Source organism: Scyliorhinus canicula, chromosome 18 (genome assembly GCF_902713615.1).
Source record: "Scyliorhinus canicula chromosome 18, sScyCan1.1, whole genome shotgun sequence".
Classification (NCBI taxonomy): domain Eukaryota; kingdom Metazoa; phylum Chordata; class Chondrichthyes; order Carcharhiniformes; family Scyliorhinidae; genus Scyliorhinus; species Scyliorhinus canicula.
The window spans coordinates 117,137,034-117,644,533 of NC_052163.1; the positions used below are offsets into that span (position 1 = coordinate 117,137,034).

The 507,500-nt window shown below is 49.5% G+C and overlaps 5 protein-coding genes across 12 annotated transcripts in view; 3 read left to right on the forward strand and 2 right to left on the reverse strand.

Moving 5' to 3' along the window:
- The first annotated feature begins 10,138 nt into the window (after nucleotides 1–10,138).
- LOC119952948 (beta-1,4-galactosyltransferase 2-like) lies at nucleotides 10,139–42,979 on the forward strand. The gene is made up of 8 exons (XM_038776586.1): nucleotides 10,139–10,205; nucleotides 11,697–11,849; nucleotides 13,272–13,361; nucleotides 22,334–22,569; nucleotides 28,367–28,554; nucleotides 30,041–30,163; nucleotides 38,347–38,451; nucleotides 39,733–42,979. The coding sequence occupies exons 1-8, from the start codon at nucleotides 10,139–10,141 to the stop codon at nucleotides 39,866–39,868; spliced, it is 1,098 nt and encodes a 365-aa protein (XP_038632514.1). The 3' UTR covers nucleotides 39,869–42,979.
- A 10,924-nt stretch (nucleotides 42,980–53,903) lies between these two features.
- On the forward strand, nucleotides 53,904–68,714 carry pex11g (peroxisomal biogenesis factor 11 gamma). Of its 2 annotated transcripts, XM_038777225.1 has the most exons (4): nucleotides 53,910–54,260; nucleotides 60,434–60,612; nucleotides 62,606–62,677; nucleotides 67,165–68,714. In XM_038777225.1, the coding sequence occupies exons 1-4, from the start codon at nucleotides 54,021–54,023 to the stop codon at nucleotides 67,391–67,393; spliced, it is 720 nt and encodes a 239-aa protein (XP_038633153.1). In that variant the 5' UTR covers nucleotides 53,910–54,020; the 3' UTR covers nucleotides 67,394–68,714. The 2 variants fall into 2 exon arrangements, with proteins under 2 accessions (XP_038633154.1, XP_038633153.1); XM_038777226.1 differs by lacking the exon at nucleotides 62,606–62,677 and having other exon boundaries at nucleotides 53,904–54,260.
- Nucleotides 68,715–97,725: 29,011 nt separating this feature from the next.
- On the forward strand, nucleotides 97,726–118,885 carry enc3 (ectodermal-neural cortex 3). The gene is made up of 3 exons (XM_038777258.1): nucleotides 97,726–98,127; nucleotides 107,802–109,609; nucleotides 115,060–118,885. Exon 2 carries the CDS (start codon nucleotides 107,815–107,817, stop codon nucleotides 109,582–109,584), a length of 1,770 nt encoding a protein of 589 aa, XP_038633186.1. The 5' UTR covers nucleotides 97,726–98,127; nucleotides 107,802–107,814; the 3' UTR covers nucleotides 109,585–109,609; nucleotides 115,060–118,885.
- Nucleotides 118,886–185,861: 66,976 nt separating this feature from the next.
- Nucleotides 185,862–443,557, reverse strand: LOC119953186 (rho guanine nucleotide exchange factor 18-like). Of its 6 annotated transcripts, none has more exons than XM_038777166.1 (32): nucleotides 443,378–443,557; nucleotides 341,331–341,464; nucleotides 336,849–337,303; nucleotides 321,923–322,130; nucleotides 313,422–313,536; nucleotides 305,801–305,858; nucleotides 300,560–300,601; nucleotides 297,895–297,918; nucleotides 295,834–295,914; nucleotides 293,933–294,035; nucleotides 292,239–292,389; nucleotides 235,412–235,479; nucleotides 229,240–229,294; nucleotides 223,531–223,675; nucleotides 222,843–222,958; nucleotides 222,125–222,265; nucleotides 219,320–219,561; nucleotides 216,445–216,570; nucleotides 216,210–216,327; nucleotides 213,496–213,750; nucleotides 211,576–211,652; nucleotides 211,077–211,255; nucleotides 209,753–209,832; nucleotides 207,295–207,471; nucleotides 205,866–206,006; nucleotides 205,625–205,758; nucleotides 204,186–204,242; nucleotides 203,293–203,340; nucleotides 201,131–201,601; nucleotides 192,718–193,120; nucleotides 190,298–190,423; nucleotides 185,862–186,298 (listed from the first exon to the last, which is right to left on the reverse strand). In XM_038777166.1, exons 2-32 carry the CDS (start codon nucleotides 341,358–341,360, stop codon nucleotides 186,135–186,137), a joined length of 4,590 nt encoding a protein of 1,529 aa, XP_038633094.1. In that variant the 5' UTR covers nucleotides 341,361–341,464; nucleotides 443,378–443,557; the 3' UTR covers nucleotides 185,862–186,134. The 6 variants fall into 6 exon arrangements, with proteins under 6 accessions (XP_038633094.1, XP_038633096.1, XP_038633095.1 ...); XM_038777168.1 differs by having other exon boundaries at nucleotides 443,382–443,405; XM_038777167.1 differs by lacking the exon at nucleotides 443,378–443,557 and adding an exon at nucleotides 440,415–440,553.
- Nucleotides 443,558–503,944: 60,387 nt separating this feature from the next.
- Nucleotides 503,945–507,500, reverse strand: part of LOC119953562 (insulin receptor-like) — a 258,898-nt gene continuing 255,342 nt past the window's right edge. For both annotated transcript variants that reach the window (XM_038777953.1, XM_038777954.1), the window contains 3 exons: nucleotides 507,185–507,314; nucleotides 505,860–505,994; nucleotides 503,945–504,433 (listed from right to left, as the gene is read on the reverse strand). In XM_038777953.1, the coding sequence (XP_038633881.1) occupies nucleotides 504,073–504,433; nucleotides 505,860–505,994; nucleotides 507,185–507,314 (626 nt within the window). In that variant the 3' untranslated portion in view covers nucleotides 503,945–504,072. The remainder of the gene's footprint in view (nucleotides 504,434–505,859; nucleotides 505,995–507,184; nucleotides 507,315–507,500) is intronic.

Sequence of the window (507,500 nt, forward strand, 5' to 3'; positions counted from 1 at the left end):
AATGCTGTTTAACCCTGATAAGTGCAAGATGGTGCTCTTTGGAAGGAGAAACAGGACAAGGGAGTGTGGAATGAATGGCAGGACATGAGAGAGCTCAGTGGAACAGATGAATCTTGGGTACTTGTTCACAGATCGCTGAAGGTGGCAGAGCAGGTGAATAGGGTGGTTAAGACGACATATGGGTCACTTACCTTTTTCAGTCATGGCATACAATATAAGAGCAATGAGGTGATGTTGGAGCTGTACAGAACATTGGTTAGGCCACAACTGGAGTACAGTGTGCAGTTCTGGTCACCTCACTATAGGAAGGAGGTGACTGCACTGGAAGGGGGTAGAGAGGAGATTGACCAGGATGTTGCCTGGGGATGGAGCATCTGAGCTATAAGGAGAATAAGGTTATGAGGGGTTTGGACAGGGTAAATAGGAAGCAGCTGTTCCCTTTGGTTGAGGGGTCAATCACAAGGGGGTGTAGTTTTAGGGCGAGGGGCAGGAAATTCCGAATGGATTTGAGAAAAACAATTTTTACTCAAGAGGGTGGTAAGAATCTGGACTGCACCGTCTGGGAAGGTACTGGAGGCTGGAGACCCCACAACCTTTAAAAAGCATTTAGATGAGCATTTGAAACATCATCACATTCAAGGGTATGGAACAAGTGCTGGGAAGTGGAATTGGTGTGAGATTAAGGGTAGTTATCATAGAATCTTAGAATTCCAGTGCAGAAGGAGGCCATTTGGCCTATCGAGTCTGCACCGGCCCTTACAAAGAGCACTTACAAGAAGCCCACGTATCTACTCTATTCCCGGAACCCAGTAACCCCCCACTTAACATTTGTTGGACACTTAAGGGCAATTTATCATGGTCAATCCACCTAACCTGCACACCATTGGACTGTGGGAGGAAACCGGAGCACCCGGAGGAAACCCACGCAGACACGGGGAGAACGTGCAGACTCCGCACAGACAGTGACCCAAGCCGAGAATCGAACCTGGGAGCCTGGAGCTGTGAAGCAACTGTGCTAACCACTGTGCCACCGTTGCTTGTTGGTGCAGATTCATTGGGCGGAAGGGCCTTTTCTGCGCTGGATGACTCGATGACTCTGCACAGTTGCAATAGCACTTCCCTACTTTTATACTCCATTCCATTAGCAATGAATGCCAAAACTCCATTTGCCTTCCTTATTACCTGTGCAACTGCAACTAACTTTCTGCAATTCATGCATTATTTAACAGTTATATAATCAAACTGACTACCTAATACCCGTTACCCAACTCCTCCTCCCCCCCCCCCCCCCTTCCATCTCGCAAACTCTATAATATATATAGAATACGTGCACACACACACAACATAGAGGGGAAAAGTGGTGAAGAGGGAAGAAGATAAAGTAAGAAGGATAAAAGATTTCCAATGTACTATGATGGTTTACAGTTAAAGTCTTTCAGAGGTTCAAGCTTTCGCTTGAATGCATCTTCCTTCTATGTTGGGAGAGTTTTCTCTGGCAAGTCTACTTTCTTTGTGGATTCAAGATCATTTCAACTATAAGAGTAAAGATGTGCCAGGTGCTCACTGGTTTTAGAACAATAAAGCAGGCCTTTACTTCAGAGAGAGAGAGTTCCTTCTTCATTCAAGTCTAATCACTTCTGCCCAGCTCTAATCGAAGCATCATGCAGGAGCCAATCAGCGTCTGTCATCAGGCAGAACTCTGTCCGTGGCCAAACCACAGGGTCCCTGTCGCTGTGAGGCAACAGTGATAACCACTGTGCCGCACGATGCCGCTCTTGTAACGTCCGCCCTTGCAGTACACCTTGCTCAGTGAAACTGCTGTATATTACCTCTTTCCAAGCCACAGTGTGATCAATTATATTATTGCAATCTGATTGACCTAAATAAGGAAAGGCTATTTCCTAATTGGCTTAGCGGGTATGTGACCGATCTGTGATTGGTCTAGGTGGTCGATGATCAGTTACTGATTGGTTTCTTGGGGGGGGGGGGGGGGGGGGGGGTGATGGTCATCTATTGATGTCAGTTTCCATTGTCCCCTTACTGACCCTCTGACCGGGACCTTGGACAGTGCCAGCCTGGCACTCTGGCAGGGCACCCTAATCGGTCAAGCTGCCTGGGGCACTGCCAGGTTACCCGTGCCAGGGATCAGGCATGGGGGTGCCTGCCCATAAGTGGTGGGGTTCGGGGGGGTGGGGGTGGGGAGCCAGGGGGCATGCCAGGACCCCCGAATACGTAAGTTGGAGCGTTACGGGTGGGTTCTGGAAGCCACGGTGGGGAGTCCGAGAGGTGGGGGGGGGTGGTGGTCAAGCGATCAGGGCGGCATATAAAAATGGCGCCCTTGCAGGAAGCGAGTTACATGTGTCAGCCTTTGTTTAATTGGTATTAAATCAGACCCTTATCAGTGACTCCCCGTTTTATGCAGGTCATTTGAATGTTGATGTGATTTTGTTCTGTGGCAACTTGGAACCTGACTTTTAAAACAAATGACAGAGTGCTCAAATTCCTTATAACCTTAAAACTAATGAAGTAGATTACAAAGTAGGTTTTATCGAATATAAAGTAGGAAGGACTTTGATGACTGCTTTTGTTAGCGATATGACAGCCTGCGGTATGTAGGAACGTGGATTCACCGGTGCGGATGTCAAATTTATATGTAGGCATCAGTATGCCCCAAAAAATGTCATTCAAACAAACATTTATCAATGTGTTTTTGTTGAAAGGTGTGCTATGGTATGTCTTTCTTGTATCAGTCAGTGCTTGATAAGTCAATTAAAAGTGCTAAATATCTTGACAAGACTTGCAAAGTTACAGAAATTACACAAAGTCGATAAAAAATACATTTAAAATCAATGCTTGAAAATGATTGGTCTGCTAAATATATCACAACATATTCAACTAATAGATATTAAAATTTAAAAGAACTATAGAGTTACAAAAGCTAATTAACTAACTTAATTTTAAACTTGAAAACCAAAGACTTACTGCGAAAGAAAAGGACTCCACAGTTTCGGCCTATACCCTCTAGCGTTTAGAAGAATGAGAGGAGATCTAATTGAGGTATACAAGATGATGAACAGTAGGGATTAAGTTGATGTGGAGCGGATGCTTCCTCTTGTAGGGCTTTCTAGAACAAGAGGTCTTAGGGGAAGAGGTAGCAAATTTAAAATTGAATTGAGAAACTGCTTCTCCCAAAGGGTTGTGAATCTGTGGAATTCGCTACCCCCAGAGTGCGCTGGTTGCTGGGACAGTGGGTAAATTTAAGGAGGAGTTAGACAGATCTTTAATTGGTAATGGGTTGAAGGGTTATGGAGAACATAAGAACTAGGAGCTGGAGTAGACCATCTGGCCCCTCAAGCCTGCTCCGCCATTCAATTAGATCATGGCTGATCTTTTGTGGACTCAGCTCCACTTTCCGGCCCGAACACCATAACCCTTTATCCCTTTATTCTTCAAAAAACTATCTATCTTTATCTTAAAAACATGTAATGAAGGAGCCTCAACTGCTTCATTGGGCAAGGAATTCCATAGATTCACAACCCTTTGGGTGAAGAAGTTCCTCCTAAACTCAGTCCTAAATCTACTTCTCCTCATTTTGAAGCTATGCCCCCTAGTTCTACTTTCACCCACCAGTGGAAACAACCTGCCCGCATCTATCCTATCTATTCCCTTCATAATTTTAAATGTTTCGATAAGATCCCCCCTCATCCTTCTAAATTCCAATGAGTACAGTCCCAGTCTACTCAACCTCTCCTCGTAATCCAACCCCTTCAGCTCTGGGATTAACCTCGTGAATCTCCTCTGCACACCCTCCAGCGCCAGTACGTCCTTTCTCAGGTAAGGAGACCAAAACTGAACACAATACTCCAGGTGTGGCCTCACTAACACCGTATACAATTGCAGCATAACCTCCCTAGTCTTAAACTCCATCCCTCTAGCAATGAAGGACAAAATTCCATTTGCCGCCTTAATCACCTGTTGCACCTGTAAACCAACTTTCTGCGACTCATGCACGAGCACACCCAGGTCTCTCTGCACAGCAGCATGCTTTAATATTTTATCATTTAAATAATAATCCCATTTGCTTTTCTTCCTACCAGAATGGATAACCTCACTGATTATGCAGTTCTTCACAAAGAGCTGGCAGGACGATGGAGTTAAGGTCAGGGTGAGATCAGCCATGTTCGAATGGCGGAGCAAGACTCGATAGGCCAAATGACCAAATTATGCTCCTATCTTATAAAAGTTAAATGGCACAAATTTAATGGAGATGGCTAAATGTTTTAACATTTGTTTTTCCTTGCACAATAACTCTTTTGAGTTTAGAGAATGCAGCTGATGATTTGAATTGCTAGGAACATGGATGGTTCCACACCAGTGACTGTTTAACCGAGCCGTCGTGCATCACTGGCTCAAGAGCCATATGTTCTTTTTCCTCTCGTGTGAAGCTTGAATGTGATGCTAAGACCAAGTCCTGTGATGATCTAGTGTCCTAAAATACAGCATGAAACTATATTGGGTTGGCACTCTTCGTTAATTAATGCCATAACTAAGCTGCAAACTAATTGTAAATAATTATCTGAATTAAACTCTCCCTCTGCTTAAGCAACTGGGCAACGCACAAACAACATAATGCTTGTGTAACAGCTCATTCAAAGAGACTTGAGTTGCCGTGACAACGTGGAACTTTTTATATGTATTATGCAGCCCGAAGCGATGATGGAAAATGATGCTCGAGGCTCCAACATTCTCCCCACCACACGGCTGGCCAGCAATCCTACCGCCTGCCACTGCTGTGTATTGGAAGAATTTGCGGGTTTGATAATCAACCTGTTGGGCCATGTTAGGAACCCATCTTCCTTGGCCATCCAGTTCTGGAATGAGACATGAACCAAGAGCCTCTAGCAGGGAGGCAGAGACACACGGCGGTCTTTGTCTCCCATAAACAATGTAAAAATTACCCAATATTTCCATTAATTTTATTGCAAGGGGATTTGAGTACAAGTATAAGAAAGTCTTGCTGCCGTTGCACATTGACTTGGTGAGACCACACCTGGAGCATTGCGTACAGTTTTGGTCGTCTTAATCTAAGTGAGGATAATAGAGGGCGAGCAACAAAGACTAATCCTGGGGACGCACTCTCAGAATAGAGGTAGACCATTTCAGACCGAGCTGAGGAAATTTTATAGTCAATGGGTGGTGAATCTTTGGAATTCTCCACCCCAGAGAAGGCTGTTGAGTATCGATCTTTGAGCATGTTCAAAGCAGAGGTCGATAGATTTGTGGATACCAATGACATCAAGGTTTAGTTCGGGAAGATAGCATTGAGGTCGAAGATTAGCCTTGACCTAGTTAAATGGTGGAGTAGGCCCAATGGCCGACTCCTACTCCAATGTTCCTACCCCACACCTCTAACCATCTAGTGATTGATGAAGGTACTTGTGGCGGAGGCAAATTCAATTTTAGCTTTCAGAAACAAATTGGGTAATTATCTTGAGGGGAACGATTTGCATGGCTGCAGGAAAATGACGCGTGTTGCTCCAGAAGAGAGCCGGCAATGACACAACCGACCGAATGGCCGCCTCCTGGGCTGTGACCACGCTATACCTAACGCGGAATATATTTCAGCAGCAAGTGAGCCATTTATGTATTTCTGTGGGACAATTCAAAGTTGTTGACGGTCGTATGATTTCCCACTCTCTCTTCCAGCTCCTCGTATTTAGTGCTTTTGTTTCTCTCTGGGAATGAATGTTGTGGTTTATTCATTTAATCCGGTCAGCAAGTACTCCACGAAGCTGTTGTTATTGTATTCCAGCGAACACTGTTTCTCACATGATGAATAATTATTGTGAGTAGATGGTGCTGGAAATTCAAATGAGGCATTGCTGTCAGTGTTGTGTCGCTCTCTCGTCGTTTGATGTGGGTCAGAATCCCAGCCAAGGCCTTGCTCGTAGGAATGATCGGGAATGTTGCCATTTTGAGTACCAGTAGTGAGGTCTTGTTTCAATTGTATAAAAGCTTGGTTAGACCCCGTGGTAGTATAACTAGGGGTATTACGGTACCTGGGAGTGTGAGCTGCCATTAGTGCAGAGGGCTCGCTGCCCATTTGCCCAAGTATCGTGTCCCCTGTATTCTCATTGGTCGAGAGGAAGGTAGCCCCGCCTACAAGGCGAGGTATAAGAACCCGTGTTCCCCAACAGCCAGGTCATTTCTGTACTCCTGCTGCTGGGCACACTTCTTGCTGATTAAAGCCTTCGCTTCGGACTGCTCCTTCGTTTCCGTGTCCATTGATTGTGCATCAGACCGCACCTGGAGCATTGTGTGCAGTTTTTGACCCCTTACCTCAGAAAGGATATTATTGCCGTAGAGGGAGTGCAACGAAGGTTCACCAGACTTGATCCGGGGATGGTGGGACTGTCTTATGAAGTGAGATTGGGCAAACTGAGCCTGTCTTCTCTATAGAGTTTCGAAGAATGAGAGGTGATTTCATTGATGCTTCAAGGAATACACAGGGTGGGTGCGGGTAAGGTGTTTCCAATGGTTGGGTAGTCTGGAACCAGGGGTCACAAGTTCAAAATAAGGGTGATGCCACTTAGGAACAAGATGAGGAGAAATTCCAGGGCAGCACGGTGGCTCAGTGGTTAGCCTTGCAGTCTCACCGCGCCGAGGTCCCAGGTTCGATCCCGGCTCTGGGTCACTGTCCGTGTGGAGTTTGCACATTCTCCCAGTGTTTACATGGGTTTCGCCCCCACAACACAAAGATGTGCAAGGTAGGTGGATTGAACACGCTAAATTGCTCCTTTAATTGGAAAAAAATGAATTGGGCACTCTAAATTTAAAAAAAAAAAAGAGGAGAAATTTATTTACACAGAGAGTTGTGAATTTTTGTAATTCTCTACCCCAGAGGAGTATGTTTGAAGCAGAGATTGATAGATTTCCGATTAACAGTAACATAAAGACTTTAGGGATAGTGGGTGTTCCACTCAGCCACGATCGCATTAAATGGCGGAGCAAGTTCAAGGGACTCGATGGCCAATCCTGTCCCTGTGCTCCTGTTAGGAACAGGAGGAGGTCACTCGGGTCCTCAAACCCTCTCTGCCCAAACAATTCAGTCATGACTGATCTCCACCTTAACTCTGTTCACCCTCCATTGCTCCATATCCCTCGAGATCCTTATCCAAGCTACATCTCAGTCTTAAAATTTCAATTGGTCTCTCTGCGTATTCACAGTCTTTTGGGGAGGCAGGGTGGGCTGCGAGTGCATCAAAGGGGAGCGGGGACAGTCAGGGAAGGTGGGGGGGGGGTGCAGCTTGGGGATGTGGGGAGGAGGGGGCATCTTTTGTGTATGATGTAAAAAGTGCTTCCTCGTTTGGTTCCCGAGCAGCCTAGATCTAACTCAAGGTTCCAATACTAGGGAAACTAGGGTGGATGCAAAGAAACTATTGAATCCCCCTGACCAGTTTAACAATGATAAACGAAGGAAGGATAGATTGCGAGGACTCCTGCCGTGAGGGAGAGGAGTGGAACTGGATTCAAAAAAACTGGCACAAGAATGGTGTGTTGTAAGATCTTCTCTGTATGGCAATAGCTCACAAAGTGACACCTTTATGCCCACAGGGCGGTAGATGCAATTGATAATTAATCATTGCTGCTATTCCTAACTTGGGAATGGGATTCAGGAGATGGCTCTGTAGTGAATTCTGATGTTTGTTGAGCCACAGACTCCAGTCATTAAATTCTGCTGCCTGGGGTCCAGTGTAAAATAGATTCTTTCATCCCAGGATTTAAAGTCCCTAATAACATATTGCACGTGGAAAACGTTACCCATTCGGGGCAGCACAGTGGTTAGCACTGTTGCTTCCCAGCGCCGGGGACGCGGGCTCGATTCCCGGCTTGGATCACTCTGTGTGGAGTCTGCACGTTCTCCCCGTGTTTCCGTGGGTTTCCTCCGGGTGCTCCGGTTTCCTCCCACAGTCCAAAGACGTGCGGGTTAAAATTGCCCCTTGGTGTCCAAACGTCAGGTGGGGTTGCTGGGTTACGGGGATAGAGTGGAGGTGTGGGTTTAGGTGGGGTGCTCTTTCAGGGGCCGGTGGAGACTCGATGGGCCGAATTACCACCACCTGCGCTGTAAATATTTTTTAAAATCATTTGGAATCCTCCTTAGTGATTCAGTCACTTACATAAGAACAAGAGGAGGCTTGTTCTCCCAATCATAACAATTCTGCACCCTAACTGCGTTAAGCCTAATATCCACTAATTCTTGTGATGAACGAAAATCTATTAATTCCCGATTTACAGCTAGGAATTATCTTTGACGTAATCTTTCATGGGATGTGGGTGTCGCATTTGTTGCCCATCCCTAATTGTCCTTGAACTGACTGATTTGCTCGGCCATTTCAGAGGGGCATTTAAGAGCCAGCCACATTGCTGTTGGTCTGGAGTCACATGTAGGCCAGACCGGGTAAGGACGGCAGATTTCCTTCCCCAAAGGACATTGGTGAACCAGATGGGTTTTACAACAATTGATGGTAGTTCACCGTTGCTGAGGTTCACTTTATATTCCAGATTTTATTAATTGATTTTAAATTCCACCAGTTGCCGTTGTAGTATTTAAACAAACACTTCTGTCAACCTTTGCATGAAGAAATATTTCACAATTCTCTGCTGAAGGTTGTGGCTTCAGCTTTTAGGTTCCAATTCTCTTGGATCCCCATGAGTGTAAATATTTTCTCTCTACCCAATCTATCAACTCCGTTTAAAATTCAAAAGAACTTCCGCCCAGTTACCGTTGACTAGGTGCTCTCAACACCGCTCAAAGGAAGGAATAGTTTTCTGATACTTTACATTTTACTATAAGTTTATATTTCTCAATCTCACAGCATCCCAGAGTGCTTTTCAGTCAAAGAAGTAGTTTTGGGGGCAGCACGGTGGCACAGTGGGTCGCACGGCAGCCTCATGGCGCCGAGGTCCCAGGTTCGATCCCGGCTCTGGGTCACTGTCCGTGTGGAGTTTGCACATTCTCCCCGTGTCTGCGTGGGTTTCACCCCCACAACCCAAAGATGTGCAGGGTAGGTGGATTGGCCATGCTAAATTGCCCCTTAATTGGAAAAAATGAATTGGGTACTCTAAATTTAAAAAAATAAGTAGTTTTGAATTGTAGTCACAGTTGACAGCCATGTAGGAAACACAGGAAGCTCCCACAAACAGCAAGGTGATCATTTGTTTGGGTGATGATTGGCTGAGGAAATAAATACTAGCCCAGAACACCCGTGGCAACCGCCCTGCTTGTCTTCAGGTAGTGTCGTGGGATCTGTCATATTATTCTACTGCTATAATGGTTGAACTTATTTATTCCAGAAGACACGAGGCACTCATAAATAACATGTAGTGAGTTCATTGATTAAGACTAGGCACATGGGAACAGTTATACATAGGTAAAAAGCTTGAAGACATCAGAGTTGTGTGTGTGTCTCTCTTCTCTGCTCAAAACAAAAAGTGATACCAAGGGAGGAACTTTTCACCCAGCCGTAGAATGCAGGGAGCCATTGGCTTGGTGGGACTGGAACATATTCCCCTTGTAATGATGTCAGGCTCATTTTTCCACAAGATCTATTGCATTCACCTGATAGGACTGGTGAGACCTTGGCTTGATGTTTAATTAAAATGACGACACCTCCAATGATGCAGCGCTTCCTCAGCAGTGCCCTGAACTGTCGGTACAGGCTATCTGTCAAGTCTCTGGAAGGGTTTTGAGTCACACAACCTCTGACTGTGAGTGCCATGGCCATGGACTCCGAAACAGAAAATGCTGGGCATTCCCGGCAGGTCAGCGGAGAGAGGGAAGGGAGATAACTTTTCCGAGTCTGGATGAAGGGGTGTTAACTTGTTATTGTTCCTGGTAAAGGAGTGAATCAAACAGTTAGCCGTGATGGCAAGTACACGGCCATGGATATTGGCAGAGGACAGGTTTGGGCTGTGGTTACCCTCTCCAGCACTCAGTCCCAGCATCAAATAGCTCACTGGGCCTCATGTGTGGAGTCTTTGCCGGAGCCTGCGCCACCGGAGCCTGTGCCACCGAAGCCTGTGCCATCACAGGAACACCGAAGAAATTGGCAGAAGCAACATTCTTGTGAGCAACCAAATGGACAATGAGCATATCGACGAAAAGCAAAACTGGGCCTTTTCTATTCGATATGCTGCGCGAGAAAGTACGACATCAGCTCACAGACTGGAATGTTTAATTCAACAGCCCGTTGGATGTGCAGCAGGTGTATTTATTAAAGATTGTATAACTCTTTAAACATTTGACAATCCATGAAAGGATTGCTGTTTAATGATATGGCATACTGTCAATGGGAATCCGAGACTGTGGGTGGAATTCTCCGCCTACTGCCTTGCCCGATTTTCCTGCGTATCTTTAAACACTTTGGGGGCAAGGAAATGGTCCGGCCCTGCTCCGCCAGCAACTTGGGTTTTAAAAGACGCCCCGATTTGTTTAAAAATGGGAATAAAGACACGGATCACCCCCCACCCCCTTGGCACTGCTCCCTGGTGGTTTCTGTCGTATCCTCATTCACACCGACGTGAATGGACAGTCCGACGTGGGGGCCAATCTTGCATAATTTGGGTTTTCCTTTACATGACTGGCGGGGGTTCAGGAATTATCGACCCCCTGCCAACTTTGAAGCCGTTTTGGGTCGCCCGTTCAATTCTCTTCACCCCCGCCCCCCCCCCCCCCCCGCCCTCTCCTCCACCATTCCTGCTCCCCGGAAATGGGGCAGGAAATCCCCCACCATGTGTACGCAGGCTGCCTCCCCCCCCCAGCATTGCCTTTTGAGCCTGTGTTCAAATGAAGAAGGAGGAAAAAAGAAAGGTTTGCATTTATAAATCGCCTTTCACAACTCCAGGAGTCCCAAAGTGCTGTACAGCTCATGGTGCACTGGCACTGTTGTAACATGAGAAAATTGGCAGCCAATTCGCACACAGCAAACTCCCACAAACAGCAATATTAATGACCGGATAATGGGCTGGTTCCCCCCAGCCCCGTGTTTCTCGCCGGCGCTCCGTTCACTGACGGTGGGATTCTGTCTTTCTGCCGCTTGTCAATGGGTTTCCCATTGAAGCCGCCTGTCGGAAGGGGATGAACGGCCAACGGAAAAAGTGAACCGCAACAAGGGGAGAATTCCTGCCAATGTTTTTGTGATGTTGGTTAACCTTTGTCCATGACCCGGGGAGATCTCCTCTGCTCTTCTTCAAATTAGTGGCCACCGGATCTTTGACGTCTGCCCTCTGGAGTCTCGGATTAATGCAACACTGCCTCAGTACTTCACTGGAGCGTCTGTCTGTCTTCTGTCGTGGGACTTAAACCCATCTGACCCGGGCCCATGACCTTCTGACTCGGGCAAGAACTCTCCCCGCTGAGCCACGTCTGGTGCTTCAGGCGAGCACGCAGCTTGTGACAAAGCCTTCTGGGAAATGAGAATGGAAAAGGTGCTTAACAGCCACACACAGCTTCTGTGAAGCTGTGCAGTGCTTGTATCATCCCCTCCCCCACAACCCAAGCTCAAAGAGGTTTTGAAGCCAGATTGATCAGCCGCCTTGCTGCTGTCACACAACGAGGCACTAAATCGTTATCAGAACCTAGATCGTCCTGTCTGCGTGTCAATGTTATTTAAGGTCACATTCTTCTGGAGGATAAGGAAATGGCACTATAATCCTCGCAGTTAATACCCTGGCACATTGTGCAACGGTACGGAGTTGTCTTGTGATTCAAATAGAATGTGTTGTCAGCCAGGCAGCTTGTCAGTCATCCGCTGTTGCATCTCCCTGCCTTCGCTGTGACTGGAGGAAAGGTGAAACTCCAAAACAGCAATTCGCAGCAGGCTGTCAGTACCTTGTGTACAAAGTGTGTTTGTGTGCGTGTGTGTGTGTGTGTGTATACTGCAACGGCCCGAATCCGCCTTTGTTGCTGTGCTTCGTTCTCAGGATGTGGGATTTGCTGCGATGCTGTTAAGAAATTGAACCGCAGCCAGCACAGGAATAGGCCGATGTGAACCCAGCTGGTGTGCACTGGAATTTACAGTCCGCTTGAGCCTCCTCCAACCATATTTGGGGCATTTTGCAGCTACAACCTCATTTTATAATCTGAATTGCTTGTCCACCCCCACATCACCCAACTTTTGACTACCCAAGGGCACACAGCACGCATGGGTAAATACTCCCCGACAATGAACCCGCTTTAGAAAGCAGCTAAAAGTTTACTGGAGTCACATCTCCAGAAGACTGAGCAGAAACCTGATGGTGGGTTTTAAGATTATGTATGGGTTCAATAGAGTGGACGTAGAGATGATGTTTCTAATCATAGGGTAAGAACTGTAGGCCATAAATATAAGACAAGTCACGAGGAAACCTAATCAAGAATTCAGGATAGACTACTGTACCCAGAGAGTAGTGAGGATAGAGAACTGGCTCCCACAGGGAACAGTTGAAGCAAATTGTATAGAGGCATTTAAGGGGAAGCTGGGGAAATGAAGAGAGAAGGAAATGAAGAGAGAAGGAAATGCAATGGAGAAAGGTTAGCTTCTGTGGAATGTGGCTCCAGGCCATAATCACTTTCAGAAGGGGCGGCATGGTAGCCCAGTGGTTAGTACTTGTGCTTCACAGCGCCAGGGACCCGGGTTCGATTCCCGGCTCGGGTCACTGCCTGTACGGAGTCTGCATCTTTTCCCCTTACCTGCGTGGGTTTCCTCCGGGTGATCCAGTTTCCTCCCACAAGCCCCGAAAGACATGCTGTTAGGTGAATTGGACATTCTGAATTCTCCCTCTGTGTACCCGAACAGGCGCCGGAATGTGGCCACGAGGGGCTTTTCACAGTAACTCCATTGAAGCCTACTCGTGACAATAAGCGATTTTCATTTCATTTTTTCATAATAAGAAAATGATTAGTATAAAAATTATGTCACCATTGAGACAAGCCTCACGCTCACTGGATTAATAGTTTTACATAATTAGTATGTTATGATGTATGTAAAGGCCTCATTCATTCACCTACTGTCAAGGCCGAAAGCTTCTAACCTTGCATTGCAACATTCACCTTACTTGAATAGTGATAGACCATCGCCCCAGCGCTCGTTGGCCCACAGTGGCTCCCAGTATGCTCAGTTCTCATGCTTATTTTCAGGCTTTGGCATTTGCAATTCCAGTCGTCGTAGTCCTCGCGCAACTTTGTGCACCTTGGACATTTTCAAATTCTTTCTCATTCTCCTTTATCACAGATGCCCCAACCCCAAGCAATGGGACAGCAGTGACCAAACCTTCTGAAGCTACCCATTTGGAGAAATGCCCCAATGATCCACCAGAGCTTGGTAAGTGACGGAGGAAATCAACATGAACATAAGAACTAGGAGCAGGAGTAGGCCATCTGGCCCCTCGAGCCTGCTCCGCCATTCAATTAGATCATGGCTGATCTTTTGTGGACTCAGCTCCACTTTCCGGCCCGAACACCATAACCCTTAATCCCTTTATTCTTCAAAAAACTATCTATCTTTACCTTAAAAACATGTAATGAAGGAGCCTCAACTGCTTCACTGGGGCAAGGAATTCCATAGATTCACAACCCTTTGGGTGAAGAAGTTCCTCCTAAACTCAGTCCTAATCTACTTCCCCTTATTTTGAGGCTATGTCCCCTAGTTCTGCTGTCACACCCGCCAGTGGAAACAACCTGCCCGCATCTATCCTATCTATTCCCTTCATAATTTAAATGTTTCTATAAGATCCCCCCTCATCCTTCTAAATTCCAACGAGTACAGTCCCAGTCTACTCAACCTCTCCTCATAATCCAACCCCTTCAGCTCTGGGATTAACCTAGTGAATCTCCTCTGCACACCCTCCAGTGCCAGTACGTCCTTTCTCAAGTAAGGAGACCAAAACTGAACACAATACTCCAGGTGTGGCCTCACTAACACCTTATACAATTGCAGCATAACCTCCCTCGTCTTAAACTCCATCCCTCTAGCAATGAAGGACACAATTCCATTTGCCTTCTTAATCACCTGTTGCACTTGTAAACCAACCTTCTGTGACTCATGCACTAGCACACCCAAGTCTCTCTGAACAGCGGCATGAAGCAAACCTAGTTATTAGTGATCAGAGAGTTGGTTGTCATCGCAACTTGAAAACCTCTCCAGTTCACTACTGGGAAGGCTGAAGCTATTTATCCTCAGTGTCTGTCACAAACTCTGTCTCTCTCTCTCTCTCTCTCTCCCTCTCTCTCTCTTCTCCCCCCCCCCCCCCCCTCCCCCAGCCCCAGCCATCCAACTCCATCTCTCCAGAAACTGCCTGAGGCTTAACCTCATCGATCTCAACCTCCGTGTCACATTGGAGGTCAAGAGGAGCTGTCAGCTCCTCTTCAGCTACCTGCTCCATTTTTTTTTGTAAATAATTTTTATTGAAAAATTTTGAATTTACACAACAATAACGCACCATAGTAAAATACCAAAAATAACAATAATATTAACAATCATAAACATTCGCCCCACCCCATGCACAACACAGCATTTTAACAACAACGCAAATTAACACAATATAAAGTTACAGAATAGAAACTACAATAAGGAACACCCCCCCCCCCCCCCCCCCCCCCCCCCCCCGGGTTGCTGCTGCTATTGACCAAGATACCTATCTTTGCGCCAGGAAGTCCAGAAAAGGCTGCCATCGTTTATAGAACCCTTGTATCGATCCTCTCAGGGCAAATTTCACCCGTTCCTATTTTATAAATCCCACTGATCCAGATCTCCACGCTTGGGGGCCTTGCATCCTTCCACTGTAGCAGAATCCTTCGACGGGCTACTAGGGACGCAAAGCCCAGGACACCGGCCTCTTTTGCCTCCTGCACTCCCGGCTCTACCGCAACTCCAAAAATCGCGAGTCCCCACCCTGGTTTGACCCTGGATCCGACCACCCTCGACACCATCCCCGCCACCCCCTTCCAGAATTCTTCCAGTGCTGGGCATGCCCAGAACATATGGGCGTGGTTCGCTGGACTCCCCGAACATCTGGTGCACCTGTCCTCACACCCAAAGAACCTACTCATCCTAGTCCCGGACATGTGGGCCTGGTGCAGCACCTTAAATTGGATGAGGCTAAGCCTCGCACATGAGGAGGAAGAGTTGACTCTGTCCAAGGCATCCGCCCAAGTCCCGTCCTCTATCTGCTCCCCGAGTTCCTCCTCCCATTTAGCCTTCAGCTCCTCCACTGACGACTCCTCCACCTCCTGCATTACCTTATAGATGTCAGACACCTTCCCCTCTCCGACCCACACCCCCGAAAGCACTCTGTCCATCGTCCCCTGCGAGGGCGGCAAAGGGAATCCCTCTACCTGTCGCCTAGCAAACGCCTTTACCTGCAAGTGTCTGAACATGTTCCCTTGGGGAAGGCCAAATTTATCTTCCAGTTCCCCCAGGCCCGCAAACCTCCCGCCAATAAACAGGTCCCTCAATTTGCTGATGCCTGCCCTTTGCCACCCCCTAAATCCCCCATCCTTGTTCCCCGGGATGAACCGATGGTTGCCACCCAGTGGAGACTCCATCGAGCCCCCTGTTTCCCCCCGATGCCGTCTCCACTGTCCCCAGATTCTTAGGGTCGCCGCCACCACCGGGCTCGTGGTAAACCTCTTAGGGGAGAGCGGCAACGGCGCCGTTACCATGGCACCCAGGCTCGTACCTCTACATGACGCCATCTCCATTCTTTTCCACGCCGCCCCTCCCCCCTCCATCACTCATTTACGCACCATTGACACATTGGGCGCCCAATAGTACCCCAGAAGGTTGGGCAGCGCCAGCCCGCCTCTATCCCTCCCTCACTCCAGGAACACCCTCCTCACTCTCGGAGTCCCATGCGCCCACACAAAGCTCAGAATACTGCTAGTCACTCTCCTAAAGAAGGCCCTGGGGATAAAGATGGGCAGGCACTGAAAGAGGAACAAGAACCTCGGAAGCACCGTCATTTTGACGGACTGTACCCTTCCCGCCAACGATAATGGCAGCATGTCCCACCTCTTGAACTCCTCCTCCATCTGATCTACAAGTCTGGTGAAATTATGCTTGTGAAGAGTCCCCCAGTCCCTGGTCACCTGCACCCCCAGGTACCTAAAGCTCTCCCCTGCCCGCCTAAGCGGGAGCCTACCAATTCCTTCCTCCTGGTCTCCAGGGTGCACCACAAACACCTCACTCATTTAATTTATAACCTGAAAAGGTCCCAAACTCAGCTAGCAACTTCATCACCCCCGGCATCCCTCCCACCGGGTCCGCCACATACAGTAACAGGTCGTCGGCATACAACGACACCCTATGTTCCTCCCCACCTCGCACCAAACCTCTCCACCTCTCTGAATCCCTCAACGCCATCGCCAGCGGCTCGATTGCCAGTGCAAACAACAAGGGGGACAGGGGGCAACCCTGACTGGTCCCTCGGTAAAGCCGGAAGTACTCCGACCTCCTCCTATTCGTGGCCACGCACGCCATCGGGGCCTCATATAGCAGCCTTACCCATCTAATGAACCCTTCACCAAATCCAAACCTCCCCAACACCTCCCATACGTACCCCCACTCCACTCTATCGAAGGCCTTCTCCGCATCCAGCGCCACCACTATCTCTGCCTCCCTCTCAATCTCCGGCATCATGATGCCATTCAACAATCTCCGCACATTCGTGTTCACCTGCCTTCCCTTCACAAAACCTGTCTGGTCCTCGTGCACAACCCCTGGCACACAGTCCTCTATCCTGGTGGCCAGGAATTTTGCCAGCACCTTAGCATCCACGTTGAGGAGAGATATGGGCCTGTATGAACCACACTGCTGGGGGTCCTTGTCCCTCTTTAAAATTAACGAGATCAGCGCCCGCGACATCGTCGGGGGCAAAGTCCCCCCTTCCCACGCTTCGTTGAGTGTCCGCACCAGCAAGGGGCCCACTAGGTCCACAAACTTTTTATAAAATTCCACCGGGAACCCATCCGGCCCCGGTGCCTTCCCTGACTGCATCTGCCCGATCCCCTTAACTAGCTCCTCCAGCTCAATCGGCGCACCCAACCCCTCCACCTTCTCCTCCTGCACCTTCGGGAAAGAAAGCCCGTCAAGGAACCTCTCCAATCCCCTCCTCTCCCCCATTGGCTCCGACCGGTACAGTTCCCCGTAAAAGTCCTTGAAGACCTCATTCACCTCTACCCCCTTCCGCACCACATTCCCACTCTTGTCTCTCACTCCAGCAATTTCCTTAGCCGCATCCCGCTTGCGGAGCTGATGAGCCAGCATCCTACTCGCCTTTTCACCATGTTCGTACACTGCCCCTTGTGCCTTCCTCCACTGTGCCTCCGCCTTTCTAGTGGTCAGCAAATCAAATTTAGCCTGCAGGCTGCGCCTCTCCCCCAACAGCCCCTCCTCCGGTGCCTCTGCATACCTCCTGTCCACCTCCAGCATCTTTCCCACCAGTCTATCCCTCTCACTCCTCTCGCTCCTCTCCCTGTGTGCCCGGATGGATATCAGCTCCCCACGAATCACTGCCTTCAGGGCTTCCCAGACCATCCCCACCTGAACCTCCCCCGTATCATTCACCTCGAGGTACCCCTCAATACTTGCCCAGACCCTCCTACACACCTCCTCCTCCGCCAACAACCCCACATCCAACCGCCACAACGGGCGCTGGTCCCGCACCTCCCCCATCTCCAACTCTATCCAATGCGGAGCGTGGTCGGAGATTGCAATGGCCGAATACTCGGCCTCCTCCACTCTCGGAATCAGTCCCCTACTCACCACGAAGAAATCTATCCGAGAGTAGACCCTATGTACGTGGGAGAAGAGTACTCGCGTGTCCTCGGCCTCACAAACCTCCATGGATCCACCCCACCCATCTGATCCATAAACCCTCTCAGTACCTTGGCCGCCGCCGGCCTCCTACCCGTCCTTGAGCTGGACCGATCCAGTGAAGGATCCAACACCGTATTGAAGTCCCCCCCCCATGATCAGACCTCCCGCCTCCAGATCCGGGACCCGTCCCAACATACGCCTCATAAAGCCCGCATCGTCCCAATTTGGGGCATACACACTAGCCAGTACTGCCTTCTCTCCTTGTAGCCTGCCCCTAACCATCACATACCTTCCCCCCTTATCCGCCACCACCTCCGATGCCTCAAACAACACATTTTTCCCCACCAGAATCACCACTCCCCGGTTCTTCACATCCAACCCAGAGTGGAAAACCTGCCCCACCCATCCCTTCCTCAGGCGGACCTGGTCCGCCACCTTCAGGTGGGTCTCCTGAAGCATTGCCACATCTGCCTTTAGCCCCTTCAGATGAGCCAGTACCCTCGACCGCTTCACTGGCCCATTCAACCCTCTCGCATTCCAGGTGACCAACCGGATCAGAGGGCGTCCCGCCCCCCTCCCATGTCAACTAGCCATAGCCCGTCGACTGCCCGCCCCAGGCCAGCACCCCCTGTCCGACCCAGTTCCCACGGCGACAACACCTCACCTCTGTCCCCCCCAGCCCCCACCAGCTCCTTCCTGACCCTACCAGCAGCAACCCGGTATTCCCCTTTCCCCCCCTCCCTTCCCCCCCAGGCTAGGAACCCTCCTAGCCATGAACCGTCCTCCATTATACTTCCATGGGTCAGCTAACTTCTGCTGACCCCGGAAACTCTCGCCAATAACCCGACCCCTCCCAAAGTGGGATCATCCCCCAATCTATCCCTCCTCCAGGCACCGCTCCAGCCCGGGGAAGAACCAGTTAAGGCCCCGCCTCCCCCGTCACCGTCTCCACCCCCCAGCCCCGCAGCGCGGGAAACCAGAGGAAAGCCCGCGCTTTCGCACTGCCCCACCGCACCCTTCTGACGCAGCTCCCAAATACCAGCCCCACTCCACACCCCCAACCCGACATAGAATACAACAAACCCCCCCCAACCCTCCCCGCAAGATACAAAACTCAAACAATGTCCCACAGCAGAAAAAAACATAGCAGAACAACCCCCCCGTAAATAACCATATCAAAATTGTAAAAGTACAAAAAATAAAGAGAACACAGCAACAGCAGAATCCAGCACTAAAATATTACAACCGACCCTACAACCCCCAAACCCTAGTTCAAGTCCAGTTTCTCCGTCCGCACGAAGGCCCACGCCTCCTCCGGGGAATCAAAATAATAGTGCCGGTCCGAATAAGTTACCCACAGGCGCGCGGGCTGCAACATTCCGAACTTTATCTTTTGCCTGTAAAACACCTCCTTCGTCCGATTAAATCCGGACCACCGCTTAGCCACCTCCGCACTCCAATCCTGGTAGATCCGTACTACCCCATTCTCCCAATTGCTGCTCTTCACCTTCTTGGCCCAGCGCAGCACACACTCCCGATCACTAAACCGGTGGAACCTCACCAGCACCGCACGCGGGGGTTCATCTTCCTTGGGCCTCCTGGCCAGTACTCTGTGTGCTCCCTCCAGCTCCAAGGGCAGATGGAAAGACCCGGCCTCCACTAGCGAGTTCAGCATTACAGCCACGTAGTTTGTTAGGTCCGACCCCGCCAGCCCCTCCGCAAGGCCCAAGATCCGCAGGTTTTTCCGCCTCATGCGGTGATCCAGCTCCTCGAAGCGTTCCTGCCACTTCTTGTGGAGTGCCTCGTGCCCCTCCACCTTACTCACGAGGACCACGGCCTCCTCCTCTCGTTCAGTGGCCTGTGTCTGCAACTCCTTGATGGCAACACCCTGGGTGGTCTGAATCTCTAACAGCCTTCTGTTTGTTTCCTGCAGAGAGCTCAGCACCTCAGCTTTGAAGTCTGTGAAGCAGCGCATGAGAGCTGTTAGTTGCTCCTGGGCCCACTGTTTAAATTCCTGTGGAGCTCTGTCAGTGGCCATCTTAGATCCCTTCCCCCGTTTTTTCTGGGGAGCTGCTGCTGCTTTTTCCCCCTTTCCACTCCGAGTTCGAGTCATGAACTGCGGGGAAAGTTGTTCAGCACACCTTCCCCCACCGGGAGACGTCGAAAAATTTCCGTTTTGGGCTCTAAAAAGAGCCTAAAAGTCCGTTTAAACTGGGAGCTCCCAAATGTGTGGCTTCCTACGCCATCACAGCCACCGGAAGTCCCTACCTGCTCCATTTGACACGGCCCAATCCCTCCAATTGACTCCAGACCTGCCTCAGCTCATCGCTCACCTTTCCTGAAACCCTCGCTCACCTTTCCTGAAACCCTCGCTCACCTTTCCTGAAACCCTCGCTCACCTTTCCTGAAACCCTCGCTCACCTTTCCTGAAACCCTCGCTCACCTTTCCTGAAACCCTCGCTCACCTTTCACTTTTAACCTTTGGTCTTGGAACATTCCGACACTCCCACCTTTCCCCCTTCCCAATAAGCTCTCTGTCTCCTAACTCGCGCGCGGTCGTGTTCAGCATCGCCCCTGCGCCCGTTGACCCACGGTGGCTCTCAGTGTGCTCAGTTCTCATGCTTATTTTCAAATCCCTCCATGAACCCGACACTCTCTATCGCTGTAAATCTCCTCAAGTCCTACAACCATCTGAAGTGACTTGAGCTTCACCAATTTGGGCCTCTTCAGCTCCGTGCCGCCTGCTCAGGAATTCCCTCCCTAAACTTCTCTGCGACACTCTCCTTTTGAGGCACACCTTTGAAACATATTTGACCAATATCTCCCCGACTTGACATTGTAATTTGGTTTGAAATTTTATTCCATGATACAGCCATGAATCGCCTTGGGAGTATTTGCTCTGTTTAAGGTGCTGTATAAATGCAAGTTGTTTTTGATTAACAGTCTGACGGGCTGAACGGTTCTTCCTGTGGTCATAACCATCATTATATCAGCCCATAGTGGCCCAGCTCCTTAACAGTAGGGGGACTACAAAGAGCTGGAGGCACCCAGTGTAAGTCTCCTGCTGGAGGTTGTCCTGGAATTCCAAGTCATAGAATCAGAGAATCCCTAGAGTGCAGAAGGAGGCCATTTGGCCCATCGAGTCTGCACCAGCCCTTGGTAAGAGCACCCTACTTAAGCTCGCGCCTCCACCGTAACCCAGTCACCCCATCTAAACTTTTAGACACTAAGGGAAATTTAGCACGGCCAATCCACCTAACCTGCACATCTTTGGACTGTGGGAGGAAACCGGAGCACCCGGAGGAAACCCACGCAGACACCAAGAGAACGTGCAAACTCCACACAGTCACCTGAGGCTGGAATTGAACCAGGGACCCTGGAGCCGTGAGGCAGCAGTGCTAACCACTGTGAGGGAATGCTGTCCCATTGGACAAAATGTAAACAATCCCGCCCCTGTCTGCCCTCTCCTGTGGATGTAAGAGATCCTGTGGCGTTATTCTAAGAGTCCTCACCATATTCCTGGTCTGGTGTTCGTCACTAAACCCAACGTCACTAAAAGTAGATTATGTGGGGGTTTGCCGAGTGTGAATAGGCAGTCTCACTTCCTTCATTCCAAAAGTGGCCGCACCTCAGAAATGCTCACAACCTCTCGGACAAGGCCGGGCCATTTATTTAGTTGCTGTTTGTGGGAGCCTGCTGTGCACAGGTTTGTTGTTGCGTTTCCCTACATTATAACACTTCCAAAGTACTTCATTGGTTGTGAAGGGGTTTGGAATATCCTGAAGTTGTGTACGGCGCCATCTAAATGCACGTTTTAGCCTTATTTAAAGGCTTGTGACTTTAATGTCCATCCTCCCCCATTGCTCCTGAGAAAGTTGTGAGCCGCACTCTTGACAATTGCATGACTTTGTTAAGCCATTGCACAAGGCAGCTAAAACCCAACTAAATTGCTGTGAGCTTAAGATTTCCTTTCATGAACCAGGTGACAATCGGGTAGGAAGTAGCATTTTATTCTGGATTCTGGTTAATTAATTGAATTTAAATTCCCCAGCCGCCTTGGCAGGATTTGAACTCGCGTCTTTGGATCTTTAGTCCGGCAATGTGGTTTACTCGCCTCTCAACGTAACCCCTGGTGGGGTCGTGGTAATGTCACTGGACTAGTAATCCAGAGGTCCTGGCGAACACTGGGGAACTCCGCTTCGAATCCTCGGCAGCTGGTGGAATTTAAATTCAATCAGTTAATCTGGGTTTAGTCTCATAACGGTGACCATGACAACTGGTTGGGCCTACATGCGACTCCAGACCCTCAGCAATGTGGTTGGTTCCAAAATGGCCGAGCAAGCCATGCAATTCAAAGTCAATAAACGCTGGCCGTGTAAGCGATGCCCACATCCCGTGAGAGAATAACAAAACCTAGGTGACGCCGTGACGCTCGAGTTGATTGAATTAACAAAGCTCTCTGGTTTTTCGGTTAACAGCTGGGCCCCTGAGGATCGTTTTCGACCAGGAGCAGTCGCTGGAAGAGCTAGCTACGTTAAATCCCTACGTGGAGTTTGGAGGTCACTACAAGCCTCCGAACTGCGTCCCCCTGCAACGCATTGCCATCATTATCCCGTTCCGAAATCGGGATCACCACCTGAGGCACTGGCTCTACTACCTTCACCCTATCCTGCGCCGGCAGCAGGGTGATTATGGCATTTACGTGATTGAACAGGTAAGAGTGACTTGTGATAGAACGGGTATTACGAGGAACTACATGGAGAGTCTGGAGTTGGTCTCCTTAGATTAAGGGGAAATTTGGGATGGGGTGTTCAAAATCATGAACGGCTTTCGATGAAACAAACGAGGAGATGCTGCTTTCAGCGGCCCAGTGTCCAGACAACACGTAGATTTAAAGTGATTGGCTACAGAACCAAAGGCGACATGAAAAACATTATTGTAAACAGCAAGATGTTAGGATCTGGAATGTGTTCATAGAATTTACAGTGCAGAAGGAGGCCATTCGGCCCATCGAGTCTGCACTGGCTCTTTGAAAGAGCCATAAAGGACAGTGGAATCTAAAGAGAATTGGAGAAACACTTGAGGGAAACAATTTAAGGTCTTTGGGAAAACAGCAGGGCAGTGGGATTAGTTGGGGAGCTCTGCAGAAGAGCTAAAACAGACGCACCGGTCCAAATGGCCTCCTTCATTACCATATCATTGCCATGGTTCTATAAAGGTTAACTATAACCATTGACCTAACCAGCCACATTTATCCAAGGACATGCTTCCGAAAGAGGAACTATTTTTCATGGAATCTCCAACGCCGTGTTAGCCAAAACTACTCCAGTCCCAACATTTTAGAGCGTTTGAAATGACTTTTTTCTCTACCGAACCATGAAGGAAAATATTGAAACTCAATAAAACAGATCAACAAATTTAAGGGGAAGTTAGATGAACACATGAGTGAGGAATGAAGAGATAGATATGTTGCTCAATGTTAGATCATGAAAGATGGGTGGTAGAAACACCAGCATGGAGCAGTTGGGCTGAATGGCCTGTTTCTCTACTGAACACTGGATGGATGGCATTTAATGCAGGCAAAGGGGATCTTGGCCACTGACTTGAGAGCTGACGAGAGCCTCGTACTCCCTCATCGAGTGCCCGTGACTAGCTGCGAGCCTTCCCTGGGATCAATGGCCCGGAGCTAAAATTCTCATTGGCCGCAGGGCATGACGTCTGATCACGAGACCGTCCACCCCAGGCGTAAAGACAGAGGTAGGAAGATGGCGGGGTTCTCGCCTTGCACCCTCTAACCCAAGTAAATGTACCCCCTCCCCAAACCCCACCATGGGGGAAGGAGTTAAACTCCTCCCAAGAGTGAAATTTAACACCATTAGAAAGTGAGTAATGTTAAGCTCTGATGGCAACTCTAGAACTAAGAAGCAAGTCTTGACTCCAGGTTACAAGCGTTCAGTAATCACTTCTCCAACAACAAAACAGTGCCACCTGTATCCCCTTTATATACTGGTGCCGTCTATTAAACAATAAGTGCAATCAATTAAACCCCAATTCAAACTTAAGTACTTGGGAAATTAACATTAAACAATTTTTTTTTAAACTCTTCCCGAACAAGTAAATTGATTTAGTCCCTGGCTGAAGCATTGTGATTCAGTCAGAGAGCATTGCTGAGCCAGGATCAGCTTCATTGCCGACTTTAATCAGCATCCAATGATACACGGTCATATTTTCCGACAGATTGCAAGCTGTGGGACCCAGTCAATAGATTGAGCAGAAAGCCAGAACATTGACTTCCCATCTGTTCCCCTTCACCGGTTCCCAGTGGTATTTTTGAGAGATGGATATTTTGCAAACAAAGTGAAGATTATGTTGTTTCCTCTGTCTCCCGCATTAAAACAATATTCTCAGTCACTCGCCTCCCTTCCCCCATTCTGCAGAAAGGAGAAGAGAACTTTGTGTCCACGTCGATACTGTAGGTGTAAGTTGGAATCTTAGTTCCGCTTTTCCATTGCGTATTCCCCTTTGTACTATTTACCTGCTCTATCAGGAGAGGTGTTTTTTTCACTTGTTTACGACATGTGAGCACCGATGGCTGGGCCAGCGTTTGTTGTTCATCCCTAGTTGTCCCTGAGAAGGTGGTGGTGAGCTGCCTCCTGGAACCACTGCAGTGTAGGTACACCCACAGTGCTGTTAGAGAGGGAGCTGTAGAATTTTGACCCAGTGACAGTGAAGGAACGCCGATACATTTCCAAGTCAGGAAGGTGAGTCACTTGGAGGGGAACCTCCAGGTGACTGTACTCCCATGTGTCTCCTGCCCTTGTCTTTCTGGATGGTAGCAGATGTGTTTTGGGGGGGGGCGCTGCCTGCGGAGTCATGGTGAGATGTTTCGTCAGTGGTAGAGAGAGTTGATGTTTGTGGAAGGGATGCCAATCAAATGGGCCACTTTGCCCTGGATGGTGTTGAACCTCTTTGAGTGTTGTTGGAGCTGCACTCATCCAGGCAAATTACTTGCCCCTTGGAGATGATGGACAAGTTTTGGGGGGGTCAGGAGGTGAGTTACTCGCCGCAGGATTCCCAGCCTCTGACCTGCTCTTGTAGCCACAGTATTTATATGGCTGGTCCAGTTCGGTCAGTGGTAGCCCCCAGCGAGGGAGGGTTGAATGATTGTAATGCCATTGAATATAAAGAGGTAATGGTTACTTGTGACTGTAAGACATTGCCTTAGCAAAACCCTGCCAAAACCCTTTAAACTTTGGGCATGCCCAAAATATGTGGACATGATTTGCTGGGCTTCCCGCGGACCTCGCATACCTATCCTCTACCCCGAAAAACCTGCTCATCCTAGCCACTGTCATGTGTGCCCGGTGAACTACCTTAAATTGTATTAGGCTAAGCCTGGCACATGATGAGGAGGTATTAACCCGTGCTTAGCGCATCTGCCCATAGCCCCGCCTCTATCTCTCCTCCTAGCTCGTCCTCCCACTTGCCCTTAAGCTCCTCCACTGGAGTTTCCTCCGCCTCCGAAAGCTCCTGGTAAATATCCGAAACCTTCCCCTCTCCCACCCAGGTACTGGAAACTATCCTGTATCCCCCGTGGCGGCAGCAGCGGAAAGGCCGGCACCTGTTTTCTCAGGAAGTCTCGCACCTGCAAATACCTAAACCCGTTCCCTGCTGGCAATTTAAATTTATCCTCCAAAGCTTTCAAGCTGGGAAAGCTCCCGTCTATAAATAGATCCCCCATGCTTCTAATTCCTGCCCTTTGCCAACTCCGGAACCCGCCATCTCGCCTACCCGGTACAAACCTGTGGTTGTTATAAATTGGGATCCAAATTGATGCTCCCTCACTCTCTTATATCTCCTCCACTGCCCCCAGATCCTCAGAGCCACCACTACCACCGGACGTGTGGAGTATCGGGCCAGCGAGAATGGCAGAGGTGCTGTTATCAGTGCTCCCAAACTGGTGTCTTTGCATGACGCTGCCTCCATCTGCTTCCATGCCAACCCCTCCCCCACTACCCACTTCCTAATCATGGCTATATTAGCCGCCCAGTAGTAATTGCAGAGGTTCAGCAGCGCCAGCCCACCCTCCCCCCGACTGCGCTCCAGCAACACTTTCTTCACTCGCGGGGTTTTACCCGCCCGCACAAAGCCCAAAATAATCTTATTCACCCGCTTGAAAAAGGCCTCGAGGATGAAGATCGGGAGGCACTGAAAGAGAAACAGAAATCTGGGGAGGACCGTCATTTTCACAGTCTGTACCCTCCCTGCCAGTGATAGCAGGAGCATGTCCCATCTCTTAAAGTCCCCTTTCATTTGTTCTACCAACCGGGATAGGTTTAACTTGTGCAGTGCCTCCCATTCCCGGGCCACCTGGATTCCCAGATATCGAAAGCTCTTCCTTACCAATCTAAACGGCAGCTCTCCCAGTCTTTTCGCCTGCCCTCTTGCCTGGATTGCAAACATCTCACTTTTCCCCATGTTCAATTTATACCCCGAAAAATTGCCAAATTTCTCCAAGATTTGCATTACTTCCCCCATCCCCTCCAACGGGTCTGAAATATACGGGAGCAAGTCATCTGCATAGAGTGAGACCCGGTGCTCCACCCCCCTGAACCAGCCCTTTCCAGTTCCTAGAGGCTCTTAACGCCATAGCCAATGGCTCTATGGCCAGAGCAAACAGTAACGGGGAGAGGGGGCACCCTTGCCTCGTCCCTCGGTGTAGTTCAAAATACCCCGACCTCGGCCGGTTCGTACGCACACTCGCTACTGGTGCCTGATAGAGCAACCACACCCAGTCAATAAAGCCCTCACCAAACCCAAATCTTCCCAGCGCCTCCCACAGGTCCGATCAAAAGCCTTCTCCGCATCCATCGCTACCACCACCTCCGCCTCCTCTCCTTCTGAGGGCATCATAATAACATTTAGAAGCCTTCGAACATTGGCCTTGAGTTGCCTGCCCTGAACAAATCCCGTCAGGTCTTCCCCTCTCACCCCCGGGACACAGTCCTCTATCCTTGTGGCCAGTATCTTAGCCAGCAGTTTGGCGTCCACATTCAGTAGAAGAAATCGGCCTGTATGACCCGCGTTGCTCCGGATCCTTCTCCCGTTTCAAGATCAATGAAATCGCGGCCTGCGACATTGTTGGGGGGAGGACTCCCTCCTCTCTTGCTTGGCTTGCAGGAGATATTAAACAAAAAATGGTTTCCTGGTACAGACCAAAACCAGCTGAGTATTTCTGTTGCTATTATTGGGTTCGTCGTGAGTGTATGTTGCAGTCTTCTTTTCTATTGGACTCCTGATTTGTAACAGGCTTTGGGGAGTCAGGAGGCGAGTTACTTATTGCTTCAGAATTCTCAGCCTCTGACCAGCTGTTGTAGCCACAGTATTTATATAGCTGGTCCAATCAGTAGTAACTCCCAGAATGTTGATAGTGAGGCATTCAGCGATGGCAATGCCATTGAATGTCAAGAGGTGCTGGTTCGATTCTCCCATGTTGGCGATGGCCATGGCCTGCCGCAAAATGTTAATGCCACCGACCAACCCAAGCTGAATGTTATCCGGGTCTTGTTGCCAAGGGGTGACTTCAGTGTCTAAGGAGTGGCGAATGGTTCTGAACACTGTGCAATCATCATCAAACATCGCCACTGTCAACCCGAGAGAGAGAAAGGGGTCATTGATGAAGAGGCAGAAGATGCTTGGGTCCAGAACACCACCTGAACTCCTGCAGCCATGTCCTGGGACTGAGATAATTGACTTCCAAGGCCATAACCATCTTCCTTTGATCAGGATACTGCATCTGCCCTATCTTGCTTTTATTTAAACATCTTCCTTAGTGTTGGGTATGACTCCAACTGAATGGAGAATTTCTCCCTAATGTTTTTGAGGATTGGTCACTATTGTGTCAAAAAATGTAGCTGATGTTTTGTGCAGCTGGCTCTCACAAACAACGATGTGTTAACGATCAGATAATCTATTTTAGTGATTGTTGGTCAAGGGATTGATTAGCCAGGTTAGCACAGTGGTCAACACTGCTGCCTCACAGCTGCAGGGACCTGGGTTGATCTCAGGTCACTGTGTGGAGTTTGCACTTTCTCCCCGAGTCTCTGTGGGTTTCCTCCGGGTGCTCCGGTTTCCGGCCCAAAGATTGTGCAGGATAGGTGGATTGGCCATGATAAATTGCCCCTTAAGTGTCCAAAAGGATAGGTGGGGTTACGGGGATGGGGGGATGCTCCTTCGGAGGGTCGGTGCAGACTCGATGAGCTGATTGGACTCCTTCACTGGAGGGATTCTATGGATTCTAGGACATTGCAGAGAGCCTTTCCCTGCTGTGCTTCAAAATGGTGCCACGGGATCCTTTATGTTGGCTGAGAGGTCAGACAGAGACTCAACTCAATATCTCGTGTGCCTGAGTGTTTCTAATTTCAGAGCTAGAAGCTGAGGCTGGAGGTTAGGCTGAAGGGTGCTTGGGATGTTGCTGCTGCCGTTTTTAATCTATTTGTAACTTTAACTAGGCCGGGGAAGGCACCTTCAACCGAGCAAAGCTCCTCAATGTCGGATTCGTGGAAGCATCAAAAGAGAAGGATTACGATTGTTTCATATTCAGCGATGTTGATATCATACCCGAGAACGACAGAAATCTCTATCGCTGTTCTCAGAATCCACGACACCTGGCGTGTGCCATGGACAAATTTGGATACAAGTAAGTACCTGAGCTGTGGCCGGTCAACCGGAATCTTGGCCTCTTCAGTTCCCCTCTTTCTCTTCTCCTTCCTCCTCTTCTTGATTTTGCTTTGCCTTATCTCCGTTGACTCTCTCACCTGCCCCACCACTCCCTCCCTGCTTGCATCCCTCCCTCTATCCCTGTCCCCTCCGGCCTTCCTCCGGCCCACGTCTCCCCTCGCTCCTTCGCCCTCTCGCTCCCTCGCCTTGTCTACACTTTTCTCTCCTCATTGTCCCTCCCTTTTCTTTTCCTTGGCAATATTTTTCACTTTAATCACCCATGGGAACAACAGCGAGCTTTAAATCTTCCAGGCCCCACATTTCTCCGGTTTTATACATTGTGGTCTCCCCTAACAATTGTATAACTGGAGCGTCTTCGACCCCCTTGGGTCAAAGCGGGGGCTCGCTGAGTCATACCAACCAACTCTCTACTTTGATGCCCAGTGTGTGTACTGTTTGTTGTTGGAATTGAGTTCTGTGCTTTGGGTAGTGGTGGAAACTCACTGCAGTTCCTGTTGCCCTGACACAGGCTGGTTCTGTGCGTGTGTGTGAATTTTTGCACAGGGACTGATTCAGCAGTGTAGCCTCTTGTGGCTGAATAGTCTGCCCACTTTCATGGCTACTCATTCAAGCTAGTTGTCCCGATGAAGCATTAGTCAATTCAGGGGAAATGGGAAGAAAATGGATAGAACAGTGGTGTCTTTTTTAAACCTGCTGATCTAACGTTGCTCCAATCTTCAAATTGATTGTGAGCTTTTGTGTGTGGGGACCGGATCAGTTGTCACTGCGGTGCAATGAGTGGTTTCATGTGTTGAGTGAGTCTCATGTTTCTGGTGTGTTATCAAAGGATCTGTAATTGGAGTAATGAGAGAGTTGGTTTCTACACAATTGAACTAGACAAGGTGAAGCATTTTTAGGTAGGGGCAGAATTACAGCAATGGGAGAAACCAGGTGTTAAAGAGATCCAGCACTGGGTTGAGCACCTCACTGTTGCAGCTGGCCGCTTCTTCCGATAAGACATTGTTGGCCTCACAGGTGAGCCTCAGAGCACCAGCTGAAGAGATCTCCAGCATAGATGCCTCGCCCAACATTTACCTCATTGTTGTTCGTGGGATCGTGCTGTGTCCAGTTTAGGCTCTGCATTTCCTGACCCCAAACAGCGACGGCACTTCAGAATTTGAGACAGAATATAAATGAGCATCATTTCCTTCTTTCTCACTGCGACCCTGGTGCCAGCCCTCTTGTCGCTGCCCTTGTGCCGTGGCACGAATCAGTGCAATTGACCCATCTCCCTGACAGGAATCCCTGTTGCTACCACTCTCCAGACCATCACAACCCTGGCTGCTGTCTCCAGCCAGAGAGACTCGCACAAGCTGTCACTGGATTGAGCCTTGTTTCCATGGAGCACAAATTTACTGCCTAAGAGATGTGTTGCCCGATTTACTTTGTGTCTCTTTTTAATCCAGGTTGCCGTACACTGGGTATTTTGGAGGAGTTGTGGCGTTTACGAAAGAGCAGTACTTGAAAATAAATGGTTTCTCCAACAATTACTGGGGCTGGGGGACTGAAGACGACGACACGTACCAGAGGTAAAATGAAACGGATGGGTTTTTTTCCCCCCACTCGGGCATCATCCGGAATGAGGAGTCTTGTGACACAGTGGGTGCTGGCCCTAATCCCGAGCCGGAAGTTCCCGGTACGAGTCCCACTTCAGGACTTGATGGCCATGGAACTGCGTTAATAATGTGGCCAAACCAGTGGATTATCTGCCCGTGAATCCTTCCATTCCAGCTGGTAACAGTGGGCGGGATTCCTGCTCAGCCAAACCGCAGATGTCAGCGGCAAACGCCTACAATAATTATGGACCAATCCACTGGAAGTACATGGTTGCCAATGCCCTGTCGGGGGCACAGTACCGGCAGGAGGAGGAATCAGGAGTATGCATGTTTGCTGATACTCCCAAGTTGTTCCTTAATGGGCAGCAGGGTAGCAATGGGCAGCAGGGTAGCATGGTGGTTAGCATAAATGCTTCACAGCTCCAGGGTCCCAGGTTCGGTTCCCGGCTGGGTCACTGTCTGTGTGGAGTCTGCACGTCCTCCCCCTGTGTGCGTGGGTTTCCTCCGGGTGCTCCGGTTTCCTCCCACAGTCCAAAGATGTGCGGGTTAGGTGTATTGGCCATGCTAAATTGCCCATAGTGTCCTAATAAAAGTAAGGTTAAGAGGGGTTGGGTTACGGGTATAGGGTGGATACGTGGGTTTGAGTAGGGTGATCATGGCTCGGCACAACATTGAGGGCCGAAGGGCCTGTTCTGTGCTGTACTGTTCTATGTTCTATGTCATCTCGTATCTGCCTATTTTTATATTTTAGACTTTGGACAGATTTTTGCAACGTTTTTAACATTGGAAAATGGATTTGCTGCTCCTGTGGAGTTTAGGGAGCTGTCATTAACCCTACACAATGGTCCGGTTGGCAGCGCACTCTCACTTCTTCTGAGTCCGAAAGTCTTAGGGTCAAACCCCACTCCAGGAAACTGAGGGCCTGACTGCCAGTCGAGTGGCCCGAAAAGATCCCCCGGCATTATTCCGAAAAGAGTAGGGGCTCTCAGGGCAGCACGGTGGCCTAGTGGTTAGCACAACCGCCTCACGGCGCTGAGGTCCCAGGTTCGATCCCGGCTCTGGGTCACTGTCCGTGTGGAGTTTGCACATTCTCCCTGTGTCTGCGTGGGTTTCGCCCCCACAACCCAAAAAAAAATGTGCAGAGTAGGTGGATTGGCCACATTAAATTGCCCCTTAATTGGAAAAATAATTGGGTAATCTAAATTAAAAAAAAAAAGAGTAGGGGCTCTCTCCCCAGTATCCTGGCCAACGCTTAGCCCTCAACTGACGTCATCAGCAAAACCCAGTTAGCTGGCCTTATCTCAGCGTTGTTTGCGGGAGCTTTCTGTGCGTAAATTGGCTGCACGCTTCCTGCATCACAACGGTGACTGCACCTCAAAAGGTACTTGATTGGTTGTGAAGCGCTTTGGGACATTCCGAGGCCATGAACGGTGCTGTGTAGACGGAAGTCTGCCCCCAGGTTAAATCTCAATTCTCATTAATCATGCCATGCTGGTCTAACACATCTGAGAGTTTGAGTCTCCTAAAAGTTTGTCCACCCATTAGTTGGCATGTGCATGATGGGCTGAATGGCCTCCTTCTCCTGTAGAATTCATACGAACATAGGACTCAGGAGTAGGCCATTCAGCCCTTCGGGCCTGTTCTGTCATTCAATAAGATCACAGCTCATCCAGTTGTGCCTCAATTCCATTTTGCTGCCTGCGCCTCAGAACCCTTGATTCCCTTATCAATGGAAAATCCACCTAATTCTTGGCTGGATTCAGTGACCCTGCCTCCACTGCTCTCTGAGGAAGACAATTCAACAGATTGATGACTCTTTGAAAGAAACAAATTCTCCTCATTTCCATCTTAAACGGCAGACCTCTTGCACTTAATCTGTGTCTCCTGGTTCTAGTCTCTCCCACAGTGCAAACCTCCTCCTGGTATCCACCCTATCTCAACCCTCTCAGGATCCTGCAGGTTTGAATAAGATCACCTCTCATTCTTCTAACTTCCAATGGGTGTAGGCCCAACTTTTCTTCACAAGATGAGCCCTTCATTCCAGCAATCAGTCCAGTGAACTGTTCTGATGTGTTGGATCTTGCGTAAGAAACTGGAGCAAGAGCGGACTTTGTGGCCCCTCACGCCTTCTCCACCATTCAACGTAAATAAGATTCAACAGGATCGTGCTAAACTCCACATTCCCGCATTATCTCCAGGTTCCTCATTTCCCTTGGTGCACAAAAATCTATCGATCTCAGCCTTGACTGACACGGTGGCACAGTGGTTAGCACAGTTGCTTCACAGCTCCAGGGTCCCAGGTTCGATTACCGGCTTGGGTCACTGTCTGTGCGGAGTCTGCACGTTCTCCCCATGTGTGCATGGGTTTCCTCCGGGTGCTCCGCTTTCCTCCCACAGTCCAAAGATGTGCAGGTTAGGTGGCTTGGCCATGCTAAAGTGTCCTTGGTGTCCAAAAAGGTTCGGTGGGATTACTGGATTACGGGGATATGGTGGAGGTGTGTGCTTGGGTAGGGTGCTCTTTCCAAGGGCCGGTGCAGAACCGATGGGCTGAATGACCTGCTTCTGCACTGTAAATTCTATGATTCATGGAATCCCTAGAGTGCAGAAGGAGCCATTCAGCCCATTCAGTCTGCACCAACTCTCCCGAAGAGCATCCTATCTAGGCCCACTCCCCCACCCTAAGTCTGTAACCCCCACCTAACCTGCACATCCTTTGGACATCAAGGGACAATTTAGCCAATCTAGCTAACCTGCACATCTTTGGACTGCGGGAGGAAACCGGAGCAACCGGAGGAAACCCACGCAGACACTCATTAACTAAACTCCCCCCCCCCCCCCCCCCCCCCCAAGCCCAGGAGAACAGATATCCCTAAGCCTCTCAACCTTCCGAGCGAATAATTTCTCCTAAATCAGTCCTAAATGGCAGACTCCTTATCCCATGACTCCTCCGCTCCCCCAACCTCCTCCACCCCACCGCCTCCCTTTGCTTAACTCGAGACTGTTCAGCCAGGGTAAACGGCAGGTTTGGAGGTTTACATGGCTTCCTGGGTAACAGTTATCCTTCAGCCAATATCGTGAGTTCAGCAGTACGATCGCATCCCAGTTACCCAGGAGAAATAACTCCTCAGAATTAGCGTTAATTTAACAATGTCATTCCGAGGTCATGAGTGCGTTAAATGGGCGGTCACACTGATTCACACTGAGGCTAAACCCGGAGTATGTTATTTGGACAGGGCGAACCAAGCTTCTCTGTAAATCTGACTCCCTCACTGGACCTCCCAAGGCGTCCATGGGGAAGTGGGTTGCACCTGGGAACAAATTGACAAAGAAAATTACATTTGGAATCTGAGTCCTTGACGTTTGAACTTTTGCTCAAACACCGTGTTCTACACTTTGACCTTTTGAGAGCCGGTTCCCTTGATGTTATCGCTGTGATGTTTTTCAGCTATTTATAACACATCGTTCTATGTTTGGTACATCTAAACGTTGTCGCTGGGACAGCACGGTAGCATTGTGGATAGCACAATTGCTTCACAGCTCCAGGGTCCCAGGTTCGATTCCAGCTTGGGTCACTGTCTGTGCGGAGTCTCTACATCCTCCCTGTGTGTGCGTGGGTTTCCTCCGGGTGCTCCGGTTTCCTCCCACAGTCCAAAGATGTGCAGGTTAGGTGGATTGGCCATGATAAATTGCCCTTAGTGTCCAAAATTGCCCTTAGTGTTGGGTGGGGTTACTGGGTTATGGGGATAGGGTGGAGGTGTTAACCTTGGGTAGGGTGCACTTTCCAAGAGCCGGTGCATACTCGATGGGCCGAATGGCCTCCTTCTGCACTGTAAATTCTATGATAATCATACTATGATAAGCTGTGTACTTTTATAAGCTGCAGACGCCCACTGAAACCAATGACATGAATTACCAGACGCATTCGGTTTTACGTGGTGTTGGCAGGGTCTGGGAAAGGTTAACATTCTGAATGATTTAAAGACTATTTTTTTAATCTCACGATTAATCTTTTTTAAAATGTTTTCAAGGGTAGGGTAAAAAATGTGCCAACAATTGGGTTCATTCCTCCTTTGAAGGCCCAAGCAGACCTGTCGCCACCCTGAAACCTTCAAATACTGTCAGCCCCACGACTTCAGAGAGGGGATTGGTCCGTCCGCCAATCCCTCGGCCCTCCACCCCCTCTGCCCTTCTTCTTCTCACTGCCTGGACTCCCTCCACCCTCTCTTCCCCTCTTCCCCAGTTTGTGAAAGAAAGCCAGTGGTGCTGGGGACATTTTTCTATCTCTGCTGGATGTACCCTTTGTTCATCGGCGGTGTCAGTGCGCGAGTATCGCCATCATGCCTCGCACATTTCACCCTGTTCACATTCTGCGGATTAACCCGCTCCTGTGGGGGAGGGAGGACTGCAAAGCCATTGTTTCTTCCGATAGTTGAGGCAGGGGAGTCTCTGGGTTAGTCCATTCACTCTGAAGAAATTCTATCTTGGGGTTTGAAAGACTTTTCCTGCCGTTTGCACCATCAGGTCACAGGCCACCGGATGTGGGTGTCTAGTTGTCACAGGGATTTTTATTATTTTTCCCATAAGACAGATGAGCAGAATTAGGCCATTCAGCCCATCGAGTCTGCTCCGCTATTCAATCATGGCTAAAATGCTTCTCATCCCCATTCTCCTGCCTTCTCCCCATAACCCCTGGCCCCCTTATTAACCAAGAACCTATCTATCTCTAGAAAGGCTAGAAGGCGGAACCAGGAGAAAAGTCTGAAATATTAGCGTTGGGTCAGTAGGCTAACATCTTCCCGCCTCCTGCAGATCCTGATGAGTTGGGAGGGACCTTTAAATTGTAGGAGAAAGGGGACAATTGGAGTCCAACAGCTCTGTCTGCCTGGGTAAAATGAGTTGGGAGAAGGAGGTTTTGAGAACTTCTGCCTTGTTTTTTAAAATTCTTTCAAGGGATGTGGGTGTTGCTGATTAGGCAAACATTTGTTACCCATCCCTAATTGCTCTTGAATTGCGTGCCGTGCTAGGCCAAATCAATTAAAAGTCAGCTACATCACTGTGGGTCAGGAATCACATGCAGGCCAGACCAAGTGAGGATGGCCGATTTCATGGAATCATAGAATTTACAGTAAAGAAGGAGGCCATTCGGCCCATCAAATCTGCACCGGCCCTTCGAAAGAGCACCCTACCTAAGCCCACACCTCCACCCTATCCCCATAACCCAGTAACCCCACCCAATCTTTTTGGACACTAAGGGGCAATTTAGTACGGCCAATCCACCTAACCCGCCCATCTTTGGACTGTGGGAGGAAACCGGAGCACCCGGAGGAAACCCACGCACACACCGGAGGGGAAAGTGCAAACTCCACACAGACAGTGACCCAAGCCGGGAATCCGAACCTGGGATTCTGGAGCTGTGAAGCAACTGTGCTAACCACTGTGCTACTGTGACCCTGCTACTGTGCACCCCCACTTTGTTCCCTAAAGGACATTAGTGAACCAGATGTCTTTTTAAAATAAATTTAGAGTACCCAATTCATTTTAATCCAATTAAGGGGCAATTTAGCGTGGCCAATCCACCTACCCTGCACATCTTTGGGTTGTGGGGGCGAAACACACGCGAACACGGGCGGAATGTGCAAACTCCCCACGGACAGTGACCCAGAGCCAGGATCGAACCTGGGACCTGGGCGCTGCGAGGCAGCAGGGCTAACCCACTGCGCCACATTGCTCCAGATGGGTTTTTATGACAATCTGATGGTCACCATTGCTGAGACTAGCTTTGTATTCCAGATTTTGTAATTGAATTTTAATTCCACCATCTACTATCGTTACAGAGAAAGCTTTGCTAAAATGAAAATGCTTAGTCATAAAGCGACATAAACCAGAACTGGGGTTGAGAGATGTTGCAATTGAAGAAAGTTGTATGACGTTTTAAACCAACAGTCTCAGAATCATGGGACGATCCTTTAAAGCGGAGATAAGGAGGGATTTCTTCAGCCAGAGGGTGGTGAATCTGTGAACTATTTGCCGCAGAAGGCTGTGGAGGCCAAATCACTGAGTGTCTTTAAGACAGAGATAGATAGGTTCTTGATTAATAAGGGGATCATGGGTTATGGGGTGAAGGCAGGAGAATGGGGATGAGAAGCATATTAGCCATGATTGAATAGCGGAGCAGACTCGATGGGCTGAATGGCCTAATTCTGCTCCTCTGCCTTATGGGAAAAATAATAAAAATCCCTGTGACAAATAGACACCCACACCCGGTGGCCTGTGACCTGATGGTGCAAACGGCAGGAAAAGTCTTTCAAACCCCAAGACAGAATTTCTTCAGAGCGAATGGACTAACCCAGAGCCTCCCCTGCCTCAACTATCGGAAGAAACAATGGCTTTGCAATCTTTGTCTCTTTTCCAAACTTTGGGGAAAATGACAGTCCAAACATAGCAGAAACTGAATAGCAACAGACATAACAGGAAGCCTGTCTGGGTGTACCTAACTGCCTGGTCAATGATGAATCATCTCAATGGTTACTGCTGACCTTCGAGTTCCTTTCATGTTCAATGAAACAAATTCATTTTCGATGAGAATCATGATAACCTCGGGAGTGGTTAATAGTCGGAATCATTCCTAGTCTGACTTTGAACAATCAGCCTTTTACCCTTCGCTCTCCGTCTCCCATAATTTTGTTTCTCCCTCTTTTGTCTTTCACTCAGTTTCCTCCCCCTTTGTTCTCTCTTTCTCTTTCACCCTCTTTCGCTCTCGCTGTCTCTTTCTCTCTCGTTCTCTCTCGCTCTCTCTTTCTCTCTCGCTCTCTCTCTCGTTCTTTCTTTCTCTCTCATTCTCTTTCTCTCGTTCTCTTTCTCTCTCGCTCTCTCTATCTCTCGTTCTCTCTATCTCCCGCTCTCTTTCTCTCTCCCGCTCTCTTTCTCTCTCCCGCTCTCTTTCTCTCTCCCGCTTTCTCTCTCGTGCTCTCTTTCTCTCACGCTCTCGCTCTCGCTCTCTGTCTCTTGCTCTCTCTCTCTTAGCACAGTGGGCTAAATAGCTGGCTTGTAAAGCAGACCAAGGCAGACCAGCAGCGTAGTACAATTCCCATACCAGCCTCCCCGAACAGGCGCCGGAATCTGGTGACTAGGGGCTTTTCACAGTAACTTCATTTGAAGCTTACTTGTGACGATAAGCGATTTTCATTTTCTTTCTCTCTTTCTCGCTCTCTCTCTCTTTCTCTCGCTCTCTTTCTCTCGCTCAGCCATTCGTCACGATCATGGCTGATCGTCCAACTCAACTACTCCTCATAACCCTTGACCCCATTCGCCTCAAGTGCCACATCTAGCCACCTCTTGAATGTATTCAATGTCTTAGCCTCAACTACTTCCTGTGGTAATGAATTCCACAGGCTCACCACTGTTTGTGTGAAGAAATGTCTCCTTATCTCTGTCCGAAATGGTTTACCCTGAATCCTCAAGACTGTGAGCCCTGGTTATAGACACACCCACCATCGGGAACATCCTCCCTGCACCTACCCTGTCTAGTCCTGTTAGAATTTTATACGTCTTCGTGAGATCCCCCTCATTCGTCTGAACTCCAGCGAAAACAATCCTAACTTAGTCAATCTCTCCTCCTATGTCAGTCCCGCCATCCCCGGAATCAACCTGGTAAACCTTGGCTGTTAGCTGTCACAGCCTAACCCCTATTAGGCATGGAACATTTTAGCATGAAGTCTTATTAAATCAATCCCTTTATCCTCTTCCTTCCCTATCTCTCTAACCTCCTCCAGACCCCGCAACCCGCTAGGTGCTGTGCGTTCCTGAAATTCCGGCTTTATTCACACCTTCAGGTTTAATGGGTCCATCATTGGCGGCCATGCCTTCAGCAGACTGCTTCTTAAGCTCTGCAATTCCGCCCCTAAACACTCTACCCCTCTCTGCCCCTGTAAGGCTCAAATTAAAATCTACTTCTTACACCAGGCGTTAGGTCAGAACATTCCCTTGTGTGACTCGGTGTCAAATTCTGTGTAAAGTTGTGAAGCACGGAGGGATTTTTTTGCTCGTTAATGTTGTTGTAGATACGCCGCTCTTTGTTGGTGATATTAAAATGAGGTGTTATTTCAGACTCTCCAGATCCTTGTATTGAGCAAGTGCTTTGTTCCACTATCCTGTAGGGTGACTATGAGTGGGATGTCTGTTGATCGACCTGACCGCAATATTGGAAGAACCAAAATGATACGGCACCAAAGAGACAAAGGAAATGAGGTCAACGAGAAAAAGTGAGTCACAAATTGTCCCTTTTGTACACCCAAGGCCAAAGGGAAGCAATTTTAGATGTCAAAAAATTACTTTGCATCACCTATAGAGAGCAGAATGGAGTCATTCATGATTATCGTGGAATTTCAGAGGGGCTGATATTACAAGGGTACAAATATATTTGATGTTTGCATAGAATATACAAGACCATCTATTATCATCTCCGCAACCTCTTGTGTTTTGCCCCCGCCTCACCAGATCTTCTGCTGAATTCATCATCCATGCTTTTGTCATCTTCGAACTCAACTCTTCCAATATTCTCCTCGGTTGACTCTTCTCAATCCCTCTTGTCTCCTTCGATTTCAAATCACCCATAGCTCTACGGCCCATCTCCTATCCCCCCATCAATTTCTGATTCATCCCGCTGGCCTTTACTGGCTAGTCATCCAGTGCCTCAACTTTAAAATTCTCATTTTTTTGCATTTATGTTCCATCAGCGTCTTATCCATCCCTACCTCCTGTGCAGTTTAGGGAGGTTGCAATCTCTCATCTCTCACACACGTACTTTGGCAGCCACACCTTCAATTGGCGATGTCTCACATTCTGGAATTCCCTCTCTAAACCTCTTCAGCTACTTTTCCCCTTTGTTAGGCCATCCTTCAAATCCTTAGCATTTGGTCACCTCTCCCAAGTATCTCTTCCTTTTGGCTTGCTTTCCAGTTTGGGCTGAATATTTTACATAAAGTGCCTTTGGGCATTCGTCTACATGGATGCAAATTATTGTTTTAATCATCGTTTTAGAGATTGCCCTGACGGCGTAGGATTCCCCAGATGTACAGTTGTTGAAGAAAACTCTCCACCCTGTGCCCTGGCGTGGAGGGGGGGGAGCTGTAATTCTTGACGCTTGCAAAGGTCAAATTTGAACTGAGGGGAAGGATGGAGGGGTTCTACAATTCATGGACGTTATTCATTTTCGAGAATTGGATCACGTCAAACATTAGGGAAGGAGGACTGTATGTGCTAATGGGTGATTCCTTTTTGTCATTTGTTTATGTTAACATGCAGGCCAATGTCTGGGGTTTGATGGGAAGATGTGATCGTTGTTATTGATATGGGGATTGACATTACATTCGTTACTGATTATTGTTTATTGTTGGGTGCAAATTTGGGAGAAAATGTGAAAAAGGAGAATAAGAATATATATTTTTTTAAATTCACTTTATCCATAGTCAATGAGTGAAACAGTCTAAAAATGAGTAACTTTCATATCAGCGTCTTCAATCCAGTCTTTTTCATCTTTCCAGTTATGCTGTTTATAATCGGATGAAGTTCACACGGAAGCAGGATGGGTATATATCTCTGAAATATTCACTCATCAAGATAGAAAAAAGTCAACTTTTCACAAAAATAACGGTCGATATCGGAAAGCCTCCATCGTAAAAGAATTGGAAATGTGCCTTTTCTACCTCCGACTGGAGTGGAATTAACCAAAGATGTGTGTGTTGCTGCTTAGGACCACCGCTCGCACATTTAAACGAGAAACAAAGTCATGGGGTTCCACGGCTGAAGTCTCCTCTCCTCGAAGGGAACAGTCTCTCTATTTTGCCTCTTCTGTAGATCTGAGGGAAGATGGGGTATGCTGCTGGTTGCTTTTCTCTGGTAATGAGAAGGCTTGTGGGAGTTTGAATATGTGTGAGCACAAAGTAATGAAGTCTCACACACGCAGACCACCTCTCCGAATCGGAACAATCTCTTACATTGATTTGCCCACCTTCTCTTTCGCATTTTTCTCTTTTGTGGGGGGGCCTGAAGGGGGTAATGAACCATTTGGCCGATTACATATTGTTGAGCAGATTTCTCATTGAAGCAAGGTCTCCTGTGTTTGCAGTTTACAACTCCATTCTATATCAGGGGTTAACACCAACTTGAGTCGACCAGGTAAGGAAGGGAATTCCTTGTCCCTTCAGAGTCCATATAAACTCTCAGGTATGTTTTTTTTAAACCAATGTTTTTTTTTTTCCCCCTCCTTGGGCTCATTGTTGGGCTTCCAAGCCAATGGATACCTTAGATAGCAAGGGAGCTAGTGTTGTCCCCTGCAGTTTGGACAGTTTCTTCACTTCTGAAGACGCGGCCCCATCAAGATTGTCCAACGTGGGGTTTGGCTGTGGCAACCAGCACACTGGCATTCCTGCCTCTGTTGCTCTGGAGGAGCTCGGTCTCTAAGGAGGTGCTGACTCCCACGGAGAGTTCAGTTCCACAAGACGCCTGGTAGCCTTCAGTACTTTCACCCAAGTGCCCATATGCGATGTGTGCGACACCAACCAAGCACTAGTTTAATTCTGGCGCGTTACGGTTGACTCTGATCTGGTCCTCATCCATCCACTCAAGTAGCAGACACACGGGATGTCCAATCCGAAATCGCTGGTCAGGAATCGGGAGTGGAAAACCCCCGGTTGGATTTTCCTCGATTTGTAGGAACACTTATGTAACACTTCTGGCTGAGTGGAATCTACTCGACGCTGATTCTGGCTTCAGTCTCGCACTGGGCAGTGCTGTTCCCAACTGAACCCATCGGTTGAGCACCTTTTAAACTGAGCACTGTTTTATAAAATGTGTTGCCTGATTTTTTTTTCATTCCATTTGTTTACAACACATTCTGTAAATGGCATCATGTGTACAATCATGTGACTACTGACTCTTGAAGCAGCCTTAGTTTTGGCCCTCCACTCGTCCCACCGCCAACGGTTGCCATGACAGCGGCAGATAGGGTGGGGCAATTAAAATATTTTTAATCTTTCAACTAAATTCGCCACCAATCAATTTAGAGCAATACTGTACCTCTGATTGCATCTATGTTATCAACAGGGATTTCTTCTCTGTTGCCTCTTGTTCATTTTGAATTGTAAAGCTCCATTTGGAACCTATTTTTTTTCTAAAATAATAATTGTAAATGAACCAAAGACCTTTGCAAAAATGTTTAAATTAAAATTACTTGTAAAAATCGAATATTAGTTCAATTGTACAACGCACAGTAATGGAGCTAAAACTGTGGGTTTTATAGTGTTTACATAATGAATGATCTGGGATTGTGATCTTTTTTTAATGGACTTTTTGGTATAGGAATTTATTCTGTTATTATTATTGGAAATCAGCCTCCCAGGACAGGACAACTTTGTTGCTGCCCCGACAGACTCACTTGTTGCCCTTACTGGAGTAATCAGTCATCCACTTCTGAAACGACATCCAATTGTCCCTTTTCTCTCTCTGCTCTGGTCATGCACGGTCTCAGCTGGTTAAAGGTGTGAGTGGCCGAATCCACGGAGCTGAAAGGTCCCAGGTCTGACCCTCGCCATCCCCCACTCGGTCCGCGCTGAGGTAGCTTGATTCCAGCCAGGGTGGCAGCAGAAGGTGCACTGTAAGCTCCTGATTATAGATCACTAGCCAGCCAACATTGTGTGGAGGTGTGTGTATGTGCGTGTGGATATTTGACTGAGAGCAGGATCTGGTCCATCGTTACGTGAAGATAGGTAACTTTTTAATCACCAACTAAAGAGTACCCATGGATGACTACGCCAGCAAGAATCTACGCCCTCAGCAAGGGAGAATTAATTGAGCACACTTCCCTTTTATGCAAATCTTGTACTGCTGGAGATAAGGGATGCCAGAGCTAAGATGGGCAGCACGGCAGCTCAGTGGTGAGCACTGTTGCTTCACAGAGCCAGGATCCCAGGTTCGATTCCCGGCTTGGGTCACTATCTGCGGAATCTACACGTCCTCCCCGTGGCTGCGTGGGTGTCCTCTGGGTGCTCCGGTTTCCTCCCACAAGTCCCGAAAGACGTGCTGTTAGGTGAATTGGACATTCTGAATTCTTCCTCCATGTTCCCGAACAGGCATCGGAGTGTGGCAATGAGGGGCTTTTCACAGAAACTTCATTGCTGTATTAATGTAAGCCCACTTGTGACAATAAAGGTTATTATTAAAGGTGTGGAACTTGACCCATTTCAACCTTCCAGCATCAAATAATCAGCTTCAAGAGTAAGACGCAGGGTAAACCTTCCATTAACCTGCTCTCTCCAACATCTGTAGAGTGCCCCTTACTGCAACAGTACAATTACCACCATATCCTGTGCCCAACCCGATAACTGAAGATCAAATTAGAAGCACTTGGAAGTGGGATTGTTTGTAAATTTAACATGGGGGCCTGTGAACAGGTTCATGTGTTCCACATATCTTCAGTCTGCACTGCATCTGGAGTGCTGCAGCCAACTTTCACTAAACTCCACCCAAAAGAGATAAAGTTGCAAATGTTTTGTCACCCCCATGGTCTGCATCGCCACAGCTACATGGTTCGGAGTGATGTCCGGATCCCAGGGGTTAATCCTCCATTTTGACGTTATCAATGTTATCCTTCTCGAGAAGGCACTGCATGTGGGCGAGGTGATGGGCAGGCCGGTTGGCGGAGCAGGGAGGAAGGTGGTGATGCTAAAGCAGAATATTCTTCAAACACCTATGACTGTATCCTTTTTGGAATAAAACTTGAAATGTGTAACTTTCGTGTAGAGTCCCACTTTTAATTGTTGGCTGGCAAACATTCTGCAGACTCGTCGATAATTTATGGCCGGGGAGGGGGGGGGGTCACACTCCAGTGGGTGTGAGTCATGTGTTTTGAGACACAATGGAAATATTATTTATTTTTGCTTATGAGAGAAAAGTTATTGTTTATTGAGGAAACATTTGCAAAGTGAATTTAATTAAAATTTGTTGAGTGTTGTCGTTCCTGTTTGAAACCACAAACAAGTAGGCCTGGGACTGGAAGGGAGGATTGTATTGAATGCCTACACTCAGCAGACCTCTGTATGAGAGAGGGCATTTATGGCCGGGGGGAGGTGGGGGTGTTAGTTGATTTTTGCAGCTGGTTCCAACTCATTTAAAACTAAAGACTTTGCCTCCTAATATACAGCTTTGCCAGCGTAGATCAGTCAGTAGAGCATCAGACGTTTAATCAGAGGTTCCAGGGCTCCTTATTAACAACAGAGTGGCGCCGCAGAAGTATGCTCGGCCTATAACCCAGAGAACAATGGATCGAAAGCATTCTCTGCTATTCATCAACAGGTCCAGGCAGCGGGCGATCGAGGGAGGATCATTGCACCCGACTGCCCCTCTTCCGTGGCTACATTCGCGACCGGGCGTCCCTGGAGAGGGGGCATGCGGTGTACACTGGCATGCTCGAGATCTTCCGTGGCCACTGGGCTCCGCAGGGGCTGGGGTGCTTTACTGACCCCTTTAATCAAATTTTGGTTTGATGTTTTGAAGCTTGACTTGGGAGTCCTAGTTCAAGATTCTCTGACGGTTAACATGCAGTCTCAGTCGGCAGTTAGGAAGGCAAACGCAATGTTAGCGTTCAGGTCGAGAGGACTCGAATAGAAGAGCAGGGATGTACTTCTGAGGCTGTATAAGCCTCTGGTCAGACCCCATTTGGAGTATTGTGAGCAGTTTTGGGCCCCATATCTAAGCCAGAGGAGGTTCACAAGAATGATCCCCGGGATGAAGAGCTTGTCGTATGAGGAACGGTTGAGGACTCTGGGTCTGGACTTGGAGTTTGGAAGGATGAGGGGGGATCTTATTGAAACCTGCAGGATACTGAGAGGCTTGGATAGAGTGGACCTGCAGAGGATGTTTCCACTCGTAGGAAATACTAGAACCCAAGGGCACAGCCTCGGACTGAAGGGACGATGGTTTAAAACGGAGATGAGGAGGAATTTCTTCAGCCAGAGGGTGGCGAATCTGTGTAACTCTTTGCCGCAGAAGGCTGTGGAGACCAAGTCACTGAATGTCTTTAAGACAGAGATAGATAGGTTCTTGATTAATAAGAGGATCGTGTTACTGGAAAAATGCAGGAGAATAGGGATGAAGAACACATCAGCCATGATTGAATGGCGGAGCAGACTTGATGGGCCAAATAACCTAAATCCTGCTCCTATGTCTTATGGTCTTATTTGTGATCCACTCTTTCAGGCAATTTCCATTTAAGGGGCTGTCCCTTTAATTTGTCCCTCAGTTTAATAATAATCTTTATTAGTGTCACAAGTAGGCTTACATTAACACTGCAATGAAGTTACTGTGAAAATCCCCTAGTCTCCACACTCAGACGCCTGTTCAGGTACATGGGGGAGAATTCAGAATGTCTTTCGGGACTTGTAAGAGGAAACCGGAGCACCCGGTGGAAACCCACGCAGACACGGGGAGACAGTGACCTACGCCAGGAAACGATCTAGAGTCCAAACCGCTGTGCTACCGTGCCCCCCCCCCCCTTACGTATTTAGTTGGTCATTTGTGTTCATCAAAATAGTTGGCCGCAGGGGAGGATGTATCAGGAAATCACAGCCACAGCCCATGTTGAAAAAAATGTACCAAGACATTTATGTTGAGGCATCCAGTTTTCCTGTCACACAAAAATGAAGACATGCAAATACACATGAGAAAATGTACTGATATTTATCAGGAAATCTCAAAACTTCCCAAGCAAGGTTTGAAGAGCTATGGTTCATACAAATATAAATTGTTTCTGGTGTTTTTTTTGAGGGATAAATTTTAGCGAGTCCAGCAAGGAATTTCTCCAAGTAGTCATGTGGTACTTTTGATGTTCGCCTGAATCGGCAGATAGGGCCTCAGTTTAATGTCTCACCCAAAAGGCAGCACATCTGACAGTACAGCACTCCCTCAGTACTGCCCTGCCCGTGATGGCTAGATTTTCATGCTTTTTTAAATTCATTTATGAAATGCGGGTTTTGCTGGTTAGGCCAGAATTTATTGTCTATCCCGAGTTGCCCTTCAGAAGATAGTTGCCTTCTTGAACCACTAAAGTCCTTGTGGTGTATGTACACCCACTGTGCTGTTAGGGATGGAGTTCCGGGATGTTGGCCCAGCGACAGTGGAGGAGTGGCGATATATTTCCAAGTCAGGGTGATGAGACTTGGACAGGGACCTCCAGGTGATGTGGTTCCCAGGTATCTGCCATTGTCCTTCGATATGGTAGAGGTCATGGGTTTGGAAGGAGGTGTCTAAGGAACCTTGGCGAGTTACTGCAGTGCATCTTGTAGATGGTAGACACGACTGCCATTGTTTGTCGGTGGTTGTAGGGTTTGAATGTTTGTGGAAGGGGAAGCAATCAAGTGGGCTGCTTTGTCCTGGATGGTGTCGAGCTTCTCGAGTGTTGGTGGAGTCATCCAGGCAAGTAGAGTATTGCATTACATCATGACTTGTGCCTTGAATCTCAGGGGTTTGGAACTGAAACCCACAACCTTCTGACTCATGGGAAAGGATGACCAACTGAGCATCAGCTGAGCAGAAGGTTTTAACCACAGCTAATGTACTGTTGTGTATAGTTCTGTTCAGCGGGTTGCAGGATGTGATCTCACTAGAGAGGGTACAGACAACATTGTATGAAGGTGGGGCCGAGCATAGATGATGTTAGCTTTGAGGAAAGATTGGATAGGCTGTGGAACACAGGAGGCTGAGGCGTATAAAATTATGAAGGGCCTAGAAAGAGTGGACAGGAAGCATCTATTTGCAGAGATATCAACAATCAGGAGGGCATAGATTTAAACAGAGAAACTAGGAGCCGGAGGAGGCGATCCTGCCCTTCGAGCCAGCTCCACCGTTGAATATGCTTTATCAATGTCATATTCCCACTACCCCTTGATGCCATTAAAATCTAAAACATTATGAGCTGCATTCTCTGCCGGTGAATCTGCCGCTTTGACAGCAGCGCACTTACTCCGCTTTGACAGCAGCGCACTCACTCCGCTTTGACAGCAGCGCACTCACTCCGCTTTGACAGCAGCGCACTCACTCCGCTTTGACAGCAGCGCACTCACTCCGCTTTGACAGCAGTGCACTCACTCCGCTTTGACAGCAGCGCACTCACTCCGCTTTGACAGCAGCGCACTCACTCCGCTTTGACAGCAGCGCACTCACTCCGCTTTGACAGCAGCGCACTCACTCCGCTTTGACAGCAGCGCACTCACTCCGCTTTGACAGCAGCGCACTCACTCCGCTTTGACAGCAGCGCACTCATTCCGCTTTGACAGCAGCGCACTCACTCCGCTTTGACAGCAGCGCACTCACTCCGCTTTGACAGCAGCGCACTCACTCCGCTTTGACAGCAGTGCACTCACTCCGCTTTGACAGCAGCGCACTCACTCCGCTTTGACAGCAGCGCACTCACTCCGCTTTGACAGCAGCGCACTCACTCCGCTTTGACAGCAGTGCACTCACTCCGCTTTGAGAGCAGCGCACTCACTCCGCTTTGACAGCAGCGCACTCACTCCGCTTTGACAGCAGCGCACTCACTTCCGCTTTGACAGCAGCGCACTCACTCCGCTTTGACAGCAGCGCACTCACTCCGCTTTGACAGCAGCGCACTCACTCCGCTTTGACAGCAGCGCACTCACTCCGCTTTGACAGCAGCGCACTCACTCCGCTTTGACAGCAGCGCACTCACTCCGCTTTGACAGCAGCGCACTCACTCCGCTTTGACAGCAGCGCACTCACTCCGCTTTGACAGCAGCGCACTCACTCCGCTTTGACAGCAGCGCACTCACTCCGCTTTGACAGCAGCGCACTCACTCCGCTTTGACAGCAGCGCACTCACTCCGCTTTGACAGCAGCGCACTCACTCCGCTTTGACAGCAGCGCACTCACTCCGCTTTGACAGCAGCGCACTCACTCCGCTTTGACAGCAAGCGCACTCACTCCGCTTTGACAGCAGCGCACTCACTCCGCTTTGACAGCAGCGCACTCACTCCGCTTTGACAGCAGTGCACTCACTCCGCTTTGACAGCAGCGCACTCACTCCGCTTTGACAGCAGCGCACTCACTCCGCTTTGACAGCAGCGCACTCACTCCGCTTTGAGAGCAGCGCACTCACTCCGCTTTGACAGCAGCGCACTCACTCCGCTTTGACAGCAGCGCACTCACTCCGCTTGACAGCAGCGCACTCACTCCGCTTTGACAGCAGTGCACTCACTCCGCTTTGACAGCAGCGCACTCACTCCGCTTTGACAGCAGCGCACTCACTCCGCTTTGACAGCAGCGCACTCACTCCGCTTTGACAGCAGCGCACTCACTCCGCTTTGAGAGCAGCGCACTCACTCCGCTTTGACAGCAGCGCACTCACTCCGCTTTGACAGCAGCGCACTCACTCCGCTTTGACAGCAGTGCACTCACTCCGCTTTGACAGCAGCGCACTCACTCCGCTTTGACAGCAGCGCACTCACTCCGCTTTGACAGCAGTGCACTCACTCCGCTTTGACAGCAGCGCACTCACTCCGCTTTGACAGCAGCGCACTCACTCCGCTTTGACAGCAGCGCACTCACTCCGCTTTGACAGCAGCGCACTCACTCCGCTTTGACAGCAGCGCACTCACTCCGCTTTGACAGCAGCGCACTCACTCCGCTTTGACAGCAGCGCACTCACTCCGCTTTGACAGCAGCGCACTCACTCCGCTTTGACAGCAGCGCACTCACTCCGCTTTGACAGCAGCGCACTCACTCCGCTTTGACAGCAGCGCACTCACTCCGCTTTGACAGCAGCGCACTCACTCCGCTTTGACAGCAGCGCACTCACTCCGCTTTGACAGCAGCGCACTCACTCCGCTTTGACAGCAGTGCACTCACTCCGCTTTGACAGCAGCGCACTCACTCCGCTTTGACAGCAGCGCACTCACTCCGCTTTGACAGCAGCGCACTCACTCCGCTTTGACAGCAGCGCACTCACTCGCTTTGACAGCAGCGCACTCACTCCGCTTTGACAGCAGCGCACTCACTCCGCTTTGACAGCAGGCACTCACTCCGCTTTGACAGCAGCGCACTCACTCCGCTTTGACAGCAGCGCACTCACTCCGCTTTGACAGCAGCGCACTCACTCCGCTTTGACAGCAGCGCACTCACTCCGCTTTGACAGCAGCGCACTCACTCCGCTTTGACAGCAGCGCACTCACTCCGCTTTGACAGCAGCGCACTCACTCCGCTTTGACAGCAGCGCACTCACTCCGCTTTGACAGCAGCGCACTCACTCCGCTTTGACAGCAGCGCACTCACTCCGCTTTGACAGCAGCGCACTCACTCCGCTTGACAGCAGCGCACTCACTCCGCTTTGACAGCAGCGCACTCACTCCGCTTTGACAGCAGCGCACTCACTCCGCTTTGACAGCAGCGCACTCACTCCGCTTTGACAGCAGCGCACTCACTCCGCTTTGACAGCAGCGCACTCACTCCGCTTTGACAGCAGCGCACTCACCTCCGCTTTGACAGCAGCGCACTCACTCCGCTTTGACAGCAGCGCACTCACTCCGCTTTGACAGCAGCGCACTCACTCCGCTTTGACAGCAGCGCACTCACTCCGCTTTGACAGCAGCGCACTCACTCCGCTTTGACAGCAGCGCACTCACTCCGCTTTGACAGCAGCGCACTCACTCCGCTTTGACAGCAGCGCACTCACTCCGCTTTGACAGCAGCGCACTCACTCCGCTTTGACAGCAGCGCACTCACTCCGCTTTGACAGCAGCGCACTCACTCCGCTTTGACAGCAGCGCACTCACTCCGCTTTGACAGCAGCGCACTCACTCCGCTTTGACAGCAGCGCACTCACTCCGCTTTGACAGCAGCGCACTCACTCCGCTTTGACAGCAGCGCACTCACTCCGCTTTGACAGCAGCGCACTCACTCCGCTTTGACAGCAGCGCACTCACCTGCAGCCCTTCCTCGCTTGACAGCAGCGCACTCACTCCGCTTTGACAGCAGCGCACTCACTCCGCTTTGACAGCAGCGCACTCACTCCGCTTTGACAGCAGCGCACTCACTCCGCTTTGAAGCAGCGCACTCACTTCCGCTTTGACAGCAGCGCACTCACTCCGCTTTGACAGCAGCGCACTCACTCCGCTTTGACAGCAGCGCACTCACTCCGCTTTGACAGCAGCGCACTCACTCCGCTTGGACAGCAGCGCACTCACTCCGCTTTGACAGCAGCGCACTCACTCCGCTTTGACAGCAGCGCACTCACTCCGCTTTGACAGCAGTGCACTCACTCCGCTTTGACAGCAGCGCACTCACTCGCTTTGACAGCAGCGCACTCACTCCGCTTTGACAGCAGCGCACTCACTCCGCTTTGACAGCAGCGCACTCACTCCGCTTTGACAGCAGCTGCACTCACTCCGCTTTGACAGCAGCGCACTCACTCCGCTTTGACAGCAGCGCACTCACTCCGCTTTGACAGCAGCGCACTCACTCCGCTTTGACAGCAGCGCACTCACTCCGCTTTGACAGCAGCGCACTCACTCCGCTTTGACAGGCAGCGCACTCACTCCGCTTTGACAGCAGGCACTCACTCCGCTTTGACAGCAGCGCACTCACTCCGCTTGACAGCAGCGCACTCACTCCGCTTTGACAGCAGCGCACTCACTCCGCTTTGACAGCAGCGCACTCACTCCGCTTTGACAGCAGCGCACTCACTCCGCTTTGACAGCAGTGCACTCACTCCGCTTTGACAGCAGCGCACTCACTCCGCTTTGACAGCAGCGCACTCACTCCGCTTTGACAGCAGCGCACTCACTTCCGCTTTGACAGCAGCGCACTCACTCCGCTTTGACAGCATCGCACTCACTCCGCTTTGACAGCAGCGCACTCACTCCGCTTTGACAGCAGCGCACTCATTCCGCTTTGACAGCAGCGCACTCACTCCGCTTTGACAGCAGTGCACTCACTCCGCTTTGACAGCAGCGCACTCACTCCGCTTTGACAGCAGTGCACTCACTCCGCTTTGACAGCAGCGCACTCACTCCGCTTTGACAGCAGCGCACTCACTCCGCTTTGACAGCAGCGCACTCACTCCGCTTTGACAGCAGTGCACTCACTCCGCTTTGAGAGCAGCGCACTCACTCCGCTTTGACAGCAGCGCACTCACTCCGCTTTGACAGCAGCGCACTCACTCCGCTTTGACAGCAGCGCACTCACTCCGCTATGACAGCAGCGCACTCACTCCGCTTTGACAGCAGCGCACTCACTCCGCTTTGACAGCAGCGCACTCACTCCGCTTTGACAGCAGCGCACTCACTCCGCTTTGACAGCAGCGCACTCACTCCGCTTTGACAGCAGCGCACTCACTCCGCTTTGACAGCAGCGCACTCACTCCGCTTTGACAGCAGCGCACTCACTCCGCTTTGACAGCAGCGCACTCACTCCGCTTTGACAGCAGCGCACTCACTCCGCTTTGACAGCAGCGCACTCACTCCGCTTTGACAGCAGCGTACTCACTCCGCTTTGACAGCAGCGCACTCACTCCGCTTTGACAGCAGCGCACTCACTCCGCTTTGACAGCAGTGCACTCACTCCGCTTTGACAGCAGCGCACTCACTCCGCTTTGACAGCAGCGCACTCACTCCGCTTTGACAGCAGCGCACTCACTCCGCTTTGAGAGCAGCGCACTCACTCCGCTTTGACAGCAGCGCACTCACTCCGCTTTGAGAGCAGCGCACTCACTCCGCTTTGACAGCAGCGCACTCACTCCGCTTTGACAGCAGCGCACTCACTCCGCTTTGAGAGCAGCGCACTCACTCCGCTTTGACAGCAGCGCACTCACTCCGCTTTGACAGCAGCGCACTCACTCCGCTTTGACAGCAGCGCACTCACTCCGCTTTGACAGCAGCGCACTCACTCCGCTTTGACAGCAGCGCACTCACTCCGCTTTGACAGCAGCGCACTCACTCCGCTTTGACAGCAGCGCACTCACTCCGCTTTGAGAGCAGCGCACTCACTCCGCTTTGACAGCAGCGCACTCACTCCGCTTTGACAGCAGCGCACTCACTCCGCTTTGACAGCAGTGCACTCACTCCGCTTTGACAGCAGCGCACTCACTCCGCTTTGACAGCAGCGCACTCACTCCGCTTTGACAGCAGTGCACTCACTCCGCTTTGACAGCAGCGCACTCACTCCGCTTTGACAGCAGCGCACTCACTCCGCTTTGACAGCAGTGCACTCACTCCGCTTTGACAGCAGCGCACTCACTCCGCTTTGACAGCAGTGCACTCACTCCGCTTTGACAGCAGCGCACTCACTCCGCTTTGACAGCAGCGCACTCACTCCGCTTTGACAGCAGCGCACTCACTCCGCTTTGACAGCAGTGCACTCACTCCGCTTGACAGCAGCGCACTCACTCCGCTTTGACAGCAGCGCACTCACTCCGCTTTGACAGCAGCGCACTCACTCCGCTTTGACAGCAGCGCACTCACTCCGCTTTGACAGCAGCGCACTCACTCCGCTTTGAGAGCAGCGCACTCACTCCGCTTTGACAGCAGCGCACTCACTCCGCTTTGAGAGCAGCGCACTCACTCCGCTTTGACAGCAGTGCACTCACTCCGCTTTGACAGCAGCGCACTCACTCCGCTTTGACAGCAGCGCACTCACTCCGCTTTGACAGCAGTGCACTCACTCCGCTTTGACAGCAGTGCACTCACTCCGCTTTGACAGCAGCGCACTCACTCCGCTTTGACAGCAGCGCACTTACTCCGCTTTGACAGCAGTGCACTCACTCCGCTTTGACAGCAGCGCACTCACTCCGCTTTGACAGCAGCGCACTCACTCCGCTTTGACAGCAGCGCACTCACTCCGCTTTGACAGCAGCGCACTCACTCCGCTTTGACAGCAGCGCACTCACTCCGCTTTGAGAGCAGCGCACTCACTCCGCTTTGACAGCAGCGCACTCACTCCGCTTTGACAGCAGCGCACTCACTCCGCTTTGACAGCAGCGTACTCACTCCGCTTTGACAGCAGCGCACTCACTCCGCTTTGACAGCAGCGCACTCACTCCGCTTTGACAGCAGCGCACTCACTCCGCTTTGAGAGCAGCGCACTCACTCCGCTTTGACAGCAGCGCACTCACTCCGCTTTGACAGCAGCGCACTCACTCCGCTTTGACAGCAGCGTACTCACTCCGCTTTGACAGCAGCGCACTCACTCCGCTTTGACAGCAGCGCACTCACGTCTGCGGATTTCCCGACGGCGGGCGGAAGTGCCGACAATGGGAAACCCCATTGGCCGGCTGGCGGGATGTAGGATCACACTGCCGGCGGGGGTGGGCCACACTCAAAACGGGTGATGGGGGGACGGAGAATCCTGCCCAATCTCTCTCCCTTGAATACATTCAGTGACTAGTCCTCCACAACCTTCTGTGCTGGAGAATTCCACAGATTCACTACCCTTTGGGTGAAGAAATTTTTCCTCATCTCAGTTCTAAATGGTCCTAAATAGTCTACCCCAAATCCAGAGACCGTGTCGCTTGGTTATAGCTTCCCCAACCAGGGAAACATCCTCCCTGTATCCAGTCTGTTCAGCCCTGTTAGAATTTTCTACGTTTCAATCAGTTGATCTCATCTTTCTCAACTCCAGTGAACCAATCTCCTCATAGGACAGTGCCTCCAATCCCTGTATCAGCCTGGTGAACCTCCGCTGCACTCCCTCTCTTGGAAGCAGATCCTTTCTTAGGTAGGGTGACCAAAGCTGCATGCCATACTCCAGGCGTGGTCTCACCAATGCCCTGTATAACTGCAGTATCACATCCCTCCTTCTGAACTCAAATGCTCTTGCAATGAAAAGCCAACATACCGTTTAACTGCCTAATTGCTTGCTGCACCTGCCTCTCCACTTTTATTGACTGGTGTACCAGGATACACAGATCCCTTTGTACATCCACACTTCCCAATATATCACTATTTCACACCAAAGTGTATAACTTCACATTTAGTCGCATTGTACTGCATCTGCCATGTGTTTGCCCACTCACTCAATTTGTCTATAAATCACCTTGAAGCCTCCTTGGATCCTCTTCAGAATTGCACCCCACTTTTGTAAAGTAATTGGCATCAGTTAAGGGGGGAGAATGTTTTAACCCAGACAGTGATGGGGGGGGGATGAAACTCATTGCCTGAAAGCAGAAACCCTCATCTCTCTGAAAATAAACAGTTGGGTGTGCGCTTGAAGCGTGTGTACAACAGGCCTCCGGCCCAAGAGCTGGAAAGTGGGGTTAGGCTGGATAGCTGCTCCTGTGGGCAGTACCGAGCTGATGGGCCCAATGGCCTCCTGTGCAGTTAATGTTCTAGTTTCCAGATGCGGCAAAGCACTGTAAATATCTGGTGGTACAGATAGGGCTGATCTCAGACATGAGCCCATGAACAGGAATGTTTTACTAAAAGAGGAGTTCTTTCTGTAGGATGATTTTGATTTATTAATATTGAGTCCCCTGGACATCCCCTTTAAGAGTGTTTTGGTCGCCAGAGTCCCTTTAATGAAGCCCCACCTTTCTGCTGCTAAGCAACGAGGAAATCAGGTGGCGCAAGCGCACACCGGACGCAGCCGTTGTTGGAAGCCCGCCTCCTGCAGGGTGACTGACAGCTCTGCCACGAGGCTGATTGGTTTAACGCACCGGAACTGCATCGACGTAGGAGCAATGTCTCTTTGGATTGGCTGCCATAGCTGTCAATCAGAAACCGTTTCCGGCGTTATCAGGGCGAGGGGGATTAAAGTCCTTTCCATGTGAGGCATGGAGTCGGTGGCGAACGTGCTGGAGTCTTACCGCGGCCGCGACCGGCTGGTGCGGACCGTGGGCTACAGCTCGCGGCTGCTGGGCGGCCTCCTCACGGCGCCGGGGGGAGGCCACCCCGAGCTGGGCCGCCGGCTGCTGCTTGTGGCCCAGGAGCTCAGTAACTGCAGGGCGGTGCTGCGGCTCTTCGATGATTTGTCCATGTACCTGTACTCGCGGGGGTACGGGCTGGGCGGCACGGTGAGGCCAGTGGAGGGGAGAGGCGGGGACTAGGGGGAGGGGAGAGGCGGGGAATAGGGGGAGGGGAGAGGCGGGGACGAGGGGGAGGGGAGAGGCGGGGACGAGGGGGAGGGGAGAGGCGGGGACGAGGGGGAGGGGAGAGGCGGGGACGAGGGGGAGGGGAGAGGCGGGGACGAGGGGGAGGGGTGGGGACTAGGGGAGGGGTCTGGGGGAAGGGGTGGGGTCTGGGGGATGGGGTGGGGACTTGGAGAAGAGGCGGGGACTTGTGGAAGGGGTCTTGGGGATGGGGTGGGGTATTGTGGAAGGGGCACGGTGTGAGGGGGCAGACGAGAGGGTGGAATAAGACCATAAGACATTGGAGCAGAATTAGGCCACTCGGCCCATCGAGTCTACTCCGCCATTCAATCATGGCTGATATTTTCTCATCCCCATTCTACTGCCTTCTCCCCACAACCCCTAATCCCTTATTAATCAAGAACCTATCTATCTCTGTCTTAAATGCACTCAGTGAATTGGCCTCCACAGCTTTCTGCGGCGAAGAGTTCACCACCCTCTAGCAGCTGAAGAAATTCCTCCTCATCTCTGTTTTAAAGGATCATCCCTTCAGTCTGTCCCCTTGGGCTCAAGTCTCTCCTATTGGAAACATCCTCTCCACGTCCACTCTATCGGCCTCTTGGTATCCCGTAAGTTGCAATGAGATTCCCCCTCATCCTTCAAATCTCCATCGAGTACAAACCCTGAACCAGGACTCTTGAGTCCCTTTGTGCTGATTTCCAAAGCCTCGTCCCATTAAGAAAATAGTCTGCCTCTATTCTTTCTTAGAAAGTGCATAATCTCAAACCTTTCCACTTTGCATTCCGTCTGCCACTTCTTTGCCCATACCCCTATTCCTCCCTGCCTCCTCAACAGTACCTATTCCTCTATACCTGTATATCATCTGCAAGCTTAGCAACAACACCCTCTTCCAGATTGTTAGTGTATATCGTGAATAGTTGTGGTCCTGCGAAACACCACTAGTCACTGGTCGCCATCCTGAAAAAGGCCCTGTAATCCACACTTTCTGCCAGTCAGACAATCCTCTGTCCATGCCAGTCCCTTGCCGCTAACACCATGGGCTCTTATTTAATAGCCTCCTGTACAGAACCTTGTCAAAGGCCTTCTGGAAATCCAAATAGATCAAGTCCATTAGTTCGCCTTTAACATCCTCATTGCCTCTTCAAAGAATTCTAACAGATTCATCAGGCATGAGCTCCCCTTAATTAAGCCGTGCTGCCTCAGTCCTATTTTACCATGCACTTCCAAGTACTCTGCAATCTCATCCTTAATAATAGACTCATGAAATCTTACCAACAATCAAAGTCGGGCTGACCAACCTAGAAATTCCAATCTTCTGCCTCCCTCCCTTCTGAAACGGGGATGTTACATTAACCATTTTCCAGTCCTCTGAGACCCACCCTGCCCCGAGTGGTACCTGCCAAGATCACAGGCTCTGCCCCAAATTCCAGCCCAATCTCCTTCAAATCCATCCGGTAGTCCATCCGGTCTGGGTGATTTATCCACCTGCCGACCTTTCAGTTTCGCCAGCACCTTCCCCTCAGTGATGGCCACTACACTCACCTCTGCCCCGACTCTTTTTGAAGTTCCAGTTCGGCACTGGTGTCTTCCACCGTGAAGACTGATGCAAAGCACCTATTCAGTTCCTCTGCCATTTCTTTGTTCCTTATTACCGCTTCTTCAACCTCAGAGTACAGGGGAGATGGTGGGGTTAGAGGCAAAAGGAGGGGCCTGAGGAGAGAGGTGGGGCCAGTGGAAAGGGATGGGGCTTGGGGAGATGTGGCAGGGGCATGGGTGGGGGGGGGGGGGGGAGTGGTGTTGAACCAGGCTCTGAGGGGAGGGGGCGCCTGACACTTGGGAAAGGGCAGGGCCTGGGATTTTGGAGAAGAGCTGAGGATTTGGGAGCGGGGCAGGGCTGGAATTTGGGAACAGGGCTATGATTTGATGGGAGCAGCCTGAGATTTGGGATGGGGCTGGGATTTGGGACAGAGTCTGGGATTTGGGGTGGGGCTGGGATTTGGGACAGAGTCTGGGATTTGGGGTGGGGCTGGGATTTGGGACAGAGTCTGGGATTTGGGACAGAATCTGTGAGTACTGGTGAATTCCATGCAGAGCTGGAGGGAAGTGATGAGGTGTACAATACACAGCCTAAGATTTTATGATGAGGGCTGAAGCGGTGAAGAACAACATGATGTCCTCGGGTAGTTGGGAAACCCACATCAGAATCTGGAACTGAGGCATATCACAGACTTGAGCTTCGGTTTCCCCCAATCCAAAACTCTGACTGTGTCTTTCTGCTCCTGCACTTATCCAGCTTCTCCTTCAATATTTGAGATATTGGGCGCGATTTAACGGAAATGAAACCGTGTCCGGTGTTGAGCAGGTTTAGCCGGGTGTTTCCCGACACTTGCAGCGTCGAGAAGGACCCTGCTATTAAACGGGACTCTGCTTCATTTCTGAGCCATGATGAGGAATGCCCCGCCCAAGACACACTCAATCCCATTTTAAAATGGCGCCCCGATCTCTCGGCCCCTGATTCGGACCCCCCCCCCCCCACAAATACTGTAAGGGGGTCATCGAGGGGAGGACACTCCTGGGCCTGAACCTGGTGTGGGCAAAATGCCACCTGGGCACCTTAGCACTGCCAGCCTGCTCCCTGTGCACCCTGGCAATGCCAGGGTGGTACCCAGGCTGGTAGTACCAGCGTGGCCAGGTAGCATCAGCAGTGCCAGGGCACCACCCTGCCTTGAGACTGACCACCTGAGGGCCTCTGACCACCTGGCAGACACCCCCCTTCCTCCCAAGTGCTGTTCCGCTTGGTCCATATTAGGAACCTCTTGTGAGATTCAAGAGCCGCACCGCGTCCCTACTCGGGCAGAGCCGTCAGATCAGGTCCATTGCCTTGGTGAAGATGCTTGAAATTAGTTATAATTCCAAATCAGATTGAGTATCCTGGCTACCCTGGCAGCTGGGTGTAAAAGATCCCATGACATTAATTTGAAGAAGGTTATGGGGATTTTCCCTGCTGCCCTGGACAATATTCTTTGGCCAACATCATTAAAAACAAACTCTATTCTCATTATCTCATTGCTGCTCTTGGCCTGGGCAAACTGGCTGCTACGCTTCCTGCACTACAGCAGGGACTAAATTTCAAAAACACTTCATTGGTCCACCAGGAGCATTCTGGAAATGCTTATCTGTATGATTGGAGTTTAAAGCCTTTTACCAACTGCTCTTAAAGCCACTATCTGATCATTGACCAATATTCTGACCATGAATGTACAAAATGGAGAACTTTCCAGAGTTGACGCTGGTTTTTTTTTTCCCCCTCTCATTCCCCTCGGTTTATTCTGTTTGGTGTTACTTTCAGCTTCAGGCTGTGCAGCACAGCGTTGTTTTTCAACTAATCCACACGATGGCAAACACAGTGTCACCATATCAGCTGGGTTCAGTTGGTAACTGTCTCCGTTCTTGGCACATCTGCAGCCACAGGTAATTCTAGGCTGACACACCATTGCAAGCGCTGAGGGAATGTGAGCTGCCAGCGGTGTCGGCTTCTGGATTCATCTGGTCACCTTTTGTCTCTGTGGGATCTTGCTGTGTGCAAATTGTTTTCATTTCAAATTTTAAGACCCCTTGTTTTCATACACAGAAAGAAAGACGTGCGTTTATTGTAACGCTTTGTAAACCCGCTCCGAGAAACTCAATGACATAGAACATACAGTGCAGAAGGAGGCCATTCGGCCCATCGAGTCTGCACCGACCCACCCAAGCCCCCACTTCCACCCTATCCCCATAACCCAATAACTCCTCCTAACCGTTTTTTGGTCACAAGGGCAATTTATCATGGCCAATCCACCTAACCTGCACGTCTTTGTACTGTGGGAGGAAACTGGAGTACCTGGAGGAAACCCATGCAGACACTGGAGAATGTGCACACTCCACACAGACAGTGACCCAGCAGGGAATCAAACCTGGTGATGTGAAGCCACAGTGCTAATCACTTGTGCTACCGTGCTGCAGCCAGTGTCGGACATTTACAATGCCAACGGTGTTGTGGGAAATGCAGCAGCCACTTTGCGCTTAGCAAGCTACCACAGCATGAGGGGACCAGTGGTGGTGGTTGAGATTAATATTGTCCAGGACAATGGGGAGAACTCCGCTGCTCTTCGAAATAGTGGCCATGGGATGATTTGTGTCCACTGAAAGGACAAACGAGGCCTGACAGCGCATCACTCCCTCCCCTCAGTACGGTGTTGGGGATTTTGGTGATCTGGGCCCTGGAACAGGATTCAAACCCACATTCCCCTGACTCGGCTGAGAGCGACGGCTGACTCATCATCTCGTCCAAACAACAGTACCCCCAACGGTGCAGCAACAGTGAATCCACTTCCAAATTCATCAATCAGCTGTGAATTGGGATGGTGTGTCATACATTGTGCAACTATTAAAAGTCTAAAATTCCCCCAGCTGGAGTGCCTGAGGGTTCTGTTCTTCCTTGAGCAGAGGCTTGAACAATTCCTGTCCACCACCACTCCCTTACGGCAAATAATTTCTCACTTAATTTGTTTGGCTTATAAATAAAGGCCGTGGCTATGGACGCCCAGATGTGCCTGTCTTTTTGTGGTTTACATGGAACGCTCCTTGTTCCAGGCCCGCTGCCACGATTCTTTTGCCATCAATCAATAATTGTACCAGGGCCGCTTCATGCTCTCGTCTGGACCTGGAAATATTTGTTCGTTTTGTTTCCTATTTCCACCCCTCACCTCCACATGGTCCATCTCCAACACTCCCTTTCCTTGACCTCTCTGTCTCTGTTTCCAATGATAGACTGACCACCAATATTCATTACAAACCCACCAATTCCCACAGCTACCTCGACTACAACTCCTCACACCCCACATCCTGTAAAGAATCCATCCCATTTTCCCAGTCTCTCTGCCTCCATCAGTGCCGTCACACCGGTTCCGATGATACCACATTCTAAACGTACGCATCTGACATGTCTGCCTTCTTCCTGAACAGAGATTTTTCCCCACCACCTGTGACCCAACCAGGTTCAACCCATTTCCCACAGCTCTGCCCTCATCCCTTCACCCCACTTGTCTTCACTTTCCACCCCACCAGCCTCTGCATTCAAAAGATCGTCCTTCGCCATTCCTGCCAACTGTAGCACAATGCCCACCTCGAAGCTCACATTCTCTTCCCCCCCCCCCCCCCCCCCCCCTCCTCCTTAACACCCAGATCCATTCCTCCATCACCCTCAGCTCTCCATCTCCTCCCCACGGAAGATTCCCTTGCAACCGCAGAAGGTGGCCCATTACCTCCAACCCCCTCACCAAAGGATCCAAACTTTCAGGTGAAGCATGCACCTCCTTCAACTCAGTAGACTGTATTCGCTGCTCCCATTGCGGACTCCTCTACGTTGGGGAGACTAAACACAGACTGGGTGACACCTTCGCTCAGTCTGCAAGCATGATCCCAACCTTCCTGTTGCTCGTCAACTCAGCATCCTGCTCTCATTCCTACATGTCTATCCTTGGCCTGCTGCAATGTTCTGGTGAAGTCGAACATAAACTGGAGGAGCAGCATCTTGTTTTCCAATTAGGCACATTACAGCCCACTGGACTTAACACTTGAGTTCAACAACTTTGGACTGTCGCCTTTCTCCTGCACCTTGACCTCTTTTTAAAATTCAAAACTATTTTTGGCCCAATGCAAACCTCCCTTTCCCATCTCCCCACTGGTTCATCAAGCACTGAACATTGTTCTCCTGTTAACACATTCTGATATCTTAATGCCACTACTAGTATCTTCTATGGTCCTTCTTAACTGCCATGAACGCTTCCTCTGCCTTGTGCCCCACACATCTTTGTTGCAACCTCTCCTAGCAGTCACTGACCTTGTCCTCTGCTCCAGCTGTGACACCCCCTCTTGTACAATATTTCCTCCATCACGTTTCTCCCTCTCTTTACTTGTGAAGAATCATACAGACTCAAAGCGTTAACTCTGTTTCTCTCTCCACAGATGCTGCCAGGCCTGCTGAGTTTTCCCAGCTTTTGCTGTTTTTAGATTAATACTGCAGTGTTGATTTTGGGTTTTCTGATTTTCCTCTAAAGGAGGAAGATGCTATTGTGCGGTTGCTCTCTATAACTGGGAACGTGGCAGATCAGCTCTATTATCCCTGTGAACACCTGGCCTGGGCTGCTGACTACAGAATCCTCAACATCAAATCGGACAAGTGGTGGACGCTAAGCAATTCACTGTGGAGTCTGTCACTGGCCCTGGGAGCTCTGCGGTGAGTGGCACTCAGTTAACATGGTCTTTTTCCTTATTTCTGTTCCCTTTAGAGAAAACAGCTCCATTCTGACACAGGTTAAACCCCAACTCAGCAAGCCCCTGCAAACAGCAACGTGATAATGACCGGATAATCTCTTGTTGGGTGAGGGTGAGCGATTCCTTCTCTCAGAGGGTCACTCATCTCTGAAATCTACTTCTCCAGAGAGCAGAGGAGGCTGGGTCATTGCATATATTCAAGGCTGAGGTTGACAGGTTTTCCATTGACAAAGGAGTTGAGGGTATGGGAACAAGCAGAATTAAGGTCACAATCAGATCACCGATGATCCTATTGAATAGTGGAGCAGGGCTGAGGGACCACATGGCCTATTTCTGCTCCCATTTTTTATGATCCTACATGGAAATCTCCACTGCATTTTTTTGTGCCATTTTCCACCCACTTTAGAGTGCAGACAGAGCCTCGGTTTAAGAGCTTGTTCAAAAGGACGCACCTCTGACAAAGCAGCACTCGGTCAGCATAGATTTTGCATCTCGAGTGGGACTTGAATCCGCAACCTGTTGACTCAAGATGCTATGCACTAAACCACAGCTGACAACATTGAGATCTGTGGGTGTAAGTGGCTTGGGTTGCCGGCGGATTATCGGGGGGAGTAAACTTAATTTGGGGTTTGGCACGCCCGTCACACAACCCCACCCGAGACTCCATGACATTTGCACCCTAAGATTAAATGTTTGGGGTGCTCCAGGTCGAGTGAAGTGATGCGCTGAGCCATTTAGTCCAGGTCTGGTTCACCCAGAACTGCTGAGGTAACTGATCTTGGCCAAATGGCAGTGTCTTTGCGCTGTACGCAGGGATGGTAGCACAGTGGTTAGCACAGTTGATTCACAGCACCAAGGTCCCAGGTTCGATTCCTGGCGCGGGTCACTGTCTGTGCGGAGTCTGCACGTTCTCCCCGTGTCTGCGTTGATTTCCTCCGGGTGCTCCGGTTTCCTGCCACAAGTCCCGAAAGACGTGCCGTTAGGTAATTTGGACATTCTGAATTCTCCCTCTGTGTACCCAAACAGGCGCCGGAATGTGGCGACTAGCAGAGTTCCACAGTAACTTTATTGCAGTGTTAATGTAAGCTTACTTGTGTCAATAAAGATGATAATATTATTAAATATGTTCACAGTTCTAGTTCCTGACTGTTGCACAGTGCTCAAACCCTGCTGGATTGGGTCAGACTAGGTTGTGATGTTATTCATGGTCAGATGGCCAGTCATCACATACGATTGGGAACGTTATCATCTGTTACTGGAGCAGATGCCTGAATTAGTGATCCAGAGACACCGGTTCAAACTCCACCGCGGAGGAGCTGAAGTTCATTAATATTTGTGAAATAAATCTGGAATAGATAGGTGCCTCAAAAACTGCCAGATTATCATTTAATAAACAATCTGGTTCACTCCTGACCTTTAGAGAAGGAAACCTACAGGGCAGCATGGTGTCCGAGTGGTTAACACTGCTGCCTCATGGCGCCGAGGTCCCAGGTTCGATCCCGGTGGTGGGTCAATGTGGAGTTTGCACATTCTCCCCGTATTTGCGTGGGTCTCATTCCTACAACCCTAAGCTGTGCAGGGTAGGTGGATTGGCCAAGCTAAATTGCCCCTTGGAAAAAATGAATTGGGCACTCTAAATTTAACAAACAGAAGGAAACCCACCACCCTTAGACAGTCTTGTCCACATGTAACTCTAGACTACAGCAATGTGGTGATCTTTCTACCCTCTGACATGGCCCAGCCAGCCCCTCGAAGGCAATTAGGGGCGAGCAATAAAAGTACACTTTGCCAGTGTCGATCACAGACTGTGAATGAATTTTTAAAATATATTGTTCAGTGATGGAACCGAAGAAACAGGGAAAATGTAGTGGGGGTGGAGGGAAATAGATCTATTTTTTAAATCTAGTCAGTTAACACAAGCTGAAATATTTTTTCCCACTTCTTAACGCTAACAGATCCTTCAGAGTTGTGCAGCTGCTGAAGAAGGAACTGAAGGGAAGCCAGAATAAAGCTTACCTCAAAACTGAGTACGGTGAAAAACATGGTTATTTATACTGCATGTTGCAACTCATTGCAGCTCTAACAGGGAGATGTATCTGAGTTGAAATTCTGCAATTTATAAGATTGTTTTGTTCTGGGACGGCCTTTTAAATTAAGGTAGAATGAAGGGGTAATGTGACCTGTTCTGAATCAGCTTGACAGCAAGCCTGGGTGGTGTGATTGGTCAAGATTTTTAAAGGTCCAGATGGTAGTACTAGGAATACGGTGCAAGCTGTTTGGTCTGGGAGACAATGGCAGAGGCCTGTGTGCTAACAGTACATAACTGTGAATCTCCAAAATCCTAGAAGGATTATAAACAATCGTGCTTTAAACCAGTGTTTTTCAAACGTTTTTCCCGGGATCCACTTTTACCAACTACCTGACCTTGGAGGCCCACGCCGGCCGACCTTCGCAACACCCCATTATTGCTTACCTTTAAAGTGGCAGGTGAGCCTGCTTGGTCCTCATGATCCCACTTGCTTTGTCATTCATTGTTACATTTTTGCTCAGGACTTCAGCTGATGATTTAAGTTCTCGCTGCATCCTTTGAAAAAATTCAAGAGGTTCGTCCTCGAACTCGCCCTGCTTAGTCTTCAAATGCCTTTGAAGATTTGAGGGTTTTAAACTTTAATTTGCCTGTTCTTTCCTGCATATAACACACATGGGCTTTGAATCCTGATTTGCATTGGCACAATTAAAGCCATACCTCAAGAAAACATCTCTATACTGCTTTGTTCCAGATTTCAATTTCTCAATGGGTTGTTTACCAGAGGCTCTGGATACAGTCCACACCAGCATTGCTTTGTCCTGCCGTGGATTCTCCTGAGAAGCTCTCCAGCAGATTCAGTTGTGAGATTCTGGCCTACTTGTGTCTCTGGCCCTCTCTTCCTTATTACAAAATAATCCGTCATGAGTTCTTCTCACAGCCCTGTTGCTTACTTGCTGGCAACTCAAAACGTAGGAATCTCTCCTCCATGATTTTGCACCCAAAGCATGGACATGTGACATCAGTATATGTGCGGGGCGAGTGACCTTCTCATTGCCGCTGCCTCTGACTTTTTACGACTGAAAATTAAACAATTTCAGTTGTACATGCGTATACTTACATTTAACACACAAACTTTGTTTTAAATATATACCCATTTCTTTAGAAATTTAAACAAGTATAGAAAAAAGTACAATCTGGTTTTTACTTTACAAACTATGACTTTAGAGGAGAGGAGGTAACTTGTCAAACACAAGTTATTTCTTATTGGTTCCAAGGAGGCACGGGAGCACAGTGGTTAGCACCGTTGCTTCACAGCTCTAGGGTCCCAGGTTCGATTCCCGGCTTGGGTCACTGTCTGTGCGGAGTCTGCACGATCTCCCCGTGTCTGCGTGGGTTTCCTCCGGGTGCCGGATCCGGTTTCCTCTCACAGTCCAAAGATGTGCAGGTGGATTGACTATGATCAATTGCCCTTAGGTTAGGTGGGGTTCCTGATCTATTGGTGGAGGTGAGGGCTTAAGTGGGGTGCTCTTTCCAAGAGCCGGTGCAGATGCGTTGGGCCGAATGGCCTCCTCTACTGTAAATTCTATGATTGTTGCATTATCCAAACATCGAAGTAATTTCCTTCTCCAGTCTCAGCAAAAGCACTTACTTCCTGGTTTCCAGTGTGGCGACACAAAGTGATGACTGTGTAGGCTTCTTCCAGTGGTGACATGTGTCAACCCTATTGACTGACCTCGTTTTATCAGTATTCCTGGCTGACAAAGCTGGCGTGGCTTCCCTCTCACTGTCCAATGGTTGCATCCACACTAGTCACAGACCACTTCCCGACCAGTACTTCACATCTTGGGAGTGCATGCAGACATTGTGCCGGCCATTGTACAGTTTGACCACGGAGCCCCAGTTGCATACTGCAGATTAGTGGTGGAGTACGATGCAAGCAACGCGCAGAGGACGAGCACCAGAGCAGAGCTCCAAGCTGGGGCCACACCGTTGGCATTGTGCACCCAGGTGAATGCCCGTCAAACCCTGTCCCCACGTGTGCACAGCCCTGCACCCTCAAACACCACAATCAATCGGGGACTGCCCACTGACGGCATTCTTAAAAGCCCATCACGGCCATTGGGAACTTCTTCCAGCAATTGGGAATGCCACACCCGATTACTCCGTGACCCTTCCAACACCTGTCTGCGACCCACCCACGGGTTGCGACCCTGAGTTTGAAAAACCTTGCTTTAAACAGTCCATTTAGTTCAAAGATGAAAGAGAGTTGGAGATTCAAGGGTAGCTAATCGTCTTAAATACTGTGCCCATGCAATTCACATTGCCATGGAGTTAAGCTTTGAGAGGGGATATCTCTGAAACGCACAGATAAGTTAGTCTTCCAGTATACAAGTAAGGGAGAGTAGCTGTATGTAGCAAACAGTGTGGTTAACCATAGAGGAATGCAGGTGGGAGTTTGCACTCGGATTGAATTGAATAAATTCATGAGGAGTTAAAATGAGACTGGAAGATTTGCCTAGATTATTCTTGAGGAAGAATCTGTGGGGAGAAATTCCTATCTGTGAAAGAAAGTTCTGAGATTAAAAGTTCCCATGCCCCCGAGAAAGCTAAGAATCACCTTGGAATGGTTCCAGCAGAGTTGAATGTCTACTGAAGGAAAGTGTGAATATCTGTCAAATACCTGTGAAGTGTAATTTTGTTTGTGCTGAAAGGAAAAGTAAATTTTCTGTTTTGTGGTTTAAAGTATAAGTTACCGACAAAAATGATGTTTAGTCAATTCTTTTGTTACAGTGAAAACGTGCAATCTTGTCATCCTTTCAGCTAAAGGAGATTGTAACAGCTAAATTAGGGAACCTTTGCAGAGTCAACTTGACCACCTGAATCTGGTGATCTGTAGGACAGGTTAGTCGGGCAGGAGTGTTTAGCTGTGGTCCAGTATTTGTTGAGAGAGCCTGTGGACAATTGGAAAAAGATTTGAAGGAAATGGGGTGTTTCTAAGTCCTGGCCTAGAGTAGGACAGGGTGCGATATTCCCTTTCAAGACAGTGATGATAATGGGGAAGAAGAGGGCAGGATGGTGGAGTGCAGGGGGGTGGGAAACCAATGTCCAGAGCAATCTCCGTAATATTGGAAAATACAAAAAAGGGGGAGAGAGAGGTTAGAGAAGGAAGAAGAGTCACCTGACACCGGGTTTTTCTTGTAACCTGTCCAGGCATATATGAAAGGAGAAAGCAAATCATTTATACTTCATTCAGGGAAGAGAGAAATGCAAAAGGGTAGTTTAGTGATCAGAAGAGATTTTTAGGATTGTCATTCTCTTCTGAGGAATGCACACAGAATTATCTTTGTCCTCTCCTCGTTGCAAGAAAGTGCCTGATGCCAGTTTGGTAATTTGGGAGCGTTGATGCTGCATTCCGTGGCGCGCTGCCAAAATGCTGCACAAACAGCTCGATGAATACTAACCTGCCTGTGTGTTTGCGGCCAATTTCAGTACATTCCAGCCAATTACTGAGACCCGTAGGCACTGTAAATCAGACAGTGTAAAAACATACTGGGTTGTGTTGAGGCAAAGCTGTTTTGGCAGGTGCTGTTACAAATTGCATCAGAATTCTTGTGATTCGGCACCAAGTGAGAAGTCGGGTATCTCACTCGCTGGGGAGGTGTACACAGTCCGTGGCTTTTACATCTTGGCACCGTTTCACACAAAGGGTGGGTAAACGCCTGGGACACTTCGTCCCCATCCCCGCAAACCGATCCCTGCATCAGGCTATGGATGCTGGGGAACAATTGGGCTTTTCAGGACTGAGATTGATAAATATAAAGAACCTGAGAAATAGGCGTTGGCCATTTGGTGCTGCTCCAACATTCAAGAAGATCATGGCTGATCTTCTAACTCAACGCCACCTTCCTGCGCTAACCCCTTATGCCTCAAACCTCAGTATCCAACAATCCTTCAACCTGTACCTTGGATATACTCAACAACTGGGAGTCCAGCTCTCCAGGGCAGAGAATTCCAAAGGTTCACAACCCATTTGGTGGCAGAAATTCTACCTCATCTCAGTCCTAAATGGCTGACCACCTATTCTCGTGACGTGCAGCAAGGAGCGGGTATGTGGAGTTAAGATACAGATCAGCCTTGATCCAAATCTAATGCATCCAGTGAAGAATTGAGGAGAGCGGTGGAGAATTAGGTAAACAAATGAGGGAGAAAGGAATAGAAGTATACACTGGTGGGGTTAGATGAAGAGTAGGGTGAAAGGTGATCCCTCTGGGGCAGAAGCATCAGCAGGGAGCAGTTGGTCCGAATGGCCTGTTTCTGTGCTGTAAGTTCCATATGTTTGCATATATCAGGTGGGCCCAATATTCCCTGGACGAGACACTAGAACAATTATTCATGGACCCATTCTAGGCCAGCGCGCCTGATGGAAATGTGTACGTTTGCGTATGTTTGTGTTAATAATGTTTTTTTTTAAATATCACCCCCTAGAGAATCGAATAATATGAGCAGGCGGACATACCAAATTCGGATGCGAGTGGAAACTCTCAACATCATCAGCTGCCTGGCGGACCTGGCAAATGCCGTCCATTGGATGCCACCAGGCGTCCTGTGGGCAGGGAGGTTTCCCGAGTGGCTGGTGGGACTAATGGGGACAGTCTCCTCGGTGATCGGTCTCTACCAAATGGCCTGCGGAAGCTGTGGCACCAAGGACCCGTGATTTGGGTTAATCTGGCACCGTGCGGTGATTTCACACAATGCCTGATCCATTTTATCGATGTGTTCGAGAGGCCGCTGATTGTTGTCTTTCAGAGAGATAGGTGTCTCAGCGTCATCGGATGAGGCCACAGAGCTTTGTCACCTCCTCCCCACCACTGGACCTTGACAGCCACGGTGAGAAGCAAGAGCAGGAAGATTTTATTCCAGTGAAACCATGGCTCTGCTCCCATGATTGTCGTCAACCGGCTTATCCAGTCTGACACTAATAAAGCACGGTGTTGCTTCCTTTCTGACAAGCTCAAATTCATATCCATTTTGGGTGCTGCTTAGCACATTCTGCCCCCACTGCTCCAACCTTCTTTGGAATTCTCCAGAGCTCTACCATAGAATCTTATAGCTTAAAAGCAGGCCATTCGGTCCATCGTGCTGAAGCTGGTTCTCTAAAAGAATAATCTGCTGCCACTGCCCGTTATGCTTTTGCTCAGAGCCAGGTTGAGGGAGTTTCCTTGGCATCAATTACCTGCTTTTGGGAATAAAATGTGGGTTTTAAACTTCCCTCGTGACCCTCAGTGGTTAAGACTTTGTAGCAGTACAGGGCCGGAGGGGGAGGTTCTAGAATTTGAGCTCGGCTCTGTGCCTGACCTCATCCCCTAGGATGGAGGCTCTGCACGTGGGCCCAATGCTCCATGGGCAAGGGACCAGAACATTCATTCAGGGACGCACTCTAGGCCAGCACGCCTGAAGGGAATATGCTTGTTTACGCACTTTGGGCGAGGCAGAGATGGGGCTCAGCTGTGATATCTCCTGTTTCAACATTCCAAATCTCAGGAGATTTACGGAGCATCAGAACTGGATGCACTCCTAACAAGATTCACTCCTTTCGGAAGAAGAGCGGGGAGGTAATTGGATAAAATTTAAAAACTGGAGAATTTGCAGGTGCAAAGTGTTTTACTTAATTAAAACACAAAAAATGAAAAATAACATCTAAAACTGGGAATAGCGGGTTAACTTAAAGCACAGCATTTATTTCTGGGAATATATATATTAATTAATCCAGCAGAGCCCTATTTGTTTTATCACTCATTTTTGTTCCTGCATAAGGGGACAGTCTCCCAGGGACCTTCACTCCCATCAATTGCACTTAGACAAACCCCATCCCCATGCAGTAAATGTTATTGGAACACAGCAACAAGACGAACATTAATTGTACCACAGATGTGGAAAATGATGACTATTGTCCGAAATATAACCTACAGCGTTAAAACGTTTCAGAATATTTAAAAGACTGTATACAATTCCTTCAATAAAAAAACTTTATTCAAGCCTTGCTTTTCCCCTCTTGTTCGTGATTTTCTGATGCTAATTATAAAGATTTGTGTCCTCAATTTTCATTGAATTATTACCACACAGTACATCCCAACATTGCTGAATTTGTGCTGAGGAAATTTGATGGTCCAATCAGCTGAATTTTAGCAAAGTGAGATTTCTTTTTTTTTCCCCCCCCCCAATTAAGGGGCAGTTTAGTGTGGCCAATCCACCTACCCTGCACTTCTTTGGGTTGTGGGGGTGAGACCCACGCAGACACAGGGAAAGTGTGCAAACACCACACAGACAGTGACCCGGGGCTGGGATCGAACCTTGGACCTCGGCGCCGTGAGGCAGCAGTGCTAACCACTGCACCACCATGGCATCCGCAAAGTGAGATTTCGTAAATATGGACCATCAGTTAGTTTAAATTGACTTAACCTATGGAGGGAGAGGATGGGAAACAAACTTGTTATTAGCCGTTTTTATGTTGCGCAATGTTGTTGGCTGATGGCGTTGAGATCCTGGGCAGCAGACAGCAAGTACACTACCCCGGGAGGCCTGAATTTTATTTGGAGCTGCACCTTGCCAACAACTGGGCTTTGACAGCTGTAACTCTCAAACCAGTACTAAGGGACTAACGCACTGTCAGTGGTGCCATATTTCGGATGCCCCATCTGCTATCTCGGATGGAAGGAAAACGTCAGATGCCACTGTTTCATAGAAAAGCAGGGTGAAAGGTGATCCCTCTGGGGCAGAAGCACCAGCAGGGAGCAGATGGGCTGAATGGCCTGTTTCTATGCTGTAAGTTCCATACGTTTGCGTATATCAGGTGGGCCCAATATTCCCTGGACGAGACACCCGAACAATTATTCAAGGACCCATTCTAGGCCAGTGCGCTTGATGGAAATGTGTACGTTGGCGTATGTTTGTGTTCATAATATTTGTTTTTAGAATCTCACCCCCTCGAGAATCGAATAATATGAGCAGGCGGGCATAACAAATTTGGATGCGAGTAGAAACTCTCAACATCATCAGCTGCCTGGCGGACCTGGCAAATGCCGTCCATTGGATGCCACCAGGCGTCCTGTGGGCAGGGAGGTTTCCCGAGTGGCTGGTGGGACTAATGGGGACAGTCTCCTCGGCGATCGGTCTCTACCAAATGGCCTGCGGAAGGACCCATGATTTGGGTTAATCTGGCACCGTGCGGTGATTTCACACAATGCCTGATCCATTTTATCGACGTGTTCGGGAGGCCGCTGATTGTTGTCTTTCGGAGGGATAGGTGTCTCAGCGTCATCGGATGAGGCCACAGAGAGCTTCGTTAATTTGCTAGATGTGGGAAATTACTATTGGTATTTCTGCGGGTGACTCCAGAGGTTTGAGAAGTGGCCACAGAATATGAAAGCACACTGACTTATGGAGCATCACATCCAAACACAAACTGTGAATGCTGTGACGCTGCGGAAACAAAAAGCAGAAAACACTGGGCATAGGCAGCACCTGAAAGGAGAAAAGGCCACTTCTTTTGTTGCTGCTACACCGAGAGGCCCCGGCAATCTGTTGTGCAGGGTTTAGAGAGGCACCTTCTTCAGAGAACTTTCATTTTGTGGTGGCTTTGGCTACAAACATAGTGAAATTGTGCTAACGCGTTGCCGGGGCAATGTATATCCTGTCTGAAGGAAAGCCTTGTTCATCCTTGAACAAAAAGGCTTGACAAAGAAATGTCAAGGGAGCCCTTATTGAGATTCTACAGGCATAGATAAACAAATACATGGTCACAGTTGTTTCGTGGTTATATTCCTGGGCAGAAGCGTGCAAGTTCAAATCCCACCAAAAACACACTGTAAAATTAACCATCATACCGTCAGATTATCATTAAAAACCTAACTATTTAACTTTCGGGGCCGGTGTCAGCATCCTTACTGAGTCTGGTGAGACTTCAACCACAACCAATGTTGGTCTGACCTTTAGCTGACCCCCTGGAGTGAAATAGTAAGCCACTTTGTAGTGTCAAACACTGAACGTTGACAAACGAAAGCCAACCTGGGCAGCGATTTCCCACATCCCAAGAATTAGCTTAGAAAAATAGTGTACTTAAGCCACCATGTCTGTAACCAGGGGGGACATGACCTGGAGCTCAAAGCTGGAGAGGTGAAGAGGAATAATTGACCAGTTTGGATACATAAACCGAGCATGTCAGCCAAGCAGGACAGTAAATAGTGTTGACACATTCTGGAGGGACCCTAATTGATCAGAGAAGGCTATGAAAAAAAGAGCAGCATTTTATATATTCCCAATTTTGAGACTGACTGTTTAATCCAGCAACAGCTTCTCTGGTGCTTTTAACGTGGTTAAAATGTCCTTTAGGGGCATTCCTGTGTGTTTCACAGGAACATAGATCAGGAAAAGTAAGAGATATTGGGACGGGGGAACAAAAAGATGCAAAGGAGTACTGGGATGAATTTGAAATACCAGCCAGATTAATTATTTTAAAAACTCAATTATCTAGTTATTGTAAGCGAGGTCCTTAAAACGGATATTTTTTTAAAATCCAGGATGATATTCTGTTTGATGATGCACAGCACATGAACCATGATAAAATCAACAGACACATGGGACTCATTATAAAGGTGTAATCATAGCTCCAAGTAACTCGGGCGGCACGGTAGCACAGTGGTTAGCACAGCTCCTGGGTCCCAGGTTCGACTCCCGGCTTGGGTCACTGTGTGTGCGGAGTCTGCACGTCCTCCCCGTGTCTGCGTGGGTTTCCTCCGGGTGCTCCGGTTTCCTCCCACAGTCCAAAGATGTGCAGGTTAGGCGGATTGACCATGCTAAATTGCCCTTAGTGTCCAAAAAAGGTTAGATGGGGTTACTGGGTTGCGGGGATAGTGTGGAGGTGTGGGCTTAGGTAGGGTGTTCTTTCCAAGGGCCTGTGCAGACTCGATGGGCCGAATGGCCTTCTGCACTGTCAATTCTATGATTCTACAAAGGCGGTTTACAAAGCATCTTGAGCTTTCAAATTGTTGTTTATTAATGTCAAAAAACCTCCGACCGATGCGATTGCTGCCTTGTAAACACAACCAGGTATTCACACAAACCTAGATTTTCCAAAACAGACCAGCAGCGAGGTAATGGCGTGTCAGGAATTCTTACAGGCAGCCCACCAGAAATGTACTCCCCAACTTACTCCAATGTTTCACATGAAGGAAGAATGGCCGAGACTCTGGGGAAAGAGCAGGGACAGTGGGACTCCACCAAAGAACGAGCACTGACATGATGGGCTGAATGGCCTTCTTCAGTGCATTGTAATTCTATCATTGGGCTCTTTGGAACGTAACCTGAACTTTTTTTATCATACCCCGCTGTGTGTTCCATCATAATGAAGCTCAACTCCAACAACCAGCACAATAGCATTGTGGATAGCACAATTGCTGCACAGCTCCAGGGTCCCAGGTTCGATTCCGGCTTGGGTCACTGTCTGTGCGGAGTCTGCACATACTCCCCATGTGTGCGTGGGTTTCCTCCGGGTGCTCCGGTTTCCTACCACAGTCCAAAGATGTGCAGGTTAGTTGGATTGGCCATGATAAATTGCCCTTAGTGTCCAAAATTGCTCTTAGTGTTGGGTGGGGTTACTGGGTTATGGGGATAGGGTGGAGGTGTGGGCTTGGGTAGGGTGCTCTTTCCAAGAGCCGGTGCAGACTCGATGGGCCGAATGGCCTCCTTCTGCACTGTAAATTCTATGATAATCTATGAAAACCAGCTTGAAGGGTACCCAAGAGACGGGGAAAGTCTGACATTCGATCTCGCTTCTGCACTGAGGCAGGGTTGAGGACGCTGTCAATTTGTCATAGGGCACGGATGGAGGCCATCACGTCCATGCCGGCTCTTTGAAGGAACGATCCTATTGGTCCCACTCCCATCCCACCCTCCCCCAGTGCCGCCTTTCCAATTGCCCAACAATTATTGTTATTTCAAACATTTATATATTTAGCCAATTCCTTTTTGCAAAGTATGATTGAGCCTGTCTCCACCACCCTTTCAGCCAGCACAGTCCAGACCGCCACAACTTAGCCTGGGACCTGGAGAAGAAATATTCCTCTGATTTTTACTCCCAACAGCAGCAACATGGGCGGACATGGACCGGGAACAGGATTCAATTTCCTCTTGCCGCCCTCCCTGATTGATGAACTTGCTGACACCCCTTGACGACACCAAGGTGCCTTTGTGAGCAGCTTTGGCTTTGCACGGGCAGCACGGTGGCACAGTGGTTAGCATTGCTGCCTCAGCGCTGAGGACCTGGGTTCGAATCCCGGCCCGGGGTCACTGTCTGTGAGGAGTTTGCACATTCTCCCCGTGTCTGCGTGGGTTTCGCCCCCACAACCCAAAGATGTGCAGAGTAGGTGGATTGGCCACGCTAAATTGCCCCTTAATTGGAAAAAATAATTGGGTAATCTAAATTTATAACAAAAAAAAGCTTTGGCTTTGCACCATGGGGTCTCAGGAGCCGTCAATAAAGATTGTCTAAATGTTCCCATCAGCACGCAGGTGCCTCGGGTAACACAGTGGCACAGTGGCTAGCACTGCTGCCTCACGGCGCCGAGGTCCCAGGTTCGAACTCGGCTCTGGGTCACTGTCCGTGTGGAGTTTCCACATCCTCCCCGTGTTTGCGTGGGTTTCGCCCCCACAAATATGTTCAGGGTAGGTGGGCTGGTCACGCTAAATTGCCCCTTAATTGGAAAAAAATGAATTGGGTATTCTAAATTTATTTTTTTTAAACTTTGTAAGATCTGAATTTATCTAACAACGAGGAAAAAAACATGAAGATTCCTTTCAAAAACAGATAAACCAGCCAATAAGAAATAGAAACACCAATAGATCTGAGTCACCTGGCCTTAAGGACCATGTCGTGAAGATTTGTCCATGTGGATAAGGTCCACAATAACCATGTTCCACCAAGGACACCTTCAGGAGAAAGGATGAGATCAGCCATGATCTTATTGAATGGGCCAGCAGGTTTGAGGGGCTGAATTGCCTACCCCGGCTCCTAGTTCTTATGTTCTTATGAAGGGCATTTAATTGAAGAACTGCAATTGTTTATTCAATATCTTCATCATGCACTCAAACATTACTTTTTGGCCTAAAGCCAAAGTACATTGCATCCCCGAAGTAACAGATGTGGCTCAGTGATTATCCCTCTTATTGCTGAATCAGAACGTTGTTGGTTCAAGTACCACGAACATCTATGCAGCCATTCCAGCACAGTATCAGATGGGTCGTCTTTCAGATGAGGTGTTTACACCCAGGATCTGTCTACCCTCTCGGGTGGACGCGAGAGATCCAATGGCACTGTCTCAAAAACAAGAGAGCGGGGGAGTTCTTCCCAGTGGTTATTTATCGCTCAATTGATATCACAAAACATCACAGGCGGGATTCTCCGTTCCTGAGACTAAGTGTTGACGCCGATGCAGAATTCGTGGGTTTCCACAACAGCAAAACTGGTGCCGAACCTGGATCGATTCAGAGACTGTGGGGGGGATAGCACCAGAGCCACGTGGAACACACTCGAATCCAATGGAAAACAGTGCGGGATTCGCCGGGTCCGTGATGAACACTCGAGAGGCTGACAAGCTGCAGCTGCACATACACATTACACTCCCCACACACACTCATCCCAGCCAACAAGAAGACACTGGTTGTGCTGGAGCGCGCCCACACAGCTGATGGATCGGCTGGGGCCAGAGGGCACCCAGGCGGGGGGTGCCCTGGGGGACACACCCATACAACCCGGCCCTAAGTTCACAGTGGGCTGTCAGCGGCGTGCACAGCTGTATGGCTGCCTCTATGGCTGCGGCAATGACGTTCCGTGTCAGGGCAGCACGGTAGCGCAGTGGTTAGCACTGCTGCCTCGCGGCGTCGAGGTCCCGGTTTCGATCCCGGCTCTGGGTCACTGTCCGTGTGGAGTTTGCACATTCTCCCCGTGTCTGCGCGGGTCTCACCCCCACAACCCAAAGATGTGCAGGGTAGGTGGATTGGCCACGCTAAATTGCCCCTTGATTGGAAAAAATGAATTGGGTACTCTAAATTGATTTTTTTTAAATGGTGTTCTGTGTCCGTCCACCCCAACCCCACAGTCCACCTCCTGGTCAACCCCCCCCCCCCAGCCCCTGCTACTCCCGCCGGCCCTGGTAGAAGCCCCCTGGCCAGTGGCACAACTGTCAGCAAACGATGGCGATGTTGGACACTTTCCGTAACCCCCCTCTCTCTCCCTCAGCAGCCACGTTGCCAGTTTCACGATATTTAAAAGCTCAAGTGAACCGCGCAGTCGGGGGCTCAGCCCATCGGAGATGGAGCATCGCGGAGGCCCTGGAGAATACCGGGTCAGGCCCGCTAATGATATGCAAGCGATGTTTACTGTACGTGCGTTCCGGACCCCGTTGACGCTGCTGTCGAGGTGACGGAGAACACGATCTGCCGTCAAATCGGCTTCCGCCGCGATTTTGGCGTTGGAGCTTATTCTCCGCGCAATCGCGTTTTGCGGTTTCTCCGCCACCCATCAGAGACGCCCTAGGACATCGCTGTTTGTGAGATGGAAATCGACGTCTGTGTTTCCGACAGAGTGACCACACTTCAGCATTTTTTAAAAACCGAAAGGTGCTTTGGGATGTCCAGTAGTCATGAAGTTGCAAGTCTTTTTTTAACAGCATCTCCTCCCACTTAAAAGTTTCCTTGAAGAGGTGAAGTTGCAGTTTCTGAAAGTGGTCACTAAGTGGCACCATAGTCAATGATCTGACGCAGTTGACGAAATTCCTGTGAGCAGCAGGGGGAAGGAGAGCCAGTCCTGCTGAGAAACCACTTTTAAAAAACCATTTGGAAAGTTTTGACAGCGAAAAGGCAGCAGTAGTTATTTTTTTTTCGATGGTGCGGTGTCTTTGTGTTGTGATTGGGGTACCCATTTTATTTCCCTCACCTTCTCAAGTCAATCAACTGGCAAGATTTAACACTTGAGCATTATCCATCGAGGGACCACAGCCTCAGAAAGACCGTCGAATCCGAACTGCTGGGATTGTGCATTGGACGCGTTTTCAAGGAGGGAATTTAACAGCCTGTGTCTGAAATAGGCCCCACTGAAGCATGTAGCCACTCCAAACAGAAACAGGCAACTCGCATCAACACACAGCCCAACCAGAAAGAGGTCAGATTCCCATACACCAACTGGACATTCTGATAATACACAACAGAATCCCTACAGTGCAGAAGGAGGCCATTCGGCCCATGGGGTCTGCGTGCCCCTCGGAAAGACACCCAATCTAGGCTCACGCCTATCCCCGTAACCCCGCCTAATCTTTGGACATTAAGGGGCAACTTATCATGGCCAATCCACCTAACCTGCACATCGTTGGACTGGGAGGAAACCAGAGCGCCCAGCGGAAACCCATGCCGGCATGGGGAGAACATGCAAACTCCACGCAGGCAGTTACCCGAGGTAGGAATCCAACCCGGGCTCCTGGCGCCGTGAGGCAGCAGCGATAACCACTGTGTCACCCAATAGGTTAGGCAATGGTGAAATCGTCCAGAGTGCCCCCCCCCCCTCCTGATTGTTATCCCGTGACCCCACCTAAGGGGGTGGCACTACTGAGTTCAGCTGCGATGCCGCCTACACAGTCAAATAGCTGCTCGATAACTCTCCGTCGAGGCTTATTCATCTACCGTGGCTGCCCTCGAGTGAAGTACCAGGCCAATTCTCCAGCTCGGATCAACACCTTCCACAGAAAGGAAACTGCAAAGCATAAAGCAGCTGCTTAAAGGATAAATAATGAAATAATGGGCATTTAAATATATTCAAAGGCAGTCCCATCCCCTGCGAAATATAGGAAGGAGTGTTCCTTCATTCTTGAACTGAACAAAGTGCATTTGTCTTACAGTGGCGCCTCCTTTATCTCAAAATGAATGAGAGATTGTTGGAGCTTAAATGACAATAAATGTATCCAGTCAATCTGCAGTGACAGATAACTATGCAAGTACAGGACCCTCATTAAAACGCAGCAACATTAGCAGATTGCAAATCAAACAACAATCACTTGGATTAGTAACCTCATTAAGACTCTCATCTGACAGTCCTCGCTACCTCAGTGTAACGACGTGGGCATGGAGGATCACCACCACCAGCCTGAGAGTAAACTCAGATGTGTCGCCCATTGAAAGGGCCATTCGGCCCTTCCTGTAGCACCATTCAGTATGATCATGGCTGATCAGCCAACTCAGCAACCTGTTCCCGCTTTTCACCCTCAAATCCTTTGATCCTTCTCGCCCCAAGAGCTTTATCTAACTCCTTCTTGTAAACATACAGGGCGGGATTATCCCCCCCCCCCCCAACCACCCCCCCCTATCGGGAATATCCTTCCCGCATCCACCCTGTCTAGTCCTGTTAGAATTTGTCAGAATCTGTGGGATTTCCCCCCCCCCCCCCCTCATTCTTCTAAACTCCAACGAATATAATCCTAACTGACTCAATCTCTCCTTACAGCTCAATCCCGCCATCCCAGGAATCAGTCTGGTAAACCTTCGCTGCACTCCCTCCAGAGCAAGAACATCCTTCCTCAGAGAAGGAGCCCAAAACTACACATAATGGGCGGGATTCTCCGACCCCACGCAGGGTCGGAGAATTGGCGGGAAGCGGCGTGATTTCCGCTCCCGCAGGTCTCCTAATTCTCCCGCCGGTAAAAAAACCGGCGTTGTGCAAATCCCGCCGGCAGCCTGTGAAAACAGCTGGCGCCGGCGGGATTTCATTTTTTTTAAACTCACCTTTAAATCTCCGGCCCGGATGGGCCGAAGTCCCGCCGCTGGGAGGCCTTCTCCCGCCGCCGAGGTGTACACCACCTCAGAAACGGCGGACTCAGCGGCGCGAGCGGGCCCCCGGGGTCCTGGGGGGGGCGGGGGGCGATCGGACCCAGGGGGGTGCCCCCACGGAAGCCTGGCCCGCGATCAGGGCCCCCCGCTCACTCCGCGGGGCAGTGCCGTGGGGGCACTCTTTCTCCTTCCGCGCCGCCACGGCCTCCGCCATGGCGGACGCGGAGGAGAACCCCGCATCGCGCATGCGCCGGCAGTGAGGTCAGCGGCCAGCTGCCGCTGACGTCACTGCCGGCGCATGCGCCGACCGCCGAAAGCCTTTCGGCCAGCCCCGCTACCGACTGCGCCGGGTGTTTGCGCCAGTCTACCGGTGCAAACTGCTCCGGCGCGGGGCTGGCCCCCAAAGGTGGGGAGAATTCCCCACCTTTGGAGGAGGCGCGACCCCTGAGTGGTTGGCGCCACTCCCCTACGCCGGCACCCTCCGTCACGCCGGGTAGGGGAGAATCCCGCCCAATATTCCAGAGGTGGTCTCACCAATGTCCACTATAACTGGAGCATCGTCAATGAATGGGGAGGATTTCTTTAAGGGTAAAATAAAGTTGCCATAGTCGCAGATGACCACAGGCTGCTTTCTCCTCTGAGGGGGGAGAGCTGACAGATGGTGATTGTTTTTTTTTCCCTTTCCAATTAAGGGGCAATCCATCCACGCTGCACATCTTTGGGTTGTGGGGTGAGATCCACGCAGACACGGGGAGCGTGTGCAAACTCCACGCGGACAGTGACCTGGGGCCGGGTTCGAACTCGGGTCCTCGGCGCTGCGAGGCAGCAGTGCTAATCACGGTGCTACCGTGCCGCCCTTACTGATGGTGATTTAACCTGAGGATCACCACACCTCAAGCGAAGGCAAGGTTGAGAATGTGGGGCCTTCATGACTAACCTCGGCTGCTGAGGGTTACAATTCTTTTAAACATGGGATGCAGACAGAAATGCCTGACAACAACACCACCACCCCAGACAGAGAAACACAGATAGAAAATAGAAGCAGGAAGAGGCCATTCGGCCCTTCGAACCTGCTCCGCCATTCATCATGATCACGGCTGATCACCAAGTTCAACACCTTGGGCAGCAGGGTGGTGCAGTGGGTTAGCCCTGTTGCCTCACGGCGCCGAGGTCCCAGGTTTGAATCCCGGCCCTGGGTCACTGTCCGTGTGGAGTTTGCACATTCTCCCTGTGTTTGCGTGGGTCTCACCCCCACGACCCAAAGATGTGCAGGGTAGGTGGATTGGTCACATTAAATTGCCCCTTAATTGGAAAAAGTGAATTGGGTACTCTAAAAAAAAATTTTAAGTTCAATACCTTGACCCCGCCTTCCCCCATATTCCTTGATCCCTTTAGCCCTAAGAGCTATATCGAATTCGTCCTTGAAATTACACAACATTTTGGCCTCAACTACTATCTGTGGTAGTGAATTCCACAGATTCACCATTCTCTGGGTGAAGGAATTTCTCCTTACCTCAGTCCTAAAAGTTACCCTTTATTCTCAAACCAGGGCCTCGAGTTCTGGACTCCACCACCATCGGGAACATTCTTTCTGAATCTACCTTGTCTAATCCTGTTGGAATTTTATAAGTTTCTATGAGATCCCCCTCACTCTTAAAAACTCCAATGAATATAATCCTAACCGACTTAGTTTCTCCTCATATGACTGTCCCGCCATCCCAGGAATCAGCCTGGTAAACCTTCGCTGCAACTCCCTCCGTAGCAAGAACATCCTTCGTCAGATATGGACACCAAAACCGCACACAATGCCCTATACAATTGCAGTAAAACATTTCTATTCCTTTACTCAAACTTCTCGCTATGAAGGCCAACATACCATTTGCCTTCTTTACTGCCTGCTGTACCTGCGTGCTTACGTTCAGCGACTGATGCACAAGGACACCAAGGTCTCGCTGAGTATCAATTTACACCCATTCGAATAATAATCTGCCTTCCTATTTTTGCTACTGAAGTGGATAACCTCACATTTATCCACTTTATTCTGCATCTGCCATGCATATACCCACTCGCTCAGCCTGTCCGAATCCTACTGAAGCATCTCTGCATCCTCCTCACAGCTCACCCTCCCACTCAACTTTGTATCATCTGTAAATCTGGGGCTAATGGGCAGGATTCGCCGTTCCTGAGATTCAGTGTTGATGCCAGGCCAGGATTCGTAGACTTCCATGACAGATAAACTGGCACCATGTGAAACAGATTTGATTCCAATGAAAAGCAGTGCGGGATTCGCCAGGTCCGTTATTGACACTCAGGAGGCTGACAAGCTGCAGCTGCACATATACATTACACTCCCCACACACACTCATCCCAGCCAACAAAATGGCGCTGGTTGTGGTAGAGTGTGCCCATACAGCTGATAGGTCAGCTGGGGCCAGAGGGCACCTAGGGGGGGTGCCCTAGGCGGACACCCATACAACCTGTGACCCTAAGTTCATAGTGGGCTGTTAGCGGTGTGTGTGCAGCGGCATGGCTGCCATGCCGGCTGCAGCAATGGTGTTCCGTGCCCATCCACCCTGACCCCACAGCCCACCTCCTCGTCACCCCCCACTACTCCTCCGGCCCTGGTAGAAGACCCCCCCAGCCAGCAGCATAACTGTCAGCAAAATATGCCGATGTTAGACACTTTCCATACCCCCCTCTCTCCCTCATCAGCCAGTTTCACGATTGAACCGCGCTGTCAGGACCTCAGCCCATCAGAGGCGGAGAATCGTGGAGGCCCCAGAAAATACTGGCCCTATAATGATATGAAAACGGTGTTTACTGTATGTGCGCTTTGGAACGCATTGTCGTCTCTGTTGAAGCGACGGATAATTGCGATTTGGCGTGAAATCGCCGCGATTTCAGCATCGGAACAAATTCTCCACCCGATCCCGTTTTGCGATTCCCGCGTCGGCCAACAGAGAATCCCGCCCAATACATTTAGTTCTCTCATCCAAATCATTAATATATAATGTGAACAGCCGGGGTCCTAGCACAGATCCCTGCGGTACCCCACCCATCACTGCCTGCAAATCGGAAAAAAGTCCCATTTATTCCAACTTTTCTGCTTCCTGTCTGCTAACCAGCCTTCTATCCATTCCAGACACTATCTGCAATCCCGTGTACTTTAACTTTATATAATAATCTGCCATGTGGGACTTTGTCAAAACCTTCTGAAAGTCTAAATAAACCACATCCACCGGTTCTCCCTGGTCAACTCTACGAGTTACATCTTCAAAGAATTCTAGTAGATTTGTCACACATGTTTTCCCTTTCCCAGACCCATGATGACTTTGTCTGATTACACTACTGCTTTCCAAATGCTGTGCTATGAAACCCTTGATAATGTACTCTAGCAACTTCCCTACTACCGATGTTCGGCTCACTGGTCTGTACATAGAACATAGAACATAGAACAGTACAGCACAGAACAGGCCCTTCAGCCCTCGATGTTGTGCCGATCACCCTACTCAAATCCACGTATCCACCCTATACCCGTAACCCAACAACTCTCCCCCTTAACCTTACTACTAGGACACTACGGGCAATTTAGCATGGCCAATCCACCTAACCCGCACATCTTTGGACTGTGGGAGGAAACCGGAGCACCCGGAGGAAACCCACGCACACACGGGGAGGACGTGCAGACTCCACACAGACAGTGACCCAGCCGGGAATCGAACCTGGGACCCTGGAGCTGTAGTTCCCTGTTTGCTCTCTACCCCCAATTACATTAGCTACCCTCCGATATGTAGGAACCATTCCAGAGTCCAAAGAATTTTGGAAAATAACCACCAATGGATCTACTATTTCTAAGGCCACTTCCTTAAGTCCTCTGGGATGAAGATTATCAGGCCCAGGTGATTTATCCACCTTGAATCCCACTAATGTCCCCCAAACCATTTCTTTATTAATAATAATTTCCTTCAGCTCTTCATTGAAACTTGTGTTACTCAGAATGTCTCAGTACATTATTCATGTCTTCCTCTGTGAAGACAGAAGCAAAGTACAAATTTAGTTCTTCAGCCATTTCTTTGTTCCCCGTTATGAATTCCTCTGTTTCTGACAGTAAGGGCCTACATTTGTTTTTATCAATTTTTTTTCTCTTTACATACCCATAGAATATTTTACAGTCAGTTTTTATGTTCCCCACTCGCTTAGTTTCATGTTGTATTTTCCCCTTCTTAATCATTCCCTTGGTCCGCCTTTGCTGAATTTTAACCTTTCCTCAATCCTCAGGTCTATTGCTTTTTCTAGCTAATTTGTATGCCTCTTCTTTGAATCTAATATTTTCTCTTATTTCCATCGTAAGCCGTGCTTTGGCCACAGTTCCCTTTGTACTCTCGCGCTAAATAGTAGTAAACAACTTTTGGAGTTCACCTAGTGATTCCTTGAATGCCCGCCATTGCCTGTCCACTTTACTTCCTTTCAGTAATGTTTCCCAGTCCATCATAACCAACTCATGCCTCATGCCATCATAGTTACCTTTACTGAGGGTCAGGACCCTGGTCTCAGAATCAACTACCGCACTATCCACCTTGATAAAGAATTCTAGCATATTATGGTCACTCTTCCCCAAAGGTTCTCTCACAACTAGATTGCCACTTAATCCTTGCTCATTGCACAACACCCAGTCCAGGATGGTCTGTTCCCTTGTTGGTTCCTCAACGTATTGGCCCAGAAAACCATCCCGTATACACTCCAGAAATTCCTCCTCTATTGTACTGTGACTAATTTGACTCGCCCAATCTATATACAGACTAAAGTCATCCATAATCACAGATGTTCCTTTATCACATGCATCTCGGATTTCCTGTCTAATGCTATTCCCAATGTACTACTGCAGTTTGGTGGTCTGTATACCACCCCTAGGAATGTTTTTTGCCCCTTGGTATTTCTTAACTCGGCCCATACAGATTCCACATTGTCTGTGTTAATATCTTTCTTCAATATTGTATCAATATCTTCTTTACTCAACAATGCAACTCCACCACCTTTTCCTTTCTGTCTGTCCTTCCTAAAAACTGAACAGCCCTCAATATTTATTTCCCATCCTTGGTCTCCTTGGAGCCATGTCTCCGTAATCCCAACTATATCATATCCCTTTACATCTCTCTGCACAACTAATTCAGCCAGTTTATTTTGAATGCTCCGCATGTTCAGGTACAAAACCTTAAGGATAGTCCTTTAAATGTTCATTGTCCCGTCCGTACTATTTTTTACAGTGTCACTATCTGATACAGGCCTTTGATTTCTCTGCCTATCAATTTTCTTATTATCCTCGCTGTCTTTTTCTCCTGCTCTTGACTCGCCTTGGTCTCAATCCTTCCATAGATCCCACCCCCGTGCCATATTAATTTAATCCCTTCCCAACTGGTCGTGCAAGTATCCCCCTTCACCCCCCCCCCCCCCCCCCCCAACCACCACCACACCTCCCCACCGCCCCACCACCACCACCGCCTCTACGGATGTCAGTCCCAGTCCAGCCTAGACAGCCTAGATGAGACCTGTCCAGTTTGTACAGGTCCCACCTCCTCCAGACCTGTCCCAATGCATGAGGAAGCTGGAACCCTCCCCTCTCACCGTCTCTTCAGCCGTGCACTCATCCGATATATCCTACTAGTTCCACTCTGACTAGCATGTGGCACTGGTAGTAATCCTGAGGTCAATACCTTGATGTCCGACTTCTCAACTTTCTTCCTAACTCTCTATATTTTAGGACCTCATCTCTTTTTTACCAATATCATTAATACCGATGTGTACCAAGACCCCCCCCCCCCCCCCCCCCCCCCCCCGCCCTCCAAAATGTCCTGTAACCCCACCGAAACATCCTTGACCCTAGCACCAGGGAGGCAACATACCATCCTGGAGTCTCATTTGCAGCCAGAGAAATGCTTATCTATTCCCCTTACAAGGGCGGCACGGTGGCTCAGTGGTTAGCACTGCTGCCTACGGCGTTGAGAACCCAGGTTCGATCACAGCCCTGGGTTATTGTCTGTATCAGGTTTGCACATTCTCCCTGTGTCTGCTTGGGTTTCACCCCCACAACCCAAAGATGTGCAGGGTAGGTGGATTGGCCAGACTAAATTACCCCTTAATTGGAAAAAGAAATAATTGGGTACTCGAAATTCATATTTAAAATAATCTATTCCCCTTACAATCGCCTCGTCGATGCTCCACAGTGTTGCCAGCTATCACTCTAGGTCCGAAACCCATGCTTCCAGGAGCTGTAGCTGGAGACACGTCTTGTACACATGCTGGTCCCAGGCACTGGAAATGTTCCCGGCTTCCCACATGGAGCAAGAGGAGCAAACCAATGCTTTTCGCTCTCCTGCCATGACTTACCCATTTAAATTAAAGCTTTGGAAGATGCTTGATGTTAGATTATATCTAATTCTCTATGGCGCTCTTCCCTTGTCCTCGTTACCACCCATTATAACCCTCACACAGTATGAACCACAAAACGTATTTTCAAACTACAAGTGATAAAGCTTGTGAAAACCTACCCACTTTACCCACTGCTTACCAATCAGCTCTCTCTCCCCAGTAGCCTCAGCTGCAGCAGGGCAAGACCCCTCTCTGAAGATTTAAAAGTTACAAAGCAAGGCGAAAAAGCACATCTCCTCATTCTGCACCAAATTGCCGCTCTGGCTGTGTCTCACTCCGGATGTGGGGGGCGATTCTCCGATATGGAGCCCAAGTGCTTGCGCCGTCGTGAACGCTGCCATGTTTCACAATGGCGCAAACCGGGCCCTGGTTCGACTGATTCTGCCCCCCCCCCCCCCCCACAGGGGGCCAGCACGGCGCTGGAGCGGTTCACGGCGCTCGAGCTTCCTTTTGCGCACCACGCCAACCCGCACATTCGCAGTTGGGCCGCACCAACCTACGCATGCGCGGGGGACTTCTTTAGCGCGCCGGCCCCGACTCAACATGGAGTCGGTGTTCAGGGGCCGGTATGCCAGAAAGTAGGCCCAGGGGGGGGGGGAGAGGCCGGCCCGCCGATCGGTGGGCCCCAATTGCGGGCCAGACCCCATCGGAGGAGAAGTCCCCCCCCCCCCCCCCCCCCCCCGCCACAGACTGCCCCCCGACCGTTCCCGCAGAGTTCCAGCCGGCAGCGACCAGGGGTGAACGGCGCCGGCGGGACTCTGTCGTAGCGGCGCGGCCGCTCGGCCCATCTGGGCCGGAGAATCGACAGCCCCGCCGATTCCAGTGGCCTGCACCGCGCCAAACGCGCCGGTGCAAATGACGCCGATTCTCCTCACCTCGGAGAATCGCGCGTTGGCGTCGGGGCGTTGTGGCGCGGTTGCGCCGATTCTCCGGCCCGGCGCGGGGCTCGGAGAATCGCCCCCGTGGTCTCTCCCGCTCCTCGTGTACAAATCTCGAGGTTGCACCACCCCTGCTGAGGTGATGCTACCATTCGTCATGCATCTCTGAACTAGCAGAGGGGGAAATCAGTCAGGGTCTCAGTCCCCAACATGCCCGACAACCCAACTCTGCGTGGATAATCCAGAAAAAGACTTGCACTTATGTAATACCTTTCAAAAAAACACCAGGCATCCAAAAGGGCTTTTCAGTCAAAGAAATATTTCAGGAGTGTCGTTCCTCTTGTAATTTGAGGAAAATAGCAGACAATTTGCACACAGCAAGCTCCCACAAGCAGCAATTTGATAATGACCCAGATAATGTGCGTTTTCTCGGTGATTTTTATCAAAGGATAGATATTGGCCTGGACACCGAGGTGTGTAATGTTCGTTGTTTGTTTAAATTAATATTATTAAGGTTGTAGTGTTGCTACAAAGAAGGTGCAGACTTTGTACTAAATGAAAGTGAATTTATTTGCACTATGCTATAAATTGTGAATTCCTAAGTATTCCACAAAAGCTAAGTATTAGATCAAACAACAATACACAGAACTACTGAAAAACACGACTGTCTCAACCCTTTCTACTAACTCACTCCAATAGCATGTGGACCACCATGTGGGTTGTGAGATGTGCCTTTAGTCCATCCAGTGGCTGGATGCTGTAATTACAGACTATTCTACACAATTCTTCATATCACAAAAATGATATACTATATACACAAAAATGATATACGAGATATAATTACAAGGAGAACTTCCCTACACGTCTTTAAAATTGTCCCGTGGGATCTTTAACGTGCACCCGAGGGGACAGGCAGGGTATCGCATTCAAAAGACTGCACCCCCCCCCACCCCACACACACCCACACCCCTACCCACAGTGCCGTACTGGAATGTCAGCCTTGACTTTGCGCTCAAGTCCTGGACTTGAGAACGACAACCTTCTGATACAGAGGTACAAGAATGGTACCAATGGAGTCACATTAAGACCATGACGGCTGTGTCAACACCAGCACAATTCTCTTCCCAAGCTCAGCAATGTCAGGGTCCAGCTGTAACAGGTGGGTGAGGAGACGCACTTTCCCAGGCCACATAACTAGAGGGGGGGGAGGCAATGCTGAAGGAGCAGCTGCCGGCCGCCTATTTTCTGCTCTCCATAAACTTCAGCTCATCCAAAATTCTGCTGATCGGTTCCTAACTCGCACTGAGTTCCATTCGCCAGTCTCCCGCGTGCTGCCCCATGTTGGCCCTTCATGCGGCAAAAGCTTAACTTCACAGTTCTCGTTCCCCTGTTCAAATCCTCCCATGGCCGCCCCACCTCTGTCGCCTTCGCCAGACCCCATGACCCACTGAGAAATCTGCACTCCTCCAACTTTGGCCTTTTGCGCATCTCAAATTGCAACCGTTCCATATTGGCAGCCGTGGCTTCAGCTAAAATCTGTAATTCCCCCCCTTAATCATCCCAACTCTGTATCTCAGGTTCGATTCCCGGCTTGGGTGACCGTCCGTGCGGAGTCTGCACGTTCTCCCCGTGTCTGCGTGGGTTTCCTCCGGGTCCCACAAGACCCGAAAGACGTCAGTTAGGTAAATTGGGCATTCCAAATTCTCCCCAGTGTACCGAACAGGCGCCGGAATGTGGCAACTAGGGGATTTTCACAACAACTCCATTGCAGTTTTAATGTAAGCCTACTTGTGACACTAATGAAGATTATTATTATTAATTCTTCCCTCTTTTAATATCTATTTAATACTTTCCTGTTAGACCGACCATTTGGTCAGCTGTCACCTCCTTGTGTGCTGAATGTTAACTATAGTGTGCTGAAGGTGCTATATAAATACACGTTGTTTCTGTAGAGGTCTAAGGAGCAGAATGGACAAGTGCTGTAAGGTGAGCACCATGTGAGTTGCATCCTGATGTTTTTCCAGCATTTTAATTTCACTGACTATTCACCCAACTATTTTTGTAAGTGTAAATGACATTTTAAAAATCTGCTATTTTGGAAATATGATAAAAACATTTTGTGAGTCGATGAGGAAATGGCCAGATTTCTCCGGCCGTTCTCTGGCGGTGGGATACTCTGGTCCCGCGGGTTTCCCGGGAGACATCAATGGGAAATCCCATTGGCAGCGGCAGGAGCAGAGAATCCCACTGCCGGCGAGCAGCGCGCCACCTCCCGTTCACCGAGAACCACGCGGCTGGGAGGCCGGAGAATCCCGCTGCCGGCGAGCAGCGCGCCGCCTCCCGTTCACCGGGAACCATGCAGCTCTCAGGCCGGAGACTCCCGCTGCCGGCGAGCAGCGCACCGCCTCCCGTTCACCGGGAACCACGCAGCTGGGAGGCCAGAGACTCCCGCTGCCGGCGAGCAGCGCACCGCCCCTCCCGTTCACCGGGAACCACGCGGCTGGGAGGCCGGACACTCCCGCTGCCGGCGAGCAGCGCACCGCCTCCCGTTCACCGGGAACCACGCGGCAGGAGCAGAGAATCCCGCTGCCGGCGAGCAGCGCACCGCCTCCCGTTCACCGGGAACCACGCGGCTGGGAGGCCGGAAACTCCCGCTGCCGGCGAGCAGCGCACCGCCTCCCGTTCACCGGGAACCACGCGGCTGGGAAGCCGGAGACTCCCGCTGCCGGCGAGCAGCGCACCGCCACTCCCGTTCACCGGGAACCACGCGGCTGGGAGGCCGGAGACTCCCGCTGCCGGCGAGCAGCGCACCGCCTCCCGTTCACCGGGAACCACGCGGCTGGGAGGCCCGGAGACTCCCGCTGCCGGCGAGCAGCACGCCGCCTCCCGTTCACCGGGAACCACGCGGCTGGGAGGCCGGACACTCCCGCTGCCGGCGAGCAGCGCACCGCCTCCCGTTCACCGGGAACCACGCGGCTGGGAGGCCGGAGACTCCCGCTGCCGGCGAGCAGCGCGCCACCTCCCGTTCACCGGGAACCACGCGGCAGGAGCAGAGACTCCCGCTGCCGGCGAGCAGCGCACCGCCCCTCCCGTTCACCGGGAACCACGCGGCTGGGAGACCGGAGACTCCCGCTGCCGGCGAGCAGCGCACCGCCTCCCGTTCACCGGGAACCACGCGGCTGGGTGGCCGGAGACTCCCGCTGCCGGCGAGCAGCGCACCGCCACTCCCGTTCACCGGGAACCACGCGGCTGGGAGGCCGGAGACTCCCGCTGCCGACGAGCAGCGCGCCGCCTCCCGTTCACCGGGAACCACGCGGCTTGGAGGCCGGAGAACCCCGCTGCCGGCGAGCAGCGCACCGCCTCCCGTTCACCGGGAACCAGGCGGCTGGGAAGCCGGAGACTCCCGCTGCCGGCGAGCAGCGCACCGCCTCCCGTTCACCGGGAACCACGCGGCTGGGAGGCAGAGGAATCCCGCTGCCGGCGAGCAGCGCGCCGCCTCTCGTTCACGGGAACCACGCGGCTGGGAGGCCGGAGACTCCCGCTGCCGGCGAGCAGCGCGCCGCCTCCCGTTCACCGGGAAACACGCGGCTGGGAGGCAGAGGAATCCCGCTGCCGGCGAGCAGCGCACCGCCTCCCGTTCACCGGGAACCAGACGGCTGAGAGGCCGGAACCTCCCGCTGCCGGCGAGCAGCACACCGCCTCCCGTTCACCGGGAACCACACGGCTGGGAGGCCAGAGACTCCCGCTGCCGGCGAGCAGCGCACCGCCTCCCGTTCACCGGGAACCACACGGCTGGGAAGCCGGAGACTCCCGCTGCCGGCGAGCAGCGCACCGCCCCTCCCGTCCACCGGGAACCACGCGGCTGGGAGGCCGGAGACTCCCGCTGCCGGCGAGCAGCGCACCGCCTCCCATTCACCGGGAACCACGCGGCTGGGAGGCCGGAGACTCCCGCTGCCGGCGAGCAGCGCACCGCCTCCCGTTCACCGGGAACCACGCGGCTGGGAGGCCGGAGACTCCCGCTGCCGGCGAGCAGCGCACCGCCTCCCGTTCACCGGGAACCACGCGGCTGGGAAGCCGGAGACTCCCGCTGCCGGCGAGCAGCGCACCGCCACCCGTTCACCGGGAACCACGCGGCTGGGAGGCCGGAGACTCCCGCTGCCGGCGAGCAGCACGCCGCCTCCCGTTCACCGGGAACCACGCGGCAGGAGCAGAGACTCCCGCTGCCGGCGAGCAGCGCACCGCCTCCCGTTCACCGGGAACCACGCGGCTGGGAAGCCGGACACTCCCGCTGCCGGCGAGCAGCGCGCCGCCTCCCGTTCACCGGGAACCACGCGGCTGGGAGGCCGGAGAATCCCGCTGCCGGCGAGCAGCACGCCGCCTCCCGTTCACCGGGAACCAGACGGCTGAGAGGCCAGAACCTCCCGCTGCCGGCGAGCAGCACACCGCCTCCCGTTCACCGGGAACCACGCGGCTGGGAGGCCAGAGACTCCCGCTGCCGGCGAGCAGCGCACCGCCTCCCGTTCACCGGGAACCACACGGCTGGGAAGCCGGAGACTCCCGCTGCCGGCGAGCAGCGCACCGCCCCTCCCGTCCACCGGGAACCACGCGGCTGGGAGGCCGGAGACTCCCGCTGCCGGCGAGCAGCGCACCGCCTCCCATTCACCAGGAACCACGCGGCTGGGAGGCCGGAGACTCCCGCTGCCGGCGAGCAGCGCACCGCCTCCCGTTCACCGGGAACCACGCGGCTGGGAGGCCGGAGACTCCCGCTGCCGGCGAGCAGCGCGCCGCCTCCCGTTCACCGGGAACCACGCGGCTGGGAGGCCGGAGACTCCCGTTGCCGGCGAGCAGCGCACCGCCTCCCGTTCACCTGGAACCACGCGGCTGGGAGGCCGGAGACTCCCGATGCCGGCGAGCAGCACGCCGCCTCCCGTTCACCGGGAACCACGCGGCAGGAGCAGAGACTCCCGCTGCCGGCGAGCAGCGCGCCGCCTCCCGTTCACCGGGAACCACACGGCTGGGAGGCCGGAGACTCCCGCTGCCGGCGAGCAGCGCACCGCCTCCCGTTCACCTGGAACCACGCGGCTGGGAGGCCGGAGACTCCCGCTGCCGGCGAGCAGCGCACAGCCTCCCGTTCACCGGGAACCAGGCGGCTGGGAAGCCGGAGACTCCCGCTGCCGGCGAGCAGCGCACCGCCTCCCGTTCACCGGGAACCACGCGGCTGGGAGGCAGAGGAATCCCGCTGCCGGCGAGCAGCGCGCCGCCTCTCGTTCACGGGAACCACGCGGCTGGGAGGCCGGAGACTCCCGCTGCCGGCGAGCAGCGCGCCGCCTCCCGTTCACCGGGAAACACGCGGCTGGGAGGCAGAGGAATCCCGCTGCCGGCGAGCAGCGCACCGCCTCCCGTTCACCGGGAACCAGACGGCTGAGAGGCCAGAACCTCCCGCTGCCGGCGAGCAGCACACCGCCTCCCGTTCACCGGGAACCACGCGGCTGGGAGGCCAGAGACTCCCGCTGCCGGCGAGCAGCGCACCGCCTCCCGTTCACCTGGAACCACACGGCTGGGAAGCCGGAGACTCCCGCTGCCGGCGAGCAGCGCACCGCCCCTCCCGTCCACCGGGAACCACGCGGCTGGGAGGCCGGAGACTCCCGCTGCCGGCGAGCAGCGCACCGCCTCCCATTCACCGGGAACCACGCGGCTGGGAGGCCGGAGACTCCCGCTGCCGGCGAGCAGCGCACCGCCTCCCGTTCACCGGGAACCACGCGGCTGGGAGGCCGGAGACTCCCGCTGCCGGCGAGCAGCGCACCGCCTCCCGTTCACCGGGAACCACACGGCTGGGAAGCCGGAGACTCCCGCTGCCGGCGAGCAGCGCGCCGCCTCCCGTTCACCGGGAACCACGCGGCTGGGAGGCCGGAGACTCCCGCTGCCGGCGAGCAGCACGCCGCCTCCCGTTCACCGGGAACCACGCGGCAGGAGCAGAGACTCCCGCTTCCGGCGAGCAGCGCACCGCCTCCCGTTCACCGGGAACCACGCGGCTGGGAAGCCGGACACTCCCGCTGCCGGCGAGCAGCGCGCCGCCTCCCGTTCACCGGGAAACACGCGTCTGGGAGGCCGGAGAATCCCGCTGCCGGCGAGCAGCACGCCGCCTCCCGTTCACCGGGAACCAGACGGCTGAGAGGCCGGAACCTCCCGCTGCCGGCGAGCAGCACACCGCCTCCCGTTCACCGGGAACCACGCGGCTGGGAGGCCAGAGACTCCCGCTGCCGGCGAGCAGCGCACCGCCTCCCGTTCACCGGGAACCACACGGCTGGGAAGCCGGAGACTCCCGCTGCCGGCGAGCAGCGCACCGCCCCTCCCGTCCACCGGGAACCACGCGGCTGGGAGGCCGGAGACTCCCGCTGCCGGCGAGCAGCGCACCGCCTCCCATTCACCGGGAACCACGCGGCTGGGAGGCCGGAGACTCCCGCTGCCGGCGAGCAGCGCACCGCCTCCCGTTCACCGGGAACCACGCGGCTGGGAGGCCGGAGACTCCCGCTGCCGGCGAGCAGCGCGCCGCCTCCCGTTCACCGGGAACCACGCGGCTGGGAGGCCGGAGACTCCCGTTGCCGGCGAGCAGCGCACCGCCTCCCGTTCACCTGGAACCACGCGGCTGGGAGGCCGGAGACTCCCGCTGCCGGCGAGCAGCACGCCGCCTCCCGTTCACCGGGAACCACGCGGCAGGAGCAGAGACTCCCGCTGCCGGCGAGCAGCGCGCCGCCTCCCGTTCACCGGGAACCACACGGCTGGGAGGCCGGAGACTCCCGCTGCCGGCGAGCAGCGCACCGCCTCCCGTTCACCTGGAACCACGCGGCTGGGAGGCCGGAGACTCCCGCTGCCGGCGAGCAGCACGCCGCCTCCCGTTCACCGGGAACCACGCGGCAGGAGCAGAGACTCCCGCTGCCGGCGAGCAGCACGCCGCCTCCCGTTCACCGGGAACCACGCGGCAGGAGCAGAGACTCCCGCTGCCGGCGAGCAGCGCACCGCCTCCCGTTCACCGGGAACCACGCGGCTGGGAAGCCGGACACTCCCGCTGCCGGCGAGCAGCGCGCCGCCTCCCGTTCACCGGGAACCACGCGGCTGGGAGGGCGGAGAATCCGCCAAAACAATTTCAACTTGCATGTTGCACAATAATGTAGTTAAGAGGTTATGCAGCTGCCCTTTCTTCCATTTACTGGACTAACCTCCTAATGTATGTTTACATTGAATACATAGCTAGGGAAAAGACCATTCGGCCCAACCACTCCATGCCAGTCTTTAAGGTCCACTCGAGCCTCCTCCCATTTTTCTAAATCTGTCATGGTAACCCTCGGTCTAGTTTCCTTTCATGTATCCCTACTATTCAATTCAACCACTCCCATGTGGGAGCGAGTTCCACACTCTCTGGGCAAAGATGTTTCTTCTGAATTCCCCATTAGATTCCTTGGTGATTATCTTATATTCTCTCCGTATCCACTCCATCAAATCATTTCAGAATTTTAAAGACAGCCATATGTCACTCCCAAGCCTTTCTTTTCCAAGAATATAACCATAGAATAGCTACAGTGGGGCAGCACGGTGGCCTAGTGGTTAGCACAACTGCCTCACGGCGCTGAGGTCCCAGGTTCGATCCCGGCTCTGGGTCACTGTCCGTGTGGAGTTTGCACATTCTCCCCGTGTCTGCGTGGGTTTCGCCCCCACAACCCAAAAATGTGCAGAGTAGGTGGATTGGCCACACTAAATTGCCCCTTAATAGAAAAAATTATTGGGTAATCTAAATTTTAAAAAAAGAATAGCTACAGTGTAGAAGGAGGCCATTCTGCCCATCGAGTCTGCACCATCCCTCTGAAAGAGCACTCTACCTAGGTCCACTCCCCCACCCTATCCCTGTAACCTCATCTAACCTGCACATCCTTGGACACCAAGGGGCAATTTATCATGGCCAAACCACCTAACCTGCACACCTTTGGTCAGTGGGTGGAAACCGGAGCACCCGGAGGAAACCCACGCAGGCATGGGGAGAAGGTGCAGACTCCGCACAGGCAGTGACCCAAGACCGGAATTGAACCCGTGACTCTGGAGCTGTCAGGCAGCAGTGCTAACCACTGTGCCACCGTGCCGCCCTTGAGCACAAAGAGAGAAGGGAGCCAGCCTCTCACTCCTTTCCTCATATGTAAGCCCACAAATTCCTAGGTTCGTCCTGGCAAATCTTCTCTGCACCCTCTCCAGTGCCTCGATATCCTTTTTCGGATATGGCGACCAGAACCAGGCTCTGTAAACTTAATGCAGCCCAACCAAAACCTGATTCCTTTTCCTGATAAACAGTGTTCCTCGCACTCACCTGGAACTCTCGGTTGAACCAGTGCCAGGGCCAATCCAAAGAGCTCAGTGAATCAGCCACAACGGAAATTCAGATTAGACTTTCTATTTGCATTGCAGACTGGTCTTTTATTCAAAGATTAATAATGTTTGTATCTGAGTCAGCTGGGAGAGATTCATTGCAAGGGGGAGTTTCATGAATGAGTTGCACTCGCCCTCTTCAAACCTTTCACAGGCCGTTGAGACGGCAGGAAAGAAAGGTTGTACTTTCAATAGAACCCTAAGGACATCCTGAGGACATTACAAGGCTCTTCATGAAATCAGTTTGACTTGTAGTCATCCTTCCATTTGCAAACTTTGAGGGACTTTGAGGTCCCAGTCTCGGATCAGACCACATCCAGAGTAACTGAGTTCAGTTTTGGGAAGAGTATATCAGCTCTTGAAGCTGGGGCTGGATTCTCCGACCCCCCCCCCCCCCCGGGTCGGAGAATCACTGGGGGATGGCACGAATCCCGCCCCCGCCGTCTCCCAAAGTCTCCGGCACCAGAGATTCGGCGGGGGCGGGAATCGCGCCACACCTGTCAGCGCCCCCCCCCCCCCCCCCCCCCCGGGGGCCCCCGCCGATTCTCCAGCCCATGATGGGCTGAAGTCCCGTGCAAACTCCTCACAAACAGTCGCCTGAGGCCGGAATCGAACCTGGGATCCTGGCGTTGTGAGGCAGCAGTGCGAACCACTGTGCTACTGCGCCGCCCAAAAGATTTGATGGAGAGGATACAATCAATCTGTTTCATCCGGCTGGGAGAATGCAGGACTAGAGGACACAATCTTCAAATAAAACTAGGCTGTCCAGGGGTGAAATCGGGAAGCACTTTGTCACACATAGGATTCTGGTAATCTGGAACTCTCTCCGCATTAAGGCTGTGGATCAGTTGAAATGACAGGAATCGGATTGATAGATTTGTGTTGTGCATCGAGGGATACGGAACAGAGACAGGTAAAAGAAGCTGAGAAGTGGATCAGTTATGATCTAATTGAATGGCAGAGAGCAGGCTCCAGGGACTGAATGCGCCTCCTCGTGTTCCAATATCCTCCTTGTGTAGGAAATGGGGACTGTGAGTGTAGGGGTAAACACAAAGAGTGACTTGTGCTGAAACTATCAGCAGTCCTTTGGTGTCGGGTAGAAACATTTGTTCCATTCATTTCCAAAACACTCAGCTCTTCTTAATCTGGGTATTGTGGAAAAAGGTCAGAATGTTCCATCCAATCCCCAGTTATTATGCGTTTTTACTGCTGCCTCTTCATTGCAAAATTCCAGCTCCTAATTATTACACTGGTCAATTCAGCAGAGAATCATAGATCCAGTTTTTCAATGGGTTTTCCATTTAGCCAATAACTTAAATCGTTCTTTTTTTTAACAGAAAATTAAATAGAATTTATAGCACAGAATCAGGTGATTCAGTCAACTGGTTGGTGCTGATTCTTTTTGCTTCCCATCAAGCAAGCAGAGCCCGGATTTAAGGTACCTGGCAAAACGACGAGGGGAGGAAATGTAGAATTTTTTTTTTAAAACGCAATGAGATTTTGTGATCTGGAATGTGTTGCCCGAAAAAGGTGTTTGAAACAATAGGAGCCAGTGGCTGAGTGGGAGTGACGCTAGACTGGTAATCCAAATAACCCACCTTGACCCTTTGTTTTATATGGAAACATTTTTTTTGTCCCAATCCAAACACCCACCCCCACCCCTCCCCCATTGGGCCATCTGTCACTTTATTCAGTATTGTTTTCACTGAGTGCTGACCTTCAGTTTCCCATTAGCACATTTTGATATTCTGGGCTGTTTGGGCAGCACGGTAGCACAAGTGGCTAGCACTGTGGCTTCACAGCGCCTGGGTCCCAAGGTCGATTCCCCGCTCGGTCGCAGTCTGTGCGGAGTCTGCACGTTCTCCCCGTGTCTGCGTGGGTTTCCTCCGGGTGCTCCGGTTTCCTCCCTGTGGTGATCCACCACTGTGTAATTGTGTGTGTGCCTGTATTAGGGGATGTACAGCAGTACCTGTATTACAGGTTCGTCGGTAGCCCCTGCCGGCTAGCTCCGCCCACAGGGAGCCGTATAAATATGTATGAGTTCTCCTGAGCTGCCATTCTACCAGCTGCAGTCGGAGGTTAAACATCTCACTGTAATAAAGCCTCTCTTGTACCGATTTGAGTCTTTAAGTGCAATTGATAACTCCCACAGTCCAAAGACGTGCAGGTTAGGTGGATTGGCCATGATAAATTGCCCTTAGCGTCTGAAAAGTTAGCAGGGGTTATTGGGTTACGGGGATAGGGTGGAAGTGAGGGCTTAAGTGGGTCGGTGCAGACTCGATGACTCAAATGGCCTCCTTCTGCACTGTATGTTCTGTGTTCAATGGGCTTGATTCTCCGTTTTGCCGGCGCCCGGGGGTTTCCCGATGGTGAGGGGCTGCCCCACAATGGGAAACCCCATTGACCGGCCGGCGGAACAGAGAATCCCGCCAGTGGGTTGGGGCAGTAAAGTGGCGTGGCGGGGTGGAGAATCCTGCCCCGTATCTTTATCCAACGACTAGCACCTTCTCCTACCATTAACGTTCCTTTGTCTCGTAACCTGCAACCTCTCCCAGCTCCCACCAATCACTGAACTTCTACTCTGCTCCAACCACTGGGGGTGGCACAGTGGTTAGTACTTCTGCCTCACAGCTCCAGGATCCCATGTTCAATTCCGGCCTCAGGTGAATGTGCGGAGTCTGCACATTCCCCCCCCCCCCCCCCCCCGTGTCTGCGTGGGTTTCCTCCGGGTGCTCCGGTTTCCTCCCACAATCCAAAGATGTGCAGGTTAGGTGGATTGGCCATGATAAATTGCTCCTTAGTGTCCAAAAAAGGATAGGTGGGTGTTACAGGGTTGCGAGGGAGTGAGCCTAGGTAGGGTGTGTGCAAGAGTCAGTGCAAACTTGATGGGCCACATAAGAACTAGGAGCAGGAGTAGGCCATTTGGCCCTTTGAGCCTGCTCCACCATTCAATGAGATCATGGCTGACCTTTTGTGGACTCAGCTCCACTTTCCCGCCCGAACACCATAACCCTTAATCCCTTTATTCTTCAAGAAGCTATCTATCTTTATCTTGAAAACGTTTAATGAAGGAGCCTCAACTTCTTCACTGGGCAAGGAATTCCATAGATTCACAACCCTTTGGGTGAAGAAGTTCCTCCTAAACTCAGTCCTAAATCTACTTTCCCTTATTTTGAGACTATGCCTCCTAGTTTTGCTTTCACCCGCCAATGGAAACAATCTCCCCTATGTATTCCCTTCATAATTTTATATGTTTCTATAAGATGCCCCCCCATCCTTCTAAATTCCAGCGAAATGGTCTCCTCCTGCACTGTAAGGATTCGATGATTCTACTCACCCTGTGTATACTCTACCATATTCCTTCCTCTCTTTAGCTCTGAGTCATACAGATTCAAACATTAACTCTATTTTCTCTCTTCACAGATGCTGCCAGATCTGCTGCGTTTTCCCAGCATTTTCTGTTACTATTTAATACTCTGGGGATGTGGGTTCAATTCCCACCATGGCAGTGAATAAAATTTAAGGAATTAACAATTCTGGAATTGAAAAACCAGTCTCAGGCATGAAACTACCATTGCTTGTTGCAAAAAACACTTTTGGGGAAATCTGCCATTCTTACCTGGTCTGGCCTACATGTGACTCCAGACCCACAGCAATGTGGTTGACTCTTAACAGCCCCTCTGAAATGGCGTAGAAAATCACTAGCTTGAGGGGAAATTAGGGGTGGGCAGGAAATTCTGGCTTTCCCAGCAATGGCAAGGTGTGCAGTTTGGGTGGGTTAACCATGATCAATGCACGGGGTTAGGTCAGGGGGCTGGGCCTAGCTGGGGTGCTCTTTCGGAGGGTCGGTGAAGACCCGATGGGCTGAATGGCCTCTTTCTGCACTGCAGGAATTCTCATGATCTCATGAAAATCATTAACAAAGAACAGATTCAACTTTCGGAAGAGAATTAGAGCACACGGGGGGGGGGTGGGGGCGACTTAGGTCGGTAGCTCCTTCAGAGAACTGATGGGCTGAATGGCCGCCTTGCAGGCTGCGAGGTTCCGTCATCGGCCAATTTTGCCAAATAAAAGTGAAAAAAAAAAGCAATTCCCTTTTCAGAGCAAAAACGCACACACAAAAGCTTTGCACTAGAATAATGAGGAATCCTAATACAAACCTTCTGTTCAGCTGAATGAACAGCCAGTGAATCAAGAGCTCCTGCCAGCCTGGGACAGATCAACTTACAAGCCATTCCCCCCAAAGCCCTCCCTCTCTGAAACCTGATTTGAAGAGAACTCGTAATTAATTCAGGGTTTTGTTTGTGTGAGAGAGAGAGAGAGAGAGAGAGAGCTCCTGCTTCCTAATTTGCTGGGAGTGGTGTCACTCAAACGTCAGGCTTGGCGTTTCACACACCAATAAAATTGTGTATCTTATAAAGTTTAACAAGGGGAGATGAGAGTTGTTGTGAAGATGATTGTGTGGGGGGTGAGTGGGTGAAAGGGAGGGTGTTGCGGGTGAGTTAGCTCCTGTACATTTCAGCCGTGTGAAATTGATCAGCTCTGTTTGGCGATGAGGTGGGTTTCCTCTGGGACTGAGAGCGAGTCTGGGTGCCTCCCAGTGGGTGGGGAATCAAGCTGAATACATTTGCCTTAGTGTTCTCACACTGGGACAAGTGCTGGCTTGCAAAGAAGGGATTGGGAGAGAGAGAGAGAGGGAGAGGGAGAGCGCCTGATCAAAAGTTTGCAGGAAAGTTCCTAAAGTTTGGCTGTAGCTCTCCTCTAGCCACTGCTCAAAGAAAAATACCTTCTTCCCATCGTCTCCGAGCTCTTTTTAAGAAAAAGCGAAAGAGGTTCAACGCTTTGTTTCTCCAGGGCCTGAATGGTAAGTACCAACAAGCGCCGAGGATCCAACTTGGAAAGTTACATTTAGACACAGGGCAGCAAGTCTGAGAGAATGAGCTGCAGTATTTAATGTGCGCTGTGTGTCTGTCTCTGAAGGGATTGTTTTTCTTTTTTGCTTGATTTGAGTTATAGAGGGGGATAAGTCGGTTTGAAATCCAAGTGGAGTCTTCAAACAAAACCCTAAACTTTGGGCTATGTTTTTAAACAAAACCGTTCACACAGGTTGTTGCAAAGTGTGTGCAACGTTTAAACCTCTGAAACTGTAACTCCCCCCCCCCCCCCCCCCCATTTGAGCCATCAACTTTATGTTCCATGCCTCCCTGTTACTTTTAAAGGGAATGAAAGCATCCAATTAGGAGGAATCCCAGGATATTTAGCTTTGAACTGGCGCTTTAGCGATTGTGTTCCCTAATGATCCTTCTGCTCCTATCTTCTATGTATCTATGACCCATGAAAATACTGGAAGATTCGATGAGTAATGAATGGCCTTTTCTCTCTCTGCCTCTGCATTAACGGTCGGGTTTATAAGCTGAACTTGCGTTTTCCTTTGTGTCTGCGAGGTTGAGAGATAATTGAGGTGTTTTTTTTTTGTTAAATGACACAAGGGATTTGATGGAGTCCATTCTGAGGAGCTGACTTACATCTGCCTGGTGGATGGGAATGGAGAACAAAGGTGGCCTAATGTTAAATTTAACAAGAGCCAGGTCATTCAGGGGTTAAAACTGGAAGCGATTCTTCACACAAAGGGATGGGGGACAGTTAAAGGGGGTCAGATATTTCTCCACCCCATCAAAGGGCTGTCCATGCATCATTCATTGAGAATGTTCCCATCTGAGCAAGTGGGTGAATGTGACAGGACGGTGGCTGAAGTGCCCTTTTTCTGGAAGTGCCCTTTTTCTGGAAGTGCCCTTTTTCTGGAAGTGCCCTTTTTCTGGAAGTGCCCTTTTTCTGGAAGTGCCCTTTTTCTGGAAGTGCCCTTTTTCTGGAAGTGCCCTTGTGGGCAGCCAGTTTGTGCACAGCAAGCTCCCACAAACTTCAAAGTGATAACTACCAGATAATCTGTTTCTAATGTTGCTGAGCTGTTGATCGGGACACCAGGGGAGAATTCCGCTACTCCCCTTCAAAACCGGTGACAGGTGATGTGTTACATTCACCCTGGAGGGCAGCTGAGGCCTCTGTATAACATCATCTAAAAGGCGGTACCTCAGCACTGCATACACACAGCACTATGTGTTTGGGAATGGGAGCTGGACCCCACAGACTGAGTGAATCTTGCTCGCTGAGCCAAAGCTCCAAAAAGAAATGTGACACAAAAATCAGACACAATTAAATGAATTGGGGGGGGGGGGGGGGGGGGGTGGAAGAGACAGCCGCCTCCTGTTTCTGTCACTTTTTTCTTTTTCCCAATTGCTTCACTCTGTTCGTTGCCCTCTGCCTGTTTTTACATGTGGGCCGGGACCACTCTGGGATCTGCTGGCAATGTTAAGATGTGGTTGCTGCGTATGTGGGGAACACATGTCTTGCATCTACTGCACTAAATGTGGCTGCTTAACTTTGTCATGTAGGTAGGCTTGTGCGGTCATTGGTGTACACAGCCCAAGTGTGCAGGGTGTTTGTTCCATGGAGCCTCCTGAAGAGGGAGTTGTGTGTTCCCCATCACTGCGGTGCCTGTAATATCAAAGCACACTAGGATGGGTTGGGTGGCATGGTAGAGTCATTATTGTGTGCCCCTATTGTCCTCGCACCTCCTAAAGTGCAGCAATATCAATCAACAGGGAGACTTCCACATTACCAGCAGAGAGACACTAACATGAAATTGAAGATGGGCACTCTCCTGGGACTCCATTCACGCTTAAATTAATGACCAGGAATTATTTGCATTTATAAAGTGCTGTTGCAACCAACAATGACCATCTTTCAAAAAGTAAGTAGGAACCTGTTTGTGCTCAGCAATTCCGGCCAAATGATCTGTTCTGAAGGATTGGTTGAGGAATAGGACGATGGGGTTCAACTGGACTTTATTTGCTTTCTTCTTCAAGGAATTAAAATTCGGGGGAGATGAGCAGCAGGCAACTGAATCGCGACCTTCGGTTTTATCACCCAGTCAAAAATTAATTCCGGGTAGAACTACGGGCGGCACAATATTAAGCACTGTTGCTTCACAACGCGAGGGACCAGGGTTGAATTCCCGGTTTGGGTCACTGTCTGTGTGGAGTCTGCACGTTCTCCCCTGTGTGTGCGTGGGTTTCCTCCGGGTGCTCCGGTTTCCTCCCACAAGTCCAGAAAGACGTGCTGTTGGATGAATTGGGCATTTGGAATTCTTCCTCCGTGTACCCGAACAGGCGCCGGAGTGTGGCGATGAGGGGATTTTCTCAGTAACCTCATTGCAGTGTTAATGTAAGCCTACTTGTGACACTAATAAAGATTATTATTAAACTCCCCTCAAATATCTTGCTGAGAATTCCTCTTTATTTTTCTAATTTTCTAATCATATAATAGTTGTATATGGAGACTATTTAGCCGATTGAAAATGAAATGAAAATCGCTTATTGTCGCGAGTAGGCTTCAATGAAGTTACTGTGAAAAGCCCCTAGTCGCCACATTCCCGGCGCCTGTCCGGGGAGGCTGGTACGGGAATCGAACCGTGCTGCTGGTCTGCTTGGTCTGCTTTAAAAGCCAGCGATTTAGCTCCAGCTCCTGTGCCCATATCCGCTTCTTCAAAAGCAATTCACTTTTGCTCCTGACCATGCAGATTTTTAAAAATCTGCAGATAATTGTCAAATTCTCTTTTGAAAGTCAAGATTGAATCTGCCTCCCACACTCGCTGTGTTTTATATTTAAGAAAAACTTTTCCTCGCATCACCTCTGCTCGTTTTGCCATTCACCTTAAGGTGATGTCCTCTAGTTCTTGATCTTTCCCCAAGTGGGAGCAATTTTGATGTTGTCGAATGTTGTATAGTTTTTGCTGGTTTGAGATCAGCTGTTTTCAGGTCAATATTTGCTTTTTCTTTCTTCTGAAGCCGATGACTCATTTTCCTCCAAGTCTCCGCGGTTTGGCCATCCTGCACGTGAGACCGGGCATTGTCACCACGACTGCTCAGGAAATTGAGCCAGTGGGAAAAGAATTTACTGAAACTTTCTTGTTGCTTTGAGACAGTGATGTAAGGGCTGTAATTGTACATCAGCTCTAGTGTGTCACACTCGGGCACAAACCAGACTCTGTCAACTCTGCACGTCCACAGGTCAGGGGCTATTGCCTTGCATGGAGAGGGGGGGGGGGGGGGGTGCAGTAGAGAGGGGAGTCGGGAGGTTTCTGGTCGCATTGGTGTTCTGTCGAAGAGAGATGGCACTTCCTGACTTGGAATCAAATATGTTGCATCCCTTTCTAAACGTTTGTTTTAAGAACCTCCTTGGGACCTACGGCCTTGACTTAAGCATTTTGGTTGCATCCTCCTATCTCCTCGTGTTGACCTGGTATTGATTTTTATTTTAATTGCATTAAAATAGTGGCAATTTTACTGGACTGGTACCCCGGAAGCTGGAATTAATGATCTAGAGACACTAGTTAAAATCCACCGCAGAGCTGAACAAATTTAAATTCAATTGGAATAATCTGAAATTAATAAAAGCTCCCCTCATTCATGGTGACCATGAAACTGCTGGATTTTCTGGTTCACCAATGTCCTTTTTATTTAGGGAAGGAAGTCTGCCAACCTTGCCTGGTCTGGCCTACATGTGACTCCGGGCCCACAGCAAAATTCAATTAACTCTTGACCTCTGAACCGGCTCAGCCACACAGTCAGTTGTTTTAAAGGGGCAGCACGGTTGCACAGCGGTTAGCACTGTTGCTTCACAGCACCAGGGACCTGGGTTCGATTCCCGGCTGGGTCACTGTCTGCGCCGAGTCTGCATGTTCTCCCCGTGGCTGTGTCAATTTCCTCCGGGTGCTCCGGTTTCCTCCCACAGTCCAATGATGTGCGGGTTAGGTGGATTGGCCACGATAAATTACTCCATATTGTCCAACAGTTAGGTGGGGTTACTGGGTTATGGGGATGGGGTGAAGGTGTGGGCATAAGTAGGGTGCTCTTTCAAGGACCGGTGAAGACCCGATGGGCCGAATGGCCTCCTGCACTGTAAATTCTATGAAGGCAGCTCGCTAGTGCATTTACAGACAGGCAGCAGGTGTCATGTCGGCCTTGGTAGTGATGCCTACATCTGCAAATCAACACAGAGAATGGAAGCGGCTTTGGGCATTTTTACTGTGAAGGTGCGATACGAATGCATGTTATTGATGGTGATCTTGTCACCTTCCTGGTCTGTACAGCTCAGTGTCTAGTTAAGATGCAAGTTAACCAAATGAGCTATTTCCAGTAAACCAAAGGAGCCATTTCCAGTAACGTGTATGAATTCTACAGCTGAGCGCTGTAAGGAAATTCTTCCCCTGTGTTTGATTCATTGCCCCAGGAGCCCTCTGAATCCCCTTGTCCGTCTGTCTGATGAGCATCTCTCTCCAATGTGCAATTATCTATAATTTCAGTAGAATGCAGGAAATGAGTCTGAACCACCACTCACTGTTTCTCATTTCCATCGACTTCAATCCTACGCACATGAAAAGGCATCTTTTAAATCTTCAAAAGGATTATTACTTCCCCGCAAGGCCCTGGATAAAGGGATTCAACCACTTTGAAGACACACATTCCTTGCATGTTTCTTTCTCGAACAGTCTTCTCCTTGTTCCCATCCCCCCCACCCCACCCACCCAGCAAGCATCTTTCTGCTTGCCTTGTGCATTGTGGACTGGTTCAGTCTCTTGCTGCTGCCTTGGGTTATTTTGCTTTAATACGGTCAGCTCAGTGGGTAGCTCCCTTGTCACCTCGCTCCTGGAGACTCGAGCCCATAGTGTGGGCTGACGGTACAGCACAGCCCTGAAGATGCACAGCCATAACTACTTGCACTTTGCAATATAGTCTTTTTAAAGTAATAAAACATCCCCAAGTGCTTTCGGGCAACGTTTTGCACTGGCCCACATCAGGTGGTATTAGGAAAAGAGACTGAAAGCTTGGTCGGAGGTAGGGTTTCAAGGAGTGTCTTAGTGGAGAGGTTCAGGAAGAAACGGCTGGGCTCGGCTAAGGGAAGGCACAGCCGCCAATGGTGGACCAAATTAGGGGGGGTGTGCAAAGGGCCAAAATTAGAGGAGCGCAGAGACCTGGGAAAGTTGTAGAGCAGTTGGGAAGGAGGGTACAGGGGCCCGACGGTGTTGTGATCAGAATGTGACATTGAACCAAGGAGGCCTTGAGGGTCCATTTAGGTGAACATTAAAAAGGGGCCTCTTGTACTAATACCATGGGATGGTTTGCTATTTTAACGGGTTTATTTGGAATCACTAATTTTAGGAGCGCAGCTCCTTCTTCATCAGGTTTGCTATTTTAACGGGTTTATTTGGAATCACTAATTTTAGGAGCGCAGCTCCTTCTTCATCAGGTGACTGAAGAGGTAGCCTACCTCTTGAATCACCTGATGAAGGAGCTGTGCTCTGAAAGCTAGTGATTCAAAACAACCCTGTTAGACTGTAACCTGGTGTTATAAGACTTCTTACTGTGCTCACCCCAGTCCAACGCCGGCATCTCCACATCATTGCTATTTTAAAAGAGCAATATAAAAGCAAGCTGTTTGTTTGAGGAGCAGGGGTATCCTTCAGCGGACAGTGACCAGCATTCCCTCAAAATGGCGGCAACAAAAATGGATTGACTAGCCATTAACATGGGATCTTACAGCGTGCCAATTCTCTGGCACGTCGGCTGATGTGACAAAAGGGACTGTCTGGAGAAGTGCTTTGAGATGATACTCCTTCAGGATGTGAGTTGTTCCAACTCCCAGTGCGGATGCTAGATATGCCTGAGCAATCTATGCACTGTGAGCAAGGTGGTGAAAAGGAATTTGTGTCCTAATTTGTGGTCCAGCAAACTCCTGTTGGGACTGCAGATCTCTGGATAGATCCGGTTGATTTGGGTCTGCCCTGCGACCCCTTCCCCGGATAGGAGAAAAGATTCTAAAATTGACAGGAGCTGCACGTGCGGAATTCAGCGGCTTTCAGTAGAGGGCAAGGCACAAAATCCAGTTTGTCTGGATGTGGTTTGTCGTGGCCCATTACTGCTTGGCTGGAATGAACTCTGGTGACGAAGAGGAGAAAATCTATTCCTTCCTCTTGAATTAGCTCTGAGCGGCTAGAAATTTAATTCCATGTTCTCCCCTGTTGACTGGGTGCAAGCTGTGATTACAGGGCTTTGTTGAAATGAGCACTGTCTTGCTTCACAGTGCTGCTCAACTGCACAGCGAATTTTGCCTGGAATGTTGTTAAGTGTACGGTTTTGTGAGCCGTACCCACACCATCAGCAATGTAACCTTTAATCTACTAGTTTGTTCTATCTGCTCTGTAGTCTAGTGTGTGTACAGCAGATACCATTCTCCAGCTCCTTCCCACACCCTGATTCATGACCTTTTCTCTTACGACCAACGTAGGTTTGTCTTCAGCTGCACTGTCCGTCCAGTAACCCTGCAATTTTCAAATTCTTGCCCCTCCCTATATAACTCCTGACAAGAATTTGGCGCTTCCCCTAATTCTAACCTCTTGTGAATTCCCTTTTCTGGGGGGCACAGCTTAGGGGTCAGGACTATTTTTTTTTTTCCCCCTGGAGGATCGAGAGTCTTTGGAATTCTTTCCCCGGGTCACTGAATATTTTCAAGGTGACTCCCTCGAGAATCTAAGGGATGAAGGAAGGTGGAGGCCACAATCGAGACCAGCCATGATCTTATTGACTGATGGCGCAGGTCCGAGGGGCCGATTAGCCTACTCCTGATTCATATGTTCATTCACCTCACTATTGGTGGCTGTGCTTTCAATATCCGCAGCTTTAAAATCTCGCCTCCGTGACAGTATTTGTATAGTTTGTGCTGGGAAATGGACATTTTTGCTACCTTTGTTTTCTTTAACATATATTAATGCAGTTGCGATTCCAAATTCCCCATTTTCCCCATCCTCGCTCTGTTGAAACCAATATATCACAAACATCTGGTCTAAATTCTTTATCGGGATTTTATGGGACTCCTCGTTTGATACAAAGGTGTATTATTAACTCGCTGCCACTTTGCTTTCTCTGTGATCATAAGCACCCTTGGTTGCTTATTTTTTTTCTACTTTTTTTTAAAAAACTGGTAATCTGTTGGACATGATGGATAATTATCCAAATTCGCTTTTTTTTTGAAAGCCACGATTGAATGTACCTCCCAACACGCTCTCAGAAGGTGCACTCCAGGTTCTGGTCACTCGCTGTGTTTTTAAATGAGGCATTTCCCTCCTGTTGATTCTTTGCTGTTTACCTTCAATCTGGGTCTTCAGCCTCTTGATGGGAAAACAGCCCCAGCTTTGTCAACCCATTCATGTAGCTGAATTTTCTAAAACCTGTAACCATCTCTGTGCTCCCTGTCAGGCCTTCACATCCTTCTACAGTGCACATGCTCCCGTTGAGGACAAACCAGTGTTTCATAAAGTTGCTTCTTTGTTTCTTTGATTTTTGTACTCGCCCCTGTTTAAAAGCCAGGAACACTTTATTTTTTCACCAATCTGTGCGCTGTGCTCCTGGACCCACTTTGGAACTGTAGCTTTTTGTCTCTCTTCATTTTCCCTACCAAGTGAATCACTTGTAATCACCTCTCCGTTAAATCTCCATCTGCTAAGGTCACACTGTCCGTGTGGAGTTTGCACGTTCTCCCCGTGTCTGCGTGGGTCTCACCCCCCACAACCCAAAGATGTGCAGGTTAGGTGGATTGGCTGCGCTAAATTGCCCCTTAATTGGTAAAACAAATAGTTGGGTACTCTAAATTTATAGGAAAAAAAGCACCTCCATCTGCTACATGTCCATATGAATGCAATTCTGTGGTGTGGCCATTGAGGACCCTGTGGAAACATAGAAATTTACAACACAGTAGGAGACCATCCGACCCATCCTCCTGCTAGCAGGATGTCCAACGTAATCCCACTTTCCAGCACTACGTTCTGACCCTTCCCAAGTTCCCATCCAAGTAAATTGACCTCCACAAGAGTGTAGCTCAAATGCACTTGTGTCAAATTGATGTATACTTCCACTATCCAACCAATAACCCCAGTCCTGTTGCTCTTGCTATCTGTGCCTATGTGCGATGAGGACCCACACCGCAACTTTTTACTCTTGAAGCAACCAAGTCGCTCAGTATCAGATCTCCACGTTCGTTGCTCAAGACGAGGTGTATCGGCACCACCTTGGGCAACTAAGGATGGGCAATCAATGGCAAACCCTAAGAGTGAATATCAATGTATTTGCATGCCAGGGGCACTTAAATCTGACCCCCAAACCCTAGAGAAAATAAACCATTAATAACTGAAATGTAGATCTCGCCCTGAACCGAATAAAATATTCATGCGTGACTATCGTGCCCCTCTCTCAGTTGCCTAGTTTCAAGACTGGAACAAGCCAACACGCTCGTAAATAATGATCAGGATGTTACAAGCTTATGAATTGGGTCCTCTGTAATCCGTGCTTATGTTGCACGAGACCTCGCAGCGTGAAATTCACTTACTGAAAATTTGGTCTGTTACAGTCCCTGAACTTCTCTTATTTCCCCAGGCAGTGTGCCTTTTTAAAGCTAATTACTTATCCCCTCTAATTTTTAATGGGGTGTTCTAAATAGGACATGAGCTATAATTGCCAATTGCTCTTGAGAAGACAATGGTGAGCTGCTGCCTTGAACCGCTGCAGTCCATGTGGTGTAGGTGCACCCACCGTGCTGTTAGGATGGGGGTTCCAGGATTTTGAACCAGAGACGGTGAAGGGATGGGGTTATAGTTCTAAATCGGGGAGGGGAGTGGCTTGGAGGGGAACTTGCAGGTGGTGGTGTCCCCATGTGTCTGCTGCTCGATGGTAGTAGTTGCTGGTTTGGAAGGTGCTATCAATGGAGCCTCAGTAGGTTCCTGCAGTGCCTCTTGTAGATGGTACACGCTGTGCATCGGTGGTGAAGAGATTAAGGTAGTGGACGGGCTGCCAATCTAGTGTCCAGCTTCTTGAGTGTTGTTGGGAGTTGAACTCATCCAGGCAAATGGAGAGTGTTCCATTACACTCCTGTCTTGTGCCTTGCAGGTGGGCAGTCGGGAGGTGAGTTACTCACCGCAGGATTCCTAGCCTTTCACCTACTCTGGTTATCACAGGTATTTGTTTCCCCAATTAAGGGGCAATTTAACGTGGCCAATCCACCTACCCTGCACATCTTTGGGTTGTGGGGGTGAGACCCACGTAGACACGGGGAGAACGTGCAAACTCCACACTGAGAGTGACCCAGGGCTGGGATCTAACTTGGGTCCTCAGCACTGTGGATAGCCACAGTATTTATATGGCGACTCGTGCCTTGTAGATGGGGAGTCGGGAGGTGAGTTACTCACCGCAGGATTCCTAGCCTTTGACCTGCTCTGGTAGCCGCAGTATTTATATGACGAGTTCAGTTCAGTTTATGGTCAATGATAACCCCCAGGGTGTTAATGGTGGGAGATTGTGAAGACAATATTGTTGAATGTTAATTGTTCTCCATTGTACATATTGGTCAATGTCCATAATTGTGTTTCAACAGCTCTTTACCCAAGATGTCTGTTACCGTTCATGAAAATCGGAAATCTCGCTCCAGCTCTGGATCAATGAATATCCAGTTGTTCCACAAGCCGTCGCATGCTGACAGCCTGCTGACCCACCTTAATCTCCTCCGCAAACGGCATCTCTTCACGGATGTGACCCTCCACGCGGGGAACCGATCTTTCCCCTGCCATCGCGCTGTGTTGGCCTCCTGCAGCCGTTACTTCGAGGCCATGTTTGGTGGCGGGATGAAGGAGAGCCGGGACAGTGAAGTGAACTTCCACAACTCTCTGCACCCTGAGGTCCTGGAGCTGCTCCTTGACTATGCATACTCCTCCCGTGTACTCATCAATGAGGAAAACGCGGAGTCTCTCTTGGAGGCCAGCGACATGCTGCAGTTCCACGATATCCGAGATGCATCTGCAGAGTTCCTGGAGAAAAATCTGCATCCCCTGAACTGCCTTGGGATGATGCTCCTCTCTGATGCCCACCAGTGCGAACAGCTCTATGAGCTCTCTTGGCAGACCTGCCTGGCCTACTTTGCGGTGCTGTACAGGACCGAGGACTTCTTGAACCTGCCAAAAGACAAGCTGGTCGAACTGACCTTGAGTGAAGAGCTGGAGGTCGAGGATGAGAGTCTAGTCTACGAGGCCGTCATGGGCTGGGTGAAGCACGACCTGCAGAGGCGGCGTGATGACCTGCCCGACTTGCTGCGGTGCGTGCGGTTAGCGTTGTTGCCGGAGTCGTACTTGTACAAAAGTGTGCTGGGGGAGGAGCTGGTGGCCAACCACAAGATGGGGAAAGGAGTGGTCGAAGAAGCCATTTGCTGCAAAATGAGGATCCTGCAGAATGACGGTGTGGTGACGCTCCTGTGTGCCCGGCCTCGCAAGGTCAACCATGACGTCCTGCTGCTGGGCGGCCAGACTTTCATGTGCGATAAGGTCTACGCGATCGACCAGAAGACCAAGACCGTGATTCCCAAGACTGACATCCCTAGCCCGCGTAAGGAATGCAGCGCTTGTGCCATTGGGTGCAAGGTGTATGTTACTGGTGGCAGAGGGTCAGAAAATGGAGTCTCCAAAGATGTCTGGGTGTATGACACTCTCCATGACGAGTGGACGAAGGCTGCCCCAATGTTGCTGGCACGATACGGGCACGGATCAGCAGAGCTTGACCAGTGCTTGTACGCCATTGGCGGGCACACGGCCGTGAGCGTCTCCTTCCCAGCATCTCCCTCTGTGTCGCTGAAGCAAGTCGAACACTATGACCCCCAGTTGAACAAATGGACCCTTGTCGCCCCGCTCCGTGAAGGGGTCAGCAATGCCGCGGTGGTTGGAGCCAAACTGAAGCTCTTCGTCTTTGGGGGCACCAGCGTCAATCGGGAGAAGCTGCCCAAAGTCCAGTGCTTTGACCCCGGGGAGAATCGGTGGACGGTCCCTGCAAACTGCCCACAACCATGGCGATACACCTCCGCGTCGGTAGTCGGTGACCACATCATTGTCATTGGAGGGGATACAGAATTTTCGGCCAGCTCTGCTTACCGCTTCAACAGTGAGACATACCAGTGGTCAAAGTTTGGCGACATGACAGCAAGAAGGGTCAGCTGCCATTCAGTGGCATCCGGTAACAGGCTCTATGTGGTTGGAGGATACTTTGGTGCCCAACGGTGTAAGACTCTGGACTGTTACGATTCATCGACGGGCACGTGGAGTAACATCACCACAGTCCCCTACTCACTCATCCCAACTGCCTTTGTCAGTACGTGGAAGTACCTCTCTGTCTAGATGCTCAGAAGCCTTGAAATCTGAGGTAAACATTTGTTTTTGTTTTTTTAAAGTCTTGCTTTTTGTGTTTATGTGATTGAGAAATAACTTTCCTCTGTTGCAAAGTGTTGACACAATTCTTGCCTTTCAGAATCTTGTGTGTGTGTCTCTCTCTCTCTCTCTCTCTCTTCCCACCCCCCCCCCCCCCCCCCCCCCCCAAAGATCTTATGGAGCCAGTTAGACGATGGAAATGGCCCAAGTTCTTCCTAATGGATGACCTTCTCGACCTGTACTTGACTCCTAGCCCTCCTGAAATGCTGCCGGTGCCACATGTGTTAACTACCCACGGGACCTCCCTTGTAACAGTCGCTTCTGTGTGGGCTAGACCACTCTATTACAGAAAGAATGATGGCCTCTGCTGAGATCAGTCCTGACTCATTGTTAAATGGCAAAAACCCCTTCGAGCTGCAGTCGCTGGATAATAACTAGCGGGAGCTGCTGATTTTTGATGTTTGAATTTTCTCTTTGGAACACTTCTGGGTGAGGTTGTAGCAGAGGTTACATGTGGACACTTACTAATCCCTAATGTGACTGCAAAGTGGTCTGATAGTGTGCATCATCGAATCATTATTCCCAGACAAATGAGCAACATTAGGTGGACGTTCCCTAACTCCTGGTTCTGTCTCTGCTGTGGGTGGGCCCTGCAATCCCAGGTTCAGTGAGGGTTTGTTGTCCCGTGATATCACTCTCGCTGTGACTTTGCCTTTTCTCCTCCTGGATAAGAGAGAGACTGGGAGGGTCAGGTCTCTGATAGGAGCTGATAAATCGCCACCACAGAGACACTGGAACTGATAACTGTCTCTACCACTGTACCTTGAAAGCTGCTCAGACGGCTGGGGTTTGAGCAGATTGTGTAACCGTTCATTCTCTGCGGCTCTGGGTGGGTCTGAATTCAACAGCGATTTTTTTTTTTTTTTTTTTTTTTTTTTTTTTTTTTTTTTTTTTTGTTTGTTTCTAATCCATTCCTCCTCGAGTCACTTTTGTCTGAAGCTGGCGTTGCTGTTTGTCTGGATACTACATTACGGAAGTCTGATTTGATCCTGTCCATGTCCACATCCTCTTGTTCCCTAGAGTAAGAGTCAAATTTCCGTTTTGGGGTTGCTACAGACACTAGAGACTGATTGTAACATTCCGTGCTCCCATCTGACATCTAGATTCAGGCAGAGTTGGGGTGTATCACTTGTGTATAAACTGTCCTGCGTGAGGCAAGAATGTAAATTAGTCACTTTAACTTTGGTCAAAATAATAATAAGAATCTTTTATTGTCACAAGTATGAAGTTACTGTGAAAGGTGAAAAGCCCCTAGTCGCCACATTCTGGTGCCTGTTCGGGGAGGCTGATACGGGAATTGAACCCGCACTGCCGGCCTTGTTCTGCATCACTGTCTAGCCCACTGAGCTAAACCATATAAGGATTGAAATAGATTTTATTGTGGGGGTTGTGTGGAGCCCACACCGAACTGCCTCGCCTCCCCCTCCCAGAATGGGTTGAGGCCGGGGGGGGGGTCTTGTTTTTTGGGATGGCCCTTGGACAATCTGATGGAGCGAATGGCCACCACCTTCTCTGCTGTAATGACTTGACTCCAGCCTGGTGCATTGCAAGGGGTCCCATCTGAAAGGAGGTATGGTCTTGGAGGGGAGCCCCCATCCCTACAGGAGCCTAGGCTGGCTTTGCAAAGCCTAGAGGAACAATCCTCCTGCTCCCAGGCCCACTCACTGGGGCAAAGTGGTTCTCGGCCTTTTGGGCCTCCGACTGGAATTGATCATCGACTCTGTCCCGGGGCATCCATTGGTATTTTAAATGCCCCCCCCCCCCCACACATAGCCACTGTTTAGTGAGGTAAACAAATGATTTAAGCTGGGTTGTGCCCCGCCTTTGTACACTCTTTCGTGGTACACGACCACCTCTTTGTGTCCGGGGTGAGTGTGTGAAATTTCAACCCCACACATTTGGATGCTTTGACTTAAACCCCCTTTTTGGCGGGAGCTTTGCAGTGAGACCAGGCCCATGAGGCAGATCACTCGCAGTGGGCGGTTCAGAGCTGGATTCAAACACACTGGTGATCCGATTGCAAACCTCGTCGAGCCACCTGCCGGCTGCTCTCCAGCTTTATCAGCTCAACCCTGTCGATTTTTAAAAATGAGGAGTATTATTCTGGTCAGCGATGTGGAAACCAGAAGCCCTCTGGCCTAGTTACCGCATTTAGGCAGGGCCCGGGAGAGTGACGAGGAAGACTCTGGGAAAACGCACTTCAACTGAATGCGGGGAAAGGCAGAAGCTGCAGAATTCTACTGTCAGCACATCGTTAGGGGTCAAAGATCAGAGGAGCGGTGTCCGATTACAAGCATAAACAGCTGTTAATAGCATCGACAGCGAGGTCCCGGAAGCAATTGAGCAGGCACAGGGCAGGGAATGAAAACATGAAAATGCTTGAAATATACTTGCCAGGGTGTGTATATAGAGAGACTGAATTAATCCTTCAGGTCGATGTCCTAACTAGTTTTACAGGAGCTTTTTGGTGGGGGGGGGGGGTGAAGAAAGAATAAAAGGGAAGTTCTGTGTGGGGGTGAAAGGTGAAGTGGACAAATAAAGGGTTGGGAGGGAGGGAAAACTGGGTTAGAGAGTCACAGTCGATTAGCAGAATCTGCTGTCGGCAGGTACGGTGATCAGAGGAGGTTATAATCTGAAATTTGAGTTTTTTTTAATGTTCAGTCTGGAAGTGTGGAGTTGAAACTTGAGTAGTGTCCTTCAACTTTCTAATTCCCACATCTGCTACCGTTTGGAAATCCGCCTGCCCTTCCACTGTCTTCTCCAGTGCCTGGACCTTCTTATCCTGAGCGTCCAGCCTCTGGTCCAGATGCTCCACCGCTTTCTGGAGCGGTTCCAAATTATCCCGCTTCAGTGCTGCAAAGCTCTCTTTCATGGCCTGCAGCATATTGTCCAGCGCTGCCTGGACCGTCCGTTCCGTGGTCCGTTCGTCGGCCATCTTTCCTCCCACTTCAGCTTCCACACCACCTTTGTTCAGCCCCTTCTTCACCTGTTTTCGCTCCCTTCTGCTCCTTAAATCCATACAACTCTGTATGGATTCAGATCTAGAGTGCTATTGTTTTTCATTCCAGCGCTCAAAAGGTCAAAAAAGTCAGGGGAAAAGGTCTAAAAGTCTGACCGGAGGAAGAGCCACCAAATGTGCGACTTACTCCCTCATAGCCGCCACCGGAAGTCAAAACTTGAGTAGTGTCAAATGAGGTGGCCGTGAAGTGCTTCGCTAAGTGCTACAAAATGCACTTTGTAGTTGCAGGCGTGACGCATTTATTGACGGTTGGTGACCACTCAAACCAATGAGGCACACACTGAGTGAAGCCAGCGTGTAGCCATGACGATGGGCTCTTCACAACAGCTATATCTCGGGCTGCAGTCCAGGGCACCAGCTGATTTAATCTGCCTGTTGTTTTCGCCCAAAGAGAGGGGGGGGGGTGGGGAGGGCGAAACAGCTGGACTGAAGTTGCTGGAAAAAAAATCCCAGCTGCTTCACTCATGTCCTTTTCTTGTTAGATGGGAAAACCTGTCAGGACCTCCTGTGAATCCAGTTTGACGCCCGGCATGGATGACCATTTAAACTGCCCTGTTTGAAGTGATTGTTGTACCTAAATCAGAACCCACCCTTCCCCCAAACACTCTTCATACACCCAAAATCAAATGATCCAATGATTTGACTGCTCACTCTTCCCATTTTGCTGTGTCAATTGGGGTTGCTTAGTTTAATTATTCTCCAATGCAGTATTGAGGGCGTGCTGCACTTTTGGAGGTGCTATGTTTCAGATGAGACATTAAACAAACCTGCTGCCTAGGGTAGGTGTGTGTGTGTGTGTGTGTGTGTGTGTGTGTGTTTGGAAGGTCCCATGTGGCACTATTTTGAAATGGAGCAGGGAAGTTCTCCCCCAGTATCCTGGTCAATATTATGGAATGGAAGTTACTGTGAAAAGCCCCTAGTCGCCACATTCCGGCACCTGTTCGGGGAGGCTGTTGCCCTCAATCCATATCACCAAGCAAAATAAAATCTCTGCATTATCGCATTTCTTTACCTGTAAACTCTTTTTGAGATGTCTAATGGTTGTGGAAGGTGCTACATAAATGCAAATGATTTTATTGGATAATTCCGACTACTTTGTATTGACAGTAGTAAAAATGCATTTGAAACTACAGTCCTTTACTATCTCCCTCCCAAAGATTCTAATGACCCAATCAGAAATCCAAGGGCAAGGTTTCGGCTATATTTTCTTTCTGGAGATCTTTTCCGCAATGTTTCCGGGCTCTTGTGTCCTTTTGGATAACTGGAGAGGGCTTCTCCTTTGGAGCGCCTATCCCACAGGGATGTAAACACCAACGCAAACTAATCTATCCTCTAATTTTCTGTTTAGCCCCAGACATACGCTGTGCCATTAAATAATGCCGCTGTATGGGGTCCAAGGACGTACGAGTGATGATTGGACAAATCAATCATCTTTCTTAGTATTTGAATTATTTCATGGTATATGGGCACCACTGACCAGGCCAGCCCATCCCTAATATCCCTCCATCTGAGTGGCTGGTTTGGATATTTCGGAGGCCAGTAGACTCAACCACGTTGCCCAGTAGATGAGGACAGCTGATTGCCTTCCCTAAAGGACATTATTGAACCATAAGGGGTTTCACAGCACCATTACAGATGCCAGATTAAGATGATGCAATATTCAATAAAGGAAAAATGTTCAAAGGGTGTAAGCGAAGTGCAGGATAATGAGGTGTGAATGGGTAGCTCTTCTATAACTTTCCTGCTGTCACAATTCCTATCTGAGTCGAGGGTGGTAGGATCCAGGGTCAAGCCAGGCTGGGGACTCGCAATTTTTGGTGTTGCGGTGGAGCCGGGAGTGCAGGAGGCGAGAGAGGCCGGTGTTTTGACCTTTGCGTCCCTAGTAGCCCGGCGGAGGATCTTGCTACAGTGGAAGGATGCGAGACCCCTAAGCGTGGAGACCTGGATCAATGACATGGCGGGTATTATTAAGCTGGGGAAGGTCAATTTCGCCCTGAGGGGATCGGTACAAGGGTTCTTTAGGCGGTGGGAGCCTTTCCTCGACTTTCTGGCTCAACGCTAGGGAACTAGGTCAGCAGCAGCAGCAACCCGGGGGGGGGGGGGGGGGGGGGGGGTGTTGACTATGTTTATTTAATGTAATTTATTTTCAAATTCTCTTGTTGTTTACCGGGTTTGGGGGGTGGGGGGGCTCGATATATGCGTTGCTACAGTCTTGGGGGTGTTATGCTTATTATGTTGTTTTATTACTGTTTGTTGCTGTTTGTTATATATTTTGTAAACATTTTTCAATAAAAATTATTTCAAAAAAAAAATTCCTATCTGATAAATATTAATGACCATTTATATATATTTTTTTAAACCTACAGGCGAAGGATTGCTTGCCAAGGTTGAACGATGGAGAACATTGTGAAGAGCTTTAGGTGGCACTGCCATGTTCACCACTCTATGTGTCCTGACACTGGAAGCTATTGTGCTAGAGAGGTTTGGGCAAGGCACTCCAGATGAGGATTGGCACACAAGGCCAGTGCTATTGCCGACTTTCCATTGAAGCACAACATATTTTTTTTTTGGTAGTGCCGCTGTTGATAACAAACCAAGCCCTCGAGGGGTTTTAGACTTTTACCTCCGTTTCCTCATTTTGCCTATTCCAAAAAGACCGTTGTTTTTGTAACTGGTTGAGGAATTTGAGTTTCAGCGGCTGATAATGTGTTCAATGTACCAGTGTTGGATTCACTGCAGAATCTCCCAGACCCGTGACCACCAGGAAGAACAAGGGCAGCAGATTGTAGGAGGTGTCATCAACTCCCAAGTCACACACCCCTCCCATCCTGACTCGGGGAATATATCGGTCATCACTTCATGGTGGCTGGATCACAATTCTGGAGCGTTCTCCCAGACTGCTTTGAGAGCCCATTACTGTGTCAATTCAAGGTGGGGGTGCACCACACTCCTCACTGAAAATGGATAATAAATGTTAGCCAGCGATGCCCACATCCCAAGAATTTCTGTTTTTGAAAACTGTTACTAACTCTGGGTTATTCAGTTGAACATTAACTCTTGCCTCAATCCTACAGATGTTATCCTACAGATGTTATCCTACAGATGTTATCCTACAGATGTTATCCTACAGATGTTATCCTACAGATGTTATCCTATGCTTGCGCGCTTTGATCCAGCCACCATTCTCCAGATTGAGAAGTGCCGGTAAAGGCAGAGCTGGCTGGATTCCGTATTGTTCATTGTGATTCTGTTGACCCAGATTGGGGAAATTAAACCCCGCCCCATCTCTCCGCAAACCATGTAAATTTGCAACATGTTATTGTATCGTTGCTTCATGATTTTGCAGTTGGGTGGTATGTTATTTTTTTTGTACTTTATTTTTATGCTAGGTCAAGTCTTCTAAAGGGAATTGAATTATCCAGTGGAACACCCAGTTTCTTTCTTTCTTGGCATTAATGTGCCTGTCGTCTAGTTTGTGTTCTGGGATAAGCAAAGTGGCTTCTCTCTTGTCACCAAATTGGGTTGTTAAAAAGAAAAGACCTCCCGGTTTTGATTGAGAGTTAACCAATTTATGGAAAAGCGCCCTGGCCTGCTCTGACGGAGAAAGCGCTAGTGGGGGGAATTTTCTCATCGGACCTCTCCCGCTCCCCCTCTGGGGTAATCTGTGTTTTCCAGCGAAGTTGCACAGAACACCCCCACCCAGGAAATTTGCCCTGTAATTTTTGTTTTAACAATGGCTCATGGGTAAGTGTGGCACATTCCTGGGCTGGTCTCACTGACCTTTTGGGATGCCAGAATTCCTGTTTTTTTTAAAACTGGGACGTGCATGGGTGTCACGAAAGGACAAGGTCCAGTTTGGTTGGGTGTAACTAAAGCTGCAGTGGGCCAATTGGTTATTTACACTCCAGCTGTGCAAAACTTTCTTGAACTGACTTCCCCAGTGAACTGTCCCAAAAGCAGAGAGCAAAATTCGATGGAGGGTATACTTAAAAGATGATGGAGTGCACTGACTCAGCAAGGATGGCAGTGCGTCCCGTAGGGATTGGGATCAGATCCTCTTGTTGACGTTCCTAAGCATTCCCTGCATACACTGACCATTTGCTATTAGTGAAAGAGATTACGCTTCTGACAAACTGCAATGTTCACACGTCTCTCTCTCTCTCTCTACAGTCAGTCTTTCTGGTGTTTTATGTTCTCTTCATTCCGGCCTTTTACCCGTCCCTGATTTCCGTTGCTCACTCTTGATGGCTGTGCCTTTGGCTGCCACAGCTCTTAAGTTCTGGAATTGTCAGCACTCACTCTCTCGCACTCTCTCTCTCTCTCTATCTCTCGCGTGCGCGCACTCTTCCTAAGACATGCTCTTTTTAACACCGACCTCTCCCTAATTGACCTTGAGAAGGGTATATCCCCAAGTATGGCTCATGGAGCACTTTGGGACATGTTACCACATCAAAAGGTGCCACATTAATGCGAGTTGCTATTACTTCCCATTGGAAGATATTTTTGTCATAGTCTTTATACCTGTGTTCCTCCCTGGCTCCACCCATCCCCATGCTGAGTAACGGCCCCCATGTTGTCCACTCTCTTTGGCCCTCCGCATGTCCCGCAATAAAATAGATTTGGGTGGTAAGCGCTGACAGAAGTGTGTTTGCTCATTTTACCATTCTGCCCCCAAACAAATAAAATGGCAGAATGTTTTTATTTATTCATCAGATGTGCGTGTTGCCAATCCCTAATTGCCCTCCAAGTGGCTTAAGAGTCTACACATTGCTGTGGATCTGGAGTTGCACATAGACCAGACCAGGTCAGGACAGAAGATTTCCTTCCCAAAGCGCATTGGGAAACCAGACGGGTTTTTACAGTCATCATTACATTTTTAATTCCAGGTCCCCAGACCGTTGCCCCAGTCTCTGGATTACTATTGCAGTATATCATTGTCTCCTCGGGGAGACTTCTTATCACATTCTGCCATGTCTTACTGGTTAGGGTGTGAGAAGGTCTGTGGTTAAAACCCCGTGCCTTTTTAAATTTGGTGTTTCCTGTTGCCGCAGTATGGCCAGTCTGCGATTGCGTTCTGTCTGCGCAAATGTCACTCTGCTGGCCCCCAAAACATGGGTTTTGTCATCGGGGAATGTATGCCGGTCTTAACGTCTTGTATTCTAATATCTTAATAACTACAAATGGATGGCACAATGGGTGACAAATAATAGCTAACCATTCCCTCCCCCACCCCATGTTTTAATTACACTGAGTAATTGTCAAAAAGCCATCATTAACCATTCACATGGAGGCAAGAAACATATTGCTGATGTTACAACTTTGGAGGTGTTCAGCTGCCTGAGTGCCTCCCAAGACTTTCTGTTTAGTTTGCTGCTTTAAATGATCAACTTCTACATTTAAGTAAATCCAACAATATCAGGCCTATGAAATCCTGTGCTGCTGCCAGTCTGATGGCGCTTTGTGTGTGGAAACAGCAGCAAGCCCGGCCTTCCGCGTTACCCGCTTATGGGTATTGTGGGCACCAAGCGCCGGCCCACAATGCTAATGGCCAACCCCTGCCCAACCCATTGTTGCAAACACCTGCCGATGGACAAGAGTATATCAATGAAGAAGGTGGATGGGCACAATGAGGAAAATTAACTTGCAGGGCTCCGGGGATAGAGCAGAGGGGTGGGGTAGGATGGGGGGGGGGAGTGAGACTGACTGGATTGCTGCACAGGGAGCCAGCATAGCCTCTGGATTGAACAGCCTCCCAAATCATTAGGCCTTGGAGCCCCTGCAGCCATTGCAACCAGTGCCAGAATGTTTGAACTCGTGATGCAGGAGGAGGATTTATTGGGTTTTGTTTGGTTGTAATCAAAGACTATCCGTGCCTCTTGTTAGAATATTTTCGACCTATTAAGTGAAGGAAGCAATGAGATGTCTTTACTGTAAATTATATTGCGACTTGACTCTGGGTAGGTTTTTTTGTATCACAATGATAGGAAGTCAAGTATTTTCTGCTCTCTCCTCCCCCCGTTTGATCTGCACAGTTGAAAGTCTATCTTGTTTTTCTAACTATATTTCTATGCCCTGTAACTTGTGAATGTTTTTTGATTTTAATTTATAGTGTCCTGTCACTTTAATTATCTTGATTTGTTTGCTCAGCCTGGTGCTGTGTTGAAGATTTCAATAAATAGTCACTAAAATAAAAGTCCTGGTTCCTCATTTGATCTTTTGCCAACGTCCTCTCTGTGAAGCTTCACGAAGGAATAGTATTCAATTTAGATTAGCTTGCTGAACACCACCGGCAGCTCCCACGACAGAATCTATCCCCATTAGGACGAGTGACTTGGGCACATTTTCACACTCTGGAAATCTAGGTGGCATGGCAGCACAGTGGTTAGCACTGGTGCTTCACATCTCCAGGGTCGCAGGTTCGATTCCCGGCTTGGGTCACTGTCTGTGCGGAGTCTGCACGTCCGCGTGTCAGCGTGGGTTTCCTCCCAGACGTCCCGAAAGGTGTGCTTGTTAGGTGAATTGGACATTCTGAATTGTCCCTCGGTGTACCTGAACAGGTGCCCGAGTGTGGCGACTAGGGGATTTTCACAGTAACTTCATTGCAGTGTTAATGTAAGCCTACTTGTGACACTAATAAAGATTATTATAATGAACCGGATTTGGCTGTTGTGAACAAAAGTCTCTTGCCCTGCCTATCCAGGACTCTTACCCGACAACAAAGTCCTTAAGTGAGTATCCTATTTACTCCTAAATTGAGAGGTTATACCAATCACAAGCTGGGCCTCATTTCTCTTGAAAAGAAAAGGAGTGACCTGCACAAGGCCTTGTTTAGGACAGGGTTTGATGGGCTAGATGTAGAGAAGATCTTTCTACTTGCAGGCCAAGACCAGATGATGGTCTGCAAATATAGTCACTAATCCAATAGGGAATTCAGGAAAAATATCTTTACCCAGCGAACTCCCTATCCTATCACTGGAGTAGCTAAGGTGAAATAGATGTGTCTAAGGGGAAGTTAGATAAGCACCTCAAACTATGGGAAAGGTGGTGGCCTAGTGATAGTCATTGAACTAGTAATCCAGAGGCTAACGCTCTGGAGCAATGAGTTCAAATCCTATCATAGCAGCTGGTGACATTAAGTTCAGTTAAAATCTGGCATTATAAAGCAAGTCTTGGTAACGGTGACCATCATTGATTATTGTAAAAATACCCAATCTGGTTCACTCCTGTCCTTCAGGGAAGGGAATCTGCTGGTCTAAACTGATCTGGCTTGCATGTGACTCCAGATTCCACATCTACAGCAATGTGGTTGACTAAATGCCCTCTGAAATGGCCCAGCAAGCCACTCTGTTCAAGGGCAACTGTGGACGGGTAACAAATGCTAGCCCAGCCAGCGACACCCACATCCTGGGAAGGAATAAACAAAAATTGATGTGGTGGAAGCCTGACGTGGAGCATCTAGCTGACTTGAAGATATTTCTTTGGAACAGTCCAAACATTCTCTTTGAAATAGGCCATTCAAGCTCTGCCATTCAATACGATTCTGTGCATCACCCCAGTTCAACCCTCCCACGCTATCCCCAACACCTTTCATAGAACATAGAACAGTACAGCACAGAACAGGCCCTTCGACCCTCGATGTTGTGCCGAGCCATGATCACCCTACTCAAACCCATGTATCCACCCTATACTGTAACCCAGCAACCACCCCCTTAACCTTACTTTTTAGGACACTACGGGCAATTTAGCATGGCCAATCCACCTAAACCGCACATCTTTGGACTGTGGGAGGAAACCGGAGCACCCGGAGGAAACCCACGCACACACGGGGAGGATGTGCAGACTCCACACAGACAGTGACCCAGCCGGGAATCAAACCTGGAGCTGTGAAGCATTTATGCTAACCACCATGCTACAGTGCATTCCCTTAGTATCCAAAACGATTGTACACGGTTATTTTCTGTATTTCCCCTTTCTTTTATTTTGCCATTTTTGATCCATGGATGATTCATGGACGGGTATATTTAAGTCAAACAGCAGCACGGTGGTGCAGTGGTTAGCACTGCTGCCTCACGACGCAGAGGTCCCAGGTTCGATCCCGGCTCTGGGTCACTGTCCGTATGGAGTTTGCACATTCCCCCTATGTTTGCGTGGGTTTCGCCTCCACAACCCAAAGATATGCAGGCTAGGTGGATTGGCCACGCTAAGTTGCCCCTTAATTGGGAAAAAATTAATTGGGTACTCTAAATTCAAGTCAAATACAGAGGAGTGAGGAATTGAAAATGAAAAATGAAATGAAAATCGCTTATTGTCACAAGTAGGCTTCAAATGAAGTTACTGTGAAAAGCCCCTAGTCGCCACATTCTGGCGCCTGTTCGGGGAGGCTGGTACGGAAATTGAACCGTGCTGCTGGCCTGCCTTGGCCTGCTTTAAAAGCCATCTCTTTATCCCTGTGCTGGAAGGTACAGGAGAAAGCACTTTGCTGGTTTGAACAGGAGACCTCAAGACTTTTCAGTACCAGAGAGAAGGGGTGGGATATGGTTTGAGTGATCGACTGGCCAATGAATTGACCAAAAGGCCGGTAACGGGTGGTCATTGGGATGATTCGCAGAGACCTCGGGGAGCTCAGCTGAGACCTAGACACAGACGATGGTCTGCTCACTCGGTGTTTTCTCCAGGAAAGCTGTATTTCTGAAGCTGCAGAGAAACTGGATGAATGAATCTACAGAGAAGATCATTACAGGCTGCAAAACCTGCAAGCTTGCTGTGTCCTAAAAACCATCATCTGAAACATGGTCTCTTTTTACTCATTTGTACCCCTTTTCCCCACTTGTCTGTTTGTTGTGTGTATAGAGGGTAGGGGGAAAGTTAAAGTCAGGGGTATTAGGAATTGGATCATAGTTAACCGTATTTGCTAATATTATTGTTATTAATAAAAACTAATTGTGTTCACATTTGCAAACCCGGTGACTAATTATTGGACATCTCAGGGCCAAAGACTTTGTGTATTTTTCTAAGAATTATTGGCTAATTCACATGTGTTGCAACTCCAGGACAAGTGGGGCTGGAATTGACCGTGCACTAGCCCAGGTTGTCGTAACATTATTTGAGGGCTTGGGTCCCGGGCTCTTTGGAATGGTAGACGGCGATGTTTGGGTTACAGTATAAATTCAAAAGAGACGCCAGGTTTATAGTAATATAACAAGGTGGCTCTGGAAGCTGCTAAGAGTTTTCATCAGCTGGGCGACTTGTCTCTGGTCTGTTTAAAAGAGTTTCGAAAAGACAAACTAGCCGAATTGACAGGTGAATTAAAAATCGAGATGCCAGCTGGAGCTCGGAAGGTGGAGATAACTGAAGTTGTCGCTCAACGTTTAAGTTTGAAAAAGACACTAGGAAGACAGGGGAGCCCATAAAGCAGTGCAGCATCAAGATGGGGAAATTGCGCTGGAGAGAATTCGATTGCATGTTTGAGCGTGAGAGGGAGTAATAAAGAATAGAAAAAGAAATGGAGATTGAAATGAGGAGGTTGGAATTAGAGAGAGGAAAAGAGAGAGTTCCAGCTCAAGGCACTGGATATTAGACGGGAGCTTCCAGGAATTAGGGGGAGCTCAATCTTAGAATGGAACCCAGTGGCAATATGTTTAAATTTATACAGTCCCTCCCAAAATCAAAGGGAAGGAGGTAGAAACTTTAGGGCATTTGAGAAAATAGTAACCCAAATGGAGTGGCCAAAAGAAATGTGGACATTACCCAGGCAAAGTAAATTGACGGGACGGACACAGGAAGTTTATACTTCCTGGTCGGAGCGGGTGTCTAAAAGTTAGGACAAGGTAAGAAAGGCTATTCTGGGGTCTTATGAATTGGTTCCTGAAACATATTGGCAAAAGTTTTGGAATTCAAAGAGACAGCCAGGACAGACATATACCCAATTCAAAAGGGTTAATTAGAACAATTTTGATAGATTGGTACGAGCATTGGGAGTTGCAATTACCTATGAGGCTCTTCGAGGAAATAAGAATTCCCTACCTTCTATAAGAAGAACCCATGTTGAAGACCAGAGGGTAAAGACTGCTAGATGGGCAGTAATTATGGCTGATGATTATGAGCTAATCCATAAATGTAAACTTTGTTCCATCACCCCCATAATTTTGATAAGGATAGGAATTGGGAGAGCAGAAGGAAGGCAGGTAGCCAAGGTAAAGAATGGATACTGGGAGTGCCTCAAGATCTCCTCCACAGACCAGGAAGGTACTGAGGGAGAAGTTGAGATTGAAAACCTTGGTGTTACCATTGTAATAAAGTGGGACACGCTCGTTCAACATGTTGGAAGTTTCAAGGAAAACCTATGGGACTTGTGGGGATTCTGAAAAGGGAAAACAGTGGAGAATACTGCAGGGCGAACTGTAGCTTTAACTGGACTTAGGAGACCTGAGATAAACACTGCTATGGGGGCAGGTGTGAGGAATGAGGTACATGAGAGATATGCAGGGTTTTTTGGCTAAGGAGAAGATCACCACATATTCATCAGCTTTTTGTAGCCAGGTGTTAAGGGACACAGGTGTATTCAAACTTTCTTACTGGAGAAGGGTTTGGTTTTCTATCCAGTGAGCTCAATGAAAGATAAAGTATTAGTGAATGGGATGAGTGAAGATTATATCCTTGTTCCATTGTATAAAGTCAGATTAGAGTGTAATTTAGTGTCAGGTCCAGTAGTTGCTGGAGTGATTAAGGAGTTATGAGTGGACGAGTAGACTTCATTTTTGGGGAATGGATTGGCAGGAGTGAAGGTTGTAGCTTCATCCATGATTACAGAGAGTCCAAGGGAAGTAGTACAGATAACACATGAGATACCAACGGTAGGGCATGTGAGAATTAGGAAAACTTATTGGGCATTAAATGATTCAAAGAAAGAAATATTGAAAGACATTAATCGCGCAGCAAATTACAATGATAATGAATTTGATACAGATGAAATAATCTCCAGGAGAATGTTTCTTCAGAGGACCTGATGACTGTAATTTTTGGGTAGCCAAGCGCCAATAATTTTGGGTATTTTCGAAGAATTATTGGTTAGTTCACTTACACACTCGCCCAGGTTATCCTAACACTATCACTCAAACTCAAATATTTTCAAGAAGTTCTTTCTGCCCCGAAATTTAAAGTGAGAGTTATTTTGTTAATGTTGATGCAAAGTTTATATATATTTTTCACTGATTTTCCTTTCCAATTAAGGGGCAATTTAGTGTGGCCAATCCACCTACCCTGCACATCTTTGGGGTGTGGGGTTGAGACCCACTCAGACACGGAGCGAATGTGCAAACGCCACACTAATATTGACCCAGGGCTGGAATCGACCCTGGGTCCTCGGCAGCGTGAGACAGCAGAGCTAACCACTGCGGCACCGTACCGCCTATATTTTCCACTGATGATGGTGTTATAGGGAATAACATACTTGCCCCTTTTTCCCAGCAAGGCTATAGGCCCATTTTGCCCCTGAGGCTAGTACATGTTAAACGATGATGGTTGGGTTGTTGAAGAACTCATCCAATGTGCTTCCTTCTTGCTGAAACCGAGACAGTGAACATGGGTTGGTTTATTTAGTCTCCAGACTGTCGAGCAATCCGACACTCACCCTGTGTCCACACATTGCAATCCAGTGACCCCACTGAACAATTAGCACCAGTGCCACTTGCTAACCTAATAATAATAATCTTTATTATTGGCACAAGTGGGCTTACGTTCTTTGTTTCTTTGTGTTCATTGGCCAGCATTTATTGCCCATCCCCAATGACCCCCGGAGAAACTGATGGCGAAACATCTTCTTCAATGTAACTGGGTACCTTGCTAAGCCATGTCGGGGGGCGGTTAAGAGTCGGCCACATTGCTAGAGCCACATATAGGCCAGACCAGGTAAGGACGGCAGATTTCCTTCCCCAAAGGACATAATGAACTAGGTGGATTTTTAGAACAATTCCGTGGTTTCATGGTCCCCGTTGCCAAATTTTCTTTCATATTTATTTAATTAGCTGAGCACCTCTTCCAACCTTATGTTCTAAAGCGCGTTACAACCAATGCAGTACTCTTTGAAGAGTGGGAATGAGTATGTGCAAAGCAAGATTCCACAAACAGCAAAGTGATAATGACCATATCGTCTGCTTCCAATGTCGTTTGAGGCTGACATGCCGACCTGGACAACTCCCCCGCTCTCTTTTTAAATAATCATGTTGTTGTGGCTTTCAAATAATAACGTTGTTGTTAGTGGGACCTGTTGTGTAATGCTTCTTCATGTAGCATAAGCTGCTTCCTTGATGTATAATCTGACAAAGGAAGCTCCCGACTGGGAGATAGGTTTAACACATTTAGTGAACAGTTAACAATTCTCCCACTTGAGTTCGGCTCTCCTGCTAATCTAACTGTAGTAACTCAATCTAACTAACCAGTCTGCTCTAAGCCACGTGCTGGGTGTGATGCTGCTGATCAACCCCGATGTACTCTCTAGTTGTGGGTCTGTGGAAAGAGACAGAGCATGTGTGCCCTGTCCTTTTATATGTGTTGTGTAATGCCCCCTTGTGGTAATGCCACCTCTGGGTATCTTGACTGCTCATTGGTTGTGTCCTATTCTAAGTGTTCATTAGCTACATGTTTGTAGATCATGACATCTCCGGTGCTCCCTCTAGTGTTTACTTAGTTGTACTGTATTTACATTAACCCCTTGTGTATATACGGTGATGCATATCACGACAGGACCTTGCTGTTTTTACCAATGGGTTGCCACGTTCCCTAAGTTTCAAATGTAATTAATTCGCTGCAAAGTATTTTGGGATGTCCTGAGGTGATGAAAGATGCTACATAAATAAATGCTCCTTATTGTATAGGACGCAGGATATGATATCAGGCTGAGCAGGCTCGAGGGGCTGAATGGCCAACTCCTGCCCCTATTTCATATGCTCATATGTACATCTGTACGTGTTTAAAAACTAAACTCTAACCCTGTGATGAGATAGGAGGAGGCCATTCAGCCACTCAATCCTGTTCCACCATTCAACAAGATCATGGCTGACCCATGACCTTCCTCCAGCCCTTTAATGCAATTGGTTAACAAAAATCAGATTTAAGATTACAGTTGAACTAGCATCAATTGCCATTTGCGGAAGAACTTGAAAACTTCTGCCACCCTTTATTTCGCTAATATTTTGTCTGTTCCTCCTGTTCCGAGACTCCCCAATCCAATGGACATTTACCGCATCCGTTTCTGTCACCATCTTGTAAACTTTGATCAAATCACTCTTTATCTTCAAAATTCCTGATATTTAAGAGGGATCTCGGTGTCCATGTACATAGATCCCTGAAAGTTGCCACCCAGGTTGATAGGGTTGTGAAGAAGGCCTATGGTGTGTTGGCCTTTATTGGTAGAGGGATTGAGTTCCAGAGCCATGAGGTCATGTTGCAGTTGTACAAAACTCTAGTACGGCCGCATTTGGAGTATTGCGTACAGTTCTGGCCGCCTCATTATAGGAAGGACGTGGAAGCTTTGGAACGGGTGCAGAGGAGATTTACCAGGATGTTGCCTGGTATGGAGGGAAAATCTTATGAGGAAAGGCTGATGGACTTGAGGTTGTTTTCGTTAGAGAGAAGAAGGTTAAGAGGTGACTTAATAGAGGCATACAAAATGATCAGAGGGTTAGATAGGGTGGACAGCGAGAGCCTCCTCCCGCGGATGGGGGTGGCTAGCACGAGGGGACATAGCCTTAAATTGAGGGGTAATAGATATAGGACAGAGGTCAGAGGTGGGTTTTTTACGCAAAGAGTGGTGAGGCCGTGGAATGCCCTACCTGCAACAGTAGTGAACTCGCCAACATTGAGGGCATTTAAAAGTTTATTGGATAAGCATATGGATGATAAGGGCATAGTGTAGGTTAGATGGCCTTTAGTTTTTTTTTCTATGTCGGTGCAACATCGAGGGCCGAAGGGTCTGTACTGCGCTGTATCGTTCTATGTTCTATGTTAACCTGTATTGAAAGAGTTTCTCGTGGAACTGTGGATCAGATCTGGTCAGTGGCTGCCTGATTTATTCTAGGTCTCAGTGTTGTACAGAAACTCTCCGACGCAATGACTCATTCGTTGCTCAGGATTTCAACATTCCGGCAGGTTCCGAAGAAAATCTGCCCGTCTCTTGTTGGCTACTTGCAATTAGCACCTGTGTGTCAGGAAGTTTCAGGCCAATCCCCTCTGCAAAGACGCTAACTCTTCATCAGAAAGGAATGCATTCACACCAAAGCAGTTCATGACATAGCCAGTATCAGCTGGCAGGCTCAGACACCTCCTTGAAGGCTGAGGAGTCGAGGGAGTGAGTCATTCAGGAAACATTTCTCCCCAGACCTGACCCATCACCTGGGAGCCTCTGTGCGAGACAGAACTCCTTTTCAACAACTGTCAGATGTACCTTTGGTAACCAGACTGCACTTTTTGGATTGAGGGCCTGGGCAGCGACAATGACAGGCAATCTCGACAAATCAAGAGCGGGGGGGCAAGATGAGCTCAGTTTCTAAATGTCTGGCACGTCCGAGGGAGGAGCAAAAGCGAAGGATGTGAGGTGTTTCACAGCTATGAGATCATGGGAAAGAATGGCTTGGAGCACTGTGTGAGGATTTTTGGCAGAATTCAGAGGCTGAACCTCAGCTGTTTGTTTAAAATGTTCCTCCAGCATCGTGGCCCATTCCTGGAGCATCCTGAGAAACGTTCCGTTCCTTTCTAATGAAGCTGAGGTGCACCCTCGCACAGAGACATGCACACAGCCATTCACATTTTAAAGATACAATCATAGAATGGTTCCAGCACAGAAGGAGGCCATTTGGCCCACTATGTCTGTGCTGGTCCTCTGCAAGACTAGTCCAATTAGGCCCTGATGCACCATCAATTGGACACGAGACGAAGATGAGATCCAAACGATAGGCTTTAATGCACAAGATTTGTGCCCGGCAACAGACGTACAGAAGAATGGCCGACTACCGGGAAGCACGGGTTCTTATATCCCGCCCTGTAGGCGGAGCTACCTACCTCTCAGCCAATCGGCTGAGAGGCACATGACTTACCCGGGCCAATGGGCAGCGAGTCCTCTGCACGAATAGCAGCTCACTTCTAAGGTACCATAATATCCCAAGTCATACTACCACAGGGCCATTCCTCCACACTTTCTGTGTAGCCCCACAAATCATTTTTTTTGGTGTTTTTTTTAATTTAGAGGGCCCAATTTTTTCCCCCAATAATAAAGGGGTAATTTAGGGTGGCCAATCCACCTAGCCTGCACATCTTTGGGTTGTGGGGGTGAAACCCACGCAAACATGGGGATATTGGTCGTTCTGGGTGAGTGTGCTTAACACTCAATTTGGCTCTGTTTCTTTACTTAGTTCTGGAGTCGCCAGGTATCGTTAAGACACCGCCACAAGTTCAAGGTGAAGTTCAAAGCAATAAAACCATACCCCAATTAGTAAGTTCAAACAACTGAGTTTATTATAATACAATTATAATAACTACCCATGCACACGCTAAAAGGATTAAACTTATTCCTACCGCTAAATAAACTAATACTTATCTCGAAGGAACTGCTGGGTCAGGGAACAAGGCCTCTTGCTCTGCTCTGGTCTGCAGACTTCAGGTTGGTATAAGTAAAAGGGGTCAGGAGTGTCTATCTCTGGTAGCGATCATTGTGAGACACTTACTTGCCGGCGGCTGCTGTCCGAACCCTCTCCTCTCTCTCGTTCAGGGTCTTCTTGGCAAAAGCTGGTTAGGTGCTGGTCCACGGAGGAGTGCTGGTCAAAGAGAGAGGAGGGCTGGACAAGAAGACTGAACCATGTGTGGGACCTGTCTTTTATAGGTCCCAGGGATCCGCGCCCCTTTGGGCGCGGACTCCCTTACCTGCTTGGAATCGATTGGGTCTCTTCCCAATCGATATGTTTGAATCCCCCCCAATACTGAGGCTGTTCCTTAGCTACTGGGCGGGCTCTCAGGCTCTTTGTTTTCGAACCCTGCTGGTGCCTGAGTGTCTGGTATCCTTTACAATGTTGCAGTTGCTTCCCCAATTGTGTCCATTGTCTCTGGAATCGTTCCATTAACATGCTAATTATCCCGGTGATTGCCTCATTAGTATGCGGAATGTTCGTTTCGGTGCTGTCTGCTTTCTTAGCAGACAGAATCCACACCTGCTAGGTGCAGCCTGCTGGCGCTGCAAACATTGTTCATTTTACCCTATATGCTTTGCGTTCCTCCATTTTGTATTCAGGGAATGGCCAACTTCGGTGGCTACAGGGAGAATGTGCAAACTCCACACGGACAATGACCCAGGGCCGGATTCGAACCCAGGTCCTCAGGGCCGTGAGGCAGCAGGGCTAACCATGCCTCACCGTGCCACCCTTGTCGGCTTATTGTGATGTTGATTGAAGGATGAACACTTGCCCGGACGTTCTGGAGAACTCCTCTGTTCTTCCAAATAGAGCCCACTAATGTTTTACAGCCAGCTGAGAGGGCGGACTGATTGAACAAAACCTCCAGCAATACAGCACTGCCTCGGTTCAGCGGAGCCCTGCCATGTTCAACTTCCTCTTTCATAAATTTGCTTATCCACACAAGGGTCTTTGTATCGTCTATCATGGGCCCAAATATGTGGGGAGGTGGTGGCATTATGATATTGTCACTGGACTAGTAATCCAGAGACCCAGCGTAATGTTCTGGGGACCCCAGTTCGAAACCCACCAGGGCAGATGGTGAGATTTGAACTGAATAAAAAAACTGGAATTAAAAAATAAGTTTAATGATGACCTAAAAACTCATCTGGTTCACTAATGTCCTTCAAAGAAGGAAATCTGCCGCCTTTACCTGGTCTGGCCTACATGTGACTCCAGATCTGTGGTCAAGATTTTCCAATCCAAGCAGGCCAGCAGCGCGGGTTCAATTCCCGTTCCAGCCTCCCCGGACAGGCGCCGGAATGTGGCGACTAGGGGCTTTTCACAGTAACTTCATTGAAGCCTACTCGTGACAATAAGCGATTTTCATTCATTCATTCATGTTCTATGACCCTCCGACGAGCTGTCTCGCTTTAATCTGCAGATTTGCTAAAAAGTGATGTAAAAAGGGGGCGGGGTTTGCATCGCAACGTCTCTGCGAGATCGCGTTAGATCTCATGAGGCGTTGCGAGCCGGGTCGATCACGGGAGCGGGGCCTCCTGGCTTCTATCGGCCACGCTGCGCCGCGGCGGGCTGCTTTTCGGTCCCAGCTCGTCCATTGAATTGTGGCCGTTGCATTGAAGGCTGGCAGTAACCTTTCTAACTGACTCCCTTTGCTACGATCGTGGTTCGCGTTTTCACCATTCGTGCAGTTTCGCAGTAAATGTAACCCTCGTGAATAGCGAAACTTTACTGCACTGGGAGTGTCGGCCTAGAGTTTGACGCTGACGTCCTGGAGGGGAGTTTGAAGCGGAACCCACCGCCTTCTAACTCAGGAGAAGGAATGCCACACACACCTTTGAAGTTACAGAATTCAGAATTATTTTCCGATAAAATCCGGGACTGCACGAAGAACGGAGGCAGGAACTGACTTTGAGGTGCCTAGCATTCAGTGTGGTTCTGATGCCAACGCACCTCCAAATTTATATCAACCCCTCCAAAAATCTTTTCATTTGTTTTACCGTTTGCAACCCCATCCCTCTCCGATTGACAAAGAAAAAAATCTGAGATGCTATTACTGTTTGACTGAATGGGTCCAAGAAATGTCAAGGGACTGGCAGCACTCTGGGTAGCCTGAGTGGCAGCTGATTAGGAGGCTGCCATCCTTCACACAAACACAGCTCCCCCTGGCAAGGACATGGGCTCCACTTTCTTGTTGAAACTAAAACACAATCCATAGCTGTTTCCTACATATATTCCATAATGCCCCCGAGAGTTTAGTTGCTATAAATAGCTGATGTAAGACTGAGTCACACACCGATATGGTGACAGAGCTGGAGTGTGCTACCTTGCACCAGTTTCCCCTGCCTAGTCTAATGGCTACAGCTGAGCTCGGCACTATTGGATGAGAAACGGGACGATAATAATAATCTTTATTGTCACAAGAAGGCTCACATTAACACTACAATGAAGTTACTGTGAAAAGCCCCTGGTCGCCACATTCCGGCTTGGGCTGGTGCCCCGATGATTAAGCAGTGTTGGGGAGTGCATGAAATGAAAAAAATGAGACGAAAATCGCTTACTGTCACCAGTAGGTTTCAAACGAAGTTACTGTGAAAAGCCCCTAGTCGCCACATTCCGGCGCCTGTTCGGGGAGGCTGGTACGGGAATTGAACCGTGCTGCTGGCCTGCCTTGGTCTGCTTTCAAAGCCAGCGATTTAGCCCTGTGCTAAACCAGCCCCTGCTTGCACAGGGATGTCTGATGTGTACAGGATCAGGTTGTACTGGGAGTCCTTCAAGATGATTGTCAAAATCTTTGAGGCTCACGCATGCAGCCTGGCCAAAACTACCAGAGGATTGTCTGAGACTGAAGACCCAGCAGAGGACAAGGAGGGGAATTAATCTTGTGTGTACATAGATGAAGCTGAATGCAAAGTATGGCAATGGAATTCCACAGCATATCTGGCAGTGGTCTGTTAATGAAATGAAATGAAAATCGCTTATTGTCACAAGTAGCCTTCAAATGAAGTTACTGTGAAATGCCCCTAGTCGCCACATTCTGGTGCCTGTTTGGGGAGGCTGGTACGGGAATTGAACCTGCGCTGCTGGCCTTGTTCTGCTTTAGAAGCCAGCTGTTTAGCTCATGATGCTAAACCAGTTCATTCAGGGAGTCTGAGTTATTGTGGCAGCATGTACCTTTCCATGTGACTATGCCATGAGGCTGCCTCTGGAGGCAGTCATCTTAAGGCAGTTCAATAAAGGCTCTCACTGAAAGCGCACAGTTGCAGACTGTTGTCCTTATACGTGAAACATGGTGTGCAGAACTGGAGATAAAATATATTTTTGAACCCTGGAAAAGGTGTGGAGAAGAGACTGAGAGCCCAGGATCACAAGAAAGTTCAAATCTGCAACAAAGACGGGGCTGAAAAAAGCAGATTAAGGCTGCAAGACAGAGCTCACAAAGGCACACAGAAAAGTACAGATCTGCAAAAAAGCTGCTGAGAAAAGGACAAAAGAAATTACTGGCTGTAGATAAAAGGACAAAGGAAAAGTAGACAGGAAAGAACAAAAGGACATCAAACAAAGGCTGCAATAAATTACTTAGTGAATAAAAATGAGAATTACTGAGTGAGTAAAAATGGCTACAGTAGATTTTCCAATACCATCTCCAGTAACATTGGATGGCAATTTTTCCACTTACAGTGACAAAACTATGAGGTTGCAACAGACTTAATGAATAAGCCGGAAATGATAAGAGTAGCCACACAAGGGAGGGATTGCTGCAAACTGTATACCATTCTAAATCTAATAGACAAGCAAAGAAAAAAAGACGACACAGGTTTTGAAAGCATTGAACACACATTGCAAACCCCAAGCAAATTGTACATATAAACAATATGTATTCAACACTAGAGTTCAGGGGGAGTAACAAAACCCATGAACAGTGTGTCACAGCAGTAATGCAGTGGGCAGAATCACGTGAATTCAGACAGCTAAAAAAAAATGACCTGATTAAAGATAGCATAGTCTTAGACTAAAGAAAGCGACAGATATGTGATGAAACGCAGAAGTGTGAAAGGTTAACTAGGGCATATGCATGGCAGAGTGGACCAGGCGATGCATTACCCTGAGAAACAGTCCATGCCAAAAGAGCGATGCAATTACAGGCAAAGGACAGGATGAATATACTGCGGAGGATAGCAGCACAGGGAAAGAAGATTGTCCTGCATGGGGAAAGCCAGGAGGCAGAATTATTTGACACACAAGTGTTTGGCCTGAGAGAAGTAAAACAGATGGCAAATGGAGAGATATCAGCAAATCTGATGAAAAACTATCTACCATACAACAGAGTAGTTCAGTCAAGTCTGTAGGTGACAAACGACCTGTCACTGGTACCATGGTGACCACAGTGGGAGAGTATCAGGCAAAACAAGAAATGCCAAACAGGCATCGGTGCATCATGAACAAATGAAACAGCAAGTCAACAGTACAGAAAATCGAGGCGCTTCACCCCAGTCCCCCTTTGCCTATCCCTAAGGTCTATGGGCCCCAGTTTGAAAAAAGTTAGTATTTCTCTGTTCCTGCACCTACCATAGCGACTCTATAGGGTGAATCGATTCGCAGTGAAGTAGAAAGCAGGTTTGGCAGCATCATTAGCTCCATTGTTAGTACACGGTAGCAGAGTTGCTTAATCAGAGACTCTGTTTCATTATGTCTGGGGCCCTGAATGGTAATCAGGGAGTGTTTGTTTCAGTTACTGTGGACCTCTAACCTCAGATACACACACAGCATGTGTTTGAGGTTCAGCATTAAACAGCTGCTCCTTTCTATGAACCAAACCAGAAGTAACTTGATCAGGTTTAAACAAGAGGCTCCTCTGTGCTGTCTGCAAGAACCCTCTGAACTCTTCTGTTTATACGCCTATTATTATCCACGGCTTTCTCTCCAATTCTGCCTTCTCAGTTTTATCACTTAAAACATTGAATGTCCCTTCCCCGGCGTCTATTCAGCTTTTCTCTGTGTCCCTCCAACCTTCTCTTGATCATCGGCTAACATAGACCAGTTGGATGGCTTTTTAGAACTGACTCATGGGATCTGGGCTTCGCTACCTGGGCCAGAATTTATTGCCCAACTCGAACTGTCCTCGAGAAGGCGGTAGTGACCTGCCTCATCGAACCTCTGCAGTCCATGTGGTGTAAGTACATCCACAGTGCTGTTAGGGAGGGGATTCCATGATTTTGACTCCCTGCCAGTGAAGGAACGGCAATACAATTCCCAGTCAGGATGGAGACTGAGAGGAGAATTAGCAGCTCACGGTAGTTCCATTCGCCTGCCACCCTTAATCATTCTTCCAGGTGGTTGAGGTTATGGGTTTGGGAGGTGCTGTCAAAGGAAGCTTGCTGCAGAATATCTTGTCGACGGTACACACGGCTGCCCACTGTTGGTGGTGGAGGGAGTGGATGTTGAAGGCGGTGGATGGCAGGTCTGCTTTGTCCTGGAGGGTGCCGAGCTTCTGGAGTGTTTTTGGAGCTGCATCCATCCGGGCAAGTGGAGGATATTCCATCATACTCCTGACCTGCGACTTGTAGATGGTGGACAGGCTTTGGGAAGTCAGGAGGTGAGTTACTTACTCGCTGCAGCCTTTGACCTGCTCCCTTTATAGAAACAGTATTTATACAGCTGGTCTGGTTTAGTTTCTGGGTTTATTTCCTGTGTTGTAGAGAGTATACAATTCTATTTAATGCATAAAGGCCTGATTCTACACTGCAGATAAATTACTGATGTCACCATCTCTCTAAATCTCTAAAACCCTGCAATGTCGCAGGTTTTAGCCTTGGCCAAGTGGGTAACATTCTTACCACTGAGTCAGAGGTTGTGGGTTCAAGACCCACTGTATAGACTGGAATGCGAAGTCTAGGCTGACTTGTCCCCGCAATATTGAAAGAGTTCTGCACTTCTGGACGTGCTGTTTGTCAGGTGAGATGTTAAACTGTGGACCTCTCAGGTGGATGGTGTAATGATTTGTGGAATATCATTTGTGTATGATTTAATAACTGAATTGTAAGTTAGGATAGGTGCTGTATGCATAGACTGAGATTCTAGCATCCGACCACAGGTGGCGTAGTGGCAGGAGTAGGTCACTGGTAGACAGGCCTCATGGAGATACAACATAATCTCCTGGACAGCACAGAGACAAAGGGCGCGATTCTCCGCAACGGCCGACCCCGGAGTGTTTCACTCCGGCATCGGAGGCTGCTCCTCGCCCCCTATTCTCTTCTCCGCCCCCCCCCCCCCCCCCCCCCCCCCCCCCCCCGGGGGGCTAGGAGCGCATTGCGCGAATCTCGGGCGGCGGGCCTTGACGCTTGCGTCAAAGCGGCGCGCCGAGAATGACGCGGCCGGCGGTGCCTAAGTGGTCTCAGCCGCGCATGCGCAGGCTGGCCGGCTCCAACCCGCACATGCGCGGTTTCCCGTCTTCCCCTCCGTTGCCCCGCAAGACATGGCAGCTTGATCTTGCGGGGCGGCGGAGGGGAAAGAGTGCGTCTCTTAGAAACGCTGGCCCGACGATCGGTGGGCACCGATCACGGGCCAGTCACCTCACGAGCACGCCCGTGATGCTCGATCCTCTCTCCGCCCCCCACAGGCCCCACACTTACCTGTCGCGCGATGTTGACGCCAACAGCGACCAGGTATGGTTGCCGCCGGCGTGAACCAGTCGGGGTCGTCAGGCCGCTCGGGCCATCCGGTCCGGTGATTCGCCCGGCCCTCCCGCGATTCTCCCACCCGGCGTGGGGAGCGGAGAATCGCGCCCAAAGAATCTGGACATCAAGCACAGCGCACAGTCGCATATCGAAAAGCTCCTGAGTCAATAGTTATTAATAAGAGTTAACCATAGATATTTGTATTAAGCCGTAATACCAACTGCAATCTTTTATGGGCAGCACGGTAGCATTGTGGATAGCACAATCGCTTCACAGCTCCAGGGTCCCAGGTTCGATTCCCGGCTGGGTCACTGTCTGTGCGGAGTCTGCACATCCTCCCCCTGTGTGCGTGGGTTTCCTCCGGGTGCTCCGGTTTCCTCCCACAGTCCAAAGATGTGCGGGTTAGGTGGATTGGCCATGCTAAATTGCCCGTAGTGTAAGGTTAATGGGGGGATTGTTGGGATACGGGTTACGTGGGTTTAAATAGGGTGATCATTGTTCGGCACAACATCAAGGGCCGAAGGGCCTGTTCTGTGCTGTACTGTTCTAATGTATTCTAACATAGAACATAGAACAGTACAGCACAGAACAGGCTCTTCGGCCCTCGATGTTGTGCCGAGCAATGATAACCCTACTCAAACCCACGTATCCACCCTATACCCGTAACCCAACAACCCCTTACTCTCCAAAGACAGCCCGAAGTGACACCTTGCAAAGAGGTACTCCCGCATCAGGCCTGATCAACTGAAGGGCAGACGGTCAATATCACATACACACACGAGAATAGTTTTAGTTTATGCGATTCTAATCATAATAATCTTTATTAGTGCCACAAGTAGACATGGGAGAACATGCAGACTCCGCACAGACAGTGAACCAAGCTGGGACTCCAACCTGGGTCCCTCTGCGGTGTGAAGCAACAGTGCTAACCGCTGTGCTACTGTGCCGCCGCGGTATTGCATTAGTAAGTTGCTTTTAGGACGGCACAGTGGTGCAGTGGTTAGCACTGTTGCTTCACGGCACCAAGGTCCCGGGTTCTATCCAGCCCTGGGTCACTGTCCGTGTGGAGTTTGCACGTTCTCCCTGTGTTTGCGTGGGTTTCGCCCCCGCAACCGAAAGATGTGCAGGATACATAGAACATACAGTGCAGAAGGAGGCCATTCGGCCCATCGAATCTGCACCAACTCACTGTTGTTTTTTAAATTTGGGGTACCCAATTCATTTTTTCCAATTAAGAGGTAATTTAGCGTGGCCAATCCACCTCGCTTGCACATTTTTGAGTTGTGGGGGCGAAACCCACACAAACACGGGGGGAATGTGCAAACTCCACACGGACAGTGACCCAGAGCCGGGATCAAACCTGGGACCTCGGCGCCGTGAGGCCGCAATGCTAACCCACTGCTAACCCATGCACCAACCCACTTAAGCCCTCACTTCCACCCTATCCCCGTAGCCCAATAGCCCCTCCTAACCTTTTTAGGACTCAATCCGACAGAGAATTGGGTGATTTATAAATTCTCCTGGCCCCGCAATTGATAGAAGTTCTCTTTCCTAACTAATTGTGAAATGATTCTATAGTCTCCATTTAGTTGCTAATGACCAGTTATGAGTCAATGTTCGGCGGCACGGTGGCGCAGTGGTTAGCACTGCTGCCTCACAGCACCGAGGACCCGGGTCCGATCCCGGCTCTGGGCCACTGTCCATGTAGAGTTTGTACATTCTCCCCGTGTCTGCGTGGGTCTCACCCCACAACCCAAAGATGTATAGGTTAGGTGGATTGGCCACGCTAAATTGCCTCCTAATTCGAAAAAAAAGAATTAGGTACTCTAAAAATTTTTTTTTAATGAGTCACTGTTAACCCACCAATATAACGTTACCGTGAAGTAATATCTGAATGAAGCAATGCTACCCTAATGAATAAATGCTATTCTTCATAAACTAAGATTATCCTAATGAGGGAACCGGCTCTGGGTCACTGTCCGTGTGGAGTTTGCACATTCTCCCCGTGTCTGCGTGGGTTTCGCCCCCACAACCCAAAAATGTGCAGAGTAGGTGGATTGGCCACGGTAAACTGCCCCTTAATTGGAAAAAATAATTGGGTAATCTAAATTTATATTAAAAACATTTTTTAAATCCTAATGAGGGAATATGACCTCAACAGGTCCTCTTCCTGTGCTCTAAACTAGGTAATGAGATAATGTTATTGTGAGTCTGTGTCATTGTTGCTTATTTGCCTCCAATACTTCTGATAAACAATTTCTGAGGAGACGTGTTTACAATTTCAATATATTTGTTGACTCATGGAACTCAGCCATGCTGATCTGGTTCGATCCAGGTGTGTACTGAGTTCACTTACATTACCTTCAAATCTGGACCCGTTTCACCCAGTTTCCATCTCTTGGAAGTCTGATGGGTGAACAGGGTAAATGTATTATCCTTGGGATAACTGGTGAAACAGAGACACCAACTTGTCAGCAGGTGAGAGGAGAGAGGCGAGGAGAAAATTCACTACTTGGAGAATTGTTTGGAATTGTTTGGAAGGAGTGGTTAAACGGAGACCGGCATGGAAACGTTGGATAAATATTTGAAGCGGCAGAATTAGGCCATTTGGCCCATCGAGTCTGCTCTGCCATTCAATCATGGCTGATCTTATCCTGGCCTGATCTCCACCGCCCTGCCCATTCTCCATAACCCTTCAACCTATTACCAATCAATAAATTAAACTGTTGCAATATGCCTTCAAGGAGTAACAGCATAGAACTAGAAGGGAAGTGTGTCATTTGATCCAGTCCCAGTTTCACTTTGTCCTGTGAGCAGAACACAGCACACACTGCTCAGCTGCTGATATCTTCAAGCTTTCTAGCCATGTGTTCTCATGGTACTTTGTTTAAATAAATAAACCCACAACGTTCATTTAGGAGTGAATGGTACATTTCTATCATTACAAAAACACAACAACAATTTGTACTTGTATAGCACCTTCCACATAGTAAAACACTTTGGAGGAGCATTTTGGTCTCTTTATTTAAGAAAGGATTAAATGCGTTAGAAGTGGTTCAGGGAAGATTCACTCAACTGATACGTGGGGTGGGGATGTTCTGAGGAATGGTTGGACCGATTGGGCCGATGTATCCATTGCAGTTTAGAAGAATGAAAGGTGATCTTATTGAAACATAAAAGATCCTGAGGGAACTTGACAGGGTGGTTGCCAAGAGGATGTTTCCCCTTGTGGGAGAGACCAGAACGAGGGGAGACCGTTCAAAAATAAAGGGCATCCTATTGAAGGCAGAGATGATGAGAAATGTCTTCTCTCAGCAGGTCGTGTGTCTTAGGAATTCTTTACCCCAGAGAGTGGTGGAAGCAGGGTGCACATATTGTCATATTATCTGTAAATAGCTATGACCTAATGTTTAATATGTAAGTGATCCACGGGGGTCACATATCATAGCTGCACTAGAAATTCAAGTGAATCATAGAATCGTAGATATGTACATAACCAGTTCAATCTGGCAAAAGTTAACATAACGAGTTTCTGACCTTTACAAGCATAGGGGCTGCACGCAAAGAGGGGGGGGGAACGTTTTTGCCCAGGACCTATTTTTCCCAACTGGCCATCCTTCGGGACCCATGCCGGCCGACCTCCACGACCCACCATTTTCGTTTCCCTTCAATGTCACAGATGAGCCTGCTTGGTCCTCACCATTTCACGTGCTTTGTTATTCGATGTTACATTCCCGATAATGACTTCAGCTGATATTTTAAGTTATCGCTGCATCCGTTGAAAAAAAATAAAGAGGTTTGTCCTCGAACTCGCCCTGCTTAGTCTTCAAATGTCTTTGAAGTTTTGACGGTTTTAAACTTTCATTTCCCTGTGCTTCCCTGAGTATATCACACATACACCTTGATTTGCAGGGGCACACTTCATAACCCACACCTCAAGTAATCATCTTTGTTCTTTGCTTTCAGCTTCTTCTTCATGGGTTCTTCACCAGAGGCCCCCGGAGTCCACACCAGCACTGCTGGCAGATGCAAAATGGAGGAATCTCTCTAGTGCCCAGAACACGTGACGTCAGCGTACGGGTCACGTGACCTGCTCTCTGCCGCCGCTTCCGGCTTGATGAAAAAAAAAACTGGACAGCGTGCTGACGTCAGGAGGAGGCGGGCCCCCTGCTGGGCTCCGGGCCTGTGCATTGCTTGATCCGGCACGCATGCGCGGGATGGCCCGCAATCCCAAAGGTCTGTCGCGGCCGGCATTTTTTAAAGCTGCTCGTGGCCGTTGGTCGTTCTTCCTGCGATCAGGAACGCCAAGACCGAGCATGGCGACCCTCCAGAAATCTGCCCATGACCCAGCCGCAGGTCGCGACCCTGAGCTTGAAAACCCCTGCTTTAGAGTGAGTTCGAGGCTGCGATCTCTCCCCGCACGGGGGAGTTTCGGCGAGTGGGGCTCCTCTGTGCAGGAAATGGGACTAAGCGGAGCCTTGGCTGCCGGTGCCCTGTTGAGGCCCCGTATCTAACCGGAGTCAGGTTAGATACCGTTCTGCTTCTCGGCATTGCGAGTGCCGGGAAACACGTGGCTAAACGTGCTCACTATGGGGCATCGTTCCCATTCGGTTAAACCACGCCACTATAATGTGATAACTAACAACGTCTGGGACCCAAAAGACAGCAAGAACATATGGAACAGAGGCGGTGAATATTTTTAAAGCCGAGATTGATAGATTCTTGACTAACAGAGGAGTGAAAGGTTATCCCGGGGGGCGGGGGTTAAACGGGAATGTGGAGCTGAAGTTACAGTCAGATCAGCCCAGACCTTATTGAATAGCGGAGCAGGCTCGAGGGGCCGAGTGGCCGACTGATTCTTATGTTGGAAAACAAAACAACAAGCAAATAAGGTGATATTCAGCTTGAGTTCTTGGCCCAAAAGCATGTCTGACCCCCAGTGCCACAAGGGGGCAGTTCTCAAATCCACTCCAGCCAGATTAGGGATTGAACACCTGACAATTATAGAATTTACAGTGCAGAAGGAGGCCATTCGGCCCATCGAGTCTGCACCGGCTCTTGGAAAGAGCACCCTACCCAAGGTCAACACCTCCACCCTATCCCCATAACCCAGTAACCCCACCCAACACTAAGGGCAATTTTGGACACTAAGGGCAATTTATCATGGCCAATCCACCTAACCTGCACATTTTTGGACTGTGGGAGGAAACCGGAGCACCCGTAGGAAACCCACGTACACACGGGGAGGATGTGCAGATTCCGCACAGACAGTGACTCAAGCTGGAATCGAACCTGGGACCCTGGAGCTGTGAAGCAATTGTGCTAACCACTGTGCTACCGTGCTGCCACAATGTGCTGTTGACACCAACCTGATACACACCAGCCGTCCAGCCGAACCCCCCCCCCCCCCCCCCCCCCCCCCCCAAGGAGCCTGAAGAGTCTGACTCAGAGGTAGGGGTACCATCCACTTTGCCACAAGAGGCTATTAGGGCAGAATGTCATTATGATGCTTCCTGGATCTATGTTGTTGGAGGGCAGGGGCTGGGCACTGGGACTCAGTGACGAACTGCCGCAGGTTGTCCTCACTGGAAAATTGTACCATTGTTAAAAAAAACATGTTCACCCGATTTAAATACATTTCAATACATTTTAAATACATTTAAATGCAATTTACATTTCTCCTAGCACCCGAATTCCAGATGTGAGGAATTTGCATTGAAGTACAACTCAGGCAAGGGATTCTGGTTCTCAACAGAATGACAGGGGATATGGCTGGGGAAGGGGACGGATGAAGCGATTTGCGGTTTGGCAAAGCTCCCACAACCCTCTGACGAGCCCTACATCTAATTACAGTGCGGAGTCTTTTCAAGGGACGTGCCAATCCTTCAAGTATCAAGTTACTGCCCTCCGAACCTTTCAGCTGTTTTTGCAACATCGCCGGCTTCAACCACTACACCTGTAAGAACAAATATTGCTGTTCTCAGTCTCCTTTGTTAACAGTTCTCAGCGGGACCTTTGACATTCGGTTTCTAATTCCTGTGTTAATATTTGGATGTGAACTGGGTGCAAACATCCCAGGTTCACAGACGATGGTCCCAGTGCAAAAGTTATGGGACCATTTTTTTCAGCCATTCCTGAAGGACGTCGGTAAAAGCAACTTTAAAAACATTTTTTTTCTTGAGGATTATATCCTTGGGGCATCAGCTGCCCCCTCACCCCCCTGAGTCCAGATAGAAGTCTCCATCTGCCCTCTCCTGTGGATCACTCATCGGAGAAGTCCACCGTCATAGAGTCATAGAATTTACAGTGCAGAAGGAGGCCATTCGGCCCATACAGACTGCACTGGCCCTTGGAAAGAGTACCCTACCTGAGCCCACACCTCCGCCCTATCCCCGTAACCCCCACCCAACCTTTTTTTTTGGATGCTAAGGACAATTTAGCTTTTTTTTAAAATTTAGAGTACCCAATTCATTTTTTCCAATTAAGGGGCAATTTAGCGTGGTCAATCCACCTAGCCTGCACATCTTTGGGTTGTGGGGGCGAAACCCACGCAAACACAGGGAGAATGTGCAAATTGCACACGGACAGTGACCCAGAGGCGGGATCGAACCTGGGACTTGGCGCCGTAAGGCTGCAGGGCTAACCCACTGTGCCACCGTGCTGCCAGGGCAATTTATCGTGGCCAATCCACCTAACCTGCACATCTTTGGACTGTGGGAGGAAACCGGAGCACCCGGAGGAAACCCACGCAGACGTGGGGAGAACATGCAGACTCTGCACACAGTCACCTGAGGTCGGAATTGAACCCGAGACCCTGGAGTTGTGAGGCAGTAGTGCTAACCAGTGTGCCCCCAGGGAGACAGGGGGTTCACCATTGATCTCTGTGTTTAGCCAAGCTGCCTCTGGAGGCAAATCAAGTGCAGGGAATTCGCACCAAATATGCTGATGAGGCACTCGGGTAGATTTCCACACCGATGGATTCAGCTAAGGTTGCCAGTTTGGAGCCAATCACCAGGTAGTATTTCAGTCTGAGCTCTTGCTCGCTCAGGGCTGGATTGAGGCAAAATAATCATTCCACATGCAACTGCTTCCTAAAATCTGGACTTGATTATTTACCCACCTTGAGAGGGCCCTTTGCACCAGCCAGGATTTTGCACCTCCTCCCGCCCAACGGGATATTATTTCCTGGCAAAGTAAACGGAAGTTTAGATGGCAGGATGCACTCCGTGGCAGGACGGTAAAATCCTGGCCCCCACCTCCATCTGAATTTGCTGCGGAGCCATTTTGGGGTCCACGAAGAGAAAGATAAAATGAATCTCAAACGGTACAGAGAAAGAATGAAAGAACTTGCATTTATATATCACCTTTCACAACCTTAACAACTAAAATCTTTTCTCTGAAATGTAGTCACTTATAATGTAGGAAACTTGGCAACCAATTTGTGCAGAGCAAGATTCCCCAGACAGTAGTCAGATAAAATGGCAAGACAATTTGGTTTTGGGATGTTAAACAAGTGGTAAATGTTGTCCAGGGCATTTGAGAGAACACCCCTGTCCTCTGAAATAGTGCCATTTAATCGTTACTCAGACCAGACGGGGGCCCAGCTCATCCAAAAGATGGCACCTCGGACAGTGCAGCATTCCCTTAAAACTGCACTGAAGCGTTGGCTTAGATCCCAAGCATAAGATTGAAATTCTTGGGTAATGGAGGGGGAGGGGGCAGCATGGAAACAGATGGAGAGGGCGTCCTGTGGGGATACAAGCCTGGGGGCCCTGGTAACGGCGCCGTGGCCGCTCCATCCTACGAGGTATACCACGAGTCCGGTGGTGGCGGCTACCCTCAAGATTTGGGGGCAGTGGAGGCGACATAGGGGAGAAGTGGGGGGCTCGATGGAGGCTCCGTTAAGGGGGAATCATAGGTTCGTCCCGGGGAACATTGATGGGGGATTTCAGGGTTGGCACAGAGCGGGCATCAGACAGCTGAGGGACCTGTTTATTGATGGGAGGTTTGCGAGCCTGGGGGAGTTGGAGGAGAAATTTGGGCTCCTCCCGGGAAACATGTTCAGGTATCTGCAGGTAAAGGCATTTGCTAGATGGCAGGTGGAGGGATTCCCTTTGCTTCCCGCGAGGGGGGTGAGTGACAGGGTGCTTTCGGGGGTCTGGGTCGGAGAGGGGAAGATATCTGATATCTACAAGCTTATGCAGGAGGCGGAGGAGGCGTCAGTAGAGGAGCTGAAAGCTAAGTGGGAGGGGGAACTGGGGGAACAGATCGAAGACGGGACATGGGCTGATGCCCTGGAGAGGGTTAATTCTTCCTCCTCGTGTGCGCGGCTTAGCCTCATCCAATTCAAGTGCTGCACCGGGCCCACATGACTGGGACGAGGATGAGTAGGTTCTTTGGGGGTGAAGACAGGTGTGTCAGGTGTTCGGGAGTCCAGCGAATCATGCCCATATGTTCTGGGCATGCCCGGCACTGGAGGAGTTCTGGAAGGGGGTGGCGAGGACGGTGTCGAGGGTGGTGGGATCCAGGGTCAAGCCAGGATGGGGACTCGCAATTTTTGGGGTTGCAGTGGAGGCGGGAGTGCAGGAGGCGAGAGAGGCCGGTGTGCTGGCCTTTGCGTCCCTAGTAGCCCGGCGAAGGATTTTGCTACAATGGAAGGATGCGAGGCCCCCAAGCGTGGAGACCTGGATCAATGACATGGCGGGTTTCATTAAGCTCGAGAAGGTCAAATTCGCCCGAGAGGGTCGGTACAAGGGTTCTTTAGGCGGTGGCAACCTTTCCTCGACTTTCTGGCTCAACGATAGGGTACGGGGACAGTAGCAGCAGCAACCCGGGAGGGAGGGGGGGGGAGGGGGAGGGAAAGGGGCGGGGGGGGGGGGGGGGGGGGACGATGACTATGTTTGTTTATTTAATTTAAATTTATTTTTAAGTTCTTTTGTTGGCCTTAGGGTTGGCCTTGGGGTTGGGGGGGGTGGGGGGGATGTGATACATGCGTCGATACGGTCTGGGGGGTGTCACAGTTATTATGGGTTATTTTGTTGCATTTCATTGTTTGTCGTTATGTTTTATATTTTCTGTAAAAAATTCCAATAAAAATTATTTTTTAAAAAAAGATTGAAATTCTTTCCTGAGAAGGTAATGTCACTCCTCAAGTCCTCTCCAATTTAGCATCCAATTGGTAAAGATGGCAACGTTTGTTTTCCTGATATTTTAAGTTGTGAAACTCAATTGAAGCATTTTGGTGCCTGGTGTTTAGGGAGAGTGGCGATTTGGCCAACTCCTGCCATCCATCCAGAGGAACCCAATGAGCCAAAGCAGGGTAATGAGCGGAGGAGAGTTCTGATCACAGTAGGTGTTAGTCAGACGGAGAGACAAGTCAGGTACGATCTGATGGACGTGTCGACAGTACGGTAAATGTGAAACATTACTTCACACTAGACCGCAACAGCAAACCAACAGGACAAAGATTCAAAGACCGGTTTTGGATTGTACAAGGAATTCTCCACACGCTGAGGGAGAAATATAAGGGCAACACAGAGATTGATGTTCAGGGTTAATTGTGTCAGAGAGTCATTCTCACTAACGGTGAAATTGATTGCAGCCTCCCAAGGTTCTAATTAAATCGAAGTTGTTGTTGCATCAACGAGAGATTTGCGAGGATATAAATGCAATTGTTTTCATTATAAGAAAAACATAGGTTTGATATTCCAATGAACCCAGGCACACCCACCGTTGAAATGGAATAAAGCCTTTGAAATATGGAATGGGTCATTTGTGAGGCTGATGACAATGCTATTTTCTTTACGTCAGGCCAGTACAATTCTCAGAACTTGCATCATGCAGTAAAAGTGGTTTGCCAGGTTGTAGTGTCTGATCGAAACCCCCTTTTCTCTCCTGAACTGAAGTGAGTCAAATCCAAGTCCAATTCAAACAGTACGTCAAACCTGGGACGGACCTCTTTACACGGTCTCTTGCTGTGTAGAGAAGGCACTCTGCTGAGTGGCTGAGGGGCACATATGACCTCGTGCGCAGCCACCGTATTGATGCCATCCCTATGGCTATGGTTCTGCCAAGTGATTTGACCTCAGAGACTTGGCATCCTGGCAAAGTCTCACTGTGGCCATTAGTGGAGCTTGCCGAGATGTCCCCCTCCTCCTCTCACATTACAGCCAATTTGGAGTTTGCCAATTCCACGAGAATGAAACTCAAATCATTTTCTTCCCGGAAACTCAAATCTGTTATCTCTTCAATCTGAGTCTCCTCTTCCTCCAATAAGCTCCTTGGTGTTATCGTCATGATTCTACATATCTTCTCTGATAGTCATCTTGTCCCTTGATGGTAGCACTGTGCCCGTAGCAACCTTGAAGGAAATAAAGGTGCACGTTGACATAGCACCTTCCAGAAGGTCAGGACCTTCTCGAAGGGGAACTCCTGTTTTAATGCAGGCAGCATGGCAGCTGATTGGTGCACAGCAAGCTCCCACAGACAGCAATCTGATAATGACCAGATAATCTGCTTTAGTAAAATGAATCCAAAATACTGCGGATGCTAGAAATCTGAAGTAAACATCTGGTGCAGGAATCTCTGTCAGCCGACGCCGAAATTGGGATGTGTGATGCCAAAATCGCAGCAGGCGCAATTTGACGCCAAATCGCGATTCTCCGTCACTTTGAAAACGGCATCAATGCGTTTCACTCCGCACGGACAGTGGGCATCATTTACATATCATTAGTGTGCCCGACCCGGTACTCGCCAGATCCTCCGCGATTCTCTTCCTCCAAATGGCTGAGTTCCTGACGGCTCCCCCCTGACTGTGGCGGCGATGGACACAGTCCGCAGCCGGCGCGCAAGGTTGATGAAAACTCAGACCACAAGTAATCCACGCCGTCGGCAAGCTGGACCATCGGGGGCGGAACACTGGGTGAGGGCCATCAGGTGACGTCCTGAGGCCGACCAACGACATGCGGCGTACTCACTGATGACGCTGTTTTGGAGGGGGCGGAGCATCCGAAAACAGGCACGCCCCCAATTTCGGCGTCAAAAGGGATTCGCCGAATTCGATTTCGCCGTCGGCAATCAGAGAATCCCGCCCATTATCTTTATTAGTGGCGCAAGTAGGCTTACATTAACACGGCAATGAAGTTACTGTGAAAATCCCCTAGTGACCACATTCCGGCGCCTGTTCGGGTACAGGGAGGGAAAATTCAGAATATCCAATTCGCCCAAAAGCGTGTCTTTTGGGACTTGTGGGAGGAAACCGGAGCACCCGGAGGAAACCCACGCAGACACGGGGAGAACGTGCAGACTCCGCACAGACAGTGACCCAATCTGGGAATCGAACCTGGGGACCCTGGCTCTGTGAAGCAACAGTGCTAACCACTGTGCTACCCTGCAGCATAACCTCTTTGGTTTGGTTCATCATGGATGAAGCCCAGGACTCTAGCAGGATGTTTAGCTGCCTTCTCGCCTTGCCCTGCCACCTGTAACAATTTGACAGCGGCGAAAACTAGGCCCGCTCTCCTGCTCCCGGCTACTAGTGGTCTACACGAGTGGATCTCTCGTGAGGACGGGATTGTACGTCAGCTGCCGGCACTTTCTGTGTGGACTCACACTTTAGAAGCAGCCCGTTAGTTGAGGTAATGGAAAACAGGCAGTGCCCAGGGAACTGCAGCCCAGAAAGGAACTATGTCCTTTTGAAGATGGGGACAGGCTGTGAGAGAGAGGGATCGAGGAAAGAATGTACAAAGTTACATCACATGATTATTGGGAAACAGTGGATTCAAACCTCGAATAATTCATGTTGTATAGGATTTCACACAGTCTCCGCAGAAGAGAATGGGTTAAATCCATATATTTAAAGGTTCAATATTGGGTCAGTGTCCGCAGACACCAGAATTACTGGGGCTGTCTGAAGAGAGAAGGTCATTAATTCGCCAATTAGTCCAGCAGCAATTTACCAGCTGCTAAACACTGGCAACTTGCCAATCCACTCTCCGAATATCTACATAACAGCAGCAGAAGGAATAGATCCCCAAGACAAACGGGGCTTTTTACTGGAAGTTGCGCAGCAATCGGAGGCTCGGCCTTTCTATATGTCCACAGGAACCAAACATAACGGCATTGTTAATTCCCTCTTCAACCACCTCCAGCCGCCCCCCCCCCCCCCCCCCCCCCCACACACACACACACACTCCGCCAGCCCACTCTGGCCACACACTTTAGTAGGCCTCAACTTCAGCCTCTGCTGTGGTGGGACTCACTCTGACTGCCGCTGTGGCAAAAGCTGAGAACGATCCTGGGGTTTGAGTTCAGTTAATGTTGTTACTTTTCTCCCTCTCTGCAAGGGGGCGCCCTCGCTGAAGGGAGTTTGGCTCCTTGTCCACATAGATTCTTGTAGGCCCAATTCGAAGAGGACAACCAGGGCATCACGCCCCGTGGCCCAGGAAGAACGCAGCACAGATTCACCAGGATGTCATCAAGAGTAAGACGAGAGGAAGGGTTTGTATGAACCAGGATTGCATTCTCTGGGATGAACAGGCGAAGGACGATTTGGTTGAGTTCTTTTCAGGAATTGATAGGGTAGAAAGAGAGAATTTCCCCCGGTCACCAGAACCTTCAGAGCAGAGCCAGACCATTCAGGAGAGAAGTTTGGTTAGCACTGTTGCTTCACAGCTCCAGGGTCCCAGGTTCGATTCCCAGCTTGGGGTCACTGTCTGTGCGGAGTTTGCACGTTCTCCCCGTGTCTGTGTGGGTTTTCTCCGGATGCTCCGGTTTCATCCCACAGTCCAAAGAAGTGCATTAGGTGGATTGGCCATGCTAAATTGCCCCTTAAGTGTCCTAAAGGTGAGGTGGGGTTACAGGGATAGGGTGAAGGTGTGGGCTTAAGTAGGGTGCTCTTGGGCAGCACGGTGGCGCAGTGGGTTAGCCCTGCTGCCTCACGGCGCTGAGGTCCCAGGTTCGATCCCGGCTCTGGGTCACTGTCCGTGTGGAGTTTGCACATTCTCCCCGTGTCTGCGTGGGTTTTGCTCCCAGAACCCAAAGATGTGCAAGATAGGTGGATTGGACACACTAAATTGCCCCTTAATTGGAAAAAAATTAATTGGGTTCTCTAAATGTATTTTTTAAAAAGTAGGGTGAACTTTCCAAGGGCTGGTGCAGACTTGATGGGCTGAATGGCCTCCTTCTGCCCTGTAAATTCTATGATTCTGCGACATCAGACAAAGGGGGTGGGAGTGTAGAATCTTCCCACAGAAAGCAGTAGATGTTAGGTTAATAAATAACTTCAAACAAGAGCTATACTTATTTTATTAGATAAGGTTATTAAAAAATATGGCAGGTGAATGAAATCATACAGATCAGCCATAATCTTATTGAATGGCGGAATAGACTCAAGGGGCCGAATGGCTTCCTGCTCCTATTTCTTATGTTCTTCCGAAATCTGTTTTGCGTTGGAATTACTATGATGCAGTGACGACGCTGTTCTCAGCCTGAGGGAGTTTCATTGTCTACCTCAGACTGGCCCATCTGCCCTCTCATAGAACAGAACAGGCCCTTCGGCCCTCGATGTGCCGAGCATTGTCCGAAACCAAGATCAAGCTATCCCACTCCCTGTCATTCTGGTGTGCTCCATGTGCCTATCCAATAACCGCTTGAAAGTTCCTAAAGTGTCCGACTCCACTATCACAGCAGGCAGTCCATTCCACACCCTAACCACTCTCTGAGTAAAGAACCTACCTCGGACATCCCTCCTATCTCTCCCACCCTGAATCTTATAGATATGCCCCCTTGTAACAGCTGCATTCCACCCGAGGAAATAGTCTCTGAACGTCCACTCTATCTATCCCCCTCATCATCTTATAAACCTTTATTTTTTATTTTTTATTTTTTTAAATTTAGATTACCCAATTATTTTTTCCAATTAAGGGGCAATTTAGCGTGGCCAATCCACCTACTCTGCACATTTTTGGGTTGTGGGGGCGAAACCCACGCAGACACGGGGAGAATGTGTAAACTCCACACGGACAGTGACCCAGAGCCGGGATCGAACCTGGGACCTCAGCGCCGTGAGGCGGTTGTGCTAACCACTAGGCCACCGTGCTGCCCTTTATAAACCTTTATTAAGTCGCCTCTCATCCTCCTCCGCTCCAAAGAGAAAAGCCCTAGCTCCCTCTCAGTAAATGATCTCACACATGGCTTCAATTCGAAGAATAGTGGCTGATTTCTCCCCGCGGCTCCTGCTCAATATTCATCCCTCAAACGACATCGGCAAAACCGTTTATCTGCTCGGCCGTGATCACGTTGCTGTTTGTGTGACCTTGCCGTGTGCAAGAATTCCTACGGCCGTATTCACAAAGAAGGCTGTAGGGTGCTATGGACGGGCCCTGGCATCAGGAAAGGGGCAGAGAATACCGTCCTCTCTTTCACACGCTCTAGAAAGTGGAAAGTGAAGCTTCGAATGGGCTAAATGTCTCTCTACCCGCAGAGAGTTACCACACTCATTCTCTGGAAATGTCTTGTGTTTACGCCTCCAGATAAATGTGGTTCTTTGCGATACGCCCAGGAATGCAGGAGGAATGTACAGGGGAAGAGAAAAATGAATCACTCGGCCGGGTTTGATCAGAAGGAACACCGAGTTAATCTTATCTGATCCTGCTCTGTACAATATTTACACAACACAGAAATTGGACAAACATTTCCTTGAAGCAGAAACATTTACATTTATCAAAGGATGTTTGTGTTGGGTAAGCTTTACGCAAAAACTGGCAAGCGATGGGAAAGTTACAGAAACAATGCTGCCCTCAAACTGAAATTACTGTCCTGACGTCCGCGAGGTCATAAATCTTAAACCCCCAAATTTCCTCACCTTTGGAGAATCCAAGCTTTTTGTGGAGCTTGGGTTAGATGTAAAAATTAAATCAAAGTTCCCATTAATCTTCATATTTTTCTTTTGAAAAATTGCATAGTGAGGAGAGTAGGATTAGAGGCGGGGGGGGGGGGGGGGGGGGGGGGGGGGGGATATTTTTCAAAATAAATTTAAAGTGTCCAATTCTTTTTTTTCCAATTAAGGGACAATTTAGCGTGGCCTAACATGCACATTTTTGGGTTGTGGGGGTGAGACCCACGCAGACACGGGGAGAATGTGCAAACTCCACACGGACAATGAGCTGGGGCTGGGATCGAACCCGGGTCCTTGGCGCCGTGAGGCAGCAGTGCTAACCACTGCCCCACCGTGCCTCCCTGGAGAGGGGGAAATATGAATGGGTGAGGGGAGTGAGGAGAGTGGGATTATCATAGAATTTACAGTGCAGAAGGAGGCCATTCGGCCCATCGAGTCTGCACCAGCTCTTGGAAAGAGCACCCTACCCAAGGTCCACACCTCCACCCTATCCCCATAGCCCAGTAACCCCACCCAACACTAAGGGCAATTTTGGACACTAAAGGCAATTTATCATGGCCAATCCACCTAACCTGCACATCTTTGGACTGTGGGAGGAAACCGGATCACCCGAAGGAAACCCACGCACACACGGGGAGGATGTGCAGACTCCGCACAGACAGTGACCCAAGACGGGAATCGAACTTGGGACCCTGGAGCTGTGAAGCAATTGTGCTATCCACAATGCTATTGTGCTGCCCCTTTAGGCTGGATGGGATATTAAAGGGTGCAGGAGAGGGGGAAGTGAGTTTAGACTGGTTGGGATATTAAAGGATGCGGGAGTGGGATTAGATTGGTTGGGCTATTAAAGGGTGCGGGGGGGCAGTGGGATTAGACTGGTTGGGATATTAAAGGATGCGGGAGAGGGGGGAGTGGGATTAGATTGGGTGGGATATTAAAGGGTGCGGGGGGGGGGCAGTGGGATTAGACTGGTTGGGATATTAAAGGATGTGGGGCATCGGGAGTGGGATTAGACTGGTTGGGATATTAAAGGATGCGGGAGAGGGGGGAGTGGGATTAGATTGGTTGGGATATTAAAGGGTGCGGGGGGGCAGTGGGATTAGACTGGTTGGGATATTAAAGGATGTGGGACATTGGGAGTGGGATTAGACTGGTTGGGATATTAAAGGATGTGGGGCATCGGGAGTGGGATTAGACTGGTTGGGATATTAAAGGATGCGGGAGAGGGGAGAGTGGGATTAGATTGGTTGGAATATTAAAGGGTGCGGGGGGGGGCAGTGGGATTAGACTGGTTGGGATATTAAAGGATGTGGGACATTGGGAGTGGGATTAGACTGGTTGGGATATTAAAGGATGTGGGGCATCGGGAGTGGGATTGGACTGGTTGGGATATTAAAGGATGTGGGGCATCGGGAGTGGGATTGGACTGGTTGGGATATTAAAGGATCTGGGGAGAGACCAAGAACCAGACTCTTGCTTATCCATAATTGTGGCTTACTCACCAGCACTCTCTACTTGTACATGATGCACACAGAGATATGGATACACCATTGGACTCTGAGTTGTTAATGAAGCTTCAAAATGTATAAATAAGAAGAAGCAGAAGTGATGTGAAAGATTTGCAGGCCTTCGGAAGAAGTGAAAAAGGAGACGAAGAGTGAGTACTGGGTGTGAGAGGGAGCATTGTTGCTGAGGGTGAAGACACAAGCAGAGCTGGCTGGGGCATGTCTCCAACATAGCTGGAGATTAACTACAAAACCAAACCCTGCACTGAGGACCAGTCAGAACAGAATCAAGCAACCGGGAGAGGAATGGGGGTGGGAAGGTTTATCCAATAGGCTGGAGAAGATTAGCTTGGGTTGGCAAAAGGTTGGAGCCCACTTCTTAGCTCACAATTTAAGAAAGTAAGCCAGCTCCGAATGTCAAGACGATGTAAATAATTCACACAGACAAAGGAACAGGATGGTAAAGGCATCGGGGAAGTCAACATTTAGAGACAAATTGCCGTAGATTCACAGAAGGAAGGAAATAATTTAGATTTCAGGTCTGATTGACAGGTTAGCAGAGGCATAATCCCTGAAATTTAAACGGAAAATGCTGGGTGACGCAGATCAGTTTTGACAGTATCTGCAGCGAGCGAGTGAGAGAAACAGAGCTACGATATCAGGTTGATGACCTGTCATCGGGATCTGAGTTCGAAAGCTGTGTTTTCACATGTCTGGATGTTCCCTGGGCCCGGGCAGCCTATACTTCCCTGTCTGTTGCTTTCCCCATGGTAACACCTCAGCCAATCAGAGTCAACTTGCCAACCAATCAGCACCCTCTTCTCCTGTGGAGTCAATTGTTAAGAGTGTTTGAAATTTGGCATTTTTGCATTTGCCCTGATGAGTGGAAAATGAAAAACTTTGACGACGAGTCTCCCTTTGCAGCAATGATCAAGCCCTGTACTACCAAGCAATTGTATGTTTGATTAAGGTTCATGGGCGCGATCTATCGGCCTCGCTGCGCCCGACTTGGGACGCGACCCACTCGCGAGATTTACCGGTCTCATCAAGCCTCACGAGATCTAATGAGATCTCGCAGGGCGTCACAATCTGGATTCCGCCCATTGAGGTCAGACCCAGATTGGCATATTCAAGTGAGTAGTTAGTCTCACTTGAATATGTCTACGCCGGTTCTATCCAGCCCAGGATCGAATGGCCTCGCCTTGGAGGCCCTGAGTGGGCGCCGTTTAGCACGGGTTTCCAGAAATGGGGACCAGATGTACCAAAACTTGGGGGATCTCCGAGGCGATCGGGGACCCCTGGGTAGTTGGGCTCTGGGCAGGGTGGTACCTTGGCAGCCCCGATGCCATCTGGGCACCTTGGAATTGGCAGGCAGACAGAGGCACTGCCAAAGTGCCCAGACGCAACATGCCCATTTCGGGGGGGGCTCAGCGACCCCCTTATTGGGGTGTTGGTGGCTGGGGTGGGGGCCTAGAAATTTGGCCACCATTTTAAATTGGCACCCTGATCCCTTCCTGCACTGGCGCCCGGAAATGGGTCAAAGTGCGAACTCGGCCGGACGTTCCTCGCCAAGTCCCAGGAATGAAGCAGAGTTCCGCTTAGTAGCGGGTTCGTTCTTGGCGCTGCCAACACTGGGAAACATCAGGCTAAACGCACCCGACACGGGATTCTGTTTTATTTGCGTTAAATCGTGCCCAAGTTGAGCGGCTTAGCACTGCTGCCCCACGGCGCTGAGGACCCGGGTTCGAATCCCGGCCCCGGGTCACTGTCCATGTGGAGTTTGCACATTCGATTGGATTGGATTGGATTGGATTTGTTTATTGTCACGTGTACCAAGGTACAGTGAAAAGTATTTTTCTGCGAGCAGCTCAACAGATCATTAAGTACATGGGAAGAAAAGGGAATAAAAGAAAATACATAATAGGGCAACACAAGATATACAATGTAACTACATAAGCACCAGCATCGGGTGAAGCATACAGGGGTGTTGTAGTGTTAATGAGGTCAGTCCGTAAGAGGGTCGCTTCAGAGTTTGGTAACAGCGGGGAAGAAGCTGTTTTTGAGTCTTTTCTCAGACTTCTGTATCTCCTGCCCGATGGAAGAAGTTGGAAGAGTGAGTAAGCCGGTTGGGAGGGGTCTACGTTTATGCTGCCCGCTTTCCCCAGGCAGCGGGAGGTGTAGATGGAGTCAATGGATGGGAGGCAGGTTTGTGTGATGGACTGGGCTGTGTTCACGACTCTCTGAAGTTTCTTGCGGTCCTGAGCCAAGCAGTTGCCATACCAGGCTGTGATGCAGCCCGATAGGATGCTTTCTATGGTGCATCTGTAAAAGTTTGTAAGAGTCAATGTGGAATGCTGAATTTCTTTAGTTTCCTGAGGAAGTGTAGGCACTGTTGTCCTTTCTTGGTGGTAGCATCGACGTGGGTGGACCAGGACAGAGCTTTGGAGATGTGCACCCCTAGGAATTTGAAACTGCTAACCATCTCCACCTCGGCCCTGTTGATGCTGACAGGGGTGTGTACAGTACTTTGTTTCCTGAAGTCAATGACCAGCTCTTTAGTTTTGCTGGCATTGAGGGAGAAATTGTTGTCGCTGCACCACTCGACTAGGTTCTCTATCTCCCTCCTGTATTCTGATTTGTCATTATTCGAGATCCAGCCCACTATGGTCGTATCGCCAGCAAACTTGTAGATGGAGTTGGAACCAAATTTTGCCACACAGTCGTGTGTGTATAGGGAGTGGAGTAGGGGGCATTCTCCACGTGTCTGCAAGGGTCTCACCCCCACAACTATTCTGAAAAGCAACCCTTCACAACTACTTCCTGTATCATTCTGCTGCTGTCCCATTATTCCAGGGGCACTTAACTTTGCGATAAAGGTGAAGTGGTGAATAAACTTGGAAATGCCCAGCTGCTTTCCCAAGACATGGAAAGGCTTTATATAGTGCACTCCCTGAATTCAGGACATCCCAAAGTGCTTTACAACCAACTACAGATTTTGAAGCATCGTAAGAAACGTGACAGCCAATTTGCGCACAGCAAACTCCCACAAACAGCAAAGTGATAGTGACCAGATATCAGTGATGTCGATTGACGGATAATTAGTGACCATGGCTGTCTTGTTATGCTCTAAGTGTGGCATAAGCAGCTTCCTTGTGGTGCACTTGACAAAGGAAGGTTCAGACGTGGAGATAACTTCAACACGTTTATTAAACAATATACACTTCAATTACTCGGGTTCAACACTCCTGTTAATCCTACTATAGCTACCCAGACTAACTAACCAGTCTGCTACAATCCACGTGGTAGGCGTGATATTGAATCAACCCTGTGTCTGTACTCACTGACTGTCTCCACTGGAAAGAGGAAGATCATGTGTATGGTGTCCTTTATATATGGGTTGGTGTAATGCCCTCCTGTGGTCGTGTCACCTCTGTGTGTATCGTGAATGCCCATTGGTCGTGTCCTATCTAACTGTTCTATTGGTTGAGTGTCTGTGTGTCATGTCTCTGGTGCTCCCTCTAGTGTCTAGCTAGTCTACATGTATTTATATTAACCCCTTGTGCATTTACAGTGATGCATATCACCACAATGGCCACTGGGGAGAACTCCCTTGTTCCCCTTTGAATGGGGCCTTGTTTTTTTTTACACCCACTTAATGGAGCTGACAGGGTCTCAGCTTAACATGTTATTTGAGAAGAAGAACCTCAGGCAATACAACATTCCTTTCTTTAATTCACTTTTACAGGATGTGGCTAGGCCAGCATTTGTTGCCCATCCCTGATTGACCTTGAGAAGGTGGTGTTGAGCTGCCTTCTGACCCCCACAGTCCATGTGGTGTAGGTACACCCACAGTGCTATTAGGGAGGGATTTTGTCCCATCGATAGTGAAGGAGCGGCCGATATATTTCCGAGTCAGGATGGTGAGTGACTTGGATGGGGATCCTCCAGGTGTTGGGGTTCCCATGTGTCTGCTGTCCCTGTCCTTCTACACGGTAGTGGCCATGGGTTTGGGAGGTGCTGCCGAAGGAGCTTCAGTGAGTTGCTGCAGTGCATCTTGTAGGCGGTACGCAAGGCTGCCACTGTGTGTCGGTGGTGATGGGAGTGAATGTTTGTGGAAGGGGTGCCAATCAAGCAGGGCTGTTTTGTCCTCGATGATGACGTGCTTCTTGAGTGTTGTTGGAGCTGCATGATGCGTTATGTACTCTGGGATAACACAGGCTGCAACTGGATGCAGCTTTAACTAAAAGATACTCCAGACCTTGAAGTTAGTTCAATCTGATTTATTGAACCAGTAGCACAGTTAGCACAGTTCTCTATGAGATCAACTCTCTGCTAACCTGAGTGTGGTTACTCTGTCTGACTGAACCAGACTAGCTCTTAGCCGCGTGCTGGAGGTGTTATACTGTACATACACCCTGACTCACTCTGTAGATGTTCATCAGTGGAAAGAGGCGGAGTGTGAGTGCCTCGTGCCTTTCATAGTGAGATACCACCCCTGAGTGTCCTGCCTGCTCATTGGTCATGTCCTGTTCGCTGTGTTCATTAGCTGCCTGTCTGTACATCATTATCTGCATGTCTGCATATCAAGACACTGCACTCATCCAGGCAAGTGGAGAGTATTCCATCACACCTCTAACTTGTGCCTTGTAGATGGTGGACAGGCTTTGGGGAGTCAGGTGGGTTACACACCGCAGGATTCCTAGCCTCTGATCTGCTCTTGTAGCCACACGTATTTATATGGCTAGTCCAGTCGAATTTCTGGTCAGTAGTCATCCGAGATTTGAGTTAATGTCTCCGGTGTGGGGCTTGAACATACAGCATGCTGACTCAGCATTGAGAGCTCTGAAAATCTGACAATATGGAGAGTTAATCATTTTGGCAACCATTTGACTTCAATCAAAACATTAATCCACGTATGTCAGAATATCAGAAAGTGCAGGCAATTATCTTTTTCTCAGCTGCTATCCTGTAGCATGCCCAGCCCAGTGATAAACTATTCCCTTGTCTGCATGTCAAGTCAGACAACTTCTTTGTGTTTATAAATAGATGCACAGGGAACTGTATAAAAGCCAGGAAGTTATGGTAAACCTTAAATCACTGGTTGGGCCTCAGCTGCACTATTCTGTCCAACTGGACTCCACATTCTAGGGGGAGGTAGAGAAGAGACTTACTGGAATGGTGCCAGAGATGGAGGACATCAATTCATGTGGAGAGATGGGGAAAGCTGGGATTGTTCCCCTGAGAGCAGAGAAGATCATACAATAGATCGTAGAATTTATAGTGCAGAAGGAGGCCATTCAGCCCATTGAGTCCGCACCGGCCCTTGGAAAGAGCACCCTACTTAAGCCCCCACCTCCACCCCATCTCCATAACCCAGTAACCCCATCCACCCTTTTTGGACACTAAGGGGCAATTTATCATGGCCAATCCACCTAACCTGTACATCTTTGGACTGCAGGAGGAAACCGGAGCACCCAGAGGAAACCCAGGGGGTGCTACGCAGACTCCGCACAGACAGTGGCCCAAGCCGGGAATCTAACCAGGGACCCTGGAGCTGTGAAGAAACAGTACTAACCACTGTGCTACCGTGTCGGCCATTCAGAGGTGTGGGGCGGCACGGTGGCGCAGTGGTGAGCGCTGCTGCCTCACGGCGCCGAGGTCCCGGGCTCACTCCCAGCCCCGGATCACTGTCCGTGTGGAGTTTGCACATTCAGGGTTTTGAGAAAGGGTCACCTGGACTAGAAAGGTTAGCTCTCTTCTCTCCCTATAAATGCTGCCAGACCTGCTGAGATTTTCCAGCATTTTCTCTTTGCTTGCACATTCTTCCCATGTCTGGGTGGGTTTCACCCCCACAACCCGAAGATGTGCAGGGTAGGTAGATTGGCCGCGCTAAATTGCCCCTTAATTGGAAAAAGAATAATTGGGCACTTTTAAAAAAAAGATTCAGAGGTGACTAAATGAACTCATTCAAAATGAGGCATTTTTTCCAAAGATTAAAGAAGGAGAGAGTATTCCCATCGGCAGGAGGGTTGGTGACCAGAGGACATGGATCTAAGATCATTGGTGAAAGGATGAAGGGGAGATGAGAATATATTTATTTTGAGAGCTGATGCGGTCTGGAAAGCATTGCCTGAAATGGGGGTGGAACCAGATTCAATACTAACTACCAAATCCAACATATTTACTTGAACAGGTAAAAATGACAGGAGCTATGGGGAAAGAGCAGGAGTGATTGGAACTAATTGGACAGCTCTTTCAAAGAGCCAGAACAGGCACGGATGGGCCAAATGGCCTCCTTCTGTGTTATATAATTCTTTTTTTTTAATAAACAATTTTATTGAGGTAGGTTTTGGCTTTATAAACAGTTACAGACATCATCAGAAAGAAAGCAAAAAAGGCAAAAGTGTGCAAACATCCACGTACTTTCAATACTTCCATCGTAACATATTGCACAAGCCCGCTTCCCTCCCACCGGTACTACCCGCCATATTTTCCCTCCTACTCTACTCTACCCCCCCCCCCCACCCCCCTGCTGACGCTCACTCTCCCGCAAAGAAGTCAATAAATGGTTGCCCCCTGTACAGATGAACCCCTGTACAGATCCCCTCAAGGCGAACTTAATTTTTTCCATCCCCAGGAAACTCGACATGTCCGCAAGCCACCACTCAGTCTTTGGGGGCTTTGAGTCCCTCCATGCCAATAGTATTCGTCGCCGGGCTATCAGGGAAGCAAAGGCCAACACATCGGCCTCTTTCTCCCCCTGGACGCCCGGGTCTTCCGAAACCCCAAAAATTGCCACCCCTGGACTCATCACCACCCTTGTTTTTAGCACCTGGGACATGACCCCCGCAAATCCCTCCCAGTACCCCCTCAGCTTAGGGCATGCCCAAAACATGTGAACATGGTTCGCTGGTCCTCCCGCGCACCTAGCGCATTTGTCCTCTATCCCGAAAAATTTGCTCATCCGAGCCACCGTCATATGGGCCCGGTGAACGACCTTAAATCGGATCAGCCCGAGCCTAGCACATGTCACGGTCGAATTTACCCTACTCAGGGCCTCTGCCCACAGCCCATTCTCCATTTCCCCGCCTAGCTCCTCCTCCCATTTAAGTTTCAGTTCCTCTGTCTGGGACCCTTCCTCCCTTATGAGCACCTTATAAATACCCGAGACTCTACCCTCTCCTTCGTCCCTCCCAGAGACTATTCTGTCGAGGATCCCCATTGGCGGGAGGCGCGGGAAAGATGGGACCTGTCTACGAACAAAGTCCCGCAACTGTAGGTATCTAAAATCATTTCCCCTTACCAACCCAAATTTCTCCTCCAAGCTCCTCAAACTCGCGAAGCTCCCTTCCAGGAACATATCACCCACCCTTCCCGCCCCTGCTCACCGCCATACTCGGAACCCCCCATCCATGCTGCCGGGGGCAAACCGATGGTTGCCCAGACAGACGCCCCCATCTCCCCCGCAGGGTCGCTACCACTACCGGGCTGGTGGTGTACTTGGCCGGTGGCAGCGGTAGAGGAGCCGTGACCAGGGCTGCCAAGCTGGAGCCCCTGCACGAAGCCGCCTACACCCGTGTGTTATATAATTCTAATGATTGATGATTTATGCCAGGGCATCCAAACAATTGAAGTTAAGTTGTAGGAGAAAAATATACAATAAGGCTTATTGCCTCACATAAGTGCAGCATTGATTTGAAATACTTCACATCTGTCCAACCTGTTTAGAATCTATTACAGTCCTGCTGACAGGAAAGAACATTGGAGTTAATTATACCTTTATAATGACTTTGATTAAAACTAGTTATAAACCTGGCCTAGTCAGCAACCGAGGAGTGGCTGCCAATTAACCACTTCACCGCTGCAATGAAGATAGGCTGGGAACAGCAACTTGTCATCTTGTCCACATTGCAGGGATGTGCGAACTAACTAAGCAGACCATTGACACCATGCAGGGAAATCACACAGTGAACCTGGCTGAGCGTCTGGGACATAGGACGCCTTGGAACCTCAGAACCAGCCTGTTCCTGTCCTCCACCCCAGGGGGTGGGTGTGGGGGGGGGGGGGGGGGGGGGGGGGGGTGTGGGGGGGGGGGGGGTGTGGGGGGGGGTGGGGGGGGGGGGGGGGGGGGGTGGGGGGTGGGTGGGGGGTGGGGGGGGGGGGGGGGGGGGGTGGGGGGGGTGGCGGTGGGGGGTGGGTGGGAGGGTGGGGGGGGGGGTGGGGGGGGGGGGGCAGTACCGCCCGCGTATTGTCGACTGATGTTGAGCTTCATACTGAGAGAGAGTACACTGTTTTTAGAAAGAAATAACATCACAGCAAGTTGGAGGTAGAAGATTCTACAATAGCATGTGACGAAATAGGTGACGGCATCCTTCTCAATATCTATTTTGCAAGCAACAACAAAAACAGATTAAGTTGGCCATCCCATTAACTGGCTGCCTGTGGAATCTTACTGTGCGCGAGTTGCTTGTCACTTTCACCTACACAACAACAGTGACTATGCAGTTATTTAGTAGGCTGTGAAGATGTGCAACATGCTATGTAAATACAAGCTCATCTTCCTCGGTTGGGGTTGCACATACGAGTCGTCCCCAAAACACAACCCTCGATATCCCACGCTCTTGGTCGAAAATGCAACTTAGTCAGTTACCAGAAACCAGTCGGGGTTTGAATATGAACCAGCCTCCCGTACCAACCTCCCCGGACAGGCGCCGGAATGTGGCGACTAGGGGCTTTTCACAGTAACTTCATTGAAGCCTACTCGTGACAATAAGCGATTTTCATTCATTCATTTTCATGAAGACGGACTGTTTGAAATTAGTCAAATTATTTTGTTTTAACCGAGAACAAGCACAAACCATTGCTCATGGGAATAAACGCTGCGCAAGACCCGTTGGTACGCTTTATAACTGAGCTCGTCCTGCCCACAGCGACACAGGTTTACATCCTCACTTATTCCAACATCTGGCCTGAAAATGTCCAAGCTTTGACAAAGAGTCATCCAGACTCGAAACGTCAGCTCCCTTCTCTCTCCACAGATACCGTCAGATCGGCTGAGATTGTCCAGCATTTTCTGTTTTTGTCTGTTCATGTCTGATTGGCTTGTTTCAGGTCCCTACTTTATTTCTGATTGGTTAAAGTACCTTGGCAATGCAGCTGTTTTAGTGAACATCTTCCTATCCAGTTACTGGATTACTTGGTGACTGGCCGGCCCACTGTTGTTTCCCAGTCCCTTATAGAAACCGGGCACAATATGTAACTGGACTCAATGTAATAATAATAATCGCGTATTGTCACGAGGAGGCTTCAATGAAGCTACTGTGAGAAGCCCCTAGTCGCCGCATTCCGGCGCCTGTTTGGGGAGGCCGGTACGGGAATTGAACCCCCGCTACTGGCCTTGTTCTGCATTACAAGCCCACTGTGTGAAACCAGCCCTTAATGTTGGTCTTTGTGAGCCGTGTGTGAGCCACAGTTTCGTGTTAGATAACAATGCATGGCAGTTTTGAGGTTAAACTACACTCAGTCCCTGTGCCTGTAGTTTGGGGGGAGGGCTTAAAAATAGACAAATGGCAACTTTAACTTTCCAGTTTTAACAGAGGCACCTTTGGGTTTCTGCCCTTAGTGGCCGCTCCATCCTTGAAATATTTTGTTCAGGCTGCTGACCAGAGTCCTCTGGTGTAGAAAATTCCAATGTTTCGCCACCTTCAGAGTGAAGAAATTCCTCCTCATCTCAGTCCTAAATGGCCCCTTATTCTGAGATGATCTCTCCTGGTTTAAGACACACCAGCCAGGGGGAAACCCTACATCAACCTGTCACACCCTGTAAGGGCTTTGTAGGTTTCAATAAAGTAGCCCCTCATTCTTTGAACCTCAAGGGGATACAGACCCCGTTTCCTCAATCTCTCCTCAGAAGACAAACCCGCCATCCCCAGGAATTCATCTGGTGAACCTCAGTTGCACCCCTTCTTTGGCAAGTATATCTTCCTGGATTAAGGGGACAGAAACTGTGCACAATACTCCAGGTGATGGTCTCATCGAGGTTCTATAAACTGCAGCAAGACATTCTACTCCTGTACTCAACCGTCCTCGCGATGGAGACCAACATGCCATTTTTGCCTTCCTAATTGCTACTGCACGCTAGCTTTGCTTCCCTGGTCTTCTGGAAATAGTGCCCCGGATACTTTGTACACCCACCCTGAGAGGGCAGGCATCTCACCCCAAAGACAGTAGCTTTGACAGTGCAGCCTCCTTCAGTATTGTGTCAGCTTAGAGTTTTCTGCTCGTGTCTCCAGAGTGGGACTAGTCTAAACCCACAACCTCCTGGCTTCTTAGGCAATGGAGAGCGAAGCCACAGAGCTACAGCGTCACTCCTCAGATCCATGAATTATTGGAACTGGCATTTCCCTGTAAATCATGTAGCTGTCAAACAGTTGTCAACTAAGATTTGGCGTGGTCTTCTGGACTGATTCTGTTCCACCCGAGGGGGTCAGGGTGGAATTTTCCAGAGCTCCCCCCCCCCCCCCCCCCCCCCCCCCCCTCCCCACCACCTACAATTATTGGCCTGAATTTTGTTCTGGCTTATTTGCTCTTCCCAGGATAATATCCAATTGGGATGGGGGACAGATGGGTGGATGGCTGGAGATTAGGAAATGTTCAGGCATGGTGTTCGAACCATTCTGATTGGGTTGGACAGATTCCACAGACCAGCTGATCATTTCCTGCCCGTCATCTTCACCTGCTTCCATTAGAAATATGGTGGGGTTTTACTCTGAAGGATGTGAGATAGTGAAAACCCCTTCGCTTCGTGAGGGGAGGGGGAAGACACGGGAGAAGCGCGGGCAGCCTATGGACTGAAACCAATGTCCTTGGTTCAATCTCCTCTTAAGCAGTTCCTCGGGATTGAGGATACTAGCTCCCACTCGGTTTGATGGGTTCCGAATTGAATTATGAATATCCGGCACGTGGTCTGCGGACTCTGCCACACGCAGAGCAGGTGGTGCTCGAAGCGGTGGGTATGTGGGCTGTTGGAGGTTCGTGCGGCCGCTCCGACGTCCTTGTTCGGCAGCCATGATGCGGAGAGGCCAGCGTGGACTGGGGTGGGCACCGTAAGAAGACTTACAACACAAGGTTACAGTCCAACGGGTTTGTTTGGAATCACTAGCTTCGGGGCACTGCTCCTCTCCTCAGGTGAGTGATGTTGGAGCTGCGCTCCGAAAGCTAGTGATTCCAAATAAAACTGTTGGACTTAACCTAGTGTTGCAAGGTTCTTCACTTCTTCAACAGGTAACAGGGGCGGCATGGTTGCATAGTGGTTAGCACTGCTGCCTCACAGCTCCAGGGACGCTGGGACCAATTCCGACCTCGGGGGACTGTGTGGGTTTTGCACTTTCTCCCCGTGCCTGTGTGGGTTTCCTCCGGGTGCTCCGGTTTCATCCCCCAATCAAAAGATATGCAGGTTAGTTGGATTGGCCATGCTAAATTGCCCCTTAGTGTCCAAAAAGGTTAGGTCGGGTTACTGGGTTACGGGGGATACAGTGGAGGTGTGGGCTTAAGTCGGGTGCTCTTTCCAAGGGCCAGTACAGGCTCGATGGGCCAAATGGCCTCCTTCTGCATTTTAAATTCTATGATTCTATAACTGTGCCCTGGTAACTTCGCCCCAGTCAGAGCGTTTGGCACTGGACAACAGATCAATGTTTGGAGACCTGAAGCTGGTACATGTATTTCCACTTTCCCAAACTGATTTGAACCCATTTCTGGGTATGGTTCCAGGTTTCATGTGTGTGATTACTGTGATACCCAAAAAGCATGCCGCTCGATGCAACAGATACAAAGAATAGCTAGCCCTCCCTGGGTTCTTAGAAACAATCAACCGGGGGGGGGGTTGCTGGAGATCTTTGACTGGAATTGGCCCAGTATTTCAGGAAATGGCCAGGCTATAGAATAGGCCTGTGCTTGTTTGCGCCGCATGTAGTTCGGACCAGGCCTCAGCCCCACCTCAAGAACAGAAAGATGCAAAGATGTTTGTGCCAGGAATCCCTCCCACAAAGGCTGACCTCTTTATTGTTCAGTATCAGCAAGGACACAGCAATCTCAATGAGAAAGCTAGGAGCCGTTTGTAGCTACACTTTCCTGACCTTTGTTCGTCTGTTTATTGATTGTAAATTGCTAAGTTTCAATGAGTCATAGCCAGGTGATTAATGTTTCCTGTGGGTTGACTCCCATATCCTTTTTCTTGACCCAGTGGATTTGATCATCATCAAATACACCATTACCAACACTGATGAATGAGGCACTGATTGTTGACGCCAGTTGGTCGCGTAACTGTCTTGTTGTTATGGAGCCCTTGTGTCTAATTAAAGTAAATGTCCCGATAATATTGTCATTTGATCTCAATCATGAAACCTGGGAAAACTTTTTTTGATAAGCTACATGTACTTTATCCCCAATTAAGACAAACAATAACAGTTCCCTCACAAAGTAATCCAATGTACCATCAATTCTTTTAATTAATTTATTAAACCCTTCCGGGATGTCTTTGAAAAATATTGGGCGCGATTTAACAGGACAGAAACAGAGTCCCGTTCTGGGCACAATTAGTGGGGTGTTTCTCGGTGCCCGCAGCACCGAGAACGACACCTATTTAATGCCACTTTACCGGTTTCCTTTGGCCTCGGTGAGGACTGTCTCGCCAAGGCAACACTTACATCATTTCATACACTAACAAACTCAGCTCGCCAGTGCTGGAAGAGTATTTGTGGATCGGGGCGCCATTTGTGGATCTTTCAAACCCCCCCCCCCCCCCCCCCCCCCCCCCCCTCAGCATCCCCACTGTGGCCTCCAGCCCCACACCCCACTGCACCCAACCTACCTTTACAGGGTCCTAAAGCCCGCCTCCCCTCACCCTACCCTTAAGGGCAAGGCACCCCTGGGCCTGATCCCTGGCATGGGCAGCCTGGCACCCTAGCATTGCCCATGCAATCCAGGGCGGCAGTGCAAGGGTGGCAGTGCCAGGATGCTCAGATGGCAGTGCCAAGGTGTCAGCGGGAGTGCAAGGGTACCATCCTGCCCAGAGCCTGACCGCCCCGGGGTCTCTGATGACCTGGGAGCCCCCCCACCCCCTACCCCAGGTGCCCTTACGTTTGTGGGAATCCATTGCTAAACGGCGCCATGATCATGTCTCCTAGGTGAGGCCGTTAGTTCCCGGGCCTCTGGAGAATCCGACATAGACATATTTACCTGAGCCTAATAGCTCACTTAAAATATCAAACTGAAACTCGGCCAGCGAGGGCGACGTCGCGTAAGATTTTGTTAAACCACGTGAGGCATTTCGGGCTCGGTGAATCTTGCGAGAAGCCTCTCGTGAGATTCTGCGGCCGCGTCACCAAGTCGGGCGTGATGAGGCCGGCTAATCGCGCCCATTGTGTTTTCAGCATTTCATTTTATTTTCAACAAACAAGTCACCCGTGTTTGTCCGGGTCAGATTGATAATTCCGCCAGATTGTTGTATTTGTGCAGTTCCTGCACATCCTTGTCTGATGAAGAGGGAAAGGATTTATACCACATCTTTCACAGCCTTCGGGCTTCTCAAAGCCCTTTATGGCCAAATGAAGTCTTTTAATGCAGTGGAGTCACTGTTGTGATGTAGGAAGAGCAGCAGTCGCCGAGGTCTCAGGTTCGACCCCGGCTCTGGGTCACTGTCCGTGTGGAGTTTGCACATTCTCCCCGTGTTTGCGCGGGTTTCACCCCCACAACCCAAAGATGTGCAGGGTAGGTGGATTGGCCACGCTAAATTGCCCCTTAATTGGAAAGAATTAATTGGGTACACTAAATTTATAAAAAAAATAAAAATAATGTTCAGCATTGCATGTGTCTCTCCACAAGTGTATAAGTGGTTTGTACGAAGGCCCCAGTGGTGGAGATCGGCTTCACAGTGGCCCTGACTTCGCCTGAACCTGTTCACCAAGGACCACGCTCACCCTGGCAGTTCAAAGCCTGTCGCTCGACAGGCTGGGTTTGTCACGGGGAACTTGTCGCTCGACAGGCTGGGTTTGTCACGGGGAACTTGTCGCTCGACAGGCTGGGTTTGTCACGGGGAACTTGCTTGTCTCTTCCTGTGTTTCCCATTCTTTGATTCAAAGGATCTTTGCTATGATTTAGGATTCAGGCGTATTGATTAGTGGTTAAAATAAAAGGGATCCAAATCTATTTTTAAATAAGAATACATATATAAAGGTAGTCAAAGGAAAGGTGTGGCCAACTATGGACCAGAAAGGAGATTTCCCTGCAGACAGAGACATGGCTGAGACACTGAGATATTGCAGAGGATTTAAATAAATAAAGAGGAAACACCTACAAGGATGGCAGCAAGTCCAGATACAATGAGATGTGCTGGGATACGATGGGATGTGATGGGATGGGATGCGATGTAATGGGATATGATGGGATGGGATGTGATGGGATGTGAAGGAATACAATGGGATGTGATGGGATGTGTTGGGATACAATGGGATGTGATGGGATGCAATGGGATGTGTTGGTATACAATGGGATGTGATGGGATGTAATGTGATGGGATGAGATAGGATGCAATGTGATGTGATGGGATGGGATGTGATGGGATGCAATGGGATGTGATGGGATGTGATGGGGTGGGATACAATGGGATGTGAAGGGATGCAATGGGATGTGATGTGTGCGATACAATGGGATGTGACGGGATGGGATGCAATGGGATGTGATGTGCGGGATGCGATGGGATGTGAAGGGATGCAATGGGATGTGATAGGGTGGGATGCAATGGGATGTGAAGGGATGCAATGGGATGTGATCGGATGGGACGCAATGGGATTTGATGGGATGTGATGCAATGGGATGGGATGTGCTGGGGTACAATGAAATGTGATGGGGTGCAATGGGATGCGATGTGATGGGATGCAATGGGATGTGATGGAATGTGATGGGACGTGATGGGATGGGATGTGATAGGACGTGATGGGATGGGATGTGATGGGATGCAATGGGATGTGATGGGATGGGATGCAATGGGATGTGATGGAATGTGATGGGACGTGATGGGATGGGATGTGATGGGATGCAATGGGATGTGATGGGATGGGATGCAATGGGATGTGATGGAATGTGATGGGACGTGATGGGATACGATGGAATGTGATGGGACGTGATGGGATGGGATGTGATGGGATGCAATGGGATGTGATGGGATGGGATGCAATGGGATGTGATGGAATGTGATGGGACGTGATGGGATGCAATGGGATGTGATGTGATGGGATGTGATGGAATGTGATGGGACGTGATGGGATGCAATGGGATGTGATGTGATGGGATGGGATGTGATGGGATGCAATGGGATGTGATGTGATGGGATGGGATGCGATGGGATGCAATGGGATGTGATGTGATGGGATGGGATGCGATGGGATGCAATGGGATGTGATGGGATGTGATGGGACGTGATGGGATGCGATGGGATGCGATGTGATGGGATGCGATGTGATGGGATGCGATGCGATGGAATGTGATGGGACGTGATGGGATGGTATGCGATGGGATGCGATGTGATGGGATGCGATGGGATGCGATGTGATGGAACGTGATGGGACGTGATGGGACGCGATGGGATGCGATGGGATGGGATGTGGTGTGATGGGATGCAATGGGATGTGATGCAATGGGATGTGATGGGATGTGTTGGGATGGAATGTGATGGAACGTGATGGGATGCGATGTGATGGAATGTGATGGGACGTGATGGGATGCGATGGGATGTGATGTGATGGGATGGGATGTGATGGGATGCGATGTGATGGGATGCGATGTGATGGGATGCGATGCGATGGAATGTGATGGGACGTGATGGGATGGGATGGTATGCGATGGGATGCGATGTGATGGGATGCGATGGGATGCGATGTGATGGAACGTGATGGGACGTGATGGGACGCGATGGGATGCGATGGGATGGGATGTGGTGTGATGGGATGCAATGGGATGTGATGCAATGGGATGTGATGGGATGTGTTGGGATGGAATGTGATGGAACGTGATGGGATGCGATGTGATGGAATGTGATGGGACGTGATGGGATGCGATAGGATGTGATGTGATGGGATGGGATGTGATGGGATGCGATGTGATGGGATGCAATGGGATGTGATGTGATGGGATGGAATGTGATGGGACGTGATGGGATGCGATGGGATGCGATGTGATGGAACGTGATGGGATGCGATGGGATGCGATGGGATGCGATGTGATGGAACGTGATGGGACGTGATGGGACGTGATGGGACATGATGGGATGCGATGGGACGTGATGGGATGCGATGTGATGGAACGTGATGGGATGCGATGTGATGGAATGTGATGGGACGTGATGGGACATGATGGGATGCGATGTGATGGAATGTGATGGGATGCGATGGGATGCGATGTGATGGAATGTGATGGGACATGATGGGACGTGATGGGATGCGATGGAATGTGATGGAACGTGATGGGATGCGATGGGACATGATGGGATGCGATGTGATGGAATGTGATGGGAATGCGATGGGATGCGATGTGATGGAATGTGATGGGACATGATGGGACGTGATGGGATGCGATGGAATGTGATGGAACGTGATGGGATGCGATGGGACATGATGGGATGTGATGTGGCACATCCGAGAGTACTGAGGGAGAACGGGTGGAAATTGAAAAGAATAATTACTGATTTCAAAAAGCTATCGATGTACTGATAAAATGACTGATATAAGATGGTCGATATTAAATGTAATACAGAGAAGAAGAAGGCTCAGTTTTATTCAGTTTAGAATAATCCACAGGGCACATATGACATTGGCAAGGATGAGTAGGTTCTTTGAGGGAGTAGAGGATAGGTGTGGGCGGAGCGTGGGGGAGCCTGCGAATCATGTCCACTTGTTTTGGGCATGTCCAAAACCTAAGGGATTCTGGCCGGAGTTTGCGGACGTAATGTCCGAGGTGTTGGGGGTGAAGGTGGTCCCAAGAGAGGCCGATGTTCTGGCCTGTGCCTCTGTGATAGCCCACAGACGGAATTTGCTTGAGTGGAGGGACTTGGAGCCGCCAAAACCAGGGGTGTGGGTGAGTGAGTTGGCGGAATTCCCGAGGTTGGAAAAGATCAAGTTCGGCTTGAGAGGGTAGTCGATGGGTTCAGTTAGAGGCGGAATCTGTTTGTTCACTTCTTCAAGGAGGATTGACGTGTCAACAGAGGGGAAGGGGAGGGGGGGGGGGGGGGGGGGGGGGTAAGGTGGTTTAAAATGGGGGAGGCAGGACGGGAGGAGGGGAAGGGGGGGGAGGTGTGGGTCGTGGTTATTTATTATGTTATATAATTTTGCTTCTGCTCTTATTTGATTTGTTTGTTGTTTATATAATAGCCTTGATAAAATATACTTTTTTAAACTAATACAGAAAAATGTAAACTGATTCCTTCAGGGTGGGAGATATAGGAGGGATGTCCGAGGTAGGTTCTTTACTCAGAGAGTGGTTAGGGTGTGGAATGGACTGCCTGCTGTGATAGTGGAGTCGGACACTTTAGGAACTTTCAAGCGGTTATTGGATAGGCACATGGAGCATACCAGAATGACAGGATGTGGGATAGGTTGATCTTGGTTTCGGACAATGCTCGGCACAACATTGAGGGCCGAAGGGCCTGTTCTGTGCTGGACTGTTCTATGTTCTATGTTTTTGGGCAGGAAGAATGAGGAGCTACAATGAGAACCAAACAATTTTATTGGATGTGTAGGACAGACAGCTCCGGGAGTGGCGTACATAAATCTTTGAGGGTGCCAGGTTGAGAGGGCACGGAGGAACATGGCACAAAAAGTACAATCTTTTTTTACTCAGTCGGTCGCTGGGATCTGGAATGCGCTGAATGAAAGGACGATGGCAGCAGATTCAGAAGGAGCTTCCAAAAGGGGAAAGAAATCCGGGATGCATGGGGAAAAAGGAGGGGAGTGGGCCTGGGACAACTCTTTCTAAAAGAGCCAGGGCAGGCACGAGACGCTGAAATGAAATGAAAATCGCTTATTGTCACAAGTAGGCTTCAATGAAGCTACTGTGAAAAGCCCCTAGTCGCCACATTCCGGCGCCTGTTCCGGGGAGGCTGTTACGGGAATCGAACCGTGCTGCTGGCCTGCTTGGTCTGCTTTAAAAGCCAGCGATTTAGCCCAGTGAGCTAAACCAGCCCCTAATGGCCTCCTTCTCGTGCGATATCAATTCATGAGGAGGACTCCACTGATCCACTTCAGAATCACGCTGTCAGACCTTTTCTGACCACTTGAGACAGCAGAGCGTCTGCCCTCGCTGCATGAGGCAGTGCCAGTGCTGCACTCCCTCGTGGCTGCACTGGCGTGTCAGCTTAGTTTGTGCTCAGGGTCTCTGGAGTGGGATTTAAACCCACAACCTTGACTCATGCCGCCAGCCAGGCCATGATTGACATCTAATATCAAGCTGATTGCCCCTATTCTCCCAATTCACCCCGACTTTGATATTGCAGGCAAATGGTTTTCCGATTTTAAAAATATATATTTTTATTGGCATTTTCGATCTTATATAGTTGCATTTCGTATTTATTATTGTACAGTACATTTACATTTTGTCACCATCTGTTGAGGTGCTCTATCCTCTCCACCCCTCTCCCCCCCCCCCCCCCCCCCAGCATTGTTCGCTCGGGGGGGGGGGGGGGGGGTGTGCCCCTCACTTCCGCTTTTCCCCTCCCCGTCTTTCCTTTGTGTTTTACACCATGTCTGCCTTGTGCGTAGGGGGGCAGGGCCTTGTCCACCCTCCCCCTCCCTTTGTGGCGTCCCCTTCATTTCCCTCCGGTTCCCCCTTCCCCTCCTCCCCCGCCCTTCCCCTGGGAAGGGTATGTTGCTATCAGTCTCCTCCTAGTATTTTTGTTTTCTTCCTTTCTAGTTATTGTCGGCTTCGAACAGTTTCTTGGAAGAGGCCGACGGATTGCCCCCACACTTTGAGGAAGCCTTGCTCCGGACCCTCGGGTGGTGTATTTGATCTTCTCCGAGTGGAGAAATCCGCACGGCCTGCCAGCCAGCCCGCAGCTGTGGGGCGGTGCTGCCGATCGCCGTGCCCAGCAGGATTGCCCGGCCTGCCCGGGTGAGACGGGAGTGCTCGATATTGCTTTCCAAGCTAACGAAGGCTGGGAAAGGGCACTGAAATGGTTAAGACTGAGCTTTGGTGAAGTTACTCTGCCTTGGAGCTCGTGCTGTTATAAAGATGTGACAGTTAGGAATATGCTTCCAGCTTTCTCTTGGTCGGTCCAACCTGTTGGTGGTGTCGTTTTTAATCTGAGTTTTTCTTCGTTGTCCTTGGCGATTTTCTCCCTGATGTCGGATACCTGGTAACACCCAGTAATAATTGGTGTTTTATAGCTGACTGGCACTGATTTGCTCATTTAAATAGCCATTTATTTGAGCAATAAGACTTGTTTATATTTATACCTCCAGCTGGGGTTTCTCCGCTCACACTGCTGCTCTTTGGACTTCAGACTGCAGACACACAGGCGCCAGGGAGAGAAGACATTGGCAAGGTCCTTCAACAAAACTGGCATCTCTCAGCATCCCCAGTGATAAACAGCAGAGATCAAAGGTAACCCCCCCCCCCCCCCCCCCCCCCCCCCGGTCTTCTTAAGGTTTGTGTTTAAACTTTGCTGATCTGCAAGCCACCAGTCCTCAGACTGAAGGAGACAAGGTCCCACCCAGCTTCCAGGAATTGTACGGTCCTGAGTCATAGCCAGGCTGTTAAACGCAAGGCCAGGCACATTCCCCCAACTGCCTCACAACCCGCCAGCACAGGGTGGCACTCCCCCCCCCCTCTGAGTCAATGGTGGTGGCCTGCGACCTGCGAGCAATTAATACAGACCGGCACTCCGAGTGCAGCACTGAGGGAGTGCTGCACTGAGGGAGTGCAGCACTGAGGGAGTGCAGCACTGAGGGGAGTGCAGCACTGAGGGGAGTGCAGCACTGAGGGGAGTGCAGCACTGAGGGAGTGCAGCACTGAGGGAGTGCAGCACTAACAGAAGTGCTGCCCTTTCCGATGAGACATTATCCGAGGCCCCGTCTGATCCCTCAAGAGGGCACAAAAGTTCCTATGGCTACTATTTCAAGAGAGGGCAAGGTGACATGCCCAGGCCAATACCTATTTCTCACCCAAGATCGCAAAAATAGATGATCTGATTTTTTTTTTAATTAAAAAAAATTTAGCGTACCCAATTAATTTTTTCCAATTAAGGGTCGATTTAACATGGCTAATCCACCTCTCCTGCACATCTTTGGGTTGTGGGGGTGAAACCCACGCAGACACGGGGAGAATGTGCAAACTCCACACCGACAGTGGCCCAGGGCCGGGATTCGAACCCGGGTCCTCAGCGCCGTGAGGCAGTAGATTATCTGATCACGATCGCATCAAAGTTTGTGGGACCGTGCTGTGCGTGAATTGGCTGCCATGTTTGCTGCATTGCAACAGTGACTACCGTTCAAAAGTACTTCATTGATGAAACTCTTTTGAGATGCCCTCTTGTTGTGAAAGGTGCAAGCGTTTCGGCTGCGGGAGATCAGAGGACTGATCAGACACTGGACTGTTCTCAAACATCTTACTGGAACTGCTCTCATCCCTCTAAACAGATCACGGCGATCCCAGTTTTGATCCCTATATAATCTCACCTTTCGCAACCTCAGGACGTCCGGAAGCCAGTGAGGTATCCCTGAAGTGCAGTCACTGCTGGATTGCAGGGAGAGTGGCTGCCAAATTGCACACAGCAAAGATGCCACAAAGAGCAATGTGACACTGACCAAATTTTAGTGATGCTGCTTGTTCCCACCTGCCCTTCCCATCTCCTGAAATAAACTTTGTATACATTCTAAACCCGCATCAAACAATGGTTCCACCACACTCAGGGCGGGGTTTTCTGGCCCTCAACATCGGACATTGTCGTGGGCTGGACCGGGGGGAAATTTGGAGAGCTGCCAAAAGTCAACGATTCTCCAAATTCTCCGCCCCCGCTCTCGGCAGTGCCCTCCCCCTGGTGTCTGGGCAGGGAAATGCTGGCCTGAGAGTACGCCGGGTGATCCTCGAAGCCATATTCCAAAATAATATATTGACGCACTGGAGAGGGTGCAGAGAAGATTTACAAGGATGTCACCAGAAATGTGTGGGTTTACATATCAGGAAAGGACAGACAAGCTGGCTCCCTTCTCTGTTGAAGGCTGAGGGGGTGACCAATGGCCGTCTTTTTAAAATCATGAAATGTTTTGATGGAGTGGGTACGGAGAGGATGATTCCTCTTTGGAGAAGGGGTAATAAGAGGCCATCAATTTGTTATAGGCCAGGGTTTAGAGAACCCCAAAGTGCATCATGGAGTTCACCTGACCCACAACTTTTAATAGATTGTGGTATGGGGAGCACACGGCCCACTCTACAGGTGTGGTACAGCAGAAATGGAAAATAATTTTTTTAAGCAAAGCAATGTTTATTCTAAGAACTCAGGTTAACCTTTTTAAAACATACAGTGAACATCTTAGCAACCATCAATTCAAATACAACCCCCAAAGACTACAACACTAAGTAATCCTTTAAACTTCCCTTTTAACATCCATACAACTTAAAAACAAAACTTTTAACAGAAGCACATCAGGTTAAAGTCACTACTGAAAACATTTATAATTCTGAATTCACTAAATGATCAAGTGATAGTCTTTTCATGGCAGAGAGATCAACAGTACACCTGCTCTATCTGGCTTCAGCTCCAACACTGAAAACGAAACTAAAATACACCCTGCAGCAAACAGCCTAAAACGAAAGTAAAAACTGACAGACAGCCCAGCTCCACCCACACTCTGACATCACCGCAGTAGTAAACACCCAATTCTTAAAGGTACTCTCACTACAGATATTTACATACACACCCATTTATAAACACTCATTTCTTAAAGGTACTCTGACATGACAAATATAAGATAGTCACCAAGAAGGTGACAATCATTGCATGGTGGGGCAATGGATAGCACTGGGACTGCGGTGCTGAGGACCCGGGTTCGAATCCCAGCCCTGGGTCACTGTCATGTGGAGTTTGCACATTCTCCCCGTGTCTGCGTGGGTTTCACCCCCACAACCCAAAGATGTGCAGGTTAGGTGGATTGGCCATGCTAAATTGCCCCTTAATTGGGAAAACAAATAATAATTGGGTACTCCAAATTTATTTTTTTTAAAAGATAGTCACCAAGTAATCTGATGGGGAATGCAGAAGAAACATCTTTACCCAGAGACTATGGGACCTGCTCCCACATGGAGTAGTTGAATTGAATAGTAAGGATACATGAAGGGAAACTAGACAAATGAGGGAGAGGGGAATAGAAGGCTACCATTCTGGATTTGAATTGGGAAAGATGGGAGGAAGCTCAAGTGGACCATAAAGACTGGCATGGAGTGGTTGGGCCGAATGGCCTGTTTCTGTGTCACACAGTGCCATAGGATCTCTATGTCCACCATCAGAGAGCCTGGGTTTAATGTTCAACACTTCCTGTGAAGGTGAGGCAGTCGACAACATAGGGCAAAGAGGAGATGTGTGAGTAAATAGTCATCGCATTGATCAGGAGGACTGTGAGGAGCAAAGGTTGTCTTTGGCTGAGGATTGATGGGTACAATAATATCGGCTGGATCAAATGAGCTCAAATATAGGGGCTGTATCTCCGGAACAGAAACAAACTACTTTGAAACCCTTGTCTAACCCCCAGCCAGATGAAGCACTAAAACCAGCAGTCCCGGGTAAAGCAGGTATGTTGTCACTGAACTCGGAGTTGGGTTAGCATCAATCATTAATCCAGGGGGCCCACCGGTCTTGCTGTTTGATGTGTGTGTTTTGGTTAATCATTGGACAGCGGAACATCTCCACATCTGTTCTCCCACGGTGATGACTGTTTGTACAGTAATGAATCACCAGGCCAAGGTGACAAGACACAAAGGGCAGATTAAAGCTAAGGTCACTCTCAGCAGAAACACAAAACAAAGGATTTAACCTCCATACATTAGTCACTGCGACGTATTTTGATTTAAAGACCTCCTGCATGTTAACAGATTATTATTGTACAAGGAGTGCACCGTACCATCAGAGGGATAGCAATGGTTTAGGTTGGATGGGGGAGTATTGTCGATTCTCAGCTGTTGTCAGTGAGGGGAGACTGTGAGTGAGGCCCAGCTCGGTTCCTTGACCGTACCTTTCATTCTCACGCTGTGGGAGTTCCTGTAACCATTTGCTGCCCTAGGTTTGATGGAGTTTGCACTTGCGTGCGCTTTCTCCCACAGTTCAAAGATTTGCGGGTCAGGTGGGGTTATGGGGTTGCAGGGTTAGGATGGGGGAGTGGGCCTGGGGAAGGTGCCCTTTCAGAGGGTCAGTGCAGATGCGATGTGCCGAATGGCCTCCTTCTGTTCTGTAGGAATTCTATAACGCGTTTTCTCATTTCTCCTCACGCTCCTGCGCTTTGCCCGTCCTCCCGTTTTCAATTTCAATGAGAAATCAAGGCCAATTCAAGAGTGTTAGCACCCCCCCCCCGAAGTCACTCTCTAACCTTGTGCCCGCCCCACCTTACCCTCCACACAATTAACATTCAGAAATCAACATTGTACATAAGTGTGAATTAAAATGCTGCATTTATAATTACAGATTTATTTTAGATAAAAAAAGATTATGTACATGCTCAATGTTCTGCACTTTTAACAGTATATTTATTAGTTTATATGTTCTCCCCGTGTCTGCGTGGGTTTCCTCCGGAAGCTCCGGTTTCCTCCCACAAGTCCAAAGATGTGCAGGTTAGGTGGATTGAGCATGCTAAAATTGCCCTTTAGTGTACAGGGATGTGCAAGTAAGGTTAGGGGGCTATGGGAATAGGGCAAGGTTTTGGGGGGGGGGGGGGGGGGGGGGGGGAGTGGAGGAGGGGGGAGTGGATCTAGGTCGGGTGCTCTTTCGGGCAGTCGGTGCAGACCCGATGGGCTGAATGGCCTCCTTCTGCACTATAGGGATTCTACGATTAGAAGAAATACACATTATAGTATCTAATAGAGCTCACACAATGAAATACTGTGTGTTCCACCAACAGTTACTGGCTGATTTTAGGTGCAGTTTACACAATCAACAGTAAATGCGATGGAGTGGGCTCGATGAAGTTATTTGATATTATTTACTGATTCTCAGTATTGGTAAAGGCACGTGGATGCACAAATATGTAACACATTATGAGTGGTATATGAAATTTTGTGAAATCCCGGCCCCAGGTCACTGTCCGTGTGGAGTTTGCACATTCTCCCCGTGTCTGCGTGGGTTTCGCCCCCACAACACAAAGATGTGCAGGGTCGGTGGATTGGCCACGGCTAAATTGCCCCTTAATCGGAAAAAAAATTAATTGGGTACTATAAATTTTTTTAATTTTTTAAAAATGTATCCCTGGAGGTTTCATCATGACCTTCCCCTACGTTGCAGGCATTTAGTCGGTCAACACATCCACTCCATGTGAGCCATGGCCTCCCGGAGACACCAATGGAAAGCAAAAAGACTCATTACCGAATTGACTTAAACTTTGTCAGTCAAACAGCAGCCCCCGCCCCCACCCCCTCCATTTTCAATAGTTCTATACCTGGAAAAAAGGGAAATGTTCAAAGAAATGTAAAAAAAAATCTTTGTCCGGATGATATTTCTTCAGCGCACAGCTGTGTCCTGCGCATTCATCTTCAATTCTTGGAGACTCTAGGCCAACCTGGAGTGTTGGCAACCCTGACCATAGAACATACAGTGCAGAAGGAAGCCATTCGGCCCATTGAGCCTGCACCGACCCACTTAAGCCCTCACTTCCACCCTATCCCCGTAACCCAATAACCCCATCTAACCTTTTTTTGGTCACGAAGGGCAATTTATCATGGCCAATCCACCTAACCTGCAGGTCTTTGGATTGTGGGAGGAAACCGGAGCACCCGGAGGAAACCCACGCAGTCATGGGGAGAACGTGCAGACGCTGCACAGACAGTGACCCAGGGGGGAATCGAACCTGGGACCCTGGCGCTGTGAAGCCACTGTGCTAACCACTATGCTACCATGCTGCCCTAAATACCCTGGTCGGGATTCAAGCCTGGAAGCTGCCAGTGCGCGGAATCACTGCCACAGACCCAAGTCGCACTCCTTGAACACAGCAAGAAGTCTTGCACAACACCAGGTAAACTCCTTGAAGTGTTTTAGCCCTCGAGCAAAGACACTGATTGTGATTGTACCCACAGCTGAACACTGGCCTCGGAAGTAAGCAAACCTCAATAATGAAACCATTCAAAGCACAACAGTCTCCTTCACATGGCCCAGATTATAATCTGAAAGCAATGAGGGATGTTTTGGGGAAATTGTGTAAACAGTCCTGATTGACTGCGATACCGCTTTAAAAAGGAAATGCTGCTCAATCCTGGGAACGAACACATGACTTAATCAACTTCTGCTCCCACGGCCTTCTTCTCTTTATCTCAACTCCGATCACTCAATTTGGGTTTAATTGAATCAGGTAAGACGTTGAACTGGTTGATCGAGATTTTAATCTAAATATTATTTTTAGCCTGGAGGGTGAAACACCTGACACATTAGCCATTCTGCACCATTGTGTCTGTTGTAACGAATGGCTGAGAACAAGACTGTACACCTAGTCTGTCTCACCTGCTCAGCCAAGCTGTAATCACAATCTATCTTTAGAAACAGAGGGGCCATAATCTTTATTATTGGGGTGGGGGGGGGGGGGGCGTTTGTGGACTGAACAAAACGCTGTTGCAAGTGCTAGGCAATGCACCACAAATCCATTTTGGAACCAGTTTAGCATCAAGCACTCCCCAGGTCAGGTTGTGTGGTCAGGTGCAGAGTAAAGCTCCTCCCATTGTGCCCAACAATGCCATAACCAACCCAACCACTCTTTCCCCCCCCCCCCCCACAGACTTTCTTACCTATTTAGAACTACCCTTGTGGTCATGTCCTTTTAGGGTCTGGGACAACCAAACCCCTTTCACGTGTGCAGAGTAGGCACATAGAGTCAACCTTCAGGCAGCTCAAAGGTGGAGGCTAAAACTAGGTCAAAGGTTAGGGTGGAATCTTCCATATCAGCCAGTCACCTAGGATTGACAATTAACGATTGGGCTCATTCCTGGACGTTTGATTACATACTTGATCACAGTTTGCAGTAAGGTAAATGGTAATTGAGGGCCTCTGCTCACGGTTTCACATTTGTCCCAAGGACTTACGAGCATGAGAAGGACGTCCATGAGAAGACCGGAAAGTGTCCGGCCACTAACCATGGCTGCCAAGTGACTGAGGGATTCACCTTCCATTGGGGAGATTCTTTGGGCAGGATTCAAAGAGTAAGGGAGATCTCCCATTGTTCAGGCCAACGTGGCTGGGATGAGAAGTAAAATGCTGGCCTTGCCCACGATCCGCACATCTCACGAGTGAATAAGAGAAAAAAAGTCGACTCGAGACATTTCCATTTACACAGCTTTTTCAAGACTTACCTGGACATCCCAGAGAGAGTTACTGTCGACCTATTTGGTTTTGAAAAGTAGTCACACTTGCAAATGGAGGAAGCCTGGTGGCCAGTTTGTGCACAGCAAGACCCCACAACCAGCATTGAGCTAGTGACCAATCTCCAAGTGATTAAATAATAATCATTAATTTTGTCACAAGTAGGCTTACATTAACACTGCAATGAAGTTACTGTGAAAAGCCCCTAGTCACCACATTCCAGCACCTGTTCGGGTACACAGGGAGAATGCAGAATGTCCAAGTTACCTAACAGCACATCTTTCGGGACTTGTGGGAGGAAACCGGAGCACCCGGAGGAAACCCACGCAGACACGGGGAGAATGTGCAGACTCCACACAGTGACCCAAGCAGGAATCGAACCTGGGACCCTGGCGCTGTGAAGCAACCATGCTAACCACTGTGCTACAGGGCAATAGAGGGTTATGATGGTTGTGCCAATGCTGCTGCTTCCTTTCTGGGTTGATTTTGTCCTCTCCCCCGACAACACAACTTTAAAGGCAGAAGCTACATTAGCAATCACTCCTGGGAGGGGATCTATCTGCCCCACCTTGCTTGGAAGGAAGCAACATTCGCCCTCTACCTGCGTCAAGTGTCAGCCGGGCCTCAGTCAGGAATCAAAAACCCGTTGGGCAACCTGCATTGACGAAGAAACCCATAAATTGGTAGAACAGCTTAAGGCGCTTCACACGGAAATTCTAATTGTTTTATCAAATTCATCTCGAAACAATGTTCAAAGTTAGACACACCTTACCTTAGAAGAACCTGACATGAAAAAAAAATAACAAAACCTCAAATAATGTAAACAAAGAGAAACGAGACTTTGAAACAATTATATGTGGGGCAAGTTTCTCAACTTGTAATCTGGCCTCTTTTTTTTGCGGTGGAGGTATAAATGTTTTTTTTTCTACATCAGGTGAAGATCTTCTTTGGGCTATGTAGTCCAATGGTTAGGCATTCGAGTCATCGGCCAGAGTTTCAGAATGAAAACGTTTTCTCCTTTTCCGGCAAATCATCGCGAGCCATGCCCCGTTTGCGAAGTGGTTACAAGCCCCACAGAAACTACACAAGGAACTGCCCCAACTCTGCCTTGGTTTACTGGCCTCTTCCCACAGAGTTAACCTTTAACAACTGCTTGCAGGAGACTTCTATTCAAAGACAAGGTAGCATTTTGCACATTGTTGAGTTTTTCTGGTGTGTGGCATATTCAGGTTTGCACAGCAAAGTCCAAATTGGACAGCCAAGTCACGGCGTGGTGCGTTGTTAGGTGGATTGCATGGAATCCTGTGGCACATTTCCATAAGCCCACATTCGTTCACAATGTGGGGAGTAGTCCGATCTGGGTGACCACATTTGCAGGCTGGGTTTTCCTCGAAATTCCATTTGCGGTAAAGGCGTAATGTTTTTGCACCGAGGGTGTGGGTCGTGTCAATCGTTTTTAAGGGAGGTCAAACCCTGGCCGAGGTTTTCCTCTCCACACACACTCCCCAGATCTCTGCTGACGATATTGGTGTCAGCCCAGAGGTTGTGCCCTTTGTCCTTCTGGTCAAAACCTGCATTTCGCAAAATATTTACAAAGCTCCAGAAAGGTTAGGATGATTTGAGCAGCATATTCAGTAGCCTAGTCATGGCTTGGCAGTTCTGGGTTGGCTTCAATGCAGTCAAAATCTTCCAGCGTTTCCGCATTCTGATGCACATCAGGAGACAGGACTGAGAGCCATTGTACTTTCCATTTTAACACATAGCTTTTCTGCTTAGTTAACTGTTAGAGCGAACATATTAATTTATTACCCATGTAACACCCGGCTTTAGCAGAGCTTAGTATGCTGACTGATTATTTTTACTTTGAATAGTCAAAAATATTTTTGTCCTTCACCCACCTTCTCCTTTCCATAAGCAGCTGACAATTTGGTCCAACCTCAGCTATCGATGTTCTCAATCTCTCGACCTTCAACGGATTCAAACGCATCATCCATTTTCCAGCCAAGGTGTCTGTCGGCCATTTAGGTCTGAGTGGGGGAGACATGTCTTTACTGAGACGAGTTGTGAATCTTTGGAATTGTCAACCCAGGGGCTGGGGGGAGGGGGCACTCGTGCGGAGTATATTCAAGGATGAGATAGATTGTGTTGTATTCTAAGGGAACCGAGCTGGAATGGAGTTAAGATTAAAGTTCACCCATGATCTTATTGAAGAGTGATGATGTGGAGATGCCGGCGTTGGACTGGGGTGAGCACAGTAAGAAGTCTTACAACACCAGGTTAAAGTCCAACAGGTTTGTTTCAAACACGAGCTTTCGGAGCACGGCTCCTTCTTCAGGTTATTGAAGAGTGGAGCAGTTTCAAGGGGCAGGATGACCTACTCTTGAAATGAAAATCGCTTATTGTCACGAGTAGGCGTCAATGAAGTTACTGTGAAAAGCCCCTAGTCGCCACATTCCGGCGCCTGTTCGGGGAGGCTGGTACGGGAATCGAACCGTGCTGCTGGCCTGCTTGGTCTGCTTTAAAAGCCAGCGATTTAGCCCAGTGAGCTAAACCGGCCCCTCTTGCTCCAACACACCCAGCTCCAACCCAATCACAATGAGCGTACACAGCCAGTGCTGAATATAAACAAGGCATTTTCTATATTGCTGGAATCAAGTTCACTTTCGGCAGCTCTTTATTTTTGCCATGACACTTAATTAGAATAATAATCCATCATAAAAACATTGTTCAACGTGCTACAATTTTGTTTACAGTTCAATAAAGACAATTGAGACAGGATATCAACAATTCCTTTCCCCTTTTAATTTTACAACATATAACAGAATAAACTACACCTGTCGATACCGTTAATGGCAGTCAGTGACAGTTCTGAACTATATACAATCTATACAGCCTAACATGATGTATGATCAATAACCACGGTGGTGGTGCAAAGGTGGTCCCCCCCAAAAACTCTTCTCATTAAATGTTATGGTCTAAACAGATGATCAGATGACTTTACATTATAAACAGCGGGCAGGGACCGGAGTCTTTAACTGCATTAGCTGTGGGCATTGGGGCAGTAACGCTGAATTAGCAGGGACATCTTGGACTCCACTGCATTGACAGGGGCTCCACCCTCTTAGTTAACCTTCTCCAAACACCTCCTGAAGACACATGCATCGTGTCACAGATGGACACACCAACTGAACTGTGAAAACACAGGCTGCCTAGCTATCCTGCGAGATGTAGCACCAAAAATGTGTGGGCATGGTGGAGATGGGCTAAGGTGGTGACAGGATGCATTCAATTATCTTCATCATGGGTTAGTTCAGTTGGAAGCCTGGGGGTAATTTTTATGTTTGAAGTAGTTTAGGGATACAAGATGTCTCTCAGTATCCCTGCATGGTCCATACTCTGCAGCCTTTTCGAGTACAAGCAGATTCTCATGATTTTTCTTCCTAGCCCAACTCTGGGTGGGATACAGTTCCATGGGAACAGGCAGCACCCCGGACCCCCACCCGAAGTGAAGTGAGACTAAAAAGCAAGCATTGGCTGGTTATAGGAGCCCCAATCTGTCCCTGAATCGCCCTGTGGGGGACATCCAGCAGTCAGAGTGGGGGGATTTCTCTCACATCGCGAGGGCCCCGAAGCAACTTGTATATTGTAATTCTGCCCAGACTGAGGTCAGCACACAACACAGACCAGATAACAGGGCAGAATTTGGCCGTCATGCTCTTTTGGAGGATGTCCTAGGTTTTGGGGTAGAAAGTGAAAAGAGGGATAAATTAGATTCATTCCGGTAGCTCTACTGGTTTAGATCTGACATTTAAGAACGGGTTTTGGAAACTTCATCTGCCTCAGCAAAACTCTTCTAACGAACAAATCCGCTTACCCGTGGCAAATTTACAGCATCTCTTTTGAGGGAGGAAAGAATACTGGAATGATTAAGGGGGAAGCCAGGTTTGAATCCCAGCATTTACTGAAATTCCTAACTTGAGCTCGCTTCTCCTGGAAAACAGGCTGGTGACTAAGATGTCTGACAGAAGGCGAGGGGCACAGCTGGAGATAATGTGCGCACTTCCCCCCCCGGCATATCCACAGCGTCCAGGAATCAGTACAATGGAAGCTAGACATCTTAAACCCGAGTTTAAAAAGACAAAGCCAATTCTATACTATTCGCCCATGGTATGCTGATGTGCAGCCATGAGCTGTTGAAGCAATCAAAAGGATTTTAATCAACAATTATTGAAACTCCCCCTGTAATCCCACCCCTTCTAGATGCAAAGTTGTTGATAGGTAGGCACTCGAGTTTCACACATCACTTGCCAGAGTAACCAAAGGGATGGGTGGCATCACCAGAGTCTGAGGAACCATGATGTCGAAGGACAGTCAGGACACACAAGCACTGGAAGTTCTTTCAGCGTTAAATGTCCCAAGTATTTCCTCCCCACCTAACCTAGTCTTTTCCCGTCACCTCTTTAGGAGAATAAATGGACTCTTTAAATCTCTTGCAAGGTGCAACAGGCACTGATTTGATGTTAATATTGGAGACTCAGGTCCCGAGTGACACAAACATAACAAAACCGGGCTAAACCCTCACCCCCTCGAGGAAGGAAGAGTCTGTATTACAAAGATCCATTAATGAAAAAGGTGCACTGCAACAGTGACGAACCCAACATAACCAAAAGATCACGTGATTAGTCGTCATGTGACTGCACCCATTGGTGGAATGTTTTTAATTGCGTTCTTTTGCTTCTTTCATGATTTCCACTTTCCCTATATCCTGACAGAGTACAGTAACAATTTATACAGAGTGCATTAAAGTGCTCCATGACTTTAAAAAAAATAACCACTACAAATTCAGAGAATAACCAGCTATAAACAATTAGGAAAAAAAATTGTGCTCAAGTGCAAATTGGAAGAACCCGCTTGAAAATTACAAGTTAGTGGTTAATTCTGCTGTCAATATCATATTTTTTTTTAAAAACCCGCCTGAAGTAACTTCCTGGAATTAGGACAGGTTGGAATATTCCAAACCATTGAAAGTCTGGGTGGGGGATTCTTGTGGTCTCCAACTCTCCCCAGATTAAGTGTTAGTTTGTTCACATATCTGGCCTGGAGAGATTTTAAAATGGGGGGGGGGGATTTGGTTTCACCGATACCATTTGAAGTCCTATCACTCCCTCTGGTCTACTGTGCCAGTAACCGTCAAAACCTGCCACACTCCCTCCTGGCAGAAGTTAAGAGGTTGTTCTCTAGCTACTTTGCCCATCAACTCAACCACACATTCTGCAAGACAACCTTTTAATAGATCATCGTCATCCACTCTGGAGACCAGCTCAAAGGTCTTCGCTACTCTCCCCCGACTGCAGAGATTATAATCCAACCTGACAGAAGCAAGATCACAACCCAGATCTCAAGAATCAACCCACGTTCATTTGCTTGGTTGTAAAAATACACTCCCACGATCAACAATTCATCACTATTTGAGGAGTCACAAACCCGACCCTTCCTTTTGTATCATTTTCTCCCAAAAGGAAACAAGCCCATACCTGTCCAGCTTCACCTGTTGTTCACAGCCCTTCACTGGTCACAAAACAAAAGCAAATCCCCTAAACCCAGTGAGAATAAACGGGATGTGCACTGTGGTCCGAACAATCCCTGCTTAAGATACAGCTGTATAAATGGGAACTTCATTAAGTTTAGATTTTGCACTTCTTGGATTTACATTCATTGACATCTCATCGTCGAACAAAACCTTTTTGAATCTCTCCTGAATAAACCTCAGCCAGAGGGGGCTTAGCGTGTAGATAGTTCAGTGATTGGCCAAGAGATAAAGGTGCAACATTTAATTGCCAGTGCTAGGCTGAGCCAGGTAAGCAGATATGGTCACTACAATTAGCCTCCCTCATCTATGGGAGGGGGGAAATGGGGTTTAAATAGAGCTTTACCCATCCTGATCTCCTTTCAGTCACTCTCGGTTGGACAGTGCAAGGGCTGAAGACAGGATCGTGAAGTCCTCCACAATTCAATGGTCTACTGACACACTCAACGTGGACTTACGCAAGGAGAATGGTCACTTTAGTAAGATGCTGGAAGAGTAGCTGGTGGGACCATAACCACAGGAAGAGCAGAGAAGCTTCAGGATAGGAAGGTGGAACAGTGAACTACACAGAGAACCCACAGTGCATACAGTCCTTAACAATATATGGGCAATCTTTAGTAGGCCAAACGACCATTACGTTAACTCTTAACCATGCTATTCCCAAACAACAATGTGCTTTACATGGGAGGAACGATCGAGGGACTTGAATTGGATTGGGCCCCACTACTGAGCCTTTGTTTTTTCTACCTGCACCTCGTGCGTCTGATGTTTGCACCATCTCTGATCATTCTAGCTGTGCGTCTGAACTTTCTTTCCATTGTGCCAGTCTCGTTGCTGATAAACCCCTCGTGCTTGGTTGAAGAACAGCAATTTTGATTTAGTGGGGAGTGGGTGCCTGTGACCCACGACACTCGCAGCGGAGCGAGCCTGATCACTCCTCACTTGGCAACTCTCACTGGTCCAGCAGACAGTTGTCCCAAGATTGGATTCATTGCGCTTGCTTCCCCAGGTCTGAACTGCTGGGACACCAGCATGATAGGCTCATGTGCCCATGCACAAACCTTTCAAACTATCTGGCTTTTATTCTCCCCCATATCTAATGAAGTAAAATAATGTCTTGCTATCGACGTGCACAAAGCCTTAATCGCACGTCAAAACCTCAAACCTTCACACCCAAGGGCTGAAGAGAGTCTGCTATTTCTGTTGCAATATCTGATCTCTATCACAAAAGGTCGAGTGTGACTCATGTGAATGCCACAATCGCAAAAAAGGCAGCAAGAGAGAAATCCAAACAAAAATAAACAATCGTTTCTGGAGATTGGACATTATTGGGTAGTTTGACAGAACTTCAACATAATACGGTTTTAAAATATACCCCATCTAAACCCACAACCTAGAACAGTGTCACCCTTTCCACTCGCTACAGAAAAAGGATACAGTCTAAGTAAACCATCATTCCATTTTCTCTGATCTATGACAAAACCGTGGCTAATTTCACGAATCCGATCTGCTAACTTTAGCGCCACATCTTCCTTCTGGCTGCATCGGTCACCTCAAAGCAACTGCTCACTATACCTGCTCGCAAAATGCCATTGACCGACAACGTGTCTCATCACAGAAAAAGATCACAGAGATTTTATTAAGACTCTGATAACATTTTTCAGGAATGCCTGGTGAAATGTTCTTTTTAAAATCTTCAAATCCGCACCTCTCCACTCTCTCTTGCCCCCCCCCCCCCCCCCCCCACTTACTCACTCCCGAAAGGTGCAGAGATATTCACCGGACTAAACAGCCGGGATGTGAATGCCCCCCCCCCCCCCCCCCCCCCGGTGATACACATCGGTGCTGTGAAGCACATGCCACAGTCGGAAGAATTAAAAGACACTTTCCAGAAAAAAGTCAGAGATTCAATTAAAGGACATTTTCCACCCTGAAGGCATTTCCGATTCCAGGGCCATGGAAACAGGGGTTCCATTCGGCAGCCCCATCACCAAAAACAAAAAAGGTGCTCAGATTGTGCTTGCATTCTCTGGGAAGGGAGGTTAGCAGTTTACAGCCACCGGCTAGTGTCTGAAAACTCCCCCCCCCCCCCCCCATTCATATCTCGTAGCCCCAGTGTCCAACCATGATTCACACATTTTGTGTGCCTTGAATTAGGGAACACACCTTCAAATAAGAGTGGCAGTAACCTCCAGTAACGCCTGATAAAAGGTGAAAAGAAAACGCGAACATACTCATGATGGTTTCTAAAAAGGCACTCCCTTCCGAAAATAGAGGCGGTAAATACAAACTGCTGCTGGTAATGATGCCGCCCAGCTGTCAGGGGTTCAGGTCCCACAATGGCATAGTCTCATCTCTGAACGCAATTTGGGAGATATCAGCACATTCAGAGCACTTTCTGTTCCCATTGTCAGTTCTGATGCTCTCTTTCTCTCCCTCCCCTCCCCCCACCCCCCCCATCCTTTCTGGAGTTTCCACGATCCGCCATTTCTTCCGCGGCTCGAGTGGTTCAGAAGAAAATGATCTCGGTGGCAGAGTCGTCCTGCACACTGGGTGGCGGCGGGGGTTGTGGCTGAGTCGGTGCAGCGACGGGCGCACTCTGGGGCTGCTGAGGGTTTCCACTTGGCATCGACGTGCTCAGCACATGCTGAATGTCCACGGGGACTGAGGATTCTAGGACGGCAAAACAGCATTTTGGTTAAATCAAATAAATTGCGAGCAGCATATCGTGCAGTCTTTCACTGAACAAAAGGCAGGGTTTAAATATATATATATGGATACATAAAGTGGCCCAATTGAGGGCAGAATGTTGGTCAGGACAGTGGGAAGTAGAACTAACCTTTTGATACATTGTTAAAAAGAGACATGTTGCTGAAGCTTTTCAACATGCACGCATCAGGACACACACAAGAATGCCCAATTTCAAATTGGACATTCTTGCACTGGTCCTGGCGAGTGAAAAGCTTCGCCAACACGTCTCTTCTCAGCTTTGGCAAAGAGTTATCGCACTCGAAACGTTAGCTCTTTTCTCTCCCTACAGATGCTGCCAGATCTGCTGAGATTTTCCAGCATTTTCACTTTCGTTTCAGATTCCAGCATCCGCAGTAATTTGCTTTTATCTTCTCAGCAGTATTCTTTTTTTTAAAAATAATTTTAATTCAAATTTTCAATAACAAAATACAAAACGAAAAGAGGAAACAACCCCCCCCCCCCCCCACCATCTATACAAAACAAAAGAAATAAATTAACACCCGTCATCAACACTGAACAAATTATACACACCCCTTCAACGACGAAACCCCCGGCCCCCCCCCCCCCCCCCCCCAGGTTGCTGCTGCTGTTGGCCTTTTTCTACTGCTCTGCCAGGAAATCTAGGAATGGTTGCCACCTCCCGAAAAATCCCTGCACTAATCCCCTTAGGGCAAATTTCACCCTCTCCAATTTAATGAACCCCGCGCCATATCATTGGTCCAGGCCTCCACGCCCAGGGGCCGCGCATCCTGAAAATGAAAATCACTTATTGTCACGAGTAGGCTTCAATGAAGTTACTGTGAAAAGCCCCTAGTCGCCACATTCCGGCGCCTGTTCGGGAAGGCTGTTACGGGAATCGAACCGTGCTGCTGGCTTGCCTGGGTCTGCTTTCAAAGCCAGCGATTTAGCCCAGTGAGCTAAACAGCCCCTAAATGAAAATCGCTTATTGTCACGAGTAGACTTCAATGAAGTTACTGTGAAAAGCCCCTAGTCGCCACATTCCGCCGCCTGTCCGGGGAGGCTGGTACGGGAATCGAACCGTGCTGCTGGCCTGCTTTAAAAGCCAGCGATTTAGCCCAGTGAGCTAAACCAGCCCCATATTCATCCTTCCACTGAAGAAGAATCTTCTGCCGGGCTACCAGGGACGCAAAGGCCAGAATACCGGCCTCTTTCGCCTCCTGCACTCCCGGTTCCTCTGCAACCCCAAATACTGCGAGCCCCCAGCCCGGTTTGACCCTGGATCCTACCACCCTCGACACCGTCCTTACTACGCCCTTCCAAAATTCCTCTAGCGCTGGGCATGCCCAGAACATATGGACATGGTTTGCTGGGCTCCCTGAGCACCTAACACACCTGTCCTCACTCCAAAAAAACCAGCTCATCCTTGTCCCAGTCATGTGAGCCCTATGCAGCACCTGAAATTGTATGAGGCTGAGCCTCGCGCAAGAAGAGGAGTTCACCCTCCCCAGGGCGTCCGCCCACGTCCCCTCCTCGATCTCCTCCCCCAGCTCCTCCTCCCATTTACCCTTCAGCTCCTCCACCGAGGTCTCGTCCTCTTCCTACATCACTTGGTCAGCAGTATTCTTTTAAAACAGTATTGCAGCTTTTACCATTCACGGCCACAGACTTGCCATAGTCCAGTCAAGTACATATTTACAAAGTACCTCTCTCAAGCTGCTTTGCAGTGGGTGAGAGAGAATCAGAACACTGGATAGTGCAGCCATCTGAGATGGTCACCGGCAAAGGACCATGGGAATTATGGCCAACCCAGGACTCAGACAGATACAGAGCTTCTGTGTATTTGAAACGCAGATAGCTAGACCTGATCGAAACCCCCGCCCATTTGCATTTTAATGGCCCATTTCCCCAGAACAATATGACTCTTATCAAGAAACCGGTACAGCTACAGACTGATCAGCGCCACTCCCTTTACTCAGAGAGCCACTGTTTTGGCCACTGTCAATGACCGCTAAGGACCCGCCCAGCCACCTTTATTGGCCAAAATTGAAGGCAGTGATCAGAGCCCTGTCGAACTATTGGATCCAAGATCAAGGACCGCCCCAAAGTGCGTGAAATCCCAGAGGGATAAAAGGGGACACAGCCATGTGTTCTGCCTCTTTTGGACCAGACCTGTGCCAGCCTCTTTTGGGATGGGCCTGTGCCCACACCAACTGCAGCATGGCGACCAGACAGCCAAGTTCAAGATCAACAATCGCTACCTGACGGATGAACCCAGCACACAGAGCCACTTCTTCAAACCAGCCACATGAGATCAAGATAAATGCCGTATCCATCTGCACAGTGCCGGTCACCCTGAAGTTAAGTATAGGTTATCGTAGCTGTTAGGTGTAGTTTAACTCGTAGTAGATACTGTGTTTGCATGTCGAAGTAATCCTTGTGTGTGTAAATAAACCATCTTTTGAACTGACTAACTGGTTGTGTGGTCATTTGACCGATATAAGGGAAAGGCTTTTGGTTCACCGAGATAAATAGAAATACCCACAGTATTGGCGACGCTGTTGGGACATAACATCATATCATAAATAGAGCCTCATTATTAAAAAGGGCAACAATAGTCAGATGCTCTGTCCTAGGGTAGAAGAGCCAAATACTAGGGGACATAAGTTTAAAGTGCTTGGGGAAAAGTTTAGAACAGATGTGCGAGGCAAATTAAAAAAAAACCAAAAAACACAGAGGGGGGTAAATATATGGAACGCACTGCCTGGAGAGATGGTGGGAGTAGGTACGATAGCGGCATTTAAAGGGACATCAAGACAAATATATGAATAGGGTGGGAATGGAAGGATACGGACACTAAGTGCAAACGGTTTTATTTTAGACAAGAACCGTGGTCGGCGCCGGCCTGAAAGGCCGAAGGGCCTGTTCCTGTGCTGTATTGTTCTTTGTTCTGAGCACAGAACACACGAGAGGCGACTCAAAACCTGATTAAAGAAGATCATGAGGAGACGCCTGAAGGTGTCAAAATAAGCAACAAGAGGTTTTTGTAAGAGTTTAGGGACGGTTACAGACATGTCGATAGCGTGCCGACGGGGGGTAAGATGCATTCTGAGATGTTGGGTTGGAGAATATGGTTTGTGGATCGCCAGTGGGAACTAAACAGCCGCACGGTGACGGTTCTTCAAAGTGAATTATGCAAAACACAATGGGCCATTTCTGGGAGAGACTAATTAAAGGTGCGTTTTCAATGCAAATTTCAGACAAGTGCGAGAATGTCACATGGAGGCATTTCAAATTGGGATGAGAACATTAAAGCCAATGAGCTGGTGGCGGAGAGTGAATGGGTGCAGAGGGGATGGGGTGGCGATGCGCAAGTACAAAGAAAGATTTGGAAAAGTGAAGCTATTTTAGTTAGGGTACAGGGGATTACTGGGCGATTTAATAGAGGTACTGACAATTGAGAGTTAGGACAGACAAGATGGAAACAGAGTACCAGTGGTTGAGCAGGATAGACAAGGAAGTACAGGATTAAATACAATAAATTTAGGACAGAGAGCTTCAATACTTAATACATAGCAAGTTGTGAGCCTTTGGAATACACACAGAGTTGATGATTGAAGGAGAGATCAGGGAAACATTTAAGAATGGAACAGATGGGTGGCTAAAATAGAGGGAAATGGAAGGACATATCAACAGTGGGTACATAGGATTGATGCCACTTGCACGGAGGATAAACAGTAACATGGGCCACTTCAGCTGAACCATGTTCCTCTACCACATTCATGGTGGAGTGCAAACGAGGTCTTGGTTTCATAAGTGGCTGGAAGAGTGGACACCTGGGAAAAGGGCAGGCATTTGAGGTTCAGTCGGCAAGATGGATTAGTGAAGCTCTGTCATTTTGAGTGTTGTATCATTGGGAGGTTGCGTGCAGACTGGGTGAGGGGAGACACTACGGGGATTCACCTTGGTGGGAGAAACTTTGGCTGCTTGATATGACCGGGCTCGATGACCGCCTGCTTTTCAACGTCCCATCATCCTTTGCAAAAAACTTCACAGGATTGCTTTGCCGGAGCTCTCCACTGGCTGATCCTGAATGGAAAGAGGGAATGCTTATTTAATTCATGGGAGCATTAAGGAAACGAGTGCCAAGAGGAGAGAAAAGGTACAACAAATAAATAAAAAGAATTAGGACCACTCTCTCAGCTAATTGCTTGGTTAAGTGTGGAAATGAATCATACCGTCCAAGGACACAGCATAAATGGAGTTATTGGAGATCAGTTAAAACAACAATGGGTCTCTATGATTGCTCTGGGCTAGGGAGGGTAAATATCAGCCAGGGCTCCTGCACCCGATTTCGATCCAGTGGCTGACAAACCTGAGACACCTGGAGATATTGTGGTTAAAGCAGATGATAGCACTCCCTATGATATTATTATAGGCTTTTGGCAAAGTTCCATATGTTCCCATGATATTATTATAGGCTTCTGGCAAAGTTCCACATGTAAGACTTCTAATGAAACTAAAAGCCATGGGAATCAAGAGCTGGATATGGGGTTAGAGAAATAAATTGCTTGGCATTGAAAAATGAAAGAAGACAATATTTTCGGGACGGGAGACCAGTAATGCACGGGGTTGGAAGTTGAGGGGGGGGGGGGGGCAGGGTTGGTAGGGAACGGCGCTGACTGGGTCCTGCATGGCGTGTTGGGAGTTTGGGTGGGGGAAAGATGGTGTTCTGCGGGTCCGACATGCATCACTGTCTTTGAGAGGCGAGAGTACAGAACAACAAAATGGCTACAGCGCAGGATGTTGAGTGGGTCATCCAGGAATCAGTGTTAGAATGGGGGATTCGACGAGAGGGTGACAATGCTGGGAGGCAGTGATGGGCTTGAGTGGATTCTATAAATTCAGGCTGTAAAGTAGGGAGCTGAAGGACGACGTCACCGAACAAAATGAAACGTTAAATGGGGAACAAACTAAATCCAGAATAAATAAGGAAGGTAGTGCAGAGGACCGAAAGTGAGAAAAAATTTGGAACAGTGTGCCCACGGATGTAAAGGAACAACATCTTTGTAAAAACATTCATGGTGTCCAGAATGTTAAAGGTATTGCTGGAAGAAAAAAAACGCACGAGGAATGCCGAAGCCTTTAATCTTGCACTGATCTGGACAAATACACGAGGACCAAATTTTAAAACAAAGCAACAATTTATACCGCATGGGAAAAGAGTGCTGATGCCAGTGAAGAGAGTGCTGATGCCAGTGAAGAGAGTGCTGATGCCAGTGAAGAGAGTGCTGATGCCAGTCAACTCGGATTGGTCAAGGCACTGACATGAGAATGTACCAGAGAGCTATTGGCAGTGTAATTCTTAGCACACTCAGGATTGTTCAGCAAGTGCTGCTCAATCGCAGAATAATATCTAAAGTATGTTTATGTTCTGAGTTTTGCACGGGCAGGCCAACCAGTCAGCACTTTTTCTCAGGCAGTATAAATTGATGCCACCTTTGAAATTTGGTATTCTCATGTTTGTCAGCATGAATGCAAAACCAAAAGATTCGACAGGTTACTCTTTCAGCAATAAATCCTGTACTACCAAACATCAACGGTGCTAAAGTCAGGTGAGATGAAATACCAGCGGGATGGTCTTCCATGAGAAAGTTAAAGTCAGAGAGTGATGAATTTTGATGAGTGTTCTGACGAGCGTGGTGGATTGCGTGGGAGGATTAGGATGCTAGAGTGACAGGCTTGTGTGGTACTTAGGGTAACACGGTAGCATTGTGGATAGCACAATTGCTTCACAGCTCCAGGGTCCCAGGTTCGATTCCAGGCTGGGTCACTGTCTGTGCGGAGTCTGCACATCCTCCCAGTGTGTGCGTGGGTTTCCTCCGGGTGCTCCGGTTTCTTCCCACAGTCACAAAGATGTGCAGGTTAGGTGGATTGGCCATGATAAATTGCCCTTAAGCGTCCAAAATTGCTCTTAGTGTTGGGTTGAGTTATAGGGATAGGGTGGAGGTATTGACCTTGGGTAGGGTGCTCTTTACAAGAGCCTGTGCAGACTCGATGGGCCGAATGGCCTCCTTCTGCACTGTAAATTCTATGAAATAACAGAGGGTTAGGCTTCAAGTGGGAGAGACAGGTGGCCAATTTGTTGTCCATGAAGGTTCTTATGTTCTTCCCTTCAGATCCCTGTTTGAAACCTCATGCACGTTGATGTATAAAGCACAGGATAGATCTTGGCTTTCAATGTCATGGGTGAAGTATTAAGCTTACAACCAGTCCTGAACTGAACCCCAATAAGGAGCCGACACATCACACCCTAAAACTGGTACACAAGGTAACAATTCAAGTTGGAAGAGATGCAGGAAAGAGAAGATCGTGGGCTTTACCTATGCCGTGAGGCATTGAGAAGGAGGGCATGCCTGAGATGGTCTGTCGGTCCTTTCCTTTTCCACCCTTGTCCTTTCCCCCTTTCAAAGTAGCAAGTTTGGTGGGGATTTTCTGCTGCACTCCAGTGTGCTTCATAATCTGATTTGTGGCACTCACGAGGTGGATGGGTACCTCGGTCTTTGGCCCAAGGGACGATCGATTCTCAGTGCGTAAAAACATGGAGGCAGTGCTGTTCTCCCGATGGAGCTGAATTTCAGCGGGTCGCTCGCAGAGTTCTACCGGAATGTTCGACTGTCCGAGGTACATCAGGCTGTGTTGTGCGGTCCCTCCCTCTTTCAGCGCTAAGGGGTTAACTTCCAATCGCTCCCCGTCAAGATTCTGCGAGTGAGGAAAACCTGGGATCTAAGAGGCAAAGTTAAACTGCATGAGTCCAAGACAGTCAGTTCAGATATTAACAGACTTGCTAGTCTGAGAAATAAAGACTACATCATGGCTGCATAAACATTGACCCTAGGATTAAAGGTCCCATTAGGTGGCACGATGGCAAACATGGCTACCTCAGTGCCAGGGACCCGACTCAACTCCTGCCCTGGGTGACTGTGTGGGGTTTGCACTTTCTCCCCGTGTCTGCGGGGTTTCCTCCGGGTGCTCCAGTTTCTTCCCACAGTTAAACGATGTGCAGGTTAGGTGCATGGCCATTGACCCTTAGTGTTCAACGGTTACGGGGACGGGGTGGGGGTGTGGGCATAGGTAGAGTGCTCTTTCAGAGGGTCGGTGGAGACTCGATGGGCCGAATAGCCTCCTGCAGCACAGGAACACCCCGCACAAAATCTTAACACAACACACGACTAGCTTAAGGAAACAGCACTCACATAATTAGATGGGGTGTTCTTTCCAAGGGCCGGTGCAGACTCGATGGGCCAAATGGCCTCCTTCTGCACTGTCAATTCTACAACTCTATAATCTCCGCGTTTTAAGATCCCATCACGGACTGGGGCAGTGGAATGAATTGCAGTGAAATTGAGCCATTTGTGCATAGTCCAAACTCCTGGCGCCAACCGAAAAGCATCAGGAAAAAGTTGCACACGTGCCAGTAACCACAATGTGGGCCGCGTGTGCATACTCAACTGTTCCGGATGCCAGCTTGGTCAGCAGCAAGGGATACAAACATACAGGCAAAGCAAAGGAATAATAAAAAAAAAAATTCAAGAGCAGGAATAGGTTATACACCACCTCGAGCCTGCAACAAGATTTAATAAAGATCAATCTACATTCACTCCATTTGTCCGCCCACTACGGCTCGTGTCATCAGAGTTGTTTTAACACGGTAAACTGACCATAGTCAGAGTACGCATTATCCATATTCTGGGCGCATTTAGTGGAAACCAGGGGTCCAGTTTTCATGCATACATGTCCAAGAGGCAATGGTTCAAGTCCCACTCCAGAGACATGAACACGTTATAAAGTCTGGCACTACTTGGAAGTTTGGGGGGGGGGGGGGCACCCCTGTTGACCCGGCCAGCACTCGTTCTTCTAAAGTGGAGTCACTCATTTCCCCATTTTGCTCAAGTCTGCTGCTGCGAATAATTACAGCGACAAGTGTGTCAGAACACCTTTTCCGGCTTCCAGCATCTTTTAGCCACGATATAAAAGCACTCATTACATTTAAGGACCCGTATATAAATGTAGGTTTATTCTTTACAGGGGAGGGGAGGTATATTGGGGCCCAGATTGGGAAAAGTCATCCCTCGTGTGTAAAGATATGTCGAAATGCAACTTCAGCCACCGTTTAGAAGCACAAACATTTTTCCACTACTGGTTAGTAACTTAGTCCTAGTGACAAGTTATCACTTTTACACTGACTGTAATCAATCTTTATTGATGCAGCACAAGTGCTTCACTGGTTACCAGCAAATAGAAACCAATTATTCAGATTGAAGAGCCACTACTGCCCCCCAGTGGCCCGTTACCCCTATCACAGCAAAACTAATTTAGAACACAGGTTTCAAAAGGCAAATTTGACAGCTCACCGTCCGACAACCTGCAGCAATAATTCCAGCTGCTTATACCAGTTTATCAGCCACAGCTCAGCTCGCCTCCGGGTGACAAGGCTCTAGGTTCAAGTAGCCCCCTTCAACGACACTAAACAGATTATCCGGTCATTGTCATGATATTGTTTGTAGGATTTCGCTGTGTGCAGACTGGTTGCCATGTTTCCTACTTTAACTTCAAAAGTACTTCACTGGCTGTCGAACACTGTTGAGGCCTTAAAAATCATAAAAGCAAACCCTTCCTTTTTCTAGCTTTTAGTGAACTCACTGCAGAGCACATTCTGGGAGCACTCTGCTCCCCATGGCTTCACCGGCTGGTACATTCAGCAATCAGCGAGTCACATAGAACCTACAATTCATTTTTGAATTGCAAGCTGCTCTTCTGCGCTGTTTTGCGGAGCTGAAGGCTGAGTTGCTGGACTCCCTGAATGCGACTACTAGCAAGCTGCTTGAGACCCAGACAGCCCAAGGGGCGGCCATTCAGGAGTTGCAGCAGCAGGCCGCTGATCGGGATGAGGAGGCTGTGGTCCTCGTGGGGAAGGTGGAGATGCACGTGGCACTTCACAAAAAGTGGCAAGACCGCTTGGAGGAGCTGGACGTTCGCACGAGGCGAAAGAATTTGAGGATCCTGGGCCTGGCGGAGGGGTCGGATCTTCTGTCCTATGTGGCCACGATGCTGAATTCGTTGATGGGGCGGGGTCCTTCCATTTGCCCCTGGAGCTTGAGGGAGCCCACAGAGTGCTGGCCAGGAGGCCCAAGACGAATGAACCCCCGCGGGCGGTGCTGGTGCGGTTCCATCGGTTCAGTGATCGGGAGTGTGTGCTGCGCTGGGCCAAGGAGGAGAGGAGCAGCAAGTGGGAGAACTCGGTTGTGTGAATCTACCAGGACTGGAGTGCGGAGGTGGCTAAGCAGCGGGCCGGGTTTAACCGGATGAAGGCGGTGCTGCATAACAAGCAGGTTAAATTTGGAATGCTGCAGCCTGCGCGTCTGTGGGTGACATACAAGGACCGGCACCACTACTTTCGAGTCCCCGGAGGAGGCGTGGGCCTTTGTGCAGGCAGAGAAGCTGGACTCAAACTAGGGTCTGGGGGGTCTTGTGTACTACGGCTGTTGCTGTTTTTGTAATTTTGACATGTGTTTTTATGCTGGTTCTTGCTCTGTTTCCGGGTGGTTCTGTTGGGTATGGTTTTGTGTTATGTTGGGAGTGTTGGGGGTTTGTTTTTTCTTCTGTACGGGACTGGGGGATGGGGTGGAGCTGGAATTTGGGAGCTGCGTCAGAAAGGAGGGGTGGGGCAGTGTGACAGTGCGGGCTTTCCTCTGGTTTCCCGCGCTGCGGGGCAGGAGGGGTGGAGCTGGCGGTGGGGGCGTGGCCTCTACTGTTTTTTTCCCCGCGCTGAAGTGGTGCCAAGGAGGAGTGGCAGGAGGGGGGAAGGACCCCATGTCGGGAGGGACTGGGTTTTGGCGGGAGTTGCCGGGGTCAGCAGAAGTCAGCTGACTCACGGAAGTACCATGGAGGGTGCGTCGCAGCTAGGAGGGGTCCTAGCCGGGGGGGGGGGGGGGGGGGGGGGGGGGGATACCGGGTTGCTGCTGGAATGGCCAGGAAGGAGCTGGTTTTGGCCGGGGGGGTAGAGGAGAGGCGGTATCGTCATGGGGAACGGGTCGGGCTGGGTGTGCTGGCCTAGGGCGAGCAGTCGATGAGCTATGGCTAGTCGGCGGGGCAGGGGCGCGGGGGGCCCTCTGATCCGGCTGATCACCTGGAACGTGAGGGGGCTGAATGGGCCGGTTAGGCGGGCTCGGGTATTTTCTCATTTGAAGGGGCTGAAGGCGGACGTGGCTATGCTCCAGGAGACCCACTTGAAGGTGGCGGACCAGGTTCGTCTGAGGAAGGGGTGGGTGGGGCAGGTTTTCCACTCAGGATTAGACGCGAAGAACCGGGGGGGTGGCGATTCTGGTGGGGAAGAGGGTGGCGTTCGAGGCGTCTGAGGTGGTGGCGGACAAGGAGGGCAGATTTGTTATGGTGAAGGGTAGGCTGCAGGGAGAGAAGGTGGTGCTGGTAAACGTGTATGCCCCGAATTGGGATGATACTGGCTTTATGAGGCGTATGTTGGGCCGCATTCCGGACCTGGAGGCAGGGGGCCTGATCATGGGGGGAGACTTTAACACGGTGCTGGATCCCCTACTAGACCGGTCCAGTTCAAGGACGGGTAGGAGGCCGGCAGCAGCCAAGGTGCTGAGGGGGTTTATGGACCAGATGGGAGGGGTGGATCCCTGGAGGTTTGGGAGGCCGAGGGCGCGGGAGTACTCCTTTTTCACCCATGTGCACAGGGTTTACTCCCGAATAGATTTTTTCGTCCTGAGCAGGGGATTGATCCCGAGGGTGGAGGATGCCGAGTATTCGGCCATAGCAATTTCAGACCATGCTCCGCACTGGGTCGATCTGGAGATGGGGGAGGCGCAGGACCAGCGCCCGCTGTGGCGTCTGGACGTGGGGTTGCTGGCTGATGAGGAGGTGTGTAGGAGGGTCCGGGGAAGTATTGAGGGGTATCTTGAGACCAACGACACGGGGGAGGTCCGGGTGGGGATGGTTTGGGAGGCTCTGAAGGCAGTGATCCGGGGGGAGCCGATTTCCATCCGGGCCCATAGGGGGTACGCGGAGGCCCCGGAGGAGGGATTGCTGGGGGAACGGCGTAGCTTGCAAGCCAAGTTCGACTTGCTGACAACTAGAAAGGCGGAGACACAGTGGAAGAAGGCGCAAGGTGCAGTTTATGAGTATGGGGAGAAGGCGAGCAGGATGCTGGCGATTGGTCAAATTCAGTCAGGAAAGGCGCTGGGGCTGGATGGGTTCCCGGTGGAATTTTATAAAAAGTATGCGGACCTGGTGGGGCCCCTGTTGGTGCGGGCCTTCAATGAGGCATTGGGGGGGGGGGGGGGTGGTTTGCCCCCGACAATGTCACGGGCGCTGATTTCTTTGATCCTGAAACAGGATAAGGACCCCCTGCAGTGTGGATCATACAGGCCAATCTCGCTCCTCAATGTTGATGCTAAGTTGCTGGCGAAGATCCTGGCAACCAGGATAGAGGACTTTGTGCCAGGGGTGGTACACAAGGATCAGACAGGATTTGTCAAGGGAAGACAGCTTAACACGAATGTGCGGAGGTTGTTAAATGTTATTATGATGCTGGCGGTGGAGGGGGAGGCGGAGATAGTGGTGGCGCTTGATGCAGAGAAGGCGTTTGATAGAGTTGAGTGGGGGTACCTCTGGGAGGTGTTGGAGCGGTTTGGATTTGGGGAGGGGTTCATCAAATGGGTGAGGTTGCTTTATGAGGCCCCGATGGCGAGTGTAGTTACTAATGGACCAGACAGGGGTGCCCCTTGCTTTTTGCACTGGCGATTGAACCTCTGGCTATGGCGTTGAGGGAGTCGGGGAGGTGGAGGGGTCTGGTGCGGGGTGGGGAGGAACATCGGGTATCGCTGTATGCGGACGACCTGCTGCTGTATGTGGCGGACCCAGTGGGGGGATTGCAGGGGGTGATGGAGATGTTGGCTGAGTTTGGGGGCTTCTCGAGCTATAAGCTGAATCTGGGTAAGAGCGAGGTGTTTGTAGTGCACCCGGGTGATGAGGAGGAGGGAATTGGGAGGCTCCCGTTTAAGAGGGCAGTGAAGAGTTTTAGGTACCTGGGGGTGCAGGTGGCCAGGAGTTGGGGGACTCTCCACAAGCTCAATTTTACCAGGCTTGTGGAGGAGATGGAGGAGGAATTTAAAAGGTGGGACATGGTGCCGCTATCGCTGGCGGGTAGAGTGCAGTCCGTCAAAATGACGGTGCTCCCGAGGTTCTTGTTCCTTTTTCAGTGTTTGCACATCTTTATCCCTAGGGCCTTTTTTAGGAGGGTGACTAGCAGCATCATGAGCTTTGTTTGGGTGCATGGGACCCCGAGGGTGAAGAGGGTCTTCTTGGAGCGGGGTAGAGATGGTGGGGGGCTGGCGCTGCCCAATCTCTCGGGGTATTATTGGGCGGCCAATGCGTCGATGGTGCGCAAGTGGGTGATGGAGGGGAAGGGGGCAGCATGGAAAAGGTTGGAGATGGCATCCTGTGGAGGCACAAGCCTGGGGGTCCTGGTAACGGCACCGTTGCCGCTCCCTCCTATGAGGTATACCACGTGTCCAGTGGTGGCGGCTACCCTCAAGGTTTGGGGGCAGTGGAGGCGACATGGGGAGAAGTGGGGGGCTCGATGAAGGCTCCGCTAAGGGGGAACCATCGGTTCGTCCCAGGGAACATTGATGGGGGGTTCCAGGGTTGGCACAGAGCGGGCATCAGACAGCTGAGGGACCCGTTTATTGATGGAAGGTTTGCGAGCCTGGGAGAGTTGGAGCAGAAATTTGAGCTCCCCTCGGGGAACATGTTCAGGTACCTGCAGGTAAAGGAGTTTGCTCGGCGGCAGGTGGAAGGATTCCCTTTGCTTCTCGCGAGGGGGGTGAGTGACAGGGTGCTTTCGGGGGTCTGGGTCGGGGAGGGGAAGATATCTGATATCTACAAGGTAATGCAGGAGGTGGAGGAGGCGTCAGTAGAGGAGTTAAAGGCTAAGTGGGAGGGGGAACTGATCGAGGATGGGACATGGGCGGATGCCCTGGAGAGGGTTAACTCTTCCTCCTCATGTGCGCGGCTTAGCCTCATCCAATTCAAGGTGCTGCACCGGGCCCACATGTCCAGGTCTAGGATGAGTAGGTTCTTTGGGGGCGAAGACAGGTGTGTCAGTGAGTCCAGCGAACCATGCCATATGTTCTGGGCATGCCCGGCACTGGAGGAGTTCTGGAAGAGGGTGGCGAGGACGGTAGAATCCAGGGTCAAGCCAGGCTGGGGATTCGCGATTTTTGGGGTTGGGGTGGAGCCGGGAGTGCAGGAGACGAAAGAGGCCGGTGTGCTGGCTTTGCGTCCCGAGTAGCCCAGCAGAGGGTCTTGCTACAGTGGAAGGATGCGAGACCCCCAAGCGTGGAGACCTGGATCAATGACATGGCGGGTTTTATTAAGCTTGAGAAGGTCAAATTCGCCCCGAGAGGATCGGTACAAGGGTTCTTTAGGCGGTGGCAACCTTTCCTCGACTTTCTGGCTCAGCGATAGAGAACTGGGTCAGCAGCAGCAGCAACCCGGGGGGGGGGGGGGGGGGGGGCGATATATGCGTTGCCACGGTCTTGGGGGTGTTATACTTATTATGTTGTTTTATTGTTGCTTGTTATTGTTTGTTGTTATATTTTCTGTAAAAAATTTCAATAAAAATTATTTAAAAAAAAAGAAAGCCCACCAACGACTACTTTCTCAGAGGACTAAGGAAATTTGGCATGCCACCTACGACTCTCACCAACTTGTACAGATGCACCATAGAAAGCGTTCTTTCTGGTTGTATCACAGCTTGGTATGGATCCTGTTTTGCCCAAGACCGCAGGAAATTACAAACGGTCGTGAATGTAGCCCAGTCCATCACGCAAACCAGCCTTCCATCCATCGACTCTGTCTACAATTCCCGCTGCCTTGGAAAGGCAGCCAGCATAATTAAGGACCCCACGCACCCCGGATATACTCTCTTCCACCTTCTTCCGTCAGGAAAAAGATACCAAAGTTTGAGGTCACGTACCAACCGACTCAAGAACAACTTCTTCCCTACTGCTATCAGACTTTTGAATGGACCTACCTGGTATTAAGTTGATCTTTTCTCTCCACCTTGCTATAACTGTAACATTATATTCTGCAGTCTCTCCTTCCTTCCCTATGTACGCTATGCATTGTTTGTACAGCATGCAAGAAACAATACTTTTCACTGTGTACTAATACATGTGACAATAATAAATCAAATCAAATCAATTAAGTACTCTATAATCAAATCAAATAAGTCACTGACGCCGAATTGTAGGAAACAAACAGGAATGTGATAATGACCGGGTAACCTGTATTTAAGAACATAGAACACTACAGCGCAGTACGGGCCCTTCGGCCCTCGATGTTGCGCCGACCTGTGAAACTGTCTGAAGCCTATCGGACCTACACTATTCCATTTTCATCCATATGATGGCGGTTGAGGGATAAATATTGACCATTATGGTTGTGGGAGATGCTCCCAGTTCTTCTTCAAGCTAGTGCCACTTGGAATCTTTTACATGCAAAGCGGGGCTTGTTTAATATCTAATCTCAGACAGTGCAGCACTCTCCCAGGACAATCCTGGAGTATTTGTCTAAACTTTTGTGCGCGAGTCTCTGCAGTAGGAATTTGCACCTGCGACCTTCTGATTCGCGCCCACTGAGCCACGACTGATAGGTCAGGTCGCCACGATGCACAGGTCTCCGCAGTGACGATCAAGCCCAATTCATTACCTGTCCAGCTTCTGTGGGAAACACTGCTGTGCCGTGCTTCAATTGCTTGCGCTGTCGCTGCTCCAGGCGTTCCCTCTCTTTCTCCACCGTTCGCTGGGACTCCCGGAGACGCTCCAGGTCCTTCTGGTATTCCTGCCGGTGTCGTTCCAACTCCTCCTGGTCCTGAGCTAACCGTTCCTTCAGCTGCTGCAAGTTCTCCTCCCGCTCCTGGAGGCAAGACTCCTGGGTATCGAGTTCACGCTTCTGGCGCTCCCTTTCCCGTTCCCACTTCTGCTGCTCCTGCCGCACCTGGTTCTGCAGCTTCTGGACATTAGCCCACTCCTCACGCTGCTTCTCCACGTTCCGCTGCTTCTCCTGCTCCAGAAGCAGGCTCCCGCGCGAGCTTGTCAGGCGAGACTGCCTATCCCGCTCGCCACTTGCACCAGTGCACCGCTGCATCTCAACGTAGCTGTCCTGTTGGGCAATCAGAACCTGAAGAAACACACAAGGTACAGGCCATGAACAACCGGAACTGCTACAGGCATGGAATATACAGTGCCATCGAAGGTTCACAGTTTCCGCCCCATTGCCAGCTCAACTGGAGCTATCTACCCTATTCCCAAATCCCGCAAAATCTTTGCCCCTCTATCACAGTCAGGCACTTACTTTCCAAGGATTATGGATTACGTGGGCTCCTTATTTTTCCCATTAAAATGTACAATCTCACACAAAGTTGCCATTGGAGTATCCCGTTAAGAAATATTTTTGTCTTATCACATGGCTTCAGTGGTGTGATTGTGTGGGTGGAGCTGGGCTGTGGCTCTGAGTTTTACTTTTGCTTTGAGTTTCGACTGGTTTCAACTGCACAGGTTGAAAGAAGTGTTTCTCTATCTTAATTTTAAAAGCTGGTTCCAGACTACTTGGTAATTTAAAAGAGATCATAGATTATAGATAATTCGCTTTCTAGAAGGAATTCAAACCTGCTGTTTGAGAAGGGCAACAGAGTATCACTGACATGTCTTATACCAGTAAGAGTGCCATATGCTGGGCCACGCCTTTGAAAAGGGGTTTCCTGGTTTTACTTGGGATTTTGTTGTTGAATTGGAACAGTTAAGAGGGAATTCATGAAGGGTTATACCTTTGGTGTTTTCTAAATCCTGGCCCAGAACAAAGTTAATTTGCCAGTTCTGCAGCTTTAGTAACATCTCCCTGTATTTTATTGCACAATCCTCCATATTAACTACATCCCTCCATTTTATATCAGCAAATTCTGAAATTGTGCTTCCAATTCTAGTGTCCAAGTTGTTTATGTAAATAGTGAACCACAGCAATCCTAGCAAGGAAATGAAATTAAATGAAAATCACTTATTGTCACGAGCAGGCTTCAATAAAGTTACTGTGAAAAGCCCCTAGTCACCACATTCCGGCGCCTGTCCGGGGAGGCTGGTACGGGAATCGAACCATGCTGCTGGCCTGCTTGGTGTGCTTTAAAAGCCAGCGATTTAGCCCAGTGAGCTAAACCAGCCCCTAGAGCTTTCTGGAACATAATTTTTTTACTTTTTGTCAGTCTGAGTAACTATCTTTTGTCTATGCTGTCCTACCGGCTACATTTACAAAGCATTAGTGAGTCAAACAGGCTCTGGCTTAATTAAATGAACTGATGCAAATTGGTGGCTCTCCGATGTAGTAGGAGGAACTAGCCCCTCAAATTATAGAGCATACAGTGCAGAAGGAGGCCATTCGGCCCATCGAGTCTGCACCGACCCACTTAAGCCCTCACTTCCACCCTACCCCTGTAACCCAATATCCCCTCCTAACCTTTTTTGGTCACTCAGGGCAATTCATCATGGCCAATCCACCTAACCTACACGTCTTTGGACTGTGGGAGGAAACCGGAGCACCTGGAGGAAACCCACGCAAACACGGGGAGAACGTGCAAACTCTGCACAGAGAGTGACCCAGCGGGGAATTGAACCTGGGACCCTGGTGCTGTGAAGCCACAGTGCTATCCACTTGTGCTAGCGTGCTGCACAGGTAAATTATTTTCGTTAAGCCTAGGCGCTATGACTGGGGGAGGGTTGAGAGAATTACAAGTTCATTAGATGGGGGAAAATTCCCTGACACATCTTCCCCGTGTCGATCTTGTGAACTTGTATTTTTAGCTTTATTTTTAAAACACCCACCTTCACCTTGTACAGTTGCGATGTCAACATCTGCACACTCTGCACGAACTAGAGAAAGAAGCAGACAGCAGTTAGGAGAAATTATAGGAATTTTCTTACATGAAGAACGTTAAAGTCAGAATCTTCCAAACATGCTCCAGTCTTGCACGTTTGTTGTGCTGCTCCAGTCCGTGCCTCTCTCAACATTCCCCTCACAAGCTCCAAGTGTACTGGCCGTAATGCACTACCTCCTCGAGGTATGGAGCAAAGGTCATATTTGGAGTCACCTCACAGGACAACCATGATCTCATTCAATGGTGGAACAGGCTTGAAGGGCTTAATGGTCCCCTTGGTTCTCCATGCTAAAGCTCAAGTTCTGCAACACCTCATCATTACTGTTACTGATCGGTTTGCCGGTTTCCATTTGAGCTTGGTTGAGTCTTCCTAACGTGATTGAGGTTGCAGGACGTCACTGGAAATGCTCACTGCTCATCCCTAATTACTCTCGAGAAGGGCACTAGATAGCTGCCTTTTTGAACCACTGCAGTCCTTGTAGCGAAGGCATACCCAGAGCACCATTAGCCAGGGAGTTCCAGGATTCTGACCCAACAACGACGATAAAACAGTCGCTATCTGTCCAAGTCAGGATAGTGGGCAGCTCCGTGTTCCTATGTCCCAGCTGCCCTGGGAGACTGCAGGCTTGGAAGTTGCTGAAGAAGCTTTGTTGAGCTGCAGTAGTGCATCCTGCAGACAGTACACACTGCAACAGTGGTGTGCCGGTGCCAGAGGTGGGTGAATCCTTAGACCTATAGATACCTGTTCTAAACACTTGATATTTCCTTTTATCATTATAATTTTGCAGATAACATTCATCAAATTCATCTATAAAATAGCAGTAGGAATAAGAATCTTACCTCGGCATCATGCAGGAAAATGCTGTTACTAATGTTGCAGAATTGGGATAGATCGCTCTGAAATAAAGGGAATTGAGTCACCAGGTTAGATACTGCTCCAGAGAATTGCCAAATTGAGGCTTCTGGCACATAATCCATTAACTGTTCCAAGTTTTGCTATGAAATCTGGCAGCTAATGCTGCTGCCAGACGCCTGGTATTGATGGTATTAATCTCTGCACGCAAGGATGTATTTTCTTCTGTTCATTAATGCCAGCACCCATCAGTACCAAAAATATTATGAGAACTCATCAATTCCATCTTTCGTTATTCTGTCCTGATATCCAATTATTAAACTACGCAACCCCGCCTACTGATGTTAAAAACCATTGCAAGTGTAAACCTCGGTCATTACCGTCCCTTAGTGAAAACCCTGCAATTCCCCTCCCAGTAGCTGAATCACAGACAATGAAGATTTCAGACTGAAGTCTTGATTTGCTCACTTAGCTGATCTAAACTAGGATGGTAGTAACACTGCAGTAACTGGTTAGTACACCACGATCAGGGAGGAGCAAAAGAAAACAACCATGGATCATTTTCAAAAACTGGGTCTGCTTTTGTTAGAATAAAGGTGATTTGATAAAGGTGTTAAATCATGAAGGGATGGGACGGCGTAGATAGAATCAATTTCGCATGATTGAGGGATCTTAGACAAGGAGCAATGGGTAGGAGATTAAATGTATGAGATTAATCACCTTTATTTGCGTCACACTTACATTAACACTGCAATTAAGTTACGGTGAAAATCCCCTCATCGCCACACTCCGGCACCCATTAGGGTACAAGGAGGGAAAATTCAGAATGTCCAATTCATCCAACGAGCACGTCTTTCGGGGCTTGTGGGAGGACACCGGAGCACCCAGAGTAAACCCACGCAGACACCGGGAGAACTTGCAGACTCCGCACAAACAGTGACCAAGGTGGGAATCGAACCTGGGACCCTAGCGCTGTGAAGCAACAGTGCTAACCACTATGCTACCGTGCCGCCCAAGACAGAGACGCTGTTATACTGAAGGCAAAGGAATAAACCAGTGGAGTTACTGACTGAAGCAGAGACCACGTCAACATTTCAAAGTTGGCTAGATAGATAGAAAACGTAATAAAGGGGATATGGGAACAGAACAGTTTGGTGTGGTTCAGCAGAACAGTCGATTGGAGATTAACAATACAGATTAATTGGGCTAAATGGCCTATTGGGAGCGTTGCAATTTCTATGTAATTAGGATTTGTGCTGTGTACAGGATAATTATTATTTACATCATTCCATCACATAAGGAGACTCCCATCAATTATATGTCAATGGTCAGCATGTTAGATTTTATTATTGAGGAAGTAAAAGGGAAATAAGGTGTACACTGGGATGAAACCGCTTTCGCTGAAGAAGTTTTAGAATTACTGTACCGTCCGTCCACTCTCGCCATCACTGCACACGTCCTGCAGTTGAGGTTCAGAACTGGCCCGAGATCCAGCTTTTTCCTTCATCTTCAGCCCACTGCTGGAGGAGAGAGTGTTTGACTTTTTTCTGATGGAGCCATCTAAAAAATAAAAAAAACACACGAGAGAGGTCGAGAGGTAAATGGAAGATCACAGACCTAATCAAAGACACAGTGCCACTTTCACAGAGCCCGCCGCTCCAACTTACCTTTGGTTAGGTTAGCGGAACTGCTGTCGTAGCCTCCGAACGTCTCTGCTCGCCGTGGTAACCCGGAGGAGCCCAAGCTCTCGTCGGACTGCCAGCTTATGCTGCTGGGCTGAGCGGCAATTAGGTTCTGAAGGTTTTCAACTGGAACGGAAAACAGTCACGCTGTTTATACAGGGCTGGATCAGAGGGAAAAAACAAAAACCCCCACAGGGACTTGGCACCCTCAATGGCCAATCCCCTTTTATAAATACGGTTTTATTTTATGCCAAAGAAAAGAAAGGCAATTTTCACAGATTGGCCATTGGCTTCCTCCTTGTTTTTGTTGCTTTCCCGAGAGAAGAACGGCGTGCAAACATACACTCAAGAGGACTGAAGAGTCAGTGGGGACATCACTGATGGTCCGAAGGAATTCGCTTTCAGTTTATTTCCTGAACGGCAGCGGAATCCTCTGCAATGAGTATTTACAAGTGGATCTCACTGGAAAACAATGTTCTCTTTTAAACCCCCAGGGAGGGCTGTCGCTAGAATAACAAGCCATTCAGCCTCTCTTTTGCCATCAATTGGATCGTGAATGACATAAATCGGTCTTCAAACCACACACAACACATACCACAGACAGACCATGGGTTTGGGTCACTTGAAACGGAATTGGTCTGAAGTCAGATCCAAGAGAGGAGACCCACAATGCCTGCGACCCCGAGGGGAGAGAAAGATTTTGTTTCATTTCCCAGTTATTTTCATTTCATTAAGCCAACTTAAAACAAATTTAAGAGCTTCATCATGCAGCACGGCAGACTGGTGTTGTTACGATTTAACAAGGGGAGATGTTCAACAGTGCTATTTTTCGCCTTCACCCACTCCACGGTGTCCATGAGTTTAGGATTTAAAAAAAAACACAAGCCATTCCACTGGCAGGCACTTGGGTCAGGCCAGGAACAGGAAGGTCAACAATTAGATGCAGAGTCAATAAGTGAGCTAGTTGAACTTAAGTCAGGGTGGCCAAAAGAGGTGTGTGACAATTGGTCACTCTGCACTGGACAGACCAAATGGGGCTGGAGTCACAAAGTGTTCAGGTCCACTTTCAGATGTGACACTTCTACTACAACTTAATCATGAAGAATGGGCATTTGAGTGAGGTGCCAGAAAAAGACTCGAAGCGTCTTTGCCTTTAATATGGGAAAGATGGATTAAGCAAGGAGTGCTAGGCTGGTAGTGGACTGGTTCTTTATTATTCAAATATACCAGTTAAGTAGGTTTTCTCTATATTAGACATAAAGTTACCCTGTAACTACATTAACCAAAAGCATAGAATTTTCATAGCACATCTGTATTCTTAAAATCACTGTTAACATCTCCTCTCCTCCCCTCCCCCCCCCCCCCCCCAACCACCACCACCACCGCAAGTTCCAAATGCACAGCTCTAACTCACCTTCTTTTACCACTTCATTGAGTATGACATCTCGCGGAGACTCCAGTGTGTCGGCTCGAAGCAGCACACGTGGTCTCCCTGTGTCCATATACCCATTAACCTCCGCTATATCGCTGTAAATTTCCAACTTCTCACTCAGGGTCCGCTTGATCACTTCATCCTTCGCACTCAGACATTCTAGAAACAGGATAGACAAGAACTCAGGAAGCAAACATTTCTAGTTTGGTGGGGAGAGTGAAAGCTGATCTGGCAAGGTGGGATGGTCTCCCTCTGTCACTGGCGGGTACAGGCGGTTAAAATGAACGTGTTCCCACGATTTCTGTTCATTTTTCAATGCCTGCCGATTTTCCTGCTAAAGGCTTTTTTTTTCCCCAGAGAGATTGAGGGAAGGATCACGTCGTTCATATGGGGAGGGAAGGTGGCCAGTGTTAGAAAGGTGTTGCTACAGAGGGGAAGGCAGGCAGGGGATTTGGGTCTCCTGAACCTGATGTACTACTACTGGGCGGCGAACATGGAGAAGGTGCGGACCTGGGTAAGAGGGGTTGATTCCCAGTGGGTCAGAATGGAGGAGAGTTTGTGCAGGGGGTCGGGATTGAAAGCACTAGCAACAGCGCCGCTTCCGATAGCCCCGGGGAAGTACTCAGGGAGTCTGGTAATAATAGCTTAATTGAGAATTTGGAGGCAGTTTCGCCAACATTTCGGGTTGGGGGCAGGGTCAAGGGAAATGCCGATTCGGGGGAACCAAAGATTTGAGCCAGAGAGTTGGGATGGAAATTTTCAGAAATGGGTGGAGAAGGGGATTAAGACACTGAAAGATTTGTTTCTTCGGGGTCGGTTTGCAGGATTGAAGGAGCTGGAAGCAAAGTATGGGCTGGAGCAGGGGTGTGTGTTCAGATACATGCAGGTTCGAGATTTATTGCCAGAAAGGAGATACAGAACTTCCCGGTGGAGCCAGCCTCCACATTACTGGAGGAGGTGCTGACGACAGGGCAACTGGAAAAGGGGGTAGTGTAAGCGGTTTACGGAGATATTTTGGAAGAGGAGGGCACTACTGGAAGGGATCAAATCAAAGTGGGAGGAAGAGTTGGGAGAGGATATGGATGAGGGGTTCGGGTGTGAGGTACTCCGGACAGTGAATGCCTCCACCTCGTGCGCAAGGTTGGGGCGGATACAGCTGAAGGTGGTATACAGAGCACACCTCTAGAGGGCGATGATGAGCTGATTCTTTGAAGGAGTAGATGTGTGTGAATGTTGCCGGGGGGGGGGGAGAGAGGAGGAGGAAAGAGCCCCCGCTAATCACATTCATATATTTTGGTCCTGTCCAAAACTAGAGGATAACTGGAAGGAGGCTTTTACGGTAATTTCTAAAGCGGTGCACGTGAATCTGGACCCAGGCCCCCGGGAGGGCATATTCGGCGTGTCAGACCAGCCAGGGTTGGAAACGGGTGCGGAGGCAGATGTTGTAGCCTTCACCTTGTTGATCGCCCGAAGGCAGATCCTGATGGGTTGGAGAGCAACCTCTCCACCCTGTGCCCTGGCGTGGCGGGGGAATCTGTTGGAATTCTTGACCCTTGAGAAGGTTAAGTTTGAACTGAGGGGAAGGATGGTGGTGTTCTACAATTCATGGGCATTATTCATTATGCACTTTCAAGAACTGGATAACATCCATCATAAGTTGGGGGGTGGTGGTGTGTTAATGGGGGCTGTGGGTGATTACGGATTCCTTTTTGTCATTTGTTTGTGTGAACATGCGGGCTAATGTTTGGGGTTTGGTGGGAGGATGGGATCATTGTTATTAATATGGGAATTGACATATTTGTTACTGATTGTTGTTTATTGTTGGTGGGTGTAAATTTGGGAGAAAATGTGAAAAAGGAGAATAAAAAAATATTTTAAAAAATAACCCAGTAAGCAGTTGTGAAGCAAACGGCTGGTCACTTCCATCAGGTTGGACAACAGATGGCACTGCCATGATCCAAAACATGACACGCCCAGCAGCAGCTCACCATTGGTGCGGCGTTAAAGGCACCATCAGATGTAGCACCAAGTGACACAGCCAAAGGGTGTCAACAATTCATCAACATCCCTGGGGTTGAAGAGGAACAGTGTTTCCACTCCTGAACACTGTCCAGTGAATCTCCCGTAGCAAGTCCATGCATACAGTCAACGAGGGGCAAGGGAAATAGGATTGGGTTTGGCTGTGATGTCCTCCACAGTCGAATAACTGGCCAACACTCGAAGTGCTTAGATTCATGGATCAAGGGGCAAGGCTTGCAAGTGCCTGTGCACCTCCAGCTTAGGCAAGCAACTAGAATTCCGAAACGGATATTACTCCAAACACCCACACTGACAAGACCTCACTGCCATGGGAGTAAAGAAGAAACAAGATAAAAATGAAAAAAAAAACAGAATTGTTTTGTCTCAAAGCCCAAGTAGCTGGTTCTCCGCGATATCTTACGCTGGAGTTCTTTGACTCGAGTTGCTCGTCCCTCATCCTTCTGCCGTTCTTCACCCAGGGCTGCCTCTTCCAGCGGGTACCTGAGTACAAAAAAAGGCGGTTTAGACACGGGCACGGAATATGCCGATCTCACCTGCAGTTTGAAAGGTGGCAGCTTGTCTTTGTAAATAAAATAAAAACATTTCTACTGAGTCATTCACAACCTCAGGACGTGTTCTCAAAGTGCTCCATAGCCAACAAAGCACACCATGGAAGTGCAGTCGCAACTGTGTCATGTGAGAGTACCTTTAAGAAATGGATGTTTAAGAAATGTACCTTTAAGAAATGGTTGTTTATCAGTGATGTCAGAGCGTGGGTGGAGCTGGGCCACCTCTCAGCTTTTTTTACTTTCATTTTAGGTTGTTTGCTGCAGGGTGTGTTTTAGTTTCGTTTTCAGAGTTGGATAGCTGCAGTCACAGCCAGAAGGGGTATTAGTTTCTCTCTGTAATCTAAAAACTGTAAATCGATCCTGTGGAGATTCAAAACTAATAACTGCTCTCAGTAGTGACTTTAACCTGATGTGCTTCTGTTAAAGGTTATGTTTTTAAGTCTTATGGATGTTAAAAGGAAAGCTTAAAGGATTACTTAGTGCTGTAGTCTTTGGGGGTTGTATTTGAATTAATGGTTGCTAAGATGTTCACTGTATGTTTTAAAAAGGTTGAGTTCATAGAATAAACATTGTTTTGCTTAAATACTTTTCCATTTCTGCTGTACCACACCTGTAGAGTGGGCTGTGTGCTCCCCATACCACAATCTATTAAAAGTTGGGGGTCTGGTGAACTCCATGATACACTTCGGGGTTCTCTAAACCCTGGCCCATAACAACTGTAACACAGGAAACCACTGCCAATTTGCACACGGCATGCTCCCAGAAACTGCAGCGTGGTAACGAGCAGATAATCTCTTAGTTATACTGGTTGTAGGGAAAATACATTTGTAAATTCAGAACAGGTGGGTGAAAAAGAGGGAAGGAGCGGGGAGTGGGAGTTCAGCAGATACTGGGTCCAGATCCTGTAAGGAAATAAGGGGAGAAAGAGCTGCTCAAGACAGCAATAATAGCAAGCTAATAGTCTCAATAAAGGTTGTTCTAAATTGGCAGATGAAGGCAAAAGTAATGTTTTACATGTCGTAGCGTGTGTCACGGGCATGATGAGGGATTAGCAAGGCTGGCTGAAGAGGGGCAGAGAGGTGCCTGTGGGTTGGCACAGCTCTCCAACGAACCGAGTCACCATAATACAGACAATGCTGCACACGATAGGAAGCAGAGTTCACAGTGCCACACTACCTATCAATCGCATCCCGGATTACTGCCATCCAAGTGTTGCGCTCCTCCTTTGAGTTGGTGTGAATCTCGTACATCTCAGGCCCTTCATCAGAGGCACTGATGAGGAACATTCCCTTCTCTTCATTGGCGACTTCCCTGACAATCAGCTTTTGCAAAGAAATGCCAGCCGGCTTCTGGTCCTGAAAAGGTGGGAGATGTGGAGACCCAGTTAGTGTGAGCATAAGTGGACTCAAACAGCCCAAGACAGCAGCAGAAAATAGGAAAAAAAAATAATGATTCCTTTTTTGGCTCCCTCCTCAAGTGTGTAGGGTTAAAAATCAACCCGTTACTGTGTGGGCTTATCTGGAGAACTGTCAGCACCATTGAATCTATACCTCAAAAAGGAATGATTTAACTCCTTCATGGAGGGCAGAGCATACAGTACATTGGCATCCTTGGTTCATAAGCATGTGAGTAAACATGGCCTGCTAACAGGCTGTACTTTACACCCTGCACTTACCACTGTAGCAAACGAATATTTCTGGTCCTTTTCCTGAAGTAACAGAATCACATCTGACAAAACGAGGGCTAGAATATCTAAGAAGCGGAACACAAACAAACATGGTTAGTAAAATATCGGGGGCAGCACGGTGGCGGAGTGGGTTAGCCCTGCAACCTCACGGCAACGAGGTCCCAGGCTCGATCCCGGCTCTGGGTCACTGCCCGTGTGGAGTTTGCACATTCTCCCCATGTTTGCGTGGGTTTCGCCCCACAACCAAAAGGTGTACAGGCTAGGTGGATTGGCCATGCTAAATTGCCCCTTAATTGGGCAGCACAAGTGATTAGCACTGTGGCTTCACAGCGCCAGGGTCCCTGGTTCGATTCCCCGTTGGGTCACTGTCTGTGGAATCTGCACGCTCTCCCCGCGTCTGCGTGGGTTTCCTCCCACAGTCCAAAGACGTGCAGGTTAGGTGGATTGGCCATGCTAAATTGCCCTTTGTGACCAATAAAGGTTGGGAGTTATTGGGTTACGGGGATAGGGTGGAAGTGAGGGCTTAAGTGGGTCGGTGCAGATTTGACGGGCCGAATGGCCTCCTTCTGCACTGTATGTTCTATGTTCTAATTGGAAAAAATGAATTGGGTACACTAAATTTTTTTTTTTTAAATAATAAAAAATATAAAAATAAAGAAAATATCGACACGTCTCCAAAAACACCCAGGCATCTTATCTTCCCAATTCCCAAGCTTTCGGACCAATAACATCAGAAAGTAAAGTCCACCTCGGTCCTGGGTTCCTGAGAATCTCTTCCAGCTTTCCCCTTGGAAATTTGTATCCCATCATTGCTCCCAATCAGCAGGAAACAGCAACTCTTTCTCTCTCCACAGATGGTGCCAGGCCTGCCAAGTATGACCCCCGTTTTTATTTTTTTTTACTTCAAATTTTCAACGTTTGCAATATTTTACTTTTTGCACACGCCTTATTTTTAATTCCACTTGGCAGCATATTAGTCTCAATAATTAACTTAATTTCCCATCAGTCTCAGTAAGATCTTGGCTCCTTTCTCGAGTCCATAGAGCCCTCTTGTTTGCTGTTATTCATCAAGTGTCAGCTCTCAAATATAAATCGTGGGTTATAGCAGAATTATGAACAATTCCCGCATGATGAATAATTCCCATATTGTGAATAATTCCAAGAGCATGCACCATTTATCAGAGAAGCTAGCTGGGATTCTCCCCCCAGTGGAGAATGGGGACTGGTCTCTGCTGGTGCTGGAAGCGGGGACCAGGCGAGAGTCTCTCTCCTCTCAACCAAGCATGCATGCATGAGGGAGACCCACCATCTCTCCCCCCCCCCGCCACCCACCCGCACCCCTCCATCAGAGGAGAGCAATCCAGGCAGCACAGTGACAAATCACTGCATTGTCGCTTACGCTTTCCTAACATCTGCTGCCTCAGACAAAAAAAAAGTCTTTTAAAGTATCAGCAGTGTCAGAAGTGTCCCCAAAAAAACAGAACACTGAAAAGGGCTTCAAATCCCCGACAGTCTTTGAAATGCAAATCTTCCATTCAATTTCACATAACAATACTTTTCACTAGTCAGTGATTGACAGTTTTATTGGTCCAGACACACAGGTTTGTGGTGGATTGTTATTAACATTATTTAACACCAGCAGGTAGCAATCTAAAAATAATGCCACTCAAAAAAAAGTCAGGGCTACTGTACAATATGGCTTCTAAACATGCAGTAGTTTCCTGATAATTGTGATCAAGAAAATAAGACTAGATTTATCAGCTCAGATCTAGTCTCTCTATTGATTAAACTCATATTGGGTGCGTTGTACAGGCTGCCTGTCCTGCACAGTTCACTTCTTAGTTAGCTGCCGTTCAACATTTCACCACTACCGTGAAGCAGAAGTTGTAAATATAAAGGGGTTTTTACCTTTCAGGCGTCCAGATGCAGCTTTCCAACAAACCACTCCTTCATGCAAAAGTTTCCTCTTTGCTTTCAGCATGTCTATTTTGCGGAAGACCTTTCCATTCTTGAGCTTGGCTATCGACTTGAGTTCCATCCGATTCCCAATCTCCTTCAAGCGCCGAGCTTTCTCATGCTCGCTCACCTTCTCGTCCACCTGAGTTATTGTGTCCTTTATCAGGAGCAATGCCTTGGTCAGCTCTTCGTGATCCTCCGAGCCAGCTTCGAAAGACAAAGGAATGTTCATCAGACTCTGGGCTGCATACCATCTGGAATCTCCATTTGAGGGGTGGAAACTCTCATTTATTTACTTCTCCCAATAACCACAATGTCAATCAGTCTCCTGTTTCAGATTTCCCCTCAGGAGAGAAAAGTGGTGTCATACATGGGAGGAGTGGAAAGGGGAATAAAAAGCAGACACAGGAAGAGGTGGGTGTTATTGGACCTGGTGGAGTATGGGGCCAAGCAGAGATTGGTAAAGTCAGTGGGCTGTTCCATTTGGGTTGGGGGCTTGGATCAGGTCAGAGGGAGCAACTCCCCTGCAGGTCGGGGGTTGGAAGCAGAGAATACAGTGAAGGGGGTGGGGGAATCTTTGTGCGGGGAGCAGGGGGGGGGGGTAATGCTCCCATGATGTCTGGAGTGTGTGGGGGAGGGAGGGTCCCGTGCTGAGATCAATCTGGGTATTTAATATAGTTACACTGAAGTTAGAAGGTTTTATTTCTTCCAGTTCTTTAAGAGTAACACTGGCAGAATTATCCAAAGTTAGCAATTTAATAGCCTTGTCGGATGGTCCCCAGGGCAACGCAATCGCCCAGGGGAAGTTACACTTCTGGACAATTGCGCCGAAAATAGTTTCCTGGGAATTGTGGCACAGTGGTTAGCACTGGTGCCTCACAGCGCCAGAGACCAGAGTTCTATTCTGGCCTCGGGTGACTGTCTATGTGGAGTCTGCATGTTCTCTCCATGTCTGCGTGGGTTTCCTCCGGGTGCTCTGGTTTCCTCCCACAGTTCAAAGATGTGCGGGTTAGGTGGATTGGCCATGCTAAATTCCCCCTTAATGTCCAAAGATGTGTAGGTTAGATTAAGGGGTAATTAGGATAGGGTGGGGGAGTGGACCTAGATGGGGTGCTCTTTCAGTAGGTTGGTGCAGACTCGATGGGCTGAATGGCCTCCTCCTGCACTGTTGGGATTCCAACTTTGAAGAGGATTTCCCCAGCGCACTTTAGGCGTAACCCCCAAATCAGACGCTGGGGAGACCGAAGTTGCAACCCAATATTGGAACCCAGCGGGGCCAACATCTCACTGGATATTCTGTAAATAGAGGGTCAAAAACTTTTGGGGCAACAAGGGCCCTGGAAAAGAACGAGTTTAAAAGTAGGAAACAATGCAGTGAATCTCGACTTTAACAACGCAGAGGAACAAGGGTCAAAAAAAAAAATGTGGAATTTGAAGTTGATGAAAAAAGTCTTGGAGCAGCAACGATCACAACAGTGCCTTGCTGTGGGGAAAACGAGGAACTTGTGATAGAGGAAGAGGGTTGGGCTCATCAAAATGCTGTTCCAAACATGAAGGAAGGCCGACATAACCCAGTTACATAACCAATATCATCTCGCCTTGCTCTATTTTCAAAACGCACAGTAGAACAAGGCAACCTATCTCCTCTACAAAAGTTTTTTTAAAAATATATATTACAAACATGTATCAAAACAGGTTACAAAACAGATAAACATCCTGGGAAACATACTTCCCATCAATCAACTATACAGTCTGTACAGATTTATCCTTCCCCCCCCCCCCCCACCCCACCACCACCACAAACTGCTCCTCAAACACCTTTTCCCAAATCCCCCTGCTGAGCCCCTTAACTCCTATTTTATCTTCTCTAACCGCAAGTCGTCGTACAGGTCACCTAGCCAAGCCGTTACCCCCGGTGGCGATGCCGACCGCCACTCCAGCAAAATTCGTCGCCATGCAATCAGAGAGGCGAAGGCCAAGACATCGGCCTTCCTCCTCTCCACGAGCCCCGGCTTCTCCGAAACCCCAAATATCGCCACCAAAGGGTCCGGGTCCATCGCCTCCTCCACTGTCTTGGCTAAGACCGCGAACACTCCCACCCAGAATCTTCCCAATTTATCACAACCCCAAAACATGTGCGCGTGATTCGTTGGCCCCCACCCACACCTCTCACACTCACCTGCTACCCCCTGAAAGAACCCACTCATTCTCGCCCGATTCATATGCACCCTGTGCATCACCTTAAACTGTATTAGGCTCATCCTTGCACATGGAGGTCCCGTTTACCCTATGCAGTGCCTCACTCCATACTCCCCAATTGATCTCCCCTCCCAACTCCACTTCCCATTTCTCGTTGATCTTCACCACCTGCTCCCCTCCCTGCTCCCCCAGCCACTTGTATATATCCCCAATTCTTCCCCCCCCTTCCACACCCGGATCAAGCAGTCGCTCCAGCAGGGTGTAACCCGGCAACCTAGGGAACGTCCTCCAGACATTTCGCGCAAAGTCCCTAACCTGCAGAGAACTCAACTCCCCCCTCGGCAGCTCGACCCTCTCCCTTCCTCCAAATACAAATCCCTCGCCTTGATCAGCCCCATTTCCCTCCACCTCCTGTATACACTACTCCTCTACGGGAGTTAACTGAATGCTTCTGCACACCGACATACCTTCAGTATTCTGAATAATCCTCTCCACCAGGACAGGATATTTAGTTATACGTTGAGTGACCAGTAAAATGCATTCCTGCACTCCAAGACGTCTCACCACAGAGTAATTATTTAATTTCTGGAAAAGAAGAAATGTGACAGAGTGAGAGGTGCCTTTTTTCAAAAAGGTTTTAAGATTTTCCTGGGTGGGGAACTGGATTGTGCAGCTACCGGTGTGTTCCTGTAGAGTACGCACCTTGATTAGATTCTGGAACTTCTTGTTCTGCTGGTACATTTCTTTGTAATAATTCACTGCCTCGTTGTGCTGACCACAGAAATCCCCATACTGCGCCTTCATTTCCTCTCCAGATTCACCTGAAAACTGAGGCAAAATACATTGGTGAACACCACAAAGAAATGTTTTGACAGGATTACATCGTTAACAAACCGGTACATTTTTTTTTGTTGTTGCACGTATTAATTTTTGACAAGGAATAACAGCGTTGGAGAATTGGACATTTTCTCCTTTCCAGGACTCGGCACAAATTAGAGGCAGACACTACGAACAGCACACACCGTCCCCAAACATGGGGAGGTGAAATGAAATGAAAAGAAAAGAAAATCGCTGATTGTCACAAGTAGGCTTCAAACGAAGTTACTGTGAAAAGCCCCTAGTCGCCACATTCCGGCGCCTGTTCGGGGAGGCTGGTACGGGAATTGAACCGTGCTGCTGGCCTGCCTTGGTCTGCTTTCAAAGCCAGCGATTTAGCCCAGTGTGCTAAACCAGCCTGCACCAGATAGATTTTTTACGGGATGTGGTGTCGCTGGCACGGCCAATCTCTGCTGCCCATTCCCAATTGTCCTTGAACAGGGTGTTTTACCATTGGGCCATTTCAGAGGGCTGTTAAGAATCAGCGACATTGCTGTCACATGTAGGCAGACCAGGTAAGGATGGCACATTTTGTTCTCTGAAGGACATCCAGATGGGTTTTTACGACAATCGATGGTCACCGTTACACTATTGATTCTACAGCATCACCCTGGGTCTCTAGATTACTAATCCAGTGACAACGCCACTACATGGTACATCCTCCCCCCCAACCAAAAAAAAATGAGATCCAGTAAAGCTCTCTCTACGTAACCACAAGGTGTGACAGAGCTACAAGTTATACTCCTCCTAAAAGACAGCGAAGGACTTTCCTATTTCCTGCATCAGTCACCATTGGGCTTTTCTCAAGCGAGAAGGAGAAGAGGTTGGATAGGCTGGGACTTTTTTCCCTGGAGTGTAGGAGGCTTGGGGATGATCTTATTGAAATGTATAAAATAATGAGGAGCATCGATAAGGTAGACAGTCGATATCTTTTCCCAAAGGTTGAGGAGTCTAGAACTAGGGGGCTTAGGTTTAAGGTGAGAGGGGAGAGATACAAAAAGAGAACGGAGGGAAAATTTCTTCGCAGAGGGTGGTGAGCATCTGGAACGAGCTGCCAGAGGCAGTGGTAAAGGTGGGTATAATCTTTTCCTTTATAAAACAGTTAGACAGTTACATGGGTAGGGAGGTAAGTGGGACTAGCTTAGTGATAGAAACTGGGTGCCATGGACTAGCTGGGCCGAAGGGCCTGTTTCCATGCTGTAAACATCTAGGACTATGATTAGTATAAGATTAGAGGCCAGTTTTGTGCTCAGAAACCACCTCTGAGGAATTAAGAGACTCTACACAACTTGTTCCATGCAAGATCTGATACATTAAAATATTGATCAAACCAACAATAGGCATGAAACCAAAAGGCCAAGAGCTATGACACAGAATTTTGCTTTCACAATTTGAAGGCCCCACTCACGGGTCTACACGGGGGGGGAGGAGGAGAGAAGAGAGAGAGAGCACTGTGGATAGCACAATTGCTTCACAGCTCCAGGGTCCCAGGTTCGATTCCGGCTTGGGTCACTGTCTGTGCGGAGTCTGCACGTTCTCCCCGTGTCTGCGTGGGTTTCTTCCGGGTGCTCCAGCTTCCTCTCTCAGTCCAAAGATGTGCAGGTTAGGTGGATTGGTCATGATAAATTGCCCTTAGTGTCCAAAATTGCCCTTAGTGTTGGGTGGGGTTACTGGGTTATGGGGATAGGGTGGAGGTGTTGACCTTGGGTAGGGTGCTCTTTCCAGGAGCCGGTGCAGACTCGATGGGCCGAATGGCCTCCTTCTGCACTGTAAATTCTATGATAAAATATATTATGTTCGTGATAAAGGACTAATTTGCTCTGTTTTATTAACTCTTCACCTGAAGGCACTGCCTCACATTGATACAGTTCCATGAAGACCAAGAGTTTGTGTCTTTTCCTCCAGTGGTTCGTTACTGCGATCCTACATTGTGGAAGATGGTGATCAGGAACGCGAGGTCATGCTGACCCTTTTTTCTCCTTAACTTGAGGGTGTCTAATTGGCCTAAACACCTTTCACAGCATCTCAAAGCACGGTCAGTTTAGAACGGTGAGGCCAACTGCAGCACCCACACCAAGAGGTCAGTGGAATCAATGCTTTAGTTTCCCAAATGCAAACCTAAAAGACACACAAGCAGCAGCTGCCCAACATCATGGAGCAAAAGAGGGTTTTAGCCTGCATTAATTTCTGGTAGTAAATAGCAGGTTACAAATATGTATCACTTGACAGGTTAGATGTGTGCACTGTATTCGCCAAAAAAAAAAAAACAGCTTCCCTTGGGAACGTCAAAAAATGCTTATTGAAGTCAGAGTTGTACAAAACAGACATCAATAACTTGGTCCACTTCACTGTGATAAGGGGTAATGGCAAGGCAGTACATTAATTTGGAAGAACACCACTGTAAACTACTCAGTTCCTTTTAGTACCTTGCTAAAAATTACGTACATTAAAATCATTCCTAGCTCCCACTATTCTGCGTGTAGAAACTGCAGCCTGCAAAGGATTAAGATCCTTTTATTTACTATATCATCACAAGGGGTCGCACAGGTGAGGATTTCTTGGGGGAAATGACAGGCGCGTGTTCAGAATCAGCCCATACCCCAACTCTCTGGTCCAGGGGCCTCAACTGCTTCAATGGTTCATCATCCTCTCTTGCAGTAACTCAGCACGGACTGAACAACAATGGCCCTTGCCTCCCTACCTGTTGCGTGAGGAGATCACCAATTCGCTGGATGAGGTAATTCTGTTCGCTCCCTTCCTCTAAGGAATCCTGCCGCCTCCCCTTCATCCGGGAGAAGAAGACTCTGTGGATTTCCAGGAGTTGGTGTAAGCAGGGAAAGATTCTGCGCCCGTCACTGTCCTGAAGCTCCTCTATTCCCCGATCGTATACGTGCAGCATGATTTTCAGAGTTCGAAGGTGATGCATCTCTGTCTGCATTAGCTCTGAAGAACAACAACAGATTGAAGTTAGTAGATAGGCAGAAAACATTGTGCGGCAAGTTGCACAAATTGTTTCCGCCGCGGTCAATCTAAAGTTCTCCGCTCGTTTGCACCTCCATTTTTTATTCAGCTCTGGGCAATAAAGTCTTGAGCACTCTTCCCATCTCGCCTTGCTTTTACAGCCAGAAAGAGCACCGGCAGAGCAAAGTTGAGTCCCTAGGAGATTCGGTAACTAGATTAGGGGCAACATGGTGGCACAGTGGTTAGCACTGCTGCCTCACAGCACCAGGGACCCAGGTTCAATTCCAGCCTTGGGTGACTGTGTGTGGGGGGGGGGGGGTTAAATAATCTTTATTAGTGTCACAAGTAGGCTTACATTAACACTGCAATGAAGCTCCTGTGAAAATCCTCTAGTCGCCACACTCCAGCGCCTGTTCGGGTACACAAGAGGGACAATTCAGAATGTCCAATTCACCCAACAAGCACGTATTTCTTGCACTTCCTTCACATGTCTGCATGGATTTGCTCTGGGTGCTCCAATTTCCTCCCAAAGATATGCAGGTTATGTGAGGTTATGGGGATAGGGTGGGGGAGTGGGCCACGATAGGGTGCACACTCGATGGGCTGAATGGCCTTCTTCTGCACTGTAGGGAGCCTATGTCTAGGGAGTGGATTGGATGGATTTGTTTATTGCCATATGTACCAAGGTACAGTGAAAAGTATTTCACTGCGAGCAGCTCAAAAGATCATTAAGTACATGAAAATAAATTAAAAGAAAGAAAATACATAATAGGGCAACACAAGGTTCACAATGTAACTGCATAACACCAGCATCGGGTGAAGCATACAGGGGTGTAGTGTTAATGAGGTCAGTCCATAAGAGGGCAGTTTAGGAGTCTGGTAACAGCGGGGAAGAAGCTGTTTTTGAGTCTGTTCGTGCGTGTTCTCAGACTTCTGTATCTCCTGCCCGATGGAAGAAGTTGGAAGAGTGAGTAAGCCGGGTGAGAGGGGTCTTTGATTATTCTGCCCGCTTTCCCCAGGCAGCGGGAAGTGTAGATGGAGTCAATGGATGGGAGGCAGGTTCGTGGGGTGATCTAGGCTTTGGAGCTCTGTGCACATGTTTTGCTGCAAAGCGAAATTTTGGGGTGATGCAAAGGGACGCACGTTTTAATTCAATATCACAGTTTCAGCTCCAACAATGGCTCATTAAAGCACACGACAGCCAGGGTGGAAATGAACCTTGCACATGTTGTGAACTCTAGTTGATCTATGCGGAATTAGCTAATCTGGGCAAAGGAAGTGGGAGAGGCGACAAAGATGCTAGAATTGGTCCCGGTGCCTTTGAAACAAGGCAAGTGAACCCAGTCTGGTGACTGCTGTCAGAAAAGATATTGAAACAGATGTCAGGTACGGACAGGGCCAAACAGGATTATGATAACCTTGATTATGAGCTGACCAAGCTGCTCTCAGGAAGAGTCATACAGACTTGAAACGTCAACGGGTTCTCCTTCTCTCTCCACAGATGTTGCCAAACATGCTGGATCTTTCCAGCATTCGCTGTTTTTATTTAGCTTTTCAGGCGTCCACAGTATTTTGGTTCTGAAATTGTCTGATACACAAATGTTCAAGATCACACACTGGCCAAGTGTTTGGAGGTGTGGGGGTTGGTGTTTGGTAGTCATGGAACTGCATTGCAATAAGAGTCAATGCTTTCAGGAGACTGGGGAGAAACTAGGGGCAGAATCACAATCATCAGCTGAAAATCTCCCCACGTTGGGGAGACTTACACGAAAGCTCACACCCAGCCTCGACTGCCAGAGATGGACGTCACTCGCAGCCCAATGATCTTTTAATTAACAGCAAACTATTAGGTGCGTGCATATGAAATCTAAATATAATTCACCAGGCAGGAGAGGCTCCACATTGGAAGTAAGTGACAGTTAAACTTTAACCCATGGTTAAAATAATGGTCTCACGTCAGATGTGATTCAATTCACCAAGTCCCTCCAGAAATTAGGCTCACTGGCTTCTCCCCCACTGGAATTGGAGCAGGCACTTAAACTCACTGAGCAGACATCAGTTGCTGGAATCCAAAGTACAAATAGAAAATGTTCGAAAAACTCAGCAGGTCTGCCAGCCTCTGAGGGAGGAACATCATTAATGTTCTATAACAATCTTTATTAGTGTCACAAGCAGGCTTACATTAACACTGCAATGAAGTTACTGTGAAAATCCCTTGGTCATCACACTGAGGGAGAATTCAGAATGTCCAATTCACCCAACAAGCACGTTTTTGGGACCTGTAGGGGGAAACTGGAGCACCCGGAGGAAACCTACGCAAACACGGGGAGAACGTGCAGACTCCGCAAGGACAGTGATCCAAGCCAGGAATCAAACCCGGGTTCCTGCCCCTGTGAAGCAACAGTGCTAACCATCATATTACCTTGCCGCCCACTGTTTTAAGTCCAATATGACTGCTTCGAACTCCCTTCTTCACGGAACAACAAGACTGATGTACAGGGCACGCAGACGAGAGAGGCTGCGGCGAAAGGGGCAATTTTCTTACCGTATATCACATCCTGCCTTTTGATCACTTCTTTGCTCTGTTTCTTTGCATATGCCTGGTCCACTGCAAGACTCCATGATTCAGCCTCAAAGTCCTGGCCGTCGGCCTCCAACTCTGCCTTCAGAGAAGCGTAAATGGTATCTGAACCAGGAGGGGGTGGGGGAAAAATTTGGTTAGCCATGACATCTTTCTCCCCGTCTCAAAACAACTTTTACAGAAAACACACGGCTTCCTGGTCTCACTCTTTGCTCATAACCAATTAGAAGAGAGAGAGAGAGAGAGAGAGAGAGAGAGAGAGAGAGAGAGAGAGAGAGAGAGAGAGAGAGAGAGAGGAGCTCCCATCATCCAACTGCAGGGACCGAGGCTCCCACCCCACTGAGGTTGTGGGTTTGGAAGTGGTTTGCAAGTTCCTGACCGCCTGTCCACACTGGAATCAACAATGTTAGCTCTCATCAGCACATCCTCCAATTGACCTCACTCCCCTCTGCCCCATTTTCCAGCTCCTACCAGTCACCTATGTGGTTTTAAAAAAGAAAACACGATTGAAGCAAGCGAGGTGTTTTTTTTTGGGCAATTCAGTCTCCAATATGGAATCTCGCCCAATGGGAAGAGCAGTTCAAAGCGGTGATAGCTTTCTTCAGCCTTTGTGCAAATGGCGTGAGCAGCTCGACACAATGGTCGCTGTACTGTACTGTCCTCAATCAAACCATCCCCTTACCTTCTGCCACAAGGGACTCAGCAGATGACGAAGACAGACTTGGAGTTTCCTCGGCACAGGACTTGCTTTTTGGGATTCCATTCTCCACCTCCTGCTCCATCACCCCTGCTGTTATTCTGCATCATGAAATAAAAGTACGTGTCCATGTTAGAGATACTGGATTAGGTGCTACAGTAGGTTACAGCACAAATTTCCTTCACCTCTGCAGCCAAATCAAGGTCTGACGCAGCTGGATAAAAAGGCCCAGAATGAAATTTATTTGGCAATGTCAATTTAGTGTCTCGGTAGAGAAAGGAGTATTTTTGATGCAGATTTTACTGTTGCACCACGTTTTGCTGTCACTAATTAAATTCACTTAGCTGCCAAGACTAGATCAGATTAGATGCCAAAAAATGTTATTTTATGCTTTCAGCCTGCAATTCAGTCTGGAGATCCGATGTTCTCTGTGAGATGGATTTGAGGGATTTAGCTGGTGATGTTGTGTGGTCTCTGGTTTTGAGGTAGAGCTGATGCAGAACAGGTGATAATGAAATGTGGTTCAATGGCAGTACAAAATGTTTCGCAATAATTTAACTGTACAAGATTAAAGTACCCCAATCTGCAGGAACATTTTAATAAATCAGATACCTGGGGCTTTACCAGTTCACCAATGTGAGCATTATCGAACAGTGTATTAAGTCGTGCTAACCCGTGATTAGTGATGCTATTAGCACTGGCTGAAGATGGTTGGGAAGGTCGCCTTGGTGGAATGGTCATGCCGATACTCTGCACAGCGCCAGGTGTGCCATCCGTGACCAACAACGGGCACCGTGGCTGCTCCTTCGCTGAAGACGCTGAAACAGAACGCAAGGAGTCAGAAAACAAGTCTGACGCTGCCCCACTAGCTTTCCCTCCTTCCCTCCCCTTCACCCCTCAAACCATGCTTCCTCTAAACCTCCAGCCCTGCCCCCTTCAGTCCTGCACCTCTGGGGTTCAGTAGATTCCTACAACAAGATCAAGCTCGACTGTGAAGCTGCTCATGATGGAACAGCTTACTGATAACTCGATGTCTGTTTTGCACATTAAAAATGGCTATTTAGGGTTAAGGAGTTACAGAGCAAAGTGACATTCATGGAACGGTACCTCAGCAGTAAATAGCACCTTCAAAAAGGAGGGGGAGGGAAGAGAAACCCTCAGACTTGGTTTCAAACCCAACCTTGGAATGGAAATGTGCTCTGTTGACTGCCAAGAATCCCCTCAGCTCACTACCTGGGTGGGCATGGTTCCACAGGACAAAACTTTAAAAAAAAATTTAGAGTACCCAATTAATTGTTTTTCCAATTAAGGGGCAATTTAAGTGGCTAAACCCACGCAAATACGGAGAGAATGTGCAAACAGCGACCCAGAGCCGGGATCGAACCTGGGACCTTGGCGCCGTGAGGCAGCAGGGCTAACCCACCGAGCCACAATGCTGCCCTCCACAGCACAAAACTACATGCAAATTTGACATGGGCCATAAATCTCACTCAGGCCACAGCATGGATCTTGGGGGATAATTTGTGTGTGGGGAGGGGGCTGAGACACATCGGACAGAACTCTATGAATAAAACCCCATGTCTGTACCTGACCCCGAGTGTCTAAAACTGGAGTGAACATCACCTAAACAGGAAAAAAAAAAACCCTTCCATACTGTTGTAATCTGTTATCACACAGGGCAGCACAACCTGAGGCTGCCTGGAGTCAAGATGTAATATGCTCCCGTAATCAGTAGTGCCTGACAGCTGTGAGGCTACAACCTCATGCTCATTAATACTGCAGCCCCTGTGACTGCTCAGAGCAGAATGACCTGAGTTAGACATTTGCCTCGGAGGAGAGTGATGCACGATACACTGTAAGCAATCACATTTTGGCAATTTTAAAAACTCTAGCAGAAATTTGGCACCAACCACAGGATCATTCACAACTTTCCCTTCAAACGATCCCACCTCACTTGTACACCTTTTATTTTGCAATATGGCATTACAAACTTGATAAAGCACCCAGGACATTAGGCACAAAGGTGCTGTATATCAACTTAATAATAGGTCTTGTGGCACAATGGCTGGCATCCCTCCCTGAGCCAAAAGCTCCAGGCTTATTTCCCACCCCAGGATTTGATGGTCAAGGAAGATGCACCCATAACGCAGCCAACAAGGTTGAGTATCAACCTGCAAAATCCTTCCAACACGCCAACAGCAGGCGGTTCAGAGCAGAGAGATGGCTGGTCAGAAATGCTTTGTACGGAGAGGCATCCTGCAAGCTACAAGACTCAGGCAACAGGACTTGTTCCAGGAAAACCCTCCCTACGGGAGCAGGGGAAAGTCTGCCTTATGCACTACTTGTGTGGGAAGAGAAACAACAGCTTAATGGTGCTTTCCCATGACAGTGTCCAGAGAGTCGGGATGAAGTGACCTCCCTCCAAGACCACAAGTGGCTGCGTTGGTGCAGCGATGAGGATCGGCAGTTCTAGGAACTTACCAAATACCATCTTATGGTTAAGAAATGGGCAATGGGAATGATGGGACCAAACAAGCAGCCGCTTTTTATTTCTTTATTCTTTCACGGGATGTGGGCATTGCTGGCTGGACTAGTATTGCTTGTTCATCCCCAATTGTCCTTGAACTTGGTGGCTAGGCCATTGTAAAGAACAGGCAGGCAGATTGCTGAGGGTCTGGATGCACATGTTGGCCAGGCCATTGAAGGACAGCAGATTTACTTCCCTAAAAGATCAGATGGGTTTTTACAACAATCTACGATAACTGTCATGGTCACCATTACCGAGACTAGTTTTATAGTCTTGATTTATTAACCAAATTAAAATTTCACCAGCTACTATGGTGGTATTTGAACCCATATCCTTGGAGCACTGTTACACAGATGGTTTAAAATCTGGAATCTAACTAGAAGCTGTTGTATTATGTGCAACATAAAATGACAATTGTTACAGTGCAGAAGACAGCCATTTGGCCAGTCCTGTCTGCACGCCTCTCAAAGTGAGTACTGAAGCTACTGCCATTCCCCTGCTTTCTCCCCATTACCCTGCACAATCTCTCTTTTCAGATGCCAGACCTAATTCCATTTTGAATGTTCTGATTGAACCTGCCCCCTCCACACTTTCAGACCCCAATCACGCGCTGCGTGAAAGTTTTGTCCCGTCGTTTTAGCTTCTTTTGCCAATTGCGTCAAGTCGATGCGGTTCATCCCAATCTACACTGTCTAGACCATTCATGATTTTGAATGCCTCCACCAAATATCTGTCTTCTCTTTTTCAAGGAATACAGTCCCAACTTCTCCAGTCTAACGTCATAACTGAAGTGCCTTGCCCTTGGAAGCACTCATGAATCTTTTCTGAAAGCTCTCCAATGCCTTCACACCTTTTCTAAATGGGACACAATATTTCAGCTGGGGTCAAACTAGCAACTGATACAAGTTCAACATAACATCTTTGCTCTCGTCCGCTATATCTCTATTAACAAAGCCTAGGTTACTGTATGTTTTATTAATCGTAGAATCACTACAATGCAGGAGGCCATTTAGCCCATCGAGTCTGCACCGATCCTCTAACACCTTACTTAGGCACACACCCCAACCCTTACCCCGTAACCCCAACTAACCTTTTGGACACCAGGGGAAAATTTAGCATGGCTAATCTACCTTACATGCACATCTCTGGATATGGGAGGAAACCCAAGCAGTTAGGGGGAGAATGTGCAAACGTCCACACAGTCACCCACGGTCACAATTGAACCCGGGTCCCTGGCGCTCCACTTGTGCACCCAGGTCCTCTGTTCCTATATTCCTTTCAGAGCTGTATCCTTCATTTTATACTATTTATGTTCTTCAAACCAAAATAAATCACTTCACATTTCTCCACATTAATCTGTTACTTTGTCTGCCAGTCTACCAATTTGTCAGTTGTGGATTGTAAAATAGAGTAGAGATATAAATGGAATATTTTCTGGTTGGCAGGCCGAATGACCAGCAGGGTACCGCAAGGGTCAGTACTTAGGCCTCAGCAGTTCACAATCTATATCAATGATTTGATGTGGGGACCAAACACAATATTTCCAAGTTTGCTGATGGCACAGACTCGAGTGGGAATGAGAGTGTTGAGGAACACGCAAAGAGGCTTCAAGGGGATTTAGACAGGCTAAGTGAGTGGGCAAGAACAAGACAGATGGAAACATAATAGAGAAAAATGGAAAGTTATCCACTTTAGTATGAAAAATGGAAATATAGAGTTTTGCTTAAATGCGGGAAGAGGCTGAAGTCCAAAGAGAACTGAGTGTTCTTGTTCTGAAGTTACTGAAAGCCAACATGCAGGTGCAATAAGCAACTAGCAAGATAAAGCATATGTTAGCCTTTTTTGCAAGGGGTAAGAAAGCCTTGCTGCAGCTGTACAGAGCCTTGTTGAGGCCACACCTGGTGTACTGTGTGCACCTTATTGTGGTCTCCTTACCAAAGGAAGTTTTTTTTAATGTGTTCATGGGACATGAGCGTCGCAGGCTGTGCCAGCATTTATTGCCCATCCATAATTGCCCTTGAGGGGGCAATTAAGAGTCAACCACATTGCTGTGGGTCTGGAGTCACATGTGGGCCAGACTAGGTAAGGATGACAGATTTCCTCCCATAAAAGGACATTAGTGAACCAGATGGTTTTTTTTCGACAATCGGGCTGGTTTAGCACAGGGCTAAATCGCTGGCTTTGAAAGCAGACCAAGGCAGGCCAGCAGCGCGGGTTCAATTCCCGTACCAGCCTCCCCGAACAGGCGCCGTAATGTGGAGACTAGGGGCTTTTCACAGTAACTTCATTTGAAGCCTACAAGAAGTGATTTTCATTTCATTGCAGTGGTTTCATGGCCATTGTTAAGACTTTTAATTCCAGATTTATATTGAATTCAAATTTCACCATCTGCAGTGGCGGGATTTGCAGGGTCTCTGGTTTACTAGTCCAGTGACAATACCACTACGCCACTGTATAGACTGGCAATAGAGGGAGTACAAAGCAAGTTCACCAGATTAAACCCTAGGTTGGCAGGATAGCCCAATGAGGGGGGATTGAGGAGACTGGACCTATGTTTTCCAGAGTAACTTAAAGGACTCAACAGGGTAGGTGCAGGAAGAACGCTTCCCCCATTTTGGAGTGGAGAGTCAAGAAACAGCGGGCACAGTCTCAGAATAAGGGCAGACCTTTTAAGACCGAAGAGAAGAGGAATTTCTTCAGTCTGGACAACATAAGGCACATGATGATTGTGGAGCTGACATCACATTAGGACAGACTAGAAATTTGGAGATGGTAAAAAAGTGGCTCTGCAATTTCAGAGCAGGGGGTTGTGGGTTGGAGGGAGCAGGGTTTACCCTGGCCTCCTCTTGACGACTCAGGGTTGAACATAGTCTCTGCCACAGCACTCAGTGCAGCTGTGAAACATGACCAGCTGAGTGAGTCACTGAGAGGCTGCTGGTGTCTTTACAACTACATCCAGCACATTGATGATCTGGGTGAGAATGTCGAAGGACCTGTCCGCAAGTTCTCACATAGCACAAAGATTATTGGGGGGGGGGTGGGGCTTGAGATGAGGAAACAGATTGCAGGCAGGACTAGATGAAACAGTGAAATGTGTCATGGATCTAGTATAGTTAAGTATCATGAGGGTAACTCCAAGCATTGCCGAGTGAAAGAAAGGTGTGTGGGTTATAATGCACAAGTCACGGGCGTCCAAGACCACTGTTGCAAGACTACTGCAAAAGAGTTTTAGGACGTACCTGTAGACAACTAAAAACACAAGAAATCATTCCACATAACATCTTGGTCAGGCACATTTTGAATACTTGGCCAAAACTGAAGCGAAAATTAATGGGAAATTTGAAATAAAAATTCTGGAACTAACCGATTTGGTTAAGAGGAATAGTTTTAATGTCTCAGGTTCATTACTCCTGTCCGCCACCCTATCACAGACCTTCTCTTTTATTCTTCCTGCTCCCTCCACACTTCTACTGTCTTAAATCTCTTACAATTCTATCTTTCGAGTCTAAAAGCCGTTGTTCCCCCAACACAAACCCCATTCACTAACCCAGATTCCAGCCCTCACCCTAACTCCTGCGACAACTTTTAAGGGCGAAAGAAGAGTTTCCTGGACTTTCTCTCCCCCCCCCCCCCCCCCCCCCCCCCCCTTTATTGCAGCTTCAGTGGGCTGCGTAACTGCTTGGCGAGGCTGGGAGGGGGCAGATGTTGTGTGACATTCAACCCCTTGCTGGTACAAGACAGGCTTGATGGGCCAGCTGGCCATTCATCAGTCCTTTCTCTCAGGTTGGTGGGGAGAACAGTAGGGAGATTGAAAACAATCATCTCCCCCATTTCATCAACATAGAAGTAACTCACCGTGCTGGGCAATGCTCTGGGAGCCTCTAGTATGCTTCTGCTGGGAATCCTTTTGCTGTTGGAACAAAGAATAAATTGCTGACTGCATAATGTATCAATTTACTGGTTCCAATATACGAGCGCCTGCCAGATCGTTAGATCTCAGTGTTAAGTTTTCTAGTTCACCATCACTGTTACCATAGACGACCGAATGATTTTTACAATAATAGCAGAGCTTTCTATGGGTATCTGCTGCATTCTTTTGGAAATTAACATTTTTCCAAACCTCCAGGAGACTACACTTTGTAACATTTACTTGGGATCTCCAGAGAGGCGTCAATATTTACTGATGTTTGACTATTTATTAAGAGTGGGCTTCACATCGACATTTTTTTTTTAAAGTTACGAAGGAATTTAGTAAAATGAGTAGTGAAAAGACTCTCTTCACTTAGTGATGGAATTTAAAAATCATCGGGAGAGAGGGAGTGTTTAGGTGAAATTTCTTTATGCAAAGAGTTGCTTGGAGTTGTCAGAACTCTTTGCTGCAGACAATAGTCGAGGCAGTTTGGGCAGCACAGTAGCACAAGTGATTAGCTCTGTGGCTTCACAGCACCAGGGTCCCAGGTTCAATTCCCTGCTGGGTCACGGTCTGTGCAGAGTCTGCACGTTCTCCCTGTGTCTGTGGGGGTTTCCTCCGGGTGCTCCCTCCGGGTGCTCCGGTTTCCGCCCACAGTCCAAAGACGAGCAGGTTAGGTGGATTGGCCATGCTAAATTGCCCTTAAGTGACCAAAAAAGGTTAGATGGGGTTATTGGGTTACAGGCATAGGGTGGACGTGAGGACTTAAGTGGGTCGGTGCAGACTTGATGGGCCGAATGGCCTCCTTCTGCACTGTATGTTCTATGTTCAGAGACCACTGCATTACAGCGCAGAAAGTTCTTGGAGCAGAAAACACATCAGTACAAAATAGAGCCAGGAGATTGGTTTCAGATTGCTCTAAAAGCAAAAAGAGCTGGTGACAGCATGATGGGCTGAATGGACTCCCTCCATGGAGTAACTGTTACAGAGGCAGAGGGGATACACCAGGCTGACAGCAATACTGGGGATCAGAGAGTCGGGATACAGTCCCCACTGCAGCACGGTAGCATGGTGGTTAGCATAAATGCTTCACAGCTCCAGGGTCCCAGGTTCGGTTCCCGGCTGGGTCACTGTGTGCGGAGTCTGCACGTCCTCCCCGTGTGCGCGTGGGTTTCCTCCGGGTGCTCCGGTTTCCTCCCACAGTCCAAAGATGTGCGGGTCAGGTGGATTGGCCATGCTAAATTGCCCGTAGTGTCCTAAAAAGTAAGGTTAGGGGGGGGGGGGGGTTGTTGGGTTACGGGTATAGGGTGGATACATGGGTTTGAGTGGGGTGATCATTGCTCGGCACAACATCGAGGGCCGAAGGGCCTGTTCTGTGCTGTACTGTTCTATGTTCTATGTTCTAACTTGTGATCCCCAAACATCTCAAATTTATTAGAACACAGAAAAGTAACAAAATAATTAATGGATCACTTCACAGCTGGGAGGCCCACCCAAATATTTACTTATTCCGAAAGACTGCAATTCACAGTGTGTACAGCTGTAGAACACTGCGCCTAGAGAGAAAGGCACTAAATAATGTCGTACCTGGTTGTAAATGCTTCAGGTTCAATGCCTTGGCCTATATTTTAGGCAGCTAATCTCAGGCGCAGAAATAGGTTTGCGGGGGGGGGGGGGGGGGGGCAAAGGGTTCCGAGGCCCCTGGTTTAGGCAGAGAGCAGTGGGAGAAAGAAAGTGAACCACGGATCTGCAACTGCACATTAAGGACTGCAGCAGTTCAAGAAGGCAGCTTGCCAGCACCTTCGCAAGAGCAATTAGAGATGCACAATAAACGTTGGCCTAGCCAGCGATCCCATAAATTAATAAAAAGAAAACTTGATGGGGCCAGGGATCAGATAAGAAACAGCACGGGGGAAAAACAGCCCGGACTTTCAATGACTAGCTTGCAAGTACATGACTTTTCCCCCATCTTAGCCCCACATAACTATCCCAGCTTGGATATATTCAGGACAAAATGTACTTTTGAAAGAAAGGAACATAAATGAAACCTCCCTACTCTTCTTGCAGCCTTAAATGAAAATGCGTTTCAATTTGGCCTTGAAGACATCTAAACAACTTCCCCCGCGTATACTGCTTTCCTTAATAAGCTGTTCCAAAGACTTATCACCGTCTCAAGTAATTTCCTGCAACAGTGGGGGATGAAAGTCTCGCCTCCCTGTAAGCTTCAAAGGGTTAGAATCATAGAATTTACAGTGCAGGAGGCCATTTGGCCCATCGAGTCTGCACCGGCCCTTGGAAAGAGTGCCCTACTTAAAGGTTCTGAACAGAACAAAGTTATTTCAGTTCCAAACCAAAGCGGACTGTATTGAAGTCCACACCGCAGGCTTCCCCAGAATTCTGCACCCAGTTGGTAGACTCAAGAGAAAGGCTGGTGCGAGAGAGGGACATCGTGCTGCTGGAGTAGGGACTGCTTCACTGGAGGTTAGGGATAAGGTGGGGAGCTTTACTCCGCACTGAACCCATCAAAGGTTCTGACCTGGGAATGCTTGATGAAACATTACAATTAACACTGTCGAATTGGCTTGGAGCTGGGAGTGACCTTTACCAGACTATGAAAACTACTGCTGATTTCTCAGCACCATGTCAAGTATTTAAGGTTTAGAACAGTAACGGGCTTAATCTAAAGCACCAGCTGTGTGTCTGTGGGTGCGTAGGTTTCTCTGTGTATTTAAGCACAGAGTGATTGAAGTTGAAAGGGATGGGAGGGGAGAAAGATCAGATAATGACTACAATCAGAGTGTTTTAAGTGCATATAAATAAACGGACTGTGCTCCAAGTCACTTATGCAGCTCCAGGGCTGCCCTGCAGCATTTCCTGTGGCTGGCTAATCTGAATTATAGGGCGTATTACGCTGATCTGTATTTTCCTTGGAGTGAAGGCATTGTTAACACTTTGGCGCTCCCCATTGGACTGGACCTTTGGAAAGGGCCATAGCTCTGGTAGTGCCATGGTTAGAGAAACCCACCAGCACACGGAGCTGCTGCAGGATTTACATTGCAATGTTGCTGCTGGCGCCTGTCCTAACAATCCAAATGAGGCAATACAGCTGGAGCAATGTGAAAATGAACAGCAATATTGTTTGGTCACTGCCTGACTCTTAGTTTTATTATCAACCACGGCAAATCTGCTATACTGATGTTCTAGAACTGGGCGTACAATTTTAAAATTTGCACACTATACAGAACTTCAGAAATATTGTGAACTGCGAGGATAGTGTAGAACTTCAAAAAGGACATAGATAGGTCAGTGGAACGGGTGATCAAGTAGATGAAATTTAATGCAGAGGAGTGTGAAGTGGTTTATTTTGGTAGGAAGAATGCAGACAGACACTGCATTATATACAGCTGTGAGCTCACAGAACACAGTGCCCAGTGGGTCTTCGTTAATTCTTATAGGTTGTTTCGGCCCCACCAATACTGTATCCCAGTGTTAAAGTGGTACCCCACTGGCTGTGACAGGTCAGTCACTGCATAACAGTGCATTACTGGTGAGGGCAGGTCAGTCACTGCATAACACTGGGGTAGAGATGAGTCACTGCATAACACTGGGGTAGAGAACTGGTGGGGACAGGTCTGTCACTGTATAACACTGGGGTACAGAACTGGTGGGGACAGGTCTGTCACTGTATAACACTTGGGTACAGTACTGGTGGGGATGGGTCTGTCACTGTATAACACTGGGGTACAGTACTGGTGGGAACAGGTCTGTCACTGTATAACACTGGGGTACAGTACTGGTGGGGACAGGTCTGTCACTGTATAACACTGGGGTACAGTACTGGTGGGGATGGGTCTGTCACTGTATAACACTGGGGTACAGTACTGGTGGGGACAGGTCTGTCACTGTATAACACTGGAGTACAGAACTGGTGGGGACAGGTCTGTCACTGTATAACACTGGGGTACAGTACTGGTGGGAACAGGTCTGTCACTGTATAACACTGGGGTACAGTACTGGTGGGGATGGGTCTGTCACTGTATAACGCTGGGGTACAGTACTGGTGGGGACAGGTCTGTCACTGTATAACACTTGGGTACAGTACTGGTGGGGACAGGTCTGTCACTGTATAACACTTGGGTACAGTACTGGTGGGGATGGGTCTGTCACTGTATAACACTGGGGTACAGTACTGGTGGGAACAGGTCTGTCACTGTCTAACACTGGGGTACAGTACTGGTGGGGATGGGTCTGTCACTGTATAACACTGGGGTACAGTACTGGTGGGAACAGGTCTGTCACTGTATAACACTGGGGTACAGTGCTGGTGGGGATGGGTCTGTCACTGTATAACACTGGGGTACAGTACTGGTGGGAACAGGTCTGTCACTGTATAACACTTGGGTACAGTACTGGTGGGGACAGGTCTGTCACTGTATAACACTTGGGTACAGTACTGGTGGGGATGGGTCTGTCACTATATAACACTGGGGTACAGTACTGGTGGGGACAGGACTGTCACTGTATAACACTGGGGTACAGTACTGGTGGGAACAGGTCTGTCACTGTATAACACTGGGGTACAGTACTGGTGGGGACAGGTCTGTCACTGTATAACACTGGGGTACAGTACTGGTGGGAACAGGTCTGTCACTGTATAACATTGGGGTACAGTACTGGTGGAGACAGGTCTGTCGCTGTCTAACACTGGGGTACAGTACTGGTGGGGATGGGTCTGTCACTGTATAACACTGGGGTACAGTACTGGTGGGAACAGGTCTGTCACTGTATAACACTGGGGTACAGTGCTGGTGGGGATGGGTCTGTCACTGTATAACACTGGGGTACAGTACTGGTGGGAACAGGTCTGTCACTGTATAACACTGGGGTACAGTACTGGTGGGGACAGGTCTGTCACTGTATAGCACTGGGGTACAGTACTGGTGGGGATGGGTCTGTCACTGTATAACACTGGGGTACAGTACTGGTGGGGACAGGTCTGTCACTGTATAACACTGGGGTACAGTACTGGTGGGGATGGGTCTGTCACTGTATAACACTGGGGTACAGTACTGGTGGGAACAGGTCTGTCACTGTATAACACTGGGGTACAGTACTGGTGGGGATGGGTCTGTCACTGTATAACACTGGGGTACAGTACTGGTGGGAACAGGTCTGTCACTGTATAACACTGGGGTACAGGGCTTTCACTGGGAATTACAAACATCATGCAAGGAGCATATCCAGAATATTAAAGGTTTTTATCTTCAATAAGTATTTCCTGGTGTATTTCCCAACTTCAAGTTGGAGAAAGGTCAAGTTCACAGTGCATTGACACTGACAAAGTTGAGGAAAAACAAAAAAGGGGAATCATGATGTTCAAGAGGTAATGCCAAGTCTGAGTTGCCATTTGGTAATTGGAGGAAGAGACACAGGGAAGTGAAGAGCTCCACCATGTCAAGATCTAGAAAAATAATCATTTCACACTGAATATTAAAAATTAAATTTAGAATACCCAATTCATTTTTTCCAATTAAGGGGCAATTTAGAGTGGCCAATCCACCTACCCTGCACATCTTTTGGATTGTGGGGGTGAAACCCACGCAAACACGGGGAGAACGTGTAAACTCCACACGGACAGTGACCCAGGGCCTGGATTGAACCTGGGACCTCGGCGCCATGAGGCAGCAGTGCTAACCACTGCGACACCATGCTGCCCTACACACTGAATTTTAACACAAGGATACAATCTGCCAAGTGACATAACACCACCAAAGACATGCAGCTTACCTGCACAGAGCACTGGCAAGCTTTGTGCAACTTGTCCGATTTGGAGCAACCTACAAAATCTGAGTGTTGGCTTGAAATGAGAAGTATTCTTCCAGCCCTCATACATGTTCCAGCAATGAGCCAGGCTGGCTCCTCAAATCCACAGCAGTATTCCGGTGTGCCACGGAGAGAGGAGTTGGATCTCCGCTCCCGTCACCAGGTGAATCAGTTGGGAGCCAGCTCAACCCCAAAAGGAGATCCCCAAAACAGGATAGGTCACTATTAAATAACACCAACAACCCACAGTAACAGCACGGTAAACACCACCTACACAAACATAGACACACCAACCTTGCCCTTGAAAGTGGTGCATTCAGCTAGAAGTGTCCTGCAATTCTTGTGTACATTCACTGCACAATCTGCAAAGAAACACACAAAAGTAATCCCACCTTAATCAACTTGTGCACTGATAACAACGACTTCAAGTGGTACTTATGGGCAGTTTATATTAAAGGGTAAAACAGGATAATTGAACGTAGGTCATAAACCATCCATTACAAAACCGCCAAGCTGCAAAGTTCACTCTTCGCCACATGGCCATTCTTCAGGGCTGAAATCTGGACAGCGAGGGTCAGCAGATTATTAGAAAGTGGGGCAGGAGAGCACCCACTACATTATCCACCAGGAATGAGGGATAATGAGCAGCAGCAAGAACCCTGGAGCTTTTTAAAAAAACTCTCACTTCCAGGGGCAAAGGTGGCAAGTACAGTGCCCATCCTGCCAGCCTGACCTGTATGGCTGGAATCTGTACCACTTCTTTGAGCTCTTCCTTTTGGCACATCCAGCTAGTAGATAACTTGTAAAGATAGAAAATGTCAAACTTCACAAAGGCAATAAAATAATGATGTTGTATTAACACACATCTACACACAACTGGATGCTCCAAGCAGGCGGCCACAGGCAGCAATAACCGCATGCATCGTGCTTACTCTTTGAACTAAATTCTGGAATGCTCCATACCACAGAGCTATGGCAGGGGAGAGATGGAACATCCTCACAGAAACAGGTTTAAGCGTGCATCTAGTGCTTCATTCATCCACCAATAATCAATAATAAACTCCCAACAGATTGAAATTACATGCCAAAGAACAAAGCACCCAGGATTAAAGGTTTAATAAGCATTGATGGTTAAGAGTGAATATAGCACAGGATTGCTGACGGTGTGGATATTCTCGCTCATTGCGTTGCCAGGGGGACTCCCTTTGGTGTAGTTAATGGTTTCTAACCCTGGACATCATCTCGCTCACTCTGCCTGGAAGTGCAAACACTTTTCACTCAGGAGAAACCAAATTATCATAGATATCATAGAATTTACAGTGCAGGAGGCCATTCGGCCCATCGAGTCTGCACCGGCTCTTGGAAAGAGCACCCTACCCAAGGTCAACACCTCCACCCTATCCCCATAACCCAGTAACCCCACCCAACACTACGGGCAATTTATCATGGCCAATCCACCTAACCTGCACATCTTTGGACTGTGGGAGGAAACCGGAGCATCCGGAGGAAACCCACGCACACACGGGGAAGATGTGCAGATTCCGCACAGACAGTGACCCAAGCCGGAATCAAACCTGGGACCCTGGAGCTGTGAAGCGATTGTGCTAACCACAATGCTACCGTGCTGCCCCACGGTAATTATAATTGCCTGGGTCTGAAAGCTGTGGTCAAAGTGGAGCTTGCCTCCATGATTGGGGTGGCACAGTAGGATGTTCGCCCAAAGGGACGGTGCAGACTCAATGGGCCAAATGGCCTCCTTCTGCACTGTAGGGGTTCTATGATTCTACAATAAAAGGCACAGTGAAGCATCAGTAGCATTATCCAAGAGCCAACCATGTTGCATAGCTCTGCAGGCAATATCAAACATTTTTACAAGAACAGAGAGCTTCGGTCAAACAGCCACACGAGGTTATGGATTTAAGCCCCACTTAAACATGCAAACAAGATCTACAAGTCAAGGACTGCATTTTCAGAGATGTTATTTTGGGTTAGACATGAAACCAAGGCTCCAGGTTCACGTGGTGATAAAAGATCTTATTCAAAGAGTAGGGAACACACTGTGCCCAGGTCAAAATTCCTCCTTCCGTGACAAACAAACTATCACGCACCTTATTTTGTACCTTGCTGTGCGCAAATTGGCTGTGGGCATTCCTACCAAACAGTGATTGCACTTCGAGAATAACTCGTATAAAAGGGCTTAGAGAGGACGCTGTTTATAAACTTAAGAACTTCTTACTCAATCTCAGCAGATGAAAAAAAACTAAAAGTGTACTTTGAGCCTGCATAACCACTTGATGTTGATCTTCCATATAAATGGTTTATTGCTGATGCACTGTGCTCCAAAGGAGCTTTAATGGATCTTAGAACTGAAAGTACCAAGTGTCGCCAAAAGCAAAACACAATAATGCCAAGGAAGTAAATATTTAGTTAAATTACTGACTGCTGTCAGCTCTCTTTATAGGAAGGTATTCCCAGCTCACACTACAGAAAGGTCTCAATAATCATTATTCTGTCCTGGTACAGACTGTTTGCAAATGGAGGGGATTGCATCAACACTGAACTTTAAACTGTTTACATGGCACGCCTATTAAAAAAAGTTGAAAGGCCAGGGTCAGACTTTGGACACCCGAGTTCAAGTAGGATTATCAGAACCTAACACTGCATTAACAAACTATAATTCATTGTTTCATTGCAGAGGTGATCATTTCTAACTTTTTCCCCAACCATTTAAAAGAAAATTGTTCACAGGATGTGGAAGTCGCTGGCAAGGTCAGCATTTATTGCCCAGTGCCCTTGAGAAGGTGGTGGTGAGCTGTCTTCTGAACCCCTGCAGTTCATATGGCGTAGGCACACCCACAGTGCTGTTAGGGAGGGAGTTCCAGGATTTAAAAATAAATAAATTTAGAGTAGCCAATTCATTTTTTTTTCCAATTAAGGGGCAATTTAGTGTGTTCAATCCACCTACCCTGCACATATTTGAGTTGTGGGGGCGAAACCCACACAAACACAGGGAGAATGTGCAAACTCCGCACAGACAGTGACCCAGAGCCGGGATCGAACCTGGGACCTCAGTGCCGTGAGGCAGCAGGGCTAACCCACTGCGCCACCGTGCTGCCCTTAGTTCCAGGATTTTTAATAATAATCTTTATTAGTGTCACAAGTAGTCTAGCATTCAGGGCAGCACAGTAGCATAGTGGTTAGCGCAATTGCTTCACAACCCCAGGTTCGATTCCCAGCTTAGGTCACTGTCTGTGCTTTGGGGCCTCACGGTAGCATGGTGGTTAGCATCAATGCTTCACAGCTCCAGGGTCCCAGGTTCGATTCCCGGCTGGGTCACTGTCTGTGTGGAGTCTGCACGTCCTCCCCGTGTGTGCGTGGGTTTCCTCCGGGTGCTCCGGTTTCCTCCCACAGTCCAAAGATGTGCGGGTTAGGTGGATTGGCCATGCTAAATTGCCCGTAGTGTAAGGTTAATGGGGGGATTGTTGGGTTACGGGGTTACGTGGGTTTAAGTGGGGTGATCATGGCTCGGCACAACATTGAGGGCCGAAGGGCCTGTTCTGTGCTGTACTGTTCTATGTTCTATGTTCTATGAGTCTGCATGTTCTCCCAGTGTCTGCATGGGTTTCCTCCGGGGCTCCGGTTTCCTCCCCCAGTCCAAAGATGTGCGGGTTAGGTGGATTGGCCGTGCCAAATTGCCCTTAAAAGAAGTGTCCAAAAAGGTTAAGTGGGGTTACTAGGTTACAGGGATAGGGTGGAGGTGTTGGCTGGAGTAGGGTGCTGTTTCCAAGGGCCGGTGCAGACTCGATGTGCCGAATGGCCTCCTTCTGCACTGTAAATTCTATGAACACTGCAATGAAGTTACTGCAAAAATCCCCTAGTCACCACATTCCAGCGCCTGTTCGGGTACATAGAGGGAGAATTCAGAATGTCCAATTCACCCAACAGCGCTTCTTTTGGGACTTGTGGGAGGAAACCGGAGCACCAGGAAGAAAGTCACGCAGACACGGGAAGAACATGCAGATCCGCACAGACAGTGACCCAAGCTGGGAATCGAACCTGGGACCCTGTGAAGCACTAATACTAACCACTGTGCTCCCATTTTGACCCTGTGACAGTGAATGAGCAGCAATATATTTTCCAAGCCAGAATGGTGAGATTTGGAGGGGGAACTTGCAGCTGGTGGTGTTCCATCCTTCTTCTAGGTTCTGGAGGCCCCAGATTTAGAAGGTGCTGTGGAAGGAGTCATGATGAGTTGCTGCCGTGCATATTGTAGCTGGTACACAATGCTGCCACCGTGTGTCAGTGGTAGTGGGAGTGAATGATTCAGGCGGTGGATGTGTCCTGGATGGTGGCGAGCTTCTCGAGTGCTGCTGGAGCGGCACTTATCTAGGCCAGTCCAACGTATTCCATCACACTCCGGACCTGCACCTTGTAGATGGAGGACAGGCTTTGCGAGTTCCTCATCACTGGGACATGGTTAGACGGCAGACTTCAGGGGTTACGAAACAAGAGAGACCACGAATGTAAGCGAGGGGTACTCTTCCTTGTAGGTATCATATTTAGTATGGCTCAGCAGACAATTCGCCCGACACTCAAATCTGAAGTCCCACTTTATGATTTGAGCTCTAAACATATGTTGACACTAGTGTAATACCGAATGCACTGTCAATAGAGCAGTTGAGAATGAGAAATTAAACCAAGGCTCCATGCACCATACAACTGCATGCTCAGGGTTGAACAGCTGCAACATCTATATCTCACAGCAACTAGAAACCAATGGGTCTATGCAAGGCCGAGAGGGACAGATGTTTGGTCTCTAAGGGAATCCAGGGTAACGGGGAGTGGACTGGAAAGTGGAATTCAGGTTATCAGCCATGTGCGGAGTGGCTGGACAGGTTTGAGGGGACTGAATAGCTGACCACTGCTCCTAATTCTTGCGTTATGATCACGAGGAGTACAACTGTAATCTAACATGAACTAACAAGCCTCACCTATATATGCTTGTATTACTGAATTTCAAAAATCAGAAGTGGATGTTTTAAATAAATTATTTTGTTTTCACAATTAAACGGGCAATTCAACATGGCCAATCATTTCCTCGGGGGACTGAACGGCTTAAGAACTAGGAGCAGGAGTAGGCCATCTGGTCCCTCGAGCCTGCTCCGCCATTCAATAAGATCATGGCTGGTCTTTTTGTAGGCTCAGCTCCACTTACCCACCCGCTCACCATAACTCTTAATTCAAAAATCTATCTTTGCCTTAAAAACATTCAACGAGGTAGCCTCAACTGCTTCACTGGGTAGGAAATTTCACAGATTTACAACCCTTTGGGTGAAGTTCCTCCTCAACTCAGTCAGAAATCTGCTCACCCTTATTTTGAGGTTATGCCCCCTAGTTCTAGTTTCACCCACTGTGGAAACAACCTCCCTGTTTCTATCTTAACTATTCCCTTCGTAATTTTATATGTTTCTAAAAGATCCCTCCTCATTCTTTTAAGTTCCAATGAGTATAGTCCCAGTCTACTCAGTCTTTCCTTATAAACCAATCCCCTCAACTCCAGAATTAACCTAGTGAATCTCCTCTGCACACTCTCCAGTGCCGGCACATCCGTTCTCAAGTAAGACGACCAAAACGGTACACAGTACTCCAGGTGTGGCCTCACCAGCACCTTCTGCAGCTGCAACATAACCTCCCTGTTCTTAAACTCCATCCCACTAGCAATGAAGGACAGAATTCCATTTGCCTCCTAATTACCTGCATATTGGGTTTCACATGGGCGGGGAAAACCGAGGATTCAGAAGGGGGTCCTACAGAGGGATAGACAGTCGGGGGGGGGGGGGAAGAAACAAGTTGGATGCCAGGTTTGTGGGGATGGGGTTGCAGAGGAAGAGATTGGAGAGAGTGATTTATTCCTGGAGGGGCAGTTTGCCAGCCTGGAGGAGCTGAAAAAGAGTCGGGCTCTCGCTCAGACGTGTTTTGGTACCCTCCGGGTTCGGAATTTGCTCGACGGACGTTTCCGACATTCCCAGGGGTGCTGCTTTCAACCTTACTGGATAGGATTCTTCCCTGCTCAGGGTCAGAAGAGGGTTGTGCATCCAGCATTTAAAAGAGTTGGTCTCGGTGGAGGGGGTGAAGGAGGAGCTGGGACCAACACTGCAGGTGTTGTGGAGCAAGTCTATCCGCAGGGTGAATGCCACGTCATCATCCTATGCAAGGCAGAGCCTGATCCAGCTCAAGGTAGTGTTTAGGGCTCAACTCATCAAGGCCAGAAGGAGTCTTTTTGTTTTTTGCAGGGGCTGAAAGCATACGAGCACTATTAGTGAGGGCCTGCGAAACATACGCACATGCTCTGGTCCTGTCCCAAAATTGTGGGTTTCTGGGTCTCTTTTATTCAGCACCATATCGGCAACCCTGAATATGGAGTTGGAGCCTTGTCCGATACTGACTGAATTCAGGGTATCGGACCTGCGGACGGACGCAGATGCTCTGGCATTCATCTCATTGGTTACAAGGTGACTCCTTCCGAGTTGGAGACTGGTGACGCCACCTAGTGCCTCGGCGTGGCCCGGTGACTAGTGGAGTTTTTGCATCTCGAGGAGGTCAAATATACTACGAGTGGGTCAATTGCAGGGTTTCACCGTAGATGGCTACTGTTCATATTGTACTTTAAGGAATTGGTCACTGTTAGGTGTGTAATGGGGGGGGGGGGGGGGGGGGGGGGGGGGGGGTACTAGGTTCTTATTATTTGGTTTATTGTTGGTCGCAATTTTTGCATTATTTGGGTATAAAATTATACAAGTTTAATAAAAATAGAAATTTTTTTAAAAATGCAACAGCAGTGTCATTGCTACACGCATGCCAATGCTACTGAATAGTTACATGCAGTCGAAGGTCCACTGCAGCCGCACACCTACATTATTTCTGAAACTGTACACGGGATATTCCGCTTCAACACTTAAAACGTAGGTATCCCCGACAAGGCTGGCATTTATTGCACAACCCTAGTACAACCAAGTGGCTGTTAGGATGCTTTAGAGGGCAACCATTTAGGCACGGGATTGAGTGACATACAGGCCCAGTCCGGGCAAGGACAGGATATTTCACCCCCTAAAGGGCATTAGTGAAGCAGTGGAGCTTTTACAACACTCCAACAGCTTCATTTCTACCAAACCAGGTTTTGATTTCCAGAGTTAAAAAAAAAATTCAAATTTTGCCATGGTAGGATTTTAACTTGCTCTCTGGATGTCCAGTCCACGGGCTTGACCGCTACACTACCATGACAACTGCATTCACATATGTTAACCGTTTGTTGCAGAAGAATATTTCCCCTGTCCTGCTCAGAACAGCAAGCTTATGCCAATCCTTCCACTCTTGCCAAGTTATTTAACTTAGCCAGGTCATTGGCAATGCAATGGTTCAGACACGTGTCCAAGGTGACACCACAGAGCAGTTTACCAGATCTCTCGCTCCAGGTACAGGGGAGGGGGGGGGGGGGGGGGGGGGGGGGGGGACCCAAATAAAGAGGCAAATCCAAAGTACTTTCTGCCTACCTCAATGGAGAAACCCATCCTCAACTTCTGTTTAAATGGGAGAGTCCTCAATTACGAGGCCCAGGTAGATGACTGAAAGCCTGCCCCTGGGATTCACCTGGGTTAATGGTCTTAAGAACATGGAAGAATGGGCGGCCACTTCCACCATTCAATGAGACCATGGCTGATCTGTAACCAGACTCTATATGCCACCACTGACCCATATCCCTTAATACCTTTGATGAACAAATATTGGTTTAGAAGTAACAATTGATCGAGCATCAGCTGCCAATTCCAAACCTTCTACCACCCTTTTGTACATAGAACATAGAACAGTACAGCACAGAACAGGCCCTTCGGCCCTCAATGTTGCGCCGAGCCATGATCACCCTACTCAAACCCACGTATCCACCCTATACCCGTAACCCAACAACCCCCCCCAACCCTACTTTTTATTAGGACACTACGGGCAATTTAGCATGGCCAATCCACCTAACCCGCACATCTTTGGACTGTGGGAGGAAACCGGAGCACCCGGAGGAAACCCACGCACACAGGGGGAGGACGTGCAGACTCCACACAGACAGTGACCCAGCCGGGAATCGAACCTGGGACCCTGGAGCTGTGAAGCATTTATGCTAACCACCATGCTACCCTGCTGCCCTTGTACTTGGAAGAGTTCCCTAATTTCACTCCTGAAAGATCAACTTCAATTTTTAGATTAAGCCCTCTAGTCCTAACCAGAGGAAAGTTTCTCCCCACCTACCTTACTTGTCCACCTTCTTGAAAACTTCCACCAAATCACCCCTTAAAATCTTCCAAATTCCCAGTGGAGGTTTTTCAACTGAACAGAGGCAGATTAATATATTTGACAAAATACCAAAGAAGCCTTGCACAGCAGTCTAACCCTTAACCGCCCTCTCCCCAAGTTGGACTGATGAAGATCAAGGAGACGTGTACCAGCCATCGCTACAGTGTGGGTTACACTGTCGTAGACCACACAGTAAAACAACTGAACTACAATTGGAAATCACTTTTACATGCAGAACCGTATGTGAAGTTCCCTTCAGGCAAGTGACCGGGACACCCTGCTTAAAGCGCTCAGTCAAGCTCGCAGTACAACGAATGCCGGATGAATCAGTGATATATTTCAAATACTGTTTGCTTAGCCTCCCGAGTAACAGAGAGCCCCTCCTGGGTAAATGAACATTACTCAATAGATTGCGTTCTTCAGCACACTGGACAAATAAAAACTTTCATTAAAAGTATGTTAACGCTGTGCTTAGCAACAAGGGGTCTTTGAGACAGTGACTACATAAATCCAATAGCACTTGACACGCGGATACCACCAAGATTTACTGGTGCGTTTGTGAAATATTCAGACCGCGTCCAATTGTACAGTGAAACACACCCAGCGGTACAACTGTAGATTCTGTCCTTCAAAACTTAAGGTGCGTCTGGAGGCAGTACCGGATCCGAGCTGTGACACCAAGTCTGCTGTTGCCAATATGAACAACACACATTTTACACTGATATTGGCTGGCTTGCTTTAAGGAAACCATGCACATTTTTAAGACTTTTTCAAAAACTGACTTAATTCTCCCTGATCCCCTACAAATAAAAACGAGTTCTGGGGACATTCTGCAAATATTCACGATGATCCTAGGGAGGTCTGCATGTAGTCCGCTCTCTTAGGGACAATATCCTGCCTATCTCGCTCGCTGGTACCACCCGCGGATAACGAAACACTCTCGGACCCTCTGTGGAAATTAGAGAGCCAACTAATATTCAACAGTATCAGCTACCCAAAAAGAAAACAGTGCTCGGATTACAGAAGCAGCTATGTTAGAAAATCAATTAATGCAGAAATCTGATAACTCACTGGAATCTCCTCACAGGCCATTAATCCAAGGTCCCCACTTGGAAAGGTTAACTGCTTAAGTTTGATCTTTTCCTTCTTCCAGTAGCTGGAAGATACTGGATATGTTAAACATAATCTTGAAAAACAATGGTGCAATGAATATCATTGCCAATAGTTGAATCAATGAGATGAGCAGCTCTTTCGCCACCCTCCGAATAAACACGTTTTGCTGTGCTTCGTACTGGCAGCTCAACCCGAGGAACATTGTAGTAACCCCTAGGAGTGTCTGCTCCACTATTCAATAAGATGATGGCTGAGCCGGTGATCCTGGTGCCACTTTCCTGTCTGTCCCCCGTAACCCTCGGCTCCCTTGTCGATCAAACATCTGTCCAACTTAGCTCGGAGGCCCAGCTTCCATTACTTTCTGGGGAAGGAGAATTGCACGTACCTTTTGGGAGAAACAAACTCTCAGTCTTAAAGGGGAGATATTTTATTTTTAAACTGTGTCTGCTAGTGTTAGTGTCCCCCACAATAACAAACATCCGCCAGGCACGCAACTCACCAAAGGTCCCTCAGGATCTTACACATTGCAATAAGATCAATGCTCATTCTTCTAAACTCCAATGAGTATAGGCCTGACCCATTCAATCTTTCTTAATGATACGAGCCCTTCATTCCTCAGCCCTTCAATCCCCAGAATAAGTCTGGTGAACCTTCTCTCAACTGCTTCCAAAGCAATTGTATCTTTTTTTAAATGAGTCCAAAACTGTACCTAGTACTCCAGATACAATCTCACCAAGGCCCTGCACAGCTGCAGTAAAACTTGCCTATTTTATATTCCATTCCTCTTACAATAAACACCAACATTCCATTTGCTTTACTAATCACTTACTGTACCTGCACGCTAACTTGCAAGTGGTTCATGTACCAGGACACCTTAATCCCTCTGTACCAACTTCTGCAATCTTTCTCCATATAAATAGTATTCTACTATTGTTTTCGCCCAATGAATACTGTCGATTCTGTACCTTTGATGAATAGGATTTCTGGGTCCTGCTTCTCAAGCCATTATAAACAGGGGTCCTAACTGTTAGCGCAGATCACAGAAGCATCAGGCAGCAGGACTCAAAACAACATTGCTCTTCACTCAAGTAAGGTTATGAAATATTTACAAATTAATACGTTTTAAACATGCAGACTTTCTCATCTTCCTTATTTTAGTGCAGCAGACTGCATGCTATAGGACAGTATTTTTCTAACTTTTTTCCCCTACATGAAATGAAAAATTGTCACGAGTAGGCTTCAAATGACGTTACTGTGAAAAGCCCCTAGTCGCCACATTCCGGCGCCTGTTCGGGGAGGCTGTTACGGGAATCGAACCGTGCTGCTGGCCTGCCTTGGTCTGCTTTCAAAGCCAGCCATTTAGCCCTGTGCTAAACAGCCCCGAGGGACCCACTTTTGCCAACTGCCCGACATTCAAGACCCACGGCATGTTCGTTTACCCAGTGTATCCGGAGTCAAGTCAGCATTTGGGATGTCAAAGTTTTCATGCCCCCAGGCAAGGGGAAACAGAAAGAAAATAGTCTAGTTTTCCTGTTCATAATCACTATTCGGTAGCCCTGGGTACATTACCTTGATGTTATTACTAGTGGTGGCATAGTGGTAATGCCACTGGACTAGTAAACAGGAGAACCAGCCTAATGCTCTGGGAACCCGAGCTCAAATCCCACCACTGCAGATGGTGAAATTTGAATTCAATAAAAATCTGGAATTAAAAAGTCTAATGATGGCCATGAAACCTTTGTCGATTGTGATAATAACTTATCTGGTTCACTAATATCCTTTAGGGAAGGAAATCTGCCGTCCTTACTTGGTCTGGCCTACATGTGACTCCAGATCCACAGTAGTGTAGTTGACTCTTAATTGCCACCTCAAGGGCAATTAGGGATAGACAATGTCCCATGCACGAATAAAAAAAACTGCTATGAAGGAAAATCAAGAAAAACACCACGATGGACTCGACTTAAAGTTAATCTCCGTCGGGAAAGTTCTGCAGAATTTCTCCATGACTTCCAACGCTAACCAAGAAAACTTGAGATCTGCTCATTTCCACATTGCTAGCAATTGTGAAAAGGCAAAGGAGCATTTCTTTTGTGAAGTTGAAAGACTGCACTCTCAGATATCAAAAACTCATTAAAGGTTATGAAATATTTACAAATGAATACTTTTTAAACATGCAGAATTTCTCATCATCCTTATTTTAGTGCTCAAAACATGATCTTTCCTGCTACCATTGCAAAAATAGAGTTAGATATAGATGATAGATAGAGGGGTTGGGATAGAGGGCAACCCCCAAGTTACCATGCACCTGCCACCACCAGCATACTGCGAGGAAAGGGCGGCATAGTGGTTAGCATTGCTGCCTATGGCGCTGAGGACCCGGGTTCGATCCCGGCCCTGGGTCACTGCCTGTGTGGAGTTTGCACGTTCTCCCCGTGTCTGCGTGGATCTCACCCCACAACCCAAAAGATGTGCAGGGTAGGTGGATTGGTCACGCTATATTGCCCCTTAATTGGGAAAAAAAAAGAATCGAGTACTCTTAAAATCACAGTTTTGGGACGCTCTGTCACTAAGGAGTATTTTTGGGTTCCACTTCTGGTATTATTCAAAGTGCTGAGGGACCAGTATTTTAGAGTGGGTCGAAATAAATTACCTGGTGATTGGATTCTGGTGACAGCAAGTAACTCCCAACACTGAGCAGTTGCAACAAGTTAGGAATGGGGTTAAGGGCAGGGAGTGAGGTGGCAAACAGCCAGCACAAGACATTCATTGCACACAGTTAAGAAAGTGAGCTCATCGACTATACTTTGCTTTAATACTTTCCTCACCTCGTCTGTCACAGTTCTGTCTTCCTCTGGATTGTTCGAGGAATAGGACTGTATCCACAAACCTAAAACCCCCGCACGTCCCACATTAACAAGAGTGCAGACGGCGACCCTTCTAACACTAGCCCACTACCCACCTGTGGGTCATGACCCGAACTTTGAAAAACCCTGTTATGGGGTCACCCTAATGATCAGAACACAAAATCCCTGGAGACTCCTCAGGAAGAACAGAGAGATAACAAACGTCTTTCACTGCATTGAAACGTAGAAACACAGAAGGAGTTGGAGGGCATTCAGCTCTTCCCGAACCTGCTCCGCCATTCATCTCCCCCCCCCCCCCCCCCCCCCCCCCCCACGCTTTTCTGAGTTCCAGCGAATACAATCCTCACTGACTCAATCTCTGCCATCCCAGGAGTCTGGTAAATCTTCTCTGCGCTCCCACCAGAGAAAGAACATCCTTTCTCAGATGAGGAGACCATAATATTCCAGGTGTGGCCTTACAAAGGCCCTGTATAATAGCAGCTGCTTATGGATTCTACTCCTCTCCAGAGCAGCTTCCGAGACGGAAGCAGACAGAATGAATACACTGCCCTCTCAACAGTTTACAGTCGGTCTTTAGTCTAGCATCTTAATATTAGGAAAGAGGCAACAACTCTACAAGGCATTGCACAATAGACAGCTATTTCTGCCCAGAGCAAGCATTAAAGCACCATTCGCAAAGCTCTCCGAAATATTGGTGAACACTTGCAATAATAGCTGCCTTTTAAGACCAGATGGTTACTGCGCTCCATGCCAGCACTTCCTACCCTAATCAAACATCAATTAACCAGGTGCCTACTGATTGCCATTATTAACATATTTGCTACTCCCTCAAAGTCACTGTACGGAATGTCAACCTACAGAAGGTTACCCAATAGATGTGGGCGGCACGGTAGCACAGTGGTTTGCACTGTTGCTTCACAGTGCCAGGGTTGCAGGTTCGATTCCCGACGTGGGTGACTGTGCGGAATCTGCACATTCTCCCCGTGTCTGCGTGGGTTTCCTCCGGGGGCTCCGGTTTCCTGTCACAAGTCCCGAAAGACGTGCTGTTAGGTGAATTGGACATTCTGAATTCTCCCTCTGTGTACCTGAACGGAATGTGGCGACCGTGGGGATTTTCACAGCAACTTCATTGCTGTGTTAATGTAAGCCTACTTTGTAACAATAAAGATTATTAAAAAATATAAAGATAATATCATTGCCCCACAAGAGTAAAGCACTGCAGTACTGTCTAATTATCTCATGTTTACGGTGAAGGGAAATAGGCTCAGTGTGGAGGAAGAGCAGGGCAAGTTGGGTTAAAAGATTTTAAAAAGGGAGAAACTCAGATTGAGAAGGTTGTAGAAAAAAGTTTAATGGCATTCTGGAGTTTCATCACAAGAGTGAATAAATCTACAGAACTGTAATAAATTAGAAAGCATTACATAAAACTAAAGATATCTTTGGACTCCACTTGAAGGGACAGTGAACATACAAAGAAACAATAACTTGTATTTATATAGCACCTCCGATGTAGTGGCATGTCCCTCGGTGATTCAGAGGAGCGTTAACAAACTGAATTGGACACCAAGCCACAGATGGAGATATTAGGGAGGGTAGTGTTTCATTAACTTGTGGAGGTAACAGATGAAGGTAATGCTGTTGGTGTGGTGCACCTGGACTTCCAAATGGCATTTGATAAAAGTGCCACGAAACAGACTTGTGAGCAAAGTTCAAGCTCCTGGAATAAAAGGGACCGTAACAACTTGGATACGAAGTTGGCTGTGATAGAAAACAGAGCTGTGATAAACAATTGTTTTTCCAGACTGGAGGAAGGTCGAGAGTGGGGTTACCCCAGAGATCAGCATTAGGACCCCAGCTATTCATGAAATATGTTAACAACCTAGACCTTGGTCTACAGGGCACAAAGTTCAAAGTTTGCAGATGATATTGAAGTATTGTTAACTGTGAGGAGCATAGTGTAAGAGCTTCAAAAAGGACAGGCAGGTCGGTGGAATAGGCAGACAAGTGGCAGCTGAAATTTGATGCAGAGGAAGTGTGAAGTAATTAATTTTGGGAGGAAAAATGCGGAGACACAATAAATAAAGGGTATATTTCTAAAGGGGGATAGTGGAAGCAGAGGGGCCTTGGGGAGCAGATATGCAGAAATCATTGAACGTGGCAGACAGGTTGACGCAGAAGTTAATAAAGCGTACAGCATTCTTGGCTTTATCAGTGAGGGAATAGAGGACAAAAAGGAAATTAGTCGTGTTAAACTTGTCTAAAACATTGTACTCAATCCAGGGTGACACACCTTTAGGAAGGATGTAAAAGGTAGTCGAGGATGCATTCACAAGAATGGTTCCAGGGAGGAGGAACTTCAGTTACGTAGACAGACCAAGTAGTTGGACTGTTCCTCCAAGAGACGGAGAAGGTTGAAAAGAGATATTCAAAATCATGGAGGGGTCTGGACAGAGTAGAAGGGGAGAAAACTGCTCCCACGAATGGAAGGATGGAAAGCAAGAGGGCACATATTTAAGGGGATTAGCAGCACAGTAGCATGGTGGTTAGCATAAATGCTTCACAGCTCCAGGGTCCCAGGTTCGGTTCCCGGCTGGGTCACGGTCTGTGCGGAGTCTGCACTTCCTCCCAGTGTGTGCGTGGGTTTCCTCCGGGTGCTCCGGTTTCCTCCCACCGTCCAAAGATGTGCGGGTTAGGTGGATTGGCCATGCTAAATTGCCCGTAGTGTCCTAAAAGCAAGGTTAAAGGGGGGGGGGGGGTTGTTGTTGTTGGGTTTCGGGTATAGGGTGGATACGTGGGTTTGAGTAGGGTGATCATTGCTCGGCACAACATCGAGGGCCGAAGGGCCTGTTCTGTGCTGTACTGTTCTATGTTCTAATGGTGACAGGAGGAAAATCCTTTTAGGGAGCAAAGTGATTAGTAACTGGAATGCACGGTCTGAATGTGCGGTGGAGGCAGGATCAATCGAGGCATTAAAAAGGGAACCGGATCATTATCTGAAAAGGAAACAACAAGTGCAGGACAACATAGGTAAGACAGGCTGAATAGCCTCCCTCTGTGCTGTAACAATTCTATGGTTCTAAGACCTAAAGCTTGGTCAAAAAGGTAGGTTTTAAAGGGGAATCTTAAGAGATGGGGTACTTAGGGAGGCAATTTAATTAATAATCTTTACTGTCACAAGTCAGATTACATTAACACTGCAATGAAGTTACCGTGTAAAGCCCCTAGTCGCCGCACTCCGACTCCTGTTCAGGTACATTGAGGGAGAATTCAGTATGTCCAAATTACCCAACAAAACATTGAGTACAATGTCTTTTGAGAGATGTGGGGAGGAAACTGGAGTACCCGGAGGAAACCCACACAGACGCAGGGAGAATGTGCAGACTCTGTACAGACAGTGACCCAACCTGGGAGCCAGAGCTTAGGGACTTGTCAGAAGGCACAACTGCCAATGGGTAAGCGATTAAACTTGGAGAAGTACGAGGGATCAGAGTTGAAGGAGCACAGGTATCAGAGGATTGTATGGCCAGGGGAGGTTCCCAAGAATAGGGATGGGAAGAGGCCATGGGAGATTTGAAAGCAAGAGAATGAGATTTCTTCATAAAAAAGGCCATACTTATTTAGCAATCCATGCAAGTCAGTGAAATGGGGTGATGGGATGAACCTGGTGCAATTTAAGACTTGGGCAGAAGAATTTTGGGCGACCTCAAATTTACGCAGAGTAGAATGTGGAAAGCCAGCCAGGAGTGCGTTCGAATAGTCAAGGTAACAAAGGCATGAATGAGGCTTTCAATGAATGATGAGCTGAGGCAGGGAAGGGGCATTTGGAAGTAGGCAGCTGTCTTAGTGTTAGTGAGGGGAGGATGGAGTTAGGGGCTCAGCTGAGATGTAACTGGATTCAATGCCAGTGTCACAAAACAACCCAAGTGATTAGCTCTTTGAATCAATATCCTGCAGCAAAAAAAAACTGTGGACAGAATCAGGTTGTTGGCATTCATCCCTGGTGCTGGACTGAATTGCAGCTTTCAGTGTAAAAGAGATGAGAGTCATACAAATAAATTTTTAAAAAGACCCAATATTTTGCCTTCAAAAGGAAATGGTATGTCTTTAAAATAAAACGCCACTCACCTCCTTCCCAAAGCCCATGACTCACGCTGGGATAGTCTTTCACGGGTGGAAGATAAACAAAGAGGTATACAAATGTCAAGCAAGATCTGACAAGAGTAACAGCTCTTTAATGACTTCAACCAAGAGGACGATATGTACAGCTAACCACTGCCAGCTGGGCCCAGACTAAACCTCAACAAGGGTGAATATTTATTCCTGAGCAAGTCTCTTTATGGCTATAAGGAATACTAAAGGTGCCCCCCCAATATTTTCCTTAATAAATGGACTCTGTATTCTACCCTGGGGTAACCATTGACATGCATAGAGCATTGTGAGCAAACATCACCAAAATAAGCAGTGTGACCAGGTGAAGGGTCGTGAGGATTTTAAAAGCTGCAGGGAGGACAGTGGGAAGGTCAAAATTGGTCTCAATCCACAACATCCAAGCCGCTCAAGGATTCAATGCCAAAATAAACCCAATTCACCTGGTATAGGTTGCATTGTGTGCTTGTGCAATACACAGTGAACGGGAATCTACTGTTAAACTATGGATGTACTGGTGTTTGCCTTAACTAGCACAGTGGAGCTAGAAGAAAATACATTGAAGCCTGTGTACTGCAAGGTTTTTTCCTGGCAGTTTATTTGCACAGCACCCGCAATGTAACACGGCGAGAGACACCATCGCTGCACCCCCAGTGTTACAGTGAGGGTCACCATTGCTGCACCCCCAGTGTTGCAGTGAGGGTCACCATTGCTGCACCCCCAGTGTTACACAGTGAGGGTCATCATTGCTGCACCCCCAGCGTTACAGTGAGTGTCACCATTGCTGCACCCCCAGCGTTACAGTGAGTGTCACCATTGCTGCTCCCCCAGCGTTACAGTGAGTGTCACCATTGCTGCTCCCCCAGCGTTACAGTGAGGGTCACCATTGCTGCACCCCAAGTGTTACACAGTGAGGGTCATCATTGCTGCACCCCCAGTGTTGCAGTGAGGGTCACCATTGCTGCACCCCAAGTGTTACAGTGAGGGACCAGTTGCAGCTGCAGTTGAAAGTACTATCATACATAGTACTATCATCATAGAACAGTACAGCACAGGACAGGCCCTTCGGCCCCCGATGTTGTGCCGAGCAATGATCACCCCACTCAAACCCACGTATCCACCCCATACCCGCAACCCAACAACTCCCCCCCCCCTCCTTAACCTCACTATTAGGACACTACGGGCAATTTAGCATGGCCAATCCACCTAACCCGCACATCTTTGGACTATGGGAGGAAACCGGAGCACCTGGAGGAAACCCACGCACACACGGGGAGGACGTGCAGACTCCACACAGACAGTGACCCAGCCGGGAATCGAACCTGGGACCCTGGAGCTGTGAAGCATTTGTGCTAACCACCATGCTACCCCAAGCAGCATTTACTCAGCAATAACCTCTCAAGCAGCATTTACTCAGCAATAACCTCTCGGACCCATCAGGGCCAATTGGCTCCTGACCACATTACAGCCTGATAATAATAATGATAATCTTTATTAGTGTCACGAGTAGGCTTACATTAACACTGCAATGAAGTTACTGTGAAAAGCCCCGAGTCACCATACACCGGCACCTGTTCGGGTACACAGAGGGAGAATTCAGAATGCCCAATTCACCCAACAAGCACGTGTTTCTGGACTGTGCATAGATATGAACAAAAGGGCTGAATGACTGCCCTCCATCATCAAGGCAGCACTTAACCACCTTCAACTGCTTCATCAATGACCTTCCCTCCATCACCAAGGTCAGCAGTGGGGAGGTTCGCTGATGATTACACAATATTCAGCACAATTCATGGCTCCTCAGATACTGAAGCAATCCAAGTCGTTACACAGCAAAACCTGGGCAACATTCAGTGGCAAGTAACACTGTTGCTACAAAGGTGCCAGGCAATGACCATCTCCTACAATGATGTGGAGATGCCGGCGTTGGACTGGGGTGAGCACAGTAAGAAGTCTTACAACACCAGGTTAAAGTCCAACAGGTTTGTTTCAAACACGAGCTTTCGGAGCACGGCTCCTTCTTCAGGTGAATGGAAAGGCTTGTTCCAGAAATGTTTATATAGACACAGTCAGAGATGCCCCGGAATGCAAGCACCTGCAGGCAATCAAATCATCAAAGATGCAGAGAGAGAGGTAACTCCAGGTTAAAGAGGTGTGAATTGTCCCAAGCCAGTTCAGTCGGTAGGCCTCTGCAAGTCCAGGCTTGTTGGTGGGGGCCGAATGTAATGCGACATGAATCCCAGATCCCGGTTGAGTCCGCATTCATGCGTGCGGAACTTAGCTATAAGTTTTTGCTCAGCAATTTTGCGTTGTCGCGTCTCCTGAAGGCCTCCTTGTAGAATGCTGACCCGGAGATCAGAGGCTGAATGTCCTTGACTGATGAAGTGTTCCCCAACTGGAAGGGAACAGTCCTGCCTGGAGGCCTTCAGGAGACGCGACAACGCAAAATTGCTGAGCAAAAACTTATAGCTAAGTTCCGCACGCATGAATGCGGACTCAACCGGGATCTGGGATTCATGTCGCATTACATTCGGCCCCCACCAACAAGCCTGGACTTGCAGAGGCCTACCGACTGAACTGGCTTGGGACAATTCACACCTCTTTAACCTGGAGTTACCTCTCTCTCTCTGCATCTTTGATGATTTGATTGCCTGCAGGTGCTCGCATTCCGGGGCATCTCTGACTGTGTCTATATAAACATTTCTGGAACAAGCCTTTCCATTCACCTGAAGAAGGAGCCGTGCTCCGAAAGCTCGTGTTTGAAACAAACCTGTTGGACTTTAACCTGGTGTTGTAAGACTTCTTACCATCTCCTACAAGAGATTTAAGAGACATTTAATGGCATTAGCAGTGCTGAATCCCCCACCTTCAACATCCTGGAGGCTACCATTAACACTGGGGGTGCAGCAATGGTGACCCTCGCTGTGTAACACTGGGGGTGCAGCAATGATGACCCTCACTGTAACACTGGGGGTGCAGCAATGGTGACCCTCACTGTAACACTGGGGGCGCAGCAATGGTGACCCTCACTGTAACACTGGGGGTGCAGCAATGGTGACCCTCACTGTAACACTGGGGGAGCAGCAATGGTGACCCTCACTGTAACGCTGGGGGTGCAGCAATGGTGACCCTCACTGTGTAACACTGGGGGTGCAGCAATGGTGACCCTCACTGTAACACTGGGGGTGCAGCAATGGTGACCCTCACTGTAACACTGGGGGTGCAGCAATGGTGACCCTCACTGTAACACTGGGGGTGCAGCATTGGTATCTCTCGCCGTGTTACATTGCGGGTGCTGTGCAAATAAACTGCCAGGAAAGAACCTTGCAGTACACAGGCTTCAATGTATTTTCTTCTAGCTCCACTGTGCTAGTTAAGGCAAACACCAGTACATCCATAGTTTAACAGTAGATTCCCGTTCACTGTGTATTGCACAAGCACACAATGCAACCTATACCAGGTGAATTGGGTTTATTTTGGCATTGAATCCTTGAGCGGCTTGGATGTTGTGGATTGAGACCAATTTTGACCTTCCCACTGTCCTCCCTGCAGCTTTTAAAATCCTCACGACCCCTCACCCTGGTCACACTGCTTATTTTGGTGATGTTTGCTCACGATACTCTGTGAATGTCAATCAATTGGACCAGCTATACAAATAATATGGCCACGAGAGGTTAGATTCTGATTCCCCAAAGCCAGGAGTGTGGCAGAATGCTATCCACTTGCCTGATTGAGTGAAAATCCAAAGCACCCCACTTAACTGGCACCCCATCCACCACTGATGCACAGTGGCAGTGTACCATACACAAGATGCACTGTGACACTTTGCCACACGTCCCTCAACACCACCTGGAAGGACAGTGCAGCAGACACGTAGGAACGCCACCTGCACGTTCCCCACCAAGCCACACCCCATCCTGACTTGGAACAAATAGTCACTTCTTCGCTGTCACTGGAGTCCTGGAACTCCCTTACAGCACTGTGGGTGTACCTACACCAAATGGATACAAGCGACTAAAGTTGGTTCCCACCATCCTGACAATATAATTAGACATGGGTAATAAATGCTGGCCTTGCCCGTGATGCCCACATCACATAAACATAAAGCAAATAAATAAAGCAGTGTGCCAGTGTCAGAATAGTTCAATTGTAAACAGCAAAGTACAGAAAGCTGTCGCAGTGTCAACTCTTGTCGACAACCTTGGTGACTCACAGGTGGCTTTGCTTTTTGCAAAGGGGAGTAAGGAGTCAAATGGTACTGGTCTAGCTACTCACACAATATAGGTCGCTTTGAACAGACCCAAATAAGCCTGCTTCCACAGCCTGCTGGAGCAGTACATCCCAGACTCTCACAACTGATTCGATCAGCCTAACCACCCCGGCCCACAAGACAACTCAAGGGTGGTAAACGTTCAGTGCAATGGATTTCTTTTCTTCACTTTTCCACGAGATTTATTTTTTGTGTGGCTCTGCTTTGCCAGCCATGAGCTTTTGCATAAACAAGATCCATCAAGTGTTTATGGTCGTAGCGCCAAAGTAAACAGTCAGCTTTAACGGGGATGGTTGTTGAAGAAGTTTGCTGTCTTGACACAACTGGAGATGTCAAGTACATTTAGCTGCAGTGGAGTCATGTTTTTCACATGGCATTTACTTAAAGGGGTGCAGGCAAAATTGCGATTGTAATCACACTTCCATCAAACACAACCAAACTATTATTGTTTCCTGAAAGACGCAAAAGCAAACACGATCACAATTAAGATCGCCCGAGTCATCTGCTATTTACATTCCAGAGTTGTTTCCCATATAGAGGCCTATTAATGAAAGGCCTCTGCACCATACTAGTCAGGTGTGTATAGAACATAGAACAGTACAGCACAGAACAGGCCCTTCGGCCCTCGATGTTGTGCCAAGCAATGATCACCCTACTTAAACCCACGTAACCCGTATACCCGTAACCCAACAATCCCCCCATTAACCTTACACTACGGGCAATTTTTAGCATGGCCAATCCACCTAACCCGCACATCTTTGGACTGTGGGAGGAAACCGGAGCACCCACAGGAAACCCACGCACACACGGGGAGGACGTGCAGACTCCACACAGACAGTGACCCAACTTACCATGCAGGAGTTTAATATTTCAAGTGACCCAGATCAGCTGATTCTAGCAGTGGTGAGCAGCCAGGAAGAGGGTTCCAGAGCCCTGGTTGTTTGCTACTTGTGTCCCAGTGAAGACTCTGAATCCTTCACTTACTCACAACCCTATATAAATGTTTCCACATGAATGAGTGGGCCTAGCATCTTAGGCTTTTGGATGGAGACTCCCTTGTCTGAACAGGCTCAGCACAGGTGTGTGATGGGCGGGAGCTGTACAGACACACCTCAGTTTGTGCGATTAGGCACATTTTAGAAAGAAAAATTCCAGATTGGCCCATCCATCAAGCAGTCAAACTGGTTTCCAGGGAAGGCCGCTGACACATTTACAAGTCAATCGAAAAGCCAGCTGTGCAGTTGAAAAGTCAGCTGTACACAGCACACAGTTTCTTCCGCCAACACCTCCCCAACCGGTCATTAAAAGGCACCAACTCAGTCTATACCCTCTACCCTCAGCAATCCTACCCAGCTATTCAACCATGGGGCAGGGGTGGCAGCACCCACACTGAAGAGCGAGCAGTCACTTCCTGCTTCAAGGGTTCTGAGCTTCAAATGCTTCCATGTTCACAACCCTGCTAGCCATATGCCCCAACTCCCAACCTTTTCACCACTGAAAATCTTCCATCAGAGCACAGCCCTGGCGGTAGTCAGACCAACAGTGTGGAGCACTTCAGTTCCAATCTGCTCCACTTTTAATATATCTCTTTAATTTCATCCATTGTATTTGCAGCTGCTTCCCCCATCATTCATTTGTACACACCTCACACACTCTTCTCCTCCATTAGTGCACATTCTTTTGTGCTTTCTGTAATATCCATTATCTGGTGATTTTTAAAAAAATAATTGAAATCGCTTAGCCTGGATTCAAGTCCCATGTCAGGGCTTCATGACAATGGAATGTGTATTCACAACGTAACCAAACAAGTTCATTATTGGCCTGCAGATCCATCCAGTAGACCCACGAGCAGGCAGCAAGAGTGGCAGTGTTTCCTGGTGCAGACCAGTTCAGTACTTTGCCAAGCATCATACATAGAAAATAGGAGGCCATTCGGCCCTTTGAAACTGCTCCGCCACTCATTCTGATCATCAAGTTCAAAATCCTGACCCCACATTTCCCCCAAATCCCTTTAGCTCCAAGAGCTGTATCTAATTCCTTCTTGAAATTACACAATGTTTTCGCCTCAACTACTTTGTGTAGTAGTGAATTCCACAGATTCACCACTCTCTGGGTGAAGAAATATCTCCACACCACAGTCCCAAAAGATATACCCTGCATCCTCAAACCATGACCCCCTAGTTCTGGACTCACCCACCATCGGGAACATTTTTTCTGAATCTACTCGGTCTAACCCTGTTAGAATTTTATAAGTTTCTGAGATCCCCTCTCACTCTTCTAAATTCTAATGAACATAATCCTTACCAACGTAGTCACTCCACGTATGACAGTCCCACCATCCCAGGAATCAACCTGATAAACCTTCACTGCACTCTCTCCACAGCAAGAACATCCTCCCTCAGATAAGGACACCAAAACTGCACACAATACTCCAGGTGTGGCCTCACCAATGCCCCATACAAATGTAATAAAACATCCCTATTCCTATATTCAAATCCTCTCGCTATGAAGGCCAACACACTATTTGCCTTCTTTACTGCCTGCTGTACCTGTGCGCTGGCTTTAGCCACTGATGCACAAGGACACCAAGGTCTCGCTGTGTATCCAGCTCTCAATTTACAACCATCCAAATGATAATCTGCATTCCTATTTTTGCTACCAAAGCAGATAATCTCACATTTATCCACATTATACCGCGTCTGCCCACTCAGCTTGTCCAAATCCCACTGATGCATCTCTGCATCCTTCTCCCCACCCGACTTTGTATCATCTGCAAATTTGGAAATATTACATTTAGTTCCCTGGGCCAAATCATTGATATATAATGTGAACAGTTGGGGCCCCAGCACAGATCCCTGCAGTACCCCACTAGTCACTGCCTGCCAATCGGGGGAAAAAAAACATTTATTTCAATTTGGCAGACAGCTTCCTGTCTGCTAACCAGCTTTCTATCCATCTCAAGATACTACCCGCAATTCCATGCACTTTAACTTTACATAGTAATCGTCAATCCAATGGATGCACACTACCGCCAAGCCCTCTCCAAGCCTGGTACCTGAAGCAGGAGGAGCCTTCAGCTAAAGAAAAAAAACTGCAGATGCGAGAAATGCAGAAATGTCTGAAAGAACGGTCGTGTTTAACATCGGTGACGGGAACGTGTCTGTGCTCGCTGCAGATGCTAAATTGCAATGTTTTCACAGATTCTTTGTTTATATTTCAGATTTCCAAAACATGAAGCCTTCCTTTTTAGGCTTAATGCAGGGGAAACCTTTGTACTTACGAATGTAAAAAACACAGCTGGAATGGAGGTTATTGGTGGCAGCTCAGTAATAGCGTTCTCACGTCCAACTTAGAAGGCCAAAAGACCAGGTCCCACCATAAGATTCAAGCACATAATCCAGGCTGATACTCCAGCCTGATGTCCTTTCTAGATTTGCTTTCTCTTGTGTGCAGCTTATACATTTCAATGTTGCACACCTTTAATTTCAGGACAGCTGTGCAGGCATGGCATCTTAAATAGGGCAACTTGTAAACAGCCTGTGCAGAACCCTCCGCATGCGGCTGAAGGGAAACATTGGCGTAGAGGCAGAGCAAACATACAGGAATAAACCGGAAACATGCCTAGTTTGGGTGGATGTGAAGGCTCCTGTCGCACCATTTGAAGAGTAGCACAATGTCCTTCCAAAGCCTTGGCCAACATTTTCTCCTCACCCAGCACCGATAGCAGCTTAACTGGCCACCTCATTTGGAAAATAATATTTGAAGGGGAATTTGAGATACATAGCAGATATGAGCAGGAGGAGGCCTTTTGGCCCTTCGAGCCTACTCCACCATTCATCACAATCATGGCTGATCGTCCAACTCAAAAGCCTAATCCTGCTTTCTCCCCATAACCTTATATCCAGCCACCTCTTGAATATATTCAAAGTTTTAGCATCAACTACTTCCTGTGGTAATGAATTCCACAGGCTCACCACTGTTTGTGTGAAGAAATGTCTCCTTATTTCTGTCCAAAATGGTTTATCCTGAATCCTCAGACTGTGACCCCTGCTTCTGGACACCCACCATTGGTAACATCTTCCCTGCATCTACCCAGTCTAGTCCTGTTAGAATTTTATACGTCTCTATGAGATCCCCCCCTCATTCTTCTGAACTCCAGCGAGAACAATCCCAACCTAGTCAATCTCTCCTCATACGTCAGACCCGCCATCCCTGGAATCAGTCTGGTAAGCCTTCGCTGCGCTCCCTCAAGAGCAAGAACATCCTTCCTCAGAGAAGGAGACCAAAACTGCCCACAATACTCCCAAGTGTGGCCTTACCAAGGCCCTGTACAATTGCAGAAACACATCCCTGCTTCTATACTCGAAACCTCTTGCAATGAAGGCCAACATACCATTAGCCTTCTTTACCGCCTGCTGCACCTGCATGCTTACCTTCAGCGACTGGTGCACAAGGATACCCAGGTTCCACTGCACGCTCCCCTCTCCCAATTTGCAACCATTCAGGTAGTAATCTGCCTTCCTGTTTTTGCTTCCAAAATGAATAATCTCACACTTATCCAAATTATACAGCATCTGCCATTGGTTTGCCCACTCGCCCAACCCGTCCAGAACTTGCTGTAGGATCCCTGCACCCCCGTCACAATTCACCCTCCCTAAGCACAGACACAAGATAGAGGGGAGTATATCGTGGCTTGGAAGGAATGGGTACTTTGGGTTCCCACAGCTCTCCTACCAGCGGGAAAATCTTCCTTGCCTCATGTCTGGGTCTGCTGTAGACAAGTTGATTGGCATAATTAGTCAACAACTCCATTATCACTGTATCATGCAGCTAGGTGAAAGATGCAGCTGGCCCTTGGTCTTGCTTTGTCCAGCTATTCCTATCTTACGAACGGCACGGTGGCGCAGTGGTTAGCACAGCTGCCTCTCGGCGCCAAGGACCCGGGTTCGATCTCAGCCCCGGGTCACTGTCCATGTGGGATTTGCACATCCTACCTGTATCTGCATGGGTCTCACCCCCACAATCCAAAGATGTGCAGTTTGGGTGGATTGGCCACACTAAATTGTCCCTTAAGGGAAAAAAAATGAATTGGGTACTCTTTAATTTATTAAAAAGCTGTTCCTATCTCATTGCGTTTTTAGACGTTGTTGGGAACAAAATGGCTGCTACACTCACTCCCATGACAGCGACTGCAATATTACCATCACTGTGTGTGAAGTGCTGAGAATTTCCGATAGCTGGTTGAAGATTCTATGCAAGTCAAAACTTTCTTTACCCAGATTCTAGGGGCTCTGTTCCCTGCAGTTTGTACCAGTTACAGGGGCAAGACAGGCAGTGAAATTTGTGCTGTCAACAGACTTGTTGACCCAGACTGCAGCACCACAACAGACATGATAGGAAACGAGCTGCACTTGGAAACTCTCCCCTCCACACCCAGAAGTGAAGCATTCAGCAAACTGCACAGATTTCCAAGCAGGGCTATTCCGTGATGTGCAGACAACCCAGTAGAACCTGCCTCTCCCCTGGTCTCTTCAGCCAGCAGCAGAAGTGCAACATATGTAATGTTCTATATGAAGCTACCCCCATGCCTGACAAGATTTGATTTGTTGCGTTTGCATCACCTTACACAGGTGGAAGGATGCCAGCGATAGGGATCGCAAGTTCCAGATCAATGCTGTTCCTTTCAGCTGTACTGGTTTCGAACTAAATCTTGCCTCAGCCTCTTGAAAACAGTAGCAGCTCTCTCATCCCTTAAGCTGCTTTTATGCTGCAGCAGGATTCTTCCAGCATTGCCAGCTGACAAGTCACAAATCTCACTGTCCCCTTTCACCCCTATTAAAGCTGGAAAGAACTGCTCTTCTCCGCTTCCTTCAAGCCATTCACAGCACATGTGTACCTAGATCAAGAGTACCTGCTGCTATTGAATCATGGAGTATCACAGCCAAGATTACACACACACACACACACACAACGTTACATAGGAGTAGCCAGCGTCTATTAACAACTTGCATTATCTATTTATTGAGCATAGAACATTTTTTTTAAAATAAATTTAGATTACCCAATTATTTTTCCCAATTAAGGGGCAATTTAGCGTGGCCAATCCACCTACTCAGCACATTTTTAGGTTGTGGGGGCGAAACCCACGCAGACACGGGGAGAATGTGCAAACTCCACACAGACAGTGACCCAGAGCCGGGATCGAACCTGGGACCTCAGCGCCGTGAGGAGGTTGTGCTAACCACTAGGCCACCGTGCTGCCCTTTGAGCATAGAACATGCCTAAGCACTTCAGGGGCCATACTAAAACACGACCTACTGTAAGTGTGAGATATACACCAGCAATGCTCACTGATAACAACGTAGGACCACCAAAGTAAAACTAACACATTGTATTGAAGGAAAAGGCAGGAAAACAAAAAGGCAAAATATTGAAAGCGCAGAAGCAAAGGTCCTGTCAAGATATTGAAAAATTCCTGAAAGGAAGTCGCCTGACACATTGCTTTTTGAGTCAGTGGCTAGCACTGACTCCCACAGTCCAAAGATGTGCAGGTTAGGTGGATTGGCTATGCTAAATTGCCCTGAGTGTCCAAAAAGGTTAGGTGGGGTTACAGGGATAGGGTGGAGGTGTGAGCTTAGATAGGGTGCTCTTTCAAAGGGCCGGTGCAGACTCGATGGGCCGAATGGATTCCTTCTGCACTGTAAATTCTATCAAATCTATGATCTAGCACTCCTTTCTGAGTCAGAGGAAGTTGTGGGTTCGAGTCCGGAGCACAGAAATTTAGGCGATCCCTTCCAGCTCAGTTCTGAGGGATACTGCATTGTCAGAGGTGCTAGCTTTAAGATAAGACATTAAACTAAGGCTCCAACTACTCTCTCAGGAATTTGTGAATCCCACACCACTATTTTGACGAATAGGAAGTGTTTCCCCATGTGTCCTGGCAACACAACCAACACCCAGTCATTGTCACCTTGCAGTTTGTGGGAGCCTGATGTACATAAATTGGCTGCTTGTGTTTCCTACATTACAACAGTGGCTACACTTCCCAGTGGCTACACTTTGAAGTATCTCATTGTCATCAAGGCACTTTGAGACTTGCATTGGTATAGCACCTTCCACAAATCGAAAATGTCTTACAGCCAATTAAGTCCTTTTTGAAGAATAGTCCCTTTTTTTATTCTTTAATTTGTTCTCATTGCCCTTGAAGGGAACAGAGGGACGTGTTATACCATTGCAGAGGGCAGTTAAGAGTCAACCATGTTGCTGTGGGTCTGGAGTCACGTGTAGGCCAGACCCAAGGATAGCAGATTGCCTTCCCTAAAGGATATTAGTTACAAGAATCTTTAATAGTCGTCACGGTCACCATTACCTGCAGGAGCGCCGAGTGGATGATCCATCTCAGTCTCCTCCGGAGCTCCCCAGCATCACAGATACTAGTCTTCAGCTAATTTGATCACTCCACGTGATATCAAGAAATGGCTGAAGGCTGCAAAGGCCATGGGCCTTGTTAACGGTCCAGCAAGAGTGCTGAAGGCCTGTTTTCCAGAACTTGCTGTGCCCCTAGCCAAGCTGCGACACTGCCATCTACCCGGCAATGTGGAAAATTGTCCAGTGACGTCTCGAAGACAGAACAAATCCAAACCGGCCAATTACCATCTCATCAATCCACCCTCGATCATAATGGAAGGTGCCGTCGACAGTGCTATCAAGCTGCACTTACTCAGCAATAACCCGATCACTGATGCTCAGTTTGGCTTCCACCAGGGCCACTCAGCTCCTGACCTCATTACAGCTTTGGCCCAGACATGGAACAAAGAGCTGACCTCCAGATGTGAGGGGGATTGTCATTAACTGGCATTTGACCGAGTGTGACGTCAAGGAGCTCACGCCAAACAGGTGTCAATGGAAATCAGGGGAAACTCTCCACTCGTTTGAGTCAAACCTAGCTTAAAGGAAGATTGGCCGAGATTGTTGGACGTCAATCATCTCTATCCCAGGATATTAGTACAGGAGTTCCCCCCGCCCTATTCCCAAAGATCTTCAGCTGCTTTATCAATGATCTCCCCTCCATCATAAAGGTCAGAAGTGGAGACGTTTGCTAAGAATTACACAATCTTCACCACCATTCGCGGTTCCACAGGTACTGAAGAAATCCATATCCATATGCAGCAAGGCATGGACAGGTTCCAGGCTTGGGGTGCCAGGTACCAATCGCCAACAAGAGAGGATCTAGCTACTTCCCCTTGACATTCAATAGCATTACCAATTCTGAATATCCCACCATCGACATCCTGGGGATTTACAAATGGCCACAAACTGAACTGGACTAACCATATAAATATTGTGGCTACAAGAGCAGGTCAGAGGCTCAGGATCCTGCAGTGAGTAATTCACCTCCTGACGACCATCCACAAGGCACAAGGCAGGTGCGGTGGAACACTCCCCACTTGCCCAGGTGAGTGTAGCTCCAAAAGCACTCAGCAATCACAGCATCATAGAAAGTTTAAAGCACAGAAAGAGGCAATTGGCTGGCATGGTGGCGCAGTGGTTAGCACCATGCCTCACAGCGCTGAGGACACGGGTTCAATCCCGGCCCTGGGTCACTGTCAGTATGGTGTTTGCATATTTTCCTTGTGTCTGCGTGGGATTCCCCCCACAACCCAAAGATGTGCAGGGTAGGTGCATTAGCCGCACTAAATTGCCCCTTAATTGGAAAAAAATGAATCGTGTACTCTAATTTTTTTTTTTAATTTTTAAAAGGCATTTGGCAAGGCAGCACGGTGGCACAGTGGGTTAGCCCTGCAGCCTCACGGCACCGAGGTTCCAGGTTCAATCCCGGCTCTGGGTCACTGCCCGTGTGGAGTTTGCAGATTAGGACATAGAACATAGAACGATACAGCGCAGTACAGGCCCTTCGGCCCTCAATGTTGCACCGACATGGAAAATAAACTAAAGGCCATCTAACCTACACTATGCCCTTATCATCCATATGCTTATCCAATAAACTTTTAAATGCCCTCAATGTTGGCGAGTTCACTACTGTTGCAGGTAGGGCATTCCACGGCCTCACCAATCTTTGCGTAAAAAACCCACCTCTGACCTCTGTCCTATATCTATTACCCCTCAATTTAAGGCTATGTCCCCTCGTGCTAGCCACCTCCATCCGCGGGAGAAGGCTCTCGCTGTCCACCCTATCTAACCCTCTGATCATTTTGTATGCCTCTATTAGGTCACCTCTTAACCTTCTTAAAGGTTACACATTCTCCCCGTGTTTGCGTGGGTTTTGGCCCCACAATCCAAAGATGTGCAGGGTCGGTGGATTGGCCACGCTGAATTGCCCCTTAATTGGATACTTTAAATTTATTTTTAAGAAAGGCATTTGGCTCAGCCTAATCCCTCTGTCCAGCATTTGGCCCACAGCCCTGCAGGTCACGGCACTTGAGCTGCCCATCCAGACACCTTTAAAATGGGTCGAAGGCTTCTGCGTCCACCACCCTTTCAGGCAGAGAGTTCCAGACTCCCGCAATCCTCCAGGTGTAAATGCTGTTTCTCGTCTCCCCTCTAATCCTTTTGCTAAACACCAAATCTGCGCCCCTCCCAGTCACTGACCTCTCTGCTGATGCAAACAGGCCTTTCCCATCCACTTTTTCCAAGCCCTCACAATTTTGCCCATCTCCATCAAATCTCCCCTCAGCCACCTTCCCATTGCTGCAATTTTCCAGGCCTGGTGACATCCTTGCAAATCTCCTCGGTACCCTCCCCAATGCAGTTACATCCTTTCTGTGATGAGGTGACCAGAACTGCACCCAGCACTGGAGTTGTGGCCGAACTGGTGTTTTATATGGTTCCAGCATAACTTCCCTGCTCTTCTATTCCAAATCAATGAAAAGGATTCCAAATGCCACCTTTTCAACCTGGCCTGCTACCTTCAGGGACCTGTGGACATTCAGTCCAAGCTCCTTCATCTCCTCTGCACCTCCTGGTAACTTCTGTCATGGGCCAGGGTGTAGAGAACCCCAAAGTGTATCATGGAGTTCAACTGACCCACAACTTTGAATAGATTGTGGTATGGGGAGCACACGACCCACTCTACAGGTGTGGTAGAGCAGAAATGGAAAAGTGTTTTTCTTTTTTAAACAAAACAATGTTTATTCTATGAACTCAAGTTAACCTTTTTAAAACATAGTGAACATCTTAGCAACCATTAATTCAAATACAACCCCCAAAGACTACAGCACTAAGTAATCCTTCAAACTTCCCAAACAACATCCAGAAGACAAAAGAAACACCTTTTAACGGAAGTACTTTAGGTTTACATTCACTACGGTGAACATTTATAATTCTGAATTCACCAAATGATCAAGAGATAGTCTTTTCATGGCAGAGAGATCAAAAGTACACCTGTTCTGTCTGGCTTCAGCTCCAACACTGAAAACAAAACTAAAACACACCCTGCAGCAAACAACCTAAAACAAAAGTTAATTGACTGACAGCCCAGCTCCACCCACACTCTGACATCACTGCAGTAATATGAGTAGCCAAACATTTCTTAAAGCGACATTCTCATGACACTTCCCATTTATTGTTTAATCCTTTGCCTTGTTTAACCTCCTGAAATCCCTCACTGCACAATCTCAGGGCTGAATTCCTATTTGCACTGTTCTGCCCACCTGACCAGTCCAATGATATCTTCCTGCAGTCCACAGCAATCCTCCTCGCTATCTACCGCACAGCTAATTTTTGTGTTGTTTGCAAATTTCTTGATCATTCCCCCTACATTTACATCCAAATCATTAATATATACCACAGAAAGCAGAGAATCTCATTTAGAGCCCTGTAGAACCCCACTGGAAACAAACTTCCAGTCACAAAGACACCCAACCCTTTGTTTCCTGCCACTGTGCCAATTTGGTATCCAGCTCGCTACATTCCCCAGGATCCCACGGGCTTTTATTTAAACAGGTTTCTCATGTGGAACCTTGCCAAAAGCCTTGCTAAAAATCTATGCAGACCAAATCAGCTGCACTACTCTCATCAACCCCCCTTGTTACTTCTTCAAACATTTTCAAATTTATGTTCCCTGAACAAATCCGTGCCGACTCTCCTTGATTAATCTATGCTTTTAAGGGTTGTTTACCCTGTCCCTCAAGAATTGACTCCAATACTTTGACCACTACGGAGATCAGACTGACCGGCTGATTATTTGGTCAATCCCTCACTCTTTTTTTAAACAAAGGTACAACATTGGCAGACCTCAAATCCTCCAACACCTCACCTGTATCCAGCTAAGATTGGAAAAATGGTGGTCAGACCATCTGCAATTACCTCCCTGGCTTCTTTCAACAGCCTGCGCCACACTTCTTTTGGCCCTGGTGATTCTTAGAAGCTCGACACCATCCAGACCAAAGCAGCCCATTTGATTTCCATCCCATGCACCGCCTCCAATGCTCATACCCTCCATCGCTGATGCACAGTAGCAGGACAATGTACCATCTATAAGATACATGGCAATAACTTACCAAGGCTCCTCTAACAGCACCTTTAAAATGCAACTTCTATCAGACCCCCCCTGACTTTTACCAGCTAGAGGGGCATGGGCAGCACATGCAAGGGAACACCACCACCTGCAAGCTCCCTCCAAGCCACAAACCAGGCTGACTTAGAGCTAGTATCGTCATTCCTTCACTGTTGCTGTGAATGGTGACAGTGGTTAGCACTGCTGCATCACAGCATCAGGGACCCAGGTTCGATGACTGTGGAGTTTGCACGTTCTCCCAGTGTCTGCACGAGTTTCCTCCAGGTGCTCCATTTTCCTCCCACAATCCAAAAAGGCAGCAGTTAGATGTATTAGCCATGATAAATTTCCCCTTAGTGTCCAACGGTTAGGTGGGGTTACGGAGAAAGAGCACTAGGTAGTACATTCTTTTAGTGAGTCGGTGCAGACTCGGTGGACCAAATGGCCTCTTTCTGCACTTAAGGAATTCTATTTTTAAAAACCCTGGAACTGCCTTCCTAACAGCGTTGTGGGCATACCAACACCACAGACTGCAGCAGTTCAAGGCAGCAGCTCATCATCTCCTTCTGAAGGGCAGTGAGGGATGTGCAATTGAAATGCTGGCTTAGCCAGCATCCATACCCCGTGAAAGAATAAAAACACAGCAACCAATTTTCATAGATTTCCACAGTAAAAGTTGCCATAGACCCAGATGGCCATAGGCTGCTTTCCCCTTTGAGGGGGAGAGCTGACTGGTGGTGATTTAACCTGAGATCACCACACCTCAGACAAGGGGCAAGGTTGAGACGGCAGGGCCTTCATGAACAATCTCAGCAGGTACAGGAATTGAGCCCACACTCTCTATGCATCACAAACTAACTGTCCAGCCAAGTGAGCCAAACCAGCCCCCGGCCTCCTATAAACAGCAACGTGATAACTGACCAGACATATTGTCCCAGTACACTGGGACTACGCTCCTGTTGTTTCCAAAGTCAAGGAGCTATTACAGCTACCAGGGAGCACAAGTCATGACTTCAATCTAATCTGTGACCAGAAAATGGGCAACACTGACACTACAGAAGTCCCTCATTAATGCCCCAGAGTGCTGTCTGTGGAAGGGGGGGGGGGGGGGGGTCAAAAAGCACAGCTTTCTGACAAGCAGTGCCCACCAAGCCACAGAGGTTGAGAAAGGCAATATATCAATGCAGGCAGGTTCTGTCAAGGGGGTGTTTGTGATGTGGAGCAGACTGCACCCTAGCTACATCTGAACCTGCCCATCCCCACCAGAGGTTGTGAAAGGTGATATAGAAATGTAGACAGATTCTTTTAAGAGGATGTTTGTGATTTGGAACAGACTGCACCCTGGGAATGTCTGAACCTGTCCCTCTCTCCCCCCCCCCCCAACTGAGGTTGAGAAAGGTGATATATAAATGCAGACAGGTTGTGTTGAGGGGGTTGTTTGTGATGTGGAGCAGACTGCACCCTGGCCACATCTCTGAACCTGTCCCCCACCCACAGAGGCAGTGAGAGCTGCCCCTCCATCCGGGGTGGGGACCACAAACAGAGTTGCACCCACCGCCCCTTGAGGCGGAACCAAGCGGCCCGGCTGAAGCGGCAGTCGGCGCTCTGGATCCTGCCCACTCCTCCCTACCCAGGGCCAAGCCTCAGCGGGCGGGCAGCTAGCGCCGCCCTTTCCCTTCTCCTTACCTGGGCGGGCGGCGGCCTGAGGCCCGGGACAGCAGAATGGGACGGTGTGTGTCTCTCTCTCTCGCCCCCGCGCTCGGCGCCTCCAACAGCAGATCCGGATCCGGCCCCAGGGGATTGTGGGAGCCGTCGCTCATCTGCATGCAATCTGCATATCACAACATTCCATCGCCTCAGCACTTAAAGGGGCAGTCCACCAGGAAGTGGCAGGGAGGATTTAAAGGGGAAGGCAATTGAGAAGGCAAAAGGAATGTTTAATTCTGCACTCTAAGGATTCATTTAAGGAAAGTCTGCTGATTTATTTAATTGTCGTGACCATCAACTAAAACCAGGAGCATGTGGTGCAGTGGTTAGCGCTGGGACTGCGGTGCTGAGGACCCGGGTTCGAATCCCAACCCTGGGTCACTGCCCTTGTGGAGTTTGTGCATTCTCCCCATGTCTACATGGGTTTCACCCCCACAACCCAAAGATGTGCAGGTTAGGTGGATTGGCCACACTAAATTGCCCCTTAATTGGTAAAAAAAAATTTGGGTACTCTAAATTTCAAAAAAAATAAAACCAGGCGCAGGAGTGGGGCCATTCGGCACTTCGAGCCTGCTCTGCCATTCAATAAGTGTGGTAGACCACTGTTACACCTGTATTAGGTGATGTAAGGTAGGACCTGTATTACAGGTTCGCCGGTAGCCCCTGCGTGCTGGCTCCGCCCAGGAAGAGGAGTATAAATATACGTGTCCTCTATTCAGCAGCCATTTCGCCAGCTGCTGTAGGAGGCCACGCATCTTACTGCAATAAAGCCACAGTTGTACCCAATCTGAGTCTTTGTACAATTGATCGTGCATCAATTTATTGCAGTAAGATTTTCTACAAGATGGACCTCCGAATCAAACCAGATCGCCTGCAGCTGGATCTGCAATCGGCCGACGCCAGAAGATACTTTAATCACTGGCTAGCTTGCTTCGAGGCTTACATAAACTCGATGACCAACACACCGACGGAGGCTCAGAAGATACAGATCCTGTACTCAAGATTGAGCTCCAGCGTGTTTCCGCTGATCCAGGACTCCCCGACTTACGCGGGCACCATGCACTCCTCAAAGAGAACTACGCGCAGAAAGCGAACTCGCTCTTCACCAGGCTCGTACTCGCCACTCGCTCTCAACTCCCTGGTGAGTCCATTGAAGACTTCTGGCGGGCCCTAATCCCACTCTTCCGGGACTGTGACTGTCAGGCCATCACGGCCACTGAACATTCTAATCTCCTCATGCACGATGCTTTTGTAACGGGGCTTGGGTCGGACCTCGTCCACCAAAGACTGCTCGAAGGGGCCACACTCGACCTAGTGGAGACTAAAAAGCTAGCGCTCTCCATGACGGCCGCCTCACGTAACGCACAGGCCTATCCCTCCGGCCGAGCGGCCTCACATAACCTCGTTTTATACAGTGGGGCGCTCTGCTCACCAGTACTCCCCAGAGTAGCAAGAGATCGGGACACCATTTAAAAATGGCAGGGGCCCCTGAAACAACCCCCAACCATTCCCTGCCCCCCCCCCCCCCCCCCCAGGCACCACCAGCCTCATCTTGCAACAAGTGCCAGCTTGGCAGGCTGGCACCCAGTTGGCACTGCCAGGGTGCCAAGCTGGCACTTCTGGGGTGCCCAAGTGAAACCAGCAGTGCTAGGGCACCACTCTGCCCAAAGGGCATGCAGCCTGAGGCCTCTGACATTGTGGGAGACCCCCATGAGCGCTGTCCCATTTATTTTTCTTGAAAAATATACTTTATTCATAAAATCTCTAATAAAAATTGCGGAACATTTCGAATTGGCGTGACTGTACATTTCCATCAAAGTTACACATTCACTTGGCTTTCTTACATTCAATTGGGATGACATTCCGCACGTTTCCCTGATAACTTTACAATTCTTTCGTAAGTATTTACATTGTCATGTTTCTTTCAATGCCTTTATACATTGGAATGTGAATAGCACAGACCGAGGGGCTTTACACTGTTACCAACCACTCGGTGTACATTTGCTGGGAAGACCTTACACAGTGGTCTTTCCCCATTGCGCCTTGGCGGCAGCTGACCCAAGCTTGAGTGCGTCCCTCAGCACGTAGTCCTGGACCTTGGAATGTGCCAGTCTGCAACACTCGGTCGAGGACAATTCTTTGCACTGGAAGATCAGCAAGTTTCGGGCAGACCAAAGAGCGTCTTTCACCGAGTTGATGACCTTCCAGCAGCAGTTGATGTTTGTCTCGGTGTGTGTCCCTGGAAACAGTCCATAGAGCACAGAGTCCTGTGTCACAGAGCTGCTCGGGATGAACCTGGACAAATCCCACTGCATTTCTCTCCAGACCTTCTTTGCAAAGGCACATTCCACAAGGAAGTGGGCGACCGTCTCATTTCCCCCACAGTCACTCCGAGGGCAGCGTGCAACGGTGCTGAGCCTTCGGGTGTACATGAAGGATCTGACAGGGAGGGCCCTTCTCACCACCAGCCAAGCTAGGTCTTGGTGCTTGTTTGAAAGTTCTGGTGATGAAGTGTTCTGCCAGATGACTCTGACAGTTTGGTCAGGGAACCAGCCATCATCCTCCACAGTCTCCTTTTCCCTGAGGGCCTCGAGGACACTGCGTGCTGACCACTGCTTCATTGCTTTGTGATCAAAGGTGTTTCGCTTGAAAAACATTTCCACGAGGGGCAGGTGGTACGGCACAGTCCAACTACTCGGAGCGTTCCGCGGCAATGAGGCCAGGCCCATCCTTCGTAACACCAGAGACAGGTAGAACCTCAGTATGTAGTGACACTTGGTGTTTGCATACAGGGGGTCCACGCTTGATCCAGCTGCACACAAAGGTGGCCATCAGGATGAGGGAGACATTGGGTACATTCCTCCCTCCATTATCCAGAGATTTGTACATGGTGTCCCTTCGGACACGGTCTATCTTGGATCTCCAGATGAATTTGAAGATGGCCCGGGCGACTGCTGCAGCGGAGGGTCGGGTAATGGGCCGTCCCATTTGTGAAGGCCAATGCTGCACACCGCTCAGCCGAGGTATCTAAGGCGAAGAGGATGAATCCCAAAGCCTCAGGTACCTCAGGAATCTGCATATTAAAGTGAGACTAGCTGTCTTGCTTTAATATGTAGATTTCCCATAAAGTGATCCCGCCCACAATGGGTGGGATTTACATCGCAACGTCTCGTGAGATCGCGTCGGATCTCGCAAAGCGTGGCAAGCCGGATAGATCCCAGGAATCTGGCTTTCATCGGCCACGCCGCGCGAACTGCTTTTCTGGCGCAGCGTGGCCGTTACATCGCGCCCTGCATGTTTCATCAGCTCCATTCTTCTGAACTCCAGAGAATATGGGCCTAGTCTACTCAATCTGTCCTCATAGGACTACCCCGCTCCCAAGAACCAGTCGAGTGAACCTTCTTTCCCTTGCCTCTTAGGAAAGACTTCCATTTATATGATAACAATCTATCCACCGGCTGAATATCTTCAACATTCTCGATTTTCATTGCAGATTATTTCAACCTACAGCTTTTGCAGGATTTACTTACATTTACATAGTGCCGTTCAATAGCACTACTGAAAACACCCAAAGGATTTTAAAGCTTCTTTTGAAACTTAGCCACTGTTGATGCCACTGTAATAAAAACAAAATTATGTCTACCTACACCTTTCTTTATTTAAAAAAAAAATGTTCAATTTTCTTAGATACAATACATTTCACAGATACACTGGGCGCGATTCTCCCAGAGAGGGAGAAATCGTAAGGCTGGCGTCAAATCCGGGCGGGTTTGACGACAGCCTCCCCCTCCCCGACCGGGAACCGATTCTGGTCCCCGGTCGGGGCTAGCATGCCGCCGCCGTAAACTCCGGCATCGCGGGCTTAACGAATTTCGTTAAGCCCGCTTGCCAGAGATTGCGCCGGCTGACGCGTCACATGATGCCCCTCAGCCGCCCCGCGAAGTGATACAGCGGGGCGCGGAAGGACAAAGAGTGCGCGGGTATCGGACCCGCTGCCCGCGATCGGTGCCCACCGATCGCGGGCCCATGGCACCCTTGGCACGGCCGTGGTACTGCCGTGCCAATCGGTGCCATGGTTTTAAAAATCGGCACTTTACGGCCGTTTTTACGAACGGCCAGACCAGGTGTGTTTGCTGTTCGTAAAAACAGCCGTAAAGGGCTTGGAACTCGGCCCATCGGCCAGCTGAGAATTGCTGCTGGCCGTAAAAAAACGGCGGCAGCGATTCGTATCGGGAGTCGGGCGTGGGGGGGGGGGGGGAGAATAGCGGAGGGCGTCAGACTAGCGTGGCCGTAAAATTTTACGAACCCCGCTATTCTCCGCACCGTCGTGAGTGCGGAGAATTGCGCCCACTATCTTTCAGAGAATCCCTACAGTGGAAAAGGAGGCCATTCGGCCCATGGAGTCTGCACTGACCCTCTGAAAGTGTACTTCACTCCCCCGCTCTATCCCATTAACCCCTTCATCTAACCTACACATCTTTTTGGACACTAAGGAGCAATACAAGATGGCCATTCCATCTAACTTGCACATCTTTGGACTGTGGGAGGAAACTGGAGCACCCGGAGGGAAAACCCACGCAGACACGGGGAGAAAGTGCAAACTTCACACAGACAGTGAGTCATGGCCAGAATTGAACCCGGGTCCCTGGCACTGAGAGGCAGCAGTGCTAACTACTGTGCCACCGTGCCGCCCGGGATATATTTACAAATTTCCCTGGATATATGTTTTTCCCTGGTATATTAAAATTTTTCCGTATTTTAGATTTTTGTTGATTAAACAAAAGTTAAATGAAGTCCTTTTTACTTTGTATTTTTAGATCGACAGCCCTGGTTTGTTTTGGGTGCTTAGTCCAATGATGCCTAACCTGAATTGTTCTCACGTGAGACGGTGCAGGGTGTAGTGACTGCACCACTTCAAATAGGGGCTGTCACCTACCCTCATCCAAGGATCACACATTTGCACTTTCTACCAGGGGTCACGGGAGTGACGTTTTTTACCCAATGAAGAGAACAGGATGGCATGTCTGGAGGAGCGCCAGGCATACCTAAAACTGAGATGTCGATGAAGCTACAAGACATGACGACTTGCGTGCCAAACAGCATAAGCAGCAAGCATTAGATAACTCTAACTGATTCCACAACAAGCAGATCAGATCTAAGCTCTGCAGTCCTGCCACATCCAGTCGTGAATGGTGGTGGACAATTAAACAACTCACTGGAGGAAGAGGCTCCACAAATATCCCCATCCTCAATGATGGGGAGCTCAGCACAGCTGTGACGAAGGCAAGGCATTTTCAATAATCTTCAACCAGAAGTGCTGAGTGGATGATCTATCTCGGGCTCCTCCGGAGGTCACCAGCATTCCAGATGTCAGTCTTTAGCCAATTCAATTCACATCACACGATGTCAAGAAATGGCTGAAGGCACTGGATACTGCTAAATCTACGGACCCTGACAATGTTCCGGCAATAGTACCGAAGGCTTGTGCTCCAGAACTTGCCGCACCCCGAGCCAAGATGTTTCAGTACAGCTACAACACTGGCATCTACCCGTAAATGTGGCAAAATGACCAGGGAGGTCCTGTACACAAGAAACAGGACAAATCCAACCTGGCCAATTACTGCTCCATCAGACTACCCTAGACCATCAGTAAAGTGATAGAAGGAATCATTAACAGCGCTGTCAATTGGCACTTGCTTAACAATAACCTGCTCACTGACGTTCAGTTTGTGATCAGCCTGGACCACCCAGCTCCCGACCTCATTACAGCCTTGGTTCAAACATGGACAAAAGAGTTGAACTTCAGAGGTGAGGAGAGAGTGACTGCCCTTGACATCAAGGTAGCATTTGACCACGTCTGGAATCAAGGAGCCCTAACAAAACTGGAATCAATGGGATTTGGGGGGGAACCCTCACTTGGTTGGAGTCACATCCAGCACAAAGATAGATGGTTGTGGTTGGTGGAAATCAATCATTTCAGTTCCCGGACATCACTGTATGAGTTCCTCAGGGTAGAGTCCTAGGCCCCACCATCTTCAGCTGTTTCTGCAGTAACATTCTTTCCATCATAAGGTTGGAAGTTCAATGTCCAGCACCATCCGTCACTCCTCAGATACTGAAGGAGTCCATGTCCAAGATCTGCATTATATCAGGTTTGGGCTGACAAGTGGCAAGTAACATTCATGTCACACAAGTGCCAGGCAATGATCATCTCCAACAAGAGAGAATCCAACCACCAACCCATGATAAGGGCATTACCATTGCTGAATTCCCCACTATTAACATCCTGGGGTTATCGTTGACTAGAAACTGAACTGGATGAGCCAGATAAATACTGCGGCTACAAGAGGAGGTCAGAGTTCGGAAATTCTTCAGAGAGTAACTCACATTCTGACTCCCCAAAGCCTGTCCTCCAGCAACAAGGTACAAGTCAGGATTGCAATGGAATATTCTCCGCTTGCCTGGATGAGCGCAGCTCCAGCAACACTCAATTAGCTCAACACCATCCAGGACAAAGCAGCCCACTTGCCTGGCATCCCTTCCACAAACATTCACTCCTTCCACCACTGACACACAGTAGCAGCCGTGTGGACCATCTACAAAATACGTTGCAAGAACTCACCAAGGCTCCTTTGGCAGCACCTCCCAAACCCATGATTGCTACCACCTTGAAGGACAAGAGCACCAGATGCATGGGAACTCCACCAACAGGAAGATCCCCTCCAGGCCACTCACCATCCTGACTTGAAACTATATCAGCTGCTCCTTCACTGTCAAAAGTTTATTTTATTCCCTTTTCTTCCCATGTACTTAATGATCTGTTGAGCTGCTCGCAGAAAAATACTTTTCACTGTACCTCGGTACACGTGGCAATAAACAAATCCAATCCAATCCAATCTTGGAACTCCCTCCCTACACCACATGGGCTGCAGCGGTTCAAGAAGGCAGCTCACCCATCACCGTCTCCAGGGCAATTAGGGACGGGCAATAAATGCTGGCCTGCTTTAGTGGACTTAATAGCCTGAAAATGTAGAAGCTGAAAAGGGTGAGAAAATGCTGGCAAGCACTGGAGCCAGACTTGAAAAACCATTAAGAAAAACCTTACCAGCGCACAAACAATTTTAGAATAAAAAGGAGTGAAGTCTGTGGTCTGAATACATTTGGAGAAGTTTGCAGCTGCAGCTCATTCAATGAAACTGGTTTTAATAACAGCGCCAGCAGAGGGAGATGCAATGTGTGTGAACGTTCCTCTCGTGTCAGAATTTAAATATCCCTAATTTTCAGCAACCGGGTGATGTACCATCAATTGGACTCGAGTCGTGAAGAAGTTCCATATATCAGGCTTTAATCAACTAGTTGTGTGCCCAGCAGTCGACTTACAGAGAAAGGCCAACTGCCGGGTCCTACGGGTTCTTATACCCGGCCTCGTAGGCGGGACTACTTGCCTCTCGGCCAATGGGTGAGCAGTCACATGACTAGCATCAACCAATCAGCAGAGAGGCACATGACCGACCTGAGCCAATGGGCAGCGAGTGCTCTGCACCAATGGCAAATAGGTACCGTAAACCTCCTAGTTATACCACCACACTCACCCCCTGTGGAGAAAGAAGCCGGGGGGGGGGGGAGCAGGAGTAAGAAGGGGGAGGGGCTGTTGGACTGGTGGTATGACTAGAGAGAACGAGGTGTACCGAGGTAAATGGCGGCTGCCCATTGGCTCGCGACGACTGTGCAGATACAATGAACGGTAATAAACTACACAAATAGAAAAGAAACAAAAACAAATGTGCAACTTGTACATTGGAACTCTGAATGACACAAGGAGTCCGATAAAAGTCCAGTGGAATATCAGATCGACGCGATCAGTCTGTCGGGCGCCCTCGATGTTCTGCTGGACCGTCGCGGCGGTGCCGGTGACGTTGGGCCGGTGGCCGTCTTTGACTCCGGGAGTGGCGGTCGTGATCCTGTGTCCGTACCCTTGGTTGATGCTAGCGAAGCTCTGGCCGGGGGTGGGGGTTCCTGCGCACTGGGTTGCGGGGGCGCCGGGGGGGAGGGGGGACTGGGCGGAGGGTGTTGATGTGGGGGGTTGGGGCCGCATGCTGGCGGGTGCCAGGTCTCAAAGGGAGACCGTGTCCTGCCGACCGTCGGGATACTCCACGTACGTGTACTGCGGGTTAGCGTGGAGTAACTGGACTCGTTCCACCAACGAGTCGGACTTGTGCACCCGCACATGCTTCCGGAGCAAGATGGGCCCGGGTGTGGCCAGCCACGTCGGGCGTGGGGATCCGGAGGACGACTTCCTCGGGAAAACATGACGTTTATGAGGCGTTTGGTTTGTGGCAGTGCAGAGGAGAGACCGAATTGAATGGAGAGCATCGGGGATGACCTCTTGCCAGTGGGAGATAGGGAGATCTCTGGACTGTAGGGCCAGTAGGACGGTCTTCCAGACTGTGCCATTCTCCCGCTCGACCTGCCCGTTACCCCGAGGGTTATAACTGGTCGTCCTGCTGAGCAGGAATTGACGCAGTTTGTCGCTCATAAAGGAGGACCCCCGGTCGCTGTGTATGTACGCGGGGTAGCCGAACAGGGAGAAAATGGAGAGGAGGGCCTTGATGACTGTTGTCGTGGTCATGTCAGGGCAGGGGATGGCGAAAGGGAAGCGGGAGTACTCGTCAATCACACTTAAGAAGTAGGTGTTGCGGTTATTGGAGGGGAGGGGACCCTTAAAGTCCATACTAAGACGTTCAAAAGGGCGGGACGCCTTTACCAGATGCGCTTGCTCGGGGCGGTAGAAGTGCGGTTTGCACTCTGTGCAAATGTGGCAATCCCTGGTCACGGTCCTGACCTCCTCAATGGAGTAGGGCAGGTTGCGGGTCTTGATAAAGTGATAGAAGCGGGCTACCCCTGGATGGCAGATGTGCGGAGGCGGTCAATCTGCGCGTGGGCGCAGGTACCGCGGGACAGGGCATCAGGAGGCTCGTTGAACTTCCCAGGACAATGCAAGATATCGTAGTTGTACGTGGACAACTCGATCCGCCATCGCAAGATCTTGTCGTTCTTGATCTTGCCCCTCTGTGCATTATCGAACATGAAGGCCACTGACCGCTGGTCTGTGAGGAGGGTGAACCTCCTGCCGGCCAGATAGTGCCTCCAGTATCGCACAGCTTCAACTATGGCCTGTGCCTCCTTTTCCATCGAGGAATGGCGGAGTTCGGAAGCGTGGAGGGTCCGGGTGAAGAAGGCCACGGGAGAAGAAGGCTACGGGTCTGCCCGCTTGGTTGAGGGTGGCCGCCAGAGCTACGTCAGACGCGTCGCTCTCAACCTGGAATGGGAGGGACTCGTCGATAGCACGCATCGTGGCCTTTGCGATATCCGCTTTGATGCGGCTAAAGGCCTGGCGGGCCTCCATCGACAGTGGAAAAGTGTTGGATTGGATGAGGGGGTGGGCTTTGTCGGCGTAGTTCGGGACCCACTGGGCGTAATAAGAGAAGAAGCCCAGACAGCGTTTAAGGGATTTGAGGGAGTTGGGGAGAGGGAGTTCCATCAGGGGGCGCATGCGTTCAGGATCGGGGCCTATCACACCGTTACGCACTATGTAGCCGAGGATGGCTAGACGGTCGGTGCGAAACACGCACTTATCCTTATTATATGTGAGGTTAAGGAGTTTTGCGGTATGGAGGAATTTTTGGAGGTTGATGTCATCCTACTGGTCGTGGCCGCAGGTGGTGATGTTATCAAGATACGGGAAGGTCGCCCATGAACCGTATTGGTCAACCATTCGGTCCATCTCCCGTTGGAAGACCGAGACCCCATTTGTGACACCGAATGGAACCCTTAGAAAGTGATAGAGGCGCCCATCTGCCTCGAACGCGGTGTACTTGCGTTCACCCGCGCGGATGGGAAGCCGGTGATAGGCAGACTTTTTTTTTCTTTTAAAAAAAATTTGGAGTACCCAATTATTTTTTCCAATTAAGAGGCAATTTAGCGTGGCCAATTCACCTATCCTGCACAACTTTGGGTTGTGGGGGCGAAACCCACGTAGACACGGGGAGAATGTGCAAACTCCACACGGACAGTGACCCAGGGCCGGGATTAGAACCCGGGTCCTCAGCGCCGTAGGCAGCAATGCTAACCACTATGCCACCGTGCTGCCCCGATAGGCAGACTTAAGGTCCACCGTGGAGAAGACTTTGTACTTCGCGATCCTGTTAACCAGGTCAGAAATACGAGGGAGAGGGTACGCGTTCAGCTGCGTAAACCTGTTGATGGTCTGGCTGTAGTTGATGACCAGTCGGTTTTTCTTCCCAGTCCGAACTACCAGCACTTGGGCTCGCCAGGGACTGTTGCTGGCCTTGATGACTCCTTCCTTTAGTAGCCTCTGGACCTCGGACCTGATGAAGGTCCGGTCCTGGGCACTGTATCGTCTGCTCCTAGTGGCGACGGGTTTGCAATCCGGGGTGAGGTTCACAAACAAGGAAGGGGGGTCCACTTTGAGGGACGCGAGGCTGCAGACAGTAAGGGGTGGAATAGGGCCGCCGAATTTAAAAGTCAAGCTCTGCAGGTTGCACTGGAAATCCAGTCCTAAGAGTGCCGGTGCGCAGAGGCGGGGGAGTACGAGGAGTTTGTCATTTTTAAAAACCCTCCCCTGGACCGTGAGGTCCGCTACGCAGCACCCGGTGATGTGGACGGAGTGCGAACCTGAGGCTAGAGCTATCTTATGCTTGACCGGGTGAATGGGGAACGCACAGCGTCTTACCGTATCGGGGTGGACAAAACTCTCTGTGCTCCCGGAGTCTAGTAGGCAGCTCGTTTCGTGTCCATTGAGAAGTATCTGTGTCGTCGCCGTGGAGAGCGTGCGTGTTCGCGACTGGTCGAGAGTCACTGCAGCGAGTCATGGCAGGAGGTCTGGGTCGTCTTCGCTTGCGGAGTAGCCGCTGGTGGGGTCCTCTGCATTGGTCCAAAATGGCGGCGCCCGTTGGCCGCACGTGGGGTCGGGGCCCCAAGATGGCGGCGCCCGGGACCCACACATGGCGTCCGCGACGCAAAATGGCGGCGTCCGTGGGTCACTCGTGGTGGCCAGGAGCGGGGGCAGAGAGGCCTGTGTGTCGCGCGGGGCCCTGGAGGAGCGCGGGGGGGGGTCGATCCGTGGTCGCTGCGCGGAACAGCGGCGACCGACTTTGATTGACAGGCCACTGAATAGTGACCTTTCTTGCCGCAGCTCTTACATACTGCGGAGCGGGCCGGACAGCACGGGCGGGGGTGCTTGGCCAGGCCGCAGAAGTAACAGCGGGGCCCTGTGAGTTATCGGGGCGCCCCGCAGCACAGGCCTGGGGGGGTCGGAGTCGGCAGGGTACAGGGGGGTTGCGTGCCACATTGCCCAAGGGGCTGCCGCGCGGCCGGGGGCATATGCACGGGCGTTTCGGTCGGCAACCTCCAGGGAGGATGCGAGGGTCCATGCCTCAGCGAGGCTTAAAGTGTCTTTTTCTAATAGTCGCTGGCGTATTGCAGAAGGTTGCATGCCTGCAACGAAGGCATCCCGAATTAACAGTTCCATATGTTCTGCCACAGTAACTTGCGAGCAGGCACAATTTCTCCCCAAGACAACGAGGGCCCGATAAAATTCATCAAGGGACTCACCGGGGAACTGCTGCCTTGTAGCCAGGAAATGCCGTGCGTAGACTTGGTGAACATGCCTGAGAAAATGTCCTTTCAGAAGGTCCATGGCCGCGTCATAGTCTTGTTCATCCTCAATCATCGAGTAGATGGCGGTGCCCACGCACGAGTGGAGGATGTGGAGTTTCTGCTCCTTGGTGGGTTGGCTCCCTGTGGTGGAGAAGTAGCTGTTGAAGCACGGCAGCCAATGTTTAAAAGTTGCTGATGCGTTTGTAGCATGCGGGCTGATGCGGAGGCAGTCTGGTTTGATCCGAAGCTCCATTTCAAAATTCTAGTTGATTAAATTGATGTACCATCAATTGGACTCGAGTCGTGAAGAAGTTCCAAATATCAGGCTTTAATCAACTAGTTGTGTGCCTGGCAGTTGACTTACAGAGACAGGCCGATTGCCGGGTCCTACGGGTTCTTATACCCCGCCTCATAGGCGGGACTACTTGCCTCTCGGCCAATGGGTGAGCAGTCACATGACTAGCCTCAACCAATCAACAGAGAGGCACATGACCGACCTGAGCCAATGGGCAGCGAGTGGTCTGCACCAATGGCAGACAGGTACCGTAAACCTCCTAGTTATACCACCACACCGGGTATTCAAAACACTGGGAGCTGGTGTCATTACTTGAATATCTGCTGCCGCTACTTTGCTCAAAGGGAGGGAGCTGGGGGAAGGGGAGAGTTAAGGCAGCCAGAATGAGAGAGGCAACAGGTAAAGGGGAGTTGCTTTGGAATTCACAGTGCAGGAAGGATGAGAGGTCAGGTCACCCCAATTCTCTTCCGTAAACCTCCTCGTGGCTGGCAGCGTTAGCAGAGAACATGGGTCTGGCCTGCGAGCCTAACTTTCAGTCAGATTGGGGTCTGTAATTCACGGGCAGGTTTAAGATGGAAACAACAAAACAACAACTTGTGTTTATAGAGCACCTTAAGTATGATTTCATAGAATTTACATGGAACTTGCAGTGCAGAAGGAGGCCATTCGGCCCATCGAGTCTGCACCGGCTCCTGGCAAGAGCGCCCTACCCAAAGTCCACACCTCCACCCTATCCCAATAGCCCAGAAACCCCACCCAACACTCAGGGCAATTTTGGACACTAAGGGCAATTTATCATGGCCAATCCACCTAACCTGCACATTTTTGGATTGTGGGAGGAAACCGGAGCACCCGGAGGAAACCCACGTAGACATGGGGAGAATGTGCAGACTCCTCACAGACAGTGATGAAGCATCCCAATGCGGTAAAACCAGAGCAGTGACAGGAGAAGGGAGGTGATTGAGGACAGAATCACGCTATTAATAGAGAGATAGACAGACAGGCCAGCACACACACACACAGACACACGCAGACAGACACAGACACATTTTCAGCTTGTCGAAGAAATAAAAACACTGATCGGCTCGGGCAGCTGAATCTGGACAATTTAATCCAGTGTCTTGACACCCTGAGAGGACAGGCTGAGTTTGAATGTTTAATGTTGTTGAAACATCAGCCAGTTTGAGGCAGGGCTGGGGGCCCATATATCAGAGCCAACTGTTTATCACGCCACTGGAGATGTAAATGTTTTGCACAAGGTTGTGTCTGCTCGATGATAGATGACGAGTCTGGATTTTGTCTCTCACCAGTTTTCTGCTGAAGGTTTGAGATGTGGAACCGGTCTCGGGGGGGGAGGGGGGGGGGGGTGAAGGTCAGAGTGCAGGAGTGATTAGGGCGCCGGTTGTGGCGCGATGGGTAACGCCCTCACCTCCAAGTCAGAAGGTCGTGGGGTCAAGTCCCACTCCAGAGACCTGAGCACAAATCTAGGTTGACACGCCCACACAGTACCTGCTTTTAGGTAAGATGTTAAATTGAGGGTCCCTGCGCAAGCTTTAGAATGTTTGCTGGTTTAGCACACTGGGCTAAATCGCTGGCTTTGAAAGCAGACCCAGGCAGGCCAGCTACACGGTTCAATTCCCCTACCAGCCTCCCCAAACAGGCGCCGGAACGTGGCGACTAGGGGCTTTTCACAGTAACTTCATTTGAAGCCTACTTGTGACAATAAGCGATTTTCATTTTCATTTTCAAACTCTTTCAGATGAAAAGTAAAGCACCCCATGGTGCTATTTTGAAGAAGAGCAAGTACATGTTGCCTGGTGGCCTGGCCAATATCCATCCCTCAAATCAACACCAACCAAAATATTATCTGGCCTGCTAGTGCAGGCAGGAAGGGCCAAATGGCCTTCTTCTGCACCACAACGATTTGGTGATCATTGTCACATTGTTCATTGCGGGGGTTCACTGAGCACAAGTTCGCTGAGCACAAGTTCACCTCCGTTGTTACGGCGGTGACATAGCTGCAGGATGCTGGAGGTGCGGTGACAGGAAGGTGGTGAGACGGCGGTGTGGCCACTGGTCATGGAGCCTGTGATGGTGGAAATAGAGCTTCGGTGGCTTACCGGGCACAGCGAGCAACCAACATTGCCGGGCACTCAGTCCTTGCTGTGTGGGGGGCGAACAGTTATTGAAACACAGACACGCAATCCCAAATGTAAAAGCCACATTATTGACCAGGGATCTATAAAATCTCAGGAGGCCCAAGAAGGTAAATCCGAAAGAAGTTTAATTCGACAACAAAAGTAAAGGCCGCAACATGGCTCACAAGTCCCGCTCAGGGCTACTGAACCCACCGGTCCCAGACCGGCTGGCTTTCATCAGGCATCAGCCCATGGGGACATCATTTCGGGTGTTGCCATGGGTCTTGTTAGGATTATTACATCCCTCTCACTAAATGTCCAGAAGTTCCCTGCAGCTAGTTGCAGTGGGAGGTCTTCTTCGCCGTTTTGCCAGTGGCTGTGCGTCTAGAAGCTGGGGGGTTGGGTCAGAGGGAGTGCATCATGTCGGGGAGCATCATTTTCGTGCCTAACACCGAGGGTACTTGTGGGAGGACTGCCTCTGACCACAATGTCCTCCAAGAGTACTGAGTATTCAATGCCCATGTCAGATGCTAAGTCGTCCACGTCCTGCTGGCCTAGGCACAGGTCCCTGGTGGGAAATGCACCTTTATTCAAGGATGGGGGACGGGGGGGGGGGCAAGGCACTGACTGATCCGACGCAGTTCTCCCTGGGGCAGGCTCCCTGCCTTTGAGGTGCTCCACGTGTTTTCGCAAAGTCTGTTCTCCAATCTTGACCGTGCACGGGATTCGCCCCCGTTCTCTCCATCATGGTCTCTTTAATTCACTGGACCGCACCCCCCAGGATTAAATGCTCTGCCACGCATTAGATGGTCGGGATACCTATTCTGGAGACGCTGCTTCTTTTCCATCTTCCCGCCAAAGTTCGGGAACGTCAAAGTTAGGCGGGTCTGGAGGTGTCATCCCATCAGCAACTCTGCTGGCGTTGTATCCTGTGGTGTGGTCTGGTGAGCAAACAGGAACTGTCTCGCTTTGTGCCAGCAGACTCTGCACTCTGGTTTTTCAGGCCCCATTTAAATGCCTGGATGGCCCGTTCTGCCAGACCATTGGAAGGTGGGTGATATGGGACAATTCAGATTTGTTTCACTCAATTATTGCGCATAAAGTGGTGAATTTCTTCACTGGAAAAAGAGGGCACCATTGTCAGCGACAAGCATCTCTGGAATCCCTTGGGTGCTGAAGGACCGACACGACTTTTGCACGGTGGCTCGCAAAGTGGTAGAAGACTTTCTGTGCACGTACGTCTACTTTGAGTGGGCATTGATCAGGAGCAGAAACATTGACATCAAGAAGGGCCACGTGAAGTCGGAGTGCAAACGCACCCGTGGGTGCCCTGGCCACTCCCGAGGGTGGAGCGAGGTTGATGGAGGTAGTTTCTGATGCTCCTGGCAAGCTGCACACTGCTGTACCATTCGTTTGATGTCACCGTCGAGCCCTGGCCACCACATGTAACTGCTAGCGAGCATGTTCATCTTGGAAGCCCCCAGGTGTCCGCTATGCAAGTCCTGCGCGATGGTTCTCTGACCTGGCCGAGGGATAATCATGCGGGCTCCCCATAGGGTGATGTCGCCCTCCACACTGAGCTCCTGCTGTTTTGTCACATGGGCCCACAGATCCTCTGGAACTTTCCCTGCAATCCGCCATGTAAGGTGGCGTGGTACAATTCTGCCAACATAGGGTCCTTTTGGGTAAGGGCATGCTAAGTGGGGGTCAGCTAAGGGCATCCGCGTGCGCAATCTGTGTGCCTGGACGATATTCAAATCTGTATTTGTATGCCGCCCACTGCAAAGCCCAGCACTGGATCCCAGCTGCAACTATTGGCGGTATCATTGTATCCTCCTTGGTCAAGCCGAGTAAGGGTTTGTGGTCCGTGATTACAGTAAAATGACGGCCATAGACGTACCGATGACATTTCTTAACTGCAAAAATCACGGCCAGTCCTTCCTTTCCAATCTGCGCACAGCGGCACTCCGCGTAAGCCAGAGTTCCGAACACATAAGCCTTTCCGTCCCATCATCCCAGCAATGGGACAACACTGCACCAATGCCGTATGGAGAAGCGTCACACGCGAGGACATGCAGCTTTGAAGGTTCGTAATGTGTCAACAGTTTTGAAGATAGCAGTTGCCGCTTCAGCCTGCGAAATGTTTCCACCTGCAGCGCTTTCCACACCCGTTTCTGGTTCTTTTTTACAAGCGTGTGTAGGGGCGCCTGCCAGGTTCGGGATCAACCTTTTGTAATAGTTGACAAGCCCTGAGGAAGGAGCTCAGCTCTGGCATGCTCTCAGGTGTCAAGGCACCTTTGATGGTCCAGGCATTTACCTCCATTGGGTGCAACGTGTCCTTATCGACACCGTACCCCATGTATGTGACTTCTTTCACCCAGAAGACACACTTCCCCTTTTCAGGCAGATACCCATGTCAACAAACCATCGGAGGACCTCTTTTAGGTGGCCCAGTTTCTTCTAGGTTCCTTCTCATTGGCTCCTGTAATAAGTACATCATCCAGTTAGACAGCCACCCAGGGGAGCCTTGGAGGATGTTTTCCATCACGCGCTGGAAAATTGCACATGCCAATAACACCCCGAACGGAAGCTCGGTGTACCTGTACAGCCCTCCATGGGTGTTGGCAGTGACGTATTTTCTAGATATCGTGTTTAACCCCAGCTGGAGGTAATAATACCTCATGACCAGCTTTGTGAATGAGTGGCACCCAGCTAACTTTGTGTATAGGTCGTCTGCACGTGGCATGGAGTACCTGTCTAAGCAGGAGGCCCTGCTGACTGTCATTTTGTAACCACCACACAAGCGAATGGACTTGTCTGGCTTCAGCGTGCGGACCACTGGCACTGGCCACTCTGCGAACTGGACGGGGCGTATAATACCCAAGTTCTCCAGCCATTCTATGACCTATTTAGACCCAAGGTCAGTTACTTTAACAGCTTCCTTGGGGTCGCCATATTGTTTATGCCACACACCAAGCGATCTCTCAACATCTCAGGGAGGGATGGGCCAAAGTCACAATGCTCAGCTAACCTGTGAAGGTGCATCAGAAATGCGGCAACCGATGCCCTAGGGGTTCTGTTGGCCGTATTAAAGCTGTATCTCTGCATTATTACCAATGACTTCGGGTTGTAATGATTCGCAGCAAGTTCCATGAGTTCACTGAAGATTCTCAAGTCCGGGGCCGTCAGTTAGGTGAGGCTCTCAATTACTCTGAATGTTGGATCCCGCAGTAAGTCAGGAGTATTACCTATTGCTGGTCATCTCCAACAATACCATTTGCCTGGAGGGAATACCGCATCGATTCGGAAGACTGGGTCCAGTCTCCCACGCCTGCGTCAAAGGCCTCTAACATTCCGCAAAGCGGCTTTTAAAGTTTTGCTGACCTCGTTCCCGTGCTGGGGAATCCCGTTGCAGTCAGGACGTCCAGGAGCGCAGCCGTTATTTTCCTCGTCGCTTGTATAGGAGCTCAGGAGGACGGAGAAGGTAAATCCAAAAGAAGTTTATTTCGACAACAAAAGTAAAGGATGCAACGCGGCTTAGAGTCCCAAAGTCCTAATCGAGACCGCTGATCTCGCCGGTCCCCGTGCAGGCCGGCTTTTATCAGGCGATTTTTTTTTTTACGAGCCCTAGCTCGTGGTCCTCCACCCACTAGGGGCAGCCACCCACTAGGGGGAGCTCATAATCCATGAGTCCCACGGGGAGATCAATCGGGGCGTCCCCATCGGTCTTGTGAGGGTTGTTACAATAACAAAGGGAAAAATAACAAATAAATAAGAATTCTTCCTTAGCGATGGCAGCAAAAGGCGGATTAGGAAATCACAGGCTCCGAATATGCAAGTCCCGAAAATTGGGGAGGGTCACACATTGTGCCAGCCCAGATTCTCGAACTAACCTCCCACGGACCAAGAAGCGGAACAGTGTGTGGCCTGTGATAGATTTACAGTCGAGGGAATAGAAACAGTCGAGGGAAGCTCTTCAACCCATCCAACCAGAAATAATCCACTGACGATTCCCGGCTTGGCTCACTGTCTGTGCGGAGTCTGCATGTTCTTCCCGTGTCTGCGTGGGTTTCCTCCGGGTGCTCTGGTTTCCTTTGCAGGTTAGGTGGATTGGCCATGCTAAATTGCCCTTAGTGTCCAAAAAGGTTACGTGAGGGTTACTGGGTTACAGGGATAGGATGGAGACGTGGGCTTGAGTGGAGTGCTCTTTGTAAGGGCCGGTGCAGACTCGATGGGCCGAATGACCTCCTTCTGCACTGTACATTCTATGAAACCCCGTGGCTGGGATTTTCCAGTCTCTCTGTAGCAGGACCCATCATGGGGGGGTACGGCAGCCAATCAAAGGTCCATTGACTGAGCGGTACCGGAAGATCCCGGCGATGGGCGGGGTCAGAAAATCCCAGCTGTATTTCCTGCGAATACTAGATGGTGGTGCAAGAGGGCCACCGTTATCGGTCAGCGCATGCACAGAACCCAATCACGCCCTTTTCAGGAGACACAATCCACCCTTGTAAACGAGAACAGCTTTCTTCGGCATTCTTCAAGCTTTTATTAAGGAATCCTATTTCATCGCCCACGTAGCCCCAAATGATTTATACCAGGTGAGAAAAAGCATAACTAGGTCGACCGTCCCTCTGAGCTATTGAAATGGTTCATCTGCAATTGCAAGCAATTCCAAGCTTCCAGGGGCCCTGCAGTGTTGGGGTGTGTGTGGGGGGGGGGGGCATTTCCCTATCTCTGTCTCTGCCTTTCCTGCTTTCTCTCTCTCTCTCCACAGCCACTTCATCTTTTAATAAACTTCTAAAAAGACACCAATGTAACGTGTTATTTTACCTAATCGCGACCACTGGTCACCGGTCCCCATGCAGGCCGGCTTTTATCAGGCGATGTTTTACCAGCCCCAGCTGATGAGCCTCCACCCACTAGGGGGAGCTCGTAATCCTTGAGTCCCACGGGGAGATCAATTGGGGCGTCCACCTTGGTCTTATGAGGGGATTGGAGGGGGTGAGGATGGACAGACAGAGTGGGTCCCAGTGACCACCTGCTCTTTTCCAGCCTCGTCTGTGCGTTTTGGGGTGAGCTGTGGACGGAGGGGATTGTTAAAAGTGTTAACTCAATGCTGTCAAGGCTGTGATACCAGCGATGACCGCGCAAGTGCCCTGCTGCACGTTGTCGCCCAATAAAGATGGCGGCCGGGCGCACAATCGCGCGAGGGCAGCATTGTCAACAAACACAGTTTTTATTAAATCATTGCCTCCTCTGTCCTTCTCAAACATCCATTCCAATTTTGATCACTGTTTACGTGACGACAACAGCAAGTTGCATTTTGGTAGTGCCTTTAATGGAGTCAAACATTTTATAGAACAGTACAGCACAGAACAGGCCCTTCGGCCCTCAATGTTGTGCCGAGCAACGATCACCCTTCTCAAACCCACGTATCCACCCTATACCCGTAACCCAACAACCCCCCCTTTAACCTTACTTTTTAGCACACTACAGGCAATTTAGCATGGCCAATCCACCTAACCCGCACATCTTTGGACTGTGGGAGGAAACCGGAGCACCCGGAGGAAACCCACGCACACAGGGGGAGGACGTGCAGACTCCGCACAGACAGTGACCCAGCCGGGAACTGAACCTGGGACCCTGGAGCTGTGAAGCATTTATGCTAACCACCATGCTACCGTGCTGCCCTTAAGGAATTTATTACATCTCAAGGTGCTTCACACAGAATGTGCCACTGAGTCGCGTCAGGACATATTAGGACAGGTGACCAATGTCTTGGGTCAAAGAGGTAGGTTGTAAGCAGCATCTTCAAGGAGGAGGGAGAGGTAGAAGAGGAGGTATAGGGGAGGAATTCTAGAGTTTCGGGCCCAGGCAGATGAAGGTAGAACAATTAAAATCAGGGATGCTCAAGGGTGGAAGAGAGCAGAGATCTCAGACGGTTCGAGGACTGGAGAAGGAGAAGGAGGTAGGGAGATGAAAGGTCACGGAGGGACTTGAACACAAGGGTGATAAGTTTAAAACCGAGGCGTTGCTGGAATGGGAGTCAACGTGGGTCAGTGAGCACAAGCGTGGTGGGTGAGAGGAACTTGGTGCTAGTTTTAGCCTGGACTCAAATCTGTGGAGGATGCGGGTCAGAATGTATTAGAATAGCCAAGACTAGAGGTAACAGAGGCAAGGATGTGGGTTTCAGCCTCGGGTAAGCTGAAGCAGGGATGGAATCGGGCAATGGTACGAGGATGGCAGTAGATGGTCTGGATGAAATGTGGTCAGAAGCTCATAGAACATAGAACATGCAGCGCAGAAGGAGACCATTCGGCCCATCGAGTCTGCACCGACCCACTTAAGCCCTCACTTCCACCCTATCCCTGTAACCCAATAACCCCTCATAACTTTTTCGGTCACTCAGGGAAATTTATCATGGCCAATCCACCTAACCTGCACGTCTTTGGACTGTGGGAGGAAACCAGAGCACCCGGAGGAAACCCACACAGACATGGGGAGAACGTGCAGACTCCGCACAGACAGTGGCTCAGCGGGGAATCGAATCTGGGACCCTGGCGCTGTGAAGCTACAGTGCTAGCCACTTGTGCTACCGTGCTGCCCCCATGTCGATGTGAAATACGCCACCAAGATTGGAATCATTGCAGGTGAACCTCAGACAGTTGCCAGAGAGACTTCATAGAATCATAGAATTTACAATGCAGAAAGAGGCCACTCGGCCCCTCCGGTCTGTCCCGGCCCCCGGAAAGAGCACCCCACCCTTTGAATCTACTGAATTACCTTTGAACATTATCAAACATCCAGGATATTTTGATAGAAAATTCTACCTTTTCGCAATGATTGTGACATCAACTGTTTTAATGGCAATTGCGATATTTATTATAAGGATTCCCTCTCTCACAGCAGGGAAAATAGTCATAGAAATGAGAAAAGGTCAATGTACCCAAACGTACACCCGATCTATTTGCTGTTGCACCACCCTCCCCAATTGCCAGCGATACTAATTCCTGAGGAAAGACAATGAAACTGTGGCCAGTATCAGAAGTAATTCTGGGATGTTACTTCCCAGCTCCCTAAGTCAGCAGAATGAAACTCATCACTAGAAATACTGAAACTAATCCTCAGATTGCACAACGTTACGGGCAAAGTTATTCAACTGTGGAGGAGACCATAAGCAAACCTGTTCCTTGCACGCGGCGCTCACAGTGAGAAAGACGAGATGCTGGTCAGGATTGGGAGCCCTGGCTGATTTGCCCCCTGCCCTCTCTGTCCCGCCCTGACCCCGAAAGAGCTGGAGTTAACTACACCATCCCAACTGCTGTTTCCATTGTTTGACAACAGCTCCGACCATTTCGCGACCAGCGAACCTGCCAAGAGAGGGGATGGGGTGGCAGTAATAGAATGAACTGCACATAAGCGTGGTAGTCACCACTTTGTATTATATACTGCATATGAGGGTATTACGGTAAGGCCCCTGTACTACAGCTACCGGGGTAGATCCCTGCCTGCTGGCTCCGCCCAGTATGCGGAGTATAAATGTGTGGGCTCACCGAGCTGCAGCCATTTCGGCAACAGCTGCGGGAGGCTCCACATTTCTGCGTAATAAAGCCTCGATTACTCTCTACTCTCGTCTCATCGTAATTGATAGTACATCAATAAGCAGGCCATTCGGCCCAACTGATCTATGCTGATATTCGTGCTGAATGCGAGGCTCCTCCCACCTTGCTTCATGGGACGATAGAATGCTGCAATATAGAAGCAGACCATTCAGCCCATCAGTTCAATGCTGGCACTTTGAATAAGCTCCTTCATTCTTTTCCCACTGCACTACAATTTTTCAAGTATTTATCCAAATCCCTTTTGAAAATTTAAATCTGCTTCCAATGGAGTGCATTCAAGATCATACCAACTCACTGCGCATTCAAAAAAAATATCCACTCCTCTCAGGTTCATTGATCACTGGCCTTACAACTGTGTAATCTGGATCCTAACCCTCTCCCCAGAGGAAATAGTTTCTTCTCATCTCCTCTATCAAAACCCCTCGAATGTTTAAACGCCCCTGTTAAATTTCCCCCGCACCTCCTCTGTTCAAGTTCAAAGGACAACAATCGCAGTGTCTCCAGTCTCCCGACTGTGGTGATATGCATCACTGTAAATACACAAGGGGTTAATGTAGATACACTAGGACTGAGTAAACACTAGAGGGAGCACCAGAGATATCATGGAACACAGACATTCAACCAATAGGTCAGTAAGATAGGACACGACCAATGGGCAGTCAAGACACCCAGAGGTGACACTACCACAAGGGGGCAACCCATATAAAAGGACAGGGCACACATGCTCTTTCTCTTTCCATAGGCGACACTCAGAGAGACAGGGGCAGATCAGGAAGCATCACACCCACCACATGGCTTAGAGCAGACTGGTTAGTTAGATCAAGTTACTATAGTTAGATTAGCAGGAGAGTCGAACTCAAGTAGGAGAATTGTTAACTGTTCAATAAATGTGTTAAACCTATCTCCGAGTCTGAACCTTCCTTTGTCAGAGTATACATCAAGGAAGCAGCTTATGCTGCATGAAGAAGCTTCACACAACACTGACATAACCAAAATTCCTCACCTCTGGTATCATTCCAGTGTTATAGTATGTTCAAAACACAGAAACAGACCAGACTGCACAGCTGGCCCATGTCAGCTTGTGCCCCATGTGGGCCTCCACCTCCTCTTCCTGCATCTCATGCCCTCGACATACCCTTCAATCCCTTCCTTCCTTGGGTGCCTGTCTAGGTTCCCCCTGATGGCATCTACGAAGGCTCGTAGTCTGGAGCCCGTTCCGCTGCTCCTCCACCCCACCCCCCAAACCCACTCCCCCACCCTTCCAACTCCATTTCGAAAGCACGAGACTCGCTTTTGGCTGCTTCACTGCAAATGTTGACTGGAGGAATCGACGGGGATTTACTCCACCTGGAGCCAGAGTGTGTGTGTGGTGTGTGTGAGCAGGGTGGATTGAGGCAAGCGTGCAAAGCAGCGTGGCGGTGATACTCACTCATACACTGATAACCGGTTTTACCACTCAGCGGCTTGCTACACAGGGAACAGCTGGTAGAGCTGGAAAACGTCCCTGGCACCAACTGGTGGCCATTGTTACACTTTCGCTTTTCTTTCGGACTTTCCTTCTCTTTCTCTTTGGTCTTACCCTGGGGAAGGGAAGGAGATAACGGGGGGAAAAAATGGTTCACTTCAAAGAATCAAAGAAACAGGAGGCAGCCATTCAGCCCCACTCGAGCCTATCCCACTTTTCAATGCCTGATCTGTACCTTCACCGCATTTACCCCCCTTGCTTCCGGAACACTTAATCCCCACATTCTAATAATCTGATTTTTGACATTTCCCGATTAACCCCACAGTTTTTTTTAGAGGGAGAGAGTTTCAGATTTCCGCTGCGCTTTGTGTGACAAAGTGCTTCCTGACGTTGCCCCTGTACAGGCTGCTAGTCACCAATGACTAGCCGTATCGTGAGGACCTTTTTGAGGGCGCATAGTAGCACAGTGGTTAGCACAGCTGCTTCACAGCGCCAGGGTCCCAGGTTCGATTCCTGGCTTGGGTCACTGTCTGTGTGGAATCTGCGTGTCCTCCCCGTGTCTGAGTGGGTTTCCTCCGGGTGCTCCGGTTTCCTCCCACAAGTCCCGAAAGACGTGCTGTTGGGTGAATTGGACATTCTGAATTTTCCCTCCGTGTACCCGAACAGGCGGCGGAATGTGGCGACTAGGGGATTTTCACTGTAACTTCATTGCAGTGTTAAGGTAAGCCTACTTGTGATTTTAATAAAGATTATTATGATTATTACTATTATTGGCAGAGCAGCACGGTGGCGCAGTGGGTGGTTAGCACTGCTGCCTCACGGCGCCGAAGTCTCAGGTTCGATCCCAGCTCTGGGTCACTATCCATGTGGAGTTTGCACATTCTCCCCGTGTTTATGTGGGTCTCATGCCCACAACCCAAAGATATGCAGGGTAGGTGGATTGGCCACACTAAATTGCCCCTCTATTGGAAAAAATTAATTGGGTACTCTAAATTTATTTAAAAAAAATAAAATTTTTAAAATTATTATTTTTGGCAGATCGGCATCTCACATGGACTCAGTCCACAACTTGGGTACAATTCCTCTTGGCAGGTACAGAGCTCGGGTGTACTCCCCTGGGTAGTACCCATCTGACTTTTACCTGGTTACGTGTTTAAGTGGGCTGGGCTCTGAGGATGCACCTATTTTTTATTTAGAATCATAGAATTCACAGTGCAGAAGGAGGCCATTCGGCCCATCGAGTCTGCACCGGTCCTTGGAAAGAGCACCCCACCCAAGCCCACACCTCCACGCGATCCTCGTAACCCTACCCAACTTTTTTGGTCACTAAGGGCAATTTAGCATGGCCAATCCACCTAACCTGCCCACCTTTGGACTGTGGGAGGAAACCGGAGCACCCGGAGGAAACCCATGCAGACACGGGGAGAACTCCGCACAGACAGTGACCCAAGCCAGGAATCGAACCTGGGACCCTGGCACTGTGAAGCAACAGTGCTAACCACTGTGCTACCATGCCCCCCCCCATTCCTGCCAATATAATGAGGAGCCATCCAACCCCCCATTTTCTGTCCAAGACGGACAAATCTCTACTCTCGCACCCGTCATTCAGCCACCTCCCTCCTGTCACATTTGACAAGAAAATAAACAGCCCTCCTTACCTTATCCTTAAAGGAGCCGGTCACTCTGTTCTTGAGGGAACTTAATGTCCTCTTCACTTTCGTCCCTTTCTCAGGTCTGTCACATTTCTCATCACCCTCCTTTCTTTAAACAGAAGGAAAAGAAAGTTGCCAATTTTCACAATCAGTCTTAACAGGCAATTTGTTACGTCGTGTTGGAATGAGAGACATTCTTCAAGAAAGACTGCAAAACCATTGTCCCAAATGTAAGTAAATTTTCCTTAAAATTACTGGTTGTAGCTGACTTAATTTTCCTCCCCTAGTTACTGCTCTGGGAGATGCCCATTAAATCACTGAGCATCGGAGTTAAGCTTAAGCCCCAAGTTCCAATTTCTCTCCTGAGATGCCAAACTGAGACCCTCTCAGGTTAATGAACTGTTTTGAATAGTTCTCCCCTGCGCCCTGGCCAAGATCTATCTTGCAAACCACCTCACCAACAGGGGTTACCTGGGGTCATTATCACATTGCTGTTTATGTGGCCGCTTGCCATGAACAAATTGCCTCCCCCATTTCCTACGTTGCAACAGTTGACTGCTCGTCAAAGGTGCTTCCTCTTTTCTGAAGAGTTTTGGGACATCGCAAGGTCATGAGGGGAGCCTGTATAAATGCAATCTGCTATTCCTTCCTTTTATAAATAAGCTCTCAAGAGGATATTTTAACTTTTGGTGATAATGTAGAATGGACGATAGTGGGTTGTCCGCTCGTTCATCACCTACTCCTCGAGTTTACTTTCCAACGGATCGCGGGTAGGAATTTTGGCCAATTTGTTCCTCGGCTCTCCTGGGTCCAGGAATGTATTCGCTTGAATGGATGGAAGATCAGGCAGGTTCCCCGGATGCCCTGGCAATCTGCCAGCCACTTACACAGCAATGGGGAACACCTGCCTGGGGGGAATGGGAAGACGCACAAGGGCAAAGGAATAGAAGGATCCGCTGATTAGGGCGAGACGAAGAAGGGTTGGGAGGAGGCTCTTGTGGAGCTTGAAAACTGTCACGGACCAGCCCAGGGCAGCACAGTAGCACAAGTGGCTAGCACTGTAGCTTCACAGCGCCAGGGTCCCAGGTTCGATTCCCCGCTGGGTCACTGTCTGTGCGGAGTCTGCACGTTCTCCCCGTGTCTGCGTGGATTTCCTCCGGGTGCTCCAGTTTCCTCCCACAAGTCCAAAGACGTGCAGGTTAGGTGGATTGGCCATGTTAAACTGCCCTTTTGTCCAAAAAAGGTTGGGAGCGGTTAGTGGGTTACGGGGACAGGGTGGAAGTGAGGGCTTACGTGCAAGCTCGATGTGCCGAATGGCCTCCTTCTGCATTGTATGTTCTATGTTTGTAAACCCTGGCTGCGATCATATGGCTCGTCCCGCCCTCACTGGGCGGAGCCAGATTTGCATATTAAAGCTGGTCGGCCTCAGGGCAGGGTGGTACCCTGGCACTCCTGGTGCCACCTAGGAACTGCCAGCCTGGCAGTGCCAAGGTGCCCGGTGGATAGGTTGCCCATGCTGGGCATCGGGCCAAGGGGTGCCCTGCCCTTATGAGGTGGGGTGTGGGGGGCTGGAGGACACAGTGGGGTTTCGGGAGATCAAGGCGGCATTTTAAAATAGCGCACTGATCTCTTCCTGTACTGACGGGCACAGCTCAGCTGGTCAGTGTAGGAAATGAAGCTAAGTGCGACCTTAGCAGGCCCTTCTTCGCCGAAGCCCCAATAAAACAAGTCCTGTTTAATAGCGGGATCGTTCTCTGCGCTGCCAGCGCTGGGAAACACCTCGCTAAACATGCCCAAAACGGGCCTCTTTTTTTCCCACTAAATCGCGCCCACCTATATGACGCTATGTCATTTTCAAAATAGCGTAGAAGATCACGAGAAGCGACAACACGGTTCTGGAAACCTACTCTGCGAGAAATTCCATCCAGGTGAGGTCATGCGGGGAGGCGGAACGAGGCATCTTGCCAGATCCTGACGCTGTTCTGACACTGTGGAGAGAATGACCAATCAGGACAAGGCACACACACACAATAGCCACAGGTGACAGGATTCCTTTCAAAAGTGCCTCCAAAATCACACAGTTCTACTGCAGAAAGATACACAAAAAGCTGGTTCCAGAGCAGGAATTGGAAACTCGCCATAGCTTTGGGTACAGGATCTGAGCAACTGTGCAGGAGTGGGTTCACAGGGAAGAATATATGTGTTATATGTAAGCTCGGTAAATGAATGCATTGAGGTAAAGGTAATGTAATTAGCCACTGTCCACGAGGGACAAAGGGACAGAGAAACCCATTGGAGAAAGAGACATGTGGTTAAATAGCTTGAGGGGCTTCCTTCCACATCGAGCATGGGGCAAGGCAGAGGGGCTTCCTTCCACATCGAGCATGGGGCAAGGCAGAGGGGCTGGCTTCCACATCGAGCATGGGGCAAGGCAGAGGGGCTGGCTTCCATGAGCTACCACAGTCAGGTTAGAATCTGCACTTCGACATACTGTCCTTACTAACCCACTCCAAATACAAAGGACACTATGTACATATGGGGCCAAATCTACACCATCGCTCCATGTTATCTTTTCGTCATTGATTTTCGCGAAAATTGATTTATTGAAGATTTCCTGATACTCGTCTCCTTCTTGAAGACACTAACTCACGCTGGGGGTTTGAATCCTGCTCCTTCACCTTGGGCATCTCACCCAAGTAGCCGTTCTTCAGATGATAGACATTATTACGGAGTATCAGATGAATGGTTTGTGGTAGTATGACTAGAGGTATTACGGTAACTAGCAATGCCGAGACACCATTGGTGGAGAAGGCTCGCTGCTCATTGGCCCAATGGTATGTAACAGTAGTCACCCATTGGCTAGAGTTGTAAGGTAGCTCCACCCTGTAAGGCGGGGTACAAGAGCCCATGTGTTCCCCGCAGCTTCCTTTCTGTACCGGAGCTGCTGGGGAAACATCTTGTCTATTAAAGCCTTCAGTTCGGACCACAACTTCGCTTCTGTGGTCAATTGATAGTGCATCAATTTAATGGACAAGTTTTAAAGGAAGCTGTGGGGAACACACGGGCTCTTATACCCCGCCTTACAGGGCGGAGCTACCTTACAGCTCTAACCAATGGGTGACTAGTGTTACATACCATTGGGCCAATGAGCAGCGAGCCTTCTCCACCAATGGTGTCTTGGCATTGCTAGTTACTGTAATACCTCTAGCCATACTACCACATGGTTCAAGTAAGTGACAGTCATGGCTCATTGGGTAACATTCTCAAACTTTACACGGGGGGGAGGCTGTGAGTTCAAGTCCCAATCCAGAGACACAAAGACAACATCCAGGCTGACACTAGTGTCAAGGGCCAGACAGGATTACAAAGGGAGGTTCTCTCCACCCTCTCAGGTGGACATGAAAGATCCCATTATTCTGAAGGAGGGCATGAGCTGCATTTTCCAGCCCCCCCCCCCACAACAAAGGGATTTCCCGCAATGGAGGCGGCTCACCATCGCCCACCGGCGGGATCTTCCAGTCCTGCCAAAATTGATGCTGGTTTACATTCCTCAACCATGCCGCCATCGGAGAACCTGTGTCGGGGGTCAACATTGCCGGGACTGGGAGAAGGAAAGGGCTGGAGGATTGAGCCCCATGGTTTTCCCTGGTGTCTTGGCCAATATTTATCCCACAATCGACACCGATTATCGAGTATTTATCCCATTGGTATTTGTGGCAGCTTGCTGTGCACAAATTGGTTGCTGGGCTTCCCGACACAATACTGATCTCGATTTGATTCGCTGAAGTTGCGGGAGACGCTATAAAAGGGTGCAAGTCCCTCGAACTAATCCTATGACTGAGGGAAAAGGCAGAACGTTGGCTGAAAAACAGAACAACCAAGGACAAAACAAGAGCACATCAGCGTTGGCAGGGAACGGGATCGCAAAAGCTACATGAGGAGTGGGACGCACGTTGGGACCTGCTCACCTGTTCTCTGCCCCGTTGCATTGTCTGGGGTGGGGAGGGTGGAAAGATTGGAAACAGAATTAGCGATTGACTGAATCATTCTTACGGCAGCTCTGCCTACCCTCCGGGACGTAAGGGTCAAAGACGCTGTCACGCCAAATCTAATAACTGCTTCATTTTTCAATACTTGCCAATGGAATGTTGAAACAGCTGGTCCTAATAGATCAGCCTCTGCCATCCTGGTAGACAATGGATTTGTTGGCTAATCACAGTGATCAAGCTCTTATCGATTAGTCCACAGAGGACCCAGGAATGAGGTGAAGAAAACCTCAATGGGAGAGGGCGAGGGGTGGGGGGGCTGCTTTGGGAAGTCGGACCACGCTCACCTGTTCCTCATTTCACTCATGATGGGCGGCACGGTGGCACAGTGGTTAGCACTGCTGCCTCACAGCGCCAGTGACCCGGGTTCAATTCCAGCCTCGGGTGACTGCGCTGAGTTTGCACTTTCACCCCGTGTCTGCGTGGGTTTCCTCCGGGTGCTCCGGTTTCCTCCCGCCCTTAGTGTCCAAAGGTTAGGTGGGGTAACGGGGTTGCGGGGATGGGGTGGGGCAGTGGGCCTAGATTGGGTGTTCTATCAGAGGGCTGGTGCAGACTTGATGGGTCGAATGGCCTCCTTCTGCATTGCAGGGATTCACTGATTCGATGATCTCCCACGTGAATCTCACGTCGGCAACTCATAGTTTGGGGGTGTCGGCTGTCGGGTTTATTAAGGCTTTTCAATGACTTTTCATCACCACTGAAGCCAACGTGAAAAACATTACATCATAAAAACAGAAAATGCTGGAAACACTCAGCAGGCCCGGCAACATCTGCGGAGCGAGAAACAGAGTGAACGTTTCCAGTCCAATATGACTCTTCTTTGGAAATTTACAGCCTCCTTGCCTGGCCCCGAGTCAGTTCTGAACATCAAAACGTCGCGGTGTTAAAGAGATGAGCAAGAGGCAAATGGGCAGACAGAAAAAGGAAGGTGGGAGGGTGTTATTGTTGAGAGGATGATACATCTGTCAGTGGAAGTTTAACCATTTGAGAAGAAGATCTGTTCTGGCCAGGAAGCGGGGGGGGGGGGGGTCTATCTAACTTTCCTCATGACCCTGTGGGAAGGGGTTCCATTGGGGAGGGTGAATCATTGTAAGAGAGGGGCATATTGGGAGAGGGGAGTGTTGGAACCAACAATTCTACGGACACGTGCTTGTAGGATTAGAATAGCGGTTCCAACAATTTAATATACTCACAACAGAGCCAGCCTATTAGCCATTGAACTTTCGGTGAACTGGCCGGCTGACCATGTGGCACTGATCTTTTATACAGCAGCTTCCGGGGGAGGAGTCCTGGGCAGAGCCAAGGGAGCAGCCCCGTACAACTCGACCATTCCCAGAGCTACTCCCCCTGGAGGACAGGTAGTGCAAATGCACTTACAATACAGACACATGTATACAGGTATACAGATTATAATCCGGTGTGAATCACATTCACCACAGGGAGTATGCGTGTGATGGTGTTCAGAGGTGGAAGGACAGGGGTGCCTGGACCTTACCGATGTGACAATGCCACATAAGAACATAAGAACATAAGAACATAAGAACTAGGAGCAGGAGTAGGCCTTCTGGCCCCTCGAGCCTGCTCCGCCATTCAATTAGATCATGGCTGATCTTTTGTGGACTCAGCTCCACTTTCCGGCCCGAACACCATAACCCTTAATCCCTTTATTCTTCAAAAAACTATCTATCTTTACCTTAAAAACATGTAATGAAGGAGCCTCAACTGCTTCACTGGGCAAGGAATTCCATAGATTCACAACCCTTTGGGTGAAGAAGTTCCTCCTAAACTCAGTCCTAAATCTACTTCCCCTTATTTTGAGGCTATGTCCCCTAGTTCTGCTGTCACCCGCCAGTGGAAACAACCTGCCCGCATCTATCCTATCTATTCCCTTCATAATTTTAAATGTTTCTATAAGATCCCCCCTCATCCTTCTAAATTCCAACGAGTACAGTCCCAGTCTACTCAACCTCTCCTCATAATCCAATCCCTTCAGCTCTGGGATTAACCTAGTGAATCTCCTCTGCACACCCTCCAGCGCCAGTACGTCCTTTCTCAAGTAAGGAGACCAAAACTGAACACAATACTCCAGGTGTGGCCGCACTAACACCTTATACAATTGCAACATAACCTCCCTAGTCTTAAACTCCATCCCTCTAGCAATGAAGGACAAAATTCCATTTGCCTTCTTAATCACCTGTTGCACTTGTAAACCAAATGTCTTGTGTTTCCCTAGTTTGGGAATCCAACGCTTGAGGGTGTTGCTTATCCCAGACAGTATTGGGGAGGCGGGAACCTGTGCTCCTAGAAAGACAAGGGGTGCTCCAGCAGCAGATATTGGGTTCACATTTTGCTCTGAACCATGCTGCACAGAAGGAGGCCATTCGGCCCATCATGCCAATGCCACCTCTTTGGAAAGACCATCGAATTTGTCACACCTGCTCTCGCTTTTTCCCTGTAGCCAGCAAAGGTTTCCTTTTCAAGTCAAGATCCAATTTCCCTCTGGATTAAACTTTCTGAATATATTCTCAAGACGGCTGAAACCCCTTCGGGGGTCGGGTGTTAAAATAACAAATGAAACATGACTAACCCGTGAAACGCCTTCAATTCCAGCAGAACTTGCTGAACCAGCCTGAAAGACAAGAGGAAAACAACGTCAATTCAGATCTCCGTTCAGTTGACGTTACTACGTCTCTCGTGTGAACTGATGAACAGTTGGATGTCAAATTTGAAGTTCTTCAGCGAGTCGGTATCCTCCTCATCGGCCTGGTGTACGCCAATGAGACAGCCACTGAGGCTCAGGTCAGGACATATGGCCCAGTTTGTCGACCATATGGCCCAGTTTGTACTTTGCCACAGGCGTGCGTCAGTGTCCCCAGCGGAGACACGTCACTTTGGGACCACACACTGACCTCAAAGCCCCACCTCCAGAAAGTCGCAACAATCTCAACAGCAAACTAGCAGGCAGGGTCCGACTCCGGCACGGAACCTGTCCAGTTTGACCCATTCGCCACGTGGGAGGCGGGATTGCCAATGTGGGATCATCAGCCAAGTGCTGATTCTGGGCTGCATTGTGGGTGATGTGTCACAGGTCCTTCCACAGGTCCGCAGCAGAACTGCCTGCAGCTTGGCCCAGATTGGCTGCCCTGAGTTGAGGCGTTTGCTGGGTGGGTGATGTCTTCTACCAGTGGCTGATCTGGATTTTTGTGAACGCTTTCTAGTAATCGTGCTGTGCTCGCTACATGTCGAGTCTGTGGTGGCGCAATGTTGCAGAGCACAGGTAGCCAATTTGTGATTGTTGACCGGAAAGCTCCTGAGATATTCCTCATGGTCTCATCCAGCTGGACACCTGCAATTTTCTGGAGCGTAGATTCCTTCCAGACATTAGAGCAGTACTCAGCGACTGAGTTAGCAGAGAGTCAAAGATAAAGTTCTGATGTGTTTTTTTTTCAAAAAATATACTTTATTCATAAAATCTATAATAAACATTACAGAATATTTTGAATTGTCTTGACTGTACATTTCCATCAAAGTTACACATTCCCTTAACTTTCTTCCATTCAATTGGGATGACATTACACACATATCCCTCTTTACCTTACAATTCTTTCTTAAATATTTACATATTCATGTTTCTTTCATACATTGTGGTATTGAAGACCCGGACCGAGGGGTTTTACACTGTTACCCACCCCTCGGTGTACATTTGCTGATAAGACCTACACAGTGGTCTTTCCCCATTGCGCCTTGGCGGCAGCTGCCCCAAGCTTGAGTGCGTCCCTCAGCACGTAGTCCTGGACCTTGGAATGTGCCAGTCTGCAATACTCGGTCGAGGACAATTCTTTGCACTGGAAGATCAGCAAGTTTCGGGCAGACCAAAGAGTGGGCGGGATTCTCCGCCCCCCACGCCGGGTGGGAGAATAGCGGGAGGGCCTCCCGACATTTTTCATGCCCTCCCGCTATTCTCCCCCCCCCCCCCCCCCACGCCCGACCCACGCCACGAATCACCGCTCGCCGGTTTTTCCGGCGAGTGGCGATTCTCCGAGGCCGATGGGCCAAGCGGCCGGGCCTTCACGCCTGTTTCAACACGGCAGCAAACACACCTGCTCGCTGCCGTCATGAAACGGGTGCCAGATGCCCGTTTGGAGCTTCTGGGGGCCCGATTGGCTCGGCAGTACCACGGCCGTGCCAAAGGGGGCATAGGCCCGCGATCGGTGGGCACCGATCACGGGCCGTGCATCCATAACGGACGCACTCTTTTCCCTCCGCCGCCCCGCAAGATCAAGCCGCCACGTCTTGCGGGGCGGCTGAGGGAAAAGATGCCAACTGCGCATGCGCGGGTTGGCGTTGTCCAGCCTGCGCATGCGCGGCTGACATCATCGACCGCGTCAGCCAGCGTGACGCTTGATGTGCGGCCTTGACGACCGTCGTCAAGGCCGCACCGCCGTGACGCACGGGGCCGCGCTCCTAGCCCCGCCCGGGGGGGAGAATCGGCCACGGAAGTGGGCGTGAAGGCTGCCGTGGGTCACGGCTGTCCCACGACAGCCTTTACGATTCTCCGCATTTGCGGAGAATCTCGCCCATTGTCTTTCACCGAGTTGATGACCTTCCAGCAGCAGTTGATGTTTGTCTCGGTGTGTATCCCTGGAAACAGTCCGTAGAGCACAGAGTCCTGTGTCACAGAGCTGCTCGGGATGAACCTTGACAAATCCCACTGCATCTCTCTCCAGACCTGAAGGTAAGGTTCTGGTGTTGGCTCCCCAAGAGGTTCCTGCTAGTTTGCTGTTGAGATTGTTGCGACTTTCCGGAGGTGGGGCTTTGAGGTCAGTGTGTGGTCCCAAAGTGACATCGAGGTTAGGTAGGTGTAGGGTGGTGTTTAGGTAGAGCTCAAGTTCTTGGTGACCTCTTGTATTGTGAAAGTGGCAGACACATGACATGGTTTTGGCAGCACTGTTGTCACAGATTTCACTCAGGTCGTCCTGAAGGGGTCTGTTAATGTCCTCAGAATCTCTCGCTTTGTAAGCACGGCAATGGCATCTGCGTCGATGAATTTGTGTCTGTGTGTAGCTGGCAGGTTATTTATCTACAGGTTGTGGTTGTATGACTAGGGACATTACGGTACCCTAGAACCGAGCTGCCATTGGTGCAGAAGACTCGCTGCCCATTGGCCCAGGCAAGTCATGTGCCTCTCTGCCGATTGGCTGAAGCAAGTCATGTGCCTCCCTGCCGATTGGCTGAGAGGTGGGTTGCTCCGCCTACGAGGCGGAGTATAAGAACCCGTACCGGCTGGCAGTCGGCCTTTCTCTCTGTACGTCTAATGCCGGGCACATATCTTGTGCATTAAAGCCTGTCGTTTGGAACTACTTCTCGTCTCGTGTCCGATTGATGATGCATCACAGGTTGAACAGGATTGCGGGGGGGGGGGGGGGGGCAGAACTGATCCTTGAGGTCGGCCATTTCGCTGCCTCTTCCACCTACTGGCTTTGGACCCCATATGGACTCTAAATAATCTGTTTTGAAGAAGAAGTGAAGCTATGGTACCAACAACCCAGAGCTGTAGGACACTAGAAAGCTTGACCAGTAAGCCTGTGTGCCATACAGTGTTGTAGGCTGCAGCGAGATCGAGGTAGATGACTCCAGTTTTCAGGCACTTTTGAAAGCCATTTTCTATGTGGGTGCTGAGGACAAGTACCTGGAGCAGGAGGAACACGCAACTGACGGACCAGAGAATCCAGCCCTTGATCTTCTGCGCTGCGCTCCTTAAGTAATCCATTTTGGTCTATGGATCGTGTATCCTCCACGGTTGGTTGGATACGGTGCAAGATGATTCTCTCTTGCAGCTCATAACACATGGATGGAAGAAAAATTGGATATTAACATTAATGGCAATATGTTGCATCTGTTGTCAAATTCCCTGGGTGTAGCTCCACCTGGAGGCTCAGCTGAGTCATGCAGATCAGCATCCCAACTCTGCACCAGTGGAGATCCTTTAACATCATTTCCCTGTCCGTGTGGAGTTTGCATATTCTCCCCGTGTCTGCGTAGGTTTCACCCCCACAACCCAAAGATGTGCAGGTTAGGTGGATTGGCCACGCTAAATTGCCCCTTAATTAGAAAAAATAATTGGGTACTCTAAATTAAAAAAAAACATAATTTGCCTAAGATGGGCAGGTTGCTTAGAACCTACAGCTGAGGAACAGGCCTGAAGTTGCGAAAGGCGCTCCATACATGCAAATTTTTTCTTTCCTGCACATTCAAACCTGACAATAAACGGAGCGAGGAGGACTGTTCACAATGAAGTTAACTGAATAGATTCTGACCCATCGTCAACTCTCGGGCTGGAGTCAATGGGAAGGTGGGTGTGGGAGAAAGGGGTGGCTCTCTGATCATGTGAAGGGTTAAGGAGAGGGGCAAAGCAAAGAACCTGGGAACAGGAGGAAGCCATTTATCCCATTGAGCTTGCTCTGTCGTCCATAAGGTTACATAATCATTACAGCACAGAAGGGGCCATCGAGTCCAGGCTGGCTCTCTGTAGACCAGGGGTGGGCAAACTACGGCCCGTGGGCCGCATGCGGCCCGCCAAAGGTCTTTTTGCGGCCCACCAAGATCAAGTCATAAAAAAAAAAAAAAAATTTTTTTTAAATTTTTTTTTAATAAGGTTAATAGGGGGGGGGGCTGTTAGGTTACTGGTATAGGGTGGATACGTTGACTTGAGTAGGGTGATCATTGCTCGGCACAACATTGAGGGCCGAAGGGCCTGTTCTGTGCTGTACTGTTCTATGTTCTATATGAGGCGCCCAGAATCATAACCGGGTGAAGCGCCATTTTTGAAAAGTAGAGATAAAGAGGGCTAAAGGCAGGATGCCGCCGGGGGAAGCGCTGAGGTATATGCCGCACGCTAATTGGTTACAACCGGGACTATTAATACTATGCGGCCCTTTAAAATTGTGAATTTCTGAATGTGGCCCTTGCACGGAAAAGATTGCCCACCCCTGCTGTAGACCAATCCACTCAGAATCATTTCCCAGTTTTATCCCCTTAGATTTTCCGGACCCGCCATTGTTAACAGGGCTTCCCATTGACCCGCGGTAGGAGTGCGCCGCCGGCAGGGCCGGTAGATCCTGCCAGCGTGAATGGTCAAAAAGCTCCGGTCAATGACCTCTTTGTTTCACCTTATCTAAACCTGCCTTGATCTTGTTCACTTTTTAAAAATCCCACCTCAATCGGTTTTGCTTAATGGAGAACATCCCCAGCTTCTCAATACGATCATGGTTGAACCGTGAGCTGATTTTATGGGCTGGATTCTTCCACCTTGCCCACCGTAAGATCGCCATGGGCGGGACACTGACCATATAAAGGTCCAATGACCTTGGGCGGGAATATCCAGTCTCCGGGTGAGTGCGGCTGGAGAATCCCGCCCTATATCCTTGTCATTGTCCCCTACCCCTTAAAGAAGCACGGACTGAACGACCCACGCAACAGTCCAAAATACCCTTTTTTTAAATTTAGAGTACCCAATAAATTTTTTCCAATTCTGGGTCAATTTATCGTGGCCAATCCACCTACCCTGCACATCCTTGGGTTGTGGGGGTGAGACCCACGCAAACACGGGGAGAATGTGGAAACTCCACACGGACAGTGACCCAGAGCCGGGATCGAACCTGGGACCTCAGCGCCGTGACTGAGGCAACAGGGCTAACCCACTGCGCCACCGTGCTGCCCCCAAACTACCCTTGTTAATGAAAGTTCCAATGACAAACAGCCCACTGGCTGATTCATTAACACGCAGACTAATGTGACAGGCTCTTCAGCTTAACCCTTTCATACGTACAAGTCGTTGGGCTCCAGATTTTCCTTTTCCTCTTGGATCCCCAGGGAGGTTTCAGATTCTGAAGCGGAGGAGAAAAAAACACAATTAATACAATCAAGGGGATTCTCGAGCAACTGCTGAAGTTCCATTAACCGACCACGAGACAAGTGAGAAGGTGCCCTGAAACTGCGAGAGCAAAGGAACTCTAAAAGGTGACATCCAGAGAAGAAAATGCCCGTATTTCAGCCGTTTGATCGGAGCTAAAAAGTTACAGAAATCTCGCCCAGAGCAAAAACACAGGGAGCAGCAGAAAGAGGGGTCGACTTGGGCCTAGTTGGATAACAGACATTTTCCCCCGGAGAGTGGTGGAGGCCGGGTCATTGATTATTTCTAAGGTAGAGGTCGGTTGGTTCTTGACCAACAAAAGGAGTCAAAGGTTACCAGGCCCAGGCAGGAATGTAGAGTTGGGGCCACAATAAAATCAGCCGTGAACGTATTCAATGGCCTACTCCTGCTCGTAATTTGTACGTACGACTTCACAAGAGTGGGCGAAGATGAGTTGCAAGCGTGAGGATGACACACGACAGATGAGTGTGACATACCGTGACAGCTGAACTCCTGGAGTAGCTACAAGAAGGAGCAGGAGGAGGTGCAGCTGAGAGGAATCTAAAATTGGCCTCTTCATTTAAATGTGTTATTGCAATTAATTTTTAAAGAATGACACAGTGATCAATTGTCCACAGAGAAAATAGCAATACATGGAGGGAGGTCTCTGACCCTTGACCTTTGTTATGGGATGTGGGCATTGCTGTCAAGGCCCAGCATTTATTATCCATCCATAATTGCCCTTGAACTGAATGGTTTGCGAGGCCAATTAGAGGTGATCTTTTAGAGGTCTATAAATAATGAGGAGCATTGATATTTAAAAAAAAAATTTAGAGTACCCAATTCATTTTTTCCAATTTAGCGTGGCCAATCCACCTATCCTGCACATCTTTGGATTGTGGGGGTGAAACCCACGCAGGCACGGGGAGAATGTGCAAACTCCACACGGACAGTGACCCAGAGCCGGGATTGAACCTGGGACCTCAGCGCCGTGAGGCAGCAGGGCTAACCCACTGCGTTACCGTGCTGCCCCTATGAGGAGCATAGATAAGGTAGACGTCAACATCTTTTCCCAAAGGTAGAGGAGTCTAGAACTAGAGGGCATAGGTTTAAGGTGAGAGGAGAGAGATACAAAAGAGACCAGAGAGGAAATGTTTTCACACAGAGGGTGATGAGCATCTGGAACAGGCTGCCAGTGGCAGTGGTAGAGGTGGGTACAATGTTTTCCTTTAAAAAACAGTTAGATACTTACATGGGCAGGGTGGGTATAGAGGGATATGGGCCAAATGCAGGTAAGTGGGACTAGCTCAGTGATAGAAACTGGGCGGCATGGACTAGCTGGGCCGAAGGGCCTGTTTTCATGCTGGAAACATCTATGGCTCTAATTCAGAGGGTAGTAGTGTGCTATGGGCCTGGGCACTATGGCGCTAATTCAGAGGGTAGTAGTGTGCTATGGGCCTGGGCACTATGACGCTAATTCAGAGGGTAGTAGTGTGCTATGGGTCTGGGCGCACGTAGGCCAGACTGCGCAACAACAGCAGATTCTTTTCCTAAAATAAATTAGTGAACCAGATGCTTTTAACAACCATCGGTAGTCCCACGGTCATCTCAATAGCTTTTTATTCCCCATTTACCAATTAATCAAATTGAATTTCCCCCAGTGGGATTTTACAGTCCAGCGAAAGTCTGTGGGCTTTGGTATGGCTCCCCCACCCCACTGCCAGGTAACCCTGGCTCCCCCACCCCACTGCCAGGTAACCCTGGCTCGCCCACTCCACTGCCAGGTAATCCTGGCTCCCCCACTCCACTGCCAGGTAACCCTGGCTCGCCCACTCCACTGCCAGGTAACCCTGGCTCGCCTACCCCACTGCCAGGTAATCCTGGCTCCCCCACCCCACTGCCAGGTAACCCTGGCTCCCCCACCCCACTGCCAGGTAACCCTGGCTCGCCCACTCCACTGCCAGGTAACCCTGGCTCGCCCACCCCACTGCCAGGTAACCCTGGCTCGCCCACTCCACTGCCAGGTAACCCTGGCTCGCCCACTCAACTGCCAGGTAACCCTGGCTCCCCCACCCCACTGCCAGGTAACCCTGGCTCGCCCACCCCGCTGCCAGGTAACCCTGGCTCGCCCACCCCACTGCCAGGTAACCCTGGCTCACCCACCCCACTGCCGGGTAACCCTGGCTCGCCCACTCCACTGCCAGGTAACCCTGGCTCGCCCACCCCACTGCCAGGTAACCCTGGCTCGCCCACTCCACTGCCAGGTAATCCTGGCTCCCCCACTCCGCTGCCAGGTAACCCTGGCTCGCCCACCCCACTGCCAGGTAACCCTGGCTCGCCCGCTCCACTGTCAGGTAACCCTGGCTCCCCCACCCCACTGCCAGGTAATCCTGGCTCGCCCACTCCACTGCCAGGTAACCCTGGCTCCCCCACCCCACTGCCAGGTAACCCTGGCTCCCCCACCCCACTGCCAGGTAACCCTGGCTCCCCCACCCCACTGCCAGGTAACCCTGGCTCGCCCACTCCACTGCCAGGTAACCCTGGCTCGCCCGCTCCACTGCCAGGTAACCCACTGGGGGGAGAAGGGACGGGACCAGCAGGATCTCTCCCAGACACATTCTGATATCTCACCCAGACACATTCTGATATCTCTCCCAGACACATTCTGATATCTCACCCAGACACATTCTGATATCTCACCCAGACACATTCTGATATCTCACCCAGACACATTCTGATATCTCACCCAGACACATTCTGATATCTCACCCAGACACATTCTGATATTTCACGCAACCGGATGTTCTTCACGTGTCGGACGGGGCTGTGAGGGCCAGTGGACTTTAAATAAAATCAATTCATGGGATTTGTGTATAGCTGGCTAGGCCGTCATTTATTGCCCATCCCTAGTTACCCTTGAGACGGTGGTGGTGAGCTGCCTTCTTGAACCGCTGCAGTCCATGTGGTGTAGGTACACCCATAGTGCTGTTAGGGAAAGGAGTTCCAGGAATTTGACCAAGCGTCAGTGAAGGAATGGCTGATATATTTCCAAGTCAGGATGACTTGGAGGAGAGCTTCCAGGTGGTGATGCTTCCTGTGCACCTACTACCTTTTTCGTCCAAGATGGTCATGGTCGAGGGTTTGGAAGGTGCTGCCTAAGGAACCTTGGTGAGTTCCTGAAGTGAATCTTGTAGATGGTACACACGGCTGCTACTGTTTGTTGGTCGTGGAGGGTTTGAATGTTTATGGCAGGAGGAGCAATCAAGCAGATTGCCTTGTCCTGGATGGTGTTGAGCTTCTTGAGTGTTGTTGGAGCTGGAAAGTGGAGAGTCCATCACACTCCTGACTTGTGCTTCATAAATGGTGGACAAGCTTTAGGTGGGGGACGGTGGTCAGGAGGACTCCTAGGGCAGGATTCTCCAACCCCCGCCGGGTTGGAGAATCGCCGGGGGGGGGGGCGGCGTGAATCCTGCCCCCGCCGGCCGCCGAATTCTCCGGCACCAAAGGCCCCAACAGCGATTCTCCGACCCGCGATGGGCCGAAGTCCCGCTGGTTCTATGCCGGTCCTGCTGGCGTAAATCAGACTAGGTCCCTTACCGACGGGACCTGGCGGCGCGGGCGTGCTCCGGAGTCCTTGGGGGGGGGGGGCGCGGGGCAATCTGGCCCTGGGGGGGTGCCCCCACGGTGGCCTGGCCCGCGATCGGGGCCCAGCGATCCGCGGGTGGGCCTGTGCCGTGGGGGCACTCTTTTCCTACGGGCCGGCCGTGTCAGCCTGCGCCATGGCCGACGCATAGGTGAACCCCCGCCGCCCTGCGCATGCCTGGGGATGACGTCAGCAGTCGCTGACGCTCTCGCGCATGCGCGGACCCGCGCCAGCCGGCAGAGTCCCTTCGGTCCCGGCTGGTGCGGTGCCAAAGGCCTTCCACGCCGGCCGGCGGGGCGCAAACCAGTCCGGCGCCGGCCTAGCCCCTGAAGGTGCTGAAGATTCCGCACCTTTGGGGCGGCCCTACGCCGGAGTGGTTCACGCCACTCCGTCCCGCCGGGACCCTCTGCCCCGCCGGGTATGGGAGAAACCCGCCCCTAGCCTTTGACCTGCTCTGGTAGCCATAGTATTTATGTGGCTAGTCCAGTTCAGTTTCTGGTCAATGGTAACCCCCAGGATGTTAATAGTGGGGATTCAGCAATGGTAATGTCATTAAATGTCATGGGATGATGGTTAGATTCTCTCTTGTTGGAGATGGTAATTGCCTGGCACTTGTGTGACATGAATGTTAATTGCCACTTGTCAGCCCAAGCCTGGATATTGTCCGGATCTTGATGCACTTGGACATGGACTGCTTCATTATCTGAGGAGTCGTGAATGGTGCTGAACATTGTACAGTGATCTGCAAACATCCCCACTTCTGACCTTGTGATGGAAGGAGGTCACTGATGAAGCAGCTGAAGATTGTTGGGCCGAGGACATTATCCTGAGGAACTCCTGCAGTGATGTCCTGGAAATGGGTTGATTGATCTCCAACCACCACAACCATCTTCCTTTGTGCCAGCAGGGAGTTTTCCCCCAGATTCCCATTGACGTCAGTTTTTGCTAGGGCTCCTCGATGCCATACTCAGTCAAATGCTGCCTTGATGTCGAGGGGCAGTCACTCTCACCTCATCCCTGGCATTCAGCTCTTTTGTCCATGTTTGAACCAAGGCTGTAATGAGCTGACTGACCCTGACGGAACCCAAACTCAGCGCCAGTGAGCAGGTTATTGCTGAGTAGGTGTCGCTTGATAGCACTGTTGATGACCCCTTCCATCACTTTACTGACGATGGAGAGTAGACTGATGGGGCAGTAATTGGCTGGGTTGGAATTGTCCTGTTTTGTGTGTAAAGGACACACCTGGGCAGTTTTCCACATTGCCAGGTAGATGCCAGTCTTGTAGCTGTACTGGAACAGCTTGGATAGGGGCGCGGCAAGTTCAAGAGCACAAGTCTTCTAAACAATTGCTGGAATATTGTCAGGGCCCAGAGCCTTTGCAGTATCCAGGGCCTTCAGGCGTTCTTTATATCACAGGGAGTGAATCGAATTGGCTGAAGACTGACATCTGCGATGCTGGGGTCCTCCAGAGGAGACTGAGATGAAGCCCCCTCTGGCTGAAGATTGGTGCGAATGCCTCAGCTTTATCTTTTGTGCAGATGTGCTGGGCTCCTCCATCATTGAGGATGGGGATATTTGTGGAGTCTCCTCCTTCAGTGAGTTGTTTAATTGTCCACCACCATTCATGGCTGGATGTGGCAGGACTGCAGAGCTTAGATCTGATGTGTTGGTTGTGGAATTGCTTAGCTCTGTCTATTACTTGCTGCTTATGATGTTTGATACACAAGTAGTCCTGTGTTGTAGCTTCACCAGATTGACACCTCATTCTTACACAGCCTCATGTTGCTCCTGGCTCTCCTGCACTCTTCATTGAACAAGGGTTGATCCCCTGACTTGGTGGTAATGGTAGAGTGGGGGATATGCCGGCTATGAGGTTACAGACTGTGGCTGAGTACAATTCTGCTGTTGCCGATCCACAACACCTCATGGATGCCCAGTCGGAAGTTGCTAGATCTGTTCGAATTCTATCCCATTTAGCACGGTGGTAGTGCTACACAACACGATGGACAGTATCGTCAATGTGGAGTCGGGACATTGTCTCCACGAGGATCGTGCAGTGGTCACTTCTACCGATACTGTGATGATGTGGAGATACTGGCGTTGGACTGGGGTGAGCACAGTAAGAAGTCTTACAACACCAGGTTAAAGTCCAACAGGTTTGTTTCAAACACAAGCTTTCAGAGCACTGCTCCTTCCTCAGGTGAATGGAGAGATATGTTCCAGAAACATATATATAGACAAAGTCAGAGATGCCAGACAATGCTTGGAATGCGAGCATTTGCGGGTAATCAAGTCTTTACAGATGCAGAGATAGGGGGTAATCCAAGTCCAGGCCAGATGGTGGGGAGTGAATGTAATGCGACATGAATCCCAGATCCCGGTTGATCCCGGTGGTACATTGGCGAGACCATGCAGACACTGCGACAACGAATGAATGGCCGTCGTGCGACAATCACCAGGCAGGAATGTTCCGTTCAAGTCGGGGAACACTTCAGCAGTCAATGGCATTTAGCCTCTGATCTCCGGGTAAGCGTTCTCCAAGGCGGCCTTCAGGACGCGCGACAACGCAGAATCGGCGAGCAAAATCTTATAGCTAAATTCCACACGCATGAGTGCGACATGAATCCAAGATCCCGGTTGAGGCCGCACTCATGCTTCCTCCAAGTGGTGTTCAACATGGAGGAGCACTGATTCATCAGCCGAGGAGGGACAGTACGTGGTAATCAGCAGGGGGGTTCCTTGCCAACGCTTGGCCTGGTGCCACGAGACTTCATGGGGTCCAGAGTTTACGTGGAGGACTCTCAGGGCAACTCCCTCCCAGCTGTATACCACTGTACCGCCACCTCTGCTGGGTGTGTCCTGCCTGTGGGATAGGCATACCCAGAAATGGTGATGGTGGTGTCTGGAACATTGATTCCGTGAGCATGACTATGATTGACGAGTCAGTGGGACAGCTCTTCCAACTTTGGAACAAACCCCCAGATGTTATAAGAAGGACTTTGCAGTGACGATAGACTTGGTTTGCTGTTGTTTCTGGTGTCTAAGTCAATGCTGGGTGGCCCGTCTGGTTTCATTCCTTTTTGTAATCTTCGTTGTGGTTAGGTACAACTGAGTGATTTGCTCAGCCGTTCCATAGGGCATTTATGTGTCAACCACATTGCTGTGGGTCTGGAGTCGAATATAGGCCAAACCAGATAAGGGTGGCAGATTTCCTTCCCTTTTTTCTTTACACAAAAACAATAAATTCTATTTATTGCATGGATCTTTACAGGACAATATACGGTAACTCCAGAAAAGTACCTGTACAACAGTTAGTTCACTAATTTGGACAAAGTTAGAGTTCAAGACGTGCCCTGGAAGAGGCACAATGGAATCCCACTGGGTGATGGATTCAGGCAGCAGTCCACTTCAATCAAGTAACAAACGGTTTTAGTAGAAGGGAGCAAAGCCTATTATGCACTGTACAGTGCAACATCCATTAATCTTTAAACAGTGGCATGGAAGATTAATGCAGGAAAATAAGGGTCATTTCTGAGTAAATCATTACCCAGTTGTTTGAAGCACTGTTAAGAAACAAGAAGGATAGCTTAACTGTGTTGGTCCCGAAGGATGCGAGGCCCCCAAGCGTGGAGGCCTGGATCAATGATATGGTGGGGTTCATCAAATTGGAGAAGGTGAAATTTGCCCTGAGGGGATCAGTACAAGGGTTTTTTAGGCGGTGGCAGCCTTTCCTGGACTTCCTGGCAGAACGGTAGGGAAATAGCCCTCTCAGGGAAATTCCAGACCACGGGATCATTCCACCGGTCAACACCACACCAGGCCTTTTATTCACCCATTGTGAGAGTGGAGGGGACTCCGAGTTGGACCTGTTAGTTTACTGAGTGTTCCATTCACCTGTCTCTCTGGATTGTGATGTAGGCAGACTCCGGGAGGAGTGGCTCGGTGCTGCCTTGGAGGAAGAAGAATATCCCGTCTCTAATCGTGGCCGCATCTTTGTAGCCGCTTTCACCTGGAAGCAACAAGCAAAAACATCATTAACCAAGATGTGGAGATGCCGGCGTCGGGCTGGGGCGAGCACAGTAAGAAGCCTTACAACACCAGGTTAAAGTCCAACAGGTTTGTTTCGAATCACTAGCTTTCGGAGCACTGCTCTTTCACCTGAGGAAGGAGCAGTGCTCCGAAAGCTAATGCTCATTAACCAAATATTGGGAATTGACTATCAGTCATCCATGCTGTCAAAGCCCCTCAGCTATCCTCCTCAGTCATGCAGGGGCTTAACTCATTGCTCCTTCATAATCATTAGATTCAAGTCATACCCCAGAGACTTGGACACAAAAACCCTGGACTGACCCTTCGATATAGCAGTGCTGCATTGTTGACAGAGCTGTCTTTCAGTTTCTACATTAAACGGTGGGTTTTCTACCCTCTCCGATGAATATGAAAGACCCCTATATTGAAGGAGAGCTTAGGGAGCTTTCCCCAATCGCCTGGCCAATATTTAAACCTCAATCAACATCACCAAAATCAGATTAGCCGGTCATTATCGCATTGCTGTTTGTGGGATATTGCTGAGCACGGATTAGATACCGACATTACATCCATGACAGCACTACAAAAAATATCCTGCTGGCTGTTGAGTGCTTTGGGAGGTGCAAAGACCTATAGAAATGTAAATATTCCTTTTTTTCTTTCCTGGAATTCCCTACTTTTTTGACATAATTCCCAGGATGAGGGTGCAGTGATGAATATCACACTGACCACAGAATTAGATTAGTACAAATGAAACCTGTAACATGTAATTATCATTCAGAATCCCTAATACCCATTAGAAATGTAACAATTGAATTATGAATACGACTACCCCAAACAATTAATGTAACACAAAGAGAATAAATTACACTCTAAGATGTTGAGTTGATAAACATAAATACTTCCCAACTGAAAAATGTCATTGGTAAAAAGTTAAAAAGAGGCCCACAGGGATTACATGGTGCTCAAACCACTATTACTCTGGCCTTTTTTCAAGATGTATTGACATCAGCACCACAATTAAACATTGATAACAGGGCCTGTGAAGGTCACCATCCTTAAAGAAAAAATCCTACAACTATGTACAGCCGTCTTTTAAATGGACTACTATGGGCTAGTTCCGTTAAGGTTAAAAAAGATACCAGGCTATCACCGTCTTTAAGAAAAAGATATATAAATTTACAAACATGAATAGCCATCTCTAAGACGGGCTGTTTAATACAGAGATAAGGAACATCAGGCTATTCTAGAGAAAGGGAAGAAAAATGTATAAAAAGATGCAGATTTGACTGAACCGGCATTCTCTTCTTCCCCTGCAAGAGGGTGAAGTCAAGGTTCTGCTCCTGCCTGTTTCGCCAAGCAAGTCATTCTGTAAGTCGGACTTTCTTACTTTGTTAAAAGTTTTGAAATAGAGATAACTTCTGGATATCTATGTTTAAGTATATTTCTCTTTCAGTAATGGCAAACTGTTAGCAGACTTACATTTTGTAGACTCTCGTCAATCTGTTTTATACTTTAAAATGTTTCTAATAAAACCCCACTAAAATATAATTGGGTCTGTGTCACACTGAGTAAGTTTAAGCTCCTAGCTCAAGAGGAAAAGTCCTAGGGGACAAGAATCCACGCTGAAAAAGTAACGGTTTAGTATGAGCGCCTTACCTGGAAAATCCCCATCAGAAATGTAACTGAAAGGTGTTTAACTATTTTGAAGAGTAATCTCCCCCTAGTGTGAGCTGTTCTCTGTTCTGTCTTGGAAGATAGTTTTCCCTCTCATGGTGGCTTATTCAGACACAGGCTCGTAGGATTAATCGTCCAGGTCAGAAATCTTAAATCATTCCCAGCATCACTGGCAAGGCTGCCATTTATTGTCCATCCCTCGATCCAGGAGCACGTCACCACTCAGCAGTGACAGGATAAGAGGAAGACTCACCAGCGTCTTCTCAATGCAGGACAAGAGATGGGCAATAAATCGCAAACCCCAGCCAGCAGTGACGCCCACATTCTGAGAAGTCATTAAGACAAACTCCTTCACTGCAGTGCATGGGGTGAGGGGCCAATAACTTGCATTTACTATAGTACTTAAAGGTAGCAAAACATATTGTGGTCCACCTCGGGGGCAATTTGTCCCAACACTTCCACATCAAAGATGAAAAGGAAGTCTTGCATTTATATAGAACCTTTCACAGCACTTTAGAACCAACTAGATACTTGTAGGGCTACGGGGAGAAGGCGGTGGTAAATTACTCCTGCAGAGAACCAGTATAGACGTGAGGGGCAGAATGGCTTCCTTATTTGATTCTGCTGGAATGCCGAAAATGCGGAAACCAGTTTGCACACAGCAAGATCCCGTGAACCGCATTGTGATAATGACCAGTAAATTAGTTTTTGGAAATGCTGTTTGAGGGATAAGCATTGGCTCTGACACGCGAGATAACTTCCCAGCCCTTCTTTGCAATAGCACCACAGGATCTTTTTATTCAATTGAGCAGGTGAGGCCTCAGTTTAACATCTCACCCAATGGATGGCACCTCCGACAGTGCAGCACTCCCTCAGTAACAAACCATGGAGAGAGAGAGAAATTAGGTTAGGTGATGAAGAGCTTGGTCAAAGAGGAAGGGTTAAGGAGCATATTTTTTTAGCATATAAATTTAGACTACTCAATTCATTTTTTCCAATTAAGGAGCAATTTAACGTGGCCAAACCACCTAGCCTGCGCATCTTTGGGTTGTGGGGGGGTGAAACCCACGCAAACACGGGGAGAATGTGCAAACTCCACACGAACAGTGAGCCAGAGCTGGGATTGAACCTGGGACCTCGGCTCAGTGAGGCAACAATGCTAACCACTGCGCCACCGTGCTGCCGAAGGAGCATATTAAACAGAGAGAGGTTAAAGGACAATGAAAAAAATGAATGAAAAATGAAAATCGCTTATTGTCACGAGTAGGCTTCAATGAAGTTACTGTGAAAAGCCCCTAGTCGCCACATTCCGGCGCCTGTCCGGGGAGGCTGGTACGGGAATCGAAACGTGCTGCTGGCCTGCTTTAAAAGCCAGCGATTTAGCTGAGTGAGCTAAACCAGCCCCTGGGTAGGGTAGGGTAGGGAGAGAATTGCAGAGCTGAGGGTCAATGCACCAAGTGATATAAATCGGGGATATACAAAACGCCTGAATTGGAGGAGCACAGATGTCTGAAAGGGATGTAAGACTGGAGGAGGTTCAAGTGATAAGAAGCAGCAAGACCATGGAGGGGATAGAATACAAGGACTTAAAATCGCAGAACCAGGAGGCAGGTGAACAGGATGGGGGAGGGGTGAACAGAATTTGGTGCAAGTCGGAGACAGGAAGCAGAGTTTTGGGTGAGCTCAGGGTTACGGAAGGTCGGGGGACGGGCAGACTCGGGGGTCAGGTGGCCAAGCGTTTGGTCAAAGAGATTTCTAGGGACCATCTTAAATTGAGGAGAGAAAGGCTGAGAGGTTTATGGAGGGAAAATCAGGGCCCAGACAGCTGAAGTCACAACGATGGAGCCAGAGATTCTTCGGAGTTCAGGCATGGTGGCACAGTGGTTAGCACTGCCAGGGTCCAGGTTCGATTCCCGGCTTGGGTCACTGTCTGTGCGGAGTCTGCACGTTCTCCCCGTGTCTGCTCCGGTTTCCTCCCACAAGTCCAGAAAGACATGCTGTTAGGGAATTTGGACATTCTGAATTCTCCCTCCGTGTACCCGAACAGGCGCCGGAATGTGGCGACTAGGGGATTTTCACAGTAACTTCGTTGCAGTGTTAACGTAAGCCTACTTGTGACAATAATAAAGATTATTATTATTAGTATTAATTGGAGCAGCACAGACATCTCAGAGGGTTGTAGGGTTGTGGGGGAGCTTACAGAGACAGGGAGGTACCCATCAGACTGCGGCCAAATCTGGAAACAAGGGTGGACCTTTTACGAAAACAAAGGGGCTGGATTTTACAGCCCCTTCGCTTGGGGCCAGGGCTGGAAAATGCAGCGAGCCGTTCAAAACCCCATTGGCTTCAGCCGGGACTGGAAAATCCCGCTGGCGGGCGGGGCTGTAAAATTCGGGCCAATGTGTTCATCAGATAATGTGAGTGGAGGAAAAATGGGTGGAACAGGACTGGGTGCAAGTTAGGACATGGGAAGTGGAGTTCCGGATGAGCTGATGTTTACAGAGGGTAGGAGGTGACATTACAAGTCCATGAAACCCACTCAAGTGGAGTCGCTTCCGTGCAGTCGGTTCTTCATGTGGCATTGAGTGTTGGTGAAGCCTTCAATCCAGAGGTCTGGATTCGAGCCCCCAGCTCGGTCTGCACTCAAACATCCAGCGACACTCAACGTCCAGCAGTGAGGGACAGAGGACGACCCTTAGGAAGGGAAGCACTCCGTCCCCAGAGTCATAGATGTTTACAGCATGGGAACAGGCCCTTCGGCCCAGCTTGTCCATGCTGCCCAGTTTCTATCACTAAGCTTGCCCGCATTTGGCCCATATCCCTCTATCAGAAGGGAAAGGGTTCATTTTCTACATTGACGGGGCGATGCGGAATGATAGGGCAGTTTAAAGGAAGACGGTGGCAATGTCATTTGAGTATAAATCCAGAGGATCAGGATAATGTTCTGTGGACAAGGTTTCAAATCCCACCATAGCAGCTGGTAGAATTTAAACTTAATCAATAAATTCACTTCATTAAAAAAATAAAATCTGAGATTGAAAACTGGGCCGGGATTCTCCCCTACCCGGCGGGGCGGGGGGGTCCCGGCGTGTTGGAGTGGCGTGAACCACTCCGGTGTCTGGGGCCAAGCCCTCACCTTGAGGGGCTAGGCCCGCGCCGGAGTGGTTCCCGCTCCGCCGGCTGGCGTGAACGGCCTTTGGCACCACGCCAGCCGGGGCCGAAAGGACTTCGCTGGCCGGCGTAAGTCCGCACATGCGCCGGAGCGTCAGCAGCTGCTGATGTCATCCCGGCGCATGCGCAAGGGAGGGGGTCTCTTCCGCCTCCGCCATGGTGAAGATATGGTGAAGGCGGAAGAAAAAGTGTGCCCCACGGCACTGGCCTGCCCGCCGATCGGTGGGCCCCGATCGCGGGCCAGGCCAACGTGGGAGCACCCCCCGGGGTCAGATCCCCCCCCCCCCCCCCCCCCAGGACCCCGGTGCCCGCCCACGCTGCCTGCTCCTGCCGGTAAGGTAGGTGGTTTGATCCACGCCAGCGGGAGAGGGTTGACAGCGGCGGGACTTCGGCCCATCGTGGGCCGGAGAATCGCCGCAGGGGGCCCGCCGACTGGCGCGGCGCTAGTCCCCCCCCCCCCCCCCCCCCCAACGAATCTCTGGTGGCGGAGAATTCAGGACACGGCGGGGGCGGGATTGACGCCGACCCCGGGCGATTCTCCGACCCGGTGGGGGGTCAGTATTAACCCGCCCCTGGTGTCAGTATTAGTGGTCGTGAAAGTGTCATCAATTGGCAATTCCCTGCCGCGACAGAAACCTGCTGTCCTTCCGTGGTCTGGCCTACACATGGCTGCAGAACCTCTGAACTCCTGTCATGGGAAATTAGGGATGGGCATCAAATGCTGGCCCTGCCAGTGACGCCAGCATCCCATAAAAATATAAATAAAATACCTTTCAGCCAATATATGAGACTTCAGTCTAAGAACTGTGAATTCCTAACCTCCTAGGGGTGGGCAGAAGTGAAGATGGAGAGGGGGGCGTTTGAAGGTCAGCCGGCTGTTCAAGGGTGGGGCGTGGGGGGGGGGGGGGTGTGGAGGTTTGCAGGGGGCGAGTGGCGTTGGCAAGTTGGGTGGGAGTGTGGGGTGCAGTAGTGGGTGGAGATGCCCCTCGCCCACAGAACATCCCCATGCCAACCCTCCCCCCCCCCTCCCCATATCGGCCTCTGGTGGGGGGGTGGGGGGTACCTATGCGCCCTCCTGGCGGCCTCTGGTGGCCTCAAGCTGCAATAACAATTCTGCAGGAGGACAGCCCGTCCCCCCCTCACCCCTTCACCAACTAAAACCAAAGCAGGTTTGAACATACACTGGGGACGTGTTGGTCTCTCAACATCTCCCAGTCAGACGGTCTGACCACAAGGCAAGGTGAGCCTGGGCCCAAGAGGCGACAGCCTCACCACTGTCCCTGCAACCAGCGTTAACTCCCTCTGCTGGTTGGGAGGGTTTATTGATCGTTGCGATGAGCAATTGTTTACCAGAAACAACAACAAATTGCATTTATATAGCACCTTTAACTGAGTAAAATGCCCTCCCCCCACACAAAAGAGTATTAATCTGACAAAAGATTGTCACTAAGCCACATATTTGGACAGGTGGCCAAAAACTTTGTCAATTAGGTAGGATTTACTTAGCCACATAGGGCAGCACGGTAGCACAGTGGTTAGCACTGTTGCTTCACAGCTCCAGGTTCCCAGGTTCAATTCCCGGCTTGGGTCACTGTCTGTGCGGAGTCTGCACGTTCTCCCCGTGTCTGCGTGGGTTTCCTCCCGGTGCTCCGGTTTCCTCCCACAGTCCCAAAGACGTGCAGGGTTGATGGATTGGCCATGATAAATTGCCCTTAGTGACCAAAAAGGATAGGAGGGGTTATTGTGTTACGGGGATAGGGTGGAAGTGAGGGCTTAAGTGGGTCGGTGCAGACACGATGGGCCAAATGGCCTCCTTCTGCATTGTATGTTCTATGTTCTATGACGTGTGTTAGATAATTTGGGCATTCTGAATTCTCCCTCAGTATATACGAACAGGCGCTGGAATGTGGCGACTAGGGGATTTTCTCGGTAACTTCATTGCAGTGTTAATGTAGGCCTACTTGTGACAATAGAGATTATTATTATTATTAAAGACAGAGAGATCAGAGAATAGAATTCCTACAGTGCTGGTCATTCGGCATATCGAGTGTGCACCGACCCTCTCAAAGAGCACCCTACCCTCAACCATTCCCCCACCCTATCCCCATAAGCCCACCTAACCTACATGTACTTGGACACTAAGAGGCAATTTAGCATGGCCAATCCACCTAACCTGCACATCTTTGGACTGTGGGAGGAAACCGGAGCCCCCGGGGAGGAGCCCACGCAGACTCCGCACAGACAGCGACCCAAGGCCAGAGTTGAACCTGGGACCCTGGTGCCGTGAGGCAGCAGTGATAACCACTGTGCCACCGCGCTGCCCAATGGAGATGGGGAGATTTAGTCTCGCTGTTGCAGAACTTAGGGCCTGAACTGGGTACAGCTGCAAATGGTGGGACAATTGAAATCTAGCGTGCTCAAGAGGCCAGAATTGGAGGATCTCACTGAGGTTGAATCTTGAATTCCTCCAATTCTGGCCTCTTGCACATTCCTAAATTTCTTGACTCCACTATTGTCCCTTCAGTTGCCTAGTTCACGAGAACTAAACTGCTCGAGGCAAACAAACCAGGTAAGTATGTCTGTTTCCGTGACTGGACTCTTCCAGAAGAGGTCGGCAGCCTGTAGCTTGTGGGGCGCCACTGCGCATCAAGGATCACTGACCAGGAGACTCTCCCTCTCTTGTCGCCTGCCAAAGGCATATTGAAAGGATTTACAGGTGAAAACGCAACATATTTGACTGTGTTATCAGCCCTTCTTCCTTGGCCCTCAAGTTTTTGTGGGGTGAGCGAACGTGGTAAGGCCGGCATTTGCTGTCCAACCCTAATTGCCCCCTGAACTGAGTGTCTCCATTTCAGAGGGCATTTAAGAGCCAACCACATTGTTGTGGGTCTGGAATCACGTGCAGGCCAGACTGGGTAAGGGCGGCAGATTTCCTTCCCTAATGAACCAGATGGGGTGTTTACAACAATAAACAATGGTTCCTTGGTCCTCATTGGAGTTTTGATTCCAGATTTTGTTGAATTGAAATCTGCCGCGGTGGGATTCGAACCTAGGTCCCCCAAGCATAACCCTTAGTCTACCACTAGTCCGTTGACAATACCACTGTGCCACCACCTCCCCTTAAATCCCAGGACTCCAACCCATGCTCCAACTCCAGCTGCTGCAGCAGAAGACCTCCCCTTCCTCCTTTAAGACACTGCTCAAAAGGTCCCTCTTATCCCAAGCTTTTGGTCACCTATCTTCATATCTCAATATTTCTTTGATAACATTCTTGTGTGAGGGGTCTTGGGACATTTACTGCGTTAAAAGAACTCGATAATTTCAAGTTGTTGTGGTTTATAAGTAAGATTTGCAGGAAAAATACTCCCTATTGATTAGTGTTGTGATTCTTAACATGAGATCAATAGCTCCGGATTGCGATATGATATTCGAGTAGTCTGTTCAATAGCAGGTGATCCCTTTCCTCCCTACACCATCAACGCTCCCGTCAAAATCCAGGTGGGACGCCAGCGATTTACCTGTTCACTCACTTTGTCCTCAGACATGCTGGAGGTGGTTTTCTCCTGGCTGCTGGTTGGCTGTGTATCAATCTCTGCGCTGACTATGGAGGAGTTGAGGGTTTCTGCTAACTCGTACGCTGACGGGTCCTGTGACAGATCCGACTGATCTTCATCCTCTCTATCGCCTTCTCCGTCGCTGTCGATACCCAACAGATCGAGGCTGAGCCTGTGCAGAGGTAGACAAGTGATTAGGACACAGGTCCAGAATGAGTTGCAAATAGGCGCGAGGTAGGCGAGCTGCTTACCTTTTAAACGCAGAGAACTTTTAGGACCTGGAATTCAGTGATAGGAACGGTGGAAGCAAATGCAACAGTAACGTTCAAAAAGGAATGGGATAAATGTTTGAAAAGCATGCTGAACCGAGATTCCTTCTTTTCTCTCAGGGTTGTTAAAAGATCCCGCTCCACCTGCACCGGGCCCACATGACTGGGACGAGGATGAGTAGGTTCTTTGGGGGTGAGGACAGGTGTGTCAGGTGCTCGGGGAGTCCAGCGAACCATGCCCATATGTTCTGGGCATGCCCGGCACTGGAGGAGTTCTGGAAGGGGGTGGCGAGGACGGTGTCGAGGGTGGTGGGATCCAGGGTCAAGCCAGGATGGGGACTCGCGATTTTTGGGGTTGGGGTGGAGCCGGGAGTGCAGGAGGCGAAAGAGGCCGGTGTGCTGGCCTTTGCGTCCCTAGTAGCCCGGCGAAGGATCTTGCTACAATGGAAGGATGCGAGGCCCCCAAGCGTGGAGACCTGGATCAATGACATGGCGGGTTTCATTAAGCTAGAGAAGGTCAAATTCGCCCTGAGAGGGTCGGTACAAGGGTTCTTTAGGCGGTGGCAGCCTTTTCTCGACTTTCTGGCTCAACGATAGGGTACGGGGACAGCAGCAGCAGCAACCCGGGGAGGGAAAAGGGGAGGGAAAAGGGGAGGGAAAAGGGGGGGGGCCGACAATGACTATGTTTGTTTATTTAATTTTAATATTTTTTAAGTTCTTTTGTTGTCCATTAGGGTTGGGGGGGGGGTGGGGGGATGTGATACATGCGCCGATACGGTCTGGGGGTGTCACAGTTATTATGGGTTATTTTGTTGCATTTCATTGTTTGTCGTTATGTTTTATATTTTCTGTAAAAAATTCCAATAAAAATTATATAAAAAAAAAAGATCCCGCTCCACCATTTCAAAGAAGAGCAGGCGAGTTCTCCCTGATGTTCCGGTCAATATTAATATTTCAACCAACATCACTAAACAGATCACCTGGTCATTGTTACAACACTGTTTATGGCAGCTTGTCGTGTGCAAATTGGCTAACATTTTTCCTACATTAATACAGTAATTATACTTGAAAAGTACTTCATTGGGTCTAAAAGGGCTTTGTAACATCTTGTGGATGATATATAAATGCAAGCCCTTATTTCTGCTCTTTTATTGTAGCAGTTAGGAGCGTCCCAGGAAAATTAGGACAAACTCTTTCCTCCCACTTCAGCTTAATATCCAGTGAATGGAAGTAGATGGACATTGAGTGGGGAGAAGAATGAACTGCAATGCCCCCCCCCCCCCCCCCCCCCCCCCGGTTATATAGACGGCTGATGCATACGGTCAAGGCCATTTGAGAAAGGTCATAGATATCATCATAGAGATCAGAGAATTTACAGTGCAGAAGGATGCCATTCGGCCCATCAAGTCTGCACCAGCCCTCGGAAAGAGCACCCTACCCAAGCCCACACCTCCACCCTAACCCCGTAACCCAGTAACGCCACCCAACCCAACCCTTTTGGAAACTAAGGGGCAATTTAGCATGGGCAATCGGCCTAACCCGCACGTCTTTGGACTGTGGGAGGAAACCGGAGCACCCGGCGGAAACCCACGCAGACACGGGGAGAACATGCAGACTCCACACAGACAGTAACCCAAGACGGGAATCGAACCTGGGACCCTGAGCTGTGAAGCAACTGTGCTAACCACTGTGCTACTGTACTGCCCACTGTCCCAGAAAGGCATGGCCTTCCAGAAAGGGGTGGTGGAGAGGAAGGATATTACTCCCACTTCTATTCCATCACCTAGAGAGAAGGCCGATGTTTGTACCTGTGCACTAACTCCTAGTCATTGGTGTTCCGGGATTCCCTTTGTCCCTCCACACATTCAAACCTGTCACTATTAAGACAATATTCCAGTTTGGTGTCCCTGGATCCAAAGTAGCTAATGTCATACTTCCTCCACTTTAAACTCTGCTGTTGTTCTTTTGCTTAATCTATCAATGTCCCTTTATAACTTCCTACTACCTACGACAAACAAGCAGTGACTCTCACCTTAGGGACATCAGCAAACTACAATGACAATTCTTTGATCCTTCATCCAGGTCATTGCTAAAACAGCGAGATGCTGAGGTCACCGAGTACAGATCCCAGGGAAACACTGCTTGGCAGATCCTGACTATCAGAGGACACTTTCTGAAACATTCACACCCTTTGTAGACACCCATACACAATGAAATGAGTTCCTGTGACACCTTTCACAACCTCCAGATTTTACAGAGTCGGGCGGCACGGCTGCGTAGTGGTTAGCACTGCTGCCTCACGGTACCGAGGACCCGGGTTCGATCCAGGGCCCCGGCCGACTGTCTGTGTGTGAGTTTGCACCTTCTCCTCGTGTCTGAATGGGTCTCACCCCCACAACCCAAAGATGTGCAGGGTGGGTGAATTGACCACGTTAAATTGCCCCTTAATTGTAAAAAAAGAATTGGGTGCTCTAAATTTAAAAAAAAAAGATGTTCCATTGTGTTTTACAGCCAATTAAGTACTTCTGACGTGTAGCCACTGTTGGAAAGTAGGAAACACCGCAGACAATTTTTGCACAGCAAACTCCCACAAACAGCAACCTGATAATATTTGCCTTCCCGAATATGCAAAGACCTGAATCAAAGTTTGCTGAAAAGCTGCCCCAAGTGTTTATGAGTGAATCAGTGCTGGGCTGTCGGGACCCCGAAGAAAAAGCAGCCAACATTCTCACACACATTCTCCCCCAGTGATAACAAGTGCACGTGTTTATTTGCCCGTCTGAACAGGAGAATATTGACGCAGAGATAATTTTTCAAAAGGAGGATACTAATGTTAGACAAAATTCCCTGTTTGTGTTCCTGTGGCTGTGCTGATCCATATCTCTGAGTAGTCAGAGTCCGTACTCTCAGAGTCTGTACTCTCAATGCAAAACCCAAGAGCAGCCCCAGGTATCTCTCAATCCCTCCGATGGTTGTTGAAGTAAGTCAAGTCAGCAAACACCACAGATGAAACAGAAATAGGGAAGCTCCTCCGCCAAACTCCAGTACATCAGAATCTCAATACCGCCTATTCGGCTGTGGAAGTCAGCGCTATTGGAATCTAGAATCACAATGGCTGTAACACTCAGACATCCACTCCTCATGAGGCAAGGACTGTTTCATATCCCCTTTTCTTACTTACTTACTTACTCTGGACTCAATTCTCACTTCTAATATGCATGAGTGTATATGCATGTGTTCCAGCATTTCCTTGTCTTTGTTAGTTAAAGACTTACTCCACCTTGAACTCAAGAAAGACTGGTGAAATTAAAATGGTAAGTATTGGTGCTGGGAAAAGGAATTTGCGACAGAAGGGATCCTTTTGTTGACTAATCTTGTTGCGACCAGCAGAGGGAGTTGAATAAAGAAAGGGAGCTAGTTCATTCTCCTCATCCGGGACATAAAAGTTTAGGGGTAACCCAGCCAGATGATAACAAATTGAGGGATATCACCCGGATTAACAGATTTGGGGAACCTCACCTGGGTTTTGGTCGTAACAGTTGGTACTGAGAGACAGACATGCAGTCAACATCAATTATTTCCAGGTCAAATAGAATGTAGGCCTTTGCACAGTGAATCTTAACTCTTGGACCAAGACGGGTAAATGGATCGGAGATAGAAAACAGCCGTAATCCAACCATATTTTTAGTCATTCATGGAACTTGAGTGTCGCTGGCTAGGCCAGCATTTGTTGCCCATTCCTAATTGCTCTTTAGAAGGTGGTGGTGAGCCACTTCCTTGAACCGCTGCAGTCCATGTGGTGTAGGTACACCCACAGTGCTGTTAGGGAAAATAGTTTCAGGACTTTGACCCAAGGACAGTGAAGAATCGGCGATATATTTCCAAGGCAGGATAGTGAGTGGCTTGGAGGTTAAAATTTCAGGTGGTGGTGGACCCATACACCTGCTGCCTGTCCTTGTAGCCATGATGTGGAGATGCCGGCGTTGGACTGGGGTGAGCACAGTAAGAAGTCTTACAACACCAGGTTAAAGTCCAACAGGTTTGTTTCAAACACGAGCTTTCGGAGCACAGCTCCGAAAGCTCGTGTTTGAAACAAACCTGTTGGACTTTAACCTGGTGTTGTAAGACTTCTTACTGTCCTTGTAGGTGGGTTTGGAAGGTGCTGTCGAAGGAGCCTTCTGAGTTGCTGCTTGTAAATGGTGCATACGGCTGCTACTGTTGTAACAAGCTGGCAGATAATGGATTAACTGAGTACCATACCACTCACACAGTAATGTAAGAGTGTAGTGCAGTGTTAGACAGAGCCATGTGTAGAAGCAAGCATGGAGACAGCTCCAAGCTTGGACCTTTAGGGGGCAGCACGGTAGCATGGTGGTTAGCACAAATGCTTCACAGCTCCAGGGTCCCAGGTTCGATTCCCGGCTGGGTCACTGTCTGTGCGGAGTCTGCACGTCCTCCCCCTGTGTGCGTGGGTTTCCTCAGGGTGCTCCGGTTTCCTCCCACAGTCCAAAGATGTGCGGGTTAGGTGGATTGGCCATGCTAAATTGCCCGTAGTGTCCAAAAAAGTAAGGTTAAGGGGGAGTTGTTGGGTTACGGGTATAGGGTGGATACGTGGGTTTGAGTAGGGTTATCATTGCTCGGCACAACATCAAGGGCCGAAGGGCCTGTTCTGTGCTGTACTGTTCTATGTTCTATGTTTACTGTACCTGTGTATATAGTTTCTAATAGTTAATAAATACTTACTGTTGAACTACCTAAGGCTACAAATACCTTGATAAGGCCTAATAGACTGCACCCAATATGTTACAACAGAAAATATTCCATCAGACTTCTGACATGTGCCTCGCAGATGGTGGACAAGCTTTGGGGAGTCAAGAGGTGAGTCACGCTCTGCAGAATTCACAGCCCCTGACCTGCTCTTGTAGCCACAGCATTTATATGGCTAGTCTAGTTCAATTTTTGGTCAATGCTAATCCCCAGGATGATGATGGGCGATTTAGCAATGACAATGGACCACAAAGGGAGATGGTTGGATTATTTCTTGTTGGAGATAGTCGTTGTCTGGGACTTGTATAGCACAAATGTGATTTGCCGTTACTAGTCCAAGCCTGAAAGTTGTCCAGGTCTTGTTGCATGGGTACAAATAGTTTCTGAGTTGCAAACATCTGCGATCATCTGAGAACATTCCCATTTTTGGCCTGCTAATTGAATGGGGAAAAAGACTCAAGCGACTGAATGTCCGTCCTCCTCCCGTCCTTGAGTGGCTAATACAACAAATGATGGTCACAGGTGAAAGGCCGTATGTCTCCAACGTGGAGAAGCTGCTTCACACTGGACAGAAAAATGGATTGTTGCGCATGCAGGAACTCTGTTCATCTCACATCCAACATTCTCACGCACATTCTCCCCCAGTGATAACAAGTGCACGTGTTTATTTGCCCGTCTGAACAGGAGAATATTGACGCAGAGATAATTTTTCAAAAGGAGGATACTAAGGTTAGACAAAATTCCCTGTTTGTGTTCCTGTGGCTGTGCTGATCCATATCTCTGAGTAGTCAGAGTCTGTACTCTCAATGCAAAACCCAAGAACAAATGGTTCAGCAACTGAACAAATGGCCAAGGAACAGCAATATATCCAGCAGCAGTGAGCTTAAATCATAGTATGTGGAAAATAACCCTTGTGTATATTATAGGGAATAGCTGCCCCTGGGTATTTTACAGGCAATAGGAGATTCTTGAAAACAAGTCTCTCAGTAAAACTAAGATCCCCCAGCAATTAAATCTTTGTACGCACAATGGTGAGAGGCTAGTACACATGTAAACGTGATCTTCACGTTCGCAAGCTTGGAGACTTCTGTATGCAAAATATCACATTTCAAATTAGACATAATAACAGGTCATCATCATCACACTCACCAAAAGCCAGAACCTTATACACACATAAAAAGCTCCATTTCTCCTTTTTATACTCATCCTCTCCCCCATTCCATCTTATCTTCTCCCGCTTCCCCTCTCGTCCTTTTGTCTCCATTCCCCATCTCTTTCCCCCAATGTTTTTGCTCTGTCAAATTCCTGAGCTGGACAACTGTTGAAGGCTTTCTCACGGATAGGCTAATAGCCATCAGTCCTTCTCCTGGGAAGGCTGGAGTTGAAAGTCCACGGCTGCCGAAATTGGCTTCACACGGGCAACTACGGCAGATTCAGACTGTTTCATGGCCACACCTTGTGTACAGAGTACATAAAGACCTGGCATTTCTGTAGCACCTCCCATGGCCTCAGGGTGTCTCAAAGCACTTTGCAATCGATGAAGCCTTGTTGAAGCGTAGTCACTGTCGTAATGTCGAAAACACGACACCCAATTTGCGCGCAGCAAGATCCCACAGTGAGCAATGCGATATTGACCAAATAATCCGTCGGCCGTCGATGTTGTTCGAGTGACAAATATTGTCCAGGACTCCGCGGAGACCTTTGCTGCTCATCTTCGAGATAACGGCATGGGATCCATTACAGTCCCCCAGAGGGACAGTAAAATGGTCGAACAACTCCTCCGAAAGGCAGCACCCCTGACAGTGCAACACTCCATCAAGTACTGCACTGGAGTATCTGCTCTTATCACCGGAACAAGGCCTGAACCTACAACCTTCATGACTCAGGCGGGAGAGCACTTGCTGCAGTGAGCCACGATTACACATTTGGATCAACACTTTAAAAGGCAAGTTGTCAAGTAAGCTCACTGACACAGCTCTCTCTGTTGGAAGGGCTCAACCATGAACTGTTGGCACGGGCTGTGCTCCGCTGTGCTGGGCTGAACCTGGTGTGATTACGTTGTGGAAAATTCCTGTTTCAGATATTGCAGCTGTCATCTCAATCCTGGTATTTCAGGGCAGCTTGGGTTAAATGCTCTTCACTATGGCTGTGCTGAACCGTCATGGCGATTATGGCAGGATTTTCTGGGCCTTCCCGCCGGTGAGATCTTCCAGTCCTGCCCTTGGGGAGGGCTCCCCGACAGTGGGACGAGCGAGCCGCGCGAAACGACATGGACAGCGGCAGGAGTGGAAGTACCCAATCGCAATCCACTTCCGCTGCGGGAAAATTTGTTGCGGGGGGAGGGCTGGAAAATCCCGCCCTTAGTCAGAAATCAAGATGTCAGGGTGGCACGGTGGTGCAGTGGGTTAGCACTGCTGCCTCATGGCGCCTAGGTCCCAGGTTCGATCCCGGCTCTGGGTCACTGTCCGTGTGGAGTTTGCACATTCTCCCCCTGTTTGCGTGGGTTTCTCCCCTGTGGTGTTCTTTGTGTGGTTCAGATCCTGGGATGGTTGGCCACAACTAGCTTTTATATTAAACAAAGCTAAAGATTTATTTACACTACTTAATTGAATTCGATACTTCTATATAATAAACAATTGCCAATAAACTTGCCAATCTACACTCATCTACCACTAATCTCTACATTAATACAATAACGATGATCTGCTCTCACTCACACTATCTTTCCTACAGTCTCTTCTCTCGCCTTCTCCTCAACTCTCTCCCAGAAGGCTTAGCAGAGATGCTTTATATGGGTCTGCATCTAGCTCCCTCTAGTGGTTCTTACAGTTCTGTACATTTCTCATAATGTCACAGCCCCCACAACCCAAAGATCTGTAGGGTAGGTGGATTGGCCAGGCTAAATTGCCCCTCAATTGGAAAAAAAATGAATTGGGTTCTCTAAATTATTTTTTTAAAAAGAAATCAAGGAGTCAATTTCTTAACGCAATTGAATGGATGGCCATAAACCCGAACCACAGCTTACAATAGCCTCCCTTGTCTCTTCAAGGTGTTGACTGCCAACAAAGTACAGCTGTAGCCTTACTATCTCATCCAACGGGCCTTGTTAAGTATGTGTGTTGCTATTCCGCTGCAGAGGCATCAATATGTCAATCTTCTCCTCACTCAACCTCAACCTGCACACGTGCCGAATCTCCAGCGGGGGTTTCAGAGGGGCAGCCCCCCCCCCCCCACCCCCACCCCCCCCCACCCAACACCTGTCTGTTAAGCTGCAGTGCTGCCAATAAGACTAGAAAGCAAATCTTCTTCACATTCAGATTTGTTCTCAGCAGGGATCAACATCTCCATTAACTCCCCCAGTGCCACCTGTATCCCCTGTACCCACATGGCGCAGTCTACTTCAGCATTAAGGGAAATCTATTAAACAATAACACAATTAAGACACCCCAAACGTAACTCAAACCCTGGGGAAGTTAACTCTTTCCCAACAATACATGCCCTGCACCCCCCCCCCCCCCCCCCCCCCCCCCCCCCCCCCCGCTACCCCTAAGTCACTGAGCTGCGGTATTGCAATCCAGGCTGAGGTCATAGTTGCCAGGAGACAGGAACCTCAAACCTTCCAATCCAATAGCATTTTAACCACACTACAAATGAAACTTTTTTTAACTGGCCTCATGTATAAAACGATATTCACTTTGCAAAGTGATGAAAACTTTGGACAGAAAACCAAAGACTGCAACTGTAGGCCCCTGAGTTAATCTTGGAGTGTTCTCTGTAACTGCCAGAGATGGAAATCTCCCCGAAAGTCATTTCCTCCTCTATCCTTTGGCTTCATCTAACTCTTACCAATTTTCATCCTGACACATTTGCTATTTAGGACCTTGGCACCTGACGATGTACTTGTCCCATTTGCTTATGTGTTTCACAATTAGGCTGGTTTGTGTTGCAAAAAAAAAAAAAAAATTGTTTTTCCCTCCATCGCACCACTTGTGGAAAGGGGAAGGTGGGGGATGCCAGACACATCACTTGGCCAGTAACACGCTGGCAACACTGGAAGGAAAGCTGAGCTGTTGCCTAGGTTAACATTTCCCAAATGGGACATTTACTCTTTTGCTAATCGGTTACTGAAGTGGAACAATCAAGTGGAAAATCTGCAGCCAGCAGCATTAGGCAGCAGCAGTGTTAGTACAGTAAGTCAAGGCAATTGCACAGAGCTCTGAGCTGATTGGGGGAGAGGGCTCCTCCACAGCGGAAAGAGCTGAGCCCTTATCCACTGCTCTTTATATTGCTTTGCGCACACATTATCCCCACCACCTTCTCAAGGGCAACTAGAGGTGGGCAATTAGAAGTGGGCAATCAAGGATAGGCTTGACATGAGGTCTGTATTTTCATAAGGACTAGAACAGTGGGTTTGTGACCCACGGGTGGGTTGCGGACGAGTGTCGGGAGGGTCGTGGAGACGTCAATCGCGGCGTTCCCGATCGTGTGGATTCACGCGCAGCAGCCGCAGTAGCCGGCTTTTAACAATGCCGGCTGCGAGCGGCTTTGAAAATGACGGACGCGACCATATAAAAAAATGCGGGTGTACTGCGCATGCGTGCCCGCTCATCGGTGCGCATACCCAGCGAGAAGCACCGCCTCCTCCTGACGACAGCACGCTGACGCAGGAGAAGATTGTTTTTCAAATTCATTGTCATCTTCCTGCCTGAAGCAAGGCAGAGAGCAGGACACGAGTCCCGGGTGCTGACATCACGTGCTTTGGGCGTGATTGCGAATCCTCCATTTTGTCAGCAGACAGGTAAATGAGGACCAAGCAGGCTCACCTAAAGAAACTGGTGGGTCACAAATGTCAGCTGGCGTGGGTTGTGAAGGTCGGCCCGCGTGAGCGCCGAAGGTCGGCCCGCGTGAGCGCCGAAGGTCGGCCCGCGTGAGAGCCGAATGTCGGCCCGCGTGAGAGCCGAAGGTCGGCCCGCGTGAGTGCCGAAGGTCGGCCCGCGTGTGTGCCGAAGGTCGGCCCGCGTGAGCGCCGAAGGTCGGCCCGCGTGAGAGCCAAAGGTCGGCCCGCGTGGGTTGTGAAGGTCGGCCCGCGTGAGTGCCGAAGGTCGGCCCGCGTGGGTTGTGAAGGTCGGCCCGCGTGGGTCCCGAAGGTCGGCCCGCGTGAGCGCCGAAGGTCGGCCCGCGTGTGTGCCGAAGGTCGGTCCCCGTGAGCGCCGAAGGTCGGCCCGCGTGAGCGCCGAAGGTCGGCCCGCGTGAGCGCCGTAGGTCTGCCCGCGTGGGTTGTGAAGGTCGGCCCGCGTGAGTGCCGAAGGTCGGCCCGCGTGGGTCCCGAAGGTCGGCCCGCGTGAGCGCCGAAGGTCGGCCCGCGTGAGCGCCGAAGGTTGGCCCGCGCGAGCGCCGAAGGTCGGCCCGCGCGAGAGCCGAAGGTCGGCCTGCATGAGAGCCGAAGGTCGGCCCGCGTGAGTGCCGAAGGTCGGCCCGCGTGTGTGCCGAAGGTCGGCCCGCGTGAGCGCCGAAGGTCGGCCCGCGTGAGAGCCAAAGGTCGGCCCGCGTGGGTTGTGAAGGTCGGCCCGCGTGAGTGCCGAAGGTCGGCCCGCGTGGGTTGTGAAGGTCGGCCCGCGTGGGTCCCGAAGGTCGGCCCGCGTGAGCGCCGAAGGTCGGCCCGCGTGAGCGCCGAAGGTCGGCCCGCGTGAGCGCCGAAGGTCGGCCCGCGTGAGCGCCGAAGGTCGGCCCGCGTGGGTTGTGAAGGTCAGCCCGCGTGAGCGCCGAAGGTCGGCCCGCGTGGGTGCCGAAGGTCGGCCCGCGTGGGTTGTGAAGGTCGGCCCGCGTGGGTTGTGAAGGTCGGCCCGCGTGGGTGCCGAAGGTCGGCCCGCGTGGGCGCCGAAGGTCGGCCCGCGTGGGTCCCGAAGGTCGGCCCGCGTCATTGCCGAAGGTCGGCCCGCGTGAGCGCCGAAGGTCGGCCCGCGTGGGTGCCGAAGGTCGGCCCGCGTGGGTTGTGAAGGTCGGCCCGCGTGTGTGCCGAAGGTCGGCCCGCGCGAGAGCCGAAGGTCGGCCCGCGTGAGCGCCGAAGGTCGGCCCGCGTGGGTCCCGAAGGTCGGCCCGCGTGGGTTGTGAAGGTCGGCCCGCGTGTGTGCCGAAGGTCGGCCCGCGTGAGCGCCGAAGGTCGGCCCGCGTGTGTGCCGAAGGTCGGCCCGCGTGAGCGCCGAAGGTCGGCCCGCGTGAGCGCCGAAGGTCGGCCCGCGTGAGCGCCGAAGGTCGGCCGGTTGGTAAAAATGGGTCCCCGGAAAAAAAGTTTGAAAAACACTGGACAACAATAAGCAAATTTTGTCACAATGACATGTGTATCCCTGACATGGAATTAAGTAGGTGATGAATCCTCAACACAAACTCTGTTCCTCTATTACCAATTCTTTTCCCCTTCTGGGGCTCTGTTAAAGACTGGTCCAGACTGTTTGAAACCTTCCTATCTAACTCTAAACTGAGCTTCTAACCCCAATTCCTCTCCGGCTAATTTCCGGCACATTAACCCAACCTCAGTCCAATGGTTGTAGAAAATCTCACGGTTCTCCCAATTTAAAATTCTCATCCTTACGTTTGAATCCCTCTGTTCATTCCTCCAGCCCTGCAACCTCCAAGAACCCTCGGCATTTCCTCAGCTCTGTTTTGTTTTCATAGACGTTTCCAGCACAGAAGGAGTCCATTCGGCCCTTTGTGTCCACACCAATCATCAAAGATCTGACCATATTAATCCCATTTTCCAGTCCTTGGCCCATAGCCCTGGAGGTTACGGTGACGAAAGTGAATGTCTAAATATCACATAAATGTTATGAGTTTCTGACTCCACCGCCCTTTCAGGCAGTGGGTTCCGGACTCCCACCACCCTCCGAGTGAAAGTTTCCACTCAACTCCCCTCTTAGCCTTCTACCTATTACCCTAAATCCAAGCCGTATCATAGATATCATAGAATTTACAGTGCAGAAGGAGACCATTCGGCCCATCGGGTCTGCACCGGCCCTTACAAAAAGCAACCCACTCAAGCCCACGTATCTACCCTATCCCCACAACCCAGTAACCCCCACTTAACCTTTTTGGACACTAAGGGCAATTTAGCATGGCCAATCCATCTAACCCGCGGGCAGCACGGTGGCACAGTGGTTAGCATTGCTGCCTACGGCGCTGAGGACCCGGGTTCGAATCCCGGCCCTGGGTCACTGTCCGTGTGGAGTTTGCACATTCTCCCCGTGTCTGCGTGGGTTTCACCCCCACAACCCAAAGATGTGCAGGTTAGGTGAATTGGCCACGCTAAATTGCCCCTTAATTCGAAAAAATAATTGGATACTCTAAATTTATAAAAAAAAAAAAAAAATCCATCTAACCCGCACATCTTTGGACTGTGGGAAGAAACCAGAGCGCCTGGAGGAAACCCACGCACACACGGGGAGAACGTGCAGACTCCGCGGAGGCAGTGACCCAGTCGGGAATCGAACCTGGGACCCTGGAGCTGTGAAGCAATTGCGCTAACCACTATGCTACCCTGCTGCCACCTGGTTATTGACCCCTCTACCAATGGCTTCTTAACCTCCCATTGTCAGACTATTGCTGGCTTTGTGTTCAGTTTGTTATGCTTTATTCATTTTATCCCTGAAACTGTCAGCCTCATCAGCACTCTCTCCCTCCTTTTAAGCTCCTTCAAGATGGCCTCTTTCATCAAGCATTTAGCCACCTGTCCTAATGTCTCCTCCAATGTTTCTTACAACAGTACTTCATTGGCTGTAAAAAAAAAAAATTATTCGTTCATGGGGTGTTGCCCATCCCATCACTGAGGGTATTTAAGTCACATATCTGTGACTGTGGATCTGGAGACACATGTAGGCCAGACCTGGTAAGGACGACAGATTTCCTTCCCTAAAGGACAGTTGTGAGGCAGATGGGTTTTTGCGACAATCGGCAATGGTTTCATGGTCGTCATTGGACTTTTAATTCCCGATTATATTTTTTATCAAATTCAAATTTTACCATCAGCCATGGTGGGATTTGAACCTGGCACTCAGAGCATTACCCTGGGGACCTGGATTACCAGCTCAACAACAATGCCACTGCGCCACTGCCTCCCCTAAAATGCTTTGGGATGTCCTGTGGTCTTAAAAGGTGCTATATAAATGTTTGTTTTTTTTGGTTCATGGTAGAATTGGGGGTGACAGTGGTTAGCGCTGGTGCCTCACATCTCCAGGGTCCCGGGTTCAATTCCAGCCTTGGGTGACTGCCTGTGTGGCGTTTGCACGTTCTCCCCGTGTCTGCGTGGGTTTCCTCCGGGGGCTCCAGTTTCCCCCCACAGTCCAAAGATGTGCAGGTTCGGAGGATTAGCCATGATAAAATTGCCCCTTAGTGTCCAAAAGATTAGATGGGGTTACTGGGTTACAGGGATAGGGTGGAGTCATGGGCCTGGGTAGGGTGCTCTTTCGGAGCAGGCCCGAAGGGCTGAATGGCCTCCTTCTGCACTGTAGGGATTCAATGAATTGTATCTGATCACATTCCTGTCCTGCACCTGTTTAGCACTGTTACAGGGGCTGTTTAGCACAGGGCTAAATCGTCGGCTTTGAAAGCAGACCAAGCAGGCCAGCAGCACGGTTCAATTCCCGTAACAGCCTCCCCGAACAGGCACCGCAATATGGCGACTAGGGGCTTTTCACAGTAACTTCATTCGAAGCCTACTCGTGACAATAAGCGATTTTCATTTCATTTCATTTTTTCATTTCGCCTTGGGATGTTTCCTGAGCTAACAGACTGAAATAAGTGCAAGTTGTTCTGTAAGGATTTTACATTGATTAATTTTAGGCCTCTTCTGTTATCCAAGACTGACAGGAAGAGTTTCAAAATTACATATTGGAGCTCAGCCTTTGCTTGAAAACTCCATCTCACAAAGTCTGAGCAGGTGGACAAGGGATCAATTGTTTGCTTAATTACAAAATGGTGAAATATTGACCATTGTTAACTTGCGACCTCAATATTTGTAGGAGACAGTGATACTGAGAACAAGAGCAAAGCTAAATTCTGGGGCAGGAATCTCCAATCCCCGTGTTTCTCGGAGGTGCGGCGTTCCCTGGTGGCCGAATTCACTACTCCCGCTGCCTGTCAATGGGATTTCCCATTGAAGCCATCCCACCCCACTGGGGGTGCCCTGACGGCGGGAACAGAACATCTCAATGGTTGGAGAATTCCAGCCCTACATCAGTATATATCAAAGAACAAAGAAATATACAGCATAGGAACAGGCCCTTCGGCCCTCCAAGCCTGCGCCAACCATGCTGCCCGTCTAAACTAAAATCTTCTACTCCTCCGGGGTCCGTATCCCTCTATTCCCATCCTATTCATGTATTTGTCAAGATGCCCTTAAACGTCACTATCATCCCTGCTTCCACCACCTCTTCCGGCAGCGAGTTCCAGGCACCCACTACCCTCTGAGTAAAAATCTTGCCTCGTGCATCTCCTCTAAACCTTGCCCCTCGCACCTTAAACCTATGCCCCCTAGTAATTGACCCCTCTACCCTGGAGAAAAGCCTCTGACTATCCACTCTGTCTATGCCCCTCATAATTTTGTAGACCTCTAGCAGGTCGCCCCTCAACCTCCTTCGTTCCAGTGAGAACAAACCGAGTTTATTCAACCTCTCCTCATAGCTAATGCCCTCCATACCAGGCAGCATCCTGGTAAATCTCTTCTGCACCCTCTCTAAAGCCTCCACATCCTTCTGGTAGTGTGGCGACCAGAATTGAACACTATACTCCAAGTGTGGCCTAGTGTCCAAGTGTCATAAATATATATCGTCACAGTCAATTGTCTAGCATTCAGTGAAGATTACCTTCTTCTCATGTCCCCAAGCGCTGACGGAGACAAAGGACCTTCCCAGCTATGCCTCCTGGAGCTGGACATGGACCTGATTAACAAAGGGAATGAATCTTGATCTTCGTTATCTGTCGCATTCTCAAGATCAGACGCACTGTTATTCTGATCATCTCCAGCTCCATCCATTAAACCGCACCGCCCAGCTTTTTGTATCAGGGAAAGCGCGTTGGTTTCTGCAGTTCCTTGCAAGGGGCAACAGGCCACGAGGTCTGACGCAACATTATTTCTCCCAGTGTTGCTGAGTTTAATGCCTGCTCTGGTGATATCCTCTGAGCTGCTGGTCACTGGACACCGAGTGAGGTCCCCAAAGGGGAGTGATCTGAGTTGCAGTGACGATTCTAAAGAGGGGATGTCCTCCAGGCTGCTGGTGGCATCTGTTGCAGAGTCATCGTAATCCAGGAAAAGATCATCCTGCGGATAAATTAGCGAAAGAAACAAATCAGAATTTCTTCAAGCAAGTGCAACAATTGACAAACGGCGCAGCTCTTGAGTCAGAAGGTTGTGCTTTCAAGGACATCAGCAGGTATTCAAGGCTGATACCCCACTGTAACACTCAACACGTGAATCTTTACAAGGTGAGATACCAATTGCAGGTGAACTGAACCAGTGCGTCTGCTACTTTCAAACCTCTGGTGGAACCATAGAACCATAGGAAGATTAAGGCACGGCTCATGTGCCTGCGTAGGCCAAGAAAGAGAAGAAAAAACTAGCTGCTCATTTTACTTTCCAGCACCTGGTCCATAGTCTTGCAGATTACATCACTTCAGATGCAGATGTTTTAAATGAGTTGAATGCTTTAGCCTCAACCACAAACTTAGGCAGCAAATTCCAGACACCCACCGTGCTCTGGGTGAACAAACCTTTTCTCATGTCCCCTCTCATGCCCCTTCTCCAAATCCACCTTAAATCTATGCCCCCCTTGGTAATTTACCCCTCAGCTAGGGGAGCAGGTCTTTCCTATTTACCCTATCGAGGCCCCTCATAATTTTGTATACCTCAACGGGCAGCACGGTAGCATGGTGGTTAGCATCAATGCTTCACAGCTCCAGGGTCCCAGGTTCGATTCCCGGCTGCGTCACTGTCTGTGCGGAGTCTGCATGTTCTCCCCGTGTGTGCGTGGGTTTCCTCCGGGTGCTCCGGTTTCCTCCCACAGTCCAAAGATGTGGGGGTTAGGTGGATTGGCCATGCTAAATTGCCCTTAGTGTCCTAAAAATTAATGTTAATGGGGGTTGTTGGGTTACTGGTATAGGGTGGATACGTGGGCTTGAGTAGTGATCATTGCTTGGCACAACATTGAGGGCCGAAGGGCCTGTTCTGTGCTGTACTGTTCTAAAAAAAAACTAGATCACCCCTCAACTTCCTCTATTCTCAGCAATACAACCCTAGCCTACCTCCAGTAGTCATGAGAAGCGATCCATGATTGCAAGAGTTTCTACTTCCTGTTACAGGGAATGCTTTCCAATATTGAGGAAGACCTCTTCACAACTCACTGTGCCACAGTGAGCACAGGGCAACACTCACCAGAGCACCCAGCAAAAAAAACCTTTCCTAAATAGACATTGTTCAGCAACCCCTCCTAGTTGGTTTCCCTGTGAAGATGGTAGGGGTATGGGGAGGGAGTGGGTCCACAGCCTCAAACCTTAAAACATGCCACCATTCCACAGAACTTTGTGGAGGATGAGAGTAGAACAGGGTCGTGCACTGTATGTTCTATGTTAAGCTCTCGTGTGTGCAACTCCAGAAGACAATGTCAAACAAAATCATCATGGGATCCAAAACTGAGCATAAAACGCACGGACTGAGTTTAAACAAAGTGGCTACATCTAAATCTGAAATAATACCTGGATTCACATATAGCAACCTACTGCATTGAATGTCCTTCCCATGACTAATTTCCCTTAGTCATGCAGTGATGATTATTGTATCACAATATGTAGCTGGATTTAGCAGGGCCCAAATCAATCAGTATTTAGCTGATATTGATTGTGGTAGGAACGTTGGCCAGGACATCCCGCTATCACATTGTACAAAACGAGGCCATTCAGCCCATCAAGTATGCACTGGCCTTGGAAAGAGCACCCTACTTTTCTTTCAATTTAGAGTACCCAATTTTTTTTCCTCCCAATTAAGGGGCAATTTAGCATGGCCAATCCACCTCACCTGCACATCTTTGGGTTGTGGGGGTGAAACCCACGCAGACACGGGGAGAATGTGCAAACTCCACACGGACAGTGACCCAGGGCCGGGATTTGAACCCGGGTACTCAGCGCTGTAGTCCCAGTGCTAACGAATGTGCTACGTGCCACCCTCAGAGGCCCTACTTAAGCCCACAGCTCCACCCTATCCCCGTAACCCTCAATCCAACCTAATCTTTTGGACACTAAGGGACAATTTATCACGGCCAATTCACCTAACCCGCACATCTTTGGACTGTGGGAGGAAACTGGAGCACCTGGAGGAAACCCACGCAGACACGGGGTGAAAGTGCAAACTTCCCACAGACAGTCGCCCGAGGCTGGAATTGAACCCGGGACCCTGGAGCTGTGAGGCAGCAGTGCTAACTGCGGTGCCACCGGCCGCCCAGTTCTTTACTTTCCACCAACTGACCTCAGTCTTAGAGTGCTGTACAATCCAAAATTTGTGTTAAACACATGTTGACCATGTACAGTGTGTCAGAGAAAAAGGATGAACATCTGCATTTAATTTTATTAACAATCTTGTATCTAATCTCAACATTAGACTCAGGAAACGATAATGATAGTAAAAACTGCCCTCAGATAAGATATTCAATCCTTCCATTATATTTCTTAAATTTGTGTTAAATAATACGCGTCCGTAAATATATTTAATTTTTTGGTTGAAAAGTGCCCCTTTTGTGCCGAATGAAATAAATCTGGACGCAAAACAAAAACAATCTCTGTAGTTCTGTTCCTGGCTTGGCCCAGTTCCCGGACAATGCAGGGACTGTGTTTCTGAACACATCGTATGTTTTGGCAGCTCCCACAATAATAGTTGGCCACATGCAAACGTGGATAGTTCCTTGGACAGCAGCCTATGGTCGAGCAACCTCAGGCTGAGCTGCTGCCGGAACCGTCTTTACAGTAAGCCAGCACGCTCCTCAGAGGGCTTCCAAATAGGAACACCCCTTGGGCCACAGAAACAGGAGAAGGCCATTCAGCCCCTCATTCATTTACCTGCCATGTTTCTTGACACTCTGAATGGGCCCAGCTCTAATTTCAAGATTTTCTCTCCCCCCCCTTATTAATGGGCTCCTCCCACCACCAGAGATGGTAGTTACCATTTAGCCTTCCCAGTAACCTCTTCAATCAGCTTAACCACAGAGTTACTTTGATTTCTCTGCTATCCCAATTTGCTGTTAGAGTCTGCTACTTCACTGCAGATAATGCCAAAACAAAGAATTCTCCAGCCCGCCCCGCCGAAAGTAAAATGCTCTGGGAAATATGGGGCGCAATTCTTCCCCCCCATGCCGGGTGGGAGAATCGCGGGGGCGCCGGGTGAGTCCCGCCACGCCGCCCCGGCACCCGCATGCGATTCTCCCACCCCCCCACAAAACAGCGCGCTGAGATTTACAGCAGGCCGCTCGGAGAATCGCCGCTCACCGTTTGTAACGGGCGAGCGCCGATTCTCCGGCCCAGATGGGCCGAGCGGCCTGCCCAATACGACGTGATGACGCCAGCGCCAACCGCACCTGGTCGCTGCCGGCGTGAACATTGGGCAAACGCTGCAGGGGCGGCCTGTGGGAAGGGGAGGGAGGATCGAGCACCAGGGGGGTGCCCAGAAGGGGTCTGGCCCACGATCGGTGCACACCGATCGGCGGGCTGGCGTCTGTGAAGGACGCACTCCTTTCCTCCGCCGCCCCGCAAGATCACTCCTCCATTTCTTGTGGGGCGCCCGCGGGGAGGATGGCAACCGCGCGTGCGCGGGTGACGTCATTTACGTGGCGCCGCTTTTACCCCCGGGGGTGGGAGATTAGGGGGCAAGGAGCGGCCTCCGACGCCGGAGTGAAACACTCCGGTTTTCACTCCGGCGTCGGCACTTAGTCTCCCGATGGGAGAATCCCAACCCTTGTGTAGAAGTGTGAGTCCTGCAGCACGGTGGCACAGTGGTTAGCACTGCTGTCTCACGCGCCGAGATCCCAGGTTCGATCCCAGCCCCGGGTCACTGTCCGTGTGGGGTTTGCACATTCTCCCCATGTTGGCGTGGGTTTCGCCCCCACAACCCAGGGTAGGTGGATTGGCCACTCTAAATTGCCCCTTAATTGGAAAAAATGAATTGGGTACTCTAAATTTATTTTAAAAAATAGAAATGTGAGTCCTGTCTTTCTTTGCACCTGTAAACATACTTGGTGAACAATGATTTTTGTAACAGTTTGCATTACTGTGAATTTGGGTGTCCAATTTTCTTGAGTGATACTTGCCTTACCCTCAGCCATCCTGTTGAAGTACATCTCCTCTACCTCACTCAGCGAGTTTGACCGATTCTCAACATTTACACAAGCTGGGAGAGTCGGCTCCTGGACTTTGGTAAATCCGTGTGCGCATTGTTTACATTCTGCAGAAAATAAATAACAAAAAGATCATATAAACCACGTAAAACATTTGCATTTACAGAGATGGGGAGAATTTATTTATGCAATGACTGTTATAATATTTTTTTAATTCATTTTACGAGAGGTGGCTGCTAGACCAGCGTTTATTGCCCGTCACTAGTTGCCCTAAGGTGGTGGTGAGCTGCCTTCTTTATTTTTATACATTTAGAATACCCAATTCATTTTTCCAATTAAGGGGCAATTTAGCGTGGCCAAACCACCTACCCTGCACATCTTTGGGTTGTGGGGGCGAAACCCACGCAGACACGGGGAGAATGTGCAAACTCCACACTGACAGTGACCCAGAGCCGGGATTGAACCTGGGACCTCGGCGCCGTGAGGCTACAGGGCTAACCCACTGCGCCACTGTGCTGCCCTGTGAGCTGTCTTCTTGAGGTGTAGGTGCACCCACAGTATCTGAGGAAAGGTGCAGTATCCAGTGCCTTCAGCCATTTCTTGACATCACGTGAAGTGAATTGAATTGGCTGAAGACTGACATCTGTGATGCTGGGGACGCAGCCAGCTTAGTCTGTGAGAGTACTACCGATGCTAGGAGGCTGCGATAGATGATCCACTCGGCACTTCTGGCTGAAGATTGTTGCGAATGCCTCAGTCTTATCTTTTGCACAGATGTGCTGGACTCCTCCATCATTGAGCAGATTCAATAGCAGCTTTCAAATTGGTAACTGGATAAATGATTGAAAAGGAGCCGGCGCTGACTCGATGGGCCGAATGGTCCCACCCAGTGCGGTACTATTCTGTGACTGTATGAAGAGGAAAGTCATGCAAGGCTTTCTGGGGAAGTGCAAGGGAGAGGGATTAACTGGGCAGCTTTATTCAGCGAGCTGGCATCGGCATGATGGGCCAAGTGGCCTCGCTTTGAGTTGCATAATTCTATCATTTTATAGTTTGTCACACATCTGAAAGCATCAACGAGTCTCATCTGGAAAATTAATCCTGAATCCAAGAGGTAAGATGGTCACCATGTCCATGGCAGCTCTCTGCAAGAGTGGATCAGTCAATGTCACTCTCAAGCCCTTTTCCCGTAACCCTGCATTTTCTTTTACCTTTGCGTCCTTCCTTCCTTTTCCTTCTTGAAAGCTTTGATTGAACCTGCCTCCAGCCCATCCTCGGGCAGTGCGTTCCAGATCCTAACCACGCGCTGCGCGAACAAAGATTTTCCTCATGTCGCCTTTCGCTTCTTTCAGCGATTACCTCTGGTCCGTGTCCTTTGGTTCTTGACCCTGCTCCCATTGGGAATAGTTTCTCCAATCCCAATTTCTCATACCCATCCATGTAACTGAAGCCCCTCAGTCCCGGAACCTTTCCTTTTTGTACCCTTGCTGATGCCTTCACTTCTCTCCCAAAGTGCGATGCCCGTAATTCAAACGATACAGCAGCTGAGGGCGTGATGCCACCATCAATTCACTCCGAGACACGAGTTGGAGTAAACTGTGGCTTTAATCGGCTTACAACTGAACCTGCCTGCGACTATGCTGAACTGAAGGCGGACTCCCAGGACCGCAGCACTTATACTTCCTGAAGGGGGTGGAGCCGAGGGCAGAGCCCTGTAGATGCTCCTCATCTCCCCCTGTGGGCAGAGCCGCGCAATGGCTCACAGATGGAGCCCACAGGGACAACAGTAAGGTACAGTGTGAATTATAGTGGTTACACATTCACCACAGGGCGGACCAGTACTTCTTTTTTTAAATCAAGGTTCATCGTACCTTCCTTGTTTTGTACTCTATCCCTCTATTATACAACCTAGGATCGGGCAGCACGGTGGGGCAGTGGGTTAGCACAGCTGCCTCACGGCGCTGAGGTCCCAGGTTCGATCCCGGCTTTGGGTCACTGTCCGTGTGGAGTTTGCACATTCTCCCCGTGTCTGCGTGGGTTTCGCCCCCACAACCCAAACATGTGCAGGCTAGGTGGATTGGCCACGCTAAATTGCCCCTTAATTGGAAAAAATAATTGGGTACTCTAAATTTATTTTAAAAAATAAAACCCAGCATCATTTGACAAGCTGCCAGGCCATTTTCAATGATTTGAGCACACGTAAATCCTGGACCTCCTAATCCAGCACACTTCTCTCTTTTTGCCTGTAACTTCACAGTTTCTCCATATTAAATATCATCTGTCCTCCCATCTAACTAGCCTTCTTTGAAATAATGTCATGGGGTTGTACATCTGGGAGGTAAGGCAAGGCCTTGTGTTCACATCTCATGCAAAGATCAATAGCTCTGGCAATGCAGCATTGCCCTCATTACTGCACTGGACTGTCCAGTTTACGTTTAGTGCCCAATTCTCTCCGCTGGGATTAGGAGCCATGATCGTCTGAACCAGGGGTGCGGGTGCCAACCCAGAGGTCACCAGCCCCTCTCAGGTCTCTTGGGGTCTTGATATGTTTTTGAAGAAAATCTATTTTTTGTGCAGCAAATTATCACAAAACTTTCAACTTCCTCTGACCTCTATTTCCGTGTTTCTCTTTGTCTAGTTTATTTCTGTTTAATTGTTGAAAAGAAAGTTGAGGAATTTGTCCTGGGAGAACTGATGAGCAAGCTGGAATTGAATAGATACAGCCAGTTAAATATAATTGTTCCCCCTGTTTTACTGGCTGTGTCCCTACTGATGTTAATCTAGCTCCCTCACACTGTCACTCAGTAACCCCTCTCCCCCAGCACCCTGTGTTACTGACTGTGTCTCTACTGATGATAATCCAGCTCCCTCACACTGTCACTCAGTAACCCCTCTCCCCAGCACCCTGTGTTACTGACTATCTCTACTGATGTTAATCCAGCTCCCTCACACTGTCACTCAGTAACTCCTCTCCCCCAGCACCCTGTGTTACTGACTATCTCTACTGATGTTAATCCAGCTCCCTCACACTGTCACTCAGTAACCCCTTTCCCCCAGCACCCTGTGTTACTGACTGTATCTCTACTGATGTTAACCCAGCTCCCTCACATTGTCACTCAGTAACCCCTCTCCCCCAGCACCCTATGTTACTGACTGTATCTGCACTGATGTTAACCCAGCTCCCTCACATTGTCACTCAGTAACCCCTCTCCCCCAGCACCCTGTGTTACTGACTATCTCTACTGATGTTAATCCAGCTCCCTCACACTGTCACTCAGTAACTCCTCTCCCCCAGCACCCTGTGTTACTGACTATCTCTACTGATGTTAATCCAGCTCCCTCACACTGTCACTCAGTAACCCCTTTCCCCCAGCACCCTGTGTTACTGACTGTATCTCTACTGATGTTAACCCAGCTCCCTCACATTGTCACTCAGTAACCCCTCTCCCCCAGCACCCTGTGTTACTGACTATCTCTACTGATGTTAATCCAGCTCCCTCACATTGTCACTCAGTAACCCCTCTCCCCCAGCACCCTGTGTTACTGACTATCTCTACTGATGTTAATCCAGCTCCCTCACATTGTCACTCAGTAACCCCTCTCCCCAAAACCCTGCATTACTGACTGTATCTCTACTGATGTTAACCCAGCTCCCTCACATTGTCACTCAGTAACCCCTCTCCCCCAGCACCCTGTGTTACTGTCATTGAGTAACTCCTCATCCAGTGATCTGTGTTACTGACTGTATCTCCAATGATGGCAATCCAGCTGTCTTGCGATTTGAAATATATTGCTGCAAGATGGGACATTCTGTTTTCTGTTTTTGTTGTCAAAGTGCTGAAGTGAAGTTCAACATTTTTTGAGGAGCTAAGGTATATCAGATCTGGGATGGCTATGTCCAATCATGACGTTTAAAAGCTTTGGGGATCATTGAACACTAAAGACAATTCAATATTATGGTAATAGGGCAGTAAAGTGGAGTTGGGGGTTGGAGATCATGGGTGATCTTATTGGATGAGGGAGCAGGCTCAAGGGGCCGAAGGGTCTTTTAAAAATTCTTTCATGGATGTGGGTGTCACCGGTTAGGCCAGTATATATTGTCCATCCCTAATTGCCCTTCAGAAGGTGGTGGTGAGATGCCTTTTTGAACCACTGCGCAGGTACACCCACAGCGTTGCGAGAGAGGCAGTTCCAGGATTTTGGCCCAGCAATAGAATCACAGAACTGCTGTGGCCGGTGCAGAAGAAGGCCACTCGGCCCATTGTGTCTGCACCAGCTCTCCAAATGGGCATTATTTTTTTAAATTTTATTTTTTTTTAAATTTAGAGTACCCAATTAATTCTTTCCAATTAAGGGGCAATTTAGCTTGGCCAATCCACCTACTCTGCACATCTTTGGGTTGTGGGGGCGAAACCCACGCAGACACGGGGAGAATGTGCAAACTCCACACAGACAGTGACCCAGAGCCGGGATCGAACCTGGGACCTCGGCCCAATGAGGCAGCAGGGCTAACCCGTGCCACCGTGCTGCCCCCAAATGGGCATTATGACTTGCGCCATACTCCTGCCTTTTCTACGTATCCCTATTCAAATAATCAGCTAATGCCCTCTGGAGTGTCCCAACTGAACCTGTCTCCACCACACTTCCAGGCAGTGTCTTCCAGACCTCAACTACTTATTGTGCTGGGGTTTACCCACCGGCCCCGCCACGTGATTTTCGGCGGCCCTCCAGCGGGATCTACCAACCCCACGGCTGTCAACGGAAATCCCCGGTGACTGCTCCCCTTGTCGCCGTGTGACCAGAATTTCCCGCCAGCGGGAACAGCTGGTAAATCCCACCCCTTGTGTGTTAACGTTTCTTCTCACAACACATTTGCTTCTTTGGCGAATCATTTAAAATCTGCACCCTCTCGTTCTCCATCCTTTCATTAGCATGAATAGTGTCATAACCCCCGTGATGGGTCATGGCACAACAATGAATGATCTTCAAATGGGGGCTTATTGAGTACGAGCTCCCCAGGATGGGGGTGGAGACAGAGGATAAAAGCAGGTCCCAGTCGGGGCCTGGTTAGATCGATCCTCCCAGTAGGGCCGACACTGGGAGTGAGGTACAAGAATAACAATGGAAATAAATCCAGTTATGTTTATAACAGTCTCCTTTGAAGTTATTACAAACACTTTCTCCCCGTCTACTCTGTCCAGCCCCCTCATGATTTTGAATGTCTCTAACAAGTCTCCTCTCAGCCTTCTTGGGCGCGATTCTCCGAGCCCCACGCCGGGCCAGAGAATTGCCGCAACCGCGCCCCGGCGCCGTTGCGCGATTCTCTGAGGTGCGGAGAATCGCCGCCATTTGCGCCGGCGCATTTTACGCGGCGCAGGACGCTGGAATCGGCGGGGCCACCGATTCTCAGGCCCGGATGGGTCGAGCGGCCATGCGGATACGGCAGAGTACCGCCGGCGCCGTTCACCCCTGGTCGCTGCCGGCGGGAACTCGGCGCGAAGGGTCGGGGGGGGGGGGGCGGCCTGTGGGGCGGGGAAAAGCGATCCTTCACCGGGGGAGGCCTCCGATTGGGTCTGGCCTGCAATCGGGGCCCACCGATCAGCAGGCCGGCCTCTCCCCCCCGCTCCCCCCCCCCCCCCCCCCCAACCCCCGGGCCTACTTTGTTACGCGGCCGGCCCCTGAACCCCCATGCCCTGTTGAGTCGCGGCCGGCACGCTGAAGAAGACCCCGCGCATGCACAGGAAACACGACGGCGTTCACGACGGCGCGAACACTTAGTCTCCATTTTGGAGAATCGCCCCCCACTTCTCGCCAAGGAGAACAGTCCAAACCTCTCCAATGTATCCTCACAACTGAAGTTTCTCATCCCTGGAACCAATCTTGCAGTGAAGAAATGTCAATATATTTCGAAAGTCAAGAATGTGTGTGGCTTGGGTGGGTGGGGTGGGGGGTTCCTGTGCATCTACAGCCCTTGTCCTTCTCGGTGGTAGAGGTAGTGGGTTTGGTCAGCAAGTACTGCCAAAGGAGCCTCGGTGAGTTGCTGCAGTGCATCTTGGAGACGGAACATAAAGCTGTCACTGTTCATCAGTGGGGTGGAGGGAGTGGAGGTTGAATGTTGTAGATGGGCTGCCGAAGAAGCAGGCAGCTACCCTGGATAGTGCCGAGATCCGAGAGTGTTCTTGGAGCTGCTCTCATCCAGGCATCTGCTGAGTATTCCATCATACTCCTGACCCGTGCATCGATAAGGCTTTGGGGAGTGAGGAAATTAGTATTTCTCTGCAGATTTCCCAGCCTCTGACCCGCTCTTGTAGCCACAGCATTAATATGGCTGCACTGTCAGAGGGTCAGTACTGAGGGAGTGCTGCACTGTCAGAGGGTCAGTACTGAGGGAGTGCCGCACTGTCAGAGGGTCAGTACTGAGGGGGTGCTGCACTGTCAGAGGGTCAGTACTGAGGGAGTGCTGCACTGTCAGAGGGTCAGTACTGAGGGGGTGCTGCACTGTCAGAGGGTCAGTACTGAGGGAGTGCTGCACTGTTAGAGGGTCAGTACTGAGGGAGTGCTGCACTGTCAGAGGGTCAGTACTGAGGGAGTGCCGCACTGTCAGAGGGTCAGTACTGAGGGAGTGCTGCACTGTCAGAGGGTCAGTACTGAGGGAGTGCCGCACTGTCAGAGGGTCAGTACTGAGGCAGTGTCGCACTGTCGGAAGGTCAGTACTGAGGGAGTGCTGCACTGTCAGAGGGTCAGTACTGAGGGAGGGCTGCACTGTCAGAGGGTCAGTACTGAGGGAGTGCTACACTGTCAGAGGGTCAGTACTGAGGGAGTGCTGCACTGTCAGAGGGTCAGTACTGAGGGAGTGCTACACTGTTGGAGGGTCAGTACTCAGGGGGTGCTGCACTGTAGGAGGGTAAGTACTGACGGAGAGCTACACTGTCGGAGGGTCAGTTTCTGGTCAATGGTTACCCCTAGGATGTGGACAAGGGGTTCGAGATCCTATTCCTGAACCTGCCTATTATGTTCTATAATCCTGGAGGATGATGGGAGGGTTTGGAGTGAGGAGTTCCACAGTGTTGAGCTTCTGATGTAAGGTTTCGAGGTGGAATGATGGGTCTTGATTTCACCCCAGTGATGTGTTTGCTTGAAAGTGTTTGCAGAATTCCTATTGAAAGGCTCCTGAAAGGTTTTTAAAGGCCTACCCTTTCCAAATTTAGATTTTCAGCAAATAGCAAAGTCATTGCCTGCGAGGAACACTGACAATCATGTGTAAGACAAGCTGTCCCTGTGGTTTGCAGCTGTGTTGCATGTCCGCGTGTGCATGTCGTGTGTGTTCACATGTGGGTGTGTTCACGTGTGGGTGTGTGCACGTGTGGGTCTGCGCGCGTGTTTCCCCATCTGCTGCCTTTGTTTACTTCCAGACAGACTGCTCCTACGCACACCAGACTTAACTCCCACATCCTCCATAAACGTAAAGTCATCCAAAACTCTGCTGCCCACGTCCTAACTTGCACCAAGTTCAGTTTACCCATCACCCCTGTGCTCGCTGACCAACATTGGCTCCTGATTAAGAAAAAGACAAAACTTTGATTGAAAGTGTTTTCAAATCCCCCACGCTCCATCCTCTCTATGTCGATAATCTCATCCAGATCTATAACCCATCAGATCGCTGCGCTTCTCGAATTCTGACCTCTTAAGCAACCCCAACGTTAATTGCTCACCAGTACTGAGGGGGTGCTGCACTGTCAGAGGGACAGTACTGAGAGAGTGCTGCACTGTCAGAGGGTCAGTACTGAGGGAGTGCTGCACTGTCAGAGGGTCAGTACTGAGGGGGTGCTGCACTGTCAGAGGGTCAGTACTGAGGGAGTGCTGCACTGTCAGAGGGTCAGTACTGAGGGAGAGCTGTACTGTCAGAGGGACAGTACTGAGGGAGTGCTGCACTGTCAGAGGGTTAGTACTGAGGGAGTGCTGCACTGTCAGAGGGTCAGTACTGAGGGGGTGCTGCACTGTCAGAGGGTCAGTACTGAGGGAGTGCTGCACTGTCAGAGGGTCAGTACAGAGGGAGTGCTGCACTGTCAGAGGGACAGTACTGAGGGAGTGCTGCACTGTCAGAGGGTCAGTACTGAGGGAGTGCTGCACTGTCAGAGGGTCAGTACTGAGGGAGTGCTGCACTCTCAGAGGGTCAGTACTGAGGGAGAGCTGTACTGTCAGAGGGTCAATACTGAGGGAGTGCTGTACTGTCAGAGGGTCAATACTGAGGGGGTGCTGCACTGTCAGAGAGTCAGTACTGAGGGAGTGCTGCACTGTCAGAGAGTCAGTACTGAGGGAGTGCTGCACTGTCAGAGGGTCAGTACTGAGGGAGTGCTGCATTGTCAGAGGGTTAGTACTGAGGGAGTGCTGCACTGTCAGAGGGTCAGTGATGAGGGAATACTGCACTGTCAGAGGGTCGGTAATGAGGGAGCGCTGCACTGTCAGAGGGTCAGTACTGAGGGAGTGCTGCACTGTCAGAGGGTCAGTACTGAGGGGGTGCTGCACTGTCAATGGGTCTGTACTGAGGGAGTGCTGCACTGTCAGAGAGTCAGTACTGAGGGAGTGCTGCACTGTCAGAGAGTCAGTACTGAGGGAGTGCTGCACTGTCAGAGAGTCAGTACTGAGGGAGTGCTGCACTGTCAGAGGGTCAGTACTGAGGGAGTGCTGCATTGTCAGAGGGTTAGTACTGAGGGAGTGCTGCACTGTCAGAGGGTCAGTGATGAGGGAATACTGCACTGTCAGAGGGTCGGTAATGAGGGAGCGCTGCACTGTCAGAGGGTCAGTACTGAGGGAGTGCTGCACTGTCAGAGGGTCAGTACTGAGGGGGTGCTGCACTGTCAATGGGTCTGTACTGAGGGAGTGCTGCACTGTCAGAGAGTCAGTACTGAGGGAGTGCCGCACTGTCACAGAGTCAGTACTGAGGGAGTGCTGCATTGTTAGAGGGTTAGTACTGAGGGAGTGCTGCACTGTCAGAGGGTCAGTGATGAGGGAATACTGCACTGTCAGAGGGTCGGTAATGAGGGAGCGCTGCACTGTCAGAGGGTCAGTACTGAGGGAGTGCTGCACTGTCAGAGGGTCAGTACTGAGGTAGCGCTGCACTGTCAATGGGTCTGTACTGAGGGAGTGCTGATCTGTCAGAGGGTCCGTACTGAGGGAGTGTTGCACTGTCACAGGGTCAGTACTGACGGGGTGCTGCACTGTCACAGGGTCAGTACTGAGGGAGTGCTGCACTGTCAGAGGGTCAGTACTGAGGGAGTGCTGCACTGTCAGAGGGTCAGTACTGAGGGAGTGCTGCACTGTCGGAGGGCCGGTACTGAGGGAGTGCTGCACTGTCAGAGGGTCTGTACTGAGGGAGTGCTGATCTGTCAGAGGGTCCGTACTGAGGGAGTGCTGCACTGTCACAGGGTCAGTACTGAGGGGGTGCTGCACTGTCACAGGGTCAGTACTGAGGGAGTGCTGCACTGTCAGAGGGTCAGTACTGAGGGAGTGCTGCACTGTCAGAGGGTCAGTACTGAGGGAGTGCTGCACTGTCAGAGGGCCGGTACTGAGGGAGTGCTGCACTGTCAGAGGGTCAGTACTGAGGGAGTGCTGCACTGTCAGAGGGTCAGTACTGAGGGAGTGCTGCACTGTCAGAGGGCCGGTACTGGGGGAGTGCTGCACTGTCAGAGGGTCAGTACTGAGGGAGTGCTGCACTGCCAAAGGGTCAGTACTGAGGGAGCACCGCACTGTCAGAGGGTCAGTACTGAGGGAGCACCGCACTGTCAGAGGGTCAGTACTGAGGGAGTGCTGCGCTGTCAGAGGGTCAGTACTGAGGGAGTGCCGCACTGTCAGAGGGTCAGTACTGAGGGAGTGCTGCACTGTCAGAGGGTCAGTACTGAGGGAGTGCTGCACTGTCAGAGGGTCAGTACTGAGGGAGTGCTGCACTGTCAGAGGGTCAGTACTGAGGGAGTGCTGCACTGTCAGAGGGTCAGTACTGAGGGAGTGCTGCATGGTCGGAGGGTCAGTACTGAGGGAGTGCTGCATGGTCGGAGGGTCAGTACTGAGGGAGTGCTGCACTGTCAGAGGGTCAGTACTGAGGGAGTGCCGCACTGTCAGAGGGTCAGTACTGAGGGAGTGCTGCACTGTCAGAGGGTCAGTACTGAGGGAGTGCCGCACTGTCAGAGGGTCAGTACTGAGGGAGTGCTGCATGGTCGGAGGGTCAGTACTGAGGGAGTGCTGCAGTGTCAGAGGGTCAGTACTTAGGGAGTGCTTCACTGTCAGAGGGTCAGTACTGAGGGCGTGCTGCACTGTCAGAGGGTCAGTACTGAGGGAGTGCTGCATGGTCGGAGGGTCAGTACTGAGGGAGTGCTGCAGTGTCAGAGGGTCAGCACTGAGGGAGTGCTGCACTGTCAGAGGGTCAGTACTGAGGGAGTGCTGCACTGTCACAGGGTCAGTACTGAGGGAGTGCTGCATGGTCGGAGGTCAGTACTGAGGGAGTGCCGCACTGTCAGAGGGTCAGTACTTAGGGAGTGCTGAATGGTCGGAGGCACCATCTTTCAGGGGGAAAATATTTTCCGTTGGATGTAGAAAATCCCAGGGCACAATTCGAAGAATGTCAGAGGAGATTTCCCTTGTGTCCTTTGACAATATTCATTCCTTAACAAAATTACAAAAACAGTGGGTGTGGTCTTTATCACATTGCTGTTTGTAGTGCCTTAAGGCTGAATAACAAATAGTCCGATTCCAGGTCCCAGTTTCAGTTCATTGTTCACTCATCACAGCTGAAATGAGCTGAACTGAAGATCAGTGAGGTTCATAGATTTCAGAGATGGGAATCTCCAAACATGAAGACAGACTTGAGAATCTGGAATTAGATAGTTTCCCAGACGTAAGAAAGGTTAAGTGGCGATTTAGTGAAAGTTCTGAACGTAATGAAGGTTTTTGATAGATTAACGAGGGAAAGATTACGGCCCCTGATTGGAGAGGCAGTGACAAAGGGGAATCAATTTCAAGTGATCATCAGGGTGAGGAGTGGGACGCCGAGAAATGTCATTTGTGCAGTTGGACCGTTGGAATGTTTAGCCCCAGAGAGTGGTTGGAGCAGTAAGAGGACCGTGCATTGATAGAGCATCCTTTCCATAGCAAAGCATTCCACAGTGCTTCACAAGAACATTATTCAATAATATCTGTCACTGAACCCCTTCAGGAGATGCTACCAAAAGCTTGTTCAAACGTGACTAAGTTTGAGAGGGAAGTAGAGGGGCTGAGACGTTTTGCGAAGGAACTCCAGGGCTGAGCACACAGCTGAAGCTGCAGGCCACCGATGGGGCAATGGTGGAAGCTGAAGATGGGCAAGAGGTCAAACCTGGAGGAAGGCAAGATCTCCAGAACCTGAGGAAATTGCAGGGATGGGGAGGGGCGGGACCGTGGGAAAAGATGAGGGGCGGGACTCTTCGTTCCCCGGCGCCGATTTTGTAATCGGCGGTCGGGCGGAGAATTCCTGCTTACGATGAAATTGGAGGTGGAGCCTGTGCTCAGATGCTCCGCCCCCTCTGAAACAGCATCATCGAGGGGCACGCTGCACGCCATTGGGACGGCCTCATGGACATTTTCTAACGGGCCTCCCACCGATGCTCCACCCCCCCCCCCTCTCGATGGGCCGAGTTCCCAACCGCGCGGTTGACGTGTGGTCTGAGCGTTCCGGCACCTGGCGTGACGGCTGCGGTCTGTGTCCAGTGCTGCCAACAGTCGGGCAGGAGCCGGGCTGGGGGGGGGGGGGGGGGGGGGGGGCTTCGTTGAGGGATGGGTAGACTGGGGCCTCGTCGATTCTTTCCACGTAAAACGTCACGGATCATCCGGTTATAGCCCCAAAATCAGAGAATCCAGCCTGAGAATTTTAAAATCAAGACATTGTCAGGTCAATGTGCAGAAGGCCTGATGGGGGAGAACAGGAGAGTTAGATTATCTCTGGACTGCTCTGGGCCCAGGTGAGATGGCTATGATGGCCCAAAAGGCCTTCCTTCTGTGCTGTGGATTCCCATGGCAACGCGCATCACCTGGTGACACTAATCTCCAGGATCTGTAAAATGACAGCCCCCAGTCATTTCTGAAGCTTGTTCCTTTTTTTTTTCATCTGTAACTGAAATGGTTAAAAACTACTTCGGGATTGCATATTTTCGGAGCCAAATCTTTAGCTTTGAAGCTGATGCATTTTGCTCGACATTAGAATCTCTTTACAAGGAGCTGCTTCAAGCTGCCTGGCTGAAGCGGCCAATAAACCCCACTGGTGCCAAGTAAGAGCATAGGTCGTACAGCAGTGTGAGCTGTTGGATTACCTTCCATCTCGCACTGGACTGAACACTCCGTTCTTTGAACAAGGTGTCCAGAAATGTCTGAATCGGACATCGCTTAATTTTAAATTATTTCCTAATTTTTGAAAGTCCCCTTTCCGCAGCCTGAAAGACTTTTGTTAATTTAGTGTCGGCTTGCCCCAAGGCTTACTGTAGCCGCTACAACAGCGCAAACGCAAGAAAGGGGCGGCACGGTGACAGTGGTCAGCACTGTTGCTTCACAGCGCAAGGGACCCGGGTTCAATTCCGGCCTCGGGTCACTGTCTGCGCGGAGTCTGCACTTTCTCCCCGTGTCTGCCTGGGTTTCCTCCGGGTGCTCCGGTTTCCTCCCACAGTCCAAAGATGTGCAGGTTAGGTGGACTGGCCGTGATGAATTGCCCCTTAGTGTGCAGGTTAGGTGGGGTTACAGAAAGGGCTGTGGAGTGGGCCTGGGTAGGGTGCTCTTTCAGAGGGTCGGTGCGAACCCACTGGGCCAAATACCTTGTGCACCGTAGGAATTCTCTATTCTAACCGCAGCAGCCAATTTGTTCACACAAGCAGCGACGTGATAAGGATCAGTTAATCTGTTTTACTGAAGTTGGCCAAGGGATAAGTAATGGCCCAGGGTAGAGCTCCTCTGTTCTACTTAGAAGAGCAGATAGGGGACCTTCTCTATCCTCCTAAGCGGGGCCTCGGTTTACGACTCATCGGCAGGTCACCAGTTGTACCTTGTGGGGCTTGTGCGCCAGCTGGAGAGTCGGCGAGAGGCATGTGCTGCCCCCTCATGGGAAGGCTGCTCTTCATGGTGCAGCAGCGCCATAGGGAAGATGGTGGATGCTGCTGGTACTGCACCCACCCCGAGGCACGGGCCACACGTGAGGGTTAGCAGGACGCCTGGTCCTGGGGCGAAGATGGTGGAGAATGGGGACCAATAGGGTCAGCATCATGGGCAAGGGAGTGCTCTCAGTGGGTGCCTCTTCCCGATATTGCATCCTTTGATCAGGACTCCACCGCAAGCACACGCGTCTGGGCTTAACGTTCGGGCTTCCCACTAGGCGAGTCTCCTACCGCCGTTACTCGGATACCAGTGGCGGCGGCATGAGGCCCTAAAGAGTGATTGAGACTTCATCAAAGTAGGAGGTGAGAAGGCAGTGAGGTCCCCACTTGTCACCAGTGGGCTGATTAAATGCCCCCTTGCCACCAAACCCAGCTCGGGGGAGGGCATCAAATTGGGCACAAGGGCACAAACCACATATCATGCCAGGCGCGAGAGCGATGTCTCCTGGTCAGAGTGTCACCCCTCATTCACACTGGGTAAACGCTCAAAGCCAACATGTGGGCTCGCTAAATACCCGGCCCCACTTTGCAGTTGGTTCACAGGGGCACTGACCAGGACGTTATGAGGATATTAATGTGGGAGGGTGTCACATTTGCATCTCTCTCGCCGCGAGCCAGGCTGGAATAGAAAAGCAGCTGAAACGCAGATTCGGGGAGTTGAGCTCACAGCCTTCCAGACTGTGTGGCACTGCGCCATGTTCCATAAGGAATACACTTAGCTAAAAAGGGAGCGCATCGTTCGTTCAAAAGGGAAAATTAACTCGCTGCCAATTTCAAATTACCACGGCAATTGAGCAATTACATTAAGCCAATCTTTCCCTGTTACAGGCAGAGTAGCCAGTCGCAGTATTATGCTTGGCGCCCAACATGAGACAGAGTCCCACATGTGACGTGTTCTTAATCCCTTCCAAAATACCGAAAGATTCAGATATTGTATCCTGAACGCTAAATGATTCCTCAAATGGAAACGGCTCAGGTTTAATTCTTTCCTGCTTTGTTCCTGTGCTGTGAGAATAGGGGCCAGGTTTAACTCAGTTGGCTGGACAGCTGGTTTGTGACGCAGAGCGAGGCCAGCAGCATGGGTTCAATTCCCACACCGGCTGAGGTTATTCATGAAGGCCCCGCCTTCTCAATCTCGTCCCTCGTCCCTCGCCTGAGGTGTGGTGACCCTCAGGTTAAGTCACCACCAGTCAGCTCTCCCTCTGAAAGGGGAAAGCAGCCTATGGTCACCTGGGACTATGGTGACTTTGGGCAGCACGGTAGCGCAGTGGTTAGCACTGCTGCTTCACAGCGCCAGGGACCCGGGTTCGCTTCCCGGCTTGGGTCACTGTCTGTGCGGAGTCCGCACGTTCTCCGCGTGTCTGCGTCGGTTTCCTCCGGGCGCTCCGGTTTCCTCCCACAAGCCCTGAAAGGCGTGCTGTTAGGTAAATTGGACATTCTGAATTCTCCCTCCGTGTACCCGAACAGGCGCCGGAGTGTGGCGACTAGGGGCTTTTCACAGTAACTTCATTGCAGTGTTAATGTAAGCCTACTTGTGACAATAATAAAGATTATTGTTAGAATAGGACCCAAACTCCCACTGTAGAAAAAGTGCCAGTGAAATGTTTTTACAGGAGGAATCTATAATCTGTGGATTTACTCCACCCCAGCCTCAAACACGAACGTATGTAAGGGGAGGATTAGGTAAAAGATACAGGGGCAAGGGGAAAAATGGAGGTGGAAGGAATTCACGCGGAACATAAACACCAGCTCACCTGGGCTACAGTACTTGAAAAATAGTCAACATTAGTCAGCCAAGTCGCTCATTGAGCCTGTTCCAGTATCCAGTGAGATCATGACTGACTTTTTTTTTGTGAAATACTTTTATTCTCCATTGCCACATTTTCTCCAGAATTTACACTGCACCCACAAACAGTAAATGGTAATACAAAGCCAATTTCCTCATCAACAACAACGATCCCATCCTCCCACCACCCCAAGCAACAACCCACCTGACAATATAAACATCAAATAGAACAAACCCTCCCACCATGGGACAAACAAAGGAGAAATAAAAGAGAAAGGAATTAGGAATCGCATGTGGTCACCATTAACCTAAAGAGTCGTCCCCCCCCCCCCCCCCCCCCTAACATTCAATGCCATCCAATCCCCGAAAGAGTTCCGTAGATGACACCCATGCATTGCAAGCCCCCCTCCCGTCCCCGGCTCCTCCCCTCCATTTCCTCTTATAAAAATCCTCCCCCCAACCTCCGTTCCTTCCCCCCATCTTTCCACCCCGGCTAGACTCATCGGGCCCTATTCCGCCAGGCTCGGATGGCCGCAGCCCCTCCTCCTACCTCATTCCCGTTCACTGGCCGGCTTAAACCGGCCAGTATGGAGGCCCCCGCCCGGGTTTCTTTCCCCCTTGCCTGGCCCCAGGAAAACTAAGAAATCCCCTTTAGAACACAAACCCCGCATACACACCCAAGCTCCAAAGAACCCTCATGGCAAGTGAAAGTCCCCTCTCTTCCCTTGTCCAAGTATATACAACGTTGGCTCATTTGGCACATACACCCGCCGCAGTGAAAAAATACAGTTACATGAGGCTACATCAGTACATGACCACTTCTCAATTCAGCCACAGTTCTTCTGCCTTTGCAAACTCCTCCGCTGCTTCTGCTGTCCTGAAATAAAAGTCCTTGGATTTCTAGATCACCCTCAGCTTAGCTGGATATACTATGCTGCACTGCACCTTGCTGATGTACAGTGCCTTCTTCACCCGGCTGAAGGCAGCCCGCCTCCTCGCCAGCTCCACCGTAAAGTCCTGGTATACGCGTATACCAGCTCCAGCCCACTGCACCACCTGCTTCTGCTTTACCCAGCACAGGACCTTCTCCTTCACACTGTACCTACGGAAGCACAGAGTCACTACCCTTGGCGGCTCACTCGCCTTTGGTACAGGCCTCCACGACCGATGAGCCCGATCCAGTTCATATCGGGAGGGATCGTTCCCCTCCCCCAATAGCTTCGCCAGCATCGCGGCAAAATACTCAGTCAGCCTCGGCCCTTCAACTCCTTCGGGCAGACCCACGATCCTCAGATTCTGTCGCCTGGATCTGTTTTCCAAGTCGTCCATTTTCCCTCGCAGACCCTCGTTGATCTCTATCACCTTCCGCATCTCCTTCCCCATCGAGGTAAGTTGATCACCGTGCTGTAACAATGTCTCTTCCACTTCCTTCAGCGCCTCGCCTTGCTTCCGTACCTCCGCCACTGCGCTCAATACCGCCACCCTCACCGGGGAAATCGCCGCCTCCACCAGCACTTTCAAAACCGCCCCCATCTCCTTCCTCATCACCTCAATGTGTTTTCGAAACTGCCTTTCGAGTTCCGCGGCCATCACCTTAGTCATTTCTTCAGCCGTGGGCAATGCGGCCTCCCCTGGTGCCCGAGCCTCCATTTTTCTTGCCGTGCCCGGGGTGACCTTTCCACTCCCCGCCCGGACTTTCAGCTGTTTTTTTCACGGCCGTTTTTTTTTCTTGTTCTCGACATTCTTCCTCACTGTGCCTTCTCCCTGCTTTTGCCGCCTCTGTTACCCCTGGGACCGGGCGTTAGACCCCGAAAATGCCGTTCCCGAGCGGGAGCCCTCCAATGTGCGGCTGCCTCCCGTCCGCCGTCACCGGAAGCCCATCGTGACTGACTTTCAATGAGTGGATTCAAACTGAGATCTTCGGGCATTGAGTGAATCGAAAGGTATGGAGGTTAGGCAGAGAAGTGGAGTTAATATAGAAGACCATCCATGATAGTGCTGTGGAACGTGTTGCCTTTTGGATGGGCTGTTCAACCATGGGCCCATCTGCTCTCCTTGGTGGATCTACAACCATCCCAGAGAAAGTAGGGGAGTTCTCCCCATTGTCCTGGCAACCATTTATCCCTCAACCAACATTCTGCCCCTTTACCTTCTCGCTGCTCACTGTCCAATTCTACAAACACCTTCCAGACGAAGCAGCGATTTACTTGCACTTCTTTCAATTTATTAATACCGTATTTGCAGCGCACAATGCCGTCTCCTCTATATTGGAGAGATCAGAAGCAGAATGGGTAACCGCTATGCGGAACACCTCTGCTCAGTCCACAAGGCCATTTCAATTCACCATCTTGCCCTCATGCTCACATTTCTGTCCTTCACCTGCCGCAGCGTTCCAGTGAAGCCCGACACAAGATGGAGGAACAGCACCTAATCTTCCAATTAGGCACCTTACAGCCTTCTGGATTCAATATTCAGTTCAACACTGAACTCTGGCCTCCGTTTGGATTGTTTTCCTCAAGTGCCAGTTTGTATCTCGTTCTTACGTTTTGCTTTCAGACAGAGCTGCCCTTTCGTTCTGCTATTAACACCTATTCTAGGCCCACGCTTTGTTTTCTTACCACTACCATTCCCACTCCGTTTGCCTTTTCTTCCATGATGTGGAGATGCCGGCGTTGGACTGGGCTGAGCACTGAAGAAGTCTTACAACACCAGGTTAAAGTCCAACAGGTTTGTTTCAAACACGAGCTTTCGGAGCGCAGCTGAGGAAGGAGCGGTGCTCCGAAAGCTCGTGTTTGAAACAAACCTGTTGGACTTTTCTTCCATGACATCTTTAGCATTGAATCTCCACCGCTCTCTAACCTATCCCAGACCTTCCCATTTCTTCCACTTAACCCTCCCCCCTCCCCCATTTATCAACAGCATAAACCATGTTTCTTTCTTTCTTAATATATATTATATCCCCCCCCCCAATCTTATCCACCTTTCCTTCCCCTTTCTCCTCTTTGCGTCCCCCTTCCCCTTCGCCCACACCTACAGTTCATCCTCTGATGTTAGTTTCTCTGCTGTTCGTCCTTTCACATCTTTTGTTCTCTCTGGGGACTGCCATTAGCGCTCTTTCCCCTTAGTATCTGTGGCCATTAGCACGCAGTTTCCCTGGGTTTCTGTGGCTATGACTCATCTTTCATTCTCCACAGTATAAATATTTCCCACTTTCTCTGTCTGTTAGCATTGACAAAGAGTCATCGGACACAAAACATAGAACACAGAACATACAGTGCAGAAGGAGGCCATTCGGCCCATCGAGTCTGCACCAATCCACTTAAGCCCTCATTTCCACCCTATCTCCGTAACCCAATAACCCCTCCTAACCTTTTTGGACACTTAAGGGCAATTTAGCATGGCCAATCATTCAACTGAGGAAGGAGCGGTGCTCCGAAAGCTAGTGATTTGAAACAAAGCTGTTGGACTTTATCCTGGTGTTGTAAGACTTCTCACTGTGCTCACCCCTCTTTTTGAGAGAGGGGGAGCTTTCAGATGGTGATTTAACCCGAGGGTCACCACTCCTCAGTGTGGGGGAGCGTCCTTCATGAACCTCAGCCGGTGCGGGAATTGAACCTGCGCTGTTGGCGCCGCTCCGCGTTACAAATCCTGCCGTCCGGCCAACTGAGGTAAACCGAGCTGCATTTTTTACAGAACAACAAGAGACTACCCTTCAAAAGTAATTCATTGGCCGTGTAGTGCTTTGGAACGTTTGAATATTTAAAAAGTGCTGAATAAATGTAAATCTTTCTTTCATCGTCAAAGTGACAGGTAAGTGGCTGGAAATATTGCTGTAAACACAGGCTCCCTCGCTATAAATATGCATTTATTTTGTTAAATGATCTGCCAGTTGAGTGATGCCGGGCTCCTTGCGTGTGGTACCCAGGAACTGTGTAGATAGCAATGGGTAATCGTTTAGCTGAACAAGCCTTTCATTTCAGTCCCTGGCTGCTTTTTTTGAACTGTAGCAACATCCAAAACCAAAACTTGGGATTTCTCTCAAGTTTCCCAGGTCTCTTTTGGCAGATTTCTCGCTCCTGTTTTTCTTTGTTGGTTTTTTTTTGAAAAAAAAGAACTGAAAATAAAATCTGGAATTTAAAAACACCTGAAAAAAAAACCCTGCCTGTTAAATTGACTGAACTTAAAGAATCCTAAACCTTGGTTCACACCTGATTATTCGTTTGAATAAAACCCCTTCACATTATTCCGCTACCTTCAGCCACTGAAATGTATTTTAAACGAAAGAGAAAATGCTGGAAATTCTATTTTAAGTTGGATTTGTAAAAAAAAAAACCCTAAAAGTCCGTTGAGGGGTATCCTGGAAGATGACATTTCCCCAAGCTCTGTAAATCCTTCATCCTAACAGAGGCCTCCGTTAGACACAGATCAAGCTGGGTATCAGAGTGAGACGAAGGTTCCTGTTTTACTGGTGCTTCCTGTACCATGGCGATATGTGTCAACGTCTTTCACCATTGCTCTCACAGTCTCTCCACATCCTGTCATTCGGTAAACGGGTGATTTCAACATTAGTCCCTCGTAAATGAACGCAGGAGCTGGTTTATTTTGAGATGTTAACGTTAGTTTCTTTTTTGTTGGTCTACAGGATGTGGGCAAGGCCAGCATTCATTGCCTATCCCTAGTCGCCCTCGAACTGAGTGGCTTGTGAGGCTATTTCTGAAGGTAGCGAAGAGTCAATCACATTGTTGCTGTGGGTCTGGGGTCCCGCGTCGGCCAGACCGAGTAAGGGCGGCAAATTTCCTTCGTTAAAGTAAATCAGATGGGTTTTTACAGGGTTTTTCAAGCAGTTTCAGGATTATTAATAATGGTGTCATTAGTAATGACACTCGTATTTTTTTCATACTTTGAAGTAAACTCTGACCTATCCGTTTTCATAGTTCATAGAATTTACAGTGCAGAAGGAGGCCATTCGGCCCATCGAGTCTGCACCGGCCCTTGGAAAGAGCACACTACCCAAGCCCACACCCTATCCCCATAACCCAATTACCCCCACCCGACACTAAGGGAAATTTTGGACACTAAGGGCAATTTAGCATGGCCAATCCTCCTAACCTGCACATCTTTGGACTGTGGGAGGAAACCGGAGCACCCGGAGGAAACCCACGCACACACGGGGAGGACGTGCAGACTCCGCACAGACAGTGACCCAAGCCGGGTATCGAACCTGGGACCCTGGAGCTGTGAAGCAATTGTGCTATCCACAATGCTACCGTGCTGCCCTTATTCTTGATTTTATGCTTGATTTGGGCTGGTTTAGCTCACTGGGCTAAATTGCTGGCTTTTAAAGCATACCAAGCAGGCCAGCAGCATGGTTCGATTCCCGTACCAGCCTCCCCGAACAGGCGACGGAATGTGGCGACTAGGGGCTTTTCACAGTAACTTTATTGAAGCCTACTCGTGACAATAAGCGATTTAATTTCATTTCATTTTTATTTACTTGGGGAAGGCAGTGGTGTAGTGGTATTGACACTTGACTAGTAATCCAGAGAACCCAGGGTTCAAATCCCACCACCGCAGATAGAAATCTGTAATGGTGACAACGCAGCACAGGAACAGGCCCTTCGGCCCTCCAAGTCAGTACTGATCATGATACCAACCCTGGCCAAAACCCTCAGCATGTCAAAGAAATGAAACCAGTTGCTAAAAACCTATCTGGTTCACTAATATCCTTCAGGGAGGGAAATCTGCCAACTTTACCTGGTCTGGCCTACATGTGACTCCAGAACCACAGTAACGTGGTTGACCTTTAACTGCTCTTTACGATGAACTAGTTCCCACATCCATTGAATGAATTAATAAAAACTAACCGAATGTAAATTCCCTCCAACTTCCATGGTGAGATCTGAACTAAACTAATCTGTGAATTATTTGTCTATTAAATTATCATTAGAGACAGCACCTTTGACGGTGCAGCACTCCCTTAATACCACAAGTGTCAGCCCAGAGTTTTGGGTTCATGTCTTTGGAATGGAAGTTGAGTTCACAACCTTTGCCAAAAGCTTACACATGTTTACAGCACAGACACAGGCCATTCTGCCCTACTGCTCTGCACTGGTCTTTATTCTCCACATGAGCTTCCTCCTTATACCTCTTTTTCTCACAATACAAATTTGGTTCTTGCTAAGGCCCTGGCTCCTGCTGAGGCCCTGGCTCCTGCTGAGGCCCTGGCTCCTGCTGAGGCCCCGGCTCCTGCTGAGGCCCGGCTCCTGCCGAGGCCCAGCTTGTTGCTGAGGCCCCGGCTCCTGCTGAGGCCCGGGTCCTGCTGAGGCCCAGCTTGTTGCTGAGGCCCCGGCTCCTGCTGAGGCCCGGGTCCTGCTGAGGCCCAGCTTGTTGCTGAGGCCCCGGCTCCTGCTGAGGCCCCGGCTCCTGCTGAGGCCCGGGTCCTGCTGAGGCCCAGCTTGTTGCTGAGGCCCTGGCTCCTGCTGAGGCACCGGCTCTTGCTGAGGCCCAGCCTCCTGCTGAGGCCCCGGCTCCTGCTGAGGCCCAGCCTCCTGCTGAGGCCCTGGCTCCTGCTGAGGCCCCGGCTCCTGCTGAGGCCCCGGCTCCTGCTGAGGCCCCGGCTCCTGCTGAGGCCCAGCTTGTTGCTGAGGCCCGGGTCCTGCTGAAGCCCCGGCTCCTGCTGAGGCCCAGCCTCTTGCTGAGGCCCCGGCTCCTGCTGAGGCCCAGCTTGTTGCTGAGGCCCAGCCTCCTGCTGAGGCCCTGGCTCCTGCTGAGGCCCAGCCTCTTGCTGAAGCCCCGGCTCCTGCTGAGGCCCAGCTTGTTGCTGAGGCCCAGCCTCCTGCTGAGGCCCTGGCTCCTGCTGAGGCCCAGCCTCTTGCTGAAGCCCCGGCTCCTGCTGAGGCCCCGGCTCCTGCTGAGGCCCCGGCTCCTGCTGAGGCCCTGGCTCCTGCTGAGGCCCCGGCTCCTGCTGAAGCCCCGGCTCCTGCTGAGGCCCTGGCTCCTGCTGAGGCCCGGCTCCTGCTGAGGCCCAGCTTGTTGCTGAGGCCCCGGCTCCTGCTGAGGCCCAGCTTGTTGCTGAGGCCCCGGCTCCTGCTGAGGCCCTGGCTCCTGCTGAGGCCCCGGCTCCTGCTGAGGCCCAGCCTCCTGCTGAGGCCATGGCAGACATCCTGGATAAAGATCAATTCTTGGCCATGGTGAACTTCAGCTCAACACCAGCACTCAGACAGTGAACCACCCCACCTTCCACGCTCAGCTCATCCAAAATCCTGCTGAGGGAGGTGCTGCAGAGTCGTTAAAAAAAAAATTAGTTAAATCAAGGCGCTGTCTACCCGAGATGCAAAAGATCACATAACGTTAATTTGAAGCAGAGCGATTGACATTCAGGAGGCTGACAAGCTACAGTCGCATGTACACACTCTCCTCCCCACCCACACCATCCCGGCCAACAAGATAGCAGCAAGGAGATTCCACTAACGCCGAGCTGGAGACCCTCCTGAACGCCATGGAGGGGAGGAGAGTGACCCTGTACCTCAGCCCGGGAAGGCGGCTGCCAGCTGCCGCCGTTCACCGTACCTGGGCGCAGGTGGCAGAGGCAGACAGCACCACCAGCAACACCGTCTGGACCGGCCAACAGTGCCGGAAGAAACTGCACAACCTCCTCAGAGCGGCCAGGGTGAGTGGGCAGCACTGTGCCCCTGGCACTAACCCGCATCCCATACACCCATAACCCTACCCTCCCCTACAATCCCATATGGCCAGTGTCACTCTGCAGAACCAGGGGCCAAGGTGGGTGGTCAGTGAGTGCGCAGCAAGGCTGCCATGGTAATGAGAGGCCATGCCTGGGCACTGCGCCAGTCCCGCGGTGGGTCACTCCAACCACTCGGCCTGTTTCCCCCCCGTTACCCACCCCACCCCTCTCCCAGACACGCATATTAGAAATCGGTAATGAGTATTGATTTCAGCTGACAAGTTCCTAACGAGAGGGTGACTCATATGAACAGAATTCTCAAAAACCTTTCATATGATTGATGCTTCTCCTTTTATCACATGGACCCTTCTGCTCCATGTCATAAACAGATCGCAGGCGCTATGAATCTGAGAAATAGGAGCAGGAGTAGGCCATTCAGCCCCTTGAGCCTGCTACCCTACTCAATAAGATTAAAGCTCATCTCTTCCATAAAATCCACTTTCCCCACACTATCTCCCTATCCTGAGTATCCAGGAATCTACCAACCTCACTATTGACTACACTCAGCGATTGAGTAGCTACAGCTCTGCGGTAGAGAATTGCAGAGATTCACAATCCTCCGAGTAAAGGAATTTCTCCCCATCAAATGGTTTAATGTGAGATTACAATCCCAAAGGCGGGAATCCCCAGCCAAGGGAAATTGCCTCGAAGCGTCTATCCTGCCAAGGTCTCTATTTTATTCATTGCAATCAGATCATCGCTCATTCTTCAAACCTCCGGAGGATATAAGCCCTTTCGACTGAGTGACATCGCCACTGGGAACAGTCCACTGTCTCAAGTTGTAAATTTTGAAGGTTGGTTTTTGTTTTTTTGGATTTATCAGTAACAGCTACAACATGTATCTAGTGACTTTAGGGTGACAAAAGGTCCCAAGAAACTTCCCGGGGGTGTTACCAAACATTCTAATAATAATAATAATCTTTATTAGTGTCACAAGTAGGCTTACATTAATACTGCAATGAAGTTACTATGAAAAGCCCCTAGTCGCCACATTCCGGCGCCTGTTCGGGTACGCAGAGGGAGAATTCAGAATGTCCAATTCGCCTAACAGCACGTCTTTCAGGACTTGTGGGAGGAAACCGGAGCACCCGGAGGAAACCCACGCAGACACGGGGAGAACGTGCGGACTCCACACAGACAGTGACCCAAACCGGGAATCGGGCCTGGGACTCTGGAGCTGTGAGTGGGTGGGATTCTCCGTCCTGGCAGCTGGCCAATGGGTTTTCCCATTGTGGGCATCGGGAAATCCGCGGGTATGAGTGCGCTGCCGGCCTAACGGAGGATCCTACCGACGGGAAATTCCACCCAGTGTGTCTGTTTTGCGAAAATGTTCTGATATAGCTTTGTATTGGTGCCAATATGGACCGGAGACGTTTCCCTGTTGTTTAATGGTTATGTGATATGTGGAATGTTATTGAGTTGATTTTCAAATCTTTGTTACTGTTGACCGTTTAATAAACAAAACATTCTCAAGTGGTGCTGCAGTTTGCTGCTTGCTCCTGCTGGTAGCTGCAAATGCCTGACGGCTTGTTACTGCTGTTGCTTCTTTTTCTGTAGCCAGGAGTAAGGAAAGGGAGGATGGTGAGATGACCTGCTGCCTGGGCTAGAGAGAAGGAAGGGGAGCTCTTTCTCTCTTCTGGCTGTCTCTGGGTCAGTGTGGTTCTTCAATGCTGAGGAGTCTGCTGCTGGGAGCTGCAAGAGGGGGAGAGAGAGGTAGATTGATCCGAGCTCATTGCTGCTTGCAGCTGCCCGGAGGCTGTGTGTTTGTTCACTGCCGCCTCTTAGCTTCTGTGGCCTGGAGTAAGAGAAGGGAGGATGTGAGATGGCCAACCAACAATCAAACACTCCAGCAAGGGCTGGGTTTCAGCACTGATTGTCGGTCTCCCTCCTTCTCCAATTTCTTACAAGTGTAACAATGTGGCTGGTGTTGTCGATCCCGCAGAGGCTGTCCTCGTAGTGCTGGTGGCAGCCGAGGCAGGCAGAGGCCGGAGATGACAGCAACGTTGGCACAGGCTGGAGGCGACACCCCATGTGCAGAAGGCCTTTGCACACCCTGAAGATTTGGTCATCCATCAGACCGAGGAGGAATCCAGAGGGGGATGCCAGGGAGGCCCAAGGTGTACAGGCATCTTTGGACTTTCGAGGAGATGACGGACAGCATGTGTCGCAGGAGACTCCGTCTCAACAAAGAGACAGTGCGGCACCTGTGCCATGTCCTGGCGGACTTGTCACCCAGTGGAAGAGGAGGGCACCCGCTCTCGGTGGCCGCGAGGGTCACCGCAGCCCTGAACTTGTATGCAACCGGTTCATTCCTGGGCTCGAGCGGGATTTCGGCGTCATTTCCCGAGCTATATCCCACAAGTGTGTCCGTGTGGTCAGGGAAGCCTCCTACACCTGGGCATCAGACTTTATCAACTTTGAGCTTGACCAGGCCCACCAAGACTCCCGGGCTGCAGGATTCTCCGCCATTACCGAGATGGCCCAGGTCCATGGAGCAAAAGATGGCACGCATGTCGCCTTGCTCGCACAGGGGCATCTGGGAGGGCCCTTCATTAACAGGAAGGGGTTACAGTCTCTGAATGTTCAACACGTGTGAGACCACCATCTCACACGGGGAGGGTTGTGCTCGCTTCCCGGGCGTGTGCATGGCAGCTACATCCAGGGACACTCGGATCACCCCAGGATGACGGTTTGGCTCTTGGTGGATCAGGGGTACCCGCCGAGGTCTCGGCTGATGACAACAGTACGGATGCCAGAGACTGAGACGGAATCCCGGTATAACGAGGCCCATGCTGCCACCCGGGCTGTCGTTGAGCGGTGCATCGGACTGCTCAAAATGCTCCAAAGCCTGGACCACTCTGGTGGTGCCCTGAAGTACACCCCCCAGGAGGATCTCATGCTTTGTGGTGGTCTGCTGTGCCCTCCAAAACCTGGCACTGAAGCAGGGCGACTGGAGGAGGAGGAGGGACATGCTGCCTTATCTGAGGAGGAGGCAGATCAGGGCAAGATGGAGGATGAGCCCGGGTTAGCAATAGCCTCCAGCTGTGATGCTAGAGAGTGCTCGCAGTCAAAGGGAGTTAAAGTGACCTTCAGCATATAAACAAGATCAGGGCCCTGTCCTGGAAGTGTTTGCTAGGTCAGACAGGCAGCGGCTGTAGTTGTCCCTGTTACGGGTATCCACAATGTTTAAAGATGGCTTGAAGGCCTCACAGACGAAAAGCCCCTCAGCCCCCACCCAACCCCCCCCCCCCCCCCTTCCCCAGCCCAGGGGTGACCCCCAACCTGGAGCACTTCTGCCCCCTGACCAAGCCTGACCCCCCAGAGGGGGTTCCCCCCCCCCCCCCCCACCCCCAGCCCCCGAGCACAAAGGCAGCAGTTCCAGTGCTCTTGAGCTGAATGTTGGAAAATGGAAATGGCTCCTCACCATCTCAGTTCCCCTCAGCTGCCATTGCATCAGCCCCACGTTTTTAAAAGGAGTGCTAAACGTCTGCCGCGTGATCTCTCGCTGGGAAGCTGGCTAATTCCTGGCAGGCCGTTACATTCGGCTTCAATCTCGCTAATCAGATGGAAATTAATGCAAATTGGGGTGGATGATATGCTCGCCATATTTGGGCGAGATCAGGAACTCGCCATGGGGAACGGGCCGGTCAGACGGGAAAATGCTTTACGCCGATTTTAGCTGTTTAACCGGCGCTCCCGGATCCGTGCCGGATGCAACGCGGTGGACAAATCGCACCGGAGGCAAATTGGCTCCAGTCTTAGGTTCTGGACTTTGCCGATCGTCGGAAAAAGTGACCTGTGAGGGAAGTGAGGAAGCCTTTGGCTTTGAGGTGCTGGGGAAAGGAATGACTCTTGGTTTCCACACAGTCGCTAACATCCCTGCCTTTCTCCTTCCTTTCGTATTTTTCTTCGTGCTCTCGCTGCTTCAGTTCTTTTCCACCCTAATCTGTCTCTGTTCCACTGACGTGCTCCTTATCTGGCCATAGGTCGATTTGATACCTTTTTAGGATTCATTGCATCTGGTTAAAGCCCAAGAAGAAACTCTTCTCCCCCCCCCCCCCCCCCCCACCCCCCACCTCAACACCACTCCTCTCCAGCAAGTTAAATTAAAAGTTAATTTAAATGAGTTCCAAAAAAGTGAGAGAGAAAGAACACTTGCCAAGTAGTGACTCAACTTTGGAGACATGTTTGCAAGCCTTGGTCGAGTGCTTGCCAGGGTTCACTGCTCAAGGTTTGATTTGGGATTAATGAGGGAAGTGAACGCCAAGTTTAAACTGACTGCCTGAGTGGTCGATGGCCCCTTATTCCACATGGCCGTTACGCTGACAGCTTGCGGCATTCTCGAGGACATTTCCAGCTCTCCCTCCAGCCACTCCTTTCAAGCACCTACATTTCCACCACTCCATCACTACCCACAACACAGCCCCAAATAACTACAGCGGCCATTTGACTGATGTACCTTTCGGTGCAAAAACAAGGCAGCTTCAAAGGCAAAATCCCTCCTCCAAAAGGCCCCAATTGTCAGATCTGTTGCAGAGACCTGAGGCCCAAACCTCCATTTATCAACGTAGCATCTTTGAGCAGCACATAAAGAAATGAATATCTATTTTTTTTTCCCCCCTGTTCATTTCAGGGATGGAGTTTGAAGGAAACCACTCGCTGGGATTATACTGCTGTCAGAGCAAGGCTACACAGGGGTTTCCTTGGGAAGAAATTGAGTGGCAGTAGAACGATGGCCTAGTTCACTGCTGGGCAATCAATCAGACCAGTGTGAATGGAGAGTTAACGCAGACCACGGGACTGATTTATCCAGCTCGCTGTGCTTCATTTCTGCACCGTAACAAAACGATTTGCATTTCTATAGCGCCTTTCACGCATCTCAGGACATCTCAAAGTGCTTACTGCGGCCACTGAAGTATTTGTTGGAAGTGCAGTCACCGTGGTAACGTTGGGTGGGATGTCCCTCTCCCACCCAGCAGTGGGAACCTTGGCGACAAGGGCAGCCAGACCTGGTGGGTGGCCAGAAGCCACTTTTCCAACCGCGGGAAATTAGTTTGGAATCTCGTTCCGCCGGCAGGTTAAATGCACGCCAAGTGACCCCGCGGGTCTGTGTCGGGAACCCCGTTTGTATCTCATGTTTGCTCATTAAAAGCCCCAAACGACCCGTGTTTGCGTGGGTTTCGCCCCCACTACCCAAAGATGTGCAAAGTAGGCGGATTGAACACGCTAAACTGCCCCCTTAATTGGAAAAAGTGAATTGGGTACTCTAAATTTATAAGGAAAAAATAAGCCCCAAACTACTCCCCGCGTCAAATTTAAACTGCGGGAATTAAGAATGTTCCGTTTCACAACTCCGCAGAGGTAGCATGCACCTGGCGAGAGACTTCTTCCAGGACTTTGAGGCTTTAAAAAATAGGATCTAGACAAAGAGAACCCGCCACGGCACACGGGTAAGTATTGCCTCGGGGGGGGGGGGGGGAGTTACATGAGCGGGCAGTACCCTGACACTGCCCCCTGGAATCCTGGCGCAAGGGGCCACTGCCCCCTGGCATCCTGGCGCAAGGGGCCACTGCCCCCTGGCATCCTGGCACAAGGGGCCACTGCCCCCTGGCATCCTGGTGCAAGGGGCCACTGCCCCCTGGCATCCTGGTGCAAGGGGCCACTGCCCCCTGGCATCATGGTGCAAGGGGCAGGGTCAGGAGCCACTGATAGTGGCAGTGACAGGTTTGGGGGGGGGTTCCTCTGGGGAGTGCCATGGGTATGGTTTCCCCATGTCCGACGGTGGTTCCTCCATACAGTTATACAGCATGGAAAGGGGCCCTTCGGCACATCGACTCCACACCGACCATCAAGCAACTAACTATTCTCATCCCAACTTCCAGCACGTAGTCTGCAGTTTTGTATGCTGCAGCGTTTCAACCATAGAATGATCATAGAATTTACGATGTGGAGATGCCGGCGTTGGACTGGGGTGAGCACAGTAAGAAGTCTGACAACACCAGGTTAAAGTCCAACAGGTTTGTTTCAAACACGAGCTTTCGGAGCGCAGCTCCTTCCTCAGGTGAATGAAGAGATCTGTTCCAGAAACGTATGTACAGACAAATTCAAAGATGCCGGACAATGCTTAGAATGCGAGCATTTGCAGGTAATCAAGTCTTTACAGATCCAGAGATAGGGGTAACCCCAGGTTAAAGAGGTGAGAATTGTCTCAAGCCAGGACAGTTGGTAGGATTTCGCAAGCCCAGGCCAGATGGTGAGATCCCAGGTCCCAGTCCACCCCAGTCCGACGCCGGCATCTCCACATCATTCCTATAGTATGGTAACCAGAACTGCACACAGTGCTCTAACTGTGACCTAATGAGCATCTTATACAGCTCCAACATAACATTCCTGCTCTTATACTCAATGCCTTGGTTAACAAACACACGAATTCCAGAAGCCTTCTTAACCACCTTATCAACCTGGCCTTCTTACTTCGGAGATCTGTGAATATGCGCATCAAAGTTCCTTTGAGTCTCTGTGCTTCCGAGGATCCAACCATTCATTGCATATTTCCCTTGCCTTGTTAGTCCTTCCAAAATGCATCACCTCACACTTTTCATGGCTAAATTCCATTTGCCACTCTTCTGCCCATCTAGCCAACCTGTCTATAGCCTCTTGTAATCTCAGGCCTTGCTCCCCACTATTTACCACATCACCAATTTTTGTGCCATTTGCGAATGTGGGGGTTCCCTTTGTGTGTGGGGGGAGGGGCTCTGAGTGTCCGTGAGGGAGTTGGGAGGGAGGCTGGGGTCAACATGGAAGGGAGGGCAGCCCGTGTGCGAGGTGTGGGCTGAGGGGGGGGGGCGTCCTATTTTTTGTAACCGCAGACCGGGCCATCTTTTTCAGGCCCCGCCCTGCTGGTGTGACAGTGTGGGACAGGCCTCCAAGTTTTATTTATTTTAGTGAAGGTCAACATGACGATGAAAGCGGCTGTGGAATGTCCTCCATCCTGCTGAGCGGGTAGGAGGGCCTTTTGTGACACCTCCCTCAGTGCAGCATTGAGGTTGCCAGCCCAGCCTTTGTGCTCAGGTATCTGGAGTTGGAGTTGGTCCCCAAACTTTCATCACAGAAACAGGGGGCGGGATTCTGCCGTAATCGGCGGGGTGGGCAACTCTGGCGCCGAGGAGTGGCGTGAACCACTCCGGTGTTGGGCCGCCCCAAAGGTGCGGAATCCTCCGCACCTTCAGGGGCTGGGCCGGCGCCGGAGTGGTTTGCGCCGTGCCGGCTGGCGGGGAAGGGGCTTGGCGCCATGCCAACCAGTGCCGAAGGGCCTCTGCCGGCCGGCGCGAGTTGGCGCATGCGCGGGAGCGCAGCGTGTGCTGGCGTCATCCCAGCGCATGTGCAGGATCATCTCCGCGTCGGCCATCACGGAGGACCACAGCGGCCGTCGCGAAAGAATAGAGTGTCCCCACAGCACAGGCCCGCCCGCGGATTGGTGGGCCCCGATCGCGGGCCAGGCCACCGTGGGGGCTCCTCCCGGGGCCAGATCCTCCCGAGGACCCAGGAGGCCGCCTGCAAAGCCAGGCCCCGCAGGCAAATACCTGGTGTAATATACGCCGGCGGGACTGGCCCGAAAACGGGCGGCCACTTGGCCCCCCCGCGGGCCGGCGAATCACCGGATGGGGGGTCCGCTGCCAACGGCCCTCAACCTGCACGGTGCGATTCCCGCCCCCGCCAAAACCCTGCGTGGAAAATTCGGCAGCCAGCGGGGGCGGTATTCATGCCACCCCCCCCCCCCCCCCCCAAACGATTCTCCGACCCGGCGGGGGCTGTCGGAGATTCCTGCCCAGGATTACCGCAGAACCACACTCGCAACTAAACAAGGGAGGTAATGAGCAGGAATCTCCGTTCCCGCCAGCCCTATTTTCCAGTGCAGACTCCGCACGGAGAGTCACCCAAGCCGGGAACAGCGGCATCCTCCCGCCAGCCGGCCAATGGGGTTTCCCATTGTGGCCGTCCCGCTCTGTCGGGAAACCTGTGGGCGTGGGTACGCTGCTGGGCAGGCGGAGGGACCCGCAGCATAAATATAATAGAGAATTCATTCATTCCCGTTCTCCCAATCCAATCAAATAATCACACAATAGAACATCAGCTTGTCCAGGAGCAGATGTGTCCCATGTGAGACCCAAGTCTGTAAATTCAAGGCCCAAAATGGATCATGCCATAGTCTAATCAGTGTGGAACTCAGGAAGTGCTGCATGTTTGGCGGTGCTGTCTTTTAGATAATAAACCCAGACCCTGCAATCCGCTCAGTTGAGGATGGATGAACACAGCAACTTCTCCCACTGTCCTGGTCAATGTTCCTCAACCAGAACTGCCCAAATCATTTCAGGGGGGCACAGTGGTTAGCATAGTTGCTTCACAGCTCCAGGGTCCCAGGTTTGATTCCCGGCTTGGGTCACTGTCCGTGCGGAGTCTGCACGTTCTCCCCGTGTCTGCGTGGGTTTCCTCCGGGTGCTCCGGTTTCCTCCCACAGGTCCAAAGATGCGCAGGTTAGGTGGATTGGCCATGATAAATTGCCCTTAGTGTCCAAAAAAAGGTTGGGTGGGGTTACTGGGTTACGGGGATAGAGTGGATGTGTGGGCTTAGGTAGGGCACTCTTTCCAAGGGCCTGCACAGACTCGATGGGCCGAATGGCCTCCTTCTGCACTGTAAATTTGATGATTCTATGGACTGGTCACTTGGTCTCTGTGGGACTTTTCTATTCTGACCACACTTTGTAGGGCGTGAGTGTGGGATGTGGGGTGGGTGGGTGGGGAGGGGTGGGGGATGCAGGGGGGAGGCCTTCGAATGTTATGGGAATGCAATAAGGGACTGCGTTGAAGACATGTTCCTGGGGTGAGAGGAGAGGTTGAGTGGACTCGGCCTATGGTCCCTGGAGTTAGGAAGAATGAGGGCTGATCTGTTTGAAAGAAAAATGCTCAACAGGGTAGAGCTGAGAAAATGTTACCCCTGGCTGGGGAACGTGGAAGGGGGGGGGGGGGGGGGGGTGGTCACAGTAGTCTGAGACGGAGGGGTTGGCTAATTAGGAAACCGATGGGGGTAGCACGGTGGCGCAGTGGGTTAGCCCTGCTGCCTCACGGCGCCGAGGTCCCAGGTTCAATCCCGGGTCACTGTCCGTGTGGAGTTTGCACATTCTTCCCGTGTTTGCGTGGGTTTCGCCCCCCCACAACCCAAAGATGTGCAGGCTAGGTGGATTGGCCGTGCTAAATTGCCCCTTAATTGGAAAAATGAATCGAGTACTCTAAATTTATTGAAAAAAAAGGAGACCGATGAGGAGAAATTTGTGAACCCTTGGAAGTTTCTACCCCAGAGAGGATGCTCACTTGCTGTGTACATTCAAGTCAGATGTGAATTCATTTTGGATACTAAAACAATTGTGGGATATGCGGAGGGAGCGGGAGGCTGGAGGATCTTCAATAGCTTTGTTGTATAGTGGAGCGTACTTGAGGGGTTAAATAGCCCACTCCTGCTCCTATTTATTATGTTCCTGTACAATACAAGTTTATTTACTTAAACTAAGAGCGGCCAGACCCGGGGCGGCACGGTGGCACAGTGATTAGCATTGCTGCCTACGGCGCTGAGGACCCGGGTTCGAATCCCGGCCCTGGGTCACTGTCTGTGAGGAGTCTGCACATTCTCCCCGTGCCTGCGTGGGTTTCGCCCCCACAACCCAAAGATGTGCAGGTTAGGTGGATTGGCCATGCTAAATTGCCCCTTAATTGAGAAAAATGAATTGGATGTTCTAAATTAAAAAAAAAAAACAGCGGCCAGACCCTGATGCAAAAACAAAAGGCGACGGAAGGAAGAAATCTGAAATTAAAACAAAAATTACTGTAAATACTCCGCAGGTCTGACAGCATCTGAGGAGAGAGATGCGACCTGACTGGCTGAGCCCGTTCCAGAATTTCCTTCTTGCTTCGCAGCCTGACACCATCTCCTTCTGTGTTTGTGTTCCCAGGCCCGATGGTCCAGTTGGTTTTCTTTGGGCCTGTGATGATTCCCCAGCCTAACTTGCCTTTTATGGTTTAGTTGGCTGTCTAAGTAATGTGTTGGCTCGCTCGCCGGTGAAGCTCAACATACATCACTGGATCGGATTATCTTTGAAACCTTGCCCACCCTGAACAGCTGGAGAAACCCTGTCCCGTTCCGCCCCTCCACCGGACACGTGTGTAGCCAGCTGCAATGCCCCCTCCCGGTTTAATTTTCCAAACCCTCACTCGCAAAATGCAGCCAATTACTGTTGAAGGGGGTCAGCTGTGCGACTGGTGCATTTGCCGTCCTTCATTTTCTGCCAGCGTTTTTCATTTATTACTCGAAAATCCATTGGACGTGGCAGGAGAAGAGACGCTATTGGACCGAGGTGGGCCAACTGGAGGGAGGAAATTGACAAATCGAGGCTTTGCATCTTGCTGTGGACAAATTGGCGACGGCACTTCCGACATTACCGACAATGGCTACTCTTCGAAAAAGTTCCTCATTCTATGTGTGAGGCACTCTCAATTACGAGGCGAAAGTTAGGTCAGTAATCAAAGGCTTTAATAAGCATTGAACAATGGCAGCATCCAAGAGAAGTGTGCTCGCAAAATGGAGTCTCATCTTAAATACTGTTTCCCAGGGGGCGTAGCCAGAGGCGGAGTCCCCCAGGGTTCCAAGCCTCTTAAAGGGGCAATGCCAAGCCTCTTAAAGGGGCAAGGTATTCCGATCATCACAATGTGAACCATTTTGGGACGGCCTCAGGTTGTGATAGGCGCTTTACGAATGCATCTTTTTCTCCTTACCCGTCTGCGACGAAGACAAATCTCCAAGCACACAAACTTCCTAATTCTGCTGGCGCCTGAGGATGGCAAAAATTTCCACCTCAAACGGTGTGTGGTCAAGAAGCATGAGCCCAATATCTCAGTGTTTCAGTGTTAACTCGCTTGATTTTCGGGAGTGTCTGGGGGAGGTGGGGGTTGCGGGGGAGGTGGGGGCTGGGGGAGGGTGGGGGGAGGGGGGAGGGGTGCAGTGTTTGAGTAATCTCTGCCATTGTGTGGGATGTGCTTCAGCGAATGGAAAGATTTTCAATCACAGAGTATCCTGCCTCATTCACCCGTGACCACCATCAAAGTGTGACCCATGGACCAATGAGAGGTCCACGAGATTCCTATAAGTGGCTTGCTGGACTGGCCAACAATGCAAGTCACTGGCAAGCAACGCCATGGCTGAGGCCAGTCTGTGAGAAGGAAGGAACCCTCATTCCTCTGTTATTGGTGAGTTTGGTCATAGTGAGATAGTCATGTTCCTAGATTTACAGTTCATGCTGGAGGCAATGCTGTTAACAGACACTCTCTTTTATTTCTTTATTCTTTCATGGGGTGTGGATGTTGCTGGCAAGGCCAACATCTGTTGCCCATCCCTAATTGCCCTTGAACCGAGGGCCACTTCAAAGGGCCGTTAAGAGTCAACCACATTGCTGAGGGTCTGGAGTCACATGTAGGCCAGACCGGGTAAGGACGGCAGATTTCCTCAAAGGGAATTAGTGAACCAGGTGGGTTTTTACAACAAAGGCCAATGGGTTCGTGGCGGTTATTAGACTTTTCATTTCAGATTTTTATTGTCTTCTAAATCCACCATTGAACGGACTCGGACCCTGGTCCCCAGAGCATTGCCTTGGGTATCTAGATTACTCGTCCAATGATCATATTACTATGCCACGACTTTCCATTATCAATATAGAAACTTATGCTATTTACAAAATAGCCTCAGCACAAGGCTCTACATAGAACAATCTCTCATCATACTATGTTATCATGTGATCTTAGATCACTGATGATTTAGACTTTCATGCATCTAATGTCAACCATCTATACTCCAGGCACGATCCAATGGCCATGCTGTACCAGAAAAGCAGGTATGTCGGAAAAGCAGCTCGCCACGGTGCAGTGTGGCCGATATCCCACTCCCACGATCTACCCGGCTTGCAGTGCCTCGTGGGATTCAACGCGATCTCGCGAGGCGTTGTGATGTGATGTAAATCCCGCCCATTGTGGATGGGTTGACTTTTGGCAAATCTGCATATTAGAGCAAGACAATAGGTCTGACTCCAATGTGCAGATTCTCGAGGTACCTGAGGCTTTGGGATTGATCTCCTTCTCCTCGGAGACCTCGGGCGAGCGCTGCTCAGCACTGGTCCCCCACGAGTGGGGACCGGACAGAAGAGCACTCCTGGGGGTCTCCCAGAGCATCGGAGGCCCCCAGCTGCATGCCCTTTGGGCAGGATGGTACCCTGGCACTGCTGGTGCCACCTAGTCAACCTGGCTGTGTCAGCCTGGCACTGCCAAGACGTCCACGTGGCATTGCCAGCTGGCATGGGCACAGTCAGGTTGACCCTTCCATTGTGAGTTCAGGCTGGGGGGGGGGGGGGATTCGGGGGCCTGATCTCTCGCTACACTGGGGAGTTCCGGCGAGCGGAGGCCCCTCAAACAATGCGGGTCGGGTTGAATAGCTAGCCGTTTCTCGGTACTGCGAGCGCCGGGGAGCACGCGGCTAAATGCTTTCGCTCGGGGACTTTCAACACTTGTGGGCCTGGAAGCAAAAGAAGAGGAACCAGCTGAATGTGGAGTCGGATGTGAGATTGAAGGTCTCGGCTTCGGAAGCAGATATCCCCGAGCTGCTGTATCTTCAACAGCAGCTTTATTCTGCCCATTAATTGTGGTGATTATGTTTTTTGGTGTGGTGAGGAAGAGCGGGTATGTGGTCAGACCAGTGAGTCGTCCACGGGGGTCTCGTGCCCACAAGCCACCCACGAACGAAAAGGTTGAAGAAACACCGACCTATTTTTGGCAACCCCACGTTGCAGCAGGTCCTCACTGAGTAGAGATCAGGAGCAGGATAACCATCTGCTATATCCACTTCCTTAACTAAAGCCTAACCTCCCAGCAGCCTGACATCAGCCAAAGAAAGCAAGGGAGAATTTGCATTTAAACAGCACCTTTCACAGGCTATGGTGGTCCCGAAACCTTTTACAGCCAATTAAACATTTTTTGAACTGCAGTCGCGGGTGTGAGAAATAGCTAACGCTGGACACAGCGCAGAACCGGGGGACATCTGCAGCCATAGATGGTGCCTCTAATAGCTAGGGCTAATCTTGAACTTGTTCACGCTGCTATTAGAGCCCTCATCAATTCATCCTGTAATCTTGGAAACTTCAGTGGCGTGGTATCCAAATCACTTTCCAAAGTAAACAAGCCTCATGCTATAGATTCCTGATGCATGAAATCATCTCAATTGCTTCCTCTCAAGACCAATAATATTCTCCTTGTCATTAGTCGGGGGGGGGGGGGGGGGGGGGGGGGCTCAGCAATGAAGTGACACAAACAACTGCTACACCAGCAAAGGCCATTCCGTGGTGAACTCTTCCCAAACTAAAGAATTCCATAAATTAAGTATCGGGAACAAAGAACAAAGAAAAGCACAGCACAGGAACAGGCCCTTCGGCCCTCCAAGCCCGTGCCGACCATGCTGCCCGTCTAAACTAAAATCTTCGACACTTTCTGGATCCGTATCCCTCTATTCCCGTCCTATCCACGTATTTGTCCTGATGCCCCTTAAACGTCACTATCGTCCCTGCTTCCACCACCTCCTCCGGCAGCGAGTTCCAGGCACCCGCTACCCTCTGTGTAAAAAAACTTGCCTCGTACATCAAGATGGAAGTCATTCTAGAACAGTACAGCACAGAACAGGCCCTTCGGCCCTCAATGTTGTGCCGAGCAATGATCACCCTACTCAAACCCACGTATCCACCCTATACCATACAACCCCCCCTTAACCTTACTTTTTAGGACAATTTAGCATGGCCAATCCACCTAACCCGCACATCTTTGGACTGTGGGAGGAAACCGGAGCACCCGGAGGAAACCCACGCACACACGGGGAGGACGTGCAGACGCCACACAGACAGTGACCCAGCCGGGAATCGAACCTGGGACCCTGGAGCTGTGAAGCATTTATGCTAACCACCATGCTACCGTGCTGCCCTCGACCCCCTTACGACATGTCCGTTCCCCCCCTCCCGTGCCTCTCTGTCTCGCTCTACTGTCATGCACAGCATTGATCTTTGTGTCTTTGAGTACGATATAAGCAACCTGTGGAGATTTAAACATTTAAGATACAGGAAGTTCCAATGCTTGTCACATTGGTTCCTGCCTAGCAACAAGGGTGGGGCCCAGATCACCAGATCAGTTCAAGAGTCGGTGAAATCCTCTTCTTGGGGTCAGCCTCTGCGTCCCACAGAGAACGGGATGATATTCTCTGAAATTTAGAAGGATGAGAGGTGGCCTAATTGAAATGCAGAAAAGTCCTCAAGGGCCTGGCAGGATAGAGGCAGCGAGGCCGTTTTCCTTGACTAGAGAGTCTGTAATCTCAGATTAAGGTGCCGGATATTTAGGGCTGAGATAAGAAGACATTTCTTCACTCAGAGGCTTGTGAATCTTTGGAATTCTCAACTGCAGAGAGCGATAGCTGCTTAGTTATTGAGTATATTCACCAGTCAGATTGATAGATTTTTGGATCCTCAGGGAACTGAGGGATTATGTTCAAGATTGCGATCAGGGCAGCACGGTGGCCTAGTGGTTAGCACAACCGCCTCACGGCGCTGAGGTCCCAGGTTCGATCCCGGCTCTGGGTCACTGTCCGTGTGGAGTTTGCACATTCTCCCCATGTTTGCGCGGGTTTCGCCCCAACAACCCAAAAATGTGCAGAGTAGGTGGATTGGCCACGCTAAATTGCCCCTTAATTGGAAAAAATAATTGGCTAATCTAAATTTATTAAAAAAAAAATTTTTTTAAAAAGATTGAGATCAATACATTTTTGAGATCAAAGATTAAAGCGACAAGGAGGCAAAATGGAGTTCTTGTTGCAAATCAGCTGACTTTACTGAATGCTGGAGTCAACTCAAGGGCCTAAGTAGGCCATTCCGGCTCTTTTATCTTATGTTCCGATGTTCATACTGTGCTAATTGTTCACAAACTCTTGAGCACCCTTGATTTTAATCACTTCACCACCAAGCCTTCAGAGGCCTGTGTCCTAAACTCTGGAATTCCCACCCGAAATAATTCAACTTCTTTACCTCTCTCTCCACCTCCAGGGCGCTCCTCAAGAGCGTTTGAGGAAACTGGCCCTGTGCTCTCCGGAGTTTCAAAGAATGAGAGGGGATCTCATCGCAGGTGTAATGACCTCCAATTGGCATTACTGGTTGGCCAATTGGAGTATGAGCTCCCTCATATGATAGCTCATTGAGGGGGCCCATATAAGCACCTGTGTAGGGTTTGTGATCCAGTCTTAAGTTGACTGGAATGCTAGCAGCACTGTTTGGAGCTGCTCTTGTATATAATTATTGGAAATAAATATTGGTGTGGTGACGGGACTCCTGCCTCCTGTGGGTTATTACAGCAACGTACAAAGTTCCTGCAGGGCGTGACAGGGTGAATGCGGTCAGGGCTCTTCCCTGTGGCCGGTGAGTCTAGAACCAGGGGACACAGTCTCAGGACGTTTAGGGCGGAGACGAGGAGGAATTTCTCTCCTCAGAGGGTGGAGAATCTTTGGAATTCTCCACCCCAGACGGAAGCTCAATCATTGAGCATATTCAAGATAGAAATTGATAAAATTCTGGATACCAATGATACCAAAGATACAGGGATAGTAGGGGACAAACGGCATAAGGATTAGATGATCAACAATGATTGATTTGAATGGCAGATGGTTCGATGGGCCAAACGGCTCCTATGTGCCTCTTTGACCAAACGTTTGGTCAGTATCTCCTTATGTGGGATGTATTATTACTTTCAAGGTGCTATATAAACGCATGATTTCATTTTGCTGACTTGCATCACTCCGATTAACTTGCTCTTTGCAGTTTTCCTGGCCAAATGGGCTGAGCAACACACCAGCCAACCATCCCTCGCTCACTGTTAATCCTTAAATGTAATTATTTATGCAGCCATTAAACATCGCGAAGCCAAACCTCTAATTATATCCCGCAAAGTGTTCCTGTACTCCTCTCAAACAATGTTTAATGTCTCAGAAAGATTTACTGAAACTTAGGCCCCTCCAGTTCTTTGAAAGGGGCCGATTTTTTTTTCCCGAGTTACTACTCACAAATATATCATTGAAAGTTGACAATCTGTACCAAAGATGGAACCAGCCCAGATCCTTAATATAATCCTAAACACAACATAGCCTGAGTGGATTCCTAGAATCATAGAATGATGCAGCACAGGGAGGTGGGGGGGTGGGGGGGTATTCCGTCTATTGTCGCCGTCCTGCTATTCCAGTTTTCTTGCCTGCATTGCGTTGCACTTATTTATTTATTTGCATTAATCTTGTCCTTTGTACCAAGGCGAGATTTACTGGTGTTCTTGTTCTACTCATTTGCTGCTTAGAGTTCGATGTGAAATATCCCTCGACTACATTTGCGAACAAACGACAGTGCAAAGCTGCTCCTGCATCTGATGTAGCTCAGCAATGCGGCTCTGTCAGGCACCAAACAAAGGCAACGGGCAAATATGGTCAACGTCACCACCAGCTACGAGTTGGGAGGCACAAGAAGTTCCACTTCGCGTCCAGGGCTGCACTTTCCGTGTCCCTGCTGGACGTCGGGCAGCACGCAAAAACCTTCCCTCCCACCCCTGCGCTCAACCCCCTAATACCAGTGGGGGAGATTTTTGTGTGCCCCCCGCCCCGCCCCGGCTGAAAACACACCCGGCGATGGGGCACGTCAAATATGTTGGTCTGAGCACCGAAATTGGCAGCCCACCTGCCATGTTCAAGTAGATAATCAATGGTCAGTTGTGCATGTTCTATTAGGAGGGATGCGAGGTAGGTTCTTTACTCAGAGAGTGGTTAGGGTGTGGAATGGACTGCCTGCTGTGATAGTGGAGTCGGACACTTTAGGAACTTTCAAGCGGTTATTAGACAGGCACATGGAGCACACCAGAATGACAGGGAGTGGGATAGCTTGATCTTGGTTTCAGACAAAGCTCGCCACAACATCGAGGGCCAAAGGGCCTGTTCTGCGCTGTATTGTTCTATGTTCTATGCTTGTTACCAAGTCAATTGACTCCAATAATGCATTACCCACGTCATAAAATGGATGACGTGGGCAGCCAGGCGGAGTGGGCAGCCAAAGGCACAATGGGCCAAATGGCCTCCTCTATGCTTTTTAAAAATTCATTCAAGGGATGTGCGCGGTCACTGGGTTAGATCAGCCTTCGTTGCCCATCCCTAATTACCTTTGAAGAGGTGGTGGGGAGCTGCCTTCTTGAACCTCTGTGGGCCACGTGGTGTAGGTACACCCACCATGCTGTTAGGAAGGGAATTCCAAGGCTTTAACCCAGCGACGATGAAGGAACAACGATATATTTCCAATTGAGGATGGTGAGGGGGGGGGTTCTTCCGGCTGGTAGTGTTCCCATGTGTTGGTCAACCTCATCCTTCTAGATGATAGGGGTTGTGGATTTGGAAGGTGCTGCCTATAATGATTCTGTTCTATAATGCTGTGTGAAAAGGTATTGACTCCCTATAACGTTTTAAACATATCCATCAAATCATCTCAAAATCTGCTGTACTTAAGGGAACACAAGACCCGCCCATTCAATGCAAATTACAGGTTTCATTTGGCACCATTGCCTGGCATCTATCAACCAGAAATATGGGGCGGGATTCTCCCGTACCCGGCGGGGCGTCCCGGCGGGACGGAGTGGCGCGAACCACTCTGGCATTGGGCCGTCCCAAAGGTGCGGAATCCTCTGCACCATTAGGGGCTAGGCCGGCCCCTGAGTGGTTGGCGCCCCACCGCGTGGAAGGACTTTGGCGCTGTGCCAGCCGGGGCCGAAGAGACTCCGCCGGCCGGCGCGGGTCCGCGCATGCGCGGGAGCATCAGCGGCTGCTGACGTCATCCCCGCGCATACGCAGCGGGGTTCACCTGCGCGTCGGCCATGGCGGGGGGTTACATGGCCGGCGCGTAGGAAAAGAGTGCCCCCATGGCACAGGCCCACCCGTGGATCGGTGGGCCCCGATCGCGGGCCAGGCCACCGTGGGAACACCCCCCAGGAGAATTCGGCAGACGGTGGGGGCGGGATTCACGCCGACCCCCGGCGATTCTCCGACCGGGCGGGGGGTCGGAGAATCCCGCCCATGGTCAGTATTGCAAGACTAGGTTGGCACGGTGGCGCAGTGGTCAGCACTGCTGCCTCAATGGCGCTGAGGTCCCAGGTTCGATCCGGCTCTGGGTCACTGTCTATGCGGAGTCTGCACGTTTTCCCCGTGTCTGCGTGGGTTTCCTCTTTGCGCTCCGGTTTCCTCCCACAAGTCCCGAAAGACGTGCTTGTTAGGTGAATTGGACATTCTGAATTCTCCCTCTGTGTACCCGAACAGGCGCCGGAATGTGGCGACTAGGGGATTTTCACAGTAACTTCATTGCAGTGTTAATGTAAGCCTACTTGTGACAATAAAGATTAAATATATAAAATACCTTCCAAAAGTGACAGGCCGGTCATTTAATATTAACAAGGTACACCCTGACAAAGAGTCATAAGGACTCGGAACGTTAACTCTGTTTCTCTCTCCACAGATGCTGAGTTTAACCAGCTTTTTCTGTTTCTATTTCAGATTTCCAGCATCTGCAGTATTTTGCTTTTATTTCCAAATCAGCCTTTCCAGGAACTGAACAGGCAGCCACCACATGGGCAAGGAGGGTAGCCAATACCCCTTTGCAATCTTTTGGAAAATGTGCAATTTTCTGCTTTTATTTTTATGTGTTTAGCCCGTTGGATAGGAACATGGGCCGGGATTTTCCCCTACCCGGCGGGGCGGGGGGTCCCAGCGTAGGGGAGTGGTGCCAACCACTCTGGCATCGGGCCTCCCCAAAGGTGCGGAATTCTCCGCACCTTTACGGGCTAGGCCCGCACCGGAGGGGTTGGCGCCGCACCGACTGGCACCAAAACCGGCGCCAACGGCCTTTGATGCCCGCCGCCCGGTGTCGGGGCCGGCCGAAAGGCCTTCGCCCGTTTGCGCATGCGCCGGTGCGTCAGCGGCCGCTGACGTCACCACCGACGCATGCGCGGTAGGGGAGTTCTCTTCCGCCTCCGCCATGGTGGAGGCCGTGGCGGCGGCAGAAGAAAAAGAGTGTCCTCACGGCACTGGCCCGCCGGCCGATCGGTGGGCCCCGATCGCGGGCCTGGCCACCGTGGGGGCACCCCCCCGGGGTCCGATCGCCCCGCGCCCCCCTCAGGACCCTGGGGGCCCGCTCACACCGCCAATCCCGCCGCCACCAGAGGTGGTTGAAACCACGTCGGCGGGATTGGCCTCTTAGCGGCGGGACTTCGGCCCATCGCGGGCCGGAGAATCGCCGCAGGGGGCACGCCGATCGGTGCGGCGTGATTCCCGCCCCCGCCAATTCCCGGGTGGCGGAGAATTCCGGCCACGGCGGGGGCGGGATTTACACCGGCCCCGGACGATTCTCCGACCCTGCGGGGGGTCGGAGAATTTCACCCACGACACAGAAAAGACAGACAGTCCAAGGGATTTCAATAGAGACAATAAGGAGAAACTGTTTGAATGGCGGGGAGAGGAGGGGTCAGTAACCAGTGGGACACAGATACAAGGTAATTGGCAAAAGATCCAGAGGGGGAGATGAGGAGAACATTGTGCATGCCTGGGCCTGTCCAGGCTGGCTCCGCCTGTGGCTCCTCCCCTCGGGCTTCTGTATAAAAGTGACAAGTCTCCGCCTCCGGACCCATTCCGGGTCCAGAGGCAGGGGGCTTGCTGTTTAGTGTATTAAAGGTTCAGTTACGTTTATCACTCGTCGTATTATTGATGGTGTATCAAGGCTGTGATTTTTTGCGCTGTCTGTAAGGGTAAAGGCAGCAGATTCAATAATAACTTTCAAAAGCCTCTTCAGAGGAGTTTCACTGGGTTGATTCCAGAGATGAGGGGTTTGTCGTGTGAAGAGAGATTGAACAGTTTAGGCCTGTACTCTCGAGAGTTTAGAAGAATGAGGGGAGATGAAATTGAGGTGTACAAGATGAAAAGGTGTGGATAAAGTAGACGTGGAGCGGATGCTTCCTCTTGTGGAACATTCTAGAACGAGAGGTCATAGTCTTAAGATAAGAGGTAGTAAATTTAAAATGGAATTGAGGAGTAACTACTTCCCCAAAGGGTTGTGGATCTGTGGAATTCGCTACCCCAGAGTGCGGTGGATGCTGGGACAGTGAGTAAATTTAAGAAAGAGTTAGACAGATTTTTTAATTGGTAACGGGTTGAAGGATTATGGAGAACGGGCAGGACGGTGGAGTTAAGGCCAGGATCCAGGATGATCGAATGGCGGAGCAGACCCGATGGGCCAAATGGCCTAATTCTTGCTCCTCTTCTTATGAATTAAAAGAATATAAAAACTGTTAGGGTATGGAAAAGGCCAGGGAGAGTGCAGTGGAATTGGATAGCTTTTTCAAAGGGCCAGTAATGGCGCAAAGGACCGAGTGGCCTCATTCAGTGCTGAAACCTCCCATGATTCCGACCTGTCCACGTAAAACAAAGAAAAAAGACAAGTTCCGGCCCACTGTAAAATGCTTCTGAGGTTAGCTGGTCATCTGACCGGGAAGTCCATTTCTAATATGAAAGTAAATGATCCGTCATCAACAATTGTTCCCGGTTTTAATATTTTTCATTCTCTCCCTGCATCCCCTTCCCCTCAACCACTTCCAATTTTCTTTCTTCCTCATCGGAAAGGACTGACTCATGACTGACGTGTAGCTTTACTGACAGAATGCCTTTTCCATGCGACATTTCTTAAAGTTACTCAATGTCAATCTCATTCTGACGAGCTGGCGGAGAATGACAACTCTTCTTGTAAACGCTTCAGGGGCGAGCAGTCCTTCATGAATGTGCAATTGCTCCAAAGCAATCCCTCCTTACTTTGGGGCCACAAAGATTTCCTTGTAGGGAGGTTTACGCATTTGAAACCAAGCTAGGCATTACTTAGTCTCTTGCAAGTTCAGTGTCCCGGCCTCTCCATTTTTGCACCTAAACCCCGACATCGAAGCCATCTGTACTAAACAGTTGTAAATTTGTCTCTCTCCTGTTTTCTTCCCAAGTCAATAACCTGCCTTCGCCTCTGATTGGAGTTGGCACCAAGTCACCGGGGCTGGATTTTCACTGCGGAGTCGAGAGCCCAACACCCAGATGAATTCCAGGTCACCGTTCCATGCCTGATCTTGGCAGTGGGAGCTGCCTGACGCCAGCACAACAAATAAGTCAGAATGCACAGGTTGGTGGCTGCTGGTGCCCTAGGAGTTGCCAACCCCCCCCCCCCCCAGGATTGACGTGGAGTCCCCAGACATGAAGATCAATCTCCAGGATACTGCAGCACTGGAGAAAGATCATCGGGACATTCAAAATGTTCTTTAAATTTCCTAGATATAAAAATATTGAAAATGTTGGGGGGGGGGGGGGGTGCTTTTTATCTGACAGTCAAATCAATTGGGAGGGCGGCACGGTGGCGCAGTGGGTTAGCCCTGCAACCTCACAGCGAAGAGGTCCCAGGTTCGATCCCGGCCCTGGGTCACTGTCCGTGTGGAGTTTGCACATTCTCCCCGCGTTTGGGTGGGTTTCGCCCCCACAGCCCAAAGATGTGCAGGTTAGGTGGGTTGGCCACGCTAAATTGCCCCTTCATTGGAAAAAATTAATTGGGTACTCTAAATTTATATTTTAAAAAACCCATCACCAATTGGGTAATTGTAGAATCTTCACAGAGTGATCACATGGAATGAAGGGTCGGTTTTATTGACTTGTGCATTAACTCTCTCCAGTCCCCGAAGCGTCTCTCGCCCCGGCCTACGTTCAGGTCAGTGTTTTTATACCATATGGGTTCCCTCTTGTTGAAGGGAAGTCCCGCCTCATACTCTGTGGAGGTCAGGGGGAACCGGATGGTCCATACCCCGTGACCTCCACGCGAGGGGGGGGTGTAACTGTAATGGGGTCTTGTTGCTTTCCCATTGTTGTCGGGGACAGATGTGTTGGCCGATTAATGGCTGGAGCGTTGGGGGTGGGGGGGGGAGGCCATGTGACAAAACCTCCAGGATTACATTTAATCACGGTTGGCAACCCTCTCTGGTGTGGGCAGGCGGAGTTAACTGAAGTGTCAGAAGGATAAAGACGGCACAGTGTGCCAGGGGATTCGAGCTGAGGTGAGGTGTTGTTGCCCCCTCAAATGTTACTGAAAAACTAAACGGACACGAACTTTCGTTGGCCCAGTGGTGACTGTGACACATGTACACTAATACGCACCGGACAGCTCAGGATCCAATTTCAAACTGCTTTCCTGAACACCCCAGTCCCCTTAACAAGCTCCGACAGGAAGTTGAGCTGCTGGCGAGGGATTTCTCTGTCCCTCCCCTCACTAGCACTTTTAAAAATTCAAAACTATCCCAGAGGTGGCGCAGGCCCGGCGATGACCTCCAGGATTGTGATTTTTAAATGAATCCCGCACCGGATTCCAACCTGTAAATCTGACCCACAGAACCACCACGGTCCAGGAGGAGGGCATTTCGTCCAATAAATCCCCGCTGGCTGATATTTCACCAAATTCCAACAGCCCCCCCAAGTGAGAGTGGTGACCATTTGTGTCATTGTTGACTGTACGGGTCTTTGAAACACATTTTTTTAAAATTTAGAGTACCCAATTCATTTTTTTCCAATTAAGGGGCAATTTAGCGCGGCCAATCCACCTAGCCTGCACATCTTTGGGTTGTAGGGGCGAAAACGCACGCAAACACGGGGAGAATGTGCAAACTCCACACGGAAAGTGACCTAGGGCGGGGGGGGGGGGGGGGGGGATGGTATTTGCAACTAAGCTGGAAATTGTCTTCGTCTGATGCCCAAGTGTAAATATTCCAACCCTGACCACCTAACTAAGGTTAGGGGCCCTGGCCGAGGCTTCCTGACACTGAGGTGAATTGTGGAGCTCGGCAATCAGGATGGTGACCTTCTCATTTATGCGGCAAAAGTCTTCTCCTGCACTCAGGGGAGCTAATAAAACGTTATCAAAATGTTTACAGCTCATTAGCCCTGTTTACAGGATTGCTGTGGAGACACGTTCGCTGCCAATTAGCTTTTGCTGGTTTTAGCGGCATGTCGTTATACAATGCAAGACACAGGACAATTTATTCACCAAGCTCAGAGAACCTTGACAACAGGTCCTGATGAAACCATTGTGATTTTGTTTCAAATTTGCGCAGGTCAATGGACTGTGGGAAGGGCTCAAATAAAAGGGAAAATACAGTGGATGCTGGAAATCTGAAATGAAATCAGAGATTGCTGGGAAGACTGAGCCGGTCTGGCAGCATCTGTGGAGAGAGAAACACTGGACGGGATTCTCTGGCCGTGTCCGCCCGGCGACCGGAGAATACTGCCCGAGGTCAATGGACTTCTCCATTGTCCGTGTCTCGCCCGTTACGTTCTTGTGGCGGACGGGGCAGAAGAATCTAGCCCAGAGTTTGGACGTTTTGAGTCTATTGGCCCTCTGCAGAACTGGAGAGGCAGACGTTACTTGTTACAATCTCCAGCTTTGTTAAAACACCAGAAAACTGGAAAATTGAAAGAACAATTTGTGGGCACCACGGTAGCACAAGTGGATAGCTTCACAGCGCCAGGGTCCCAGGTTCGATTCCCCACTGGGTCACTATCTGTGCGGAGTCTGCACATTGTCCGTGCAGGTTGAGTGGATTGGCCATGATAAATTGCCCTTAATGACCAAAGAAAAGGTCAGGAGGGGTTATTGGGTTACGGGGATAGGGTGGAAGCGAGGGCTTGGGTGGGTTGGTGCAGACTGATGGGCCAAATGGCCTCCTTCTGCACTGTATGTTCTATGATCTATGAGTTTCACTTTCATAATTGTCAAAAAGGCCAATGTTGATAAAAGCAACTATTTAATTACTGGATGGTTAATGGTATTTGATTGATTGATTTTGAATGTGTTGACCAATAAACTCAAGATCACCGAGTTGGCCACGAGTAGGACCAGTTGGGTTTACAGCTTGATCCTTGAAGTCACGTTCTGATTTGGGACACTTTGGGGCCAGTTTGGAGTGTCCACACCAATCCTACACATCCCCATCTCATGCCCCTGACAAAGGGGCATTGAAGGACTCTGTCTCTCTCTCTCTCTCCACTGATACTGTAAGAAGTCTTACAACACCAGGTTAAAGTCCAACAGGTTTGTTTCGAATCACTAGCTTTCAGAGCGCAGCTCCTTCATCAGATGTGTGATGCTGATGCTGCTGGACCTGCTGAGCCATTCCAGCATTTTCTGCTTTTATTTCGGATTTCCATCATCTGCAGTATTTTGCTTTTATTTCAGCGCTTTCCATCGTCCGCTGACCTGTGTAAATGCAGAAACCTCACAGCTACTGTAGGATTTCAGCCTCTATCATCTCTCCTGGTAGCTCATGGCCGTCACAACTGGAATCAAGCCACAAGCATTGAAATGTGCAAGACGGCTGTTTGGCCCATCAAGTCTGCACTATTTCTTTCCAAGAGCAATCCAGCCATTCCCGATCCCTTGTGTTGCGTTCTGTGGTCTTTACAATGTTGCACACAGAACATTTGGTGACTTGACTAGAACGATGATTTATTGATGAACAAGTGGAAAGATAACAAATGGAATGCTATACAGACTAGGTTGCTATCTGAGGTCTGTGAACTCTCCTGGAACTACCCTAAGTGTGACTGTTGTACGCCTTACCACCAACTGGCGAGCTTCCCACATAACTTGACCATTGGGTGACGCCACCAGCTGGTTGGAGGTCGCATTGCTAACAATGTACAATACTTTTCGCAGGCATATCACCACAAGTGGGGCGGGATTCTATAATCCCGCGGCAGAGTGTCCACACCGTCGTAAACGCCGTCGCATGTTACGATGGCGTGAACGGGCCGGGCCGAGGACTAATTCTGGAGCCTCCAGGGGGCCAGCACGGCGCTGGAGCGGTTCATACTGCTCCAGCTGCCGATCCCGGCGCAAACTGTGTGCCGCGGGATCTGCGCATGCGCAGTGATGCCGGCGCCAACACGCGCATGCGCAGTGGCCTCCTTCAATGCACCGGCCCCGATGCAACATGGCGCAGGGTTACAGGGGCTGGCGCGTAGGAAATGAGGCCCCCAGTCACAGAGGCCGGCCCGCCGATCGCAGGCCAGGCCACATCGGAGCCCCCCCCCCCCCCCGGGGTTGGACTCCCTCCCCCCCCGTCCCCCACAGACCGCCCCCTGACCCTTCAACGCCAAGGTCCTGCCGGCTGAGAGCAGGTGTGGACTGTGTCAGTGGGACTCAGCGTTTTTACGATGGCCGCTCGGCCCATCCCGGGCCGAGAATCAGCGGGCTGGCTGTGTAGAGCGACCCCTGACCGGCACCGCGCCAACCACGGTGGAGCCAATGGCGCCGATTCTCCGTTGTGCTGAGGGAATCCCGCCCCTTGTTCCCTTCTGCCAGTCAGTCCTTCGCCCTTGAGCAAACTGAAACAATTTTCCCTTAATTCACTCCGTCTGAACCTGTTCCATTTTCAAACTAATGGCTCTTCGTGTACTATATTCTCAATTTAAATCCGCAACTTGGGACCAACTTTGTCGATTCCCTTCTTGTAAATTTCAGTTAAATCGCTCCACGGTCTCACAGTCTTCCGTCTTTTGTTAAAGAGTTTGTCAAGGTGGACAACGTCAGTGCCACATTTTAGCCCAGTGTCAGCCCCGTTTTAACGCCCCAGATTTTGCATGACCCCAGGGTGGGAGTGAGGATGAGTGGGGTGAGAAGTGTTTAAATTGCCGGGAGTTCTTTTAAAAGCAAGGAACCATCCTCATCACGGCCTTAATTGGGGCAGGGTTCAGGCCACATTCACCTAAAGAAACACGAGTTGTTAGCACTCAGTCCGATCTCCACGGCAGGCATTGCTGCCCCAAAACTCATGACCCCAAAATCTCATCTCCTACTGGGGGTGGTCACAACCCACAGCCTGGGAAGCCCTGCCCGAGAGAAAACACATTCCACTGAACAGTGCACCAGTAACTATACCACACAGATGTGAGCAGTACCTAGTATAGGAGGAAGCACTTATTCCCTCAATTCTGCTCCATGTCTTGACTCCACAACCGGAGAAAATATTTCTCTGTCCATTCTTTGTTCACCTTCATGTTTTGAAAACGTCAAGTTGTTCCATTTCCTTCTAAATTCCAGCAAACCTAGTTTGTGCAGTCTCACCTCATGATTTAACCCTTGCAGAGCAGATACTATTCTGGAACATCTACACTGCACTCCCTCCACAGCCAAAAAAATCCTTCCGAAGGTGTGGTGCATCAAAACTGCTCACCAGAGCTCCAGATGTGGTCTAACCAGGGCTGAAGCCCCGAGTAATCGAGGTTCTGCAAATGAGAAAGACACGGGCCGGGATTCTCCGATTTTCGGGCGAAGTACTGACGCCAGCGTGGGAACAGTTTTACACTGGAAAAAAAATAGCTGCACCAATTCCGGGACCGTTGGGGAGATTGCAGCTGTGAGTAAAGGTCCCGGTTCCCACGCCAACAACGGCTGGAGAGTGGTCGGGTCCCTGGCCGCACATGCTCACGGTGGCGGCTTGTGGCGGCAACTTGGCACCTCCCGCGCAGACCCAGTCTGCCAAATTATGAGCCCCCAGTAACCTCCCTCGCCACCCCCAGACTATCCCCCAACTGTCCCCTCCGCCCTCGCCGAAGCCCCCCCCCCCGACTGTGCCGGCACTGGACACAGTCCGCAGCTGCCACGCGGGATCCACGATACAAAATACCATAAGTGTTCCGCGCCATCGGGAACATGACCCATCGGGGGCGGAGCATCAGGGGAGGGCTTCAGGTGACGTCCTGAGGACCACCTGACGGCGTCGAGCACGCCGTTTTTGAGGGGGTGGAGCATCGCAAAAGCGGCGCCGCCCCTGAATCCGCCGCAAACGGGGGTTCTCCCGCCGATCGCCGAACGCAATTTCAGCAGCAGCAATCGGAGAATCCCGCCCACCATTCCCTTTGTCGTTTAGATTATCCTCTGTACATGTTCAAGACATTTTAACGATCTATAGACATGGACCCCCCAAGTCTCTTTCAACCTCCACTGTTTCTAAATTTAGAAAGTACCCTGTTTCTATCCTCTTGAGATCCAAAGTCTGTTGGCCCACATTTGTCACAGTTTTGTCCGTGCTCTTAATCCAGTACCATCTCTTTGTAATTTCAAGCGTCCAGCTACACTGCTTCCAACGCTGCCTATATTTGTGTCATCAGCAAATCTGGATATCTGGCGTTCCGTCCCATCCTCTACATTGTTAATAAATATGGAGCACAATTATAGATCATAGAATTTACAGTGCAGAAGGAGGCCATTCGGCCCATCGAGTCTGCACCAGCTCTTGGAAAGAGCACCCTACCCAAGGTCCACACGTCCACCCTATCCCCATAACCCAGTAACCCAGGGGTGGGCAAACTACGGCCCGCGGGCCACATGCGGCCCGCCAAAGGTCTTTATGCGGCCCACCAAGGTCAAGTCATTAAAAAAAAAACATTTTTTTGATAAGGTTAATGGGGGGGGGGGGGCTGTTGGGTTACTGGTATAGGGTGGATACGTTGACTTGAGTAGGGTGATCATTGTCGGCACAACATCGAGGGCCGAAGGGCCTGTTCTGTGCTGTACTGTTCTATGTTCTATGTGAGACGCCCAGAATCATAACCGGGTGAAGCGCCATTTTTGAAAAGTAGAGAAAAAGAGGGCTAAAGGCAGGATGCCGCCGGGGGAAGCGCTGAGGTATATGCCGCACGCTAATTGGTTACAACCGGGACTATTAATTAATATACTATGCGGCCCTTTAAAATTGTGAATTTCTGAATGTGGCCCTTGCACGGAAAAGTTTGCCCACCCATGCAGTAACCCCACCCAACACTAAGGGCAATTTTGGATGCTAAGGGCCAATTTAGCATGGCCAATCCACCTAACCTGCACATCTTTGGACTGTGGGAGGAAACCGGAGCACCCGGAGGAAATCCACGCAGACACGGGGAGGATGTGCAGACTCCACGCAGACAGTGACCCAAGCCGGAATTGAACCTGGGACCCTGGAGCTGTGAAGCAATTGTGCTACCCACAATGCTACCGTGCTGCCCCTTCATTGCGCCCATCTTGGTGACGCAGCAAGGCCGTTCAATCTTGCAAGAGGCCTATTACGAGGCTCACGGTGCTCAAACACCTTGGGAGAGATCTGGATATTGCCCTTGCTGGTTTCATTACTGTCCATCCTTTAGCTGGTCCTGTACCTATGGTAACGCTGCCTGCCGCAATTATGAGCAATTCTATGAGTGGGCTCTATTCTAAGAATTTATTAAAAGTAGTTTTATCTTGTCGTGAGAAGTTTAAGATCCTTGTTCCCCTTTTCCAACAGATTGAGACCAGAATTTTACGAACAAGGTCCGGGCCCGGAAGAATGTGAAATTGCGTGAGATGATGTCAGGCGTGCGTCGTAACATGATCAAACGCTCGTGTGATACTTCAATAGGCGGGTGTGCACACGAGAGTCCAGAGCGTCCGCAACAACAATCGAGAAATCATAGAATTTACAGTACAGAAGGAGGCCATTCGGCCCATCGAGTCTGCACTGGCCCTTTGGAAGAGCACACCTAAGTGCATACCTCCACACTATCCCCACATCTCCACCCTATCCCCATAACCCCATCTGACCTTTTTGGACACTAAGGGCAATTTATCATGTCCAACCTACCAAACCTGCACGTCTTTGTACTGTGGGAGGAAACTGGAGCATCCAGACAAAACCCAAGCAGACACAGGGAGAAAGTGCAGACTCCGCACAGACAGTGACCCAAGCCGGGAATCGAACCTGGGACCCTGGAGCTGTGAAGAAATTGTGCTAACCACTTGATGAGACCATCAATTCACGCGACACGTGGTTAGAAGTGAACAGTGGTTTTAATCGTCTTGCAACAGAGCCTGCCTGTGACGAGATGAACTCCAGATGAACTGGCAGGCAGGCTCTCAGCATCAACCTTTATACTTCCGGTTAAGGGGAGGAGCCATGGGTGGAGCCATGGGCAGAGCCAATGGTGGAGCTCAGTACAAGCGCCTCATCTCCCCCTATGGGTAGAGCCGCGCAACTACACGTGATCCAATACAATATACAGGCTCAATACATGTTGTACAATACAGTGTGGATTATTAGTATTTATAAATCACCAGACCACTATGCAACCGTGCTCCCGGTGCTCACCCTCTTCCCGGCCATCCCTGGCAGTGCTCAGCCTCTGACAACGGGCATTTCACGCCGGTTGCCCATCAGTTGGTATAAAATCGCGCTCCGGACGGAGCTGACCTTGACATTTCTCGCACGCCTTCGGGCCTGTCAAGCACGCCGACGAGCAAACAATTCGGGGGTTCACGATTTGACTCTCGCTCGTGGACATGGCAATGGGGACCACACAAAGGTCGTGAATTTCCTCTCCCTCCGCAGCGTTTTCTGCAGCGGCGGAGGACGACTCACCAGTGGCCGGCGACGGGACCTTCTGGTCGTGGCGTTGTCAACGGGGCTTCTCGCTGAACCCGCAGCGGGTAAGATCCTGTCAGCATGGACGGCCAGAAAATCCCGCCCAAAATCTTTGTGGTTCCATCCAAAAGCGATTGCGGAAAATGGATCAAACGTTCCAAATATGATGTGTGTGCGCGTGTTTTAGATTTTAAACTTAATTCCTTTTCTGCCTCTCACATTGGCATTTGCTTCCTCTCACCTTTTAAAAAAAAATTTTTTAAAAATAAATTTAGTGTATCCAATTAATTTTTTTCAAATTAAGGGGCAATTTAGCGTGGCCAATCCACCTAGCCTGCACATCTTTGGGTTGTGGGGGTGAGACCCACGCAGACACGGGGAGAATGTGCAAACTCCACACGGACAGCTCTTACCTTAGACTCAAGACGATTGTGGGCTCCTGCTCCACTCTAGAGGGTTGAGCACCTAGGCCGGACTGACAACCCAGTGCAGTGCTAAACCGTTCGGAGGGCGGGGGTGAGAAGGAGATCTTTCAGTCGAGACCTTAAATAGTGGGCCCCAGGTAGATATACAAGCGCAGCTTTGCAGATGGGCAGTGGAGTTCTCCCCAGCGCCCTGACCAATATTTATCCCTCAGGCAACATCACTAAAACAGATTATTTGGCTGTAATCACATTACAGTTGTGCGAGCTTGCCATGCATGGATCAGCTCGGTGTTTCCCACATAACAACAGTGACTACACTTATAAAATACTTCCATGGCTGAAAACACTTGGAAGGCGCACTGAAAGCTGTTGTGGAAATACAAGCCTTCTTTTTAACCTTTTCCTCAACTCTGAAAGAGAGTTCCGAGGGTAAATTCTTTGAGGTTCCACTCGTGGCCAGAGACCTCGCTCAGGCATAGGGAACAGCGTTCCTGATTTCGCTGGTCACCTTTTCCAAGGGAGGCTGAGGGGAAGGGAGGAGAGGAGGTGGAGGGGAGGGGAGGGGAGGAAGAGGAGAAGTGGGAGACAGGGATAGGAAAGTGTGGGGGGGGGGGGGGGGGAGGGTGAACGATTGAGCTGGAGGAGATGGAACTGGCTGAACACACACACACACACACACACACGCTGCATTCAAATATGTGAAATGCTTCAGGAATTGGATTGTAATGTGAGGAATGCACAGAGCCTGGTAGATTTTTCATTCAGTGTCACAGATCGACTCCAGACAGCACATTAGATAAGATGGAACTGGGAGGGGAGATAACAAAATCTTGTTTGGTCTCCTCAGGTGGGTGCAGGGGAGGAAAGGTCCAGCTGCTCCTCTTTACCCTGTTCCACTGTGACAGGATCATCATTCCGAAAGGCCTTGCTCCCTTGGTCATCTACCAGCCTAGCCTCTGGGTTTACAGAGAAAGGAATTGCAACGAAAATAATAATAATAATAATAATGATACCAAAGTATTGGGCACAGTTTTGGTCCACTTATTTGAGGAAAGATGTAGTGGCATTGGAGGGAGTTCAGAGGAGGTTCACTGGGTTGATTCCAGAGATGAGGGGCGGGATTCTCCGACCCCCCTGGGTCGGAGAATCGCTAGGGGCCGGCGTGAATCCCGCCCCGACGCTCCGATGCCGACTGCCGAATTGTCCGGCGCCGGTTTTGGGTCGGGGGCCGTTGGCAGCGGCCACCCCCGGCAATTCTCCGTTGCCCCGATGGGCTGAGCGGCTGCCCGTTTTCGGCCAGTCCCGCCGGCGGTGAAATGGACGTGGTCCATCCCGGCGGGACCTGGCTTGGAGGGCGGCTAGTGGTGTCCTCGGGGGAGCGCGGGTAGGATCCGGCCCCGGGAGGGGGACCCCACGGTGGCCTGGCCCGCGATCGGGGCCCCACCGATCTGCGGGCGGGGGCCTGTGCCGTGGGGGCACCCTTTCCCTCCGCACGGAGGATTCTGCAACCTCCGTGCGGCCCGACGCCGGAGTGGTTCGTGCCGCTCCTGGGGCCGGCCAATTGCGGGAGAACCCGGCCGAGGGGTTTGTCGTGTGAAGAGGGACCAAACAGTTTAGGCCGATACTCTCTAGAAGAATGAGGGGAGATGAAATTGAGGTATACAAGATGATTAAAGGTATGGAGAAAGTCGACGTGGAACTGATACTTTCCTCTTGTGGGGCATTCTAGAACGAGAGGTCATAAGATAAGAGGTAGTAAATTTTAAAATGGAATTGAGGAGAAACAACTTCTCCCGAAGGGTTGTGAATCTGTGGAATTCGCTACCCCAGAGTGCAGTGAATGCTGGGACAGTGAGTACATTTATGGAGGCGTTAGACAGGTTTTCAATTGGTAATGGATTGAAGGGTTACGGAGAACGAGCAGGAAGGTGGAGTTAAGGCCAGGATGAGATCAGACATGATCGAATGGCGGAGCAGACTCGATGGGCCAAATGGCCGAATTCTGCTCCTGAGTCTGGGTGGGAATCACTTTGTTGTAGCTGCTTCTCTTCCCTTCTCCATTTTTGGCTCTGCTGTTACCAAACACCATAGAACCATAAAAAAATACCATGGCTCTGTGGTTCACACACGCCATGTGGCCCATCGCATCTGCCCTGACCCTCAGAAAGAGCACCTTACCTCGGCCCACTCCCGACCCTATCCCCATAACCCCACATAGCACACTAGCAGAGTGGTTAGCACCGTGGCTTCACAGCGCCATGGTCCCAGGTTCGATTCCCCGCTGGGTCACTGTCTGTGCCCAGTCTGTACTTTCTCCCGTGTCCGCGTGGATTTCCTCCGGGTGCTCGAGTTTCCTCTCACAGTCCAAAGATGTGCAGGTTAGGTGGATTGGACATGAAAATTGCGCTTCGTGTCCAAAAAAGGATGGGAGAGGTTATTGGGTTACGGGGATGGGGTGGAAGTGAGGGCTTAAGTGGGTCGGTGCAGACTCGATGGGCTGAATGGCCTCTTTCTGCACTGTATGTTCTATGTTATGTTAACCTAGACATCCTTGACTAAGGATCAATTTAGCGTGGCCAAGCCAACGAACCTGCGTACCTTTGGACTGTGGGAGGAAACCGGAGCACCCGGAGGAAACCCACGCAGACAGTGAAAGATTCCCCAATTAAACTGCTGTAAAACACTGTAGACAGGATGTGTACGAGTTGATAACGCAGTGTTAATGTCACTAGATTAATGACCCAGAGGCCCGGACAAATACTCCACGTGACATGAGTTCAAATCTCACCAACCCAGAAGGAAAAAGCAGCAAAACGGGGGAAATACTGACCAAACTGGGTTTTTTTTCCATCTGGGAAGGCAACTGGAGAATTTAATTCATAAATCTGGAATATAAGGCTAGTCTCAGTAATGGTGGCCATGAAATTGCCAGACTGTCGTAAAAAACCCGGAGAAGGAAATCTGCCATCCTTATCTGATCTGGTCTACATGTGTGTCCTGAACCACAGCAACGTGGTTGGCTCTTAACTGCCCTCTGAGGCCTATGGGAAGGCACTCAGTTTGCAACAGGAAAGTCAAGTAAGAATGACGAGGGCGGCAGGAGTTGGGCAATAAGTGTCAGCTTTGCCAGTGATGCCCATGCCTCACGAGCGGTCATAAAAGAGTCTAGACTTTGGGAGATGTTGGTCTGATGGGGGGGGGGTGTTCTGTCAAGATTAAATTATGTGACAACACCATGTCGCAATGATGTCAATCATATTATTTTTACACCAATGCCAACATGAATATGACAGATGCAGAACGCTCCAGTGTCTTGGAGGATGAATCAATTTCCTGTGGTCACTTTCAGTTCCTTCCTATTGTCAGGCTCAGAAACTCCCTCAATCCACAATCAATGTCATCAGCAATAGACGAGAAGACAGAAATCAACCGCACAGAAATCAACTCAAAGGGTGTGGCAGCATTAACGATGAAGAGTTGGTCCCACACTCCCAGCTGGGCCAACAAGTTAGAGGGAGTGTCACTGACAGGTAGCATCACTCACTGAAGCTCCACTCAAGCCAAGCGTCACTCACAGCAAGCACTGTTCATGCAGAACATTTCTCAGGTGGGCGCTACCTCGGATTGCCAACTTTGATTAAATGTATTCCTGGAAGGGCAGCAGGGTGGCGCAGTGCTTAGCACTGCTGCCTCACGCCGCCGAGGAGGCGGGTTTGATCCCGGCCCGGTTCACTGTGTGTGGAGTGGCACATTCTCCCCGTGTCTCACCCCCACAACCCAAAGATGTGCAGCTTAGCTGGATTGGCCACGCTAAATTACCCCTTAATTGGAACAAAAATAATTGGATACTCTAAATTTAGATTTAAAAAAAAATACATGTATTTCTGGAGGTTTCGTCACATGACTCAACCCTACGATCCATCCATCAGTCGGCCAACACATCCAACCTTGTGACGCACGGCTGCCCTACGTTGATCGGAAAGCAAAAAGGCTCCTTACCCAATTGGATGATGCTTAACCGTCAAACAGCATTTTCCACCTTCCCAATATTCAATATTTGTATCTCTGGTAAACAGAAATGCTCAAAGAAAATGACCGAGCAAACCAATCCTTTTAATGTACGGATTGGTTTTCTCAAGGGTCACCCACAGCATTGTCCTGAAGATTGATTTCCTATTCCTGAGCACTCCAGGCCAATCTGGAGGGTTGGAAAATCATAGAATTTACAGTGCAGAAGGAGGCCATTCGGCCCATTGGGTCTGCACCGGCCCTTGGAAAGAGCACCCCACCTAAGCCCACACCTCCACCCCCATCCCAGTAACCCAGCAACCCCACCTGACCTTTTTTGACACTGAGGGCGATTTAGCGTGGCCAATCCACCCAACCTGCACATCTTTGGACTGTGGGGGGAAACCGGAGCACCCGGAGGAAACCCACACAGACACGGGGAGAACGTGCAGACTCCGCACAGACAGTGGTCCAGCGGGGAATCGAACCTGGGACCCTGGAGCTGTGCACACCACTGTGCTGCCATGCCGCCCACCTTCCACAAAGCCAGGCTGTCCAAAGATCTTTATAGCCACTAACTGCTTTTTGAAAGTGTTGGTCACTGTAGTGATGCAGGGAACACATCTCGAAGGAAATGTCTGGAGAGAATCCGACTGTGCTTTATTGAAATAGTAGCAGGGGGGAGGGGGGGGGGGGGGCTTTTATGTCTGCCAAGGGGGGGACAGTGAAGTATCGATTTTACGTTTCAATCAAAAGGTGACACTTCTGGCAGTCCAGCAGACCCAGGGCACCACCCTGGGGACCATGTGCGCAGGTATCTGACCAACTTGAAGTCGGTGTGAGAGCCAAACATCGCCCTGAGCCAGAGGTCAAGGATTCGAATGTTATCAGCACAGGAGAGACAGCCCTGGCTATACGGCGCTATCTTCACCAAATCAAAGAACATAAACGAACATTTAGAGGGTTAAGACAAGGAAAGCAGTTAACGGTTAGGTTGTAAATACTTGATTGTGGCATCAACGGTTGGATGTTGTCCTCGGATAGAAGCTGGAACAGGTTTCTCCTTTCCAGAAATGAGTTTGCATCCTGTTGTGGTTTTATGTGTGAGACCAACAAAAGTAACAAAAACTCTACAGACACAGATACACACACACATAAACACAATACACACTCACATGTGGGGGGGGCGATTGTCCGAGCCTCGAACCGGGCCGGAGAATCACCGCAACCACGCCCCGATGCCGGCACACAATTCTCCGGTGTGAGGAGAATCTGCGCCGTCGCGGTTGGCACGGCGCCGGCTGCTGGAATTGGCAGGGACGCCGATTCTCCGGCCGAATGGGCCGAACGGCTGTGCAGAAACGACAGAGTCCCGCCGGCGCCGTTCTCTCCGGTCGCTGCCGGCGGGAACTCTGCGCGAAGGGTCGGGGGGGCGGCCTGTGGGGCGGGGAAAAAGCGATCCTTCATCGGGGAGGAGCCTCCAATGGGGTCTGGCCCACAATCGGGGCCCACCAATCAACGGGCCGGCCTCCCCACCCCCCCCCCAACCTCCCCCCCCCCCCCCCACCCCCCCCCCCCCACCCCCCCCCCCACACCGGGCCTACTTTCTTGCGCGGGCCGGCCCTGAACCCCGACGCATGTTGAGTCTGAGCCGGCGAGCTGAAGAGTCCCCCGCGCATGAGCAGGTTGGCGCAGAACCCATTTGGTGCCGGGAAGGAGACTGGAGTGGCGTGAACCGCTCCAGCGCCGTAGAATCGGTCGTCCCTGTGCCCGTTCGCGCCATCGTGAAACACGACGGCATTCACGACGGCGCGAACACTTGGATCCATTGGGAGAATCGTTCCCATAGTCTATACACACACATATACTCCATACACACACATATACTCTACCCACACATATACTTATACACCACATATACTATACACACACCAATACTCTATACACACAATATCTCTATACACACAATACTCTATCCACACATATACTATACACACACATATACTTTATATACACACATATACTCTATACACACACCAATACTCTATACACACACATATACTCTATACACACACATATACTCTATACACACACATATACTCTATACACACATATCTATACACACACATATACTCTATACACCACACATATACTTTATATACACACACATATACTCCATACACACACATTACTCTATACACACACATATCTCTATACACACACATATACTCTATACACACTCATACTCCATACACACACATATACTCTATACACACACATATACTCTATACACACACACATATACTCTATACACACACATATACTCTATATACACACATAAACTCTATACACACACATATACTCTATACCACACATATACTCTATACACACACACATATACTCTATACACACACATATACTCTATACACACACATATACTCTATACACACCTATACTCTATACACACACATATACTCTATACACACACATATACTCTATACACACACATATACTCTATACACACACATATACTCTATACACACACATATACTCTATACACACATATACTCTATACACACATATACTCTATACACACATATACTCTATACACACACATATACTCTATACACACACATATACTCTATACACACATATACTCTATACACACATATACTCTATACACACACATATACTCTATACACACATATACTCTATATACACCACATACTCTATACACACACTACTCTATACACACATATACTCTATACACACACATATACTCTATACACACACATATACTCTATACACACACACATATACTCTATACACACACATATACTCTATACACACACATATACTCTATACACACACACATATACTCTATACACACACATATACTCTATACACACACATATACTCTATACACACATATATACTCTATACACACACACATATGCTCTATACACACACACAGATATACTCTATACACACACATTCTCTATACACACACACATACTCTATACACACACATATACTCTATACACACACACATATACTCTATACACACACACACATCTACTCTATACACACAGATATACTCTATACACACATATTCTCTATACACACACATATACTCTATACACACACATATACTCTATACACACACACACATACTCTACACACACATATACTCTATACGCACAGGTATACTCTATACACACAGATATACTCTATACACACACATACTCTATACACACACACACATATACTCTATACACACATATACTCTATACACACACACATATACTCTATACACACACATATACTCTATACACACATATACTCTATACACACACACATACTCTATACACACACATACACTCTATACACACACATATACTCTATACACACACATAAATGTGGAGGAAAAGATTGCAATGCAGATTTTGGATAGGTGCAGTAGTCACATGGTAGTTGTCATGGGTAACTTTAACTTTCCAAATATTGACTGGAGCCACTATAATTCGAAGGGTTTGGATGGGCTGTTTTATCCAGTGTGTACAGGAGGGTTCCTCACACAATATATGGCTAACCGACAAGAGGCGGGGCCACATTGGATTTGGTACTGGGTAATGAACCGGGGCCAAGTGTTAGATTTGGTTGTGGGAGAACACTTTGGAGATATTGACCACAATTCGGTGACTATCACTATAGCAATGGAGAGGGATAGGAACATACGGCAGGGCAAGGTTATAACTGGCGGAAGGGTAATTACGATGCGATTAGGCAGAATTGGGGAGCATAAGATGGAAACAGGTACTGTCAGGGATAGGCACAATTCATATGTGGAGCTTGTTCAAGGAGCAAATACTGCGTGTCCTTGACATGTATGTCCCTGTCAGGCAGGGAGGAAATGGTCGAGTGAGGGAACCATGGTTTACAAAAGAGGTTGAATGTCTTGTCAAGAGGAAGAAGGGGGTTTATGTAAGGATGAGAAAACAAGGTTCAGTTAGGGCACTTGAGGGATACAAGGTAGCTAGGAAGGAGCTCAAGAAAGGGCTTCGGAGAGCTCGGAGGGGGCATGAGAAGTCCTTGGCGGGTAGGATCAAGGAAAACCCCAAGGCTTTTTACACTTATGTGAGGAATAAAAGAATGACTAAGGTAAAGTTAGGGCCGGTCAAGGACAGTCGTGGAACGTGTGCATGGAGTCTGAAGATATAGGAGAGGCTCTAAATGAATACTTTTCTTCAGTGTTGACAAAGGAGAGGGGCCTTGTTGTTGAGGAGGATGGTGCGATACAGGCTGGTCGGCTGGAGGAGGTAGATATTCGGAAGGAAGATGTGTTAGAAATTTTGAGAAGCCTGAGGATAGATAAGTCCCCTGGACCTGATGGAATATATCCTAGGATTCTTTGGAGGCGAGGGATGAGATTGCAGAGCCTTTGGCTTTGATCTTTATGTCCTCACTGTCTACAGGAATAGTGCCAGAAGACTGGAGAGAGGCGAATGTTGTCCCCTTGTTCAAGAAAGGTAATAGGTATAACCCTGGGAATTATAGGCCGGTTAGTCTCACTTCGGTCATAGGTAAATTATTGGAAAGGGTCCTGAGGGATAGGATTCATGATCATTTGGAAAGATACAGCTTAATCCAGGATAGTCGTCTTGCCTCACAAGTTTGATTGTATTCTTTGAGGAGGTAACTAAGTGTGTAGATGAAAGTAGAGCAGTTGATGTCGTATACATGGATTTTAGTAAGGCGTTTGATAAGGGCCCCATGATCGGCTCATGCAGAAAGTAAGGGGGCATGGCATCGAGGGAAATTTGGCCGATTGGATCAGTAACTGGCGATCACATAGAAGACAGAGGGTGGTGGTAGATGGAACCCAGTCACCAGCGGTGTACCACAGGGATCAGTGCTGGGTCCTCTGCTATTTGTGATTTTTATCAATGACTTGGATGATGGAGTTGAAGGTTGGCTTAGTAAATTTGCTGAGACACCAAGATTGGTGGAGTAGTGGATAATGTGGAGGGCTGTAGGCTGCAAAGAAACATTGATAGGATGCAGAGCTGGGCTGAAAAGTGGTAGATGGAGTTTAACACTGATAAGTGTGAGGTGATTCATTTTGGTAGGACAAATTTGAATGTGGATTACAGGGTTAACGACAGGGTTCTGAAGAATGTGGAGGAGCAGAGCGATCTCAGAGTTCATGTCCATAGATCTCTGAAAGTTGCCACCCAAGTGGATAGAGCTGTGAAGAAAGTGTGTTAGCATTTATTATGAAATGAATGAAAATCGCTTATTGTCACAAGAAGGCTTCAAATCAAATTACTGTGAAAAGCCCTAGTCGCCACATTCCGGCGCCTGTCAGGGGAGGCTGATACGGAATCGAACCGCGCTGCTGGCCTGCCTTGGTCTGTTTTAAAAGCCAGCGATTTAGCCCAGTGTGCTAAACCAGCCCCTATTAACAGGGGGATTGAGTTTAAGAGCCGTGAGGTTATGTGCACCTGTACAAGACCTTGGTTAGACCACATTTGGAGTATTGTGTGCAGTTCTGGTCACCTCATTATACGAAGGTGTGGAGGCATTGGAAGGGTGCAAAGGAGGATGCTGCCTGGATTGGAGGGTAGGTATTATGAGGAAAGATGGAGGAAGGAGGATCAGAAGTGAGTTAATTGAGATGTATAAGATGACGAGAGGATAGATAGAGTGGACGTTCAGTGACTTTTTCCCCGGGTGGATGTAGCTGTTACCAGGGGGCATAACTATAAGGATCATGGTGGAAGATATAGGAGGGATGTCAGAGGTAGGTTCTTTACTCAGAGAGTGGTTGGGGCATGGAGCGCACTCCCAGCTTTGATAGTGGAGTCGGACACTTTAGGAACTTTCAAGCGGTTATTGGCTCGGCATATGGAGTGCACTAGAATGATTGGGAGTAGATTGATTTGGTCTTATTTTCAGACTAGTTTGGCACAACATCGTGTGCTGTACAGTTCTATGTTCTATACTCTCCATACACACACATACTCTATACAACACAATACTCATACACACACATATACTCTATACACACACACAATACTCTATACACACACATATACTCTATACACACACACATTTACTCTATACACACACACAATACTCTATACACACAAATATACTCTATACACACACACAATACTCTATACACACACATATACTCTATACACACACACATACTCTATACACACACATAACTCACATATACTCTATATACACACATATACTCTATACACACACACACAATACTCTATACACACACATTCACTCTATACACACACCAATACTCTATACACACACATATACTCTATACACACCTAAACTCTATACACACACATACTCTATACACACACATAACTCACATATACTCTATGCCCACACATATACTCTATACACACACACATAAATTCTATACACACACATATACTCTATATACACACATATATACTCTAGACACACACACATAAACTCTATACACACACATATACTCTATACACACACATAGACTCTATACACACACACATATACTCTATACACCACATATTACTCTATACACACACATATCTCTATACAACACACACATATACTCTATACACACATATACTCTATACACACACATATATACGCTATATACAGACACACGTAAACTCTATACATACACATATACTCGATACACACGTACATATCTCCATACACAAGTACATATACTCTATACACACACATATATACTCTAGACACACACACATAAACTCTATACACACACATATACTCTATACACACACACACATATACTCTATACACACACATATACTCTATACACACACACATATACTCTATACACACACATACTCTATACACACACACATAAACTATATACACACATACACTCTAGACCCACACACATATAGTCTATACGCACACACTATACTCTATACACACACATATACTATACACACGCACTATTCTCTATACACACATATACGCTTATACACACACATATACTCTATATACAGACACACGTAAACTCTATACATACACATATACTCTATATACACGTACATATACTCCATACACATGTACATATACTCTATACACACACATATACTCTATACACACACACATAAACTCTATACACACACATATACTCTATATACACACATAAACTCTATACACACATATACTCTATACCCACACACACATATACTCTATACACACACATATACTCTATTAACACACACATATACTCTATACACACACACACATAAACTCTATACACACACATATACTCTATACACACACACACATACTCTATACGCACAGACATATACTCTGTGCACACACACATATACTCTGTACACACACACATATACTCTATACACACATATACTCTATACACACACATATATACTCTATACACACACATATATTCTATACACTCACATATACTCTATATACACAATATACTCTATACACACACATAAACTCTATACACACACATGTACTCTATACACACATACACTCATATCTATACACACATAACTATACAAACTCACATACTCTATGCACACACTATGCTCTAAACACACACATAAACTCTATACACACACATATACTCTATACACACACATATACTCTATACCACACACACACATAAACTCTATACACACACATATTCTCTATACACACACTAACTCACATATACTCTATATACACAATATACTCTACACACACACATATACTCTATGCACACACATATACTCTATACACACTATACTCTATACACACACACACATAAACTCTATACAAACTCACATATACTCTACACCACACATATACTCTATACACACACATATACTCTATACACACACAGGGGCTGGTTTAGCACACTGGGCTAAATCGCTAGCTTTTAAAGCCGACCAGGAGGCCAGCAGCAAGGTTCAATTCCCGTACCAACCTCCCCGAACAGGCTCCGGAATGTGGCAACTAGGGGCTTTTCACAGTAACTTCATTGAAGCCTACTCGTGACAATAAGCGATTTTCATTTCATTTCACATAAACTCTATACACACACATATACTCTATACACACATATACTCTATACACACATATACTCTATACACACATATAATCTATACACACACATATACTCTATACACACATATACTCTATACACACACATATACTCTATACACACTCAGAGACTCTGCACACACACATATACTCTATACAAACATATACTCTATACACACACTCACAAACATTTACATGCATGAACTCACTCAAGAACACACACAAACTCTACACATACGGTTACACAAACACAGACACAGAATTCCATCCACTTTTGCACAGAAATCTCTAAACACAAAGAAATACACACGTCTGAAGACTGTACACAATGCAACGTGCGTAGACACACCTGTAGACACACAGACACAGATATACACGTAAACACAGGCACACATACACATATAAACAAGCACAGAGAGATGCACACCCACACAACTAACCACACACAGATACACACAGACATCCAGACAGAGATATGTTTATAAGTGATTACAACAGTAAGTACCAAGGAATGACCTTCACGTGAAGCCAACATCAAGAGGTACCAAACTGGCAAAGGAAAAGCTGTCAGCTTCTGTCACGAGTTCCGTGAAGTGCCTTCAGTCCTCGCTGCCCTTCACCGCCAGAAACCTGTCTGGGTCTCAGAGACTGTCAGAGATTCAAACAGAGCCTCTGATGTCCCAGCCGCCCCTTTGAATCTGTACAGATTCCAGAATTTAACACACAGAACAAACACCTCTCGGTCACAACTCACTGGGTTAAAACATCTGGAAATACAGAAGTACCATTCAGGAGAAACTGTTAAACTCGTTCACTCAGAGAGGCAAACCATGAGCTGAGACAAACAAACAGGCAGCCGGATCCGAAGCAAACCTGCTGAGGATTTTTTGACAGGAGTGCGACGTTTCAGCAGAATGTTCAGAAAGTGAAACAGTACCTTTTTTAAATGACAAGCGCTTCATCCAGAACTTAGAGAAGGAAGGCCAGGAGTTATTTAACGGGGAGTCAGCCATTTAGCAAGTTGCAAGCTACTTTCAAACGAGCCCCAGGCTGCTGTGAAGTCTCAAAAGAGGGAGAGAGAGAGAGAGGCAGGGGGAACTGAAAGCAGAGCCCGAGATCTAAACACTGTGGACAGTTTCAGTGCTGTGAGAGGGCGGAGAGTGCAGTGTGCTGTCATACTCATTCTGCATGCCAGCATCAGGGGGCAGGGAGCAAACGGTTGTGGTTTTAGTTTGTTGCAGAATGAGAGAGGGCTGGGCAATGATTGAGTGCAGAGAAACAGTGGGGGGCGACCCGGGAGAAAGGGGCAAGAGAGAAAGTGGGCACACCAAGAGAGCAGGAGGGAGGGGGAATCAGAGAAAAGGGAGAGGAGGTAGCACATCGAGAGGGTAGAGGAGGAAACAGTCAAGAGGGTACAGGGAAAACAATTGGGGGGGGAGGGCAATTGAGGGGGAGAGAGGAAACAGAGAGGGAATGCGATTAGAGGGCAAAAGGGGGGAAGAGGAGAGGGGCCAGAGAGCAGGAGGGAAGAGGAGAGTCTGGCGCGAAGGTTAAAAAAAGAGAATAAAGACAAAGGAAGGTGAGAGGAAGAGAAGAAAAAGGAGTGCACGTGAAAGTGAGGAAGGTGCAGAGAGAGCAAACAGAGAGAGAGAGAAAGCTGAAATGGAGAAAGGGAAAGTGGGAGAAGAGAGGGGGAGCTAAACGGAGGGAGCAAGGGAAATGGAGAATGGGGGAGAGATGGAGGGCAAGAGATGATGAAGAGGAGGAGGAGGGACGGAGAAGATAAATGGGAGAAAGAGGAAGGGATGGAGAGATGAAGAAGAGAGAGAGAGGATGCAAGTGAGGATGGGTAGAAAGTGGAAAAAGCTTCAGGGGGAGATAGAGAGGAAAGAGGAGAAAAGAAGGATAAAGAGAACAGTCGGCGGGGGAATACAGTGTAGGGGAGAAAGAAGGGTTGATTGGAAGGGGGAACATATTGAGGCAGAAGCAGACAGAGAGATGAGAAATAAAGAGTCAGATAGAAAGAGAGACGCGTAATGTTACTGTCAGAGATAGATCACTTCCCCACTTTATGTACCAAGCATCATCAAACACTCCCAGGACAGGTACAGCATGGGGTTAGATACAGAGTAAAGCTCCCTCTACACTGTCCCCATCAAACACTCCCGGGACAGGTACAGCACGGGGTTAGATACAGAGTAAAGCTCCCTCTATACTGCCCCCATCAAACACACCCAGGACAGGTACAGCACAGGGTTAGATTCAGAGTAAAGCTCCCTCTACACTGTCCCCATCAAACACTCCCGGACAGGTACAGCACGGGGTTAGATACAGAGTAAAGCTCCTTCTATGCTGTGCCCATCAACACTCCCAGGACAGGAACAGCACAGGGTTAGATACAGAGTAAAGCTCCCTCTACACTGTCCCCATCAAACACTCCCAGGACAGGTACAGCACGGGGTTAGATACAGAGTAAGGCTCCCTCTACACTGCCCCCATCAAACACTCCCGGGACAGGTACAGCACGGGGTTAGATACAGAGTAAAGCTCCCGCTACACTATCCCCATCAAACACTCCCAGGACAGGTACAGCACAGGGTTAGATACAGAGTAAAGCTCCTTCTACGCTGTCCCCATCAAACACTCCCAGGACAGGAACAGCACAGGGTTAGATACAGAGTAAAGCTCCCTCTACACTGTCCCCATCAAACACTCCCAGGACAGGTACAGCACGGGGTTAGATACAGAGTAAAGCTCCCTCTACACTGCCCCCATCAAACACTCCCGGGACAGGTACAGCACGGGGTTAGATACAGAGTAAAGCTCCCTCTACACTGCCCCCATCAAACACTCCCGGGACAGGTACAGCACGGGGTTAGATACAGAGTAAAGCTCCCTCTACACTGTCCCCATCAAACACTCCCAGGACAGGTACAGCACGGGGTTAGATACAGAGTAAAGTTCTTGATTTGCTGCAGTCCTTTGTCATTGTTCGACAAGCTAAAAGTGCTGGGTTACCTGAGTCAGTAAAGCTCTGTGTGGATGGGTGCTACACTAGGTGTGGTGATGGCAGCTGCCTGCTTGGCTCAATTCATGGAGCTCTCACCTCCGAGCCAGAAAATGGCGGCAGAAAAAGGTTTACCCACTCAGCCATCGGGGAGATAGTGCATTAGCAGCTTTGAGATCTTAACGTTGGATGTTTTTAGATGAATATCGGTGGTCAGTTGGGATACAAAACAGCTTTGTCCTGTGAGAACTCTCAGTGAATTAACTAAGAGATGGAAGTGGGAAATGCCTTGGAATACCTGAGCCTGACATGGCACTCACAGCAACTCAGCAGAATCCACTTCCTATTGAGAACAAGGGAGATGAGGAATGGATTTAACTCAACAAGGCCCAACATCCAATGGGTATTCTCTCATCCGCTCAGAGTCAGAACATTGTGGGTTCAAGTCAGACACCAGGGTTAAACTGAGATCTCCACCAGCCCTCTCCAATTGATGTAAAACATACAGGGCACTACTTTGAAGAAAAATAGGGACGCTATCTTTGACCTGGCCTGTATTTCTCCCTCATGCACCCTGACTGAAACAGGTTACCTGTGCATGACATGTTGCTGCGTGTGGGATCTTCCTGAGCACAAATTGGTTGCTGCACAATGGCAACAACACATCATTGGCTGTAAAGTGATTGGGGGCGTCCTGTGGTTGTGAAAGGTGCTACAGAAATGCAAGTCCGTCTTTCTCATTGATTAGCTGCGTGGACTGCAACACTCCAGATTTCATGGGGAGAAAAGAGTTTTGGGGGTAATGGGGGGGGGGAGCGTGGGCAGGAAGAAACAGGGACAGATTCACATTCTGCTTATAAGAGGAACTTCTCCTGCACGGAACAGGCAGGGTCTGAGGGAGGAGATCAGTGACCAAAACTGTGGCATTTATGGAAAATTATCACCAATTTTGAAGATTCCTGGGAGGAGATCTTGCACCAGAGAGAGTTTTTTTTTTCTTGATTCTTTCATGGCATGTGGGCATCGCTGGCTGGGTCGGCATTGACTGCCTATCCCTGAGAGCATTTAAAGATCAACCACATTGCTGTGGGTCTGGAGTCACATGTAGGCCAGACCAGGTAAGGGCGACAGATGTCCTTCCATAAAGGAAGTGAACCAGATGGGTTTTATCTCAATCGACAATGGTTTCATGGTCATCAGTACCGACTTTCTTTTTTAATTCCCGATTTTTTATTGAAGTCAAATTTCCACCATCAGCCCTGGTGGGATTCGAACCGGTGTCCCCAGAGCATTGCCCTGGTCTCTGGATTCATCAGTGACAATACCACTACGCCACTACATAGTGATGTGGATGCAAGTATTGGGTGGCTTAGCAAAAGAATATCAACGGGAACCATGAGTCGGGACCTTGCTGCCTTGTTTTGGTACAAATGAAAGACACTTGGAAGGGGCTCGTTGCCATTAGCAACCAACCGAGGATATATTCCATGCCTCCCGGGCCTAGTGATGTCATGCTGCTGTTCCTTAAAGGCGTATTACAACGCTCTTTACCTGAATGGATAATTCTTCACTTAATAAACTAAGAAGAAAGTTGTATTTTTTTGTGATATTTCCATTGGGTTTGCAGTGGCACTGTTCTTTATTCCAGCCGTCTCCAAGACCATAAAACATAGGAGCAGAATTAGGCCACTCGGCCCATCGAGTCTGCACCGCCATTCAATTATGGCTGATATTTTCTCATCCCCATTCTCCTGCCTTCTCCCCTTAACCCCTGATCCCCTTATTGATCAAGAACCTATCTATCTCTGTCTGTTTTTTAAAATTTAGAGTACCCAATTATTATTTTTTTTCCGATTAAGGGGCAATTTAGCGTGGCCAATCCATCTAATCTGCATATCTTTGGGTTGTGGGGGTGAAACCTACGCAGACACGGGGAGAATGTGCAAACTCCACACAGACAGTGACCCAGGGCCGAGATTCGAACCTGAGCCCTCAGCGCGGTAGGCAGCAATGCTAACCACTGTGCCACCATGCTGCCCCTATCTAGCTCTGTCTTAAAGACACTCAGTGATTTGGCCTCCACAGCCTTCTGCGGCAAAGAGTTCCACAGATTCACCACCCTCTGGCTGAAGAAATTTCTCCTCATCTCGGTTTTAAAGGATCGTCCCTTAGTCTGAGATGGTGTCCTCTGGTTCTAGTTTTTCCTACAAATGGAAACATCCTCTCCATGTCCACTCTATCCAGGCCTCGCAGTATCTTGTAAGTTTCAATAAGATCCCCTCTCATCCTTCTAAACTCCAATGAGTACAGACCCAGAGTCCTCAAACGTTCCTCATATGACAAGTTCTTCATTCCAGGGATCATTCTTGTGAACCTCCTCTGGACCCTTTCCCAGGCCAGCACGCCCTTCCTTAGATACGGGGCCCAAGACTGCTCACAATACTCCAAATGGGGTCTGACCAGAGCCTTATACAGCCTCAGAAGTTCATCCCTGCTCTTGTATTCTAGCCCTCTCGACATGAATGCTAACATTGCATTTGCCTTCCTAACAATCTTGGCACAGCTTGCCCCGGTTAAATTAAGGATCGAGCGCCCAGGGGTGTCAGTCACCCATCTCAGCAGACCTATTACCAAGCGGAAGGAACCCATATCCAGACTGGCCTCCATATGAACAGCAGACCCACAGCAATATGGCCAACTCTTAACTGCCCTCTGGGAAGCCACTCAGGGCAATTAGGGATGGGCACTATATGCTGGCCTGGTCTGGCCTGCCCCCCCCCCCCCCCCCCCCCCCCCCCCCCCCCCGATCTACAACAGCTCCTGAGGCAAATGCCTGGCCTATGTTGAGGGAAGAATACAGAACCATAGAATCGACAATGCAGAAGGAGGCCATTCTGCCCATCGAATCTGCACCGGCCCTTGGAAAGAGCACGCCACGGCGGGACCGGCATGACAGCAGCGGGACTTCGGCCCATCGTGGGCCGGACAATCGCTGGGGGGGGGGGGGGGCCTGCCGACCGGCGCGGCGCGATTCACGCCGCCCCCCGCTGATTCTCCGACCCGGCGGGAAGTCAGAGAATCCAGCCCCTTAAGTTGTCTTCTCGCAAATCCCCACATCCCTAAATTCCCTTTGTATCCGACGGTCTGCCTTCTGAAAACAACCCTTCGACTGAGCATTCGGACACCTCTGGGGACAGAGAATATCAAAGATTCACAACCCTCTTGGGCAGAAATCTGCCACCGTCTCAGTCCTGAATAATTGGCCCCTTATCCTGAGAGTCTGACCACCCTCCCCCCATCCCCTCACCAACGTTCCCCATTTCCTAGCCAGGGAAAACAAGGGAATGTTGCCTTAGGAAAACATGGGGAATTCCTTATTTGCTTCCAAACGCGTTGCAGGACCGAAGCAGACTTGTTTAAAACTTTACCAGAGAGGAGGCAGAGGTACCAGAATCGCCGAGGAGGTTGAGGTGATTCTCAATGTGAGGAACAGCGAAGAAACGGGTGCATTAAGTTTCAGACTTGTGCATTTCTCTGAAACTCCTTAAAATAATTCACTTGGAAGGCCAGTGAGGCAACTCCCCCACCCATTCTTCACACAGCAAGATCCCACACAGATCAATTCGATGGGTGACAGAAAATGCTGGATAAAATCAGCAGGTCCTGTGGAGAGGGAGACAGAGTTTTCGAGTCGAATATAACCTGATGTGTTCTGTACTCTGAGATAACACAGGCTGCAACTGGATGCAGCTTTTACCAAAAGATGCTGCAGGCCTTGAAGTTAGTTCAATCTGATTTATTGAACCAGTAGCGCAGTTAGCAAAGTTCTCTATGAGTTCGACTCGCTACTAACCTAAGTGTGGTTACTCTGTCTGACTGGACCAGACAAGCTCTTAGCCACGTGCTGGAGGTGTGATACTGTACATACACCCTGACTCACTCTGTAGTTGTTCACAGTGGAAAGAGGCGGAGTGTGAGTGCCTCATGCCTTTTATAGTGAGATACCACCCCTGAGTGTCCTGCCTGCTCATTGGTCATGTCCTGTTCTCTGTGTTCATTAGCTGCTTGTCTGTATATCATTATCTGCATGTTTGCATATCATGACATGACCCTTGAACAGAACTACTTTTAATTAGATGGGTGATCTGTTTTGATGGCGTGGGATCACAGCTTAGAGTTGCACAACTCGAAACTCCAGGAATTAAGAGACTGATTTACAGATTTATAAAAGGAGGCGTACTGTCTGAACACAGGAACAGGAAGACTGTGTCCGTGAGTTAGCCTTTTAATTTACCCAATGCTCAAATCTGCTTTGTGCAAGTAGCAGTGACATCCAGTGTTCACATACCAGTACTGCACCAACAATGACAATCTGGATTTATATAGCGCCTTTAATGCAGCAATGCATCCCAAGGCTCTTCACTGACATAATTTGAAACCATGAAACATAGGAAATATTAAGTCTGGGGACCCAAATCTTGGTCAAAGAGGTTAGTTTGGGGGCAGCACGATGGCGCAGTGGTTAGCACTGCTGCCTCACGACGCCAAGGTCCCAGGTTCGATCCCGGCTCTGGGTCACTGTCCGTGTGGAGTGTGCACATTCTCCTCGTGTTTGTGTGGGTTTTGCCCCCACAACCCAAAGATGTGCTGGGTAGGTGGATTGGCCACGCTAAATTGCCTCTGAATTGGAAAAAAGTGATTTGGCACTCTAAATTTTTTTAAAAAGAGGTCCGTTTTAGGAAGCCTCCTAAGGGAGGAGAGCGAGAGATGGAGAAATGTGGGGAAAGAATTTTAGGGATTAAGGCTGAGGGAGGCACGGAGGCCCAGTGGTTAGCACTGCTGCCTGACAGCGCTAGGGACCCGGGTTCCATTCCGGCCTTGGGTGACTGTCCATGCGGAGTTTGCACTTTCACCTCGTGTCTGCGTGGGATTCCTCCGGGTGCTCCGGTTTCCTCCCACAGTCCAAAGATGTACAGGTTAGGTGGATTTGCCATGATAAATTGCCCCTTAGTGTCCAAAAGGTGAAGTGGGGTTAAGGGGATAGGGTGGGGGGCGTGCGCCTGGATAGCGTCATTGATGGGTCAAATGGCCTCCTTCTGCACTGTAGGGATTCTATGAATTCTAAGAGTCGAAGGCAGAGCCGCCAACGATGGAGTGAAAGTAGTCAAGGACCGCAAGAGGCCAGAATTGAGGGATTGCTAAGTTTCCAGAGGACTAAGGGGCTGCAGAACACGGATGATGAGAATTGGAGGATTTTAAAATCGGGAAGTTCTGGACCAGGATTTGTCAGGAGTGTCAGGGGTGAGCACGGCTGGGTAATGTGTCAATAAAGGCAGCAGAGTTTTGGCCAGCTCAGGTTGGCAGAGGATGGTAGGAGGGAGGCATTGGAAGAGTCGAGTCTGAATATTAGCTGTGGGCTAACCAGCGAGGGGCAACATTAGCTCGAGTCGGTGTGTGTGAAACGTGGGATGACAAACAGCTATTGCATCACGGATGCCATCAGGGCTGAGCCCTATCTGCCCTCACATCTCATCCCCAAAATTTACAATTTCCAGCAGGCATCGCTAGAAAAAGATCAGGAGCAGCAACTCAGGCTCGTTCTCCCTCAGGGTGACACGGTAGCACAGCGGTTAGCACTGTTGCTTCACAGCTCCAGGGCCCCGGGTTTGATTCCCGGCTTGGCTCATTGCCTGTGCGGAGTCTACACGTTCTCCCCGTGTCTGCGTGGGTTTCCTCCGGGTGCTCCGGTTTCCTCACACAAGTCCCGGAAGACGTGCTGTTAGGCGAGGGATGACACCATCGAGCATTTGGTCAGTGTCACCGTTTCCCGCGAGATGTCGCAATAAGTTGCCAAATTTGTTAGATCGAGATTGCACGAAATTCCACTCAGGCAGGAGAGATTTGCATATGGGGCGGTTGGGGGAGGGGAAGGGAGGTGGAATGTGGTTCTCTCCCCCCCCCCCCCCAGCAAGGCCCAGCATTTGTTGCCCATCCCTAATTACCCTTGAACTGAGTGCCTGGCTGGGCCATTTTCAGAGGGTAGTTAAAAGCCGATGGCAATACTGAGGCCTGCGGAGTAGGCTTCACTGAAGTTACTGTGAAAAGCCCCTAGTCGCCACATTCCGGCACCTGTTCTGGGAGGCTGGTATGGGCCTTATTCTGCATTGCAAGCCAGCTATTGAGCCCACCGTGCTAAACCAGCCCCAGATATCCTTCCCTAAAGGGTACCTGCGATGGATTTGTACAGCAAACGACGAAAGTTGCCATGGTCTCAACTACTGAGCTTTACATTCCAAATTTTATGAATTGAAGCAAAGTTCCACGAGCTGCCGTTGGTGGGATTTGAATCCCCAGAGGATCAATCTGGGTTATGGATTATCATCACCACTACGCCAGCATCTCCCCAACTCAGCCACTCCATCCCATGATCACTATATTGTGTGCACGGGTGCCATGTGTGAACAGCATTGGCCTATAGCTATAGGTTATAATGAATGCTGGCCTCGAAGCAGCGACCACCGACCCTGAATGAATAAAGGAGATGGTTCTCAGTCCCGTCAGCATCTTGATGTTAAAATTCCCATCCTTGTTTTCAAATCCCCCCATAGCCTTTCCCAATCGTCCCTTGAATTTCGGTTTGTAGTATGCAGTCCGCTTGATGCCCCACGTGCTCCTTTTAAGATAGTCCCGTGGCTGAGTATGCACAGATCTTCAAAGGGGTACGTTGGGTGTGCGTGGCCTATTTGTTCCCTGCCAACACATTCCAGACTGCTGCCCGGCCTTACCCCTCCCTATCGCAGTAACCTCCTCCAGCCTCACAACCCTCCAAAATCCCTGATCCAGCCCCTTTCGTGTACCCCCAGTTTTTTTTATTGTTTCGCCATTGGCCGCTGAGCCTTGAGTTGCCTTGGCCCCAACTCTCTGGAATTACGTCCTATACACCTCTCCTCCTCTTGGCATCGCTCTGCTCCTTTAAGACACTCCTTAAAATTGACCTCCTTGACCAAACCTTGACCAGGGCAGCACGGTAGCATGGTGGTTAGCACAATTGCTTCACAGCTCCAGGGTCCCAGGTTCGATTCCGGCTTGGGTCACTGTCTGTGCGGAGTCTGCACGTCCTCCCCGTGTGTGCGTGGGTTTCCTCCGGGTGCTCCGGTTTCCTCCCACATTCCAAAGATGTGCAGGTTAGGTGGATTGGCCATGCTAAATTGCCCTTAGTGTCCAAAATTGCCCTTAGTGTTGGGTGGGGCTACTGGGTTATGGGGATAGGGTTTGGGCTTGGGTAGGGTGCTCTTTCAAAGAGCCAGTGGAGACTTGAAGGGCTGAATGGCCTCCTTCTGCACTGTAAATTCTATCATTAAAAAAACCTTCGCTCGCCTGTCTCAACATCTCCTTACGTGGCCCACGTCGTCAGATTTTCATCACATTCCTGCAAAGCAGCTCGAAGTGCCTCACTCGGTTACAGGCCACTGTGAAGGGGAAGGAACTACTCCTCCGACAAACAAACACAAAAGTGTTTCTTGTTTAAAAAATATTTCTTTATTCTCCTCCTTTTTCACATTTTCTCCCAAATTTACACCCACCAACAATAAACAATAATCAGTAACGAATGTAATGTCAATCCCCATATCAATAACAACGATCCCATCCTCCCACCAAACCCCCAAACATTAGCCCGCATGTTAACATAAACAAATGACAAAATGGAATCAGGAATCACCCATAGTTCCCATTAACACACACAGCCCCCCCTCCCCACAACCCTCCCACCCACATGCCCCAACTAATGTTCGATGTTATCCAGTTCTTGAAAGTGTATAATGAATAATGCCCATGAATTGTAGAACACCACCATCCTTCCCCTCAGTTCAAACGTAACCTTCTCAAGAGTCAAGAATTCCAACAGATCCCCCCGCCACGCCAGGGCACAGGGTGGAGAGGCAGCTCTCCATCCCAACAGAATCCGTCTTCGGGCGATCAACGAGGCGAAGGCTGCAATATCTGCCTCCGCACCCGTTTCCAACCCTGGCTGGTCCAACACCCTGAATATGGCCTCCCGGGGGCCCGGGTCCAATTTCACGTGCACCACTTTAGAAATTACCCTAAAAACCTCCTTCCAGTAATCCTCCAGCTTTGGACAGGACCAAACCATATGCACGTGATTCGCGGGCCCCCCCCCCTGCAAAGTTCACACACATCTTCTACCCCTTCAAAGAATCGGCTCATCCTTGCCCTCGTGAGGTGTGCTCTGTATACAACCTTCAGCTGTATCAGCCCCAACCTCGCACACGAGGTGGAGTCATTCACTCTCCGGAGTACCTCACACCAGACCCCCTCCTCCATACACAAAAGTGTTTGGATGGTGGGAGAGTTGTCACTGGAGAGCAGCCTTGCCAGCTGTGGGGGCGGGGAGTGGGGGGTGAGGGGGGGGGGGGGGGGGGGGGGGGCGCCTCATAGAGAATTCCGACCAGCGTTGGCTGGGTGGTGGGTTATCAGGAGCAGAAACATAAACCAGGAGGCACCGATGCAGAATTCTCACACCGGGCACTACATTTCCCTTCCTGCTGCCCTATCCCCCACCCCCACCTCACCCCCACGTGCCCTTGGTGATATAACTGGGCACCGAGGGGCCTGACTTGCCAAGTGAGTGGGTTGGTACACAGCTACGCCAGGCTGGGGTCTGGAGCCATCAGGAGCATCCAACGCGATGCCTGGGGTGCGGTGAGGACCAGGCACACTTATACACACTTTCTCCCCTGGGATTCACGCTGCCTTCCCATATCCTCCTCTCGCTCGCTGTCAGACATCGCGGGTAACAGTGGCTTTTCCCAATTTGATGCAGAACACACACTCAAAAGCTGTCAACAAATCATTTCTAAGTTATTTCTAACTCCTCTGTTCATACATTTTCGCTCTGGTTCACTGAAAGATGTGATTGCAAAGCCCAATGACCCATTTAAACAGAATGAGACTCCCTACAGTTCACACATTCACAAGGCAGTGTGAAGGAAACAGTGGAGTAAACTTACCATCCAGCACGGCTCTTTGTGTTGAGTCAACTGATCTTATTGTGACTGTTATTGATCACACCCCAGAGACTTAAGCATAAAAACAAGCTGATATCCCAGTGCGAGCGGCACTGTCAGAGGGTCAGTACTGAGGGGGTGCTGCACTGTCAGAGGGTCAGTACTGAGGGAGTGCTGCGCTGTCAGACGGTCAGTACTGAGGGAGTGCTGCGCTGTCAGAGGGTCAGTACTGAGGGAGTGCTACACTGTCAGAGGGTCAGTACTGAGGGAGTGCTGCACTGTCAGAGGGTCAGTACTGAGGGAGTGCTGCACTGTCAGAGGGTCAGTGCTGAGGGAGTGCTGCACTGTCAGAGGGTCAGTACTGAGGGAGTGCTGCACTGTCAGAGGGTCAGTACTGAGGGAGTGCCATGCTGTCAGAGGGTCAGTACTGAGGGAGTGCTGCACTGTCAGAGGGTCAGTACTGAGGGAGTGCTGCACTGTCAGAGGGTCGTACTGAGGGAGTGCCGCACTGTCAGAGGGTCAGTACTGAGGGAGTGCCGCACTGTCAGAGGGTCAGTACTGAGGGAGTGCTGCACTGTCAGAGGGTCGGTACTGAGGGAGTGCCGCACTGTCAGAGGGTCAGTACTGAGGGAGTGCTGCACTGTCAGAGGGTCAGTACTGAGGGAGTGCTGCACTGTCAGAGGGTCAGTACTGAGGGAGTGCTGCACTGTCAGAGGGTCAGTACTGAGGGAGTGCTGCACTGTCAGAGGGTCAGTACTGAGGGAGTGCTGCACTGTCATAGGGTCAGTACTGAGGGAGTGCTGCACTGTCAGAGGATCAGTACTGAGGGAGTGCTGCACTGTCAGAGGGTCAGTGCTGTGGGAGTTCTGTACTGTCAGAGGGTCAGTACTGAGGGAGTGCCGCACTGTCAGAGGGTCAGTGCTGAGGGAGCGCCGCACTGTCAGAGGGTCAGTACTGAGGGAGTGCTGCACTGTCAGAGGGTCGGTACTGAGGGAGTGCCGCACTGTCAGAGGGTCAGTACTGAGGGAGTGCTGCACTGTCAGAGTGTCAGTACTGAGGGAGTGCCGCACTGTCAGAGGGTCAGTACTGAGGGAGTGCCATGCTGTCAGAGGGTCAGTACTGAGGGAGTGCTGCACTGTCAGAGTGTCAGTACTGAGGGAGTGCTGCACTGTCATAGGGTCAGTACTGAGGGAGTGCTGCACTGTCAGAGGGTCAGTACTGAGGGAGTGCTGCACTGTCAGAGGGTCAGTACTGAGGGAGTGCTGCACTGTCAGAGGGTCAGTACTGAGGGAGTGCTGCACTGTCATAGGGTCAGTACTGAGGGAGTGCTGCACTGTCAGAGGATCAGTACTGAGGAAGTGCTGCACTGTCAGAGGGTCAGTGCTGTGGGAGTTCTGTACTGTCAGAGGGTCAGTACTGAGGGAGTGCCGCACTGTCAGAGGGTCAGTGCTGAGGGAGCGCCGCACTGTCAGAGGGTCAGTACTGAGGGAGTGCTGCACTGTCAGAGGGTCGGTACTGAGGGAGAGCCGCACTGTCAGAGGGTCAGTACTGAGGGAGTGCCACACTGTCAGAGGGTCGGTACTGAGGGAGTGCCGCACTGTCAGAGGGTCAGTACTGAGGGAGTGCTGCACTGTCAGAGGGTCGGTACTGAGGGAGTGCCGCACTGTCAGAGGGTCAGTACTGAGGGAGTGCCGCACTTTCAGAGGGTCAGTACTGAGGGAGCGCCGCACTGTCAGAGGGTCAGTACTGAGGGAGTGCTGCACTGTCAGAGGGTCAGTGCTGAGGGAGTGCTGCACTGTCAGAGGGTCAGGACTGAGGGTGTGCTGCACTGTCAGAGGGTCAGTACTGAGGGAGCGCCGCACTGTCAGAGGGTCAGTACTGAGGGAGTGCTGCACTGTCAGAGGGTCAGTGCTGAGGGAGTGCTGCACTGTCAGAGGGTCAGTACTGAGGGAGTGCTGACTGTCAGAGGGTCAGTACTGAGGGAGTGCTGCACTGTCAGAGGGTCGGTACTGAGGGAGTGCCGCACTGTCAGAGGGTCAGTACTGAGGGTGTGCTGCACTGTCAGAGGGTCGGTACTGAGGGAGTGCCGCACTGTCAGAGGGTCAGTACTGAGGGAGTGCCGCACTGTCAGAGGGTCAGTACTGAGGGAGTGCTGCACTGTCAGAGGGTCAGTGCTGAGGGAGTGCTGCACTGTCAGAGGGTCAGTACTGAGGGAGTGCTGCACTGTCAGAGGGTCAGTACTGAGGGAGTGCCATGCTGTCAGAGGGTCAGTACTGAGGGAGTGCTGCACTGTCAGAGGGTCAGTACTGAGGGAGTGCTGCACTGTCAGAGGGTCGTACTGAGGGAGTGCCGCACTGTCAGAGGGTCAGTACTGAGGGAGTGCCGCACTGTCAGAGGGTCAGTACTGAGGGAGTGCTGCACTGTCAGAGGGTCGGTACTGAGGGAGTGCCGCACTGTCAGAGGGTCAGTACTGAGGGAGTGCTGCACTGTCAGAGGGTCAGTACTGAGGGAGTGCTGCACTGTCATAGGGTCAGTACTGAGGGAGTGCTGCACTGTCAGAGGATCAGTACTGAGGGAGTGCTGCACTGTCAGAGGGTCAGTGCTGTGGGAGTTCTGTACTGTCAGAGGGTCAGTACTGAGGGAGTGCCGCACTGTCAGAGGGTCAGTGCTGAGGGAGCGCCGCACTGTCAGAGGGTCAGTACTGAGGGAGTGCTGCACTGTCAGAGGGTCGGTACTGAGGGAGTGCCGCACTGTCAGAGGGTCAGTACTGAGGGAGTGCTGCACTGTCAGAGTGTCAGTACTGAGGGAGTGCCGCACTGTCAGAGGGTCAGTACTGAGGGAGTGCCATGCTGTCAGAGGGTCAGTACTGAGGGAGTGCTGCACTGTCAGAGTGTCAGTACTGAGGGAGTGCTGCACTGTCATAGGGTCAGTACTGAGGGAGTGCTGCACTGTCAGAGGGTCAGTACTGAGGGAGTGCTGCACTGTCAGAGGGTCAGTACTGAGGGAGTGCTGCACTGTCAGAGGGTCAGTACTGAGGGAGTGCTGCACTGTCATAGGGTCAGTACTGAGGGAGTGCTGCACTGTCAGAGGATCAGTACTGAGGAAGTGCTGCACTGTCAGAGGGTCAGTGCTGTGGGAGTTCTGTACTGTCAGAGGGTCAGTACTGAGGGAGTGCCGCACTGTCAGAGGGTCAGTGCTGAGGGAGCGCCGCACTGTCAGAGGGTCAGTACTGAGGGAGTGCTGCACTGTCAGAGGGTCGGTACTGAGGGAGAGCCGCACTGTCAGAGGGTCAGTACTGAGGGAGTGCCACACTGTCAGAGGGTCGGTACTGAGGGAGTGCCGCACTGTCAGAGGGTCAGTACTGAGGGAGTGCTGCACTGTCAGAGGGTCGGTACTGAGGGAGTGCCGCACTGTCAGAGGGTCAGTACTGAGGGAGTGCCGCACTTTCAGAGGGTCAGTACTGAGGGAGCGCCGCACTGTCAGAGGGTCAGTACTGAGGGAGTGCTGCACTGTCAGAGGGTCAGTGCTGAGGGAGTGCTGCACTGTCAGAGGGTCAGGACTGAGGGTGTGCTGCACTGTCAGAGGGTCAGTACTGAGGGAGCGCCGCACTGTCAGAGGGTCAGTACTGAGGGAGTGCTGCACTGTCAGAGGGTCAGTGCTGAGGGAGTGCTGCACTGTCAGAGGGTCAGTACTGAGGGAGTGCTGACTGTCAGAGGGTCAGTACTGAGGGAGTGCTGCACTGTCAGAGGGTCGGTACTGAGGGAGTGCCGCACTGTCAGAGGGTCAGTACTGAGGGTGTGCTGCACTGTCAGAGGGTAGGTACTGAGGGAGTGCCGCACTGTCAGAGGGTCAGTACTGAGGGAGTGCCGCACTGTCAGAGGGTCAGTACTGAGGGAGTGCTGCACTGTCAGAGGGTCAGTGCTGAGGGAGTGCTGCACTGTCAGAGGGTCAGTACTGAGGGAGTGCTGCACTGTCAGAGGGTCAGTACTGAGGGAGTGCCATGCTGTCAGAGGGTCAGTACTGAGGGAGTGCTGCACTGTCAGAGGGTCAGTACTGAGGGAGTGCTGCACTGTCAGAGGGTCGTACTGAGGGAGTGCCGCACTGTCAGAGGGTCAGTACTGAGGGAGTGCCGCACTGTCAGAGGGTCAGTACTGAGGGAGTGCTGCACTGTCAGAGGGTCGGTACTGAGGGAATACCGCACTGTCAGAGGGTCAGTACTGAGGGAGTGCTGCACTGTCAGAGGGTCAGTACTGAGGGAGTGCTGCACTGTCAGAGGGTCAGTACTGAGGGAGTGCTGCACTGTCAGAGGGTCAGTACTGAGGGAGTGCTGCACTGTCAGAGGGTCAGTACTGAGGGAGTGCTGCACTGTCATAGGGTCAGTACTGAGGGAGTGCTGCACTGTCAGAGGGTCAGTACTGAGGGAGTGCTGCACTGTCAGAGGGTCAGTGCTGTGGGAGTTCTGTACTGTCAGAGGGTCAGTACTGAGGGAGTGCCGCACTGTCAGAGGGTCAGTGCTGAGGGAGCGCCGCACTGTCAGAGGGTCAGTACTGAGGGAGTGCTGCACTGTCAGAGGGTCGGTACTGAGGGAGTGCCGCACTGTCAGAGGGTCAGTACTGAGGGAGTGCTGCACTGTCAGAGTGTCAGTACTGAGGGAGTGCCGCACTGTCAGAGGGTCAGTACTGAGGGAGTGCCATGCTGTCAGAGGGTCAGTACTGAGGGAGTGCTGCACTGTCAGAGTGTCAGTACTGAGGGAGTGCTGCACTGTCATAGGGTCAGTACTGAGGGAGTGCTGCACTGTCAGAGGGTCAGTACTGAGGGAGTGCTGCACTGTCAGAGGGTCAGTACTGAGGGAGTGCTGCACTGTCATAGGGTCAGTACTGAGGGAGTGCTGCACTGTCAGAGGATCAGTACTGAGGAAGTGCTGCACTGTCAGAGGGTCAGTGCTGTGGGAGTTCTGTACTGTCAGAGGGTCAGTACTGAGGGAGTGCCGCACTGTCAGAGGGTCAGTGCTGAGGGAGCGCCGCACTGTCAGAGGGTCAGTACTGAGGGAGTGCTGCACTGTCAGAGGGTCGGTACTGAGGGAGTGCCGCACTGACAGAGGGTCAGTACTGAGGGAGTGCTGCACTGTCAGAGGGTCGGTACTGAGGGAGTGCCGCACTGTCAGAGGGTCAGTACTGAGGGAGTGCTGCACTGTCAGAGGGTCGGTACTGAGGGAGTGCCGCACTGTCAGAGGGTCAGTACTGAGGGAGTGCCGCACTGTCAGAGGGTCAGTACTGAGGGAGCGCCGCACTGTCAGAGGGTCAGTACTGAGGGAGTGCTGCACTGTCAGAGGGTCAGTACTGAGGGAGTGCTGCACTGTCAGAGGGTCAGGACTGAGGGTGTGCTGCACTGTCAGAGGGTCAGTACTGAGGGAGCGCCGCACTGTCAGAGGGTCAGTACTGAGGGAGTGCTGCACTGTCAGAGGGTCAGTGCTGAGGGAGTGCTGCACTGTCAGAGGGTCAGTACTGAGGGAGTGCTGCACTGTCAGAGGGTCAGTGCTGAGGGAGTGCTGCACTGTCAGAGGGTCAGTACTGAGGGAGTGCTGACTGTCAGAGGGTCAGTACTGAGGGAGTGCTGCACTGTCAGAGGGTCGGTACTGAGGGAGTGTTGCACTGTCAGAGGGACAGTACTGAGGGAGTGCCTCACTGTCAGAGGGTCAGTACTGAGGGAGCGCCGCACTGTCAGAGGGTCAGTACTGAGGGAGTGCTGCACTGTCAGAGGGTCGGTACTGAGGGAGTGCCGCACTGTCAGAGGGTCAGTACTGAGGGAGTGCCACACTGTCAGAGGGTCAGTACTGAGGGAGTGCTGCACTGTCAGAGGGTCAGTACTGAGGGAGTGCTGCACTGTCAGAGGGTCAGTACTGAGGGAGTGCTGCACTGTCAGAGGGTCAGTACTGAGGGAGAGCTGCACTGTCAGAGGGTCCGTGCTGAGGGAGTGCTGCACTGTCAGAGGGTCAGTACTGAGGGAGTGCCGCACTGTCAGAGGGTCAGTACTGAGGGAGTGCGGCACTGTCAGAGGGTCAGGACTGAGGGAGTGCCGCACTGTCAGAGGGTCAGTACTGAGGGAGTGCTGCACTGTCAGAGGGTCGGTACTGAGGGAGTGCCGCACTGTCAGAGGGTCAGTACTGAGGGAGCACCGCACTGTTGGAGCTGCCCTATCAGATGAAGGAAAAGACAGCCACTATTTTGAAGAAGAGTTCGGACCCCCCCCCCCCCCCGGCCCGGGTTGCTGGTCAGCTTTATTCCTCAGTCACCGTCACATTCTCACACTGGTCGTTCTCACGTTGCTGTTTGTGGGATCTTGCTGTGTACAAACTGGCTGCTGCGTTTCCATTATTACAACGGTGGCTACAGCTCAAAATGTATCTCATTGGCTGCAAAGTGCTGGGGGGGGGGGGGGGGGGGGGGGGGGCACCCTCAGGCATGAACTCCACAATTTAAAGCAAGCCTTTCTTTCTGACATGCAGCAGGCAGAGGGAGGGAATGTTCCTCCAGAGACGCTGCATTCTGTGGAGAGTGCTGTGAATGGAAGGAGGATGCGAGATTATCTCAGATCAGAGTCTCAGCTACAAGCCAAGAGTTATTAGCACTGGCGTTCCCAGCAGCTGCACTAGTGAAGTGAGCAAGCCTTGTGGTTTGGCAGCGCCACCAGCCAGGTTAGCTGTTTACATTTCAGTAATGGCAGTTAACTTGCATCTTCAGCACCCCAGCAACTGAAAATGAAGCAAGAGGGACCTGGGAAAAGTAAACATATGTTTCTTCAGTGCAGATTCGTACATAACAATTTTGAGGTGTTTGCCTTTACAGCTTGTTCTTGGATATTTTTGTTCATTAAGTAAACATCTCATCCTAAAAACAGCACCTCTGACAATGCGGCACTCCCTCAGTACTGACCCTCTGACAGTGCGGCACTCCCTCAGTACTGACCCTCTGACAGTGCGGCACTCCCTCAGTACTGACCCTCTGACAGTGCGGCACTCCCTCAGTACTGACCCTCTGACAGTGCAGCACTCCCTCAGTACTGACCCTCTGACAGTGCAGCACTCCCTCAGCACTGACCCTCTGACAGTGCAGCACTCCCTCAGTACTGACCCTCTGACAGTGCAGCACTCCCTCAGTACTGACCCTCTGACAGTGCAGCACTCCCTCAGTACTGACCCTCTGACAGTGCGGCGCTCCCTCAGTGCCAACTCTCTAACAGTTCAGCACTCCCTCAGCACTGACCCTCTGACAGTGCAGCACTCCCGCAGTACTGACCCTCCAACTTTGCGGCACTCCCTCGGTACTGACCCTCTGACAGTGCGGCGCTCCCTCAGTACTGACCCTCTGACAGTGCGGCACTCCCTCAGTACTGACCCTCTGACAGTGAGTGCAGCACTCCCTCAGCACTGACCCTCTGACAGTGCAGCACTCCCTCAGTACTGACCCTCTGACAGTGCAGCACTCCCTCAGTACTGACCTTCTGACAGTGCGGCACTCCCTCAGTACTGACCCTCTGACATGCAGCACTCCCTCAGTACTGATGCTCTGACAGTGCAGCACTTCCTCAGTACTGACCCTCTGACAGTGCAGCACTCGCTCAGTACTGACCCTCTGACAGTGCAGCACTCCCTCAGTACGGACCCTCTGACAGTGCAGCACTTCCTCGGTATGGACACTCTGACAGTGCAGCACCCCCTCAGTGCGGACCCTCTGACAGTGCGGCACTCCCTCAGTACTGACCCTCTGACAGTGCAGCACTTCCTCGGTATGGACACTCTGACAGTGCAGCACCCCCTCAGTACGGACCCTCTGAGAGTGCAGCACTCCCTCAGTACTGACCCTCTGACAGTGCAGCACTTCCTCGGTACGGACACTCTGACAGAGCGGCATTATTATTATTATTATTACTGTAGGACTGACTGAGTTTACAGAGATTATGAGGCCAAGGATGGATTGGAAAACATGGGGCGGGATTCTGTGTTCTTGAGGCTAAGTGTTGACGCCATCGGAAATGCCGTCGCGTTACTCGACGGCCTCAACATGGCCTCAGGATCAGCAATTCTGGACGCTACATGGGGCCTGCACGACAGTGGAGCGGTTCACACCGCTCCAGCTGCTGATCCCGGTGTGAACTGGGCGCCGCGGGGCCCGCGCATGCGCAGCGGCACCGGCTCCAATGCGCGCATGCGCAGCAGCTCACTTCAACGCGTCGACCCTGACGCAACATAGCGCACGGCTTCAGGGGCCGGCACGGAAGAAAGAAGGCCACCAGCCAGAGAGGTCAGCCCGCCAATCGGTGGGCCCCGATCGCGGGCCAGGCCACATCAGAGGCCCCCCACGGGGTAGGGCACCCCCCCCCCCCCCCCCCCCCCAACAGGCATTGGGTGAAGCATACAGATGTGTGGAGAGATCAGTTCAGTCCATAAGAGGGTCATTCAGGAGTCTGGTAACAGCAGGGAAGAAGCTGTTTTTGAGTGTTTGTGCGTGTTCTCAGACTTTTGTATCTCCTGCCCGATGGAAGAAGTTGGAAGAGTGAGTAAGCCGGGTGGGAGGGGTCTTTGATTCTGCTGCCCGCTTTGCCCAGGCAGTGGGAGGTGTAGACAGAGTCAATGGATGGGAGGTGGGTTTGTGTGATGGACTGGGCTGTGTTCATAACTCTTTATAGTTTCTTACAGTGGGATTGGCCATGCTAAATTGCCCGTAGTGTAAGGTTAATGGGGGGATTGTTGGGTTACGGGTGACGTGGGTTTAAGTAGGGTGATCATTGCTCGGCACAACATCGAGGGCCGAAGGGCCTGTTCTGTGCTGTACTGTTCTATGTTACAGTCCTGGGCCGAGCAGCTGCCACACCAGGCCGTGATGCTGCTGAACAGGATGCTTTCTATGGTGCATCTGTAAAAATTGGTACAAGTCAAGTGTGTGCTTTACTTATTGGGTAAATAACTTGCGAGCTCCCTTCAAACATGGCAAATCCATTAGGACAGATCACATCCTAAGGGGGAGAGATCAAAGCACTTGACTGGGCGTAAACAGGGACAGGCTGACCCCTGGCCAAAACATTGCTGAGGGTCAATGTTGCCAGTGGCCACTCGCGGAGCACACCCTGTACAGGACACAGAGGCTCAAAGCCAGATGCTCCAACCTGGCAAAGAAGTGGGCTTAGGTTTACTGCAATTGGTGACCTTTAAATAGGTGCATCATCACTTCATCGTCTGTCACTGAAACTCTTATCGTGGCCTCGAATGACTCAAAAGAAAACTCGCACCACCGCTCCAAAGATTGGTGAGGTGAAAGCTTCCTGGGTATGGAGGCAGAAAAAAAAAGCATTGAGGTTTAAATCTTTCTTAGTGTCTGGAGCAAGCTGCAGTGTAATTGGGAAGGACAAGAGAGTGAGGTTAGAGAATGGAGCCCTGCCTTGAATGGTAAATACTTTGGTTCAAAATGAACCTTTGAGATGATGTTGCGGCTGAGCCTTAACTTAGGGCGGCACGGTGGCGCAGTGGCTTGCACTGCTGCCTCACAGCTCCAGGGACCCGGGGTCAATTGAAGCCTTGGGTGACTGTCTGTGCGCAGTTTGCACTTTCTCCCCATGTCTGGGTGGGTTTCCTCCGGGTGCTCCGGTTTCCTCCCACAGTCCAAAGATTTTTTTTTTTTTTTTATAAATTTAGATTAGCCAATTATTTTTTCCAATTAAGGGACAATTTAGCGTGGCCAATCCACCTACTCTGCACATTTTTGGGTTGTGGGGGCGAAACCCACGCAAACACGGGGAGAATGTGCAAACTCCACACGGACAGTGACCCAGAGCCGGGATCGAACCTGGGACCTCAGCGCCGTGAGGCGGTTGTGCTAACCACTAGGCCACCGTGCTGCCCCTCACAGTCCAAAGATGTGCAGGTTAGGTGGATTGGCCTTGCTAAATGTCTCCGTTGGTGTTGAAAGGTTGGGTGGGGTTACAAGGATAGGGTGAGGGCGTGGGCCTAGGTAGGGTGCACTTTCAGGGGGTAGGTGCAGTCTCAATGGGCCGAATGGCCTCCTTCTGCACAGTGTAGATTCTGTAATTTTATGAGCCCCGACTCAGGGGCACCGCTCAACTCAGAGAAATGCAGCCGTTCCCATTCGGAAAGTAAACCGGATGGAGTTTGCTGTAATCCATGGATGGGCAGCGTCAACATTGATAAATGCTGGCCAGGTTATTTTTGAGTGGCTGCTGGATATAGAAGAATTGTCGCTCAGAGCCTCCACCAGTTTAATAAGGACATGGAGAGTCCACACCAAGTAAAAATAAAGAACTTTGGTCCATTCACAGTTACGTTATATACAAATCCCGGTAGATCCCTACTTAGTCTCTCCACAGTCGTCGGTACCTTATTGGCCGACCTTTGACACATCGCTGAATGGAGCTCACCCATCCCTCAGTGGGAGGGGGGGGCTCATACTCCATGAGAACCACGGGGTAAATAATCATTCCTCCCATAATTCGCATGCGGGATGTGACCACCAGCACAATGAAGAAGACCGATCTCACACACTCTGTGGCTCAGATTCTTTCCTGGTCCCTCAATTACAATTGCTGGTGGCTGGTGTTCATTAATTGGCTGCAAGCTTTGGTGATAACTTCTCCAAATAGAGGCTCCAAATTCACACCAGACGGTGGCTAAAAGTAGTCCCGCCAACAACTGCTTTGAGGTCAGAGATGAGAGTGAAATGCTGACACTTCCAGCCAGTCATGGAATCAGAATTCGGCACATAATTATCGCAAACCGTGGAACCTGCAGCTCCATCACCTGTGATCTGGATCTCATTTGTTAAGAAACTATGCCAGCCATCAATCACCTCTTTATTCCAATCCCATTTCAGACCATAAGACATAGGAGCAGAATTAGGCCACTCGGCCCCATCGAATCTGCTCTGTCGTTCAATCATGGTGATATGTTTCTCATCCCCATTCTCCTGCCTTCTCCCCATAACCCCAGATCCCCTTATTAATCAAGAACCTACCGAATGAAAAAAAATGAAATGAAAATCGCGTATTGCCACAAGTAGACTTGAAATGAAGTGACTGTGAAAAGCTCCTAGTTGCCACATTCCAGCGCCTGTTCGGGGAGGCTGGTACGGGAATTGAACCGTGTTGCTGGCCTGCCTTGGTCTGCTTTCAAAGCCAGCGATTTAGCCCTGTGTCTATCTCGGTCTTAAAGACACTCAATGAATTGGCCTCCACTGCCTTCTGTGGCAAAGAGTTCCACAGATTCACCAGCCTCTGGCTGAAGAAATTCCTCCTCATCTCTGTTTTAAAGGATTGTCCCTTTAGTCTGTGATTGTGTCCTCTGGTCCTAGTTTTCCCTACAAGTGGAAACATCCTCTCCACGTCCACTCTATCCTGTAAGTTTCAATAAGATCCCCCCTCAGCCTTCAAATCTCCATTGTTTACAGACCCAGAGTCCTCGAACACTCCTCATACGACAAACACTTGAAATGAAATGAAAATCGCTTATTGTCACGAGTAGGCTTCAATGAAGTTACTGTGAAAAGCCCCTAGTTGCCACATTCCAGTGCCTGTTCGGGGAGGCTGGTACAGGAATTGTATGCTAAAGCGTTTCAGGCGCTCATCTAAATTTTACTAAATGTTGTGAGGGTTTCCGGTGGGATTCCCGTGGGGTGGCCATGATGGGAAACCGCATTGGCCGGCCGCCAGAACGGAAGATCCCGCTGCCAACGGGGGAACACCACACCGGTAAACTAGGCTGGCGGGATGGAGAATCACGCCCATTATGTTTAAAATTAAAGTAATTACAACATGGGATTTGAGTGGGATAAATACTGTGTAGTAAAGGGAGGAGCCAGGTCTGTGGCAGTGAGTTGTGAGTTAGTTTAGTTTTGACTGTGGGCTGAACAACAACAGCTTCTGCAGGAGGCTGACAGATTCAGCATTAATCTGACAGACAGCGACCTGCAGGCTGTTTACTGAAAGGATCTCTCCCTCTCTCCAGGCAGTCTTTATAAGAACTCTTTATCCAAAGATTGGCAGGCAATCCTGTGTTTGCGAAAGTGGTTTTTGACCTGTGATGGGTTTTACTTGATTGGAGACAAAGAAGGTATCAGTTAGAAGTTAAAGTGTTTCATTTTATTGTTAAGCCTTGTTTAACTGCTAATTGTAAACTATACGTCTGTGATGTGAAGGTAGCTTAATACTGTTTTTATAATAAAGTTTGTTTTAATACACCATATCCCAATTTGTGTGTGGAATCGCTCCGGGAGCAAAGTATCCTTTCCGCACAGAGTTACAAATTTAAAAATAGTGATTGGGGTCCTGTCCTGTATCCGAGCAAACGTTGGGATCTGATGCGGGATTGTAATGCAAGTATTTATTATTCTATACACAGAATGTATTAAAATTGTAAGGGTGCTGCTGAGGACAAACATCGACATTCTCAGATTCCTTCCCATCCTAACTCCAAAAGGCAGTGTCCTAAAGAAAGGCAATGGCTTCCGTTACAGAAACAAACCCTGCCACCATACAGAAAGTGCAGGCTGGCAACCCGGACAAATGATAGGCTGGTCCAGCACAGGCGGAAGCCAGTTAGCCCACTCTGCCTCTGCCAACACTGTGGAAATGCCAACCAATTAATCTCACCCCTCGGCTCTTTCCTCAAGTTCTTCCCTTCCGAGTATTTATCCAACTCCTTCTTGAAAGTTTTTATTGAATCTGGTTCGCTGCTTAAAAATTGTTTCCTCCTGTTTTGCCACTCGCCTTGAATCTGAGTCTTCTGATTCTCGGCCCTCCTATCGCTGAAAACAATTTCTCCTTATTTATTTATCCGGTCAAAGTTCTTCAGGACTTTGAACACCTCGATCAAATCCCCTGTTCACCCCCTCTGCTCCGAGGAGAACAAATCCCAACTCCTCCTGTCTCTCCACCGTAACTGAGCTCCCTGCAATAAAAATAGAGAATGCTGCAAATTCTCAGCAGGCCTGGCAGCATCTGTGGAGAGGGAATCGGAGTGAACGGCCAGGATCTTCCAGCCCTTCCCGATCGCCGGGACCTACGGTCCTGCCATCGGGTAACCTTGGCAGCTGGACGGTGCGGGCCGTGCAAAACGGCGTGGACATCAGCGAGATCAGGAGATCCCGGCGGCATTCAATGGCGACCTGCCTCCACTAGGGGGCGGGGTTGGGGGAGAGTTTGCAGAACGTCCAATCCAACGTTTGACTCTTCTGCCTCGGATTTTTTCAGCATGTGCCACATTCCGACGATTGATGGAGAATATCCTCCGAGGATTTTCACAGATAGCGGTCTACCTGGATGACGTATTGGGGCAGCACGGTAGCGCAGTGGTCAGCACAGTTGCTTCACAGCTCCAAGGTCCCAGGTTCGATTCCCAGCCTGGGTCGCTGTCTGCGGAGTCTGCATGCTCTCCCCGTTTCTGCGTGGGTTTCCTCCGGGTGCCTGGTTTCCTCCCACAGTCCAAAGCTGTGCAGGAAATATGGATTGGCCATGATAAATTGCCCTTAGTGTCCAAATAGATTAGGTGGGGTTGATGGGATGGGGTGGAGATGTGGGCTTGGGGAGGGGATGCTCTTTCCAAGGGCCGGTGCAGACTCGATGGCTGAACGGCCCCTTTCTGCACTGTAAATTCTATGATTCTATGATTATGCGGACTGGAAAGTTAACTCTGTTTCTCTCTCCACAGATGCCATCAGTCCTGCTGAGTTTATCCAGAATTTTCTGTTTCTATTTCAGATTTCCGCAGCATTCTGCTTCGATCCTTCGGCTCCGACACCATGTTAATAAATCGCCTCTGCTCCCTCTCCAAGGCCTGACATCCTTCCCAAAAGGCAGTGACCAAAATTAAACACAATTCTCCAGCTGAGGCCTTATCAGCGTTTTGTAAAGATTGAGCAGAACTATATCCAATACAGGTCTTCAATATCTACGAAAAAGATTCCGAATACAGAGGCCCGGTTTTCTGAAAATCATCCTTTCTCCACAATCTCCATTTTCTATCCTTTAACCAATTTTGTAGCCATAGACTGAGCCGTTAATCTTATGAGATTTAATTTTGCCAACAAGCCTATTATGTGGCACTTTCTAAAATGTCTTTTGAAAGTCCATGGACTGGACTCTCCATTTGGGAGGCTAAGAGCTGACGAAGCATTTGTGGACTTTCACGACCGGAAAGTCAGCGTGAAACCCGGTACCGGTGAGGGGCTAGCACTAGCGCCGGCTGAAACCCCCACGGACCGCGGCAAAAAGGGCCGGAGAATGGCCGGGTCCCGGGCCGCGCATGCGCACGGCTGACGACCTGCACCGGTCACGCTGTACAACATGGCGCCGGTTGTGCCCGAACCAAACCCGCTAACCGCAACCCTACAGTCCACCCCCTGGCCACCCCCTGGCCACCCCCTGGCCACCCCCTGGCCACCCCCTGGCCACCCCCTACTAGTCACCCTCGTCCTAACGGAAACCCCCCTCCCCAGTGGCACGGATTCCGGCCGAGTGTGGCGGTCCTGGACACAGTCCGCAGCCGGCACACCGGGTTACCGTACGCTCGGGACCACACGCGGACCATCGGGGGGTGGAGCATCGCATGTGGGCCGGCCGATGATGCGCCACCGCCGTTGAAACAGCGCGCAACGCGCGTCACAATGACGGCGGTTTAGAGGGCGCAGAGCATGGTGGACGGGCGTCAAACCAGTGCCGGCCCCGATTCCTGCGTCGGAACCCATTCTCCGCCCGATCCCGGATCACGATTTCGGCGTCGGGCTGCAGAGAATCCTTCCCCAAATGCACAGCATCTCTACTTTTGTCAACTCTCTGTTACTTCACCAAATAAACCAATCAACTCGGTTAAACACGATTAGCTGTTATTAAATCCATGCAGACTTTCATTTATGAGCCCATACCTTTCCAAGCATCATTTCATTTTTGTCTCTCAAAGTTTCCTTGCCGCTGGCTAGCCCCTAGTCGCGCCTTCGCCCCCTTCCCTTTTCAGATCCAGGATGTTACATCTGCAACCCTCCAGGCTTCTGCTAACAGGAAAATTGGAAGATTGCGACCTCTGTAATTTCCTTCCCGCTGCCCCTGGCAACCTAGGATGCATTTCTGCTCTTGATATTGCCAGCCTCTTGAATACCTCCTGTCTGTCTATTTTATCTTATCCAGCATCAAGGCTATCTCCTTCCTTTACTGTCACGTATTGCAACTTCCTCTTCCCTACCGAAGATGCAAAGCACCCTTTATACCTCAGCCATAAAAAGATCTCCATTTTAGCCCCTAGAATTGGCCCCACCCATCCTTCAACCAACCTTTTACTATTAATGTGCCTTTAAGATACTTTCAGGTTCCTTTTTATGTTGACTGCGAATCAATCATCTTACTCTCTCTTTGCAGCTGTTATTCTGATTTTTAGACTGTGAGATATGTGTTTTATGAGTTTTAGATATGAGCTGGTCCACCCACATCGAAGCACGACCAAGAAAGCACAACATCGCCTATATGTCCACAGGAAAGTAAGGAAATTAGGCAGGTCCACATTGACTCTTCACAACTTTTACAGATGCACCATAGAAAGCATCCCATCTGGCTGCATCACAGCCTGGTATGGCAACTGCTTGGCCCAAGACTGTAAGAAACTACAGAGAGTCGTGAACACAGCCCAGTCCAAAACGCAAACCTGCCTCCCATCCATTGACTCTGTCTACACCTCCTGCTGCCTGGGGAAAGCGGGCAGCATAATCAAAGACCATTCCCACCCGGGTTATTCTCTCTTCCAACATCTTCCATCGGGCCGGAAATGCAAAAATCTAAGAACATGCAATGACAGACTCAAAAACAGCTTCTTCCCCGCTGCTACCAAGACTCCTGAATAATCTCTTGTCGACTGAACTGATCTCTCCACACATCTTTACTGAGTAGTACTACACTCCGTATGCTTCACCCGATGTCTATGTATTTACATTGTGTATTTATCGTTTGTCCTATGTTTTTTCATGTCTGGAATGATCTGCCTGGACTGTATAGAACATAGAAACACTACAGCGCAGTACGGGCCCTTCGGCCCTCGATGTTGCGCCGACCTGTGAAACCATCTGAAGCCTATCTGACCTACACTATTCCATTTTCATCCATATGTCTATCCAGTGACCACTTAAATGCCCTTAAAGTTGGCGAGTCTACTACTGTTGTACTCAGAACAATGCTTTTTACCGTAGCTCGGTACACGTGACAATAAATCTAAATGTAAATCTAGATCTTGCCTGTACGTGGTTCTCTTTTGAATTAAGAATCTTGCATTTGTCATAAATCTCCCTTCTCTGCTACGGGGATAGGGTGAAGGTCTGGGCTTGGGTAGGGTGCTCTTTCCAAGGGCTGGTGCAGACTCGATGGGCCGAATGGCCTCCTTCTGCACTGTAAATTCTATGAATAATTCTATGAATCCGCAATCCTCTGTGTAGTATAAGGTCTGACAGAATTAAGGTTGATGTGGAGCTGGGTCTGATGACCCACACAGTCATGTGAGAGACATGCCGCCCAGGGTCAGTGCGGTTTGGACAGAGCTGTGTGTAGACCCAAGCACTGAGACAGCTCCTACCTAACTTTCACCCATTACTGTATATTATAGGTAATTCTGGTAGTTAATAAAGGGTAACCCACTAAAGATTAAAAAGACTTTATCAAACACGACGTAACTGGAGGTCACGCGATGTGAGTGAAGCATTGATGAATTTTTGTGACCTGTGGCGCTACCGCTCTTTTAATCCTTTTTGTTATCCGAATGCACAAGCCATAATTATTTATTCCCAGTGCGTACGTCCTATGCTGTGTTCCTGGAAGATCCTGGCTAGGTTTGGTCAATGAGGAGCTGGGTTAAGTGGGAAAATCCTGGTTTGATTGGGGGCGATTGGAAGGGGTCCAGCCTGGAGTGGCGGTTTTGAGAGTGAGTGGTCCTGCACTGCGGCGATGCTGCGGGGCGTCAAGGTGGTGGCTGCCATTGGGAACGGAGATGTGGAGGCCGATCTCGGTTCCTTGCCCGGGTTGGCAGTGCTCACATTGATGAACTGCGGCATATCCTTAAAACAATGGATGAAGCGGAGAAGAGAGTCTGGTCACTCAGCAGGGAAGTCTCCTTGGTGGGGCCCCACCTTCGGTCCTTGGAAACCCCGTTTGTACGGTATGTCGAACGTTCAGGTCGATTCGGGGTGATGGGGCCGGGTGGGGAGCGTTTGTGCGTCTGGTCTTCTGAGGGGAGCTGGAGGCACATTCCAAGCCGAAGCTGAGAAAATGGCTGCCATGCGTTCACAACCTTGGCTTGAAGGTTGGCCGTTGAGTTCAACGGGGACATTGTATCCAGTCTTCGGCCCCTGGGGTCAGGTCCGAGACCCCGACCACTGGTCTTGCGTTGTCTTGTAGCGATATTAGTTAGGATGGGGTGGAGACAGCTGGACACATATGGGTCCTCGCCTCTCACTGGGCCTAGATTTCCCCGCCACCTGGCCTCTGGACAACAACATGGCGGAGCTGTGGGTGCTTCGATGAAACTCCAGAGGGTTCCTAAATGCGACTCGCTGACCAATAATTATCTTGTGGCTTCGGCCTTTTCAAGCTCCATGGATGGTCATATTATCCTGCTGTTTGTCAATAACCCTGAACTTTATTCCCTTACGATTATGTCGCTGATTTTGTGTTATTGCCTTTCATCCTGACAAGGGTATTCGATATATGAGTGCAGAGGTGATGGTCGCCTGTTATTTATTATGTGACAAAATTCTACTGAGTTGACCGTTGTGCACTACTTGCCTGGTGTGGGTTCTATGTGCTGTAATCCTTGCTCTTACAAAGAGGGAGCATATTTTAGGTACCCTACACTTTGCTAATAGCATGCCACAGCAGGGTGATGGGTAGATGGGTTGTGTGGAGGTGGTTGTTATGGCCAAGTAAGTCCTCATTGTGGATGAGGAAATCCCTCGGTTAGCACCTACAGTTTCGTGTTTCTCTTTTGTATTTTTGTTATGTTGGGACTATGGAATCCTTGCTTGTCCCCTATGAAGGTGCAGACAGATCGTGTGTTCCAGAGAAGACTGGGTTCTTTTTGATTTTCCTTTGTTTTTGGCATCTCTGGTGTGGTTGGAGTGGGGGGGAAAGGTGCAATGGTGCACCCAAGGGTGGGGTCAATTAATCCTTGATTGGCTGCGGTGTGGGTAGGGGTGGTGCGGCTTGGTGGCACAGTGGTTAGCACTGCTGCCTCACAGCATCAGGGGCCCAGGTTCAATTTCTGCCATGTGTGGGATTTGCACGTTCTCCCTGTGTCTGTGTGGGTTTCCTCCGGGTGCTCCAGTTTCCTCCCACAGTCCAAAGATGTGACGGTTAGGTGGATTGGCCATGCTAAATTGCCCCTTTCAGACAAAATATGTGCCGGCTGGGTGGGGTCAAGAGGGTAGGGCGAGGGAGTGCGCCTAGGTAGGGTGCTCTTTCAGGGGGAATGTACAGATTCGATGGGCAGAATGGCCTCCTTCTGCACTGTAGGAGTTCTATGGTTATTTGATTGAGTAGGCTGGGGCGGTAATAAGTTTACTCGGTCAGGCAGAGGGTGTGTTGGCTGGTAGAGTAGGTTACCCTTCCTGTAGTTGACCCCTTTTAGGGGCTCCTGGTCTGCTCCCCTTCTCATAATAGGGTTCCACTGCGGAGTGGGGAGGTGTGGGGGGGGGGGGGGTTAGTTAATTGTTAGCTCTAGGCCTGAGTGTGCATTCGAGCATTGTGGATCGGAGTTTTTAGAGTTTGGAGGGTGGGTTGGATGGGGGAGTGCGGCGCCTTCCTCCGAGTCGTCTTATTCAGAGACTTCCAGGTTGACCTTTCTTGAGGCCTGGGCTCCCCGAGGGAAGTGGTTTCCTGCTTCTTGCGGGCCTGTGCCGTTCGGTCCCTGCTGTCCCATTGGTGATGGTGGGGCGGTGCTGGACCTTGTCTGGTATCCATTGGTTAATCCTAATGTTCCTCTCGTTTGGTGTTGCCTCACTTTACTCCGATAGGAGGGGCATTGACAGGCTCCAATTTGCTTTGTTTTGTCTTGGGGGGGTTTCCTGTATCGTGTCGGTGAGGGGAGGGCTGTACCCCTCCCGAGACACCCAGTGGTTGGGTATCTTGATGATTCCCCTTCTCGTTGGTAAGGATTCCTCGGTGGAGCATAGTGTAAGCCTTCCAGTGTCGGCGGTGCCTCTGATTTGGCTGGAGAGGAGTGAGGTCTGTTGTCTATCGGGTCTTGGGTCCTGTATACGAGAGTGCAGAGTGATAGGCCATGTCTTGGACTCTGGCCGATATCCTCACCATTGGGTTACTCTTCTTTGCCTGGATGTCTTGGGAGGGTGAGCTCGGGTTTGTTTGTACAGATGTTTCCTTTCCCTTTTTGTCTTGTGGAGGACGGCGTGCACCATAGGGCCAGCTACTCGGGCTATGTCCTGATATCCTCTTATCCTGAGATCCCTATCCTTGGGTATCTTCTTATCCTGTCTTGTCAGGGCGATGGAGATGCCAAACACAATGATGTCGATCTGAACAAACTGTATGAATATTTGCTGGTTTTCTCTGTATAAATACGTGGGATTATCATAGAATTTACAGTGCAGAAGGAGGCCATTCGGCCCATCGAGTCTGCACCGGCTCTTGGAAAGAGCACCCTACCCAAGGTCAACACCTCCAATCTATCCCCATAACCCAGTTGCCCCACCCAACACTAAGGAGCAATTTTTCATGGCCAATCCACCTAACCTGCACATCTTTGTGACTGTGGGAAGAAACCGGAGCACCCGGAGGAAACCCACGCACACACGGGGAGGATGTGCAGACTCCGCACAGACAGTGACCCAAGCCAGAATCGAACCTGGGACCCTGGAGCTGTGAAGCAATTGTGCTATCCACAATGCTACCCTGCTGCCCTTATGCAGGGATGATGACCCTTCAGTCCCGCTCTGATTTTTGTGACGCCTTGTGGTTATTTGTAAAATATCTTCTTCGAACTAATGCCTTCACAATCTCTTTTCTGTATTTCTTTTCGTTATTTTGGGGTTAAGGAATTCTTGACTGTCTGCAGCAAAGGCAGATCTTTACCAAGAGAAAGGTGTTCTGCGCGATTGAATGAAAAAAAAATTCCATGTCCGGTTTCGGGCAAGTTGACCGGGGTGTTTCTCAGCGCCTGCAATGCCTGGAAAGACCCCGCTATTCAAGGGCACATTGCCTGTTTTTTTGTGGCCCCGTCAGCACTCTTCCAGGGTTCTCGAGCACCCCCTTATCTTACCTCTTATGGGTAAGGCACACCCGGCCCAACCCAGGCATGAGCAACCTGGCATGAGGGCCAGTCTGGCATTATGGCAGTGCCTCAGCCAGCCTGACGGTGCCGCCCAGGCAGTGCCATGGTGCCGCTGGGGGCAGGCTGGCAGTGCAAAGATGCCCAGATGCCAGCAGGAGTGCCAAGGTGCCACCCTGCCCTGTCCCCGACCACGGGAGGGTCTCCAATGGCCTGGGAGACCCCCCCCCCCCCCCGAGGTGCTGTTACAACTGGTCTACGTTTGTGTGGACCAGTACTAAATGTAGCCCTCCCAGGCACAGCCGGCGAATTCCCAGCCCTGAGAGAATCCGGCAAAAGCATTTTTAAATTAGACTAACACTCATTTAAATATGCATATCTGGATCTCGCCCAGCAAGGGCCGAAAACCAGCTTGCGACGTCTCACGAGATTCTGTTGAATATCACAAAATGTTTTGAGCTTCGTGCATCTCACGAGATTCAAGGGCCTCACCCCGGCACCAAGTGGGGCCTGGCGCGGCTGTTGAACTGCGCCTGTTATAATATTGTTGCCTCTGGCATAACGGGAGTTGGGGGAGGTGAGCCCCACCGCCCGCCCGGACATGGCGCAAATTGTTAACCCATATCTTCTTTTTCTGATCGAGTATCATTACATGTGAAGGTTTGCGCCAGTTTACCATATTTTCTTGGCCTTATCCTCTTTTCCCTCATCCTCCGGTGTATCCGTGTACCGATTTTCCTGGTATAAATTTTTTTTTTTTTTTTTTTTAAATTTAGATTACCCAATTATTTTTTCCAATTAAGGGGCAATTTAGCGTGGCCAATCCACCTACTCTGCACATTTTTGGGTTGTGGGGGCGAAACCCACGCAGACACGGGGAGAATGTGCAAACTCCACACGGACAGTGACCCGAGCCGGGATCGAACCTGGGACCTCAGCGCCGTGAGGCGTTGTGCTAACCACTAGGCCACCGTGCTGCCCTTCCTGGTATAAATGAAGGCACCAGCTCTAATGATTAGGTGGGACTAACTGTATTGTCGTTCTCCTGTCTTTTTGACTTCATATATGTTGAAGCATCTATACTGCACTGTACCAATCCTGGGGATTTGTTGCATTATTTGTAAAACTGGAAAATCACTAATAAAAATATATATATAAATAAAAATAAGGTGCGGGATTCACCGTTCCCCAACGCCGATTTAGTAACCAGAGATCGGGCAGAGAATCCCTTTTGACGAGGGAATCGGTGACGCGCCTGTTTTCATATGTTCCGCTCCTCCAAAGTGGCGTCATTGAGGAGCGCGCTGCACACCGTAGGGACGGCCTCAGGATGTTACCTGAAGGCCCGCCCCCATGGGCCGAGTTGCCGATCGCGCGGGGGACGTGTGGTCTCAGGGAACACGGCGTGGCGGCGCTGGACACAGGACTGGTGGGGATGGCCAGGGGGTGGCAATGGGTGTACAGGGGCGCACTATCTGGCAGGTCGGGTCCGCGCACCGCCGGCGCCATGTTGTACGGTGCGACTGCTGCAGGTCGTCACCGTGCGCATGCGCGGCCACGGACCCAGCAATTCTCCAGCCATTTTCGCTGTGGAGGCCGGGCGATTTACTTGGCGCAGCTGCTAGCCCCTCACCGGTCCGCGGTTCGGTGCTGGGGCGCCGCCGATTTGTTTGACGTAAACGCATGGATCCTCCGGACATAGTCTGTAAATCGGAGAATCCAGCCCAAGGTGTAGCCAGCACCCTACTGGATGGCGGCTGCTCAAGGAAAAAACGCAAACCTCCCCTGAAAAATACACAGACAGGCCCAAGACTGAGGAAGAATTCAAAAAAGCATCCTGACCTAACGAGAAGCTCCAGACACAGAGGCGTAGAGGAAAATTTCCCAGGAGAAAGCGCCAAAGAATGGCTGTGAAGCTGAAGGTAGAAATTTAAAATTCCTCACTGCGACAGGAGAGAAGCCTCCTATGAATCTCCTTTGGAAGTGATGCACCATCAATTGGACTCGAGTCGTGAAGAAGTTCCAAATATCAGGCTTTAATGAACTAGTTGTGTGCCCGGCAGTCGACTTACAGAGAAAGGCCGATTGCCGGCTGCTACGGGTTCTTATACCCAGCTCGTAGGAGGGGCTACTGGCCTCTCGGCCAATCGGCGAGCAGTCACACGACTGATCCAGCCAATTGGCAGAGAGACACATGATCTGCCTGAGCCAATGAGCAGCGAGTCCTCTGCACCAATGGCAGCACTACTCTGAGGTACCGTAAACCTCCTAGTCATACACCACAGGAAGTCTAGCTTCAGAGTGCAGAGTCGGAAGAACTTGCAAAGGTGAGCTAAATCTTTAAAAATTTGAGGCTGCAGAAAGTCCTGAGAAATCTTCAAAGGAATTCAGCATCAGTTTGGGAGAAACACATTGCTAAAATCCTATTGCCGGGTGGAGCCACACCACTCTGCGGCCTGGGTGAATCTGATATCCAGTCATTCGTATAATCCTGGAACCACTAAGGTATGGCGGCAAACAGACCTTCCAGATGATGCACATCATCTGTAACCAGCCTTTCTCTCTCCTGAGCCGAGATGCGTGTGTCGCCCTGGATCTCCAGGATCTGCCAGTGGCAGATGTCAAGACAGCCACTGTCATTAATCAGTTCCTGAGTGCTCAAACACTAAAGAGTGTGCAGTGGGGACTTCAACGCTGAACTGCCTTCTCTCTTTGCGGAGAAGGTTTGTCCATTCTTGTTACAGGTGTCAGAAAGCCTTCAATGGTCAGACCACCCAGGAGGTAACCACGACGCCTCCAGTGGAGGATATAAAGAGGCGTCCAACAGTTTGATGATGTTCAATGGCGGCACGGTAGCACAGTGGGTAGCACTCTTGCTTCACAGCACCAGGGTCCCAGGTTTGATTCCCGACTTGGGTCACTGTCTGTGCGAGTTGCATGTTCTCCCCGTTGTGCGTGGGTTTCCTCCGGGTGCTCCGGTTTCCTCCCACAAGTCCCGAAAGACATCTGTTAGGTGAATTGGACATACTGAATTCTCCCTCCGTGCACCGAACAGGTGCCGGAATGTGGGACTAGGGCTTTTCACAGTAACTTAATTGCAGTGTTAATGTAAGCCTACTTGTGACAACCAAGATTATTAAATTAAAAATTAGTAACCTCCAACTCCGATAGCGGTTCAGCAGGTCAATACTGCAACCACCGAACATGCTCTGCCACTCCCAGCATGCCAGATCGCAAAGACTTTCTGGAACCAACCGTCCATTGCCAATGGTGAAATGCAGAGGTGGGCGTTTCACTGAACCTCATTCTCTTCCCGGGGATGTTCGTCCTCCGCCACAGAGGACGGCAATGACAGAACAAGCGGAAAAAGTGACAAGGAGGATGAACACACGTCCACCCTGCAAGGAACAAGTTAGGGTAGCAGCAACCATCCAACACAGCGGCTGGACTGACCAAGTGTGGTTCAACACCAAGAAATGGGAGGAAATTAATGCAAAGATACCCAGATACCAGAACAACCTCCAAACCAACAGAGTGAACCAGCAGCCACAGAGTCTGTCGCTCCTCGACAGTCGAGCAGACGAGATATGGAAGACCACCTGGATCTTTGAATTTACGACTTGAAGAGGGGAGATGGGGAGTGTTAATGTAGTAATATTGATAATGTAGTAATATTGATAATGTAGTAATATTGATAATGTAGTAATATTGATAATGTAGTAATGATAATGTAGTAATATTAATGTATTAATAAGAAGAGAATAGACAAAGTGAACTACAACAACACAAAATACATTAGATAAAGACTTGGGCAGGTGTAATATGAGGGTCTGGCACATAAAGGGTAAATTTGTGACTCAGTAACCAGCCACACAGCGATGTAAGAGAAACATTACCTGCACTTAGGGTTCAGTGTTGGACAGAGCTGCAGAACTAAGCGTGGCATCAGTTCCTGGCTTGTATTTTACTGTATATTTGTAAGTAGTTCTAGTAGTTAATAAAGACTTTGTTAACCTGCTAAAGACCATGAGGACTTCATCGAATGCACTAAGACGTAACCAATACCCTCCAACACTCTGGGTGGAAATTCCAAAGAGTCACAACCTTCTCTGCAAATAATTTCTCCTCATCTCAGTCCTAAATGGTCACCCCCCCCCCCCCCCCCCCCGGGCCCTGAGACTTGAGCCCCTCGTGTTTTAGATTCCCCGACCAGCGGGAACCCTATCAAGGGCGCAAGTAATAGGAGCAGGAGTAGATTTTACGGCCCGTCATATAAGCCCTTAGTGAATCACCCGATCATTCTTCTGAATTCCAGATTATGACAGTGACTAAGAGCAGTGTGAGAGGAGAGGTGAACTGTACCAGCACTGAGATGGTATAATCATCAATCTCCGTGATGTCACCTAGATTCTCCCCTCAACTGCCTGAGTCAGTGACCTCCGTGAGAATCAGTGTCATCCATATCAACTCTGCATTCAGACGGACCCCTTGGAAATGAATCAGATGATGCAAACATCAACAGAAATATTGATGGTTTGGCCAATTTTCATCAGCCCCCTGACATTTAAAGAAATGCAAATGACGACATAGAGGAACTTACTCAGGGAATTGTTCAAAACAATAAAGTCAACAAAACTGAGGTGGATGATATAGGCCCCGAGGTGTATATATTCATTGAAGTACACAGCCAACTAACCATTTATTCAGATAGAGGTTCTGGGTTCAGCATTGTAGAAAGTGCGCACACACACACACACACACGCACACAAGAGCCATGCGATGCTGCATGTTAAGAGATAACTTACCTACGTTGTCAGAGCCTGGTCCACTGGTATATCAGCTCTTAAATTGCCACCGGTTGACTGATGAGAGTTTTGATTAATGACAGGAAAGACTTGAGTCTCCTCACGTGACCATGTGTGTGTCCGTTCCGTTGAAAGAAAGCCAGAGGAAACTTGTGGTTAGTCGATTTTTAAAATGTTCTGTTTGCACCAGACTCTGAAACAGAAGCTGTTGCGAAGGCAATACTTCTGAGTGAAAAGCGCAGTGTGGCTTCCTCTCTGGCGGAATCAGCATTTCCGACACTACGCTCATGCCAACCTACGTACAACCTGTGGACTGTGAGTGACCTTCGGCATGACAGCTCTCGCTATGCTCAATGCCGATCAGGACACCGGCTGAGTTTGCAGGACCATTCGTCTGCTCAGTCTCCTAGCCTGAGGTCTCTCAGCCACCCTGCCTCTCTGTATCGCTCTTTTAATTTCACATTGACTTGCAAAATGGCTCCTTTGCGCAGGAAACAGAGGCTCCCCTCCGAAAGCTGTGTTTACCCATGTTCTCGCTTGGTCTCACTCAACGGTGGGAATGAAAGAAAGAACTTGCATTTATATTGTGCCTTTCAAAACTTCAGGCCTTCCCAAAGCACTTTGCAGCCAGGTTAGCGTTTATTCATTCATGGGATGGGGGCTTTGTTGGCTAGGCCAGCATTTGTTGCCCATCATAATTGCCCTTGAGAAGGTGGTGGTGAGCTGCTTTCTTGAATCACAGCAGCCCCTGTGGTGCATATACACCCACAGTGCTGTTGGGCAGGGAGATGAAGGCCTTGTGTTGGAGAATATGCCACAGGATGTTGCTGTCCTAAAGCAAACCCAGGCGTGTTTAGAAACAAGTTGAACTTTGAGAGTCCAATCGCATGGCATATTGATGATTTCATCAGCCGTTCTGCACTGTAAATTCTATGATTCTATGATAAAATGGGCAGTCTGACCTAACGGCCTATCGAGTAAACACCTTTCAAATAAAACTCTTGCTTTGTGGTCAGCAAGCTTATCCTTTAAAAATACCACAAAGACAATTGGCAACGAGCGCTGAACCAGATTCCCAGACTCCCGGAGAAGTAAAACAATACAGAAAAATCGTCGACATTCGGGAAAGGATTCAAAACCTAAAACATTCTCTGCTCCAAATCTGGCAATGGAGGGGTGCCAAAATTCTGTCGCAGCCGTCGAAGGAACCCAAAATTTAAACGCAGATGTTGAGGGGAAACAACACTGAAAACAAGCTTGTCTCGTGCTCTGCACAGAACAGTAAAAGGAGCACTGGGAATAACACGCACCTACAACTGGGGGTGTTCCAAAACATGGCTGAGCGCAGGGGTACCCTGTTTGAAAAGCGAGAGTACTAAAACATTTCTGGCACATCAAGGGAGAGAATATTCAACCTCCTGCGAAATCTGATGCAGCAAGAACAAACAGTCTAAAAAATGGTGAGATTGTGGAAAAAATCTCCCCCCCAATAGAAATCTCCCCCAATAGAAATCCACCCCAATAGAAATTCACCACCAGTAGAAATCTACGCCAATAGAAATCCATCCCAATACAAATCCACCCCAATAGAAATTTATCTCCTATAGAAATCTAACCCAATAGAAATCTACCCCCAATAGAAACCCACCCGAGTAGAAATCTACCCCCAATAGAAACCTACCCCCAATAGAAACCCACCCATCAGAAAACTACCCCAGTAGAAACCTACCCAAAGAAAACAACCCCAATAGAAATTACCCCAAATAGAAAACTACCCCAATAGATATCTACCCCCAATAGTAATTTACCCCCAGTAGAAATCTACCCCAATAGAAATTCACCCCAAATGGAAATCTACCCCAATAGATATCTACCCCCAATAGTAATTTACCCCCAATAGAAATCTACCTCAATAGGAATCTACCACAATAGAAATCTATCCCCAGGAGAAATCCACCCTCAATAGAAATCTCCCCCAATAGAAATCCAACCCAATAGAATTACCCCAAATTGAAATCTACCCCAATAGATATCTACCCCCAATAGTAATTTATCCCCAATAGAAATCCACCCCAATAGTAATTTACCCCCAATAGAAATCCACCCCAATAGTAATTTACCCCCAATAGAAATCTACCCCAATAGAAATCTACCCCAATAGAAAACAACCCCAATAGAAATCTACCCCCAATAGAAATTTATCCCCAGGAGAAATCCACCCTCAATAGAAATCTTCCCAACAGAAATCCACCCTAATAGGAATTACCCCCAATAGAAACCTACCCCAATAGAAATCTACCCCCAATTGTAATTTACCCCCAATAGAAACCTACCCCAATAGAAATCTACCCCCAATTGTAATTTACCCCCAATAGAAACCTACCCCAATAGAAATCTACCCCCAATTGTAATTTACCCCAATAGAAACCTACCCCAATAGAAATCTACCCCCAATTGTAATTTACCCCCATTAGAAATCTACCTCAATAGGAATCTACCCCAATAGAAATCCACCCCCAAAGGTAATTTACCCCCAATAGAAATCTACCCCAATAGAAATCTACCCCAATTGAAATCTACCCCAATAGAAACCAACCCCAATAGAAATCTACCGCCAAAAAAAATCTACCCCCAATAGAAACTTGTTGTTGGTGTTTGGATTACTTGGCAGGGTAAATTTCCGTAGGGAGGGGGTAGAGTTTCCATTTGGGAATGTGTGATATTTTTAAAGGTTAGGCTTGCAGACTGAAACCTACAAACAAGAGTTTGATTGCAAAGGCGTTTACTCTACTGACTGTTAGGATAGATTGACTGTTTGCCCACCCAAATGGCTGATGGTGTCATCAATATGCCACATGATTGGACTCTTAAAGTGACCATGAGCCAACTAGAAGCAAACATGAACACACAACACTTTTTAAAAGAAAATTAAATTTCCCGACTCATTTTTTTCCAATTAAGGGGCAATTTAGCGTGGCCAATCCACCTACCCTGCACATCTTCTGGGTTGTGGAGGTGAAACCCACACAGACAAGGGGAGAATGTGCAAAGTCCACACGGGCAGTGACCCAGAGTCGGGATCGAACCTGAGACCTCGGCGCCGTGAGGTAGCAGTGCTAACCACTGCTCCACTGTGCTGCCCTGAACACACAACACTTTCCGCCCCCTTTACATACGGGGTTCCTGCAATGAAACACTCATTTAACATTCACAATCAAAATAAGCACAACTGTCAGCAAGTTAGATGTTTCGGAGGACGTTGATTTCTGTGTGGTTGTCAGCGAACTTCAGGCTCCTGCTTTTTCGTGTTGAGTGCATGTCTGGTCTTTTTGGTTTACCCCTTTTTGAGCTTCGTCCGTATTTGTCTGACCTAATGGCAAAGTTGTGTTTGAAGGTGAGTCGGTGTTGAAGGGTCCTCAACTGGGGTATTGCCTTCCACAGTTGTTTCAGATATTGTCAGGCTGTCAAGAATGTCCAGGTCTTCCCTTGGCCCAGTTTGTTGCGGACTCTGGGTTGACTCTGTCTCTGGCAACCTTGTTCTAGTTGCTCAAAGTTGGTCAGCGTGTCTCCTCCACACCATCCTGAGTTTGAACAGTGCAGAAGGCCAGACCCGTCTGTGCTAGGCGATGGCACGTATCCACTTCTCATTGGTGGTATTCCGTGCCAATACTTTCTGACTTTTCTGAGAAACATGGGGCCGGATTCATCTGTCCGCTAGCCGTGTTTTCCGGCGTGCCACGCTCCCGGCAGCCCCAATGGGGTTTCCCATTGTGGCCGACCCACGCCGTCGGGAAACCCACAGGTGAGGGTGCGCCGCCGGCAAAGCGGAATCCTGCCAACGGAGAATCCCGCAGGTGGTGTTTAGCCCCGTTCTCACGTCTCAAAACCTGACTTTGCTGTTTCCTCTCAATGATTTCTCTTGTCTTGGGCGGCTTCAGCTGGGCTGGTTTAGCTCAGTGGGCTAGACAGCTGGTTTTCGATGCAGAACACCAACAGCACGTGGGTTCAATTCCCGTACCAGCTGAGAATTCGGAATTCTCCCTCCGTGTACCCGAACAGAATGTGGCGACGAGGGGCTTTTCGCAGTAACTTCATTGCAATGTTAATGTGAGCCTACTTGTGACAATAAAGATTATTTAAGTGCTGAGTGCAATTGACGTTTTACCATGAGTAATGCTGGACATGCCTCCGGCGCTGAGGACCCGGGTTCGAATCCCGGCCCTGGGTCACTGTCCGTGTGGAGTTTGCCATTCTCCCCGTGTCTGCGTGGGTTTAGCCCCCACAACCCAAAAGATGTGCAGGTTAGATGGATTGGCCATGCTAAATTGCCCCTTAATTGGAAAAAATAATTGGGTACGCTAAATTTTTTTTTTTTAAAGTAATGCTGGACAGAAGCTTGCCAAATGTGTTGTATTCCTGTATATCATCAGGAACGAGCTTAGTCACCTTTACGACTTCCTGCGATTAGAGAAGATAAAGTATGAGTTAGGGGGCTCTACAGGGGGGTTTGAGGAAAGGTGGGGGAGTTTGTGACCGTGTTTGAGGGGCTGTTCATCATGGGGGAGGGGGGGTGAAAAAGAGGAAAAATCTGTACCGACTGTATAGTTGATTGTAGGGAAGCATGTTTCCCGGGGTGTTTGTTCGCTGTAACCTGTTTTGATACATGTTTGTAGTAAAATACATTTTTTAAAAGGAATTGGCTTAGTCGTTTAGACAATGCTCTTTGCTCATGAGTTGCCTTCAATGAATGCTTTATTGTCTGAACAAACCAATCAGCCAGCCCATTTCTAACAGGATAATAAGGAGCGAATTGAATTGGTTGTATTCCATTCCTTTAGATAATTTGCGAATTCTTGCAAAATGAACTGTGGCCCATTGTCACTAATAATTAATCTTTATGGTCACAAGCAGACTTACATTAACACTGCGATGAAGTTACTGTGAAAAGCCCCCAGCTACCACATTCCGGCGCCTGTTCGGGTACACAGAGGGAGAATTCAGAATGTTCCAAATTACCTAACAGAAACGTTGTTGTTGTTATCTGCAAGTTACTCAGGATAACTGAATCTTGAAAGCAATCTCACCCAGTCTTTCTATTGTTCTCTCTGAGTAGTCTTCATAATGGCGACTTCAGGCTATTTCAAGTGCACGTCTACCACAATGAAAAACATTCGCCCGTTGAATGGTCAGGCATAATCTATATGAACCCTTTACATGGCCCTTCTGGCCAACTCCATGGGTGTAATGGCGCTGGGTGGCGGCAGGTTGGAATCTTTGCACAAATTGAACACATGCCTGCCTTCTCCTCGATTTCGCAAACGAGCTCTGGCCACCAAAAGTAGCTTCTGGCTATCTCCCTCACCCTTGCTATCCCACAGTGTCCTTCATGAAGTTGGCATAGGACACGTTTCCTCAACAATGGCGGAATGATGGCCCTCATTCCCCGGAGGCAACCAGCCTGTACAGACAGTTTGAGTCTTCAGGTAACATACAGCTTCAACTCAAACTATTCACTGATGACTTGTTAGGTAAATGTAGAGAGTCATCAGCGTTCCCATGGAGATTTGATTGACATATTTTATCATGTACGTATGTGCTGACAACAGCAAAGCCCATTTCTGCATTGGGCTCACTGATGGAGATGGGCGTGGGGCCCAACTATCCTTGTCAGTGGTCGATGATCCGTTAGTAAATTTCCTTCCATTTGGGAATTGGTAAAAAGGTTAGAATCCTTAAAAGTGGCTCGAGTTACCTTCTCTACCTGTTCATTGTTCATTTCTGCTTTGTTCAATCTGGAAACTCTATCTTCACCATTTGGGCTTATGTGAGAATCCACTGCCCCCACTCCACACGGTGCTGCGTCGCCAATGTAACTTTGGATCAAAATGTGTCAGGGCTTCTGACTTTAGTCGTGCCTCTTTAGCTAGTAGGAAGGCCTTCTTGCACTGTCCCACCCATTTCCATTTCCTGGTTTGACACAATAAGTTGTGTAAAGCTTGAGAGATTAGTTGATAGAGACAAACCGTCCAGAATACGTTTTAAAAAAATTTAGAGTACCCAATAATTTTTCCAATTAAGGGGCAATTTAACGTGGCCAATCCACCTACCTGCACATCTTTTGGGTTGTGGGGGTGAAACCACGCAGACACGGGGAAATGTGCAAACTCCACACGACAGTGACCCAGGGCCGGGATTCGAACCCGGGTCCTCAGCGCCGTAGGCAGCAATGCTAACCACCGTGCCACCGTGCTGCCCCAGAATAAGTTAATAAGCCCAAAATCGATCAAAGCTGATTTACGCTTTGAGGCACAGGTGCTTCAGTTACGGATTTTACTAGCCGATGCTAGTATTGGACACAGGTCACAGAATCTTCGAGAAGGGCGTGCCGAGGGGTATGAAAGGACAACATGGAATCCCAGCTCTCTCTCTCTCTCTCTCTCTCTATGCCATGGCACCTTCTTCAACAACGTTTCCCGAGAGACCACCCAGCAAAACGACCCAAAGACCAGAATCAGCCCGAGAGGAGAAGAGAAGATCAAATCGACGACTGCAGATCCTGAGACATCAGCCAACCTTCAAAGACCGAGGAACAGCCTGTCCCAACCTTATTAAACAGATATTACCAGTCTCTTCAGCCAAACAGTTCATAGATAGTGACAGGAACTTGTGGATAGGATGTAGCAAATCCTCGAAGGGCGTGTCAGAAGTAGATAGCTGGTTTGGAAGTGAGACTGTTTATTTATAGAGAGTTTGATAAATATTGTTTTTGTCATAAAGTGTCCAATAAAGTTGTGTTGGACTTCACCCTGAATCCTGTCTCCGTTGTCTCTCTTTCTATGATCTCACTGCTTAACGCACTGAGTTAAGAAGGGCTACTGCAAACTGGCCAAGGTCAGTTGAGGTACATTTACCCACACACCGCTCACTCTACACAGGTTTTCAATGGAAAATGTGAAGAATTTGCATATCCTTCCATATTCATGGTCCCTAATCTTCTAACTTCTGGAATGTAGCATCTAAATTTTGAAGATGCTCTTCCTCATTCTTTCCAGGAACTAAGATGTTGTCTAAGTTGCACTGGACTTTTCTTGTCTGTTTAGAATTTGATCCATGGCACATTGGAACAACGCAGGTGCGAACGTGATACCAAATGGAAGACTTTTATATCTTTGTATGTCACGATTGTCAAATATCGTTGTGAATCCGGATCCATGTTTACCTGGAGATAAGCTTGATTAAGGTCAACTTTACTGAAATGCTGACCTCCAGCCAACCCAACAAATAAATAATCAATTAAAGGCAGAGGGTACAGCTCTGCACACAATACCGGATTGATAGTGATCTTAAAATCACCACATATTCGGACCCAATTATCTTTCTTTATTATGGGCACTATTGGTGCGGTCCAATCACTTACATTGACCGGTTCGAGGGCCTCCGTCTTGACCTGCCGCTCTAATTTTGCCTCAACCTTAGGCCTAATAGTGTATGGCACTGACCTAGCCCTTTAAGCATCTTGTTCAGCTTTCATCTTTAATCTGAGTTCCGGTCTCAGCTGACATCTTATGGATTCTAGTGCTCAAACTAATAGTTGGGCTTCCTTAGCCGCTAATTCCATAGAGATCGCAACTTCTGAAGATTCCTTTAGTTTTAAGTTGCTTTCTGTTAACAGCTTTGTCTCTTAACCCGCAAACTAGTCTGTCTCTAATGGTGCCGTTCAAGACATCTCCAAATTTACTGTATTCAGCGAATTTCATGGAAGTAGATACGAACTGTGTGATTGATTCACCTTCTAGTTGAACCTCTCAGCAAAGGGTTTAGGTGAGAAGTGGTCCAGCAATAGCCCCACAATCTCATCATAGGTTTTTGAACCTGGTTTCTCAGGTTGCGCCAGACTTCGCAGGAGGTTGAATAATCCGCCCCCCCCCCCCTCAGCCACCGCCACCCCCCCCCCCCCCCCCCCAGCCCCCCACCCCATTGTACTCGGGAAAGTTTTAAATAGAATTTACAGTGCAGAAGGAGGCCATTCGGCCCATCGAGTCTGCACCGGCTCTTGGAAGGTCAACACCTCCACCCTATCCCCATATCCCAGTAACCCCACCCAACACTAAGGACAATTTTGGACACTAAGTTCAATTTAGCGTGGCGAATCCACCTAACCTGCACATCGTGGACTACAATATCTGCTGTGTATTTATTCACTTGGACAAATTAGTCAAATCCTTCAGTATATGAGCTCCACTGCTCTGTGTTATCAATCGGTTCCACGCCACCAAAATTCCCATAATTTCTACTATTGAAAGGACGAGCATAAGCACAATGTGCCAGAAAGTTTTAAGAACTGCCTCGCTTCTTTTTTCAAAGAATGTGCCCCTGAGGCTGCTTTCCTCCTTGTTTCCTTCCCCAGCTCTAACCTATTGTTGCAGGTACTTGCTACCCACAGTGCTCCTGCACTATCCCAGATCTTTCCGGGCAGGGCACGTGGCGAGCTTCCTTTTGATGCTGTTTCCTCCAAAGTCGATGTTATTTTTGGGTTCCTGTGATGGCTGCTACGTCATTTGGCAACCCCTCCATCGCCAGCTTTGGCACAGCAAAGTCTTTACCTTATCAATCCTTTCTGGATGTCTGCGCTTGGTTGATGATTTCTGTATGTTACTTTTACTTCTCGGGGGTCTGCCAGCGTGGTTCTGACCTCCTTGTTGCATGTTGTTGTCTTTCTGGTATTTTTAAAGGGTAGGATAGCAGGCCAGGTACAAACAAGAGTTTACTTTGAAAGGTTTACGCTACAGGCTGTTAGGATAGACTGTCCGGTGACCCACGCAAACAGCCATGATGCCATCAATATGTCATGTGATCCGTCTCTTAAAGTGACCTTGTTCCAACTTGGAACATGCGTTCCACTGGGCGTGGGGGGGGGGGGGGGGGGGTGAAGGTGGGGGAGTGGATTTACAAAGAAGGGCTGGATTCACTGGGAGTGGATATCCTGGAGGGATGGATTCCGCTGACAGTGGATTTCCATTGGTAGGCATAGATTTCTATTGTGGAGGGATTTCCTTTGCTGGGGGTGGGTTTCTATTGGGGAGTGGATTTCCATGGGGATTTTCACAGTAACTTCATTGCAGTGTTAATGTAAGCCTACTTGTGAATTAATGAAGATTATTATTTAGACTGGTTCTTTCAATTTTGTCTGTTTTCGTGCTGCTATTATTGATGTTATGGAACAGTAATTGCAGCCCTATGTCTGTGTTTCAAAATTTAGAATTGCATTTTGAGTATTCTAGTTACCTCGCTTCATAGATTTGATAGATAGAATTTACAGTGCAGAAGGAGGCCATTCGGCCCATTGAGTCTGCACCGGCTCCTGGAAAGAGCACCCTACCCAAGGTCCACACCTCCACCTTATCCCCATAACCCAGAAACCCCACCGAACACTGAGGCCAATTTGGACCCTAAGGACAATTTAGCATGGCCAATCCACCTAACCTGCACATCTTGGACTGTGGGAGGAAACTTGAGCACCCGGAGGAAACCCACGCACACATGGGAGAACATGCAGACTCCACACAGACACTTTTTCTTACTGGAATATTTGCTCTTCCTGCTCTTCAGTCATTTGCCCTAACATCTTCTTAGGAGGTTCCACGCCAGATTTGTTTTATGACACTCCTGTGAAAGACTTTGTTACAATGAATGTCGCCATAGTCCCAGGTGACCACAGGCTGCTTTTTCCCCTTTGAGGGGAGAGCTGACTGGTGGAGCTGAGGGTCACCACACTCGAGGCAAGGGGTAAGATTGAGAATAACCTCCGGCGGTATGGGAATTGAACCCATGCCACTGACATCGCTCTGCATCGCGAAGCAGCTCTCCAGCCAACTGACCCCCCAAAAAAGGTGAGCTGAAATCAATCTAAACTGATCCATCCTGAGAGATAGGAATTTCCCTCTGTCACCAATCGAAGGATTCAAAAGCGGAAGACAGTGTATGTCTATTTGAAGGAATTAGCTTGTCAGCAGAGTTTAGTTTATGTTTATTGGTTGGGCTTTGCTCTCTTGTTTGACACAGAATGAGTGTTTGTTCCTGATTCTATTCAGATCCATTATGCTTTGTAGGCAAATACATTGACCAGGATCTGCAGCATAACACTGATGCTGAGGCAGACCAACATAGACACTTACAACTTGACTAGATTCTGGCTGAGATTTTGAAGAAGCGTCACTTCTGTTTCTCATCATTCCATCTAATGGTATCCTTGAAGGAACAAACGTTTCACAATCTTAGACAACCCCTAGCTGGAGGATAATGTAGGATGTCTGTAGCTCTCAGTGTTTGGGGACAGACACCTTCTTAAACCACTTTTATTCTGCATTGAGACCGGTCCAGGTTCAATGATGCACGGATTGCCAGTATTCCTGAAACTCCAAACATGTCAATACTTCAATTTCAATAGGCAGCACGGTGGTGCAGTGGGTTAGCCCTGCTGCCTCATGGCGCTGAGATCCCAGGTTCGATCCCGGCTCTGGGTCACTGTCCGTGAGGAGTTTGCACATTCTCCCCGTGTCTGCATGGGTCTCACCCCCACAACCCAAAAGATGTGCAGGGTAGATGGGTTGGCCACGCTAAATTGCCCCTTTATTGGGACTAAATGAATTGGGTACTCTAAATTTTTTTAAAAAGAAACAAAAAATACTCCAATTTCAAAATTCACATCCTTGTTTCTTCAATAGCCTCCTCCAGCCCAATAACCTCCCTATCTCTGTAAGCTCCTCCAGCCCGGCCAACCCTCCTTATCTCTGTAACTTCCTCCAGCCCCAACACTCTCCATCTCTGTAACCTACTCCAGCACCACAACCCTCCCTAACTCTGTAACCACCTCCAGTCCCTACAACCCTCCCTATCTCTGTAACTTCCCCCAGCCTAACAACCCTCCCTATCTCTGTAACTTCCCCCAGCCCAACAACCCTCCCTATCTCTGTAACTTCCCCCAGCCGTACAATCCACTCTAACTCTGTAACCACCTCCAGCCCCTACAACCCTCCCTATCTCTGTAACTTCCCCCAGTCCAACAACCCTCCCTATCTCTGTAACCTACTCCAGCCCTACAATCCACTTAACTCTGTAACCTACTCCAGCACCACAACCCTCCCTAACCCTGTAACTACCTCCAGCCCCTACTACCCTCCCTCTCTGTATCGCCCAGCCCTACAATCCTCCCCATCTCTGTAACCTACTCCACCACCACAACCCTCCCTATCTCTGTAACTTCCCCCAGCCCTACAATCCTCCCCATCTCTGTCACCTACTCCAGCACCACAACCCTCCTAACTCTGTAACCACCTCCAGCCCCTACAACCCTCCCTATATCTGTAACTTCCCCCAGCCCTACAATCCTCCCCATCTCTGTAACCTACTCCAGCACCACAACCCTCCCTAACTCTGTAACCACCTCCAGCCCCTACAACCCTCCCCATCTCTGTAACCACCTCCAGTCCAAAAACCCTCTCTAACTCTGTATCATCCCCCAGCCTGGACAACTCTCCCTAACTCTGTAACTTCCTTCAGCCCCACAACCCTCCCTAACTCTGTAATCACCTCCAGCCCCTACAACTCCAGCCTTCACAACCCACCCCATCTCTGTAACCTCCTCCAGCCCCTACAACCCTCCCCATCTCTGTAACCTCCTCCAGCACGGACAACCCTCCTCATCTCTGTAACCTCCTCCAGCCCCTACAACCCTCCCCACCTCTGTAACCTCCTCCAGCCCAACAACCCTCCCCATCTCTGTAACCTCCTCCAGCCCACAACCCTCCCCATCTCTGTAACCACCTTCAGCACGGACAACCCTCCCCATCTCTGTAACCTCCTCCAGCCCTACAACCCTCCCCATCTCTGTAACCTCCTCCAGCCCAACAACCCTCCCCATCTCTGTAACCTCCTCCAGCCCAACAACCCTCCCCATCTCTGTAACCTCCTCCAGCCCAACAACCCTCCCCATCTCTGTAACCTCCTCCAGCCCAACAACCCTCCCCATCTCTGTAACCTCCGCCAGCCCAACAACCCTCCCTATCTCTGTAACCTCCGCCAGCCCAACAACCCTCCCCATCTCTGTAACCTCTGCCAGCCCAACAACCCTCCCCATCTCTGTAACCTCCTCCAGCCCAACAACCCTCCCCATATCTGTAACCTCCTCCAGCCCTACAACCCTCCCCATCTCTGTAACCCCTTCAGCACGGACAACCCTCCCATCTCTGTAACCCTCCAGCCCAACAGCCCTCCCCATCTCTGTAACCTCCTCCAGCCCAACAACCCTCCCATCTCTGTAACCTCCTCCAGCCCAACAACCCTCCCCATCTCTGTAACCTCCTCCAGCCCAACAACCCGCCATCTCTGTAACCTCCTCCAGCCCAACAACCCTCCCCATCTCTGTAACCTCCGCCAGCCCAACAACCCTCCCTATCTCTGTAACCTCCTCCAGCCCAACAATCCCCATCTCTGTAACCTCCTGTGGCCCAACAACTCCATCTCTGTAACCTCCCCAACAACCCTCCCCATCTCTGTAACCTCCTCCAGCCCAACAACCCGCCCATCTCTGTAACCTCCTCCAGCCCAACAACCTCCCCATCTCTGTAACCTCTGCCAGCCCAACAACCCTCCCCATCTCTGTAACCTCCTCCAGCCCCAACCCTCCCCATCTCTGTAACCTCCAGCCCAACAACCCTCCCCATCTGTAACCTCCTCCAGCCCAACAACACCCTCCCCATATCTGTAACCTCCTCCAGCCCCAACAACCCTCCCCATCTCTGTAACCTCCTCCAGCCCAACAACCCTCCCCATCTCTGTAACCTCCTCCACGCCCCTTCCCCATCTCTGTAACCTCCTCCAGCCCCACAACCCTCCCCATCTGTAACTTCCTCCAGCCCAACAACCCTCCCCACCTCTGTAACCTCCTCCCCACCTCTGTAACCTCCTCCCCATCTCTGTAACCTCCTCCCCATCTCTGTAACCTCCTCCAGCCCCAACAACCCTCCCCATCTCTGTAACCTCCTCCAGCCCCTACAACCCTCCCCATCTCTGTAACCTCCTCCAGCCCCAACAACCCTCCCCATCTCTGTAACCTCCTCCAGCCCCAACAACCCCCCATCTCTGTAACCTCCTCCAGCCCAACAACCCTCCCCATCTCTAACCTCCTCCAGCCCCTACAACCCTCCCCATCTCTGTAACCTCCTCCACCAACAACCCTCCCCATCTCTGTACCTCCTCCAGCCCAAAACCCTCCCATCTCTGTAACCTCCTCCAGCCCCTACAACCCTCCCCATCTCTGTAACCTCCTCCAGCCCCAACAACCCTCCCCATCTCTGTAACCTCCTCCAGCCCCAACAACCCTCCCCATTCTGTACCTCCTCCAGCCCCAAACCCTCCCACTCTGTAACCTCCTCCAGCCCAACAACCCTCCCCATCTCTGTAACCTCGCAGCCCAACAACCCCCCATCTCTGTAACCTCCTCCAGCCCAGCAACCCTCCCCATCTCTGTAACCTCCTCCAGCCCCAACAACCCTCCCCATCTCTGTAACCTCCTCCACAACAACCTCCCCATCTCTGTAACCTCCTCCAGCCCAACAACCCTCCCCACCTCTGTAACCTCCTCCCCACCTCTGTAACCTCCTCCCCACCTCTGTAACCTCCTCCAGCCCCTACAACCCTCCCTATCTCTGTAACCTCCTCCAGCCCCTACAACCCTCCCCATCTCTGTAACCTCCTCCAGTCATCTTCCCCATCTCTGTAACCCCCTCCAGTCCCCTCCTTTCCCCATCTCTGTAACCTCCTCCAGTCCCCTCCCCATCTCTGTAACCTCCTCCAGCCCCCCTCCCCATCTCTGTAACCTCCTCCAGCCCCTTCCCCATCTCTGTAACCTCCTCCAGCCCCAACAACCTCCCATCTCTGTAACCTCCTCCAGCCCCAACAACCCTCCCCATATCAGTAACCTCCTCCAGCCCCTACAACCCTCCCCACTCTGTAACCTCCTCCAGCCCAACAACCCTCCCCATCTCTGTAACCTCCACCAGCCCAACAACCCTCCCATCTCTGTAACCTCCTGTGGCCCAACAACTCACCATCTCTGTAACTCCTGTGGCCCAACAACCCTCCCCATCTCTGTAACCTCCTCCAGCCAAACCCTCCCCATATCTGCTAACCTCCTCCAGCCCAACAACCCTCCCCATCTCTGTAACCTCCTGTGGCCCAACAACCCTCCCCCAATCTCTGTAACCTCCTCCAGCCCAACAACCCTCCCCATCTCTGAACCCTCCTCCAGCCCCTACAACCCTCCCCATCTCTGTAACCTCCTCCAGCCCAACAACCCGACCCACACAACATTACTTTCCGGTGACTTGAGGTAGTAGAATGGGCACACAGGTTAAACAGGGGTAAATCCCACAGCACCTGATCTAAACCAAGGTTAAGGTGAAATGACAGCCAGCCTGACGCCGACTAGGAGGGAGGACGGCGAGGAATATAATCTCTTCACCGCCATTCAGTAGCCCTGCATGCGCAAACTATTCATGAGACTAGGAATGAAGCTTCGCTGTGAGGTAACCTGACAATCAGTTGGTTCGCTGATATCGTGACAATATAATTCTTGTCATGGACGCAGAGAAGGATCAGTGTCAGCTGAGGGTCAGTGGATCACAATCTGCTCAGGGGCCGCAAGTTCATGGATTCAAGCTCTACCCAGAGGTGTTTGGGCACAGAATTCAATTGACATACTCAGTGTAGCACTGAGGGGGGCTGCACTGTCAGAGGGCCAGTATGAGGAGTGTGGCACTGTCAGAGGGCCAGTACTGAGGGAGTGCTGCACTGTCAGAGGGTCTATAATGAGGGAGCTGCACTGTCAGAGGGTCAGTACTGAGAGAGTTCTGCACCGTTAGAGGGTCGTTATGTAGGGAGTGCTGCACTGTCAGAGGGTCAGAACTGAGGGAGTGCTGCACTGTCAGAGGGTCAGTACTGAGGGAGTGCTGCACTGTCAGGGGTCAGTACTGAGGGAGTGCTGCACTGTCAGAGGGTCAGTACTGAGGGAGTGCTGCACTGTCAGAGGGTCAGTGCTGAGGCAGTGCTGCACTGTCAGAGGGTCAGTACTGAGGGAGAGGCGCACTGTCAGAGGGTCAGTACTGAGGGAGTGCCGCCACTGTCAGAGGGTCAGTACTGAGGGAGTGCCTGCACTATCAGAGGGTCAGCTACTGAGGGAGTGCCTGCACTGTCAGAGGGTCAGTACTGAGGGAGTGCCGCACTGTCAGAGGGTCAGTACTGAGGGAGGCTGCACTGTCAGAGGGTCAGTACTGAGGGAGTGCTGCACTGTCAGAGGGTCAGTACTGAGGGTAGGGCTGCACTGTCAGAGGGTCAGTACTGAGGGAGTGCCTGCACTGTCAGAGGGTCAGTACTGAGGGAGTGCCGCACTGTCAGAGGGTCAGTACTGAGGGAGTGCTGCACTGTCAGAGGGTCAGTACTGAGGGAAGTGCCGCACTGTCAGAGGGTCAGTACTGAGGGAGTGCTGCACTGTCAGAGGGTCAGTACTGAGGGAGTGCCTGCACTGTCAGAGGGTCAGTACTGAGGGAGTGCCGCACTGTCAGAGGGTCAGTACTGAGGGAGTGCTGCACTGTCAGAGGGTCAGTACTGAGGGAGGCTGCACTGGTCAGAGGGTCAGTACTGAGGGAGTGCTGCACTGTCAGAGGGTCAGTACTGAGGGAGTGCTGCCACTGTCAGAGGGTCAGTACTGAGGGAGTGCCTGCACTGTCAGAGGGTCAGTACTGAGGGAGTGCCGCACTGTCAGAGGGTCAGTACTGAGGGAGTGCTGCACTGTCAGAGGGTCAGTACTGAGGGAGTGCTGCCCTGTCAGAGGGTCAGTACTGAGGGAGTGCCGCACCTGTCAGAGGGTCAGTACTGAGGGAGTGCTGCACTGTCAGAGGGTCAGTATGAGGGAGTGCCGCACTGTCAGAGGGTCAGTACTGAGGGAGTGCTGCACTGTCAGAGGGTCAGTACTGAGGAGTGCTGCACTGTCAGAGGGTCAGTACTGAGGGAGTGCTGCACTGTCAGAGGTCAGTACTGAGGGAGTGCTGCACTGTCAGAGGGTCAGTACTGAGGGAGTGCCTGCACTGTCAGAGGGTCAGTACTGAGAGAGTGCCGCACTGCCACACTCAGTACTGAGGGGGGAGTGCTGCACTGTCAGAGGGTCAGTACTGAGGGAGTGCTGCACGTCAGAGGCTCAGTACTGAGGGAGTGCTGCACTGGCAGACGGTCAGTTACTGAGGGAGTGCTGCACTGTCAGAGGGTCAGTACTGAGGGAGCATGCACTGTCAGTCGGTCAGTACTGAGGGGAGTGCCGCACTGTCACAGTCAGTACTGAGGGAAGTGCTGCACTGTCAGAGGGTCAGTATGAGGGAGTGCCGCACTATCAGAGGGTCAGTACTGAGGGAGTGCTGCCCTGTCAGAGGGTCAGTACTGAGGGAGTGCTGCCCCTGTCATGGGTCAGTACTGAGGGAGTGCCGCCACTGTTACAGCCAGTACTGAGGGAGTGTGCACTGTCAGAGGGTCAGTATGAAGTGAGTGCTGCACTGTCCGGGGGGGAAGGGGGATTTGGGCATTACTGAGGGGTGCTGCACTGTCAGAGGGCAAGTACTGAGGGGGTGCTGCACTGTCAGAGGGCCAGTACTGAGGGGAGGCTGCACTGTCAGAGGGTCAGTTACTGAGGGATGTGCGCACTATCAAGAGGGTTCAGTACTGAGGAAGTGCTGCCCTGTCAGAGGGGCAGTACTGAGGGAGTGCTGCCCTGTCATGAGGTCAGTACTGAGGGCAGTGCCGCACTGTTACAGCCAGTACTGAGGGAGTGCTGCACTGTCAGAGGGTCAGTACTGAGGGAGCGCTGCACTGTCAGAGGGTCAGTACTGAGGGAATGCTGCACGCTTGGAGGGGTAGTACTGAGGGGGAGCTGCACTGTCCGAGGGCCAGTTCTGCGGGAGTGCTGCACTGTCAGAGAGTCAGTACTGAGGGAGTGCTGCACTGTCAGAGGGTCAGTACTGAGGGGGTGCTGCACTGTCAGAGGGTCAGTACTGAGGGAGTGCTGCACTGTCAGAGGGTCAGTACTGAGGGAGTGCTGCAGTGTCAGAGGGTAGATACTGAGGGAGTGCTGCACTGTCATGAGGGTCAGTTTTGAGGGAGTGCTGCACTGTCAGAGGGTCAGCACTGAGGGAGAGCTGCCCTGTCAGAGGGTCAGTACCTGAGGGAGTGCCGCACTGTCAGAGGGTCAGTACTGAGGGAGTGCTGCCCTGTCAGAGGGTCAGTACTGAGGGAGTGCTACCCTGTCAGAGGGTCAGTACTGTGGGAGTGCCGACACTGTCAGAGGGTCAGTAATTGATGGAGTGCCGCACTGTCACAATCAGTTACTGAGGGATGTGCTGCACTGTCAGAGGGTCAGTACTGAGGGAGTGCTGCCCTGTCAGAGGGTCAGTACTGAGGGTAGTGCTACCCTGTCAGAGGGTCAGTACTGTGGGATGCGCACTGTCCGAGGGTCAGTACGGAGGGAGTGCCGCACTGTCACAATCAGTACTGAGGGAGTGCTGCACTGTCAGAGGGTCAGTGCTGAGGAGTGCTGCACTGTTAGAGGGTCAGTACTGAAGGAGTGCTGCACTGTCAGAGGTTCAGTACTGAGGGAGTGCTGCACTGTCAGAGAGTCAGTACTGAGGGAGTGCCGCACTGTCAGAGGGTCAGCACTGAGGCAGTGCTGCACTGTCAGAGGGTCAGTACTCAGGGAGTGCTGCACTGTCAGAGGGTCAGTACTGAGGGAGTGCCGCACTGTCAGAGGGTCAGTACTGAGGGAGTGCTGCACTGTCAGAGGGTCAGTACTGAGGGAGTGCAGCACTGTCAGAGGGTCAGTACTGAGGGAGTGCCGCACTGTCTGCAATGCCGCATTTTGTATTAAACGTTAAACCAACGGCCTGTCTACCCTCTCAGGCGGACCTGGAAGATTACTGGGCCCTGTATTGAAGGAAGATGTCAGAGTTCTCCCCTGTGCCTTTGCCAATATTTGTCCTTCCATCAACGGCACTGGAGCAGATTAACTGGCTATGATCACATTGCTGTTTCTGGGACCGTACTGTGCACAAACTGACTGCCGCCTTTCCTTCATTCGACATCAAAATCTATAAAACTTTGGGAAGTTCTGAGATTGTGAAAGGCACTTAAGAAATGCTCTTTTTTTTCTTTAAGGACCGTAAAAGAGATTGAAGGGGAAATAAAGGAGGAAACAGAACAAAGCAAACAGAATATTGCATCAGCTGAGAAAGAAGGTTCACGCTGATTTGATCTGGCGCAATAAATTTCGAACGATACATTTGTCAATTGTAACTGTACACAGTGCCTGGAGAATGTTTGCTCCGCACAGTCTTGAGATTCACTGACATTTTGTACGTACAGATGTGCGCCAGGCAGCCAGTGCCAGCAGCCCTGCACCCAGGCAGCGGCAGTGTTTCAGGGTGGTGGGGGTGAGGGCGATTCGCGGGTGCAGCTGGAGGAAGTCTCGAGGCGTTTGCGATAAGCTTGGGCCTCATTAGCGCCCAGAGTTACTGCAGAAAACACAACACCGCTTCCTGTCGACTGTGTGCAGACCTTCAACACACTGCCGGACGGATGGCTCACATCCCTTCAGCACCTCGGCAAAAATATTTCAGCGTGAATTTAAAAAGAACATCCCATTTTATTCTCTCCCCGACCAGCTCCACCTCCCCAGTTTCCCCTGTCATCGCTGAAGCTAGCTTCGCTCGGCCTCCGCTCTTCCCCGGCGCTGTGTCTGAGAAATAAAGGTAAAGGCCTGCACGGGGCAGCACGGTAGCATTGGGATAGCACAATTGCTTCACAGCTCCAGGGTCCCAGGTTCGATTCCCGCTTGGGTCACTGTCTGTGCGGAGTCTGCACGTCCTCCCCGTGTGTGCGTGGGTTTCCTCCGGTTTTCCTCCCACAGTCCAAAGATGTGCAGGGTAGTGGATTGGCCATGATACATTCCCGTATTGTCCAAAGTGGCCCTTTGTGTTGGGCATGGTTACGGCTAATGGGGATAAGGTGGAGGTGTGGGGCTTGGGTAGGGTGCTCTCTCCAAGAGCCAGTGCGACTCGATGGGCCGAATGGCCTCCTTCTGCACTATAAATTCTATGAAATTTATATAGGCCCTTGCGTGATGGAACAGAACACGTGTCAACCCATGAGCTTGAAGTCATTGTTGTGATGCGGAAATGCAGCAAACTGCCACCAACAGCAATGGAAAAATGACCGGGTCATTTGTTTTAGATGTTGTTTGAGGGAGACATGGGAGAGAGCTGCCCTCTACCCCTTCCCACTAAGGCTCGTCTATGGTCGCCAGAGAGGCCAGACTGGGCCTCCATTTTTTTTCAATGTATTCATTCAGGGGATGTGAATGTCACTGGCTAGGCCCATTATTGCCCATCCCTAATTGCTCCTGATGTGGTGGTGAGCTGCCTACTTGAACTGCTGACGTCCGTGTGGTGCAGGTACACCCACTGTGCTGTTAGGGAGAGAGCTCCCGGATTTTGACCCAGCGACAGTGAAGGAACGGCTGATATATTCCCATGTCAGGGTGGTGTGTGACTTGGAGGGGAAGCTGCCGGAGTGGCAGTGATGGATCCAGATTTAATGGGGTCCTGTGCGCAGCTCCATTTTGGGACCGCCACCCAGCCCCCCACCCAGCCTCTTCAAAACCCAGCCAAGAAAAAGAACAATGTCCGTGATCGCCCCATAGCCGGACAATGACCATGACCATCCCATAACCGGACAATGTCCAGACCATCCCATAACCGGACAATGTCCATGACAGCCCCATAACCGGACAATGTCCGTGACCATCCCATAACCAGACAATGTCCATGCCCATCCCATAACCGGACAATGTCCAGACCATCCCATAACCGACAATGTCCGTGACCATCCCATAACTGGACAATGTCCAGACCATCCCATAACCGGACAATGTCAGTGACCATCCCATAACTGGACAATGTCCATGACCATCCCATAACCGGACAATGTCCAGACCATCCCATAACCGGACAATGTCAGTGACCATCCCATAACCGGACAATGTCAGTGACCATCCCATAACCGGACAATGTCGGTGACCATCCCATAACCAGACAATGTCAGTGACCATCCCATAACCGGACAATGTCCAGACCATCCCATAACCGGACAATGTCGGTGACCATCCAATAACCGGACAATGTCCAGACCATCCCATAACCGGACAATGTCCGTGACCATCCCATAACCGGACAATGTCCAGACCATCCCATAACCGGACAATGTCGGTGACCATCCCATAACTGGACAATGTCGGTGATCATCCCATAACCGGACAATGTCCAGACCATCCCATAACCGGACAATGTCGGTGATCATCCCATAACTGGACAATGTCCGTGACCACCCCCATAACCGAACAATGTCAGTGACCATCCCATAACCGGACAATGTCAGTGACCTCCCCATAACCGGACAAAGTCAGTGACCATCCCATAACCGGACAACGTCCAGACCATCCCATAACCGGACAATGTCAGTGACCATCCCATAACCGGACAATGTCAGTGACCATCCCATAACTGGACAATGTCCAGACCATCCCATAACCAGACAATGTCCAGACCATCCCATAACTGGACAATGTCCGTGACCATCCCATAACCAGACAATGTCCAGACCATCCCATAACCAGACAATGTCAGTGACCATCCCATAACCGGACAATGTCCAGACCATCCCATAACCGGACAATGTCAGTGACCTCCCCATAACCGGACAAAGTCAGTGACCATCCCATAACTAGACAATGTCCAGACCATCCCATAACCAGACAATGTCCAGACCATCCCATAACTGGACAATGTCAGTGACCATCCCATAACCAGACAATGTCAGCGACCGTCCCATAACCGGACAATGTCCAGACTATCCCATAACCGGACAATGTCAGTGACCATCCCATAACCGGACAATGTCAGTGACCATCCCATAACCGGACAATGTCCAGACCATCCCATAACCGGACAATGTCGGTGACCATCCCATAACCGGACAATGTCAGTGACCATCCCATAACCAGACAATGTCAGTGACCATCCCATAACCGGACAATGTCCAGACCATCCCATAACCGGACAATGTCAGTGACCATCCCATAACCGGACAATGTCTGTGACCATCCCATAACCGGACAATGTCCATGACAACCCCATAACCGGACAATGTCCATGACCATCCCATAACCGGACAATGTCCAGACCATCCCATAACCGGACAATGTCTGTGACCATCCCATAACCGAACAATGTCTGTGACCATCCCATAACCGGACAATGTCCATGACCATCCCATAACCGGACAATGTCCGTGACCATCCCATAACTGGACAATGTCCAGACCATCCCATAACCAGACAATGTCCAGACCATCCCATAACCGGACAATGTCCAGACCATCCCATAACCGGACAATGTCTGTGACCATCCCATAACCGGACAATGTCCGTGACCATCCCATAACCGGACAATGTCCGTGACCATCCCATAACCGGACAATGTCCAGACCATCCCATAACCGGACAATGTCCAGACCATCCCATAACCAGACAATGTCCAGACCATCCCATAACCGGACAATGTCGGTGACCATCCCATAACCGGACAATGTCAGTGACCATCCCATAACCGGACAATGTCAGTGACCATCCCATAACCGGACAATGTCCAGACCATCCCATAACCGGACAATGTCCAGACCATCCCATAACTGGACAATGTCCAGACCATCCCATAACCGGACAATGTCGGTGACCATCCCATAACCGGACAATGTCGGTGACCATCCCATAACCGGACAATGTCCAGACCATCCCATAACCGAACAATGTCCGTGACCATCCCATAACCGGACAATGTCAGTGACCATCCCATAACCGGACAATGTCAGTGACCATCCCATAACCGGACAATGTCCGTGACCATCCCATAACTGGACAATGTCAGTGACCATCCCATAACCGGACAATGTCAATGACCATCCCATAACTGGACAATGTCCGTGACCATCCCATAACCGGACAATGTCCAGACCATCCCATAACCGGACAATGTCCTGACCATCCCATAACTGGACAATGTCCGTGACCATCCCATAACCGGACAATGTCAGTGACCTCCCCATAACCGGACAATGTCCAGACCATCCCATAACCGGACAATGTCAGTGACCATCCCATAACCGGACAATGTCAGTGACCATCCCATAACCGGACAATGTCCAGACCATCCCATATCTGGACAATGTCGGTGACCATCCCATAACCGGACAATGTCCAGACCATCCCATAACCGGACAATGTCCTGACCATCCCATAACTGGACAATGTCCGTGACCATCCCATAACCGGACAATGTCGGTGACCATCCCATAACCGGACAATGTCCAGACCATCCCATAACCGGACAATGTCAGTGACCATCCCATAACCGGACAATGTCAGTGACCATCCTATAACTGGACAATGTCAGTGACCATCCCATAACTGGACAATGTCCAGACCATCCCATAACCGGACAATGTCCAGACCATCCCATAACCAGACAATGTCCAGACCATCCAATAACCAGACAATGTCAATGACCATCCCATAACCGGACAATGTCCGTGACCATCCCATAACCGGACAATGTCAGTGACCATCCCATAACCGGACAATATCCAGACCATCCCATAACCGGACAATGTTGGTGACCATCCCATAACCGGACAATGTCTGTGACCATCCCATAACCGGACAATGTTTGGGACTCTCATTTCGGCCCATTCATGAAAACAAACCGAGTGTGGGAATTTAAATACTGAGGAAGTAATAACCACCCACACAAATGTTTTATAAGGAGTTGTTTGCTGATTGTAAAAGGTTTAATTCTAACAAAGCTTCAAGAAGTGGCGGCCTCCTTTCTGACTTCAGCTGAGTGACTGCTCAGTGCGATAGCAGCTATGGAGTTCCCAACTCACGTTCGAGCTCTGAAATGCAATCATGGAGGTGCCCCGAGTGAAACATTTGGGCAAGCTTTGCCCTGGATGGTGTCAAGTTACTTGAGTATTGCTGGAGCTGCACTCATCCAGGTGAATTGCAATCATAAGGACTCAAAAACATAACTCTGTTTCTCTCTCCGCAGATGAGTTTTTCCAGCATTTACTGCTTTTAGTGCAGATTTCCAGCATCTGCAGCATTTAATTTTTATTTACTGTCACATTCGACTATCCATCTTTGCAAAGGAAACCAATAAATGTCATCTTCATTTAGACCGTCACTCCCTTGAGCACACATTATGCAGCAAAGGTGATTTCCAGCAAAGGTGATTTTGCGTTTTCGCTGGCAAGTTGCAATTCATCTGCCAGATTTGTTCTACATTTTGGGGTCCCCTGTTGTTGGGGACCCCGCGCAGCCGTGCATATCGGCCACTGGGTGGCAGCGTTCCCACACATGTGCCACCATTGTCCTGCGAGACGATAGGAGGTCCCAGGTTTGGAAGATGCTGTCGGAGGAGCCCTGCGTAAAAGACGGTCCCTCTGACAGAGCAGGGCTTGCTCAGAGCTACTCCGGAGTGGCCAGGCTAGATTTTGATGTTCAAGCCTCTGGAGTGTGCGTAAAGGGGCAGCATGCTCGCTAGTGGTTAGCACTGTTGCTTCAAAGCACCAGGCTCACAGGTTCAATTCCCGGCTTGGGTCAGTGTGGAGTCTGCACGTTCTCCCTGTGTCTCCGTGGCTTTCCTCCGGGTGCTCCGCTTTCCTCCCACAAGTCCTGAAAGACGTGCTTGTTAGGTAAATTAGACATTCTGAATTCTCCCTCTGTGTACCCGAACAGGTGCCGGACTGTGGCGACTAGGAGCTTTTCACAGTAACCTCATTGCAGTGTTAATGTAAGCCTACTTGTGACACTAATAAAGATTATTATTATTACACAGACAGCACGTTATTATAGGCCACTGCATATTGTGGTAATGTTGGTGAAAGCGTGACTATTATACTGATGAGGTTTGCCTGGAATTAGAAGAATTTTGAAGTTAATTACCCAACTATACAGCACTGTAAATGGGAGCCAGAATACTTTAATATGCTATATACTCCACCTGGCTCATTGACATCCATGGTGAAGAAATAATAACTTTTTGTCTTTGTGCTGCAAAGGTCCTTCAGGTACCGCTCATGTTTATCGCTATCATTGATTGTTAGCAGTAGTTGAGTTGGTAGCACATTGACCTCTCAGTCAGAACGCTGTAGATTTGAGGGCCACTCCAGGGGCTGAGCACAAAACAATCCATGCTGGCCGAGCAGGGCAGTACTGAGGGAGTGCTGCTCCATCAGTACTGAGGGAATGCCGCTCCGTCAGTACTGAGGGAATGCTGCTCCGTCAGTACTGAGGGAATGCCGCTCCGTCAGTACTGAGGGAATGCTGCTCCATCAGTACTGAGGGAGTGCTGCTCCGTCAGTACTGAGGGAGTGCTGCTCCGTCAGTACTGAGGGAATGCCGCTCCGTCAGTACTGAGGGAATGCTGCTCCATCAGTACTGAGGGAATGCTGCTCCTTCAGTACGGAGGGAGTGCTGCTCCGTCAGTACTGAGGGAGTGCTGCTCCGTCAGTACTGAGGGAGTGCTGCTCCGTCAGTACTGAGGGAATGCCGCTCCGTCAGTACTGAGGGAATGCTGCTCCATCAGTACTGAGGGAGTGCTGCTCCGTCAGTACTGAGGGAATGCTGCTCCGTCAGTACTGAGGGAGTGCTGCTCCATCAGTACTGAGGGAGTGCTGCTCCGTCAGTACTGAGGGAGTGCTGCTCCGTCAGTACTGAGGGAGTGCTGCTCCGTCAGTACTGAGGGAATGCTGCTCCGTCAGTACGGAGGGAGTGCTGCTCCGTCAGTACGGAGGGAGTGCTGCTCCGTCAGTACGGAGGGAGTGCTGCTCCGTCAGTACGGAGGGAATGCTGCTCCGTCAGTACTGAGGGAGTGCTGCTCCGTCAGTACTGAGGGAATGCTGCTCCGTCAGTACTGAGGGAGTGCTAGAACGTTATAGAATAGAATTTACAGTGCAGAAGGAGGCCATTCGGCCCATCGAGTCTGCACCAGCTCTTGGAAAGAGCACCCTACCCAAGGTCAACACCCCACCCTATCCCCATAACCCAATAACCCCACCCAACACTAAGGGCAATTTTGGACACTAAGGGCAATTTATCATGGCCAATCCACCTAACCTGCACATCTTTGGACTGTGGGAGGAAACCGGAGCACCCGGAGGAAACCCACGCACACACGTGGAGGATGTGCAGACTCCACACAGACAGTGACCCAAGCCAGAATCGAACCTGGGACCCTGGAGCTGTGAAGCAAATGTGCTATCCACAATGCTACCGTGCTGCCCTTTACGTGTTATTCCCGGTTTGATTCCCAAGTCAACATCCGATAAACAGATGAGCTGCTTTTCGGGATCTTGCTTTGCACAAATTGGGTGTCGCAATTTCCTACATCCCAACAGTGACTACACTTCCAAAGTACCCGATTAGCTGCAAAGGATTTTGAAAGTGAAAGATGCTGTAAAAACCCAGGACTTTTAACCTGATGTAGGTGTTTGTGTGTGAGAAGCATTAATGGTGGTAAGTGGTGCTGGCTTCATTATTGCTCCATTCTGGCGTTTTATATTTGTGAAGCTTCTGTACGTTCCCATTTTCAATATCGCTTAAGTTTTGAGCAACTTCAAACAGCCGACGACATTGGCAGAGAACAATCCGCGGATGTATTTTTAAGTTCAGAGAGGCGGTGGTGGGGGAAGGGGAGGCAGGCGGGGGGGGGGGGGGGGGGGGGGGGGGGGGGGGGGGCGGGGGGGGGGGGGGGACGACAACTGAAGGGAAGACAACTAATGGCGAACATCAGGCGCCTGCTAAAAGTGATCATGACCCCACCCGGGGAGGAGACAGCAGAAATGATCATTCCCCTGGACACAGAGAAGGCCTTCGACTGAGTCGAATGGACGTACCTCATGGAGGTAATGGAGCGGTTTGGGTTTGGGCCAAGGTTCACCTCATGCGTGAAACCACTGCACAGCACTGCCATGGCGAGCGTACGGACAAAACGCCACCAGCTCTGAATACTCCCTGCTGCACAGGGGCAGGAGGCAGGGATGACCTTTGCCCCCCGCTGCTATTTGCCCTGACAATCGAGCCACTGTCTCACACTATGAAATGCTCCTCGTCGCCACAAAGCCCCTGGTCGGCATGGGAGGAATAATGAGTCTCCTCAGGGAGTTCGAAGTCTTCTCAGATTACAAACCCAACCTGAGCACGAGCAGTGGTTGAGGGAACCAGAGCTGGGAAACCTGCCGACCAAACTGGCCCAAACCAAATTCCAATACTTGGGGAGCCAAATAGTCCACGGCTGAACATGGATCCATAAATGGAACCTGCCGAGTCTGATGGAGGAGTTAAAGAGGGACCTGCAGAGACGGGGCCCGCTCCCACTCTGCCTGGCGGGTAGAGTACAGACGATCAAGGTGAACATGCTGCCCAGATTCCTCTTCCTATTCAGATCCCTCCCGATCTTCATCCCCAAGGATGAAGTTAATATACAGGAAAACTATATACAGATTTCTTCTTTTTTATAAATTTAGAGAACCCAATTCATTTTTTCCAATTAACGTAACTCAGTTAGACAAATTGGTCACGGCGTTTGTGTGGGGGAAGAGCTCCAGGATCCACAAGAGCTTCCAACAAAGAAGGAGAACCGAGGAGGAGCTGCACCTCCCGAAGTTCCAACTCTAACACTGGGTAGCTACCGGAGTACGGGGATGGGTCAAGGAGCAGGGATGGATGGAGGAGAGCTCCTGTATGGGCACGTACCTCCGGGCACTGGCCAGGCCCCCCCTCCCATTTCCCCCACTAAGTATTCAAAAAACCCAGTGGGTGGCCAAGCCTAAAGCATGGAACCAACTCAGGCACCACTATGGACAGGTCTGCCCCGACTGTAAAACTATAAATTCACATTAGGCACCTCCTTTATCAGGTGGGGTCAGGACAAGGGGGCACTAATGATAGGGGACCTATACCTGGGGGAACTGACGGATAAGCTACAGTTCCCAAAGGGGCGTGTGTTGAGATATATGCAACAAACTTCCTCCGCAAGGAGAAAGCAATGTTCCGCCAGCTACCAGGACGCCCCCTACTGGACAAACTACTAACCGCAGGTGGGTTAGGGAATGGTAACGGCGCCGACATGTTTGGATCATAAGAACTAGGAGCAGGAGTAGGCCATCTGGCCCCTCAAGCCTGCTCCGCCATTCAATGAGATCATGGCTGATCTTTTGTGGATTCAGCTCCACTTTCCAGCCCGAACACCATAACCCTTAATCCCTTTATTCTTCAAAAAACTATCTATCGTTACCTTAAAAACATGTAATGAAGGAGCCTCAACTGCTTCACTGGGCAAGGAATTCCATAGATTCACAACCCTTTGGGTGAAGAAGTTCCTCCTAAACTCAGTCCTAAATTTACTTCCCCTTATTTTGAGGCTATGTCCCCTAGTTCTGCTTTCACCCGCCAGTGGAAACAACCTGCCCGCATCTATCCTATCTATTCACTACTGGAGGAGATACGCTCACCACCGGACAAGACAAAGGAAAAGTGGAAGGAAGAGCTAGGCATGGAGGTGGGGGAGGACTCTGGATTGAAGCACTGCACAGGGCGAACTTCACCTCCTCATGCGCAGGGCTGAGCCGAGAGAAGGGAGGAGGGAAGACACCACAGAGAGCGCAGGGGAAGCAGGGCAGAGGGACCACAGAGCACTGAACGAGGGAGAACCAATGGGGGGGGGCGGCGACCACAGCAACAAGAGGGCACACCTGGGTGACCTCCAACAAGCCCCTGGTATGTTTTAATCCCATGGGGCCACATGTAAATAGTGAAACAGCGCAGTCAGGATAACCGATTACCGAGGGCCTAATGCCAACAGGCCTCAAATCTGTATATAGCAGTTTGCGTGGGTTTCGCCCCCCCAACCCAAAGATGTGCAGGGTAGGTGGATTGAAGTTGCTGGGAGAAATTTAACTCTTCGTGTGTTGGTGAGTATTGTGATTGGTAAGTAAAATTTTTATTCCTTTAACTTATTAATTTTTGATACTATATTTGTAATCAGTTAAGGTAAAGGGTAAAAATGGCAGGAGATCCCAGACCCGTGTTATGCTCCTCATGCACAATGTGGGAGTTCAGGAATGCGGCCAATGCCCCGACTTCTTCATGTGCGGGAAGTGTGTCCAGCTGCAGCTCCTGTTAGACCGCATGACGGCTCTGGAGCTGCGGATGGACTCACTTTGGAGCATCCGCGATGCTGAGGAGGTCGTGGATAGCACGTTCAGTGAGTTGGTCACACCGCAGATTAGGATTGGTGAGGGAGACAGGGAATGGGTGACCAAAAGGCAGAGAAAGAGCAGGAAGGCAGTGCAGGTGTCCCCTGCGGTCATCTCCCTCCAAAACAGGTGTGCCGTTTTGGATACGGTTGGGGGAGATGTCTCACCAGGGGAAGACAGTAGTAGCCAGGCATGGCACCGTGGCCGGCTTTGCTGTACAGAAGGGCGGGAAAAATACTGGCAGGGCTATAGTCATAGGGGATTCAATTTTAAGGGGAGCAGACAGGCGTTTCTGTGGTCGAAAACGAGACTCCCGAATGGTATGTTGCCTCCCGGGTGCTCGGGTCAGGGATGTCTCCGATCGGCTGCAGGACATACTGAAGGGGGAGGGTGAACAGCCAGTTGTCGTGGTGCATATAGGCACCAACGATATAGGTAAAAAAAGGGATGAGGTCCTACAATCAGAATTTAGGGAGTTAGGAGATAAGTTAAAAAGTAGGACCTCAAAGGTAGTAATCTCAGGATTGCTACCAGTGCCACGAGACAGTCAGAGTAGAAATTCAAGAATAGTCAGAATGAATACGTGGCTTGAGAGATGGTGCAGGAGGGAGGGGTTCAGATTTTTGGGACATTGGAACCGGTTCTGGGGGTGGTGGGACCATTACAAACCGGATGGTCTACACCTGGGCAGGACTGGAACCAATGTCCTAGGGGGTGCTTTTGCTAACACTGTTGGGGAGATTTTAAACTAATGTGGCAGGGGTATGGGAACCAGATTAGGAAGTTAGAGGTCAGTAAAGAAGCAGCAACTAAAGCCAGTAAGGTACGAGACAATAAACTCAATGTGACTAAGGGGAAGAGTAGACAGGGAAGAGATGATGACCGCAAAGGTGGTCTGAGGTGCATTTGTTTTAATGCGAGAAGTGTAGCAGGTAAGGCAGATGAACTTAGGGCTTGGATCAGTACCTGGGAATATGATGCTATTGGTATTACTGAGACTTGGTTGAGGGAAGGGCAGGACTGGCAACTGAATATCCCAGGGTATAGATGCTTCAGGAGGGATAGAGAGGGAGGTAGAAGGGGTGGAGGAGTTGCATTACTCGTCAGAGATGATATCACAGCTGTGATTAAGGAGGGCACGATGGAGGATTCGAGCACTGAGGCAATATGGGTGGAGCTGAGAAATAGGAAGGGTGCAGTAACATTGTTGGGACTTTACTACAGGCCTCCCAAAAGCGAGCATGAAGTAGAGGTACAAATATGCAGACAGATTATAGAAAAATGTAGGAGCAATAGGGTGGTTGTGATGGGAGATTTTAACTTCCCCAACATTGAATGGGATTTGTGTAGTGTTGGAGGCGTAGATGGAGCAGAGTTTGTAAGGAGCATCCAGGAGAGTTTTTTTAGAGCAGTATATAAATAGTCCAACTCGGGAAGGGGCCATACTGGACCTGGTATTGGGGAATGATCCCGGCCAGGTGGTTGATGTTTCAGTCGGTGATTACTTTGGGAATAGCAATCACAATTCCGTAAGTTTTAGAATACTCGTGGACAAGGACAGGAGGGGTCCGAAAGGAACAGTGCTAAATTGGGGAAAGGCAGAGTATAACAAAATTCGGCAGGAGCTAGGGAATGTGGATTGGGAGCAGCTGTTTAAGGGTAAATCCACATTTGAAATGTGGAAGTCTTTTAAGGAAAGGTTGATTAGAGTGCAGGACAGACATGTTCCTGTGAAAATGAAAGATAGAAATGGCAAGATTAGGGAACCATGGATGACGGGTGAAATTGTGAAACTAGCTAAGATGAAAAAGGAAGCATACACAGGATCGAGGCAACTCAAAACTGATGAAGCTTTGGAGGAATATCGGGAAAGTAGGACGAATCTCAAAAGCGCAATAAAGAGGGCTAAAAGGGGTCATGAAATATCTTTGGCTAACAGGGTTAAGGAAAATCCCAAAGCATTTTATTCGTATGTAAGGAGCAAGAGGGTAACTGGAGAAAGGATTGGCCCACTTAAAGACAAAAGAGGAAATTTATGCGTGGACTCAGAGGAAATGGGTGAGATTCTTAATGAGTACTTTGCATCGGTGTTCACAAAGGAGAGGGACAAGACGGATGTTGAGGCTAGGGATGGATGTTTAAATACTCTCGGTCAAATTGTCATACGGAAGGGGGAAGATTTGGGTATTCTAAAAGATATTAAGGTGGACAAGTCCCCAGGACCAGATGGGATCTATCCCAGGTTGCTGAGGGAAGCGAGGGTCGAAATAGCTGGGGCCTTAACAGATATCTTTGCAGCATCCTTGAGCATGGGTGAGGTCCCGGAGGACTGGAGAATTGCTAATGTTGTCCCTTTGTTTAAGAAGGGTAGCAGGGATAATCCAGGGAATTATAGACCTGTGAGCTTGACGTCAGTGGTAGGCAAACTGTTGGAGAAGATACTGAGGGATAGGATCTATTCACATCTGGAAGAAAATAGACTTATCAGTGATAGGCAGCATAGTTTTGTGCAGGGAAGGTCATGTCTTACAAACCTAATAGAATTCTTTGAGGAAGTGACAAAGTTAATTGATGAGGGAAGGGCTGTAGATGTCGTATACATGGACTTTAGTAAGGCGTTTGATAAGGTTTCCCATGGCAGGTTGATGGAAAAAGTGAAGTCGTATGGGGTTCAGGGTGTACTAGCTAGATGGATAAAGAACTGGCTGGGCAACAGGAGACAGAGAGTAGTGGTGGAAGGGAGTGTCTCAAAATGGAGAAGGGTGACTAGTGGTGTTCCACAGGGATCCGTGCTTGGACCACTGTTGTTTGTGATCTACATAAATGACCTGGAGGAAGGTATAGGTGGTCTGATTAGCAGTTTGCAGATGATACTAAGATTGGTGGAGTTGCAGATAGCGAGGAGGACTGTCAGAGAATACAACAAAATATAGATAGATTGGAGAGTTGGGCAGAGAAATGGCAGATGGAGTTCAATCCAGGCAAATACGAGGTGATGCATTTTGGAAGATCAAATTCAAGAGCGGACTATATGGTCAATGGAAGGGTCTTGGGGAAAATTGATGTGCAGAGAGATCTGAGAGTTCAGGTCCATTGTACCCTGAAGGTGGCAACGCAGGTTGATAGAGTGGTTAAGAAAGCAGACAGCATGCTTGCCTTCATCGGACGGGGTATTGAGTACAAGAGTTGGCAGGTCATGTTACAGTTGTATAGGACTTTGGTTAGGCCACATTTGGAATACTGCGTGCAGTTCTGGTCGCCACATTACCAGAAGGATGTGGATGCCTTGGAGAGGGTGCAGAGGAGGTTCACCAGGATGTTGCCTGGTATGGAAGGAGCTAGCTATGAAGAAAGGTTGAGTAGATTAGGATTGTTTTCATTGGAAAGATGGAGGTTGAGGGGGGACCTGATTGAGGTCTACAAAATTATGAGAGGTATGGACAGGGTGGATAGCAACAAGCTTTTCCCAAGAGTGGGGGTGTCAGTTACAAGGGGTCACGATTTCAAAGTGAGAGGGGGAAAGTTTAAGGGAGATATGCGTGGAAAGTTTTTTACGCAGAGAGTGGTGGGTGCCTGGAACGCTTTACCAGTGGAGGTGGTAGAGCCGGGCATGATAGCATCATTTAAGAAGCATCTAGACAGGTATATGAGTGGGCGGGAACAGAGGGAAGTAGACCTTGGAAAATAGGCAACAGGTTTAGATAAAGGATCTGGATCGGCGCAGGCTGGGAGGGCCGAAGGGCCTGTTCCTGTGCTGTAATTTTCTTTGTTCTTTGTTCTTAATTGGAAAAAATGAATTGGGTTCTCTAAATTAATAAAAACGAAGAATTCTGTATATAGTTTTGCTGTATATTTACACCGGATCACTTTGTGTCCCTGTTTTATACTGTGTGTTGTGTTTGGATCTTTGATTCCCTTTTCTTTTTTATTTAAATCTTTATTCAGCAATATTGTTCCAAGTTAAATGAAAAAATCAATAAAAACTTATTTCAAAATGCAAGGAGACAGTTCCTCCTCAATGTAGTTTAAAAACATAAGTTGCATACAAAAGAAAATAATGTTTAGTCAATAGTTCCTTTTTTCATTTGTTACAGTCAAATTTTAAAAATGTGAGGTCTTCTCCTGTTGTTCTTTCAGCTGTTAACTCGGAGTTTGAATATCTTTTTTAAATTATCAGTCTATACATAGGTCGCAACACAAGCCAGCATCTTTTTTTCACGCAGGTTACTAAAATAGCAAATTATGCTCAGGCTGATAAACACCCTTTAAAGTGTTGAACTATTTCTGCGTATTTGTGGGGGGAGCAGAGACGATCCAGACTTGCAGCCTCCACCATCAAGGGCAGTAGGAGCACAGGAACACTGTTGCCAACAAGACCCCCCCCCCCCAACTTACACTCATCCCAACTTGAAATTATTTCAGCGCGTGGAGTATATCTCGGGGGGTGTGGAGTGTATCCTGGAGCGTGTGGAGTGTATCCCGGAGCATGTGGAGTATATCTCGGAGCATGTGGAGTGTGTCTCGTAGCGTGTGGAGTGTATCCCGGAGCGTGTGGAGTGTGTCTCGTAGCGTGTGGAGTGTATCCCGGATCTGGCGTGTGGAGTGTATCCCGGAGAGTGTGGAGCGTATCTCAGTGTGTGGAACGTATCTCAGTGTGTGGAGCGTATCTCAGTGTGTGGAGCGTATCTCAGTGTGTGGAGTGTATCCCGGAGCGTGTGGAACGTATCTCAGTGTGTGGAGCGTATCTCAGTGTGTGGAGCATATCTCAGTGTGTGGAATGTATCTCAGTGTGTGGAGTGTATCTCAGTGTGTGGAGCGTATCTCAGTGTGTGGAACGTATCTCGGTGTGTGGAACGTATCTCCGTGTGTGGAACGTATCTCCGTGTGTGGAACGTATCTCCGTGTGTGGAACGTATCTCCGTGTGTGGAACGTATCTCCGTGTGTGGAGCGTATCTCAGTGTGTGGAGGGTATCTCAGTGTGTGGAGGGTATCTCGGAGTGTGGAGCGTATCTCGCTGTGTGGAACGTATCTCGGTGTGCGGAACGTATCTCAGTGTGTGGCGCGTATCTCAGTGTGTGGCGCGTATCTCAGTGTGTGGAGCGTATCTCAGAGTGTGGGGCGTATCTCAGTGTGTGGCGTGTATCTCGGACCGCGTGGAATGTATCTCAGTGTGTGGAGCGTATCTCAGAGTGTGGAGGGTATCTCAGTGTGTGGAGTGTATCTCAGAGTGTGGAGCGTATCTCGGACCGTGTGGAATGTATCTCAGTGTGTGGAGCGTATCTCAGTGTGTGGAGGGTATCTCAGTGTGTGGAGGGTATCTCGGAGTGTGGAGCGTATCTCGCTGTGTGGAACGTATCTCGGTGTGCGGAACGTATCTCAGTGTGTGGCGCGTATCTCAGTGTGTGGCGCGTATCTCAGTGTGTGGAGCGTATCTCAGAGTGTGGGGCGTATCTCAGTGTGTGGCGTGTATCTCGGACCGCGTGGAATGTATCTCAGTGTGTGGAGCGTATCTCAGAGTGTGGAGGGTATCTCAGTGTGTGGAGTGTATCTCAGAGTGTGGAGCGTATCTCGGACCGTGTGGAATGTATCTCAGTGTGTGGAGCGTCTGTCAGTGTGTGGAGCGAATCTCAGTGTGTGGAGGGTATCTCGGAGTGTATCTCGGAGCGTGTGGAGTGTATCCCGGAGCGTGTGGAGTATATCCCAGAGAGTGTGGAGTGTATCCCGGAGTGTGTGGAGTATACCTCGGAGCATGTGGAGTGTATCTCGGAGCGTGTGGAGTGTATCCCGGAGCGTGTGGAGTATATCTTGGAGCGTGTGGAATATATCTCAGCGTGTGGAGCGTATCTCAGTGTGTGGAGCGTATCTCAGTGTGTGGAGGGTATCCCGGAGAGTGTGGAGCGTATCTCAGTGTGTGGAGCGTATCTCAGTGTGTCGAGTGTATCTCAGTGTGTGGAGCGTATCTCCGTGTGTGGAGCGTATCTCAGAGTGTGGAGGGTATCTCAGTGTGTGGAGCGTATCTCAGTGTGTGGAGTGTATCTCAGTGTGTGGAGTGTATCTCAGTGTATGGAGCGTATCTCAGTGTGTGGAGCGTATCTCAGTGTGTGGAGTGTATCTCAGTGTATGGAGCGTATCTCAGAGTGTGGAGGGTATCTCAGTGTGTGGAGCGTATCTCAGTGTGTGGAGCGTATCTCAGTGTGTGGAGTGTATCTCAGTGTATGGAGCGTATCTCAGTGTGTGGAGTGTATCCCAGTGTGTGGAGTGTATCTCAGTGTGTGGAGTGTATCTCAGTGTATGGAGCGTATCTCAGTGTGTGGAGTGTATCCCAGTGTGTGGAGTGTATCTCAGTGTATGGAGCGTATCTCAGTGTGTGGAGTGTATCCCAGTGTGTGGAGTGTATCTCAGTGTGTGGAGTGTATCTCAGTGTATGGAGCGTATCTCAGTGTGTGGAGTGTATCCCAGTGTATGGAGCGTATCTCAGTGTGTGGAGTGTATCTCAGTGTGTGGAGTGTATCTCAGTGTGTGGAGTGTATCTCAGTGTGTGGAGTGTATCTCAGTGTGTGGAGTGTATCTCAGTGTGTGGAGTGTATCTCAGTGTGTGGAGTGTATCTCAGTGTGTGGAGTGTATCTCAGTGTGTGGAGTGTATCTCAGTGTGTGGAGTGTATCTCAGTGTGTGGAGCGTATCTCAGTGTGTGGAGTGTATCTCAGTGTATGGAGCGTATCTCAGTGTGTGGAGTGTATCTCAGTGTGTGGAGTGTATCTCAGTGTGTGGAGTGTATCTCAGTGTATGGAGCGTATCTCAGTGTGTGGAGTGTATCTCAGTGTGTGGAGTGTATCTCAGTGTATGGAGCGTATCTCAGTGTGTGGAGTGTATCTCAGTGTATGGAGCGTATCTCAGTGTGTGGAGTGTATCTCAGTGTGTGGAGCGTATCTCAGTGTGTGGAGCGTATCTCAGTGTGTGGAGTGTATCTCAGTGTGTGGAGCGTATCCCAGTGTGTGGAGTGTATCTCAGTGTGTGGAGTGTATCTCAGTGTGTGGAGTGTATCTCAGTGTGTGGAGGGTATCTCGGAGTGTGGAGCGGATCTGAGTGCGTGGTGCGTATCTGAGTGTGTTGAGCGTATCTGAGTGTGTGGAGTGTATCTCAGAGCGTGTGGAGTGTATCTGAGTGTGTGGAGTGAATCTCGGAGTGTGTGGAGTGAATCTCGGAGCATGTGGAGTGTGTCTCTGAATGTGTGGTCCATGAGCGTACAGGAGTGTGTGCGAGAATGAATTAGAGTGAGTGTGTGGAGGTGAATATATACTAGGCTGACAGTGTGTGTGTGAATGTGAGTGAGATTTTGAGAATGCGAGTGTGTGTGAGAGAGCAAGAGTGTCTGTGCATGTTAGAGTGACAATATGGCACTATTGGTGTGTGTGTGTGGGAGAGTGAGAATGCGTGTGAGAATCTGAGTGAGAATGAGAGTGTAAATGTGTGTGTAAGTGTAACTTTGTGTGTGAGGGAGTGAGTGCGTGAGTGAGAGTGTTAGCAAGTGTGAGAGTGTGATGAGCTTGTGCGAGCGAGAACGAGCGAGGGCGTGAGAGATTATAAGCGTTAGAGTTGTCATCTGGTTGGATGTCCTTCAGGAGATTTTGACACATGATCTCCTGTTTCCAACCAACATGCCATTGGTCAGACAATATGCCCATCTTTAAGAGACCTTTGACGGGATCCCGAAGTGCAGCACGGCGCAATACCACCAGTAGATGGCAGGAGAATCTACCCGGCTTGCCACGCCTCCCAAAATCTAATGCCATCTCGTGAGACGCTGCGATGTGAATCCTGCCCATTGTGGGCGGCATCACTTTCTGGTAGAAATTACAGTCAGACAACGAGCCTCACTCCAATATACGTTCCCGAGATCTCACCAGTGTGTGGGATCTAACCCTCTCACCTTGGGAGAACTCAGACGAACGCTGTTCAGTGCTGGTCTCCACAAACAGGGACTGGACAGAACGGCACTCGTGGGGGTCTCCCAGGGGGCCGGAGGTCCCTAAGTGCATGCCCTCTGGGCAAGGTGGTACCATGGCACTGCCATCCTGGCTGTGTAACCTGGGTGCCAGCTAGGCACTGCCAAGCTGGCATATTTTGCCTGGTGGTGATCGGGCTGGGGTGTACCTTGTGCAGGGGGTGTGGTGGGGTGTGGAGTATATCTTGGGGGCCCGAGAGATCGGGATGCCATTTAAAAATGTCCCAGCAAGCGGACGCCCTCGGTGCAGAAAGCGGGGTTCAGTGCGGCCTGGTCGGGGAATTCGCCGCTGACACTCTGATCTACCCCGCTGAGCGCCCCGAGCACCAGGAAACACCCAGCTAATCTCACACCATGGGACTCTGCCCTCATTCGGGTAGATCGTGCCCCTTGATTGGGTAGTAGCCAAACACTGGGTGGAATCTTGCCAGTTGCACAGGAGGGGACTTGGTGGCAGCACGGGGAGGAGAGTTACAAAACCTGCCCCAGGGTCTGTGAGCTGTGGGACTCCCTCCTCCTGGTGACGTTTCCAGAGACGGGTCCTTACCGGCGCAGGGTACGCGCCCAGCAGCGGTTTCACAATCTGCATAACTGCCCATTTGTGGGCACCCGTCCCCTTCCCACTGAGAGGCATCCAGATGCTGACATCCCCCAGAGCCCATGACGCCTCCTAAATTCAGCCCTCCCCCGAAGCGGCTTTGATTGGGGATGGGCACAGTTGGGGTCACCGACCATCCTGTGGCGGGGGTTCTCCGGCAGCTGTGATCACTTCTCATTTTATAAAAATAGAAATCTCTTTAGAAGGTGCTCAGATGTCGGTGACCTCCTGGTTCCCATGTCTGGCAGTGGGACTGCCAATCTTCAAGACTTTCAAGAGAGGGGGTGGAGGGGGGGTGTTCCCCTGTGTCTGCGGCTCTTTGTCCTTCCCAGTGGGCGTGGTCCTGGATTTCAAACATAGAAACAGGAGTAGGCCATTCAGCCCATCATGCCCTGTCAGTCAATACGATCATGGCTGAATGGACAGTTACACCCACTAACCCCAAAACCCTTTATGTTATGGTTAATCAGAAATCTATCCATCTCTGCTTTAAGCATGTTGAATGACTGAGCTTCCACAGCCCTCTGGGGTGGAGAATTCCAAAGATTCACAACCCGCTGTGTAAATAAATTTCCCAGACTGACTCCCTGACAGCCAATGCCAGGCGGGGATCCAGAAATGGTCCAATCCCCCCCCCCCCCGTTATTCCTTTAACATTCTGCCTCAGAGTGCTGACTGCGCATTAGCACTTTCTTTGAAGCACAACTTCTCCCAAATGTCGCTTTATCCTCATTCCCGGAAAGTCAGGAAAGGGTTGGCAATCCCGAGGTGCACAAAGTGTTGGAGATTCCCAGCGTCTGCTAGGACCTGTTCCAAAGGTACCAGCCTGATCTGCTACTCGGAGGCCTACAACAGGAACACTAGGATAATCATCCTTCCGTCTCGGCATGCTCTGGCCCAAGCCTGGGGCACCTCTACCATGGCGCATGCAATTTGAACGTTTATACCACAGGTCAACAGGAGTGTCGTCTTCAATGAGAGTGGTCATCACATGATCTTCAGCATCTTTTAATAAGAAACATCACGATTAACCTTTTGGGTTCCTTGTCAACTGTGCTGATGGGAGGAGGGGGGATGATTAAAAGGGCAGAGAGGTGGGCAGGTGAAGGGTTTGGGGGGAGGGGGGGGGGGCAGGGAACAGTAATGCCAGTGAAACCCAGGAATGGAAGCACCAGTCAAGTTCCATCTCGCCAGTGGTGGGGACATGACCATGAATTGTGTCTTCAATTGACTTCCCATTGGGCTCCCTGCCCACCGGTCTTGAAAGTCTTGTCAAACACCCTGATGGCTTTGTGCCAGGCGACGTGAGCGACCTCCCCTCCATCTCAGTCCTCTTTTCCGCCCCACCCCCCCCCCCCCCCACCAATCGCCAACCAACCAAACTCCTCGTTGACATCAAATGTTCCAGGGGTCCACTCCACATTCACCCCTGTGGTTTTGCAGCACCGATGACAACAGCAGATTGAGCTCTCCAGAAATGTTTCTGCTGCAATCGCTTTCTCTCTCACGCACACACACAATGTTTAAAAGTCTTCACCAAAACCTACACTTTGAATCATTGCCTTTGATCTTCTCTCCCGTCTGGGAGAACATCAGCACAGACACAGGCCATTCAAGTGCGTTAAATTTGTGCTGTTGTATTTCACTCTGGCCATCTCCCAATCCCCCTCGCTTGCTTTTAATAACCTTCAGTCGATGAAATTCAATGTCAGGCTCTGTGCACAACAGGCAGCCAATCTGATATCGCCCGTTGCCCAATTTCTATCACTTTGTCTTTCCTGGGGCAGAGAACTCCAGTTCCTTTCGCTAAATCTATAATTAGCTGAACGATTATTGTGGCCAAAGCACGCGTTGGAAAGGAGTTGATTTAGAGATACGAATGGCGCATTGTTCATGTTACTGGGCTAGGCTCAGGGAGAATCAGCAGAAAACCCACCGTGGTGATTGGAGAATTATTCAGTTTTAAAAATTAATTTAATTTAAATTAATTTAAAAATTAAAAATAAAATTAAAAAATTAAGAAGCTAGTGGTTAAAAAAACCCATTCACTTCCCTAATGTCTCTTGTGGGGGAAATCACACTGTTTTTACTGACTATTACAGCAACGTGGGTGGGGGAGCGGAAAGAGGGGGATCGGTGGTGGAAAATCTGACTCCCCTTTCATACCACCCCAAATCTGGCCGTAACAGGTATAGAATTTACAGTGCAGAAGGAGGCCATTTGGCCCATCAAGTCTACACGGGATCTTGGAAAGAACACCCTACCCAAGGTCAACACGTCCACCCTATCCCCATAACCCAGTAACCCCACCCAACACTAAGGGCAATTTTGGACACTAAGGGCAATTTAGCATGGCCAATCCACCTGACCTGCATGTCTTTGGATTGTGGGAGGAAACCGGAGCACCCGGAGGAAACCCACGCACACACGGGGAGACTGTGCAGACTCCGCACAGTGACCCAAGCCGGGAATCAAACCTGGGACCCTGGAGCTGTGAAGCAATTGTGCTAACCACTATGCTACCGTGCTGCCCACTAAAATTTCAGTGAATTTTTAGAAAGGTGAAGGTATTTACTCAGTGTCTGTCCAAAGAAACGAGTCTGGCAGGCTTTCATAAGTTTCAAACAAAAAAGGGGTTTGTTTTTAAATCAGGTTTTTAAAAAGACCCACCCGGGTAAAGATTTTAAAATATTGGAAAAGATAAAACTGCATCTCAACCCACACCGCCCACGTTCACACACCCGGGCATGCAACATTTAAAATGTCTGCTTTTTAGGAGTTCCACTATCCCTCCCATGCTGGCTCAGGGGTTCGAGACATAGAGGAGCAGGTCATCTGTGTTGAATGAGACTCTCATCCCCCTGTCCCCTCTTTAGAATCCTCTCCACCCCTTCATTGATCTGAGAGCGATGGCCAATGGCTCATTTGCCAAGGTAAATAGTAACGGGGGTAAGGGCATCCCTTGCCTCGTGCGTCTGTGCAAGCGGAAGGATCCATAGCTGGTGGCGTTCATCCGAACGTTCGCTATAGGAGGGCCGTACAGTAGCGTCACCCGCGAGGTGAACCTTGACCCAGTCCCAAACACTTCTCTGTCGAAGACCTTCTTTGAGTCCTGGGAGATGATCACTTCTGGTGGCTCCTTCCTGGGTGGGGTCATGATCAAATTCAACAGGCGTCTGACATTCACCATTAGTTATCTGCCCTTGGCAAAGCCCGTCCAATCGTCTGCGACTTCCTCGGGCACACAACTCTCCAATCGCCTCGCCAGGGCCTTCAATTGGCATCGGTGTCCAATTCAGGAGTGAAATGGGTCTGTACAACCCTCACTCCGTCTGGTCTTTGTCTTTCTTAGGGATCAGCGATATCGAGGCCCATGCCAGCATGGCTCAGTGAGTCACTGAGCATCTCCCGCAGGTGCGGGGCCAATGCTGCCATGAATATTTTGTAGAAGTCCACCGGGAATCCGTCTGGGTGCCTTCCCCACCTGCATACCATTGGGTTGTGGGGGGCAGAACCCACACAAACACGGGGAGAATGTGCAAACTCCACACTGACAGTGACCCAGAGTCAGGATTGTACCTGGGACCTCGACGCTGTGAGGCAGCAGTGCTAACCGCTGCACCACTGTGCTGCCTCCAGGACTGTCTTCTTTGAGGCCATATCCAGGATGATGGGAGTGAAGGGTGGAGCTGTACCCACTAGTGATGGTCTTTGGGGCGGCGGAACAGCCAGAATTGTTCACGGGGAGAGGGGGCCTTTGCCCCCCTGATTGTCCGCCGCAGAATCTGTCTCGGCTGGAGGCCAATGTCCACGAAGTACACAGTTGCGACCTTGCCAGAGATATGTCCAGGTGACACCAAAGGCATGCCTGGAATGCTCTAATAGCCGGAGGGGACGCACACAGCATAGGAACAGCACAGAGGGAGTGGCCGAGGTCGGGAGACCCCAAACCCAGGGCCCCAACAATATTACCTATACACCCGCTGTTGTTTTCCCCTCCTGGGCATTTACATAGGTCTCATAGTCCCTTCCTGTTGGGCGGCATGTGGCGCAGTGGTTAGCACTGGGACTGTGGTGCTGAGGACCCGGGATCGAAACCCGGCCCTGGGTCACTGTCTGTGTGGAGTTTGCACATTCTCCCCGTGTCTGCGTGGGTTTCACCCCCACATCCCAAAGATGTGCGGGTTAAGTGGATTGGCCACTCTAAATTGCCCCTTAATAGGGGAAAAAAAATTGGGTCCTCTAAATTTATATTTTAAAAAAATCTCTTCCTGTACATATATACACACTTTGTAAAGTTCTCTATGTTACTGTTTAATGTTCTCTGCAATGTAGCTATAAAATGCAAACCAATAAAAATAATTTTTTCCAAAAATTCTATTTTTACTCTTTCACTTGTCTCAAATCTGGAACCTAGTTCTCTGGCCACTAGTTCCGACATTTTGAATTCCTGGCTTTCAGGCAAAACTCTAACTCAAATTCCTTAGCTATACCTTTAAACACCTCGACGGATAGAACCTTTAACTCCTCAAAAGTAATTTCCATCTGTTCTGGAAAGGCACTGGCATTAAACTTGGATATTTATGTCAGCACTGTGCACCAGGATAGCTGAGCTGGGCTTTCAAAACGTGCATCTAGGGTTTAATTTACCTCCCAATTCCAAATACTCTTACATTCAGTGGATTCAAATCTAGATGTCAGCCCCCAATGTCTTTTCCTGCTTTTCAGAAGTCATTTTTTACACAGTTCCATGTATGCTTGTGCAGCGGATGAAATTCCAGATTGATATCACTCACGCACAAGTCACACAATAACTCACTAGCCGAGCGGTTCCCCGTAAGGTCAGTTCGGCAGGCTTGTGTGATGTCGCTAATCCTATTTCTTACCATCATTGACTGGATCATGAGAAACACCACATCAGCCAGATCTAGAGGCATCCGGTGCACCCTTATCACCCACCGAGAAGATCTGAACTTTGCTGACAATCCAGACATGCCCATTAACAGGAGAAGACTGAGAGATTAGTTAGCTTGGCGAGTAGGACTGGTTTACTAATGCCTACCATCAAGGCACAGGTAATGACCATCAAGCCTACTACACCATCAATGACCATCAAGCTTACTACACCAATAACTATGCATGGAACTCCTCTGGAGACAGTCGATTTAATTCCTTAGGAAGTCTCATTCTTAGGGACAGCACAATGGTTAGCACTGCTGCCTCACAGCTCCAGGTTCCAGGGGTCAATTCCGGCCTCGGACGGCTGTCTGCATGGAGTTTGCACTTTGTCCCCGTGACTGCGTGGGTTTCCTCCGGGTGCTCCGGTTTCCTCCCACAGTCCAAAGATGTGCAGGTTAGATGGATTGGCCATGCTAAATTGCCTCTTAATGTCCAAAACTTAGGTGTGAACAGGGTGGAGGCAAGGGCTTAAGTCAGGTGTTCTTGGGGGCGGCGTGTGGCGCAGTGGTTAGCACTGGGACTGCGGTGCTGAGGACCCGTGTTTGAATCCCGGCTCTGGGTCACTGTCCGTGTGGAGTTTGCACATTCTCCCCGTGTCTGCGTGAGTTTCACCCCCACAACCCGAAGATGTGCAGGTTAGGTGGATTGGCCACGCTAAATTGCTGCTTAATTGGAGAAAAATAATTGGGTACTCTAAATTTGTAAAAGAAAAGTAGGGTGGCTCTTCCCAAGGGCCGGTGCAGACTTGATGGGCTGAATGGCCTCCTCCTGCACTGTAAATTCTATGATGAGCAAAGGTAATAGAGGCAAGGAGGACATCAAGGAAAGCCTCTGCAAGGCTCGCAATGCATTTGTTCGACTTCAATCTATCTGGAAGTTCAAGCAACACAGCAAGACGACAAAGATTAGGCAACACAACAGCAATGTCAAATCTGTTCTGCAAAGATTGCTTCACAGGGTGGTGGCGGGGTAATAAAGTCAGATGTGAGAAAAGTAGAGGCTTTCCACAATGGTGTCTAAGAAAAATCTGCTGCATCTTCTGGCCAAACAAGATCTCCAACTTAGACATGCGTGAAAAAACTGTTACAGCATAAGTGAGATCAAATACCGCCAACTCTGTTGGTTTAGCCACGTATTCAGAATGCCATCACGGAGAAACAGCCAAAGTGGCCCTTAGATGGACACCATCAGGGAATAGAAAGCCAAGCAAGCCAAAGACAACCTGGCCGAGCTGAGTGAGGCGGGGCTCTCATTATGCGAAGGCTAAAGATAAAGGTGAAGTAAGCTCATCACAGCCTTATGTCTCTCAAAGGATGAAGAGGATAAGTGGGTCCAAGTCACATCATTGCGACACCACTTGTGATTCCAGTCCCACTCTCTAACCTATTTTCCAAAATGGACGCGAGCGAGTCACATACCTGGGCAACGAGGGATGGCCGAATAAATTACTACTGATGTCCACACCTCAAGCATTAAATTTTTAAAATGCTTCCTGCCCTTTTCCTGAAATAATCCCAGCTCTACACTCTAGTAATATTCAAACCCATTTCATCCAATCAAAAGCATGTTTTTTCTCTTTATTTCTTTGCCGTTGCGATGTATAAGTGTGTGCAGCTTTTCTATACCGTACTGAAGCTTGTGGCAGCTATCAGAACTGCAGCAAGTTATGGAGAAGACCGATCCCCCCCCCCCCGGCAGCACAACTAGGAGCCAGTAACAAATACTGGCTGACATTCACTCAATCCCAGCCATAACCTGGAGGGGATTCAAGAGGGATGGTTGTTGCCAATGTACATATGAAAACCATTCTGTTTACGGATGATGTTACCATGCAGAGGAGACACAAGAGGGGGCAAGGGAAAGGTCTTGGGGAGGACAATGGATGTTATCAATGTAGGAGCAGGTAGGGAAGCAGATTATAAAACTTTATACATTCCTCTGATTAAGTTTGTATTTTCTAATTTCTGACCTGGGAACTTTCCTAAAAAATATTTAAGATTAAAAAGCAGAGGGATATTTGAAAAACAAATCAAACTTAGGAAAAATGCTTTTGTAATGGATTACATCTACATGTATTTAAAAGTTATGGTAGAGTTAGCAGAAACACATACAGGTGTATACATTCTCCCCGTGTCTGCGTGGGTTTCCTCCAGGTGCTCCCACAAGTCCCGAAAGGCGTGCTTTAGGTGAGTTTGCTCATTCTCCCCGTGTCTGCGTGGATCTGACGCCCCACAACCCAAAATATGTGCAGGGTAGGTGGATTGGCCATGCTAAATTTCCCGTTAATTGGAAAAAGAATAATTGGATACTCTAAATGTATTAAAAACAGTACAATGATGTGCACGTTAGGTGGGTTGGCTATGCTAAATTAGCCTTAGTGTCAAAAAGGGGTGAAGGTGTGGGCTTAAGTAGGGTGGTCTTTCCAGGGGCCGGTGCAGACTCAATGAGCGGAATGGCCTCCTTCTGCACTGTAGGGATTCTATTCTAAATTCAGGAAGCAGAGTGGTAAGCCCAATATCAGTAGTCGAAAAAATAATAAAATCTTCACTCAAAGATGCAACTGTAAATGATTAGGAATTCAAATATAACAGTAGATAGCACAATGACAACGAGGTCACGCTGTACCTACATCATTGAATTATTTAAAGTGCCAGAAAATGAAGACAATAAATGCACGAAATGCAGATTTTGAAAGTTTGATTAGATCTTAGGTAATAGTAATAATCAAATAAGAATCTTTATTATTGTCACAAGTAGGCTTACATTACTGAAACATGGTTAAAGGATGGTCACGACTGGGAGTTAAATATCCGAGGGTATCAAACTATTCGGAAGGACAGAGTGGATGGTAAGGGAGGTGGTGTTGCTCTGTTATTTAAGGATGACATCCGGGCAATAGTAAGGGATGACATCGGTGCTATGGAGGATAAGGTTGAATCCATTTGGGTGGAAATCAGGAATAGTAAGGCGAAAAAGTCACTGATAGGAGTAGTCTATCGGCCACCAAATAGTAACGAGATGGTGGGGCAGGCAATAAACAAAGAAATAACTGATGCATGTAGAAATGGTACAGCAGTTATCATGGGGGATTTTAATCTACATGTCGATTGGTTTAACCAGGTCGGTCAAGGCAACCGTGAGGAGGAGTTTATAGAATGTATCCGCGATAGTTTCCTAGAACAGTATGTAATGGAACCTACGAGGGAACAAGCGGTCCTAGATCTTGTCCTGTGTAATGAGACAGGATTGATTCATGATCTCATAGTTAGGGATCCTCTCGGAAGGAGCGATCACAATATGGTGGAATTTAAAATACAGATGGAGGGTGAGAAGGTAAAATCAAATACTAGTGTTTTGTGTTTAAACAAAGGAGATTACAAGGGGATGAGAGAAGAACTAGCTAAGGTAGACTGGGAGCTAAGACTTTATGGTGGAACAGTTGAGGAACAGTGGAGAACCTTCCAAGCGATTTTTCACAGTGCTCAGCAAAGGTTTATACCAACAAAAAGGAAGGACGGAAGAAAGAGGGAAAATCGACCGTGGATATCTAAGGAAATAAGGGAGAGTATCAAATTGAAGGAAAAAGCATATAAAGTGGCAAAGATTGCTGGGAGATTAGAGGACTGGGAAATCTTTAGGGGGCAACAGAAAGCTACTAAAAAAGCTATAAAGAAGAGTAAGATAGAGTATGAGAGTAAACTTGCTCAGAATATAAAAACAGACAGTAAAAGTTTTTACAAATATATAAGACAAAAAAGAGTGGCTAAGGTAAATATTGGTCCTTTAGAGGATGAGAAGGGAGTTTTAATAATGGGAAATGAGGAAATGGCTGAGGAACTGAACAGGTTTTTTGGGTCGGTCTTCACAGTGGAAGACACAAATAACATGCCAGCGACTGATAGAAATGAGGCTATGACAGGTGAGGACCTTGAGAGGATTGTTATCGCTAAGGAGGGAGTGATGGGCAAGCTAATGGGGCTAAAGGTAGACAAGTCTCCTGGCCCTGATGGAATGCATCCCAGAGTGCTAAAAGAGATGGCTAGGGAAATTGCAGATGCACTAGTGATAATTTACCGAAATTCACTAGACTCTGGGGTGGTCCCGGTGGATTGGAAATTAGCAAACGTGACGCCACTGTTTAAAAAAGGAGGTAGGCAGAAAGCAGGAAATTATAGGCCAGTGAGTTTAACTTCGGTAATAGGGAAGATGCTGGAATCTATCATCAAGGAAGAAATTGCGAGGCATCTGGATAGGAATTGTCCCATTGGGCAGACGCAGCATGGGTTCGTAAAAGGCAGGTCATGCCTAACTAATTTAGTGGAATTTTTTGAGGACATTACCAGTGCAGTAGATAACGGGGAGCCGATGGATGTGGTATATCTGGATTTCCAGAAAGCCTTTGACAAGGTGCCACACAAAAGGTTGCTGCATAAGATAAAGATGCATGGCATTAAGGGTAAAGTCGTAGCATGGATAGAGGATTGGTTAATTAATAGAAAGCAAAGAGTTGGGATAAATGGGTGTTTCTCTGGTTGGCAATCAGTAGCTAGTGGTGTCCCTCAGGGATCCGTGTTGGGCCCACAATTGTTCACAATTTACATTGATGATTTGGAGTTGAGGACCAAGGGCAATGTGTCCAAGTTTGCAGATGACACTAAGATGAGTGGTAAAGCAAAAAGTGCAGAGGATACTGGAAGTCTGCAGAGGGATTTGGATAGGTTAAGTGAATGGGCTCGGGTCTGGCAGATGGAATACAATGTTGACAAATGTGAGGTTATCCATTTTGGTAGGAATAACAGCAAACGGGATTATTATTTAAACGATAAAATATTAAAGCATGCCGCTGTTCAGAGAGACTTGGGTGTGCTAGTGCATGAGTCACAGAAGGTTGGTTTACAAGTGCAACAGGTGATTAAGAAGGCAAATGGAATTTTGTCCTTCATTGCTAGAGGGATGGAGTTTAAGACTAGGGAGGTTATGTTGCAATTGTATAAGGTGTTAGTGCGGCCACACCTGGAGTATTGTGTTCAGTTTTGGGCTCCTTACTTGAGAAAGGACGTACTGGCGCTGGAGGGTGTGCAGAGGAGATTCACTAGGTTAATCCCAGAGCTGAAGGGGTTGGATTATGAGAGGTTGAGTAGACTGGGACTGTACTCGTTGGAATTTAGAAGGATGAGGGGGGATCTTATAGAAACATTTAAAATTATGAAGGGAATAGATAGGATAGATGCGGGCAGGTTGTTTCCACTGGCGGGTGACAGCAGAACTAGGGGGCATAGCCTCAAAATAAGGGGAAGTAAATTTAGGACTGAGTTTAGGAGGAACTTCTTCACCCAAAGGGTTGTGAATCTATGGAATTCCTTGCCCAGTGAAGCAGTTGAGGCTCCTTCATTACATGTTTTTAAGGTAAAGATAGATAGTTTTTTGAAGAATAAAGGGATTAAGGGTTATGGTGTTCGGGCCGGAAAGTGGAGCTGAGTCCACAAAAGATCAGCCATGATCTAATTGAATGGCGGAGCAGGCTCGAGGGGCCAGATGGCCTACTCCTGCTCCTAGTTCTTATGTTCTTATGTTCTTATTAACACTGCAATGAAGTTACTGTGAAAAGCCCCTAGTCGCCACATTCCGGCGCCTGTTCGGGTACAGAGGGAGAATTCAGAATGTCCAATTCACCTAACAAGCACGTCCTTTTGGACTTGTGGGAGGAAACCGGAGCACCCGGAGGAAACCCACGCAGGCACGGGGAGAACGTGCAGACTCTGCACAGGCAGTGACCCAAGCCGCGAATCGAACCTGGGACCCTGGCGCAGTGAAGCAGCAGTGCTAACCACTATGCTACCATGCCGCCCTGATGCCATATGGCAGACTCATGACGAAGGTCAGAACACGTGGAATCAGAGGATTTGTAGCAGGATTGTAACAGAAGACAAGAGTGTTAGGGGCCAACAAAAGCTGCTCAGGCTTTCAAAAGGAGAGCAGCGGTGCTGGTCGTTCACCAGTTACTAAATGGCTTGGACTCGGGAATTGCAAACACATTTTCAGATTTTGCGGACATCACCAACTGAGGCAAGTAGGAAATATAGAATAAAAATGCGACAAAACACAAGACATCACTAGTGCACTCGCAGAATGGTAATTGGTAAATGAACTCTGATCGAGGTAATTGCAAGATGGTACATTTTAAAGTGGAATAGCAGAGGTCACGTTTCATGAATGATAAGAATCCAGACGGGGTGAAGTCAGCAAAGGGATCTCGCGGCAGGTATTCACAAATCGGCAAACGGAGTGACACAGATCAACAAGGCGATGACAAATGTAAAGCTCGGGCTCATTTCCAGAGATAGAACTGAAGAGAAGTTATACTGAACTTGGTCAGACGGTCATACTGTGCACCGTTCAGGGTCTCCATGTTATAAAAAGGATACAGAAGCTCTGGTCAGGGTGCAAAAAAACCCCCACAATAACACTGAGAGGATGTATTTATCAGGATAGACAGAACAGGCTGGAACACTTTTCTCTATAATTGCTGACTGGTCACCTGATAGAGGTGCATTATGAAAGGGTTTGATAGGGCTGTGGTAAAGAAGATGTTCCCCCTTTTTTGGGAATATTTGAGGGGGGGGGGGGGGGGGGGGGGTGAGACGACGTAATCCAAAGTTATTAGCCGAATGATCCGAAGAGTGACCATCACCTTTGGATTGCAACTCTGTTCCTTTTTTCTTACCTGAGACTGGAGCCCCACAGTTCTCACCTGGGCCTCCAACCTGGGCCTGTGGAGGGATGTGGAGCGTAGCTGCCCCTGAAGTCCTTCAGTGCAGTGTAGGAGAGTTGGGGGAAGCCAAGCCGTGCACCGCCCCTTTCCAACACCAGCTGTCATATTATGGGATGTTTAAATGTCCTTGCCACTTTGACAAGCTACAGAGGATGTAAGTGTGTACAGCAAGTGGGTGAGGGGTAGGGTAGATAAGGGGGTGGAGTAGTGGGGGGGGGGGGGGGGGGTCATGAGGCTTTGAGTGAGTCAGGGTGGAGGTAGTAGTTGGGGGTTAGACAGGATGTGAGTGGGGGGCTGGTTATCAGGGCCATGGGGGTATTTGAGTTGTCAGCGGAGAGCCCAGGAGGTACAGGGTAATCAGGAGCTGTGAAGGCAGTTGAAGTTGGGGACATGTCTTACGAAGAGAGGTTGAGGGAGCTAGGATTTTTCTCACTGGAGCGAAGAAGGAAGAGAGGTGACTTGACAGAGGTGTACAAGGTGATGAGAGGCATGGATAGAGTGGATAACCAGAGACTTTTCCCCAGGGCAGAAATGGCTGTCACAAGAGGAATAATTGTAAGATCATAGAATTCATAGTGCAGAAGGAGGCCATTCGGCCCATCGAGTCTGCACCGGCTCTTGGAAAGAGCACCCTACCCAAGGTCAACACCTCCACCCTATCCCCATAACCCAGTAACCCCACCCAACACTAAGGGCAATTTTGGACACTGGCAATTTACCATGGCCAATCCACCTAACCTGCACATCTTTGGATTGTGGGAAGAAAACGGAGCACCCGGAGGAAACCCACGCACACACGGGGAGGATGTGCAGACTCCGCACAGACAGTGACCCAAGCCGGAATTGAACCTGGGACCTTGGAGCTGTGAAGCAATTGTGCTATCCACAATGGTACCGTGCTGCCTTAGCAGGAGTACATTTAGAGGTAGGTTCTTACAGAAAGTGGTGGGTGTGTGGAATGCACTGCCAGCAGAGGTGGTGGAATAAGAGTCATTCGGGACATTTGAGCGACTCTTAGACAGGCACATGGACAACAATAAACTGAAGGGGTCTGGGTTAGGTTGCTCTTAGATTAGGGTAAATGGTCGGCACAACATAGTGGGCTGAAGGGTTTGTACTGTGCTGTAACATTCTATGTTCGAGTTGGGGACGGGTAGTTTGGGGAGGGGGGTGGGTCAGGAGGGTAGTTACGGGAGTGCTGGGGGTCAGTAGTATAGTTACCCTGGAGTTAAAACGGGTTTCAATCCTTCTAACCTTTCTTGGGTAACTATTCTGCAAAGTAAGTTGGAACCATTTGAATTTTGTGACATTGGAGTTTCGGAGGCTGGAAGGTGCAGGGAAATCGTCCAATGGAAGTTGGACCTTCCCAGGCAATTCCTATGCAGTCCTCGCACGGGGACTTCAGAGAGATCTCCCAGAGCATCTTCTGGGGTACAAAGACCTGGAGAATGGGAGCTCGAGGCCTAGGTCATAAATAAAGGGTTAATACATAAATTAAGAGTAATAAATCCAGTTGGCAAGTCAGGGGAAACTCCTGAACTCACTACCACAGGGAGGGTTAAGCAAAAATCATATTTGCATTTACGAGGAAATTGGAGAAGCAAATGAGAAAGAAGAGTAGGTTAAGCTGATAGTTACAAGTGGGATGGGAGGAGGAAGCTCATGTGCAGTATTATTGCTGATAATAGTCTTGTTGGGCTGGATAGCTTGGTTCTGCGCTGCAGTCTTGGTCTATCTAGATCGGTAGTGTTTCACACTAGTTCTCTGTTGAGAGCCACATTCCTGAGCTGTGAACTGACCAAGAGGGCAAACCCAGGAACACATCAATGTTCTGATATTTAGGTCTGTGCCCAGGTTTGCCCAGATGAGGAACTACTGATTAAACCACCATTAAGGTGCAGCACAGTAGGTTAGCCCTGTTGCCTCACAGCGCCGAGGTCCCAGGTTCGATCCCGGCTCTGGGTCACTGTCCATGTGCAGTTTGCACATTCTCCTCGTGTTTGCGTGGGTTTCACCCCCACAACCCAAAAAGATGTGCAGGCTAGGTGGATTGGCCACGCTAAATTGCCCCTTTATTGGAAAAAATGAATTGGGTACTCTAAATGTATTTTTTAAAAAGTAAGGTGCAGCACAGTGGGTTAGCCCTGTTGCCTCACGGCGCCAAGATCCCAGGTTCGATCCCGGCTCTGAGTCACTGTCCGTGTGGGGTTTGCACATTCTCCTCGTGTTTGCGTGGGTTTCGCCCCCACAACCCAAAGATTGGGGAGCATAAGTGGACATCACTGTAGCTCCACAGCTCCAGCATCCCAGGTTCGATTTCCCGCTGGGTCAGTCTGTGCGGAGTTTGCACGTTCTCCCCGTGTCTGTGTGGGTTTCCTCCCACAGTCCAAAGGTGTGCAGGTTAGGTGGATTGGCCATGATAAATTGCCCTTAGTGTCCAAAAAAGGTTAGGGGGGTTATTGGGGTATGGGGATAGGGTGGAAGTGAGGGCTTAAGTGGGTCGGTGCAGGCTCGATGGGCTGAATAGCCTCCTTTTGCAATGTATGTTCTATGTGCAGGGTAGGTGGATTGCCCACGCTAAATTGTCCCTTAATTGGAAAAAATGAATTGGGCACTCTAAATTTATTTTTTAAAAACACCATCAAGTGGTACTCATGGTATTCTGTGCTGTGAAAGCAATGCTTAACAATAGCCTCCCCATCGCTTGTTCTCAGAACGCAGAGCAGGGTAGGGAGGGGGAATTCACGCTGAATTCTACTGCAACTAATTGTCCAGGGCGACCCCCTCTTTTGGGCATGAATGAAGGTTCAGGCACACACAGCAGCAGCTCTGCAGGACACAGGGAGGTTTTCACCACCAGCACATGAATGTTGCATACAAACACATTGTGAAAGGACAAGTTGCATTTATATAGCATCTTTCACTACCTCAAGGTGCTATATAAATATGGCAACATTTTGCAACCAATTAAGTACTTTATGAATGCACATTCTCCCCGTGTCAGCGTGGGTCTCACCCCCAGAATACAACAAAAAAAGATGCGCAGAGTAGGTTGATTGGGCACATTAAATTTCCCCTGAATTGGGGGAAAAAAATAATTGGGTACTAAAAGTACTTTATGAACTGTAGTCAGTTTTAATGCAGGAAATACAGCTGCCCATTTGTGCACAGCAAGCTCCCACAGACAGCAATCTTATAATGGCCCTCACTTGTTGGTTGAGGGGAAAGTGTTGACATGGGAGAATGGCCTTGTTCTTCTTTTGCGCCCAGGTCTCCGGAGTGGGAGAGGCCAGAGCTGGACAATGGACATGCTGCCCTCTATATAACACCGAGCAACATGATGTGACAAATGGATGGAGGGACTGATTTTTACATAATCTCATCATCAAAGACCCCCCCCCCCGGCCAGTACCTTCTGATGGAAAACACAGGTTGTAAGACAGACATTGCAAGAGCAAGCTGCCTTTTACCACATACAAACCCCCACATAAGCCAGTTTGAAACATTACCCTCTCAAGAACCAGATTTGCGTTTTTTTTTAACTACAGTAACAAGCCAAGTACAGTATTAACAACCAACTTTGCTTTTTTTTTTCTTGAAAAATACACAAATAAAAGCTTAAATCGTCTGCTGGTTGCTGGGGAAAAAGAATCCAAGAGGTGAATCTCTTAAGCCCTCGAAAAGGCGCCAGTTTCGAGTCAGCAAAAACTGTTCCCAATTTTAGGGTGCTGCAGCATTGATCCTTCTCTTCATCCCCTCGCTCACCCTCCCAAATGTGTGTCACGCTGAAGAGCCATGATGTGGAGATGCCGGCGTTGGACTGAGGTGAGCACAGTAAGAAGTCTTACAACACCAGGTTAAAGTCCAACAGGTTTGTTTCAAATCACTAGCTTTCGGAGCACTGCTCCTTCCTCAGGTGAATGAAGAGGTATGTTCCAGCAACATATATATAGACAATTTGCAGGTCTGGATCTGTAAAGACTTAATTACCTGCAAATGCTCGCATTCTAAGGATTGTCTTGCATCTTTGAATTTGTCGATATATATGTTTCTGAAACATACCACTTCGTTCACCTGAGGAAGGAGCAGTGCTCCGAAAGCTAGTGTTTGAAACAAACCTGTTGTACTTTAACCTGGTGTTGTAAGACTTCTTACTATGCTGAAGAGGGGGGGAAGAGGGAACTGAGTGGAACAGATTGTCCAGGTGTGACCCCCCCCCCCCCCCTTTCAGCCGCCCGCACTCTGCCCAAGTCTGGGTCCAACTCTGGCGGCAGGGGAAACCTCTCGGGGAGAGGGTGGTGAATTAACATCAAAGTAAGAGATGGAGGGGTGACCTCGGGAGCCAGACATTGGAAAACACGACGCTCAGACAATCCCAAACGCGTGCGGGTATTTAAAAGAAAAAGGTACGTCTTTAGTTTAACTTTGCTCCGCATCTCACTGTGTGGCCACATTTCTCCACTTGCCCTCTGGATTGGCAGCTAGGTGCCATGGCTCACAGGGATGGACTGCCCCACTTCCTTGTTTTCAGTTCCACAGATAGACAATCTGATATAACCATAGTTCCAGTTTTATTTTCAAAATAAAACGCAAAAATATTGGCGGAGATGCAGAAATACGTGTGACTGGGTGTCTTTGAAACACTGTAACCCACGCAGTTACAATACTCTGCAACTGTAACCTGTATCGACACACAGTTACCCTAATACCCACAGTCAAATGAAAACACACTTTTTTTCTCTATTTTACACTAGACGTATATTTACATACTGTAAAAGCCATGACATTGGATCCCACCCCCCCCCACCCCCCAATACATTTTGTTTGTGCCGACTGCCATCATTTGAACTCAGGCAGAAGTAACTTTCAGAAGCAAACGCTTGGAACAGCGAAGATTTTATATAAGCACTGTCTCTGTTTCAAGATGCAAAAATAAACTGCACGCATAATTTCTGCGCTTTACCGATACTTTATATTTTCTGTTTTCCGTCCTGCATGAGAAATAAAAGTGTTTATTTTTTCCGTAAAAAGACAATTATATTTGCACAAATGAGTTGCTGCGCCCGGCCCCTCCCTTTTTTCAGCTCGAAATCATATATTAAATCACTTCATTTAAATTCTTGCCAAAAAAAATCCATAAAAGTCTGACTTGTTTATTGATTACAAATAAAAAAGAGAGAAATCTGTTTTCACGGCCCTGCTGGGTTTGCGTATAAAACACCCCTGATAACTGAGTATACCCCTGCTCCAGAAAATACCGAGGGGACTTGATCAGATTTGGCACAGAACTCAATACTCTCCAAAATGTGGCTGGAAAAATTTGTACAAAGTTAGCGACCAAAAATAAAAATACTCCAGGGGGTTGTTAGTCTGGGTAACCAAGGTGTCAAAAAAGTATGTGGTTCGTGACGAATCTCCCCCCCATTTTACTGGAATCCCTACGAATACTGGGATAAATGAAGTATGGGCATGTCTGATCACTATTTTATTTCCAATGATATGTATCTTAGACAAAAATCAATAGCTCAGCCATTGGAACTCACCACTCGTGTCTATTAAGTCTCAATCTTAGCATTCCAATTGATGTTCATATGCCCTTAATGGTGTATTTTCACTAATTAACCGACATTTCTCCCCCCCCCCAGACCCATTCCTGCTGATATCTTGAGAGAAGGTTTATTTTTTTCAAATTAATTTTATGTCAATAACCTCTGGTGCTGCCAATGCACCAACTTAAATGCACCAATGCTCGCGCAAACCTTGGAGGAACATGTAGCCCCGCTATCCCCTCACCAACATGAGCTGGTGTGGGGGTTGGTTAGGTTGGGGGTAAAGGGGTCCAAGTCTAAATCTGATTGCTATGTTCAGCCGTAAAGGAGTCGTTTCAACGTGCAATCCTGCAATGCAGATCTGCACTGCACAACCCAACTGAATGGGGAGAATGAAGATACTACATCAGAAATTAAACCCAACTCGGGGGGGGGGGGGGGCACATCCATCGAGATTTCGCTGCCTGTTATGTAACCTCATGGGTGGGCAGTTTTTATCTGGGTCCTGTTACAGTCCTGCTTGCTACTTTCTGAAGGGAAGTGATAACGCCCCTCCAATGGAAATATAGGGGCTGGTTTAACACAGGGCTGAATCGCTGGCTTTGAAAGCAGACCAAGGCAGGCCAGCAGCACGGTTCAATTCCCGTTCCAGCCTCCCCAAACAGGCGCCGGAATCTGGTGACTAGAGGCTTTTCACAGTAACTTCATTTGAAGCCTACTTGTGACAATAAGCGATTTTCATTTAATAAATACAGCCTTCCTGGGTCCAGATGTCTACAAGTCTATTGAACTGATTGAATAATTTTCAGAGGGTTACAACCGTCCAAACACTTTTAAAAAAAGTAATGATCTTCCTAAACTAAATTTTAACACTATGAGTAGGCCCTGTACAGAATGGCCAGATGGCCAACTGAGACAGCCCCTGACCACTGACATTTCCCTGCTACTAAACCCAATAGGGCCAACTACTGATAATAATGGTAGAGTTTGCCAATGACACTGTGCTATTCACCAACAAAGACTAGAGTTATATTGGATTATTTTCTCTATCTCTTTTTGAAATATCTGTTAAATTAATGAAGAACATTTTGTGATGATCAAATGCAGCATCCTGATTATATGGCACAATGCGGACTGTCAATGGCACACAATTTGTTTTTTTTAAATTAAGGAATCTACCATCAGCAGAGCTTGGGGCAAAAAGAAAAATCTGACCAAGTCCGATTAGTGGGGTTGTATAACTGGAGCAAGGGTATATAGCAGCAATGAAAAAAAAAGAGAAGGATTTTGGGAGCAAGTCTTAACACACATTTAAGAGTATAATTTTATTTGCAAAGGAACAAAGCCTTATCAACTGGTGTTGTTCAATTGTAGGCGCATGTTGTCTGCACTGAGACACACACACACACTGTGTATCGACTGTCTGCTTCACAGAGGTTAACACAACGGTTTCACCCTCTCCTTCACGCTTGGAGCTGTTGGAGATCACAGCACACGCTGGATAGAGAGGGCCGACTGATCACTGCACTTGCTGCTACATAATTGGCAAAACAAACTTCTTTCTTTTGCTAACTGATGATTTACCTGCACCACTCATTTTAGAGAAAAAGAAACCCCTTTGGCAGTTTAGCTTCTACTGACCTTTTCTTTCCCCCCCCCGGCCACCCTTCCGACCGAGTTTAATTAAGTAACTCCCACCCTCGGCCAGCTAGCACTCTCCAATTTTGGACCAGATGATACAAATCAGTTTTGCTAAGAGAGAGACAGGTTGATGAAGCTTTGTGTCGTTCATTCCTCAGGACAAACCCAAGAATACCAGATTTCAAAAGATCGCAAGAATTCACACTACGGTGGTAATCAACTCTTTCCGATCCCCTCTGAAATTCTGAGCGGGAAAATTTTATTCCTTCCTCATTCACCCTCACCCTTACCTCCCTCATTTTCCGGTTTGAACAAGCAGGTGGAATTATTATTATTTTTTTTTTAAAAAGGAGGCAACTTGCCAAAATGCAATGAAAAGCGTGTGGGTGCCGATTAAATCAGTGATCAGTCAGCCCTGTACATCCTGAGGAAGTAAAAAAAAACAAACTGCAAATGTAGTTAGATCCAGAACAGAATACTGTGAAATGCTGAGAGTAGCACAAATACTAATATCCAAAAGAAACACTGAGGTAGATTGTCCCAGAAAATTACATCGCACCACATCCTTCTCCCCATTTTCTCATCAGCAACAATACATTTTCATACCCTAAACCTTTTTTTTTTTGTTGTTTTTGTTTTGTGTAGACTGTAAATTGGGATTCTGTACAGTGATCTCTATAACATTAATAAAAATAAATAAAATATTAATTTTTTTTGAATATAAGAAAATCTTCAAAATTACAAAAGTGTGTGAATTTTCCCCTCTGGTTATTTGTAGTGTGAATCAGCCACTAGGTGTATAGAATGAGGGGCTGTCTTGGTTTCTGCTAGGTATTTCCTTACGCTACACAGGAGATCTAGGCACCTTAAGAGCAAACAACTTCACACTATATACAACAAAGCAAATTCTGTTAATAAGCTCATTTACCCCCCCCCCCCCACCCCCCACTATTAACCGTCGACAACCCCCCCACCCCAGCCGCAGGCAGTACAACTTATACATTTGAAAGACCACCCTGCAATCCCTGGCCTCGAGTCCTCCCTCTACCACAACACTTCAAGAGATTTGCACATTTTAATCTGACCAGAATAGTGAGGTAGAAGCCCTGTCTCCAGACACCAGGTTCTGCTCAGTTGATGTAATAATTCTAAACAGATGCTGACATTCCCCCCCCCCCCCCCTTTTCCCTTTAGCTTTTTGAGAGCATGTGAATTGTCGAGGAGCAACTTTCACCCGATGGCGTAACAACCACCTCCTCCACATAAATCCCCCCCCCCTTCCCTCAAACATCACCCTTTTCATGGAGCTCCTCACTATAACACCTTTGCCACACAGTCCGAAGCAGCTCACGGCAGCAGGCCGCCACCATCTGCTCAATGGAAAACCGGTCGCCAGGCCTCACCAGGGATTCCGACATCTACGAACGTGCAAGTCACCAGTCTTGGTTCAAAGTGCCAGTTTTCGGCTTCTATCCCCGTCCCCCGACGTGCAAGATTCCCAGCCGGCTGCCTGGTCAGCCGGCTGCCTTACTCGTCTCATGAAGTCAGAGAGAAGGAGCACAACAAGTACTTTCAAACAAGCTAAAGAGATGAGAGAGAGCGACTGCAGACTAAGCCGTGATGGGGCTTAAAACATCCTTTGCACCTAGTTGCCATTTGCCCTTCAATGTTGACAGCACCGGATCGCTTGCCTTAGCTGCACTCAGGCCCTGCGACTCCCCAGCCCCAAATTTCAGCAATTCCCACTCGATTAACTACAGTCTGCGGATTGCTTTTACAATGACAGGAGGCAAGGTATTATTACGGATGTGATCAACATTTTTGTTTAAGCCAAACAAATTGCTACTACAGATCAATTAAGGAAGGTGATTAAATCCTGTTGGATTAGAGATTAAGATGCCAGGTCAGGCAGCAGCGAGTAGAGCACGAGTAGAACCACCTCTACTGCTGCACAGCCGAAAGAGTGAAGCTCAGGTGTGCAGTGATTCCGTCACACCTCCTGCACCTGCTCCGTCCTGTATGGGGCCCGAATTGGAGTCTAAAAAAAATTGCAATCCCTGAATGAGTGTTCGGTGGGGGGGGGGGGGGGGGGGGAAAGAGAGAACTGTGGAGTGTGGAGATCTGACCAACATGAACTATTTCTTGCTCTATAGGAATCGGGTGGAAACAAATACCAAGCCAGTGGCGACTGACGTACTTGTAAATGAAGGAGAGGATAAACCCAATAAAGACCGATGTTACTAAAGCTCAAATACCCCACGGTGGAACGCGCCCCACTTCAAATCTACTGAATCTGGAGTTCTGGGAAATGCAACCCTGCAACACTTGGCACAAAACAAAAGCTTAACCGGAACATGTAAAGGTACCAAACGTAGTCAACGATTAACATTCGGATTTGAATTACCCAGTCAGATTTTTCAAACCCTACGCGAGCCAGTCTACCTGGAACACGCCACAGAGTCAAACAACGGCACAGAGTGAGCACATTCAGCCCATCGGGTCCATGCATAGCGTGCATTAACGATCCAGATTTTCTCTCTCACAAGACTCTCTCTATCTCAGTTGGGCAAGGATATTAATTGCACAATTCACGAATGTTGAAAGATTCCTGGGACACAGGCTCTGTGTCCAGCTAAAGCAGGAAGATGGTTGACAAAAACAGGGGCAATGTCAGAATGCAACCATCACATAGCTCTCAGCGGAGCTTGGACATTAGGTAAAGCACAATACTGATATGAGAAGCATATGGCACTTCATCAGTCTTATTTACATTAAAAGCATTCATCTTCACAGTTGTGACGGCTTGTTTCCAATGTCTTTGCATTAAATACATGTACAACGCTGCAGTGTTGTTTTGAGCCTCAATCAGCACACCCCACCCCCAACCTCTACAAACCTTACAAGGAGGCCACTCGACCCATCAGGTCCACGCTAGTTCTCTGTAGATCAATCCAGACAGTCCCACCCTCCCACTGTAACCCTGTACCCCCACAGCTTTGTTTCTCTCAGGGGCCCTGCCAACTTAGTTCTGAAACCACTAACCCAACTGGACTGTCACTAGTTATAAGGAACAGCACGGGTTCCTCGCCATCACCCACAGGTCACGCAAACCAAGGGTCTTTCTGTTTCAGTTTCTCCCCCCCTCCCCACTTAATGGTAGTAAGGAGAGAGAGAGAGAGAGAGAGAGAGAGAAAGAGGGAGGGAGAGGGAGAAGGAGAGAAAGAGCGAGAGATCTCAGTTTGGCGAGTACAGAAATGGAACATCCTGTACCCCAACACAGCCAGAGTTCAGGCAGAATAAGATTATCTCTTCTCCATTGATGGAAGGGATTAAAATGCCAAAGTCTCTCTCTCTCACACACACAAGAAAGATTATTGTCGTTCCACCCCCTTTCTCTTCCAGTTTTTCTTTGCACCTTCCTGTCCTCTCCTTCAAACACGTGGTTTACCAACACAAACGAGACAGAATTAATTTCCTTTCGCCCCCCCCCCCCCTCTCTCCCCTACTCAGCTGAGCCCCTTCAACACGGTTAGGCACAAAGATGATCTTAAGACCTAGATCATTTGCTACTAGCCCCGCCGTTGAGATCACCCACTTGCTTCGCCGTGTCTCAAAAGCTGCAACAATAAAGCTTTCAAGAGGCCTGCAGTGGAGCACAAAGCGGAAACTGAAACCCAGAGTTCTGTTTTTGTAAATATTTCGTTCCCTGACACAATATCCCTTAAAAGTCAGGGAAGGAAAAAAAAAAAAATCAGGTATATTAGTCTGAACTTTACAAAAATAAATCGTGCCTCCAGGACTATTGGTCCTCAGAAACACACTTCTAATTATTGCAAAGCTGATCTTGGTGAAGAGAGAATACAACATCAATTATGTACAAAAAACATTAAAAGTACAGGATTTGTCTTGTAAAACGCACAGGAAAGGGAAAGCAGCAGCTATTGGTCTGAGGAACTGTTATCCAACCATTGCATCGAAAATGACTTCTAGGTGTGATTTTCCTTTTGTTTTAGAACTATACATCAGTGTTCGGGTTTTGGAATTTGAAAGAAGATTCGGGTTTACTTTGTTTATGTGTTCCGCTAGATTCCCACTGTTATAAAGTTCCCGCTTCAGGAAAATGAAATTGGACTTGTGTCATTCTAAACTGTAGGTGCTTTTTTGTGTTTAACCTTTTAAAAAACAACCAAAAACGTCTTCCCCCAAAATTGGGCCTCAACCTCTCAGCCTCCAGCACTCCACAGATGAAAGTTCAAAAGATCGCTTCCTGGCTGGGAACCACAGCTATTTTGATAGCAGCCTTGGAAATGCTTTACTGATATGATTCTGTGTGTGTCTATGTACACGTGCCTGTGTGTGTGTGTGTGTTTATAGATCAGAATATATATATATTTATAAATATATATAAAACTGTTTGCCTACGTATTGTATGGGTGCACATGTATGTTTGTGTGATGTAATATTTGTACATGCATGTAGGCACAGTATGTCCATGTACATATTTCTACTGTCATAGAATGAATGTTTTGTTTCTTCACAGTTTGATTCATTGATAACGAGCCACTTGGCAGGAAAAATATTTTTTTTTTTTAGACAACAGCAAAGGTCCTTTCCTGGTGTAGCAAACTGTGGCAGCCATGATTGAGTCCTGAGATTCTAAGGGCCCAACAAATGAAAATCAGAAAGAAATAGGAGGTAGCAGAAACGCTATGAAGGGCTTGACCTCGGCAAGGACAATATTCGCCCGTTCTTCTTCCCTCCGTTCATGTGTGTGTACGGTATGTGTTCGTCATAGTTGCCTCTCAGGCCCATGGTGGGTCCATTGTCCCGGCTGTGACTGAGGGGGGTCTCTGTCTGTGAGTAAGAGGAGGGGTCAAGCGGAATGCTTTCCATGTTCTCAAAATCCATGTCATATTCCTCCGTGTCGGGGGGCTTGTTATCCTCGCTGCAGTAGAAGGAGAGATCGTGAAAACTTGGGTGGAGGTCTTCCTTCAGCATCTCAATGATCTCCAAGAAAGTGGGTCTTGCCTTTGGATTGTATTGCCAACACATCTGCATCAGGGTGTGTCTGGAGTGACAAAGGGAACACAAAAAAAAAGTTACTGGGCCATGGGAGATCATACAGAAGGAACTAGAAGCAAAATGCAATTGCCGCTTAGGGCACAGAAATTAAAATCTGCCTTTATAACCGCAATAAATAGAATCGCAGAGGTTTACAGTGCAAGAGAGAAACCATTTTGGCCCATTATTGTCTCTGTTGGTTCTTTGCTACAGTAATCCAACAGTAACCCAGATTTTCCTGCAATCATCCCAGTGCGTGGCTTAAGATGAAGTTCTTCACTTCTAGCAGCAGCAGGGTCGACTCAATTGGTGGCACTTTCGCCGCCGAGACAGAAGGTTCAGAGCCCAGCACGATTTAAGTCCCGCTCCGGAGTCACATCAGCGCAGGCGGTGGAGGAATGCGATGTTGTCAGAGGTCCTGTCAGTTGGGTGGAACATTAAACGTCTGCTCCAGCTTCCCCCACAGGCCAGCGCAAGACATTCCACGGCAATTTCTGAGGGAGAGCAAGGGATTTCTCCGCGGACGCTCTGACCGATATGTACCCCTCAACCGACACCACTCTCGTGTTGCTGTTTGCAGGAGTTTGTTGTGTGCAAAACGTTGCATTTCCTATATTACAACAGTGATTACTTAAAAGTACTTAAGTGATTGCAAAGCAGATTTAGATTGTGGGGGGGGGGGGGGGGGGGGGGGGGGGGGGGCAAGCATAGGAGTTCCAGGAAGGAAGCAAGGAGAAGGGAAGAGGAGAGTAGTGTCATACCATACGGAATATATATATTACTCTCTTGAACCAGCCGAGTTATTGAAATGAGTAATAGTCTTCTTTTAAATATAAAATAATTTATTGAGTAATATAAATAAATATTGTGAATTATTTTACTTAATACTCAACTCGTAAATAAAGAAACAATTGTAGAGATAACTAATTAAATTATACAATACAATGCTTTGATAACAAATAACTTCTTCTCTCTCTAGCTTTACCATGTCTGTTCTCTCTGCAGCCTGATACTGTCATCAGAAAGAGCGGGAAAACCAGTAATATAGGTTCTGATAGTGAGGCCTCTAGTGTTCAATTGCCTGTCCTAGCATTACGTATATTGATCGTGTATATTGATATACAGAGATCACTACAGGTAGCACTTGATTATGTTCGTAGGGGAGGGGGGGTTGGGAGGGAGGAAGTTTGGGGTTGCATATTATTTGGATTACATGGAAAGCCCGTTCTTGGATGAGCGAATCGCACGGATATCCACAGCAGAAGTAACGTCCTCGGTTTGATTCGCACCGAGACAAACCTGTTCATCTCATCCAGGGCAATGGCAAGGGTCCCATAACTGGCATGCATTACGGGTCAGTAAATACTGGCAGGGGGGGATAGGCAGAAGAGAAATTTGGTGAGGGGAAAAACGGCCAAACGAATAATACTCACAATCTGTCGGTGCAGTTATCAGGCCGATCCAAAAAGCCTCCGTCCATAACAAACTTAAGAACCTGTTCATTTGACAACCCCTGATACGGTTGTTCTGCTAGAGTGCTGACCTCCCACAGCACAACGCCAAAAGACCTGACAATGGAGCACAAGCAGAGTATTAAAAAGTCATAATAGACTAAAATGCCCTTCCAGTCGCCATGCCATTTTCATTAGATATTACAAAAGGAGGCCATTCAGCCCATTGAACCTTTGACCGCTCCTTGAAAGTTCTCATGAAAACAAATTGTTCCAACCTTTCTGGTAGTGCCAGCTTGCACGCGAGAAGGTTTCTCTGCATTTCCCCTTCAGGTATTTTGCCAATTATTTTAAATCCTCTGATCCACATGATGTTTCTCTCTCCTGAGCCTACCCCACTCACCATTTTGAAAAAACCCTAATAGGTTTCCCTTTAACGGTCTCTGGTTTGAGGTGAATCAGTTTCTCCAATTCCTCCGTATAACTGAAGTTTTTCATCCTGGGCGCCGCACTGGTAAACCTCCTCCGCACCCTCTCCAGGTCTGTACCATTTATCATAGAATTTACAGTGCAGAAGGAGGCCATTCGGCCCATCGAGTCCGCACCGGCCCTTTAGTTTATATTGCCCCTCCAGTTGGGTCTCAACCAATAATTTCTGAAGGCTTACCATGATTTCCATATTGACTAGTAATGCTCTTTGAGGGCAGCACGGTGGCACAGTGGTTAGCATTGTTGCCTATGGCACTGAGGACCTGGGTTCAAATCCCGGCCCTGGGTCACTGTCTGTGTGGAGCTTGCACATTCTCCCCGTGTCTGCATGGGTTTCGCCCCCACAACCCAAAAGATGTGGAGGGTAGGTGGATTGGCTATGCTAAATTGCCCCTTAATTGGAAAAAATTATTGGGTACTCTAAATTTATTTTAAAAATAAAATTAAAAAAAAGTAATGCTCTTTGAAGAGCTTGACATTTTTAACATGTGGAGTCAAGAGTGGTGGATGAAATTAGGATTTCCGTGATCGTACTCAATGTTGGAATGGGTTCGAGGGACTGAATGGCCTACTCCTGCCCCTGCCACCTTTGCACAAATCACGAGCCCCTACACTTCAACGCAATTCACTGTCCAAGAAGTGAGATAATGTATAATTATGTAATCTCGTCTTCTATGCGCTGCCTTGAAATAGGAGAGCGTTGTTTCAATTCACGTTTTGTGTTGTGGTCCAAGGTAAACGTTCTGCGATGATCGGGGGAAAATCAAGAGTATCTAGATCAAAGCCCAGGCATGTCGCAGACAGTAAGACTGACTCACCAAACGTCGGAGTGTGCAGTAAACACTCCGTCCTTCAAGGACTCTGGAGCCATCCATCGCACAGGGAGCAACCCTTTCCCACCCTTACGGTAGTAGTCCGTCTCATAGATGTCTCTGGTCATTCCAAAGTCTATTTAAAAAAACAAATAAATGCCGAGGTATATATACGTTTGCCACATCACAATTCACATCACACCGAAGCGATCGGCTCCGCCACGGGATTTTCTGGTGCATTCGTACTCGATCGCAAGCTGAATAGAGGATATACCGGGCAGCATGGTGGGTACAGTGGCTAGCACTGCTGCCTACTGCGCCA

Bases quoted from the DNA above. Each gene is read 5' to 3' on its own strand.
- LOC119952948 (XM_038776586.1), top strand. From the start codon at position 10,139: ATGGACAATGAGCATATCGACGAAAAGCAAAACTGGGCCTTTTCTATT. The intron at 11,850-13,271 runs GTGAAACTCCAA...CCTTTATCACAG, and splicing joins TCGCTGTGACTGGAGGAAAG to ATGCCCCAACCCCAAGCAAT. The intron at 28,555-30,040 runs GTAAGTACCTGA...TTTTTAATCCAG, and splicing joins ATGGACAAATTTGGATACAA to GTTGCCGTACACTGGGTATT.
- LOC119953186 (XM_038777163.1), bottom strand. From the start codon at position 407,238: ATGGCTGACTCCCCGTTAAATAACTCCTGGCCTTCCTTCTCTAAGTTC. The intron at 322,131-336,848 runs GTAATCTTCACT...ACCTCTGCACAG, and splicing joins CTTGGGGACATGAGAAGAAG to GCTCAGCCTCGATCTGTTGG. The intron at 219,562-222,124 runs GTAAGAAAATTG...GTTGTTCTTCAG, and splicing joins AAGGCAGGATGTGATATACG to AGCTAATGCAGACAGAGATG.
- pex11g (XM_038777225.1), top strand. From the start codon at position 54,021: ATGGAGTCGGTGGCGAACGTGCTGGAGTCTTACCGCGGCCGCGACCGG. The intron at 54,261-60,433 runs GTGAGGCCAGTG...TTTCCTCTAAAG, and splicing joins GGTACGGGCTGGGCGGCACG to GAGGAAGATGCTATTGTGCG. The intron at 60,613-62,605 runs GTGAGTGGCACT...TAACGCTAACAG, and splicing joins CTGGCCCTGGGAGCTCTGCG to ATCCTTCAGAGTTGTGCAGC.
- enc3 (XM_038777258.1), top strand. From the start codon at position 107,815: ATGTCTGTTACCGTTCATGAAAATCGGAAATCTCGCTCCAGCTCTGGA.